The sequence below is a fragment of the Bos mutus genome, chromosome 24 (assembly GCF_027580195.1).
Source record: "Bos mutus isolate GX-2022 chromosome 24, NWIPB_WYAK_1.1, whole genome shotgun sequence".
NCBI lineage: Eukaryota > Metazoa > Chordata > Mammalia > Artiodactyla > Bovidae > Bos > Bos mutus.
In genome coordinates this window covers 18,816,924-19,393,639 of record NC_091640.1, presented here as the reverse complement: position 1 = coordinate 19,393,639, position 576,716 = coordinate 18,816,924, and positions in this window count along the sequence as shown.

Sequence of the window (576,716 nt, the reverse complement as noted above, 5' to 3'; positions counted from 1 at the left end):
CTGAGAGCACTTTACTGACACATGTGTTCATTTTTCATCTTTTTACCTTTTATGTTTCTATTTCTTTCTTTCTTTTTTTTTTTTTGGTTTTCTGTCATTGATCTTTATGTTGTATTTTCTTTGGTTTTGTTTTCTCTTGAGAATTGGTAAGTATGCATCTGGTTTTTAATTTTTCTGAAAATTGAGTAGCTGGACATATTCCTGTATTTTTACAAGTATCAAAGTCAACATAATAATGATCATTATGGTATTATGATTATAGCTAATGTCTGTTGATCTCTTAATAGATGCCATCCATTTTGCTAAACAATGTATGCGTATTTAGTCATTTAGTTTTCACTGTAAGAAGCACAGACACAGAAAGTTGAAGTAGCTTGCCCAAATGAAGCATAAACGGTAGATTGCCTACTCTGCAGATGAGGAAATTAGTGCCATTTACTGCATGCCATGCTTTTAGCTTTCTATTCACTTCCTGTTTTTTTGTGGTTACTGGGGAATTTCAGAACCAGAATATTAATAATTAATTCTTTTTATATTATATATTCTTTCAATTAAAAATGTTTTCATTTTGCTTGGCATCCACATTTCCTACAACCATTTAGACCTGATTCTACATGCAAATGATTCTGATACTCACTTCCATCCCTTTCAACTCCAATTTTTTTTATTCTGAATTATTTAACATGGTTTATTACTGGATTAACTGACATGCTTTTGAACCATTTCATTCAGAAGATATGTCATTTTCATATAGTTTGTACAGAGTGATTGCAGAATTTCCCCAGAAATTTTATGTATTTCTTTGATGTGTTCTCATACTTAGTGCTGAGTGGAAATTTGAACCTGTTTTTTTTCCTCCTTATAGTCTATCTGGTTCACTTCTTACCAGATGATAGAAGTGTGTGTATGTATAGTGCTGTGTGTGTGTTCTTTTTTATGCAGTTAATTTTCATTGCACAAGTAATTCTTGAAAACATTCTCCTTAGAAATATAAAGATCTTACATTTAGAAAGATCCTATTTGACCAACATTTCCTGAAGACCTTTCTGTTGAGGGAACATCTCTGTGTTGTTTGAATCCTTCCAGAAAGTTTTCTATGAATTTGCAGACATAGATCCATAATTACAGCCAACACATGGCTTTACTTCAGGGAAATGCTACTCTGAGAATATATGTTGAAGGCATCAGTGAGGGGTTTGTGGTGGGATGAAGTGGGGTGCAGAGCACCCTCATTACCTAAGAAAGAAGACCCCTCTTTGCAACAGTGAGTGTGTGGTCCACTGTCTGGTGAAACTGAGCTTGGATTTCTGATTTAAGATTTATTCCACAAAAGCAAGACCGTCGCCTAAAGCCTGTGGCTTTGTTTTCCTTGTCAAACTCATCTGCCAATTAACCTGCACCTTAGCTCCAGACCTATGTAACCAGTGGAGATTCCCCCCAGATTCTGACCAAGGTGTATTTATTAGTTAGCACTGTTAAGTTTCTCATTTTCTCATATGATTTCAATAGAGTTTGACAAGAGCAAAGTCCCTGACTTGTCTAGCAAGAGGCCACCTTGGGAAGAGAGCAGGCCAAGTAGCTATAAATGGGCAGGTTGTCTGGAACTCTGGAGAAAATAATGTAGATATCAAGTCCTTTACCAACACCTGTAATCCTTTGATTAGAAAGAGCTAGGTCTCTTTCTATGAGAACTTTGTCCAGTGAGGGTGGTGCTCTGGACCCTGAACCAGGGGAGATCTGGGGAGTGAGTGGGGACCCTCCTTGATCTGAGCTCTAGAAAAACAAGTTCCAGATTCTGCCAACTAAACCTACTGTACCCAGTTCCTTATGGATTGCATTAGATTTGTTTCTCAAGTGAATCAATTTAGTAAAAATTTCCTATTTTAATTACTCTCATAACTTCCAAAGAGAAAGTGATGCTCCAGATTACCACCCCAGTGTAAAGGAGACGATGAGCCCACCACCTATGTGGCGGGTAGATAATCTGCTCAGGCTTTCAGAATTCTTGAAGATGGAGCAATTGAGTACCTTTATATGACATATAATTTGGTGTCTTTCATGTCTATAAAAAAGGAACAACCAAAGAGACTGAAAAGGAAGTGCTGACTCGTGCATCTGTTGGGTTGGCAGCTCTCAGCCTCACTTTAGTTAGTGAGTGCCTCCTGGAAACACTCAAACTAGTGGTCCTCTCCCCACCCACATCCCACTTCATCTTGCCATCTGCTTTATTTCCTTGTAACATTTCTGGTCTGAACTTATCTGGGGCACGTACTTCTTGCTTGTTTATTTTCCCCTCTGGAATGTATCCTTGATGGGAGTAGGAGTTGGAGTCTTGCCTGTCTCATCCACCACATAGCCCCAAGTTTTGGAGAAGTGTTTGCTGTAGAGAAGGCATTCAACAAGCATGCATTTAACTTATTGAACAAACCCATGCATTAAATTCCTAATGGTGGAAATTTAGATGCTGGAGTCCCAAGTGGGGAAAGAAAACATGAGGGAGGAAGATCTCAACTATATGGGGATCCTGCTTATGTTAGAAAAGCTCCTAGATTTGCTGTATGGTTGAGTCTTGAAGCTCATGGCCAAGGAAGGGTATTTTCTTTTACCACCATAAAACATGATGCTTATAGGTTGGACTAATGAGCCAGAAGATAAATACAGACAAATTCTGAATTTGGATTCAAATTATAAGTTGTACAAATAGAAGACAGGGGAGATGTTTGCTAGTTGACAACTGAAACAAAAATTTGCAATTTGGCTGACATCTTTTGTGAATCAACAGAATGATTAGCTGTTAAAAATTTTACAGTTAATGGGATATCATGTCTAATAATAATGCAAAAATACCAACATTCATTTCAGTTCAGTCACTCATTTGTGTCCAGCTCTTTGCAACCCCATGGACTGCAGCAGGCCAGGCTTCCCTATCTGTCACCAACTCGTGGAGCTTACTTAAACTCATGTGCATTGAGTTGGTGATGCCATCCAACCATCCCATCCTCTGTGGTCACCTTCTCCTCCTGCCTTCAATCTTTCCCAGCATCAAGGTCTTTTCCAATGAGTCAGTTCTTCATATCAGGTGGCCAAAGTTTTGGAGTACATTCATTTCAGCCACTGTTTATTTTCTATCAACCATGTGTGCCAGGCATTGTGCTTAAAGCTTTTTATACATGACTGAACCTTCTGATAACATTATTATTATGCCCATTTTATGGATGAGCATAATCATAATTTAGGTTCTGAAAGTTTAACTTGTGCCAGGACACAGAGTTAGGACATAGTGGAACCAAGGGTATCTCATTGAAAAAGCCTCCTGTTCTTAACCACTGGTTACCTTGCTGTTCTACATTGTCTGAACATATCTGGGGCATTGGATTCAGCTCCAGGAGATGCATTTTAAGATACACAATAACCAAAGTGGCTTCACAGGGAGGTCACTGGCTTGGTAAAGGGTACAGAAACTATAGCATGTGGGAGAACGTTCAAAGGAAAGGAGGGTTTTCAGTGCAGAGGAGGGGCGATGGGAAGTGGGGGTCAGAAATGAAAGGGTATCTAATGGAAGTGAACACATCCGCTCTGCCCAGCTCTAAATGGCAGAACTGGAACAGCAGATGGAAGTTACAGTGAAGCAGATTTCAGCTCGACACGAGAACTAACTTTCTAAAGATTAAAGATGTGGGCTGCAGCTCTTGAACCCACCCTCCTCCGCCCTCCAAGCCTATATAGCCATCTGTCCATGGTTCTGAATTTCAGGAAGGCTTCCCTTCCACCTCTGAGAGTCTGGGATTTTCTAGATAGGTTTAAATTTTATTTAAAAGAGAAGTAAAGACCATCTGAGCTTATTTGAGGTGAATTTTGTCTAGGGGCAGGGGATTATATGACTCTCTGAGTTCCTTTCAGCCTATCGAGCATGTAACTCTTCCACTGAGTGGTGACTGGGCACAGCTGAAGTCAGAAAAGGAGACTTGTATTTGTTTTGAATCACAATCCACTTTTAAAATAATAATTCTTTTATTGCATACTTGTATTCAATTCATTTCAAAGGGTCTTCCTTATGTATCTGTATTCAGTCCTGGGTAGGTGCTAATTTTTAAACCACACCCCCTCCCTACCTCACTCCTTCCTAATCCCATCCAAGGTCAAGACTATGCCCCTTCCTGCCTCCTGTAGCCCTTTCAACTCTTCTCATCCCTAGATATGCACAGAAACTGCAGATAAAAAGTACCTGTGTTTATAATTCATGAAATCCAAAAAGCAGTGTGAAAAAAGGGAATGAATTCTACATGATTACAAGGCAGGAGAGGGACAAAGCCAGCTCCAGGTGCATTTCTACAAGTCACTGTGGGTTGAATTCCCTCCCAAGAAGGTATGCTTATTTGTGGTTCCCCACCAGCCCTTTGGTGCAGACAGCATCTACAAAGTACTAGATGAAACGGGATTGTGTGCAATCTCACAAGATGTTCAAAGGGGAGATAGAGTCTTGGGGTAAGATTGGAAAAGTCCCAGTCCCTGAAATTGTCCTTTTATGGGCCTGAACTCTTACAGTCTGAGTTTTGGTTTTCAGAGTTAGTATTTCCTGTGGCATGCTTCACCTGGAGATGAAAAGTCTTGGCTCTTGGTGTCAGGAAGGGGGTCCCAGAGGTAGCAGTAGTTTATTGATTATTTGTTGAATACCAGGCACTGTCCTAAGCCCTTGGCATATTTATCTAATCTAGCCTTCATAGCAGCACTGTGATTATATAAAATGCACTATTACCATCTGCACTTTACATATGAAGAAACTGAGCCTTAGAAAGGTTAATATTTTGACAAACTCATACAATTAGTAAATGGTGGCTATAAACTGAATGTTGATGTCCTCTCAAAATTCACATGTTGAAACCAATGTGACAATATTTGGAAGTGGGGCCTTTGGAAGGTGATTAAGTCATGAGTCCTCATCTATCCACGGAGTCCTCATGAATGGGATTTCCCCTTATTTTTTCCACCATGTGGGGACACTGAGAAGACCGTCATCTATGAACCAGGAAGCAGCCCTCACCAGATGCTGAATTTGTCCAGTGCACTTGGACTTCTCAGCCTTCAGAACTGTAAGAAATCAATACCCATTGTTTATAAGCCACTTGTATAGGACTACCGTGCATGTTTAGTTGCTCAGCCATGTCTGACTCTTTGCAATCCCATGCACTGTAGTCCACTAGGCTCCTCTGTCCAGGGGATTTTGCAGAAAAGAATACTGCAGTGGGTTGCCATTTCCTTTTCTAGGGGATCTTCCCGACTCAGGGACCAAACCTGTGTCTCCTGTGTCTCTTGCATTGCAGGCAGATTCTTTACCTGCTGAACCATCAGGGAAGCCCTTTTAAGCCACTTGCATGTGTGCTGAATTGCTTCAGTTGTGTCCGACTCTTTGTGGTCCCATGGACTGTAGCCCACCAGGCTCCTCCGTCCATGGGATTCTCCAGGCAAGAATACTGGAGTGGGTCGCCATGCCCTTCTCCATGGTTTAAGCCACTTAGTCTATCGTATTTTTGTTAGAGAAGGCTAGATTCAGACAATGGTGGAGGTTGGATTTGACTTCAAAGCCTATACTCTTAACCAGCATATGATACTGTTGCTAACACTGTAAATATAGTAATTATCAGACTCTAAGAAATAGGAGACAGCCCATCATAAGGACATTATGCCTGCATGCATGTGTGTGGGAGGGTGGCAGGAGGTGTCTAGTGTGAATGAACTCTAATCCTAACCAAGTTAAATTACTAATCTGAAATTTATCTGAGATGGTTAATGTAATTTTGACTTCTGATTTGGTAAGGTCATTATTAGCATTTTATTATTTGCCTCAAAGTCAATTGAAGGTACATAGCAGGAAGTGATTACTTAGTAACCAGCTACATTCTCCCTCTCTTCTCTCTCCCTTTATCCCTCCATCTCCTCCTCCCTTCCTCTTATCCTCTTCTTTTCTTCCTTCTCAATTACTAAATTATTTCTGAGTGTTTTCTGTGTGCCTGGCACTGTGCTATACACTAGGGTTACAAAGATGAGTAAATCTCAGTCTATATCCTTTGGGACTTCACAGCCTGGAAAGAGAATTAAAAAAAATAATTACTATTCAACATGGCAATGTTTATAAAGGAGTAGACTTTCTAAACTAGTGTTTTAAAGAACACTCTTTGGCAGAATGTTAAGTAAGGGTATCACAGAAAGGAAGTATCTTGAGTTATAATAAGTTTAGGAAATGCTGGGTTAAAGAAAATCAAACAAGTTTTTTTCTTACCGGGGAATTTTCAGTAACTTTGATTTGCTAATGTGTGCTGTGAATCTCCAAGAAGGAAAGAGAACTTATTTTCCAAACCCTCTGACCTCAGATAACTTTTTTCATTGTATACTTAATGAGTCCAATCGTTCTTAACCTCCCTCTCATCTTTCCCTCTCTCAGTTATCCATTCACCACCCATCCATCCATCATCTACCCATCTATTCATCTACCCATCCTTCACTCCTTCCATTCATCATTAATCCACACCTCCAACACCCATCCCTCCATTAGATATCCACCCATCCATCCATCCTTCCTTTCATCCATCACCCATCCATCCATCCATACATCCATTCATGTATCCTTCCTTCCATCCATCTTGAGTGCCCACTATGTGCCAGACACTGTGCTACATCCTGGGAATCCATCAGTAAACATATCTGTGGAGTTAGTATTTTAGTTGGAGAGATAAATATAAAACAAACAAACAAATTATAAGAGTACAAGTGTGTGGTAAGATTCGTGCAAGAAATAACCAGGATTCTAAGGTGAAAAAAAACCCCAGTAATCTACTTACGTAGGCAGTAAAGAAAGCCCTCTGTAAGCAAGAGCCATTTAAAGCAAGTACCTGGAGAAAGAGAATGAGCCAGCTCTGCAAAGAGTGAGAGGAAGAGCCATCCAGGAAGAGGAAACAGCAAGTGCCAAGATCCTGGAATGCAGAAAGGCTTGGCAAGCTTCAAGAATTGAGCTTCCTCCAGGATTGTAGGTCTGCTTAAAGCAGAAGCTGAACCTGACACATTTTTAAGATTTAGAATCTCATCATCGTGATATCACAGAGTTGGAGGAGACCCTGACACCATCTCTTCCAAGTTTCTATTCCATCTTTTAAGATACAGGGCTGCCTTCTCTGCTTGGCTCTCTTTATAGGGTTTTCTCCTTAGAAGGGGGATTAACTTCAGCCCTAGAATGTAGCTGGGAACAGTGTTGCTCGTGATATTTCTCTTTCATATGAAATGAGGACCAGTGAAGATTCAACAAATTTCTGTGTTTTTAAGGAGAAAACCTCTTAGAGGTAAAAATCCTGACCAGTTCAGTTCAGTTCAGTCACTCAGTCATGTCTGACTCTTTGCAACCCCATGGACTGCAGCATGCCAGGCTTCCCTATCCATCATCAACTCCCAGAGCTTGCTCAAACTCATGTTCATTGAGTCAGTGATGCCATCCAACTATCTCATCCTTTGTCATCTCCTTCTCCTCCTGACCTCAATCTTTCCCAGCATTAGGGTCTTTTCCAATGAATCAGTTCTTCATATCAGGTGGCCAAAGTATTGGAGCTTCAGCTTCAGCATCAGTCCTTCCAATGAATATCCAGGACTGATCTCCTTTAGGATAGACTGGTTTGATCTCTTTGCAGTCCAAGAGACTCTCAAGAGTCTTTTCTTCCAACACCACAGTTCAAAAGCATCGATTCTTTGGTGCTCAGCTTTCTTTATGGTCCAACTCTCCCATCCATACATGACCACTGGAAAAACCACAGCTTTGACTAGATGGACCTTTGTTGGCCAAGTAATGTCTGCTTTTTAATATGCTGTCTAGGTTGGTCATAGATTTTCTTCCAAGGAGCAAGTGTCTTTTAATTTTATGACTACAGTCAACATCTGTAGTGATTTTGGAGCCTCCCAAAATCCTGATACAATAATTATAGTCAGTAACCTTCATTCCATTCCAGAAATAATACAGCAAGACTGAAGGGGGAATATGACAAACTAGCTGTTTATTCTTGACTCAGTGGCAGAGTGTGGAACCAGGATAACTTTGATTCTTGAAGACGAGTGCTCTTCTCCCAAAGCTTTCATCATTCAATTCTCTCTTCAAGATTAAGCATTCCCAAACAGTGCTTTTATGGTCTCTGCCCTGGTTCAAGGAGTTACAATGGATCTTCTTTACTGTCAAATGAACTGAACACCTCTCTGCTAGATATTCAGGACTATCTATTATTAGCATAATTTTCTTCGGAGCTTCTTCTTGTTCCCTTACCTCCACTTTCTAATAACACACACACACACACACACACATGCATAGGCATAGCATGCAACTAGGGACTCAAAGGAATAAAGAAGATAATTCAGGCTTGTTTCAGCATCATAGCCTTAGTTTGACCTTCTGCCATGTGCTGGCTGCCTGACTACGTTTCATCTTCCTCATCTGCATTAACAAATAGCAATGATATTAATAATAATGATATTTTCTAGGTAATAATAGTACTTGTCCTATTAGGTTGTTATTATCTGAACTCAACTGTCACCATATCTTCCCTACTATAGGCTAGAATGGAGAAGGCAATGGCACCCCACTCCAGTACTCTTGCCTGGAAAATCCCATGGACGGAGGAGCCTGGTAGGTTGCAATCCATGGGGTCGCTAGGAGTCGGACACGACTGAGCGACTTCACTTTCACTTTTCACTTTCATGCATTGGAGAAGGAAATGGCAACCCACTCCAGTGTTCTTGCCTGGAGAATCCCAGGGACAGGGAAGCCTGGTGGGCTGCTGTCTATGGGGTCGCACAGAGTCGGACATGACTGAAGTGACTTAGCATAGCATAGCATAGGCTAGAAAGTGATCCCTCCTCTGCAAATAAATTCTTCCATCTTGCTTGCTCTCTGCCAGGGTTCCTGTCCTTTGATTCTTCCAACCTCATCTAGACTGTATGGCCTTTCCTTAACTACTCACAGTTGACCTTTAAAACACAGATTTTTGGTTCCCATTTGCTGTACCTCTCACAACCAGCTTTTTTCCATTCACAGTTCTTGTTTGCAAGTAACCAAGCATGGTCACAAACCTTGTTTGTTTGGGAGGGAAAGTTGGAAGGTCATTCTTTGAGGTTCAACCTCGGAAAGCTGTGACAATTAAGGTCAGTTTCCATCCTCTTGGCTGGCTTTTGCTCAGCCAAAAACTCCCCTGGTTGGCTGCAGAAGGTACTCCCAGGGTTTCTAATCTCTTTCATGGTTTTGTGACTCTTATCAGTCACTGATGCATGCTCTGTGGCTTGAGATGCCTTCTAGTTCCCTAGCTAATTGTGGCCTAAACAAATTCAAAGTGAAGATCGAAGAGTTTCTTCCAAACCTAGAACCCAGCATATCTTACTTTTCACCATAGCATTCATCATAGCTATTGCTATGCCTACAGAGACTCTTGAAGATCATCTGTGTGCCCTCCCTCCTCTCTACTGTAGATGTCACAAGTCCATAGGTGAGTGAAGATGGGGTGTGGACACCTCAGATCCCTTTCCTGGTGTTGCTAGTGGTTGGGGAAGCAGTGGAGTAAGAGTTGCTTCTTTTCCTGTTGCCCAGGCTTCCTGGATGCCCTGGCCAAATAGGTGGCAGTAAGCAATGAACTGGTCTAGCAAGGGATGGTCATAGCACCATCTCAGGCTCCAGCAGACACATAGATCAGTGGCTCCAGCATTGAATAGGTCTCTTTTCTTGTCAGTAGCTGGAGAAGAATCACCAGGAAGAACTCATTCTATATTAAGACATGTTTGAGGACGGTTCTTTTCCATGAAATGGTGATTTCAGGCCTTTTGCCTTTACTGCAAAAAAAAAAAAAAAAAAATTGTTTGGAACTTGGAAGTAATGAATAATGCAAGAAGATGTGCTTTATGTGTATCTCCAGAAGAATTTTACTAATATCACATTGTTTATAACTGTATCACATAGTCATTAATAGCAAGAGAGACCAGGGAATGATCTTTGAAACTGAGCACATCATGTCCACAAATTACATTCTGATTCTGTTTGTAGAAAGGAAAAGTGGTAACATTTGAGAGGCAACTACAGTGTCCATCACTCAACATCCCTGGTCAACCTATCCTACCTGTCATTTCTCTGGGCTCATCCTTCTGCAGCCTTTTATCCCATAACTGCCTCTTCTCTGTGCTCATTCATACCACTGGTGCTCAGATCAGGACAATGGATGGCAGGCCACTCCTAAGGAACTGTGGAACACTGTCTCCTCTCATGGTTACCGGTCTCATGTAAGAAGCATTCTGACCAGTTCTGGATACCAGAGACTATCAGATAGGGAAACAATGACTAGCTTTTCTTCGGGACAGATGACCATTTGGAGTCCTTTAAACTGATAGGAGACAACCCAGTGGTGTGACCTGCATCTTCTTGCTTGCTCACCAAGACATCTCCAGTGTCTTCTTTGTTCAATTGATCCTGACCCCCAGATCCTAGGTCATAAGCTGCTTCTGAACAGAGCCATGACTTAGACACCCTCATAGGTACAAAGAACATGTGTGCATTAACCATTCTGTGGATCAACTGATTGGAATCCAGGGGCTTTCCAGGTGGCCCAGTGGTAAAGAATCCGAGTGCCAAGGTGGAGACTTGGGGATTCGATCTCTGGGCCAGGAAGATCCCCTAGAGAAGGAAATGGCAACCCACTCCAATATTTTTGCCTGGGAAATCACATGGATGGAGGAGCCTGTAGGGCTACAGTCCTGGGGGTTGCAAAGAGTTGGACATGACTTTGTGACTAACAACAATAACAACAGAGTAGAGTAGAATTTTACCTCTTTATGGAAGCATTTACTGGTTAAGAAAAGCTAGGAGATGCATCCTCCTTCTCTGCCTTCTTCCACACTCACCTTTCTCTCCACTCAACCCCATTGCCATTATTCCTTTTACTATAGCACTCTGGGTAAGGTTCTGCTAGGTGGGTTAGTTAAGTGGACTGGCACATGGATCACCTGAGGCCAACATCAGGGGCTCAATTTTCTAATGGATCATTTTCTATACAGTTTTTTAAAAATAATCTTAAATCATTTTAATAAGCCTATTGAATTTATTACAATATTGCTTCTTTGTTTTATGTTTTGACCATGTGGGATATAATGGATCATTTTTTAAAAACTGAAGTGTAATATAGAGGATGAGATGGTTGGATGGCATCACTAACTCAATGGGCACAAGTTTGAGCAAACTCAGGAAGACAGTGAAGGACAGTGAAGCCAGGTGTGCTGCAGTTCATGGGGTCGCAAAGAGTTGGACACGACTGAGCAACTGAACAACAATAACAGTTGACTTACAGTGTGGTGTTAGTTTTTACTCATGGGGGGTGTCCCTCAGTACAACCACTGACTGCCCAGTAAAGCTTCTGCCCTCCAATGAGTGAAAAACGTGTCACTCTCTTGTCAAATGATGGACGTGTCTTGCCTGTGTTATGGTCAATCTATCTACTTACTGTTGTTTTCTGACGCAGGGTCATGGCAATGAAAGATGCAACGAAACAAACCGTGTCTACATATTAAAAACCTAAAATTACACGCATAGAATAATCCAGTGCTGTCGTACTCGCTGTTTGTCTGGTTCTGACAATATGATTCACACAAGACAGGATTCACAATCCAGAGAGGTGACCACTAAGAGGGACTGTGAAGGGGGCCAGGGTCATCACTTGGAGAAGTTTTGAGAGGGAAAGGGGTTGGAAGTGAGGAATCATGGAGAAGCATCCAGACACTAACTCACTCTGGAAGAGAAGGGCTCTAATGTCACCCCTGCCAGGCTTTGGTGGTGAGGACTTGACTGTTTTTCAGAGCAGTGAGTTGTCCTCTGAGTTTTTGAAGCACTTGGTATGATCAGTGTTGAGCATAGCAGAAACAGCATCTTCTGCAGCTCTGTACTGCCTTCAGAGGAATGGTGTTCCAGCTTCTTGGCTGGTATTCAAGTCTCTGCCCATCATTTCCCAGCATATTTCCACAGCCACAGCTTCCTCTTTTCTCCTACTGGAATCTTCTCCAGTCAGACTGAGCTTGCTGCCTCCCAAACAGGCCACGTGCTTCCTCCTTCCTCGCATCTGTGTGTTGTTCCCACTCTTGGAATGTGCTTCCTTCAGCCTCCTTGAGCACACGTGGTCCCAAATTCAGGATGACACCTCTCAGGCCTAAAAGCAATGGTTAGGAAGCAGCAGAAGATGGAGTCAGCTTGAATATAAAGTAAAAGAAATACTAATTCGAATGACCCAGAGCTTGGTACCAAAAGGTTCCTGGATGCCTGAAGAACCAGTAGAAGAGCGTGAGCCATGAGAGATGTCACTCCAACCTGGTACTCACACTAAGGCTCAACTCATCCAAAAGGAAAGCGTGATGAAAACATGTTCAGCAAAATTATACATGCTCATTTCTTAACATAGTTCTCAGATTTAATCGTAGGGAACGTTTGTTTTGGTTTGAATTTCTCTCATTTTTAGATACCATTTTCTTTCGCAAACTAGGTCATTTGAATTATCTGCTGATAGTTCAAATCTGTAGATAATTTGCTTTTACTCACATTCCTAAGAACTAATTACCTGTACATATAAAATGATGAAATCTCATTATATTTTCTTTTAAAACTCTGACATGCATTTAATTACATTAGTCAATTATTACTGTACATGCTGAGGATTTGCTATTGACCAGCTCGTGCTGGAATATTTACTGCACAGATGTGTTACTTTAATTAAACAAATGTGATTACACACATATCAATTTTTATTTGGTTTCAAAGCCCAGAATCTAAAAGTGATGCAGTTGGCAGAGCTGTAAGGTATGGTGCTGGTTCCCAGGAACGCGGTGAGAGGCTCTTTACTGAGGGAACACCAAGTGCCTGCAACTCTGCATGGGAAACTCCAGCTACAAGTGGGTTTTTGTCAGTGTGTAAGTGCCACTGAGTGAACCCAATAAGGGAACAACAAACTAGCTCTGGATCTTCCTAGAACATCTTCAGCTTTGTTCCCTTATATCTAGAGCAGTGAGGGACTGTGCCTGGAGAACCACAGGAAAATGAACCTAAAGGTCAATCTACCTGGGAGTGGGCATGGTTTGGGATTGGTGTTTTGTTAATAGGTGAGTTGGTATTTGTTTATAAAATCAGAGGAGACATGGAACAAACATTTGAACATTGTACCTGGTCTCTTGGGGTTCTTCCTGTCATAAACTACAGTATATCCCCCAATCATGTGGCTAGCATCAAGAAGGATGGCCATCTTCTAAAGCTTAATCCCAACCACACAGTTCTGAGTAATAACAGGAAGACTTAGAGAACCAGAATGTGCTTTATGAACTGGAGTGACGTAAAATTCTCTATCCCTCCTGGTACAGTGACTGCACATATCAGGTACTTAATTGTAAGTAGACTTGGAAGCTGTTAGTCAATTCAGCAATCAACAACCAGCAAGCACTGTATGAACTGGTTGCTGGTAGACACAAACAGAAGGGAGGGGCTCTGTCCACAGCAGTGCAGATTGCTTGTTTTCCTTCATCTCACACTGCGTTTTATTTTAACTGAAGCCTAGCTAATTTCCACTGTTGTGTTAGTTTCAGGTATACAGCAAAGTGATTCAGTTACATACACACACACACATTCTTTTTCAGATCCTTTTCCAGTATAGGTTTTTATTATTATACGATACTGAATATAGTTCCTAGTGCTATACAGTAGGTCCTTCTGCTGACCTATTTTATATGTAGTAGTGTGTATCTCCTAACCCCAAACTCCTCATTTATCTCTCCACCTCTGGTAACTATAGGTTTGTTTTCTACGTCTGTGAAGCTGTTTCTATTTTGGAAATAAATTCATTTGCATATTTTTTTAGATTCTACATGTAAGTGATATCATATGGTATTTATCTTTCTCTGTCTGACTTACTTCACTTAATATGATAATCTCTGGGCCCATCCGTGTTGCAGCAAATGGTATTATTTCATTCTTTTTTACAGCTGAGAAGGCAATGGCACCCCACTCCAGTACTCTTGCCTGGAAAATCCCATGGATGGAGGAGCCTGGTAGGCTGCAGTCCATGGGGTCGAGAAGAGTCAGACATGACTGAGCGACTTCACTTTCACTTTCATGCATTGGAAAAGGAAATGGCAACCCACTCCAGTGTTCTTGCCTGGAGAATCCTAGGGATGGGGGAGCGACGACTGAAGCGACTTAGCAGCAGCAGCAGCAGCATTCCATTATACACCCACACACACACACACATTTCCCACATCTTCTTTATCTATTCATCTGTTAATGGACACTTAATTTGCTTCCACTTATTGGCTATTGTAAATAGTGCTGCTGTGAATGTGGGAGTCCATGTATCTTTTCAAATTAGAATTTTTGTTTTTTTCTGTATATACGCTTAGGAGTGGGACTGTTGGATCATATGGTAACTCTATCTTAAGTTTTTTAAGGAACCTCTGTATTGTGTTGTTTTGCAGGGATGTCTCTGTCTGGGCCTCATAGATATGGCCCCTGAAGAACCAATCCAATTAGTCAGGTCAAGCCAGAAGTTCCATCCAGGTGTTTTGGATGTGGACAGCATATCCAAGGATGAGGTTGGGGAACAGATGAAATTGGGATATGCTTGGGTTCCCCAACCTTCCTGAGCATGTAGAATGCACTGAAATGCCACTGAGTGTGCCATCAACTCTAGGTGTACAGAGTTTTGCTAAAGGAGAAGCAGCAAGTTGTTGCAAAAAATAGAGGGCCCAGGCTTCAGGGTGAGACAGAGCTGGGCACCCACATGAGACAGACCACTCGACTGTGTGGCTGTAACCCCTTGTGATGGTTTCCTCATCTGACATCCTATAGTGCTGTTAGATGGATCAGAAACCATGTGTAATGGCCAAGACTTAGGATGTTCCCAGGAAATTGTTGGAAATTTGGGGAGTGAAAGAAGCAGTCTGGACCAGCTGGGAGAAGATGGTTGTTGGAAAAACTTGTTTTTGGTCATTTTGCTTGTGTTGGTCTTCCTTTTAGCAGGTTACATCGTATCAGTGGTTCTCTCCCACCTCAAGAACAAAACCCACGATGCAAGCATTTGCAGAGTTTTAAGAGTATGACAGTTCTCTGGTCCAGTTCCCTGGAAGGGAACACATAAGCTCTTTCAGCTGTTAAGTGGCAGAGTTAGGAAACAAATGCAGATCAACTTAAAGATACATGCTCCTCGTGTTACACTTCTTCATGGGGTGAATGTTATACACCATCCATAGAAACATGCATCTACGAAGAGGGACTGGGGAGGACAACGATGAATCCAAACTAACAGAAGCATTTCAGGCACTTCTGTCTCACCCAGTGTGACGCTGTTGGGGTACACCCATCTTCCTGGTGGGTCTCAGATTATCTCTACAGGAGGCCACCGTTTTTTCCCTAGACTTTTTTGGACTAGACTTTCCGACCCGTCACGTGGCTTGGAATGTTAATCCTCTCACCCAGTTGGGGTGAGCTGAGGGTTATGCAGACTTCTCCAGGTTCCAAGCGCCTCTCCTTCACCTGGGGTTCCAGTTGACCCTTGAAGAACACAGACTGGAACTGTGCAGGTCCACTTATATATAATTTTTTTTAAGTGATGAACATGACAGTACTGCAGGATTCCCAGTTGGTTGAAGCTTCTGAAGTGAAACTGTATACGGAGGGCTGACTGTAAATTATATGTAGGTTTTTAGTTTGCAGAAGGTCAGTGCCTTTGACCACTGGGTTGTTCAAAGATCAGTTATATTATCATTTTCCATGTGTGCCATGGAATAAGGAAGTTTGGGAAATACTGGCCTAACTAGAATGCTTGGTCAGAAGACAGCTTGGTCTTGGCTTTGTCTCTGAATAGCTAAATAGCCTAGCACAGCAAATTACTTGAGCCTCAGTTTCCTCCTCAGCAAAATGGACACAATTTTATCTTGCAGTTTCGCTAGGGTTAGGATTCAGTGGGACTGTCTAATAGAGTCTCTGAAATATCATAAATGGTCAATAACAGTGAGTTGAATGTGCCACTTTTTTTTTTTCCAATTTATAATCTAGCTCGCTGAAGTAACTTCTGACTTTCCACTACTCACAGCTTGGTAGTCAGAATCAGGAGATAACTTAGCTGTTGGAGCTTGGAGTTTTGGCTGTGAGCCACCCCTGCCTCATTCCTTTGCTTAGCCAAGGTTCTGGTCTGACATGGTCACCTTACAGCAGAGGCTGGGAGGAGGCTCTGCTGGCTTCATCTTCAGAAGGAACCCAGGGTAGACCCAGCCCTGCACCCCCAACCCATCCAGCTCCCTGGCTGCTGATCTCATCCTTTTGCCAGGGAGAATTACACTTAAAACCAGATTTGTAGGAAGCAACGTGCATGCACACACAGCTGAAGCCTGGAATTGCTTACCCCCAAACAAGTTCCCTCCTCCTTCTGCTCCAGTTCTTCCTCTTACCAGCAGCTCCTCGGGTGGGGGCGGGAGAAGAAACGGAGTTTGCACTGCCTGTGCAAGGCGGTTTTCGAAGTCCTCTTCCACCTGACCCCATCCTGGAGCAGCTCCGAATCAGAAACTCCAAGTTCACGGCGTGGTGCGCAGCCTGAACCTCACTCCTTCGCGGGGGTCAGGGTGGGTTGTCCAGCTCTGCAGGGATGAGGGCTGGGCTGCTCGCCCACTGTACCTCATTATGTATTCCTTCATTGTTTCCTATGCAAATTAAGTTAATGAGAATTAGGAACATAATGGAGCCCATTCACCGTTCTAGTCGCTAGAAAATGGGTTTGACTACCAATTTTCCATTACAGCTGTTTTGTAATTACCGTGGAATACTCTGAATTCTAATGGAGACGCGGAGCTGCCTGACAGCCTCTCAACTACTTTTTTTTAAAGGAAGTTTTTTTTTTTTTTAAAAAGGGAACCCAAGCTCTGTAACAGAAAAACCTTTCAATCAGAGTGGCCCAGTGTAAACCTCCTCTGCTATTGCAGGAAGGATCTGCTTCTACTGGTGGGGTTACCTGACCTTTCCTGGGGTTAGAATAATGACCTTGCAGTCCCCACATTAATCTGTTCCCTTGGAAGCAAGGAAAGCAGAGTTTGGGGTCACATTCAGCCAGGAGCTGCATTCTGAAGTGGTCAGAGCAGCCCAGGGCTAACTGCAGGCACTGTCCTGGGGCTTGATCTGACCTCCCCGCGACCCCTCCCCAGGCAAGCCCCAGGACCACAGACCTTAGTCACCTGTTGCTAAGTTCTAGACACTTATCAACGTATGGGTGAGTATAGGGGTATTCCTTGACACCAAACGTCCTTCTTTTTTGGGCACTGAAGACTCTAGGGAAAGAATATGTTAAAAGTTCAAACAGTTCAAAATTTGCCAATAGTTCAAAATGACTGGAGCACAAGAGGCAAGGGGGTGAGGGTGGGGCAGAGGACTGTGAGCGCTGAGGGAAGACAGCAGGGAGGCCGTGACCTCAAGACTTGTGCTTAAGGTCTCTTAAGCATGGGGGGACATGTTGAAAGCCTCAGTTTAGAAGAATATTCTGGTTACAGTATAGAGAAGGGATTTGAACATAGGCATCTTGGGGTGGGGTTGTCATGGTTACAGAACACGTGAAACCCAGGTAAGGGGTGATGGCAGACGTGCGCTGCTGCTGATCACTGGGGGAATCGTGAAGGACTGAACTAAAGATGTGACAGTTGGGTTGGAGAGAAATGGATGGATTCTGAAGACATTAGGAGTTAGAATCAAGTGTGATGGTTAATTGAAGAGTTGGGTTTTGCAGGGCAATCGAGGGGTTCAAGGGCTCCTTGGCTTCTTGGGGGATACAATTCATGAAGACATAACAATATTGAGAGCTAAACTTCATGGAGAACATAATCTGTGTCAGCCACTCTTTTCTTTTACATGTGGAACTCACATTAGCTTCCCAAGAACCTAATGATGTAAGAACTATTATTAACCTAAGAGAAGCTGAGACAAGAGGAGGTAAAAAATAAAAAGTTCTCGTCCAAGCTATCACGGTCAGCTACAGTCAGGACTCAAATGAGGTGAACTAGTTCCAGTCTGATGATCCAATTTCACAGACTAGGCGGTAACTCTTAGAAAAGGAGATCTGCTCTGGTGTGTGTGTGTGTGTGTGTGTGTGTGTGTGCGAGAGAGAGAGAGAGAGAGAGAGAGAAAGAGAGAGAGAGAGAGGGAGGGATAAATCAGTGCTGGATGTGTGAGGTGTGGGTGCCATTAGAACATTATCGCATAGATTTCCAGTAGGGAGGTTGGGTAGGTAGACTGTATTTTAGGAGGGAGGACGGGGCTGAATACACATTTCAGGTGCGATGTCAATGTGCAAACTGACATCTGAAGCATGGGATGATACAAAATCTCTCAGGAGAGGAGAGTGAGGACCTCTGGTAAATACCAGTTTATGTGCTGGACTTGAGAAACGGACCCCACAGAAGGCACTGGGAGACAGAAGGGTGATAGCTGGGAGAAAGTGATGGCCCAGGATCTGAGGGAGAGTGTGGCTAAGCTTCAAATCCTTGGAATTTAGAAAAAAAAGATGCATATAGATTGGTTCTTGAAAAATTCTTGAGCATGAAAAAAGCTTATCAGGGATGATTCAGGAAGCTCTAGGAAGGGAGTGGCTTCATCGTTAGATAGGACTTCTACTCTATGCCCTGTTTTCCTGACGTGCTCGGAAGCCGTTTCTTAGTTTCAGCATCTTTTGCCACCTGGAGAGGCTGAGAATTTTCAAAACCATCAAGTCCTGATTCCTTTTTATTTAACAGTATTTCCCTCAAGCTCTGTCTCCTCTCACATGTTACTGTAAGCAGCAGGAAGAAACCTGGCAGTGCCTTTGCTTGGAACTCAGCTAGATAACTATATTCGTCCTTTGTAAGTCCTACTTTCCCCTTACACAGATGACAGTTTTGCTAAGCTTTCTGTCCACCACATACCAGGGATCCCCTTTCTTCCAGTTTCTATTAACAAGTTCTTCACTTCCTTCTGAGCTCTCACTAGCACCCTCCTTTTGAGTGTGTCTACTAACAGTCTGGACTTCCTTGGTGGCTCAGATGGTAAAGGATCTGTCTGCAACATGGGAGACCTGGGTTCAGTCCCTGGGTTGGGAAGATCCCCTGGAGAAGGGAATGGCTACCCACTCCTGTATTCTTGTCTGGAGAATTCCATGGACAGAGGAGCCTGGTGGGCTACAGTCCATGGGGTGGGCACCACCAAGCAACTAACACTTTGGGGGCTTCCCAGGTGATGCTAGTGGTAAAGAACCAGCCTGCCAATGCAGGAGGCATAAAAGGAATGAGTTTGATCCCTGGGTTGGGAATATCCCCTGGAGGAGGGCATGGCAACCCACTCCAGTATTTTTGCCTGGAGAATCCTATGGACAGAGGAGCCTGGTGGGCTACAGTCCATAGGGTCACAAAGAGTCGGACATGACTGAAGCAACTTTGCACACATGCATTCACTAACACTCTCCTCAAGGTAATTTTCAGGCTTTCTCCATCATGCTCCTCAAAATTCTTCCAGTCTCTACTCTGGTCCTAAAGCCATGCTCACATTTTAGGTGTTTGTTGCAGTAGTACATGAGGATTCTGTATATGTTCAGGATTCAAGCAGAGGAGCAAAACCAATGAGAGAGATATATATGTATATATATTAAAGGTTTTGTTGCAGGCTTACACAATTGGAGCTGGTTAAGCAGTTCTATGAGGCTACAGTATCCTCATCTGATACTGGAGATTGAGTCTGAAGGCCAGTGGTCAGGACAAGAAGATCCTGAAAAGGCTGCAACCCATAAGCACAAGCTGAGCCCCATGATCACAGGCTGAGACCTGTGCTTCAGAGGCTGGTTGCCTCTGATTTTGATGATGACACTATTATGCAGGAGCAGGATGGGGGAGGGGTGGTGGGTGTATCACAAAGCTGGGCAGGAGCCAGAGGTGTTGAAGGAAGATCCGAGGGAAGGTGATGAAATTGCCCTCCTGGCTGTTGCTTCACTTCTGCCTTTCTACCTGCTAAATCTCCCAGGAATGTCCCCAGTGGTCCCTCTTGACCATAAATATACAAGAAAGGGAATTATGGGAAATGTAGTTCAGCCTGTCAGTGGTGGACGCATTACAAAGCTATCATGTCTATGTTCCAGTTATCCAAACATCTCTGTGTAACTGAACTCTTTTCCTGAAATACTTTTTTGTTCCTCCTATCTCTACCCTCACCTATGCTTGGCCCCAACAGGACCTCCACTCTTATTATCCCCATATATCCCCATGCTATTTAATACTTTCATTATAGCACCAGCCAAATGCATGAGTTTTATTTATTTGTCTGTCTCTCCTAGTGGACTCTGAACTCCTTAAAGTAATATGCCAAATTTTATCTTATATTCTCAAAAGTTATTGCCTAGCACATAGTAGGTGCTTTGTAAATGTGAAATAATGAAAGAAATCACAATGTCTCTGGTCTTCAGTGTATTTTGGATAAAACAGTATTCCAAGTCAGAAGGCCATTGTGAACATGAGCACTGCTAGTGCCCAGTTCCTGGTAGGTTATTATGGAAGTTCCAGAATTCTCTACTGGTTTAGCCCTAGGGTGAGGCAGATGGCTGGGACACCCCTGCCCCTCACACACATACACCTTCACATGGGACTCTGTCAAACTTGTCATCCTGGAACCACCCAGGTAAGGGAGATGGTAAGATCTTGAAGCATGCTATATGTTTGCAAAGCTCAGGGAGGAGATGAACTGATAATTCCCCTTTTTGAGGAAAGACACATATGATACTTACATATGAGGATTCTCCAGTTAGCTAGAGAGGAAAGGATCCCAATCCTGGGGAACCATGGTCAAGGGGACATGTTGTCTACGGAAGTGAAGAGACACCACGGTCAAGGGGACATGTTGTCTACGGAAGTGAAGAGACACCACGGTTAAGGGGACATGTTGTCTACAGAAGTGAAGAGATAGTGCAATGTTTGACCTAGCTTGCCCAGTCAAGGGGATTTGCTGTCTACGGAGAAGAGATACCATGGCTAAGGGGACATGCTATCTATGGAAGTGAAGAGACAGTGTGATGTTTGATGCAGAGCTTGCCCAGGTAGTGAGCACATCAGTTTCAGATCCAGGTAAGCAGGGTGTCATCTATTCTGTCAGCATATTTGTTTATTGAACACCCACTTATTGAAGACCTACAATTTATTAGTGCTGCATGAATGCTAGGGATAAAGAAGAGTTAATACATGTAATATGCTTAGCATAATACTCAGTGTCTATAAACTCAAATATGCTGATATTATTATTAAGTGATATATATATAGGTCTCAATGTATGCTCTATCTTTGTAAACATGGAGTTGCTGTCTATTTTCTATCTTCCTCTGTACTTGGTTGGTTCCCATGATGTGTCATCTTGACTAATTATCCAATTCTTGACTAATTGCTATAATTTATTGAGTACATATGTGCCAGGAACTGTGCTAACTACTTTAATTTTACAAGAATTATGATTAGATTCAGCTGCATAAAATGTAAAAAACTCATCTGATTTCTTTCTCTCATCTAAAAGGTACCTGGAGGTAACAGCCAGGGCTAGTAAGGTGGTTCTACCATGTCGTTAGGAAACCAGGACTTTTTCTATCTTTCTGTTTCATTAGTTACAAGAGAAGCTGGGAAAGGTAGGCTTTTAACTGGAGGGCATGATTGCCATGAATAAAAATTGAACTCTGTTACCAAGAAGGAAAGGGAGGATGGCTATTGAATGAAGTCATAGTGTTGCAGACCCAAGCATCTGAATCTATCAGAAGTCAAAGAATGACCTCTCCTCTGCATCGGAGGTTCTTAGGAAGCCTGAGAAAAAGGAGATGTCCACAAGTACCGCAAAGGTAAAATTCTTGCTCAAACCTGACTTAGAGGGGAGGTTGGGCCACTCTCAGACCCGTGATAGGGAGTTTAGCAAGATGGTGCATTGATCCAGGAATGAATTTCGGAGACTGACTTGTAGAAATTTCAAGGGTCTAAAGATGAGGCATTGTTCATACCTGGTATTTCTGTTTACTTCTGCTTCAGCCACTGAGGGAGTACATTTCTGCTCTGTGTCTAAAGGGAGACAGATGTCAGTTTGAATAGAAAAGAAGCAGAGGGCCAGTCCCCACATCTCGTGGGGACCTAATTCACACTCAAGGAACATTTGATCCTCTGGGCTCTGAGGGAAGTTTAATTGAAATGCAAAAACCAAAGGTCAAAACCATGTAAAATTTAAAGGCCATTTTTACTATTTGACAAGGAACAAATTGTAACTTTATATTGCTTTTAGATGCAATTTTGCTCAGTGAAATTAGATTATGCTCAACGAAAGCACCTTCTTTAGAGCTTTTAGATTAAATATTAGAACTTATTAGAAGGACCTTGATTTCGTCAGTAAATACCAAGGAAAATATTTGGTGGGAAATGCAGCTGCCTAATTTGCATTAATACAAACGAGAGAACTATTAAGCTTAGTTGATTAGCATATTCATATGTACTGTAGTCCCCGTGTATTTAAAATAGATTCTGCTAGATTCTGATTACAAAATCGGTGTATGTATAACGCTGTGAACCAGCAGTACATTGCACACGGACTGAGGGCGAGGGCGCCGGCGGGAGGTAATTTTTGGATAGAATACTGGTCTCAAGATTGTTTCCATAACCTGGTACCACGCAGAGCCAGCCGCATCCTGAAGGCTCTGAGAAACAAATGAACTTAGGGATAGTAACCCAGGATAGAGCCTCAGGGAGCACGGTTATGTCCGAATAGATACTCCTGAGTACATGTGTGTTTCATTTATTTCCTTGTTTCTTCCTTCGTTAGTTCAACACCCATTTATGATGCACCCATCCCATTCCGGGCCCTGGTGCTGGTGCTGGGATGACTGCTGAGAACAAGGCTCACCTTAAGAATAGGGTTCATTTCTTCAAGGAGCTCCAGGAAATGAGCAGATCTACAGTCTTCCCACAGGATTCTGGGATCGGAATCTTTCAAGGCAGAAGTGGGAGGAGCCAGGGGACGCAGGGGCGGGGCAGCCTGGAGCAGTGGCTGCTCTGGCCCTGGCGGCCTGCAGATGACTCCCAATCTACCAAATGCACTGAGGAAAAGGCCCAGCGCAGGAAGCTGGGAGGGGACCATTCGAACCTGGCCTTGATGATGAACGGGATTCCAGAAGCCTCTCAGTGGGCATGAGGGCAGAATGTGAATGAGCACAGGTGTGGAGAGAGAGCTTAGGGTCCGGGGGTCTGGGGACTGCAGAGAAGGAGAGACCAGAACAGATGAAAATGACTGCTGGTACCAGAGATTGACCTGCTTCCCTTCCTGCCAGCTCCCTGATGCTGGGATCTGAATCAGCCGCTTGAAAGTCAGTTTATTCTCAGGTTGTGTAAACTGATTTTTTTGTTTGTTTTTGCGAATATATTAAAAATTGGACTTAAAATTTGAGATGATTAATTGAGATGATTAATTGGGATGATTTCTGATAGATTTTTTAGGATCTCTGTACCCACCCCATCCATATCCGGTGGTTATCATATATATATATATGTATGTATATATAATAAGTATCCTATATAATATATAATATGTAATAATATTTTATGGAATCAATAATCATGTCCCATCTCTGACCTGGGATTTCCAGGTTTCTGAGAGCAGAGAACGAGGTTGGGCCTCTAGGAAACCTGGAATGGTGACGGGTGTGACAGCAACACTGAGGTAAACATTCCTGGTGAGCTCTTTCATCTCCTGTCCTGCCGGGGCCCATTCCCCATGACATACAGGACCCGTACAAATGGGGACCTTATGCCCACACCCCTCCCCAGGAAAGGCTGGGGAGGGGTGTGTTCTCTGCTCCCCCAAATGCATTTCTTCTACTTTTCCTGTTTCCAAAGCAACGACTTGAGGTGATGGAGTTGGTCAGTGAGCAGCTAGTACACTTGAATGGGTTGTTGCATAATTCATTGACAAATAAGGTCACTGTCCCTTAGTGTATAAACAGGCCTCCCTCTGGGGAAGGCAGCACTCTAAGGGACATCGGCACTTCCTGGTCTGTGTGTCTGTCTTGGTCCCAGGGCTTCCAGAGCACGTACGTCGTGCCAGGTACCATCTTCTGAGATGGTGAGTGACGCCGACTTCTCATGGCAGAGCAAGAAGGCAGCGGTCATCACTCTTCTGATCATTCTGTTTATTTTTTCTGTTCTTTTGTTCTGTCATCTTTCTGGACCCCAGCCTATGGAATCCTGGATTTTTGGTGCCAGGAACAATTGTAGACATTATTTTATTCTATACACAAAGAAGTGAAGGTTCGGGAAGTCCTGAGACACGCCTCAGTGATCCAGGCCAAATGTCACATCTTCTGAATCTCAGTCCAGAATGGCTTACTGACGATTTCCAGCGTTTACTTGGTTTACATTGATCCAAGCTGCCCTGTGTGCATCGTAACTAGAGGTAACAGGCTCTGAAGCGCCCACAGGAAGAGAAAGCTCCACGCTATGTGACTTTCCTTGTTCTGGACATTCATTCATTCTTTCATTCTTCGAACAGTACTTACTGAGTACCTCCCAAGTTCTAGGTCCCAGAGATGAAGCTGTGAACAGCAGGAAAAAGCCCTGGGCTCAGCAAGCTTGCCTTCTAATGAAGGGAGCAAGACAATACAAAGATAGTTGCTAGGTGAGGATACCTGCTCTGAGGAAGGATCTGGCGGGGTAAAGGGGGTGGATGGTGAGCAGGATCTTGTCCTGAAGAGGGCAGTGTGTGAGGCTTTATAGTGAATCCCCTTCATACAAATGAGCTGTGTTCTGAGAGTGCGTTCATAAGTGTGATTTGTTTGTAAGTCCAGCAAAGTTAGCCTAGGTACCCAACTAACGCAGTGGGCTATATAGTACTGTACTGTAATAGGTTTTAGTACTTTTCACACAAATATATGTACATAGAAAACAAGCACAGAAAAGAAAACATTTTTAATCTTACAGTACAGTACCTTGAGGGCTTCCCAGGTGGCACTAGTGGTAAAGAACCCCCCTGCCAATGCAGGAGATATAAAGAGACGTGGATTTGATCTCTGGATCAGGAAGATCCCCTGGAGGAGGGCACAGCAACCCACTCTAGTATTCTTGTCTGGAGAATCCCCACAGACAGAGGAGCCTGGTGGCTGCAGCCCATGGGGTCACAAAGAGTCGGACATGACTGAAGCTACTGAGCACGCACACACGGTGCCTTGAAAAGCGCAGTAGTGCAGCACAAGAGCTGACATCCAGGGGCTGGCACGAAGGTGCACATCCTTGAAAGTTTGCAACTTGAAGGTTGGTATGTAGGGGGCTCCCTGTATTAGGAAGCACCTGAAGACACCAAGGAAGGGGACAAAAGACTACATGGGGGGAGAGGGTTCCACATAGAGGCAGAAGACACAGCTGGTCAGGGAGAGACAGCGTGACCTGGGGAGGGGAGAGACGGAGGGCCGAGGACACTCCGGAGCAAGGACCCGATCGTGCGTGTGCACGCGGGGGACAACACATGGTACGTTATCCAGTTGGCACCATTTGATAGTGAAACGTGCTGCTTGGAATCACCCCAGGACAGATGTAAATGAGGGGGCCCTGGACAGGCTAGGGTGGGCAGCCGTCTGCTCTGAAGGGCAGTGTGAGGCACCTGCCCCTGCTGTGGGTGCCTGAGGGGCTGTCATCCTAACAGGCTGAGGCTAGGTGAGGGCAGAGGCAGGGAGAGTCAGGGTCATTGCAGTGATTCAGGTGGGAGACGGGGGGCTGGGAGCAGGCAGGGCCATGAGGGGCAGGTGTGGCTGGATCTCAGATACATGAACATGTGAGGCAGATGGGATTTACTGGCAGGTTGGATGGAAGGCAGGAGAGAAAAGAAGAGTCAGGGATGACTTCATGCCTGGGCAACTGAAAAGACACTTGCCTCTACTGAGTCACCAGGAGACTGTCCAAAAACCAGGCTTAACGAGAAATGAAGAGGTTATTTTTCTCCAATACAACTCACTCAATGTTTGTGTTCCCTCTAAATTCCCATGTTGAAACCTGATCCCAAATGTGCCAGTATTGGGGGCCTCTGGGAAGTGATTAGGTCATGAGGGTGGAGCCCTCATACATGGGATTGGTGTCTAAAGAGGTCTCTTGTCTCTTCCATCATGTGAGGTTACAGCAAAAAGACCACTGTCTGTGAACCAGGAAGCAGGCTTCTACCAGACACTGAATCTTCCAGTGTCTTGATCTTGGGCTTCCTGCTTCCAGAACTGGTGAGCAATAAATTTCTATTGTTTGTGAACCACCCAGTCTGTGCATTCTGTTACAGCAGCCTGAATGGATTAAGACCTCCATATTATCTCTGATGTAACATCAAAGTGAAGGTGTCAGAGGTAAGAGAAATAGGAGTTATAAAGATATATGTTTGGTATAAGAAGTCCCTGGAGACTGCATGATGCCCCTGGGTGAGTGAGTCTGGACAGGAAGACAGAAAGGACTGGCCTAGGGCCCTGCAGAGTTTAGAGGTTGAGATGTTCAGGATGCCCCAGAAAAAAAGACGGAGAAGGAACAGAGACAGAGGTGAGCAGGAAGCAGGGGTGTGTGTGTGTGTGTGCTAAAGTCAAGTGAGGAAAACATTTCCGGTCTCTATCCTAACCTATTCCCTCTGGCAGGGTTCTCACCAGGACAGTGACTGGGGACGGGATTTAGTTGGAGGAGGAGGAAAGCATTGAGGAGTCAGCCCTGAACCCCAAGCTGGTGGCCGTCCTGTGAGGACAGGGGCTGCTGTGTCATGAGCAGTGTGTGCATCTGGGAAAGGAAGGCTGGAATAAAAGAAAGTACCCTGAGCTGACCTCTCCTGGAGCAACAGGAACTGTGGGTGTGGAAAGTGCCATCTGGTCAATCAACCAGGGACAACCATTCCTTGTTCTGTGGGCCAACAGCACATCCTATGATCTGACCCCACCTGCACCTCTAAGGTGTGTCTGGCTGAGGATGAGAGTTTGTGAGGAAGAGGACAGCCAGACCTCAGGCAGTTTGAAGTGACTGGGGCATCACTACACTTGACTCTCTGGAATAAAAGAGCAGAGGGGAGATGGTGTCAGGCCTCTAGGGGTGGGGCTAAGAAACAGCGCTGGGAATTACAGACAAGCCCTAAAACCAGGAACTTAACAAAATAAGGAGAAAGTGGGATCTGAATTCAAGGATCAGGTCTAGTTTTGCCACATCATATTCTGGCCTTTCTGCACCTTTGTCCCTTTGCCTCTAGAATTGGGTATATTCCTGCCTCATGTGAGTTTCTGTAAGAGTTAAATGGAATAAATGATACTAAAATCAATCTATGTAGACTCAATTCATTAAAAAAATAGAATCATTTATCTTCTTTCTTTGTAATTTGTGTTACCCCTTTCTGTTTAAATTGAAACAGATGTGGGGGCTTGTTTTCTAGGGAATAATACAAGTAGTCTTTGTTGGTGAATAATGGAATCTTGGGGCTTCCCTAGTGGCTCAGTAGTAAAGAATCCACCTGCCAATATAAGACACATGGGTTCGATCCCTCAGTTGGGAAGATCCCCTGGAGAAGGGAATAGCTACTCACTCCAGTATTCTTTCCTAGAGAATTCCATGGACAGAGGAGCCTGGTGGGCTACCATTCGTAGGGTCACAAAAGAGTTGGACACAACTTAGCGACTAAACAGGGGCTTCCCTGGTAGCTCAGCTGGGAAAGAATCCACCTGTAATGCAGGAGACCCCAGTTCAATTCCTGGGTTGGAAAGATCTGCTGAAGAAGGGATAGGCTCCCATTCCAGCATTATTGGGCTTCCCTGGTGGCTCAGATGGTAAAGAATCCACCTGTAATGTGAGAGACCTGGGTTCGACCCCTGGGTTGGGAAGATCCTCTGGAGATGGGAACAGCTACCCATTCCAGTATTCTGGCCAGATGAACTCCAGGGACAGAGGAGCATGGCAGGCTACAGTCCATGGGGTTGCAAACAGTTGTACACGACTGAACGACTGTCAATTTTCACTAGTGACTAAACAACAACAATGGAATCTCAGGGGGGAAAAAAGGAGAGTGGTTGCAATCTAATAAGATCACTTTCGGTGCATCCCTGACAGTGGTGGTGAAGACGTCATATTAATATTTAGCTTCATGACTGTCAACAGGTTCCCTTACACATTGTCTCATTAAAGAAGGCCAGCTCTAATCTGCCCTTCCAGAGAGCCTGTGATGGAAATAATGGTGGGCCTGATGCCAGAACAGCTTGCTGAGCAGACGTCTAGTTCATTCCCCCATGCTCAAGAGGGCCTCCTAGATGCCCCTGACTCCCTCCTTTTCTAACAACACCATCTGAGGCTGCCTGTGAGAGGTGATGGTCCTGGGAGCCCCAGCCTTGCCCTCTGTCCCCAGGGGCACAGCCTATGTAGTGAGCATCCCCTGGCGCATGTGCCTGAATGCAGGGACACAGTATGGTGATGGACGTCCCAAATGTCTGCTCCCCGTGGTCAGACCACGTCCACATCACACGTTAGAGGATGGCATGCAGCCCTCTATGGACTCTGCCATGGACTATGGACTAGCCCACCTCTGGATCCTGTGTCTTCCTTCTGACACCAGCAGGGTCCCTAAGGAATATGATATCCAAGGCAAGGTTCTGACTCAGGAAGGCTCAGATTGGGCCATCAGCCTGCCCCCAGTCCGGGGGGAGGGGGTGGGTCCAGACAGGGGAGTTTCCCTGTGGGGAGAAGGGAGGGGCCTCAGCCTCGGGCCTTCAATCTAAGGCTTGAATGGGAAGGTAGAAGGTCAGGCTCACTGCAGTGAGCTCCCAGGATGGTGGCTGAAGCAGGTGTTCTCTGACTAGCACCTGTCTTGCCCATGGCAGTGCCCCGAGGTCTAGACTTCCCCATGAACCTAGGGCTCTCCTTTGGTCCTTCTTGCTGGAGCTGTATGATGCTCACAGCCTGCAGCGTGTGCCCCGCCCCACGCCCCTGGGGCTGGCCTTGTAACCCCTTTTGGCGCAAAATTCTGCATGGCCTCACGCACATGTGTAGTGATCTCCTGGGTCAAACTCAGCTCTTGCAGCGCCAGAGGCAACAAGTGTGTCTCCCCCATCTTCCCCCTCCCCTGTTTGTGGCTCCCAGCAAGAGCCTGGCTCAGGGCACAGGAAGCAGCCAGGAACCTGAAACCCTGAGCCTCAATGTGGTGAGGCTCCGCTGTGACAGCGCGAGCAGCTGCGAGCAGGTGGTGGTGGTGGTGCCAGGGGGAAGGGAGATTTTAGGCTCCACGATGTCAGAAATCGGCTTTCGTAGCTCCCTCTTCCCTTTCACCTGTATAGCCGGGAAGGCTGCGGCTTTGCTCCGCGCAGGCAGGAGAAAGCCCAGGCGGGGAAGAGACTGGTCCCCTTCCCAGACAAGACCACCAGGGGGCAGTAGAGCACACTCGCAGGCTGCCTGTGGCCGCCGCACCGGGAGCCAGGAAGGTCCGCAGAAGCTTCTGGTGCAGGCGAGACCGGCCCAAGGGCCCTAGGGTCAGAAACCATCCTCTGGGCACCCTGCCCCTTTCCGAGAATGGGAAAGCTGTGCGTGGGCTTCAAATCATCCAGCTTCTTCTTCTTTTTAAAACAGAAAGTGGACAATCTTAATAGCCTTATCAACATTTCGTTCTGGACGGTCACTCTTACTTCCTTGGCCTAAAAAGCCCAGAGAGGTTGTGTAACTAAACTGAAGACACACAGCTATCAAAACTCGATTTTTCACGGTGGGGTTTTGACATCCCCCCCTCCCCTACCCAGGACCTACCGCCTTGCTCCTCAGCGATGAATCCAGTCCTCACCTGGGAAGCTGATGTCCAGGCTCCACTTTTAGAACTCTATCAGAAGTTCTTGGAGGGAGGAAATGCTTGCCCGGAATTTGCATTTTTAGCGAGCTGCCCAGGTGACTCTGATAAACATGCTAAATGGAGTCCTCCCCTTGTGGGGGAACCTCACCTGAATCATATTTTAAAGAAAGTGATTTTTTCCTTTGTCTTCCTGCACCCCTTCCCCACTCATGCGGGGCTTGCTCTCACCCTGCTCCTGTCAGCCCTTGCTGGGGGGACTGCTCACCTCTGAAATTGCCCTCTGTCACCTGCTTGTCTCCACCACTCCCGGTGCCCCCCCTCCCCCGCAACTGACGAAGTTGACACTGAGCTGCCTTATACCAACACCCCTTCCAAAGTGACAACAACTTAATCTGATTAGAAAAATCAATTCTAGTGGGATTAAGATAGAAAGTGGCCCCAACAGCTGCTCAATCCCAGTTATCGTGGGACCTGAAAGCCGAGCTTTCTGGACAGAACATCACAGTCTGGGCTCTTAATCCACCAGTGCTGCTTGACATACAGCAATACGGTGAGGATGGGATTTCAGGGACTCGTGGGGAGATGCCTTCTGAGAGCTAGAGACACCTGGCAGAGCACTGGAGTTTGAAGGGTGTTTTACCTGCATCGCAGAGGCAACTATTGTTGAAAAAGGCAGGTATTGTTGTTTTTTTTTCGTTATAGAAATAATATATGTGCATACAAAATAGCCACACAATATAGGAAATTATAGAGAGAAAATTAAATACACACCAATTGCTGACACCCAGCTGGGTTAAGATATGAGACATGTGTCCAGACATCTTTCTGTCAGTTTGGACATGATGAACAATGGCTGGACCGTAGGGAGTACAGACTGTGCCAGACCTTGTGCTGGGTGCTTTCCATGCGGTCCATCATCTGTAATAATCCTCACATGACCTAGGGACTGGAGGGGATATTTTTTTTAACGCATAAAGAAACTTGAAATAGAGGAGTTGACTCATCTCTCTAGGGTGAACAGGAACCTAACCCAGGCTTCCTTCACACCTGAGTTCAAGTATTTATTCACCTCCTGATCTTGCTACCTCCTGATCTTGTAGGTGTGTGCACACCCTGTAGACCCACGCATAGAACGTTCACAGCCTGGCAGATGCACACATGGGCCTCACACACACACCCTGATGACACACCCTCACCACAGACACACAGAACTCACTTGCAGATACACCATGCATCCACACACATGGAACTCACACCCCCCACATACATGTCCCACAGGCAAACACACACATCCTGCGGACACACACATACCACTCACACAGCAAACACAGAGAATTTACACACAGACGCTCCAGAAACATACAGAGCTCCCAAACATGCACCCAGGACACACACACGCACACACTGCACACAATCATAGAAAACACACACACCACAGATATACACATAGGACTCACACATTGCAGACATACAAGCCACACAGACACACCCAAACCAGACATGGTTACATCCACACAGAGATGCATAGACCCACACACACACACACAAGCTCCTCTGAAATCCATTTTTTAAAAATATTCAGTATGTATATGGAGCTTTCATTCTTTTAAAAGCCTGCATAGTATTCTATTGCATAGATCTATCTTAATGTTTCTGATCAAATTCTGTTGATGATGATCTATGGTTAGGAAAAGTATTTGAATTTCAATAAGATGAAGATAATGAAAAACTACTGAGTTTTCATTATGTCAGATTACAATGCATTTTATCATCTAATCTTCACAATACCCTTGTCTATACCTCCATTTTACTGATGCAAAACTGAGGTTCAGAGTGTTTTAGAGCTTCTAAGTGACAAAGCCAGGAATCAGAGATAGAAAATGTTTCCATACTTACCCACAGTATGAGCTGGCTTCCAACGAGCACCTTGTTCATACATGTCTCTGTTTGAACAGCTCCTAGAGGAGAGCTTCAAGTCCAGGTTATATGCATTCTCCATTTTTTACATATTGCTGAATTGACCTTCAGAGGTGGACTCCCTGAGCCCATATGCGAATACCTTATTTCCCTTAAATTTTGCCAGCACTGGGCATTTTTAATTTTTATCTTTTAATTAGGTGAGAAGTTATGTCTAAGTATCACACTAATCCTTTTAGGAAATCAGATTTTCACTGACATGGTCAGAGAAGGATTTGTGGTGGAGGATGAATGTGTGGACCCTGAAAGATGAGTAGGCTTGCATTAGTAAGGATATTTTTCTTGGAGACAAGGGCAGAGGAATTAGGCAATATCCTAGGGTTCTTAGTGGTCTTAGCCCTTAGGTCTTGGGGCTTCTAACATGCTGAGGTGCACGTAGAAGCTGTTGAAGCTGGCTTTGTCAGAGGGATACCCTGCCCTGAGACTGAGTGCTTGGGAATTTGCATCCTGTAGACAGGGACCCAGTGAGTCTTAGAAGGTGGAGGAGACTGTGTGAAGGGGCTGCGCCCCTCCTCTGTGATGCTACCCAGATGTCTCCTGGTCAGTGGGGGGTGACAGAAGAGGCTACCTCAGAGGTACCCTGGTGGTGATTTTGGGCTGTTTATTCTCAACTGCTTCTCAGGCCCTTCTTGCACAGCAGGCATTACCAGAGCGGGTCCGTGGTGAAGCAGTGAAGTGAAAGTCACTCAGTCATGTGTGACTTTTTGCTACCCCATGGACTGTAGAACGACAGGCTCCTGTGTCCATGGAATTCTCCAGGCAAGGTTACTGGAGTGGGTTGCCATTTCCTTCTCCAGGGGGTCTTCCTGACCCAGGGATTGAAACCTGGTCTCCTGCATTGCAGGCAGATTCTTTACCGTCTGGGCCACCAGGGAGGCCCAGGATAGCTCCATGGCACCAAATGCGTTTGCCCTCCAGCCTGAGCTGTTTGCTACTGGAAGATCACGTCGTGTTATGTGTTTCAGGCCTGGATCTCACACAGGTAGCTGCTTGTTGCCTTACAAATGATGACTCTCCAGGTTCACGTTTTATTAGACCATGATAGAACGTCAGGCAGCTCTGCAGGTACAGCCGGGTCTGTGTCATATCCCCCGCCTGCCCCTTGCCTCCACGTCAGAAGCTGCCCGTGCTCGTCCTGCCCTGTCTCCATCGCCACCTGCCAACCTCTTTAGCTCAGCTCAGTGCCCCTCGAGCTGGGCAGCACTGGGTGGCTCCTGGAGTTCACTCAGCCGTTGCAGGTTTGACATACGATCAAAATTGCAGCTATTCCCACCTCAAATTCTACCTTCCTGGGCTTTATTTGCAGCTTTTTCTTTTAGCTTTTTCTTGCCCGAGAGATTGGATTTCCTGCTTCTGTTGTAAATTTACTTCTAAGTGGGTGCCTTTGCTGTGGTGGAAGAGAGAGCAAGAAGGGAAAGTAATTGCCACAGGCAAACCATCCCACTGTAGTCCAGGTGGCCTGAAGACTTGTGTTTCTGCACAGAGAGGCTTTTGTCCCCAAGAGCTGGAGCCCCAGATGCCGCTGCTGCTGCTAAGTTGCTTCAGTCGTGTCCGACTCTGTGCGACCCCATAGATGGCAGCCCACCAGGCTCCCCTGTCCCTGGGATTCTCCAGGCAAGAACACTGGAGTGGGTTGCTGTTTCTTCAGGAAAGAAGCTAAATTAGACAGGAGAGAGAACATGCTTTGTTTCTCCAGGAGTCTGAAAAAACATTGACTACAGAGAAGTAGGCAGCAGGAGTACATAAAAATAGTTGATTTTCCTTTCTTCTCGGACTTGTCTCAGGAGGGGCTTTGCAGCCCTTGACTCCAGAGGGTGATCTAGCCTGGGTACTGAGAGTGGCTGTGTCCACTGCACTTCTGGCCACACCAGTGGTTCCATAGAAGGAGGTCCCAGAAAGCATGGAGTTCAGTATTTTTGGTAAAAACAATAGACTCTGTTCATTCACATGAATGTTATTCTCAATTTCTGTTTTACATGCTTTGTATTGTTTTATCACACATTTTGCTTTAACATACGTTGTAATACGATTCATTGGTCCTACTTTTGTTTTAGACAGTAATCTATTACAGCTATTAAAATAAGAATAAAGAAATATTTATCATACTGGTATTAATTCCATTTTCATCTCCCTTCATTTTATTTTGTGTAGAGCCCAGTTTCTGGCTGGTATCATATTCTTTCTGCTTTTATGACTTTCTTTGATCTTTCTTCAAATATAGGTGTTTAACAATGAGTGTTCCTTTTTTTTTTGAGAAAGTATGTCTCATTGATTTTTGAAAGACTTTTTTTTTTTTTTTTTGGCTGAGTATAATGAATTGACAGTTTTTTTTTCAATACTTTAAAATGCCATTTCATTTTCTTGTGGTTTCTGGTGAGAAGTCTATTATAGTTCTTATCTTCATTTCTCCTTAGATAAGATGTCATATATCTCTGGTTGTCCTCAAGATTTTTGTCTTTGGTTTTTAGTAGTTTTGATATGGCATGTCTAGTTTTATTTTTTCCCCTGCTTTGTGTCATACCACTACTTTTGGAAAATTCTCAGCTCTTCTTTTTCCACGTATCTTTTTCTGTCACGTTCCCTTTATCCCCCTTCTCTGTGCTCTGTTTTCAAAAAAGCTTGTTTTCTGTTTTACTCCTTCTCCTCCTCCCCGTCTTCCTCCTCTACTTCCATGACTACTTCTACTACTACTATTGCTGCTACTGTTAGTACTACTATTTTATTCTCTTTCTGTTTCAATTTGGGTAGTTTCTATCTTCATGTTCACTTATTCTTTCCTCAGCTGTGTCAAGTCTGCTGGTGAGTCTTTCTTCATGTCTGTTAATGTGTTTGCATTTCCAGCATTCCCATTTGATTCTTTTTTTTTTCTCAGTTCTGTTTCTCTGCTAAAGTTATGTGTACTCAGTTGCTGACATGTCCAACTGTTTGGGACCCCATGGATTGTAGCCCACCAGACTCCTCTGTCCATGGAGTTTTCCAAGCAAAAATATTGGAGTGGGTTGCTATTTCCCACTCTGGGGGACCTTCTTGACCCAGGGATGGAATCCACCTCTTCTGAGTCTCCTGCATCGGCAGGTGGATTCTTTACCACTGCACCACTTGGGAAGCTGCTTCGTTATCCATCTTTTCATTAAGATAACCATTAATTATAAATTTAAATTCCCTTTCTGATGGTTCCAACATCTGTGTCATGGGTGTTTCTGCTTCTGTTGGTTGCATTCTCTTGATGGTGTTTTTTTTTCCCCTTGCTTTTTGGAGAAAAGATATATATTGTTGAAAGACATATCTTGTGTAGGACACTTGAGGCCGAGGTAAATAGTTTGGATGCTTGAACATGGACATGCCTTTCCTTTTGTTTAAACTTTAGTTTGGGGATTTGCATGAATGCAGTTAGTTCCTCTGGATTTACAATTCATTGTTGCTATAGTTACCTTCCATGCAGCACATGCATCTAATTCCTCGAGCACTGTTCCTGTCTTGAGTTTGGGTGTTGATTTCCCACAGTTTTTCTCAATATCTCATCTACTCTTAGCTTTAGGCCTTCCCTTTATGCTGTGCTTCAAAGAGAGTTTCTTTTCATGCTCTTGTATCTCTGCCAGCAGGATTCAACTATCACCTGTGACTTGAAAATTCTTGGCCTGTGGTGGGGAGCAGGTGTATACTCTGTTCTTCTCATTAAGAGTCAGCCTTACAAAGGCAGTGTATCCCTGGGCCTCAAGGCTGTGGTCTTCTCAGGGCTCCTGCCGCTCTGTAAGGGGGCAGTTCTGAGCCCATTTCAGATTCTTGCTCCTCTCCTAAAGGAGAATTTGTTTTGTTTTCTCTCTGCTCTTCCCCCAGGTGTAGAGGAAGACTTTCCCACTGCTCTAAGTAGGATGGTGTGTTGTCTTCTCCCAGCTGTTTGGCTTTTATTATGAAGAGGTGGCAGGCACGAATCTGGCTGGGGTTTTATGCCTTTCCTGCAGCAGCTGCTGATCTCTTTTCTCAGGCTTGCACTACAAGGGAATGCTTCTTCTGGACGCTCATCAATCTTTTTTGTGGTCACTGGTTAAGTGTGTGCAGCAGAGCCCACGAACAGGTGCATGTTTCCCTTATATCTGCATCCTCACGAGTTCTGTATTCTCTTGAGACCCATCACTTCGCCCTAACAGTTCAATAACAATTTCAGCTGAATTCTTACCCATGTCTGGCAGCATTTGCCCCAGGTAAGCAAGTGCTCATGTTCTATCTCTCCTTGTACACGCTTGTATTGACTTAGATTTCAGATCAGTTGTCTGTTCTGCAAGCTCAGATAGCTGACAAGTTCAAGCAAAGTTATAAATTTGTAGATTGTACAGCATTTTTTTGTTGTTGTAAGAGTGAGAGTTACAAACTCTTTCAGCCTCGTACATTTCAAGCAGAAGCCAGAAGTAGCACTATTCTTAATACTCCTAAACTGGAAACTACAAAAATGCCCATTCGTAGTCAGATGGATAGATATATGGCAGTACATTCACCCAAAGGACTACTATATAGCAATGAGAATGAGTGCAGTATAACTACATAAAACAATGTGGATATAACATATATAATGTTGAGCTAAGGAAGTAAGTCATGAAGGAGTATATACTGGATAATTCCACTTATATAAAGTACAAAACTAATTCACGCTCTTAAAAATCAGGGGAGCAATTCATTTTGGAGGGCCAGAGGCTAGGAGGGGACAGGGATCTTCTTAGACACCAACAGTGTTCTGTTTCTTGATGTGCTTGTTGTTTCTATAGTTTTTACATTTCTGAAAATACAATAAGATATACATGTATAATAACTACTTTCTGTATGTATCTTATACTTTATAAAATATTTTAAATATTTTCTATAAATATAATCGAGCTTCCCTGATGGCTCAGATGGTAAGGAATCTGCCTGCAATACAGGAGACCCAGGTTTGATCCCTGGATCAGGAAGATCTCCTGGAGAAGGAAATGACTTTCCACTCCAGAATTCTTGCCTGGAGAATTCCACGAACAGAAGAGACTGGTGGGATAGTCCATGGGATTACAAAGAGTCAGACACAAGTGAGAGACTAACGTTTAACTTTCATAAATATCATTAAAACATGGATTTATAACTTTTTATTTTTATTGACTTATTTTTAACTTTTTAGATAGCTAGAAAAATAAAAACAGTTAGATCACAATTCAGTAAAAGATAGGAAATTAAGTGAATGCTAAGAAATCTTATAAAATCATAAAGCCTAAGGACATCAATTATAGCAATAAATATAAATGCTTGTAAATGTTACCCATTAAAAGATAATAAAATACAATGAAGCTCATATGTTTTTAATGATGTGAAAGTGTAAAAAGGACTATAGGTGAGCAGTTTTTTCCCTAGTTTCCATCTTCTCTTCTTAAATTATAATTGTACTATCATCGTGGTCTTCTTAAGACAATGTACCTAATGTGTATTAAACAGTGGATGGTGCAAGGATATTTGAAGACAGGTGAGAAACAACAAGTTAGTAAGGGTAATGATTTGGGACAGACAAAAAATATATATAACCCCTGCAGATCAAGCTGATTCTGAGCTAGACCACCTTCAGATTTTCTGCAGGAAATCATTTTTGTTAATTTAGTAATGACCTCCAAACCTCCTGATGCTCACCTCAATTCTCCACCCTCCAGAACACTACCTCCATGACTCTCAGAAAATTTTAGCTCTATGAATGAGACTGGGCACCGGAGGATAAAGCCACTATTTTCTAGACCCCAGGAAGGGAGCATCACATAGTGACTATTATGTAGGGAAGTGTAAGGGGAGAGATGGAGAAGTCAGGCCTGGAAGATTTGACTCTAGGAAGATGGAGGCTTTATAAGGAAATTAAATAGAAGAATTTGTTCACCAAGTCAAGAGAGATCATGGAAATGGATATAGCAACTATTCTTATCAGAAATTGTTCTGTGAAGAGAATGTGGATTTGGGGTGTTTTCTTACAGTAATTGTTCAAAGACATTCAAGAAAATGGAAACATGTAGGTGAGGACTTGAGTAATAAATGGATCCTAGAATTCAATTGCTCCAGTTTTTAAAATAGGAAAGAAGTGATTTAGAGAATTTTTCAAGACTTATTAAAACAACTTACTTTAAAAAAATGATCATTATAATTTTCTAGAAATTTCCACATCCACAATCTAATTGAAGTTATATGAATTATCTGTTTAGGAATGTACAAAGTAATGTGCATCTGAGATTTTTCTTAGATCAAATGATTATTATTCAACAAAGACATTTGAGATTGCAACTGTGTGTCACACACTAAATAAAGAGCTCCAAAACAAGTCTCTGTTGTCAAGAAGTTCAAAATCTAGTGACAGGGATAGACAGTCCTGGGGATAACAAGAACTCAGGGTTAACAATATTGCTATTGCAGAAAGTTGTGTGTTGGAAAATAGTTCTCCATGGGTCTCTCAAGTTCCTGCATGTTTTTAAAATGAGGCACTCTCTCTTGTTTTGTACTATATTTTCAAGGATTTTAGTATAATGAACAATCTTGGAAAATAGAGAATTTCTCCCTTTGGTTCAAAGGGCAGGTGGCTTTATAGTCCATTATAAAATATTTTGCTTCCTTCAGTTTGAATTCTTCTCTTATAACATCATCCACTAAGTTTGTAGATGCCTTCTAGCCCATTCTGGGGCACTCTACAGAACTGGAAACTGGAGCAAATGCTGATACTCTGGCTACTGCGATGTTGTGAGTGATAAGCTGTCTTTGTTACTGACTCAAAGTATGTCTCTTCCCAGCATCCATGAAACTGTGGCAGGCTAACTTATTAGTTTGTAGATAGGATAAAATTTAATATCCTTCACAGGTCTGAAGATGTACTTATTTTGGCTAATACAGTAGCAATAATATAGTAGGATATGAAGGATGTTAGGAAAATTGAGTAGTGAGAGTGTGGGTGAGAAAAAGCAAGAAAAGAAGAAAAGTAAAAATCCAGGTAGAAGAAATAGTATAAATAAGGGCCAGGTTATGGGAATAGGGATGTTGAGAGCTGTTTCAATGTTAATCAAGAATGTGAATGTTTTCATGAAGGAAATATAGTTGAGGGATATTAAATAGAAGATAGTATATAAGATTTTAGTTTCAAAAATGTCATTTTGATAGTAGAGAATGAACTGGCAGGGCCAATATGGGGGCAGAGACCTCTACAGAACAGTTGGGAACCACTGGAGTAATCCAGATGAAGCACAATAAAAGTATAAAATAAGGGAAATAGATAAAGAGGAGAAAAATTTCACAAAATATTGTGGAAGTAGAATCAACTGATTGTGTCGACAGACTAGATTTTAGAATTTCTTTAAGCTAAATCTATCTCTGATACCTAAGTAAATAGAGGAGACATCTAACATGGTATATGGTTGAAGAATAAAGGGCTGTATTATCCATAGGGTGTGGTGGTGGTGGTGTTAGTTGCTCAGTCATTTCCAGCTTTTTGTGACCCCATGGACTGTGGCCCACCAGGCTCCTCTGTCCAAGGGATTCTCCAGGTAAGAATACTGGAGTGGGTTGCCATTCCCTTCTCCAGGGGATCTTCCTGACCCTGGGATCGAACCCAGGTCTCTCACATTGCAGGCAGATTCTTTACCAATTAGCCACCAGAAATACTTGGACTTAACAAATGTATGTAGGTATTTGGTTTAGAAAGAATGACCACAGTAGGATGGCAGAGTGAATATTACTTGTTTGATAATTAAGGAAATTGTGGCCCTGAGGGTTAAGTGGATTTCCGGGAGCTATAGATCAGTGAGTTAATAGTGGAACCTGGATAAAATGAATAATCCAGTGACCTTTTCATCTTGTTTACTAGAGCCAGTTGTCAGCACTGTCACAAATTTCTTATCCATTCACAAAGGATATTGACTTTATCTGGATGAAGGAAGCAGAAGGGAGAGAAATCTGGAAAGTATACATTTTTCTTTTGTTTGAGAGATATATTAGACCTGTTGGTTCATTGCTAAAGGAAAGGGAATAGAGGATTTGTGTTTGGCAATGTGGGCCAAAAAGAGTCTGCCTTATTAATGAAATAGCTCCCCAAATTGTATTATTAGGAGTACTGATCTTAGATGGCCCAGGAAGAAATATGTTCTGCTAGAATGCAGATACTCATATTTGAACATCTAATCATTAGACTAAACTTGTTTACAATTGAACAAGGCTAGAGCATTGAGTCTGTGTCTGTTTTTGTTGTTTAGTTGCTAAGTTTGTTTGACTCTTTGTGACCCCATGGTCTGCAATCTAACAGTCTTCTCTGTCCATGGGATTTCCCAGGCAAAAATACTGGAGTGAGTTACCATTTCCTTCTCCAGGGTATCTTCCCAACCCAGGGATGGAATCTGCATTTCCTACATTGGCAGGTGGATACTTTACCACTGAGCTACCAGGGAAGCCCAAGTCTGTGTCTACACAATCTTAAAATGTCCATTCAAACAATTCAGTGAAAATAGTGAAAGGCCATGTAAGTCATACTTCTTGTTTGAGTTTTGCTATTATGGGCGGAGATTTTATCACAGCTTCCACAACTGAATGGAGGTACGATTTCAAGAAAATCAATTATTCTTTTGGGACATTGGAATTGTAAGATATGTTTTATCATTCTTATACTCTAAGAGTGGCTAAAAGTTCCAGAGAGGAGTATGCAGAGTATAGACAACGACCAAGGTCAGAATATTAAAGACATCCACATTTGGCGAGTAAGAGGACAAAGAGGATCTTAAAAAAGAAACAGTGAGGAAATCAGAGGAGCACTGAAAAGAGTATTTCCATTTACCTATTTCTTAAAATGTTTCTTTCTAGGTGTCAATGAATTGGTTGTTTTTCCATGTCTGCAGAGTGATGTTGAAAGAAAATTAAAGCCTGGGAAATTTTAGTTGGGTATAAAACATTTAAATTTCTGTTTAACATAAGAAGAATAGAAAGTCTTACTCCCAACTCTCTGCAAAATAAATCATTAAAAACAAGATAATTTCCAACTCTCTGTAATATTAGTTACCTTAGAATTTCTTCATCTGGCTATATTCTTCTCTCATTGGTTATGTTTTCATTACTGGCTTTTTTTTTTTTTTTTTCAATCAAGATGTCAATTTCTTAAGAGCAGAGTGCCAGCAAGTATTGGGTGAGTGATAAGTGTGTTTTAACTTATTTGTTTGGAAAATTCTGTCTTCTGAGAGTGATGGAGTTGAAGATTTTAAACTTGGAGTTGAAGACTCAAGAGGAGTGGAAATGTTTAGAGTTCACTTGACTAAAGACAAAGTGCTTTCAAGGTCCTTCAGACTCTGAGAACATCTGAAATATCTCAAGTGGACTTGGAATTCCAGAGTCTTAGCTTGCTGCCTGAACTGCCTATCACCCTCTTGCCTTCTTTGCATCAGTTATCTGAGAAAGAGGCAGTCTGCTTTTTCAGTTTGTAGGAAATACAGTCTCAGAAAACAGCTGCACTCAACTGTGGAACTCTAATGGTACACATCACTCTTGGTCATTGGCAGGAGATGTCCTTGTCTCCCAAAATAACCTTAAACACAGGGTTAGATTGTCCCATAATTGAAGAGTACTGAAAGAAAGAATCAAATGCATGAGGGCTGATGGACATTTTAATCTCAGTGTACTTAACAATTTGGGCTTCATTTGTAGTCATATTGGTGATGGCAGCCAGGTCTTAACCTCTCCCACCACAGGAACATAAAGGATCCTACAGAGAGCTGCCACTTTGAGAGAGGTCTCAGCCAGTGATGGATAGCAGTCATATGGCAGAGTCAGAAGGTAGGGCTGTAAGCCATGTTCTCATACTTGGATCATTCCAGCACCTTGAGTCTTAAGGTTTATTGAAGCAGGACTTTTACATTAGTGAATGCCATTAAGGTCTCCTGGGTTCCTGCTCCTGGACCCCCTTTTGACATATCTCTCTCTTTTTCTTCTTGGATATTTGGTAACTTATACTCTTCTTTCCTACTCCAAACCTCCTTCCACATTTATCCTAAGAACAAAAGCCTGGAGCATCATATAGCATTGTTGTTGTTCAGTTGCTGAGTCATGTTTGACTCTTTGTGACACCATGGACTGCAGCATGCCAGGCTTCCCTGTCCTTCACCATCTCCCAGAGCTTGCTCAAACTCATGTCCATTGAATTGGTGATGCCATCTAACCATCTTATCCTCTGTTTTCCCCTTCTCCTCTTGTCTTCAATCTTTCCCAGCATTAGGGTCTTTTCCAATGACTTAGCTCTTCGCAGCAGATGGCCAAAATATTGGGGCTTCAGCCTCAGCATCAGTCCTTCCAATGAATATTCAGGCTTGATTTCCTTTAGGATTGACTGGTTTTATCTCCTTGCAGTCCAAGGGACTTTCAAGAGTCTTCTTCAACACCACAGTTTGAAGAGTCAGTTCTTCAGTGCTCAATGTTCTTTATTGTCCAACTCTCACATCCACACATGACTACTGGAAAAACCATAGCTTTGACTATCCAGACTTTTGTCAACAAAGTAATGGCTCTGCTCTTTAATATGCTGTCCAGGTTTGTCATAGCTTTTATTCCAAGGAGCAAGTATCTTTTATTTTTATGGCTGCAGTCATTATCTGCAGTGATTTTGCAGCTCAAGAAAATAAAGTCTGTCACTGTTTCCATTGTTTCCCCATCTGTTTGCCATGAAGTGATGAGACTGGATGCTATGATCTTAGTTTTCTGAATATTGAATTTTAAGCCAGCTTTTTCACTCTCTCTTTCACCTTCATCAAGAGGCTCTTTAGTTCCTCTTTGCTTTCTGTCATCTGAGGTTACTGATATTTCTCCTGGTAATCTTGATTCCAGCTTGCGCTTCATTCAGCCCAGCATTTTGATGATGTACTCTGCTGCTAAGTCGCTTCAGTCGTGTCCGACTCTGTGTGACCCCACAGATGGCAGCCCACTAGGCTCCTCTGTCCCTGGTATTCTCCAGGCAAGAATACTGGAGTGGGTTGCCATTTCCTTCTCCAATGCATGAAAGTGAAAAGTGAAAGTGAAGCTGCTCAGTCGTGCCCGACTTTTAGCGACCCCATGGACTGCAGCCTACCAGGCTCCTCCGTCCATGGGATTTTCCAGGCAAGAGTACTGGAGTGGGGTGCCATTGCCTTCTCCGTGATGTACTCTATGTAAGTTAAATAAACTGGGTGACAATATCCAGCCTTGACATACTCCTTTCCCAATTTGGAACCAGTCCCTTGTTACATGTCCAGTCCTAAGTGTTGCATACAGGTTGCATACAGTTCTGCATACAGGTTGAGAGCATCATATAGCAAACCTCCATGCATATATTTGCATTTTAATAAATAAAGTTTTGAGCAAAATGAATGCCTTGGCTTCTGGAGATGGAATAATTGTCATCAGAGAACTAGTCAAGACAATTTGGGTAGGGGGACTTCTCAAATGCTTACTAACTTATTTTCTTAGCTTTCCCCCCACCCCTATTATTCTCCTATAGGTATCCTATGAACACATATTGGTTTCAGATTTTAGTGCTTTTGCTGGAACTGTTCTTTGGAAAACTGTTCTCATAATTGCTAACTTCTACATTTTCCCTTTCAAAAGAGAGTTCATTATCCAACCTTGTATCAAATGCCACCCTGATCAATTTTCAAATTTCTGCATTTGGACTTCCTCATTTCTTTCCACACCAATGTGTGGAAAGAAAATTTAGGAAAAAGTCAGGAAAATTTCTTTCCTTACTTTCCACACCAATGTAGTCCTCTCTCAAAGCTTGCATCTTTATCTACCTGCTCTTTCAATTGTTTGCATTATTATTTTTTGGCCCTGCACTTACAGAGTCTAACACACTGTCAGGCACATAGAAGCAATTTCACTTTGTATATAAAATTATTATCGAGTGTAATGTGCTAATCATTGTCCTAGGTGCTTTTGAATTCATCATCTACCAAATGTGTGTTGATTGGGGTTGAATTTCTTTTTTTTAAATTTAATTTTATTTTAAAACTTTACAATATTGTATTAGTTTTGCCAAATATCGAAATCATTACCGTGTGTGCATGTGTGCTCAGTCATGTCCGACTCTTTGCAATCCCATGGACTGTAGCCCACCAGCTCCTCTTCCCATGGAATTCTCCAGGCAAGAATACTGGAGTGGGCTGCCACTTCCTCCTCCAGGGGATCTTCCCAGTCCAGGGATCAAACCTGCATCTCCTGCATTGGTAGGTGGATTCTTCACCACTGAGTCACCTGGGAATTCCATTCCTTATCATTAGGAATCCTCTTTGTGTTATAAGTGTTTACATTTGTTTGTATTTAAGTAGATAGTCATGCATTAAGAAGGTGGTTAAATGGACATACAAATTTGTTAAAGCTCATCATGTTTTATGCTCAAAATAGGTGCAATATATTTAGGTAAATTAATGGGCTTCCCTGGTGGCTCAGAGGTTAAAGCGTCTGCCTGCAATGCGGGAGACCTGGGTTCAATCCCTGTTTTGGGAAGATCCCCTGGAGAAAGAAATGGCAACCCCTCCAGTATTCTTGCCTGGAGAATCCCATGGATGGAGAAGCCTGGTGGGCTACAGTCCATGGGGTCGCAAAGAGTCGGACATGACTTCTAGAGTTAGTAAAGTAAAGTATACCTTAATGAAGTAGCTTTCTAAAATGGAGATAAGGGACTTCCCTAATGGTCCATTGGTTAAGACTCCATGCTTCCAATGCAAGAGGTGCAGGTTCAATCCTTGTTCAGGGAACTAAGATTCCACATGACATGTAGTATGGCCTAAATAAATAAACAAATAAAATGGAGATAGGCTATTCCTTTGTTGAGACCAGCTTGTGAAAGATCAGGAGATCATTTCCTCCTGACAGTCAACCCACCAGTTACCCAGGCAGGGGACATACACCTCTAGACTTGGCCACAGGGAATAGAATTTCAGAGATTAGACTTCTGCCTGAGAAATCTTTGAATCAGACTGGAAGCAAAAAACCCCTCAGGTTCAAGCATCTGAAATGTGCAATGGTTAACTAAATCACATGTTTGTTTATGATACCAGAACTGTTTTAGTTTATAGTGTGCATTCTATATTATATATAATGATTATAGTTGTAACCATTTAATTTTATTGTAGTAAGACAATTAAATATAAATCATCTGTTTTACTAAGGATAATTAAAATTATCAAAATAATTTATTGTTATAATATATGGAATCTGTGTTTTAACCATTGTGTTATCATTTGAAACTCAGATTGTATTTCTCTATAGAGAGAACAAAGTCCTAGTGGAGAAGAACCTGAGTGCTAACTCAGTAGTGGAGTGCTGCTCAGGGTATCTATTCCTTGGTCTGGGCCATCCTTCGGGGCCAGTTGAGGTTACTGCATCTGTGAAGCATCTCTGATTCCTGTGCTCCTCCCTTAGGGCAGCATCTGCTGGCCTGCCTTCAAATGACTTGCTGGATGCATATCTAGACTTCTCAGTGTCTGACTTTCTGTCCTGTTTCCTATTGTTACTCACCTCAGCAAGAGCTCCAATCACCTGCCCATTCTGACTTATCTCTCCAAGTTCTTTCCCAATTCTCCTTTTTAGCTTGTTTCCAAACTGTCAATACCTCCATTGATCCCCAGTTTAAAATAATGCATCTTTCTAATTTCATTGACTATAGATATCTACTCAAACTACCGCACAATTGGACTCATCTCACATGCTAGTAAAGTAATGCTCAAAGTTCTCCAAGCCAGGCTTCAAAAGTATGTGAACCTTGAACTTCCAGATGTTCAAGCTGGTTTTAGAAAAGGCAGAGGAACCAGAGATCAAATTGCCAACATCCACCAGATATCGAAAAAGCAAGAGAGTTCCAGAAGAACATCTATTTCTGCTTTATTGACTATGCCAAAGCCTTTGACTGTGTGGATCACAATAAAATGTGGAAAATTCTGAAAGAGATGGGAATACCAGACCACCTGACCTGCCTCTTGAGAAACCTATATGCAGGTCAGGAAGCAACAGTTAGAATGCAACAGTTAGAACTGGACATGGAACAACAGACTGGTTTCAAATAGGAAAAGGAGCACGTCAAGGCTGTATGTTGTCACGCTGCTTATTTAACTTATATGCAGAGTACATCATGAGAAATGCTGGGCTGGAAGAAGTACAAGCTGGAATCAAGATTGCCGGGAGAAATATCAATAACCTCAGATATGCAGATGACACCACCCTTATGGCAGAAAGTGAAGAGGAGAGTGGAAAAAGAAAAGTAAAAAGCCTCTTGATGAAAGTGAAGGAGGAGAGTGGAAAAAACTGGCTTAAAACTCAACACTCAAAAAAAAAAAAACAAAAAACTCAACATTCAGAAAATGAAGATCATGGCATCTGGTCCTATCACTTCATGGGAAATAGATGGGGAAACAGTGGAAATAGTGTCAGACTTTATTTTTGGGGGCTCTAAAATCACTGCAGATGGTGATTGCAGCCATAAATTAAAAGATGTTTACTCCTTGGAAGGAAAGTTATGACCAACCTAGATAGCATATTAAAAAGCAGAGACATTACTTTGCCAACAAAGGTCTGTCTAGTTAAGTCTATGGTTTTTCCAGTGTTCATGTATGGATGTGAAAGTTGGACTGTGAAGAAAGCTGAGCACCGAACAATTGATGCTTTTGAACTGTGGTGTTGGAGAAGACTCTTGAGAGTCCCTTGGACTGCAAGGAGATCCAACCAGTGCATCCTAAAGGAGATCAGTCCTGGATGTTCATTGGAAGGACTGATGCTGAAGCTGAAACACCAGTACTTTGGCCACCTCATGTGAAGAGTTGACTCATTGGAAAAGACTCTGATGCTGGGAGGGACTGGGGTCAGGAGGAGAAGGGGACAACAGAGGATAGGATTGCTGGATGGCGTCACCGACTCGATGGATGTGAGTTTGAGTGAACTCCAGGAGTTGGTGATGGACAGGGAGGCCTGGCATGCTGTGATTCAGGAGGTCACAGAGAGTCGGACACGACTGAGCAACTGAACTGAACTGATAGATATCTACTTGGTAGAAAGAAATCCTAGCACTGTTGTTTATCAGCCATGTGGATGGGAGCGAATGACCTAGCCTCACCGCTGCTGATAATATTAGCTCCCTTAAAAAAAAATGCTCATTTATTTTAATTGGAGGATTATTACTTTATAATATTGTGATGGGTTTTGCCATTCATTAACATGAATTGGCCATAAGCATACATGAGTCTCCTCCCTTCTGAACCCCTCTCCTACCTCCCTCCCCCCACTCCATCCCTCCAGGTTTTCACAGAGCACTGGCTTTGGGATCCCTGCATCATACATCAAATTCCCACTGGCTATCGGTTTTACATATGGTATGTAAAACAGAAAATGTAGTTTCAGTGCTATTCTCTCAAATCATCTCACCCTCTCCTTCTCCCACTGAGTCCAAAAGTCTGTTCTTTGTGTCTGTGTCTCCTTCGCTAGTTCTCCTTTTAAGGTTTATTGTGCAGATTATATGGGTTGATCTTTGTAGTTAGGACAGTGCCTGGCAGCTAGGAAGTGCTATGCAACTGTTTGTTGTTCCCATTAATACTACTATTATTATTAGACTCTGTGGCTCATTATTAAAGATAAAACACAAAATATACACGTCACCACTGGGATGATGAATAAACATTGGCATTCATTATGTAACAAAAGTTATTGATGCCTTTCTGAGGTTGGTTACATGAAGGTTCCGGGAGACCTTAGGAGACAAAAAGGAGGGGGTGAGACAAACAGGAGGGGGTGACTTTGGAGAATGGGACACCAGAAAAGGGGGTGCAGACAGGGGTGATGCCACAGGGAGGGAGAGGGCATACAAGTTTTATGATTTTGTTTAAGGTCTTAACTTCAGTTATTTCTTATGTCAGCGAGACCATTTTTCTTGTCACTTTCAGCCTTTGGGCTGAAGGGTTGCTGATGCCAACTGCTCCTTGGCTTTTGTGAAAAGTTTCTTCTCCAAATTCTGTTCTTGACCTTGAAGGGCAGGTCTCCAAATTGGGCCTGATCTATGGCAATCCGAAGTTGTGAGAAAAAGGTTTGTGTGATATTCACACATGGCATGATATTCATATATGTTATGTAAAGTGCAAAGCCAAAGCTTGAATGAAAAGCCAGAGTACAAGTTAGCCTAGAGAAGAGGAGGGGTCAGCTGGGAGTGACCAGCTGGGTTGAGAGGCACTTCAGTCAGCCCACTCATGTTTATTGTATCCTTAGAGGAGAATGCGTGTCCTGGGAGGGACTGAATTGCCTTTCTTTGGGTGTCATTGACCAGTGAGTTGACTCACGATGCTTCCCAGCTACCAGCAGTCTCTGTAGGGGAGAAAATTAAAGGCAAGCTCCTGTTGGCAAAGATATTTGGATACAATCCAATGATCTACTATTTGAGTGCTAAGTCACTTCAGTTGTGTCTGACTCTGCAACCATACAGACTGCAGCCTGCCAGGCTCCTCTGTCCATGGGAATTCTCCAGGCAAGAATACTGGAGTGGGTTGGCATGCCCTTCTCCAAGGGATCTTCCCAACTCAGGGATCCAACCTGTATCTCTTACATCTCCTGTATTGGCAGGCAGGTTCTTCACCACTAGTAGCACTTGGGAAGCCCCAGTGATGTACCAATTACCTCCTAGGTGGGGGTCGATCTGTGGCACTGAAAAGAAGAAAGCATGGCTTTTTCCTCCAGTGGGAGCTGTCCTTACATAAGCACGGAGTGGTGGAAACATATAGTGAGCATGTAGTAGTCAAAACTCCATGGTTTTCCAGGGAATGAAACCACGCCCAAAGTAGCTTAAGTGAAAAAGCTTAATTTATTGGCTTCCAAAACTGAGAAAACAGGAGTGGTTGTCTTTAGGGATCCAGGAGATGCACATAATTTTCTCTCTTTACTTTCCCGAGTACTCTCCTCCTCCTATTCTGATCTGATGGTCTATTGCCATGCCCTGGGGTGGCCACCACAGTTTCAGGTTGGTGTCATGCCACCTTGGCAACATCAGAGGGAAGAGAAAGCTCCTTTTCCTTAGAGTTGATATATACAGTTCCAGAGAATAGCCCATACTGGAGTAGTTTGGGTCCTGTACTCATTCCTGGTCAGTAAGTGCAGACAGCTTGTTGAACTATGAGGGTAGGTGGGCCTGGTCATGGAAACTATGAACTGGAAAGTAGGGTCCTGACCTGCAGAGTCACCTGGAATGAGAGAAGGACAGCTCTCTAAAATAAAGAGTGGGGGGACTTCCCTGGTGGTCCAGAGGTTAAAAACCTGCCTTCCAGGGCAATGCACTAAGATCCCACATGCCGTGGGGCAACTGAACCCACGTGCAACACTAGAGAGCCCATGCTCTGTGATGAGAATTCCCTAAGTGCCGCAACAAAGACCCAGCACAGTCAAAATAATAATAATCAATAAAATAAAGAGTGAGGACTCTCCTAGGAGGAAGGGATACAAGATCCGGCACATCCTGAAATGGCAGGTGCTCATCCCCAGGTTGGGGATGTCCTGTGAGCCCTGAACCTAAGGCCATGAAGGCTGGGTAGGGGGAGCACATGGTGAGCTAGTGAAGGCAGAGCAACTCCCTGTGAAACGCGGCGCCTGGGAAGGAAAGCTGCACTCCTTCTCTCCTGCAGGGATTGCAGAGCAGGAGCAGGGAAGCGGGCCCTCTCAGCGAGCGAGTGGTGGTTATCTAACAGGGGCCCCTGATGAAGCCATTTAGCAGCACTCATGCTAAGGGGTGATGACCTCCAACCCTGGAGCCGGGGCGCCCTGGCAAAGGCAGCCTGTCACCACCCAGAGTGTAATTTGTCAGGGACACGAAGGTTAACATTTTTCTTCACAAAAAACATCTTTAATGACCATCAGCAATCAGGACCTCCGATTTCTGTCTCATTTGAAAGCTTTTAATGCTTTCAGAGGGATAGATGGGGTGACCCAATAGGTCTCTTCCATCTCTGATTTTCTATGATTAATGAAGTTCAATTGTGCAGAATAAAATGGTGAGTTTCTCGTTGTCAGTTCAGCTGTATTCCCTTTTCTCCTCCCTCTTTCTTTAACCATTTTTTTTTTCTCCCCAGGCAGATGATAATCACACACATTTTCTCTTAATGCTTCAGGGGAAAAAAGGACTTTTTCTTCTGGGCCAGGCTCTGAAAATGTCAAGGTGGGTGTATTTATCCATGGTGTAAATTGTTGCTGAATGACACAAGCCACCCCTCAGTTCCGCACCCCCAGGAGAGACTGGGGCCTGCATTAAGGGTACTAGGAGCAGTGTGAGTGTGAAAACACGTTGTGTTTGTAGAGTTTGTTAGGCTTTTTTCCTAAGGACCTTGGTAAGGTACATTTAATAACATGCTGACCTCTTCTGGGATGCGCGTGTGGGACTTTATTACCTTCTTCTGTTTGGGGGAAACTGAGGCCCCGAGCAGTGATGGGCTTGTTCAAAGCTGCCCCTTCCCACTGCACATGCAGAAGTGCATGCCTCCACGTGTCCAATTCCACTCAGCTGAATCTGGGGATTTTGGTGCAATTTTTAAAAGCATCTCTGGAGAGAAATTCTAGAGGAATTCAGTGAGGCTTGTTCTCCTCTTTGCAGCATGAAGATTTTTCTAGGCTGAAAGTCCTCTGAATTATGAAGAAGCAGACATCTAGAGAACTGTCTTGGGAATTAGAGGTTTTTCACCCTCATACACTCCTTGCTTTGGGAAGAAAAGCCTTTTAAGAATGCAATTTCCTCGGGTTTGTGTGTTTAACTTCTGTTCTGGTTAAAGGCACAGATTGGGCTCCTCGGAATAACTGGATATGCTTCTGAACATGGAAGGCAGTACAATGACCTCAGACAGAATTCCCTCCCAGGAGGAGCAGAGATCCACTGGCTTTACATTTCTGCCGCCAAGGAGTCCTGGGAACATCTCATAAAGATTTGACATCCTGATTTGTAAAAGAAACAAAACAAAAAAAACCCCTATTCATACAAACACCCCAAATGGCTGACTTAGATGACTTCCTTGATTCTGAGATCCTGGAAAGTCACAGGAGAAAAAAAAAAAATGCCTACCATCTCATTAGTCAAGATATTATGGCAAGAGTCATCATAGATTTCAAGCAGCAGGGCACATGTCCTGACTTTTTAGTTCTTTTTGATATGTATCCAGGAGTGGAATTACTGGGTAACTCAATGTTTATTTTTTGAGGAACTGCCATACTGCTTTCTACAGTGGCTGCACCATTTTACATCCCCACCAGCAAAGCATAAATCTTCTAAATATCTCTACATCATAGCCAGCATTTTCTGTTCTTTTGATACTTGCCATCCTAATGGGGTCAAATGATATTTCATTGTAGTTTTCATTTGTATTTCCCTAGTGATTACTGATGTTTCCTGTGCTTGTTGGGACGATCATGAATTTTGAACATATCTGACTTGATAGTTCTCAACACTGTTGCCTATTAGAATCTCCTTTGGAATTATTTTCCATCCATTAAGTCAAAATCTTGTGGAGTAAGGTTTAGGCATCAGCATTTTTGTAAGTGGCTCAGTTGGTAAAGAATCTGGCCTCATGGCTCAGATGGTAAAGAATCTGCCTAAGGTTGAGGTGCTCTGAGTCTCAAATCATACTTGAATAGTCTGGACCTATCATTGTTTGGGCAGGTATTATCCTATCAATGCAAAGAAATAGAGGAAAACAGTAGAATGGGAATGACTAGAGATCTCTTCAAGAAAATTAGAGATACAAAAGGAACATTTCATGCAAAGATGGGCACGATAAAGGACAGAAATGGTATGGACCTAACAGAAGCAGAAGATATTAAGAAGAGGTGGCAACAACACACAGAAAAATGATACAAAACAGATCTTCATGATCCAGATAACCATGATGGTTGATTACTCACCTAGAGCCAGACATCCTGGAGTGCGAAGTCAAGTGGGCCTTAGGAAGCATCACTACAAACAAAACTAGTGGAGGTGATGGAATTCCAGTTGAGCTATTTCAAATCCTAAAAGATGATTTTGTGAAGCTGCTGCACTCAATATGCCAGCAAATTTGGAAAACTCAGCAATGGCCACAGGACTGGAAAAGGTTAGTTTTCATTCCAATCCCAAAGAAAGGCAATGCCAAAGAATGTTTAAACTATTGTACAATTTTACTCATCTCACAAGCTAGCAAAGTAATGCTCAAAGTTCTCCAAGCCAGGCTTCAAAAGTATGTGAACCTTGAACTTCCAGATGTTCAAGCTGGTTTTAGAAAAGGCAGAGGAAACAGAGATCAAATTGACAACATCTGCTGGATCATCAAAAAAGCAAGAGAGTTCCAGAAAAACATCTACTTCTGCTTTATTGACTATGCCAAAGCTTTTGTCTGTGTGGATCACAATAAACTGTGAAAAATTCTTAAAGCGATGGGAATACCAGACCGCCTTATCTGCCTCCTGAGAAACCTATATGGAAGTTAAGAAGCAACAGTTAGAACTGGACATGGAGCAACAGACTGGTTCCAAATCAGGAAAGGAGTATGTCAAGGCTGTATATTGTCACCCCGCTTATTTAACTTGTATGCAGAGTACATCATGTGAAATGGCAGGCTGGATGAAGCACAAGCTGAAATCAAGATTGCTGGGAGAAATATCAATAACCTCAGATATGCAGATATCTGAGCGCAGAAAGTGAAGAAAAACTATAGAGCCTCTTGATGAAAGTGAAAGAGGAAAGTGAAAGAGCTGGCTTAAAGCTCAACATTCAGAAAACTAAGATCATGGCATCTGGTCCCATCACTTCATGGCAAATAGATTGGGAAACAATGGAAACAGTGAGAGAGCTTATTTTTGGGGGCTCCAAAATCACTGCAGATAGTGACTGTAGCCATGAAATTAAAAGATGCTTGCTCCTTGGAAGAAAAGTTATAACCAACCTAGACAGAATATTAAAAAGCAGATACATTACTTTGCCAACAAAGGTCAGCCTAGTCAAAGCTCTGGTTTTTCCGGTAGTCATGTATGGATGTGAGAGTTGGACTATAAAGAAAGCTGAGTGCCGAAGAGTTGATGCTTTTGAACTGTGGTGTTGGAAAAGACTCTTGATAGTCCCTTGAACAGCAAGGTGATCCAACCAATCCATCCTAAAGGAAATCAGTCCTGAATATTCATTGGAAGGACTGATGCTGAAGCTGAAACTCCCAATACTTTGGCCACCTGATGCGAAGAACTGACTCATTTGAAAAGACCCTGAGGCTGGGAAAGATTGAAGGTGGGAGGAGAAGGGGAAGACAAAAGATGAGATGGTTTGATGGCATCACCAACTCGATGGACATGAGTTTGAGTAAACTCCGGGAGTTGGTGATGGACAGGGAAGCCTGGTGTGCTGCAGTCCCCAGGGTCACAAAGCTTTGACACGATTGAGTGACTGAACTGAACTGAAGAATCCTAGTTTGGGCCGGTGCTTTTGAACTATCCTTATTATCAAATGGGATTAATAATTACAGCTGCCTGGCAGAATAATTTTGAACTTTTAATGAGGTAATAATATGATATAACAATGAAGAACATTGCTTTTAGTAGATCCATATCACAGGGGAAAAGGCAAGGGCCACCTGTGCTGCTGATAGTAACCATGAGAGACAGTCATCTTTGAAGAGGGAGCAGATCACAGTGACACTGACAGGAGCCAGGAGTGGTGGTTCTCATCCTGGCTACACATTCAAATCACCTGGGGAGTTTGAACTCGCCGTGCATTCCACAGAGCTCTAGAGTTCTGGCCTAGGTCCTAAAGATAGATGGGGCATCAGCTCCTGAGCCTGATGTGGGAAGAGCCTGTGTTCTCTGCTGTCACAGGGAGTAAACCTCACTGTTGTACTTCAGTCACTCAGTCGTGTCGGACTCTTTGCAACCCCGTGGACTGTAACCCACCAGGCTCCTCTGTTCTCCTCTGTCCATGGGGATTTCCCGGGCAAGAATACTGGAGTGGATAGCCATTTCCTTTTCCAGGGAATCTTCCCCACACAGAGATTGAACCCACATCTCCTGTATTAGCAGGCAGATTCTTTACCGCTGAGCTACCAGGGAAGCCCCAAGGAGTCAGAGAGGTTGCTTCAATCTCCCAGAGCCTCAACTTCAAACAGCCCAAAAATAACGTGAAGGGAAAACAGTGCTAGTCGCTCTCTAAATCTCCTTGGCTTTAATGTCTGTTAGTCATAAAGCAGGTTAGTCATTGATTTAAACATATGATTCCTCACTTGATACAACATTCTTTTAATTTCGAATTCCTATCTTGCAATGCTGACTCACATGATTGGGATAATACCATTATTATTATCCTTTAGCCTTTTCATATGACAAAGAACCAAATGGCTTGATTCAAATAAAAAATTAAGTTCGGGCCCTTTTTGTCTATTGCATGCATTCAAAAAGGATTTCCTTTGATCTCATAAGGCAATTATTGGGCTTTAATTATGTGACAGGTGATTATGAGAGCAGTAATTTTTGGAGTTGTATACCTCAGTTCTACAAAGCTTAAAAAATCTACAATGCTTTCTGGCAAACACCACATTTCATACCCAACCAATGAAGAGTCTCTCAGTTATATATTTTTTTGGGACAACTAATCGGTAGTAATCAAGCAAAAATGTATTCTGAACTGTCTTCTTCTGTAGCCCCATTAGTCTCCTTTTTGTGTTCAGTTCTTCTAATTAAAAACAAATGTTTGTACAGATGGATTTGAATCAGAAAGATTCTGGAGTTAAAAGCTGTGCTCACAAACAATGCTTGTTTCCCAACGGGAAAATGGGACCTGTTGCCCTCAATCAAACTCAGCCACAGTCAGCTTCAGCACCCCTCTTTGTTCCTTGTTACCCACTCACTTTAGACCCATAGAGCCTCAATTAGTAGTTTACTGTTAAACCAGTTTTTTGAAAAGCAAACCCCCAATTTATAGTATTTGCAGATGTCCATTGTGTTATCATTACCAGTACAAGGGCTTATTTTAAGCTACCATCTTGACTTCCCTGTGGAGCAGGGAAGGAACATGTATATTTGGATTTTGTAATCAGATCCTGTGAAGTTATTACTGACAGTTCTTACTGTAGGAACAAGATTGTTTATCAGTCATTTCTATTTTAGTCTGAATTCCAGCTCCTTAGCTTCCTGTCTCAGACACAATGCCTTTCTGTTTTGAAAAAGAAAAGGTCTTTCCCTGTCAATGAACAGGTAAAGAAGCTCGTCCAAGGAATAAGAGAAGACTGACTTTCAGATACACATATCCCTGCTGTGTGGAAGAAAGAACACACAAAAAGAAGTCATAAAGGCCAGGTTCTTGTCCTGTGGCTTTTGCCTCTGTGACCAAGGGCAAGGCAGCCTCTTGGTTCTTGGGTTTGTCATGAGGATATGAGCCAGCTGGCCTCCCAGGGTTCTAAGTGACCATTCCCCATGGCACCTGACTCCACCAGGCTTAGTCACAAAACCAGCAGTGGGAGTGAACTGTGGCAAAAGGGACCAACCACATTATTTCATCATGCTTGTCTAACCAATCCAATAGTTTCGATGGGAAAAACAGTAACGAACTGTGTGAGGGAGTAAAGGGGAGAAAGTCCCAAAACTTTGCAACAGTTTTTCCCCTCACTGGTGTTTGTTAATGCTCAGAGAATCTCTTCCTTGGAATCAAGTGGTATGCATTTATCATACAGTCGTTACCTTATTAAGCTATAATAAATGCCTAGTTAAATGCATACAGGCCATTTCTGTTGCAATTTAATTACCAGCACAGTTAATTAGGCAATATACTCCATCACCATTTTTATTCAAAGGGTTTCTTGACTTTATTAAACAGTTTTGAGGAGGACTCCTGGACCTAAAACCCTTAGTTAGGAAAGGGAGAACCATTAACCGCCGCTGTCATCTACTGAGTGCCTACTGTGTGTCAGCGCCCTGTAGAAACCACCTGTACCTTCTCACAATACTCACTGAAGGCCCTTGCACAGGAAACATGTGTGCGTGGTCCCTCTAGGGTCAGTGACACTTGCACCTCGTGTAATGGGAGCAGCTGTGCTTGCGAACCGTGGGGAGAAGATCCAGGTATCGGCTCCTCATGGCCTCTACTGCCCCCAGCCGAGGCCAGAGGACACGTTTACAGGCTCCTTGGAGTTCCTCTCAGTGCCAGATTTCCCCAGGCAGTGTTTCTAGGAACCACAGGGAGAGTTCAAATGCATCAACACTTTTCATACAGATGAAGAAAAGCAAGTAAAATGGCATCATTAAAAGTTTTGGCCCTAGCTTAAAGTTCTGAAGGATGTCAAAAACATCTGTTCTGAGGATATTCTGGATTTTGCAGCTGCTATTGGGCTTCAGGAGAATGGATGAAGGACTTTAGCGAATAGATACGGATCGATAGGGAAGGAGAATGAAGATGATGAGCGATTGGGTAGGGGTGGCCGAGAGGAGAAGAGCAGAAAGGCAAATTTCCAGACTTCAGACTTGTGCCCATCTACTGTGCTGAAACACAGTGACAGACGAGCTCTGAATAGAAAAGATGAAAATTTGTGGCAGGACTTATGCAGGAGACTGGTAGAAGGCATGGGGCTTGGAATCTGACCTTCACCTATTTTATTCCTCACCTGATTACTAAAGGTAGGGGACTGCTTTCTGATGTTTGGCTCCTCATGGTGAAAGGAGCCTGGGGATTCCTTCCTTTTAAACCAGCATGAGGGTTAAAGGAGGCGACGTACACTAGCTAAACTGACTCGTTCCTCCTTCCAGTCCCCAGTGGATGCTCCATACACAAAGGATAGATGCCAGTACACACTCCCTGATTTGTCACTTTATGTGATGTGTGGTCGGGGCTTCCCAGGTGGCTCAGTGGTAAAGAATCTGCCTGCCAGTGCAGGAGATGCTGGTTTGATCCCTGGGTGGGGAAGATCCCTTGGAGGAGGGCATGGCAACCCACTCTGGTATTCTTGCTGGGATTATCCAATGGACAGAGGAGCAACTGAGCAGCTGAACACACACACAAGATGTGTAATTTTATAAGTACTGTGGAGTTCCTTACAAGGCAAGGGGCTGGCGCCTTAACACTTTAAAGCATTTAAGACAGTATTCTGCCCACATATGAGCCATATTTTAAACATACTTCAGTTTGTTAAATAATCAAATTAATTTGTTGATTAATATTGATGACTTCATAATATGATCTGTTATATAGTATTTCTTAAAAAAAACATTTTCTTACCCATTTAGCAGCAATCTGTCTCTGAACTATTAATTTTCTTGTTCAATTTCCTTGTGTTGGGAGGAGGAATTTGATAGCCATGAGGGTAGAGGCCTTGTGTAACTTGCTGACTATTGTGTTTCAAGCATCTGACACTTAGTAGATACTCAGTGCATGTTTGTTGAATAAACATACACTTTTTTCCCCTAGAATGACAATTATGTAAAGGTCATGAGGTCTTCAACTATGGGGAGAAATAATGTACATATTTGAATATCTCACCTGAAGCCAAATTGACAAGGTGAGGTGTTGAAAGCACTCATGTGTCCCAGCTATGCCCTGGGCCCTGAAGACAGAGTGATGAGTTAATTAGACAAAAATCCCTGCCTTTTATGGCACTTTTGTCCTAGAGGGAGAGATGACAGCACAAGATCATTCTATGGAGAGGAAGTAAGGGGTGAAGTGGGATGGAAAGTGACGAGAGCATATGAAAGTGGACATTGCCATGTTAGATAGGGTTCCAAGAAAGACACCAGTCCATCAGCGGGCTTTAGAACAAACACCTGAAGGAAATGAAGGGGTGAGCCATGAGGATATCTGGGAAAAGAACATTTCTGAGTAAAGGAAGTACAAGGATGAAGACCCAGAAAGAGGGACATCCCTGGTGAGGATGTTGGAAGAAGTGAAGTGGAATAAGTGAGAGGAATAGTAACAGGAGAAGAGATCAAAAAGGTATCAGGAGACCAGATTCCATAAGTCCCTGAAAGGACTTTGGCTTTTACCTGAGTATGGTGGGGAAGCTCTGGATTTTGAGCAGATAAGTGGTGTCAATTTAACAGGATCACTCAGACTTCTGGGTTGACTGGATGAGAGGGTGGAAAGGATAGGCTCAGTTAGTCGGGTTTCGAGAGGGTAATTGAAGTACGAGGTGAGGTCATGCTGACCAGCTTGTCATGATGGAGATGGTAAGGAGTAGTGATCATCTGGATAGACTTTGGAGGTGGAATGAACCGGATGCTCTGATTTTTTTGGGGGGGTGTGGTTGAAAGAGAGGAGACAAAAAGGATCCCAGAATTTCTCACTTGAATAATAAGAAGGGTGTGTTGCCACTTACTGAGCTGGGGAAGATTGTGAGAGAAGCATGTTTTGGGAAACTGAGGCATTTTTTGGATTTCAGTTTTAAACCTTTAATTTTGAAGTGCCTTTTTAGTATCAAAGATGTCAAGGTGTCATGTAGATAGTTGGGTGTATAAAATTAGAATTTAATGAAGAGCTATGGACTAGAGATAAAATTAGGAATGCACCAGTATTTAGACATCATTTAGCTATGAGACTTGGCTTGCAAGGTCACCAAGGGGAATAATTATAAGTAGACAAGGAAAGTGACCCAGGGATTGGACCCTGGGGCATATGAGAGAGTTGAGGAGAAACCAGGAAAAAGAAAAATCAATAAGTGAGGTAGGAGGAAACCCATAAGAAATCCATTACTGCTTCAAAGAAGTGGGAGTGATCAGTTGTAAGATGGGTCAAGATGACTGAGAAACTTCTGTACTTGTATTTAGCAAAGAGGAAGGTACTCACATCCTTATCAAGAGCATTTTTATAGGAATAGTAAGAATAAAATCTTGATTGATGTGGGTTCAAAAAGTTGAAGAAAGGAATTACAAATCAAGTTTTCAAGAGGTACTGATGTAAATAATTGTACTGGTACAATTGGTTTTCCATATGGAGATAAAATTGATCCCAATTCCATACCAAGAAGAAACAAAAAAAAGTCATGTGGATCACAGAGAAAATGTAGAAAGCAAAGTTTAGTGCTTATAGAAGAGAATACAGAAGTATATCTTTATGACAAAGAGGTAGGTAACAACTCCTTAAATAAGATATATAAAATATAAGTCATAAAGAAAAATCTTACATTTTTCTAACACTGAATATTAAATCTGAATGACTGAAGACACTATATTCAAAGTTCAAAAATAAGTCACACATTGTACAGCATTTATGGAGAACAGTATGGAGGTTCCTTACAAAACTAAAAATAGAGCTAACATATTATCCTGCAATCCTGCTGCTGCTGCTGCTAAGTCACTTCAGTTGTGTCAGACTCTGTGAGACCCCATAGATGGCAGCCCACCAGGCTCCCCCGTCCCTGGGATTCTCCAGGCAAGAACACTGGAGTGAGTTGCCATTTCCTTCTCCAATGCATGAAAGTGAAAAGTGAAAGTGAAGCTGCTCAGTCGTGCTGACTCTTAGCAACCCCATGGAACTGCAGCCTACCAGGCTCCTCCGTCCATGGGATTTTCCAGGCAAGAGTACTGGAGTGGGTTGCCATTGCCTTCTCCCATGGATTTAGACAAAGAACTTATGATTGCCAAGGGAAATGATGGGGGCAAGGAATAGTTTGAGAGTTTGGGATGGCCAAGTACACACTGCTGTATTTAAAATGGCTTACCAGCAAGGACCTACTGTCTGGCACAGAGAACTCTGATCAATATTATGTGGAAGCTTAGACGGGAGGTGAGTTTGGGGGAGAATGGATACAAGTATATGTAGGAATAAACTCTGGGAGTTGGTAATGGACAGGGAGGCCTGGCGTGCTGCAGTTCATGGGGTCACAAAGAGTTGGACATGACTGAGTGACTGAACTGAACTGAACTGAGCCCCTTTACTGTCCAGTTGAAACTATCACAACATTGTTATTAGCTATATTCCAATACAAAATAAAAAGTTAAATAAAAAAATAAGCTGCAGAGAGGAAGATGGTTGTGATATCTTTAATCAACAACAAAAGTTGGTAGTCAGAATATATAAAGACGTCCTAAAGCCAATAAGAAAAATTAAACCGTTTAATAGGATAATGTGCTAAGGAAATGATCTAATAGTCAATTAACACAAGAGGAAACTAAGAAAGCCAGTCCACATGAACAGGAGTTCAAATGCATCAGTGATGAATAAAAATCACCTTAGAACAAATTCTTCACAAGTCAGTTAAAAGGTTTAGTAAATCCAAGTCTTGATGAAGATATGAAGGCCAGGGATTTTTTATACACTATTTATAGGAGAATAAATAGGTAAAGATTTTGGAGAGCAAATTTAGCAGTGTGCACTAAAGTCAAAAATACTTTACAATGTCACAATTCTACTACTTTGAGTATACCTTAGAAAAACTCAGACTCAGATGTAGAAGTAGATGTCTACAAGGATATCTTTTCCAGGATGACTTTAGTAGCAAAAGATTGGAAACAATATATATGTCTATCAATATGAGAGTGGATAAATTGTATATTGTAAATTATGTGTTTACCTAATACACTTTCACATCCATCACAAGGAATGTCCTGCATACATATGGATGATCTGAAACCTTAATATTGTGTAAAGAATGTGATACATAAAGATGAAAAACTTGCAAATAATGTCTATGTTTTTATGGCTAGGCACTTGCAGTAAAAGTCAAGGTCCAGAGAGAGCGATGTGGTTATATCTGAGGATACATTTAGATGAGTGGGGCTGGAGGAGGGTACACAGGGCCCTTCACTTGTGTCTGCAACCATCTATTTTATCAGAAGAAGAACCATCTGACACAGTTCTATCAAAATATAAATATCTGTAAGTTTTGGATGGTGAGAATACAAGTGAAATTTTTTTCTTCAATATATCACAATTTGGATAAAGATATGGTGAGTGAATAAATTATATAGATTTTAAAAGAAAAAAAGAACCAGTGAAGAGAAGTGAACATCCAGACAATTTAGCCTTGTTAGTGCTTTCTCACAAATGAATGAATTTGCTGTCCCTGTTGTGGGTGGCCAGAGAGGTACTGCTGCTGCTGCTGCTAAGTCGCTTAAGTTATGTCCGACTCTGTGCGACCCCGAAGACAGCAGCCCACCAGGCTCCCTTGTCCCTGGGATTCTCCAGGCCAGAACACTGGAGTGGGTTGCCATTTCCTTTGCCAATGCATGAAAGTGAAAAGTGAAAGTGAAGTCGCTCAGTCTTGTCCAACTCCTAGTGACCCCGTGGACTGCAGCCTACCAGGCTCCTCCGTCCATGGGATTTTCCAGGCAAGAGTACTGGAGGTACTAGATGACCTTTTATTACAGATCCTAGTGCAGGGTTTCTTGCTTTGGGAGAGCTCCTTTTAGATGGACTGCAACTTTCCTTACAAATGTAAAGTGCTGCTCCTATATTTAAACGGATAACCAACAAAAACCTATTGTATAGCACACAGAACTCTGCTCAATGTTAAGCGCCAGCCAGGATGGGAGAGGTGTTTAGGGGAGAATGGATAGGTGTTTGTGTATGGCTGACCCCCTTCCTGGTGGGCTGCAGTCCATGGGGTAGCTAAGAGTCCGGCACGACTGAGCAACTTCACTTTCACTTTTCACTTTCATGCATTGGAGAAGGAAATGGCAACCCACTCCAGTGTTCTTGCCTGGAGAATCCCAGGGACGGGGGAGCCTGGTGGGCTGCCGTCTATGGGGTCACACAGAGTCGGACACGACTGAAGCGACTTAGCAGCAGCAGCAGCAGAGCCCCTTCACAGTTCACCTGAAGCTATCACAACATTGTTAATCAGTTATACCCCAATACAAAATGTTTTTGGTGTTAGAAAAATTAAAAACATTAAAGGGCTAATAGTAGGTTTTTGACCAAAGACTATCTGAGGGTATTCCAGGTATGAACATGTCAGTGGCAGTACATGTGATTCTCTAGGGTGCTGTGAAGACCACAGCTGGCCTAGGGTGGGCATGTATGTGTGTGAGAGAGGGATCTATCAGGTTGTATGGGGCCATCCAGAGGAAAGGCTCTCCTTTGGTCCCCTCCTCGCTCACTGGTAACCAGAGCCTCTGTCCTCTGTGGTTCCCTCCGGAGCATCTTTTGTTGACCTCCATCCTCCCCACCCCCTGGTACTTTCAGGCGCCAGGTTGTATAGACCATCACTGTGTGTCACAGGTGAGGACAGTAAAGGCAGCTGAGTGAGAGACAGGAAGCTGTCTGAGTTACCGCCTCCAACAAGACTTTGACGGCAAATGACAAAATAAATAATAAAGAAAAAACCCAAACCCTCAAACCAGCTTACTTAAAAAATAAAATGTCTTTATGGGAGAAGGAGGTTGCTTCTTTTGGATCACATCATCAAACCACAGGGAAAGGCAGACCTGGAACAGAGCTGGCCTTGGGGATGACTGGACCTGGGGTCAGACCTCATCAGAGCCTTCCATCTCCTTTCTGATGTTTGGGTGATAGCCAAGCTTCTATGCTAAGAATTATGGCTACAGGCAGATTTTGACTTACATCCTGACAGCCTCACTCTGGAAAACGAAGAGAAAGACGTGAACAGACCCAAATGGCACCCTCACATTGTACAGCGCAGCCCATGCTTCTTCTCCTTTCTTGAACAAATCTGGAAACATTCCAGGAAAGGTCTCTGATCAGCCTGTCTTAGTGTATATGCCATATACTGGCTGTAAGATCATGAGTAGGTTTACCTAACTTCTCTTTGCTTTAATTTCCTTTACAAGGGAATAATAAAGGGGAATAATAATATAGTATTATTATATTATAATGGGTTTCCCTGGTGGCTCAGAGGTTAAAGCATCTGCCTGCAATGTGGAAGACCTGGGTTCGATCCCTGGGTCGGGAAGATTCCCCTGGAGAAGGAAATGGCAACCCACTCCAGTATTCTTGCCTGGAGAATCCCATGGACAGAGGAGCCTGGTGGCTACAGTCCACAGGGTCGTAAAGAGTGAGACATGACTGAGCGGCTTCACTTTCTTTCTTTCATTATATTATAATAATCTTACATAACTCACAGGGTTATTGGGATGATCTAGGCAAAGCATTTAAAACCCTGCTGGGCTCAGAGTAAAGATGTTTTAAAAACAACAAGTCTTGGATTGATGTAATAAAGCTGGTTAAGAGCTCTGCTTTGTTGAGCCTGGTTGAAGATGCCCTACTCAGTAGCAGAAGGCTGCAGTCTATTCCAGAAGGAGAGGAGGCTGGGCAGATCTGAAGGGTGGCCACAGGCCACAGGTGCTCACCCTGGGATTTTCATCTTTTAGGCTCCATGTGTCCTCTTGGTTCTTAGAGAATATTCAGGGCTCTAATTCCACTCTTTCCTCTGGTACCTGTGCATTTATAACTGGTTTTGGCAAGTCATCATTTTGTTTGTTGTTTTTCAGTTGCTAAGTCATGTCAGACTCTTGAGACCCTATGAACTGCAGCATGCCAGGTTTCCCTGACCTTCAGTATCTCCCAGTGTGCTCTAACTCATCCATTGAGTTGCTGATGCCATCCAATCATCTCATCGTCTGTCATCCCCTTCGCCTCTCACCCTCAGTCTTTCCTAGCATCAGGGTCTTTTCCAAAGAGTTGGCTCTTTATATCAAGTGACCAACTATTGGAGCTTAAGCTTCAGCACCAGTCCTTCCAATGAATATTGAGGCTTGATTACCTTTAGGATCAACTGGTTTGATCTCCTTGCAGTCCAAGGGACTCTCAAGAGTCTTCTCCAGTACCGCAGTTCAAAAAACATCAATTCTTTAGTGCTCAGCCTTCTTTATGGTCCAACTGTCACACCTACACGACTACTGGAAAAACTGTATCTTTGACAAATGGACCTTTGTTGACAAAGTGATGTCTCTGCTTTTTAGCATGCTGTCTAGGTTTGTCATAGCTTTTCTTCTAAGGAGCAAGCATGGCTTGGAAGAAATTTCATGGCTGCAGTCACCATCTGTAGTGATTTTGGAATCTAAGAAAATAAAATCTGTCTCTGTTTTCACTTTTTCCCCATCTATTTGCCATGATGTGACAGGACTGGATGCCATGATCTTAGTTTTTTGAATGTTGAATTTTAAGCTAGCTTTTTCACTCTCCACATCCAGAGGGTTTAATGGGCCATTATCCTAAACTCTTTTGATTAGAGCACACAGCTCTGTGGGATCCAGCTCCTTACCTGCAGCAATGGTCATCAGATTCCAACATTATTAAGACATCTCTAGTTTGTAAGTCTCTTCTCCTAACCCTTAGCACCAGCTTCTAAGGCTTGGCAGCTTAGTGTTCTCTTAAACATACACCCCTGGGACGATAAAGCAAGACCACCACTTTTGGCAAGGAACTCTACGTATACAGGTATTCATTCAGTTAACCAGACGCGTTTAGACCTTGTCTGTGTACCTGTACTGAAAAAGACTGTGGAAAGAAAAAGGAGGAAAGCTGAAGGTGGAAGGCAAAGAAAGACATTAACTTGCAGTGATCATTCTCACTGCACTTCTGCATCATTGTATTTGACTTTGCAAAGAGCCTGTGATGAAAGGATGCGTATTCCCATTTGCCAATGGAGAGATTAAGGCTCAGAGCAGAGAAGTAATCTGCTCAAGTTCACAGACTGGAGGAGAAGGAGGAGAGGAGGACAAGAATGAGAATGAGGAAGTATGGTGGAGTTTGTATCATATCCTTGACTTTAATTAATTTTCAATTATTTATGCAGCTTTCATTAAGTGCTAACTATGTAAGGTCCAAAGGGAGGAGGTTAGCTCACCTGTCCCCCGGGTCCCATCTGGTGACTGGCCTCTGTGGGTCACAGAAAACATAAAAGTGGATATCCACTGTGGTACATGCATTCAATGCAACACTGCTCAACCATAATAAAGAATGAAATAATGCCATTTGAAGCAACATGGAAGGACTTACAGATTATCATATTGAGTGAAGTAAATCTGTAAGAAAAAGACAAATACCATATATCACTTATACATGTAATCTAAAATATGACACAAATAAACCTATTTACAGAACTCTAACAGACTCACAGACATGGAGATCATATTTGTGGTTGCCAAGGTGGTAGGAGGGGGGCGGGGTGAAGTGGGATTAGCAGGTGCAAACTATTTATAGAGAGTGCATAAACAACAAGGACCTACTGTAGAGCACAGGGAACTATATTCAATATCCCGTGAGGAACCGCAATGAAAAAGAATATAAAAAAGAATGTATATATGTGTGTGTGTATATGTATATATATATCTGACTCACTTCGCTATACAACAGAAATTAACACATTGTAAGTCAACTATATTCAATAAAAAATAAAAATAGTCATAGTTCCTTTATAATATAAATAATATTATTTCTTTAAAAAAAGTAGACCTCTACTGTGCTGAACTATTTGACTTTACAGAAGATCCATCCCCTCCCTTGCTTCCCTTCAGTGTCTCTCTGGATGCAGCCCCCGTCTCACAAAGCCAGGTTCTTGAATCCCAGGAAAGAGGGGGAAGAAGGGACGGACCTTCCATTTCTCATTCAGATTCAAACTTCTGTTTTGCAAGAACAAAGGTCAACTTCCATGGACCAAGAGCTATTATTTTGCTGAGAAAGCTGTTCTTTAGACTAAAGATGCTGACATTCTATGGGAAAAAAAGCCAAATTCATGCCTGGAAGCAAATTTGTAAGAAATATACTTTTGTGTTGCCAAGGCAGAATTTTCTCTCATCTCTCCCCCAACCCAGTCAACCCCATGTTTTCACCAGCATGCATATTCTTTTGGGGAAATAAATGTAACTAATCCCAGATCTAATTAATGACAGGCATATTTTTAAACATGCCTCATCATTTCTGGTTGCACATATGTCTTTCCTATCTTCTTAATTTAGGCACATAATCATGCATAGAACATGACCACTGTGGTAGCCAGAACAAACTCTTTACATTGTTAATTAGCTATTTATTTGGGGGATTCACTTTTCTGGGTGTTTTGCCTCAGGTTTCCCATATGTGAAGCGACTCAAGTGGCTCTCAAACCAGGTTCTGCAGAGGCTTTTTTGGGGCCCCTGAGGGATGGGAGGAGATGCAGAGAATGAAATACACGAAGCCTCTTTCACCCCTAAGCTCTGCTTTGGGCAGAGCACATGTGTTTTTATCAGCTTGATAAAGTTATGCTTCCTAATAAGATTACATTTGAAGAAAGGATTTTGTTCATCTCTCCTTCCATTGTAACATCCCATGGCTTTAGTTCTCCAAACTGAATTTCTCTAATGTATTTGGATACACCACTACTCTGAAACAGATTTTTCCTTCCTCAGCTGAATTCATCAGTTCATCACTTTTTCACTGAATTTGTGGGGGCTGTGGTGAAGGGAGGGAGTCTCAGTGTTCAGAGCTGCCCCTGGGAAGTCTTCTGAAAGATGTGGAGATGCGACTGTAGGAAGTGATTTGATAACACAAGTTGAATTCTCACCAGGGCCAGCTTAAGCACAAGTACAGCCCAGGTAGCCTGATGTGAGGGTTTTCAGAAGTCCACATTTCCCCAGAAAATGTTTTACCTTGCCCACCAATGTCTGATGATTGACATGCCACTGGTGGGAGTTGAGCTTATAAATTTAGATTTTAATCTCATTTAATGTGTTAATAGCCCTGTGGGTGAGTCCCTAGAGAGCAAAGCACACATGTGCTCTTTTCCCAGTTACTGGATAACTGAGAACAGGGTTTTCTGCAAAACTTTGTGGTCTTCCCTGGTGATTCAGATGGTAAAAAGTCTGCCTGCAATGTAGGAGACCTGGGTTCGATCCCCGGATTGGGAAGATGCCCTGGAGAAAGGAATGGCTACCCAATCCAGTATTCCTGCCTATATAATTCCACGAACAGAGGAGCTTGATGGGCCACAGTCCATGGGGTCACAAAGAGTCGGACATGACTGACTGAGCAACTAACACTTTTTTTTTAAGCTAGTAGGATATTATGGGGTGTGAGAGAGAACTGAAAAGAAGACACCAAAAATGGTCAGTTCCCCAGTTTACTGATCCCTTCTCTACAGGCAAATTTCAGCAATCAGAGACTCTTGGACTCTCTAACAGGAAGGCCCCTTGGAGTATGTTCTCCAACCTCTGACCAGCACTGAACACTGTCCTGATACATTGTGACCCTGGTTTTGCAAATACTCTTGCGGAATAGAATTCGCCATCTCACAATCAAGCCAAGTCCTTTTAGGGAGCGTTCTGGCTAAATGGAAAGTTTTTCTCTATATTGACTTAAAACTTTCAATGTTCCAGTAATTTTCACCCTTTATTCTGGGAACAATGCAGGCTTAATCCACTGCTTCTCCCTAAATAGTCTACCCAGGGCTTAGAGGGAAGCATCCATCATGGCCCCCCTTGACTCTGCTCCTCCATCTCATCTGGCTTTTCCACTCTAGTAAAACCTTCCAGTTTTCTTCTATTTTCTCTCCTAACCAGGCTTCTAAAACTAGCCTCTCTGGCCCTGAATCTGAATTCACTTATTTTGGGCTGTCAGAGTCTCTTCTTAAGTTCCAGGCCCAGAACTCAGCATAATAACCCAGAGCACAAGGAACGCCGGGCTCTTCCTCTGCTGAGGCTGACGTGCCAGTTACGCTTTTCTTGACCAGGACGCCATTAGCCTTTCTCTAGCAGTTGCCTCTAACTGTTGTTAAGCTTGCACTCAAGATAAATGTCTCAGTCTTTCTTTATGTGAATGGCTCTTATATTAGTTTTCTCTAATCATGTTCCCAAGGGATTGATTTTTTAAATTTAGATGGAAGGGGTGATGGTTAACTTGACTAGGCCATCACACACCTAGTTATTTGGTTAAATATTATGTTGGGTGTATTTGGGAGAGCCTTTCTGGAAGAGATTAACATCTGAATTGGTGGACTGAGTAAAGCAGATGACCATCCCTAATATAGGTGTGCATCATCCAACCCACTGAAGGCCTGGAAAGAACCAACAGGCAGAGGAAGGTTGAATGACCTCTGTCTGAATGCTTCAGCTCAGGCATCCCTTTTCCTCTTATCCTTGACCTTCCTGGTTGTCAGCCCTTCTGACTCAGACTGGAATCTAAACCACTGGCTCTCAGGCCTTCATACCATACCACTGGTTTCTCCAGACTGGAGATAGCAGGCTGTGGGATATGACCCAACATCTTATGAAAAATTATTAATATCTCCTATTGTTTTTTTCCCCTCTGGAGAGCCCTGACTGATACACATTTCTCAACATTTTCTCCTATCAATCTTAGTATTGTTAATATCAGACAGTGTCTTCAATGTAGGGTGCCAACCTACTCACTGCATGGATTCATCTTAGGCAGATGCCTGAAGAATTCACTTTCTATGAATTTGATCTGGTTGCTATACCCTGGGACCTTATAGCAGTGCCTGGCCCAGGACAGGCCCTTAATAAGTAACTGCTGGAATTATAAACAGATGAGCCACTGTTTGACCCATTCATCTTCACCCAAATGAAGGACTGGGTCAGGAAGAGTCTTTATGATCCAACAATCTGCAGGTGCGGTCAATACATACAGCTGTGAATTCACTTCTTGCATCCCTGGGCTATGCTATGCTATGCTAAGTCACTTCAGTCATGTCCGACTCTGTGTGACCCAATAGACGGCAGCCCACCAGGCTTCCCCGTCCCTGGGATTCTCCAGGCAAGAACACTGGAGTGGGTTGCCATTTCCTTCTCCAATGCTTCAAGTGAAAAGTGAAAGTGAAGTCGCTCAGTCATGTCTGACTCTTAGTGACCCCATGGACTGCAGCCTACCAGGCTCCCCCGTCCATGGGATTTTCCAGGCAAGAGTACTGGAGTGGGGTGCCAGTACCTTCTCCTTCCCTGGGCTATATGTCATCCCATATTTCTCTATCTTATCTTAAAGAATTTCATGAGTTGTTTCATTAAATCACTTAAAAATTAAGATACAATTTATCTAAGAAGAAAATGAGATTGTTTTTATAATTTTCTAGTTAACTTGCATAGGATTTCTATGATCACTTTCTTATAAAAAGAGATTTCGATTGCTTTTTCCACCCTGGGATAGAGTTTCAACCTGAACCCAAAGACCTGAATTTGTTTAAGGTGACTAAATATTAAATTTCTAATTGTTAATAAATGCACACACACAGGCACACATAGACATATGCAGTGATGGCATGATAAAGAAATATTAGCATTTAATAACAGCACTGAAGAGTGGCTTGCTGCTGCTGCTGCTGCTAAGTCGCTTCAGTCATGTCTGACTCTGTGCGACCCCATAGACCGCAGCCCAGCAGGCTCCCCCATCCCTGGGATTCTCCAGGCAAGAACACTGGAGTGGGTTGCCATTTCCTTCTCCAATGTGTGAAAGTGAAAAGTGAAAAGTGAAGTCACTCAGTCGTGTCCAACTCTTTGCGACCCCATGGACTGCAGCCTGCCAGGCTCCTCTGTCCGTGGGATTTTCCAGGCAAGAGTACTGGAGTGGGTTGCCATTGCCTTTTCCGGAAGAGTGGTTTGAGGATTTGTTAATTTCTTCTTTCTATCTTTTTCTTTCATTCCAGTTGCTTTATTATGTGCATGAGTTACTCATTTTATAATGAGACATAGGGATTTTTAAAAAGTGAGTGTGTTTACCACCATCCTTTAACTTATATTGGACTTTAATTCCTTCTTAGTTACATTATCCTACCCCTCAAGTTAGTTTATTAACGTTGTGAGAGGAAACAGAGCAAAACAAAAAGTTAAAGACTAAGATTTCTCACTACTCTCTCTTAACCTGATGTTACCTTCCCAAATCTATACACTTATCCTCTCCTATTGTCTTTAAAATCACACTTGCTGTTTTTTGGGAAAATTTTAATATCTTCAGTCTCCTCCAAGCTGTAGCCTTTCTGACAATAGTTTACCAGTTACATAGTTTCATGGGATTCACAAGACGCTTAGAATGCATACATATACATATGAAAAGTGAAAGTGTTAGTTACTCAGTCATGTCCAACTCTTGGTGACCCCATGGACTATAGCCTGCCAGGCTCCTTTGTCCATGGAGTTCTCGAGGCAACAATATTGGAGTGGGTAACTAGTCCCTTCTCCAGGGAATCTTCAAGGCCCAGGGATTGAACCTGGGTGTCCCACATTGCAGGCAGATTCTTTACCATCTGAGCCACCTGGGAAGCCCAGTCACACACAGGCACACACACACACACACATCTGTATGAAATTGGTCTGGGGACATAGTTATGGAGTACGAGGTCTGCAAAGCTCCAAGTTTATAGAAGATTCAGAAAAAGCTGTGATCTCTAAATTCAGAAAGCATCTAGATTAGTTGGGTGGTAGGACTTCCACTGGAGAAGGCGATGGCACCCCACTCCAGTACTCTTGCCTGGAAAATCCCATGGATGGAGGGGCCTGGTAGGCTGCAATCTATGGGGTCACTACGAGTCGGACACGACTGAGCGACTTCACTTTCACTTTTCACTTTCACACATTGGAGAAGGAAATGGCAACCCACTCCAGTGTTCTTGCCTGGAGAATCCCAGGGGTGGGGAAGCCTGGTGGGCTGCTGTCTATGGGGTCGCACAGAGTCGGACACGACTGAAGCGACTTAGCAGCAGCATCAGCAGGACTTCTGTATTGGGAGCTGTGGTGGGCCATCCAACAGGGTAAATCAGATGTGAGGTTGTGTAAGAAAACTATATCAATACATTTACCCAAGAAAGCATAATAAAGCTCAAGGAAAGAAATATTAAAGCTTTAGGTCATCATGAGCAAATTTTGGAGAGGGTTCAGGGTCTTTCCCTAACATCTTGATGAGATAGAAAGAGTAGCTTGGTTATTCTGATGCATTATATGCAGAAATGTAATCACAGAGAAAATACCTTAGTTGGCCAAATATTACCCACTGGCATATGTGGCACTAGATAGAAGTCAGGATTCCTAGGGTGGAACTGTTACCACTTCTTTCTTTCTCCGTGTCATACACACACGTGCAGCTCCACCCCCATTCCCAATTCTGCTGCTTCTCCTTCAAGTTCAATGCCCTCCTGCCAGAAGTTGTCACCTGTCTTTTCTCAGAAGGCCTTGGTAAAGTTACACAGCTGAGCCTGGCAGGCGACTGCCCCAGGCCAAACAAACAAACAGAAGAGAAATCTTTCAGGCTGGGCACCAGGGAAAAGTGATCTTGATGCCGTCCGTGGCGTGAGCCGAGGCAATTGATGACTTGGCATTCTGTCTCCGAGTCATCAATCATACAGAATCAATCTCGGCTCCCTCAGGAGCTGGCCCCCGGCTCACATAATTCTCTCTCCCTGCCACCAACCTGAACAGTCTGATCCCAGTGGTGGGAACTGTTTTGTTCTGCATTCAGCATTGATTCACTTGGCCTTCAGTAGTATTTTCTACATTCCCCAGAAATGTCACTTAATTTATTCTCTCCAAGGTGGCTAAGTTGCCTGGGTCTCACGGCATCAACTGGGGCAGGCGAGCAGAGAAACGTGTCTGCTTTTTTTGTGTCAAAGGCACAGGCCTTGGACCCCTAGCCTGAAAGTCAGGACTCTGCTCCCAGGCTCCTGTGTTCTTCTCTGAGGATGGGCAGGGGATCAAGCCCAGGGGATATGGCCTGTTATGTCCCACAGCCTTGCGTGGTTTCCGTGAATTCTAATACTTCCGAGCTGTGTGATCTTGAACATGTTACCTAATCACTTAATGCCTCAGTTGTCTCTCCTGTTAAATAGTGATAGGAATAGCATCTACATAGCATCTACATGGAGTTTTAGGATTAAATTAGATCCAGGCAAAGTTGCTTAGTATGGTATAGGGCAGTATGATCAGTGTCTCTTCTGTTAAATAGTGATAGGAATAGCATCTACATCATGAGTTTTAGGATTAACTTAGATCCAGGCAAAGTTGCTTTGTATGGTATAGGGTAGTATGATCAGTGAGTGTAAGTTATTAATACTGTGATTATTAGGAAACAAGATGTATAGGGTTGATTGTATTTATTATAATGTCAGTGGCCATGAGGGGAATGACCTTGAGAAAGTGACCTGTGCAGAAAGAACTATTCTTCTTTTTTTTAATCACAAATAAGCCTTTTCATTATTTAGCTTCTTGCACTATTCACATAACAGAAACTGATAAACCCATGTTGCTGTTTAATCACTAAGTCATGTCTGACTCTTTTGCAACCCTATGGACTGTAGCCTTACAGGTTCCTCTGTCCATGGGATTTCCCAGGCAAGAATACTGGAGTGGGTTGTCATTGAACTACTCTTCTAACTTATCTCAGAATCCTACGTCTGGCCAGCACTCACTTAGCTCAAAAATCTCAGAATAAGAGCCTACCATAGACTAACTTCCTCTCAGAATTCATATGTTGAAACCTAATCTCCAATGGGGTAGTATTTGGAGGCAGGGCCTTTGGGAGGTGAATAGGTCATGAGGGTGGAATTTTTGAGTGGGATTAAATTCCTTATAAAAGGGACCCTACACAACACCCCAGTCCTTTCCACCATATGAGAACACAACAAGAGACAATCATCTGTGAAGCAGGAAGCAGGCCTTCACCAGACACCCAATCTGCCAACACCTTGATCTTGGACTTCCCAGTCTCCAAAACACCAAGAAACTTTTGTTGCTTGTGAGCTACCAAGTCTGTAGTGTTTTATTATAGCAGCCTGAACAGACTAAGGTAGTCTTTCTCTTCTAAACAACAGGGAGAGGGCCTTATAGAAACTGGCTGAACAGTTTGTGGCATGTGCTGGCTGGATGGACCAGAAGGAGGTGGAAGAAGTTAAACTTTGTGAATTTCATGAGTTTTGTTCAGAAGAGCTCAGAGGGGTGTGCACAGATGAAGGCCTCCACATTCCTTCCCAGTGAAAGCCTCCACTTTATCCCTCTATGTAAAACGAGAAGAAGGAGGAGGAGGAGGAGGAGGAGCCTTGCTGGTAGGTGTTGGGATTCTTTTCCATACCAAGTGGGGAGCAGAGGAAAGACAACAGGCCCAGGAGGGGGTCAGGCTGCAAACCCCTGGCAGGGGCAACGAGTTCTTCCTTTGCAGGCTAGATCTCAGTGTGTCTTTATGTCTGTGCCTGTCTTCTAGCAACTCGAATCGTCTTATTCCAAGAGATTCTCAGGCCTGCTTTATTTGTTATGAGACAAGGAGGCACTAATAAATTCCTCTGTGTGAGGTATTTAATTACATAATAATGTGTACACTAATCAGGGTAAATGTGTTTGTGAAAACACCTTGATATGGGAACAGTTAATCACCCAAGGCATTGCTTCTTAACACACCTTGGAAGTTAACTTAATTAAATTAATTAGAACAATGAAAAAATTGAACTGTTTATTGGTCCACAATGGCCTGAAGAAACACTCCCCCCCAAATGCAGGAACATCTCCCACACTGCAAACAATTTTTCCCCAAATCCTCAGCCCTTATGGTTATGGTTACACCCCAGAGCTTGCAGCTGGCCCAGCCTCCCCCGGTGCCTTATCTTGGAGTCATTTCCTGTTATAGACAGAAGGCAATCCATTTACGTGTCTGCAGGCCTGCAAGTACATATGCACCCACAGGCATGTGCACACGTACATACACAGGTGCACACACACACGCACACACTTACATGCCTCTTGTGCACTTTACCAGAAGCTCAGGGAAATCAGGTAAGCTTTCACCCGGATTCCTCAAGTGTATGTTTTGCAGTCAACCACTGAACAGGCCAGCCTCTGCATTCTAAAGTGAAGGAAGGAGGAATGTTTTCTGAGGGATTATTATAATCATCATCATTGCCATTCCCATCATCTTTATTTGTTAATGATGATGGTGTTAATAATCTAAATTTGCATAGAGTTTTGGAGAAACCTCACTGTTTCTTAACCCCACCTCCCTCTCTACTTGGGCTTTGTATGAGGTGACAGAAAACACAGGATGCCTGCCCTGAGGAATGTATAAGCTGTGGCATCTAGCTCCTTATGTTAACAAACGTAAAAGCCATTATGACAACTGAACAAGCGTTGAACAGTTTGCCCATGAAATCAATCAATGAAGTGAGCTTGCACAGCAGAGACACCAAAGGCCACAGGGGGTGGGAGTCTTGTGTTGGGAGAGGAGTGTTCAGAATAATGGGCATCCTGAGACCCCCAGAGATTGCCCCTCAGATCCAGGAAGAGGAGCCCCCAACCATCTGGTGAGTTGCAAACATCATAGTCAGCTTCTAGATAAGTAGCATCTTTGGCCTTGACCCTGCCGTAAAAGGACTATGGGAACATTCTCTTGCAAAACTGCCTCCCTAATGGGCAGCAGCTAAATGAGCTACTTCTGTAGCCTAAATTTCCTACTACAAGATTAAGAGACTTCATGTGTATGGCCTAGAATTACTTTTTACATGTGTATTCTGGTTTCCTGTTTCAAAATTTAGAATAGCAACAAGTAACAAAGCTCTCATGGGTTCAACACAAGGCTTCCTTTCCGAATAGTCTATTGGCTCCAGGATAAGAACATGGACTGGGGAGAGCATAGATAAGAGACTTCCTCCCATGAAGTGCAGGGCCTAGGAGTTTGTTTCCTCTGAGATTTTCTACTGTGCTCATCATAAACTTACTGATGCAGCTTTCAGGATTGCATTTGATAAGTTAAGATGGAGGGTTCACAGACTCAGGAATAGGGAGAACAAACTAGTGGCTACCAGTGGGGAGAGGGAAGTGGGCAGGGCAACATAGGGGTAGGGGAATGAGGGCTTCAAACTACTAGGTATCAGATAAGCTACAACATGAGGCACATAGCTAATATTTTACAGTAACTGTACAACATGAGGAATATAGCTAATATTTTATAATACCTGTAAATGGAGTATGAACTTTAAAAATTGTGCATCAGTGTATTGTACACATGTAACTTATATAATGTTGTACATCAATAATGCTTCAATAAGAAAAGATGGAGGCTTCAGATTCTGAACAAGTTATAGAGGCAAGCTTCCAACCAGCTCAAATACCCAATATCCCAGTGCTGCTATGTATCATCTCAAAAATCAGGTTAGTCCTGGATCATCCTTTTTCTCCCTGAACAATGTTTGGGTCAGTGGGATCTGCTGTCAGTCAAGGTCCTTTGAGGAAACAGGGAGATGAAGCACCCAGATGGGGTGGGTGGTTAGGCAGCATTAAGGAAATTCAACAGAAGTTGTTGAAATTCCTCAGAGCTGTCAAGATCAGGGAAATACCAGCATTAGTGGCTCTGGCCAGAGGAGCGGAGCAATTGCTAGGTCTAGAGAGACTTGTAGTTGCAGTTGCAGAGAAGGTTTGGGGAAACACAACCACAGCCAGTGTGTGGAATACAGGGAAGGAGCTGGAGGAATATGCCTGTCTGCTCTCCCATCCCACCCCCTCATCCCTTGCCAGGGGCCCGGGAAACCAGAGTGCTAGAGAGCCTGAGTGATTTGGTCCATGCAGATCAGCCTGGGGCCAAGCAGTATGAATGGAGCTCAGACCAGCTGGTATTCCAGGAAAATGGGGAGTGAAAGAATGGTCATGACATCCCTGGTCTCTGATGAGTCCCTGGGATGAGCCCCCATGGAAGGGTCCTTGGTTTATGCAGGAAGGAATTTGAGAGCATGTGGAATAGAGGAAAAGCAGATTTATTCAGGAGGTACATGCTCCACAGACAGAGTGTGGTATGTCTCAGAAGGCAAGAGGTGGCTGCAAGGCATGGAGTTGTCCTGGAAAACCTCGAGATATGGGGAGGTTAGTTTATGGGCTGGGTAATTTCATAGGTTAATAAGTGGGAGGATTATGCCAACTATTTTGGAGAAGGGTTGGGGATTTCGAGGAACTGAGCCACTGCCCACTTTTTGGCCTTTTATGGTCAGCCTCCAGCCTTGGAGCAGTGGGGGTGTCGTTTAGCATTTGCTAATGAGATGGTTGTATGGCATCACTGACTCAGTGTACATGAGTTGGGTAAACTCTGGGAGTTGGTGATGGACAGGGAGGCCTGGCATGCTGCAGTCCATGGGGTCACAGAGTCAGACACGACTGAGCGACTGAACTGAACTGACTGAACTGAATGTATTACAATGAATGTATAATGAGGTTAAGGTGTGCTGAAGTTGAATCTTCTGCTATCTTGGGCCTAATTGGTTCTAACCAATATATGGTTAACCTCAACTGCTATGTCATTCTTTTAAGGGTTGTGCCCTGCCCCCTTCCCTCCTGTTAGATTATGAGTAGAAGAGAAGTATTCCATAAAAGGGAAATTGACAAAAAGTGCATCATGAATTTAATTTATTATTTATAATTATATTATTTACATATACTATTATACATCATATATTATTATATTATATAATCTATTCTTTCTACATTAGGGTCATAAGTTTTCTGTCCTACAATATTATTTAAATGCTCCATATATTGAAATAGATGCTAAAGTTTAAGCTACTGCCAGGCCATAACTTCAGCTTTACTACTTCTCTCCAGACAGTTCTTTGGGGAGGAGCTCGTAGATAGAGATCTGCAGTGAACGACTAAGAAGGCTGGCCCCAGACTCCAGTCTGCAAGACACAAAATGAAGCGAGAAACACACTATGTAGAGTGTGCTAATCAGCAAGGCACAGGGGTGATGAGAATTTTGCTCTCTTTAGATGCTTTGGTTTTCAAGTTCCTGAGTTAGATCATACCTGCAAACTATAGTCAGACCTCCATCTCCCATGCCTGCCAAACATACCTACTTCATTCAATAATAGGTTAATTATCCAACTAAGCTCGGCCAAATTTCTAATCTGGGTGAGGCACATATTAGGGACATTGTGCATATTAGGGTCTAGGAAGGAATTTCAGTGAGGGAAGTAAATAAACTCAGCATAAGGCAATATACACTGCAATGCACACCTTGAAAGGCATAAAAGCAATGTGCTACCAGAGTTTAGAGAAAACAAAAGACATGCCTAGCAGGGATAATGAGGAAAACCTCCATGGGAAAACGAGTATTTGAGGTCTCAAAGGATGGAGGTTGTCAAAGGAATTTGCTCAGCGTTCCCTCTCTTTCGAGGCTCCCTTCAACTTGCTTGCCTTTGTTCATTCTATCATTAAACCACCTGGAAAGCCAGCTCTGGGTCTTCTTTTTCAGTTTCAGGGAAACTGAAATTGATCCAGGTCACACTGATGTCCCACTGCCCAAGGCTGAGCTCCATCCTTGCTGTGCTGACCCCTTCATGGGCTGAGACCGGTTTTTGTCAACCACACTCTGAGCAAGCAGCACACTTCCTTCATAAGTAGCTTCCATGTAGCCTGTCTGTGTTCTGGAAGACAGTACTGTCCAAATGGAGTCTGGAGGGGGACAGACAGTTCCGAGTGCTGTCTTGCATCTCAGTGATACACCCCAGATCCCGGAGAAGCACAATCATAGGAAAATCGGATCTTCTGGCCATGAAACAGGGGGTGATGGATAAACTCAGCTCAGGGGCAGGGACTCCACACCCACTGGGCTGATGATCTGAGTTTCTGGACCGTTTATCCATCTCCAAGTTAACTTTTTTCTCAAAGACGATTACAGAGGAAAGATGTGAACGTAAGCGGAAAAGGTCCTCCGTGCCTCGTTAGCTCAATCCTCCTGTAATTACAGTCCCATCAGACGGGAAGGACAAACGTGTTCCAGGAACGTGATTCTTCAGCACAGCATTTCTCATTCGTCACCAACGCTTGGCCCCAGACTCCCACCCTTTCCCCGCCCACCCTGTTTCCCTTCCCAGATCTCATTCTGGTTCCCTTCTGGCTTTTTCCAGAAAAGGGCCCAGGACCTGGAGCCCCCAACCCTTCCTTTATGGGAAAAGTAGGAGTTTAGGGCTGGTTGGTACTTTTTACTGTTCTTTTCTGCATGAATTCTTGATAGTTCTCCAATACGCTTTGCCTCTTTAGGAGGGCAAAAGGCAGAAGGCAAGGGAAAAAAAGAAAAAAGGAAAAAGGAGAAAAGATCTTTCATTTCTTCCACACAGTTGGATGCTTTCCCCTGAAGTTCATACATAAATCTCAGAACAGCATGTGGTGCAGACAGATAACACATGCCCAGAGGGGGCTGCGGGCCAGCACAGGAAGGACTGACCCTCGTGACCCCAGATGGTGTAGCTGGCAGTCACACGCCTTTGCATGCCTTCCACGATTACAAAAATTGTTGGATAATCCAGATGTATTTGACATACTACAGCCCTAACTGGGCCAAAGCTGATCTGAAAGTTTGTGTGGAATTTCCTGTCTCTTTAGCTGGACTGGATCCATACCTGTTTGCATGCCGTTTATTTCCATGTTGCAAATCAGTTCTGTTCATCCCATTTGACCCTATTCAATCTAAATGTGGACAAGTGTCCGACACTGAGAATTTTTCAGGACTTCCTGGAAAACTCTGCTTCCACTGCAGGGGCTGTGGGTTCAGTCCCTGGTTGGGAAACTAAGATCCCACATGGTATGTGGGGCAGCCAAAAAAACCCCCATTTTTCATGTATTTTCATTGTTGCCAAGAAGTATGGTAGCAGTGAAGGCTGTCTACCACACAACCTTGTTCTTCTCTGAGTCTCGGGTCCCTGCCTTTCCTACTAAACTAGAGAAGTGGCTGAACAAACACAAGGGGATCAGAATCCTTTTGGTTGACCTGTCTTTCAAGCCTATACCTACAGTTGGTCCAGAATTCATTCATTGATTCTCAGCATCCATTAATTGATTGCTCATGGCTTCATAGACCCAGGCAGCTCACATTTAGTAGTGACAGTCAATATGCTAAGTGCTAAAGGTATAATGATGAATGTGAAAAGGTTTTTCCTTCATGGAACTGGGACAAATCCATGAATTTTTCTTCTTTCAATCAACAGTTCCCCTCTACCTCTCAAGGCACTTGCCCAGCAGCCCCAACATCTTCAGCCCCTCCAGTCCTCCTGGTCTGAACTTTCTTCTTCCTCCCTGAAGTTGCATGTCATGGTCACAGGTATAGAGTTACCCTTGGGTGGAGGAGTGGATGAAAGCTCTCCCTTCCCCTATATGAGGATACAGCATTTTTTTCCTCTTTAAATCTTAGTTGATTGACAGCCAGCTAGAACATCTTTTCTCTTTCTGAGTTGAGCTTCTTATACTGTCTTCCTCTCTGTGGGCCCTTGATTATTTCTAGGTTGCATGGAAGTTCAGTGAAGCAGTGAAGCTCTGGGGTTACAGTTACTCTTTAATGAGTGTGTTTTACACCAGGGACAACTGAGGGGCCATGCCAGAGGTGGGGTTTGAGGATAAACAGGGCCCAGAGTCTGCCTCCAAGAATCATATGGTTTAGGTAGCAGAAATCATGCACACACCAAATAATTTAAAAAACAAAAAGGAAATTAGTAATATGAGGAATATAATTGAAGTTCTATTTCTGGATGTATATTTATATATGAGATTTGATATATATATATATATACACACACACACAAATATTGATTTGATATTGATTCTCAGTATCCATTAATTGATTACTCATGGCTTCATAGCATATATATATATGCATATTATATATATATTCTCACTATATATACATATATTCATATATATATATATATACACACACACACATATATATATATGAAATTCCCTGAGGCTCAGACAGTAAAGAATCTGCCTGTAATGTAAGAGACCCAGGTTCTGTCCTTGGGTTGGGAAGATCCCCTGGAGAAGGGAATGGCAACCCACTCCAGTATTCCTACCTGGAGAATCCCATGGACAGAGGAGCCTAATGGGCTGTAATCCATGGGGTCTCAAAGAGTCGGACACAACTGAGTGACACACGCATGCACACACACACACATATATATTTTTAATTGAACTACAGTTGATTTATTAATACAATGTGTTAGTTTCAGGTGTACAGCATAACATTTCAATTATGTGCACGCACACACACACACACATATATAGTTATTTTTCAGTCGCTAAGTCCTGTCCATCTCTTAGTGACCCCATGAACTGCATCATGTCAGGCTTCAATGTCCTTTACTCTCTCCCTGAGTTTGCTCGCACTCATGCCCTTTGACTCTGTGATGCCATCCAACCATCTCATCCTCTGTTCCCTTCTCCTCTTGCCCTCAGTCTTTCTCAGCATCAGGGTCTTTTCAAATGAGTCGACTCTTCATATCAGGTGGCTGAAGTATTGGAGCTTCAGCACCAGTCCTTCTAATGAATATTCAGTGTTGATTTCCTTTAGGATTGACTGGTTTGATCTCATTGATGGCCAAGGGACTCTAGAGTCTTCTCCAGCACCACATTTCAAAAGCATCGGTTCTTCAGTGCTTAGCCTTCTTTATGGTCTAAATCTCACATCCATACATGACTACTGGAAAAACCATAGCTTTGACTATATGCACCTTTGTTGGCAAAGTGATGTCTCTGCTTTTTAATACACTATCTAGGTTTGTCATAGCTATTCTTCTAAGCAGCAAGCGTCTTTTAATTTCATGGATGCAGTCACCATCCACATTGATTTTGGAGCCCAAGTAAATGAAATCTGATACCGTTTCCACTTCTTCCCCACCTATTTGCCATGAAGTGATGGGACCAGATGCCATGATCTTTGTTTTTTTTTTTTTTTTATGATCTTTGTTTTTTGAATATTGAGTTTCAAGCCAGTTTTTTCACTCTTCTCTTTCACCTTCATCAAGAGGCTCTTTAGTTTCTCTCTGCTTTCTGCCATAAGGGTGGTGTCGTCTGCATATCTGAGGTTATTGATATTTCTCCCTGCAGTCTTGATTCCAGCTAGTGCTTCATCCAGCCCAGCAGCTCGCATGATGTACTCTGCATATGAGTTAAATAAGCAGGGTGACAAGCTTTGGCATTTTGAGAAGCTTTCCCAATTTTGAACCAGTCCATTGTTCCACATATGGTTCTAACTGTTGCTTCTTGACCTGCATATGGGTTTCTCAGGAGGCAGGTAAGGTGGTCTAGTATTTTGATATATTTAAGAATTTTCCACAGTTTGTTGTGATCCACACAATCAAAGGGTTTAGCATAGTCAGTGAAGCAGAAGTAGATGGTTTTCTGAAATTCTCTAGCTTTTTCTATGATCCAACTGATATTGGCAATTTGATCTCTGGTTCCTCTGCCTTTTCTAAACCTAGCTTGTACATTTGAAAGTTCTTGGTTCATGTACTGTTGAAGCCTAGCTTGAAGGATTTTGATCATTACCTTGCTAGCATGTGAAATGAGTGGAATTGTGTGGTAGTTTGAACATTCCTTGGCATTGTCCTTCTTTGTGATTGGAATGAAAACTGACCTTTTCCAGTCATGTGGTCACTGTGGAGTTTTCCAAATTTGCTGGCATATTGCATGCAGCACTTTAATGGCATCATCTTTTAGGATTTGAGATAACTCAGCTGGAATTCCATCAGCTCCACTAGCTTTGTTCATAGTGATTCTTCCTAAGGCCCACTTGACTTTTCACTCCAGGATATCTGGCTCTATGTGAGTGATCACACCATGCTGGTTATCTGGGTCATTAAGATCTTTTTTTAAATAGTTCTTCTGTGTATTTTTGCCACCTCTTCTTAATACCTTCTGCTTCTGTTAGGTACATACTGTGATACACTTTCTCATAGCAATTTTGAAATCATTGCTACTAATCAAAGAACACAAAACTCTTCAGCAGAAAATGCAAAGCATAATTAGGATGGGTTATGTGTTGAGGTGAGAAATCAGTCAATGAAAGGAAGGTATAATGTGTGACGTTTGTAGTGTTCATACCACAGAATAATGATGGATGAGCCCAACACGTGTTTGCATTTCACTACCAACCTGGCCTCTTCCTTGGTGTTCCTGCCCTACATAGCAGAAGGGCAACAGTATTCATAGTTTAAAAGCAAAACACAGCAAAATACAGCAAGAAGTAGCTAATTTGGCCAATTTTTCCAGGCCTAGAAATCTGGAGAAGATGACCTACCAGAGGCAAATGTTATAGACACAAAGAGTAGGATGAGGCTTTTGGACCTCTGGAGTCTGCCTGCATCCCTTTGATAGTTTTGGATCACATACTAGCAACAGATCCTGGTGACCTCACTGTGATTAGCAGCCATGGTTTGTTACTACCAATCTTTACAGTGCTTGATTTGTGGGTTTATTCTTATCCTCTTACCTATGCTATATGTAAGGAAAGTTGAAAGAAAGGGATCTATTTAATAGGAAATAGAAAAGACCAAGACAGCAGGAAAGCTATAATGAAATTATCTGTCATCGTATGGAGAAAAAGACAGAATGGGTCTGTATATGTTTAAGTTAATTTTTTTCTTTTCCAGTTGAAAAATCCCAGCACACATGGAATAAGTTCTAGGGGCTTTGGAAGGATCTGTATAGATTGTAGCCACTTGATGACAGCTTTGGCTTTTACTGAAAGAATATGTGTTCATTGTCATGGATTTCTGGGGTTTGATGCTGGCTTGGAATGGCTAAAGGAAGGGTCACAGTGTTCTAGTGGGGAGATTGGAATTCTGGAGTGGATTTCCAAACCTCCTGAGTTTCCATTCTGGGCATCCTTAGCGTGCCTCTTTTGACTGAAAAAATGCACAGTCTAAAAGTTGAGAATTGTATTTTACTCAGTGGACTCTGAAGACTTAAGCCCTGGAGACAGCCTCTCAGATAAGCTCTGAGGATCTGCTGAGAAGAGTTAAATGGGGAGCCAGGATACATAGGAGTTCTTGCAACAAAAATCCCAGATAGTCAGAAAGTCAGAAGATTACTGCTAATTAAGAAATTTGACATCTCAAGTTAATGAATTTATCATTTTTCTATATATGAAATGATGCAAGCATCTGGCCTCATTGAAACATTCCTGTGATATACACCTTAACTATCTAGGGTCAATATCCTGCCTTTTTCCATTGTGAATTCCCTCTGGTGCATGGTCTGGGGCAGCTGCAGGAGCTTGAAGCCTGAAGGCTGATGTCCTTTGTTAACTGATTTGGCAGGTAAGATTCTTCATCCACACCTCTTCACCTCTATAGTTATGCCCAATGCTGAAGTGAGCATACAATAAAAGTTAAAAATTATTATTGACTAATAATGTATGTTCAATAACATTTCAGTTGAATGAATGGATAGTATTCTGTATAAAAGAAAAGAAAATTGCAAAGGAAGCAATAATCTAGTAAAGCCATATAATTCATTCCAGAACTCAGAATTAGTAACTTTGCAGTTATCCACTTTTATTGGAAAAACCAGTACCTACTTCTTCTGTGGGTGTTGTTTACTGCGAGGGTTTGTATGTACTGAGGCACTACTATGTGGTTTTCTGTGGGAGGATATTTGCGATGACATTATGAAACCATGAAGCTGTGCTGCTGTATACTGCACACGGTAGGGTTTGCTTTTCATCTGGGGGTGGTGTGCTGAGCCCTGGCAGTCCATAACTGTGTGTGTTTTATAATGAAATCATGTACAGATGTAAGAACTGGATAATTAAAAAGGCTGAATGCTGAAGTATTGATGCCTTCAAACTGTGATGCTAGAGAAGACTCTTGAGAGTCCCTTGGACAGCAAGGAGATCAAACCAGTCAATCCTAAAGGAAATCAAGCCTGAATATTCATTGGAAGGCCTGATGCTGAAGCTGAAGTTTTGAACACTTTGCCCTGATACGAAGAGCAGACTCATTGGAAAAGACCCTGATGCTGGGGAAGATTGAAGGCAAGAGGAGAAGGGGACAATAGAGGATGAGACAGTTGGATGTTATCACTGACCCAATGGACATGAGTTTGAGCAAACTCTGGGAGATGGTGAAGGACAGGGAGGCCTGGGATGCTGCAGTGCATGGGGTTGCAGAGTCAGACACGACTGAGTGACTGAACAGCAACAACAAATGGTCACATGGTCATGTTGGGTGAAATCAGAGTGGGAAGGTGGTGACTCTCACTCAGGGCTACCTTATGAAGGGAACTCATGCCTAGTTCACTCTGAGTGGGCAAAGGAAGTGCATCTCCACTACAACATGGGGTCTAAAATCAGATCACAGTTGCTCTATCTCTCTGGAATGTGCTGAAGATTAAGGAAACTGCTCTTCTGTTGGTTCCGGATGTGCTCAGGGGCCCTTGGTAAAACTCGTAATGCCCAGCTCCTCTCTCTCTCCCATTTCAGCCCTCTTCTGCCCCAGATTAAGTGCTAGGACCTCATGGGGAGATCTCTCATTGCCCAGGCGTGTGATCATTCCTCTCTTGACCCCAGAGCACTGTAGCCTCTCACTTGCCTCTTTCTTATGGCTCTCACACAATTCCCTGTCTGTGGGGCACGTCCTATGCTGAGAGCTCCCCTGGTGACCAATGCATTACCTCCTCCCTGAGACATTGCTTAACCCAAGAGAAGGTGTTATCTCTCCTTCTGTGAAACTGAAAGTGTTAGTCACTCAGTCATGTTGGACTCTTTGCAGTCCCATGGACTGAGGTCCGTCAGGCCTCTCTTTTCATGGAATTCTCCAGCACGAATACTGGAGTGGTTGCCCTTCGCTTCTCCAGGGGATCTTCCTGACCCAGAGATCAAACCCAGGTCCCCTGAATTGCAGGCAGATTCTTGACCACTGATCCACATGGGAAGACCCAAATGAGAGTTCTCTGGGAAACCAAAGGATCCTGAAGGATCTATGAGAATAAAGCTCTTATGATAGAAAGTCCAGGAGGGGATTTTTTTTTTTTTTTTAATGAGAGTTTCAACTTTAATATGTAGTTTTAAGATGATTCCCTCCACCTACTCCCAAATGAAAGAGCCTAGTAGGCAACGTGGCCCTGGTCCTATCAACATTTCTCTGATCTGTAAGCATTTGAGTCACCATGCAAGTCACCCTGCTTGCCTAGTGACTCTGCCCCGCATCTTGGAATCAGCATTAACCCCTCCTCTCCCTAGTAAGTGGCCATTTGAAAACTACTTTCAGTGTTACTCCTTCAGCGGCTGTTCTTTCATCCCAAGCCTGTGTGGAATCCCTCCATCCAGCCCACCATCATCAATGCCTCCCTCTTTTCTCTGGATCTGCTCTCTCTTTCTTCCAGGATGCCAGAAAAGCTAATGTTACTCTCCTCTTCTGCAAGGCTGACACGCTTGTACCCTTCCTTGACTGAACGTTTGCTCCAGTCACTTCAGATGCCACAGATTGAACCTCTTGCTCTGTGGGTCATGCCCATATGGGGGATTCCCTAGTCTGACCCCATATTTCCAACTTCATTCCCCATTTCTCTGCTTTGCACACAGAAATGCATTCCCACTGTACCAACACACTGCACACACACACACATGCATGCATGCTCATACACACATGTACATACATGTACACACTTACACACATATACTCAGACACACGTACAAAACAGATGCAAATGCACTCTTACATAACCATTCTTTGAAAAACACACATTGTGCTTATCTGTCTTCTCCTGAAAACTTTCTATTCCCACCTCTGCTGGATCAGTCACGAAAGTCTAGTTTAGGTGTTACCTATTTCTAGAATCCCCCATTGACTCTTTTCCAGTATAATCTTATGCTATTTGCAAACTACAAAGGAAGGTTGGAGGGGAGAGTTATTATTTACTGAATATTTGCTTGTAAACAGTATGTTTTACATTAAAATTAATTTTTACAATAACTTGTAAAAGAGATACTACTGTCCTCCTTTTGCAGATGAGAAAAGAGACAGTAAACAGTTGGGTCAATTTCTCTCTTTCCTCTAAACTTCACTCAGCCTAGAAATGGCAGGGAAGGAGTTAGTGCCTTGTATTCCTTTTTTTTTTTTTCAAGCTCAAATCCATACTTTGAATCCTTTTCCAAGAGGTCTTGCTAAAGCTCCTCTAAAATTTTGTAACACTGTATTTTTGTGTGAAACATGCCACCTCTCTCCTTATCTTATCTCCCTTAGATCTTTTAGAGTGTGAGCTCCGTGACTTGCCCACTGTGTAGACTTCAGAATCAATGCTCTTGAGAAGCATCTGAACCTCATTTTGGTTTTACATCTCCAAAATGGAGCTAAGATATGGATCCTTTTCACTTCAAGAGTTGTTCTGAAGACTGCCTAAATTTTTCTGAGATAGTAAACATAAAAACACTTTATAAACTACAAAGCATCAAGCACACATACTTGGTTCAGCACAAACATTTATTAGGCACCTCACATTGCTGGGGACATAAAGAAGAGGAATGATCCCTGCTGTCAAAGACATTGCATCCCAGGAAGAGGATATATGTAAATAGAAAACAATCTCAGGATAATGTAAAGCGCATGGCCATGAAGTATGACCACTCTATAAAGACAGGCAAGTGGGTGAATGGAGGTCAATGGAGTGTCTGGTGCTGGAAGATGGCTCAGATGGACAAAACTTTACAGGATAAATGGGAGATAGATATTCCAGGCAATGGGGTCAATAGAGGCATGTACTGGGATGATTCTTATTTATTGAAGGAATAAATGAATTAATGTCTGGAAAGGCTCTGCCCCTAGGTAAGACAATCCTGAAAGTGACTCACATGGATTCTTCTGATGATTTTCAAGTTCCAGCTAGGAAGTATCTTCTGAAACTTTGTCCCTTGCCTTTGTTCACCCATCTTACTCCACCAGAATTTATATAGAACTTTTGGCACTCACTGACAACCTTTTCTTTTAAAGATTTAACTATTATAAATAGGTATCATGTATTATGCTTTTAATAAACTTGCAAGTGGATATTACCATTTCCATTTTTAGAGATTAAAATAACTGAGGTTCAGAGTGATGAAATAATGGCATCAAAGTCAAACATCCATAGTGTTAGAGGAGGAATTTGAACCCCTGACCTACACATGAAAGAAGCAATGTGCTCTCTGCCTGTGAGCTGAAGCATGTGACTAGGGAGGGTCAAGAGGGAGCCTGGAGTAAGTGGCTGGGGTAGATTTTATTTTAGGATAATGACCTGAGTGGTCAGTGGAAAGATGAGACAGTTTTCAAGAGAAACAGAAAATATCACTTGTTTCTTCTCAAAGTAATGGTTTCCAGGGTCAGGGAGGGAACTTTATCCCCCATCAACCCTTTAAGTGTACCCTATAAGTCTTTCCGCTGCTCCCTATCTCCAATCATAGAGTAGCTTCCAGGCCAGTAAAGCTTGACTTTGTGCTTGATATAAGGCAAAGTCATAAATTTGTGTCTGATTCCTCCTAGCTCTCTTTTAAGCCTACCATAGAGTTGTCACATTTTAGAAGACCAATCAAAATTTAATGAATGGATGGATGGATAAGTAAATGAATAAATTTAGGTCTCAGCAGCATGAGTGATTTTCTGCAAATGCACTTCTTCTGAGTCTAAAAGCAAATGCTCTACACCAAAGAATGCATCTAACATAAAAATGATTTTCAACTCCCAGATCAAAACCCATGGCCTCCAGAAAGGCCTCCCTAATCAGCCTTGAACTTTCTCTTACCTGTCCAGTCTCATTATCTACCATTGTTTACCTCAAACCTTTCCCTTCTCCAACAGCCTCCTTCCATTCCCGTTGAACACTTTGCTCCAGTATTACTGAACTATGGCAAGATTTCCATCAGTCCTGTTAGATGCTCTTCCTTGGGTTGGAACACTCTGCTCTCTGTCATTTCCTCCTTTTCCTCAGATAGGTCTTGATCTAGTAGCCTTCTCTTTTCCTCTTGTTCCAAGTCTGAGTTAGATGTTCTTCATTTGAACTTCCAAGCCTCGTGGATTTCCCTACCCTCAATTGCCTATTTGCTTCTTCATTTTCTCCCGTAAACTGCAGGCACCTTAAGAACAGAAAATTTTATTTATAGTCCCAGGAACTAGGATAATGTCTGGCACACACTTAGTGTTCAAAATATACCTATGACAGTAACGAACAAATGGACAAATACGACCACGCTCTGTGAATGTGAGAGTGGGTGTCCCTGTGCTTGGGTAGCACCTTCTCACATAAAGGCTGCTCTAAATCCATGAAAAGTGACTGAGTAAGAAGATAGGAAAGATGCTTATGAGGCTTCTGTGTAATTTTAATGGGCTTTTATGCATCCTACTTCATTAATAAAGGAAGAATGGAATACTCCAGCATTTTTTATCTCCCATCTGTATTCAGATACAACTGAATTTCTCCCCAGCAAAATTTCAGGATAAATTAATGATCTTCATTTTCTCAGAAAACTCATTTTTCCTGAATGGATAGACTGTTGACGCAACATAAAAATGTGATTTCCTGCCTAATAAAGGAAACTGGCTGATATAGTGTGCTGTAAAATGACCTTTGGTCTTGCCATGAGTGTATGCGCTTTGGGTTGAGTGGGGTCATCCTCTGTAGGGGAGACTGTTGGACTGCGGTGAAGGTGCTCCTGCCTTGGGGTCATCATTCCTGTGGCCTGGTAAGTTCTGGCTGGGTTTGACTTTCTCAGTCAGTCCAGGGTGAGTGGGGTCTCAGCTTAATCTGTTGAGTGACTGTCCTTTTGCTGTTTGTCAGCTGTAGGTGGCTTGGTCTTGACACATAAGACACTGGCCTTGAAGGCAGCTCTCTGTAACTTTGCATAAGCATTTAACATCCCATCTTTGACAACCAATAAATTTAATAAATGCTTCTGGAAGACACAGAAAAAAAGGGAGAAGTAGATTGAATGGAGAGTTTACCATAGATACCTATGAGAGAAAGTTAAGAGAGAGGGCTGCCCCATGAATGCTGGGTACTCTGGAGACTAGATCAGAAAGTACTTTCCCCTGTAGGAGATAAGAGTCTGTGAGAGGCCCACAGGGAAAGGCAATGAAGCCTGGGGCTCCTGGAGGCAGTCTCTAGCCAGAAGAGGAGCCCTAGCTGGGCCTACAGTTGAGACCAGGAACTCTCCAGATGTTGCAAGGTCCTCATCTCATTCTATCTCGACCTTGGTACTTTGTTAAATGAAGTGGGATTGAGGCAGAGGGATGGAGATCTATGGCTAAGAGGGCTCTGCAAACCAAGCCGCCTTTGGCCAGTAATTACACTGTTGTTAACACCCCTTGTTGTAATTGTTCAGTTGCTAAGTCATGTCTGACTCTTTGCAACCCTATGGACTGCAGCATGTCAATCTTCCCTGTCCTTCACTATCTTCTGGAGTTTGCTCAAATTCGTGTCCACTGAATCAGTGATGCCATCTTCCAACCATCTCTTCCTCTATCACCCCCTTCTCCTCCTGCCTTCAATCTTTCCTAGCACTGGGGTCTTTTCCAATGAGTTGGCTCTTCACACCAGATGTCCAAATTATTGGAGCTTCAGCTTCAGCATCAGTCCTTCCAGTGAATATTCAAGGTTGATTTCCTTTAGGATTGACTGGTTTGATCTCCTTGCTGTCCAAAGTATTCTCAGTTTGAAAGTATCAATTCTTTGGTGCTCAGCCTTTTTTATGGTTCAACTCTTACATTCATACATGACTACTGAAAAAGCCATAGCTTTGACTATACAGACCTTTGTTGGCAAAATGATGTCTTTGCTTTTTAATGTGTTGTCTAGGTTTGCAATAGCTTTCTTTCCAAGGAACAAGATTTTTAATGTGTCTTTTAATGTGTCCCACTGGCTAGATCCAGTTAGAAGCCTAATTGGCTAGACCAAATTCGAAGACGCAGAATGCCAGAGTGGGTTGCCATGCCCTCCTCCAGGGGGTCTTCCCAACCCAGGGATTAACTCAGGTCTCCTGCATTGCAGGCAGATTCTTTACCAGCTGAACTACCAGGGAAGCCCTACTAAGCACAGAATAGTGAATGACTAGACCCAATTCGGAGAAGGTGATGGCACCCCACTCCAGTACTCTTGCCTGGAAAATCCCATGGACAGAGGAGCCTGGTGGGCTGCAGTCCATGGGGTGCTAAGAGTCAGACATGACTGAGTGACTTCACTTTCACTTTTCACTTTCATGCATTGAAGAAGGAAATGGCAACCCATTCCAGTGTTCCTGCCTGGAGAATCCCAGGGACAGCAGAGCCTGGTGGGTTGCCATCTATGGGGTTGCACTGAGTCGGACACGACTGAAGCGACTTAACAGCAGTAGCAGCAGGGCTTAGAACAAGAAGGACAGAGAAGGATGCAGAATGTATCTGGAAGGGAAATGGGAAATAGTCCACATGCTTGTACTATTTCATTTAATTCTAACAGAAATCCCACCAGGAGGGTATTATGCCCACTTTACAGATGAGAAAACTGCTGCAAAAAGTGGTTAATAACTTGCCCATATATACACAGTAAGCCATAGAATGAAGCTTTGAACACTGGCAAAACCCTGGGGCCTAACCACCTAGCGACTATTCTAAGGTACGGAATCAACTGTTGAAAGAATTCCTTTTGGGGGAATATGTAATGTTTTCTTTTCCTTCATTTCTGAGTATCATATTTCTGAACATGCCAGACTTGTTTTGACTGTGTTTGCGTGTGACTTTGTTTGGGCCTGGCTTCCCTTGTAGCTCAGTTGGTAAAGAATCTGCCTGCAGTGGAGGAGACCCAGGTTCGATCCCTGAGTTGGGAAGATCCCCTGGAGAAGGAAATGGCAACCCACTCCAGTATCCTTGCATGGAAAATCTCAGGGACAGAGGAGCCTGGTGGGCTACAGTCCATGGGGTCACAAAGAGTCGGGCATGACTGGAGCAACTAACACTTACTTACTAACTGTTTGGGCCTGGATTTCTAAGAGATAGAGGTAGGCAGGTGTGAATGTGGGCACAATCTTTTTGTTTAGAATCCTGATGGGAATGGGAGTTCTGTACTACTCAAGTTGAGGCACGTGGTAAGAAAAGATATCACAGGTGACAGTAAAAAGAACTGGCACTCATGCCCTAGGTGTCCCTAACTTTGCAGTTCAGTGATTTTCAGTAACTGGCTATAGTGGATTCTGTAATGGTTATTTCCTCTGAAGATCCTCAGCCCCAGGCATATACACACATTTTCTTAGTTATTCAATTCAACATCAATTTAAGTACTACTGTAAAGGGATTTTGCAGATGTTTCTGTTCCAGAGATCAAATTGCCAACATCCATTGGATCAGAGAAAAAGCAAGACAAAACAACTACTTCTTCATTGACTAAAGCCTTTGACTATGCATCACAACGAACTGAAAAATTCTTAAAGAGATGGGAATACCAGACCACCGTACCTGATTGCTGAGAAACCTGCATGCAGGTTAAGAAGCAACAGTTAAACCCAGACATGGAATAATAGACTAGTTCCAAATTGGGAAAGGAATATGTCAAGGTTGCGCATTGTCATCCTGCTTATTAAACTTATATGCAGAGTACATCAGGTGAAATGCCAGACTGGATGAAGCACAAGCTGGAATCAAGATTGCTGGCAGAAATATCAATAACCTCACATATGCAGATGATACCACACATATGGTGGAAAGTGAAGAGGAACTAAACAGTCTCTTGATGAAGGTGAAAAAGGAGAGTGAAAAAGCTGGCTTAAAACTCAACATTCAAAAAACGAAGATCATGGCTTCTGGCCCCATCACTTCATGACAAACAGATGGGGAAACAATGTAAATAGTGACAGACTCTATTTTGTTAGGCTCTGAAATCACTGCAGATGGTGACTGCAACCAGGAAATTAAAAGTCACTTGCTCATTAGAAGAAAAGCTATGACAAACTAGACAGTGTTTTAAAAAGCAGTGACATTACTTTGCTGACAAAAGTCCATATGTGGTTTTTCCAGTAGTCATGGATGGATATAAAAGCTGAACCATAAAGAAGACTGAGAGCTGAAGAACTGATGCTTTTAAACTGTGATGATGGAGAAGACTCTTGAGAGTCCCTTGGACAGCAAGGAGATCAAACCAGTCAATCCTAAAGGAAATCAAGCCTGAACATTCATTGCAAGGATTGATGCTGAAGCTGAAGCTCCAATATTTTGGCAACCTAATGAGAAGAGCTGACTCATTGAAAAGAAACCTGATGCTGGGAAAGATTGAAGGCAGGAGAGAAGGGGATGACAGAGGAAGAGATGGTTGGTTGCATGACATCACCAACTCAATGAATATGAGTTTGAGCAAGCTCTGGGAGATAGATGGTGAAGGACAGGGAAGCCTGGGGTGCTGCAGTTGGTGGGATCACAAAGAGTTGGACACGACTGAGTGACTGAACAGCAACAACAACAAAATTATGTTCCAAATCAGTTGACCTTAGGATATGGAGATTATCTGGATGTGTCTGACATCACACGAGCCTTCAAATCTGGATCACTGAGAGCCTTGACAGAGGAGGTCAGAGATTCACATGTATGGGATTCAGTCTAAGGGAGATTCTCCACTGTGGGAAGGGCCACTTGGCAAGGAATGTGGGAGCCTCTAGGAGTTGAAAGTAACCTGGGTTGATAACAAGGAAACTAGAACCTTAGTCCTACAGGTATAAGGACCTGAATTCTGCCAACAAATTGAATGAGTTCAGAAGCAAATGCTTCCTGAAGCCTTCAGATAAAGGTGTAATCTAGCTGTTGCCTTGCTTTCAACCTTGTGAAACTCTAAGCTGAGAACCCAGCCAAGCCCAACCAAACTTCTGAGCTACACAACTGTGAGCCAATAGATGTGTGCTGTTTTCTTAAATTTATTTTATAGAAGTATAGTTCATTTAAGATATTGTGTTAGTTTCTGGTGTACAGAAAACTGAGTTAATCATATATATTATATTCATTATGGTTTATTATGGGATATTGAATATAGTGAATATATTCCCTGTGCTATATAGTAGGACCTTGCTGTTTATCCATTTTATATGTAATAGTTTGCATCTGTTAATTCTAAACTTCTATCTCAGTCTCCCCCACCCCAAATGTGTGCTGTTTTAAGCCTCTAGATTAGTGCATTAATAACTTCTTATGCATCAACACGAAACTAATACAAATTTCAAGTCACTGTTTCTCCTGGCTGTATGGAGTACTCAGTTCAGTTCAGTTCAGTTCAGTCGCTCAGTCGTGTCTGACTCTTTGCGACCCCATGAACTGCAGCACGCCAGGCCTCCCTGCCCATCACCAACTCTTGGAGTCCACTCAAACCCACGTCCATTGAGTCGGTGATGCCATCCAACCATCTCATCCTCTGTCGTCCCCTTCTCCTCCTGCCCTCAATCTTTCCCAGCATCAGGGTCTTTTCAAATGAGTCAGCTCTTCACATCAAGTGGCCAAAGTATTGGAGTTTCAGCTTCAACATCAGTCCTTCCAATGAACACCCAGAACTGATTTCCTTTAGGATGGGCTGGTTGGATCTCCTTGCAGTCCAAGGGACTCTCAAGAGTCTTCTCCAACACCACAGTTCAAAAGCATCAATTCTTTGGTGCTCAGCTTTCTTTATAGTCCAACTCTCACATCCATACATGACTACTGGAAAAACCATAGCCTTGATTAGACACACCTTTGTGTGTCTGCTTTTTAATATGCTGTCTAGGTTGTTCATAACTTTCCTTCCAAGAAGTAAGCGTCTTTTAATTTCATGGCTGCAGTCACCATCTGCAGTGATTTTGGAGCCCCCAAAAATAAAGTCAGCCACTGTTTCCACTGTTTACCTATCTACTTCCCATGAAGTGATGAGACTGGATGCCATGATCTTAGCTTTCTGAATGTTGAGCTTTAAGCCAACTTTTTCACTCTCCACTTTTACTTTCATCAAGAGGCTTTTTAGTTCCTCTTCACTTTCTGCCATAAGGGTGGTGTCATCTGCATATCTGAGGTTATTGATATTTCTCCTGGCAATCTTGATTCCAATTTGTGCTTCCTCCAGCCCAGCGTTTCTAATGATGTACTCTGCATATAAGTTAAATAAGCAGGGTGACAATATACAGCCTTGAAGTACTTTTCCTATTTGGAACCAGTCTGTTGTTCCATGTCCAGTTCTAACTGTTGCTTCCTGACCTGCATACAGGTTTCTCGAGAGGCAGGTCAGGTGGTCTGGTATTCCCATCTCTTTCAGAATTTTCCACAGTTTATTGTGATCCACACAGTCAAAGGCTTTGGCATAGTCAATAAAGGTCACGTGCAAATCAGAACCACATTTTTCTCCAGAAATCAGACTGGTAGAGGAGTAAGTCTTGGGCCTCTTGCCTCCATTTGGAACAATTCTGAAGAAACGTCCCAGGTTTTGAGTTGCCTGTAGGAAGGTCTGGAGCATCTGGTCTCATGTAGTTTAACTTCTCTTTCTGTCCAGTTCTGCTTCCCTCACAAATTGTCTTCCTGAGAGCAGGACCCATTAGGCTTTTGCATGCAATGTCCCATTGCAGACTCCTTCCTCATTGAACCAGATTTTAGGCAATGGTCTAGATGAATGTGAAATTGTGGAGGAGAAGTAAGATGAGCTTTGTCCCATAGGAGTCCAACTGGGCAGAGAAGAATCCTACAAAGAATGGTAAAATAACAATGTCAGATACCACAAGACCCAAACTTAGAGGGACCATATATTTGAGTTATATCAGAATAGACTGTGTATATGGAGACTGCAGTAATGGAATTAAAAGATACTTGCTCCCTGGAAGAAAAGCTATGACAAACCTAGACAGCATATTAAAAAGCAGACATTACTTTGTTGACAAAGGCCCATATAGTCAAAGCTATGGTCTTTCCAGTTGTCATGTATGGATGTGAGTGTTGGACCATAAAAAGACTGAGCACCAAAGAACTGATGCTTTTGAACTGTGGTGTTGGAGAAGACTCTTAGAGTCCCTTGGACTGCAAGGAGGTCCAACCAGTCAATCCTAAAGGAAATCAACCCTGAGTATTCATTCAGGACTGATGCTGAAGATGAAGCTCCAATACTTTGGCCACCTGATGGGAAGAGCTGACTTATTAGAAAAGACCCTGATGCTGGGAAAGATTGAAGGCAGGAGGAGATGGGGATGACAGAGGAAGAGACGGTTGAAAAGCATCACCAACTCAGTGGACATGAGTTTGAACAAGCTCTGGGAGATAGTAAAGGGCAGGGAAGTCTGGTTTGCTGCAGTCCATGGGGTCACAGAGTTGGACATGACTGAGTGACTGAACAACAACAAATACCTCTTGTCCTGGTGGTTATAATTAACAGTTACCTGTTTGATTCTTAAAAGTGTTCCAGGTTGGATGGTGAATTGCATGGTCCATGTTCCCAGATACCATGACTGTGAGAAGGCAGAGGATGGAGGGGGCAGTGTGGGCTGTGGTGTGCTGATGAGTAGAGAAGTCCACATTAGGTAGCTTCTGATATATACCTTGAGGGATCAGCAGGAATTTTTTTCCATAGAAGAGTTCAGGTATCCTTGCGGGTAGAAAAGTTAGAAAAGCATGAATAGAGAAAGACCGATAGGAATACATACAGGTGTGACAAGTGGGGGAGCAGTAATGGGAAGGGGGGCTCTCCTTCTTGGAATGACTTAAGGAGCTAGTCAATGGTGTCATTTGATGAATATATAAGATAAGGACATCAGCACACATTGGTCATAGAGGAGATGAGTGCCCACATACAGAGTCATGCGACATTTTCTTATGTCTTGGAGACAATCCAAAGAAGGAAAGGAACAGAGGTCTGAGGCCAGACCCTCTGCTTGTCTGGACAGCACTATTCTTTTGTCTCTAACCTGGTTTGCTTATTTGTCCTGTAAATACCTTTGTGAATTGATGATGGAAATCAGGGCTTCCCTGGTAACTCAGTGGTAAAGAACTTGCCTGCCAATGCAGAAGTGGGCTCAAGCACTGAATCAGGAAGATCCCCTGGAGAAGGAAATGGCAACCCACTCCAGTGTTCTTGCCTGGGAAATCCCATGGACAGAGGAGCCTGGCAGACTACAGTCCACGGGATTGCAAAGAGCTGGACACAACTTAGCGACTAAACAACAATAGTGTTGATAGTAATGATCATTCCTTACTTTTGCAGCACTTAAAACACTTTTGAAGCTGTTTCACACTCATTATTTGATACAATCCAAGATTTTCTCTTGTCTTCAGCGCTGTCCTGTGTAAAAGGCAAAGCAGGTATTATTTTTCTCTCATTTGACTGAAAAGATGAAAAGTCATTGGTTGAAGGAATTCTCAATGATGATAGACGTGGAGCTCCCCTGGAACCTGAGTATGGCAGCTCCTAAACAGCGGTCTTTCGGTCACATTGTGAGAAGGTAATGGTGGATCTTTGGCCAGTGGTGGCTGGTAAACCCATCACTGTGCCTATCCTTTCCTTCATTGGGCCCACCACTGAATGGCATCCTTGCCTCCGCAAATGCACACAGCAGAGTTTACTGAAGTGTACACTGAAAGATTTTTGTAGATGTGGATGAAGGATATGTCTCTGCTGAGTAAATGATGCTATTTTATTCCAGAATAGTTTTACTTAGTGCCTGTTGTACACTTTATATCGATTCTTGGCCACACCTTGGAAAGAAGGAAGCTGGCAAGAGGACATTGACCTCAGTGGGGCAATTCCCTGCCTACAGCCACAGACAGTACAGCTGGAACTAGGGTCTTCCCTGGTTCTGCCTGTGTCCACATTCAACACCTCTTCTGCTCAGTCACCTTGGCTCTTTGGACTCTGGTGGTCTCAGGGGGAGTCAAGATAAGGACTCCGAGGGCTGTGGCTCTTTATATAGGCTTAGAGCCCTTTGAGGATGTGATATTTTAATTATAGACCTTCTCCCTGGAAAAAAATGCACACTTATTGAATATTTTGTTTGAAATTTTATGGAGCTAACGGACTGCCAAAACCACTCTGTAGTTTCCCGATCAGGAACTCCTGCCCTAGTGGAAGGTAAAGCAGAGGAAAACAGGAACAGAAAATTTCAGTAGCTCACCATGGCCACCTGCAGCTTCTCATTTTTAAGCTCATCTCTGCTGGGGCTTCAAGGGTTTGGGTCTTTGTCTTCATAAAACAGGCTATTACCTGAAAGGCAATGAAAGCAGCAGGAGGGAAGGCTGAGCCAGCTGCTGGGCAGAGTGGCAATCCACTCTCTAGAAAGCCCAAGATCTGGAGAAGTCTCAATTCGGGGCACTGGAGTTTTGTTCATTTAGAGTAAGAAATGTTGAGCAATGATGAAATTTGGGCATTTTTTGTGACTTGCACCCTCTAACCTTCTCCCTTTTTAGATTAATGGTCTGAAAGCGGTCAACTTAAAGCAGTCCACTACTTCCTGGATGAGTCTTCTGTCCCAAGGCTGTGTCAAGATGATGAAATGCAGCCAATCGAAAAACAGTGAAAATGGCTTTTTAGGACCTCTTAAAAGCTGACTTGGATCAATTTTTAAGATGGCCAGAAAAAAAGCTTATCTATGAAGAGTCTACAGAGGTCAATCACAATTTCACGAACATATTTTAAAATATTTGGATATTTTTATGGGGACTCTTCATGGCCACATCTGATCTCATTCTAGCCTTCCTCACCCACTGTATCTGCCATTGCTTCCAGAGAAGCATCTTTGGTCCCATTCAGATCTGCTTTCTATTTGACTCCTGAAATGCCATCCCCCAGGCATCTAGAGCTCCCCTGTCCCTCTTGCCAATCATCGTCCATCCATCCAGCATTGTGAGGTGGGCCAGGGCCTGGACAATCTGTAGATCTTATGTGCCGCCTACTCTCTACCTTGCTCAGCCTCATTTGCAAGAGGAGATGCTAGCTCCTGCATTGTATTATTGTATTGTGAACATTAAATAAGATAATATATATAAAGTGAATGTAAAGTGATAGAATAGGTAAAGGTACTATTTTCTCCCTTCGTTAAAGTCATAGAAAATACTGCCCGTTTCAGAAGATCCTCCTGAAAGCTAAGTCTAGAATTAGATTTCTTCCTCTCTTTTAGTCTGCTCAGTTGCCAAAACATAATAACACAGGCTAGGTGGCTCAGAGACTAATTTTCACACAGTTGCAGTAGCTGAAAGTTCCAGATGGAGGTCCAACAGGACAGGTTTCTGGTGAGAGCTCTCTTCCTGGCTTGCAGAGAGCCACCTTCTTACCAAGTCCACGCAGGACCCCTCCTTAGCATGTGCTCCTGGAGAGAAAGGCAAGCTCTCTGGTGTTCTTTCTTATATGGATGCTAATCCATCAGGGCCACCCTTATCACTTTCTTAACCTTAAATTTAACCTTAATTACTTTCTTACTCCCCAAACAGCCCCACTAGGTTCATTAGGGCCTCAACACACGAACTTGAAGGGAATGGTGTCCTTTCAGTCCATACCGCCCTCTGATACAAAACTTCCTCTGTATTTAAAACAAATGCCTTCACATTTTAACATTTAAATGTTTTCCATTACCCTCTTGCATGAAATGTGTATTTTCAGTGAATGGAGTAAGCCTCAGAGCCAGGGACAGTTTTTCCCTTTTATGTATTACTAGCATGAGACAGGGCATTTTTTAGGGTTTGTTGTTTAGTTGCTCAATCATGTCTGACTCTTTGAAACCCCATGGATTGTAGCCCACCAGGCTCCTCAGTCCATGGGATTTCCCAGGCAAGAATACTGTAGTGGGTTGCCGTTTCCTTCTCCAGGGGATCTTCTGGACTCAGGGATCAAACCTGCATTTGCAAGCAGAGTCTCCTGCTTTGCAAGAAGATTCTTTACTGCTGAGCCACTGGGGAAACCCTTTTTAGGGTTTAAGAAATACTAATTAATGAACTGGCTAGTTGTCCACCTAACATAGAGCCAATCATGACCTCTGTTTCATGTAACTGTGTGGATATCAAGAACAGATGTGTAATTAGGATTGGCTAGATTAAGAAATAGTCCCCAAATCTCAGTCCCTAAATAGTTCCCAAATCTTAAAATAGCAAAATGTCTTTCCTCCTCTTGCTACATAGCCACCATGGAACTTTTTAGTGAAGAGAATGTATTCATTGTAGTCATCCAGGAACCCTGGCAGTTTCCACCCAGACACTGCTGGTTGCTGTGACAGGGAGCAAAGAGAGCTGTGCAGGTCTGACATCAGTAATCACAGGCTCACTGTCCACAATTCATTGGTCAAAACTGTGTGATCCCATCTAACTGGGGGAGATGCAGGTGTACAACCCTACCACATGTCCAAAAGGTGGAGAGCTACACATATTGGATGAATACCACTAGTGACCACCACAGTGGAGACACAAATGTTCAGTTTTCCAGGAAGCAGAAAAGTTGACAATCATTTTCTATTTATCTTCTGCATAAATAGGAAATTGGCTTCAACCTTCCCCCTTTTCCCATGCCGGATTAGCCTAGAAATTTCACCCTGTCTGGGAAGTCTGGGTTGGTAGCTCAGAGTTAAAGCTTGTTGTGATTAAACAGACCCTTACTTACCATCTAATCCAGGGACTTGCACAATGACTCTAAGGCAATCCATACCTGTATCTCCAGGAAAGCTGGTAAGACGGGTTTGGTCAGAGTAGGAAAGACCCTGAATCCCTCTGTTACTTCCTCTCTGTCTGAATTATGAATAGGGCTTCCTTGTAATACATATTCTGTTCCAATTGTATTCTTGCCTATATAATAATAAATGATGCTACAGAAAGTATTTGTAAACCATGAATGTAGTTCAACCACATAAGCAAGATATATGTGATGCCACATTATTTCTAAAGCCTGAAGCCAGGCCTTAAGGACTGAATTGACACCTGTGTCCTTTGCAGTGCCTGGCACAGCCTCTCCCTTTGACTTCAGGACATTTTGTCCTTGTCTTGATGACTGTTGTTGAGCTAGATTTCAGGGTGCTCTCCTTGACTCGGGGGCCGCATGCACTGCAAGTTGGGCAGCCTCCTCTCTGATTTGTGAAGCATCCATTTGCATTGCAAATGGAGGTACTGCCTCTCTGCTTGGTGTCCAGTCCTTGGCTTGTTTGGACCAATCTATTATGCAAAGTAAACTAAAGAGGAATTAGAGTATTTTTGTCTGCGTGTCTTCAAAATCATAGAGTTCCCAAATGCTTAGGATCCTTTGAAGTTGTCTTTCTTTTGTTTCTTTAAAAAACTCTCTTTCTGAGCAAGTCAAGGGCTGATGAGCTGTCCCCACACTTACATGCAAATGTGGGAAAGTAACAAAGACCTTGATTACAGCTTCATTTGCTTCATGCAGGACTCCAGCAGCCAGTTAAAGTCACAGAAAACATGAGTCATGGACTCTAGCAAGTGACAATGGAGCCAGTGGAGCCTCCTGGGTAGTCAGATTCCCTGTTCTAGGGAGTGGGGTGCCATTACCTTCTCCGAGTTAGCAGCAGCAGCAGCAGGGAGCAGTAACTGATACCTTCAAACTGTGACGCTGGAGAAGACTCTTGAGAATTGCCTGGACAGCAAGGAGATCAGTCAATCTTAAAGGAAATCAACCTTGAATATTCATTGGAAGGATTGATGCTGAAGCTGAAGCTCCAATACTCTGGCCACCTGATGTGAAGAGCCAAATCATTATAAAAGACTCTGATGTTGGGAAAGATTGAGGGCAGGAGGAGAAGGGGAAGACAGTGTATTAGATGCTTGGATGGCATCACCCACTTGATGGACATGAGGTTGATGTCCATCTCCAAGCTCTGGGAGATGGTGAAGGACAGGGAAGCCTGGCGTGCTGCAGTCCATGGGGTCTCAAAGAGCTAGACATGACTGAGCAGCTAACAACAGCAACAATAGCTGGTAAGGGATCCCTTTAGTCCCCATTGAAGTGTCCCTCTCACTAGGAGAACTCCATGGTCAAGCTATGATCATGCAGGGTCTCCTCAAGGGGAATGAGTGTGTGGGACTGAGTGTCCCCCTGTGAATAGGAGGAGTGAGTAAGGGCTCTGAAGGGGGAGTGATTCAGGATCAGGTACAGGTTGGGAATGGGTGGGCTAGGTAGGATTAACCTCAAATGCACAAACTGGTGAAAACTCTTCACTTTGGGATCACTAGGTCCCATTCTTTTAGTGTAAGAACAAGTAAGTTCCAACTCTTTCCTCTAAATCTATTTATGGTAAATTTAGGAATCTTACTGAATAAAGCCTGGGGACTAAAGAATAGGGGGGTCTGTGCACCTGGAGTCCTCAGCACCAAAGATGTTAATTCATTAATTTAATTAAACACACGGCCAAACAGCAGCCACACCACATACATCTTCCCTAATGAAAGTGCAAAACCCACTGCAAATTCTCCTGATTTATTAATCAAATTATTCAACTCAATCAGTAAAGAAGAAAAGCCCTGAGCTGGGAGGAGGGGTACTTCTGCTTTAAGATTAGGCCAGTCCAGCCAGGAAAATGTATAAGCTGGTTCACTGGAACTTAATGTCAGGGAAACAGGGAGTTAAAGGATGGCGCCCTGGGGCCTAGGGCCAGATCGACTTGCTTGGTTCAGCTCTCCAGCCCCTTGCCCACTGTCTGGCACAGAGCTGATCTGTTTTCTAGGTGTGAAAACACAGATATTGAAAAATGACCAAGTGAATGGTAAGCATGGCAGTGAGGTGGCCTGATGTCAAAGCCTCCCTGACCCCCAAACCCTGCAGAAGCCCATCTTGTTCTCCACCCTCAGGCTTCACCAGGAAGATTTTGAGAAGAGTTAAGACTATTTGCTATTCTTCTGCCAGAGTAGTTTTAATGACAGCAAAACTGAGTTGGGTTTTGGAACGTGAGAGGTTCCTACCAAAGGTTTGCCAAAGCAGTGAGGTTTACCTAGTGCCATCCGTGAAGACCTTATAAGTATTTCTTCGCCTGTGACTTGTTATTGATGAATATCACTTCATGGACTTGGAGGCCAGGTTGGGTGTATTGATAAAGAACAGAAGGAGAGGAAGAATCACAGCTACTTTTCTGAGAAGTGTAGTTAAGGTGACTGAGGACAGGTGGCCTGACCTGAGTTGTGGGCCTCAGAGAACAGGGCACGCAATCTCATAGCATCCTTCCGTCAATACCTCTCACAACCACTGCAGCCTTGAACTCAGTGATGGGCAAGCAACCTTGTTCCTCTCTGAACCCCACTCCCTCTGGACCATAGGAACATCTGCCTTTTTGCTCTGAGTTTCAATATGAAGCTTCCTTCCTTAACATGGTGTGAGTGCTTGCAAAACTGAGTTCCCTGTGTATTTATATGAACTTCCAAGTCATGTTGTAACTGGGGGGCATGTCATTAGGCTGCTAGGGAAGTTTCCCTGGCCTCTTCTAGCCCATCTGTGATTTGGATTAGCAATGCAATTTACTAACCAATTCCCCACTGGGTCCAGATGAACACTTTGAGAGTAGCTTCAACATATAATTATCTGAATTAGCTGAAAATAATGATAAAATAATTCCTACAGTTGTCTCCTTCTTCTCCTTCTCCTCTCCTCTTCCTCACCTTCCCCACAGCTTCCTCCACCTCCTCTTTCTCCTCACTATTTTACTACTAAAGCACTGAATAGTTTTGGAATTCTGTTTACTGAATCCTCCCATCTTTGCCCACTTTCTCCAAAGTATTTCACTCAACCTTTTATCCCTAAGGTTATATTCCTGTTATCCATACATTTGAAGTAAGTCTTTTTTGCTGGGGAAGAGGTGGCTTTGGCAAAGCTTTTTACTGCAGACTTGCAATAGAAATTGTGCCCATAGAAAAGATGCCCACATCCTCCCAGTGGTATTTTCTTTCTGACCTATTTCTCACTTCAGATACCCTTATTGTCATTTTAACAAGATAAGAGTTGAGGGCCATCTCTTTTACCCACTCCCAAATCAGTGGCAGCACCAAGATTGGGCTTGGAGATCTAGAACCTTCCATTGTCTCCATAAATCACTTCTAAGGTTACTGCTTCAAGAAGTTTTCACTTCAAGGCAAATATATGAGGAAACAATGGAAACAATGACAGACTATTTTCTTGGGCTCCAAAATCACTGCAGACGGTGATTGCAACCATGAAATTAAAAGATACTTACTTCTTAGAAGAAAAGCTGTGACAAATCTAGACAATTTATTCAAAAGCAGAGACATTACTTTGTAAACAAAGGTCTGTATAATCAAAGCTATGATTTTTCCAGTAGTCACGTATGGATGTGAGCGTTGGACCATAAAGAAGGCTGAGCACTGAAGAATTGATGCTTTTGAACTGTGGTGTTAGAGAAGACTCTTGAGAGTTCCTTACATGCAAGGAGATCAAACCAGTCAATCCTAAAGGAAATCAACCCTGCATATTCATTGGAAAGACTGATGCTAAAGCTGAAGCTCCAATACTTTGACTACCTGATACAAAGAGGTGACTCATTTGAAAAGACCCTGATGCTGGGAAAGATTGAAGGCAGGAGGAGAAGGGGATGACAGAGGATGAGATGGTTGGATGGTATCACCAAATCAATGGACATGAGTTTGAGCAAGTTCTGGGAGATGGTGAAGGACAGGGAAGCCTGGCATGTTTCAGTTCATGGGATCACAAAGAGTTAGACATGACTGAACGACTGAACAACAACAAAAGTTGCTGCAAATCAATAGAAAGTTTAAGTGAATACAATATACTTGCAAAGCAATTGAAACTTCAGACAGGATCCTCTAGTGCCCCTCCACAATTGGACCACAACCTCCAATCCTTAGTGTAGTTTCTGTTGTCCTTTATTATGTTTACTTATGGGTTTTGATGAGACCTGAGATTCTTTGGGATTTACTTTGTAATAAACATCCTTCAAGAGGCATGTGCATTTTCTCTGGGTGAGACATTCTGTCTCATATTCACTCACACATAAACAGGGATTGATTTCCTTTATAAATAATTAGTGGGCATGCACCACAGAGCAGCCTCTGGAGGGACCAGACACAAGGCGTGTATAGATGATGGGGATGGAAAAGGGAGGAGGCAAAGAAGATGGAGGAAGAAGAGAAGGGTGTCTATAGTGGAGTCTGCAGGGATTTCAATTGTCTACAGCAGGAGATTCAGGATGTTCTGAGGAGAGGGCTAAGCCCATCAAGTCTGTGGGCTTTGTTGTCAGGGACTGGGCTTCATTGAAGTCTTCTGCTAGGTGCTCCTGGGGATGGCCAGATGAGCAAGACCAAGAGATAGAGAGATCCATCAAGTTTCAGAGTGGACAGAATCTTAGCATTCATTTAGTATAGTTTCCATCTAAAGTTTGAACTACAACCAGGGCAACCAATATCCAGCCTCTGCTTCAGCAGAACTCCTTGGATAAAAAAGGTTTCCAGGGAGAATTAACCAGTTCTGTTTTTGAATACATCAGAATGAATGATGGAATTATTACAATATAATGGAAATCCATGTAATTTCCACCCAGAGGCTGTTGTTCTGCCTTTGGAACTGTCCCCAGTGTGCAGTGACCCTTCCCACATACTGAGTCTTCATTTTTTTGAGTCTAGAATATTCTTGCCAACCTGACACTCTCCCTGAACATCCTCCAGTCTCTCACTGTCCCTTAGAGTGCTAGGGAATTCTGACCAGCAGTTTAGTGGAGGTGGGAGTGTCTTTTCTTATTTATTTGTGCTTTAGTAGTTTATACTGAATAACATCATATATTTCCCATCTTATATTTGTGTAGAATAGTTTCGCTATTAGACCTTCAGTTCAGTTCAGTTCAGTCACTCAGTCATGTCCGACTCTTTGCGACCCCGTGAATTGCAGCACGCCAGGCCTCCCTGTCCATGAACCAACTCCCGCAGTTCACACAAACTCACATCCATCGAGTCGGTGATGCCATCCAGCCATCTCATCCTCTGTCATCCCCTTCTCCTCCTGCCCCCAATCCCTCCCAGCATCAGAGTCTTTTCCAGTGAGTCAACTCTTCGCATCAGGTGGCCAAAGCATTGAAGTTTCAGCTTTAGCATCAGTCCTTCCAAAGAACACCCAGGACTGATCTCCTTTAGAATGGACTGCTTGGATCTCCTTACAATCCAAGGGACTCTCAAGAGTCTTCTCCAACACCACAGTTCAAAAGCATTAATTCTTCGGCACTCAGCTTTCTTCACAATCCAACTCTCACATCCATACATGACCACTGGAAAAACCATAGCCTTGACTAGATGGACCTTTGTTGGCAAAGTAATGTCTCTGCTTTTGAATATGCTATCTAGGTTGGTCATAACTTTCCTTCCAAGGAGTAAGCTTCTTTTAATTTCATGGCTGCAATCACCATCTGCAGTGATTTTGGAGCCCCCCAAAATAAAGTCTGACACTGTTTCCCCATCTATTTCCCATGAAGTGATAGGACCAGATGCCATGATCTTAGTTTTCTGAATGTTGAGCTTTAAGCCAACTTTTTCACTCTCCTCTTTCACTTTGATCAAGAGGCTTTTTAGTTCCTCTTCATTTTCTGCCATAAGGGTGGTGTCATCTGCATATCTGAGGTTATTGATATTTCTCCAGGCAAAATTGATTCCAGCTTGTGCTTCTTCCAGCCCAGCATTTCTCATGATGTTCTCTGCATATAAGTTAAATAAGCAGGGTGACAATATACAGCCTTGATGTACTCCTTCTCCTATTTGGAACCAGTCTGTTGTTCCATGTCCAGTTCTAACTGTTGAGTTCTAACTGTTGCTTCCTGACCTGCATATAAGTTTCTCAAGAGGCAGGTCAGGTGGTCTGATATTCCCATCTCTTGAAGAATTTTCCACAGTTTATTGTGATCCACACACAGTCAAAGGCTTTGGCATAGTCAATAAAGCAGAAATAGATGTTTTTCTGGAACTCTCTTGCTTTTTCCATGATCCAGCAGATGTTGGCAATTTGATATGTGGTTCCTCTGCCTTTTCTAAAACCAGCTTGAACATCTGGAAGTTCACGGTTCACATAGTGCTGAAGCCTGACTTGGAGAATTTTGAGCATTACTTTACCAGCATGTGAGATGAGTGCAATTGTGTGGTAGTTTGAGCATTCTTTGGCATTGCCTTTCTTTGGGATTGGAATGAAAACTGACCTTTTTCAGTCCTGTGGCCACTGCTGAGTTTTCCAAATTTGCTGGCATATTGAGTGCAGCACTTTCACAGCATCATCTTTCAGGATTTGAAGTAGCTCAACTGGAATTCCATCACTTCCACTAGCTTTGTTCGTAGTGATGCTTTCTAAGGCCCACTTGACTTCAGATTCCAGGATGTCTGGCTCTAGGTGAGTGATCACACCATCGTGATTATCTGGGTCATGAAGATCTTTTTTGTACAGTTCTTCTGTGTACACCTCTTCCTAATATCTTCTGCTTCTGTTAGGTCCATACCATTTCTGTCCTTTATCGAGCCCATCTTTGCATGAAATGTTCCCTTGGTATCTCTAATTTTCTTGAATAGATCTCTAGTCTTACCTTATGCTTATTATTCAATTATCAAGAACTTCTTTTAGAAATGTGTTCTACAATTCATTCATTTATTTAGCAAATAGCAGTATTTAGCCATGACCATGTGCCAGGCACTCTTTTAGGGATTGAGTGTGTACTCATCTTTTAGGGATGAGTATTACTTTGCTGACAAAGATCCATCTAGTCAAAGCTATAGTTTTTCCAGTAGTCATGTATGGAAGGGAGAGTTGAACTATAAAGAAAGCTGAGTGTTGAAGAATTGATGTTTTTGAACTGTGGTGTTGGAGAAGATTCTTGAGAGTCCCTTGGACTGCAAGGAGATCAAACCAGTCAATTCTAAAGGAAATCAGTCCTGAATATTCATTGGAAGGATTGATGCTGAAGCTGAAACTCCAATACTTTAGCCACCTGATGCAAAGAACTGACTCATTGGAAAAGACCCTGATGCTGGCAAAGACTGAAGGCAGGAGGAGAAGGAGATGACATAGGATGAGATGGTTGGATGGCATCACCAATTCAATGCACATGAGTTTGAACAAGCTCCAGGAGTTGGTGAAGGACAGGGAAGCCTGGTGTGCTACAGTCCATGGGATGGCAAAGAATCAGACAGGACTGAGTGACTGAACTTAACTGAACTGATGTGCCAGTGAATGAAACAATGTGCTTTCCTCCTTTAAGCTTACATTAAAGTTGGAAGAGAGCGATCATCAACACAGGGAGCTCAGCTTGGTTTTCTGTGATTACCTGGAAGGGTGGGATGGGTGTTGGGTGCTCACAAGGGGGATATATGTATTCTTATAGCTGATTCACATTGTTGTACAGCAGAAATCAACACAACATTGTAAAGCAATTATCCTCCAGTTAAAAATAAATTTTAGAAAACAAATAAACAGTACACAGAGTGAAACAGAACAGATTAGGGTATTAGGCAGACCTGGGTGGAGTTGCTTCTCATACAAAGTATATATGTGTATGGCTATTCTATATACTGTACATTTCATTATTTATATCTTCTCCATGGCTTATGTTGTCATCCATAATATGGGAGACAATTTTGCATGAGATGGTGAAAGCTGTCACTACTGCTAATGCTTCCACAGCTCAAGATACCAGCACCACACACTCATGTCATCAGTCGCAGTACAGAAGCTCTGGAATGATCATGGGCTCCATGTGGCCAGTCCTAATGGATCTAGAATCACGTCTTAGCTGTGTAAGGTGGCCAAAGTTTTTTAACTTTGAGCCTCAGTTATTCGTAAAATGGGGATAGAAATGATGGCTTTTGTAGTAAGGATAAGATGAGATATTGCACATTAAGCGTATCTTAGTTCATAGCAGAATTTACTCTTAATAAGCAAAAGTTAGTTTCTCCCCTTTCTATGGTGCTATCCCATATGCGGATAAAATTGCCTATTCAAGAAAGGTTGAGAAATGAACCACTAGAGATCTTTCTCATATTGACCTTACTTAATAATTTAGGGTTTTTGAACATGGTAGGCAGGTTTGGAGTCCATCTAACTATGGTACCAGTTTCTCCATGCTTATATGTCTTTTTCCATAAGCACATCAGATTAGAAAGGTTACTTATTTCATTGTATATGGAATGGGCTAGCTTGGTAAGGATGTATAGGTTTTAGGTTGAACTGAATGGTAGACTACGGGATAAGACTGAACGGAATAGCTGTAATCAGCATATGAATAAGAACGAGACTGAGGCAAGATAGATTGAAAGGGAATTCAGTGGGAGAGGAGGAGATGAGGCGAAATGATTTGGAATAGTCTGAAGCAGAATAGTCTGGATGGGGAGTGGGTTGAGACCATGTGGACACAGAGCAATCAAAGAAAGTAATTTTTTAGGTTCTATCCTCTCCAACATAATTTTTTTTTCCTGCCGACTCTGAACATATCTGTCGTGAGCATCTTGAACCTCCTTGTGTTTTGCACTGCCTGATGCTAGTGTTGACAGAGACTTACTGCTGCCATCAAGGGATTTATGCTGCCTCTTTAATGTCCCCCTTCTGTGGTGGCTTTACGGCCCTGCTGTCCAGCTTACTATCCGCAGATTGCCATTCGGCACGGAGTCTCTCTTTGTCCCAAATGCATGAGGAGGGGAAAGGGGTGTGAGGCCCCCTGTGTAAGATAGCTGTGTCTGTTTCTGGATTGGGTCTGGGCTGGGACTAGTGATTTTTCTGCTTTTAGTTCTTTTATTTTTTTTTAAATAAATAGGGTCATTTTTTCAAGGGAATGCTGTGTGCAGTGTTTATACAAGCTAAAGGAACTAGGATGTCCATGAACACTGGAGAACACACGTTCTTTTGTAGGTGTTCTGACTCTTTAATAAAAAGTGGGTATATGGGGAGCTAATGCTTTTGCAACCCTCTTTAGCTCCAGCAGGGGCTACATCATACCCAAGTGTCTCTTTCCATGCGAGTGTTACAATGCACCTCTAGGAATAGTTCTAGCTGACAGGGATTCATTTGTCTTTATTTTCCTGCTCTGCCTTGTCTTCATGTCATCTGGGATTATAGTTAGCAGGCAGTTGGGAGCTAAGATTCCCAAGCCAGGGTTTGCTTGCAAATCATTTCTCCCTATAGGCTCCTAAGGGGCTGATGTTACTGTTGAAAAGCTAGTTGTAGAGACTATGTGTGTGTGTGTGTGTAAGCATATGGGTTTCGAAGCCAGACAGCCTTGTGGGTCCTAGCCACCAGAAATAGGGTGAAACAAAGCACTCACCTTGGGGGCAGCATCTGGGGGTGAGAGCCTTCTAACGTTTTGCACCGTGGTTGATTCTCTTGTCTTACCCTACTTCTGCTTCTGCTTGCAGGGTGAAATCATGATTCAGCTTCTTCCAACCTGGGGCCTTCAGAGAATCATTTAACCTCATGGAGTCTCATTTTCCTCATCTTTCCTCATTTCCTCATAGGATGCGTAAGCATCCTATGCTTACGCCTGAGAATTTCAGTGAGGAAAAGATGAAATAGCACAACTAAGACATCAGCTAAAGGAAATACTTGTGGAACAGCATGTCTCTGCCTTGGGTATCCACCCCTCCCTGAAAAACAACAGCACAACCAGTCAGTCAGTAAGACAGCGGCAAAGGTGTGAGTGCAGTGGCTGAGGGCCACAGTTGGTTTTCTCGTGAAGACTGTTTTTTCAACCTGAATTGCTGGACTTGGGCAGACCTTCATGCATAGTAGGAACCAATGGGCTGCAAAAGCTGGACTGGGACATGGGTTTCAGGGCTTGCTGTACTCACAGATAAAACCTTCCACCTCTTCAGGCAGACAGGGGTGTCATCGTGGAAAGCAGAATGCATCCATGATGCTGTAAGCTTCAACTCTAAAGTCTTCATTTCTACGAACTAATTGTGATTGCTAATGTTCCCCCAAAGGTATCTAAAGCCATCACTAATAAAGAGGTCTGTCTGATAAAGATTATTTGCAGTGAGGTTAATGTACTAGGCTCTCACCCAACCTGCCATGCCACTGCTTCCAAATCCCACCTTCTCCTTCAAGTCCATGGTAGGTTCCTTCCTATCCCTGAAGATCTCCTGGCCACTACAGGTCATCATCATTTCTTTGTTCACTCTGCTTTGGGAGGTGGTCATTTCAAGTCACTCTGGGGCTAGGAACTAAGATGCTGGTACCAGCCATGGGTCAGGCATTGGCTAAGCTCTGATCTCTCTCTTCTGATGTCATCAAGGGTGTTCTGAACTACCTCTAGAGATCAGCCAGTGAAAGCAGAGGACATCAGACCCAGGGCATATCTTTGGACGCAAGTAGCCTCCAAGGTAGCTCAATGCCTTAATGACAAAAATCTAGGCTAGATCCCAGACCTTCCTAACCATGTCCTCTTTCCACAGTTTCTTGGCAATCATCACTTATGTGCTGCTACCTTGTAAATATCCATTGCAGGGCTGGGTAACTGTAGGCTTCTTCCAACTAACTAGAGAGTGATATCTTTAAAGGAGGAGCCAGTGTTTAATCAATGTATCTGCATGATGCCCAGCACAAATCTGGTATATAGGAGAAGCTCTTAAAAAGATCACAAACAAACTCCAAGCCTCCAAATACTTACTAACTTGGTTTTACCTATACTAGAGGCATTAACATTGCAAAAACAATTCCTGAGTGAACAAGAACTGTGTTACCTCATTGGTTGATTTCCAATGTTAGCCAACTGTAGAAGTCCAGCTGGGTGTGATATTTTGGGGTCAGGGAGGCCTTGCCATGCCTTTCATATCTCATAACATAGATAGCAACCTGATCCTCAGTGTTGGAGTCTGCTGAAATACAGGGGACTAAAAAAAAAACTAATTAATATGGTTTTAATTATGGCAGTAATGATACCTGTCTCTCAGCATGAGAAGGTAGGATATTGTTAGTAATACTAAATTTCCCAAGGGTGCTGAGACCCTTTAAGATGAGTTAATTTGAAAGTTACTGATATGATTAGAGAACTGAAATAGGCATATTTGAAAGATTCCAAAAGGGTAATCAAATATCCATATATCAGTCAATTGTGCAGTCAATCAATCAGTAATCTAGACACTGTTAGGTTCTGGCAGTACCTAAATAGATGATACCCTGTTTTGTTTTTTTTTTTTAACCATATATAATTAAGAAGAACAGACAAAGCATGGGTCCCTGCCCCCCCCAAACTAGTTCAGTGGTCTTTCTTACATTGCTTATTTCAACCCAGCATGTGTTACCTTGCATTGTTCTGACTTACTTGCAAATGTGCCTTGCGCCTCAGATAGATTCATAGCCCCTTGCAGGCAAGAACTTACCCTGTGTCTTTTTGTATCCTCAGCTTCTAGGATAGTATTGGCATGGGGTAGGTACTCAAACTGTATTTCTTATAGTTGGAGATTAATCATGTAAAAAGTCATCCCTGTTAGGCTTATTTCTTTGGAAGTTTTTACAAAGAAGGTAGGACTTGACAAAGACTGGTTCTAAAGGAGAGTAATGAAAGCTAAGGTTAAAATAAGTCAAACTGGCTTCTATGGGGGTATTTTCCAACAGGTTCAGGGATTCAGAGTTTATTGTTTAAGAAACGGGAAAGCACTGATAGGATATAAGTCATTGGTGGTGGAAGTTCTCAGTTTTTTAATATTGCTCTGAATGTGATATTAAACATGATATTAAAATAGGTTCTCCCATAATACATTCTGGAGAGGATGTGGAGAAAAGAGAACTCTTGTACACTGTTGGTGGATATGTCAACTGGGGCAACCATTGTGGAAAATAGTGTGGAGGTTCTTTTGAAAACTAAAAATAGAGTTACCATATGACCCAGCAATTCTACTCTTGGGAATACATCTGGAAAAGAAGGAAACTCTAATTTGAAAAGATACATGTATCCCAGTGTTCACTGTGGCACTATTTATAATAGCCAAGACATGAAAGCAACCTAAATGTCCAACAGATGAATGGATAAGGAAGATGTGATATAAATATGTAATGGAGTATTACTCAGCTATAAAAAAAGAATGAAATAATGCCATTGCAGCAACATTGATGGATCTAGATATTATCATATTAAGTGAAGTAAGTCAGAGAGAGAAAGACAAATATCATTTTATGTCACTTATATGTGAAGTCTAAAAAAACGATAGACATGAACTTGTTCTCGAAACAGAAGCAGACTCACAGACTTATGGTTGCTAAAGGAGAAAAGAAAGGTTGGGGGAAGAAAGATAAATTAGGAGTTTGGGATTAATAGATATACACTGCTATATAAAGAACTGATAAACAACAAGGACCTCCTGTATAACACAAGAGACTACATTCAATATCTTGTAATAACCTATAACGGAGAAGAATCTGCAAAAGAATATACACTTGAATCACTTTGCTGTACACCTGAAACGAACACAACATTGTAAATCAACTATACTTCAATTAAAAAAAAACAAGTTTTTGGGTCCGCACATTTATCTCACAGTCAGCTAACCCCTATTCAGTTTTCCATGAGATTTCAGACTGAAGCAGGAAGTCTATTCAAAGCCTCCCTGAGTTGTCTATCCAGGGTGCTTTAGAATGAATTCGTCCATCTATCCTGGACTTGTGGTCAAGGTTGGTAGCAGATTGTCTTTTGTTCTTAGTCTGGATCCATTGCATCGATCATAAGCCCTTATCTCAAGGCTGTCCCCAAATTTCAAACCAACTCTAATTTTGTCTCCTTCAATATTCTTCCTTTTCCAATCTTAGAGCTAAACAATTCTCTTGTTTTCATGTTGTAATGGGAGGCTTGAAATTAACTTGCAATATTAAATGCTGCTTTGACATCTTGGAGCCTCACGGGGTCCCTAAGGCCTATAACCATAAGTCCTTCTTCTCTCACCAGATATACCTCCTACTCAGTGGAAAAGGCTCTCCCCCTAGCTAGTTCCCTTTATCAGCAGGACCAAGCTGTACTTCACCAGGCCTTCAACCTGATGGCCAGCCATGAAATCATTTAAATAAGCCAATTATATGGAAACTAGGTGTCACCTCCTAATCTTATTGCTACAAAGCTTGCCTCTCACAGCTCCTGCTGGTTCACTCTATTCCTGAATGCATGGCAGGTGATGTCTTCCCCTGGGCTGTGCCTGTGTGTGACTAATAAATGTTGTTAATCTCATTTCATTGTGCACAGGGTAAGGTGTCATGTGTTTGGCGGTCTCATTCTACCTAATGTGAGGGATCTCTGTCTTCACCAGTAGGGTGAACAGAGGTGATGGAACACATGCATCTTCCCATCTAGTTACTTGGCAGATTCATTGCCAGCTCTTCTGATTTTCCTTAACTCAGCAGCTGAGGAAAGGGTGGCTGTCTGCTTTGCTGGTCGAGGCAGCCCTAACTGGCAGGACTCTTGTGTGGATAATCACTGTAAACATTTGTCTTCTGAGAACTGACCAGTGCCTGAATTTCTGACACTGGGGTTTGGTGCCTAGATAGAGATGGAGAGTAGCCTACTTTTTACAATTATGTCATTTATTCCATCACCATCGTTTATTGAGAATTTAAGAAAACTGCATCCTGAACATACAAAGAAGTATAAGGCAGTATGGCCTCAAGGCACTCACAGTCTGGTGGGAGATAGACAATAACATCAATAACTTTGACATAGACAGATATGTGCTCTAATAATGAAGTGCTGTAGTATTACGGGAGTTTTGGAGGGAGAGCAAAGAGAAGAAATTCTGAATTTAACCAATGATAACAGGTTTGAGAAGGCTTCCCAGAGGTGAGGATATTTTTGAAGGTCAGGTGCGTCTGCCACCTGGATGGGTTATGTGACAAGAACATTCCAGACCAAGAGGATATTATGAGTTGAAGTTCAGACCACTTCTTCCCACCTTCATGGCTACAGTCCTTGTTTGATCTATTGTCATCCCTTGCCAAGTGACTGAGATAGTCTTCTGGCTCCCGGCTTCTGTCTTTGCCTGTGTGTAGTCTGTTTCATCCCAGTGCCCAGAGTGGTTCTTTTAAAGTGGAAGTCACATCAGGTCACTCTCTATGGGATCCCATTTCACTCAGAGGAAAGGCGAAGTCCTCACAGTGTCTAAGATCTTTCACTACCTGCCCCCATAACCTTTGTAACCTCCTCTGCTCTTATGCTCCCCTTTGCTGTCTCTGCTCCAGTCACAACTAGTCTTCTTTGATTCTCTCTGGGTACCACTCCTACCTTAGGGCCTTTGCGTCTTCTGTTCCTTTTACCTGAGACATGCTTCACCCAAGTGTCTGCACGGCCCCCTCCTCTAACTCCTTCATGCTCCTTTCTGGTGAGGTGCACCCTGAGTGTGCTATGGGATTGTGCACCAGGGGAGCACTCATGATTCCCCTTTACCCTGTTTTTTTTTTTTCTATATTACTTATCCCTTTATTATATACCGTATAACTATCACTCACCATTTGTTGTCTGCCCCTCTGCACTAGATTGTAAGCTCAAAGATGGTGATATCTTGGCTCTTTTGTTCACAGATACCAGCAACAGAGCCTCACACCCCATAGACATTCATAAGCAATTATTTGTCAAATGAATGACTGGATGAAAGGTGTATGGTAGAGCGCTGGATGCTCCAAGCAGACTGGTTGATCTGAACGATTTCAACAATCATGGCTGAAGAAAAGCACACAGGTAGACAAGGGTCAGGTCATGGATGGCTTTGCAGATCCTGCAGAAAAAATTTCCACTTTATCCTGAGGGAGTCAGAGAGTCCCTGAGGGATTTTAAACAAGAGAATGGATGGCAAGGTCAAATATCTAACCTATTAACCAAGATAGAAAAATCCCAGGGGAAACACTTGAATGAAGTCTTGATGTTTTAACTTTGGGGTATTTGGGATAAAATCTGAGGAAGCCAGAAATTTTAGTGTGAAAGGTGACTGATGCATCACAGGGGCAATGGCCCTGGGGCAGTGGTGGAAGATGGGTTTGGAGTCCAGCAGACATGGATGGAGCCCCCACTCTGGGCTGCTCAGGAGGGTGCCTGTAGAGAGGGCACTACAAAATCCAGGACTTCAGATTTCTCATTACTTTGAAGAGCTGGTGAGGATTCAAAGAGGTGATAAGGGTAAAATGTCTGACTTATATCTTCCATAGAGTAGACAGTGACCAGTCTTGCTTTCTCATAGGAGTGTGTGTGGCATCTGGGAGATGCCTACACACAGGTGGGAGTCATGGCAGAGAAAGAGAGGGCAAGTCTGTAGATTGGGGATACTACCGTTCCAGGTGTGTGCGACAGAGACAGAATGAGAGCCAGGCAAGCCAAGGATGGGAGAAGGCTGAGAAACAGGTTGACAGTGGGAGAGAGATCTAGGCGGAAAAGCACTAACAGACACCCTCAGGCCCCCTGAGAACATCCCTGACTGCCCCCACCAGAGACAGACATTAGGAGGGATGTGCAGAGGGATACGGGAAGGGTGGGGCATTCACTGTGATGTCAGGAAGAAGTATGGTAGTCAAGGGAAGAAGGGTGAGCCTTTGAGCCAAGTGGGATCACAATCCATGTCTTTGGGCTTGTTTTGACTTTGGCTTTATTTAACTTTCTGTTGTTGGATGTGGACTGTTCAAGAACATTTCCATCTGAGAGGAAGAAGCCAGTAGAAAGAGGATTCCAAAATACCGGAAGGAAGGCATGGTGGCTACGTGCTACTGGGTTTGGAAGTCTGGGCTGAAACTGTGGTTTGCTTCTTAGCAGCAGTGTAGTTGTGAGCAAGGTAATCTAAACTTCCAAGCCTCAAGAGAGAAGTGGGGTAAGGGGAGCCCAACCTGTAGAGGTTTGCTGCGAGGCACAAAGGAGAGACTGGGAGAGTGGTTAACCATGTGCCAGAGAAGGGAGGACCGGGTTTCTGAGGAAGGAGAGGTTTGGAGATGGTAGGAAGAGGCGTGCCTGGCCCCTGTGTGGCCAGAGCAGGCCTGTGTCAGGGCAAGGCAAGAGTTTTTTCTTCTACTGAGAGAAGAGATAGAGGCGTGTGGCTTGAAGTGAACGAGGAGGCAGGTTGGAGAGCAGCCAAATGATTTGGGATGGCTGCTGACTCACCTATGAGTGTGATCCGCTCATCTGCAGCCAGGGTGGTTGGTACCCAAGGATGCAGGCACGTGCTGGGAACGCAGAGCTGTGAGGGAGAATGGGGGACACTGGGAAGGGCCAGCTTCCTGGGTCAGAGGCCAGGGCAGTTCAGAGGGTCTCTCTCGTGAGCTCTAATTCTCTATGACCTCCATCTTGACATCTTGAACTGTGCCTTGTGAGTCTGGTGGGAAATGGGGACTTGGTCCCAGCTCATGATGGGTCTTCTGCCTCTTGCTCCCCAACTCCCACCCACCTAAGCCTGAGCACTTAGGTGTCAGCGAGGTGAAAATTGGGCATATAGCTAAGCACTGAGATGCAAGGTAAGGGTCTGAGCAACAGGGAATCTGCCCTCACTAGCAAGTTTCCTTGGGTGCAAGGGAGTGCAATATTAAATAGCAAATGAAAGCACATGGAAGAAGGAAAGAGGCTTTCCTCCTGCTTTTCAAACAAGGGACTTGCATTCTCATTTTGCACTGGGGCCCACAACATAGCTGGCCCCAAGGAGGAGAGTTACCTGCAGAAGCCAGAGGGCTGCAGAGCAGATTGCAAGGGGTGGTGGGTTTTGGAACTCGCCAGTTCCTGGTGGGAGAGCAGGAAAGTTTGCTCCGAGGGCGAGTCAGCCCAGACACAGGAGTGCGGGAAGTAGAGGCAAGAATTAGTGAGAGGTGGGTGTTACCTGGGAGAATGATGGAACTTGGAAGGGACAGAGACTATTGGTGCTGGTGAAAGAAACATTCAAGTGATCAGGGGTTAGACTTAGGAAAGCAGGAATTCAAACCAGAAGGAAAAATATAAAGATGCACAATTAAAAAGATTTGGAAGAAGCCAGGCATGGAAGAAAGGAGGCTCATGAAAGATTTAGCCAGAAAAGGGAATTTGAGATTTCAGAATTTCCAAAGCAAGATATTTCTACAGCAAGCTCCTTTATATCTCATTAGTAAAGTTTGTAATTTGCCCTATTTTTTTGGCTCTGCATTTGCAAACAAAGCATTGCTCTCAGATTCAAGATTTAGACTTCTGAATCATAGTACAACTCATTTTTTTTTTTGTATAAGTAACATATGTTTGGTGTCTTTAAACACAATTACTTTTGTATAATAAAAGTGTTGATTTGATGATGCGACATTTTCTGCAAGTGTGTTTAAGAGAGTTTATGTTTTCATAAGTTGCAATGAAACTCAATTATGTATGTGTAATAAGGCTTCTGATTGTTACACTTAGACTTTTCTGTATAATGAAGCCAGCAATTAGAATTTGCTTGCTCTATGGCTTAGGAAAACACACTTGTTTTGGAGACAAAAGACTCTTAATGAGCCCCCTTTTTTGTTAATTTTTTTTGGTTGTTGTTAAAAACCAGTCTATAACTCAAACATATAATTAGATTTCTTAAAGGTTTGGATTTTTTGTTGTTGTTATTTTTCCCCCCCCTCTAAACACAAAACAAAGCAAAAAGCAATAACTTTAAGGCACAGATCGTTTCAAAGCTGTGAATCTCGCTACGATCTGCAATTTTACCTTCTAGGCACCCCCAGTGCATAACGATGCCCGCTCGGCTAAGGAAGCGGAGGCCTGGCAGTGGCAGATATCCGACTGAGTAGAGAATGCTTTTTCGAAGCATTGCTTAGATGCTGCTCTGGGCATTACACTTGGAGCTGGGCACTGGTGTTCTGCTTACGTCTTGGCCTCAGGGTTAGCCTGAAGCCTGTCTCGGGAGCAGAGTCCCACCTCCTGACCCATTGCTACCACTAGCCGCACAGGCCTGCTAGTGCAAGGTGGACAAGCCATTCTCCCGTGGGCTGACCACGGGAGTGCAGGCAGAGTTTTCTCAGTGGACTTAAGTTCCCTGCCGTTTTGTTTTCCATCTTATGACCCGCACCCAGTGTGCCAGCTGGTCCCCTGGACTGCGGGCCGTTCAGTTCACTGCCGCCCTTTAGTGTCCCTTTCACAGATGGCTGTATCGGGACCCTGGTGTAGGCTGCTCCAAACTGTGCCTCAGTGACATATTGATTATTTTTGTGAATGAAAAATACTGCTCACCGTATCAATAAACAAAGGATGTGCAGTCATCAAGCTATCACGTAACAATAGTCCCCAAAAGTGAGCCCAGAAGGAACTCAGGATGGAGGCAGGATGCCTGCCATCAAGCCCTCAGCCCCTGAAGCCCCCCTTAGCTGTGCACCCTGAGGAGACTCGGGGTGAGAAAGCACAGGACGCCGGCCCCAGACAGCTGAGACGCACAGCAAAGGAATGATTTCAGATAGCCCAGACTCTTGCATCGTCCTGTTCATAGAAAAGCGCTAAATTCATTAACTTGAGGTGTCTGGTTTTCTTTAATTTACTACAATCTATCTGATCTTTGTTGCAAAAGTTCCTATATATGCTGGCTCCTCCGTTAGGTCTTCAGAGCAGTCTCTTCGAGTTATCTGAGAGTTCTATCTCCTGGGCTTTAAGTCCTCAGAATGCCCACTGAAAAAAAGGTAATTCTCGACTTTTAGGTTGTGCATTTTTGTTCCGTCAACATTCTGAATTAAAGTGACTTAAGAAATGGCTGATACAAGAGGGACACCCTGACCCTCCTCTCTATTTTCCTGAAAACAGGAAATAACAAATCTCTTACATGAAAAGTGCGCTTGCTACGTCTGGAGTCAGAAGGACACTTATCTCCAAAGATGAAAAACTGAGGGCCAAGAAGCCTATAGAAACAAAGCTTGTTACTTCTTTAATTTTCCAGCCAAACTCTGTTTAGATTTTTCACTAAGGGGCACCTACAGCCTAAGCTTGTTGTTCTATCAATTCTTCACAAATTTATTGTTTCTTTGTCTAAAAAGAATAAAAGTTGCCTGCTATTGCCACGTCATAGGTTATATTTCTATGTGACTTCCATGTACATGGTTAAAATCTATATATTTTTCTCTTGTTAATCTTTGTCAACTTTATTATTATTCCAGCCACAAGAACTCAAGAGGGAAAGAGGGGAAAATTTCCCCTCCCCGACAACCATTTCTCCCCAGATGTTCCAGCGTGTGGGGAAAGGCCCTCGGGCCAAAACTTTCCTTATCACGTGTCAGTTTGAAGCGAGCACTTGTACCTTGAGTAATGTTTTTCTTTAAGCCCCTCGTTAAAAAGGCCCTACTCTTAGAAGTGTTAAACTATTTTGTTGTTGCTGATCACTAAACAGCTTACTGAAAATTTGTTTTTATAATATAATGTACTAAGAGGGCTTTCCTGGTGGCTCAGATGGTAAAGAATCTGCTTGCAATACAGGAGCCCCGAGTTCGATTCCTCCATTGGGAAGATCCCCTGGAAAAGGGAATGGCAACCCACTCCAGTATTCTTGCCTGGAAAATACCATGGATAGAGGAGCCTGGCAAGCTATATAGTCCATGAAGATGCACAGAGCTGGACACAAGTGGGCAACTTTCACTTTTTTTTCCACAAGGTTTTCAGTGGTGTAGCAGTCAGCTTCTCATGAGAAAAACACAGAAAACTCTAGGTATTACAAGCAGAAGAGGATTCAATACAGCACATTGGATGTATGCTGGAAGGCAGGAGGAAAAACAAGATGGCATGGTTTCACCCCGTGTGAAATGTTGACACTTGTGCTGATGTGGCTGGAGACCCACAACAGGCAGACATCTTTGTCATTGGAATCATTGCCCTCTGCTGTCAGCAGGAATAAAAAGCTCACACTTCTGATGGCCAACCCCCCAATATCTTGCCAGAGCCCTCTGTTTCCTGAAACGCCCTTTTGTTGCCAGGCCCAAGAGGAGGAGAGTGGCCTCTTCCCATTTCCTGCCTTCCAGGCCCCAGTGTGTGCCTCTCAAGAGCTGCTTTGTAGCTGCTAAGGATTTTGGACCATACGATTTCCAGGCTTTCACCCACTGGAACAGAGAGGAAGGCAGAGCAGGGTAAAAAGAGGTCTATCTGTTGACAATATGTGGCACATCGGGGGTGTATGACAAAAATGGTCTAGAAAATACAACTTTGCAATTACCAGTGACATCTCCCAGCAAACTCCAACCACAGCTGTGGATTTCATGTTCAATCAACTCTGTGAGCAGCGGAGGAGGGAAAACATAGTGGGGTGTTCTGTCGGGACTTCTCAATAGAAAAGAAAGACAGCCCAAGTCTGATTGCTGGAATTGACAATTTCCAGACCTAAGAAGTGTTCCATTCAGCTTCTTCTCAGAGGCAGACTTTTAAATTTTAAACAAAGGATCCAATTAAATTTGATCCAATTTAAATCCCTTCAGTTCAGAAACCTTTATTAAATATCTCTGATGGCTCGTGCCCTGGGCTAGACAGAGCAGGAGTTACAGATCTGTGGCTGCAGAAAGCAGCTGTGTTTTTCTGTACATCTAAGTTGAGATAGACTCCTGACCACTACACTCTCGGTTTTGCTTTCTTCATTATTTAACTGCATAGACTGCATATCTCCTTGGGAGAGGCGTTATCACCCATGTTTGATATAAAAGGTTATTTATATTGAGAAGTCCTTATGTTCTCCGTACTGGGCTACATATTAGTAAAGCATCATCTCATTAAATATTGCTAGGACCTGGACTTCAGCTATCACCACAGACTTTATTTTTCTCAGTAGATGAAGAAGCCCATGCTCTGAGAAGTTGAAAAACTTCTCAAGAGAAGTTTTTGCAAAGTTGTATTTTCTAGACCATTCTTGTCACACACCCCCGATGTGCCACATATTGTCAAAACTTCTGGCCAAGAGAAACACCAGGCTGTCCTCAGGATCACTAGTCCTTAAGCCTTTGGTACCACATGGTGATGTGCTGTTTCTCAGGTAAGATTCAGCTCAGCCATCTAGCCCAAATTGTTTATTGTCCAGCTCCACTCAGTTGCACAGACCTAGGACTCTGCGGACCTGAGTTTTACCCCAACTTTGGTGTCCCTAAGCCATAAGGCCATCTTTGGCCTCTATTATCTCCTATGTAGAGAGTTTCCTTGGTGGCTTAGATGGTAAAGAATCTGCCTGCAATGCAGGAGACCAGGTTTGATCCCTGGGGTGGGAAGAACCCCTGGAGAAAGGAATGGCCACCCACTCCAGTATTCTTACCTAGAGAATTACATGGACAGAGGAGCCTGGCCAGCTATAGTCCATGGGGTCTCAAAGAGTCTGACAAGACTAAGCGACTAACACACACACATCTCCTAGGTAGCATGAAAGTTGATTAAGAGACTTCCATGTGCAAATTGGGCTTCAATAGCATTCATTCTCCTTGTCTCATTTTCAGTCTAACTTTCTCACCCATGAAACTTGTCTCTTCATTGCCTCTTTCCCAAGTCATTCTTGTTTCATATTCTCACTAAGTGATTGTATAATTGCCCCGCTTGTAATGTGTTCCCATTCCTTCCTACTTAGCCAGATTGGACTCATCATCTAGGCCCTTTTTCCTCCAAGTAGTCTCTAATCTAAACTCCAGAACAGACATGCTCTCACCCTCCTCTGAGCAACTTTAACATATATTTTTGTCTAAACTGTTCACCCGACACTTGTAAGTGACTGGGCCTTTTTATTAACTTTCCATGTGCACGACTCTTGTCTCTCTGGCGTTGGATCCTTAGAAAGTACGGGCTATACATACTTTTTCTGTGTCCCCATAGTACCTTATATGGAGCTTAGTACATGAGGGTGTTGCTGCTGCTGCTGCTAAGTCGCTTCAGTCATGTCCGACTCTGTGCGACCCCATAGACGGCAGCACACCAGGCTCTTCCGTCCCTGGGATTCTCCAGGCAAGAACACCGGAGTGGGCTGCCATTTCCTTCTCCAATGCATGAAAGTGAAAAGTGAAAGTGAAGTCGCTCAGTCGTGTCCGACGCTCAGCGACCCCATGGACTGCAGCCCTCCGGGCTCCTCCGTCCGTGGGATTTTCCATGCGAGGGTACTGGAGTGGGGTGCCTGAGTATCAATTAGTGAAGACTGGTAGTTCCGTGCAGGCCAGTGTGCACTGTAGGGATCAAAAGGAGGAGGAAAAAGAAGGTGGCCTAGGAGTGGAGTTTTGAACTTTGGAGATTTAGACAAGCAGAAGTGATTGAGAATGGAGCGTTAACTGGCTAGGCACAAATAAAGAGACTGCAGGAAAGCAACATGGTACTTGGGAAGAGGCTGCCGGGAGAACTGGTTCCTTGAAACTCATAAACAGACTAGGCTGAGAAGGAGGCTTCATGATGTGGAGCACATGGGAGCTAGATAGGCATCAGAGGATCAGAATGTAGTTTGTTTAATTTAGTTACCCAGCAATTTCTGTGTGTTGGGGGGATAAGTTTGAGGAAAATAAATTCTCTTCTTGATTAGGGTCGGGTTCTGCCTCCATGAGTTGGAAGTTTGATTGTGCTCTGCTGTTTTGTAAATAAGGGTCTTAAGCATCCAAAGATTTTGGTATCCATTGGGGATCCTGGAACCAGTCTCCCTTAGATACTGAGGAAGGACTGGATACCAGAGTTTATAATCAAGTTATTCGGATGGAGACAAGATCACAACGAATTTTTACACCAAGTGGAAGATAAGTTACATCAACAAGAGAAGAGCTCCTGGGTCTCAGGGCTGTTCTTAACAAACCCTGGAGTGTGGGCATTCTAGCTGAGGGCCCTGGAGATGGAGAACTAGGCCTTAATCTCAGTGCCGGCACTGACTGCTTTATTGAGGGCAAATTCTTTGATTTCTCTGGGCCTCTGTTTGATCATCCATAAAATTGGATAAATAAAAGTGCCTAATCCTACCGTTATTGTGAGAATTAACTGAGATCATGGATATGAAGTTGGCACAGCACAGGGCCCAGGCATGTAGTTCATCACTGTTTGCTACTATAAAGTGTAAAAGGAAGAGTAAATGACTCGAGATTAAAAGAGTCTGTTACCGACCTCATGAAGGTGCCACATGGAGTGGACTTTGAGCAAAGGGCAGAATTTATAAGGTGGTGACTAGGGACCGGGAGTGGCGGGGAGAGCAGACAGCACAGGGCGCTGTGTGAAGGTGGGGATGTGGGAACAGTAGCTAGCCCAGGCTTCTGGAAGCCGGGGGTGAGTGATGAGAAGATGGGATAGTTTGGAGTCGGGCAAGAGCTATGCATGGCTTTACACAATGGGATGACGCTTAGGAATATGAGCCTGGTCTTGCTGTAGACAGAAACTGTGACACCAGGCATGGCCCCGGAGGGTACCCAGGGTCATATAAAGGCGAGAGGTGCTCTGTCCCTCGGGCCCGCACTGGTTAACCTACTGAGGCAAATCTGTTTATTTTCAGTCAGTCTCAGAGCAAGAAAGCCACATGAATCCAAATATCCGGGCAGCAATCCCCAGCGGCGCCGAAGGTAATGAAACATTGGTATCTGCCTCTCTTATCTGTTATTGCTGATATTCAGATAATGATGCCAATACGCAGCCTCAGGGAGGAGGAGATGCTGTGGGGACAGCTTGTCCGGCTCATCTCCTGGAGGCTGGAGAAAGGAGGAGAGACTGGGGTTGGGGGTGTGGAGTGGGAATTGTAGGGGGGATGAGAAGATGATGCCAGAAACAAACCTTCTTCCTCATTCTGTATAAAGCAAAGGCAGAATTAGCTATCTCTGCCCCAGATTCCATGAGAGAGCAGGATTCTCCCCCACACCCCCAGGTGGCTGTGGCACTTGGAATGATAGTAGTCACACCTCATAACCGAACAGTGTTCATAATTTCCAAAGTGCTTTTATTATATCTAGTCTCACATTTAGAGCTGCTGATAAGAAACCCTAGACTGATGCTGGAGTGCGAGGAGGCATGCTGGTAACTCGTCCAAGCCCCGTTTGGTCACCTCTTGCTCACCTTTGCTCATCTTTGATTTAGGTCAATGTGGGGAGGGTAGAGATTGGAGATGTTCCCCAGCCGGTCTCTGGTGGATCTGAGATCAGAGCCAGAGGGTAAGGAGGGGTGCGCCAGCCTCTCCTGCCCCATCCACTCCCAGGGCAGACATTGACGATGGGTCTTGACAGCTTTCCTCTGAGCCCAGACAAAGCCTCATGGTCCTTCTCAGAACTGTTTCTGAGCAGCCACTGCTAATTGATCTGAGATGGTGCTCAGGAAGGAATCTATTTGCTCTCCCTGCATTAAGACATTGTCCAGAGCCTTTCCTTGTTAAAATGTCAATACTTGTGGAATGTTAACATATTAAGCCATTATTGGCCCCCAGCACCTGCATGTGAATTCATTTGTCAGATTGCTGTGTGCAAACCCTCAGGGTGACTAGTCTGGGACAGAAGAGTTTGTTTATTAAAGGATGCAAACCCTGATGGGCGCATGAGGTGACTATGGCTGGCTCCTCCAGCAGGTTGTCTAACCATCTCCTGAGAAGATGTGTTGTTTTGCTGAGGAGATCCTAGTACGGGACCTTGGAAATCACCTAAACCTTTCAGGTTCCATTTCCTCACCTGAAAGAAGAGGATAATGACATCTGCTCCACCCACTACTGAATAACTGCCAGGGTGAAAGACTTATGAATGTGTTTTGTATTTTATAAAGTAATGTACAGGTGCAAGGTATCATCATTTAGTTACATTCAGTTCAGTTCAGTTCAGTCGCTCAGTCGTGTCCGACTCTTTGTGACCCCGTGGACTGCAGTACGCCAGGCTTCCTTGTCCATCACCAACTCCCGGAGCTTGCTCAAACTCATGTCCATTGAGTCAGTGATGCCATCCAACCATCTCATCCTCTGTTGCCTCCTTCTCCTCCCACCTTCAATCATTCCCAGCATCAGGGTCTTTTCAAGAGTCAGTTCTTCGCACCAGGTGGCCAAAGCATTGGAGTTTCAGCTTCAGCATCAGTCCTTCCAATGAATATTCAGGACTGATTTCTTTTAAGATGGACTATTTGGCTCTCCTTGCTGAAGAGACCTCATTCCTCAACCTGAATGCTTCCTGTGGGATGAATTAGGGCCCTGGTCAGAATAAGACAGGCGGGAAACAGGCAGGTGCCCTGTGACCAGATTCTCTGCAGATGACAAGGCTGGCTGGGGATTTGGTGACATACAGGAAATGATTTGGAAGGCACAGTGGGAAAATCAGAAATCTGTTTCTTAGGCCCTGGGCAGGGTGAGGGGCAGCCAGCTAGGGCAGAAGCATCAAAAGACTTTCGCACTGAGGTCAAGCTGGGACATCACAAAGCTTAGTGCACAGTCTTCACGGGGGCAAAGACCAAGCTGGGGCGTGGGGGTAAAGTACAGTTGGATGAAGCTGGATTTCTGGTAGAAGCAACATGTGGAGTTGATCGGGGGTGTGAATGTGAGGACAGGGTCAAATCATTCAGATTCTCTGCACACATTTTAGCCATCTTAGCGTCTATTCAAATGATCTGCTATCATTGTATTAATGGTGGATATATGTGGATATATGTATGGGTACATGTGATCCAAATGATGTATGTTCATTGAAATGCTAAGCTGTGCAGTGGTACAAATACATACCGGTTATCTGAAGTACTTTTAGTCTGGCTTTCATGAGGAGCTGGCTGGAGTTTGCAACACCATGATAAAGCAAACACACACATTAGCTGCGCACTTTGGGGTGGTGTGTAGGGTTTGATGGTTTGGAGATAAGTGACTTTCATCTGTTCAATGTCCCCAAGGGAGACAGAGGCATACAAGATAATTTTAACGTTAAAGGCTTATTTTTTTCATGCTCTTGTACCTAATATTTCAAATCAAATATCTTGACATAGTGGATCAAATAACACAGATTTTTTTTTCCATGTGTTAGTTAAGCATAGTTTGTACCAAAGGCCAAAGATAAGATTAAGGGGAAGATGGGATGTTGTAGCCTGTGGCATGGAGCTGGCCCATGTTCACTGCCCAGTGGTTTTGCTTCACATGGAAAAGTGAAAGCCCAGAACCTTCAGTTACTTGAAGAGGGGAGGCATAGGGTCCAAAGGGCACTTTTGCATCCTGGAAGGAGGAATCTGCACAAAGAGCATCTCTTCTGACTTCTTTACTGATGTGCAAATCTGTAGAGCCGTGCTGCGGGGAAGCAACAGAAAAGAAAAAACACTTGAAGGATATGGGTTGAAAAAGAGGAAAAACAGCCATAGAAAAAAGAAAAAGCAAGAGGAGCAGGCAGAGTTAGCAGACCTTAGCTCAGCCTCCAGGTCGAGGAGTTGTTATATATGGATGCAGAATGAAAATAACAGCTTCAGCTTCTCCAACTCTCCAAACAAGTTCAAAAATGACATTCACAGCTCGCCCAAAGCCACAACCCTGGCAGAGGAAGACCACAGCTGCATTGGGCTGGTCAGGGGATCAGAAGACATTCTGGCTCTTTTATGGATGAGATCACTAGTCATCAAGAAGAAGGATTCAGCTTGCTCTGTGAGGTCCCAAGGGATAGAAACAGGACTGAGAGATGGACATTGTGGGTAGATGCATTTTGACTTGTCAATTGATCATTCTAACAAAGCAGAGTGGTTCAAAGGTGGAATATTTTGCCTTATCATTTATGTCCCTATACCCAGAGCAGCGACTCTATGGACTAAATTTCCTGAGGTGTTCAAATGACTGGTCCGCACACTCAACTGCATGTTAAGCTTACCTGGGGAATTTCTTGAATAAAGATTTGTGGCCCCTACCTCTAGATTATGTAGGAAACAGATAAGAACTGGGAACTTATATTTTCACCAAGATTCACAAGTGACTCTTGATTCATGGGGCAATATCCAGAATAAAGTTTTATGAATATTAAACCATTGTTTGGGTAGTTGGACTCCCAAACCCATTCCCTGGTTGAACCCTAAACCATTTAGAATCACAGCCTTACATCCACACCAATCTGCTTCAGCTCCCCCACCCTGAGTGAGTCAAGTTCTTCCATGGCCTTCTGGTTGCATTCAAGGCTCCTCTCTCATTTACTTTGATGGTCTCTTGCTGAACTTGATCCTGCAGCTGTAATTCCTCCCTAGGTCTCCTCCATCGAGCATACCTCCTTCAAGAGGAAGAGCTTGATCATGTGTAACCGAAATTCCCAGGCTAGATTAATTATATGAGACAGTTCAGGATTTTACATTAAAAAATCCTAATAGTTTATCCAGGAAGCACCCATGTAGAAAGAAAGTAATAACCTCATTATTTTTATTAGTATTGATAATAACGATTATTTCTCAATAGTAATATGAGATATTTTTGTTTTAACTCAAGAATATAACTACCCAAGGTCTATATCAGCTTTTGATCAGTCGATCAACCACCTCCTCTATCACCCAGATGTCATTTTATCTTGTATGTAGTTGATGCGGGGAAATGAAACTGAATCCTTTTGCTATCTTATGCATTTGGATACAAAATTAACAGCAGGAAGAGGAAACTATCACCTTACCATTCGGTAATGACAGCAATTTCTATCTTCTCTGGGAGGACAGAAATGACTTGTAGAAATGTATTCTTGCATTTGGATAGGGTAACATGCAGAGTTGGACAATACTTTCTGTTCATGGGAAGTTTCTGTGTGCTCTGAGCAGACAAGGCCTTTTGGAATGTGATGGCCTGTTTAGAATCACCATACTTCCTGGGGGGTCAGATGTGCAGATGTAACTTGTGGTGAATGCAAAAGCCAATTAGAGAGAGAAAAACAGGACCCCTGAGGATATGTCTGAATGATCAGTTTGGTGCCTGAGGCTGTACTTGAACCTATCCTGACCCAGCCCTCCTGGATGGTTGAGGCTCTCTGGGAAGGGATAGCACTGAGCTGCTGTAGGGAGTCAGATCAGAAAGAGTTGATCATGAGAAAAAGAGTTTCAGAGTTGGACCATGAAAACTTAGGTCCTCCTCACTGGTAGTAGCAGTAGTAGTGACAGGCAATGCTTCAAGCAAGTGCCACACTCTCCACACACTGTGGGATGCCCAGAGTCCCACAGTGAGAAGCAGATAGCCGCTCTGGAGCACAGAGCAATGAACAAAAGATGGGGTGACCTGCTCATGCACAGTGTGAGAAAACCCCCTTCCTGAATCTCATTTGGGATACAGGGAGAGCAGAGCTGGTCTCCTCCTGGAAGAAGAACATATTGATTTTGTGACCTTGAGAGCAAGTTGAAGGACAATGACACACCCAAGTATCTGTGAATGACAGGTCCCAGGGGACAGTCAAGGTGTACTGATTTATCTGAATCATGGTTTCTGGTGCTGGGAAAATCCTAACAGCAGTGAAACTGTTATGGTTTGACTTGAGAAACGAAATGGATTTGGAAGGAAAAACAGAGTGACTAAACCAGTCAAGTCATAGGTCAGCCTTCCTCCATTCCTTACTGAGAATCTAGGTCGAAACCAGATCAGTTGTCAGTACCAATGCAGGCACCTTTAAGTGAAATAGCAAGTATCAAGAGCTAAGGATCCAGGTATCGTAAATTAATTCCATTAAGGCACATGTTTTCAAGTTTTGGTGTGGCTCTATTCCCACACCTTTCTCTGTTCTGGATTTCATATCTTCTAAAAGTTAGATGGTTTTTCCAGTAGTCATGTGTGGATGTGAGAGCTGGACTGTGAAGAAAGCTGAGTGCCGAAGAATTGATGCTTTTGAACTGTGGTGTTGGAGAAGACTCTTGAGAGTCTCTTGGACTGCAAGGAGATCCAACCAGTCCATTCTAAAGGAGATCAGTCCTGGGTGTTCTTTGAATGGAATAATGCTAAAGCTGAAACTCCAGTACTTTGGCCACCTGATGCGAAGAGCTGACTCATTGGAAAAGACTGATGCTGGGAGGGATTGCAGGCCGGAGGAAAAGGGGATGATAGAGGATGAGATGGCTGGATGGCATCACTGACTCGATGGACTTGAGTTTGAGTGAACTCTGGGAGTTGGTGATGGACCGGGAGGCCTGGCGTGCTGCAATTCATGGGGTTGGAAAGAGTCATATACAACTGAGCGACTGAACTGAACTGAAAAGTTAGAATTCCCATTGCTGCACTTTGTAGCACCTTCTTTTTTTAAAAAGTTATTCTTTTGGGCATTAATTTTTTTTAAATTTTGTGTAAGAGAATAGTTGATTAACAATGTTGTATTAGTTTCAAGTGTACAGCAAAGTGATTCAGTTATATATATTTATATATATACATAAGTGTCTATTCTTTTTAATCTATTTTAAATGAAAAATCTATTTTAATTTAATCTATTTTTAAATTAATTAATTTTTAATTAATCTATTTTAAATCTATTAATTTTATGAAAATAAAATTAGTATTATTTTAATGATAAAAGGTACAATTCACAAAGAAGATAGACATTGTAAACCATTTGATACCTAACAACAAAGAAACAAAGATACATAAAGCAAAAATCAGAGGAAATATAAGGGAAAAGAAAAAATATATATAATCATAGTGAGACATATTAACATTTGTCTTTGAGAAAATTTTATCAAGTGCATAAAAAGTAAGAGTAGGAGCATCTTGAACAATATCATTAATAATTTAACTATAATATATTTATATATTAATTTATATGAACCTTATATCCTACACAAATATATTTAAAATTTTGTATTTCATACATTGCTATTAGATGTCCATAGGACATTTAGAAAAACTGGAAAAAAGATAAACATTACTAAGTTTCAAAAAGTATAATTGTTTTTTGTGTGTGTAATTCAGTTATACATATACACATATATTATTTTTAAAATTATTTTTCATTATTGGTTATTGTAAGTTATTGATATAAGATAAAATATAAGATATCTATACAGACCTTGGAATTCTTCAGACCAGAATACTGAAGTGGATAGCCTTTCCTTTCTCCAGAGGATCTTCCCAACCCAGGAGTTGAACCTACGTCTCCTGCATTGCAGACAGATTCTTTACCAACTGAGCTACCAGGGAAGCCCTGTAAGATATTGACTATAGTTCCCTGTGCTATACAGTAAAACTTTGTTGCTTGTTGCATATCTATTTTAAATTAGAAATAAAGCATTCTATCCACACTGAGTCAAACAAGCGGAATCAAAACGTTAGATTTTTTATTAGGCAAGAATTCGTAAGTTTTCTAAAATATATATGTTACATGTATATTATTTATATCATATGTATACAAAAGTTTTTCTACAACACTTGATAAAGGCTTGAGAAAGAGCATAAGAAAAAAAAGAAGAGAGGAGAAATTGGAAAACATAAACTAAATGAAATGGGAGCACTGAATATGAAATAGAAAACATGAAACAAGCTAGATAAAAGTAAAATATCCTTATATAATCCAGTTGCTTTTAAACATGGCTGCTCATTAAAAACTTATCTGGAGCTCTGGACGAAAAAAAAAAAAAACATTAAATGAATCAGTTCAGTTCAGTTCAGTTCAGTCGCTCAGTCATGTCTGACTCTTTGCGACCTCATGAATCGCAGTGCGCCAGGCCTCCCTGTCCATCCCCAACACCCGGAGTTCACTCAGACTCAAGTCCATCGAGTCAGTGATGCCATCCAGCCATCTCATCCTTTGTCGTCCCCTTCTCCTCCTGCCCCCAATCCCTCTCAGCATCAGAGTCTTTTCCAATGAGTCAACTCTTCGCATGAGGTGGCCAAAGTACTGGAGTTTCAGCTTTAGCATCATTCCTTCCAAAGAACACCCAGGGCTGATCTCCTTTGGAATGTACTGGTTGGATCTCCTTGCAGTCCAAGGGACTCTCAAGAGTCTTCTCCAACACCACAGTTCAAAAGCATCAATTCTTCAGTGCTCAGCTTTCTTCACAGTCCAACTCTCACATCCATACATGACCACAGGAAAAACCATAGCCTTGACTAGACGAACCTTTGTTGGCAAAGTAATGTCTCTGCTTTTGAATATGCTATCTAGGTTGGTCATAACTTTCCTTCCAAGGAGTAAGCGTCTTTTAATTTCATGGCTGCAGTCACCATCTGCAGTGATTTTGGAGCCCAGAAAAATAAAGTCTGACACTGTTTCTGTTGTTTCTCCATCTATTTCCCATGAAGTGATGGGACCAGATGCTATGATCTTCATTTTCTGAATGTTGAGTTTTAAGCCAACTTTTCACTCTCCACTTTCACTTTCATCAAGAGGCTTTTTAGTTCCTCTTCACTTTCTGCCATAAGGGTGGTGTCATCTGCATATCTGAGGTTATTGATATTTCTCCTGGCAATCTTGATTCCAGCTTGTGCTTCTTCCAGTCCAGCGTTTCTCATGATGTATCTGCATATAAGTTAAATAAGCAGGGTGACAATATATAGCCTTGATGTACTCCTTTTCCTATTTGGAACCAGTCTGTTGTTCCATGTCCAGTTCTAACTGTTGCTTCCTGACCTGCATACAGATTTCTCAAGAGGCAGGTCAGGTGGTCTGGTATTCCCATCTCTTTCAGAATTTTCCACAGTTTATTGTGATCCACACAGTCAAAGGCTTTGGCATAGTCAATAAAGCAGAAATAGCTGTTTTTCTGGAATTCTCTTGCTCTTTCAAATCCAGTGGATATTGACAATTTGATCTCTGGTTCCTCTGCCTTTTCTTAAACCAGCTTGAACATCAGGAAGTTCATGGTTCACATATTGCTGAAGCCTGGCTTGGAGAATTTTGAGCATTACTTTACTAGCATGTGAGATGAGTGAAATTGTGTGTTAGTTTGAGCATTCTTTGGCATTGGAATGAAAACTGACATTTTCCAGTCCTGTGGCCACTACTGAGTTTTCCAAATTTGCTGGCATATTGAGTGCAGCACTTTCACAGCATCATCTTTCAGGATTTGAAATAGCTCACCTGGAATTCCATCACCTCCACTAGCTTTGTTTGTAGTGATGCTTTCTAAGGCCCACTTGACTTCACATTCCAGGATGTCTGGCTCTAGGTCAGTGATCACATCATTGTGATTATCTTGGTCATGAAGATGTTTTTTGTACAGTTCTTCTGTGTATTTTTGCCGCCTCTTCTTAATATCTTCTGCTTCTGTTAGGTCCATACCATTTCTGTCTTATATCGAGCCCATCTTTGCATGAAATGTTCCCTTGGTATCTCTGATTTTCTTGAAGAGATCCCTAGTCTTTCCCATTCTGTGGTTTTCCTCTATTTCTTTGCACTGATGGCTGAGGAAGCCTTTCTTATCTCTTCTTGCTATTCTTTGGAACTCTGCATTCAGATGCTTATATCTTTCCTTTTCTCCTTTGCTTTTTGCTTCTCTTCTTTTCACAGCTATTTGTAAGGCCTCCCCAGACAGCCATTTTGCTTTTTTGCATTTTTGCATTTCTTTTCCACGGGGATGGTCTTGATCCCTGTGTCCTGAGTTACATAATCACAATAGTGAATGATGTCCATTAGTTTTCACAATCAATAGCCAGACAAAAAATAAAACATAATTACAGTTGTAAGCCATAATGGGAATATGATTAATCTAACAATATAAGATAGTTACATACAATTTGGGGGATCAAGCAGAGTGATGTGGTAAGCGGAAGTACATACATGCTCATGTTTTCATCTGCTCAGCCAGCCTATGTCTTTTGGTTGGTACATCTAATCCATTTACATTTAAGGTAATTATTGATATGTATGATGCTGTTACCATTTTCTTATTTGTTTTGGGTTTATTTTCTGTAGGTAGGTCCTTTCCTTCCCTTGTTTTCTGCCTAGAGAATTTCATTTAGTATCTGTTGTAAAGCTGGTTTGGTGGTGGTGAAGTGTCTTGACTTTTGCTTGTCTGGAAAGCTTTTGACTTCTCCATCAAATCTGGAGGAGAGTTTTCTGGCTTGTAGAGTTTCTGTTGAGAAATCAGCTAACAGCCTGATGGAAGTTCCCTTGTGTTATTTGTTGTTTTTCCCTTGTTGCTTTAAATATATTATCTCTGTCATTAATTTTTGTCAGTTTGATTACTATGTGTCTCTGTTCCTCCTTGGGTTTATCCTGCCTAGGACTCTCTGTGCTTCCTGGACTTGGTTGACTATTTCCTTTCCCATGCTAGGGAAGTTTTCAGCTATTATCTTTTCAAATATTTTCTCAGGTACTTTCTCTCTCTCTTCTCCTTCTGGGACCCCTATAATGTGAATATTGGTATGTTTAATGTTGTCCCAGAGGTCTCTTAGGCTGTCTTCATTTCTTTTCATTCTTTTTCTATATTCTGTTCTACAGCAGTGATTTTCAGCTTTCTGTCCTCCAGAACATTTATCTGTTCTTCTGCCTCAATTATTCTGCTATGGATTCCTTCTAGTGTATTGCTCATCTCTGTTTGTTTGTTCTTTAGTTCTTCTAGATTTTTGGTAAACTTTTCTTGCATTTTCTTAATCTTTGCCTCCATTCTTTTCCGAGATCCTGAATCATCTTCACTATCATTATTCTGAATTCTTTCTCTGGAAGATTGCATATCTTCACTTCGTTTAGTTGTTTTTCTGGGATTTTACTTTTTCCCTTCATCTGGGACATCACTTTCTGATTTTTCATGCTGATTAACTTTCTATAATGTGGTTTTGTTTTAGTCACCGTTTGACTGTGGTTCTTCTTGCTTCTTCTGTCTTCTCTCTGATGGAGGAAGCTAACAGGTTTTTGAAAGCTTCCTGATGGGAGGGACTGGTAGTGGGAAAAACTGGGTCTTGCTCTGCTGGGCAGGGCCTTACTTAGTAACGCTTTAACTACCTGCCCTCGTAGTTTTTTGGCCTGAGACGACCCAGCCCCCAGGTCTGCGGACCTCTATGGTTGGGTTAATGGTGACCTCCAAGAGAGTTTACACCAAAGGGAACCTTCCAAGACTGCTGCTGCTAGCTCCCCCATCCTTGTGGTGAGGACCTCCTGACCCATGTTTCCACAGGAGACCCCTAACACTAGCAGATATTTTGGTTCAGTCTCCAGTGGAGTCACTGCTCCTTTCCTCTGAGTCTTGGTGTGTGCAAGGTTTCTTTTGTACCCTCCAAGACTGGAGTCTTGTTTTCTCCAGTTCTGTGGAAGTCTTGTAATCAAATCCTGCTGGCCTTCAAGGTCAGATTCCCTGGGGATTCCCCGTCCCTTTGCTGGGTCCCCAGGCTGGGAAGCCTGACATGGGGTTCAGAACCTTTGCAATAGTGGAAGAGCTTCTTTGGTATTGTTTTCTAGTTTGTGGGTCACCCACACGGCAGGTGTGGGATTTGATTCTGTTGTGATCATGCCCCGCCTACAGTCTCACTTCAGCTTTTTTTGGTCTTTGCACATGGAGTATCTTTTTTCTGGTAGGCTCCAGCATCCTCCTGTTGATGGTTCTTCAACAGCTAGTTGTGATTTTGGTGCTCTTGCAGGAGGAAATGAGTACATGACCTTCTACTCCACCATCTTGAACTGGAAACTCTACAAGTGTCTGTTCTTTTTCAAATCCTTTTCCCATCTATGTCCTTACAGAATATTGAGCAGAGTTCCCTGTGCTGTACAGTAGATTCTTGTTGGTTATCTACATTAAATATAGTAGTATGCATATGTCAATCCTAAACTCCCAATTTATCCTTCACTCCCATTCTCCTATGTAATCATAAGCTGTTTTCTGAGTCAGTGAGTCTATTTCTGTTTTGTAAATAAGTTCATGTGAATATTTTAAAAAAGATTTTTAATGATCATTTAGATCAATTTTTTAAGATTCACATAAGTGACATCATATATTTGTCTTTCTCTGTCTGAATTACTTCATTTATAATCACCAGGTCCATCTGTACTGCTATAAATGCATCTTTTTATTTTTTAATGGCTGAGTGTATGTACCTCATTTTCCTTATCTACTCATCTATCAATGGACATTTAGATTTGCTTCCATGTCTTGGCGATTGTAAACAGTGCTGCAATGAACAGTGGGTGCATATATACTTTCAAATCAAGGTTTTCTCTAGAAATATGCCCAGGAGTGGGATTGTTGAATCATATAGTGGCTTGATTTTTAGTTTGGTAAGGAACTTCCATACTGTTCTCCATAGTGGCTGTATCAATTTACCTTCCTACCAACAGTGTTGGAGGGTTCCATTTTCTTCACATGCTCTTCAACATTTATTGTTGTAGGTATTTTGGTGATGAACATTCTGACCAGTGTGAGGTGATATTTTATTGTAGTTTTGATTGGCATTTTTATAATATCAGTACATGAAGATGTGGTCACTAACTTAGAGCCAGACATTCTGGAGTGTGAAGTGAAGTGGGCCTCAGGAAGCATTACTAAGAACAAAGCTAGTGGAGGTGATGGAATTACAACTGAGCTATTTCACATCATGTACTGCATTCAGTATGCCAGGAAATTTGGAAAACTCTGCAGTGGCCACAGGACTGGAAAGGTCAATTTTTGTTCCAATCCCAAAGAAGGGCAGTGCCAAATGCTGATCAAATTGCCATACAGCTGTGATCGTTTCACATATTAACAAGGTAATGCCCCAAATCCTTCAAGTTAGGCTTCAATAGAATGTGAAATGAGAACTTCCAAATGTACAAGCTGGATTTAGTAAAGGCAGAGGAACCAGATATCAAATTGCCAACTTCTGTTGAATCATAGAAAAAGCAAGAGAATTCGAGAAAAACATTATCTCTGCTTCAATGACTATGCTAAAGCCTTTGACTGTGTGGATCACAACAAACTGTGGGAAATTCCTAAAGATATGGGCATAATAGACCACTTTACCTGCCTCCTGAGAAACCTCTATGCAGGTCAAGAAGCAGCAGTTAGAACTGGACATGGAACAATAGACTGGTTCAAAATTGGGAAAGGAGCATGACAAGATTGCATATTGTCACCCTGCTCATTTAACTTCTATGCAGAGTACATCATGTGAAATGCTGGGCTGGATGAAGCTCAAGCTGGAATCAAGATTGCAGGGAGAAATATCAATAACCTCAGATATGCAGATGACACCACCCTAATGGTAGGAAGCGAAGAGGAACTGAAGAGCCTCTTGGTGAAAGTGAAAAAGGAGAGTGAAAAAGATGGTTTAAAACTCAACACTCAAAAAGCAAAGATCATGGCATCCAGTCTCAACACTTTATGGCAAATATATGGGGAAAAAATGGAAACAGTGAAAGACTATGTTTTCTTGGGCTCCAAAATCACTGCAGATGGTGACTGCAGCCATGAAATTAAAAGATGCTTGCTCCTTAGAAAAAAAGCTATGACAAACCTAGACAACGTATTAAAAAGAAGAGACATCACTTCGCCAACAAAGGTCTGTATAGTCGAAGCTATGGTTTTTCTAGTAATAATGTATGGATGTGAGAGTTAGACCATAAAGAAGGCTGAGCACTGAAGAATTGATGGTTTCAAACTGTGACGCTGGAGAAGACATTTGAGACTCCCTTGGTCAGCAAGGAGATCAAACCAGACAATCCTAAAGGAAATCAACACTGACTATTCATTGGAATGCGTGATGATGAAGCTCCAATATTTTGGCCACTTGATGTGAAGAGCTGACTTAGTGGAGAAGTCCCTGATGCTGTGGAATGATTGACGGCAGGAGGAGAAGGGCACGACAGAGGATGTGCTGGTTGGATGGCATCACTGACTCAATGGACATGAGTTTGAGGAAACTCTGGGAGATAGTGAAGGACAGGGAAGCCTGGCGTTTTGCAGTCCATGGGGTCTCAAAGAGTCAGACATGACTGAGTGATTAAACAACAGTAATATCCACAATTAGTGATAATGAACAACTTTTCATGTGTGTTTTGGTCATGTGTTTGTCTTCTTTGGAGAAATGTCTGTTTAGGTCTTCTGCCCATTTTTTGATGGGTTGTTTGTTTGATGCTGAGTTAAAGTTTTTTGTAAATTTTGGAGATTAATCCCTTGTCAATTGCATCATTTGCAATTATTTTCTCTTATTCAGTAAACTTTTTCCATTTTGTTTATGATTTAATTTCCTGTGCAAGGGCTTCCCTTGTGGCTCAGCTGGTAAAGAATGTGCCTGCAATTCAAGAGACCTGGGTTTGATCCCTGGATTGGAAAGATCCCCTGGAGAAGGGAAAGGCTACCCACTCCAGTATTCTGGCCTGGAGATTGCCATGAACTATATAGTCCATGGGGTCATAAAGTCTGGACATGACTGAGCAACTTTCACTTTTGCTGTGCAGGCTTTGCGTTTAATTAGGTCTCATTTGTTTATTTTGTTTTTATTTCTATTACTCTAGGAGATGGATCAAAAAGATCTCACTGCAATTCATGTCAAAGAATGTTATAAGAGTTTTGCAGTATCCAATTTGCATTTAGATTTTTGATCAATTTGAATTTATTTTTGTGTACCACACAATTGCACTCATCTCACACACTAGTACAGAGAAGGCAATGGCACCCCACTCCAGTACTCTTGCCTGGAAAATCCCATGGATGGAGGAGCCTGGTAGGCTGCAGTCCATGGGTCGTGAAGAGTCGGACATGACTGAGTGACTTCACTTTCACTTTTCACTTTCATGCATTGGAGAAGGAAATGGCAACCCACTCCAGTGTTCTTGCCTGGAGAATCCCAGGGATGGGGGAGCTTGGTGGCTGCCGTCTATGGGGTCACACAGAGTCGGACACGACTGAAGTGACTTAGCAGCTGCACACACTAGTAAAGTAATGCTCAAAATTCTTCAAGCCAGGCTTTAGCAATACGTAAACCATGAACTTCCAGATCTTCAAGCTGGTTTTAGAAAAGGCAGAGGCACCAGAGATCAAATTGCCAACATCTGCTGGTTCATCAAAAAAGCAAAAGAGTTCCAGAAAAACATCTATTTCTGCTTTATTGACTATGCCAAAGCCTTTGACTGTGTGGATCACAATAGACTGTGGAAAATTCTTCAAGAGATGGGAATACCAGACCACCTGACCTGCCTCTTGAAAAACCTGTATGCAGGTCAGGAAGCAAAGAGGAGAACTGGATATGGAACGACAGATCAGTTCCCAATAGGAAAAGAAGTTCGTCAAGGGTGTATTTTGTTACCCTGCTTATTTAACTTATGTGCAGAGTACATCATGAGAAACGCTGGGCTGGAGGAAGCACAAGCTGGAATCAAGATTGCCAGGAGAAATATCAATAACCTTAGATATGCAGATGATACCACCCATATGGCAGAAAGTGAAGAAGAAGTAAAGAGCCTCTTGATGAAAGTGAAAGAGGAGAGTGAAAAAGTTGGCTTAAAGCTCAACATTCAGAAAACTAAGATCATGGCATCCAGTCCCATCACTTCATGGCAAATAGATGGGGAAACAGTGGAAACAGTGGCTGATATTTCTGGGCTCCAAAATCATTACAGATGGTGACTGCAGCCATGAAATTAAAAGATGTTTACTCCTTGGAAGGCAAGTTATGACCAACCCAGACAGAATATTAAAAAGAAGAGACATTACTTTGTCAACAAAGGTCCAACTAGTCAGTTCAGTTCAGTTCAGTTTCTCAGTCGTGTCCGAATCTTTGTAACCCCATGAACTGTAGCATGCCAGGCCTCCCTGTTCATCACCAACTCCTGGAGTTCACCCAAACTCAACGTCCATCGAGTTGGTGATGCCATCCAGCCAGCTCATCCTCTGTCGTCCCCTTCTCCTGCCCCCAATCCCTCCCAGCATCAGAGTCTTTTCCAATGAGTCAACTCTTTGCATGAGATGGCCAAAGTATTGGAGTTTCAGCTTTAGCATCATTCCTTCCAAAGAATATACGGGACTGATCTCCTTTAGAATGGACTGATTGGATCTCCTTGCAGTCCAAGGGACTCTCAAGAGTCTTCTCCAACACCACAGTTCAAAAGCATCAATTCTTTGGCACGCAGCTTTCTTCACAGTCCAACTCTCACATCCATACATGACCACTGGAAAAATCATAGCCTTGACTAGACGGACCTTTGTTGGCAAAGTAATGTCTCTGCTTTTCAATATGCTATCTAGGTTGGTCATAACTTTCCTTCCAGGAAGTAAGCATCTTTTAATTTCATGGCTGCAGTCACCATCTGCAGTGATTTTGGAGCCCCAAAAAATAAAGTCTGACACTGTTTCCACTGTTTCCCCATCTATCTGCTGTGAAGTGATGGGACAGGATGCCATGATCTTAGTTTTCTGAATGTTGAGCTTTAAGCCAACTTTTCCACTCTCTTTCACTTTCATCAAGAGGCTCTTTAGTTCCTCTTCACTTTCTGCCATATGGGTGGTGTAATCTGCATATCTGAGGTTATTGATATTTCTCCTGGCAATCTTGATTCCAGCTTGTGCTTCATCCAGTCCAGTGTTTCTCATGATGTACTCTGCATGTAAGTTAAATAAGCAGGGTGACAATATACAGCCTTAATGTACTCCTTTTCCTATTTGGAACCAGTTTGTTGTTCCATGTCCAGTTCTAACTATTTCTTCCTGACCTGCATACAGGTTTCTCAAGAGGCAGGTCAGATGGTCTGGTATTCCCATCTCTTGAAGAATTTTCCACATTTTATTGTGATCCACACAGTCAAAGGCTTTGGCATAGTCAATAAAGCAGAAATAGATGTTTTTCTGGAACTCTCTTGCTATTTTGATGATCCAGCGGATGTTGGCAATTTGATCTCTGGTTCCTCTGCCTTTTCTAAAACCAGCTTGAGCATCTGGAAGTTCATGGTTTACGTATTGATGAAGTCTGGCTTGAAGAATTTTGAGCATTACTTTACTAGCATGTGAGATGAGTACAATTGTGCAATAGTTTGAGCATTCTTTAGCATTGCTTTTCTTTGGGATTGGAATGAAAACAACTGACCTTTTTCAGTCCTGTGGCTACTGCTGAGTTTTCCAAATTTGCTGGCATATTGAGTGCAGCACTTTCACAGCATCATCTTTCAGGATTTGAAATAGCTCAACTGGAATTCCATCACCTCCACTAGCTTTGTTCGTAGTGATGCTTTCTAAGGCCCACTTGACTTCACATTCCAGGATGTCTGGCTCTGGGTGAGTGATCACACCACTGTGATTATCTTGGTCATGAAGATCTTTTTTATACAATTCTTCTGTGTATTCTTGCCATCTCTTCTTAATATCTTCTGCTTCTGTTAGGTCCATATCATTTCTGTCCTTGATCGAGCCCATCTTTGCATGAAATGTTCCTTTGGTATCTCTGATTTTCTTGAAGAGATCCCTAGTCTTTCCCATTCTGTGGTTTTCCTCTATTTCTTTGCACTGATCACTGAGGAAGGTTTTCTTATCTCTTCTTGCTATTCTTTGGAACTCTGCATTCAGGTGCTTATATCTTTCCTTTCCTCCTCTGTTTTTTGGTTCTCTTCTTTCACAGCTATTTGTAAGGCCTCCCCAGACAGCCATTTTGCTTTTTTGCATTTCTTTTCCATGGGGATGGTCTTGATCCCTGTCTCCTGTACAATGTCACGAACCTCTGTTCATCAGGCACTCTATCAGTTCTAGTCCCTTAAATCTATTTCTCACTTCCACCATATAATCATAAGGAATTTGATTTAGATCATACCTGAATGGTCTAGTGGTTTTCCCTACTTTCTTCAATTTAAGTCTGAATTTGGCAATAAGGAGCTCATGACCTGAGCCACAGTCAGCTCCCGGTCTTCTTTTTGCTGACTGTATAGAGCTTCTCCATCTTTGGCTGCAAAGAATATAATCAATCTGATTTTGGTGTTGACCATCTGATGATGTCCATGTGTAGAGTCTTCTCTTGTGTTGTTGGAAGAGGGTGTTTGCTATGACCAGTGCATTCTCTTGGCAAAACTCCCTTAGCCTTTGCCCTGCTTCATTCCATATTCCAAGGCCAAATTTGCCTGGTAATCCAGGTGTTTCTTGACTTCCTACTTTTTCATTCCAATCCCCTATAATGAAGAGGACATCTGTTTTTGGTGTTAGTTCTAAAAGGTCTTGTAGGTCTTCATAGAACTGTTCAACTTCAGCTTCTTCAGCATTACTGGTTGGGCATAGACTTGGATTACTGTGATATTGAATGGTTTGCCTTGGAAATGAACAGAGATCATTCTGTCGTTTTTGAGATTGCATCCAAGTACTGCATTTTGGACTCTTTTGTTTACCATGATGGCTACTCCATTTCTTCTAAGGGATTCCTGCCCACAGTAGTAGATATAATGGTCATCTGAGTTAAATTCACCCATTCCAGTCCATTTTAGTTCGCTGATTCCTAGAATGTTGACATTCACTCTTGCCATCTCCTGTTTGATTACTTCCAATTTGCCTTGATTCATGGACCTGACATTCCAGGTTCCTATGCAATATTGCTCTTTACAGCATTGGTCCTTGTTTCTATCACCAGTCACATCCACAACTGAGTATTGTTTTTGCTTTCACTCCATCTCTTCATTCTTTCTGAAGTTATTTCTCCACTGATCTCCAGTAGCATATTGGGCACCTACTGACCTGGGGAATTCCTATTTCAGCATCCTATCATTTTGCCTTTTAATACTGTTCATGGGGTTCTCAAGGCAAGAAAACTGAAGTGGTTTGCCATTCCCTTATCCAGTGGACCACATTCTGTCAGACCTCTCTACCATGACCCGTCTGTCTTGGGTGGCCCCACATGGCGTGGCTTAGTTTCATTGAGTTAGACAAGGCTGTGGTCCGTGTGATCAGATTGACTAGTTTTCTGTGATTATGGTTTGTGTGTCTGCCCTCTGATGTCTATAGCAAAACCTACCATCTTACTTGGGTTTCTCTTACCTTTGGCGTGAGGTATCTCTTCACGGCTGCTCCATCAAAGTGCAGCCCCTGCTCCTTACCTTGGATGAGGGGTATCTCCTCACAGCTGCCCTTCCTGACCTTGAATGTGGGGTTCTAGTCAAGGCTATGGTTTTTCCATGGTCATGTATGGATGTGAGAGTTGGACTATAAAGAAAGCTGAGCGCCAAAGAATTGATGCTTTTGAACTGTGGTGTTGGAGAAGACTCTTGAGAGTCCCTTGGACTGCAAGGAGATCCAACTAGTCCATCTGGTGTTCATTGGTAGGACTGATTTTGAAGCTGAAACTCCAATACTTTGGTCATCTGATGTGAAGAGCTGACTCATTTGAAAAGACCCTGATGCTGGGAAAGATTGAGGGTAGGAGGAGAAGGGGACGACAGAGGATGAGATGGTTGGATGGCATCACCGACTCAATGGACATGGGTTTGGGTGGACTCTGGGAGTTGATGATGGACAGGGAGGCCTGGGGTGCTGTGGTTCATGGGGTCACAAAGATTCGAACACGACTGAGAAACTGAACTGAACTGATTACTAGCAAATGTTATGAAAGTGTTGTGAAAGTGTTAGTTGCTCACTCACATCTGACTCTTTGTGACCCCACAGACTGTAGCCTGTCAGGCTACTCTGTCCATGGAATTCTCCAGGCAAGAATACTGGAGTGGGTGGCCATTCCCTTCTCCAGGGGATCTTCCTTATCCAGGGATCAAATTCAGGTCTCTTGCATTGCAGGCTGATTCTAGTTTCATTCTTTACATGTAGTTGTCCAGTTTTCCCAGCACCACTTATTGAAAAGACTGTTTTTTCACTGTGATTCTTGTCTCTGTTGCCGTAGATTAATTGGACACAGATGCATAAGTTTACGTCTCGGCTTTCTATCCTGTTCCATTGATCTATATTCTTGTTTTTTGCCAGTAGCAGACTGTTTTGATTACTGTAGCTTTGATTGTCTGAAGTCAGGGAACCTCATTTGTATCTCTTTCTGATTTGCATTATACATGACATTTATTGGGAAGTGCCACAGACCCACAGTTGATGGTGGTACTTTGAGGGCAGGCAAGGCCTTTGACTTTTTACCCTACCCTCCCCACCTCATCTCTTCACACTGTCTTTCACGTATTGGACTGTGTGTGCTTTGTGAGAACACAGTACCAGGCTCTAGGGCTGCACAAAGGACAGGGTGTCTGCTCTACTATTTTGTTGTTATGAATAAGCGATATCTTTTCTGGAGCAGCTAATACCACTGGTATCAATAGTAACAGGTAATGTTAATTCTCTTCTGACGTAATGTACAGATAACTTATAGGTAAGTTGGAGAAACAAGATTGAAATGTGTTAGACAAGAAAATGTTTAAGCAACATGCTAGAGAAGGTGAATTTTAGAGGCTTCTTGGTGGAGGCAAGGGGTGAGCTGGTTTTTGAAAGGATCAACTGTGTATAAACAGAAGTATACGCATGGGAGAAATTCCAACCTCAGGCTCTGTAGGTATTAAATATATCATCTTTAAATCAGTCACACTCAGTTGGAATTTTGACTTGCTTACCATTCTAGGGTACTGAATGGTGTCTTTCGGTTGAGTTGAGTGACGTGGGGCAAGTGATTTAATTCCCTATTTCTCATCTGTAAAGGGAGATAATATTTAACTGACCTTGTTGGGAGGATTCAATTAGGTAAATGTCAAAAAACTCATCACAGAGCCAGGTACTTTGCAACCACTCAATACAGATCAGTCAGACTTACTTGAAGCGGTATCGTACTGTCAGCGTTGCTTTTCCACTTGCATGGATTGGCTATGCCTCTTTTGCTTGTTGACCCCATGGCGGCCAACACACCATCTGTCTAGTAATTCCTTGTCAAATTGTCCCTCTTGGTTCTCCTTACACATTCTTACTGGCTATCTTGCCTCCTGCTCTGCTTTTCGGGCACAGGGCCCTTCATACCCTCCATGATTTATGAGAATAAGACATAGCAGTGAATCCAGTCATGGCATTAATTACATGTGGTTCATGCAGCATATGACGTAAGTGAATGAGGAAGGAGAACTTGATTACTCCCAGGCATCAGGTCTTTCAGCCAATAATAATTTACCATTTCTACTAAGTACCTCTAATGCCCTCTGTAGAGAGGTGGACTATTTCATATAAAAGTGGCAAAATCCATTCCTGTGAGATTGTATAGCTAAGGAGTCAAATGTCTGCTGAGTGGAGAAAGGGCATGGTTTTCCTTTCCCAATCAAGTCACAGTTTCTCCTTTTCCAAAGCTGTAGCCAGTGCACACAGGAGGCAGCAATACTCCATGAGGTTATAAAGAAAGGGGATGTATTAGAGCAGGAAACTATTGGCCATAGGTGCAGATATTGGAGACCAATGCTAATTTTTGGAGACTCAGAATGTCAAAGCAAGGTTGTACATGTATACACATGTGTGTGTTTGAGTGCTTGCTGTGAGTATATGTGTACACATGATGGTTGTATGTGCACAGATGTTTAAGTTTGTATATATATATTTGTGTGCATATGTGAGTGCCCTTTATGCGTGTGTTCTCATCCTTGGTCACTTGGTCCTCTGCTCCTTTCCCTTCTGCTTTTGCTGAGTTACTATCCATCTGTCTGTCATCTATTTTTATTAAACAGACATACCATATTGAAAACACTCTATGGCAGGCACCTGGTTAAGTGTATCTGTATTACAATCCTCTGAGGTTGCTTTTATAACCCCAAGTTACTTTGAAGAACCAAGACTTAAGAGAGTAGTGTAATTGCCCAAGGTCAGAAGTGAGTGAGCAGTTAATACCACTGGTATTAATAGTAACGGGTAATGTTAATTCTCTTCTGACATAATGTATAGACAACTTATAGGTAAGTTGGAGAAACAAGATTGAAACACGTTAGACAAGAAAATGTTTAAGCAACATGCCAGAGAAGGTGAGTGGCCCAGCAGGGAATCAAATTCAAGCAGACACAGCTCTATACATACAATCTGCTTGAAAGATTCCACCTTCCGGTCAGTGTGTCTTCTCTGCCATCCTCTCAGGTTTTTCCAACATCCTTTTTGAAGCATTATATCCAGAACCCCAGCTATGGTCCTTGTGTGATGCTCTGTCAAGTCAGTGTCCAGTCAGGTCACCTTCCTTCCCCCCAAGGCAGCATTTTTAGTACCTGCTTCCAGGCAGTGGGCTTCTATTTCCCTGACCTTGTACAGAGAGCATTGCTTTTCAGTCCTCAGTTTCAGAGCCTGTGGGAATTTCCACAGCTCATTTATGAAGCGTGAAGATCAGGCAGAGGTCAGGAAATGTGGCCAGAGGTCAGCACTGACTAGCTTTTTAGAGGGAAAGGGTAAACAGGTTCATGTGACATCAGACATCCTGGGTCCTTCAGGGCTGTCTTGGTGCCAACAGCTGGCTTGGCAGCGTTGGGAAGACAGAGCACAGAGATCTGTCCAAACTGTAATCCCGTCAGCTCTTCCAAAACATGGAGAAGAAACTACCTGAGGGCTCTGGGAAGTGTGGAGAATTCCAGAGTGTAATGGGAAATTCATAAGCAGGCTTCCACATACTCAGTCGGGTACGAACGCCAGACAAATTCTCCCTGCCCACAAGGTCTCTCTCTTTCAATGTGAAAATTCCCACTCTAAAGTAAAATATTGTTTGAGAGGGCTGATAAAGCAAACAAAGGCCATCAGTTAGCAGCATCTTGGGATGAATCAGCTTATTGGACTAACCTTTGAAGGGAGCAGTGACCTGAAAGGCTGAAACTGAAGCCTGCCATGTCTCTAGAGCTGAGCTATCTGATGCTAGCTCAGCTAGCCGTGAGCCATCTGGGGCCATTGAGCAGTTAAATTGTGGCTTGCCTGAGCTGATAGGTAAGTGTAAAATAGACACTGGATTTTGGAAATGTAGTATGATAAAATGAATTTAAAATATTTCATTAACAACTGCTTTATATTGACTTCATATTGAAATAATAAATTTTGGATATGTCGGGTTAAATAAAATATGTTAAAATTAGTTTCAGCTGTTTCTTATTACTTCTAAAAATGTGGCTACTAGAAAAATTTAAATTACATATGTAGCTTGCATTTGTACTGCTCCCTCTCTCTCCTCTCCCCACCACCCCCGACCTGTCTCCCCCTCTCTCCCCTATTATACGTTTACTGGAGGTTGCCGCTCTAGAAGTATAGTCCAGTGAGGGTCTTCAGACTACAGGGGAGCTTGAGAGTCTTGGCATTGCTGTGTGCAGAGTTGATAATGAGTGCTAGCATATGTTTTTCCTACATTCCACCTTCCCTTTGGCGGAACCCACCTGCATTATCTTATGAGAGAGGTCTCTTCTGTCTCTTCTGGTGAAGCAAATATGTATCCTACACATGCACGACCTGGCACTTTCTTCTCCTAATGATTAAATAACCCATTTGCTCTGTAAATCGAAAACATCTTCTTATATCTATGTAACCCAAGGAAAACTTATATGTAATAAAGTAAAAAATAAAGTATAAAAATAAACTTATATGTATATAAACATATTATCTCACTTGTTTCTGAGCCTTAAGCACTCTTTGAGTCTTATGAAATCTTTCTTGAACGCATGGATCCTCAATGATCTCACTTCAGTGGCCTTCTTAGGTACTTAGTTCCTGAACTATAGCTATGATCACACGGGGACTTTTTTTTTTTTCTTATGTCACCTATGGAAATCCTGTCTTCTAAGTTGTATTTTGTCCCCTACTGGGCCAGGCAGAGTTGGTGCTTTAATAAATACTTGATTGTTGGCATCATTGCTTTGCTCTGCCTCTTCATGTCTTCCCATGAAATCTGTACCCCTTGTGGAGAAGGGTGGCGATGCAAGCAGCTTGAAGCCAGGTCTAAAGCCTTCTGAGTTCAGGGGCTCGTTTTTAAGCTTAACATTATTCACCTACAACATTTCCTAGTACTCCAAGGAGAAGACCTTGATGGCTTCTGACCTAGCATAACCTGTGAGCGTTTGGCTGAACCAGGCGCTATAAATGTCCATTGTGGGCCTGACACATGGTGCTTGTGATTCGGCCAGTAGGTATGTTTCTCTTTATCACTTGGTTTCTTTGACTATGTAACGTTCCTATAGTGATAGTGAAGTTGCTCAGTCTTGTCTGACTCTTTGCGACCCCATGGACAATAGCCAACCAGGCTCCTCTGTCCATGGGATTTTCCAGGCAAGAATACTGGAGTGGGCTGCCATTTCCTTCTCCAGGGGATCTTCCCGACCCAGATATCGAACCCGGGTCTCCCGCATCTCCCGCATATCCAGGTAGGCGTATGCTTTACCGTCTGAGCCACCAGGGAAGTCCTATAAGAAGGGATATTTATTAACCCCACACCCCAGAAAACGGTGAGGCTGCTGGAAGATGATAAAGAGGAGAGGGGAGAGCTGTAAGAGAGAGAACATTAAGGAAATATAGGGAAGGGGTAGCTAAAACTACACTTTGCCTTTCTCCCAAATTTCCTGAGGGCTAGCCCTTTGCTGGGTCTGGAAAGAGTTCACATCCTTGCTGTATTTCATCCCAGCTGAGCTAGGGCTGGAGAAATAAACCTCACGTCAGTAAATCAACAGGGCTGAGAGCTCAGTCAGTCAGTCAATCTTAAGAGCATTCTTGGATTTGTGGATGCCTTGAGAAGGATGCTTGGAGAAACCGAGGATAGGGTAGTTATTAAAAGAGATTAAAGGGTATTAGCTAGTGCCTCAGCAAGTTATAATTAAAAAAAGGGAACAGAAAAGAAACAGGAGGCTAATTTTTCCAGTCACTGAAATTTCAAGGAGGGGTGAGCTGGCCTCTGAACTGTCACTGCTTTATATTAATTCTCCTGCATGCTTAAATCTAACCCAAAGACACGTCTTTCTCCATTGGAAATGTCTAGTCAATTTCACTGTATTATACAGAGAAGTGACCTCCTGGGAGACAAGGCAGTCGTATTAACCTCACATGGTACTATTCTCTGAAGGATTTTGACACCTGATTTGAAAATAAATGAAATGTTCCTAGGACACACCCTTGACAGGAGAAAGAGGGATTGTTACGATGTCCATCTGGGAAAGTTGAGTCCAGGGAAAGTAAAAGAATAAGACCCAGCAGTCAAGTGTATTGCTAAGGAGCACATTGTGACATGGGTTGCAATGGTTTAGTCCCTTTGCTGGTTGTTAGGACTGCACAGGAAAGGCAGGGGACCACATTCCTGATGAGGTTTAACAAGGCCTTTCTAGTCCTTCACTCTCAATATGAGTCCACTTCAGTTGAAGGTCTAAGATTCCCCTCTAGATGTTTTGTTTTATAACTTAAGATATCTCTGATAACATGAAAACTGAGTAGCACTATACTTAACTGATGCCATTCATTTAACCTTTAGTCAAGAATTAGAGACCTGAGACTGATTTTGGAGAGAGAGTCTAGATTAACAGATTACTGGGTAACTGGCATACCAGAGAGATATACCAAATTTGTCACTCTCATATCTTTGAACAAGTTAAGGTTTGATGTGTTATTACATGTCATTTTATTATTTTAAAGGATTTGGCAGCAATGGAGTTAAAGCTCTTGGTGAGAAAATATTCTTTAAAAATAGACATGCATCAAGATTTACATGGTTATGTGGAGCCGTCTGGACTACTGATTGACTTTCTCATCTTGAAAGCCTATATTCAGGGTTACATGAATTTAGTGCATTCTCACAATGGTTGCCTAGCCCATAGCAGATTAGAAGCAGCACAGACAAAAATGGCAGAATCAGAAAGTGGAAGCTGACAGTTTGACAGGGGGAGGAAAAAAGGAAAACAGCAGCAACAACAACAAAAAAAACACAACAACATAGCTTTTTTTAAGATTTTTTAAGATTTTTAAGATTTTTTAAGATTTTTAAGATTTTTAAAAGGCTCAGAATTCTGACATCAACTGCCATTGAACAAACAGTGCTTTCCATGTCAAGACCCCTCAGAAAGCACTATGTGCTAATGATACAACCACTGATTTTCTTGAGGGGTGACTGTGAGACATAAGAAAACACTGGAATTAGATGCAATCTCCTGGGCTGGGCTGTGGGTAGGTACAGAGACGGTGGAATTTAATGTATTTAGCTGCAGACTGAGGTAGGTGATATACGTAAACCAACCCCTCAAGTTCTCAACATTTCTAGTAGGCTAGAAATGCAGTAGGCATTCTAGAGAAGAGAAAACTGAAGTTGGGAGAAGAGGAGAAGATTCAGTTCATTGATGTAGGGACTACATGAGGGTCCACATCTTTCTCCTCCGAGCACACGCCCTCCATGGCTCCAGGGATAGGTTGTTGCTGCCCTCCCTTCATGGCGACCACTTCCTTCACCACTTTACACTTATTCATATCATTAGCTTGGGCTGCCTACTGCTTTCTGTCCACATTTCCAAGCTAGAGGCTCATCTTCTCCAGAGGACTCCCTACCTCACATCACATAGCTTTCCTATGTGGCTGATTTCCATAGCAGTTTTGGCCGCTTAGACGGTCCTCAGTGATGGGTGCCACTCAATCCTTAGTGTTTATCACGTCTCATTCTGTAAGCCTGTGGTTGGCTTTGCTTCCTCATCTAAGGGCTTGTTTCCTTGGGTCAGGGACCTCGTCTTTTCTTCTTTCTGTTTTCCAGTTCCACATGAAACATTTATTTACTTCTTGTAAATTCTTGATGTTTAGAACACACATGGGTGAATCTAGGCAGTCTCTTCTGTACTTATGCTTATGGTTAGCTGACACTCGTCTGAGTCATAGTCTGTGAAACACCACCCCCACCCCTGCCCTCCCACCGAATCCTGCTTCAGGAATATCTGAAATAGTTTCAACAATTCTTTCTTCACTGTTTGCTGGCTTGGCCCATGAAACACCTGGTCACCTTGTTGCCTGAACTGCACTCAGTCAAGGAGAGAGACATCTTCAAGGATCGAAGTCCCCATGAACAGTAAATATGTTGATCATCCCACTAATTACTTGTTGCAGTCCTAAATATTTATGTGCATATATTTTAGCCTCACTGTTCCAATATCTTTGGCCAGAGTACTTTCATCCACAGTTTCCTCTGCCCCTTGCCTCCCTCCCTCCCTCTCTCTCTCCAGTTCACAGTAAGCACCCTGCCTGCATCTTCCTCCATCCCCAGGAATCACTGTCCTTTGCTAGCATGGACCCTTTACTCCCTTCTGTTCTCTGCCAGTAAGGTCACTTCATCAAACTAAAGCTCATTAAAGGCAAAGGCAGAGAAGCGATTCAGCATCCTGACCCCAGATATTGTAGCTGAAAAAGCCCTTTGCCTTTTATATTTCAACCTGAATAGGTGTATGACTCAGTGGTGGAAGGATTTGTAGCTGACACTCAATAGAAGCTGCTCTCAAATTTTGACAAATCCCATCTTGAGCCAAGAAGAGAAACAGATATTGATCCTAACTGTACCTAATTCATCTCTGCACTTGTAATCCCCAAAGAAAATGCCTTCTATGACCAGAGGGCAGTCAATATTTTTTCCATCTTGTAAAATAAATAGCAGTTATTTTGGTGTGTCTTCATGCGTCTGGGGCACCAGAAGTAAACAAAGAGTTGATTTTTCCTCTTTCCATAGTCAAGTTATAATAACTACAGTGTTTCTTGTTTGGGCTAATTAAAGCTACATTTAATAATTTGGATTGATGAGTGACCAGAGGTGACTGTATCCTACTTAAGCCTCATTCCCCAGGCTGAGGAGGGGCATTTCTGCAAAGACCTAGCTGGATATATACAATAAAGTGCAAGAGAATTCGTTTCAGGGACTGTTTCTGACTCTAGCAGTATTACAGTTGTAGCCACACAAGGGAGGTGTTCATATCAGTCAGGGGTCTTCTTACAAACATGGTTTTATTTATTGTCCTTCCTCTCCTTTACCTGTGAGACTAGAGTTAGTTATGGGAGAACTTCCAGAAGGTCAGCAGGTCAGGCCAGACAGAGAACAGTTCTGTTTCCACAATCATTCTGTCTATTCTTAACCCAGATGAAGGGTCACAAGTTGTTGGAAATACCAAAAAACTGATTTGTGTCTATATTGATCCAAGCTCCACATCATTTCCCAAGCACCCCAGGTCAATTCCAACAAACAAGCCCAGAATCTCTTTGAAATGATGCACATCAAACATTGTGCCTACATTTGGGCAAACCATCTGCTTAATTTCATTTTTTTCTTCACATTAATAATTGCTTTGATTATTGTATCTGACTAGTTCATCAGATAAACCAACCTTCTAACTTCTTGAAAATGAAAAACAATTTCAGGAATCCAATTTGGATTATTTAAGAGTTTGAAGGGATATTAGTTTTAAATGACAAATCATTTGATTTTGGCAGTCTAAGAGAACCATTTGGATGTTCCCCAAATTTTCTTTCAGTGCTTTGTCTGAAATCTTATTTGAATAGAATATGAGTGTTACCCAGAAAAGCAATTCTGATTTCCTCAGAATTTGCCAGATCCACTGGTTACTGGACAAACAAGTCCTCATGATGCAAAAATCATATATTTGGGGATTGAGTATACGTGTTTCATACTGTTCATGGAGTTCTCAAGACAAGAATACTGAGTTGTTTGCCATTCCCTTCTCCAGTGGACCATGTTTGGTCAGAACTCTCCACCATGACCCATCTGTCTTGGATGGCCCTACACAGCCTGTCTCATATTTTCATTGCGTTAGACAAGGCTGTGGTCCATGTGATCAGTTTGGTTAGTTTTCTGTGATTGTGGATTTCATTCTGTCTGCCCTCTAATGGATAAGCATAAGAGTCTTATGGAAGCTTCCTGATGGGAAAGACTGACTGAGGGGGAACCTGGGTCTTGTTCTCATGGGCGGGGCCATGCTCAGTAAAACTTTAATCCAATTTTCTGTTGATGGGGGAGCTGTGTTCCCTCCCTGTTGTTTAACCTGAGGCCAAACTATGGAGGAGATAATGAAGATAATGGTGACCTCCTTCAAAAGATCCCATGCACACACTGCTGCACTCAATGCTCCCAACCCTGTAGCAGGCCACCGCTGACTCATGTCTCTGCTGGAGACTCCTGGGCACTCACAGGAGTCACTGCTCCTTTCTCCTGGGTCCTGGTGTGCACAAGGGTTTGTTTGTGCCCTCTAAGAGTCTGTTTCTTCAGTCCTGTGTATGTACTGGTGGCTCTATGGTGAGGTTAATGGTGACCTCCTCCGAGAGGGCTTATGCCACACCCAAGTCTGCTGCACCCAGTGCTCCTACCCCTGCGGCAGGCCGCTGTTGACCCGTACCTCCACAGGAGACACTCAGACAGAGAAGCACAAGCTGGAATCAAGATTGCCAGCTGCTGCTACTGCTACTGCTGCTAAGTCACTTCAGTCGTGTCCGACTCTGTGTGACCCCACAGACGGCAGCTCACCAGGCTCCCCCATCCCTGGGATTCTCCAGGCAAGAACACTGGAGTGGGTTGCCATTTCCTTCTCCAATGCATGAAAGTGAAAAGTGAAAGTGAAGTCGCTCAGTCATGTCCGACTCTTAGCAACCCCATGGACTGCAGCCTACCAGGCTCCTCAGTCCATGGGATTTTCCAGGCAGGAGTACTGGAGTGGTGTGCCATTGCCTTCTCCAAGATTGCCAGGGGAGATATCAATAACCTCAGATATGCAGATGACATTGTACGGCAGAAAGTGGAGAGGAACTAAAGAGCCTCTTGATGAAAGTGAAAAAGGAGAGTGAAAAAGTTGGCTTAAAACTCAACATTCAGAAAACTAAGACCATGGCATCTGGTCCCATCACTTCATGGCAAATAGATGGGGAAACAATGGAAACAGTGACAAAATTTATTTTTTTGGACTCCAAAATCACTGCAGACGATGACTGCAGCCATGAAATTAAAAGATGCTTGCTACTTGGAAGAAAAGCTATGACCAACCTAGACAGCATATTAATAATCAGGGACATTACTTTGCCAACAAAGGTCCATCTAGTCAAAGCTATGGTTTTTCCAGTAGTCATGTTTGCATATGAGAACTGGACTATAAATAAAGCTGAGCACTGAAGAACTGATGCTTTTGAATTGTGGTGCTGGAGAAGACTTTTGAAAGTCCCTTGGACTGCAAGGAGATCCAACCCGTCCATCCTAAAGGAAATCAGTCCTGAATATTCATTGGAAGGACTGATGCTGAAGCTGAAACTCCAATACTTTGGCCACCTGATGTGAATAACTGACTCATTGGAAAAGACCCTGATGCTGAGCAAGATTGAAGGTGGGAGGACAAGGTGATGACAGAGGATGGGACAATTGGGTGGCATCACCAGCTCGATGGACATGAGTTTGAGTAAGCTCCGGGAGTTGGTGATAGGGAATCCTGGCGTGCTGCAGTCCATGGGGCCACAGAGTTGGACATGACAGAGATGACTGAACTGAACTGCTCTCTAGCCAAACCAGCTTTATTCTTTTTCCTGGCATGGACCTCACACTCTTTCTTGTAGGCTGCTATTTGCTCCTGAAATACCCTCTCTTCCACCAGTTCGTATTAAATTAACATTCTAGCTGGTTTCCCCAATGTCCTCATGAATGGGTCTGCAGGTTCTGTATACCAGCTTTGAGATATTTCCTCTGAAGGCATGGCAAATTCAAGTCCAAGGCTCAAGTCAGCCTGTTCATCAACGTGGAGATGAGTGGTAAATATGCTAGGCCAAACCAAACAAGATTATTTTAAAAATTATAAAATTTCTACCTAATATGTGAATGTCATCAACATTAGTAAAATTAATAAAACTGTGAAGCTCATGAGAAAGGATAAGTGACACATTTAAATGAAAAAAATATAATTTGTTGAAGAGTTAGAGACACTGAAAACTATCCTCAGCCATGGCCCAAAGTAACTGTGTCCTTATTTAAGTCATTTAGTATTTCTGGGTTTAAATGTCCTTGTCAAATGAGGGGGTTGGGATTAGGTGGCCTCAAAGTCTCCCTGCTGCTTTAATATTCTATGATTCTGCATCTCAAAGACATGTAAATAATCCATTTGGGAAGATTTACATTGTTTTCTTTACAACTGCAATGCAAAAATAGAGATATTGGGCTTATCTCAGCATGTTTAAAACTGAAGAAATGTTAAGCTTATGTTGTGAATCTCCTTAGTGGATCAAGGCATTTACCAAGGTTCTTCTTTTATCATTTTCATCTTCTAGAGTCTTAAGGACAAAAAACCTGGTCCACATTGGTAAAACTAATATTCCTACTAAAGAAATTGTCTTAGAGTATTACATCTCATAACACAGCTAGTGCACTGACACACATGTATATGATTGCACATATTCACAACCATGGGTTCTTATGTTAAAAAAGACCCCAGAGATGATTTCATCTAGTCCTTCCTTTCATAGATGAGACTATAAAGCTCCAGAGAAGAGGAGTCACCTAAAGCCACCTAAGTAATTTAAACTTTGAGATCCAATAGCTTAGCTGACACTCGTCTAATCTTTTTCTAGTCTATTTCCTTCTGAGATGTATAGATTTCAAGTATATAGACATTTATTTCATTGAGGTAGCATGAAAAAATGTCCTTATTATTTGTATACCTAAAATGTACCCTCACCAATAACAAATGAATTCTTTAGACTGATGCAGAATGATTAAAAGATCATCCATAGACTTCAAACCTCCTTCTAGATTCCCTAGGAGTCTGACTTAGCCAGTACTCCCCCTGGCTTGTAATCATCCAAGTCGCATAGTAAACCCAGGCTGGCTAAATCAAGATTTCTATCCTGACTAGTTATTTTAAGAGTTGGACCTGGAGAATAGGGCTTTCTGTTCTGTCTGTGTTTCTTCTCACTTATCAAACTAGCGTTTATCCAGCTTATCACTTTTCCAACATCTTACCCAGTCTTTGTTTGAATACTTCCACTAAATAGAGTTTGCTTCTGCTACTGCTGCTGCTGCTAAGTCGCTTCAGTCGTGTCCGACTCTGTGTGACCCCATAGACGGCAGCCCACCAGGCTCCCCTATCCCTGGGATTCTCCAGGCAAGTACACAGGAGTGGGTTGCCATTTCCTTCTCTAAAACAATTAATTCCACCATAAGAATATTGCTTCTGATTTTGACTTGAAATCAGATTCTCTGTGACCCCACTGTGTGGCCTATTTTGTCTTCAGCTCCTGTGTATAATGCCACCCACACCATCATATCACATATATTAGAAGTCAACCACTCTGTTCTTTTCCTCACTGGGCTTGGCTTTCCTGTTCTATTCTCCCTTTCATTCTTCACAACATGTTTCACCTCCTTTGGGTATTTTTCATTGTCCTCAGGAAAACGTTGTGCCCCAAATAGAACACGATTCCTAGGTGTCCTCTGATCAGTGCAGAGTGTAGTGAGCTGTTATTCACCATGAACAGAATATTACCTTTCCATCAAGCCCAGAGACTCATCAGTTTTCACTTATTGCTTTGTTAAGGGGTGATAAATTTGCTCAATCCTTTCCTACGTTTCTCAGCAAAAGGCAGGCAGAGGAGCAATGGGCTTGATTTCAAGAGTCTCTTTCCTGCTAGAACACTGAAGAGCTTGTCAATATCTTTTTTGGGTGTGTTTTGTCAAACCGATATTCCAATAGACAGCCATTAGCACCTCACCCTCGGCTTCAGAATCACATTTGGGAGAATTTACTTTGACTGATCACAGCTTGCAGGGATCATTTGTTTGTATGGATCTAATCTTACGTTTCAAAAACCATTTCCTATCAGTGATGATGTGTCTACCCCTTCTTACATTGATTTGCAAAGAGCAACGTAGAAACACATCTTTTACTTTTCTTTGAGGCTTGCCTAAAGGAAAAAAAAATCTCTCTCCCCACTTCTCCCCAACCCCAGGAAGAATCAGTCCCTGAAGATAAAAGATATCACACCTCCTAAGAAATCTGATGAAAGCAAATTGTCACCCTATTGACATATTGAAATGGCAAATCACACACTGCATTTCCCAGGCCCCAGCAATATGAATGTTTTTCTTTCTTGGACTGTATCTAATTGGGTAAGTTTATTGTCCTATAGATTGTAATGTGGTGATCAGTTAGGAAAAAACCATCAAAGGCAGAGTAACTCTGATTCTTATTACAAGCAGTGGCCATATTTTCATTAGGATACCAAATAAATAAATAAATAAAAAAGAAAGAAAAGATAAATACCCCTAAGCAGAGGAGATTTCTAGGATATGATTCTCTTCCGTGGTAAGAACAGTAATATAAGAGGAAAACATGGTGTAATAGGCCAAGGGAAAAAATGCAGTTGGTGACTAAAACAATAGATTTTACAGGAAAATATGTGATAAGAAAGAAACATTGCATTGTTTGGGACACCTGTAGTTAATTATTGCAGCTAAAGACATTAAAATCAGTTTCTTTACTCATATATCTTCATAGACTGTTTGGCAATATTAAATGACAAAAGCTTAATAATCAAAAGTACTGAGTTAGCAAATGTTTTCTAATTTTAATAACTTCTTGTTGTAATTACCAAGTCTTAGAGTGAAATGATTTAATTAGAAAGTAATCAAGAAGTGTCTACTGTTAATTGAAGGAATTATAAAAGATCTACATTTTTAATATATTTCTGTGGTAATAAAATTAGAATTTACCATAATTATTTTTAAACCACCCTGATGGGGAATTTTTGATGTGGCAGCAAAGTATTTGATACTTTTAAGAGGGACATCCATCACTGAGAACATCATGGATTACAAGATCTCATTCCTCTTGTCTGGGAAATAATAATAATGGTAGTAATAATACTAATAATAACAGTTAATATTTATTGAGAACTTATCGTATGCCAGAAAAAAGTGGTTCAGAGTGGGAACCATATCTGTTTTATTCACCAGTGTATCTTAAGTGCACATAATACATCTCTGATAAAGAATTTTAAATCATGTTGAACACCAGCAGATTCAGAAAAAAGCAACTGTGAAGAGAGTGCCACGCCCACATTTAATGGAGTTGGTCAGATGATTCAGTCTTCTCATTAGAACCCTCCTGTTGGCACATATTTCTTTCAGATGAGTAGACTTATTTATATTTTCTCTCAACTCCAGAGTATAATACACAGTGTTCTTGCCTGGAGAATCCCAGGGATGGGGCAGCCTGGTGGGCTGCTGTCTACGGGGTCACACAGAGTCGGACACGACTGAGGTGACTTAGCAGCAGCAGCATACACGTAAAGTTCAGCTGAAATGGCAAAGATCTTGCCAGAGACCCTAGAGAACAAATGTTTACTGTCTGCTGTTTCTGGTTTACGCTTACAATGTATAAGCAATCAAGTACTGGATATTAATCGGTATTTACAGGATAAAAGTAAGTAGCAAGCAAGGGAATGAAGATAAATAAAAAGGAAGTGAAAGTTGCTCAGTCATGTCCAACTGTTTGCGACCCCATGGACTGTGGCCCTCCAGGCTCCTCTGTCCATGGAATTCACCAGGCAAGAATGCCAGACTGGGTTCCCATTTCCTTCTCCAGGGGATTTTTCTCCACCCAGGAACTGAACCCTGGTCTGTTGCATTGCAGGCAGATTCTTTACCATCAGAGACACCAGGGAAACCCTAAATAAAAAGAAGTTAGTGTCCATGCCATCAAAGTAGGAATGGTTCTACTGAATGCTATAGAGATGAAAGCATTCAGCTTCCTACTACTGATGTGGAGCAGGAACGTGAGATATGCCTTTAAATATCTAGCTGTAGAAAAGCAGTCCTTTTCAAGGGAACTGGAAAATTCACATCTTCAGTAAACCACCAGTCTCTTGCTGTCCCTCCCAGGCCCATCACTATGATATGCCTGCCTCGGCATCCAGAGTTTTTAGCCACAGTGAATTACCAGGGACTTAATAGTTATCTGGGGTTTAATGACTTTTCTCTGCATCTTGGACCATCAACTCCTCCTGGACTCTCATTAATCCCAGGGGCAATGGCTTAGACCGTGATCATTATTGCTTTAACAAATAGTTCCAGGATACGACAAGACTGACTTTCCATTTATCTTCCATGGAAATTCATTTTACAGGAGTGACACTGTCAGCTTAAGAGACACAAGCTATTGTCTCAAAGTTAAAAAAATGGTATTATTTGCTCTCTGTACTTATTATATTGAAATAAAAGGCTAATTAAATGTTTCCTTTCCTTGGAGACAGAGAAATGCTGGCCAACTTGCTTTAAGAAAGTTTTGCTAATATTGTGAGGATATTTATCCTTTATACAGGTAAAAGCTAGTGGGGGTGGTAAGAGAAATGTGTGTGTTGTGGGGGGTGGGTAAAGTATGAAGAATTAATACCTAGAAGAGTCAATATTTCAAGGACTCCAATCTCCAAAATTTAACTGAGCAAACCAGAGAATAGATTAATTAAAGTACCAATATCTATTCATTAACAAATTCCTGTGTTTGTCATTTATCTTTAACTTTAGACTCAGCTTACAAAGGCTGTTGATTCAGTCGCTAGAGAACTAAAAATGTTCACATTTTTAGCTAAGTTTTAACTTTTAGCTAAGTTCACAGTTCATGCAGTGGTACTAGGTAGGAAAATTTGCCTCTGTCATTTACTCAGATGGTAAAGAATCCGCCTGCAATGAGAGAAATCTGGGTTCGATTCCTGGTTTGGAAGAACCCCTGGAGGAGGGCATGGCAACCCCACTCTAGTATTCTTGCCTGGATAATCCCCATGGACAGAGGAGCCTCGTGGGCTACAGTCCATGGGGTTGCAAAGAGTCAGACATGACTGAGCGACTAAGGACACATATATGTATGAAGTGGTTTATCAAAGATCCAGATTACAATAAGAAATTTTCTAGGACATTATTATTAGAGAATATATTAAAACTGATTAACATAAATAACATCAAGTGAGGGGTATATTCAAAAGCACTATTTGAAAGTAAGATTTAAAGAAAGAATAAGTCCAAGGTATTAGTCGGACACGACTAAGCGACTTCACTTTCACTTTTCACTTTCATGCATTGGAGAAAGAAATGGCAACCCACTCCAGTGTTCTTGCCTGGAGAATCCCAGGGATGGGGGAGCCTGGTGGGCTGCCGTCTATGGGTTACACAGAGTCGGACACGACTGAAGTGACTTAGCAGCAGCAGCAGCATAACTGAATACTTTGATACCAATGCCTAGTATTTATGTCTTAGAAAGTAAATTCCAGCTCCCTCAGAATCCCAACATCTGATTCTAGGCCATTGTTAGCTTATTTGGAACCAAAATATTTCACTCTTCATCAAAGACTTGTTGTAAGGTTTACCTCCACTGTACATTCTCTCATTTAACAGTGGTCCAATCACTAGATATAAGGAAGAATTTTCTGTTTTCATGTTTGCATGTTTCATATGTACACATTTTTACTAATATTGTAGGCACAGGAAGAAGAAAATCTTATGGGACATCTCTGTGTGTAGTCTTTGCCGTTCTGCCCTCACATTAATGTGTAATATAGGGCAAGCCATGTGAACTCCGTGGTTGGTCCATTCTTTAAGGAGAGGACATACAGAAGAGACTAAGAATTGCTAAGATCTCTTCAGGTTTAAAAGGCTATGATTAAAGAGGAGAAAATATGCTTTCACTTTGTTGTTTTAAGAAGACACCCATTTCTCCTATCCATTTTCCAGTGTTGAAAGGATGCTACCATAGTGGTCTAATGCTTTGAAACCAACCACTCCTTCATCCAGTTAGTCCTTGATACCGAGTTCTCAGAAAGTCTTTTTGGCAATTATTTGCACTATTAAAACTAGATTAAATGTTTCAGGAGAACAGCATGTTGTTATAAGTTCAGAGAAGCTTGCAGAATCTGGGGTAGGAGTAGACATCATTGTGGTCCTGACCTCTAAGAACCAATTTTTTTTACAACTTTCCCCATGAACCATGCTATAGAGTGTTAACTTACAATAGTACTGTATTAAGTACTTAATTGTTTCCCCTGTTAATTCATCAGAGAATTACCTGATTGCCATCAGAACTTGGACTCAGACTGAATTAATCAAATTTATACTAGTTCTCCTATAATTCCTGACCCAAATATTAGTCCAAACAATATTACGATAAGGTAAGTATCTGATTCTCATTAAGGTTTTTGAGATATGGAAAGTAGCTTCTCAGTCTCACTTCTGCTTTAAATGTCCAGGCTCTATGTACCCAAGGAGTTGTTGTTTTTGTTCAGTTCCTCTGTCACGTTCAACTCTTTGTGACCCCATGGACTGCAGCATGCCAGTCTTCCCTGCCCTTCACTATTTCCCAGAGTTTGCTCAAACTCCTGTCATCCAACCATCTCATCCTCTGTCATCCCCTTCTCTTCCTGCTCTCAATCTTTCCCAGCATAGGGTCTTTTCCAATGAATTGGCTCTTTGCATCAGGTGGCCAAAGTACCAGAGCTTCAACTTTAGCATCAGTCCTTCCAATGTGTATTCAAGGTTGATTTTCTTTAGGATTTCCTGGTTTGATCTTCTTGCTGTCCAAAGGACTCTTGACAGTTCTCCAGCACCACAGTTTGAAAGCATCAGTTCTTCGGTGCTAAGCCTTCTTTATGGTCTAACTCTCACATCCATACATGACTACTGGAAAAACTATAGCTTTGACTATATGGACCTTTGTTGGCAAAGTAATATCTCTGCTTTTTAATATGCTGTCTAGGTTTGTTATAGCTTTTCTTCTAAGGAGCAAGTGTCTTTTAATTTCTTGACTTCAGTCACTGTCCACAGTGATTTTGGAGCCCAAGAAAATAAAGTCTCTTATTGTTTCCATTGTTTCCTCATCTATTTGCCATGAAGTGATGGGACCAGATACCATGATCTTAGTTTTCTGAATGTTGAATTTTAAGCCAACTTTTTCACTCCCCTCTTTCACCTTCATCAAGAGACTCTTTTAGTTCCTCTTCTCTTTCTGACATTAGGGTGCTGTCATCTGCATATCTGAGGTTATTGATATTTTCCCCTGGCAGTCTTGATTCCAGACTGAGATTCATCCAGCCCTGCATTTTGCATGATGTACTCTGCATAGAAGTTAAATAAGCAAGGTGACAGTATAGAGCCTTGATGTTCTCCTTTCAAAATTTTGACCCAGTCTGCTGTTCCATGTCTGTTTCTAACTGTTGCTTCTTGTCCTGTATATAGGTTTCTTAGGAGGCAGGTAAGGTGGTCTGGTATTCTCATCTCTTGAAAAGTTTTCCATAGTTTGTTATGATGCACACATTAAAAAGCTTTAGCATAGTCAATCAAGTAGAAGTAGATATTTTTCTGGAAATTGCTTTTTTTTTTTTATGATCCAACAGATGTTGGCGATATGATCTCCGGTTCCTTTGCCTTTTCTAAATCCAGCTTGTACATCTGGAAGTTCTCAGTTCAGTTATTGTTGAAGCCCAGGTTGAAGGATTTTGAGCATTACCTTGCTAGCATGTGAAATGAGTGCAATTTTGCAGTAGTTTGAACATTCTTTGGCATTGCCCTTTTTTTGGTATTAATGAAAACTGACCTGTTCCAGTCCTGTGGCCACTGCTGAGTTTTCCAAATTTGCTGGTATATTGTGTGCAACACTTTAATAGCATCATCTTTTAGGATTTTAAATAGCTCACCAGGAATTCCATCACCCCCATTAGCTTTGTTCATAGTAATGAGGTACCTCTTTACCAGATTGCAGAATTAATGTTGGTGATTCATGCAGGGTAACAAATATAATCTATGGTGGTATCACACCCTGCTGTGATCATTTTCTTTGATCCTAGGAAACTGGGGAGTTATCATAAACTTTGTGATCCCAGATGCTACTAAGACCTGTTAGATTTTCTCATAAGCCTTTAGATTTTCTCCATAGCCATGGCAACTGTGTTAGTTCAGTGTCTCTTCAGTTTCTTCCCTGGAGAATTTTAGTTTCATTCAGTTCAGTTCAGTCACTCAGTCATGTCCGACTCTTTGCGACCCCATGAATCCCACCACGCCAGGCCTCTCTGTCCATCACCAACTCCCGGAGTTCACTCAGACTCACATCCATCGGGTCAGTGATGCCATCCAGCCATTTCATCCTCTGTCGTCTCCTTTTCCTCCTGCCCCCAATCCCTCCCAGCATCAGAGTCTTTTCCAGTGAGTCAGCTCTTCCCATGAGGTGGCCAAAGTACTGGAGTTTCAGCTTTAGCATCAGTCCTTCCAAAGAAATCCCAGGGCTGATCTCCTTCAGAATGGACTGGTTGGATCTCCTTGCAGTCCAAGGGACTCTCAAGAGTCTTCTCCAACACCACAGTTCAAAAGCATCAATTATTCAGCACTCAGCTTTCTTCACAGTCCAACTCTCACATCCATACATGACCACTGGAAAAACCATAGCCTTGACTAGACGGACCTTTGTTGGCAAAGTAATGTCTCTGCTTTTCAATATGCTATCTAGGTTGGTCATAAGTTTCCCTCCAAGGAGTAAGAGTCTTTTAATTTCATGGCTGCAGTCACCATCTGCAGTGATTTTGGAGCCCAGAAAAATAAAGTCTGACACTGTTTCTGTTGTTTCTCCATCTATTTCCCATGAAGTGAAGGGACCAGATGCCATGATCTTCGTTTTCTCACTGTTGAGTTTTAAGCCAACTTTTTCACTCTCCTCTTTCACCTTCATCAAAAGGCTTTTAGTTCCTCTTCACTTTCTGCCGTAAGGGTGATGTCATCTGCATGTCTGAGGTTATTGATATTTCTCCCAGCAATCTTGATTCCAGCTTGTGCTTCCTCCAGCCCTACGTTTCTCATGATGTACTCTGCATATAAGTTAAATAAGCAGGGTGACAATATACAGCCTTGACGTACTCCTTTTCCTATTTGGAACCAGTCTGTTGTTCCATGTCCAGTTCTAACTGTTGCTTCCTGACCTGCATACAGATTTCTCAAGAGGCAGGTCAGGTGGTCTGGTATTCCCATCTCTTTCAGAATTTTCCACAGTTTATTGTGATCCACACAGTCAAAGGCTTTGGCATAGGCAATAAAGCAGAAATAGATGTTTTCTGGAACTCTCTTGCTTTTTTGATGATCCAGTGGATGTTGGCAATTTGATCTCTGGTTCCTCTGCCTTTTCTAAAACCAGCTTGAACATCTGGAAGTTCACGGTTCACGTATTGCTGAAGCCTGGCTTGGAGAATTTTGAGCATTACTTTACTAGCATGTGAGATGAGTGCAATTGTGAGGTAGTTTGAACGTTCTTTGGCATTGCCTTTCTTTGGGATTGGAATGAAAACTGACATTTTCCAGTCCTGTGACCACTGCTGAGTTTTCCAAATTTGCTGGCATGTTGAGTGCAGCAATTTCACAGCATCATCTTTCAAGATTTGAAATAGTTCAACTGGAATTCCATCACTTCCACTAGCTTTGTTTGTAGTGATGCTTTCTAAGGCCCACTTAACTTCACATTCCAGGATGTCTGGCTCTAGGTGAGTGATCACACTATCGTGATTATCTGAGTCATGAAGATCTTTTTTGTACAGTTCTTCTGTGTATTCTTGCTGCCTCTTCTTAATATCTTCTGCTTCTGTTAGGTCCATACCCTTTCTGTGCTTTACGGAGCCCATCTTTGCATGAAATGTTCCCTTGGTATCTCTAATTTTCTTGAAGAGATCTCTACTCTTTCCCATTCTGTTGTTTTCCTCTATTTCTTTGCATTGATCACTGAGGAAGGCTTTCTTATCTCTTCTTGCTATTCTTTGGAACTCTGCATTCAGATGCTTATATCTTTCCTTTTCTCCTTTGCTTTTTGCTTCTCTTCTTTTCACAGCTATTTGTAAGGCCTCTTCAGACAGCCATTTTGCTTTTTTGCATTTCTTTTCCATGGGGATGATCTTGATCCTTGTCTCCTGTACAATGTCACGAACCTCATTCCATAGTTCATCAGGCACTCTATCTATCAGATCTAGTCCCTTAAATCTATTTCTCACTTCCACTGTATAATCATAAGGGATTTGATTTAGGTCATACCTGAATGGTCTAGTGGTTTTCCCTACTTTCTTCAATTTCAGTCTGAATTTGGCAATAAGGAGTTCATGATCTGAGCCACAGTCAGCTCCCGGTCTTCTTTTTGCTGACTGTATAGAGCTTCTCCATCTTTGGCTGCAAAGAATATATTCAATCTGATTTCAGTGTTGACCATCTGATGATGTCCATGTGTAGAGTCTTTTCTTGTGTTGTTGGAAGATGGTGTTTGCTATGACCAGTGTGTTCTCTTGGCAAAACTCCCTTAGCCTTTGCCCTGCTTCATTCCATATTCCAAGGCCAAATTTGCCTGTTACTCCAGGTGTTTCTTGACTTACTACTTTTGCATTCCAGTCCCGTATAATGAAAAGGACATCTGTTTTTGGTGTTAGTTCTAAAAGGTCTTGTAGGTCTTCATGGAAACATTCAACTTCAGCTTCTTCAGAATTACTGGTCGGGTCATAGACTTGGATTACTGTGATATTGAATGGTTTGCCTTGGAAATGAACAGAGATCATTCTGTCATTTTTGAGTTGCATCCAAGTACTGCATTTTGGACTCTTTTGTTGACCATGATGGCTACTTCATTAGATTCATTAGTTTTACTGAAAAATTAATCTTGAATAATCTCCTCCAACATTATCTCTGTCATCCCCTTGAGAATCAGGCAACCCACCTGTGCTCCCACAATACTCTTCAATGATAGCAGTATTTGGCCACATTAGTGTAATCATCTATTTATGATTCTTTTTCTCTAATATTCCTCAAACCACATTATATCAGGGGGCACAGTGTCTTGTACTTTGACCCTGTTTGACACTTGTGTGTGATCTTTGTATTCATGAAGAATTAAGATATGTAAGGCTAAGTTACTGCTCATGGGGTTCTCAAGGCAAGAATACTGAAGTGGTTTTCCACTCTCTTCTCCAGTGGATCATGTTTTGTCAGAACTCTCCACCACGATCCATCCATCTTGGGTGGCCCTACATGGCCTGTCTCATAGTTTCACTGAGTTAGACAAGGCTATGGTTCATGTGATCAGATTGGTTAGCCTCCTGTGACTATGATTTTCAGTCTGTCTGCCCATTGATGGAGAAGGATAAGAGTCTTATGGAAGCTTCCTGATGGGACAGACTGAGGGGGAAATTGGGTCTTGTTCTCATGGGCAGGGCCATGTTCAGTAAATCTTTAATCCAATTTTCTGTTGACAAGTGGGGCTGTGTTCCCTCCCTGTGATGTACCTGGGGCCAAACTATGGTGGAGGTGATGAAGATAATGGGCTTGCCTGATAGCTCAGATGGTAAAGCATCTGCCTGCAGTTTGGGAGACCTGGGTTCGATCCCTGGGTTGGAAAGATCCCAAAGGTCCTATGCATGTACTGCTACACTCAGTGCCCCCAACCCTGCAGCAGGCCACCACTGACCCATGCCTCCGCTGGAAACTCCTGGACTCTTACGGACAAGTCTGAATCAGTCTCTTCTGGGATCACTGCTCCTTTCTTCTGGGTCCTGGTATGCACAAGGTTCTGTTTGTGCTCACCAAGAGTCTGTTTCCCAGTTCTGTGTAAGTTCTGGTGGCTCTATGGTTAGGTTAATGGTGACCTCTTCCAAGAGAGCTTATGCCATACCCAAGTTGGCTGCACCCAGAGGCCCTGCCCCTGCAGCAGTCCACTGCTGACCCATACTTCCACAGGAGACACTCAGACACAGTTCTGTTTCAGTCTCTGTGGGTCTCTGGGTCCTGAGGTGCACAAGGTTTGTTTGAGCCCTCTGATGTGACTGGTGATGGAAGTAAGGTCTGATGCTGTAAAGAGCAATATTGCATACGAACCTGGAATGTTAGATTCATGAATCAAGGCAAATTGGAGTGGTCAAACAGGAGATGGTAAGAGTGAACATCAACATTTTAAGAATCAGCGAACTAAAATGGACTGAAATGGGTGAATTTAACTCAGATGACCATTGTATCTACTACTGTGGGCAAGAATCCCTTAGAAGAAATGGAGTAGCCATCATGGTAAACAAAAGAGTCCGAAATGCAGTACCTGGATGCAATCTCAAAAACAACAGCATGATCTCTGTTCGTTTCCAAAGCAAACCATTCAATATCACAATAATCTAAGTCTGACCCAACCAGTAATGCTGAAGAAGCTGAAGTTGAACGGTTCTATGAAAACCTACAAGACCTTCTAGAACTAACACCCAAAAAAGATGTCCTTTTCATTATAGGGGACTGGAATGCAAAAGTAGGAAGTCAAGAAACACCTGGAGTAACAGGCAAATTTGGCCTTGGAATATAGAATGAAGCAGGGCAAAGGCTAATAGAGTTTTGCCAAGAGAACACACTGGTCATAGCAAACACCCTCTTCCAACAACACAAGAGAAGACTCTACGCATGGACATCACCAGATGGTCAATACTGAAATCACGTTGATTACATTCTTTGCAGCCAAAGATGGAGAAGTTCTATATAGTTAGTGAAAACAAGACTGGGAGCTGACTATGGCATAGACCATGAACTCTTTGTTGTCAAATTAGACTTAAATTGAAGAAAGTAGGGAAAACCATTAGACCATTCGGGTATGACCTACATCAAATCCCTAATGATTATACAGTGGAAGTGAGAAATAGATTCAGGGGATTAGATCTGATAGACACAGTGCCTGAAGAACTATGGACAGAGGTTCCTGATATTGTATAGGAGGTAGGGATCAAGATCATTCCCAAAGAAAAGAAATGCAAAAAGGAACAATGCTTGGCTGAGAAGGGCTTACAAATAGCAGTGAATAGAAGAGAAGCGAAAGGCAAAGGAGAAAGGAATGATAGTACCCATTTGAATTCAGAGTTCCAAAGAATAGAAAGGAGAGCTAAGAAAGCCTTCCTCAATGATTAATGCAAAGAAATAGAGGAAAACAATAGAATGGGAAAGACTAGAGATCTCTAAGGAAATTAGAGATACCAAGGGAATATTTCATGCAAATATGGGCACAATAAAGGACAGAAATGTTATGGACCTAACAGAAGCAGAAGATACTAAGAAGAGGTGGCAAGAATACACAGAAGAACTGTACAAAAAAGATCTTCATGACCCAGATCACAATGGTGTGATCACTGACCTAGAGCCAGACATCCTGGAATGCAAAGTCAAGTGGGCCTTAGGAAGCATCACTATGAACAAAGCTACTGCATGTAATGGAATTCCAGTTGAGTTGTTTCAAATCCTGAAAGATGACGCTGTGACTGTCCTGCACTCAATATGCCAGCAAATTTGGAAAACTCAGCAGTGGCCACAGGACTGGAAAAGGTCAGTTTTCATTCCAATCCCAAAGAAAGGCAATGCCAAAGAACGTTCAAACTACCGCACAATTGCACTCATCTCACACGCTAGTAAAGTAACGCTCAAAATTCTCCAAGCCAGGCTTCAATAGTATGTGAACCACGAATTTCCAGATGTTCAAGATGGTTTTAGAAAAGGCAAAGGAACCAGAGATCAAATTGCCAACATCCGTTGGATTATCAAAAAAACACGAGAGTTCAAAAAAAACACATCTATTTCTGCTTTATTGACTATGCCAAAGCCTTTGACTGTGTGAACCACAACAAACTGTGGAAAATTCTGAAGGAGATGGGAATACCAGACCACCTGACCTGCCTCTTGAGAAATCTATATGCACGCCAGGAAACAACAGCTAGAACTGGACATGGAACAACAGACTAATTCCAAACAGGAAAAGGAGCACGTTAAGGCTGTATATTGTCATCCTGATTATTTAACTTATATGCAGAGTACATCATGAAAAATGCAGGGCTGGAGGAAGCACAAGCTGGAATCAAGATTGCTGGGAGAAATATCAATAACCTCAGATATGGAGATGACACCAAACTATGGCAGAAAGCAAAGAAGAACCAAAGAGCCTCTTGATGAAAGTGAAAGAGGAGAGTGAAAAAGTTTAGTTAAAACTCAAGATTCAGAAACTAAGGTCATCGCATCTGGTCCCTTCACTATGTGGCAAATAGATGGGGAAACAATGGAAACATGAGAGGCTTTATTGTTTTTGAGCTCCAAAATCATTGTAGATGGTGACTGCAGCCATGAAATTAAAAGATACTTGCTCCTTGGAAGAAAACCTATGACAAACCTAGACAACATATTAAAAAGCAGAGACATTACTTTGTCATCAAAGGTCTGTCTAGTCAAAGCTATGGTTTTTCTAGTGGTCGTGTATGGATGTGAGAGTTGGACTATAAAGAAAGCTGAGCACTGAAGAACTGATACTTTTGAACTGTGGTGTTGGAGAAGACTCTTGAGAGTCCCTTGGACTTCAAGGAGATCAAACCAATCCATCCTAAAGGAGAGCATCCTGAATATTCATTGGAAAGACTGATGCTGAACCTGAAACTCAAATACTTTGGTCATCTGATGCAAAGAACAGACTCATTAGAAAAGTCCCTGATTCTGGGAAAGATTAAAGGAAGTAGGAGAAGGGGATGACAAAGAATGAGATGGTTGGCATCACCAACTCAATGGACATGAGTTTGAGTGAACTCTTGGAGTTGGCGATGGACAGGGAGTCCTGGCCTGCTGCAGTCCACGGGGTCACAAGAGTCAGACACGACTGAATGACTGAACTGAAGGCTACACATTTGGGAATTGGGACAAACATAGTCTTCCTCATCATTTGTCCAAATATCATAATAAAGGAATATTCTTTGTACCTTGGTGGAGGTAAGATTAAAAAAAAGAAGTCCAGTGCCAAATACCTGGTTGTCAATTGATGGGAGCCATCTCTCAAAGAAGAAAGTTTTCCTATATGATAGAGCCATCTTGCATTATTGAAAAAAAAAATTAGAGATTTGTAAGGCGGTGTAAATCCTTCCCTCAATGAAGTAATTTCAACTGTATCTTCTACACATGTCCCGTTAGATTATGATCTCCAGGGGGCTAATTAATGACAGGATCCTGAATTGAAAGGTTGCTGGAACTTTAATAAAATATATAAGCAGTGGAGGTGATGTTTCCCATCTTTTTTCCCCTGTCTGTATTTGAGCAAACAGGATGTAAGTAAGCCCAAAGAAATTCTCTCCATTATCTTCTACTTGCACCTTTTGCATTTAATTTTCTTTTTCATTCCCTCTACATCAAAAATATTTCTGATTTCTCTGCCCCCAATACATGAATATGTGCTTTTTTTTTTTTTGTCTCCTAGGGTTTCTTTTTTCTTTAAAAAAACCATCTTCTGAGTCCCCACTGCCTGGTGGAATTAGGGGAACCCTTTGTCAAAGATCTCCAAGTTTAGCAAGAAAAGTTCTTGTGCAAAAAAACACTATCTTGAAACTTTTCTCAAGAAAACTTCTAAAATTATCTCCCTTTCCTCCAAGTCCAAAGTAGAGTGACTGGCGTTTTAAAAGCAAAACACTGTTTAACTTTCATGAAACATCAAGGCTGTATCTTGTCACCCTGCTTATTTAACTTATATGCAGAGTACATCATGAGAAATGCTGGGCTGGAGGAAGCACAAGCTGCAATCAAGATTGCCAGGAGAAATATCAATAACCTCAGATATGCAGATGACACCACCCTTATGGCAGAAAGTGAAGAAGAACTAAAGAGCCTCTTGATGAAAGTGAAAGAGGAGAGTGAAAAAATTGGCTTAAAGCTCAACATTCAGAAAACTAAGATCATGGCATCTGGTCCCATCACTTCATGGCAGCTAGATGGGGAAACAGTGGAAACAGTGTCAGACTTCATTTTTTTTTTTGGGCTCCAAAATCACTGCAGATGGTGATTGCAGCCATGAAATTAAAAGATGTTTACTCCTTGGAAGGAAAGTTATGACCAACCTAGATAGCATATTCAAAAGCAGAGACATTACTTTGCCAACAAAGGTTCATCTAGTCAAGGCTATGATTTTTCCTGTGGTCATGTATGGATGTGAGAGTTGGACTGTGAAGAAAGCTGAGCGCCGGAGAATTGATGCTTTTGAACTGTGGTGTTGGAGAAGACTCTTGAGAGTCCCTTGGACTTCAAGGAGATCCAACCAGTCCATCTTAAAGGATATCAGTCTTGGGTGTTCATTGGAAGGACTGATTGTGAAGCTGAAACTCCAATACTTTGGCCACCTCATGCGAAGAGTTGACTCATTGGAAAAGACGCTAATGCTGGAGGGATTTGGTGCAGGAGAAGAAGGGGATGACAGAGGATGAGATGGCTGGATGGCATCACCAACTCGATGCACATGAGTTTGGGTGAACTCTGGGAGTTGGTGATGGATAGGGAGGCCTGGCGTGCTGCGACTCATGGGGTCGCAAAGAATCAGACACCACTGAGCAACTGAACTGAACTGAAAGTGATAGAATATCATCCTCCTGCTTTCAGAGAAGTGTAGAATATGAGACCCATCTGAAACACACTGACCCAATGAAGAACATTTCTCTACATCTGAATTTTCCAAGAAAAAAAAAAAACACTTTGAACAAATTTCGAATACTCCAATGACTGTTTGTGAAGAGTGGGCTCAAGCAAGAACATTTCTGTAATGCAGATGAATTTTAAAATGATTCTATGCAGGTATATGCATTTACATATGCCAACTGAAAAAAAATATGAAGAGAATAGAAAGGATGGAGTTATTCATGTTTAACAGATCTCACACACCCGAACTAGAAGCCCTCAATTACTTTAAACTCCTCAAACTGGGAGCCCTAAAAGGGATCGCAAAGACAAATATCATATGATATCACTTATATGTGGAATCTTAAAAAATGGTACAAAGGAACTTGTGTACCAAATAAAAATAGTGTCACAGATGTAAGAAAATAAACTTATGGTTTCCAGGTGGGAAAGTGAGAGGGTGATAAATTGGGAGGTTGCATTGACACATACACACCACCATATATAAAATAGATAACCAATAAGGACCTGCTGTAGAGTACGGGGAACTATACTCAGGACTCTGTACTGACCTATATGGGAAAATAATCTAAAACACAGTAGCTATACGTATAACTGATTCATTTTGCTGTACAACAGAAACCAACACAACATTGCAAAGCAATTACATTCCAATAAAAATTTAAAATGAATAAAAGGGATTGCACTGAATTTGAAGATGCCACACATTGCCGAGAAAGCAGAATCCTGCTGCCTTCCTCCCAGTTTTTGTGTTACCAACAAAGAAAGCACTCAGTATTGGTTTCCCAGTCTGCAAAGAAAATCCAGGAACATTTACTGAGCTAATTAATAATATACTTAAAAACAATTGAAAGCACCCCTATTCATCAGCAGTAACCTAAAAGAAAACTGTTCCTGCAAGGACAGTTTTGTCCCTTTCTTCTCAATTCTTACACTCTTACCTCTATTTTTGTCACATTGAATTGATATGGGGCTCTGGTACAATGTTGATTGACAATATGATGGCATATTTCTTTATTTTTTCCCCTAATATCCATGAAAATGATTCTAAACTTCCATAATCAAGTTCAATGTTTGCTGTAAGCTTTGATAGATAGCTTTTATTAGGTTAGGGGTGCCCTTACTTAAGTATTCTTAGTTAACTTGAGAATTTAAAAATTTGAATGAACTAAATGATTTTCCTGCATTATTGAGAGGTCAATAAATTGACATCCTTAATCTGTCAATAAATTTAATAAACTGATGTTTCTGATTTTCAGATAATCATGCAGTCATAAGTAAAATGCTACCTTATAATAGCACAATCTTCAAAAATGCACATAAAGTTCAAAGTTTTAATGCTTTATTTAGGGGATTTATAAAATAGGTTTATTTGAACCTCTTTTGCCCAACTTTGGTGTCAAAGTTATGCTAGAATAACAAAAAAATTGAAGTACTTTTACTGTTTTTCCTTCTTTCAAATGATTTATATAATAAATAACTATATTTTTTGGCATCTTATTTTCACCAGAGTACTTTTCTGTATTTACAGTTTCTTTCTGTTCAATTTCATTGTCAACATTTGTATGTATGATTTTTTCATGGTTAAGTAATCATACTTGCATTTTAACAAATGCCTTGAAATGATGAAAAGTACATAAGTTAAGATTTAAATTATGGAAATATCGGTCTATCGTTTTACATGTCATATATCTGTTGTGTGTGTCGTGTATGTTCAGGCATTCAGTTGTGTCCAACTCTTTGCAGCCACATGGACACCAGGTTTCTCTGTCCATGGAACTTTCCAGGCAAGAATACTGGAGCTGGTTGCATTTCCTCCTCCTGGGGATCTTCCCGACCCAAGGATAGAACATGCGTCTCTTGAATCTCCTGCATTGGCCGTCAGATTCTTTACTACCGGCTCCATCTGGGAAGCCCTCATATATCTCTTGATCCCTTATTAATTCTCTTGTTAATTACTAATACTTTTTGCCTTTTCTACCTTTGATTTTTTTACATGTTCAATTTAGAAATTTATTTATCTCAGTTTTTTTAATATCTTTTTTAATTTTGCTGATTCTCTGCATTGTGTCTTTGTTTTTTTTTTCTATTTAATTATAAACATTATACAAGTGCAACTAATGATTAATTACTTTCTGATCTTATTATTGTTATTTCCTTCTACTTTTTAAAGGTTTATTCTTTTCCTTATCAGGCTTTTGAGTTGAAAGTCAATTCATTTATTTTCCATTATTTTAATTTTAAATGAGCACTTTTATATCTAGAAGCTGCTTTCAAAACATTCTATAGTTTTCATCACAATTTTCTTTTTAACTCACAAAGTGGTGAGCAATCATCAAAACAATCTGAGCTTGTTTTTGTTTTGTTCCTCTTAATTTTTAAATGATATTGTGCTCAATGAATATGGTTTTTATGATATTGAGTGTTTGAAATTGGCTGAACCTAGTTTTTTGAGTTTATTCACATACAATAAATTAAAAAATGTTTTATATGAACTTGAAAACATCATATAATCTTTAGTTTTCCGAGTCGACTTGTGTAAATGGCTATTAGATAAGTATTTTTATTTTGTTGTTCAAAACTTCTATATTGGTAAAGATTTATTGTCACTTTCATGTGTCAGCCCCTGACAGATATGCTTTAAAATTTCCCCTATAATTATGTATTAGTCATTTGTTCTGAAAATTCTGTCAGTTTCAGCATGACATATTTCTTCATTGAACAGCCCTCCCCTCTATCTTATTAGCTTAAAAATTATTTTTACTTTTAAAAATAAAGGTTAAATTTATTTATAATCCATAGCTAATTAAATTTACTGCTTTTTAAAGGCCATTTCTGTGCTCATCATTGTGAAACTTTCTTCCAAGTACATATTCTTCTGGCTGAAGTGTATACCTTAATAATTTTTATGATGAGAGTCTATGGGTAATAAACTCAGCATTTATATAACTGAAACTGTCTTTCCAAGAAAACTCCTGGAAAGAGTTGTCCATGTTATCCTGTTTGCTTTTTATCTTTCCCAGTCAGATCACTGTTACTTTCTACTCACTGAATCTTTTCCTGTTGAGTAATGACCTCCCTGCCAAATCCAATGGTCATGTCTCCGGTTCTTCTTCTTTGACTCATAAGCAACACTGGGTGTAGTTTACCACTTCTTTGTGGAACACATTCCACATTTCATCTTTACAGTACTCTCTGGATTCTCCATCTACCTTGTTGGCCTCTGTTAAGTGGGCTCCTGTATGGGTTCCTTCCAAGTTTCTTATTTGTACATCCTGCATTCCTCAGGGTTCAGCTCTGAGATGTTTCCTTTTATCTTTATTCATACTTAGCACATGGCTTTAGCTAATAAATGGATGCTGGCTTGTATCTCCCATTCCAACCTTTGCCCCTGGATTCCCGATTCCTATATCTAGCTGCCTACATGATGCCCCCATTTAAATGTCTTTTGGATATCTCACGTACAGAAGCAGCCTCTTGGTTTTTCATCTATAAACTGGCATCTGCTGAAGACAACTCCATTCTGTCAATTCCTCTAGCCAAAAACTTGAGTTATTCTTTTTTCTTCCCCTCCCCTGCTCCTCCTCTTTTTAAAAGTCATTTTGAGTACTCCATCTGGAATTCATTGTCTCAGACATATGTATGGATAGCTCCTTGATTCTTTTAGGAATTTCATCAAATGTCATGTCTTTGGAAAGGGCTTTCTTTATGCTGCTTCATAAATGACAAGTTCCCATCACTACTCTGTATCCTTCATCCTACATTTTCTTTTTTATGGCAATTACCACTTTATGACATATTATCTCTTTATTGTCTGTCCTCATAGAAAAGAAGCTTGAGAAAATGGGCTTTGTCTTTTGTTTCCTGCTATATTCCAAAGTTTAGGACAGGAGTTGAAACAGCAAACTCAAAGAAAATTATTTGCTGAATGAAAAATTATGCCTTTGTATTATAATCCTATATAATTCTGTAATTTTAAGTTTGCAGTTATTTCCTTAAGTATTTCCAGTGTTTTATCCATTATCTTTTGGCACCTATGGATGGCTAAAGAGAATTTCACTTGTTACTCTGGCATCATTTGCTTTTATTTAAAGTAATTTATCAATTTTCAAAACTTTTAAAATTGTCATTTAAATCTTAATATTCTATAGTTTTGCTTCTCTGTGACTTGGAGTGGATTTTAAAGTTTTAAATGAAAGGTTAAATAAACAAATAAGTAGTCCATAGTACATATACCATGAGTATGTGTATCATCTAATATCTAGCTTTCTTTTAAAAGTTTCTTTTAAATCTGAGAATGCCCATTAGATGAATATTTTTATTTTGGTTTTCTTAAATTTTGGATAGTTCTCAGTTATTACCTTTAAAAATATTGTTACTTTACCCTTTCTTCTACTCTTTTCTAGAAATTGTTCATCCTATTTTCTGGGCCCTTGATAATTTTTTTCATATTATAATAGAAAAATTCTTATTTTTCTAAAATATCTTTAAATTCTTAATTCTAAATCACTAATGTCCAGACTACTCTGGAGTTTAAAATCTCCTTTAAATTTCAAAAATTAAACTTTTATTTTCAAAATTTTTGACATTTTTCCTTTTTATTTTTTGGCTCTTGCTTTGCTCTTAAGTTTCCTTTCATAATTTCTATTTTTTTGTAATTGTGTATTAATTATGCCTTTTGTGTCATTTAAGCATCATAAATGTTTAGACAAAAGTCTCTGTGATATTGCTTATAAAACAAACTTTATTCAGCTTGAATTCATGTTAAAACTCTTCAAGTTACAAATGATATATTTCATTAAGGGTTCTGGGGCTCTCTGGGTTATTGGTGAAAAATCCTTGACTGAGGGCAAACCTTCCCAAATTTTTCTCAAAATTTGCAGGTAACAGGACCCAGGCTAAGGGACAGTCTTTAATATTGGTCTCCATGTTGATGAGAAATAAGGAAATCTTTTGATTATAGGTGGGGTTTGAATATTTGAACTTGTTTATGTTATCTTATTTTGCATTTTTAACTTTTATTAAAAGTCAATATAGTCAAAGCTATGATTTTTCCAGTAGTCATGTATAGATGTGAGAGTTGGACCATCAAGAAGGCTGAGCACTGAAGAACTGATGCTTTCAAATTGTGGTGCTGGAGAAGACTCTTGAGAGTCCCTTGAACTGCAAAGAGAACAAACCAGTCCTAAAGGAAATCAACCTTGAGCACTCATTGGAAGGACTGATGCTAAAGCTGAAACTCCAATATTTTGGCCACCTGATGTGAAGAGCTAACTCAAAGGAAAAGACTCCAATGCTGGGAAAGATTGAGGGCAAGAGAAGAATGGGGCAGCAAAGAGTTTGACACAACTTCGTGACTAAACAACAACATCAATGCTTTGGGTTAGAGATGATTTCTTTATACCCCCCTTTTTTCTCAACTGAAATAGGAAGGTATACATTATATTTTTATTCTTAATGGCTGTGTCTAAAATACCTATTTATCCCCAAATAATTAAAAAGTTAATCTTATTCTTGGAAGGTGATAAGTGAACGTATTAGTAACTTAGTTATGTCTTACTCTTTGTCACCCCATGAACTCTAACCCGCCAGGCTCCTCTGTCCGTGGAATTCTCCAGACAAGAATACTGGAGTGGGTAGCCATTCACTTCTCCAGGGGATCTTCCCCACCCAGGGATTGAACTTGTGTCTCCTGCATTGCAAGCAGATTCTATACCATCTGAGCCACAAAGGAAGCCCAGTCTTACTCGTATTCCATGCCAAAATTTATGGAAACCTGAATCTTTAAAACTCTGGTCTCCTTCACTTTCCATTGTCCTATATTTCCTGCCTTATTTCTAAAACCCCCACATCTAGATTTTCATTATTGTCTATCAACATTTTCAATGCACAAACATGCTTGCTATATTAATCATTTGATATTTTGCATGCCTGCCACTCCTTCCTTCCTTCTATCAAGCTTTGGGAGATATATTATATTCAAAATATTGACTGTCTCTTCTACCACAGAACTGTACTTTCCCCCTCCTGATGGGAAACTTGTTTTGCCAGGAATGGAGCAGAAGTGGAAAATGTGTTGCTGCCAAGGAGCTGAAATTCTGAGCTTGCTCTGAGGGCCTGTGGATCTGGAGCATGGAGGATGTGGGGCTAAGCTCCAGCTACACACAACCTTTCTTGGTAGTAAAGCCTAGCCTCTCCCCAGCCTCTCTCTTGAGAGACTTTGATACATAAATTGCCTTTTAAAAGCTCTCTGGCTGACAGTTTGCTTATGGTAAAATCCTGTAGTCTTTGCCTGAAAAAAAAGTTAATTTTGCTTCAATGTTTTCTTTCTTTAAAGGTTTCAAATTTAATACTCACACTTTCTCCATAGTTATAAATTGTATAAATGTATAAAATGTATAAACTACAAAAAATTTAGTTATAATTCAACTCAACATAAAAACTTTCAAACTGGGAAGGTTCCTCAATTATTATTATCTTTACACTTTTGAAGACTACTGGCTGGTTATTTTGAAGTTCACTTTAGCTGCTCAGTAGGGTCCAACTCTTTGCGACCACGTGGACTGCAGCACGCCAGGCTTCCCTGCTCATCACCAACTCCTGGAGCTTGCTCAAACTTATGTCCATCTAGTCGGTGATGCCATCCAACCATCTCATTCTCTGTCGTCCCCTTCTCCTCTTGCCTTTGATCTTTCCTAGCATCAGGGTCTTTTCCAATGGGTTAGTTCTTTGCATCAGGTGGCCAAAGTGCCGACCTTTGTCGGCAAAGTCATGTCTCTGCTTTTTAATATGCTATCTAGGTTGGTCATAGTTTTTCTTCCAAGGAGCAAGGGTCTTTTAATTTCATGGCTGCAGTCACCATCTGCAGTGATTTCAGAGCCCAAGAAAATAGAGTCTGCCACTGTTTCCACTGTTTCCCCATCTATTTGCCATGAAGTGATGGAACCAGATGCCATGATCTTAGTTTTTTGAAGGCTGAGTTTTAAGCCAGCTTTTTCACTCTCCTCTTTCACTTTCATCAAGAGTCTCTTTAGTTCTTTGCTTTCTGCAAAGAAGAAATAGATGATTTCTATTTGTGTCAAGTTTAAGTTTTCATACCTGTTTCTTTCTTTACCGTTTATTTATATAAATACTATATAAACACAACCTTGAAAAAGATATAAAACATTTCCAGTACCAGAGAAGGCTCATTTAGTCCCTTCTGAGTAATGTTACCTTAAGGGATTCTCTATAGTCATTTATTATTCTTGTTGAATTTCATACAAATGGAAACAAGTTTATATTACTTTGTCCAGAATTTTAAAAAGTTAATTTTGGTTAATTTGAGATAATTTTAGAATTATAGAAATGTTCCAAGAATAGTAGAGAAAGTTTCTATAAACTTTTCACTGAGCATCACTTTATATCAACAGCTTTTTTAGCCATATGTCTTAGGTAAACATAAGTACACTTCAATTAGGTATATACCTATGTATTGAATTACTGGTCATAAGGTATACATTAGTTTAGCTTTAATCTCTGCTGCAAAACTATTTTCTAAAATGAGCATAACAATATGCAACCAAATTCACTAATATATAAGAATTCTAATTGCTTCACATCCTTGCCAATCCTTGCTACTGACAGCCTTTATAATTTTAGACATTCTGCTGGTTATGCAGTGGTATCTCACAATGTTTTAAATATTCATTTAAACTAAGTGTTAGTTGTTCAGCCACGTTTGACTCTTCATGACCCCATGGACTGTAGCCTGCCAGGCTCTTCTGTCCATGGAATTCTCCAGGCCAGAATACTGGAGTGAGTAGACATTCTGTTCTCCAGGGAATCTTCCCAACCTAGAGATTTAACCCAGGTCTCTTGCATTGTAGGAACATTCTTTACCATCTGGGCCACCAGGGAAGCCCAAATTTTCATTTAGGTTATAACTGATGACGTTGAATATTTTTTCAAATATTCACTGGACATTTTGCTATCCTTTTTGGTGAAGTACTTTTTCAAGGCTTTTGCCTACTGTTTTATTGGATTATCTGTTTTTCTCATTGATTTGTAGGTATTTTTAATATATGCTGAATAGGAGATTTTTGTCAGTATATGCATTGAAAATATCCTCTATTCTACTTTTTGACTAACATTAAAACAATGTTTCTAGAAGAAAACATAGGGAAATATATTTATAATCTTGGAATAGGCAAAAATTTGTTAAACATGACACAGAAAGCACTAATGTTAAGAAAACATTAAATTGGATTCATAAAGCCATTTTAATATTTTTATTTTAAAGTCTTTTTGAAGAATTTTACACAATAGCTCCTTTTTTTTTGTCATTGGTGTTATTATGTGTGTTCATTTTCTTTCTTGGAGATTTGTCTCTTAAAATGTCGTGTAATTTATTATTATTATTATTACCTAGTCAGCAGAATTTATTTTCTGTTGGAGTCCAGCAGTTTCTGTACTTTGGAAAAATCCTTTAACAACAAAGTATTCTTTTGTCACTTCTGGGGCTTCACTAGTTATGGGTATATTTTATGTTTATTCCCAATTTGGGTCTCTATTCCACATTATAAATTTGGAACTCACAGTTACACTTGGAGCAGGCTTCAGTATCCAATATATTTCGAATGATCACACCCATAGCATCAGGGAAATAATGAGATTCCTTGCTATTCGTCCAGGCTGATGGGTGGAATTTTCTAGTTTCCCTTTAAAGAATAGGAGAGTGATGAAAATACCCAGATTTTACAGGCAGATCAGCTCCAGTTCTCACACAGCAGAGACCTGTGACTACATGTGCTCCAGCTGGGTGGGAAGCAGATAGTTCTGAATCAGTTTAGTCTTTAATTTTGCCCCCAAATGTCTGCTGTGTGTTTAACTGTGTTTCCAAAACACAGAGATTTTATGGCTACATTGAGGAACAGCTCTGAAGAAGATATATTTCAATAAATACCAGACAAGACTATGTGGTCAGGTTGTAGCCATCTTTGTATCCCTAGCCCCTGGCCTAATACATAGTTTATTGATTATGTGAATAAATTAAGATTAAATTTCAGCTCTGTAATGTAGACTGAAGCATGAGAAGATGCAATTGGAATCTATTTTCCTGAAAACTGCCTTTAGAATGATTCTGTTCTTGTTTGTGTAAGTTATGACTATTTGACAAGAGTCCATGAGAAAGAGAATATGATAACCCTCTTGTCAATACCAAGGATGTGTCAATAATGGAAAAACTCTTCTGTGCAAACTGTCCTGGGAACAACAAAGCAGACAATACCCATTATCCATGTGTCATTTCTTGGTTGAGGACATAAAAACAGATCAAGGCAAAACCCAGTGCGTCTTTAAATTAGTGGCACAGATCGATGCCCATATTTCTCAGTGTCATGTTTCATTATGTTGAACTATTTATGTCATCGTAACCCAAAGCATCTTAATGCAACCTGACACCCAGGTTATGTTGCATTAAAAAAAATAAGAAGCTATTGCATTTTTTTAATGGGCTGGAAAGCATTCCAGGTCTCTTTTCTACTCAGTGTGGGGTTATCACACATTGTGTGTGTGGGTACAGTTCTATACTAAATGTTGAGAGATTGGAGACCTTCAATTTAAGTCTATTAGAAATATTCCCTGAGCATGGCCTCTCACCTCTATTTTCTGTCAGTAATAGCGGTTTCAAAATTAATTTCAGGGTGGTAAAATTATTCTTCCTGATAGTGTTTAAAGATGATCAGTTAAATTGGGGACACACTCATCTAACTTTCCAAATCAAAATGTCACTCAGCTTTTAAGTTCTGCTTAAATGCTATACCATCTATAAAGCTTTTACATCTTATCATTTAGTTTTCCTTTTTCTGAATTTTCTTAACAAGTCATCTGCACTGATATGGCATATTTTTTATATCCTAATACTATAGATTTTGAATGTATATTTAAGCTCTATACAATAACTTAAATTTCTTCAGGATAGGGATTAGTCTTAGGACTGTAGTTTAGTGATTCTCTAATTTTCAGTGTCCATAAAAATAATTATGAACTGTTATAAACTTAGATCTTTGTTACCCCACTAGAGAATTTGACACAATAAGTCTGAAGTGGGAATCAGTCATCTGCATTTGCAGTAAGAAGCTGTAGGAGAGTAAATACAAAAATTACCAAAGTCGGGCACATCCTAGTCAAAATCCTGAAAACCAAAGACAAAGAGATAAAAAGAACATATTTAAAGCTGTTGGGGGAAGAAACAGTGTGTTATATGCAATGGAATATGAATGATGGTTGATATTTTGTCAGAAATAATGAAGGCCAAAAGACATTGGAATGGCCATCTTTATCTCCAAGGGGAGGAAAAAGAATTCACTGAACTAGAATTTATATGCAATGAAAATATCCTTAAAAAAGAGAGTGAAATACATATTTACATAAATGAAAGCAGAGAACATTTATTGTTGGCAGACCTACACAATAAGAAACTTTAAAGGAAATTCACCAAGTTGAAGGGAAATGATGTCAGATGGGAATTTTTTTCCACAAGAAGGAATAAAAAGCACTAAAAAGGATAAATATACAAGTTAACATAAAAGACTACTTAAAATTTTTCTCCTCTTAATTTGTTTAAAAGGCAAATAAACTCTTTAAAGCAAAAATGACATCATTTTAGGGAGGAAACCCAAAGCCAGTGCTCTGTTACAACCTAGGGGAGTGGGAGGGGAGTACAGGAGGGAAGGGATTAAAATATACATTAAAAAAAGAAAAAATAGAAATAAAACATATGACAATAGCACTACTAAGTTGGTGGAGTAAAAAAGTGTTTTACCTTGTGAAATGTACTTACACTGATGTTCTTACTTTTGTGAAATTGGAAGTGTGAAGTGTGAACTGGTAAAACATTAATTCTAAGGATTCTTTAATAATTAAGGATACATATTGTAATTCCTAGAGCAACAAAGAAAAGTAGTAATAAAAAGCAATATAGCTAAAATGTCCACAGAGGAAGTAAAATAGAATACTAAATAAAATAGAATACTAAAACTATCAATAACTACCCCCCAAAAAACAGTGAAATGAAAGTAAATACCAAGGTGATAGATTTAAACTCATATAAAAATAAACCATTAATTAAAAATAGACTAAAAGACTTCTAGCAGAGATTATCAGACCAGAAAAAAATATATATTGTCTGCAAGACATCATATAAATGTAAGCGAGTTGAATGGTAGACATGCATATATAAATCATGTATTCATAGATGAATTAATACTTCTCAGTAGTCTATTGAATGAGTAAGCAAAAATTCATTTAGGATACAGAGAATCTAAACTTTACCAGTTGACATTAACACCACACACGAAACTGCAGGATGCACTTTATTTTCTAGAGCAAGCTAGGTCATATTTTGATCCATAACATGCATGTGATAAATTTCAAGAAATTGAAACCTTACACAGTATTTCTTCTGACTGCAGTGGAATTAAATTGAAAATCTGTGACACTATGATATCCAGAGAAATTTCAAAATATTTGGAAATTAAAGAGGATATCTCTAAATATCCCATGAGTCAAAGAAGAAATAACAAGAAAATTAGGAATTATTATAAAGAAGTTACTGAAAATCTTTGAACCTTGTGACATAGAAAGCACTAACCATAAAAATATAGATTGACGTTGAATGGATGAAATGATAAACTTGAAAATATATAGTGAAGATATGGAGAAACCAGAACTTTCCTACAGTGTTGGTGGGAATATCAAATGGTACAACCACTTGAGAAAACTGATTGGTCATTTTTATTTTAAAGCTAAACATATACCTACCTTATGACTCAGTGAATCTACTCCTAATTATTTATCCAAGAGGAATAAAATCACAAGTTTATGCAATGGATATGCTTATGTTCACCATGGCTTTATTCACAACAGCCCCAAATTGGAAACCACTCAAATGTCTATCAGTAATACTTATGGATAAACAAATTATGGTATTTTCACATACTGTGATACTGTTTGGCAACAAAAAAACGGACAAACTGCAGATGACGACAACAAGATGGCTCTCATAGGTTTGATGTTGTAAGAAAAAAGTCAGTGCAAAAAAGTACATCCTGTGAGATCCCATTTATATAAAGTCTTAGAACAGTCAAAGTCAAAATTAGCTTATGGAAATTGAGAATCAGATCACAGTTTACCTGGAGTAGTGGAGGACTGACTGCAAAGGGCCACAAGAAGCTTTGTAGGATGCTAGTAATGTTTGTACATTCTTGACTGGTACATATACATGGGTGTATATTTTTATCAAAATTTATCAAAATAAATACTTAAAAGATGTGCATCTTGTTTTATGAAAGCTATGTTTCAATGAAATATCTTAATATTTTGAAAAGCCTTTGGACATCCAAATTCCTGAGTTCATTTTGCAAAGATTCTGATTCAGTGGGTTCCTGGTGAGAATCCGTCAGCCTGCATGTTTAACAAGAGGCTCTGGAGGATTGCATGTGGTCCATCAATTATACTTTTGAAAGGACTCATCTCACATAATATTGCAGGTCCAGAAGTGCTGATCACATTTTGCAAAAGTAAATGAATTCATACTAACTCACAATGAATTTGTTGTGTCTGAATTCTTCTCCATTTCAAATTATATATATTAATCAATTTTTAAATTTTTTGTGAAATATCAAGTTTTGTGAGTTTCCTCCAGACTGGATTAAAGTAAACTTGTCTCCTTCTAGTCTCTCATTCTTGCTACAATGCTTTCAGTGTCTGCTTTTGCTAATGTGCTTTTTCCCACCAGAAAAAGCTTTCCCAGCTTTTCTGTCTGTCTGCATTGTAGCTTCTCCTTTGAAAGCCCAATGACATCTGGCCCTCTCCAACTAAGTTTGTTGCTAGCATCTAATAATAATGACTTTCCCTTCTTTAAATACTGTAGTTCTTACTGACTGATCTATTTAATCTGGAGCTTACACACATAACAAACTACAGCTATTTTTCCCCATGTTACTCTTTTCTCTCCAATAATATTGTAAATGCATATTGAAAACATTTCTATTTCTCAGTCCATTGTAATCTATCTTTTCCTCTCACCCTGCTAAGGAAGCAAAATGCTTGAGAAAATGTTTTTGAATTAAGAACACAGGGTTTGGGGTTTGATGCAAGTGAGAATCCCAATCCTAGCACCCCAAAACTATAATATTGAGAAACTTTTTTGTCTTCATAAGTAAAAATGGGAATAATAATTCTTTCTTCATAAAGTTATTGCAAGGATTAATGTGGTAAATTTCACAAGCTACTTAGCACATTGTCTGGTGCTTTGCAAGTGTTTACAAATAGTTCTTGATAAGATTGTTCCTGCTGATATAATATTATTATGTAGGTGTGGCATTACTATTAATATTGTTAAAGACCACCCAGAATTAGCCTGTATGGGAATTTAGAAATTATATAATCAACCCATTTGTTCCTGTAATTAGAAAACTGAGTCCACAGAGGAGCAGTCTGTTGAATTTTTTTTTTAAAAGAAGAATTAAGCTCCAAAGTTTATGTTCTGATTTACATAATGTTGCCATTTTAAAACCATATTTGTTACATGAGAGAATATTTTCCCAGTTCAAGCAGTAAAATATTACTCTGCGTTTACATAGAACATGAACCTTAGAATTTCCTAGGTTCCCCACGCCTCATCTGACTATGAACTGTTTTCTTACAAATATAGACCTAAAAAGGTGCAGAGAGGAGGTGAACATCTTCCCACATTGCTCTGACCGCATGTACATCACACATGTATTCTCACATATTCACAGATTTTCAGGTCAACCTCATTAAGGGAATAAATAATGACCTTGATGGCTAACAGGTCACCTGTACTGTGATCACAGCACTCAAAGTCAAGTCCATCTGACCTACTTCGGTCATGCGCTCTTAGTCAGCTGTTTAATTAATGACCAGTAACTTAAATGTCTTCCCCTGAGGACATCCCACCTCCTGATTTAGTGCATCCATTCCTCCTCTGCTCTCAAGTGTGGTGCAAAGCACCATGCTGAGTGGAAGTCTATATGGGAGTTTGCAGATGTAAGAGAAAGAGACATGAGACAGATGAGATCTGGAGTATAAAAAAGTTTTAAATATCAAGACTTTAAGAACGAGTGAATGAGGGCCTGTGAAAGCGGATCCTTAAAGAACTCCCTTGCAACAGATGTGCACAGATCAGTAGCTGTACCATCTTCACTGTGACACTCATCCTATTCTCCTGTTTTAAAGTCAATGAACTCAGGGCGGGGCTGCAGTCTCCAGCCTCCCCCCACGTCTTATCCTCGGCCTCGGGACTCCCTGGGTGTCTATGGTTAAAGACCCTGTAGAGCTGCTGATTACTGAGATTTCCTTTAACCAGCTCCACACATTTTTTGCTTCTCAATTTTTGATGTCATTTCTAATGTGTTGGGCCAAACACGTTGGAACTTGTTAAGATTCTCCAAATAGTTTCTTTGTGCTGGAGAAATCACACCAGTGACAGGCCCTCCTTTCCATGTCCCTGAGCTTTTGTGCGTGTGACCTGCTCCCTGTGGTCCCCATCACTCTGTCTCACAGAGGAACTGACATTTAGAGCCAGAGCTCAGATACCTATAACACTTATTATTTTTTAAAACTTCATTTCTCTCTCTTTCCCCCCCTTATTCCATTCAAATGCTGAACGTAATAAAGTTGCCAAAACTCTCCCTCCATTGGAGTGAAAACCATTCATTTGTCGTCTCAATTTAAGATTCCTGACTCCAAATAGAAGGATATTCTCTGTGGATGTAATGGGACATTTAGCAATTCATTCATTTTCTTCACATGCTACTTATTTAGGCACTCAGCAGTTGGCGGCTTTGATGTGGAGTGGTGAAATTATAAAGACATTACATATCATAAAAATATAAATGAAAGAAAACACAGACCCTCTTTTATATGAGGCTAAATTGACTGCTGTCATATTAAGGGTATTTTGTTTTATAAATTATATCCGTTTCAAGGTATTCCCTTGAGTGAGTCACTACTTTATCTTTTATTTCCTTTTCCTTTTTTAAAACAAAATAGGCCTCGCCTTTCCAATATACTGATGTAAAGAACTATAAAGGTCTCAAATATAGAAACTGATGTATCTGATACCAAACTTCAGCTGAAATTTGCCATATTAGGCCAGCAAAGCAGTCAAGTCATGCACGAGTTGCCAATTCTGACTTACGCCACTGTATGTTGGGCATAACAAAAGAACTTTGGAATAAAACCAGATTAATGAATTGCATTCTTTACCATTAAGTTTCTTCAAAAAGGTCTGCAAGAATGACTACCTGTCTCAGTCTGTTTGGGCTGCCATAACAAAATCCTGGGTAAATTATAAAGAACAGAAACTTTTTTCTCACAGTTCTAGAAACTGGAAGACCGAAAGCAGGATACCAGCATTGAGAGCTCGCTTCTGAATGGAAGACTTTTCCTTGGATCCTTACTTGGCAGTTCTGTCAGCCCTCTTTTAGAAGGAGATGAATCCCATTCTAATCACTTCCTAATACCATCACCTTCAGAGTTCGATTTCCAGCATATGAATTTTCAGTTCAGTTCAGTTCAGTCACTCAGTCGTGTCCGAGTCTTTGCGACCCCAGGAATCACAGCACGCCAGGCCTCCCTGTCTATCACCAACTCCCGGATTTCACTCAGACTCACGTCCATTGAATCAGTGATGCCATCCAGCCATCTCATCCTCTGTCGTCTCTTTCTCCTCCTGCCCCCAATCCCTCCCAGCATCAGAGTCTTTTCCAATGAGTCAACTCTTCGCATGAGGTGGCCAAAGTACTGGAGTTTCAGCTTTAGCATCATTCCTTCCAAAGAAATCCCAGGGCTTATGTCCTTCAGAATGGACTGGTTGGATCTCCTTGCAGTCCAAGGGACTCTCAAGAGTCTTCTCCAACAGTCCAACTCTCACATCCATATATGGAGGGACACAAATATTATACCATAGCATACTTGTTTAATATTTGCTCTGTGAAGCCAAGATTGTTCTAAATACATCAGTAACTCCTTAAAATATTTTGTATCTGTCCTTCATAAAAGTATTTAATTCTGTTCACAGCATTGCTGTCTGCTGCATGGGCATGGCCAGCATGGAAGAGATGGCAGCTCCAAGACGGAAGACAGAGCTGCCTGGACCAGGAACATCACAGGAGCCATGTGCATATGCGGAATTGGTCTGTATGCTGGAGCAGGTGACAGACCTTGTTTGGTTACTGCTGGAAAGATACAAGATTGAGTAGCTCAAGAAAAACCAAGCTGAAGGAGGATCTGGAAGAGGACTGTGAGGTCATAGAAGTCAAAGCAAAAAAGAAAAAGAATCAATGCAAGACTTTCAGCTGAGACAAGGCAGGTCAGAAAGAACAATGGGAACAGAAGTAGAACAAGGCTAGGTATGGAATTTTTCTCCCTATTACCTTTAAATGTTGGAAACTCTCCTCCTCTTAGGATTGACGATTTTTGTCTAGGTTTGATTGTTTTTGTTAACTAAGAATAGGTATTTAGGAGTAAGTACTTCCTGGGATCTTATTATTACTATCTATTAGTATTTGGTTCAATCTTTAAGAAAGTCTTGTCCTTTACTAGTATTATTATATTGAGTAAGAGATTCATGTTGCTCCCTCCATTCCTCAATTTCTCCTTTTTGAATGGATCACTGTCTATGTTCCATCGTCACATGGGAGTCTCCCTGAATCCCTGGTCATTTGAAATGAAATTGTCTTGATGTTCTTCTGCCTGACCTTGGGGGTTAGGGATGGATTATAATGTGGGAGTTTTTCTTGGTTAGCACCAGACTCCCAGGAGTACCCTGGTTCTTGACCCACAGTCTAAACTCTTCCCCTTGTTCCATACTGTCTTCGGCTTTGAGTTAAAGACCATGAAGGCCTAGACACCCTGGGCCCTCTCAAGTTGCTCCCTCCTGCCTTGTTAGAGCTTATCTAGTAACTGTGGCAATGATTTGCAAATTATAGTGTAATAAATTCTTAATCCAGTTTTATTTTAACATCTTCATTAATTATGTGGAAGAGGGAGACAACTGCCTGCTAATTAAATTTTCAGATGTTGCTAAATTGGGAGGAGTTGCAAACCCAGCTGAGAGCCAGACATCAACGCAAAGGAATCTGGAGATGTTCTGGGGGGTGCAGGTAGAGGATGGGGATGTGGTGACAACTGGAAACAAAGATGCGGAGGAGGTCATCCAGAAAGGAGGAATGGCGGCTCCATGATCCCAGAGGCTGGGAGCAGCCCAGGGAACCAGCTCAGTCATAAGCTGTGATGGAGTGATGACAGGAGGATCAGGCTGGACAGGGTGACGGATTTCCATTTTCTCTTCCCAGAAACGAGCCGGGTCTCCTCTCTGGTAACTGTGTCTGATGGCTTCAAGCCTAATGCATTTGATCACAATAACCTGTGAAAGCAATAGGAAGGAGATCCTCAAGAACTCAGGAGGTGCACAAAGCTTTGTTTCTGGCTTCTCGCATTCTCAGGGTGCCTCAACCTGGCTGGCCACATACAGATGGGAAAGAGTAATGCAGTTAATGCATGTGAAATGGGTTTAGAAAAATTAAAAGCACTATGAGAAAAAATATTATTTTTATACTAGTGATAATTAGGATCAATCTTTGTTAAATTAAATTTAATCGATGTTGGCTAGGCAGCAAATGGCATCTGTGAGGAAAGATAGCAGAGGAGAAACAACTGTTAAAATGATGAATGTGGGTTTCTTCTCCTAAATGTACTTGCTCCACTTCTAGGGAAGTGACTTAGGTTGCTGGAATGCCCAGGACCTTTGGTAACTGACCTATATCCCAGGGGTGAAGCATCTCTGGTGGTTTCCTAACTCTTTCAGAGCAGGTTATATGGATAAGTTGGTTAGGAAAAGTGGATTGTCCATTTGAGAATCATGCACATCATTGCCATTGCAGAAAACAAATATTTTTTTTCTAAAACTACCAACTTGGCCATAATCTTTTACCAGCTTCAGTCTCATTGACCTTTCATCAACTTTCCATTTGGACACATTATCTCCCTGCAGCAGAATGTATGACTCAAGCCATATACTTACTTATTTCTGGTCTCAGCCTCTAAATATTACTGCAGATGCTACTGTAAACCCTAACCAGTATCCTTTTAAATATATCCCATTTGTTACAAAGGATACTAAATAAAAGACTCTAGGGAGATGAATGTCTAGTTCATATCCATATGTAGAGCTAGATAAAGCCCAAAGACATTACTACTAAAATACAAAAGGTAATTTGATCATATATGAAAAGTAGCAGCAATATTTAGACTTTCTTTTCCTAAAGTAGAGTTGTCCCCCCTACACTAGACTCTCAACTCTGAGAGGCCAAGGAATACTGCTTTTCTTTTCCTTGTATTTTCCACAATCCCTAACAGGGGTGAACACATAGGGGGCACTCCGTAACTGATGGATGGCATTAGAGAGAAATAATACTTCTCTTCAAAAACTACTTTCTCCCACTTAGAATAAAACGGAGACAAATGTGCTGATTTTTCAGCTTTCTGAAAGAAAAGACAGGGTGTGGGTAGATAGGACACATTTTTTTAAAAATCCAGTGAAAGCCAGGTGGATCGTCCACCAGGAAATGTCAGGTGGTGGCTCTGCTGAGAAAGAACTGGCTTCTGTCACCTCTGGGCTCCTACTTGGTGAGTCAGGCAGTGGAGGAAATGGAAACAGCCAACCAGTCGGTTTAAGATTATATGGAAAGAGACTAACTGGTCTTTCACCTTATTTTCCTTGTCATTCCTTCAGGGATTAGGTTAAGCCTCTGTATATGTTTCATCAGGGAGTCATCAGGATGCACCTTGCCTCTCTGTCTATTGTGCTGACAGCGTTTGTAATGTTGACCTGATTTTGATAAGCCTTACCGCTTGTCACGCCACTCCTTTCAGTCAAAACAGGTATATAATTTATGGTGCCCAAAGCAGCCATTAGTGTAAAAGAATTAACTGGGAGGGAGGCATGTGCCAATGACAGCCACTGAGTCATTAAGTAGCTAATCCTGCCTGCTTTGTGGGAATTGTTTTGTTTTTTCTCTGTGTGTGTTTTTTCCCCTTTAAAATTCCTAAGCAAGGGATAGACACATTTGTCATTGAAATATGGTTTCTTCTCCTGCTTGGGGAGGGGGGAACAACTTAAAGTTAAAGACCCACCCCCGACTTAAGTTCAGTGTTCTGGGTATTGAAGCCCAGATGGAAGGAATATTGAAGAGGATTAGGGCAGTGAGCCAGGGGTGTCAGCACCAGGAGATGCCTGTTGAGGGAGTGGTGGGATGAAGGTGGTGGCAGATTTTAGGCATTAGGTGGAATGAGTCACAGCAGGAATCCAGGCTGGCAAAGGATGTCAGGATAACTGTTGGGACTCTCTCTAGATGTTGCAGGCTGATGGCATAAGAAGCCTGAGACAATCTCTGGGAGATACCAGGACAGGCATACGTGGGGCTTGCTGTTTCCAAGGATGTGCAGGCATAACACTGCTCAGACTCTGAGGTTCTACAGGCTGGAATATCATATCTTAGCTCACCCCAGTGTTATGTGCTATGGCTTGAATTGTTCCCCCGCCCAATATGTGTGTGTGTGTGTGTGTGTGTGTGTGTAAGTCCTGACTCCTGGTGCCTCTTATGTGACTCAATTGGTGGTAGGGTTTTAACAGAGTTAATCAAGTTGAGAAAGAGGTTCTTAGGGTAGGGCCTAAGCAAATATGATTGGTTCCTTTCTAAGAAGCAGGGATTTGGACAAAGAAACTTGCAGACAAGAATATCACGTAAAGATGAAAACAGAGTTCAGGGTGATACAACTATAAGCCAGGGAATGTTGAAGAAGATTGCCAGTAAATCTCCAGAAGCTACAGGAGAAGCATGGATCAGACTCTCCCTCCCAGTTCTCAGATGGAACCAACACTGTGACATCTTGACTTCATACTTCCGCCTCCAGAACTGTGAGAAAACAATTTTTTTTGTCATTTAAACCACTCAGTTTGTGGTACTTTGCTACAGCAGGCCTAGGAGACTAATATATCAGAAAAATCTCAGCCAGCCCTGCGTGCGCAAATGAAGTCACCAATCTCTAGAAGTCACACTGGCTCAGCAGTTCTGGTGCCAAAAAGGGAAGGCGATGTTCTTCACTCCATCAGAAATCTCTAGAGTCTGCCAAACAAGGAGAGTCAGTGAGATTCACTTTTTATTTAACTAGGGTTCAGGAGAGGTTAAGGGATTCAGCCAAAACCCTATAGCAAGTAAATAATAGTGGTGAGCTTGGGGTCCAGATCTCCTCTTTTAAGTATTTCACTGAACAACCAATTTTCCAAGGCAAGGTCAGAACACACAGTAGGCCGTTAGGAGAGTTTTTCTAGGACTCAACATCCTACCTTCCAAACCTTATTCTTGAGAACTCTTCACATGAAGTTTTGTTATCTTTGTCTGCCTGCTCTACACTTGTCTGCTTGTTCAGGTTCTCAGATCTCAAAGCAAGAATAATTCTTCTGCCTAACAACAAATCTTTTAACTTCATCAGGAATGAAGCATCCCACATAAACAAATGTTCCAGATTCCTGATACATATCCTTAAAGTTGTGGTATTAATCTTCAAATTTTAACATGTTTAAATGGAATTATTTCTAAATATACCATGCAAGCTTAAGCAGGTATTCCTATTCCCTTAAGCAACATTTAAGTCACCAATGGCTTTAGATCATTGTTATTAGTATCGATTAGTCCACCGTGCTATAACACAGACTGGTTCTCACTGTTTTTCCTGTCCTAAGCAGGATCTAAACTGTTGTTTTCTATGAGTTTTTAGAGTTGGGAGCCAGGGAGAATGTTTTAGCTCTCTATTGTTGTATAATGAACCATCTCCAAACTTAAAATCACAATTTATTATTTTTCCCAATTCTGTGTGTCAGACATTCAAACAGCTCAACTGGGTAATTATTTAACATGATGTAGTACTGAGTGGGGTCATTCATGCAACTTTTTTTTTTTAGCTGAGAGCTTGACTGTGGCTGGGATGTCTGAGATAGGTGATCACCCCCCAGGGCATTTCTTCTTGTACTTCCTTACAGTGTCGCTGCGAGGCTTAAATGTGAGGAAGCAGAAGCTGCCAGTCTTCTTAAGCCCGCTGAGCTCAAGAGTTTCAGAACAACACTTCTGTCATATCCTGTTAGTCAAAGGAATTCCCAAGACTATCACAAGTTCAAGGAGAAAAAGTGTAGTCTCCACTTTCTCATGTGAGAAGTGACATGTTTCATAGGAAGTGAAGGAGTTTTGGCAGCCATATTTAAGATGACCTCTATAAAAGTTTAATGGCATTAGATGCTATAATCACCAAAACTTTGCCCCAGCCAATTACCTCTAGGAACCCCTGCCTCCACCCACATGGTGACTAAATTTACCAAGTGCAAAGAGAATTGTGGCCTTCAGAGTACCAGGTTTTATCCACTGTATAGTCATCTCTAAGAGAGATCTTTGGGACCAGAAATTTAGCTCTTTGACCTAAGTAGGATCTTCTTTTTCTTTCTCCTGAATCTAAATCTTCATAGAGTCAGGATATTGAACTGGGAGAGACAAAATGCTTATTACCCACCTAGAAGTCTAGAACCTGAAAATGGAAGAAGATATAAACAAATTCTAAAGTCTTCTTTATGGCACGACTGGTAAGAGGGTAGAAAAGGCCCGTGGAAGACAAAAGCACCTCCTTCCTAATGCTTTTATTTTGGCTTTGTATATCCTTTGGAAGAAGTCACCAATTGCCACTTCTTTGTGCAATGGGCATATCTGTCTTTAATCAAGTCTCGTATATGCTCTTTGTGGTTTTGAATTTTGCGTGGAAAATATGGAAATTGTAATATGCTTAAATAAAGAGTTTAAGATTATAATAAACCATAAATGAGGGGGGAAAAACCCACTTCTGTGAGAAGGTATGCCATGACTAAACATTTTGATAAATTTATTTGGACACTGAGGCTATTTTAGTGTCTTCATAATTTCCATGTGTGTCCTAGACTAGCGCTTCTCACATGACCTTGATCCTCAGGATCACTGGAGGAGCTTTTGAAAATACACATTCCCAGGCCCACATCAGTCCCTTATTAGATTTCAGAGTATTAAGGTTTGGTCTGGCATTAAAGGTGCTTCCCAAGAGGTGCTAGTGGTAAAGAACTTGCCTGCCAATGCAGGAGACCAGTGTTCTATCCCTGGGTTGGAAAGATCCCCAGGAGGAAGACATGGCAACCCACTCCAGTAATCTTACCTGGAGAATCCCATGGACAGAGGAGCCTGGCGGGCTATAGTCCATAGGGTCACAAAGAGTTGGACACGAGTGAAGCAACTTAGCATACACGCAGTGGCACTGAAGAAAGAAATAGAAGAAAGAAAGAAGGGAGGAAGGAAGGGGGAGAGAGAGTGTGATTTTGTTCTCAAGATAGACAAGAAAGTCTGCATTTTGGACTATATTTCAGAACACAAAGAATGAAATAGTTTGTTAAAGTTTTTATGTTTTTGAGACTTTATTTTTTAATTGAAGGATATTTGCTTTACAGAATTTTGTGGTTTTCTGTCATAGATTAGCAAGAATCAGCCATGTCCCCTTCCTCCTGAACCTCCCTTTCATCTCCCTCCCCATCTCATCCTTCTAGATTGTCACAGAGCCCCTGTTTGAGTTCCCTGAGTCATACAGCAAATTCCCATTGGCTATCTATTTTACATTTGGTATTACAAATTTCTATACATTTCACTCTTTCCCTCCTCCCCTCCCCGATCAAAGTTTTGATGGAGAAAAGTCATCAGAGATATATTAGATATAAATTTACAGAGGTAAGGAAAGCCCATGAAGAGGAACTACTTCATTTTTCATGAAAGAAATGCTAATCTGGGATTATGGCAGGTGTAGGTAGAACTGTGATATAATTGACTGGGAGGTAGTCAAGGATTTCTACCAGGGAGGGAAGGGCTGGTCAGAAGAGTGGGGTCTTTGTAGAGACTTGCTACTCACCAAACACCGTGTTTGCAGTGTGTTGGAGAGGTGGGGGACTTCCTCTTAGCAACTTTCCTGGATCATGTGAATAGTTGAAGTTGGTTGGTATGAATGGTGCCAGTTCCTCCTTGGCAATAGCAAAATTAGCCTCAATCCCCTGCTATTATAAAAGACTATTACTACTGAAGGTGTTGGAATGCTGAGTTATACGACTCACTTTATTCTCCTTTTTTTCAGCATTGCCTGATACATGGGCTTCAAAAGAACTGCTGGATCATGGTGAGGTCGTATTAGAAATTTCAAGACTAAATTCCAATGCCTATCAAATATCAGAAATCAATTTCTTAAATAACGACTTAACACTCAGAAGGCCCTGTTTGATGAGGCAGAGATTTAGAAGAGGGGAATGAACATGGAGGCAGGAGCTTTCACCTTGTTATCTGTTGATGTTGGCTATGACTCATGAATTCAGAGAATGATACATATGAAGGTGCTCCCAGAAATTACACCTGAAGAAATTAAAGACAAGAGAGTAGCTACTTATTTTCAAGGGTCCGAGAGAGACTTCACAATGGAATTCGAAGGAGACCTCAATACCCCTATCTGCTAGCCAGTGCTCTTTCTTCTGCACTAGTCTCTTTGATCTTCAAGCACCATCACGCTTATAAACAGTTGAAATTTATCACTTTCGGGGAGAAAGGAAGATGGAGGGAGTGTTTAGATTTCTATTTCACTAGCTCATATAGTTTAGTTGAGAGTCCCTGTGGTCTTATTTAAAGTTGTGAGGTTGACCTACTTCTTTTACATTCTTTCATAGGTTTTAATCATCATTTGATGGTAGCATGTTAAAATCAGAAACACCCATTTTCCAACTGTCTAAAAAGATTCAGTAAACATGGAAACTGAGCTTTACAGAAGGCAACAGCAAATCTTTTCTCTCTTGACAGGAAATGAACCCAAGATTGTGGATGAGTGTATTTGGCATACAGAATATTATAGGGAAAATGTTGTAAGACTGCATACATTCTCAAGGGTAGTTTAAATATACTTGATATTATACATTAAGTTTCTAAATCTAATTTTTAAATTCTAAATATCCAAACCATAAATAAACTGTGTAAGCAGATAATAAGCTATATGCAACATCAGTGTTGGCCTAAATTATTTGGGAGGGCTTCATTGAGGAGGTGAGAATTAAGAATCAAAGGTATAAAAGGAGTGAGGGATGTGCAGGGAGCCTTTAAAAAAAATAATAATAATGTTTTGTATCTCTTCCTAGATATAGGCTGTGTGTTATTCACTCAGTCATATCTGACTCTTTGTAACCTCATGGAGTATATTTTATTGTCATTCTTTATAACCTACAGATATTCACAATTCTTGTCTATCTACTCAGTATTTTATCATTCAGAACAAAACAAAAAAGTAGAGAGAAGGAATTTTCAGTGGAAGAAAAAGGAGAAGTAGGCCTATGAACCAGCCATTTGAATCAAGGTGAGAACCTTGAAGTGGGGAAAACTGGGAAGGAAGAGACAAGTAAGAGACAAGTCAGGGGAACTGGAGGCGAGGAGCCACACTGGGTCTCAAACAACCATCTGAAAATGTCTTTTATATTTTTAGCTCTGAATTGAATGGTGGAATTGAATTGCAAGATTATATGTTAAGTAGGGAGTTAGTAAACTATGTAAAGAGTCAAGTAGTAAATATTTCAGTCTTTGCAGGTCATACAGTCACCGTTGAAACTATTCAACTCTACTTTTGCAAAGTAGAAGTAGCCATACACAATATATGTAAAAAAATGAGTATATCTGTGTTAAAAAACTGTATTTTGAACACTAAAATTTGAAAACTTTTCCTGTGCTATAAAATGTTATTTTTTTCTAAATAGTTAGAACAAGTCCTAGCTCACAGGTATATAAGAAAAGACATGGGTCAGATTTGGCCCATAACCATAGTTTTCCTACTACTATGTTAAGTGTCTATGAGATAATAGGTTAAAATAAGTGAAATGGTATACGTTTTAAAATATTAATTTTGTCTGGATAAACTTCTTTCCACTTTACTAATTTTATTTATAACATAATTTAGAGAGAGTTACAGAGCTTTCTCATGTACCCTCTGCCCATACCCACATATAATCTTCTTTGTTATCAACATCTCACCAGAATGGTAATTGCTTTTTTAAAATTTTTTTACCAAAGATGAGTTATATTGACACATGATAATATTCAAGTGCATAGTTTATGTTAGTTTCATTCTTAGTGTTGTACATTCTATGGATGTGGACAAATGTATAATTATATAGATCATTGTCCTAAAATTTCTCTCTACTCTGCTTATTCATTGCTTTCTCTTGCTCTCACCCTGGCAACCCCTGATCCTTTTATTGTCTCCATAGTTTTATCTTTCTAGAATATCACATAATTGAAATTATACAGTGCATAGCCTATTCAGATCAGCTGCTTTCCCTTAGTATGTGCACTTAAGTTTCTTCCATGCCTTTTCATGACTTGATTGCTTATTATTAATTTTTAAAATCTCCAGTAACATTCCATTGTCTGGATGTCCCACAGTATATTTATCAATTCATTTGCTGAACGACATCTTTATTTCTTCTAAGTTTTGGCAATTATGAATAAAGTTGCTGTAAACATTATGTGCAGGTTTTGTGTAGACATAAATATTGAACTCCTTTGGATAAGTACCAAGCAGGACAATTCCTAAATTATACTATAAGAATATGTTTAGATTTAAAGAAACCAGCAAGTCAAACTGTCCTCCAAAATGGCTGCACCATTTTGCATTCCCGCCAGCAATGAATGAGAATTCTCATTGCTCCACAACTTCACAAACATTTGGTAACATCAGTGTTCAGGATGGGCATTCTAACAGGTGTGTAGTGGTAACTCACTGTCATTTTAATTTGGATTTCCCTGATGATGTATGATGTGCTATTTCATATGTTATATTCCACCTTTGTCTCTTCTTTGACGAGGTGTTTGTTAAGATCTTTGGCCTAGTGTTTTAAACTGGGTTGCTTGCTTTCTTATTGTTGAGTTTGAAGAGTTCTTTGTATATTTTGAATGACAGTCCTTTATCAGATGTATCTTTTACAAACATTTTCTCCCAATCCTTGGCTTGTCTTTGAATTCTTTTGATACTGTCTTCGTCAGGGCATGTTTTTAATTTTAATGAAGTCCAGTTTATCAGTTATTTCTTGCATGGATCATATCTTTGGTGTTGTATCTAAAAAGTCATCACCATACCCAAAATCACCTAGATTTTCTCCTATGTTATACTCTAGAAGTTTTATAGTTTTACATTTTAATTTTAGGTCTATGATCCCTTTTGAGTTAATTTTGTGCAGGGTGTTAGGTCTGTATCTAGGTTTTTGTTTCCTGTATGTGGGTCTCCAGTATATTTAACCCCATTTTTTCAAAAGACTATCTTTGCTCTACAGTATTCCTTTGCTCTTTTGTTGAGATCTGAGGATTATTTTTATGATGGTCCATTTCTGGCATCCCCATTCTGTTCCACTGACCTGTTTGTTTACTCTCACCAAAAAAACATTATCTTGACTACTGCAGCTTTATAAGAAGTCTTGAAGTCAGATAGTGTCCTTTCTTCAACTTGGTTCTTCTTCAATATTGTGTTTGCTATTCTAGGTCTTTTTCTACTCCATATAGACTTTAGAATTAGTTTGTAAATATCTGTAAAAATAACTTGCAGAATTTTGATTGGGTTTGCATTGAATCTATAGATCATGTAGAGGAAGAACTGACATCTTTACAATATTGTCTTCCTTTTCTTGAACATAGAATAAAGTGTTCCATTATTGAAACATCTTTTCTTGAACTATTTATATAGTTTATTTTTATTTTGTTGATTAGAGTTGACAGTTTTCTCATATAGATCTTGTATATATTTTGTTAGATTTCTATAGATGTTTTATTTTTGGGGGTGCTAATGTAAATAGTGTTGTGTTTTTAATTTCAAAATTCACTTGCTCACTATTAGTATATAAAAAAGCAATTAACTTTTATATATTAGACTTGTATCCTGCAAACTTGCTATAATAGCTTATTAATTCCAGAAGACTTTTGTTGATTCTTTTGGATTTTTGTATGGATAATCAGGTCTTTTGCAAGGAGAGCCAGTTAATGTCTACCTTCCCAATCTGCATACCTTTTATTTCTTTTTCTTGCCTTATTACATTAGCAAGATCTTCCAGTGCTGTGTTGAAAAATAGTAATGAGGGAGAACGTCCTTGTCTAATCTTGGTGGGAAAGCTTTTTATTTCCCTATTTTTTAAAATTTAATAAGTATGGTATTAATTGTAAGTTTTTTGGTGGATAGTCTATCAAGTTGAAAGAGTTCTTGGGTATTCCTAATTTAATGAGTTTATTTACTTATTTAATCATGAATGGATGTTGGATCACCTCAACTTTTACTTTTATCTAACACATTGTTATCTTTCTTTATGAACATGTAATTCCCAGCATGTATACTAATTGTGTGTGTGTGTGTGTTTAAACTATTTTCACTCAGTGTGTCTATCCTTGTGACATATCTTCCTGTTGAGATTCAAAGTGTTATCTTTCCTTATTTCCATACCATTGCCTATGAAAGTGCTAAATACGTGGCCTGCAGTTTTATCTAAGACAATTTATGAGAGAGTAAATACAAATTGGAATTATTCATCCTGAAATAATTAAGTTAATCTGTTCTTAATGGTTATGAGTGCTCAGCCATTTAGTGTGACTCTTGCCACCCCATGGACTTGCCTGCCAGGCTCCTCTGTCCATGGAGTTTTCCAGGCAATACTGGAGTGCATTGCCATACCCTACTCTAGAGGATCTTATCTGATCCAGGAATTGAACCCATGTCTCTTGTGTCTCCTGCATTAGCAGGCAGATTCTTTATCATTAGTACCACCTGGGAAGCACATGGTTGAGTATATTTTGCATCAAAATTACACTAAACTCATAAGTTAATCAATATAAATTATAGGAGTTCACACTTAATACAATACAAATTAACAGCATTTAGAATGTAGGTAAGCTTATTTTTATAGAAACACTATCAAGCAAAACAGATCTACATTTATATTATAGTCTAATTAATCATGTCCTATGTAACAGTCAATGTCCTCTCAGAAAAAACAGAAGCCATTCCATGTATTCCAAACAGAGAAAAACAAGTTTGGAAAAGTAGTTTTCAGTCCTTGAACTGTGGTTCAAGAAAGAATATGTAAGAGCAAATGTGGAATGGAAGATCAAGAGATACTGGGTGACATAGTTCACCTCTTTGACTTCTCAGAGTTCTTCCTGTTCATTTTCATGTAATGATAACACAAACATCTTGCTTCCACTTAAGGGAAGCTACAACTAACCCTCATACTAATGAAGATATGCTCATGTTCTCCTAAGAAGTGGAGACATGCAATTAATCTGTGTCTTTGCTTCAGTAATGTTAAGCTAATCACAATTTCATCTGTATATCCATTAATCTGAGGACTAAATTCTTAAATAAAAATACAGGAGAAAGAAAGAGTATGAAACTGATTAATATATACAAATGTGCATTAAAAAATAAGAAAGGAAATAAGTACACTGTTATTGGTCTCAATTCTGAAAGTGATTGTGGGTTGTAGGTGATATTTATAGCTTCCTTGTTTTACTAGCCATTCATTCCCTGTTTCCTTTGCCCTCAACCAGCATCTCAGAGGTTAGGTTACTTCCACCAATGGTTAACCCACATTTCATTTCCATAAGTCTGAGTCTCTGGTAGTCCTGATTTGATTGGGTTGCCACCTGTAGTTTTCATTTATTGTTAATCTTAAATGTAGTAAGTGATGCCTCTGAACATCTCTTAAGTCAGAGGATTATGTTGTCAGTACTAGAATCCCTAGCATCCAAATTCCCCACCCTATCTCCACTTGGCAGAGGGTAATAAACTCTCTGTTCCATGGTCCCTCTCCCTTTGTGTTCCCTTGCCATCCCGACATGGATAGGTTACTTTTCTTCCCTAATTAAACATTTTGAGCTGTGAGTCATTTGTAATGATTTATGGCAGCTGTGCTTTTGCCAATCTTACACAGTATTTTTCTTATTACTTAATTGTTTTAGCAGTGCTTCAGCCATTAGTTTCTGAGTTCTGAAAACAGGAAACAGAAGTCTTCTATTATAGACGCCTGCCTAATTAGCTCAGAGGCTGTCTAATGGGGACTATTAAAAATGCAAATGAGGTGTGATCAAACAGTGAAAAGTTTGGTCCTGACAGTATATACTAATGCATTTCCCCCACTACCACCCCCCTTGCAAGATGTACCACAATACTGAATGTAGATTCCTCTCTCCCTTCCTTACCCTGTAGGATAGCTTTTACTTGGTGATTATGTTCTTCCTTCCTTACCTGGGCTGGGTTTCAGTTTAAGAAGTGCTCTTAGGGAAGCCATTCTTATTTCTTACCCATTAATCTAAGAAAGTGGTCATCAAAATTCAGCATGCATCAAAATAACCTTGATAAACCATGGATTCTTGGGCCCATTCATATAGTTTCCAACTCAGTAGGTCTGGAGGTGCCCAAGTACCTTCATTTCTAACAAGTTCTCAGGGAATAACAACCTTGGTTATCTGGATACTCTCTTTGAGAGCCTCTGATCTAGGGCCTTGTGGTTTCTTGTCTCTATTCTGAATTCAAAAGTTCCATTTCCTTCCATACCATTCTTCTCTGGAATTTTCTTTCTTTTTTTTCTCCTAACGAATTTTTAAGTATTCAGTACAGTATTGCTACCTAAAAGTGCAAGGCTATATATCAGATACCTTGAACTTATTGCATAACTGACATTTTATATGTATTGATTAGCAACTCCCCATTTCCTTCTACACCCAGTTTCTGGAAAACACTGTTCTACTCTTTGCTTCTCTGAGGCTATTTTAGATACTTCATATAAGTGGAATCATGTAGCATTTGTCACTTTCTGACTGGTTTATTTCATTTAGCATAATGTCCTCAGGTTCATCCATGTCACATATTACAGGATTTCCTTCTTTTTCAAGGTCATGTTCAGCCTTAAAGAATCTGCCTGCAATGCAGGCAACGTGGGTTTGGTCCCTGGATCGGGAAGATCCCCTGGAGAAGGAAATGGCTACCCATTCCAGTATCCATGCCTGGAGAATGTCATGGACAGAGGAGCCTGGTGGGCTACAGTCCACAGGTTCATAAAGAGTCAGACATGACTGAGTGACTGCCATATACACAAACACATATATACTTACCATATTTTCTTTATCATCTGCTGATGAACATTTAGCTTGTTTCCATATCTTGCCTGCTGTAAATAGTGATGCAATGAACATGGGAGTATTAATATCTCTTTGAAATCCAGATGTCAATTATTTGAGATAAATTCTCAGAAATGGGATTGTTAGTTCATCTGGTAATTCTATTTTTAATTTTTTGAGGAACCTCTATACTCTTTTCCATAGGGTTCCAATTTCTCCATCCTTACCAATACTGGTCTTTTCTAAATAATAGGCATTCTTATAGGTATATCTTAGATATTGTTAAGATGTCCACACTACTCATAATAATCTAAGGAGAATGGCATTGAAACATGTATAATATCATGTATGAAACGAGTCGCCAGTCCAGGTTCGATGCACGATACTGGATGCTTGGGGCTGGTGCACTGGGACGACCCAGAGGGAGGATATGGGGAGGGAGGAGGGTGGAGGGTTCAGGATGGGGAACACAGGTATGCCTGTGGCGGATTCATTTCGATATTTGGCAAAACTAATACAATATTGTAAAGTTTAAAAATAAAATAAAATTAAAAAAATTAAAAATTTAATGCAATTCCTTAAAAAGTCCCAACAATATTTCTTAGAGAAATAGAAAAGTAATTTGAAAGTTCATATGGAACGCTGAAAGACTCTTAAAATATCTTTGGTATTTTATTTGCCAAAGTAATCTTCAGAAAGAAAAACAAAGCTGGATTCATCATATTCTCTAATTTCAAAATATATTGCAAAGCTTCAGTAATTAAAACATTCAGTTCAGTTCAGTTCCATCACTCAGTTGTGTCCGACTCCTTTGCAACTCCATGAATCGCAGCACGTCAGGCCTCCCTGTCCATAACCAACTACCGGAGTCCACCCAAACCCATGTCCATTGAGTCAGTGATGCCATCCAACCATCTCATCCTCTGTCATCCCCTTCTCCTCCCGACCTCAATCTTTCCCAGCATCTGGGTCTTTTCAAATGAGTCAGCTCTTCGCATCAGGTGGCCAAAGTATTGGAGTTTCAGCCTCAGCATCAGTCCTTCCAATGAACACCCAGGACTGATCTCCTTTAGGATGGACTGGTTGGATCTCCTTGCAGTCCAAGGGACACTCAAGAGTCTTCTCCAACACCACAGTTCAAAAGCATCAATTCTTCAGCGCTCAGCTTTCTTTATAGTCCAACTCTCGCATCCATACATGACTACTGGAAAAACCATAGCCTTGACTAGATGGACCTTTGTTGGCAAAGTAAGGTCTCTGCTTTTTAATATGCTGTCTAGATTGGTCATAACTTTCCTTCCAAGGAGCAAGTGTCTTTTAATTTCATGGCTGCAATCACCATCTGCAGTGATTTTGGAGCCCAGAAAAATGAAATCAGCCACTGTTTCCACTGTTTCCCCATCTATTTGCCATGAAGTGATGGGACTGGATGCCATGATCTTAGTTTTCTGAATGTTGAGCTTTAAGCCAACTTTTTCACTCTCTTTCACTTTACTGATTATAGACCAATGGAAGAGAATAGGAAGCCTAGAAATACATGCATATGGTCAACTGATCTTTGCTAGGGGTGCCAAGAATACAGAGTGGAGAAATGATAGTCTTGTCAACAAATGATGTTGGGAAATAGGATATGTACAAGCAGAAGACTGAAATTGGACCAACAGACTGAAGAGGCAACCTGTGGAATGGGAAAAAAATATTTGCTAACCATGATCTGATGAGCAATATATATGGAGGTCCTTCTACTCAATAGCAAAAATAATAATAATAATAATAACCCTAATAACCTGATTTTAAATGGACCAAAGATATTAATAGATATTTTTATAAAGAAAATATAAAAATGATCAAAAAGTATGCTCAACATCAATAATCATTTGCTAAATGCAAGTCAAAACCATGATAAAATATCGCCTTGTACCTAGTAGGATGTCTTTTCCTTAATGAATTATCAGAATGGCTTATTTAGACCAAGTGTTGGCTTGTTGGGACAGCTTCTCTGATCCTCTCTCAAACCAAATCAAGGTTATATACATATCTTTTATGATTCTATTGTTATCCCATTACTCAGCACATGTGCGATGGATTTGAATTTTGTAGTCTGAAGCTCATAATTTGAGGGATCCTCTTTAAGAGAAGGAATTGAAAAAATATTTACAACTGAGTAAGGATTTTTGAAGTATTCCAGTTAATTTGTTCTTTGCATTACAATATGCTGATACATCTGATTCTTTGCATATCTTTCTCACTTGATAGTGAGTTCCTCCTGGACTAGGATTAAATCCTATTTTTCTCCACAGTCTCATACTCTGTACAGCATCTAGCACCATGGATGCTCAGTAGATACTTATGACCCAATCTGTTCACATCAGTTTAATACTGAAAACTTTTGTACTGTATATTTCCCTCCCATACTCTCTTCTCCTTTACATTGAGATGTGGCTTCTTATCTTTCCATGTCACCTATCTTATTCCTCTTCATGGAGATATGACTTCTTATTGTCCTATGGTCCACATTCCCCACTACTGTTCCCAGCACTACGTGTTGAACCTTATTAGACTTTTCATTTTGCCAAATCACTTAGGATTCTTTCCTACCTCTTTGCATTTCTATGTTTCTGCATTCATGACCTGGAAAATTTCTATGCATGCTTCATGATCCATTTCGACTTTCATTTCCTTTTGGAAATACTCTCCAAGCTCTTCAGGCAGAGGGTCCTGCAGTTCTTTTTCATTTCTGATGGCATACATCAGATCTTTCTGCCTGGTGCTTCCTGCTGGCCTGATGTAGAAGTTGGTGTAGGTTGCAGACATTGAACAGTATTCTTGGTCAGCCAATCCCCTTCTGTTCACCTTTGTAGCCAGTATCCATCATTCTCTGGTGGCTCAGATGGTAAAGTGTCTGCCTGCAATATGGGAGACCCAGGTTTGACCCCTGGGTTGGGAAGATCTCCTGGAGAAGGAAATGGCAACCCACTCCAGTATTCCTGCCTGGAGAATCCCAGGGATGGAGAAGCCTGGTAGGCTACAGTCCATGGGGTTGCAGAGTTGGACACGACTGAGAGACTTCACTTCACTTCAAATAAATTAATGCATGAATAAAAGATAAAGTTATTCTTGTTAATAATGTTTGAAAGGGGGAGATCTGCTATTCCAGAGCAAGAAGATATGTGGAAAGGAGGTGTTCGTACAGCCAAGAACCCTTTATAGCACCACCTCTGTTTTAGTGAGAGTTCAAGTCCAACCAGGTGGCCTCATTCCTATCCTGCTGTCTACTACCCAGTCTCCATCTTGCTCCTGGCAGTGACCCAGGAGTTCCACTAAGCCTCTCTTCCTCTTTTCCCTCTGATTACTCACAGCTCAGGACCTGATTGAAAGAAAAGGAGAAAGAAGATGTGGTACATATATACAATAGAATATTACTCAACCATAAAAGGAATGAAATAATGCCATTTGCAGCAACATGGATGGAACTAGAGATTCATCAGTGAATAAGCCAGATAGAGAAAGATAAATATCATATGATATCATATGTGAATCTAAAAAAAATGATACAAATGAATTTATATACAAAACAGAAATAGACCCACAGACATATAAAGCAAACTTATGGTTATCAAAGGAGAAAAGGGGGGGATTCATTAGGAGTTAGGGACAACACATTACTATATATAAATAGACAATCAAGAAGGACCTACTATATAGCACAGGGAGCTATACTCAATGTTTTGTAATAACCTACAAGAAAAATGACTCTGAAAAAGAATATAGATATAATGTGAATCACTTTGCTGTACACCTGAAACTAGAACAACAGTCTAAATCAACTATATTTCAATTTGTGAAAAATGGATTTGAATAGGCACTCAGGTCTTGAGACTCCTGCCCTGGCTGTCCTATTGCTTCCTCTGGAGGGATGGTAAGGGGGAGCACAGAAGAAAGAGCCTCAGACCCTAAGGGAGGACACCAACAATTAGTGTTTCTGCACGTTGGACCCTACAAAACAACTTCTCCAGATTCAACAAGCTGTCATCAAATGCTGTCTTTTCAGCCCTTCACTGCTGCACTAATGAATGAAGAGCATTCTATTGATTGCAGTTCTTATTGCTGCTGTTTAAGCCTTGCCCAGCCCAGGGAATTTGCATAATTTGAGGAGGGTTCCTGCTCGCAGAGGCCCTGGCTGCAAACCTCTGTCCTCCAGGTCTCCTTGTTTCTGGCTGCTTCTTTGTGGCCAGGATATTAAAGGAAGAAGTAACAGTGCAGACCAGAGACTGTAGGTAGTTGGGGCTCTCTACCAGAACCCCTCTGGTCCAGGCTGAAGACCCCAACCTGTCTCCCAAGAAGTAATCTGCTTTCCCTGTTTTCCTTAAGTCTTCATCCTCAAAGTCTGGGTGTCTCAACTCTGCCTCGCTCTGAGAATCACATTTCCTTCTTCAAACTGGTAGGTGCTTAGTGGAAATTCTATTCTCTCCTTCTAGCAATCACATCACACAGGGAACCCGAACTGTACTTCCAAGGAGGGGATTGCAAGTTTTTGTGCTCACCGCCTCCTAACTGTGTTGGAAGAACAGTTCTTGGGCTGCCAAACCTGTCAGAAAGCAGGAGTATCACAGATACTAAGGGCACTTCTGAAGCCACCCCAGCTGTGGTGCTGATTTCAGAATAAAGGACCAGAGATGCCCTTGTGCCCAAACCACTGCCGTCCTTGCCTGCCACATGGCCTCTTGTCACTTGCTTCACATTTTGCCACCTTTTTGATTCAAATGACCCTGACACAACTTAATCCTTTAGACAATTAGCACATCTCCACTGAACAGTGTTTGTCCTTGTTGGGCTGGAGAAGAAAACTGCACATCACGGGAAGAAGATGAAACAGAATAGCGTGTGGGAAGTGGTTTGCCTCTTTTTAAGGGGCAGTGGTCATCTGCTCCCAGAGCTAGTCCTCCCTGCAGAGGCTGAGCTACAGTTCTTAACAGCTTGCAAATATGTTGTTTTTTGGGGTGCTCGAAGTGGGGACAGGTTGGATTTCTCCTTGGGGGCTTGCCCTTCGGCCTTCCCTCTCTGTTGTCCCCCCAGGCTTTTTAAATATCTGCCACCATGTAACATCAGCCATGTAGGTTTCCTTCACGTTCATCCCCATGCTAAACCCTCCCTCCTCTTGGATGGTCCCTGCATTCAACTACCCACTTCCTTCTCCCTGGGCGAACCTCGTCCAGAACTGACAGCCACAGAGGTTTCAGAATACAGCTCCAAGGCAAGACATAATCACAGGGTGAAGACCCCCCACCTGCATGGCTCCATGGGCTAGAGGGATGCTGACAATTACAGACCCTCAAGGCCTGAAGGAATCATCTTCCCTAAATGCTTCCAGTGCGAAAAAGACTAGTTTGGCATTTCTATCTGGGGCTTTAAGAGTTATTTTTGTCCTTGAAGTCTAATAGCTGGTTATTGGTAATTATAGGAAAAAAACTAGAGTGGAAATAAAGGGTTCTTGGAAGATTTTTTTCTGGTTTCTAGTATTATATTTTGAATTTCCTATTCAGTTAGACATAACTCCTGAGGCTGTGACCTCTATGATTACAGCAGAAAAAGGTCTCCATCATCCACGAGTCTATGATTTCCATTTTGTTTCTATCCCTCTAACTGGCATAATTTCTCTGGATACCACAGAGAAGGGATGTTACCTAAATGCTTGTTTTGCAGGGTGCCGTTTCCATGAGTCAAGTTCATTTGAGGTAAGGGCACAAAGGGCCCAGTAGATCGCCCTTCATTGGTACCTTATTCAGAATGTTCAGAAGATTTGCTCTGTCAGATCTTCTCAGCGGCTCTCTACTGCCCACAGACCAAAACCTCCTTCCTCTGCTAGATCTCCTGTTCCTTCTGCATTTCTGTCTCAGCCTTTCTTTTATTCACTTCTCCATTCATTTCATAAACATAGATTTACCATCTCTTCTATACTGCAGAACCTTTCCTAGGTTCTGGGAATGTAAACAAAAATAACATTGACTTTTCTTCTTGTGTTCTCAAAGGTGAAATAATACAGTAAAAGTCAAAGATATAAAGCAAAACCATGAGAAGTGTTAGCTGTGGCAGTGTGCCAGGAATGGGGCTGGAGGATAACCATAGAAGTTTCAGAGACGACGTAGCCCCAGAGTGTCACCACCAAGTGTGGATAAGCCTTTCCAGCTAGAAGCAGTGTCCTGAATGGGGTCCCAGGTACACTGACCACAGCAGACTCAGGAAGCCAGAACACAGGTGGCTAGAAGAAGGCTGGAGGAAAGGAAGCGTAGAGCAACATATAGGGTGTGGGAACCATTCCTGGATATGTGTGTGTGTGTGTGTGTGTGTGCATGTATGTAAGTGTGTGTGCGGTGGGGGTGTGGGTTGACATGATTAAATCATTGCAGCCTTAGGGCAGAAGACTTTAGACTTAGCCTGCTAAGGATATGTGTATGTGTGTATGAGTGCGATTGTGTGTATTTAAAGCCTATAATTGGATAAAAGACAGTGCCTTAAATACCTGAAGAAGTAGTACCACTAGAAAAATCTTTGAAATATGAAAAACATGAACAACCTAGAAGACATCTAGCCCATTGATTAAATCATGAAATATGCAGCCCCAAACTTCCTGACTCAACAGCCCTTCCTGCACACATACTACAAGCTCAGACATTCCCGTAAATGCCACTCGTTATTTCTGAGAGTCCCTGCGAAGTGATTCCTGGGCGGGCAGAAATGTCTCTCAGTTCAGGGGCACCAAGCGCCTCCTCCCCCTGGGTCTGCCCTGCTTTAGTGTCTTTTGATGTGTGCCACCCACTGCCCCATCCATGGTGGGGGGATGCTAGCTTCAAAAGTCAGTGTCTGGGTGTTCCTGTGCTTCAGGCTTTGGAGAGGCAGACCTGAGACAGGGCCTACCCAGAGGTAGGAAGGTCTCCCCTGGTTCTGGGTCACACTGAGCCCAAAGGCAGACAATCCCAGGCTCTTCCTTAGATCCTGCAACCACCTCTCCTCTTCCCTCAGCCAGGTGACCAGGATCTGGCCTGGGGTCAGATCATGCTGCTGCTAAGTCGCTTCAGTCGTGTCCGACTCTGTGTGACCCCATAGACGGCAGCCCACCAGGCTTCCCCGTCCCTGGGATTCTCCAGGTAAGAACACTGGAGTGGGTTGCCATTTCCTTCTCCAATGCATGAAACTGAAAAGTGAAAGTGAAGTCGCTCAGTCGTGTCCGACTTTTAGCGACCCCATGGACTACAGCCCACCAGGCCCTCCGTCCATGGGATTTTCCAGGCAAGAGTACTGGAGTGGGTTGCCATTTCCTTCTCCAGGGGTCAGATCATGGGAAGAAGCTATTTCTCCACTCCGTCTCATTCCTGTTCCAACAAAATGCCTTCCCAGTTAAACAGAGACTTCAGTTTGTTGCTTGTTACGATAGCAGTAAACATATGCTGTAACAGCCATCAAAGACCCTGGCATCCACACATCAGGAGAAGGGGGCACTTAGCTTGGGAGCTAACTGAGACCAGAAAACCCTAGCAGTAAGAATGCACAGAGACTCAAGTTGCAAAAGCCAGGATATAATTTCTGAAGAAAAAAAAAAAAGGAAGATGTTGTGGAAATGGTGGGAATCAGCTTAAAATGTATTGATCTGATTTCATTTTATAATTAGAGAGAAATGCAGATGCATATTTGGCAAACTATTAGAACTAAAACCCATGATTTTTAATCACAAATTACCACAGGATGTATAAACACATAATCTGTATTGCAGAGTCAAGGACAGAAAACTGAAGCAGCAGCAAGAAAGCCAGAACAAGAGAAAACTTAAAATAAGAGGATGAGAGTAGGGCAAGACACACATTACTCCAATATTAATAAGTGGCTTCATATCCAACATTTAAATTAATGGTTTTCATGTTGAGTTAATGATAAATCTAATAGACTCACCCAAACAAGATGGTGAGGAAAGAAAAATTAGACACAAAAGGGTGGATGAAGACTACAAGAGAACACAAAGAAAGGAAATTAGTCCCAGAAACATTAATATTGGTCTATATGGGCTTCCCAGGTGGCACTAGTTGTAAAGAACCTGCCTGCTGATGCAGGGGATGTAATAGACGCAGGTTCGATCCCTGTGTAGGGAAGATCGCCGGGAGAAGGCAACGGCAACCCACTCCAGTATTCTTGCCTGGAGAATTCCACAGACAGAGGATTCTGATGGGCTAGGGTCCATAGGATCACAAAGAGTCAGACATGACTGAAGCGACTTAACAGATTTAATAAATTATTGTAAAGGCATTAAATAATGGTCAAAGAAGGTTTACCAGGTATGAAACCATTTCTTTGAAATGAATTAACATAGTGTGAGGAAAGAGACAAATGTCCTTTTGAATTGAGTTTAGCTATGAAGGGAAGAGAAATGACACTGTAAATGTGGGAGATATTTGTCAAGGGAAGTTTTAAAATGTATACTTGAAGTTTTTAAAAACCACAGAGGTTTCATGTAGAACATCTGGAAAATGTAGTAATGTAGAAGAAATCAAAGGTTACCCGCCACCTTGGAAGCCAAGCATAGCTGCTCCTTTAATAGTGTTTGGTCAGCTGTGGTCTTGGAGAAGACTCGCTCTCATACAAAGCCCCGGGGTGAGGAGGCAGCGGGAAGGGAGGAGCTGAGGAGTGACCACTGTCACAGTTATCCCCTCTTGCCTCTCCTGGGCCACAGGCTCTAGAAATACAAGGGTTTTGCCCCCTACTTCCTTCTTTTCCCCTGGAGTGTCCAATATCACTGAGCAGGTGCTGAGCAGGTGCAGTGATGCAGTGAGGAAAAGAGAAAGGGAGAAATAAAGCAGAATGATGTACAGAACTCTAACTTCATTTTTGTAAATATTTTTAAAATTCTTTTTTTTTTTTAAATTGGAGCATAGTTGCTGAATGGAAAATTTTATTTGAGTCAATTTGGAGGATTGCAACCCAGGAAAAGCACCTCAGAAAGCTCTGAGAATTGTCCTTCCTGTTAAAAGTCAAGGCACAGTTATATAAATTTTTTTGAGACAGAGGGCTGTACATCAACTGTCTCATTATTGAGAGTTTACGTAATCTGTATCTAAACGTCATGCTGCTGTGTTGTGTGATCTCTTACAAGATCTACCTTTACTTTTTAAGTTACAATTACATGGATTAAAAACATACAAAACTATCTGAGAAAAGAAGTCTTAGGATGTAGTGAAGACAAAGGAGAAGAAGACCGGGAAATGGAAAAAACCCAAGACCTCATTAGTGATTTTTCTGTCCCAACCTTTAGAAAAAGAAGGCGAGCAGGTGGAACAGGGAAAGAAGACAGGGATTTGGAGATGGGCTTCCCAGAGTGAAGGGGGTGGGAGATAAATGAATGCTGTATAAATGGGCAGGTGGCATAGGGGAAGTGAAAGAAAGTGAAAGTCGCTCAGTCGTGTCCAACTCTTTGTCACACTTTGAACCCTCTGTACAGTCCATAGAATTCTCCAGGCTAGAATGCTCATTCTCCAGGCCAGGATACTGGAGTGGGTAGCCTTTCCCTTCTCCAGAGGATCTTCCCAACCCAGGGATCGAACCCAGGTCTTTCGTATTGCAGGTGGATTCTTTACCAGCTGAGCCACAAGAGAAGCCCAAGAATACTGGACTGGGTAGCCTATCCTTTCTCCAGAGGATCTTCCCGACTCAGGAATCAAACCAGGGTCTCCTGCATTGCAGGCAGATTCTTTACTAACTGAGCTATTGACTTAGCTCATAGGGGCTTCCCCTGTGGCTCAGTTGATAAAGCATCTGCCCACAATGTGGGAGACCTGAGTTCAATTCCTGGGTTGGGACGTTCCCCTGGAGAAAGAAACGGCAACCCACTCTTGCCTGGAGAAGCCCATGGACAGAGGAGCCTGGCAGGCTACAGTTCATGGGATCACAAGAGTCAAATATGACTTAGCGCTATGTTTCTTCTTTCTTCTAATAAAAGGAAACATTAAGTAGCTCAGTGTGGCAAATGGGAACCAAGATCTATTCCCAGAAGGAAGAGACAATTTGCTGGGTATTGCACTTTAACCAGGGTGGGTGGGTAGCCCCAAAGGTACCTTAAAGATAAGCTTTCTTGATTTTAGTGCTTCCATATTTGATTAGCACAAATCAATCCCCAGACCAAGGTCGCTTCACAGAGAAGACAGGGTAGTCATCAAGAGCCCACCAAACATGAATGAATGCTGAGTGAGGGGTGAGGTTGATCCAGCACCATACCCTGCAAGACATCCGTGTTCTATGAAGAATAAGGCAAATTTGAGTTCTTCACATCAGGCTAGAGGTAGTTCACCAAATATAGGGGAAAAGGGCCTTCTTAACTTATATCTTTTATGCCAGCAATCATTTTATAATAGCGAACAGCCATGCTCCCTAATGAATCTCTGGGATTTAGAACAGAAAGTACAGAAGTAGGAAAAGTGGTAGGTGGGAAATCTGGCTTAAATGTGCTTTTGGCTGTGTCTTCCAGATAATTATAATGGAATCTACTTCTTCCCCACCTCTGCCTGTCATCCTCAGTATTAAATTATGATGATGGTGATTACTAATAATTATCTCTGTCACATATTTGGCATTTTCAACTTTCTAAAGTACTCACACATGGATCTCTTCCCCATGAACCTAGGAAACAGGAAGTGCAAGCACCCCTCCACCCATCTTCAAGATAAGGATCAGGTTGAGGTTCCCTTGCCCTGAGTCATGCAAATTTTTACCGACCCTGTACATCTAATCGGAGAAGGCAATGGCACCCCACTCCAGTACTCTTGCCTGGAAAATCCCATGGATGGAGGAGCCTGGAAGCCTGCAGTCCATGCGGTTGCTAAGAGTCAGGCACGACAGAGCGACTTCACTTTCACTTTTCACTTTCATGCATTGGAGAAGGAAATGGCAACCCACTCCAGTGTTCTTGCCTGGAGAATCCCAGGGATGGGGGAGCCTGGTGGGCTGCCGTCTATGGGGTCACACAGAGTCGGACACGACTGAAGCGACTTAGCAGCAGCAGTGCATCTAATGGTCTCTAGCTCTTTTGCTTTATTGATCATTAGAAGGCTAGGTATTTCTTTTCCTACTCAAAGATAGTATGAATGTGTGTATAGATTTGTATATTTCATGCATCAAATTTGAGTATATTGCACTATTAAGTTTAGAACAATTTCTCCTTCCCCTCTTCCGTCTGTCTCTCTTTATCCCTCTCTTTCTCTCACACACAGACATGCATATTCAATCACTCATTTAAGGATTTCAAAACATTTTCCAAATAACAAGACAGTATCTCCTTTGTCAGTTATGATGGCTAGAACTTTGGCAGGCTTGTCTCAGCTTTTTGCTTCATTTGTGTATTACAGAGCAAAATCTGGGGATAGAACTAGGTATAAGCATTGCATTTAGGAAACTGGATATGCAAGAGTGTGCATGCGCCTTGGCCGACTGCTGATTATACTCCATGATCTGGAGCTAATCCCAAGGATTAAGTGAGCATCTGCTCTCGGATGGTGACAGCCGGATGGGGCTAAGCCATAAACAGAGGAGGTGGATCAGCCTTGGGCAAACCAGCCAATGGGGAGAGGGCTGGGCTTTCTCCAGGGCCCGAGATTTGACCCTGGCTGATCTATCCCTGCCCTCCTGAGTCTTGCTTCATCCTGCCCCTCACCCAGGCTCTCAACCTGGGCGGAGGGGGGATTAGGAGTCCGGGTCACACTGCTCAAGTCTGTACTTGCTCTGGCAGCTCTGTGTGCATTTTGTGACCTTGGGCAAATTGCCGTGGGCAGGAAGCTCAGCTCTTTTATCCCTGGAATGTGGATCGTGGCAGTAATCCACTCCTCAGAGTTACAGCTCAGATTAGGTGAGCTGCTCCTCTCAGGGAGCCTTTGCTAGAATCGCTGCTCAGACATCATATTATACTACTCTGTGGCTCCTCTCTCCTTTTGTCCCCTGCTCATCATTTCAACTCAAGTGCCCCCTCCCACTATTCCAGCAGATACTGATTCTCCTCGTCCTCTACCACACGTTACCTGGACCACTCTTTTTGACTTCCACCTTGTTAGGGTCATGCGTTTATTTTTCTCTGCTTCATGGATCTGAGTCTGTGAGCATCTTCTGGGGTGTGTCTATTTCAGATCTTAATTTTCTATAGAAACGTACCTACAGACACACACACGTCATGGAAGAAAGGGAAAGGAAGGATGGAGGGAGAAATGAATGGAGACACCATCTTTGGTTTTTCTTTTTTTAAGGATAATTTATTTACAGAATTTTGCTGTTTTCTGTCAAACATCAACATGAATCAGCCATAGGTGTACAAATGTCCCCTCGCTCTTGAACCCCCCTCCTATCTCCCTCCCCATCCCATCCCTCTAGGTTTTAATCATTCCCAGTGTTAGTTTCTTTCCCACCCTTTCTCCCCCTTAGACCAAGCAGTCTTCAGGAGCTACACTGAATAGCACAAACTGCAGAAAGTCATCAGAAGGCACTTTCATAGTCCAGCCTTTGGAGACAGAAAGCCCCTAATTCTGTGATGTGACAAATGCAGTAGTGGTAAAGCAGAAGCTCTCCAAGTCTTGGGAGGCTGAGGACTCCCGTCTCTCGTTTTTTTCAGGCACAGAGGATATAAGACTAGTCCTTTAGCACTCTCCCAAGGTGCTTCCCCCAGACGCTGTCTCTTCTTGAGAATACTTCCTGAGATGGAACACAGGCATCATGCTGGAAAGGTGAAGTTCATCAAAAGTGACAGGAGTGTCTGGAGTTACGGGAGGTGCTGAGAAACACCAGCAACTGGGTCCAGGGTACCAGCAGGAGCACTGGCCTGACTCCCACGCACCGCGCCTGGCTCTGGAGGCCACAGATCTACCTGGAGGGTGGTGGGCAAAGAGCCTCAACTCTGCGGCCTCAGTACTTCTGGGAAAAGTAATAGCCCAGCATCACTTACAGCAGATATTAGGTGGCTTGCCGCAGCCTCGAAGACTTCACTGTCTCTGTGTATGGCAGCAATTGTTATTTAAAATCATGGCAGTGAGTTACCTAGAAGTGATGACAAGAGAAGCTTGTTCTCATTTATTCACTGTAGTGACTACATTTTAGAATCCTGAGAGCTGAGGGATTCTGCACAACTAAATCTTCCAGAACCAAACTATCTACACTTAAAGACACAACATAATTTTGTTCTAAAATTAAAAATGAAACCTAACATATTTTCATAGATTTTTTCATTATAGTTAATATTTTGTTCTAATTATTTTTGTTGCAGTATAGAGAAGATGGAGAGAATGCCATACTCTTCTCTGGACGACTTGAGTCATCATTCTGAACACAAACTGACAACACAGGGCTACCCTCCAGAGCTCCTGAATTTTCCTCCCACTGACCTCTCCTGGACCATCCTCACTCCCTCAAGTCTCTGATGGTGTCACTAGGCAGGAACAAAGAGAGACAATGTTTTTATCTGGGGAGCCCAAGGCTCAGAGCAGGACAGGAATTTCCTCAAAGAGCGGGTGAGTGGCATTGCTTGGAGAGAACCAAGTCTCTTCATCTTGTGAGCCACAGGCTTACATGCTCCAGATGCCAGCTTGTCTAGTTCACAATCCCCCTTTTTAAAAATTAATTTATTTATTTTAATTGAAGGCTAATTACTTTACAATATTGTAGTGGTTTTGCCATACATTGACATGAATCAGCCATGGGTGTACATGTGTTTCCCATCCTGAACCCCGCTCCCACCTACCTCCCCATCCCATCCCTCAGGGTCATACCAGTGCACTGGCCCTGAGCACCCTGTCTCATGCATCGAACCTGGACTGGTTTCACATAGGATCCCTTATTTTCCTTTTCAGAGGGTCTCTAAGCCAACCATGGAGAAGACAATGGCGCCCCACTCCAGTACTCTTGCCTGGAAAATCCCACAGACGGAGGAGCCTGGTGGGCTGCAGTCCATGGGGTCGCTAAGAGTTGGACACGACTGAGCGACTTGACTTTCACTTTTCACTTTCATGCATTGGAGAAGGAAATGGCAACCCACTCCAGTGTTCTTGCCTGGAGAATCCCAGGAATGGGGGAGCCTGGTGGGCTGCCGTCTATGGGGCCGCACAGAGTCGGACACGACTGAAGTGGCTTAGCAGCAGCAGCAGCAAGCCATCCAACTCAAGTTTCAAGGTTGACTTCTTGTAGAGTTGATTGATATTGTTGCAGATGAAGACTGCCCCACTGTATACCATATTTTCAATTCTTCAGTTTGGAAAGATTCTCTGTTGAGAGCTAATACAAAACAAAACAATGGCCGACTATAGCAATCCAACTCATGATGTACTTCCTTCTTGGGTAACTGGAAGATACTTGGCCAGAATCACATATAAGCAGTTTTTTTTTTTTTTTTGCTCTGTCTCTTTTTATTCCTTCCTTCTTTCCTTCTTTCATTTTCTTTTTCTTTGTTTCTTTCCTCCTCCCTCCACCCTTCTTCTCCTTCTTATTCTTCTTCCTTTTCCTTACCCTCCCCTGCTCCTCCCCTGCTCCTTTCTCACCCTTCTCCTTCTTCTTTCCCCCCGTCTTTTTCCCTCTCCCTCATCTCTACCTGTAGCCCATCTTTTATTCTATCTCCCTCTCTCTCTTGCATTTTTCCTGGTTAAATAGACCCTTATAGTATTTAGCATTCCTTGTGTCAATACAACAGTAATACTTCTCTTACACTATGTACCGCCCGTCCAGAACTCCATATTCACTTCCTCATGGACCTTTGCTGATGGTATCGGCCTGTACCATCTTAGATGGGGAGTGGGGACTTGGTTGCCACCAAGAGTTGGACACAACTTAGCGACTAAGCACATAGTACAGCACATAGGTGAATCACAGAACAGATCCAACTATGAGTAAAATCATATTATCTCTTTATATAATTATTCTCCTGGAGCTTTTGGCTTGCTATTGGTCCTTAGTAGAGACTGAATGCTCGATTACAGCCCACCAAGTTACCATGTGACCTGAGCTGCCCACTGCAAATTGGTGTTGTCTGGTCCACCAAGCTATGATGTTAAGCATGGACAGGGGATCTTCATTATCAAACGGAAGTGATATGAATGAGACTGGGCTTAAGCAAGCTCTGAGGGCACATGCTGCATGAGAGGGTGGCCCAGATGCCCATGGTCTCTACTTCTGATGCACTGTGTCATCTCTCTTTCAACCGATGGCCTCATAGGCAGCTCCTTATGATAAGTCCACTGAAGAAGAAAATCATGGACTTGCATTGTACAGATGGCTCTGCATGAGATAGTCACTATTAAAAAGTGTATGGTTGTTGCACCATAGCCTCATCCCAGTTGGCCCTCAAAGACAGTAGTGATGAGAAATCATCCCAGTGGCAGGACATTGGATAGGGTCCAGGAGAGATGGTAAGAGTTGCAGTTCATGGATCACAGACAGTTTGGCTGGCTGGTCAAGGACTTGGGAAGAACACAAGTGGAAAATTTGTGCCAACAAGGTCTGGGGAAAAGGCCTGCAGATACACTTATCAGAATGGGCACCTAGTATGCAGATATTTGTGGATACTCAACAAAGGGTGATGCCAGTAATGCTGGATTTTAATAACTATGTGGATAGGATGACCTGCCCTGTGGATACTGGTTAGCCTCCTTCTGCAGGCACTCCTGTCATTCCCTAATATGTTCATCAACCAAGTGGCCATGATGGCAGAGACGGAAGGTATATGTAGGCTCGTCTACATGTACTTCCACTCACCAAGGACAGACTGGCTACAGCCACTGCTAAGTGCCCAGTTGGCCAGCAGCAAAAACCAACACGCACATGGCACCATTCCCCAGGGTGACCAGCCAGCTACCTGGAGGCAGGTTGATTACATTGGCCTGTTTCCATTATGAAGGGGTAGCTCATTGTTCACAGTGAAAAAGTCACTCTTTCTCTTTATGGCTTTGGCCCAGCTGATAGATTTAAAACAAGAAATTCCAAACATCAACTATAATCATAGATTTGATGTATTTTGAGATGTTTTACCCATAAATGAGAGCCCACTGAAAGGCTACTTACAGTAATTTAAAAAAAAAAAAAGAAAAAAGGTTGGTTATCTTATGTCAAAGTCCAAATCATGTTAGTATGTTCAAATTAGAAAGTGGAAAAGTAAAACTCCGAAGGTAGGTTAAGTTACGTTGCATTAACAAATAGCCTTATACTCCTGATGGCTTATTAGAATGCTTCTTTCCCTTTGCTGTCATCATAGGTTGGCTGGGGCTCTGCTTTAGGACCTAGCTTGACAAAGTAGGTGCTTTCTGGAGTATTGCCTTCTGTGATGGCAGAGAGAAATCTCATGGGGATCTTGTACTAGTGACGAAATTGACAGGCCCAAGCCACATACCCCCAATCTCAAAGGAGCCAGAAAGTTCAATGCTGCCATAGCCAAGATGTTTTGGCAATCAGAACTAATGAGTACTCTAGAGATGAGGGAAGGCTGTAACTGGCAGAGTATTCCATTGGACGGAAGAATGACAGCTGCTTGTGAGGGAAGAGACAAAGGGAAGATGAGAAGTCAAGATGTGTGACTAGGGCCATTTAGTTTAGGGGCAGATGGTCAGCTACACAGGCCTAAGTTAGTCACTGCTCTCCAGTACAATATCACAAATGATGCTCAGATCAGCTCCCAGTCAGCAAGGAAAAGTAAAATTGGGTTCTGTGCAATTGTTGAAAAGGGCTGGAGCATTTATATTACACTTCAGAATAATTTTTATGCAAAATCTCTAAAATATTGATATTTTATAAGTAAGAGGACATTATATTCAGCTTATTCTGCCAAGGCACCTATTAGTGACAGCACAGTGGGATTATCACTGGTTTTGTTATTGTCATAGTCACTGCCTCCCTACTGGAGCTTATTATATATATAGTGAAGTTGGTTATAAGAAGCAAGGGAGAAGAGAGAAAACCACGGCCTCATGGAGAGCATTCACTCCTTTAAATATGTCAGTTGGCTGTTTTCAGTTGTATCAGTTGAGAACATGTTGGGATGACATGCAGCCCTGGATAAGATTGTTTTGAACAATATGAGAAATCAGTTGCATTCAGGCCAAATTAAATCTAATTTACTCTACAAATTGCCAAACTATCAGTCCTATTAAGTCTGTTTATTAAAAGGCAAGAGAGTTGGCCTGGGTCGCAAGCTGTGGCTGGGATAATAAGACAAAGATGAAGCCCACTAATGTAGATATATCATGTTTGATTTCCAGGCCAGGGTAGCCAATGGAAGGGCTTTCACCTCACCTCCCCTATCATCCAGAGGTGTCTGTGAGCCAGTCAGAATGTCCCCAGAGTCAGGCCATATTGATTGATTTCCATAGCACTGGGAGGCCCGTGTCATTGCCCCCAATCTGAGGTCATTAATAAAACCAATGCTATTTCTCTCTAGTCATCCATTATACAAAATACAATTTATGCTGGTATTTATGATTCAGAGCTAAGTGGGATGAGGAGTGTGACAGTGGCAGAGATGGAGGTTAGGATTATTCCACTCAAATTCTAAAGTGTATATAGATGGCAAATAATAGTTGACCTTTATTCCCAAATTTCTTGGGGTGATACAAAAAAACTTTAAGTTTAGTTTGCATTTTCAGTCCAGTTCAGTCGCTCAGTTGTTTCCAACTCTTTGCGATCTCATGAATGGCAGCTCACCAGGCCTCCCTGTCCATCACCAACTCCCAGAGTTCACTCAAACTCACGTCCATCGAGTCGGTGATGCCATCCAGCTATTTCATCCTCTGTCGTCCCCTTATCCTCCTGCCCCCAATCCCTCCCAGCATCAGAGTCTTTTCCAGTGAGTCAACTCTTCGCATGAGGTGGCCAAAGTACTGGAGTTTTAGCTTTAGCATCAGTCCTTCCAAAGAACACCCAGGGCTGATCTCTTTTAGAATGAACTGGTTGGATCTCCTTGCAGTCCAAAGAACTCTCAAAAGTCTTCTCCAACACCACAGTTCAAAAGCATCAATTCTTTGGTGCTCAGCTTTCTTCACAGTCCAATTCTCACATCCATGACCACTGGAAAAACCATAGCCTTGACTAGACGGACCTTTGTTGGCAAAGTAATGTCTCTGCTTTTCAATATGCTATCTAGGTTGGTCATAACTTTCCTTCCAAGGAGCAAGCATCTTTTAATTTCATGTCTGCAGTCACCATCTGCAGTGATTTTGGAGCCCCCAAAATTAAGTCTGACACTGTTTCCACTGTTTCCCCATCTATTTCCCATGAAGTGATGGGACCAAATGCCATGATCTTCGTTTTCTGAATGTCAAGCTTTAAGCCAACTTTTTCACTCTCCTCTTTCACCTTCATCAAGAGGCTTTTTAGTTTCTCTTCACTTTCTGTCATAAGGGTCGTGTCATCTGCATATCTGAGGTTATTGATATTTCTCCCGGCAATCTTGATTCCAGCTTGTGCTTCTTCCAGCCCAGCGTTTCTCATGATGTACTCTGCACATAAGTTAAATAAGCAGGGTGACAGTATACAGACTTGATGAACTCCTTTTCCTATTTGGAACCAGTCTGTTGTTCCACGTACAGTTCTAACTGTTGCCTCCTGACCTTAATAATTGCCACATGCACATAAAATGAAGGGGAAAAGGGAATGCTAATTAAGGTCTTATTCCTTAGGAAAGATGAGTCTTTGTTTATGGTGCTCACCTGCTTGGAAGGCCCTTTCTCAGAGTGCCTAATTACTAAATCCTACTCATCCTTGGAGGTCTATCTCAAATTCCCTCTTGATTAAGTAGTCTACTTTTAATATTCTAGTCTTTATGCTTCCTTTATTTGAACTCCTGTCCCAGTTTAATATTAATAGCACTTGATTTGTCAAGTATCATATCCTTCACCACATTGAACTTTGATGAATCTTTTTATGAAATATTCAAAACAAATATGTAGGGAAATTCAGTAACTTGCCCAAGACGATACATTTAGCAACTCATGTTTGCCATTAATCTCCTCTTCAATGTTTGATTTCATGGGGTAGTTGGATCTTGAAGGGGAAGAGACTGCAATAAAGGTGTGAGTTAGACCAGGTTAGTGGATATAGGTAAACTATATTTTTCTTTCTGGGACTAGTAAAAGCAAGGCTTTCCAGTAAGCATCAAGCAATGGTTCTTCATCCAGGGTAGGCAGATAGGCTAGGTTGAGGCTGAACAACAGAATGTATCAATTCAGAAGGTATCCCCTGTGCTGGAATTTGGCCAACAAGTGCCTTCCACAGATCAATTTCTGCGCCTTCCACTTTATGCCAGGCATCCTTCAGCTCTGACTGACTTCATAGTGCGTACTTCCTTAAACTAGGATTAAGGAGCATGCATGAGAATAAAAAATAATCCTCGAATACTTGTCCTCAAACCCCAGATCTTAATTCTATGAGATAAATGCATGGGTTTTGGTTGCCATTCCCTCAGCATGACCCAGTGGTAGGTTTAGAAAACCTCTGGAGGAAAGTAGAGGTGGGAGAAAGGAGGGATGAAAATCGCTCACAGTAATCCAAAGGCTTTATTAGTTTGTAATTAGGAGTGATGGGAGGAAGCCAACTGAGGGAAAGTTTAAGCTGAATTGCAAGAAAAAACGAGTCTCTAACAATGAAGAGTATTCAACTGTGGAGGAGGATGACAGAGACAGAGCAGCGGCAGTCACTCATAATTTCTTTATTGGTAATTTGGTCTCTATATTTTGGATGAAATACATATCTGGGAACCATGCCAAGTCATGCAAGGGATGCCCTTTAACTGGCATTCAGGGTGATAGCATTAATGGCCCTGGGAGAGGAAAATGAGATAATCTAGAGAACCAGCTGAGAATGAGAAGTCCCAAGAACAAGATGCTCTCTTAGTTTGGGGTCCTGATGCTGCATATCTCTTGAGCTATTTAGAATTGGGGTCCTGACCACAGAAACCAGTGATTGCTAATCTTGCTTCCAGTATCTCTAGATGCCATCTCTTACTGCCTCCGAGTTTAGAGAAATCTCAATTCCCAGAATATCAATACTCTAGGAAGTGAGAATTAAAATCTGACCCTGTTCCATATAATACATTTATTTTGAAGTAAATGAAGAACACGGATGTTTTAAAAATGAATTAAAACATAGACAAATGATTTTGCATCATCCTTATGGTGATCAGTCCTGGGTGTTCATTGGAAGGACTGATGTTGAAGCTGAAACTCCAATACTTTGGCCACCTGATGCGAAGAGCTGACTCATTTGAAAAGACCCTGATGCTGGGAAAGATTGAAGGCAGGAGGAGAAAGGGACAACAGAGGACGAGATGGTTGGATGGCATCACTGAGTTGATGGACATGGGTTTGGGTGGACTCCGGGAGTTGGTGATGGACAGGGAAGCCTGGCCTGCTGTGGTTCATGGGGTCACAAAGAGTTGAACAGGACTGGGTGACTGAACTGAACTGAACTATGGTAAGACTTATTGATAGAAACAAATCTTGTGTTGCTTCCTATGTAGAACACTCTATGAGTGTTTTAAACAGCAGCTCATCTGTCCTTTAGTCTCTCATCCAGGTGGATTTTGTGTGCTGCTGTTTTCATGTCACCTCTTTGTTCACAATCTTTGCAAGAATTTCTGCAATCTGTTCTCAACTTACCATTGTAGGTATTACCTGTATTGTTCAAACCCTCTACAGTATTTTAGTTTTCCCGTCTTTTTACTCCCCACACACATGTACACACATGACCAAACATAAACACATGCTTATGAATGTGTATGTATATGCATGTGCACAGAAGTGTAGAAACAATCAAAATAACCCATTATTCATCTGAGAAATCTTGAGAATCTAATGAATCTAATTTTGGAAACAAAATTTGAGGAAGTGCCTCTTTTGTTTTTAAACCAAATCTATTCTCTCTTCACACCCATTTCCCACCTCTGCCAAAATGGCAAGTGTGTGTAAATTTAGCCACCATTCTTTTCCCACCTGTATTCCTTCTTCAGTCAATTCAGTATATAAGAAGGCTGCCTGCTTTTTAAGTCTCAAGTCCATCACTACTAGTACAAAATGTCCTCTCCAACCTCCTCAATAGGAAGGGATCCTAAACTTTTTATGAAATTCGGAAGCCCACTGAAGGATACTCAACACATTCGCCCTCTCCAGCAGGTCTTTTGTTCCAGCCTTGTATCTATCACTACACTGTACTTTCTCCAGTTGAGGGTCATATCCCTCATAGATTCCCACTTCCCATAGTACTTAGCAAAGTCCCCTTAACCTAGAAGTTACTAAGAAAGTACTCATTTTCTGGAATAAATACATTAATAATCAGAAGATGAATTTTTCATATCACTCATCTACTTCAGACACATTCTGCCTGATCTTTCCTCCAAAGCCCTGTGACTCCCCTGAAACCACAAATAATGGCAGTCTATTAGATCACCACTGGTCACTACACTATGTTGAGTTCTTTCTTTCTGCCCCACCAGCAGTCAAGTGGAATCTTCCATCTAGAGGGACTGCCTTTCTCAGCTGGCAATTCAGAGCTCCCAACCCCTGTCTACCACAGGAAACATCTTCTGGCCATGCCAGGTTTGATCAACACTCAGGTTCTCTGAATTTTTATTGAAATGACAATTAAACTTCATAGCATAGCACTTGACTATTTTCTGTTTTACTAATGTTTTTGTTTCACCAACTAGACCATAAATAAATTGAGGGGCATATAGAATAGTGGCAAAGAGCTTGATTGAACTTGAGTCAGCTGCTTGGTTGGAATCTGATATTGACACTTATTAGCTGTGGGGTGTTGAACAAGTACCTAATTCTTCCTTACCTCACTTTTTTCATCTCTAAAATGGGGATAATTGTAATGCATACTTCATAGGATTAAATAAAAATTAAATGAGTTCACACACATAAAGCACATACTTCATGCCAGGTACATAGAAGCAGTGTGTGTATATATTATTATCATTATCAAAACATAGATTTTATTTTTGCCATATTCTCTATCTTCTCTTCCAAGTACATAGTAGAGCGCCATACATGTTATGTGTAATTAACATATTCCATACAAATAATTCATTCAACATATATGTATTGAGCACTTTCTAGGTGTCAGGTTAGTTCTTAGGGAAAAAGATACAAAAGAGAACAAAAGGAGTAATGCTCTGTTTTCAAAGAAATTATCTTTTATTGGTAGCAGATAAATAATAAATATACATAATAATATGTAATACTTTGATGTGGTTATAATTAAATGTACATATTGTATATTATATATAGTCACAGATTATTGAAATATATGTGTGCATATATGTATATTATGTGATAATATATAATAATACACATGATTAGATATGTACTATGAGTGAAAATAAAGCAATATGAAGTGGGATGGAATGACAGGGGCTCTTTTACAAAAGTTAGTCTCTGATGAGGTGACATTTTATAATAAACATAGAAGAGGGAATCATGTGAATATCTGTCTGGAAGAGCATTTCAGGGAAAATTGTAAGCACAAAAGCTCTGAAGTTGGAAAGTATTTTATCCTATTTGAATAATGGCCAAGAAAATAAACCAGTTTGACTTGAGCAGCCTACACAATGGGGAATGAGGGGAATGAGCAAGAAATGAGGTTAGGACCTATTGGGGTCAGATCATATAGGACCAGTATGTCAAATTAAGAGTTATGAAATTCTTAATTTTTTAAGAATTATTTTTACCAAAGGGGTTAAGAAAATTTTAACTTCTTCTTTTTTTTTTTGGTTATCTATTGCCCAATAATAATCACCTAAAATAATGGCTTAATACAATAACCATCTCAGTATTGTGACAGCAGCATGGACAGCAGCATGTCGGGCTCTGCTGTCCTCCACTATCTCATGGAGTTTGCTCAAATTCACGTCCATTGATTCAGTGATGCTTTCTAATCATCTCATCCTCTGCTGCACCCTCCTTCTCTTTGCCTTCAATCTTTCCCAGCATCAAGGCCTTTTCCAATCATTTTGCATCAGATAACCAAAGTATTCTTCAGCTTCAGCATCTGTCCTACCAATGAATATTCAGGGTTGATTTCTTTTAGGATCAACTGGTTTGATCTCTTTGCAGTCCAAGGGATTCTCAAAAGTTTTCTCTAGCACCACAATTCAAAAACATAAATTCTTTAGTGCTCAACCTTGTTTATAGTCCAAATCTCACATCCGTACATGACTTACATCCGTACTGGAAAAACCACAGCTTTGACAGTACAGACCTTTACAAAGTCATGTCTCTGATGTTTAATATGCTGTCTAGGTTGGTCGTGGCTTTCTTTCCAAGTAGCAAGTGTCTTTGACTTCAGGGCTGATTGTGGAGTCCAAAAAATGAATATCTGTCCCTGCTTCCTCTTTTTCTCCTATTTGCCATGAAGTGATGGGACTGGATGCCATGATCTTAATTTTTTGAATATTGAGTTTCAAATCACCTTTTTCACTCTCCTCTTCCACCTTCATCAAGAAGCTCTTTAGTTCCTCTTCATATTCTGCCACTGTAATGGTATTATCTGCATATCTGAGGTTGTCGATATTTCTCCAGGCAATCTTGATCCCAACTTGTGATTCATCCAGCTCAGCATTTCTCATGATGTATTCTGTGTATAAGTTAAATAAGTAGAGTGACAATGTACAGCTTTGTCTTAGAACTTTCCCAATTTTGAACAAGTCAGTTTTTTCATGTAAGGCTCTAACTGTTGTTTCTTGATCTACATACAGGTTTCTCATGAGACAGGTAAGATGGTCTGCTACTCCTATCCCTCTAAGAATTTTCAACAGTTTGTTGTGATCCACACAACCAAAGCCTTTAGGATATTCAGTGAAGCAGAAGTAGATGTTATTTTGGAATCCTTTGCCTTCCCATGAACTCAACATTCAGAAAACTAAGATCATGGCATCTGGTCCCATCACTTCATGGCAAAAAATGGAGAAACAGTGGAAACGGTGGCTGACTTTATTTTTTGGGGCTCCAAAATCACTGCAGATAGTGACTTCAGCCATGAAATTAAAAAACACTTACTCCTTGGAAGGAAAGTTATGACCAACCTAGACAGCATATTAAAAACAGAGATGTTACTTTGTCAACAAAGGTCTGTCTAGTCAAGGGTATGGTTTTTCCAGTAGTCAGGTATGGATGCTAGAGTTGGACTATAAAGAAAGCTGAGCACCAAAGAATTGATGCTTTTGAACTATGGTGTTGGAAAAAACTCTTGAGAGTCCCCTGGACTGCAAGGAGATCCAACCAGTCCATCCTAAAGGAGATCAGTCCTGGGTGTTCATTGGAAAGACTGATGCTGAAGCTGAAACTCCAATACTTTGGCCACCTCATGTGAAGGGCTGACTCATTTGAAAAGACCCTGATTCTGGGAAAGATTGAGAGCAGGAAGAGAAGGGGACAACAGAGGATGAGATGGTTGGATGGCATCATGAGGGGACTCGTTGGATATGGTTTTGGATGGACTCTGGGAGTTGGTGATGGACAGGGAGGCCTAGTGTGCTGTGGTTCATGGGGTCGCAAAGGTTTGGACATGACTGAGTGACTAAACTGAACTTAACTGATCCAACAAATGTTGGCATTTGTTGGCATTTGTCTGTTTCCTCTGCCTTTTATAAGTCCAGCTTATACATTTGTAATTTCTTAGTTCACATACTGCTGAAGCCTTGCTTAAAGGATTTTGATCATAGCCATTCTAGACAAAGGTCCAGCTAGTCAAAGCTATGGAGTTTCCAGTAGTCATGTATGGATGTGGGAGTCTGACTATAAAGAAAGCTGAGTGCTGAAGAATTGATACTTTTGAACTGTGGTGTTGGAGAAGACTCTTGAGAGTCCCTTGGACTGCAAGGACATCCAACCAGTCCATCCTAAAGGAAATCAGACCTAAATATTCATTGGAAGGACTGATGGCTGAAGCTGAAGCTCAAATATTTTGGCCACCTGATGGGAAGAACTAAAACATTGGAAAAGACCCTGTTGCTGGGAAAGATTGAAAGCAGAAGGAGAAGTGGATGACAGAGGATGAGATGGTTGAATGGCATAACCAACTCAATGGACATGAGCTTGAGTTAGCTCCACGAGTTGGTGATAAACAGGGAAGCCTGGCATGCTGCAGTCCATGGGGTTGCAAAGAGTAGGACACAACTGTGTGACTGAACTGAACTGAACTGATGCCAGCATGTGAAAATAAGCACACTTTTATGTAGTTTGAGCATTCTTTGACATTGTCCTTCTTTATAATTGCAATGAAATCTAACCTTTTCCAGTCCTGTGGCCACTGCTGAGTTTTCCAAATTTGCTAGTATCATCTTTAAGATTTTCAATTGTTCAGGCAGAACTCCATCTCCTCCAAAAGCTTTGTTCATAGTACTGTTTCCTGAAGTCCACTTGCTTCCAAGATGTTTGGCTCTAGGTGAGTGACCACACCATTTTGGTTATAAGGGTCATTAAGATTGTGTGTGTGTGTGTGTGTGTGTGTAGCTCTTCTGTGTATTCTTGCCATGATTCTTAATCTTGTCTGCTTCTATTAGGTCCTTACAATTTCTGTCCTTTATGATGCCCATCTTTTATGAAATATTCCCTTGATATCTCTCATTTTCTTGAATAGATCTCTAGTCTTGTTTATTCTATTGGTTTCCTTTACTTCTTTCCATTGTTCATTTAAGAAGGCCTTCTTTTCTTTCCTTGCTATTCTCTGGAACTCTGCATTCAGTTTGGTATATTCTTCTATTTCTCCCTTGCCTTTCATTTGTCTTCTGTGCTCAGCTATTTGCAAAGCCTGAGACAGCCACTTTGCCTTCTTGCATTTCTTTTTCTTTGGGATGTTTACTGCCTCCTGCACAATATTGGAAACCTCCATACACAGTTCTTCAGGCATTCTGTCTACCAGATCTAATCTCTTGAATCTATTCATCAACTCCATTATATAATCATAAGGGAGTTGATTTAGGTCATACCTGAATGACATAGTGGTTTTATTTACTTTTTGTCAATTTAAGCCTGAATTTTGCAATAAAGGGCTCATGATCTGAGCCATAGACAGCTTCTAGTCTTGTTTTTGCTAACTGTATAGAGCTTCTCCATTTTTGGCTGCAAAGAACATAATCAATCCGATTTCAGTATTGACTGTCTGGTGATGTCCATGTGTAGAGTCTTCTCTTCTGTTGTTGGAAAATGTTGTTTGCCAAGACCAGCATATTCTCTTGACAAAATGTAAGCCTTTGCCCTGCTTCATTTCATACTCCAAGGTCAAACTTGCCTGTTACTCCAGGTATCTCTTGACTTCTTGCTTTTGCATTCCAATAACCTATGGTGAAAAGAACACCTTTTTTGTGTATGTTACTTCTAGAAAATGTTGTAGGTATTCATAGAACTAGTCAACTTCAGCTTCTTTGGCATTAGTGGTTCAGGCATAGACTTGGATTACTGTGATGTTGAATTGTTTGCCTTGGAAATGAATTGAGATCATTCTGTCATTGTTGAGGTTGCACCCAAATGCTGCCTTTCAGACTCTTTTGTTGACAGTGAGGGCTATTCCATTTCTTTCTAAGGGGTTCTTGTCTGGAGAAGTAGATATAATGGTCATATGAATTAAATTCTCCCATTCCCATCCATTTTAGTTCACTGACTCCCAAGATGTCAATGTTCACTCTTGCCATCTCCTGCTCGACCACGTCCAGTTTTTCTTGATTCATGGACCTAACATTCCAGATTCCTATACAACATCATTGTTTATAGCATCAGACTTTACTTTCACCACCAGACACATCCACAGCTGAGCATTGTTTCCACTTTGTCCCAGATGCTTCATTCTTCCTGGAGCTATTAGTAATTGTCTTCTACTCTTCCCCAGTAGTATAATGGACATCTTTAGACCAACATGGGGGCTCATCTTCTTGTGTTATATCTTTTTGCCTTTCATACTGTTCATGGGGTTCTCCTGGCAAGAAATGGAGTGGTTTGTCATTCCCTCCTCTGGTGGCCTACATTTTGTCATGACTCTTCGCTATGATCTGTCTGCCTTGGAAAGCTCTTCATGACATGGCTCATAGCTTCATTGAGTTATGAAAGCTCCTTCGCAATGAGAAGGTTGTGATCCATGAAGGAGAGACATTATTAGATGTCATCTCTATTTTTCTAAAGTTTTAATAAATGCTGTTACAGCCACACCCTTGTTTTGATGTTACAAAGGAGTCATTTCCTTCTTTGGGAATATTTGACTTGTTGTAGAGATTAGTAGTGAAAAATAGCTTTATTTTCCAGTCTGAAAAATTCTGAGCCCTCCATATGTCTTTCAAATTCACTGGAAAACAAAACAATCTTTATTTCCATTTTGCAATAATCATACATAGCTAGAAACACCCAGCTGGTATTTCTAACATTCTATCTAAAGATTATTTTAATCAGAGTTATAAATTCATTAAGTACATTTTCTGTGTCCCAAGTTCTAACAATAGATTTGTTGATTATTCTTCTGCTATGTAACATGAGCCTCAATTTCTTTCAGATTCTACCTGCTGCCCAGTTTCAAAGGTATCAACACATGTTTTAGTATTTATTGTGATCTCACTTCTGGCACTGGTTTCTCTTTTAGTTATCTATGGCTGTGTAATAAGCTACTGCAAAGCATAATGGCTTAAAATTGTATTAGTTTTATTCACTTTTGAATCAAAAGTGAATTCTGTGGGTCAGGAATATAAACTGTGCTCATGTGGACATTTCTTCCACTAATTTTGCTTGAGGGCATTCTTATGACTATGGTAATCTGACAATTTGTCTCAGGCTGGATAAGCTTTGATGACCTCCCATATCTGGTGGTTGTGTAAAAATTGTAGCTGGGCTATGTGTCTCTATTGTAAGAGTCAGATGCTTTACATGGTGGGGATAGCTTTTCAAGAGAGCAGTCTGCGATGCTTCAGCACTTTCAAATCTCTGCATCACATTTATTGATATTTTATATGGCCAAGCCAGAGTCCACGTGTGAAGGGACAACACAAAGGAGTGGTGGATACAGAGGATATGATTTATTGGGGGTCATTGTCAGTCTATTCAATCTAGAAGCAGAATGCTGCAATAAAAAGCCTAAACATGTGGCACAGACTTTGGGTTTGGACATCAGGAGAGATCTGGAAAAGTGGGAGAGGATCTGTTAATGAAGTTTGGAAAAAGAATAAATCCAAAAGTGAAGGTTGGAAAAATGTTTTTAGAGGCTTGAAAAATGGTGATTTATGGAGGTATAAAATATCGGGCAGATGAGCATATGTGGTAATTAGAAAATAAAAAATGTACCTAGTAACCTGGTGAATTGAGCTAAGATTTCCAAATTTAATTTTAAAAATTTCAACTAGCTTCTTTCAATTATATATGATAAACTATAGGACTAAAGAGATTAGCTAAAGTGATGATTGCTTAGTTTGCAAGTAAAATTCAGATGCAATGTAGAGGACACAGGACTTACTGGGTTGGAAAATAAAACTATTTCGTATCACCAGTCTATCTAGCTGACCAAGATTCTCAAAGTAAAAGATAGTCTCAGTAAAGACCAAAATCACTGCAGATGGTGATTGCAGTCATGAAATTAAAAAATGCTTACTCCTTGGAAGGAAAGTTATGACCAACCTAAATAGCATATTAAAAAGCAGAGGTACCACTTTGCCAAGAAAGGTCTGTCTAGTCAAGGCTATGGTTTTTCCAGTGGTCATGTATGGATGTGAGAGTTGGACTATGAAGAAAGCCAAGCGCTGAAGAATTGATGCTTTTGAACTGTGGTGTTGGAGAAGACTCTTGAGAGTCCCTTGGAGTGCAAGGATGTCCAACCAGTCCATCCTAAAGGAGATCAGTCCTGGGTATTCATTGGAAGGACTGATGCTAAAGCTGAAATTCCAATACTTTGGCCACCTCATGTGAAGAGTTGACTCATTGAAAAAGACCCTGATGCTGGGAGGGATTGGGGGCAGGAGGAGAAGGGGAAGACAGAGGATGAGATGGCTAGATGGCATTACCAACTCGATGGACATGGGCTTGAGTGAACTCCGGGAGTTGGTAATGGACAGGGAGGACTGGTGTGCTGTGATTCATGGGGTGGCAAAGAGTCAGACATGACTGAGCGACTGAACTGAACTGAACTGAACTGAAGGACCAAATAAAGTCTTTGCAAAGCTCTTTGTTAAAAGTTAAAAAAGGTTTAAGACAGTGCTTAGTAGAACTTCACAGCTACACTAATATCATAAGAGTACTGTTCCTCTGTAGCCTGACACATCCAGATTGTGGAGTTTTTTGTTTTGAAAAGAATTCTGGATGTGATTTTGGGGCATTAAGTGAGCACAAATAAGATTTATAGGAAATACACAATGTTTTTAAGAGGATTGCATCAGTAAAATCAGTGAAAACACTGATGGTTAGTACCAAAAGGGCCTGAGATAATTCAAAGTGAAAACAGAACTCTAGAGCCCAAACGTCAAAGATCAGGAAGCAACCTGAGAAAGGCATTCATAGGAAACCACTTCTATTTTTTCATGGGAAACTAAGAGTTTCTCAGATGGTTTAAAGAAATGTTATGGGAAAAATGAAATAGGAACCATGCCTTGGAAGCCGAGCTGGAACACAGTCAATAAATATTTTCTGTCCTTGAAGAAACAGTTGTGTCCAGCTAGACTCCAGAATTATCTCAGTCCCTTTTAATCCAAGATCCCTTCTCACATCCCATATCAGGCCTTACCTACTGCGATTGTCCCTTTACTGGTTCTCTTCTTCTACCCTTAGTTCTCTGTGAAATAGTCTCCATGCAGTAGCCAGAGAATTCCTTCTGTAACTTAAGTTAGATCGTGTTACTGTTCTGCTTAAAGTATGTGTTAATTATCCGTTGCTATGAAATAAACAATTCCCAAATTTAGTGGCTTGAAAGCAACCACCAATTTATCTGTGGGTCAGAAATTTGGGTTTGACCCAGCTGGTTTTCTTCTGGTCTCACTCTGTAGTTGTAATCCTTGGTAGCTAACTGAGAATGGATGGTTTTGGGGGTCTCTTGTGTCTAGTGGTTTATTTTTGATGCTTACAGAGTCATGTATCTCCAATGAGTGATCCTGGTTTTTAAAGTGATGATGGCAGTATTATAAGAAAGAATCTCCCATTTTGTAAGCTTTGTAAGCCATTGTTCATAACACACTGTTAATGTCCCACAGGGAAAGAAAGTATTCTTGGGTGAAAGCCAAGAATAAATATGAAAGTACACTATCAAAGAACACAGGGATGATTCACAACAGTTTACCAAATCTACACTCTGGCCCCAGTAACTCATAGCTCTCTCACTCTTCCTGGGTAAATTTAGTCTTCTTAAGATCTCAAAACTTTCATTTAATCACAAAATTTGATTGGAAATCCATGGTGTCATGATCTGTAGCAGGTTTAAATATCTATGAGGGTCCTTGGATCTATTCTCTTAGGAATATCCTTGATCCAGACTAAAGTTTTTCATATGTCTTCAGAATAATGAAAAAGAGTCAAAGAAGAAACAGGCATTAAAAATAACAAATTACAGACCTTGATTAAGAGTAAAGGTATGTGGACAAGATAGGAAGGATTCAAGGAAAAGTGCAAAGGTCAAGACCTTGTGCCTTAGACTGTCCAGGAGGTCTTGAATTGATTATTGAAGAATTTTATCCAGGAGGGAAGCACTCTGTAGACTGATTCTGAGCCCATGAATGATTTTGGAACTGAGGGGCAGAGGGATATGGCTATGATCAGAGATAAGCAGGTCTAGTTATGTGGTAATATGCTAGTGGTAAAACGAAAGTTATTTCACTGAGCACATTGAAGGCAGTTTCCCTTAAGTGCACTGGCCATGTTTTTCCAGCCCATATTCTTTTTTACTAGGTTTTGTGGTGGCACAAGGTATGGAACATAGAAACTACCTAGGAAAACATAAGACCTGTGATTGCCATACTCACGGACACACTGGGGGAAAGACATTTTCAAAAGTTGGCTAGACCATTTTCAAAACCGAAGAGAAGGTAAGGATATTTGCAAAAATTACAGTTTAATCACAGGGTAGGAAAGAGGCTGCTGAGGATGCTAGTATCTTCCAGAGGAGGTTGTATTCCTTCAGTGAGAAATCAAAAGTGCCAGAGAAGCATTTGGAATGAGGGAGATAGCATATCCATTGGGAGGTCCATTAACCTCATTCTTCCAGTTCCATGATGTTAAATAGCAATTAAAACATCATGCACTTATTTTCTGCCCCACCCTCCAGGACACTTGAAATCACTCCATATTTTAATCATAATGGGACATGATGTTAGAGCCAAGAATTGCAAACTCAACAGATTAGGGAATTTTGGGGGGAACTCACATGAAGGACACATTTTTACTGCAGGATCTGAAAATTATCTTCAAAGAAGTTTCAAAAACTATCCTATAAATGTAACAACATAATCACATCCTTATTGCTTAATGGAGGACTAGGAAAATTCAGTTAACGTTGCTGTCACTTCTAAGGTATTTTCATTTGAAATGGGCACTGAAGACACCTCTAGGAGAAAAACCTCCTGGAAACACAACACTCTGGTCTTCATGAGTCTGAACCTGAGGGAATTTCTCGCCAGCACTGCACCAGCACGGGTCTGGATCATCATACCCCTGCTGTTGCTTTGCCCATGTGGAACTTCATTCCCTGTTTAGTTCTGCAAACCCTAATATCTCTCAATGTCCAGATGAATTTGCCCTCATTCAGGAAAACATCCCTTGCTTCTTTAGCCCATTCTCATCTCTCTTTCTTGTTTTCCTTTTCTTTCTAAATCCATTTAGGGACTTTCTGGGTGGCTCAGTGGTAAAGAATCCTACTGCCAATGTAGGAGATGCAGCTTCGATCCCTGAGTTGGGAAGATCCCCTGGAGAAGGAAATGGCAACCCACTCCAGTATTATTGTCTGAGAAATTCCATAACAGAGGAGCCTGGCAGGCTACCATCTGTGGGGTCACAAAGAGTTGAACATGACTTAGTGACTAAATAGCAAACAGCAGCAATGGCATTTAGAGCTTAAGCCTCCTAATTAAACTCTGAATTATAGACCTTTGTATTGACATTAATAATATGATTTTAATGTAACATGTTAGACACTATTGCTCCAAGTACACAAAGCTCATATCCCAACTAGAGAGTGTAATAAAAAGAGCCTGATAAGAATAACTAGTGGTAGACTTTTCTGAAATTGTATTGGGTCTTCATGGGTGATATTTGGGCTATGGTTCCCTTAGGTGACATTTCTGTCTCAAGAATAACTTGCACATCTATGTTAGTTTGTGTGTGTGTGTGAGCATTTATTTAGCTAACTACTCATTACCCTGGAGAAGCACATTCGATTAAAATTAACTTTAAAATATGAATTGAATGCATACTAAATGTACACTATGGTGCTAAGTTTGTGGGAGATGGGTGGTAAGGGACTGGAGACAGACACTTAAAAAATGAAGCAGAAATTTCACTGGAGATTCTGACTTTTCTGCATATGCTTCTTGTGAATTCTGGACATACAATCATCCCCTAGTGGGCACAGGAGTTGTGAGTGTAGAGACCTCTTAGCGATGTGGGCATCAGCACAGAATAACTGTGATGTTAGATCAAATCACAAACTTCTTTGGTCTTTAGATGTGACACACTAAAAACTGATACAGAGCAATCGTTTCCAGAGTGGTGTTCACAATCAGAGGATGAATAAGATGATTCATTGGTGTATGGAAAGAGAATATTAAAACTGATACTAACAAAAGGATAAAACTACTAACATTTAATTTTCCATTTGACCTGAAAGCCCTCTCTCGGTGGTTTAGTCACATGACTCACTGTGGTCTTGAGATGTCCAGAGGGGTTGGTGAGAATTCCATACTTCAGAGGGTTTGGTGGGGTGCCATCGCGTCTTTATTCTCTTTTGGTTTATATATGGCCAGGTAGTGGATTTGTGTATTCTGTTATCTTTTACTAGCTAAATCACCCTTCATTCGCTAGAGAAGTGACAAAATAATCTTGTGAGGATGCTGTGCACTAAAGGCAAGGCTAACAGTACAAACCCTGCACCCTGCACAGTGAGTGCTTGGTGGAGCCAACACTTCTCTTTATGCCTCAGGGTCCCATGGCACCTTTATCAGGGGAAGATGTAAAAATGGGTCAGGCAATGAGTGCCAAGGTAAGTCACTTCTGAAAATGGGTGCTTAGAAAGGTTTCCTTCCCTGTGTGATGTTGTCACCAAAAGCGATGATTAAAGCTCTCATACAACCATATTGAAAATATATATATAAAATTCCCTAACTTGCTTGACATTAGATAAGCTAGAAATTGACTAGTGAAATTCCATAGTTTTGCTCACTGGGTATGTAGGATTGAAAGGTGAACTCATGACACATTCGAAGGCTTTGGCATAGTCAATAAAGCAGAAATAGATGTTTTTCTGGAACTCTCTTGCTCTTTCAATGATCCAGCAGATGTTGGCAATTTGATCTCTGGTTCCTCTGCCTTTTGTAAAGCCAGCTTGAACATCTGGAAGTTCATGGTTCACATATTGCTGAAGCCTGGCTTGGAGAATTTTGAGCATTACTTTACTAGCATGTGAGATGAATGTAATTGTGCAGTAGTTTGAGCATTCTTTGGCATTGCCTTTCTTTGGGATTCCCATCACTTCATGGGAAATAGATGGGGAAACAGTGGAAACAGTGTCAGACTTTATTTTTTTGGACTCCAAAATCACTGCAGATGGTGATTGCAGCCATGAAATTAAAAGGCGCTTACTCCTTGGAAGGAAAGTTATGACCAACCTAGATAGCATATTCAAAAGCAGAGATATTACTTTGCCAAAAAAGGCCCATCTAGTCAAGGCTATGGTTTTTCCAGTGGTCATGTATGGATTTGAGAGTTGGACTGTGAAGAAAGCTGAGCACAAAAGAATTGATGGTTTTGAACTGTGGTGTTGGAGAAGACTCTTGAGAGTCCCTTGGACTGCAAGGAGATCCAACCAGTCCATCCTAAAGGAGATCAGTTCTGGGTGTTCACTGGAAGGACTGATGCTGAGGTTGAAACTCCAATACTTTGGCCACCTGATGTGAAGAGTTGACTCATTGGAAAAGACCCTGATGCTGGGAAGGATTGGGGGCAGGAGGAGAAGGGGATGACAGAGGATGAGATGGCTGGATGGCATCACTGACTCGATGTATATGAGTTTGGGGGGAGTTGGTGATGGACAGGGAGGCCTGGCATACTGCGATTCATGGGGTCACAAAGAGTCAGACACGACTGAGCGACTGAACTGAACTGAACTGAACATTAAGCTATAGTTACACAATAAAATAAAATTGCAAATATTGGTTATTTCACTTTTTATCATTTAAAAAGATTCTCAACTATTTTAATGTAAGCACATATACAGTTATATTATGTATACGTTTAAATACATTTGTATTATGTTTGTTTATTTGTCCTTTTAATCTATTTATTTATATGCGGGAAGCAAATTCAGTTTTTTCCTGGTAAGTATATATGATCAAAAAACTATTGGAAGCCATTGAATCTGAGGAGTATCAAGCTACTTTTGAAAGCATTTTGTATGACCATGGTAGTAGTGATAGAGAATGCTACTTGAGAGGCAGATACAAAGCTACAGGCCCACGTGATCAGTTAGGCAATTAACTGCAAGCAGGTGCCAAAAGAGATTTGATTAAAATGGGGATGATTTAAGTTTGCTAGAAGAATACAATTCAAATTCTTCTGTCTCCTCTTCAAGGCTCTGTTGCATATTCCCCAACCTCTTCTGCCTTACCACTCAGTGTCTATTTGTATAAACTCTCCTCTCCAACCTGAATGAAGACTCTTTGCCTCCCAAATAGAACTGGTGTCTGCTGCCCCCAGACATTTCTTTTCCATTCCCCATCTGAAATGCCCTGTCATGTCCTACTGACCTTCTTGTTGTATCCAAATCCTGACCATTCTTCCTGACCAAGGTCAACTCTCTTATCCTACAATCCTCTCAGGCCACTTTAGCCCACGATTTTCTCTTTCTTTTTTTAAACTAATAGCAGTTTCTATCTCTGCCACTCATTTGACAATCAACTATATAATGCATTGTGACAGCTCTGATATTACATTGTGCCATTTCGTTATTTCCCTCTTCTGTTTTTCGTTTTTTATCTATTTCCTCTCATATTTTTCTTTATAACTGTAACTTCACTCAAACATCCATATAGTACTGGTGACATTTTCCTCTTCTGCTATATCTTCTCTTAATCTGTGCTTAGTATGTAATTAGACTCAGAGAAGGTGTTTCATAAATATTAGTTGTTAGAATAAAAGATGGGCAGTTCAGTTTGATGTTGCATTTCCTCAGATGAAACTAGAACAAAAAGATAGACTCACACTGCTGATGTAAGGATGAAATGAGTGATGTACATAAAATGCATAGCTTGGTAAATTTCACTTTGCCCAGAATTAACTCACTAACTGAAATTTTTTTTTTCTCTGTACTCTTGAATATTTTATTTCAAAGCAACTGTTACAATGCTGTGAAACATTTGAATACAATAAAATAATATATATATACATTTTAGGAATCAGCTAAAAATAATTTCATGTGACTCCGTCCCCCCCTCCTCAGCCCTGCTGGTTCTTAAAATCTGGTAATGCTTATAGTCTCGTGTACTAGTGCTGTGACCTCAACATCAGCTCCATGGGGTGACCCATCTTTATGCTTTCACCTCCCCAATGCCAGCAGACAGTTCTAGACTGAGAAGACCATGTCCACTTAGGTACATAGTCCTAAGGTCGGATGGAGCTGGATTCTAATCCCAGTCTGCCATCTGCCGCGACCCTGGGCAAGTCAGTGTCTGTGTGTATCAGCGTTCTCATTTATAAAGTGGGAATAATAATGCCATTTACAAATGTGTTCGTTGGACTAGACTAGACACTAAATATAGTAAGTTTAGTCTAGTCCCCAACCTGCAGTAGTCACTTGTTGTCCGAGCTTCTTCACTCTTTCCATGTTTTCTGTTATAAAGTCACAAGCTGCAAACAGCTGTCTACCCCATGTATGCTCTGCATAGGCCCAGTTTCTCAAAACCCAGCTGGTGATGATTACACAGAAAAAGTAATCCTTGTGTCTGGAGTCTGCAGTGCTTAAGGTTTGGAGTTGACTCCATGAGGAGAGTAGTTTGGATTTCAGATCTTGGGGAAAGGATGCTGCTTTGACGATACCCCAGCTGGCAGCTCTGGGGTCTGTTTGTCCTCCTCCCACCAAGTATCAATGGTTGTTGGGAAGTTTTCTCTCCCCTTTTATTTTTTGGAAGACTTCATAGAGAATTTGTATCATCTCCCTATTAAATATTCATAGAATTCACCATTGAAGCCATCTGGGCCTGGAATACTCTGAGAAGATTTTTGATTTTTTATTATTTTTAATGTTTTACTGTTATCTATTTAGTTGTAGTCTTAATTGTGGCAATCTTCAATGTTTGTTTCAGCATGCAGGACCTGATGCAGGGTCTTTAGTTGTTGGATGCAACTCTGTATTTGCAAATCTAGTTCTCTGACCAGGGGTCAAACCTGGGTCTCCTGCAATGAACATCAGGAAGTCACCACGGGAAGGATTTTTAAAACAGTGCCTTCAATTTCTTTAAATACACATACAGCTGACATTGGTCATTTCTGTCATTTTTGTTTTCTAATAAGTCTGACTAGAAATTATCCATCCTCTCAGTCTTTTCAAAGAACTGGTTTTTGGTCTCATTTTTTTTTTCTCTGTAGGGTTTCCTCCTTTGAATGCCATTGATTTTTATGTCATAAAACTATATGGCTATATTGAAGCAGTGTTTGGACTAGAATGAGTGATTTGAGGCATCATTCATTCAATTACTCACTTTGACACTAAAGAGATGTTTTACGTTTTCATTTTTGCATGTCTTCTTATTATGTCAGTGATTATTCTCTCCCACGGTCAAGATAAGGGATCATAATTTCTTGACTCATTGATAATTGATGCTAACAGTATGATGGTCTCTCTGACAATTCAATATACTGACCCTGATGAAAGAAAAAGAAAAGAAATGGATGCATACACACACCTGCAGCACCCTTAATCAGACCTGAAGCTTCCTGCTGACAGATATTTAACTCATTAATTCTGTTTGGCTGTTGATCTGACACCATCACTATAATACAGTATGAAGTGCTAATTATCACAAAATCCAATGATACAATTTACCGGGAGAGAAAAACTTTTTAATTTTTCTTTATTGGAAGCTGCCTGCTCCTTCTCTTAAATTTGATCAGCATTTACTGTGATAGAAGAAGAAACCATGGCACCGCATTTGCCTTGAGCCCTAACTAATGCGAAGAACAGTTCACTCTCAATCCATGTTATTTTTCAGGTAATTCAGCACATCACCGGGTGCTTAATAAGAGTTTCTGTTGGTAATCTAAGAAGACAAAACAAATCTGAGATTCTGTATCCCTTCAAACGGGAGCTCCGCTAAGTCGGGTGATGAGCGGAAGAGGCCAGGACTCGCTTCCTTCAAATCCGTTCGTGTGCACAGGCACCAAGGGGCTGGACATTTGTTTCATCCCATTTATTAAACTAAGTGGGCTGGTCAGTTTCAATACTCCTTCCAGGTCCAGATTTCTTAAAAACAAAGTCGCCACTTCCACAGACTTCTGAGGAGAGGGTATGTGAGTCCTGAAGTCTGGGAACTGCCAGTTAGCTCCTAGTCCAGACTGCTGATTCTAAGCACAGACCTAGGGAGTGCTGGGAGTATCCTTCCCAGAGCATCCACTGCCTCTCCTAGGAAACCACTCACGGCCTAAGGTTCTCCAGTCAGCCAAGTCCCCCTGTTGACCTAGTCAAGATCTGGTGATCCCGGAGTAGCATTGCCTTTGCCTTATAGTCAGCTAACAATTGCGCAGTCATTTTTGTACCTGGAGGCATCACTAACCACATGGCTTTCAGCTTTTCTTTTATAGATCTCTTAAGACTGTACCTTCTTTCTTTTTCCCTTATTTTATTTATGTTTTATTCTTTTTAAGTTGAAGTATGGTTGATTTGCAATGTTGTGTTAGTTTCAAGTATACAGCATAATGAGTCCTATATATATATATGTATATATATATATAACAAGACATTGAACATAGATCCATGTGCTATACAGTAGATCCTTGTTGATTATTTTGTATATAGTAGTGTGTATGTTAATCTCAGACTCCTAATTTATCCCTCCCCCATCCCCTCCCTCTTTGGTAACCATGTTTGTTTCCTATGTTGGTGTGTCTATTTTTATTTTGTAAATAGTTCATTGGTACCATTCTTTTAGAATCCACGTATACGTGATATATATTTGTCTTTCTCTGCCTGACTTACTTCACTTAGTACAATCATCTCTAGGCCATCCATGTTGCTGCAGATGGCATTATTTCATTCTTTTTATGGCTGAGTAATATTTCATTGTGTGTATGTGTATAATACACCATATATTCTTTATCTATTCGTCTGTTGATAGACATTTAGGTGGCATCCATGTCCCAAAAATAGTGTGCAATGAATTCAGGCATGCAGTTATCTTTTTGAATTAGAGTTTACTCTGACATCGACATGACCTGTGCCTGTAAGTGGTGAGAGGAAAGATGGGACAAGGAGCGTGTGTGTGTGTGAGGAGCGGTTGCTGTGGGTGGAGAGAAGTGGGAGGGAATGAATGAGCAGGGCTGCATGCTGCTCCTGGAATGTGCCCTCTATCTTCCAGGCCATCAATCTCACCTTTTTCAGCAGAACTCCCTTTACATAATTCCTATTCCTGGAGCTCAACAATAGAATTCAACAATGGGAGAAGAAAGGCAAGGAAATTTTGTAGAGCACAGACCTCTTTAAAAAGTTCACTTTATGTGCAATGAATGAAATATTGAACATCCGGTATATTATTTTAAAAAGGGATATTAAACAACAGTGCAGGACTGTCTGATTATATTACAATGTCTATCTTCTCATGTGTCAGCAACAAGTAACGCTGAAGGAGGCCTAATTATCATACTCACAGTGGTCCAGGTAGTAAAACAGTTATGCCTTGCATTGCTCAGGATGTTCAGAGCTGAAATAGATAAACTATGTGGGAGACTAGTAATAGGTAATTATTCTCTACTTACATATTCAGCCTCATAATTCTAAATTAAGGTAAGTGGAAAAAGCTTATAAAATATTCAAAGCTCCTTTATCTTTCCTCCTCCCTCTTATTAGAAACTGTGCATGAATTTGCATAGAATAAACTGAGCTCATAAATCAAAGAAGAAACTGCAAGAATGCTCTTTGTAAGTTATAATTTAAGGTTAACTGTAGCACATTTTGCTTACTGTATTATTAATGACTTTCGTTCACTCATGACAAGATTACATATTAAAAATTGTTGGTAGACAAAACTCAGTTCATAATCAATTTGCTTCTTAATGTGAGCAATCTGCGTGCATCCCTACGGCGGAGGCAGGTTTAGCGAGGATAATGGAAGGAGTGCCTTGGGAAGGATGGTTCTCACATAGCCCAGCTCCCTTGGGGCTGTGATTGACAGGCAGCCTCGAAGGAGAATGAGGCCACTGATGCTGGGCAGCCCTGGATGGCTCAGGCCTGGCTCGGGGCTGCTACCTGAAGCTCCTGGGTTGGCCCCCTCTCCCAGTAAGCCTCCTCTCTCTTTCCTCCTGTCATCCTACAGCACTTGACACTTACCCACCACTAGCCAGTACTCGATATCTATTTAGCCTCATGGCCTCGTGTTTTAAAATTCATCACAGCCATTTACTGGAAAATGTATTCTCTTTGCACTGTTAAGCCAAGTCCCTTTCCACGTGCTTTCTCAAATCAGGTTTTTGGGTACTTGAGCTGTTTTTCTCATTTTTCTTGTTCTTCCTTGTTCATGGCATATTTAGATTTCTGGCCAGTTCCTTGCCTTCACTTCCATGTTTCAGCATTGCTGATCCTCTTTAGAAATGCTTTTTCTTTTGCACTTGAACAAAGGATTGCCAACCCTGCCTTGGCAATTATAGCTTCCCACCTCCTGGACCTGAGGGTAAAATTTTCATTCGAGTAGAGTTAGATACCAGCGGCCTTCTGATGCCTGTGCTACAGAAAGACTTACCCTCTCTCTCAGCTGCAGAAGCAGAGTGATGGGATGTTCACAGGTTACTTCTCTGGAAGTCAGCATGGGTGGGTTTACTCTTGTGCTGTGGTCTTGTGTGGCAGCCCTGGCTCTGCTTCAGGTAGGATTTTGGAAGAAGAATCATTTCTGAGCCGTGCACATGCCTGGGTGTTTTCTGAATGTGTGGGGAAGCATCTGAAAAGCTTATATTGCAATGTTAAATTGCTTTATTTCATTAACACTTTAAATCCAAGTATTGTAGATTCAGATGGGTAGACATTTATTTATCTAGAGTGTGTCTTGAAATTATGTCAGAAGCCTTTATGCTGAAAACACCTGAGGTTTCAGTCCCTTGGGATGAGGAACTTTTGATGTAGATGTAGTGTCTCTAAGATGGATAAAGCATTGACGGTAGATTCTAAACTATCATCAGGGAAGATCGGGGTGGACAGTCGTTTCTTATTTGATACTAATTTCGAATCAATGAGACTGACTTCCTGGACCTTCGCTACCTCAGAGACTCTCCCTCCCCTTCCACATGCAAATATTCCAAGGAAACTAGAAATATTCAGAGGGACTTAATGGAAAGTCAGAGGAGGCACAAAGATAAAAGAATGTGTTGAGATGTGGTGTTGGCAGAAAATAGAGTCTGAGAAACGTGCTGAGGTATGAAGTGGCATGGATGCTCAAGGGGGAGGTGACTCATCTCAGATGGAAAAAAAAGCCAGGCCATTCATTAAATTCAAATTAAATAACAGGGATGAAAGGGAAAGTCAAAAGTGACTTTTTTCTTTTTCTGCTTGATTTAAAAATTGAGTGTTCTTAGGAGTTGCATCTCAACCTCTTCATACTTGACTCTCGTCTTAGTGGCCTCATTACTCTCTGGGCTTCAACCTTGACTCTTAATCCCTGACTCTTAACATTTCTCACCTCAGTGCAGCCTACACTCCAGTCTTATGCTTTCAAGGCCCTGCCTTTTGCTCCCACGAAGCACCTCAAAGTTACCTTGTCCCAAATAGAACTCCCTTCTTTCCCACTCAAATAATCCCTTGGACTCTCCATTTCTGTGCATTACAGTCATCCTCCCAGCCTCCAGGCCACATCCTGACAGTCTTTCAATCTCCCCTGCCCCTCCAGGCTCCATCCAAGCCCTCCTGACCCTACCCAGGATGTTCCAAGTCACCTCTCACCTGCAGCCCCTGAACTTGCCTTAGCACAAGTGCTCATTGGGTGCCATTGCGATTATCTAGTGATGGTTCTTTTGCCAAAGTTATTAATCCTCAGGCTGTCATATACATCACCATAATGTAGCTTCCTAAAACAAATCTTTTTTAAAAAGAGTTTATTTATTTATTTTAATTGGAGGATAATTACTTTACAATGGGCTTCCCTTGTGGCTCAGCTGATAAAGAATCCACCTGCAATGTGGGAGACCTGGGTTTGATCCCTGGGTTGGGAAGAGCCCCTGGAGAATGGAAAGGCTACCCACTCCAGTATTCTGGTCTGGAGAATTCCATAGACTGTATAGTCCATGGGGTCGCAAAGAGTCAGACATGACTGAGCAACAATATTGTGGTGGTTTTTGCCATACATTGACATGAATTTTGCCATACATAGCCATGGGTGCACGTATGTCCCCCCATCCTGAACCCCCTTCCCACTTCCCTCCCCACCCCATCCTTCTGGGTTGTCCCAGAGCACTGGCTTTGAGTGTCCTGCTTCATGAATTGAACTTCCAATGCTCATCCATTTTACATATGGTAATATACATGTCTCAGTGCTGTTCTCTCATACCACCCCACCCTTGCCTTCTCCAACATAGTTCAATAGTTTGAACTTTTGGTCATGCCTCTTCTTTATTTAAAATCTTTCACTGGCTCTTTGAATGATCAACTCAGATTTCTCAGTGTGGCTGTATAACCCTTACGATCTTCCTCATGTCTGCTTATCTATTATCTTCTACTTCTCAACTATAGACTTGTGGATTTCAAATCAAACATTACTTTCAACTTCTCTCTCTTTTTCTCCTATAGCATCTAAATTTTAGGCAGTCACTCTTTATTTCACTTTTATCCAAAGGCAGAACTTTATTCTGTAATGTTGCCAAAATGTTAATTTAATTCATTAAAAAAGGTATGGAGCATCTATTATGAAATTCTAGGAGTTGGAGGAGATGGGGGAAGTGAAGATAGTTGAGTAAAAGCAGAGAGTGAAGGAGAACAGAAGATGAAGAGGACCTTTACCTCTGCAGCAGCCCCGTTTGCTTTGCAAGAGCACAGCAACAAGAAACCCTGGGGAATAGTCCTGCTAACACCATTCTGGGACCAACTGCAATCCTAGATGTTCTGACCTTCCTTTGAGTGGAAGCTGAGCAATGGGTTCACATTGATAGACCAGCTCATAAGGGCTACTTACTCTCCCAGCTTTTTTTTTTAAACATATACTTTATTTTTATTTTTTTGTTTTTTTAACTTTACAATATTGTATTGGTTTTGCCATATATCAACATGAATCTGCCACAGGTATACACGTGTTCCCCATCCTGAACTCTCCTCCCTCCCCGTACCACCCCTCTGGGTTGTCCCAGTGCACCAGCCCCAAGCAGCCAGTATCGTGCATCGAACCTGGACTGGCGACTCGTTTCATATATGATATTGGAGGCTAATTACTTTACAATATTGTATTGGTTTTAAACTCAGAGACACAATATCCCAAACTAACACTTGAAATGGGATTCCATTATTACCTTGGAGTTATTACACTGTTTGTTTTTCACATGGTTACATAATTCCAGCTGAGCTCACCTGTAAGATTTCAGGCTCTCTAATTTGCCAAGTTCAGTTTGTCATAGGCACGTATTTAGTTCTTCTGTTGCCAAGGGGTCCATCACAGGAGAAGGCTTGAATATTCATTAAAGTACCACATTGCCTTTTACCTTGGGGAGGCTGTGACCTCCAAAGTTGGAAGAAAGATCCATGCTCTCCACATAAATGAGGATTTTGCATTCTCATTTTGAGTGGGGAATCCCAGAAGGGTGGGGAATGGGAATTAAAAAAAAACAAAAAAAAACCACACACACACACAGAAAAAAAAAAAAACCCACAAAAACAGAAACAAAGGGGGAAAAGGAGAGACTCAGTTTGTGTATTTCTGCTTCTTGCTGGTGAGTCTGACGATAAAACTATAAATATTACAATATAGAAATTGCTTAGTAGCTCATTTGAAAGTTATCCCTCCAAAGTCACAAAATCATTCATAATTAATTGTCAATTGATTGATGCAGGCCTATGCCATAGGAGTTCTGAGGAGGTGAGATCAATGTGGATTGAAGCAGCCCAAGGGCCTTGAACAAAGACCAGGACTGCAGTGTGAAATGGAAGGAGCAGCTTTTGAGGGTGGGGAGGCAACGGTGTTCCCTGGGTGACTTGAATTCACAGGGTCATGATGCTCCCAACAGGGTGCCCTGCAGACGCTGGCTGAAGTAGAACATATGCCACATCTGAGCAAAGTGTCATTGACAACTTCACTGCATGGGGTGTTTTGAGCTGTTGCACTGAGGCCTCCTAGATCTAGTACAGAATCTGTGTTTGACTTGATGTTCTGTATGGAAGCGTATAGCGCACTCCTCTATTTCCCCTCTCATCTAATTCTGTTCTATGGAAGATGCTAACTGCTATTGACACTTAGACATGCAGCTCCCTTTCTATGCGTCTATATACGTAGATACAGATACATATCCATGTATACACCAACATTCACACAAATTCTAAACCTAAATGGGATCAGTTATATGTATACAATTTTCATGAGTTGCTTGATTTATTGTCTAAGCATGTACCTGAATGATCATTCCTCATCAGTTGCCTTCATTCTTTCACATTCCACAGTGTCCTAGAGGAAATGGTAACCCACTCCAGTATTCTTGCCTGGGGAATCCCCACAGACAAGAGCCTGGTGGGCTACAGTCCATCAGGTCGCAAAGAGTCGGACATGATTGAAGTGACTTAGCACACGCTGGATTGATGGCCATATAACTTGTTTTCAATTTTTCTCTAGGGTAAAAATCATCTTGATATTTACACTTTTGGACCAACTATTCATTTCTCTGTAGGACAGGTTCATAAAAATAGAATTGCTAACTTTGAAAAAAATCCACAAGATTAAGTTCCAAAAAGATTCTATCTACATCACACTAAAGTATATAATACGTGTTAATGCCCACTTCCCCTCATCAATGTTATCTTTCTCTGTTTGCAAAATTGGTGTGTGAAAAATGGTATTTCATTGTTTTAAAATGCATGTTATTGATTACTAGTGAGGTTTAATATCTTTTTAATGTGATTGACCCTTTTTTTTTCAAGTTATTTTTTTTTTATGGCTCCAAAGAAGCCATTTGTCTCATTTCTAGTCCTCAAGTCCTCATTAAAATTCTTCAATTAGAATAAAATCAGTTTGACTTCCACTGAATCTTTCCTAACCATCAAATACCTAAGCCAAGTAATGTGAAAGTGTTAAGTGAGTTAAATAATCAATTGATCAATATGTATTCACTGGGCAATTAATGCTTCTAGTCTGTTCTGGATATTGTTGTGGATATGGCGCTGGCCTTTAAGAAGCTTATGTGATCTTTTAGGGTGATAAGACTCAAACTGTAATCCATGGCAGTACCACTGTTTACTAGACCCCAAGGACTGTAGGAAACCCTGGAAGAGAGGGGCTCTGTGGGTTGGAGTAGCTGAAAAAGGCTTAATAAAGAAGTTGTAGTTGTTCTTAACATTGAAGGGGCCTTCTGGAGGAAGGGAGTGCATTTTAGGTTGGGAAGAATAGCATGAGACAAGACACTACGTGGGTAAATTGCAGCTTTTGGAGAGTAACAAGGAATGTGGTCATCTTGAAGCAGGAATCATGGAAACCTAAAGGAGTCCACAAATTCTTGAGCTGCTGTGTATACTACCCCCAGCCCCACCCTTGTCTTGATCTGCCTTTGTGAGGCTATATGCCAGGGAGTGGGCTATCAGGCTCAGGGTTCAGGAGGACAGATAAGGACAGGGGCAAAGCTCTGCCTTGTGAAATTCCACCGGATCCCCCAGGAAGCTGCTGGATCAGAGACCTGCCTGATTGCAGCCCCTAAAGCCTCATCATTTTGTCCAGAGGTGCCATTGCTGCAATTACAATCCAAACCCGGAGTCAATTACTCACTGTGTGAATCACCCCCAAAAGATTGCTTTTTCCTTTTCCATTAGTATCACACATAATTGCACTCTGTGTGGTTCCTAAACTCTTATTCCTGACTTCAATGTCCGTGAGGATGTGGGGTGGTTATAAAGTCCCTTCAGCTCCTATCACTGACCTCACTGACACTTTACATAAGGCTCTTTTATTATTTTCTTCATTAACAATACATCCAAACTCCTACCATTAATTTTTTAGCTCCTCGTGAGGAAAGAATCACTGTGTTTTCCCTGCTGATTTTTCCATATGTTCATCCTTTCCTCTTTTTATTTGTCTCCTTATTAATGGGGAATGTTAACACTCACACACCCTTCAGCTGTCAGGGTGCCTGATTTTGGTGGTTCTGTGCTTTCTTTTTGATGGGCATTCTCCATTGCAGACCCCACCCTTCCCTATCTCTTGGCTTACAAGATCACAATGAACTGACCTAGGGCGTCCTTTCTCTGTTTTTCTCCCTGTTTCAATGTCAATCAAGCAGTTAAGCCCTGCTTTCACTTTCTTTCTGCTATTGAGTGTGGCTGCCCCATGTATTACCTGCCCCTGTGTGCGTGCATGCTGTTACTTCAGTGAATCCTACTCTTGGCAACCCTACTGGACTGTAGACTGCTGGGCTCCTCTGTCCATGGGTCTCCAGGCAAGAATACTGGAGGGTGTTGCCATGCCCTCCTCCAGGAGATCTTCCTAACCCAGGGATCGAACTCACATTTTCTGTAGCTCCTGCATCGCAGATGGATTATTTACCACTGAGCCAATAGGGAAGCCCATCACCTGCCCTTAGGGTTACTATATGGGATCAACCAACTCATCATCAAAGGGCACAAGCCATGCCTCTCCCTCAGCAGCAAGGGAGACAGAAGATGAGAAGAAGCTGGGGTAGGGTAGGGTATCAACCCGGGCAGGCCTCCATCTGGCATACGGAGGACACTGTTCCATATTCGGGCCAGAACTCATGCAAAAGCCCTAGTCTGGTTAAAAAAGAATCATTAGGAAGGGATTTTAGTCAGTGGCGATATTTCCAGAAAGTCAAGTAGTGGCTCTTGGAAACATTTCACAGGAAACACATTCACCAGCTGGAGTATATGATGGCCTGAGGCATTCAAAAGCCAGAACTGGAACGTGACACAACAGTGTGCAAACACTCCAAACACGTGGGCAATGTCTTAGTCCAGGAGCACAGGGGCCAGAAAGGATAGGAAACCCAAGCCAAGGGACAGTCATGAGGCTGGACAAGCAGAGGAGGGGTTTCCAGGGAGGCGTAGAGTGTGAAGGAGTATTTAGAGAGCACCACCAAGTCTAGTGGTGCTAGTAGTAAAGAACCCACCTGCCAATGCAGGAGACATAAGAAACATGGGTTTAATACCTGGAACAGGAAGATCCCCTGGAGGAGGGCATGGCAACCCCCTCCAGTATTCTAGCCTGGAGGATCCCATGGGCAGAGGAGCCTGGTGGGCCACAGTCCACAGGGTCGCAGAATCAGATACAACTGAAGCGACTTAACACACATGCACACACACATACACACACACCCTCCAAATCTACAGTCACAAATTTAATGATTTTTCACCTACAACTAATGTCTCACTCCAATTCAACAGTCTATTTTGTTATTTCCTGCAAATTGCCTTCCTCAAACCTTTTCAATTTAGTTTCCATGAAAGTAATAATTATATTTCTTTTGCAATCATACTTTGTTGATTTACATAATATTTAGTTAAAATGTGTCATTATAATAAAAAGCCCCAAATGGCAAAAATATATTTCGTCATAAACACAACTGACTCTTGGTGAGCATGGAACTCACAGGTGGGAACAGAGGTCTGTAGGTAAACCAGGGAATTGCCTCCCAGTCAGAGGCTTTTAGTTTGCTCTGGGCATAAGAGAGAATACCAATTAATCTTAATTGTGAGGCAAGTGTCATTTCCTGTCCTTCTCTCTACTGCCTCTCAGCCAGAAGGAAAGTATAAGGCCCTGAAGGATGAGGGATCATGAATTCAAGGAGGGAATGTGGCTGAAAGATGAAGGGTGATGAGTTGCTTAAAATCTTCTATTTATATATACTTGCTGTATACATGCGGTGAAGGCAATGGCACCCCACTCCAGTACTCTTGCCTGGGAAATCCCATGGACGGAGAAGCCTGGTAGGCTACAGTCCATGGGGCCGCTAAGAGTCGGACAAGACCGAGCGACTTCACTTTCACTTTTCCCTTTCATGCATTGGAGAAGGAAATGGCAACCCACTCCAGTGTTCTTGCCTGGAGAATCCCAGGGACAGGGGAGCCTGGTGGGCTGCCGTCTCTGGGGTCGCACAAAGTCAGACACGACTAATGCGACTTAGCAGCAGCAGCAGCAGCAGCAGCTGTATACATGGGAGAAGGCAATGGCACCCCACTCCAGTACTCTTGCCTGGAAAATCTCATGGACAGAGGAGCCTGGTGGGCTGCAGTCCATGGGGTCACTACGAGTCGGACACGACTGAGAGACTTCACTTTCACTTTTCCCTTTCATGCATTGGAGAAGGAAATGGCAACACACTCTGATATTCTTGCCTGGAGAATCCCAGGGACCGGGGAGCCTGGTGGGCTGCTGTCTATGGGGTTGCACAGAGTCGGACACAACTGAAGCGACCTAGCAGCAGCAGCAGCTGTATACATGTGTGCATGCATGAGCATGAAAGTGTGTGTGTATTGCAAAGAAATAACAATCTTCTTGAAGGCAACTGTGAGCAAAGTGGTGACGTTAGAGACCAGACTGCAAATAATTAAGACATGTCTAAATGGAAAGGCTGGAGAAGGCAATGGCACCGTACTCCAGTACTCTTGCCTGGAAAATCCCATGGGTGGAGGAGCCTGGTGGGCTGCAGTCCATGGGGTTGCTACCAGTTGGACACGACTGAGCGACTTCACTTTCACTTTTGACTTTCATGCATTGGAGAAGGAAATGGCAACCCACTCCAGTGTTCTTGCATGGTGAATCCCAGGGACAGGGGAGCCTGGTGGGCTGACGTCTATGGGGTCGCACAGAGTCGGACATGACTGAAGTGACTTAGCAGCAGCAGCAGTGGCAAATGGAAAGGCAGTTGAAATAGCAGGCATGGACTATTTTTCAAAGGAATTAAGGGCCCAGGTAAAGGAGAATGATAAGGACTTCAGTGGAGGAACAAGAGAAGATCAAGACAAACTTTGTAACATAAACAAGAGAAAATCATGTTTATAGTTGAAAGTAGCATGCTGATGGAGAGGGATGTTGGAAGATGAAGCTGAGAAGATGTGCTACAAAAACAAAAGCAAATGATACAAATATTAGTTCATACAAGAGCAGATAAAGTTCTAAGACAAAAGCAGGGATGTATGGAAACACTGAGACACGATTCAGCAACCTCTCCAAGAAAAGAATCCATAAATCTATAGACTGAAACGATGTTTTTAATGCAATGATGTTACTGGAAATAAAATACATACAGTGATTGTGTAAATGAGGGAATTGAAACTATGTAAGTGCATCGAGAAAGACTTACCAGGTAAGGATAAGACTGAAATGTGAACAGAAATATGAAAAGGGATTTTCCAGGCAAAGTAACAGGGTGGGGGAGTTTTGGGCACAGGACTCACAGGTGCATCTCACAGTGTGACGATGCAGAGTTGGGTTAGTGGTTTGGTGTGGCTTCTGCGCACTTTCACTTTTCACTTTCATGCATTGGAGAAGGAAATGGCAACCCACTCCAGTGTTCTTGCCTGGTGAATCCCAGGGATGGGGGAGCCTCGTGGGCTGCCGTCTATGGGGTCGCACAGAGTCGGACACGACTGAAGTGACTTAGCAGCAGCAGCAGCAGCAGTGGCTTCTGCGCAGAGCGCTTGTGGTGGGGGTGGGAGCTGGGGGGCAAGGCTGAAGCCGAACACATTGGCAGCAACATTTTTACTTTTATATTTTTATTCTTAGAGTGAGGAGATTGAATTTTACCTTGTAAATTTGGGGACCTTTGTCCAACAATGATTTTGGAAAATCTGATTCATGTTTATTATGAAGTTGCAGATATAATAGTGTGAAAGAAACGCAATAACCAGATTATTTTCCTGGAGCAATAGTTATAGTCCCCTGTTTTGAGAAAAAGTCTTTCTTCAGCATCTTAAAGGGGCATGTGGAATTTGAAGCGTAAAACAGAAGGTCTTTGTTTCCTAATTTAGGCCTAATGTGAATTCTTTCTCTCTATATATGGATATATGGGCTTCCCTGGCGACTCAGTGCTAAAGAATCTGCCTTTCAATGCAGGAGACATGGATTTGATACCTGGGTTGGGAAGATACCCTGGAGAAGAAGACTGTAACCCACTCTAGTATACTTGCCTGGGAAATCCCATGGACAGAGGAGACTGTGGGCTATGGTCCATGAGGTCACAAAAGTGTCGGAATGACTTTGCAACTAAAACAACAACAATAACAACACACACACATACATTGATCCAGAAAATAAGATGAAATTGATGTACAGGGTTAAATTGTAGAGGCTAACTTTATGTTCAATAAAGCATTTTAATTTTCAGAAAGAAGAAAGAAATGGGAAAATAACAAGGAGGCTTCCGTCTGAGATCCCAAGGCAGAGGTAAAAGGCTGGAAGAGAAGATAAATGTGAGCTCTCTGCAGAGAAGGAGAATTGCTCTCCTTAACCCAGGCAGGGGAGAATAGGTCCTAAGGAAAGAAAGGTTTAGTAAGACTTTCTGAGGCTTCTTAGTGTTCTATGAGTTTTCTTTCCTTTTCTTTTTTTTTGGAAAACATCGACCAGAAAGCTTTGTTGTCTAGGAAAGGGTAAAAGGATGTCTGGTTGAATTGGAATTGACAAAACTAGGCAACTCAGAGAGGGCAGTCTCAGGAGCAGCCTTTAACCACAAAAGAGATATTGAAGACGATGCGATCGATAGAACTGGAGCGGGCGCGGGAGGAAGATGATGAAACCCATCAAATTCGATCACTGGGCAGAAGTGGTCAGCGTCAGCTTCCTCTTCAAGGGTCACTCGATGTCAGCCTCCATTCAGGGGCTTTCGCCTCCCCTGCTGATTGCATTCTTAGGACCATAAAGTTGGAACGTCGAGAGGGAAAAATGCATGCTGCCTGTTCCAAACTTCTTGAAGTCCCTTTCACAGTGGCCTATCTGGGTAGGTTTTCTGGATTCCTGGGTTACAGAGACTCAACTGCCCAGAGTACACAAGAGGCAGGACCACTCTACCTGAAGACACATTCATCATTCATTCATCTGTTCAAGTTTATTCCTATTTGCAGACGATTTTAAGAAATATGGCTATAAATCCTTTGCAGCTTCTTCCATCAAGAGGTGGAGTCTATTTCCCCTGTTAGATCAAGCACTCTTCTTGATCTAACAGAACAGGGAGAGACACGTGACTGCCCCAGACATTGCCATCGTATCTGAGCTGAGACAATTGTGCAAACTCCGCTGAATGTGTGTACAGAAATGGGCTCAGCTGTGCCCAATTCCAAATGCTTTCCCACAGGGTTCTTAGCAAACAAAGGGGCTCAAAATAAGTATTTGAGTAAATAGGTTTGGGGGTAGTTTATTATGTGGCACCAGCTAGCTGATCATCTAAAGATAGATTTAGGAAGACTCACAGTAGAAGGGATCCAGAAATCAATACTGGATTTCTGGAATACTGAATCCCTCCAGGCTATCAGAGGCTCAACAAAATAAGATTAAGGAGAAAATAGCTATCTTAAAACCATCCTAATAAATTATCATTAAACATCAAGAATCCAATCATAACATTCAGGCAAAACTCCAGGTAAATGCTGATTGCACTTAGAAAACATCCGTTCAAATGACTGCATTGTAACAAGAAAACAGTGATGTGATAGCATCTATAAAGGATGTAACAGGAGTCAAAAAAAAAAAAAAAAAAAGGGAGTGTTCTCTGTCCCTGGAAAGATGAGACAGGGAGTGTGTTTTGACATCTCTTGAGTGGTAGATATAAGCCTGTCACCGAGTGGGGAGCAACTGCCTGTGCATTTGACTATCTGATTGAGGTCACCCCTTTCTCTACCTGCTTTGTTCCCCTTTTATCAAACAACCTTTGGAGTATAATCTGGGTTCATGTACATACTTGTTCATAGGAGAGCATGTTTTTATCCATAAGCACTGACAGTCTATCTACTTAATAGTTATATTTCTCATTGTAAATTAATGAACTGAGCTTCTGTGTTTTATAGACTGTCTTTGTAAACTTGATTCATGCATTTGCTGGGCTACCAGTCTGACTTCATGCCTATAAGCCTAGGATGAAGAGAATGGTGAGTTCACCAAACATATGCTCTACTTGAGTGGGAAACAAGTGCCTTCACTGGCAATACCTGGCCTCATTTGTACCTTTTACTCAAACTCAGAACAGCCCAAGTCTCCTGAGATCAAGGCCTCTTTCACTACTCCTTGTGGTTAGTTATAATGCAAGCAAATGCTTCTTGAGGGCTCAGTGGGTGCCAGACATTGCTCTAAGGGCTTTACAAGGGTAAAGTGAACCTCACAGTGACCTGAGGTGTAATGCTATTCTGATTTGACAGATGAGGAACCTGAGAGACAGACAGGTTTAGTAATTTTCAAATAGCTAGGAAACACAGCAGAGAAGGCAATGGCACCCGCCTCCAGTACTTTTGCCTAGAAAATCCTGTGGATGGAGGAGCCTGGTAGGCTGCAGTCCATGGGGTCGCTAGAGTCGGACACGACTGAGCGACTTCAGTTTCACTTTTCACTTTGATGCATTGGAGAAGGAAATGGCAACCCACTCCAGTGTTCTTGTCTGGAGAATCCCAGGGACAGGGAAGCCTGGTGGGTTACCATCTATGGGGTTGCACAGAGTTGGACACGACTGAAACGACTTAGTAGCAGCAGCAGCAGAAGGAAGCACAGAGCTGGGATTCAAACTTAGGAGGTATATTTCAGGATGCTTACCTATGACCACCAAGCTCACCGATGGACATTACTTGTCCAACCAGGGTGATGCTGTCTTTTTTTTCAAACCCCATCCCTTTAAGAAGAAATCTGAACATCTCCAAACATCTATCAGATTAAGTCCAAAGTCTTCTATATGGCTTTAAAGGCACTTTAAATCTGATTCAGTCTGATCTCAATGTATTGATAGAACATCAACTCCTATGTTTCATTTAATTTTAACAATTACCTGAAATGTTTTATATGCCAAATGTCAAGCTCTATGCTGATAGAGAAACAAGGATAAATAGTTTATAAATAGGCAAATAAAATACAAATCTGTGAAAATATAGCAGAATTAGGCAGTTGGTGTGTGTTTGTAGCAGAAGAAATTCACCTCTGAACTGGGGATGCTCATGACTTGGAAAGGAGATAGACTGTAAGGTCATCTCAATGAGGATTGTGTTAGACCAAGTGGAAAAAGAAAATAATTCATTACAGATAAGAAGAACAACATAAGCAAAGACAAGATCTTAAAAGAGCCAGGGTCATTTTAGGAACAGAAAATGCACAAGTGTGATAAGAGCAAATGAGTATGATTTCAATTAATGTGAAAAAAATAGAGTGCAGCTGGTGGTGGACAGGCTAAGAGGTTTAAACTTAAAGTGATAGGTCAGCTCAGTGATTTTAGCACATTCACAGTGAGTTTATGATTGAAGCCTTGAGAATTGTGAGGCTCTTCAATGTAGACTTGAAAACACAATCGGTGCTTAAGAGGACTACTCATTTAATTCCTTGTTCTGAACTGTTTATCTGCAACTCTGATGGAGAATCATGGGGTGCATAGGTACTAATGTGGTGTTTCCAGGGGCACATTCTGAGTCTCAGTATTCACTTCAAATACTCCTCAGTTGATGATTTCCAGGGTCACTTATGTTTGAGACAAGCCTAGTATATCTCTGTCTTAAATGTTTGCAAAGCTCAACAAGATAATAAAGCCTTTGAAAATTTCTACCACATAAAAATGTCTTTAGCTATATTTAGTATAGCTTTCCAAGCTTATTGCTATGAAATTTCCCTTGGCTTCTGAAAACACTATTATTATATAGGTTAGTGTTGCTTTCTGTTGAAGATTTGGGAATCTTCCATTTAGTTGATGTCCTTCATTAAACAAATGCCACAATATGTCTTCTTCCTTTTGGGGCCTGTAGGCAGAACACAGAACTTGCAATGGGGCAGCTAAGTTCTGGTTCTCAGAACTGACCAACAGTGTGACATTGTATGGATAATGGGGCTGAACCAACATTTTTTCATAGGATGAGTGAAACTGATGACTTCTGAGTTTTCTTCTAAGACAATCACAGGAATAGGTTGGACGAACATATTCATAGTTTTGAATATACAAGGATAGTTATTGGTTTTATACACTGAAGTTTTGGCCTGAATTCTGAACCAGGTCAAGAGTGTATTAATATTATAAGCAGATAATATCTTTGTACCACTCTCCCTGGACTCAGATGACCTGAGATAGCATGGCTTCTGCCTTAACCCCTAATCTTAAGTGATCTGAGAAAAGAAGCATGAGCTTTAAGATAAAGGCAACATTTCTACCACCAGCTGCCCTAAATATGTTCTGTGCAAAGGTCGTGAACTGGAGATCTTAGAAACAGGGTCGTCAGTACTGACTGGAGCATGTCAAATCCCTTCAGTTTGCTGCAGTTTCATGACTTTGGAAAGTGGATTTTAGACTAGACCGGGGTCAAATTTCTCTCAGCGTGCAAAAATATTGCTCTTGCGATCATGTAGAAGGGAACATTAGGATGTAAAGGAAAGTTTGAAATCCCATTTCATTCTGAAGAGATACTGAGTGTTTCTGTTTCTTACTTCTGTCCTTACATGTATCAACTTTCCTTACAGTGAAGAGTCCAAATTTAGCACGTGAATGTCAGATAGGAAATGTGGAGGTTGCTGAGATTAACATTCTGGTAAACCCATCTCTAGTGATTCAGGCACTTCTTTGCACCATTTGTCTGCTTTAAGCGTCTGTTTTGATGTCTATGTACCAGCTTTGAGTTCACCTCCTAACTAAGAGGATCCACCATGTGAATTCCTGAACTCCAGAAATCAGGGCCCATCAAGCAGTGGCTGCTCTAATTCCCCAAAGAGGCCAACTCCTCCCCCGGAACTACAACTAAAGGAAAGTAAAAGCTGGCTGTGACAGCTCAAATGCAATGACCTCGAATTTCCTCTTTTCTTAAGCCTTTTTTTTTTTTAAATGAATTGCCAAGAGGCTATTGGTTGGAGAGGCTGAAAGGGAATTAGAAAGGTGGAAATGTAAAGTGCAAAGTGGGTGGTTTCATGGATAAAGGTATTTTGGGGAGGACAGGTTGAAAAATTTGTTGGGTTTAGGAGGTATACAATATCTTTTATGTTTTATTGTTGCTGAGAAATCCGCTTATGGAGTTGGCAGTGAGATAGTCAACCAACCCCAGGAATACCAATATGTCAAAAGGAAACCTTTTCCTTTCAGCAAATAAAATATTAAGAGGGCTCAACAAGAGCCAGTGGGAAGTGGCCTGGAGAAGGAGATGAAAAATTAATTTTAATGCATGGAAGACTAAGTAATTCACTTATTTCACAACCTCAATCAATTTTAATATTTTAGTATTTAATGTGAATGTAGTGGCTTTCCAATAATATTTTAAAATTTGTTTCTCCCTTTTTGGCTTTTGTCCTATGAGTACTTGAGTACTTTCTATTTTCTTGGCCATTTTTCTTAGTGTCTAGATAGGGAGGTTTCAATGATTTCACATTACTCAAGGCTAGAATCTACCCTCTCCTCTCTTCACCAGTTTTAAAAGTTATAAGATTACTAAATTGGGAGCAGAGGCAGCAGGAAAGACCCTAAACCAGCTTTTAGGCAGGCTGATTTTTGGAGAGGCCACTGAACCCCGAGAGCCTCTCACATCTTCTGGGACAAGCCATTGTGTGGAGAGCAAAACGGGGTCATTTAGCCATTAGTCCCTTGGATATCAGCCCAAGAGGGGAAGCTGTCTGCCTTTCCCCACAATTTAGACACTTATCTTACAAATTCACCAAGCTCGGTGATTTCTGAAGAATGCCAGCTGTTAGGGAGCCATTTCCCTGGCATTTTCCCCATAATTTGATTTGAAAGGAAAAGATTAAACTCAGTCCGACCCAGAACTGTCAGCCCAATGCCCTCAAAGAGTTTGACAGAAAAAAAAAAAAAAACCAACAAAACCTTGCAGACACTTAGATGAAGAGACCGCCTGCACCTGTGCGTTAAGGCAAGCTCTCAGGCACATCTACAGGCCAGAAAAGGAAGGTGGGTAGGACCAACCACGGAGACTTCCGCCCGAAAGATGGATGAAGGGAAAACTAAATTCATGTCCTTATTGATGACCAATTTTTAGGCAATGACAATTTTAGGAATAAGGCTAGATTGCATTTAAATGGTGAGCAGCTGGTATGAGTTAAAATGTTAGCATTTTAACTATATTTAACTGAAATATTTCAAATGTTAGCATTTTAACGATAGTTATAGCAGCTAAGTTTTCCAGGGTGTGGTGATGGCACTTCCAAATCAGTAATAAACATTTTATCTATTCTTCTATAACTGAGTAAATAAAAATATCAGATTTTTTTGTGTGAAATACTTATTTTACTTAATGCTCCCCTCAAAATATGATTTTGATCATAGTCTTACCTTTGTTTCTCTGGTAAGGTCATTGATTCCTAGAGAGGTTAACTTGTTAACAGTGAAACAGCTGATAAATACTAGAATTGGGTTTTGGTCCATCTTTAGATCCTGGGGTCTTATTGTTTTGTTACGCAGCTTCCCTGCAAAACACAAGGGAGAAATGTGTTATAAAATTTTTAGCCCATGTTGGTTGAAAACTAACCTGGTGAAATCTGAAACTGGCCCCCGTACACAAAGAGTAAGGAGAGACCAAGAAAGAGTCAGGTGGTGGTGTTAAGAAGAAGGAAATTTACAAAGGAGACTTATCTCTAGAGCTGTAAGGTGAGTAGATCTGCCCCCACCCACCAGCATCTTAAGAGTTTATGGAGATTGTAAAGTTAGATTCTGTCACATATACCATCCACATGGTCTCAAAAATATATACCTCCTTCAAGCCTGCATCATTGAATATGGCTCCCACTTTGGGAACTGTTGGTGAAACACACATTCCAAGGATAGGAAGTGGGGACAATAAGCCTGGGTCCAGCTCTTGGGTCAACAAGCACTCATATCTTCTTGATGATCTCCTCCAACAATCCAATGGAGTTCTTAACTTATACTCTTGCTCAAACTTTCTCAGATACAAGTATTTTAAATTATCCTTCTTGAAATTGGTCTCATTGTTCTTCTTCCCTGGGCTCTACCTCAGTTTACTGAGGGATATGTTGGGGAGACCATGGATGCTTCTGTTGATATCACCCTCTAAGTTTAGAAGCAAGTCTCAAATATTTCTAATTTATTTTGATAAATGTCAGTGTTTAATATCAAGAAATATATTATAAAATCACAACATATTCTTTCAATTTAGAAATAATCCAATTCCCCCATTTCACAGGTGAAGAAAGAGATATAGAGACTAACTTCCCCAGAGTCACAAAGGTCAGTTCAGTTCAGTTCAGTTATTCAGTCGTGTCCGACTCTTTGCGACCCCATGAACCACAGCATGCCAGGCCTCCCTGTCCATCACCAACTCATGGAGTCCACCCAAACCCATGTCCATTGAGTCATTGGCACCATCCAACCACCTCATCCTCTGTCGTCCCCTTGTCCTCCTGCCCGCAATTCCTCCCAGCATCAAGGTCTTTTCCAATGAGTCAGCTCTTCACATCAGGTGGCCAAAGTATTGGAGTTTCAGCTTCAGCATCAGTCCTTCCAGTGAACACCCAGGACTGATCTCCTTTAGGATGGACTGGTTGGATCTCCTTGCAGTCCAAGGGACTCTCAAGAGTCTTCTCCAACACCACAGTTCAAAAGCATCAGTTCTTCTGCACTCAGCTTTCTTTATAGTCCAACTCTCACATCCATACATGACTACTGGAAAAACCATAGCCTTGACTAGACAGATCTTTGATGACAAAGTAGTGTCTCTGCTTTTTAGTATGCTATCTAGGTTGGTCATAACTTTCCTTCCAAGGAGTAAGTATCTTTTAATTTCATGGCTGCAATCACCATTTGCAGTGATTTTGGAGCCCAGAAAAATAAAGTCAGCCACTGTTTCCAATGTTTCCCCATCAATTTGCTGTGAAGTGATGGGACTGCATGCCACGATCTTAGTTTTTTGAATGTTGAGCTTTAAGCCAACTCTTTCACTCACCTTTTTGACTTTCAACAAGAGGCTTTTTTTGTTTTTCTTCACTTTCTGCCATAAGGGTGGTATTATCTGCATATCTGAGCTTATTGATATTTCTCCCGGCAATCTTGATTCCAGCTTGTGCTTCTTCCCCAGAGTTTCTCATGATGTACTCTGCATATAAGTTGAATAAGCAGGGTGACAATACACAAAGGTCATTGGTGGCCAAATGACAGTTGGATCTTACCTCCTGTATTTTAATTTATTCTTGTCTCAGTGTTCCATTTCAGAAGCATTAACATTTTCATTTTTTACTACTTCTTAAGGTAATTAGACATATGTTTATATATATACATATAAATAATATGCCTATATATGAATGTATGTAAAATTTACCACAGGTATTTGTACTTTAATTTTTCTCCCAACTTCACCCTTTTTTATGCAACACATGGTATGTCTTCCATGTTTTTGACAATTAAGATTTTCCCTGTTTCTTCATCCTCATCTGTGCCTAGGACAATTCTGCCAAGCATTAAGTCCTCATTAATTATTTAATGATTGATCAATCCTCTTTGAGATGAATTTGCAGGCATTTATGATTTTAAATTACTTGGTGAGTTATTTTTATTATTTCCTGTTTTTAAAATTTTTATTTGTAGGCTTCTATCACACTCAAGAGGTCACCTTGTGCTGCTGAAACACTGAAATCCATATTCCAAGAGCAACTAGAAGAGCTTAGAATTTGGTTCTGTTAATAGTTTATTTTGCATTGCTGAAAGTTACTCCATCTCAATTTCCATTCCCATATGCCAACTTTCCTCCTAATAAGCAAAAGTAATGAAACTTCAGTAAATAACAAAAATACTTGGCTTAAGACTCAAGGAGGGAGGGTGCCTCTGTCTTCATTTTGAGTCCTTGGAACCTGTCATGAGATAGTCAATATGTACTGGGAAAGGAGAGACCCAGAGGTAGTGAGCAATCAAAAAAGTATTAATATTAGATTGAGAGGATATACAGAGAAGGATATCAGGGATCACAGACATTAATCGGGGCTTTCATTTGCTTGGGTTCATAAATACTTTCTTTATTAAGCAATATGTAAAGACAGAATTTTGTCTTTCAGAATTCCCAGAGATGTAAGGGCAGGTTAACCAATCTATAAGTACACAGTGCAGATCTTTCCACCTACAGGGAAATGTGTGTGTGTGTGTGTGTGTGTGTGTGACATAGATAATATTCTTTCTTGATTCATTTAATTGCTTTGTATTTGAAAGAACATAGGATGGCTTATGAAGATTTATAGACTATAACAACATAAGACATTAAGAATTGCCAAGAATGAAGAATAAACAAAAGAAAAGATTTCAAATGAAATTAAGACTGAGGCATACCTAAGATGCATATCATAAAAAAGTATGAAAAAAAGGCATGCATTTGATCTAGGGAGGCCAATAGAACTGCAGTGGCAAAGTGTCCTGACATTTACTAACCTTGTGATTTTAGACAACTTTGTCTATGACTTGGACAAGATTTTGTACATGCTGTGTTTTCAAACACTTACAAAACATTGTCTCTACCCTTCAGGATCTGGCAGTCTGGATGGGAAAACAAGATTTACTCAATGGAAAAAATTAGAATTCACCATTGTAAATGTGTCCTCACCCATGCTCCATCTCACTCAGAGTTCAGTCTTTTCCTCTTTCTTCTGGATGTCTGTGCTCCCTTCCCTCCCATCTTGTGTAAGGTCACCAGCCATAACAAGTATGTTCTGTCCCATCACTTTCCATCAGAGCATTCCTTTCAGAGTGTTTCCTTCATCGTCACCAGCTGGAGGTGATCTTCACCACTGTTGGCAATCGCCATTTTTTGTTGCATTATTTTTCTGTTATTATTTTTCTTTTGATCAGAATCTTGCCCTGTCCTAGCTTTTTCCCCCTGACAGATGCTCCCTACATCCACACCATCCAGTGACCTCTGCAGCAGGTCCCTAGATTGTAGCCTTTGTCATTTCTATCACCCTCAATGGCTGCATTCACTCTTACCCCCTGAGGATGCACTCTCATTTAACTTTGACACATATCTTCATTATCTCCCTGAGAAGAACTACAGGGGCCTAGAAAGAACTGCTGGAAGCGGCTCACATAGTTTCTCAGAGGTGGTAACAATTGGGTGATGCAAATTTTACAGAGGAGAGAAACATTAGAACTTGAATGAGCACAGCTGCAAGGCATTCAATACTGATGAGAAGGAAGCTGGTGCTGGGATAGATGAGGGCTGGGGCAGTTGAGTCTATCAGAGGGTTGCAAGTGGGAACAGACTGGCTTCTTCAGGCCCAGTGTTCAAAGATGAATAATAATTCTACCTGACCAAATCTGAAGTTGAGTCCAAGGGTACACTATCCCAAAAAACAAAGGTTTAGAAATTTTCTTCAAGGAGTAGGCTTCCTGTTATGACATAATATATCAATGATACAGTGAGGAATGTGACGCAGATCAGGTCTCATGCAACTCACAGAGGTCATGTTCCATCAGTCAGTTCAGTCATTCAGTCATGTCCAGCTCTGCGACCCCAAGGACTGCAGCACACCAGGCTTCCCTGTCCATCACCAACTCCCATGTTCCATCAGTTTCTATCTAAATACCTATTTGCTAGAGTCCTGGTTTTGCAAACTTTCTGGAAATTAGTTCATATAAACTGGGTTGTGTTCTATTTCTAGGAAGTTCCTATCTAAATATTTTAGATATTAAATTAATAAAAGTGTTATGTATGTTTTCGCTTTCAAGAAGAGATACTGAAAACATTTCAGATTTTATTGTATTTTTAAAGTCATCATAACAAAATACTTAAGTTTACATTTTTAACTGGTATTATTGGAAGCTTTTAAGGTAAGTGGAGCTTTCTGATCATTATAAATGGCTCCAAATTACAGTAATTCTTGGCTTCTTATAAACTATTTTTATTATTTTATTGTCATATATATCACAGTATCATATTTATGTTTCTGTGTATATGAATATATGAAATTCATAGTGATATACATGTACTTTAACTGCATTTTTTAGTTTGTGAAAATAGAAAGTGTAAGTTGCTCAGTCTTGTCTGACTCTTTGCAACCCCATAAACTATACAGTCTATGGAATTCTCCAGGCCAGAGTACTGGAGCAGGTAGTCTTTCCCTTCTTCAGGGGATCTTCCCAGCCTGGCCTTCGAACCTAGGTCTCATGCTTTGCAGGTGGATTCTTTACCAGCAGAGCTGATATATCCCTAATTTTCAGAGTCTTTAAATCTCCAAAGGTCAATGTTTGGTAAATATGTACACTCAAAATAAGACTTTTTTGGGGGGCTGGTCAAGAGAAGAACAGATAATTTGGTGAGATGTGTACAGAGGAACTGTTATCACCAACATTTTCACTGTTACAGATGAATCTTAATGCAGATTCTGCTCCCAGTCTTTGGGAGAATAAACAGCTGGAGAAGAATGCCACCTTCCTGAATCAGAAAATGAAGTTGATTATGAATTTAGCAGCACACCAGGTAATCCCATACTATGACTTGGTGACTGTGCTTAGGCTGAGGCTATCAAATTTAATGTCTTTGGCGATCCCATTTAGCAACTTCTTGGGCACTGATTGACCTTGGGATATGGGATAGAAGCAGTTGTCTGGGTATCTCAATCTCATGTTTGTTTTGGGATCAAACATTAAAAATTGGAGACCTCCTGAGAGATAAATCATTCAACTGAGAAGAATGTTAGCTGTTGTTGTTTTGCTTGTACTCAAATTGAGTTGGGAATTAGACCAAAACCAGGATGTCTGGAGTCAGCAGTAGAGCAGGAACAGATAAACATCATATACAATATTAGTGGCAAGAATAGACCCCCAGAGTGATGCCAAAAATAAATACTGGCTGTCTACAAAGAGGATGCCAAGAACCAAGTGGAAATGTACCAAAATCAGTATCAGAAAATAAGGCTAAGTCACAGAGCTGGAGGGAACATGAGACTCAGAAAGTTAAGAGGAATCTATTGTGCAGAATTTCCTTAGAGTCTGATTACTGAGCAACAGACTTAGACCTGCCTTTTCTCCATTCATGCCTTGGCCTTTCTCAAAGCTTGGCACAAACAGAGTCCCTCGTGGAATTTCTTAAACATCCATAGATAGTAGCCTTTCCTGGAAGTCTTGTTAAAAACATAAATCCCTATGTTCAAAACCTGATCCACTGGTTAGAACAAGAAAATCTACTGGTTTAGAGCCCTTTTTGTATAAAAGGCCAATAGTAACTATTTTTGGCTCTGTGAGCCATATGGTCTCTGTCACAATTACTCATCACTGCTTCTGTAGCATAAGAACAGCCATACACAATACAACACATAAACCAATGTGTTACCGTGCCCCAGTACTTTTTTTAATTTTTAATTTTTTACAAAACAGGTGGCATGCCAGATTTGACCCATGAACCATGGTTTCCTGACCTCTGGTTTAGAACTATGTCATTCCTCCCCCCAACACAGTGGCCTCATGCAACTTTGTGAAAAATAGGACTTCAAAATAGAAAGCCAGATGTTTCTTGTAATCACCTATAGTGTTTCAGATAATGCTATTATTGATGCTCAAAATTTCTGACTATAAAAGTTGCTGGGATGTGAGTATACACAACTGTGGCAGCGAATGCAGTTTCTCCTGGAAGTTACTGGCAAGGGAACTCATTTCCCCAAGTAGCTCACTCACTTGCCTGCTCTCATGTTAGAAATTTCACCTTTGGTAGATCGCTTCAGTTCATAGCAGCGCTATGTTTCCTGATACTGAATGCAAGCTAAAGAAGAATTTAATTGTTCCTGCCCTCATGGGGTAAGAAAAGCAAATTTTCTTTTGACAACTTAAATACTCCTGAGAAGAAGGTAAGCAATTTTTTCCATAGGAAAAAATGGGTTGAAGACAGAACATGGAGTTTATTTTGTTAGCATCAAGCATTAATAGCTAAGTGTGATTGCTTATAAAAGTCTTTCTGTGTGTGTGTAAAATGTGGTTGGGAAGGCATTGGTGGAATGTATTAAAGAGATGGGCAGCATTGAAATGAACATTTCCAAAGGCATTTTAGTCAAAATCCAGCTCTTTCATTAAGAAATCATCTTCCAGCTTCCAGTGGGGTATAATCAGTTTCTTGATTAGTGTTTGCAGTCACAAGGGTGTAGAGTTGCTTCTACATGACTCAGGGACTCGCCACAATCAGCTCAGAAAAATCAAGCTCTCTATAGCTGCTTGTCAACCTCTGTGGGCTCTGGATTCCTGTGGATATGCCAGTCAAATGTAGCATGGTGACAATATTGACAGGTGCTCTTGGGGACTCTTAAGCCTAGCTTATCTTTCATAGATGGATAGTGCATCCTAAGATGTGACTTGACTTCTGGGAACAGCTAATTTGATAAACCAATTGAGGATAATACCTTTTTAAGTTATTTGCATTTATTTCAGTTAAGATATTTGCATTTTACTAGAGGTTTTATATACTTTTCTCATAAGGATTTACTAATTGGAAATTTCATTAGAAGATGGGCTCAACCACCTGTACTAGAAGGGTTTTAGATCAGAACACTATAGTTAATTGAATGCCAGGAGGCCTGGGTTTTTGTCCCATCTCAAATTACTAAATTAGTTATAACACTATGTTCCCATTATGGTTCTCAGTTTTCTCATTCTATAAAATTAGTTTGGAATTACATGATTACCGCTTAAAATGCCAGGATAAGCTAATTTACACTAAAGTATTAATGACTGACAGTAGTTTAATTAGTTAGTTATCCAGGTACGGAAGCATTTTGAAAGCTCTTAGACCCCAAAGATTCTGCAGTATTCTCATTTTGGACATCGCATTTTAGCAATGCAGAAAGCTTTCCATTTTGCTTTAAATTATACCATGTGGGCTGCAGTTCCAATTGAAGCAGACAATTGAGGCTTGCTGTGATTTCTGTGAAGATGCAGAGTAAGAAAGGATTTAGAAGGAACATGCTATAGTCAGGTGTACTTTATATACTGTGATTTGGAGTTGGGAAGGGGCGATGCTTTTCAGTCTCAACTTCCCCCAGAGTTTCAAGACAGGTAAACTTGTATTTATTTGGTTCTGACACCTAGATGCAGGTGATCCAATCTGTACATTAATCTACATTCTTCATCCCCTTGGTTCCCAATCCCATAGATCTCTGTCTTACTGTAAAGATTTTGAGAGTTCCTTGGACAGAGGGAAGATGAAACCAGTCAATCTTAAAGGAAATCAACGCTGAATATTCATTGGAAGGACTGCTGCTGAAGCTGAAGCTCGAATACTTTGGCCACCTGATACAAAGAGCTGTCTCATTGGAAAAGACCCTGATGCTGGGAAAGATTGAAGGCAGGAGAAGGGGATAACAGAGGATGAGACGGTTGGATGGCATCACCAACTCGATGGACATGAGTTTGAGCAAACTCTGGGAGATGGTGATGAACAGGGAAGCCTGGGGGGCTGCAGTCCAGTTGCAAAGAGTAGGACACAACTGAGCAACTGAATAATGAATAACAATATGAATATATATATATGTAAACATATGTATCTATATAAACACTTTTGCTGAACTGTAATTCCTGATGCCAGCATAACCTCCATCTTAAACCTAATTCTCTTCTCTTTTTATTTTGCTTACCCCATGAGGATAGAAATTATTTTTTTCTTTTTTATTTTTCATATACCATCAGAAGTACTATAAATCTTCCATATCTGATAGGACTCTTAACTCGACACTTTCCTCTTAGACAAAAAGTATACTTTTTAATGTGTTCTTCAGAGTCATAAGAATTCCTGTCCTTATTCAACAGATTATTACAATCACACTGTGACAGGTGCTCTTTAGGTCCCCTGGGGCTGGAGAGTGAAGTCCATAAGGTCCTGATCTCATCGACTCTGCATTCTGGCAGAGACAACAGACAATTCACAAATAAAAACCCACATATGTGAGGTCATGCAGGTGCATTCTGGAGGAGAATAAAGCAGTGAAAGTGAAAGTCACTTAGTCGTGTCTGACTCTTTGTGATCCCATTGACTGTAGCCTGCCAGGTTCCTCTGTCCATGGAATTCTCCAGACTAGAACACTGGAGTGGGTAGCCATTCCCTTCTCCAGGGGATCTTCCCAACCCAGTGTTCGAACCCAGGTCTCCTGCATTGCAGGCAGATTCTTTACCAGCTGAGCCACCAGGGAAGCCCAAGAATACTGGAGTGGGTAGTCCATCTCTTCTCCAGCAGATTTTCCCGACCCAGTAACTGAACCGGGGTATCCTGCTTTGCAGGTGGCTTCTTTACCAACTGAGCTATGAGGGAAGCACAGGGAAGCCCAAATAAAGCCGGGGAAGTCTAAAGAGCAATGGAAGGCGGACGCTGTTTTGATGGAGAAGCTAGACAAAGGAGCTCCAAACAGGGCACGCTGGATGTGAAGGAGGTGAGCAGAAGCACTGCTTGGGCTCCGGGCCAGAGGATTCCTGGCTTATCATTTGTTCCCATCCACTGTTTCTGATTTTCAGTGATTTCACCTTGCTGATTTGGCAATTCCTGCCTGGACCCTGTCCTCTCATCACTCATTTTAAGGCATTCCTTCCTGTGTCCAAGGACCCCTCCTGATGTTTTCAATTGATTCTTCTTATTCATAGATTCCTTGTTTCCTAATTTTTCTACTTGCTAAAATTATTTGTAATCCCCATTAATACTCTGGCATTTCTGTGGTCATCCATGGACATGCATGTGCACCAGGGAGTGAAAAATTCGAGTCATCCCGTGTACATCCCCTCTGAGGCTGAATCAAACAAGCTCTCATCCTGTAAACACATTTCCTCTTCCTGGTCAATTTTGTGTGGCATATTTCACATTTTTTGTGTATTTTATGCTTTCTGTTGGTGATTTACCTGTTTAAGATGGCCTTTAAGTGTAGTGCTGAGTTCCTGTCTGTTGTTCTTCAGCAAGTTAAGCAGAAAGGCTGCGATGTGCCTCATGGAGAAAACACATGTCTAAGTAAGCGCCATTCAGCTGGGAGGTAGAGGCTCTTGGACGTGAGTTCAATGTTAAATGAATCAACAATGTGTAATAGTAAGAGACTGTATTAAATGAGGTGTCTTTGAAAGAAACAAATATAACATAAGGTTTTTCACTGATCAAAGGGTTGTGACCAAAGGCTCACGGGAACCAAATCCTGTTTTCACCATAGGAGCAATGGTTCACTGTTGCTAAACCAAATGTCTCTAGTGGCTTTAGAAAAAGTAAGTAAAAAGAATGTACTGTAACTTACTAGGTTTTGCTTCTAAAATAATTTATCTTGGGGTTCCTCAGATTACACATGGACATCACCAGATGGTTAATGCCAGACTCAGACTGATTATATTCTTTGAAGCCAAAGATGGAGAAGCTCTATACAGTTTGCAAAAATAAGACCAGGAGCTGACTGTGGCTCAGATCATGAACTCCTTATTGCCAAATTCAGACTTAAATTGAAGAAAGTAGGGAAAACCACTACACTGTTCAGATATGAAGTAAATCAAATCCCTTATGATTATACAGTGGAAGTGGCAGGCAGATTCAAGGGATTAGAGCTGATAGACAGAGTGCCTGAAGAACTATGGACAGAGGTTCATGACATTGTATAGGAGGCAGTGATCAAGACCATCCCCAAGAAACAGAAATGCAAAGTGGAGCTAGTAGGGGTGTTGGGATTCCAGTTGAGCTATTACAAATCCTAGCAGATGATGTCGTGAAAGTGCTGCACTCAATATGCCAACAAATTTGCAAAACTCAGCAGTGGCCACAGAACTGGAAAAGGTCAGTTTTCATTCCAACCCCAAAGAAAAGAAATGCCAAAGAATGTTCAAACTACTGCACAAGTGCACTTATCTCACACGCTAGCAAAGTAATGCTCAAAATTCTCCAAGCCAGGCTTCAGCAATATGTGAACGATGAACTTCCAGATGTTCAAGCTTGATTTAGAAAAGACAGAGGAACCAGAGATCATATTGCCAACATCCACTGAATCATTGAAAAAGCAGGAGAGTTCCAGAAAAACATTTATTTCTGCTTTATTAACTATGCCAAAGCCTCTGACTGTGTGGATCAAAACAAACTGAGGAAAATTCTTCAAGAGATGGGAATAAAAGACCACCTTATCTGCCTCCTGAGCAATTTGTATGCAGATCAAGAAGCAACAGTTAGAACTGGACATGGAAGAAATGATTGGTTCCAATTTCCAAGAAATTGTGAAAGGAGTATGTCAAGGCTGTATATTGTCACCCTGCTTATTATATGTAGAGTACATCATGTGAAATGCTGGGCTGGATGAAGAACAAGCTGGAATCAAGATTTCCAGGAGAAATATCAATAAACTCAGATATGCAGATGACACCCCCTTATGGCAGAAAGTGAAGAAGAACTAAAGAGCCTCTTTATGAGATTGAAAGAGTTGGCTTAAAACTAACATTCAAAACACCAAGATCACGGCATCTGGTCCCATCACTTCATGGCAAATAGATGGGGAAACAATGGAAACAGTGAGACACTTTATTTTTTTTTGCTCCAAAATCACTGCAGATGGTGACTGCAGCCTTGAAATTGAAAGTCACTTGCTCCTTGGAAGAAAAATTATGACCAAATTTGACAGCATATTAAAAACAGAGACATTACTCTGCCAACAAAGGTCCATCTAGTCAAAGCTATGGTTTTTACAGTAGTTATGTATGGATGTGAGAGTTGGACTATAAAGAAAGCTGAATGCTGAAGAATGGATGCTTTTGAACTGTGGTGTTGGATAAGACTCTTGAGTGTCCCTTGGACTGCAAGGAAGTCAGACCCGTCAATCCTAAAGGAAATCTGTCCTGAATATTCATTGGAAGGGCTGATGCTGAAGCTGCAACTCCAATACTTTGGCCCCTGATGTGAAGAACTGACTCCTTAGAAAAGGCCCTGATGCTGGGAATGATTGAAGGCGGGAGGAGAATGGAACAGCAGAGAATGAGGTGGTTGGGTGGCATTACTGACTCGATGGCTATGAGTTTGAGCAAGCCCCCAGAGTTGGTGATGGACAGGGAAGCCTGGCATGCTACAGTCCATGGGGTCACAAGGAGTTGGACACAATTGAGGGACTGAAGGTAACTGAACATCGTATTTTATTGCCTGGTTACATTCTAATTAATACAGCACTCTATTTGCTCTTCAGTGCTTCTTTAGTTGTTGTAAGGTTTTTTTTTTCTTTAACTGATCTATTACTGTGTCTGCCTACAAATCATTGAGGGTCTACTAGGCGCCCAAACCAGGTGAGGAGTTTTTACTGTAAAGACCCTGAAAAATAAGCGCTAGGAGGTCCAGTTTGCAAGTTAAAGCCCTGAGGCCCTACAGGTTCACTCATTTGCCCAAGGTCACCATGTTAATAAAGCTGAGGCATCTGGATTTGTTCCAAGGTTTGCTAGGCTCTGAAGCTTTTTATATCTTGTGCTGTTCTGGGTGCCTGAGAGAAACTCTGTGAGCTAAACAGAGTGTTACAGAAAGAAGACAAAAGAGGGAGGGGAAGTCAAGGACAATTCGTGCATTGTGTTGGTTGGTAGCAAAGCTATTTTTCTCTCTGGAAGAAAAAGATGAAAGTTCTGATATTCAAATGCTCACCCACCAGGCACCCTTCAGAATTCCCATCCATCAGCTGGCAAATGGACACATTTTAACAAGCACAATCACAACCAAGCAAGTTCTGGCAACAAAATATGCCTCCACTAATGATATTCAATTGTTCTAAGAAGACAAAATGGTCTGAAGTGTAATGAGATGCCAAACACACAAATGCACAAAACAGGCTGCTCATATTTAAGTCCTTATGTTTCTTGAAGTGAAAACTCATTTTAAGAAGATTATGGTGCATATATTATAAAGTGGGATGATATTCCACATTCATGCCCCACTGGGGCCTTGACTGTATTAAAAAAATGAAAACAAAACCAACAACAACATTTTGTTCCCACACAAGTACTTTGCTAATAGGACATGTGACAGGGTAGTCATTTGTTTGGGTTATTTTTATTGCAGGCTTTATGGATGGATTCAGCCTTTTGATACATAATGAGTGCAGGAAAATGTTCAGCCAGGCTCCTAAGAGTGAGAGTACCCTAGAGACAAGGGGCAGAGGGTCAGGACCGTTGGAACAGAACTGCTGGTGAGAAAGTGGAGTGGAGAGGGAGTAAATTTGGGGTGGCATCTCACACCACCCCCCACCTCTGGGTAGAACACAGCAACTTCTACTGAGGTTAGAGCTAGATTTTTATCCTTGACCAAGATCTATTCAACATGTTTGTCAGTGGCAAATATCCATGATTTCTAACATGTTATTATATGAAAAAGCCTTTGTTTTGATGAAATTCCTTTGAGAAATGTAAACAAGCAAAACATGAAACAGAAATGATATAGTGGAAGTGAGGGCGGTTGGTTTCTAAAAAAAGCATAGATTCTCTTTCCTCTTTTACTTTTTTCTTAGCAGCAGTACTTAGGGGGTTCTGGGAAAGCCCCCGTCTCCAAGAAACTGTGATAATCACTGATTCAGATGGACTGAGATATTTAAATATGTATGAAAGATTAGTGGATTGATAAAAGAAAGGCTACACTTGATCTTAGCCAAAAGGCTGAGAAGCTGCTAGACTCCTCTGTCCTTGGAATTTTCCAGGCAAGAATACTGGAGTGGGTTGCCATTTTCTACTCCTGGGGATCTTTCAGACCCAGGAATAGAACCTGCATCTCTTGCACCTTCTACATTAGCAGGCAGATTCTTTCACCACTGTGCCACCTGGGAAGCCCCCTTTAATATTTAAACACGCTATAATCATTCCCTTAAAATGTAAGAGAGATAAACCATTCTTGGATCCTATGTTCTCCTAATCTCAGTTCAGTTCAGTCACTCAATCATGTCCAACTCTTTGTGACCCCATGGACTGCAGGACGCCAGGCCTCCCTGTCCATCACCAACTCCCGGAGTTCACTCAAACTCATGTCCATTGAGTCAGTGACGCCATCCAACCATCTCATCCTCTGTCGTCCCCTTCTCCTCCCACCTTCAATCTTTCCCAGCATCAGGGTCTTTTCCAATAAGTCAGTTCTTCACATCAGGTGGCCAAAGTACTGGAGCTTCAGCCTCAACATCAGTCCTTCCAATGAATATTCAGGACTGATTCCCTTTAGGATGGACTGGTTGGATCTCCTTGCAGTCCAAGAGACTCTCAAGAGTCTTCTCCAACACCACAGTTCAAAAGCATCCATTCTTCAGCATTCAGCTTTTTTTATAGTCCAACTCTCACATCCATACATGACTACTGCAAAAACCATAGCCTTGACTAGATTGACCTTTGTTGGAAAAGTAATGTCTCTGCTTTTTAATATGCTGTCTAGGTTGGTCATAACTTTTCTTCCAAGGAGCAAGCATCTTTTAATTTCAAGGCTGCAGTCACCATCTGCAGTGATTTTGGAGCCCCCCCCCCCCAAATAAAGTCTCTCACTGTTTCCATTGTTTCCCCATCTATTTGCCATGAAGTGATGGGACCAGATGCCATGATCTTAGTTTTCTGAATGTTGAGTTTTAAGCCATCTTTTTCATTCTCCACTTTCACTTTCATCAAGAGGCTTTTTAGTTCTTCTTCACTTTCTGCCATAAGGGTGGTGTCATCTGCATATCTAAGGTTATTGATATTTCTCCTGACAATCTTGATTCCAGCTTATGCTTCATCCAGCCCAGCGTTTCTCATGATGTATTCTGCATATAAGTTAAATAAGCAGGATGACAATATACAGCCTTGACGTACTCCTTCTCCTATTTGGAAACAATCTGTTGTTCCATGTCCAGTGTTAACTGTTGCTTCCTGACCTGCATACAGATTTCTCAAGAGGCAGGTCAGGTGGTCTGGTACTCCCATCTTTTTCAGAATTTTCCACAGTTTGTTGTGATCCACCCAGTCAAAGGCTTTGGCATAGTCAATAAAACAGAAATAGATGTTTTTCTGGAACTCTCTTGCTTTTTTCATGATACAACGAATGTTGGCAAGTTGATCTCTGATTCCTCTGCCTTTTCTGAAACCAGCTTGAATATCTGAAAGTTCATGGTTCACGCAGTGTTGAAGCCTGGCTTGGAAAATTTTGAGCATTACTTTACTAGTATGTGAGATGAATGCAATTGTGCGGTAGTTTGAGCATTCTTTGGCATTGCCTTTCTTTGGGGTCAGAATGAAAACTGACCTTTTCCAGTCCTGTGGCCACTGCTGAGTTTTCCAAATTTGTTGGCATATTGAGTGCAGCACTTTCACCATATCATCTTTTAGGAATTGAAATAGCTCAACTGGAATTGAGCTCCTAACTTAGTCTTCCCTTTTCTCCCCTTTTCTCCCCTTTACTCTTGTAAAGAGTTCTCTGCCATTGCTATCTCTACTTTCTATTAACTCTTTGACCCATTCCAGTATGGCTTCTGTTATAGCACCAATGAAAGCATAGTTCAATAAAGCAAAGAATCTTTGTGGCTCAAAAAAAAAAAAAGAAAAAAGAAAGGGAAGCAGAAACTACTCCATGTGTTTCAAAAGGAGAGTTAGTGGGGATGAGGAGCTAACTCAAAAATTAATGTTGTAGGAAATGCTCACCATTTTTCTGGTAAAGGAAAAGGAGGAAGTGGTGTAACCAGGGTCTAAGAGTACCGAACACAGGCCACATGTCAGTACTGGAACCATGAAAACAGCTTTAGGGCAGAAACCAGGGTCAGGCTGCTCCCTAAGATGCTGCTACAGGTAAAGAGAGAGCAGGGAAGAAATGCTGCTTCTTAGGAGGAAAAATTGTGTGTGTGGGTAAGTAATGGGTGAGGAAGAAAAAGATGCACTTTTGTGGTAGTTGTATTCTTGTATCTTGTTACAAGTAAACTTGTTCCTCAGTTTCTTTCTTCTTTTTTAAAAGAATATTCATTGGCGTTTACTTACTTTAAAGTGCTGTATAAGTTTCTACTGCATGGGAAAGTGAGTCAGCTACTTGTTGTTCAGTCACTAAGTCGTGTTCAGCACTTTGCAACCCCAAGGACTACAGTACACCAGGCTCCTCTGTCCCCTACTGCCTCTCAGAGTTTGCTCGAATTCATGTCCATCAAGTTGGTGATGCTATTTAACCATCTCATCCTCTGACAGCCGCCTTCTCCTTTTGCCTTCACTCTTTTCCATCATCAGGATCTTTTCCAATGACTCATCTCTTCACATCAGATGGCCAAAGTATTGGAGCTTCAGCTTCAGCATCAGTCCTTCAAGTGAATATTCAGGGTTGATTTGCTTTAGAATTGACTGATTTGATCTCCTTGCAGTCCAAGGGACTCTCAAGAGTCTTCTCCAGCACCACAATTTGAAGCCATCAATTTTTTGGTGCTTAGCCATCTTTGTGGTCCAACTCTATCATCTGTACATGACTGCTTGAAAAACCATAGTTTGACTCTATGGATCTTTGTCAGCAAAGTGATCTTTCTGCTTTTTAATATGCTGCCTAGGTTTGTCATAGCTTTCTTTCCAAGGAGCAAGCATCTTTTAATTTCATGGCTACAATCACCGTCTGCAGTGATTTTGGAGCCCAAGAAAAGAAAATCTAACGTTTCAACTTTCCCTCCTTCTTTATGCCATGAAGTGATGGGACTGGATGCCTAGATCTTAGTTATTTTTTAACATTGAGTTTCAAGCCAGCTTTTTCACTCTTCATTTTCACCTTCATTAAGAGGCTCATGGGTTCCTCTTCACTTTCTGCCATTAGAGTGGTATCATCTGCATATGTGAGGTTGTCGATATTTCTCCTGGCAATCTTTATTTCAGCCTGTGATTCATTCAGCCCAGCATTTCACGTGATGCACTCTGCATGTAAGCTAAATAAGCAGGGTGACAATACACAGCCTTGTCATACTCCTTTCCCACTTTGAAACCAGTCAGTTGTTCCATGTTTGGTTCTAACTGTTGCTTCTTGACCTGCATACAGGTTTCTCAAATGACAGGTAAGGTGCTCTGGTACTTCCATCTCTAAGAATTTTCCAGTTTGTTCTGATCCACACATTGAAGGCTTTAGCATAGTCAATGAAACTGAAGTGGATTTTTTTTCTGGAATTCTCTTGCTTTCTCCATGATACAATGAATGTAGGCAATTTGATCTATGATTCCTCTGCCTTTTTGTAAACCCAGATTATACATCTGGAAGTTCTTGTTTCACTTACTGCTGAAGCCTAACTTGAAGGATTTTGAGCATTACCTTGCTAGCATGTGAGATAAGTACAATTATATGATAGTTTGAACATTCTTTGGCATTGCCCTGCTTTGAAACTGGAATGAAAACTTACCTTTTCCAGTCCTGTGGCCACTGCTGAGTCTTCCAGAATTGCTGACATTTTGAGTACAACATTTTAACAGTATCATCTTTTAGTTTTTGAGATAGCTCAGCTGGAATTCCATAAACTCTGCTAGCTTTGTTTCTAGTAATGCTTCACAAGGCCCATTTGCCTTCCCTTTCCAGGATGTCTGGCTCTAGGGAAGTGACCACACCATCATGGTTATCTGAGTCATTAAGACCTTTTTTGTATAGTTCTTGTGTGTATTCTTGCCACCACTTCTTAATCTCTTCTGCTTCTGTTAGATCCTTACCATTTCTGTCCATTATCCTGCACATCCTTGCATGAAATATTCCTCATAGCTCAGCTAGTAAATAATCCACCTGCAATTCAGGAGACCCCAGTTTGATTCCTGGGTCAGGAAGATCCACTGGAGAAGGGATAGACTACCCATTCCAGCATTCTTGAGCTTCCCTAGTGGCTCATCTGGTAAAGAATCTGCCTGCAATGTAAGAGACTTGGTTTGATCCCTGAATTGGGAAGTTCCCCTGGAGAAGGGAAAGGCTACCCACTCCAGTATTCTGGCCTGGAGAATCCCATGGGGTTGCATGACTTTCACTTTTTCCCTTTCACATCTCCAGTTTTCTTGAAGAGATCTCTAGTCTTGCTTATTCTATTGTTTTCCTTTATTTCTTTGCATTGTTCATTTAAGAAGGCCTTCTTATCTCTCCTTGCTGTACTCTGGAAATCTGCATTCAGTTGGGTATATCATTCTCTTGCTCCCTTGCTTTTCACTTCTCTTCTTTTTCAGCTATTTGTAAAGCTTCCTCAGACAACCACTTTGCCTTCTTGCATTTCTTTTACTTTGGGATGGTTTTGATCACTGCATTGTATAAAATTTTATGAACCTCTATCCATAGTTCTTCAGGCACTCTGTTTACCAGATCTAATCCCCCAAATCTATTCATCACCTCCACTGTATAATCAGCTATACACACACACACACACACACACACACACACACACACATACCTCTTTTCAACTTCGTTCCCATTTAGGTCACTTGTAGAGCATTGAGTAGAGTTCCTTGTGCTATGCAGTAGGTTCTCACTAGTTATATACTTTATACATTATATCAGCAGTATTTATATGTCAATCCCAATCTCCCAATTCATCCTACTCCCCTGCTTTTCTTCCTTGGTGTCCATACATTTCGTCTCTATGTCTATGTTTCTATTTCTGCTTTAAATAAGATCACTTATACCACTTTTTTCCAGATTCCACATATATGCCTTAACACACAATATTTGTTTTACCCATTCCAGGCTCCATTTGCCCTCAGTCAGTATCTCATATGGTTGGAATCCTTGCCCTTTGTGGATGATTCAAACACTTGCCCCTGCAACAGCTCAGTTCTCAGTGGTCTTAACTATAGTGGGTTCACTTGGTCTTTCATGGCATTTTTTTGCCCTTGGGCTCCAAACACAGCTTTTTATCCCTCCATTGTCTAACAATGACCCTGTTTCCTTTTCATAACTGTCATCAGTCAGTAAGTAACTCTCTTCTTTGACTCTTGGGTTAGTGGCATGAGAAGCCCTAAGTGACCAGGTGGAAATCTCAGTATCACTTTAAAGAGATCATTCTTATGCCAGTTGATGGAAGCATCCTTCCTTTAAGAACTAGTAACTCTAAAATCTCATGGCCTGAATTTGGTGGGATGGGAAGCAAAAATTTTTGTGTGATTTATTAGGTATAACAGCGAGATTAGTCCCCCCCTTCTCCTCTTTATTTCCAAACTCATGCTTTACAGCCATGGAAGAAATAGTACTACATATTGGTCATTAGTTCAGAGCCCATATCACATTTTGAAAGCGAGTCTGCAATTGATCATCTTATTATTCCATGTTGGCCAGGTACATCTGTAGGAACACATAGATGGCATAAAACCAGTAATGTATGGAGTTAGTTTATTGCTGCTCTTTTATGCTGAAATGAGTTGCTTAGTTGGCACCACTGTTAACGACTGTTGTGTAGTTGTGCTATCATGGTGAACAGGGCATGTCATTATCCATGGGTGGAGGTACTGGCAGAAAAAGTTTAAGCAGGAAAGGAAGATTCTAAGAGTAACTTTCTGTTCTTTAAGGGCACACCCCCACGTTCCCAATGTTATAGAAAGGACCTAATATAATCAGACTGCCATCAGGTGCTTGGAATGGTCCATTTGAGAAATGATGACCTGTGAGGGCCTCTTGGAAAGTTAAGCCATCAGCAGTGACAGAAGCAGATTTTCTTAGTAAGATGAGAGCTCATGCTTTTGACCCATATATAACTTTCTACTCCTGCTGCCATGGCGATGTGAATGTGAGTCTATTGAATAAGCATCAAGGTGGCTGAGCAGAGACTGGCTAATATGACAGGAAGGGTCATCTTTTCTACCTAATATTTGGGAACTTTCTCTGCTCTGAGTACCCTGTAATCAATAACAAAGAACAAATATATCCTCTCTTGCTGTGTCCTCTCTGGGATGGTCTTCTCATGCTTCTTCCCCTGAATTCCTTATAATTTTATTTCTTGATTTTTCTCCTTTCCAATTACATGATTCCTAAGCCAAACTATGATCTGTTGCTTGTGAATCAGTATAGATTCGCATCTCTGGCCATATTTCGATCCAGAAAAAGTAAATAACTAAATATACTTCTCAGAGTTAGGCCAGATTAAGATAGGAAATAGGAAGATTGCTTTTCCCTGCTGCCTTTGCAGAACATTCCTGATTAGGATTGAAGTACAGCGACACTTCGGACTGGCGACAGCATACCATATAGAATCATCTGTGCACTGGGGCTGAATTGTTTCTGCCTCTGTAGACTGGTCTTTAGGGTTATCCTGTAAGGCTACAGGTTAAAGGGGTGGTGGCCGACGGCTCACTCTGTGAAAGTGCCAGGGGACTCAGCCTCCTGCTCGTGAGCTTTGCTTAGCCCTCTAAAACCTCTTCTTGCATCTTGGAGTGCTGCTCCTCAGCACTAAATTTTTGTTTTAGTGGATTAGAAAACACCCATCTCATGATGTAACTCATATTTCTGAGTCAGTTTGAGTCAGTTTTTGTCCCATGATCAGATATCGAATCTCTATCAGAGCCCAGATATCAATCTAAAACTTTTCTTTTCCTAGAGACTACCTTTTTTTCTTTTTTTCTCTAGAGGCTAATACTATCTTTGGAGAGGTATATTATCTTACTCCAAAATCCTAGGGGAACTACATTATGATTTGTCTACTGATTTCTAGGGATTCATTTATCCTTTCTATTTGCCATAGTTATTCTGAGTTTCATTGGAACAGCTGGACAGTAGGGCCTTAGCAGCAGAGCAGCATTCCCTATAACCTGGATCAGTTTTAGAACCCATTCAGAATGGGAAGCCTTTCAGTTTGTCAGTAAATAAGTTTGGAACAGCACCATCAGATGAGGTATAGGTTGCCTCCAAATGCCAAAAAAAAGCCAAACATGCATTGTGATAATTTCTGAGTGGCAGGCTATATAAGGAGAACTCCACTGAACACCTAGACACGTCACTAAAGTACCAGGTCCATATAGTGTCAAGAGGTTTATCTCCTAACCTCTGATACATTTGAATGTTATTAAGGCATCTGTAGCAGTTGCCGCTTTCTGTTCGTCAAGTCCCATCAGCCTGAGGTCATCAGGATGGTGGATCGGCACAATGTTCTGTGAGTCTCGATATGCTCGTGTTTCAGTGTGCTGCATGTTAGTTTATGATGAAGATGAGAAAAGTTCTCACAGTTCTGGAGCAAATTAGTTAAAGAGTACAGTTAACCTGTCAGGTAAAAACTTATTGCTTCAGGTGGCCTTTAGAAATTAATATATACAGAAAAAAATATCTGATATATAAACATGCCTGATGCCAGGGGATTTTTACTTTGTTCAAGGAAAGACAATGCCTATGTAACATCAGCTATAGTCTGAACTATCATATGATTTATTTTGTGATAATCCAGTCATTTCTGAAGCTTTTACCTCCTTTTGCACAGCTAAAAATTTAGTAGTTAAAACAGTTAAATGAGTTCTATGATATGATAGAACTCACCACTTTTGTAAATATCAAGTCTTTTGTTAATGAATATTATATCAATCAGAGTCCAAGTAAGATCATTCAGGAGACATATACACTTCCAGAGATGCTATCAGAGGCAGAGAGAAAGCAGGAAGAATTTCTTCTCCTTTCTTCCCATCTTCTGATCTCTCAATAATGCCTCCTTTGGGAAAATTAACAGGAGACTGATTGGCAAACATAGCTAAAATTTTTAATTTTAGCATTACAAGGCACAGAAGTGTAAATATAGGGCTGCAAGATGCTAGGTAAGTAACTGACATAGTTACTCTTTGTGTAATAAATGATATTTGGCACAGACTATGAAATATTTATATGACATACAGGTATCCTTGTTTTTCCTTATAGTGTATCATGCACAGAGCGGTAAACAATGAAATGTGCCTTGGAAGGCTATGGTGCAATGGGAACTTTCTAATGCAAGTCCTGGAAACTTTGTATCTTTCTTCAAACCAAGGAGGTTAGGACCATGTCAAACTGAAATAAATCGATGTTGAGATCATAACATTTAGGGACATGAGGTGGTTAAGATGAGAAACAGCAATATAAATGTAAGACGGAGAGGGAGTTTGGGTGGTGTGAGAAGGCATACATTGACATTACTTCATATCCACTAGGAACCCTCAGGATGTCATGGCAAAGGAGAAGTTTTACAATATATGACAGTTTAGATCTGTCATGTCTTACCCATTAGTGAGCTTCCCATTTTAAGAGCAAGATTTCCAAGTACAGTCAGAGGTGGCCATGAGAATGGAAAAAAATCTAGAAATCAGTTAGGACATACATATGATAAAAATGAAAAATATTTAGTTGGAGAAGACTCAGTTTCATTCATCCACGAATTTACTCTTTCTCTTGCATTTCACTCTTTCCTGATTATTTTTTAGTCAAACTTTAATATAATTTTTATTCTCCTGAACTCTACTGTTTCCTTTAGTGCAGGTGTTCATTAACAATACTCTCAGTGTTTGTTAGATTAGACATCTCTTTTTTTTTTTTTTTACTTCTGCTTTTGGAAGATATTTTTATTCAGTTTAGGTTTTTATGCTGGCAGGTCTTTTCTTTTGGCACTTCAGGGATATCATGATGTAATTATCTGGCTTCTACATTGTTTAATGATAAATCATCACCACTCATTGTTTCTCATTTTCCTCTCCTGCTTTTTAGGTTTTCTGTTTTTGGTTTTTAGAGGCTTTATAATGACATGTGTAAGGATATGTTCCTTGTAATATTTTTACTTAGAGTTTTGTAAGGTTTTCTAATCTGCCGCTTCAAGATTTTCAAGTTTTGGAAAATTCTTGATTTTGATATCATTGCATTTCTTTTACCTCATTCTTTTTTTGTTTTATATGTTACCATTACAAATGTATTACAACTTTTCACCATGACCCATCCTCTGTCTTTAAAATTTCCATGCAGTTTTCTTTTTGCTGTAATTATTTCCTGCTAATCTTTTACTTCCTTAATCCTCTCATCAGCTGTGATGCAATGGCTGTTAACCTCATCTATTGGGTTCTTAATTTCAGATATTGTAATTTTAAATTCTAGAATACCCATTTGATTCTGCATTACAATTTCCAGTTGTAGGGTGAAATGCTCCATCTTGTCATTTTATTTTTCTGGACATGTTAATCAGTTATTTTAATATCCAAGTTTGATAACTGTAATGCCTGGAATAACTATGGGTCTGTTACTATTATCTGTTTTTCTCTTGATTCAATTTTTCAAAATGCATGTCAAGTTTTGGTTGAATAATGGAATTTCTTATTTAAAAATAATTGTAGAGATATCTGGATAAAGTTTTCCTCTTTCAGAGAGGATGACTCTTATTTTTTGCTGGGATGTGATTGTGTGTGAGCTGACTCAAAGTTGGATTTCAGACATTGTGAGTGTTGATACATCTCACATTGGTTCCTACTCCTAGATGTACTTTTCCAGAAATTTCTGGGAATTCCAGAGTGATAGGGATATATAAGGAGTGCGAAGACTTAAGCCTAGGCTGGTTGGTTGCCAAGTGAGTTGTGGGAGGACACAAGGCAAAAGAAACAGTTGGAATGTATTCATGTTTTTCTATCTTCCATTACATTAAGAAAACAATGCCTTTACCTGTACTTTAGACCTATGGTCTGGTGTCATTAAGAGGAAAATATGAGTGCATATAGCCACGCACTTCTTATTGGAATTAAAGCTGTCCTTTGAAATTTCTTGAGGCTCTCTGATGGCTTGGCACATTATCATATGTTTTTATAAATATTCACTTAGGACTTGAGACAAATGTGTACTCTTTTATTGTTGCTTAAAAAACTATAGAGGGCCACTAGTTCAAGATTCTTATTTATACTGGTTTTAACTTTCAAATTCTTATTTTATTCATGTATGTGTCCTGCCAACAGTTGAAAGTATATATTGAAATCTGTCATCTTTATTTGTTCCTTCATGTCGTCTCACTTTTAATATGCATCTTTTTGATAATTTCTCTTTTTAAAAGTGTTATCTGTATCTTCTTGGAGAAGGAAATGACAACCGACTCCAATACTCTTGCCTGGAGAATTCCATGGACAGAGGAGCCGGCGGGCTACAGTCTGTGGGATCACAGAGTTGGACATGACTGTGCGAGTAACTTTCTTTCTTTCATCTGCATCTTCTAAAGGCTAAAACAAATACTCCAGTGTGCTTGCACTTCTCCTGGACTTCCTACTCCAACATCTATCATATTGAGCTTATCAAGGCTTTTAATTCTAGGTTACTACAGATACATTGCTTTTTCCCTAGTTACTTTAAAAAGCAATACTCCCCAATATTGATATTTGATATTTGTAATGTAAATATACATTACATTTTATGTGATTTATTATACTGTATACTTATACAAAATGTATATATTATATACATGATACTGTATATGTACATGTATGAGTATGTGTGTAATATCATCTGAATTTGCAAAATCAAAGAGATTTGTCAAACACAAATGTTGGTGTTGAATGAACTATAAACTAAGATGTAAATAATAGAATTTCTTTAAAAACACAGAAAATTATTTCAAATTTAAGGTAAGCAAAGATTTATTAAGACACAAGAATTATAAAACTTGAAAAGAATGATTTGATAAAATGTATTTTATGTATCTCTCATTTATTGATATAAATTTTGATAAAGACACTTTCAAGTATGTAAAACAGCAAGCTACAGACCAGGATATCTGCAATTATTTTTTATTTTACTTATTTTTTTAATTGAAATATAGTTGATATGAGAGTCACAACTCATATTAAAAGGTATATCTAAATATATAAATAATTTAATCTGAGAAGATAAATGATCTAATTAAAAATGTGCAGGGGATTTTAAAAGATACTTTTTAAAGAAAGTATGAATGGCCAATATGCATATAAGATGATGCTCAATGTCAGTCCTTGGGGAAATGAAAATTTATACCACAATAAGATAGCTATAAAGGCAGTAGTATGGCTAATATTTTTGTAAAAAGTCTGATTCTACTAAGTTTTGTTAAAAATGAGGAGTGAACTGTCATATACTGCTGATGACAAATGTTAAATGATACAACTCTACTGGGAAATAAGCAGTGTCTAATAAAGCAGTACATTTACTATGCACGTGTGGTAAGTCGTTTCAGTTGTGTCCGACTCTTTGTGACCCTTTGGACAGTAGCCCAGGCTCCTCTGTCCATGAAAATTCTCCAGGCAAGAATACTGGAGTGGATTGTCATGCCTTCCTCTAGGGGATCTTCTCAACCCAGGGATCGAACTCGTGTCTCTTAATTTTCCTGCATTGGCAGATGGGATCTTTACCACTAGAGCCACCTGGGAAGCCCATACATTTACCATATGAATCCACAATTTTATTTCTTAGTATTTTCCCAAGAGAAATGAAAGCGCATGCCTACCCCAAGACTTATATATGAGTATTCTTAGCAGCTTTACTCATAAGAGCTCATTAAGAAGTAAATGGATAAACAAATTCTGGTATATCCATTCAATAGACTTCTACTCTGTAATAATGGAAATAGACTCATAATAAATTTAACAATATGGATCACTCTCAAAAATATTACACTGAGTGAAAGAAGCTAGATGCAAAATAGTATATACAGTAAGCTAACACTTATAAATATAATTTAAATTTAAGTGATAGAAAACAGACCAGTGATTTCCTAGGGCCAGGAGTAGGAGATGAGAATTTATTGCAAGGGGCTTAAGACAACTTGGTTAGAATTATAAAAATGGCTCAGACTGTAAAGAATCTCCCTGCAATGCAGGAGACCTGGGTTCAATCCCTGGATCAGAAAGATCCCCTAGAGAAGGGAATGGCTGCCCACTCCAGAATTCTTGCCTGGAGAATTCCATAGACAAAGGAGCTTGGCGAGCTACAGTCCATGCAGTCTCAAAGAGTTGGGCACAACTGAGTGACTAACACTTTCACTTTCTGTATCTTAATCGTCATGGTGGTTTCATGAATGCACACATTTGTTAAAACACTGTGCTATCAGTTCAGTTCAGTTCAGTTGCTCAGTCGTGTCCAACTCTTTGTGACTCCATGAATCATAGCACGCCAGGCCTCCCTGTCCATCACCAACTCCTGGAGTTCACCCAGACTCATGTTCATCGAGTCAGTGATGCCATCCAGCCATCTCATCCTCTGTTGTCCCCTTCTCCTCCTGCCCCCAATCCCTCCCAGCATCAGAGTCTTTTCTAATGAGTCAACTCTTCGCATGAGGTGGCCAAAGTACTGGAGCTTCAGCTTTAGCATCATTCCCTCCAAAGAAATCCCAGGAATGAACTCCTTTAGAATGGACTGGTTGGATCTCCTTGCAGTCCAAGGGACTCTCAGGAGTCTTCTCCAACACCACAGTTCAAAAGCATCAATTCTTTGGCATTCAGCTTTCTTCACAGTCCAACTCTCACATCCATACATGACCACTGGAAAAACCATAGTCTTGACTAGACGGACCTTTGTTGGCAAAGTAATGTCTCTGCTTTTGAATATGCTATCTAGGTTGGTCATAACTTTTCTTCCAAGGAGTAAGTGTCTTTTAATTTCATGGCTGCAGTCACCATCTGCAGTAATTTTGGAGCCCCCAAAAATAAAGTCTGATACTGTTTCCACTGTTTTCCCATCTATTTGCCATGAAGTGATGGGACCAGATGCCATGATCTTTGTTTGTTCATTTTATATTATGTAATTTTCTTCAATAAAGTTGATTTAAATAAAAGCTCTTTGACATATAAATCCTATTTTTAAAATTTTTTCCAAATTAAATGCTTAGATGAGAAAATACAGATAAATATAAAACTTTTAAATTTAGTTATTCATATAAGAGATAGCCTAGAAACAAGAGACATGATTAATAGTAGTGGGTTGTATCTGTAAGTTTGTTATATCCCTATAATGTGGTCATTAAACTAGCAATTAGCTGTATGACACAGGGAGCTCAACCCAGTGCTCTGTGACAACCTAGAGGGGTGGGATGGGGTGGGAGATGGAGGGAGGTTCAAGATGGAGGGGATACATGTATATCTGTGGCTGATTCATGTTGATGTATGGCAGAAATCAGCACAATATTATAAAGCGATTATCCTCCAATAAAAATTTTCAAATATATAATTATATAACATTAAAAAATAAACTAAAATGATTATGTAGATGCATGCTAATTGGTATGTAAATAAACCCTTTTACTCATAATTTAATTTCAGCCTCACAATAACAGGTAAGGTTAGGAACCAACAAGAGAAACACAGCTTTGAGAAAGTGACTTATTATATCAGTTACATAATTGACTGGAAAGGATTCTTTGGATGAGGTTCATGTATATAGGTATATATTCTTCCTTCTTTATCAGGCTGTTTTTCCTGCTATATCCATCAGTTGCACTTGTCATATTCCAGTCTGATCTGTTTCCTTGAAGTGACAGAGAGCAGTGCTGAGTACATCTTGTTCCTGTCGGTTGAACGTGCTCAATATTATTCATCACTGAAGAAATAGAGTCTGCAATAGGAGCTACACAGAAATAAGGAAATCAAAGCCAATACTCTGTATGAATGGTGCCATAACAGACATACATTTGTTGTGATTCTGATTGAGTAAAAATATGCTTTTTCATTTCAGTCTGATACCATTGCTCTTTAGGGAATTTAGATGACAACTCTTTAGAAGGACCAAATTAGGTCTGATGTCTGGCAAAATGTTTCATCAGGTCAGCCTTTACTCCTGCATCATCTTCACTCCATCAATTTGTCTCTTTTCTTTATCTTCATTTTTCCTTCACTCTTCTCTCAGATCTCACTAAACAAATGTTGTTGTACTTCTTTAGGGTTTGTCAAAGTGTGTGTTTGTGTCTGGTGGGTGTGTACATATTCTCACCATACTCCTAGTGACTCTTAGTGATCTTCTACCACCTTTGAAGCTAATTGAATTTCTATAATTATAATGTGATCAGATCAGATCAGATCAGTCGCTCAGTCATGTCCGACTCTTTGCGACCCCATGAATCGCAGCACGCCAGGCCTCCCTGTCCATCCAGCCATCTCATCCTCTGTCGTCCCCTTCTCCTTCTGCCCCCAATCCCTCCCAGCATCAGAGTCTTTTCCAATGAGTCAACTCTTCGCTTTGAGGTGGCCAAAGTACTGGAGTTTCAGCTTTAGCATCATTCCTTCCAAAGAAATCCATGATACTGTGACTTATAATAAGAAATGGGTATTTGGTCTTTGTCCCAGTTCCTGGCAAGAGCATCTAAAACCCTTGGAATTTTCTGTGATAAAGGCATTATCTGTTAAGTAATGAGGTGACTTTTGGAAAGTCCTTAGGTGACCTAAAGCTGAGGGCGGGTTGCCAGGGAAGCAACCTTCTGGTGCAGATTGGGACTTTCAGTACCCCAGCCACCTATCCCTGGAGGGGACCGAGGTTGGAGTTTGAATCAATAACCAATAGCCAATGATTTAATCAAACATGACTAGGTTCAAATTCAGTTCAGTAGCTCAGTTTTGTCTCACTCTTTGCTACCCCATGGACTGCAGCATGCCAGGCTTCTGTCCATCACCAACTCCTGGACACTACTCAAACTCATGTCCCTCACGTCAGTGATGCCATCCAACCATCTCATACTCTGTCATCCCCTTCTCCTCCCACCTTCAATCTTTCCTAGCAAGGTGTTTTCCAATGAGTTGGTTCTTTGCATGGGGTGGCCAAAGTATTGGAGTTTCAGCTTCAGCCTTAGTCCTTCCAATGAATATTCAGGACTGATTTCCCTTAGGATGGACTGGTTGGATCTCCTTGCAGTCCAAGGGACTCTCAGGAGTCTTCTCCAACACCACAGTTCAAAAGCATCAATTCTTCAGTGCTCAGCTTTCTTTATAGTTCAACTCTCACATCCATACATGACTACTGGAAAAACCATAGCTTTGACTACATGGACCTTTGTTGGTAAAGTAATGTCTCTACTTTTTAATATCCTGTCTAGGTTGGTCATAGCTTTTTTTCCAAGGAGCAAGCATCTTTTAATTTCATGTGTGTAGTCACCATCTGCAGTGATTTTGGAGACCCCCAGAATAAAGTTTCTCATTGTTTCCATTGTAACTCCATCTATTTGCCATGAAGTGATGGGACCAGATGCCATGATCTTAGTTTTCTGAATGTTGAGTTTTAAGCCAACTTTTTCACTCTCCTCTTTCACTTTCATCAAGAGTCTCTTTAGCTCTTCTTCACTTTCTGCTATAAGGGTGGTATCATCTGCGTATCTGAGGTTATTTATATTTCTCCTGACAATCTTGATCCCAGCTTGTGCTTCTTCCTGCCTGGCATTTTGCATGATGTACTCTGCATATAAGTTAAGTAAGCAGGGTGACAATATACAGCCTTGATGTACTCCTTTCCTAAGCTGTTGTTGCATGTCCAGTTCTAACTGTTGCTTCTTGACCTGCATACAGATTTCTCAGGAAGCAGATCAGGTGGTCTGGTGTTCCAATCCCTTTCAGAATTTTCCAGTTTGTTGTGTTCCACACAGTCAAATGCTTTGGCATAGTCAATAAGGCAGAAGTACATGTTTTCTGGAATTCTCTTGCTTTTTCCATGATGCAGTGGATGTTGGCAATTTGATCTCTGGTTACTCTGCCTTTTCTAAATCCAGCTTGAACATCTGGAAGTTCATGGTTCAAGTACTATTGAAGCCTGGCTTGGAGAATTTTGAACATTACTTTGCTAGCGTGTGAGACGAGTGCAATTGTGTGGTAACTTGAACATTCTTTGGCATTGCCTTTCTTTGGGATTGGAATGAAAACCGACCTTTTCCATTTCTGTGGCCACTGCTGAGTTTTCCAGATTTGCTGGCATATTGAGTGCAGCACGTGAAACCTCCATAAAAACCCAAAAGGACAGTTTGGAGAACTTCCTGGTTGAATATGAGATTTAAAGAGAATATCATGCTCTGAGAGAACATGGAAAATCTGCACCCTTTTCCCTTACCTTACCCTGGGCATCTCTTCCATCTGGCTGTTCCTGAGTTACATCCTTTCATAAAAAAGTGATGATCTAGTAAGTAAAATGTTTCTTGCAGTTCTGTGAGCTGCTCTAACAAATTAATTGAACCCAAGGAGGAAGTTGTGGAAACTTTTGATAGATAGCCAATCAATCATAAGTGCAGGTAACAATTTAAACTTGCAACTAGCATCTGAACCCTAAAGAAGGGGTTGTTGTTTTTGGTCAGAAGTACAGGAAATGGCACCCCACTCCAGTACTCTTGCCTGGAAAATCCCATGGATGGAGGAGCCTGGTAGGCTGCAGTCCATGGGGTGGTGAAGAGTCGGACACGACTGAGCGACTTCACTTTCATTTTTCACTTTTCACTTTCATGCACTGGAGAAGGAAATGGCAACCCACTCCAGTGTTCTTGCATGGAGAATCCCAGGGACGGGCGACCCTGGTGGGCCACCGTCTATGGGGTCGCACAGAGTCGGACACGACTGAAGCGACTTAGCAGCAGCAGCAGCAACAGGTAATAAGCTGGGCTTGTGACTAGTATATATAGTGTGTATGCAGGGGAGGTGAGAAAGTAGTCATGTGGGACGGAGTCCTTCACCCATGGGATGCTAACTCCAGTAGACAGAGTCACAAATGAGTAGAATTATATAGCATCCAGCTAATGTTGCAGAGAGTTGCTTGGTGTGAGGAAAAACGTCCTCACATTTGGTGATCAGAAATGTCAGAAGTGAAGTTTTCTCTGTGAAGGTAAAGGACAGAGGCAGAGAACAAGCATGGTGGGGAAGAACTGGGATTCTTCCTACTCAGGAGGTAGACTGAACTGCGTTTTATATACATTTGTAGATACAGACCCACACTCTCTTATCTGAAAATCTTAGTATTAGATATGTTTCTGAATTTTAGAAAGATAATATAGCATATGCAGTGATGTCTCGAGCACAAACCTATTAATAGTTATTAATATTCTGAGATAAAACATCTATATTTTCACTAGCAGCCTAATTTCAGTTCAGATCTGGTTTGCTGTTGAGTGAATTCAAGCCAGTTTTCATTAGTTTTCCCTTACTGGAAGTGTGCATGATAATTATGGGCCACATCTAGTTTTTCAGGAAATAACTCTATTTTTAAAAAATTAAAAAATTGCATTTTATATTTGAGTATAGTTGATTAACAATGCTGTGTTAATGTCAGATGTTCAGCAATTCAGTTATACATACACATATAGCTATTGTTTTTCAAATTCTTTTCCCACTTAGAGTATTACAGAGTATTGAGCAGAGTTCTCTGTGCTATACAGTTGGTCCTTGTTGGTTATCTATTTTAAACACAGATAAATCTCTCTGTTCAAATCAATCCCAAACCCAGGAGAGAACTCTTGACATTCTTTTGGTCTGCAAACGATTGTCTCTTTTACTGTATTATCTGACTTCTTGAGCCTCTTTATTTATCCTCTAGTTTTTGATATTTGCTTCAGAACTTTCTTTTGGATTTGGATTTGTGTATGTGTCTAGGAAGGCATAATTTAATATCTTAAAATTCACCTATTTTGAGTTTACAATTTGATGGGTTTTGTAAATGTGCACAATCATGAAACCATCGTAACTTTGAAGGTTTAAACATCCTTACCACCCTCAAAATTTCTTCCTGTATCACTGCAGTCAGTTCCCCCTCCCACTGCAGCCCTGGGCCAGACAATCACTGATGTCGTTTCTGTGTGTAGCTTTCATTTAGCTTAATGTTTTGTGATCCATGTCCTTTTATACATTAGTATTCTGTTCTTTTTGTTATTTATTTATTTTTTTTTCTGAGTGGTATTCTCAAGTGTGTATAACTGGTGACTAGATCAAGAATGTATGGCACATCTCTATCACAAATACTATTAAGCAATAAAAAAGGTCTTATGTTTCTAATCTGTTATTCAGCTTACCAGTCTTTGAATTCCCGCTCCACATTGAATACTTTCTCAGGTTAAGAGCTGCCTTACTTTCATTAATAGCTTTAAGTCAGCAAGGCTTTTCCCAGCTCTTAGGTTTATTGGGCTGAATTGGGCAACTAGGCTTGGTGCACTGCCCTAGAGAACACTAGAAACCTAACTCCCCTCTCTCTGGCTCTGCAGATCACAACCGTGACCTTCCATGACACACATCCAGCTGGTATCTATGCAGGGAATGCTTTCCAATGATTATCAACTTGGCGTTCTGAGGATGGAACTCAATACTTTTTTCTACTAGGGCCAGGAGGATCTTTCTGCCTCTTGCATGGAATGGAATCCAGGTATTGAGAAGTGTGCCCTATTCCTGAGAATGCAGGTGGATCAACCTGAATCAAGAGTCCAGGGAAAAACCTCTCCCATCTAAGGCCATACTTAAGCCCTTCTTCTATTGCATTTGAGCCCCAACAAGTTTACTAGGGAAAGAGGTTTGAAAGAATTTCCACACTTAGAAATTTTGCTTGTACAGAGACATGCTTATATGAATCAGAAAAGGAGTGAATGAAAATAAGGATGAGAGTCAGTGGTCTATAGGAGGGTCTAATAAACTCACCTGCTTCTAAGTAGGATCACTCCACCATGCTGTTGGCTATGAGGAGTACCATCCTTTTTGAGGACCCAGCCCAGGCCTACTGATAGGATGTCCTGTCCATGGAAGGTACCATTCACCTCCCATTGGAAATATCCATGCATCAGGGCATAATCTTAATAAGTTTTTCTCAAGATTCTATGGAGAATATGAAAGTAGACACAATTATCATTTATAATTTATGGCTACAGGCAGAGCTGAGGGCAGGGCAAGCTATAAGAATGATAGGAGATAGAAATATTATCAATACTATTCTAAAATTTCAACAGATTTTTATCCTGTTTCTTGGTATTTATATCTATTTAGTTGTTACTTCATTTGCTTGCTTTGAGGGGTATTCTCTGCATGCTACTCCAGTACTCGTGTGTGGAAAATTCCGTGGACGGAGGAACCTGGTGGGCTGCCATGATGGAGGAGCCTGGTAGGCTGCAGTCCATGGGGTCGATAAGAGTCGGACACAACTGAGCGACTTCACTTTCACTTTTCACTTCCATGCATTGGAGAAGGAGATGGCAACCCACTCCAGTGTTCTTGCCTGGAGAATCCCAGGGGCAGCAGAGCCTGGTGGGCTGCTGTCTATAGGGTTGCACAGAGTTGGACACGACTGAAGAGGCTTAGCAGCAGCAGGAGTAGAAGTAGGGGGTATTCCCTGGTGGCTCAGATGGTAAAGACCCTGCCTGTACTGCAAGATGGAGAAGGCAATGGCACCCCACTCCAGTATTCTTGCCTGGAAAATCCCATGGACGGAGGAGCCTGGTAGGCTGCAGGCCATAGGGTGGCAAAGAGTCGGACACAACTGAGTGACTTCACTTTCACTTTTCCCTTTCATGCATTGGAGAAGGAAATGGCAACTGACTCCAGTGTTCTTGCCTGGAGAATCTCAAGGACGGGGGAGCCTGGTGGGCCACCATCTATGGGGTCACACAGAGTCGGACACGACTGAAGCAACTTAGCAGTACTGCAAGAGACCTGAGTTCGATCCCTGGGTCACGAAGATCTGTGAGAAAGAAGGAATTGTCAATCCACTCCGATATTCTTGCCTGGAAAATTCCATGGGCAGAGGAGCCTGCCAGGCTACAGTCCGTAGGGTCATAAAAAGTTGGACACAATTGAACGATTAACACTTATACTAACACTTGGGGAGTGTTTAACTTATCTCTATCTAGTTTTCCTATTTATTGAAATGGAAATGATAATAATAATATTTTATTGTTATTGTCTAATAAGAATATTGTGAAAATTAAATGTTGTAACACATGTAGTACTCTTAGGATAGTAATCCTGGAGACTAATAATGTCTCAATGAAATGAAGTCACTGCTATCTTATCTAATAATATTTTTCCAGGGAGGAAATATTTTAGTAACCTGTGGATTACATGTAGGCAATGCAGAAGGATAATCTGTTTAGTATCATGATAAACATCTGTGCCATTGTGACAGAGCTGTATGTCTACAGGTTATTATGCAGACCTGATGCAAAGAAATGACTCGCTGGAAAAGATCCTGACACTGGGAAAGATTGAAGGCAGGAAGAGAAGGGGATGAGGTTGATGGCATCACCAACTTGATGGATATGAGTTTGAGCAAGCTCCTGGAGTTACTGAGGGACTGAGAAGCCTGGCGTGCTGCAGTCCATGGGGTCTCAAAGAGTCAGACATGAATGAGTCACTAAACTGAACTGAAGGCATGAATGTGAGGCTGAGACGGAGTGAGAAGAACCAATCTCCCTTCACACACACACACACACACACACACACTATACTTTGAGAGGTTGAGGAAGAGGCAGTACTTCAGACAACTGGACTATTTCTAACCATTCTAACTGGGAACATGGTTATATGGGAGGTACAGAATAACCTGGTGGCACTGCATAGAATCTGTCTGCAATGCAGGAGACTCAGGTTCTTTCTCTCAGTTGGGAAGATCCCTGGAGGAGGGTATGGCAACCCACTCCAGTGTTCTTGCCTGCAGAATCCCCATGGACAGAGGAGCCCAGTGAGCTATAGTCTATGGGGTCACAATGAGTCAGACACGACTGAGACTAACACTTTCACTTCACCTTTTTTTTTTTTTTCACACCCTAACCAACCTAGAAGTTCTCTCATTTTGTAACTAATGTTGAGAGATTTTCTCTATTATAAATCTCTTCTATTTTCTTGAAGCCTTTGGTAAAAAGTTTAAACTCCTGTAGCCTGGCCTTATCCATTGTTTAGAGTAGGCTCCATGTCTGCTTCAGATGATGTAGTCAAGAGACAACAGTGATCACCTGTGGGACTCAGTTGTGGTTTGGAGAGAGGTGATATAAGGGGAGAAAGCAATGCTATTCTCTGAAAAAGCTGGTTGCCTGAGTGACAGACAGTAAACATTATTGGGGAATTTCCAGAATTCCTTGAGGATGAATATCTAGTAAAATGCATTGCACTTCCTATGAATTCTAGTAGGGTAGGAACTCAAGTGATTGTTGCTGCTGCTGCTGCTGCTAAGTCGCATCAGTCGTGTCCGACTCTGTGCGACCCCATAGACGGCAGCCCAACAGGCTCCTCTGGCCCTGGGATTCTCCAGGCAAGAATACTGGAGTGGGTTGCCATTTCCTTCTCCAATGCATGCAAGTGAAAAGTGAAAGTGAAGTTGGTCAGTCGTGTCCAACTCTTAGCGACCCCATGGACTGTAGCCTACCAGGGGTCTCCGGCCGTGGGATTTTCCAGGCAAGAGTACTGGAGTGGGGTGCCATTGCCTTCTAAATGGGCATTAATAAAATTCAAAAATAAGGAAGGCAGTGTGAGATTGGAAAAGAAGAAACCTTCACACTCCTGATGACTGCACTCAGTAGTTCTTAGGCTGCTCTCACTGGTTTCCTTGGACACAATGTCTCCCACATTCCCAGCAGTCTTTCCTTAGGGTAGAGAAAATAGAATGGCCTGCAGATCTTGCAGCCCCGATAAGACAGAGCTCTCCTTGGCTCTGCAGAGATCCCACTTCACAAGACAACACGGGAGGTCCCAGGGCTCATGTCTCACCAGTTGATTAAAATCTGTGGTGAGATGACCTGCAGCATCAACCATCAACCAGTTATCCTGGGTCCACTGGGCTTTCCAGAGCTCTACCTCTTCTACTGAAGACATTGCCTCAAAAACCCAGTGCATGGCAGGGCAAGTGCCACTGGATTCCACCACTTTAAGCCCTGCCTAGAATAGACTGATCCAACCAATAGGTTCAGGGTGAACTGGCTAACATATCCAAATTCTTTGACTCCAGGTGACCCTGTGTTGTATGTGAATATGGGCTTGGAGATTTAGTGGGGGATTCAATTCTCCCTGGAGCTATCCCCTGGAATATTTTTCTTCCATTCCACAGCACCCATATCTACAATGAGAGCAGGATGAAAGTAACTTATGTCTTCACCTGTAGCCCTTTGGTACCTGAAATATGGTCTTGCCACCAGTCAGGATGGATCTGCTTACTGTGGTCAGGTAGGCCATTGTGCATATTATTGCCACAAAATTGCTACAGGAGGTCTGTAAATTTTCCAGTCATGAAGAAGAGGCAAGTTCTCAGTTCCACAAAAATTAGAGAAAGCAAGCACTTACTTCCAATGTCCAGGCAAAGTGATTTGGGAAGAGTAGAAAGACAAGAGAGCACATTCAAATCTAGCAGGCCACCCTTCTAGTCCTTTCTTATCATGGAAGTAAGATACATAAGTATGGGAACTGGGCATTTCTGTGACCCACACTATCATGGCCATCAACCTGGACACAGAAATAGGAGCACATGGTGGGAAGTCACACTAGGTGCCTGTATTTCCATTTAGTATTTTCCATCTATTGGCTGGAGAACCTCCACTTACTGAGGAGCTCTGCCAAAAGCAGTCATTAAACCCCACCAAGCTCCCACTCTTCTTGCCTGTCTCTATTCTAGAACTCTAAACATGTGTTCTGTTTCCAGAGAGGGGTTTTTCAGACCAGGACTGCAAGAGCTTCTTCAACATTGTGAGTGAGACTGTTCAGATGCCATGATGGCCAGCACATGTGTTCTCGCCTGCCAGGCAAGGTGGAGGAACGCTGTGACTCAGGCTGGGAAGACAGGAAGGCTCCCGTGCTCCCTATTTCCTCAGATGTTGTCTACCTGTCCTTCCCCTCATCATTCCCCAGTCGTCCACTGGCCTTTCTTATCTGGTTCCAGTGGGCTTTGAGCTTGATCTGATCTGAGTAATGATGCTTGAGGCACTCTGTGTGCTCAGCCTGGCTCTCCTTTGCACTCCACGTCCTGACACGAGGAGATATCCAGCAGAATTATATTTTTCAGGTGTTTGAGGCTGACTGATCACATCTCCAGCAGAGTTCTCTGATGGGAGCCCACCCATCACCTGACAAAATGGAGGGAATGGTCACAGAGCGGAAGATGGGATAATGCAGCAGAAACTGGATAGAGTACTCAGGCTTGCCTGGAGAAGAAGCCACCTTATGCTCTGCCATCAGGAGTCCTGGAAATATGCCCCTAGCTAATTCCTGTCACAGCTTCATAGTCCTGTCTTGATTCCTCACCTTGCTCTTTTTCATCTGTGCACTGCTTCAATCATCAGGGATTTATTGAAACAGTTTTACATAATGGAATATAATAAATGCAAAAAAATTAGAAAAAATAAGGACACACATTTTGAGCCGAAGGACTTCACAGCCTAGTGAGAAGCAAGCCTTCTAATATTGATAGGCAAAACATTATAATATAATATGATATGGGCTTTCTCATCAGTTACTTAAAAGAACAATGGGAGAAAACATAAATTCTGCTTAAAGAAATGAGAGGATTCAAAGGAATTAACCCTTGAGATAAGATTTAAAAGTGGGTAGGTGTTTTCTACCATTTCTAGCATGGATTGAATGGCATCACTGACTCAGTGGAGATGAGTTTGAGCCAACTCCAGGAGATAGTGAGGGACTGGGAGGCATGGAATGCTGCAGTTCATGGAGTTACAAAGAATCAGACATGACTTAGTGACTGAACAACAACAAGGGGTTTTCTAGATGAACACACACAATAAAGGGATGCAGAAGGAGCCATTCAGGCAGAAGAAACATATATACCAATACAATAAGACAAGAGACATCCAGCTGGAATTAGAATACTGCATAATCCATGCTGTTTTTTATAACTAGCATGGTGGCTAGCAGAGGACTCTGATGATTAATCTTCTGTGTTAACTTAATTGGAACACCGGGAGCCCCAATATTCGCTTAACATTATTCTGGATATTTCTGTGAGGGAGTTTCTGGATGAGATTAATGTTTAAATCAATAGACTGTATAAAGATTGCCCTTCCCAATGTACGTGGCTTTATCTCATTCATGGAAGATCTAAGTAGAACAAAAAGGCTGAGCAAAGGAGAACTCACTGTCTTTTCCTAACTGTCTTCAAGCTCGGATATCAGCCTTCTTTTGACTTTGAATTTTCACTTGGACTGGAGTTTACAACACTGACTCTGCTGGTTCTCAGGCCTTTTCACTCTAACTACTCCAATAGCTCTTCTGGGTCTCTAGCTTTCCTACTACAGATCTTGGGACTTTCTAGTCTCATAACTTCACGAGTCAGTTCATTATAATCTCTCTGTCTCTATCACTCTATATATGTAGATAGATAGATAGATAGATAGATAGATAGTATTCCCTTGTAGCTCAGTTGGTAAAGAATCTACCTACAATGCAGGAGACCCAGGTTCGATTCCTGGGTCAGGAAGATCCCCTGAAGAAGGAAATGGCAACCTACCTGAGCATTCTTGCCTGGAGAATCCCATGGACAGAGGAGCCTAACAGGCTGCAGTCCATGGGGTCGCAAAAGTTGGACACGACTTGGCGACTAAAGCACCACCACCACCAGATATAGATAGATATAAAGATACACATATCTTCTATTGGTTCTGTTTATTAGTTCTGGGGGCTGGAAAGTCCAAGGTCAAGGTGCTGACAATTTTAGTTTCTGTCCTCTCGGCTTGTAGGTGGCTGCCTTTTCACTGTGTCTCAAGTGATCTTTCCTCAGTACATGGGCATGGGCAGAGAGAGAGAGAGAGAAAGCAAGCATGAGCTGTCTGGTGTTTCTTCTTATAAGGACACAAATCCCACGGGATCAGGGCTTCACGCTTATGAACTCATTTAACCTGAATTACTTCCTTAGGGGCTCCATCTCCAAATACATCCACCCTAGGGCTTAGGGCTTCGGGATATGAGGTTTTTGGAGGACACTGTTCGGTTCGTAACACTGGGTGAGGGTTACATGACGGGACTCTGGACAGGACCAAAGCAGGCTATGAAAGACTCTGGACCTTATGCTTAAAGGATGACTGATGGGGAGTTAGTGAAGTGTTTTAACTGTGAAAAAATGGTAAGACATATAAGAAAGCTTATTCTGATTTCTGGTAAAGAATTGACTATAACATCCCTGGAATATTCTGTGCACATTTGCCAGTGGAAATTTTATGACAGCAAATTAAAAAATGAGTACTCATATCTGCTGGGAGAACTAAGGCAGACAGAAAGCCATTGCCAGACTCTTGGAGATATTTCAATATCTACACGGTTCATGAAGTTGGATTGAAAAAATAATGTGGCCCATTCATGCAGCCGCACACTAGGAGCATCCCAGTGGTATTCATTTACCCCCGGCCATGATCTTTTCCCTGGGCTCAAGACCTAGTGTTTATCATGCCTATGTTGTCATAGGAGATCACCTGCTGCTCACTGCTCTTTACAGAAGTTTTCAGTGGAGATTGGTCCCTTTAATCTTTAGACAGCAGAACAGGAGGAAGGGGATAGTAGTGCAAAGAAAGTTTGGCTTTTGGAATTTTGTATTTTAATTGATAAATCACACACATACAGTTTTCTAGGCAGTAGCAGAGAAAATTCCTAATAGTAATGCATACTGGCCATTGTTGTATGATGCTTTATGTTTTGTTTATTATTTAAAATACATGTACATATCTGTGTGGCTATTTATATACCTATTATTTATTTATTTATACTATTTGATGTCAGTTCTAAAAAATTGGGAAAAAGGTAAAATGTTAATCATTTCAAGCCAGCAAAGCTGGCCTTGCTATAAGCTGGCTCCAAATTTGGCTAAAAATTAGGCAAAAAGGTAAAATATTAATCATTTCAAGCCAGCAAAGCAGCCCTTGCTATAAGCTGGCTCCAAATTTGGCAATAGGCTGGTTGGTTTTTGTCAAATTACCATCCAACTGAAGTTGGCTGTTGTTCTTTTAGTTTTTTGACAAGCACAAGGTGAATAGTGCGTAAGCCAAAGGATAATTATACACCGTATCTCTTGAAAAAGTTTGGATTGAAATAACCCACCACTCATTCAAATATGGAATAGCTAAAGAGAATGCTAAGTGCCTATGAACTAAAGCAGATCAGAACCTATGATAAAAATACTGAAAACAAAGGAATTTAATAATTGTTCTGAACATTAATAGAAATTAATAGAAATTACTGACTATTGACAGTAATTTGCTAAATTAACCAGAAAACAATTCAGAAAACTCCATGACATGTTTAATAAGATATAAGACATAGCCTATATGAAATAAGGAAAGAGATCCATAAGTTCCATAAGGGCTGAAAATGCTAAAATTAAACCACAATGTGATGAAGTACATAATAACATGAATATGAAGGTGATTTGCACAAGTATAGATAGGATGTCAAATAATTAGAAACCGCAGCAGTTAAAACAAGGTTCTCATTCATGGTAATAAGTGCAGGATTAGAATTTCCTTAATTAGTAATGGGGAAGATGAACTTGAAAAGATTTCCACCATGTACACGGTCCTGTGCTGATTGCCATTTTGGAAGCCAATTTGAACGCGAGCAAGTAAACAAGTATCCTATTGGATGGTGTGGATAGACGTATTTGTTTGTAATTTCTGAGGAAAAATGAACTCATTTTCAAATTCATGTCACAATGACAAGTAGCAGTGACTTAAATTAGTCATTCGGGACAGTGGTTCTCAGTGTGGTCCTTGGACAAGCAGCATCAGCATCAACTGAGAACTCAGAGTGTAATTTCTCAAGCCTTCCCTCAACCCACTTGATTCAGAAATTCTAGGAGTTGGGCCAAGTAATTGGTATTCTAACCAGCCCTAAAGGTGATGCTGCTGTAGCTCAAATTTGAGAACTACTACATTGGGAGAACGACTTTATCTGTACTATGAGGAGAGTAAGGCAGCTTACTGATCACATAAGTTACTCCTTATCCGCACCGCAGACACAAAATCCAGGAAAGATTGTAGAGCTGAGGACTTTGCTAGTGCAGGATCCTGTGTGCCTCAGATTCCCCACTCACACGTGAGAGAAATGCACATAGTTACATAGATAACTGGTTTTCCCAAAGAAGAGCATCAAAGGAATATCAAGTGTAATATATGAATACAAATAAAAGAGAAGAAGCATTGTTTAGTTCCCCAACCAGGGATCAAACCCACACCCCTTGCAGTGGAAACACAGCATCTTAACCATTGCACTATCAAGGAGGCCCTAAGGGAGCATTTCTTAAACTGAAGGAAGACCTATGTGTGCAGGTTGAAAGTGCTTTTTGCTATACAGGCAAAGTCAACAAGAAAACTGACAGCTAATTAATTCTGGGGGAAACAAGATCTTATATAAAGAACAAACCTCCTATAAACATCAAGAACGAAAGAAGGGGAGAGAGAGAGGGAGCCTGGCTCTAAGATTAAAAATCCTTGCAGAAGGGGGAAGATATAGAGTTGAATGAAAGAATTAGGTTTGCATAAGAAGATGGGTACCTCTTCCTCCAAGGCTTTCAGTAAGGATGCCATGCTGTATGCAAATATTGACAATTTAAATGAGATTAACAATTTGTAAATCACGTATTTCCTGGCATGTGGTTTATGCTCATTCAGTGCTAGCCCTCACCCATTATCAGAGCACCAGGCACCTGAATGAGGAACTCCTGACTCATCTCTGGAAGGTGTCACACTCTAGGTACTAGAGTCTAGGTCATTAACAAATGTTTAGCTTTGAGAAAGAAGGCAAAATCTGAGACTAAGTCCTAGTAGTGAATGAAGTGGAAGGTTAAGAGCTTATTGGTCTTAGGATATTATGTGTGAATGAAAATGTGGTTGAAAGGCAGGAGCTGTGGAACATGAGAGTATAGTGGCAGGAAAGACTGTAAGGCAAAAAGACAAGGTTATTCAGAAGATTTTCAAATACTTCGTGTGTTCCAAGTGCAGGTCCTGTGTAGAAAAAGATATTTAATATATATCAAATATGGCAGTCGGCATACATTCCTTCCCTTCACTTGACTTCTTGAGAGTCCCTTGGTCTGCAAGGAGATCCAACCAGTCCATTCTGAAGGAGATCAGCTCTGGGATTTCTTTGGAAGGAGTGATGCTGAAGCTGAAACTCCAATACTTTGGCCACCTCATGTGAAGAGTTGACTCATTGGAAAAGACCCTGATGCTGGGAGGGATTGGGGGCAGGAGGAAAAGGGGACGACAGAGGATGAGATGGCTGGATGGCATCACCAACTTGATGGATGTGAGTTTGAGTGAACTCCGGGAGTTGGTGATGGACAGGGAGGCCTGGCGTGCTGCGATTCATGGGATCGCAGAGTCGGACATGACTGAGCGACTGAACTGAACTGAACTGACTTGACTTCTGGGTAAGAGAAAACCTGGACTCCCAGGTCCTCCCAGGCTGAGAGATTCAGTGGTTGAGAGCTCACAGTGGTTAAGTAGTACTATTATTGTAGTGTGATAAGAATTCACTTTCTTTCCCATAATGTTGCTAGTCAATGAGCAATGGAAACTTTTATTAGTCATGACTTCTCCACTCTTGAGGAGTACAAAATCCAGATAAGGAGACAAATAACCTGCCAACCATCTGCAACGTTGATAACCATTCAAAATCTAAAAACAAGATACAGACAATATCACACGTGTATATCTGCTAAGTGAAATGTAGCTATAGGATAGGCTGCCATTGTTAAGCAGAAACATCAGAAAGGTTTTCAGAAAAGGGATGAAGCTAGGATGGTAGAAGTAGGAATTAGACAGCCAAAGAATGGAGCAGTAACACCATTGCAGGTGGAGAGAGTAGCACAAAGCTCAAAAACAGGGAATCCATATGATGGAATAAGTAGATACTTTTGAGATGGTAGAACAATAAAAATCTAAGGATGTCCTTCTCTGTATGAATTTCCAAAGATGGAATAGCAATTTAACCAGCTCTTTATCAAATGGTAGCTTCTCTTATAGCATCTTATATTAAAATATCATACAATCAGCAAGACATGATTATATTCTTGTTGTTTCTGAAAGTTATACAATTATCTTGATATTTTTGTAACATTAAGTGTGAAAAATTTCCTTGTTTTCTCTCCTCGTCTTTTTTCCAGCCACTTTTAGCAGCCTGAAAATCAGCTTTCATTTTGACTGCCGCTTAACAGAATTTGATTAAAAAAAGTAAACTAATTACAACGGAAATGCAGCCCTGCGAAGCTTTAAGAAAAACACATTATTTTGTTTTAGGGTTCAGTTACTATACATTCATTTATCATCTTTATAAGCGATGTGCAGGCGATGATGAATAGGCCCTGGCTTTGAATCAGGAAATGTAAATTATCCTTTTTCTTTCTTTTTTTCATTTTTTTTAAACAAATAATGAGTGCTAGGTAATTTGAAGCTAACTGATGTGCCCAGAACTCAAAGATGATGTAATGCATGAAAGCAACAAGGTCTACTTATCTGATAGGCTGAAGCAAAGACAACTCCTGGTCCAGGGGATGCACACTTGAGTTGAGGTGGTTGTGTCCTGTGGTTGACCTAGCTGGTTTGGAGGACCATCATTAAGAGCCAGGTTGCTCTGCTATTGCTTTGTATTTGAGCCTCCCTCATGTCAAGTAGTAGCTTTTGCCTTTGGAGAACTAGCACATATACTCCTTAAACCTTCTCTCATCTGGATCTTTTTTTTCCCCATAGATAAGTTCATTGTGTCATATTTTATTTTTTATAAACAAAATATTTATTGAGCGTTATTTCCAGTCAGAAAGAAAGTCTAAAGAGAAAAAGTTCTATGGTTTTCTATTGCTAGGTAACAAACTAACAAATTTAGTCACTCAAAAAAATACACATTTATTATCCTGCAGTTTCTGTGGATCAGAACTCAAGGCACAGCTTAACTGTGTCCTCTGCTTAGGGTTTTATGAAGGTATCATCCAAGCTGCATTCTCATATGAATGGGACTAGGGAAGTCTCATTTGACTAGGGAAGAATTCATTTTCAGTCTCATTCAGTTTTTTGGCAGAATTAATTTCCTTGTGATCGTAGGGTTGGCATCTCTAGCTTCTTACTGGTTCTCGGCTAGACACCGCCCTCATCTCTCAAAGGCTGCCTGATCATCTGTCGGGGGCCTGCACTTCTTTACCAGATGGGCTTCTCCATCATGGCTGCTTCATCAAGCCAGCAAGAAGAGTCTCTAGAGGGAATCTGCTATTGAGATAGTCTTTTATTATTATTTTTAAAAATTTTATTTTGTTTTTAATTGGAGGGTAAAAACAATACTGTGATGGCTTTCACCATACATCCACATGAACCAGTCATAAGTATATATATGTACCCCACCCCTCTAGGTCACCACAGAGCACCAGCTTTGGGTTCCCTGCATCATTCAGCAATGTCCCACCAGCTATCCACTTTACATATGGTAATGTATATGTTTCCATCTATTTAGAATATTGAAAATACTTGATATATTATAAGAAATTAGTGCACTTTCAAGCAAGAAGTGCAGTATTTCAAGACAGACAAAATAAGCTTTATGTATAAGTAGACTTTGGATAAGGAGAGAAAATGGGAAAGCACATTACCAATAAGGGAATTAAAGAATGCTCAAGTATAGACCATGGGTGAAGAGTAACCACTTCTGACTGGATGGCCATGGTTGTAGATAAGCAGCGGGGATGGTTTTAGGAAAGATAAAGCTCAGGATGCTCACCTCAGGATGAATCTCAAGTTTACATTGCACTCATCACTTGGTGTAGAAAAGCCTCAGTTGAAATAAAGTAGCAATAGAAATTTTAGCTTTATTGGTGCAGAAAGTTATGCATACTCATTTCCATTTTCAGGGGTTTTGCAATATTTACATTTACTTGCATATAGAATGTTTAAGATATTTGCATGTGTTCTGCAAATTAATTTAAAATTGGCAATTGACTTACATTTGGGTGACATTTATGGATAAAGATATTAGCCATAGATACCACTCACAGATAAAGTTATATGTGTCTCATTAATTCCCATATTCTTTATAAATTATGTCAATTTGATTTTTATGTGGTAATTCTCTATATATACTGCTTTCCATTTTAGAAATAAAACTCATGGAATTTTTACTCACTCTAGCACACAAAGTGTTTGCATATTTCCTTTTTAATTTCCTTAATTTTTGTTTCTTCTCACACTCTTTGCTTTTATTATACCTTCTCTCAGATTGCTGAGGCAACGATTAGGCATATTGGCCTTGGAAAAATAAATAAAGAGAAAGAAAATATGTTGCTCTGTCACTTTAAAATGTAGTCCATTTACACCAACATATTAAAAGTCTAAATATTTTATTGCCTAGGCACAATCTTATTTTTATTGCCCCAATCACAGCTCATTGGTTAGGATATGCTGGGCAGAGGAGTGAGCTGGTCAGCTAATGGCCTCCCTGCTGCTAAAATTAACTAATTGTTAAAGTAATAACCATGGACCCTCACGGCCTATTTTAATAGTCAGTGGCAATCTGGGAAATTATTTTGCTGCTTTCATTTCAGTAAGTCCTCCTGTTGGCCATTTGCACCTTCTCTGTCCTTTTAAATGTCCTCTTGATAAGAAATATTTCAATGGGACCCTGCAGGGAGTTTTGGTCAGTCCCTCCAAGTGGCAGTTGGGACCCATTTTTTCTTCTGTGAATATGGGACGAGCATTGTATAAGTATGTACTGGGGTGCACGTGGGTGGCCATCTATCCATCGCACCAAACTTCTTTTCCAAATTCATCCTTCCTCCTCTGCAATGTGTCTTTCACATCAGTTTGTTCCATGTCTGGCTGTGTTTTGCCCTAATGCTGGCCATGACCTTGCCTGTCCTTTTGGTGAAAAACTCTCCAAGCATCTTCAGATGATCACGCCAATCCACAGTGGAGGCTCAGATAGGAGTCCATCCATTCAATACCCCAGGACAATGCTACTTTCAATTTTGACCTCTCCTCTGATATTTCAGTGTACACTCTTGCTACAATACATTTTATTGTATTTTATTATGCTTTTGTACTTCACATTCTCCTTTATCCATTTGTTATTTCATGTGTACAAATCCTTTATTCTCAGTTAAGTTTATGTTTACCCAGAGAAAATTCTGAACTTCCCCTTGCATCTCTCAGTCACCAGAGCTCTGTTAAATACATTGCAGATGTTTTTGTAAACACATGTTGAATTAAATTAAATTATATCTGAGGATTTCAAAGTTGTATCTGCTATACGAGTGTCCTGTGAGGATATTTTAAATCCTTCATATCCAGAGAGAAAGAGGTAAGTTCTACACATTCCTCTACTGAGACTAAACTTCCTGAGTTTTGTTTTGTCATAAACATGTCATTAGTATGGACCTCATAGAATAGAAATTACTTATGGTGTCATTTAAAATTTTTAAATGACACCAAGAAAGACACAAAAAAACATTGGACTGAAGGAAATCAATCCTTAAAGAAAATGGGCCTATGGCAGAGTTATAGGGTAAACATGTTTGAAACCAGAGATGGAAGGCTAATCAGTCTATTCAGAGGTTCAACTGCAAGACCTGCGCTAACTATATTATTCACTGGAAAAAATATACAGGGCTTCTGCTTGCATATCTGCAAAATATTCTTTAATAAGTCTTCCTATCTGTTTAACAGTCATTAATTCAGACTGCGGAACACTCTTTGCAAAATAACTCTTCTCCTTTGTATTATTGTGACAGTTTTTTGTTTTATGCCTGTTGAGACATGATTATTGAACATTTTTTTTATGAATGTTTGTAATGGTTCTATGTTGATACTAACAAAAAGACTGAAAACCAGTCTATTGATTTAAGATTCCATACCAGTCATGGTACAGTCTGATAAGTCATGAAAAGCTTCTTGGGGATTATATCTTTCTATATGTAGGGCTAATTATAGCTAACCCCTGGGAGAGTCACATTCTAGGTTAAGGACAGATTTTGCTCTGGGTTGGTACAGCTGCATTAAAAAGTCTAGAACCTTTCAGTACCACGTTTCTCACATTTCATGAAGACTTAAAACTCAACCATTAAATGAGGGTTGAGGTTTGAGGAGTCTTTTTGCAATTCTAGCAAGCCATTCTTTATGATCCCCTTACAGTCCTGAAGATTAATATTTGAGTTTGCTTTTAGAGAATGTTTTTAAAAAGAAACTCTCAAAAATCATGGTTAGGACTGAGACAAACTGTATCCTGACTCCTCTACGTACCAGCACCACTTCTTTGGGAATATTGCTATAATATCTATTAACTTCAATTTCCTAATAGGAAATTAAAATGGGTATGTTTTTTCTTTCTGATCTGCTTTGTAAAGTGATAGGAACCAAAGATTGTGATTATTTGTAAAAGAAAAATCAGTGGTCATTTAATGAGGGTCTGAGTGATTCTTCTATCAGTTGAATGAAAGTGTATCCTTGTGTCGGATTTTTGATATCTATTTTAGTTGCTTACATGCCTTTTTTCTCAACTCCAAGATTTCATCTGGGTTAAAAATAGTTGAATGAAAGAACAACAATTTTGCATATGTTTCATATTATCATCTTCTTTGTGTTGAGTTAGGGAGGTACAGATTAAGAGGAATGGTTTAGAGTCAGTCAGAGGTGCTTTCAACCTTGTCATGCTTAACTACTAGTTGTTTAACCTTGAAACTCTCGGCAATCTCTCTAAGCCCAAGGGTATTCACATTCAACCTGAGGACAATAGATACACTTACTTCCTGGACTGTTCTGGGGATTCTGGGAGGTGATGCTGCAATGCACTTGGCATAGTACATTCACACAGTAACGATAGGTGTTTAATTAATACTAGCTATCCTTTCCATATTATTACTAAGGACGACTCTAACAAATGACACTTTGACACGTTGTAGGCACTCAAAAAGAATTCGTACGGTGTGGCATTCATGGCTACTCTGAAAGGACCTGACTAGGGATCCATGGGGGATGGAGAAAAGCCACCAGGAAAGGATGCCACCTGTGAGGGGCTTTGACAAGGAGCAGTCTCCAGGAGGAATCACGACTTGCCTTGCTTTGGGAGCTTCAGAGGCCTGGGAGAGCTTGAGGAAGGGAGCTGAGAGAGCTTTAGGGGATCCACTCATGGAATTTCAGCCTCATCAGAGAAACAGAGAGTTCTTTGTGTCCAGGAATGAGGTATGGTACTGAAGAAACCACAGTTACAGAACCAAGTTTGAGATGTCTTTAGGGTGACCCAAGTAACCCCCAATCCCAATGCCTCTGCAGCTTCTAGAACCTTGAAAGCATCAAATGGAATTCAAAGAACACATGTCAGCAATTCTAGGTCAAATGAGACTTTTTGATTAGAATAAAAAATTGTGTGTATGTGTGTAGGTAAATGATATTTATTTCCCAAAGCTTTGTTCAAACCTTTCTTCCTTCATGAGTTCCCAGTAGATTGTTCTTATTTCTGAACCATAATCCCCTTAGCCCTGATTATCTTTTGGCAATCTGACCCATCTCTAGGAGAGCTCAGGGAAGTTGTTATTTTTAAATCCACACTCTTTACTCACCTGGATGCTAAGGACACCATCTGCTATCTTTTCTTCACGTGTCCCCTAACTGAAGCCAAGCCCAACTGAGCCCCAACACTTAGCAGGGTGATAGAGCCTTAGTATGCACTCATTTTAAAAAACAGAGAAAGTGCTTCAAGCAAGTAAACAAACCCCAAAAAGGAAATGTTGCAAATTATGTGCTAAACCATTGACGGTGTTTTCTTCTCCTTGAAGGTAAAGCTAACTTGGGGGCTGCGGGGGAAGGTGGCCCATCTGGTTCTGTGACATTTTTCTGGAAATACCATCAAAAGGAAACTGAGAAATGTGCTTCGAACTGAACAGTCATGATACCTCTTGCATCCGAAAGGAAGATTGTGAGAGTAATGAGCCTAAATCAAGGCTGGGCTCGTCCTGCCCGCAATGAGGCAAGACAGGTTTTCCTTTAAAAAACATCTGCCATAAGGGGATTTAAATCGGGTACTCCTGTTTTTAGAAAAATCTCTATTTCCTTACAGGATGTCGGCTTTGATCTCTAATCCCTTGAAAATGTCTTCAAGAGCTACTCCAATTGGCAGAAGTATTTGAGAGTGGGCGTGGGCAGGTGTCGGGAAAGAAGTGGGGGAGAAAACAATCCTCTTTTCCAAGCTGATGTATTACTTTAAAATAAAAAAGACAACTCCCAGAGCCTCTTGGCGCTAATGATCCTCTCTGAGCTTTTCCCAACGGTGAGGTCCAGGGAAGCCTCTAGAAAATGTTCTTTTGCAGGTCAGCACTTCCTGTCCTCTCTCCCTGGCCAATGGCATTAATGTGTGTTTGTCAATACTGAATTTTATTTGCTGCATCGCATCTCAGCTTAGAGAAGGAAGCACATTGTGTTGCATTTTCCTTGCCTCTCAAACTGGAGTTCCTGCTTCTCCCCAGCTTTGTGTTGTCAGCAAAACTTAATGCGTTTACAATCGGTCTCTTGATCGGAGGTAATTACCTGCAGGAGAAATAACAAGGCTAAGAACCTAACAAGAGAAGCCTCGTGTGGCCGTGCTGTGGGCTGCTGTCCTGAGAGTGTATCAGACTTGTCAAATTGGTTCAAATTAAATTGACACACCACTCTTTCAGGCATCACCGTGTTTTTAAAACACAGTGAGCCCTTTTGGGCTGTACATGCCTTCAGAGTTAAAAAGGAATGTGCAAAGGACACTCAAAGGGGCCAGTGACAAGGACAGCGGGGGTCTTTGGGAAGATCCTTTACAACAGGCTCCAAGAGGCGGTCTTGTCAGGACTGAAGCTCAGTTGGGTTTTTTTCTCAGCAATTTCCTGTTTCCTGCCACAGTAATGACAAGGTGTCCCCAAGCCTTAGCCATAAGGCCTTGGAGCCATTTTTTCCCTGCCTTCAGCTCTATTTATTCATTTATTGTAACGTTTATGAGCTTTGTCCAGGGACACTGCTGGGTCTCACAGTACCAGCTTCAGCCTGGAGGGAGACAGGGCCAGTCTAATCCCAGCCTTTCTCTGATGGGCCTGGTGACCTTGGCCAAGTCATTTAACCCCAACTCACTGGGGCCACCACTTGTAAGAGAGCAGGGAAGTGAGTGAGGCCTGGATCACCTCAATAGGGTGTCAAGAGGAATAACTAATTAATGATTGTAAAGCACTTTGCAAACAGAAAGTGCTGTGCAAAATGCTTAATATTAATAAAATGCATTTCCTGCAAGCCTCTAGGCGTATGTACAGAAATAACCACAGCAATTAAAGTAACACGCTAACAAAACTCATTAACCCCTAAACCTCCTTCTGCCCATACTTGGCTGTCATAGCTTCGTGGCTTTCTTGAGGCTGCCAGGTGATGCTGGGAGGAAGGCTGCCATGGAGAGCATGGCATTGGGCTCTCGCATGCTTTCTGGGCAAGTCATCAGGTCACCAGTTCTGAGTACCAACAGCCTTAAATTCACATCAGCATTCAGCCTTTCCGGCCCATTTCTCCCGTGTGGATCTCTTCCTTCCCTCCATGCCCTAGAACCCACTGCCTATACCATCTGTACCCCAGATGATTCTTCTCTCCTCTGTGTGTTTATTTCCTTCCACGCACATGTGACTTTTCTCTACCCAGTGTGTAAGCAGCTTGAAGGCAGGATTTCCCTGCATTGTAATTCCTAAAGGAGGACAATGCAAAGAGTATGCCTGCAGGTAGTCTACAGACACACGGGGAGATGCTTTGCAATCCCAAGTTATTGATTAGATGAAGGTGATAGAGTGTTGTTTGAAATCAGCCACAGTCACGCTGGTTATCTTGCACCTGGGAAGCTGGCAATTATTGCTAAGAAGCTCCTGAGGTCTGGCAGGGAGGAAAATGAATGAAAGAGGGAAGAAAGGGCTTGGGCTCAGTTCATCAGAAAACCTTCAGCTTTGAAACGGGAGAATAGTGAAAGCCAACATTAAAAAATTATCTTCAGGAAGAGAGGGAGGGAATTAGCGCGGTCTGCCTTGAGAAAACAGAAGACTGAGGGTCTTGTGGGTCGCAGCTAACACAGGCTGGAGGGTGGAAGTGACGTGGATGGCCGGAGACCTCAGTGTGTTCAGGGAGGACAGTGAGGACTGTGTGAAGACAGGCTGAGCACTTGCAAAACCTAATTTATCTTTCGTTCTCCTCTTTGTGAGAATGAATGGCTAATTTGGAAGAAGTCTCTCCTTACCTCCTTTATCTTTAATAAGCAGCCATTTTGGGTTTTAGTTCTTTTTACCTTTTAAATTTCCTACCTTAGCTTGTCCAGAATGCTGGCTCATGTCAGAATTTTTGTGCTGCAATAGCATCTTTCATAGAATATAAAAGGGATATGGAAACTACATTCTTGAGGCATTGTGTGTCAAAATTTAATCTGATTCCACCTTGCACACAATATTATAATACAGGGTTGGGATATGGACGACTAGACTGATAATGCAACAGTTTTTATAAAAATTACCACATAGATTATAAGAAATGTGCTCCAAATTATAAATAAGACTAGTATGGTTTTTTGTCAAATGTTATATAGAGCAACTAAGCAAAAGACAACCAAAAAACCTGTATTATGTTGTATTTAATTGTTTAAGAGAAATTTCCTGGAGAGGAGCTTCTTGATCAGTAAAGAGGGGATTATGTCCTAGAAGAAATAGCCGAAGAACTCCTGGGCAGGGAGATGGGCAGGGGACTCTCAGACTGAAGGTTGGGAAGGAAGAATTTGTTGTGAAAAGCCTAGAGCCAGGGAGGGTATGGCGTCTCTGAGCACAAAAGGTCTGCCTGTGGGGAAGAGGAGGGAGGAAGCTGATCATATGCACTCAGGATGGTGAATGACCCCAGAGTGAGTTCAGAGAGAAAGACACGATAAGGATCCAGAGAGGGTCAAGAGTGGGAGAACAGTGTCTGGAGTTCTATCCTGACAGAAGAGGCTGTGAAGAATATTCTTTGATTTTTGGCAGCTACTCCATGGAGGATTCCCTCCTGTGGAGAGCTGCAGTGAATGCGGACAAGCAGTTTGGGAGATTACAGGTCTGAAGAGGACTTGGGGAAAAAATAATCCTAAAATTACAAGAAAAAAAGCCAAGAAATGATATTGAGGGAACACAAACCTCTATTTCACGGCCAAATCAAAAACTCCCTGACTAGGAAATTGATATTCTGCCTCAGAGTGTCCTTCCTGAAGGCTGGGCTCGGCTTCCAGGGGAGAGGTTGGAAGGGGAGGTGACATTGGTGTCCATTCTAAGATCCACTTGTACCACCAACATCTGGCACGTCTTTGAACTAGTCACTTCCCAACTGTCAGCCTAGTTTTCATCTGTATAGCGAGGCATTGCAGTTAGTCTGTTAAGTCCTTTCCACTTCTGATATCGGATGGACCCCATAATACTGAGTAGGCAAAGCATGTCTCACACACTTGTTCAGTGGCTGAGAAGCTGACTTAGATGGCATTTCCATTTCATTGAAGGTGGGTTGGGTTTACCAAAGTGGATAACTTTAGAGTTTCATCCCCATGGTGGAGAGTGGTCATCAACCAAAATCTGTGTAATAACATCTATATGTCCAGCTCTTTGATAACTACTGAAATGATGACCTAGTCTCCGCCCTTGAGGAACTTACAGTTTAATCAGGGAGTCCCATTAACACATGAAAAATGATAAAATATGAAAAATGTCACTAAACCCTTATGTTTTAAGTCTTAGAGCTCTAGACCAAGAGTCTTTTGTTAGTGGAGCTTAAGTTTTCTGTGGGCCAAATGGCCAGAGGCAAGGGAGAGGAGTTGGGCCTTGAATAGCAAATACTCTGTTCATTCAAATAATATGTCCCTTTTTGCATCCTGATTCCTGGTGGGTGAAAGCTGAGCAATCTTTCTCTCTCTCCACCGAGGAAAATGCCAAAACTGAAAAACAGTCCATAATGAACCTCTGTGTTGACCATGTTGAGACAGTGGAGATGAGGGACAAAAGGGGCTCAGATGCAGAAATCACCATGCTAATAGGTTACAAACTGGGAAAACTCATCTGAGATTAAGCCCTCACAAGGCGAAGATCAACCACTAAAGCTGGGGTCAAGAGTTTTGGGTCCAAATCCCCTTTCTGTCATTCACTAGAACTCTGAATTTGGAAAAGTCTCTTACAGTAATTGAATTTGGTGCTAGAACCAAACATTTTTCACTCTGTTTTAGTATGATTACAAATAGTGAAATTACAGGCAGGCTAGGAAAGTCAGGGACGAGCATGGAGATCCCGGGTGTACAGGGGATAATTGGCAGAGGTCAAAGGTGGCTTCAACAGGTTGGCTGCTTAGTGTTGGGCATAGAGATTATTGGCTTACTCCCCAATATGGACTAGAGGTGGCCTTTCTGAAATGTTCTTCCTACTCTGAAGGAAATCTAGGGTTGCTTCATTTTGTACACTCTAGTATTTCAGCAAGCACATTACATCAGCAATTGCAATTACACTGTGCATAAGAGGTAGACATAACACTGACCATCTAGGTTATGGCCCAAACCAGGAAACTACTGAGGGTAGAAGAGGTGCTACTAACAACTATAATGGATAATGGTTGAAAATCAAGTTTATCCTGGAGAAACTGGAGGTACGATAGCCTCATCCATAGACATCATTTTTCTGGACACTTCCTGAGTTTTTTCACTTTCCAAATTAGGAAGCTTCCTCATGTTTCCTCTATCAGACACTGAAGATTTTGTTTAAGCAAACAAACAAAAAATGTCTACTTCTTAGGACACAAAAAATTCTTTAGGAAACAAAGAATTCTAAATGTCAGGAAATTGAAGCTCAAGAAGTTATTTTGAAGAAGGGCAATACAGACATCCTGGGTGGCTCAGACAGTAAATAATCTGCCTTCAATGCAGGAGACCTGGGTTCAATCTCTGGGTCTGGGGAAGAGAATGGCTGCCCATTCCAGTTTCTTGCTGGAGAATTCCATGAGTAGAGGAGCCTTTTGGGCTACAGCCCATGGGGTTGCAAACAGTTGAACACAACTGAGTGACTCACACTTTTACACTTTCATATTCAGTACAGGATAAATGTATGCACATATATGCAAAAAGGAGAGTTTACACACACACACACACACACCTTCTTCAACCTAAAATCTGAAACCACTTGGTCCTAAATTATGGCTTTATGTGTGTGTGTATGTGTGTTCCTTGTTAAAGTGTCAGTTGCTCCCAGGCCTTAAAGAAATGTGATTTTTGGATGACAGGGAGAAAGAGAGAAAAGGAAACTCATAAGAGGTAGGGTAAGGAGGAGAGTTGGGAATGCATTTGTATTTCAAAATTACTGTTGCTGCTGCTAAGTTGCTTCAGTCGTGTCCGACTGTGTGCGACCCCAGAGATGGCAGCCCACCAGGCTCCCCCGTTCCCGGCAGTCTCCAGGCAAGAACACCGGAACAGGTTGCCATTTCCTTCTCCAATGCATAAAAGTGAAAAGTGAAAGTGAAGTCGCTCAGTCGTGTCCGGCTCTTCACAACCCCATGGACTGTAGCCTACCAGGCTCCTCCGTCCATGGGATTTTCCAGGCAAGAGTACTGGAGTAGGGTGCCATTGCCTTCTCCAAATTCAAAGTTATAACCCAACAAAAGCAAAACAGGAAGGAAACAGCATTTTAAAGATGCTGGCAGATAGCATCGGCTCATTAGTGGTTTCACTGCTGTGTGCATTGGATTGCTTGCTCTCCTAGCATCAAAAACAGTGATATATGTGTAGTGGGTATAGAGGAAGTAAATTAAACAAACGTAGCTCAAGTTATTTTAGGGTATTCTGAGTATTAACTCTCATCCTTGAAGGTAGCAGTGAGAATTACAAAATGCTTCAGTCTTGAAATTAGCCACTGCACTGCAAGTAATGGGATTCTCAGGGTATCACTTCCATAGGTGAGAAGCCCCAAAAGTTTTCAATGAAAGGCAGTGGAGCTCTTCCCACCAGTTGAGTGGGATGACAAGTGGATCCTTGATGCTAGCACAGCGGGGCTGTCAAACACTGGAGAACTTTGTTTCCATTTGGGAATGATTAAGGTCTTATTGCTTCTGTCTTGGATATGAAAGACTTGAAACACATCAGTTTGATGTAACCAGGGTTGAATGACAACTCTATGCATGTAGTTAGCAAAGTTCATTGAGAAGGAAAGAGGAGCACTGAATTTCAGGAAAGTTAAACTGTAAGAATTGAGGACCTTGATTGAATTTGATAGCTCTTAATGGGAAACTGTACTGAACTGGCAAAAAAAAAAAAGAAAAAGCAATGAGATCTGATGAAAAGGATCAAACTCAAATTTAGTTTTTAAAAATACCTCAGAATTAATCTTGCCCATTTAATTCAGGCAATAGTAGAAATCATTTTACATAATAAAGGGGGACAATGCCAGAAATAGCAGGGTGGAATTTCAGAAGCAGAATTAGAGGAGGACCACAGGGAGAAGCTAATTTGCTTTTCTGCTTCAAAATATTTCCCACAATCATATTTTGGGGTCTGTTTGATCCTTTTACAGTAAAGGTAGAGTGGGGCTTTCTAAGGAAGATTTCTGGATGGAGCTTGAATTGTAACCACTGAATTGAGTAATCAGAGGGCCAGATGAGTCATGCCATCTGAGGATCGATGTGGATAGCCTGGGAGACAGGAAGAGTAAGGCCCTAGACCTTGCCCAGAGAGACCAGCTGGGTCTCACAATATCGGCAGGTCAGCCAAGGAGAAGGGAGCCCTGTACAAGGGACCCAGGGCTTCACAAATGTCGGTCCTTTGCAAGGGCATCAGGGCACAGGGAAATAGATCTCTCTGAATGATTATGGCTTGAGTTCTACATCTTTACCACCTGCACATGTGGCATTTGACAATGGCTGCCAAGGAGTAGCTTTTGGACCCTTTGGCTAGTTCTCTTCCAATCCTCTAGCAGCTCTGATTTTTTTTTTTTTTAAATATAATGTCTTTAAGCACATTCATTCCCCAGTTTGCAACAGCTACGACCACCCCCTATTGTCTGATATTTGCCACGCTTCCTCTATTTGCATGAACTCTCTGTCCCCTGACTTCTGTTTGGCCATGTGCAGAAAGGCCTCACGGCTTGACTCCTTGTAATACTCTGGAGACCTCTTCTCCCTACTCTATCCAGGATGATTTTCTGAGAAGCAAGAAGGGCAAAGGCCCTGAGTGAATCACTGAAGGTGCATATGGTATTCATTCTGCAGAGAACAAATATGGAACAGGAGAAAAAGTGACAGTCGCACCATTTGCATTTGGTATGTAAATTCAAGATACATATTGATTTACATGTATAATTTAGTAACCAAAAAAAAAAAAAAAAAGCCCAGATAGCTAAGTAAACATGAATACCCACCCCAAGCTAAAGGCTGGGCTCCTGGTGGTGTTTGTAAGTGGCGCTGTGTGGCAGCACGTCTTGGCATGCAAATGTGTACAAACTCAAAACTCTTGCTAGGCTAAACAACACCTTTCCCAGGAAGCACGCTGATATAGCAGCCTGAGCTTTATGCATTTGTCTCCAGGGCAGAGGCCCTTCTCAATGTCTCATAGCTGGGGCGGGATACATAATCCATCTCTATTCTTTTCTTAAATTCTGCATTCAAGCTGAAATAGCCTCGTCTTTTAAAGCACCGTTTTTTCCTTTTGTCGTTTCCATGCATAAAGGACTCGAATATGTATTTCCTCCATAACCATCAGAAGTGAGGTAAAGTGTGAGTTGCTCAGTCATGTCCGACTCTTTGTGACCCCATGGACTGTGGCTCACCAGGCTCCTCTATGAAATTCTCCAGGCAAGAATCTGGGAGTGGTTAACCATTCCTTTCTCAGAGGGATCTTCCTGATCGAGGGATCGAATCCAGGTCTCCTGTGTTGCAGCCAGATTCTTTACTGTTTGAGCCACCAGGGAAGGACAGATATAAATGCCTTAACTGGCTACATCTTTATCTAAACTGATTTCCTTTTCTCACCAAGCTTCCCCTTATCTCTAGCCTCTAAAACAGACCCTCTAGAGAGAATTCTTCACTGCCCCAGACACATGAATATTCCCACCATCATGCTTCTGCTAATTCAGCAACATCATCCAAGAGAATGCCCTGCCCCGCATCCATCAAAATCCCATTCATTTCTTAAGCTCTACTTCAACTTGGTTGCCTCTGTGAAGACCCAAACTGTGCTTTCAGTCTCAGTCATGTATAGTTATACAAGGCACTCTAACAATTTTCTGAGTGTTGTTCTTGGCTTTTCCACCAAAGAGAATCTTAACATATTCCATTTGGTGCAGAGTTGGAAATACTGGCGATGATAGAACATAGTGAAGGACTCACAAAAAAAAATACTTCCCCAATTTTCACTCTTTTTTGCTTTATCAATATTTACAGCTGGCAACAGGAAACCTTCATCAGTGAGCATAGTTTTAAAGTAGGTTGTTGCTCAGTCACTAAGTCATGTCCAACCCTTTGGGACCCCATGGACTGAAGCATGCCAGGCTTCCTGTCTTTCACCATCTCCTGGAGTCTGCTCAAACTCATGTTCATTGAGTCTGTGATGCCATCTAGCCATCTCATCCTCTGTCATCCCCTTCTCCTTCTTCGTTTATCTTTCCCAGCTTCGGGGTCTTTTCCAATGAGTCAGCTGTTCACATCGGGTGGCCAAAGTATTGGAGCTTCAGCATCAATCCTTCCAAACAATATTCAGGGTTGATTTCCTTTAGGATTGACTGGTTTGACCTCCTTCATGTCCCAGGGACTCTAAAAAGTTAGCATAGGAGAATAAAGAGTGCAAGAAATGTGTAGGGAGATAGATTCAGAACTTCTCTTTGTCTCTACCCTGCTATGTTGTTAAGCTTTCTTGTAATGAATAGCAGCACATGTATAGTATAATCTAGGGGTCCTGAACCCTGACACTGTTAAGACTTTGGACAGGATAATTCTCTGTTATGTGGAAGCCTTTCCTGTCTATTGTACAATGTCTAGAAGCCTCACTGGTTTCTGCTCATTAGATGACAGTAGCTTCCCCAGCCTGCATACCTCTGCCCCAGAGTTGTGACAACCAAAAATGTCACCAGACATTGCTAAATGTCCCTGGTTGACAAAATCTGCATCACTTCCTTACACCCACCCATGTTAACAGACACTGCTATGATCAATGATCCAATACTCTTAAAATGTTAACCTCTCTTCGTTGGACTAGGTAAACCACTATGATACCTGAATTATTTTTTTTTAGAAAAATTCTGCTTTCCCCCATATTACTTGTTTTTTGATTATGAATAGATATTTATAGAGCATTGGGTACATCCTTAACTCTCACTATTTTAAGGTAAATGCTATGATCATTCTCATTTTACCAATGAGGAACTGAGGCCCAGAGGAGTTAAATTTATCTGTGATCACACAGCTAGTAAGTGGTAGAATTGTTATCCAAACCTAAATGCCTTGGCTCTAACGTCTGTGCTTTTGACCACTGTGTCTTTCCCAAAGGCAAAAATTAGGGTCTTCTGGATAATTATCACAAATTCTGAACAGGTTTTTTGTTGTTGTTGTTAATTTTCACCTGTTCAGGGAGTGTCTAATTTAGGGGTTAAGCAGAACCCCTGTTAATTGTTTTAAATACCCACAGCTTTCCCTCTCCTTAATGACTTGCTCCTAAGTGAGCTCTTTCTCATGACTTGGACTTAGATACACAGCTGTGCTAGACACAGGGTTGCGGATCTCTGTGCATCAGAGATCTTGGGTATATTTCAAAGACTGTAGAAAATGTTCAGTCTGTCATACCTGAATTAATCCCTCAGTTCTCTGTACCCATGGGAAAAGCCCCAGACTGATTGCTGTTTTGTATTTCCAGCTGTTTTATGTAGTCAGGCTATTCCCCAGCTCCAAATCTCTAGTGGGTCTTTACTTCCAGCTGCACTGAGTCTAAACTCCTTTGACAAGATGTCAAGACCTTTCATTATCTCACTATTCCCCACACAGCCCATCTGCTTGGTATGGGTCAGCATACGTACTTCTACTTCTAACTTCCACATCCAGGAGCTCCATCCATCTTTTTATCATTATTATTTCTTTGTTTTGTAGGAGTATAGTTGCTTTATAATGTTCTATCAGTTCTATTATACAGCAAAGTGAATCAGTCACACATACACATATACCCCCCTCTTCCTTGGATATCCTTGCCATTTAGGTCACCACAGAGCATTGAGTAAAATCCCTATGCTATACAGTCCATTCTCATCAGTTATCTATTTTATACACAGTAGTGTATATATGACAGTCCTAATCTCCCAATCCATCCCACCTCTCTCTTCCCCTCTCAGTATCCCATTCATCAATTCTAAGGGATAGCACAAGCCCAACTAGGTCCATGAAACTTCCCTTATTATTGAAACCTTCAGCTTGCTTTTCCTGAAATCTTTACTATCTGCTTTCTGGGTCATCCAGATCCATTCTTGAGGTGAAAAATCTAAGCTCTGGGTTAATATTCATGTGTTTATATTCTATTTATCAACTAGATTGCATAGGTCTTAAAGGATAAGACATTATCTTTCCTATACATCTGGCCTCCACATTAGACACAGGAAAGGTATTCAGCCAAGATGTTGACACATTGGTCATTCATCCTCACCTTTCATATTACTCTGGCCATGAAGGGGACCACGCATTTCTTTGCTCACTATAAGTGGATGCTAAACTGCAGCAAGGGGCTTCCCACGTGGCTCAGTGGTAAAGAATCTACCTGTTAATGCAAGTGAGACATGGGAGACAATGGTTCAATCCCTGAGTCGGGTCAATCCCTTGGAATAGGAAATGCCAACCCACTCCAGTATTCTTGCCTGGAAAATTCCATGGACAGAGGATCCTGGTGGGCTATAGTCCACGAGGCATTAAGAGTTGGACATGACTGAGCACACACACCAAATTGCAGCAAAGTTCTTCCATGTCTGACTTGTAGCTCTATTGATGATCAGCTAAAGGACACCAGTTAATAGTATCAGAAAAGCATGCAGCTTCTGCAAGGAAGTGAAGTAGGGTGTCATATCCAGTCAGCATGTTGCAATTGCTTACCTTCGAGGCGGCATGACTACACATATTCATGCTGCTCTTGAGAAAAACCATCATCAGAAAACACTGAGGGTGTGGCCTTGGTGTGGGTTTTATTGGGTGGCGGTATCAGGGACATGTGGACACATGTCCTTGGGGTAAGACAGATTTAGGGATATGCCAGGCTTCTACCACCAGAAATGAGAGAAGCTATATGTATTTAAAAAAAAAAAAACTAGTTTTCATTGAGTTTTATATTTCTCTTGGCGATGATGATGTTAATGTTTTCAGTGCTCACAGTATTTGGACAGTTTTCAGCACAATCTCTCTTATGATACATATAACATTATACAGAATAGGAGGCATTACCTTGGATCTATAAAACTACTGGAGTCCTAAGAAGTTAAAGATATTTACTTAAGTAGATCACCAAGATCTTTTTAAATTATTTTGAGACTTCATAGTTCCTTTTAAGCCTTATCAGGTTTAGAAATCATATGATGCAGGGAAAGAAAACCCTGAATGCTATAATCCACTCAAGTTTTTAACATAGTAGTAAATTATTCAAGGAAATCTTAGTATGAAACTGGACTTTCCTTTGCTCCAATATTAATTAATCTATTAAGAATAATAAAATTTTTTGAAAGTCTTATGTTCCAGGCATGGTTTCTTACAAGGATCTCGGTAAGATCATCAACTTCATTTAAAAAATCAACAAATGGAATTGAATAATAAATCTCAAGAAAAAAAAGGGTATTTTTTATGTACTTTTGCTTTTATGAACTTGTATATTATGAGAGGATAAGGTTATACAGCACATTTTACCTTTGCATTTTTCTCAAAGGTATCTTCACTAGCTCTCTAACTCTATATTTACATCTTTCTGGAAAATGCCAACTTTCCTATTCCTGGAAGAATTCTCTTACACTGTTTACTTAAAACCGACCTGTTAACTAACCACACTCCATAGAGGCATTTTTATTAATACATAGTCTTCATTATTAAGGGACTGACCCATTTTTAGTATCAATGAATGTGCCATTCACCAGTTATTTACATGATTTTTATGAATCTCAAACTCCTAGGATTTCCTGAATTCCAAATACGTTACTTTGCTTTTGGATGAATCCAAAATGTGTGTTAGGCCTGACTCTTTAGTACTCTCTAAAGTACTGACATTTGGTGGCTCATCCATCTTCCTTAGGAGCTGGTTTTTCTGTAAGGCTATGGGAGCGTATTTGTCTAAATAGGAGATGGGAAGATAATACTTTCTTTGCTTTCAGAAAGAAGTTCATTTTACAAGAACTGACACCTATAATAGCTAAGGTAATCTGCCACACTGATTAGGTGTACTTGGACAGAATCCAAGACTCTGTGCAAGAAAAATTAATTTTAAAAAGGAAATAATGGAAGTATGTGTGTGTACTAGGTCACTTTGGTGGTGTCCAACTCTTTGAAACTCCATGGACAGTAGCCTTCCAGGCATACTTTATGTTTTTTTTTTTTTTTTCTTTTTTCCTGTTGGGGTGATATTTCCTTAAAGAAGGCCCAGCATCTATGTGGCCATCATCATGATTTGGCATCACAACTTAGGGGCAGTGAGCATAATATAGCTTTTTACATGATAAGATGCCCCTGCCTAACTCCAGGTTGCCATCTAGGTCCCTACCCCATAGTCAAGACTCCATTTCTTAAATTGGAGGGGATAAGCACATCAAAATATTTATTTGTCAATCCGGAAATTCATAAGAACTTATGTGAGGAAAAGAAGTATGGAAAATAGAGGGATTCCTAATGCAAACTCCCATTTCCCAAAGAGCTTTCAAACTAACAGGACACTTCAATCGCTAGGAATCACAAGGTGACTCCCAAAAGTTTAGATGCAAGATCTGGGGGACTAGGTTGAGTCAGGGTTTACTGGTGAGCAGGAAATCTTGGGATTTGGAGCGGGTCAGCAAAAGCTTGCCTATACTTCACCCCATGCTGATTAGTAATATTTATATTTGCACATCTATATTCATAACACATTATGGAAGAAAGAGGCCATGGCATATAATCATTTATTTTATGTTTTGTATATACTTCCTTTTTCTGAGTACTTTTTGTGAATAGATACTCTTTGGGAGATCTAGGGGAAAATTATTGAAAAAAATGTCTTCCTTGAAAATATGGCAATTGATGCCTGGGGCTACATTCTATGAGAAAGCTATAACTGGTACATTTCATGATCCTAAGGGTCTGAGAGATTTTGTAAAATAGCTGGGCTACATGCATTCTTATAATAACAGTTGATTCTTCTTCATTTCAGTCCACCTCCATGTGCCCAGCCTGTACCAAGAACTCTGGGGTTAATGAAAAAAAAGTGAAAATCCTTGTTTCTCATTTATGACAAACCTCTAAAGAGGAGATGGACACAGAGTGGAGTTGGTACTGCATTGCACTGTACTAACAAATATCAACATTTGTGACAACAATATTTGTATGGGTTCAAGAAGTGCATATGAAAAGCAAGAGAATTTGAGAAGAATATCTGCTTCACTGACTATGCTAAAGCCTTTGACTGTGTGGATCACAACAAATGGGAAAATTTTTAAAGAGATGGAAATACCAGATCACCTTACCTGCCTCCTGAGAAATCTGTACTCAAATCAAGAAGCAACTGTTAGAACCAGTCACAGAACAACAAACTGGTTCAAAATCAGGAAAGGAGTATGTCAAAGCTGTATATTGTCACCCTGCTTATTTAACTTATATGCAGAGTACATCATGAGAAAGGCTGGGCTGGATGAAGCACAAGCTGGAATCAAGACTGCCAGGAGAAATATCAGTAACCTAAAATATGCAGATGACACCACCCTTATGGAAGAAAGCAAAGAGGAATTAAAGAGCCTCCTGATGAAAGTGAAAAAGAAGAGTGAAAAAACTGGCTTAAAACTCAACATGCATAAAATTAAGATCATGGCATCTGGTCCCATCACGTCATGGCAGTAGATGGGGAAACAATGGAAACAATGACAGACTTTATTTTCTTGGGCTCCAAAATCACTGCAGATGGTGACTGCAGCCATGAAATTAAGATGCTTACTCCTTGGAAGAAAAGCTATGACAAACCTAGACAGCATATTTAAAAGCAAAGACATTACTTTGTTGACAAAGGTTCATCTAGATAAAACTATGGTTATTCCAGTACTAATGTATGGATGTGAGATTTGGACCATAAAGAAGGCTGAGTGGTGAAGAATTGATGCTTTTGAACTGTGGTGTTTGAGAAGACTCTTGAGAGTCCCTTAGACTGCCAGGAGATCCAATCAGTCAATCCTAAAGGACATCAATCCTGCATATTCATTGGAAGGACTGATTATGAAGGTGAAGCTCCAGTACTTTGGCCAACTGAGGCAAAGAACTGACTCATTGGAAAAGACTCTGTTGCTGGGAAAGGTCGAAGGCAGGAGGAGAAGGGCACGACAGAGGATGAGATGGTTGGGTGGTATCACTGACTCAATGGACATGAGTTTGAGCAAGCTCCAGGAGATGGTGAAGTTCAGGGAAGCCTGACGTTCTGCAGTCCATGTGGTCACAAAGAGTTAGACACGACTGAGCAACTGAAAAACAAGAAGTGCAGAGAAGCCAAAAGTAGGCCAGTGTTGCCAAGCTCTGGTTGATAATCTTGTTTCAGGATGATATTGCCACTGTTTACCAAACTTGGACTTCATTTTACTTTTATTTAATTGTTTTTATTAAATAAAAATTTATTAAATAAATTATGCATTGATAATCTACCAAGCACAATCTTTAAAACCCAACACAGTTCACTCAAAAGAAAGTGAACACAGTGAAGATGCTACCTACCTTCCCAGAGATCACAGTTGGCTCCTGTACCACCCTGCCGGCTCCACTGTGTTCTCATTGCTCCAGGGCTGACTTAAATCCCTCAGTCTGAAAAGCACTGCTTTGGAGACATTTCTGAGAGTAGTTAAATGACAGTGCTGTGGTCCAGTAACTTTTTTTCTCAGAACTAAAAACTCTTTCCTTTGCTACATCCCCCATTGTTGGGGGATTGTGGATGGCTAGACCGTCTATGGAAAACAAAGCAGTGAACACACTATATTAGAAGGGTCACAAAACCGTGGAAGCCAATTCATGGACATTTGCATAACACTCTAGCCAGGAGGGTTTTCTCAGCCTCCCAAAGGTATATTGTACTCATTAGCTCTCCTGAAGGGTACAGAAGCTTCCATGCTGGGACAAAGAAAGTACTCATACTAACAGAGCCAAGGACTAATACCTCTCCATGGAGAGAAGAAAGGCTTGCTATAGATTTGCATTCTACTGGACTTAACAAAAACTCACTAAAGCTTATCCAAGTACAGTGAGTGTGTGGAAGATCTGAACAAAGATAAATGAAGTGATCCCTCCTTTAAGCAACTTTCAGGGACCCAGGATACAAATAACCTTAAACTCTAGAAAGAGAGTGGATAACGTCTATAACTGTGTGATACACAGTCTGTGTTGAGTCAACACTTCAGAATATAATGAGTGTTGAAATCATGCTCTGAATAAATGCCCCTGGTTATTCAGAGAACAGAGATGTCATATTTGATCATGAGGGGCAAATAGAATTTTACCCAGGGAGAATGTGGTAAGCTGTGTGGTGAGGAATGGGTGAAATGGAGGAAAGTGAAGGGAAGATGGAAGAGGTTTTCAGAAGCCATGGAGAGGAGTTTGGGGAGGAGCCACCATCACTGATACTTGTCAGTGACAGGCTGCTAAAAATCAGAACCTCTTTGCTGTTGAACTAACCAAGATGTTTTATATTTCCTCTGCTGTTTTAGATAGTGCTTACTATTTTTATTAGAGATTCTTCATCAGTTCTTTTATTATTTTCATGAAAATGCTTGACAAACAAAATTGGATTTGTTTTGACAAAGTTATTTCTATTCCTTTGTTCTTTCCTTTGAATTGTTAACAATACATGAAGAAATAATGCAAAAGCTAAAAATGTAGTTTTAGAATATCTATCACAGAATAGAAAAGGCCATTTAGGGAACACCATACCAGACAAATGACTTGACCTAACACTTTTTTTCAGCTCTTTCCTGAAAGCTATTCTTCTTGCATCTATAGAAAGCACAGGCACAAAATGGTGTCCAGATGGGCTCTAATTCAAGAGATAACCAGAGGGAGGCCCAAGTACCCCAAAGCGATGGAATTATACCTTATCTTGAACAGATGGCAGGACCGGAGACCTGGGATTTCCTAAAATGCAACAAAAAGGAACATTTTGTCTTAGTGCAAATGTGTTAAATATCAACATTATTATAGAGAAAGCACTTCAAAAGCTTGCCTCAACACTGCTCAGTGTGGAAACAATTAGAACTCTTTGTAATGTCTGGTGCTCAAGTGAAAAATATGTAAAGTGGTCTTTGCGGATATTGAAGAATCCTTGCATCCCTGGGATAAAGCCCACTTGATCATGGTGTATGATCTTTTTAATGTGTTGTTGGATTCTGATTGCTATGATCCAGCAATCCCACTGCTGGGCATACACACTGAGGAAACCAGAAGGGAAAGAGACACGTGTACCCCAATGTTCATCGCAGCACTGTTTATAATAGCCAAGACATGGAAGCGACCTAGATGTCCATCAGCAGGTGAATGGATAAGAAAGCTGTGGTACATATACACAATGGAGTATTACTCAGCCATTAAAAAGAATACATTTGAATCAGTTCTAATGAGGTGGATGAAACTGGAGCCTATTATACAGAGTGAAGTAAGCCAGAAGGAAAAACATCAATACAGTATACTAACGCATATATATGGAATTTAGAAAGATGGTAACAATAACCCGGTGTACGAGACAGCAAAAGAGACACAGATGTATAGAACAGGCTTATGGACTCTGTGGGAGAGGGAGAGGGTGGGAAGATTTGGGAGAATGGCAATGAAACATGTAAAATATCATGTAGGAAACGAGTTGCCAGTCCAGGTTCGATGCACGATGCTGGATGCTTGGGGCTGGTGCACTGGGACGGCCCAGAGGGATGGTATGGGGAGGGAGGAGGGAGGAGGGTTCGGGATGGGGAACACATGTATACCTGTGGTGGATTCATTTTGATATTTGGCAAAACTAATACAATTATGTAAAGTTTAAAAATAAAATAAAATTAGAAAAAAAAAAAAAGACGTATGAGCCACCATAATCACACCTGACCACTGCAGAATCATGGGTCCTAGTCAAATGCAAACATATTCCTTGAGCTAAACTCTGGAGTTTGTGTGGCCCATCATCTTCCCTTTCCTCTGAAATCCAGATGAGCTCCCGAGTACAGCAGTGGGAGGCCAGAAGAGGTAAGGTCTGAGAGAGGGTCAAGCAGCCTTCTAATTGTTTGTGCAAAGTATGCTGCTGCTGCTGCTAAGTTGCTTCAGTTGTGTCCGACTCTGTGCGACCCCATAGATGGCTGCCCCCCAGGCTTCCCCGTCCCTGGGATTCTCCAGGCAAGAATACTGGAGTGGGTTGCGATTTCCTTCTCCAGTGCATGACAGTGAAAAGTGAAAGTGAAATCTCTCAGGCCTGTCTGACTCTTAGCTACCCCATGGACTGCAGCCTACCAGGCTCCTCTGTCCATGGGATTTTCCAGGCAAGAGTACTGGAGTGGGGTGCCATTGCCTTCTCCATATATATGCAAAGTATAATTTAGGTCTATCTCTCATCTAGGCAACCAATGATATGTTATTCAATAATCTACAGACACGTGTTTACACGCCCACCTGTCCACCTTTTCTAATGTGGATCCTCCCCTCTCCACATTTTTTCCATCTAATCCATTGAATTAAACCCTCACCAAGCTTTACATATCCTCCAAGAGACTTTTAAAAACACAAAAAATTATCATGCTCTACTATCAATTCTTGCTTCACTTACTATCCATGCCACTTACTGGAAATGTTTTCTTGGGCTGTGTTATTAGGACTACTTTACATGTATGTCTTGAGACTTCCTAGATGGCTCAGTGACAAAGGATCTGCCTGCCAATGCAGGAGATGCAGGAAACATGGATTTGATCCCTGGTTCGGGAAGATCCCCTGGAGGAGGATAGAGCAACCCACTCCAGTATTCTTGCCTGGATAACCCTACGGACAGAGGAACCTGGCAGGCTACACTCCACGGGGCCGCAAAGAATCAGACATGAGTGTGTGACCTAGCACATGTGCACATGTATGTCTTATCTGCCCAAATTGATTTTGGGGCTCATAAAACCAGATAAAGTCACCTATATTTCTTTGTCTTAGATCCATCCTTTCAATACTTAACAGAGCTTAGCATATATATGCATGTGTGTATGTATCATAATATAATATATATTATCCATGTCTATAGAGATATATCGGAGAAGGCAATGGCACCCCACTCCAGTAATCTTGCCTGGAAACTCCCACGGACGGAGGAACCTAGTAGGCTGAAGTCCATGGGGTCGCGAAGAGTCGGACACAACTGAGCGACTTCACTTTCACTTTTCACTTTCACGCATTGGAGAAGGAAATGGCAACCCACTCCAGTGTTCTTGCCTGGAGAATCCCAGGGACGGGGGAGCCTGGTGGGCTTCCGTCTATGAGGTCGCACAGACTCAGACATGACTGTAGTGACTTAGCAGCATAGAGATAATATAACAAATTTCCTTTATTTTTTGTTTTTAAAAAACCTCATCAATGATATTTATTTATTTTTTACTTTTGACCACTCAGCATGACATGCAGGATCTTAGTTCCCCAACCAGGGACTGAAACCATGCCCTCTGTATTCAGAACATAGAGCCTTAACCACTGGACTGCCAGAGAAGTCCCATAACACATTTTCTTTAATAGCCAGTAGGTGTGCATTATAGAGAAGTCAATTATGATACAGAATGAGACATTAGCAATTATAACAGTTCAATAATGAAATATGGCTCTCCTTTCCAGGTGTTGGTGTTCTCGGTTCATCCATCCATCATCAGGCTGTTTCCCCAGAGATGATGTGATGTGATTGCCTGAAGCAAATGCATATTTTCTCTTCCTGGGAAGACTTTTCTCAAGGTGAGTCATTCTGGGTACCAGGAAGGAAACCTCAGAATCCCCTTTATTGCTTTATAAAGTCTAGAGCCTAGAATAAAAGGTGAGTAGCCTATTTCTTGTTGTGTTTTCTCTGATGTTTCCCCTTGCCCTCTGACCCTTCTTAATTCTCTGGATCCCAAACAAAATGTGCATGTGGACTTGTACCAGGACACTTGAGTCTTAGTGTATTTGCTGCCAATGCCCCTGAGAAAGGAAATTTTAATAAGATACTCCCCCACTAGTCACCATTGCTTCTTGTAAATATTTTATTTCTCTCAGAAAATTCCCCTTCCCTCTTGGTGTGTGATGTCCACACACCAAGAAGAAGGGAAAAAGTCTGCCATGAGCCAACTCTTGCCCAAGTTCTCCAAGTTTTCAGTAGCTAGAAAGACTCTTGTTCTCCTCACTGACCATCTATCAGGGTTGCAAGGGTATCACTAAGCCATAGGTTTTTGAGCAGGGTAGATCTTGTTTGGAATAAGGGAACTAACACATTTATGATGTATAGTTACATATTTCACCATAAATGTTCAAGCATGAGTTTATATGTTTTATATGTGTGTGTGTAAGCACATGTGTGTGCACGTGTATGTGTGTGCAGAAAGTGGATTAATACATAGGTGAGCAAATTGGACAGAATTCATATCTCCAGTCCCAGGGAAATTATGTGCATGGTCATTCTATTGCTCTTGATTCAGATTTAATTGAAATTTACATCACTAGTTTCCTATCTCATAAATCTATACATCTCACTTGAAGGTGTTTGATTTAAATTCATGCCATGTGAGTCAGTCATAGTCATAAGTTTGAGTATAATCACAGAAAAACTTTCTAGTAGATGTGGCTGCATGTATTTGACTGGGCATTGAATATTTCAGTCAATTTAGCCATTCAACAGAGAGGTCTAGCAAATGCCCCTAATTTGACATTGTTAGTTGTGGGCTATTTTTTTTCCCCTCCTGTATCAAGCACTGTGGCTAATTAGGCAGCAGATTCGAATCCTCATGAATTTTTCAGGCTGATACGTATTCCTTCCCAGGGCTAATTTGCTGTTATCAGAGGAATGACTCTGGTGTATGTTGTTGGTTGTGTCTGACCTTACTCCCCTATTCAGCTTGAAATTAGTTGAGGAACTGTGGCCAAGAAGGTCATTTGGTAAATCATCTCTCAGAAAACAAGTCTGCTTTAGTGAATGTCCTTTTCTTCCTGTCCTTCACTGACCATCCTAGCCTCTGCTACCGTGGGGCTCTATCAAGAAGGAATAAGATGCAATGAAACTTTTAGCTAGGATTTGAGAAACTTAAAAAATACAGTAGAGAACCTAGTTATAAAACTTTTGTGCAGGACTAGAATAATTTCACTCTGTGAGTTTTCTGTGTTAGCAATGAGAGGGATTTGGCATAAACTGGTAAGGGACAGAATTTTGAGTAACTGAATGAGAAATAGGGAAAGCTGTTTTATTATGTGGTTTGCTATAGCTCTATTGGGGATGTCAGAAGAGTCTAGGTTTCCTAGGATGGCAGATAAGGTCGTCCCACTGAACCTTCTCCTCTGGAACATACAGGGAAACAGGATACAAACCTACCTCGTAAAAGTTGTTGCTTTCCAACTACAGCTGATTAGTGGTTGAAATTATTAATGAGTCATGCAACTATTTATGTCTGTTGAAAAAGTCATCAGTACTAATTTCTACAAATTGGTTGCAATTTCCAGTAAGAAAATACCAATTATTCATTCACTAAGAATTGTAATGAGTTAGCCCAATGGAGACTGACATGATGGTAAGAGCAGAGAAGTAGTATTTATGACTTCAAGGTTATAGACTTGGCAATCCCCGGTACTCTGGATTTTCACCTTTACTGGAATTAAAAAAAGATAATGCTCCTTATAAGACATGAGACTATGTCAAAAAATCCCTATTATTTCGGTCTTCCCTTTTTTAATTTAACAATTTTCCTTCCTAACTTTCCATTGGAAAGGGACAATGTGGTATTTAGCCCTTCTCTCCCTCATAATTTATACACAATTAGGGGCTCAGAAATGTTACCCTTCAGCTCTCACAGAAACTGCTATGCTGGAATACAAAGGGTCATTTTACTTATGGTTGTACATACTTTTTAATTAAAAATTATTTTATAGCTTTTGTTAAGTAATTAAAATTTACAAAGTGATTTCTCACAAATATTTATTAATATTAAGTTGTTTCTGGCATACAGCAGTAAATTGCAAGCAATTGCTTTACCCTGCATGTGTAATTAAAATGACTAAGTAATTATATTTTTTCCTTGAGTACAGTTGACACTATCACATTTTTCTAAGTTTTGGTTCATTTTTATTTCCATTAGTGAATGCTTCATAGAAGCCAAGATAAGGACTGTCAGTTAGCAAAGGAGGAAAGCTGCTTCTTTGACTAAGCTTTTGAGAAATACAAACAAATATTGTGTGCCATGTTTACCTTCTCATATGCTTTGTTTTCCTAAATGTCTTTCTTCTTCCTTTAAGCTACCTGCCCTGCATCTTGCCACTATTATCTGAATGGTAATTTAAACATTTCTAGAATGCATATCTTGCTAAAAAATGCTTAATTTTATGGAGTTAGAGTTTTATTCAAATTAGAACAAATAGTATTTCAACTATAACCTTTCCTCTGCTGAATCCTTGTCATATCCTCCTCTCTTGCTCACCCTCTGATATTATCAGCTTCCTTGCATTCCTCTTTATCGTCAGCAGCATAAGCCCTTGAAGAGTCCCAAGCATGCAGGCTGCACGCTATGTGCAGGGACCCACATGTATATCAACTTACAGTCCTCATCTGTTGAGGAGCTCAACTTTGAATGGAAGGAAGAAGGGCAAATCAAAATGATCATTCCTTCCCTAAATAAAGGAGGATGGGAAAAATGCAGAACAACTCACCTAGGAAACATTTTTATTCTTGACATAGGTTGAAGAGTTGCCAGTGCAGTGAAGGTTAAATAGTGGCACAGTATCAGAGAGGTGAATATCTTGGTGAATATCTCAGTCAGTGAAGGCAGAGTCCAGGCCTCTAGCCTAAGTGGTGCATTCAAAGGGACAAAACTAGCAATTCTTTTCCTGGAGCAGCAGACATGGAAGGGAGTGAAAGTCAAGTTGCTCAGTTGTGTCTGACTCTTTGCGATGTCATGGACTGTAGCTTACCAGTCTCCTCCGTGCATGGGGTTTTCCAGGCAAGAGTACTGGAATGGGTTGCCATTTCCTTCTGCAGGGGATCTTCCTGACCAAGGGATCAAACCCAGGTCTCCCACATTGTAGGCAACACCAGGGAAGTCCAAGAAAGTCTTCCCTCACCAGGAAGGAAGTTCCTGGATACTATTCAGAACAAATCTTGAGTATTGAGATAGTTGGGGCCAAACAAAGAATTACTATAACCAAAACTTTTTCTTGTGGCCAAGGTGAAGTAACAGGGACCAGATTTACCCTTTCACCTGAAAAAAAAAATCCCCTGGAAAGAAAAGAGACAAAATTTATAAAGCAATGGTTCCAAGAACCTAGACCTCAAACAGACAGTGACCTATGAAAGATGGGAAACGATGAAGAAAGTCCTACAGTTTCCCAAGCTCACTGCCTCGACAGTCAGGAGAGTAGGAAGGGAGAACCTAGACAAACCTGAGGTGAGGAGATGGGGCTGGGAATCGGAGGGAGATGAGGTGGCTAGAGTTTGCAGGACAGGTTGACAGAGAGGATAGAGCTGCCCAGAGAGAGAAAGCTGGAGACCTGCAGAGGGTGAACCTGAGGATCCAGCAGAACACCAATCAGAGCAACGTGTGAGGAAACTACTCCAGGCCAGAGAAAGGACCGCCAGAATGATTAGAAGAGCAAGGACTTGACACTCAAACAGGGGCAGACTAGTGCCTGTTCCCACCAGCCAGACTAGAAACCTCAAACCTTTCTAGAAGCCTCAGAAACCTCTGAGTTCAGTCATGTCTGACTCTTTGCGACTTTATGGACTTTAGCCTGCCAGGCTCCTCTGTCCATGGGGATACTCCAGGCAAAAATACTTGAGTGGGTTGCCATGCCCTGCTCAGGGGATCTTCCCAGCCCAGGGATCGAACCAAGGACTCCCACATGGCAGGTGGATGCTTTACCATTTGAACCACTGAATTCTTGAAAGTTAGTCTCAAAAGAATCAAACTGTTTCATGTAACACTATGACCCAGATTTGCAGGAAGCTGGTTTTTAGTGAGGTGGGTGGAAGAGATGTCTGCACTGTGAAAAGTTATCCAGGACTTGCTTTGATTGCTGGTGGGAAATACTGGCCACAAGTGGCCATGAGAACTCACATATTTCAGCCCACCATCTGCCAATCAACTGCTGATTCTGGAAGAATTTCTGCATTTAAAGATGAGTGATAAACAGAAAGGTACATCGAATCTACCTTCACAAAGGATTGAAGGAAAAGGAAAACTGAAACTGAGACTTTGCTGGAGAATGATACTTCATGAAAGAACATGTCCCAGAAATGTTACCTCAGATCAGTCAGAAAATATGATGGAAAAATATCACCGTGGGTTTTTTTTTTTTTCAGTAGAAAACAAATGCCTATAGGAAATCAAAATATAAGGTAGGACAATGCAGAGGTGAAAGAGATCATAAGAGATAGCATGAGAATGGAAGGAGCGAGAACCAGGACTGAAACAGCTTAGAAAAGAAAAAAGAAATGAAAGCATCCAGAAAGAAAACCCCACACAAGGGAGGCTTAGACTTTGAAGAAAACAAACAAGCAAACCCAAAACAAGCAAAAAGTATTAAAGATACAGGAGTCATGCTTGGGAATATTGAGCAAAAAGAAGAGGAAAGAACACGATTAAAAATAATGAAAAAGTCGATATGGAATATGAACAAGGGGGAATGAGCATAAGCATGAGTAGAACTCCTAAAAAAAGAAACAAAATACCATATTGGAAACAATATTTAAATATTAAGAAGACTTTCACACATGAAGAGAGATTGGAGTCTTAGTCAATATTTTCTTGATTTCTTTCAAACCCCAATTCAAAATGAGTCTTCCTGGAAAGTCTTTATGACTAACTCCACACTGACCTTACTCTACTTTCAGAGCATGAATTTATACAGACTACAGTGCTTGTTTCCTCCACTGACTTTTGTTGTTGCTCTTAGTCTGGACAATGAAACACTTCAGTAAGAACAGAGCTGCATCTGTATTCTCTCATGTCCCTTCTGGCATGTTGTTGTGTACAGTGGAAACAATGAAGCAAACAAATAAAATGCAAAATTTTCTCCTGCAAGGACCTCTGGGTGCTGATTTGGTGGTTCAGTTCCAGTCAGCCTTCTGCTACTGGTTTTCTGTTGTTCCTTGAACATAAATGAATAACTGAAAGGTCAAATATTTGATCAGGCATGGAAGCTAAAATGTGCTTCCCCGCCCACCCCATTGCCAAATATTCTGAGTCAATTAAAGGTGCAGGCACTGCCAAGAATTCTGGACAAGGCATGAGGGCACTGGAGTTCCAGTATGGGGCTTATCACTATCCAAGATGTGTCCTTAGAGAAGTCACTTGGTCTTCATTCTCACAGGCTAGAACAGTTCCTGTCTCTTTATGGAAACTTAAGAATTATGCCTTAAATGAAAGAATAATTCGTCTCAGTTTCCTTGTATGTAAAATAAGGGGTGTGCACTAGCAGGGCCTCTGGAAACTGTTATCATAAAAATCTAAAAACTACCTGCTGCCCTCTGATTGATACACATTTATTTTGTGTATTTCAATGGAGGCAACCCTGCAGATGCATGTTGTTTTTATGGAAGCTGTGTTTGTCCCCACACATGAGGTTTACACATTCCATGTGGATTTTAATGTCCATCCTAACCTGCACAACTTTTGCGAACAGCCAGACAAAAAGTCCGGAGGGCACTCTGAAGGATTCTTACAGGAAGCTTATAGCCTGTCTCCTTTGGCTAATTTGCAAAAGCATTTTTTGATTTAAAACAGAAGGAGGGTGAATCCCTGGGAGAAAACTCACATCCACTAATGTTCCTTCTGGAGTGAGTTATGGGAGGAGGCCCCAGATGGATTATAGATGAAGGTTAAACTTTGAGATGCTAATTTATTGAAAAGGTAAAGACAGCTAAAGAACAGAAAGTGCCCTGAATGCTATGTCCGCATGTCCTTTTTGACCCATGTCCCAAGTAATTTAAGAATCTCTAAAAGGAACATATATGACCATAGAAGCAATGTCACCTAGACTCCTATGGAAAGTTCTTCTCCCTTGGAAGCAATTGAAATGATCATTTCATTTGGATTTTCCAATTAGACAAAATTGGACAAACTTTAAAGTCAATATTTCATTTTGAAAACAGCAAGTCTAATAGAGCTGTTTGGAGGCAAAAGTATCAAAGCTTCCAGTGGTACTCTGGAAAAAATACTTTTGTGTACAGTGAATACAGTGATATTTAGTTCTATATTTCATCAATTTGAAAGTTTCCATTTTTTCACACATTTGAAATAATTTTTTAAGAAATAAAATCTTACAATTTTTGTGGGTTAGGCAACTTCAGACATGCAGATGATACCACTCTATGGCAGAAAGCAATGAGGAACTAAAGAGTCTCTTGATTAGAGTGAAAGGGGAGAATGAAAAAGTTGGCTTAAAAGTTAACATTCAAAAAACTAAGATCATGGCATCTGACCCCACCATTTCATGGCAAATAGATGGGGACAAATTGGAAGCAGTGACAGATTTTATATTCCTAGGCTCCATAATCACAGCAGACAATGACTACAGCTATGAAATTAGAAGATGCTTACTCCTTGGAGGAAAAGCTATGACAAACCCAGAAAGGGCATTAAGAAGCAGAAATTTCACTTTGCCAGCAAAGGTTCATATAGTCAAAGTTACGTTTTTGCCAGTAGTCATGTATAGATGTGGACTATAAAGAAGGCTGAGTGCAGAAAAAATGGTGCTTTCAAACTGGTGCTGGAGAAGACTCTTGAGAGTCCCTTGGACAGCAAAGAGACCAAACCAGTCAGGCCTAAAGAAAATCAGCCCTCAATATTCATTGTAAGGACTGATGCTAAAGCTGAAGCTCCAATACTTTGGCCACCTGATGCAGAGAGCTGACTCATTGGAAAAGACTCTGATGAAAGATTCAGGGCAGAAGGGGAAAGGGGCAACAGAGAATGAGATGGTTGAATGGCATCACTGACCCAATGGACATCATTTTGAGCAAACTCCAGGAGATGGTGACGAACAGGGAAGTCTGGCACACTGCAGTCCATGGGGTCTTAAAGAGTCAGATAGGACTTAGTGACTGCCCAAGCTCAACAAGTTGAGAGCTGGGTCAGTTGTCATCAAGTACAGATACATGTACCTTTTTATTATTCCTGGTGGTGCACCTGGCAGCCATAACTTCTCAACATTTCAGTCAATATACCTTTTAGGAACCATTTCAGGAAGGAATATTGATTCTTTTCTGATAAGCTTCTGTGACACCATCTGTAAGAAAAGAATAAAAAAAAAAGAACAAAAATAACACCTCATCTAAACTTGTAGAATCAGTGGTTAGGAGATGATTCAGAAGAAAGTTCTGGATACAATCATGGAGCAGTCTTTTAAGAAACGCTTCATCACCAACATGCTTGAAGAGAACATAGAGGATAATAAATGTAAACTTTATGTACTTGCAAAATATTAAACTTAAATATGCATTTTTTTTGTTTTTCCTTTATTCTGCCCAAATTCCTGCTATTAACTCGTGCATTCCCAGAACTGTCATTTGGTACTGTTGTCTGAGTATCCAGTGATGAAGTTGTGATCAGGTGAACTTTGGAGAGTACACTTTAAAAGCCTGAATCTTTATGGGATTCTTCAAAATGCATTTCTCTAAAAATGAGGTGTAGTAGATGAATATATTAACAATCCCACTTAATGCTCTCTCTATACAGACCCTTCACAAAATGACTTCTCAACAAGTGTTGGGAGACTATTTCTCTATCCTCATAATCTGGGCTGGACTTGTGATTGACCTTGGACAAAGAAATAAGATAGCAGTGATGATGCGCCACTTCTGATACTAGGCCTTAAGAGGCCTTGCACACTTACATGCTCTCTCAGAATGATGCCATCGCTACACAGATAAGCCTAGGATAGCCTGATGGAGGAGAAAGATCATGTGGAGGATAGTCCAATTATCTTATCGAGGGTATCCTGAACTACCCTTTATCCAGATAGTGTTCAGGCATATGAGATAACCCAGCCAAGATCAGCAGAGTTAGCTTATCTTGTGTAGAGTTCACTGAAGACTTGTGATTAAGTCCAACCAAGAACAGAATTGCCCACTGAACTAGACTCCTGAACAATAAAAAATGCTTATCATTTTGAGTCTCTGAGATACGGGCTGATTTGTTACACAGCAGGAGCTCACTGATGCATAAGAGGCAGCACATGTTTCTCACAGAAAATCAGGTCATTCTGAAGTTCATATTAAGATACTTTTTTCTGAAGGGGTTTTGGAGATTTTGAATCCCACATATCTATCTATTTCTGCATTTCCCAGGAGTAGAAGCACTGAAATTCTATATGACAGGCTGCTCTTGAGATATTTTCAACTTAGTTGGAATCAGGATTTGCCAGAAATGTTGTGAGACAGCTTGTTTAAGTGAGATTTCCTGCTCAGTTTCTTTTTTTAAAGGAGAGGGAGAAAAAGAAAGAAAAAAAAATATGATTTTTGGATGGAGTTCATGTGTGCTGGACTGAGAGGAACCAATGCGCAAGAATCTTCAAGTTCTTTAGAAACTTTGGCAAAGTCTTAATCCACCTGAGAATTCTTAAGATTGACTGTTTGAAGTGTGATTCTAAATTAGTAACACTGTCACCACAGATTTTTCCCACAAATCAATCTCCCACAACTCCTCAAAAATATTTTGTTTACAGATTGCTAGGTCTTTCTATGCTTTTTTTTTTAAATTAAGCTGGATATGTTCTTTTACTATCATGCTTGTACAGTACTGGAAGATTGCCTTTATTTCTTTTCAGGTCTCACACTGCAAGGAAAGTTTTAGACACCTTACTATTTGGTTAATATTTTACATTTCAATTTTTCAATTCAAACCAGGGAACCAGTGAAGGGTATGAATAAAACTTAAGCTATAGGTGCACATTTAGAAAAAAGAAAGAGCAAAGCATGAATATGTATGAAACATTTAAAATGCCATATTTATGAGGAGAGGAAAAATATTGGAGCTTTACATATTTTCAAAACACCACATGGGATTGAGTGGGACCAAGTGAAAAGTATAAAATTTGTTGAGTGTGGCGGGCAGGCATTTGAGTGTGGTGGTGCAGTAAAAAGTTGGCAGTGTGAATTGTCTGGGGCTTGTGGGTAGGAAGACACACTGAGGTCTAGGGATTAAGGAAAGACATGAGTTCTCTAGCCTTCTTTTCAATGGGACATTTGGCAGGATATGCACTCTCTTTCTGTCAGTTTATTTCATCCCAGAGGCTGAATGGCAAGGCCACCAGTCGCTTCTCAGGGGGCCGGGAGATGGTTTGCTTCTGCATCAGCAGCATCCTTACTGTCTCTGTGCCAGCTCTGTATCTGGACCAAATCCCAATGGTGCTAACAGCAAGCCACTTTGTTGCAGTAGTATGTGAAAGGAACAACAACAAAAGGCCAGAGGGAATACTCAACTCCAGGGATTGTAATTCAGCTGGCAATCATTTCACTGATTCGGTACTCAAACCTGTATTAGGACCCCGAGTGGTTGAAACAAGAAAAGGGGGAGACAGAGGCTGCCCTCTCTGATCAAACAGCTTTACATATTGATACCCAAACCATGGAAAAACACATGAGCTCAGGAGAGGAGGAACACGTGGACAGAGGAGTCAGTGTTCATAAAGAAGGCCCTGCTTAAATAAGATATGCTGCTGCTGCTGCTAAGTCACTCAGTTGTGTCCGACTCTGTGTGACCCCATAGACGGCAGCCCACCAGGCTCCCCCGTCCCTGGGATTCTCCAGGCAAGAAAACTGGAGTGGGTTGCCATTTCCTTCTCAAGTGGATGAAAGTGAAAATGAAAGGGAAGTCGCTCGGTCGTGTCCGACTCTCAGCGACCACATGGACTGCAGCCTACCAGACTCCTCAGGCCATGGGATTTTCCAGGCAAGAGTACTGGAGTGGGGTGCCATCGCCTTCTCCGAAATAAGATATAAATAGCTACTATTTTCTATTATTTGGGCATCCATGCAGCAATAAACGTGAATAATGTAGATCCATATATTAGCATAAAAGAGTTTCTAATATTAAAGATACATCTGACTTTGTTAAAAAAAAAAAGAAAACTTCAAGTTAAGACTGATAATGTAACACCACTTAGTATCATTATAAATCAACTAAGTATATGTATATATTTCTAACTTACAAAGGCAAAAACTCACAGAGAGAATGGAGTGGCATGCACAGAAGTGCTGCCTCTGTGAAGGCACTGGGATGTGGGGAGGGCCAGGTCAGGAGGCGTTTTTGTGGCTCATTACTGTAGCACATTTATGCACTAAAATTAAAAATAACAGAAACAAGTGAATTATGGGCACAAATTAATAAAACTTATTTACTAGCATTACCCACTCCCCCATGTCACTATACACATAAAACAGAGGCATTCATTTTTGGGTTCCTTATTTTCTGTCTGCAGAGATAAGATTTACAGATCGAGTTCATATTTTGACAAAATGAAATAGCCCCCTTTCTTAATTTCCATAAAACTTTTCTTCCAAGTCCTCTACCTCACCTCTCCTTTTTTCCTTCCCTTTCCTGACCTCTCTTCTTCCTTCTCAATTTTATTTGTGAGCATATTCTCTAGGGTTTGTCCTCAGCCCCTCTCCCTGTTTTCTAGGAACTTCTACCCATTCCCAGAGAATGAATCAAAGATAACCTCAACACAGAATGACTTTCTTAATACGGCTCCAGCTTCATTTTTCTTACTCTGTTGGGCTTCTCCCCTTCTATGTTCTGCCACTATTTTTGACTCAGTTTTTCTAAATCTAAATTCATCCCCACCTCATTCCCAATGTGGCTCTTTATCCCAACTTCTTGATTTCTATCAAAGTCTTTGCCTTTTTTCAGTCTCCCATACTTAAGCTTCCCTTGTGGCTCAGCTGGTAAAGAACCTGCCTGCAATGCAGGAGACCTGAGTTCGATCCCCAGGTTGGGAAGATCCCCTGGAGAAGGGAAAGGCTACCTACTCCAGTATTCTGGCCTAGAGAATTCCCTGGACAGTCCATGGGGTCACAAAGAGTAGGACACGACTGAGCGACTTTCACACTTCACATACTTAGGAGCATAGTTTACTCTGAAATTCCAACTTTTCTATTTTCCTTACCATTCACAACTTCCCATCCACTCTTTCTTTCCAAAGTCTTTTGCACCTGTGGTTTCAGCTTCATTTGTGCATCTTCTTATTAGACTCTCTCAGTCAAAGCACAACGAAAAACAAAGTGAAAAATTGAGATATTTCTTTTAGCAACTGAGGGCCTCCAAATGTTTATCTACTTCTTTTTTTTCTGATCGATGTTGGTTATTTTGGTTTGAATGACATGGCTACTACTTTTTCACTCTCAATTATTATCCAATCACCAAGAATTTATCAAGTGGCAGTTTACACTCAGCCGTGGGAGACATTACAAATATAGAAGACATAGGCTCTTTTAAGGAGCTAGTTGATGAAATAAATCATCAATACCTAATCATTAAGTGGCTTGAAATATATTTCATGGTAGCATAGACTATGCACAAAATACAGTGGAAAATCCATAATTCTGCCCCTCTCACTTCTTTATTTCCACAAACACTAATTAGTATCTACTATGTGCCAGACACTAACCAAAGAGTTGAGAATATCGCATAAATATGTCAGATAATGTCTTGCCCTTGGAGGACTTCTATTCAAGGCAGAGAAATAGATACTAAATAGGTAATAAGCAAGTAGTTGAGATGATTTCTTAGAGTAATAGGTGCTATAAAAATAATACATGATGATATAAGAGAAAGGGCCTGGGGAGGAAATTTAGCTAGAAAGGTCAGGGAAACTCTGAAAAGTTGATAAATCTGAGTCGAGAACCATCTGTCAGAAGCAGGCAGCTATGGGGAAATATGAAGGTAGACGGTCCTAGGCTGGGATTACTCCAAGAGCAAAGGCACGAGACGGACAAGAGCTCCGTGTGCTTGAGGAATTTTCATATGAAAGAGGCACTCAAGAACGATGAGAAACAAGCAGGGTTATATTGCATACTACAGGTCACGCATCTGTTGACAGTTTGGAATCTACATCAGGATCTGTTTAGAGGGAGTAAAGTATGTTCAGGAGAAAATTTCAAAAAAACCCTCTCTGTGATCCTGCCTTGATGATCAAGTGGCCCTTTCTGACCATGCGGATGGTGAAAAGCCCCTCCGGAACTCTCCTTCTGCCCTCACCACAGATGTGTTTCTGTGGAGTAGAATTAAATCAGATGGATAAATGGGAAAAGAAGAAGAAATTCACCAGGGAAGGGAAAAGCAAAGTGAATCAACAACACTTTCCTGATAGATTTCCAGAGACATTTGTCTATGTGAGAATGAGATGTTTGATATTCTGCTTGAGTAAGTTCTTGATTCCAGGTCATCAATTATGATAATAGAACAAATCAAAAAATTTACAGCAAACAGAAATTCTTCATTTCCTGGCTTATACTCATGTTTATTGATTGGACTCTTGGGTAAAACGATAAATTTCATGAAGAAATGCTAGAAAAGCTTTTGGCTGAGTTCTTTGCTCTTTCCAATCTCGAAAGAGGTTCAAGGTGCCTGTGACAATTTGACTCATTTATTCCCTCTCTTCTCTGCTTATAGAAAAGGCCAGTGCTTCATAGACAAGCTGTCTCCACTCTTGTCATGGAAGAAATGGCCAACCACATATTGCCATATATATTACATATTGAACTGAAAGTATCTACAACTTTCATTTCTTCCAAAATATTCCTTCCACTTGTCTTCAAAGATGGTAAAATTACTTATCATCAGAATTCTGTTCCTTAAAGATATTTAATCTAGGTTCCTTTTTGATGAATATATATTCCAAGGAGAGTAGAGAGGGCTCTGGTTGTGTGATTCATTCATCATTCTGAATAAGTTTATATTAATGTTTGTATTTATGTACATAGAGGGACAGTAAAAAGTAGTAAAGATTACATGAGATTTGGAGTCCAAAGGCCTAAGACCAAGACCCAGCCTCTCCTCTTGCTAACTGTATGATTTGGCAAATTGTTTAATTTGTTAAATGACAGTTTCCTCCTCTACTAAACCTAAACTTCATCTGAGGTTTAAATGAGTATATGTTATAATTTTTTAAATGTTATGATACCAAATGAATTGCATGTTTTGTAAATGTTCAGTTGATTAGTAGAGATTTGTTTTTAAGATTGATTTCATTATCCTTTTGAAAGGTACTGGACTGGAACTTTGCAAGGATTTTGAACAGAAAATCCTGTGGCCCATGAAAAGAATACTATGTAGTGATTACTTTCTCTGTGTTGAAGAAGATGCAAAAGGCTCACGTATCTTGTCATTTCATCCTCACAACAGACAAAATACAGTGAGAAATCTGGGTTCTGTAAGGTAATGCACTCCCTTGAGATCTTAGTAACTAATAAAAGATCTTCAAAGCTCAAATGTTTAGGCATTCAGTAACCCTGACTCCCACTTCCCACAGTGTACCAACGCTGGGTTTTAGAAGGAAGCCAAGGTGGCAAAAGCTGAGAAATTAGAGCCCAAGGCGAGTAACACTTTAAGGTGATATGAGATTGAAAAAGGACTCACTTTGAGCGAGTTTGCTTATATTCTTCCCAGGTTTGTTGGAAGGCATCACTTTGTAAATATGTACACATTTCTCTGACTCTAATATTCTCCTTTATTGTATATTTGGTACTAAGATAATAAGATAGCTTCAAATCCTCATTCTTTTCAATATAATTTCCTCTTACACGCAATTCTCTGACTTATATCCAAAGGAAAAGTATTGTGATCTTTGTCACTTCTCTTATCCCCCTATCTCCCATAATTACCTGGTTTTATCTCTGAACTATTACATTATACCTCAACACTCTAACCTTCCACTTACAAGATAGTAATTTTGGAAAGAGCAAGAAGTGGGAAGAGAAAAGACGGTCAACTGGTGCTGAAATAAAGGATTCCGAGCAAGTCATGGGGATCTGACTAGAAGCTACACGGAGATGATGGATCCAAGGAAACACTTCTCTTCTGTGAATGGAGATTTCTTTTTAATCAGCAGTATTTGCTTCATGGTCTTAATTATTTCATGTGACTGTTATCTTCTAAATAATCATTCTAAATCCTTTAAGATGAAGGCCATGAATTGAATTTCTATGCAATTCTTACAGTATCTAGCCAAGGTTTGGGGCAAAAGTGTTCCTTTCTCGGTTAAATTATGATGATGAGCTGCATGCATACGTGCATGAATGAGTTTCTCTCCTTTTAATGGCATAGCAGTATGGCATTCATAATTTCTCCCATGGCATTTCAGTTGGTTTAGTGACTTTTTATTGGACAATTACTGTGCAAATAATTTCTATATCTTTCAAACCACCATTTGAGAAGTCAGACTTAGAGAGCAGAATGACTGTTTGCAGAAATGTCTTTCCTCCTCAAAAAAAACCCAGTCTCTTACCTTGTTCTACCTATGCCTGAGAACCTGCTCTCTCCCACTAACAAAAAGGATTGAAAAGCATCTTGAAAATGCAAAGTGCCCTATAAATGCTAACTGAGGCAATAATAAAATAGTAAAAATAACTGTTTTCTGATAAACATCAGTTTCAAACCCAGGGGAGATATTTTGCAGAGGGAAAGCAGAATTAATTCTGTGCTTGTCCCCAGGCCTTGTCTCTCTGCGAATCACACTGTTCTCCCTCCACAAGTCAGCCCCTGATGTAGCTGCAGCGTCCACTCCAGTTCTGTTCAGTCCTGCACCAAGTTGTATCAGAGATGACTCCGTGGGGATTCAAAGGAGTTATCAGCCAACATGACTGGATTTAAGAGGTTTCAGTGAGTCCCCTTGCTATGGACCTCCTGTCTGAGTTTATACCCCTTTCTCTGATGAAAAATATGAAAGCAAGGACAGAAAGCTTGGGCTTAGGGCAGAGTTCAATGGAAGATTGGAAAAATAAAGGCATCCGGAGTGTAAAATGTTGATCTAGGAGTGCATACCAAGATGCAGAGAGTATTCTCGGAAAGGAAGTCACCCCGAGAACCCTGAAAGGGAGAGAGGAGGTATAGGATACTCTGGCACACTGGGCTTTGGCAACAGGAGAGGAAGAACACATGACAAAGGGAAGTTCAGGTATGATGATGATAGTGTTATTGACACTGATTTTGTATGACATGACTGATATCCTTTCCCTATGAACATTTACAGACCAGGCATTCTCCTAGGAGGACCCCTCTTTCTTGGTTCCCGTAGCACTCCTTGGTCCTCTCCTCATCTCTCTGTAGAGTCCCAACTCTCTGAACATGTCCTTTTCACGGCTGTCACTCCACTCCACCTGGAAGTCCCACAAGCTAATCCATAAGAACTACTTAATACCTTCAGGTTCGCTGAGCTACCTCCTTCCCTACTTCCTCCCTGCAGTGTCTCTATCACTATTCCTCATCATTTGAATATAGTCGTCATTCTTAACTCCTCCTGCTTTTCCTGCTGCCTGCTTTCCTTGTGGGCCAAAACCCCTGATTCATCCACTCCTTTCCGTTCTCCGTATGACTTCCAAATATCAACACTTTGAGGATGCCGTACCATCCTTTGCCATATCAACAAGGATAGGGCATCTGAGCTAAGTTTACCTCCAGGTCTGTTGGCTGAGAGAGCGACTGCTGTGAAACTGGAGCCTGTTCCTCAGGCAGAGGAGGGGTCTCTGAGAGAAGCTGAGTTTAAGTGAAGCCCCTTTTAGAGATATCAAGGGTCTTTGAGATATAAACAGGTTTTCATTCCTTATCATACATACCTTTCAGGCATGAGACCAAGCATCTAAGTATTTAAAAATGTATAACATTTATGGCTTTCAGGAGTTTTTAGTTTTGCTATCCCCGCATCTATTTTTCTGAATTATTAGCAATACATTCCTCATAAGGAAAGGACCTGAGTGTGCATTTCAGTAGTAGGAAGGAAGTGGGCTGCTGAGAAGAAGTTGGAGGATGCATGCTGGTCTTGAAAAGAAGAACCCTGAGAGACGGGCCGGTGACAGCAGTTACCAAGAACAGGGAAGAGTAGAAGCAATCTGTTTCTGTCTTTCCCACTCTCCTGCCCCCAGCAAGAAATACACAGAGCAACGGCAAAGCCCATGGAATTCTTAGCAAAAAGTTGCTGCATATAAGACACTTTATATATGCTCTCTCTAGTGTGTATTTCAACTCTTCATTTAGGTACACTTCCCTGATAGCTCAGTTGGTAAAGAATCCACCTGCAATGCAGGAGACCCCAATTCAATTCCTGGATCGTGAAGATTCTTTGGTGAAGGGATAGGCCACACACTCTAGTGTTCTTGGGCCCCTGGTGGCTCAGATGGTAAAGAATCCACCTGCAATGTGGGAGACCTGGGTTTGATCCCTGGGTTAGGAAGATCCCCTGGAGAAGGGAAAGACTACCCAACGCAGTATTCTGGACTGGAGAATTCCATGGACTGTATGGTCCATGAGTTTGCAAAGAGTTGGACATGACTGAGTGACTTTCACTTAGGCATAGGTAATTTCATATTACAGATAAGGAAACTGGAGATCTGTGGTTTTAATCAGACTCATTATTTTCCCATGGTCAATGTCTTTTCACATATCTCTATTCCTATTAATTTTTTCATCTGGTGAGGCTGTCAATGATCTAGCCCTAATTCTCCTGTTCTAAGTCTAGACATGTGATCCAGGCTGGCCAATCAAAATACTCCATTCCTCTGGTGAGAAGTCTAGAATGGCCTTATAGCTCAGATGACCAAAATCCTTTCTCAGAGACTGATCAGTTCAGTTCAGTTCAGTGGCTCAGTTGTGTCCGACTCTTTGCGACCCCATGAATTGTAGCACGCCAGGCCTCCCTGTCCATTACCAACTCCCAGAGTTTATCCAAACTCATGTCCATTGAGTTGGTGAAGCCATCCAACCATCTCATCCTCTGTTGTCCCCTTTTCCTCCTGCCCCCAATCTCTCCCAGCATCAGGGTCTTTTCCAATGAGTCAACTCTTCGCATGAGGTGACCAAAGTATTGGAATTTCAGCTTCAGCATCAGTCCTTCCAATGAACACCCAGGAATGATCTCCTTTAGAATGGACTGGTTGGATCTCCTTGCAGTCCAAGGAACTCTCAAGTGTCTTCTCCAACACCACAGTTCAAAGGCATCAATTCTTTGGTGCTTAGCTTTCCTCACAGTCCAACTCTCACATCCATACATGACCACAGGAAAAACCATAGCCTTGGCTAGATGGACATTTGTTGGCAAAGTAATGTCTCTGCTTTTAAATATGCTTTCTAGGTTAGAGACACTTTGAAAGAGTGGATGTCTCTCTTTCTAAGACATGAGTAGACAGGGCCACATAACCTTGGGAATTCCCATGACCATCTTTGCTGCCAGGTGGAATGAACCTACTGAGAACATAATCAGAGAAAAACAGAGCTAAGAGACATGATGGAGAAGATGACAGAAATGAAGGCAATGATGGTGCTCCTTAGACCCTTCACACCTTGGCTTCCCTCAGGCCTTAACCCAAACATCACCTTCTCTGACAACCTGAAAAAAAAAAACCAAAAAAACAAAAACAGTCCTGTCCTGCCCGACCCTATGCTGTAGAACACCATCTGCCATGTTGCATGTTTAGAAATTGTCTGCTTTATTCACTGTCATATCTTCAACACCTAGGAGAACTCTTTAGCCAAAGTAGGCCCTCAGTCAGTACTTGTGGAATAACTGTCATTTGAACTACTGGATCCAGGTCTGACTAAAGGCTTCCCCAGCTCATGAATTTCCCAGTCACACAAGCTGATATAGTCCCTTTCCTACACACACAAGCTTGAGTTGAAGTTTTGTCACTTGGAAATAAGAGTCATGACAGATGAGAAGGTGGGGTGCCAGATCCACAGTCCCACAGCTGGTCTGTGGGGGGCCAGGGCTGAACCCACCTCTCACAGACCTGGATCCAATGCTCTTCTAGATGCGAATGTCCCCCTGGGCTCTGCTTTACTCCCTGACATTTCAGCCTGAGGGGCTTTGAGAAATCATTTCCTCCCAGCAGCTGAGACCTGGGGCAGCTGGGGAGGTTAAAAGGCTCAAGAGGTGGAAGTAGGAGTCTGAAAATAACTGTGCTTAGGGAAGGATTAGAATGTGATGCTCTCCTCTGATTTCCCTTCATCCAAACTGGCTAATGGATTCACTCTTTCACCAAGAACAATCATCTTTATGGGGACATTTTATGATCTATTTAGATTCCTCCAAGCTTTAGCTGAGTTTGAACCTGGAAAAAAAAAAAACATAAAATCCACAGATCCCTAGGGATAAGCAGAGCTGTAATGACTGAGTTAAAAACTTCATAACTCCTCCCTGGGGTTGGAGGAGGATGCATACATGGCCCACCCCTGTTGAGATTGGGGTTGTGTGGCAATAGATAGATTATTCCATATATGTTTGACATAAAATATACGACTAAACTAAATTTTAGTTATGGATATTGATTTTATTGATTTAAACCTCCTCCTTACAAACTCCATGGTTTGTCTAGCAGAAATGTTATCATTTGACCAAGACAAACAGGAGTGAGGCCTAGATGTCCATGTGCTGAATGCGTAAAGCAGGATGAAGACTCTCCCCTTGAAAAGGGTGGGCAGAATGAAGATGATCTTAGTCCATCTTCTGTGTCCCTGGGATTGTTTCCCCTCCAGTGTCTCTTTTCCCTCAGGTTCCTTGTTCCCCTTTCAGTACTTGCTTTCAGGTCCCTCACTTTTAGCAACCTGGAAGAGACCAAGCTAAACCGCAGCTCTTCCAAGGGAAATGGACTCTCTGATCACAAAGAACTTCACTGAAGCTAAAAGTATGCATTTCCATAAGGGGATTACAGGTACAGTGATCAACTTTGTGGGGCAGAGGGCTGGTTACTTCAAGTTCCTAAAGTGCTCACATCTCGACTTCTTAGGCAGGCAAATTTCAATCAATCCATTGTGCTGGGCATAGAGATACGAATGGGACTAGAGAGACTGCTGCTGCTGCTGCTGAGTCACTTCAGTCGTGTCTGACTCTGTGCGACCCCATAGATGGCAGCCCACCAGGCTCCCCCGTCCCTGGGATTCTCCAGGCAAGAACACTGGAGTGGGTTGCCATTTCCTTCTCCAATGCATGAAAGTGAAAAGTGAAAGTGAAGTAGCTCAGTTGTGTCCGACTCTTAGCGACCTCATGGACTGCAGCCAACCAGGCTTCTCTGCCCGTGGGATTTTCCAGGCGAGAGTACTGGAGTGGGGTGCCATTGCCTTCTCTGAGAGAGACTACTTATGCTATTTTGATACAGGTGAGTACTTAGGCTTCTGGGTGCTTTTAGTGCAACTTGAAGCTGTGGAAATGTGTGGACCGTGAGTGAGGCAGGCAAGCCCAGTAGGCTGAGAAGTCAGGGCTCTTTCAGAGTGGAGCTTGGTGGGCTGTCATGCTGGATGTCAGGGTGGGATATCCTAAACCTGACCTACTGTGGGGAGAAGCAGTCCACTCATCTTGCTGGAGGCTTCCCCCAGGATGTGGATGGCTCAGGACACAGTAGATCTCCTATTGTTTTGATTCCCCATCTCTGGTGCATTTTATCTTGATTGATCTTAACAGACTCCTTCCAGAATCACATTCTCAATCATCAACACAGACACACACTCTCCAGTGTCTAGGGTTTTCCTTGTTTGCCTAGACCATGTTTCCTTGAAATATAGAATCTGTTCAAACTCCACATCTGTCTACAATCAGCCCTGCTAGTTATTTAGCCTCTCTCACCTTCAATCCTTTCCCATGAAAAAAAGGAAATTATAATGTTAATAGGTAGAGCACACCATGCAGATGGGGCTTCCCAGGTGGTAATAGTGGTAAAGAACCTACCTGCCAATATAGGAGATGCCGGTTAGATCCCTGGGTTGCGAAGATCCCCTGCAGTATGAAACGACAACTTGCTCCAGCGTTCTTGCCTGGAGAATTCCATGGACAGAGGAGCCTGGCAGGCTACAGTCCATGGGGTTGCAGAGAGTCGGACAATACTGAGCACACACCATACAGACACTTTGTGAGGAGTATGTGTATTAACACAAGTGGGTGAAGTAAGACTTCCTGCAGTGCCTTGCTTCATTTGGGGTGAACATCCAAAAAGTGGTGGCTCTGGTTGACAAGGATGGTGACTTATATAAAAGTTGAGACCCAGGGGAATTCTGTCTCTGATTCCATACCCTCTGTACACACCCTTCTTAACCATCTTATCAGTGCTGGCTTGATAAGCACTCAAGCTTGCCGGGTGTCAGATTTTCTTAATAGATAGTTTGCTGTACCAATTTTTTATTTCTCTCCCGATATTTCCCTTCTCATATTTGGACAAAGCTTTTTCCCTAAGGGAAAGCAAGCCAGGGCTCCATTTCTCTTTCATCTTCTCCAAGTAAAGACTTGAGTAGATAATTTAGGTCAGGATCTGCCTTATAAACTGGCAAATTTTGTATTTCTTTGTTCCTGCTAGTGTGCCCGAACCTAGCTGCCCCTAGATTTGGGGTTGGAGGAGGAGTTCCCCTTGAGTTTTAAGACTAAGCAGCATACTTCATCCACCTTTCACCAGACAGACCTATGTTGAGGTCTCAGGGGCTTCCTCAACCATAATAAATGGTTGATTTTACCCATATTGTGAAACTGTTCCTTGTGTGTATCTCCTTGGTAGGTCAGTGAGAGGATGGACCTCATCTAAAGTAGAATACTGAGTGGCCATTTTTTGTGTCTGATATTGCCTAAAGCTGAAGCTTCCTTCTCTAATTCCTTCCACCTCCACCCTTATCCTCCTTCTCTAATTCCTTCCATTTCCACCCTTATCCTTCTACCATTACTATTCCAGCCAAATCTTACCTTATTCTGCTCAAGGAAATAAAGATCCTTGATTTGTATTTTAAATCGATCATTCTGGTGACAGTATGGAATTAAGTAGGCAAGCAAAAATCCAAATGATAAATGATGAGAGTGTGGAGACTGAGAAAGAAAACCAAATTAAGAGATAGCAGGGGATGGAATGGAGAATGGAGAGAACATGAGGAAGGGCTGCCTGAGACAGAGGGCTGTAGGTTCTGGGGAAAGATGATAGTGGTATTTGTCAAATGCAGGAAGTGGTCACATTTTGGAAAGACGATAACAAGCCATGTAAGGGTACTAGACTATATTGATTCCAATCTGTAAATCAAGTGTAGGTCAAAATATTGGAATAAGTACCTCTCTGCAGCACTGTAATGCCCCAGGCAACATGTGTCCTCTTAGCTGTGCTAAATGTGCACATTTTATAGCTTGTACTTTCCCTTGTTTGCATTACAAATTCCCAGTTTAATATGTCATTCCTGGTGATGATTATTATTTTGATAAAGCTAATTCACATTCATATGTTAGTAACCAATAAGAGCCATTTTTTTTTGTTTTCTTCTCCCAGCAGCATTTTAGACACATGGGTTCAACTAAGAAAATTGAATTCCAGTGGTAGAAATATTCTATTTCACCTACTAAGGAGGTGTTAAACTCTTAATATATTCATCCCTAAATGTCTGTGTGTGTTTGTGTATGTGTGTGCCTGTGCAGACATATAACTTTTTTGCAATAGCCCACATGTACCCACATTGTACATGAAAGTGTCACCCACATTTTAAATTGTAGAGTAAACCATGTTGCACCTTTTTATATGCATCATTGCTTTGTGTTCAATGAGTTCAGAAGGAAATCTGTTTCTTCTCCCTCTTTCCTTCCCTATTTATTTATTTATGGAAGATTGGTTCTGAATAATGGTCACACTGATAATATACTTCTTATTAAACATTCAGTGTTCTCTACTTTCTTGGCAAATATCATACTCTGGAGGTAATTTAAATGTAATATGTAACCTGATGAAATAAGTCTGATAAATTTATATTTTATCTTATTAAGCAGCCATTGATTTTTTGGTTGGTCAATATCAACACTTATTAAGTTGAAGTTATTGTTCATCAGTCAACTATGGCCATCCAAAGTATTTTAAAAATATTAACTATAGATGTGTCCACATGCACGTTCTTGAACCTCATTTTATTAGCCATGTATTGGAGCAAAATTCATGTTTAGTCTTATGAGCCAGAAACATTTATTCAACATGTTTCTCTGCACTCATAGACTGCCGTACTCAATATGAACAATTTCTGCCTGAAACGGATGTTTTACAGTGTGGCCTAGCACGTGTTGCTAACATTGTGTGTTAGGGACCCCAGACTGGTTCTAGCTTCTTGTGGCTACATGGCAGGCAGCCTCCTATTTCCTATCATTTGACAAATTTGCACAGGCTTCACCAGCCAAAAATATCTTCCCCTTGGCTTATAGTCATGTTGCCTAAAGTTGTCAGAAATTCATAGTTGTGTGGAGCCCCCCGAGATGATCATTTTGAAGCTTCCACTCAGTGCTGGAATTCTTTCTATGTTTCCCCTACAGATCTTATTATGAGAAAGTTCTTATGTGTATTGGATCTGAATTCATTACCTATAACTTCCATGCAGTGGTGATGTTAGTAACTTCCAGAACAATCTCCCTTCTGATATTTAAATGATTATTTTATTGCCATATAATTCCATCATTGGAGCTCTGTTTCTTGGAATTTCTTTCCCTTAGGTCCTCTTTCAAAAAGCAAACAGATGTGAGAGACTCATTGGATTATCTTTTCATGAAAAGTATAAAGCCCCAGGAAATTAAGTATGGTTTCCTGGAGAGAGGTTGCTTTCCTAATTTTGGACAACTGTAGCATAGAAGGAAAGGAGGAGATGACAATGTTACGTAAGTACTCACTAATCACCATTGTCCCCATATCCCAGTAACAAAGTGGCAACATTTGGAAAGTAAGGGCACAATAACTATCCAAAATGGAATAGAACACAGCATATTCAAATCCATGGAATTAGATACATAAGTGGTGAAAAATTAGCTTTACTTATCTTCTAACACTGAAATACTATAAATTTTTCATCAATATGAAACTAAAAACAAAGACGTTTTTAGTGCGTTTTCTTATGAAGGGACATACCAGTCTTACCTCAAACCATACCTTGCCCATCTATTTTTCTGGTTAAGGGTGTGGTGTTACATCTTCCATGGGGGCTGATGTTGTTATGTGATCTGTAACGACTCTTGTTTTGCCACTTCTACATGACTATGCTACAAATGTGGTCTGTCAGTCAGAATGAGAACAAAAAGTAAAGTGTGTACTGTTCTGGGTAGAATGAATTTTATAATGGAAACTAATACTTTACTGCTGCTGCTAAGTCGCTTCAGTCGTGTCCAACTCTGTGCGACCCCATAGATGGCAGCCCACCAGGCTCCCCTGTCCCTGGGATTCTCTAGGCAAGAACACTGGAGTGGGTTGCCATTTCCTTCTCCAATGCATGAAAGTGAAAAGTGAAAGTGAAGTCGCTCAGTCGTGTCCGACCCTCAGCGGCCCCACGGACTGCAGCCTAGGAGGCTCCTCTGCCCATGGGATTTTCCAGGCAAGAGTACTGGAGTGGGTTGCTATTGCCTTCTCCGATACTTTGCTGACTGTATGAGAATAAAAGAGAGCAATAATGAGCATCATCACCAGCAGCATTGCTTGCATCACCACTGTTAATTACCATCACAACCATAGTTATTTTCTTCTTTACCTCTGTTTTACCCTCTTTTGCAGTATCCCTTTTTAATTGCCTTTTGCTCTAGAGAAACTCTTCACCAATCTCCAGTGACATCAGGTTTTATGCTTTCCAATTTGTGCCAATATTTTGTTCCTCTTTTACATACAGATCAAAGCCTATTGCTTCCTTGGATTTCTCCCTTGATGGTCTCAACACATGGGCTCTCCCTCACTCCTCAATTTTGTTCATGTCATGTTTATGCCATGCATATTATAGTTCTACATCTATTATATTCTATTAATTGTGTTAATAACTTATTTCCACCATTGGAGAGTGAGTGCCTCTGTTCTGGGGAACTTGGCTGTTGGATGGGCAATAAAAGCCATAGTCTCTCCTGTGGGGTCTCTCTCACATAGAATTCAAGTGGGGTTCAGAAAGGTCTGAGCATCTCTGTTCAAATCTGGTAGTCTCTAGGGAGAAAACTCCCCATTACCAATGAAGTTACAAAGGAGGCAGGCACAGAAAGATTAGCTCTGTGAAAAACACATATGTGTGGGGATGTTGATGGGGCAGGAGCAGGAGTGGGATTGAAGACATAGAATTGATTGCAGCATAATATTTATTCAAACTTAATGATTAGCACATGTGGGAAGGTCAGAGGAACTATGTCAGGGGAGAATGCTCTGTTGGGATCAGGAACTTCTCCTTGAGGAGATGGTAAAAAGAGTGAGTGGAATCTAAGTTATTTTACTATGAGAGTGGTGAGGTCCATGAACACTATTTTTAAAATTCAAATATACTTAACTTACAGTATTATATTAGTTTCAGGCATACAACATAGTTATTTAATATTTTATACATTATATTCCATATAAAGTTATTATAAAATTTTGGCTGTATTCCATATGCTGTATGTTGCTTCTTTATAACTTATTTATATCTAATAGTTTGTATTTCTTAAGCCCCTTCACCTCTCTTGCCCCTCCTACCATCCCTGTCTCCTCTGGTGACCACTACTTATTTTCTGCATCTGTCTTATCATGCTTGTTTGTCTGTTTTTAGATATCACAGGCAAGTGAAAACATGCAGTATTTGTTATTCTCTGTTTGACTCATTTCACTAAGCATAATACCTTCCAGATTCATCTGTGTTGTGCAGAAAATGAAAGCACTAATTTAAAAATATATATGCACCCCAGTGTTCATAGCAGCATTGTTTACAATAGCCAAGGCATGGTAGCAACCTAAGTGTCCATCAATAGGTGGATGGATAAAGAAAATGTGGTGTGTATATGAACTAGAATATCATTCAGGCATAAAAGAATGAAATTTTTCTATGAACACTGTTATACAAACATTTACTTATAGTAATATGCACTGCTATGCTAAGTCGCTTCAGTCGTGTCCAACTCTGTGCGACCCCATAGATGGCAGCCCACCAGGCTCCCCCGTCCCTGGGATTCTCCAGGCAAGAATACTGGAGTGGGTTGCCATTTCCTTCTCCAATGCATGAAAGTGAAAAGTGAAACTGAAGTCGCTCAGTCGTGTACGACTCTTAGCGACTCGATGGATTGCAGCCTAAAAGGCTCCTCCGTCCATGGGATTTTCCAAGCTTTAAAACCATTTATTTACTGACATTATCAAGAAAAAGCCCTCCAAGACAGTAATATTATTTCCATTTTACAGACAAAGAAACCATAAAGACTCAGAAAAGTTATGCAGTGTAACCTGGAAGACAAAGCTCATAAGTACATTTAGTTTCTTTTTTTAAAAAAAAGATATTTATTTTTAAGTGAATGTAGTTATATCTTTATCTGGGGCCTATACCTCCTTCCACCTCACCACTATGCCCATTTTGGAAGCAATTAATGCAAGTTGTTTAATGATTAAAAAAACGAGGAGCAAGAGTTTGAAGTAATACATCGATTACAGTTTATATTCCTTAAGAAAGAAGGAAAGTGAAGCCTCTCACTTGTGTTCCACTCTTTGTGACCCCATGGACCGTAGCCTACCAGGCTCCTCTGTCCATGGGATTCTCCAGGCAAGAATACTGGAGTGGGTTGCCATTTCCTTCTCCAGGGGATTTCCCCACCCAGGGATTGAACCCAGGTCTCGTGCATTGCAGGCAGATGATTTGCCCTCTGAGCCACCAGGGAAGCCATATTCCTTTAGGATACGAACCAACTTTGTAGTAACCACATTGTTTAATTTTCATGGAATTTTGGTTTTATGAAGTATACAGTCCTATCAGTGGTGGATATATTTCATGAAGACAATAGCTTTTAAAATACAGATCTGATGTTTTAAAAACTGGGAGCATACAGTCTTCCCTGGTGGATCAGTGATAAAGAATCTGCCTGCAATGCAAAAGATGTGGACTTGATCCCTGGGTTGGGAGAATTCCCTGGAGAAGGAAATGGCAACCCACTCCTCTATTTTTGCCTGGGAAAGCCCATGGATGGAGAAGCCTGGTGGGCTACAATCCATGGGGTCACAAAAGAGTCCTACAGGCTTAGCAAATAACAACAGCAACAACATGATTGCTCTTATTCGTTAACAATATTAGGCCAATCATGCTGCTATTCTTCTTCCTTGGTAACAGGGAGAAAGCTTATTTAAGGCCACATGATTCAGGGTGTATCACAGGGACAATATTATTATTCAATATTTAACAGCAATAATTCCAGAAGAGTTAACTTCATGTGTTTTCTAATACAGTAAGATTAAAAAAAAATACCCTAAATGCAGTGGATATAACCCCTTCATGTGCAATTAACAGATATTAAACAGAAACTTTAATATTAACACTATTCTTTATGCCCCAGTGAGTAGGATATTAGTTAAATTGATATGACATAAGAGAATATAAATAATTCCTAAGTGTAGATTTAAACTGGAATTTCAGGCAGAGTTTGAAATCAGTATGTATTATCAATTCCCTATTTCCCAGTGTATCATTTATTACCAGTCTGAAGATTTTTTTCAAAGAGATTAAATTAGCATTAGGGCAATGATAAACATTATAAATAAATACAAAAATTGCTATTCTGAAAATCCAGTTGAAAAGAAAGTAAATGAATTGGTGTGGTATCAAATTCCATCTTCCCCAGAAGAGCTCAGACACAGTTTCCAGCATAAGTAATCTTCTATAACTTCTTTTGCAATAAAAATGCGATATATTAAGACCTGAAAGTATAATTTCATTATCCACTATTCTAGATACACACACTAGATTCAGCAATGGCTGTGGCATGAGAGGAATTCTGATTCAGTTAGCACCCGTAGTTGGTCAAGGCGGGGAGAAGCGGGGTCTCCTGAAATCCCAGAGTGGTTGTCTGGGTCTGAGGACTTCTTTTGGTTTATCTGAGCTGGAAGAGCTGAAGGTGACCGTGGAGAACACTCCTTCCCAGAACAATCTGCTTTCTAGTTGCGTACAAATTTCTTAGTATATATTAATAGCTTAGGTTGATGCAATGTCCTGGTGGAATTGGGCTTGTTCTAGTCTTGTTTCCTGAAGTGGTTTCTGGAAAGACAAAAAGCTTCTGTGTCTCCAACCCTTTCCCATTAAAGATATGATGCAGAGCAGCACAGGGTAAGGTCACTGAGTCATATGCATATGGAAAATTAGCTCTATTGTACGATGCTGGGTGCATGTTGGTTTTATCTGTAGATATAACGGAAAACCAGCCATCTGGCTTTATTTGAGGAGTATCCAGAAAAAAAAAAATCTCAAACTAAAATTTCTACGAAGTGCTATAGTATGTCCAGAACGTCCACTGCTAGCCCTATTTCCTCATTCTTTACAATGTCATCTTTTCAAGACTCGGATCCGAGGGTTGAATCCTGTCAGTTGATTTGATGTCCAGAAGCTAACCACTGAGTTCCCCTCTACTGTGTCTTCCTCTGTAACTAGATCATTTTCCTCAATCTCTGTCCTAGTCAGTCCTGACTTACTTCCTCTTTTCAATCAGCTAATTGATGTTGAGGCACCCGTAATGCCTCTGAATGGAACACTATTGAGGAATAATCAACACCAAACACATTACCTCATCGTGTTTCCTTCTTCCTTGAAATATAAACACTCATGGGAAGATAGAACATGCAGTTACTTATATTTTTAGTATGGAACAAATAATCCCATGAGGTATGGGGCTGTGGACAAGAGGCAACCAATGGACACCTAGCCTGAAAAAGATGGCAGAAGCTTCTCCTATTTTCAGAAATTTTACTGTCTTCGCTGTGCTGCCTGATAACTCTAGAACTGCATTTCTTTTTTCTTTTTTTCAAATTTTCCACCAGCACATATGGTAGAATTCTACTACAGGCTTCAGGCCTCCCATTTAACCTCAAAAATGAAGAGAAAGCAATTCAGTAGATGGTTAAGAATATGTCATAGGCACAAACTCAGCTTAAGGCATTATGAATTTTTTGTGGAGAAAATGCATTTATTCATTCTGCTTTAAGTCAAGATGGCTGAAACCCATTATCTCAAACTTTGAAAAAAATCCCCTTTGGGATGTGAATAGCCTATGAAATATTTCAGTCAAAAATGAAATTTTTCGAGAGAGCGAGGGTCCAGTTGAAATTGATGGAGTAGAGCTTAGACTTGCGATCATCAAAGCTTTCTCTGAGCTTTCTAGATAGAAAGGGGGCATAGAGAGTTAATGGGTGATATTATCCTAATTATTATTGTATAGTATAAGAGGGCCAATCTATTTCTGTAGAATAATAGAGCTAGGATGAGATTCGACAGCATCTGTCACAATAAATGCAAATATATAGAGAATTGACAATGAGCCATGATCTCATAAGTGATTCTATTTTCCATCTGAATAATGACAATGCTGCGTTTCAAGCTCACATGACAGATACCTTCAGAGGCTCTCTGGGGTCGATACTGGAAGCCCTTTCTAAATATATTTGCAAGGGTGAATGTATTCGGACTTGGAGTTTTCTAAAGCTCTTTATATCCCTAGAGAGTTTTCTAGGCACTTTTCTTCAGTTTAGGTTTTAAAACATTCCCCTTCACAGGCATTTATTAATTAGTTTTCCTGTGCTTTCCTCTGTGTTAGCAGCTTAAAGAAATGCAGAAGGCATGGTTTCTGCCCTACAGGAGCTTATAGTCTTACTGGAGGAGACGTAGGTAAACCTGATCATAAAATTCCAGTGCAAAAGAGATATTAAGTGCTCAACTGCAGCCTCTGCAGTAAGAGTTATCTCCAGAAGATTATGGACTGAGGGGCTCAGTGAGGAATTCATAGAATAGGGGAGACTTGAACTGTGCCACGTGGGGTAGCAAGGCCTTGGATAGAGAGGTGAGTATAGAGGAGTGAGAAGTTGTGAACAAGCATCACCCAGAAGATGCAGAGCAGTGCAAAGGCATGTGTGGAGGAAGCATAAGTGTCACTGGCAGTGCTGACTGCCAGGACACCTGAGTCCTGCGTGAGGCCTGAACTGCCAGGATACCTGAGTCCTGTTTGAGGCCTGAACTGCCAGGAAACCTGAGTCCTGCTTGAGGCCTGAGCTGCTAGGACACCTGAACAAGCCTGTTGTCTACCTTCATCAACTATGCAAGACCCTCCTCCCCTTCCTCTTGCCTTCTCCCTCACCTATATGGAAAGTGATCAGGGCTTTCCTTGTAAGTCAGTGGGTTAAGCAGAGGCACAGTCCTCCTGTAAGATTTCAGGTTAATGGAGGGATGAGGCAAGAGACTGGGCAGAAACATCCTCATGCCTTTTGTTCCTTCTCCACTCAAATGTCTAGACAGGAGAGAGATTTGGGACAAAAGGACTCTTGGCAGTATCTAATAACACCTTGACGTTATGTGTTGAATCAACCACAGGCTTATATCCCTTTCCCAGGCTGGAGAAATGTTAATTAAATATTAATTCAACCCTTCCCTTTCCTGACCCCATTAGGTCACAAATATTTGTTCAGCTAACCTCTCTTCTATTGTGTACTCTCCTCTGTCTCTTCTGCTTGGAGAGATGTCAGGCAGATTTCCATAGTACCTCCCACCCTTCAAAACATTCATCCCTGCTCTCCCTAAGTGAACAGGTCTTTTTGTTTGGTTTGAGTTTACAGTTGTTTATAATAATAACAGAAAGGAAAAAAGCTCTTGTTTTGTGAATCTGCCACTTGGTAAGGACTAAGATAAGTGTATCATATGCATTAGCTCATTTAACCCTGTCCACAACCCAGGGAAGATTCTGTTATATCTATTCAGAGAAGATGGGTACCTCTACTAAAGTGAACTAGCTAGTGAGTGCTGGATTGCAGATCCATGAACTGCTAAATGGCAGCTCTTTCTAGCACATTGCACATTCACGGGGACACAAATTGGACAAGTTATAACATTCAAGGGATTCCTCACATGCTCAAAACCATTGTGTGCATGCTTAGTTGTGTCCAACTCTTTGTGACCCCACAGACATAGCCTGCCAGGTTCCTCTCTCTGGGATTTTCCTGGCAAGAATACTGGAGGGGGTTGGCATTTCCTCCTCCAGGGGATATTCCTAACCCAGGGATTCAACCCACATTTCCGGTATCTCCTGCATTTTTATCTCTCCTGTATTGAAGATTCTTTACCACTGAGCCACCAGGGAAATCCTCAAAGCAGTTAGCTATTCCTTATAATCAGTTAACTGGGATGAAATATATTTACTCAGTTTCTATAGCATTTTAAGAACTGCACACAGGCTCCACTCAGATGAATGCATGAAATGGCTATTTCCCTGTGTCTGCTGTGTGGCTGATATGGACTAAAATTTAAAGTGATAACTTCAATTAAAATTGTTGGGGGCTAAGAAAGATGGGAGGGAAACTCAGCATGGGAAGGCATAGAGTTCTGGGGGTCTTTTAGGGGAAGATGACAAGAGAACCAAGTCTCTCACAGGAACCCTATCTACGTAAGAGACCAGATCAAGTCACACAGATTTTACCAGGAGCTTCAACTTGCATCGGGATTGCTGCTAGCTCTGAGAATCTGCAGTCCGTTTATCTCTCTCCCAGAAGCTGCCTCTCCCTTTTCTCAGAGTGAACCCTGGAGTATCTAATTTAGACCCAGAGAAGCCTTCTTGGGTCCTACCATAGGCAGATCCACTGGGAAAGGAAGACAATTTCATAGCTGGCTCACAGAAGCCATCTCTAGTTTCTAGAGACCTCCCTTGGCAGCTTTTATTTCTCCAAAAATTGTTTTTCATTCTGGCCCCAAACTCACTTCTTTCTTTCCTGACCCATTTCTCTTAGCCTAAAGCGTATTCACCATCTTGTTTTTTAAAACATATGGGAATCTTAAATCAGTGTTCCAAAATTATATACTCACTTCAGAAGTTCCACAGCCTGTTAATAGGTGTTGCATAAGAAGAAGTTTCTGTGAGTAAACATGTTTGGGAAATGCTGACTTAACCAAAGTTAAAACATGAAGGAGGGGATCAACAACAACTTAACTGTAGTCATTACCTCTAAAAAGGGAGGGAGAGTTTGAGAATTCAGCTGCATCTAGAACTTTTTTTTTTTTTTCCAAATGCTAAGCAGCAAGACAAAGTGTTTATTTGTATTTAAGCTGAGCAGTGGGTATATAGATTTTGTTTTATCATATATATTTGAAACATTTCATAATTAAAAACAAAGATATTTGAGATGTTTTTTCCTTTTCTGCAGGACTTTAGTTATTATATTGGTTTGCATTTTGAATCTTTGAAAGTGAGAGTGTTAGTTGCTCAGTCATATCCAACTCTTTGTGACCCCATGGACTACAGCACGCCAGGTTCCTTTGTCCATAGGATTTTCCAGGCAAGAATACTGGAGTGGGTTGCCATTTCTTCTCCAAGGGAATCTTCCCAACCCAGGGATCAAGCCCAGGTCTCCCACATTGCAGGCAGATTCCACCATCTGAGCTACTAGGGAAACCCCTTTGAATCTTTAGGAAGGAGCTACAGCACTTGATATTTACCAATTATTTGACCTAGAAATCTTTTAGGAAGAAGCATATATTGCAACTCTGGTCTCTGGGGCGTACTTTGGGAAGTGCCAACTTAGGAAACACCGGTGTATCTCATCTCTCATCCTGAGGCTGACTCTTCGTTGGCCCCAAGGCCCCACGGATGGGAAATGCCATCTCGGAAGACTGTGCACTGCCTTCTGGTTAGGTTCGTGCAAGAGTTAGCCATGATGTTCAATATTTTCTGTTTCATACGGTTATGTCTGTCTGCTCTCTCTCTTCTAGTAGCAACATGATAACTTTCTGAGCATTCTTAGTTTTGTATTTATTTTCAGAGCTCAGGTGATAGGCATGTCCAGAAGTCAAAGAATAATCTATCCCTCCCAACCTTTCCCTTCTCTCCTGATACGGGATACTCTTTGAGTCCTTGCTAAAACTGGGGAACTTTACACCCACTCCCATTCCTTCCCTTCCTTCCAGGGGAAGATATTTTATAGTCTCAAAAAGTTTTAAGTGTATGGAATCTGCAATGAACTCAATCTTCCAAAATGGAAATAAAGAATTGTATTCTTACTGAGAAAGTTTCTTTCTCCTGCTCTACAGTAAAATTCTACTAGTCATCAGCAAATGAGTTTGAAAGACATGGTTTGGCTTCCTCAAGAAGAAAAAAACTGAGATTAGTTAGTAACTGATTAGTTAGTAATTTAGATTAGTTAAATGTTCTGATATTTAGTGTAGAAAATAAAGTGACTACAAATGCCACACAAAATTAAGATAACAGTTTAGTAATAGGGAAGAGGTACAATATACAGGGGCTTCCTTAATGGCTCAGGCGGTAAAGAATCCTCCTGCAGTGCAGGAGACCTGGGTTCATTCCCTGGGTTGGGAAGATCCCCTGGAGGAGGGCATGGCAACCCACTCCAGTATTCTTGCCTGGAGAATCCTCATGGATGGAGGAGCCTGGTGGGCTACTGTACATGGGGTGGCGAAGAGTCAGACATGACTGAGCAACTAAGCACACACATCATGAGATTAGGGGGCAGAGACTCAAGATGTAGACTAGACTCAGCTGTACTTGTTGAATCATTTTGAAAATTCAGTTTATTTATTTGTGCTTGAGTCTGCTGTTTACCGAAGTCATAAAATCTACCCTGCCATACTTCATACTGTTGACCAAATGAGAGAAAATATTTTGAAAGGCCTGAAATGTTGTTGAACAAAATTGGAGCAGATGCTTACCATTAACATTTCTTTTTTTTTAATTAAAATTTTATTTATTTTAATTGGAGGCTAATCACTTTACAATATTGTATTGGTTTTGCCATACATCAACATGAATCCGCCACGGGTGTACATGTGTTCCCCATCCTGAAACCCCCTCCCACCTCCCTCCCCGTACCATCCCTCTGGGTCATCCCAGTGCACCAGCCCCAAGCATCCTGTATCATGCATTGAACCTGGACTGGCGACTCGTTTCATATATGATATTATACATGTTTCAAAGCCATTCTCCCAAATCATCCCACCCTCTCCCTCTCCCACAGAGTCCAAAAGACTGTTCTATACATCTGTGTCTCTTTTGCTGTCTCGCATACTGGGTTATTGTTACCATCTTTCTAAATTCCATATATATGCGTTAGTATACTGTATTGGTGTTTTTCTTTCTGGCTTACTTCACTCTGTATAATCAGCTCCAGTTTTATCCACCTCATTAGAACTGATTTAAATGTATTCTTTTTAATGGCTGAGTAATACTCCATTGTGTAGACAATTAAGTTGAGTAGCTGACCTAAATTGGTGGACTGAATATTCCCATAATAAAAGGGAGGGTAATAAAACTCTGGGAAAAGACCTTTGCTTGGTCCACAGTTTACTGGAGTAAGACACGTTTGAGAGGCCAGTAACAGAGGGAGAGTCAGTGTACTCTTTAGTAAAAAAGTTTGTGAGGTTAGGTCTTGAACCATGTGTGATGTGATTCTAAGTGAAGATCTCTCTTCAAGTTAGTTGCTAAGTTAACTAAATCTTGCTTTTCTGCATCTCTAAAAGAACTTAGGAGAGCCAGTCAAAAACAATTCTGTGTTTACCATTGAATGCCTAGTTGATTTGCATAGTCAGGGGTCAATGGAGTCAGCTTTTGTGTCAGAATCTATGAAAGCAAGTTGAGGATGAAAGGTAAGGAGGTGAAAATGTTTCTCCACACACCCTCCCTCCATTGCATTTGATACCAAACTGAGCAGTGGCTGCGATATCAATACAATAGTTGTATTCCATTTATAAATATAGACAATAAGGACATTTGTATCTTGACAAACAGAGTACAAAATAAAACATTACGAGGAATGAAGATTAAAGGGGAGAAGAAAGGTAAGAAAATTTGGGAGGTTACAGGAAAAAGAAAAAGGTGGAACAAATTCTATAGAGATTTATGCTAAAGGTGGCCTTTAGGAGGCATTATGTTAAATGGGTCATGAACAGACATGGAGGACATGGACGTTCACAAAGCTCCACATGGAGTTAAGGAGTTAGTTTTGGGCTCTTCCATGATTTTGGAATTCTATTTTAGAGGACCCGTTGCTGTAGGAATGGCACTGAACGCCCTGTGGGAGTCCTAGAACTTGGGCCATTGCAGACCACATAATTTCTCTAGCGTCAGGTCTCCAAAAACTATCGAATATTGTTTTGTTTTTCTCAATTTATTTTCTCACCGTATGCTCACAACTACCAAGGAACCCCAGTGTTATCGCCTATGATAAGGAATTAATCTTGGTGGTCTAAATTGACTTGGGGCTCATTTCAGATGCAGCCATCTGGATCATTTATTCAATTTGTATATAGGTCCTCAAGCCCAACATCACACATATGGCTTTCTATATCTGTCCCGATCTCACCCTAATTTGCCTTTCATTTTCCTAAAGTTTGTCTCCCCCAGACTGGTTCTCTGTGTCCACAGCACTAGTCTGTAGTTGTTCATTAAACTCAGTTGAATAATATTTCTATCAGCAACAGTGCTTTAACTTTGTAGGTTGACATATGCATTTTTAAAGGAAATAAAAACATTTGTTCTTGACAATCTTGTAATCAAAAGCTTTTCTATCGAGAGTGTATTCTCTCAACTCATTTGGAAGCAGTGAGGTTTCACGGAATTACCTTGAGTCCTTGTTCTGCCAGGATCCTCACCAATATTTAAACCCCATTTAGGGAAACAATTGGAATCTTCTGAGTGTGAAAAGTATAATAAAAAATAAATACATTTCTATTCTTTCTATAGTTTACCTTATGGTCTATATGTTAATCACCCCCAAATGTCCACAAGCATATAGGAAAACAAGTACTTATTTAAAATCAAAACTGCTTGAATTCCAGATGGTTCAAAGTATATCTTAATCTATCTTGAGCAAGTCCCCTAATTCTGCAGGAACAAATGGTGGAATGTTATTAAAATGTTAATTAGTTAAATTTAGTCCCTAAAGTATAAAGAAAACAAAATTGCACCTACATGATTTTATTTTTACTAATGGGGGAAAGAAATTCTGATATATAAAGAAATGAGGTTATTTTAGAGGAAGAAGAAATACACGATGTGAGTTTTAGATTAAAATATCCAGGAGTGTAAAGCAAGTCTGAACAAAATTATTGGGGTATGTTTCCAACTTATTATATGATGCTATTTTCAAAATCAGCTATTTTTATTTGTATCATGAGTTCTTTCTTTATTCACATGGAAATTGGAGAAATAGAGATGCCAGCCAATGACAGCTATTGGATTTGCACAATTCAATTTTTTTCTATTGTTTAAGCTACTGGAATTGGAAAGGCCTCAAAAGATTCTTGGAATCTTCAGATTATTCCTAAATCCCTGCTTATATGAGGAAGACAGTATTTCTAATACTCTCCAAAGAAAAGACAGGATAATTTTCCTAATTTAAGTATCTGTACATTAATCTTGAAATTGTGTAATTTCAAGATAGTTGATTAAAAAAGACATATATCAAGAAACAACAAAAAGTATTGATGAGAGCCTTGAGGGTACATCAGTTTGTTGAAAACTCATGTTTTCTGCTAGTCATTTTAAAGCTATTAAATTTCATTTATATTTGTAATTGGTTTAACTACTTCATTTTAACCATATGTTTATACCTGGTTCCATTAAAAAAAATAGTAAGATACTTACTGGGCTAAATCATATAGTTTTTTTTTGAAAGTTTTAGTAAGGGGGATCCATAAAGTGTTTCTGAGCAGATATTTGATGCTGTTGGATTTTAGGAAGATTAATATAAGTAATCTACCTAGTGCATAGATTGCCTGTATTAATCTAATCAAAGTGGCAGTAGCCATGGGGCTTTCAGAGCTACTGACTTTGATCAGGACATAATTTCCAGTGCTACTTAAGTTATCCTGTATTATATAATACTGACTGTCCTTCCATACAGAATGGCTTTCTGAGTACACTTGGAGCCTTGGGTAACACTGGGTACAACTTATGAATGACAAAACCAAAGAGAGAGACAACAGCAGGTAGACTCCAAGCCTGTGGGTCTTATCCGAAGAATGCAAACTGCTGCTGCTGCTGCTAAGTTGCTTCAGTCGTGTCTGACTCTGTGCGACCCCATAGACGGCAGCCCACCAGGCTCCCCTGTCTCTGGGATTCTCCAGGCAAGAACACTAAAGTGGGTTGCCATTTCCTTCTCCAATGCATGAAAGTGAAAAGTAAAAGTGAAGTCGCTGAGTCTTGTCCGACTCTTAGCGACCCCGTGGACTGCGGCCCACCAGACTCCTCCGTCTATGGGATTTTCCAGGCAAGAGTGCTGGGGTGGGGTGCCATTGCCTTCTCTGGCAATTCTACCTTAAAGTGATTAGTCACATCTTTGACTCAGCTGAATAGGAGAGGCAGCAGTTGGTGAATCTTAAGTATGGGTCACCCATTAGAGATGGTTCTCAAAGTGAGGTGTGAAAGCACGTTTCATTGTTATGAGTTTTATGAGCAGCAGAATGAGGTGGATTCAGCTCTGTCTTTAGGCATTAAATAGGGAAAGGTGGATGCATTGTAACATTCCTTTTATACTTTATATTGTGTACAAAATTATTAAGCTGAAGTTAAGACACATTTAGAAAAAGAAAAAATACTGGGAATAGAAAAACCAGTCTCTGACGTATAGGGTGTTGGACTTTGGGAAAGAGAGAAGAGAGGGAGTAAAATTATTTTCACATATTTCTTCCCCCCTTATATATAGAAAAAACATTAAAATATCTTCCCAAAGATTTTAGGTGACTGAAATATATCCCTGAATACGGGTGAGCAGTGGTTTCTGGAATTCGTGTACAGAAGAAAGATCAGTTTATTATCTGCTGAACAATAGGTTGACTTGAGTCATTTTTATTAGTTATTCAGACAGCCTTAGAAAGGGCTACAGTCCTCGACAGAACAGACAAGTCTCTGCCTGCTAGGAGTGATGGCAAGTGGTCGAACTTGTGTGTGTGTGCTAAGTCGCTTCAGTTGTGTCCGACTGTTTGTGACCCCATGGAGTGTAGCCAGTCAGGCTCCTCTGTTCATGGATTTTCCAGGCAAGGCTACTGGAGTGGGTTGTCGTGCCCTTCTCCAGGGGATCTCCCCAACCCAGCAATCAAACCTGAGTCTCCTGTGGCTCCGGAATTGCAGTCAGATTCTTTACTGCTAAGGCACCGGGGAAGCTCAAGTGCCTTAGCTTAGCCCTGAAAAATGTAAGCTAACCAAGGAAACAGAGATAAGGGCTGGGTTTATCAGAGAGACAGTGAGTCTTGGAAAGGTGGATCGAAGAAGCAAAGTCTGAGAAAATATTTAAAGAAGGAGGACGGATTTGTCCCTATTTGTAGACAGGCTAAATAAAGCAGATGGTTGCTTGTGAAGTGTGAATTTCGGCAGGGCTCATGGCCCCAAATTGTCTTTAATGCTGGCCAATCATTGTATCAGACACCCTTATCACCAGGAAGTTCTAAGTTGAACCACTGGTCACCAGCAAAGCCTAACTGGAAAGGGAAGTGCCTAAACCTATTGCATGAATACTGTTGTCAGTTCATACATAGGGCCTCCCCCTTCCTTGCTAACAATACCCCAGTTTTGTTCAGGTACTTCGTAAATACTATTGAATTTCTGAGAAGATGGGCCATCAGTTCATTTATGTGTAGACAGGTTACTGAGTTCTGGCCAGAGATATAAAAAGACTTCCCTCTGCTGGAGGAAGTCCTTAGAAAGATTTCTCTCTTTGCTGAGGGAAAGACAAAGAAGGTGACAGATATGTCCAATTCTTAACTTTTATGAGGTCTTGAAAGGAAATGATGCCTATAATGCTGCATTCATCTTGTGACCATGAAAGGGCTAGGGACCAGCAGAAATCCTGATTCCCAACTTTGACACCCACATGGCAACCATCAACCACTGGACTTTCTTCTGGATGAGAAAATAAATCTCATTAGTATTAAGGAACTGTGGTTTAGTTGCTAAGTCGTGTCTGACTCTTTGTGAGCCCTGTCACTCCTCTGTCCATGGGATTTTCCAGGTAAGAATATTGGAATGGGTTGCCATCTCCTTCTCCAGGGGATCTTCCTGACCCAGGGATCAAACGCAGGTCTCCTGTATTGCAGGCAGATTCTTTACAGTCTGAGCCACCTATTGTATTAGACATCTGCATTGACAACCCACTATTAAAAGTTATCTTTAATACCTTAACAAGTACTCTCTGAATCTCTCCCAGCTGAGAGCAGGAGTATGTGTGTTTGAATGACCTCTATTTCCTCTGATATTCCTCCACATTTTTAGCCTACTCAGGTGGCATTATTTGCTCATGTTTTACATTATTATCTTTTTATATGTGAATAATGAAGATGTGAATATACGAGGTGTGTTTAAGGACGTCTCCCAAATGGAAAGTTGTATAGAGCATTTGGCATTTGGTTAGACAGGTAGGTAGCCATCAACATATGAAATATTCCCCTTAGAAAGTGTTGCACAAAATAGAATTTTAAGATTTGGTCCTCAGTTAAATTTAGCTTCACCATTCTGAACTCCTAAAATATAACCATGCTCTCCAGACCCATAGTTCTGCAGCCTGAGAAACCAATGGAATGCTAGTGTTTCCCCCACCAAAGTTTTCCTCACTCCTATCTGATGTTTCAATCATTTTCAGAAATATAAAGTCATATCTCAAAATGTCTATGAAAATGCTCAGTTGCCTAAGTGGCCTGAAATCATGTCACTCTCGGTGACCTTCTTTTGGTCCATTTCTTCACACTGGAATTCTATTTAAATCCTCCGTGCATACTCTTTCTGATTGATCTGCTGATATCCCTAGACACTGCATAATGTGGGACTCTACTGACAGCAAGGAGATCAAACCAGTCAATCTTAAAGGCAATCAACCCTGAATATTCATTGGAAGGACTGATGTTGAAGCTGAAGCTCTAATACGCTGGCCACCTGAGGTGAAGAGCTGACTCATTGGAGAAGACCTTGATGCTGGGAAAGATTGAGGGCAGGAGGAGAAGGGGGTGACAGAGGATGAGATGGTTGGATGGCATCACTGATCCAAAGGAGATGAGTTCAAGCAAACTCCAGAACATAGTGAAAGACAGGGAAGCCAGGTATGTTGCAGTCTGTAGGGTCAAAAAGACTCAGACACAACTTAGCAACTGAACAACAACAAATATTAGGGGATTTGAAACCCAGTCTGGCTTGTGGAAAGTTACCTTTTTCAGGTCTGGATATTGGTTACTATACCTCAGAAGACTGTTATGAAATTTCTTGTTGTGTATGGGTAGGTCTTGTGACACAGGACACTTCTATAAGATAACTAACTCTATCCCTGTTAGTATTGGGCTTGCTGGGTAGCTCAAATGGTAAAGAATCCACCTGCAATGCAGGAGACCTGGGTTGGATCCCTGGGTTGGGAAGATCCCCTGGAGGAGGGCACAGCAACCCACTCCAGTATTCTTGCCTGGAGAATCCCCATGGATAAAGGGGCCTGGTGGGCTAAAGTTCATGGGGTCACAAAGAGCTGGACATGATGACTTAGCACAGCATTGTTCTGTTTGTATTACTCTGGTCCCATGCACATAATTGCACTAGTCCAGTTTGAGCTTAATATGCTCTTTGAATACTATGCATTAAAACATCCATGGACCTTGTTTTAGCATCTGTAACATGGAGGTTCTCTTAAACCTGTTGCTTTCTCCTCCGGACTTTATGTTCTCAAAGTGTCCATGGTCTTTCTTGTAACCACCCCCATTCTGGCCTTCTCACTACCAGTCAGCACACGGTTGTCTGATTCATCTTCCTGAAGCATGTATGGGATTGTGTCACTTTCCTAGGCAAAGTTTTTAAAATGAGTTCCTGTTGCCCATAGGTTAAAATCCAAATGTTCTCATCTGAAATGTATGACCTTCAACATCCTGCTTCTCAGATAATATCTCCTGCAGTTCCCATGAATGCATGTTTTAGTTTCTATCCAACAGCTTACCTTTTCCTATATTCATGAGATTTTCCCAAGTTGTGGTTATAGTACAGAAATGAAATGGTCCACCATCCCACCAAGTTTGATTTGAAAGTCAGAGCTGATAATACTATGTGTATACACATCAATAAGCCGTGAAATGGTTTAATTCTCACATAATGAGCCTTTCTGGGGACAGCAGAATAGACTCACAAGCAGATATTAAAATAGTTTTAGAGAGCAGAGAATAAAGGAGAGATCACCTGGGCTTTCTTATCAACCCTCCCAGATGTGGGGCAGAAGGGGAAGGAGGAATTAAGCTCCCAACAATAAAATATGGAGTAAGAATCTTTCTTATACCTTTCTTTACTTTGTATTTACAGGTTAACTTTTAAAAGAAGATTGTATTCCTTTTGGCCATATATATACAAGACTAAATTACCTTAATAAATACAAGAGTAATGAGGGAGCCCAGAATGTACATGTTGGGACCACTGTTACCACTTCCTCTGTCTCCTGTTATTTTGACATCTAGATATAGAGGAACAGAAGAAATTCTCAAACATCACAGAAAAAATTCTTAAAATAGTGATGAACATGGGCCCTTAGTGAGGATTTATTATGGCAAACCAAATACTTCATGCATGATGCTTTGTTACAAATGGACTTACTGTAAAGCTACTGAAGCTAACTAAAGCTTTAGGGTTTGTAACTGGCATAGGTCTTCCAAGCTGCTCTATGTAACTTGTGGATTTTTGTATTCTTTAGAGGTTAAAGGAATTTCATAAGAATTTAAACCCATCATCCCTGTGTTTGTCATAACATAGGGATAAAAATGATGAGTCATTGTCCTTTCTAAACTCTAAAATGTTAGTGAAGAGAGATGTATTCTCAAATGCATGAAAGGGAACCTCTTCATTGCTATGGGAAAGTCAAGGAAGTGGTGAGTGAATATAGTAAGGCTACTTCATTTGGATGCTATCTTGACTTCATGGAGGAAATAACTTTGGAGTTTAAAGAATGAAAGTATTTTGTTATGTGGTGAACAAATTAGCATTGGACATTCCAGGCAAACAGTAAATAATGTTCAAGGATCAATGAACAATAGGAGATGGTGTTGAAAAGGCAAGGTTAGGTGACATTTATGGCAAGGTTTTTTGTTTGCTTTCCTATTTGTTTTTATTTTATATAACATGGGCTTCCCTGGTGGCTCAGATGGTAAAGAATTTGCCTGCAATGCAGGAGAACCAGGTTTGATCCCTGAGTCGGGAAGATCCCCTGTTGAAAGAAATGGCAACCCACTTCAGTATTCTTGCCTGGAGAATACCATGGACAGAGGAGCCTAGTGGGCTACAGTCCAAAGATTTGGACACAGCCAAGCGGTCATCACTTTCACTTATGGAACATAAAAAATTCCAGTACATACAAAAGTAGAAAGAATAGTATTGGACAGCTTCTCAGTTGCCTCTTTTAACATCAGAAGAACTTTATAAGGAAAAAGCAGGGTCATATGTTGTTCTAATTTTTCTGAATTACTCTCCCAATATTTGGGCTGTAAATGTCCACTTCATTATAACTATATAATATCCTAAAGCAGAAAAAAATGTCCAGCTTTTCTAATTGCTCTATGAGTTGTTTTCAATTATTAAAAGCATAAATCTGGGAGATTTAATTTTTATGTGAAAAAATCAAACTCCATATATGCTTCACCTGGGCTCATGCCTTGGAAAACAATCAAAGCAGATGGGGGACAGTATGGTAACTAACTTAGTAATTGGAAATGACATGGTTTTAATCCCATCACAAATTTTTAATAACTGTGAGTCCTTATGGAAATTACTTTATTTCTCCAAGTATGAAAATAAAATGATTCAAGTGATGTTTGCTTTTGCACATCGTGATAGCCTGTTAACAGAAACTTACATGTTTTGAACATTTACCATGAGCCATGTATTATTAAACACTGTTCATGCATTATCTTATTCACTTATTGCAAACTTTCTGAGATAAGTAACATTTTTAATGTAATATTTTAGATGAAGTGTCTTACGAAAGACACCTAATAATGAGTAAAACTGGCACAAACAAGACCAAAGATCAAACTAAAGTCACCTGGTTCAGCTGGAACTCTTCACCACCATGCTAGACTGCCTTATCATACAAGAGTTTATACATCCTAATTTTCTCGCTTTCACTCCAAGTCATGCATTTATGACCAGTTTGCTCCACATACTTCACAAAATAGTGTACTATGAGTAAAACTATTACACTCGTCACCTAACTCTAATTATTAACCTTCTAAACTTACTTTTAGACAGTCCTTGTAGAATTGTCACATGATTTAATCTGTCCTCTGAGAAACTGAAAAACACAGAAATGACCAATATAGGCTTTTTAAAAGAAACTTAAGTTGCTAACAGATAGATTTACAATACCTTTGTGCTATTTTACTCATTTTGAACCCTTTCTCATACCAAGCCAAGTATCCTTATAATGAAATTCTAGTCTTATGGGTTTTCCGACTTTCCTCAATACAAGCTGCTTTTTTTATTTTTTATTTTTAACCTTAAAACTGACATTAGCTGGGACTGACTCAGTTTTGTATTTTTACTGACAAATCCATATTAATAACAACATCAATACTGTATTAAACCTGAACTATGGGAATAATTTGTAATCACGCCAAAATTAATAACATTGTGTATCACCCAGAGAGGCTCTCAGGGAGGAAAGTGAAATGGTTATTAACTTAGGTTATTATTGCAGCATTATGGACATTTAAATAGGCTATAATTCTAGAAATTTAAAGGTCAGTTTGATTTATTCAATTTAGTTTGTCATATGTTTGGAAAACTAATTAAAATCACAAACAACATGGTTATAACATTTTTGACGGCAAGCCAGAAGCCAGTATTTTGAGACACAATAAGTAATCTTTTTTTGCTGGGCATGTCAGGCTTTCTTTGCAGGTTAAAGGGACAGTTTCTTTGATTCCTCTGGTTGAGTCTAGGAAGCAGATTCTGTGGGAGCCTTTTTTTCTGGAGGCATGAACTTCCTTGTCATGGATTTCTTGCATCCAAGCACTATTCCTCAAATCCTATTGTGACTGGGTGCTGCTTCTTTTAATATGACCCAAAGATCTAAAATAATCTCTCAGAACAAAAGATTTTCTTCCGCTTCTGTCTCAGAGTGTCACATTTCTTTTTACTGTGTATATATCCTTTTGTCTTAACTAATTTTAGTGTGAAGGAGACGAATATAGCAAATGCCTCTGGTGGGGTAACAGCATCTTAGGTTGTGCTTATTTTATAACAAATTTTATAGGAAAAGGAAATAGTATGGGACGATGAAGCCTGGAAACATGGAGCATGAAAGATGAGTGTAAGAGTTTGGAAGACAGAAGACGGAAAAAAAAATGTAATAAGTGACTCATGCCAGAGTGAATCAGTGATGAAAACAGGGAGTGTCCTTTTTCCAACTAATATTAAAATGGAACTATTACATGTGCCTCTTTTTTTTTTCATGTAGTATCTAACTACAGTTTTAGAAAGAACAATTAACAAATAGTTATTAGTATCAACAGCAAAAAGAAATATGGGAGATGACATATCACTATAATTAAAGGGCAACACATAAATAAAATGTGAATAGTCTTTGGATAATCCTGATGCATATGATTAGAAGGAAATGAAATAATAGATTTGAGACCAACTTTCATGGTACTCTCAGTATTTAGCTGTCTTACATGACTGCAATTATCAAGCTATATTGTATAGGCAAAGAGCTTCCAAGTAATCCTTAAATTATTTGAATGACAACTTTATGAGCCCCAAAGCAGAGACTTCAGCCATAGAAATATCCACTTTATGTTGACTACCTAATGACAAGAAAGAACTAATAGAGAATGAAGAAGCTGAAGGAGATAAAGACAGAAAAGGAATAGACTAATGAGCTGTTCACCACTGGGCCAGATTTTAGTAAACATAGTATCTCCAGAATCGACCCCAGCTGAAAATCAGCCCGGAACTGCTTTCTTTGGAACTGTTCTGTGTCCCATTTGATATGACTGAAGGGTTCCTATGCAATTATGGAAAGTACTTTCAATTCACCTGTATATTTAAGCATATAATATATGAGTAGAAAGGGTAGTGTAAAAGAAGATGACCCAGTTCTTAGAGTTAGAGCTCATAATCTATTAAAAAAGAATCACATAGAAATATTAGGAAGTTGAATTAGGCATTCTTTAGTAAAATTTTGGGTTTCATATATTCAGAAGTGAAAACAGGAACTAAAAGTCATTTTGTTATGAGCAAGAGTTAGGGTCACCTGGAAAGGGTAAAATAGGAGAAAGGATGAGTTTGTTTCAAAATATCTTCTGAAATATGAAGTAAAGAAAATAAGATTTATAACTGGCAAATAAGTGGTAAATTATATAAAAGCATAAAGCCATACACTGTATTAAGTGAAAGTGAAGTTGCTCAGTCACATCCAACTCTTTGAGACCCAACGGACTGTAGCCTATCATGCTCCTCCATTCATGGGATTTTCCAGGCAAGAGTACTGGAGTGGGTTGACATTTCCTTCTCCAGAGAATCTTCCCGACCTGGGGATCAAACCCGGGTCTCCTGCATTGTAGGCAGATGCTTTACCATCTCAGCCACCACACTGTACTAAAGTTATACATAAATAAATATTTACTTTATGAGAATACTTTGGGGAAAATAACCTATTGTCCAAGAAAATCTGGAGTAGAAGATGCTACTATCAACAAACAAAAAGGTAAGAGAGGGAAATAGCTATCCATCAGTTCTTCACCACACATTTGTGTGCTTGCAATGCACACACCATCATGTCAGCCATATCTGCTCCTCAGAAGGTTCGATGCATGATGCTGGATGCTTGGGGCTGGTGCACTGGGACGGCCCAGAGGGATGGTATGGGGAGGGAGGAGGGAGGAGGGTTCGGGATGGGGAACACATCATCCTGTCATTCATTTTGATATTTGCAAAACTAATACAATTATGTTTTAAAAATAAAATAAAATTAGAGAAAAAAAAAAAAAAAAAAGAAGTTTATGATGAAAGCACACTGATGTCAAAATGTACAAAAATGGTGGGAATTTTATAGGGTTGGCATACTAAAGGAATGAAGCAGGAGAAAAATTGGGCATAAGGAAAAGGACAAGATGGTTGTTGTGTACTAGTCAGAGATGAATGCATGAGAGAAAAAGAGTTTTGAATCGGGTCTTGAAGGATAGTTAGGATTAAGGCAACTCAAAGGAGTGTGCTCACTGGAAAGTCATAATGCATTGGCCACTTGTGGGATTCCACAGTGCAGGGTATTGTAAGGTGAGATTGTCTTTTGCAGCACAGAATGGTTTGAACCTATTCGGACAATGTGACCCACATTGATGGAATATCCTTTGATTTGCCTGTTGTTAATATCTACCTTCAGGTTTTATGGCTGAGTGTTTTGTGTAGCCATGTCATAATTTATGTATTTTAGGATCAATGTCATGACTATAAGAAACACTCTATCAATCAAAAACAGGCTATCAGTGTTACAGATCTGAAATGGATAAGGGTGATCCCTGGGTCAGGAAGATACCCTGGAGGAGGAAATGGAAACCCACTCCAGTATTCGTGGGCTTGACTGAACAACTAACACTTTCATATTTACACTTTGTTGTATTTTTGATACCACACACATAAGTGATATCACATAGTATTTGTCTTTCTCTGTCTGACTTATTTCACTTAGCATTATACCTTCCGAGTCTATCCATGTTGCTGAAAATGGCAACATTTCCTCCTTTTTATGGCTGAGTAATATTCCATTGTGTGTGTATACACACACCCGCACACGCATATAAACATACCACATCTTCTTTATTCATTCATCCAAATCGTATTTTGAGCCAATACTTTTCCTCTAGATAGATATACTCCCCCATAAACATGAACTGCATATATAAGCAAGTGAAGAAAAGTGAGACGTTGAACAGTTTACGAGTCCTTCCTATTATAGGATTCCCATTTCCCAATTAAAGACTTTTCACTATATTGCAAATTTATTAGAATATTAGTAGCAATTAGAACATCTGTATCTAGATGGCAGGTTGAGAATATATTGAAAAATACCTGTTAAATATGGACTTCATAGAAATGAAAGAAAATGTGTAATTGAATATTTATCCATGAAGAAAACTGAAAAGAAAGGACTTTCTGTGGAAGCAAACTGATATCATATCAATGAGAAAGAGTCACAGCATCTCTTTTTTGGAGGGACTCTAACTAATAAGAATTATTAGTACCCAGTAGTCATGTATGGATATGAGAGTTGGACTATAAAGAAAGCTGAGCACCAAAGAATTGATGCTTTTGAACTGTGGTGTTGGAGAAGACTCTTGAGAGTCCCTTGGACTTCAAGGAGATCCAACCAGTCCATCCTAAAGGAAATCAGTCCTGAATATTCGTTGGAAAGACTGATGCTGAAGCTGAAACTCTAATACTTTGGCCACCTGATGCAAAGAACTGACTCATTGGAAAAGACCCTGATGCTGGGAAAGATGAAGGTGGGAGGAGAAGGGGACGACAGAGGATGAGATGGTTGGATGGCATCACTGACTCAATGGACATGAGTTTGAGTAAACTCTGGCAGTTGGTGGTGGACAGGGAGGCCTGGTGTGCTGCAGTCCATGGGGTCACAAAGAGTTGGACATGACTGAGTGACTGAAATGCACTGAACTGAACTGAAATCATACCCCTATATATTAAATAATGGAATTCTAGAACAAAATTGCTCATATTTATAAACACAATTCATCTCCCTGAGGGCAATGATAATCTATGTAATCTCTGCTTACACTTATTGATATGATCACTGGTGAAGAGATAATGAATGGTGGAAGGCACAGTAAAGGGAGACCAACAGGTTGAGGTACTTAATTACCATGGTGACAGTGGTAATTACATAGGATGTATGTAATGGCGGGGTAACTGATTTGAACTGTTCTAAAAAGCTACAAAAAGAATACAAGAAAGAAGCTTAAGGATTTAACCACTTACCTCAAAGCTTGGAGGGCATGACAAAGAATCATAAGCTTTAAAGGCGGTCTTACACGAAATCTTTCATTTATCAGCTATGGACAAAGCATGGATAAAAATTAGATGTAAGATTTGGATATACACATTTCTTAGTTGAAGTAGAAACCACATCAACTCATATGCTGAGTAAATTTATTGACTAAGGGGAAAGTATTATGTGTAATCTTGGAAGAAAATATTTGAGCAAACAAAGATGACTGTGAGAACTTGAATTCTTATGTCCATTTGGAAAGAGATCTTCTCATAATCTGAATGATCTAGGTTTCCTTTACACGGTGAAGGAAATGTTTAAAAAGTGGTGCAATTATGAGGAACAGTTGATTTATATACAGATGTTTCTGTTTTTCTTTTTTTTTCCTGCCAGAGCCCTACTCCAACACTTTCCATCTCTTACAGTATCTTAATTGAAAGTCATTCAGTCATGTCTGACTCTTTGCAACCCCATGGACTATACAGTCTGTGGAATTCTCCAAGCCAGAATACTGGAGTGTGTAGCCTTTCCCTTCTCCAGGGGATATTCCCAACCCAGGGATAGGACCCAAGTCTCCTGCATTGCAGATGGATTCTTTACCAGCAGAGCCACAGGAGAAGCCCAAGAATACTGGGGTGGGTAGCCTATCCCTTCTCCAGGGGATCTTCCTGACCCAGGAATCAAACCAGGGTCTTCTGCTTTGCAGTCAGGTTCTTTACCAACTGAGCTATTTAAGAAGTTAAATTCTGAAAAGAGAAATAAAAGAGGAAATACATGGACCAAAAGAATTTCAGGATCTTGCCAAATGAGATGCAAAGGGATAAATCAGGCAAATACATAAAGATAGGAAGCACATCCTTCATTCAGTTCAGTTCAGTTGCTCAGTCCTGTCTGATTCTTTGCAACCCCATGGACTGCAGCATGCCAGGCTTCCCTATCCATCACCAACTCCTGGAGCTTACTTAAACTCATATCCATCAAGTTGGGGATGCCATCCAACCATTTCATCCTCTGTCATCTCCTTCTCCTCCTGCCTTCAATCTTTCCCAGCATCAGGGTCTTTTCCAATGAGTCAGTTCTTCACATCAGGTGGCCAAATTACTGGAGCTTCAGCTTCAACATCAGTCCTTCCAATTCAGTACTGATTTCCTTTAGGATGGACTAGTTGGCTTTCCATGCAGTCCAAGGGACTCTCAAGAGTATTCTCCAACACCACAGTTCAAAAGCATCAATTCTTCAGTGTTCAGCTTTCTTTATGGTCCAACACTCACATCCATATATGACAAGTAGAAAAACCATAGCTTTGACTAGATGGACCTTTGTTGGTAAAGTAATGTCTCTGCTTTTAAATAAGGTGTCTAGGTTGGTCATAGCTTTTCTTTCAAGGAGCAAGCATCTTTTAATTTCATGGCTGCAGTCACCATATCCAGTGATTTTGGAGCCCTCAAATCACTGTTTCCATTGTTTCCTCATCTATTTGCCATAAAGTGATGGTACCAGATGCCATGATCTTTGTTTTTTGAATGTTGGATTTTAAGCCAGCTTTTTCACTCTCCTCTTTCTCCTTCATCAAGAGTCTCTTTAGTTCTTCTCTTCTTTCTGCCATAAGGGTGCATATCTAAGGTTATTGATATTTCTCCTGGCAATCTTGATTCCAGCTTGTGCTTCCTCCAATCCATCATTTTGTAAGATGCACTCTGCATATAAGTTAAATAAGCAGGGTGACAATATACAGCCTTGGAGTATTCCTTTCCCGATTTGAAACCAGTCTATTGTTCCATGTCCAGTTCTAACTATTGCTTCTTGACCTGCATACAGGTTTCTTAGGAGCAGATCAGGTGGTCTGGTATCCCATCTCTTGAAGAATTTTCCACAGCTTGTTGTGATCCACATAGTCAAAGGCTTTGGTGTAGTCAATAGAACAGAGGTAGATGTCTTTCTGGATTTCTCTTGCTTTTCCTATGATCCGATGGTTGTTGGTAATTTGATTTCTGGTTCCTCTGCCTTTTGTAAATCCAGCTTGATCATCTGAAACTTGTCAGTTCACGAACTGTTGAAGACTCACTTGGAGAATTTTGAGCACTACTTTGTTAGCGTGTGTGATGAGTGCAGTTGTGGGGTAGTTTGAACATTCTTTGTCATTGCCTTTCTTTGGGATTGGAATGGAAACTGAACTTTTCCAGTCATGTGGCCACTGCTGAGTTTTCCAAATTTGCTGGCATATTGAGTGCCGCACTTCCACAGCACCATCTTTCAGGATTTGAAATAGCTCAGCTGGAATTCCATCATCTCCACTAGCTTTGTCCATTGAGATGTGTCCTGAGGGCCACTTGGCTTCACGTTCCAGGATGTCTGGCTCTAGGTGAGTGATCACACCCTCATGGTTATCTGGGTCATTAAGATCTGTTTTGTATAGTTCTTCTGTGTATTCTTGCCACCTCTTCTTAATATCTTCTGCTTCTGTTAGGTCCATACCATTTCTGTCCTTATTGTGCCCATCTTTGCATGAAATGTTTCTTTGGTATCTCTAATTTTCTTGAAGAAATTTCTAGTCTTTCCCATTCTATTGTTTTCCTCTATTTCTTTGCACTGATCACTGAAGGTTTTTTTTTTGTTTGTTTGTTTTTTTTAATCTCTCCTTGCTCTTCTTTTGAACTCTGCATTCAGATGCGAATATCTTTCCTTTTCCTCTTTGTCTTCCACTTCTCTGCTTTCTCAGCTATTTTTAATGCCTCCTTAGACAACTGTTTTGCCTTTTTGCATTTCTTTTTCTTATAGATGGTTTTGATCTGATGTGTGTAGAGAAGGCTTAATGGGATGGCATGTTGAAATGGAATTTTCACTACTCCTTTCTGTTGTTTTTAATCAAATGTCTGATGGTTCTAAATGTTCCATCATGTTTTTATTTGACATTTCTTGTTGAGTATGGATCAGGATGAGTTTTGAGAGAAAATGCATGTCACACTCAAAAAGGATTTACCTGGAAGAAAGGATAATTTTTTTTGCAGGCATTTGGACAAATGTAGGGACATCAACAATGGTTGGTGAGCCACCCAGGCACCAATAACCACAGGCAGGAATTAATGCCCTTAGCCTGAGGAATCGGTAAGAGAAAATGGTGTGTCTGGTCACCAATGATGAGTGATGTCAAGGGGAAGCTATTCAGAAGTTGTGGCCCTAGAAGAGTGAAAACATTACAACCGTAGCAAAGCAGGGAAGAAATGGGGGATAAACACTCTTACTTCTTTCTGCAACTTCACTCTAGGCTTTTGCTAATATGTCCCATCTGACAAACCTAAACAGAAACTGGAAGCCAGGTATCTTGAGTGACTTAGTCCACAGAGGTGAACCTCTCAAGGCACACAGTAGTCAAAAAGTAAAGACCAGATGTGAGGAAGGAAACAGAAAAACCAGGACAGTCCACCTCTTTTCTCACTCAAATCTAAAGAAATTTTTAGAAGTTAATGTCATTCACTCTGAGTTTTCTGACATAAACTTAAAAGTAATTATCTCAGATTGTTGGCCTAATAAAAATCTATACATCTGGAAAACAAAATACCCAGACATCTGTAAACACATGTGCACACACACATATTCTCAGGCACACCTTTAAATAATATATTACAGTATAAGTAAAAATGGAATTTAAAAGCTATTCATAACTAATGACATGAATTAAATATATTAAAGCATGGAAAAAGTAGGTGAAAGAATTCCTGAGGAAAATGAAAAGATTTAAATGAATTTATTGGAAGGAAATCAGGGGAAAATTAAAATTATCCTCATTTTCAGATAAGGTGCTTGTCATTCTGAAAAATCAATAAGACTATTGATATTTTTTAGAAAGTCCAGCAATGTTTATCATATACATACATATATGATAAACTTTAAATTTTAATTTTAACAAAGTAGCTTCTTAACTAGATAAGTAGTAAAAATTTGACATCTGCAATGATCACCTAGAAATTATAAGTAAAAAGTAAAATGCAATTCACAAAAAATCAATATTAACCATAAGAATTAATAAAAGTAGCACCTCTTATTTAAAAAGTTCAGAATGTGAAGAAAGCACCCAGAAGTTAACTTGAGAAAATGAAAAATCCATATTCTTGGATAATTAAATATTTGTATGTAAACTATGTCTCAATTTAGTCTATAATTAAAGTGTGATTCCACTAAAATATTTGGTTAGACTTACTGTTTAACTCAGTAAACTTAATATAAAATATACATCAAAGGACAAAAGTCCAAGAAGAACTCGTAAGTTCATAAAACAAAATTAAGGTTTGTGAGAGGGAGTACCTAATCACACAAGAGAGGAAGAAAAAATAAAAGCTATAGTAAAATAGTGAAACAAAGCAGTATTGGTTTCTTATAAGGACTAAAAAATGTTTCAGTGAAACATAATAAATAACAGATGCATATATTTGGAAGCATAATGTACAATAAAGTTGGCAAAACAATCAATAGGGAGGAGCAAAAATTCTTGAACTCATTTCAGAAAACTCATTTATGTAGTGGAGAATGACAACCCTGGATCACTCTGTAACACCAAATACAAAAGTGGATTACAAACTAATTTATATATAAAATAAAAATATTGCAATATTAGAAATGTGTAGGAATTCAATGTCTCTGTGATATGTAATTGTTAGAGACTTCGAAAATAAAAATTTAAAAGCAGAAATCATAGGTGATGGAAAGACAAAGCAAAATAGATAAAGGATATTACATTTAACAAAATGAAGTTTGTTCTGTGAGTATAATGCTAATTTAATATTTAAAAATCAAACAACATAATTCAATATTAATGGAATAAAAGAGATAAAAATGATCTTTTTAATAGATACAGAAAAAAAAAAACATTTGACAAATTTCAACAGATATTCATTCTAAAAACTCTTGGTAAAGTAGGATTAGAAAGGAGTTTCCCCTATCTGATAAAATCTACAGGTGACAGAGTTAACAGTGAATCTGAATGGTTCGCTCCCTAGGATGAAGACAAATTAAGTCTGTTCTCACCACTTGAATTTTACATTGTACAGAAAGTGCTAATCAGTGCAATAAAGCAAGCCACAGAAAGACAGGCACATTATAAAGGAACAAGTAAGCTGTCTTTATTCACAGATGATATGATTGCTTATTTAGACAGCCCTAGGTATACCAAAATCCAATGAGAATTTAAATAGGTCTCAGGATACAAAGTCAATATAAACATCAACTGGATTTCTATATTTGTGCAAAGAACTATTGGAAAGTAAACTTTAAAAATGATATTTACTAAAAGCATTGAAAGGAGCAAATAATTAAGGATCAAATTAACAAAATATGTGCAAAGCCAGTACACCAAGAACCATACGACATCACAAAAAGATGTCAAAGAAGACTTTTAAAAATTCTCTCCAGATTTATTTATAGGCTCAACATAATTCTAATCAAAATCTCAGAAAGTTTTTTTTTTTCATAAACTGATATGCTGGTTCTATAATTTATGTGCTGTACAAAGAATAAACAACAGCCAAAAAACTTAAAAAAAAAATAGAACAAATTTGGAAGACCTACCCTATCTGATTTCAAGTTTATTAAAAAGCTACATTGATCAAAACTTTCCTTTTGCCTAAGGGCTACTATATAGATCAATGGATCAATGTAGAGTCTGGAAAAAAAAATAAATATGAGATTGTTGACCAAATGGTCCTAGGACAACTGAATATCCTCTGGTAAATAATGAATCTTGAGCTTGATTTCACACAATTTATAAGAATTTACTTGAAATATTTCATAAATTTAAACTTAAAAGCTAAAACTATAAAACTATTGGAAGAAAATATAGGGGCCACCTTCTGAAGGTGTGATAGGGGAGTAACTACAAGAAAATAAAACCAACAATTAAAAATGTATAAGTCTATCTTCCAAAAGATAGCACTAAAGTATTCAAAGACAAGTCACAGATTGGAAGACAGTTTGCAAAATAAATCTATAAAAGAAATTTTGTGCAGAATATATAAAGAACAACTCACTAGGTTAGAAGAAAATCAGTCCAGTAAAGGGCGGGGGGTGGGGGGAGGGTGGTGAAGTAGGTGGGTAACAATTTGCATAAACAAAAGAAGATATAAGATAATCATAAGCACATGAAAATATTCTCGGCACCATCAGTCTTCAGGATAATTCAAGTTAAAAATCACAATGAGATGGTAATACATACTTAATATATACGTGTGCTTGTGAGTATGCTACATCACTTCAATGGTGTTCGACTCTTTGTGATCCTATGGACTATAGCTTGCCAGATTCCTCTGTCCTAGGGATTCTCCAGGCAAGAATACTAGAGTGAGTTGCCATGCCCTTCTCCAAGGGATCTTCCCACCCCAGGGACTGAACCTGCATCTCTCATGTCTCCTGCATTGGCAGGTGGGTTCTTTACCGCTAGTGCCATCTGAGAAGCCCAGTATCATTTGAAAAGTCTAATCGTATCATATCTTGGCAAGAATCTGGGGAAACTAATACCTTTTACTTTGTCAACAGGAGTTAAAGTGGTACAACCATTTTGGAAAACATTCTGATAGCCTCTTATAAAGTTACACATATTACTATATGTAAAATTGGGAAAGGAGTACGTCAAGACTGTATATTGTCATCCTGTTTATTTAACTTATATGCAGAGTACATCATGTGAAATGCTGGGCTGGATGAAGCACAAGCTGGAATCAAGATTGCCAAGAGAAATACCAACAGCCTCAGATATGCAGATGATACCACTTTAAAGGCAGAAAATGAAGAGGAACTAAAGAGCCTCTTGATGAAAGTGAAAGAGGAGAGTGAAAAGGGTGGCTTAAAACTCAACATTCAAAAAACTAAGACCATAGCATCTGGCCATCACTTCATGGCAAATAGATGCAGAAAAAGTGGAAACAGTGGCAGATTTTATTTTCCTGGGTTCCAAAATCACTGCAGATGGTGACTGCAGCCATGAAATTAAAAGATGCTTGCTCCTTGAAAGAAAAGCTATGACAAACCTAGACAGGGTATTAAGAAGCAGAGACATCACTTTATCGACAAAGGTCTATATAGTCAAAGCTACGTTTTTTCCAGTAGTCATGTACGAGTGTGAGAGTTGGATCATAAACAAGGTTGAACGCCGAAGAACTGATGCTTTCGAAATGTGGCCCTAGAGAAGACTTTTGAGAGTCCCTTTAACTGCAAAGAGATCAAACCAGTCGATCCTAAAGCAAATCAACCCTGAATATTTATTGAAAGGGCTGATGCTGAAGCTCCAGTACTCTGCCCATGTGATGTGAAGTGCCAACTCTTTGGAAAAGACTCTAATGCTGGGAAAGATAGAAGGCAAAGGGAGAACGGGGTGCCAGAGAATGAGATGGTTGGATGGCATCACTGACTCAATGGACATGAGTTTGAGCAAGCTCCAGGAGATGGTGAAGGACAGGGAGGCTGGCATGCTGCAGTTCATGGGGTTGCAAAGAGTTGGACACGACTTTGCAACTGAACAACAGAAACAAAAAAATTTACCTGATCCTAATAAAAATCAAAACTTATTTTTAATAAAATAAAACTTTATATTAAAACACTAAATAAACAAAGCTGTCTATAAAGTATCTCCTTAAAAAAAGGAATAATGTTTATAATAAATGTCACCTGCCCTGGCCTATCCTCCTTAATCCCCCAGTTTTGCTCTCCAAATGTAACCAATTTTTGTTTTTTTGGGGTGGCATGTTTCTTGTAAGCTCCCAGTCTCAAAGAACACACAATTACCATTTTTATGTATTATTTTCGACATTATAAACAATCTCCTGCTTTTTGGAGTAGAAATTTAATTCTTTTATATTACCTTTCTCTAGCCTCTCCATCCTCGAGCCAGGAAGTGGGCTCTCACCAGACCCTGAATCTTCTGCTGATTTGATCTTGTATTTTTTAGCCTCCAGTATATGAGAAATTAATTTCTCTTGTTTATAAGCCACCCAGTCCATGGTATTTCCTTCTAGGAGGTTGAATGGACTGAGATACCACTACATCAATTATTCTATCAATTACCTTTTTTTTTTTTTCAAATTGCCTTTGCCTCAGTACTCTTGGTCTATCAGGCTGGGTTTTCTCTAGGCCAGCTTAAAAGGCTGGCCTAAGATGTGTCTTAGATGGTCTCTTGGGTGCCACAGTTTTTTGCTTTGTACCCTTATTTTCCTAGAGCTTTTATTCTCCTTTGGGGTTTTTCTTATGCTAAAAAGACCTTGTGGTGGCCGTGGTGGTTTAGTCACCATGTCATGTCTGACTCTCGCAACCCTATGGATTGTAGCCTACAAGGCTCCTCTGTCCATGGGATTTCCCAGGCAATAATACTGGAATGGGTTGCCACTTCCTTCTCCAAGAGAAACCTTATATATTAGCAGTAGATGTTTTTATCTGTTGGGCTATTTAATTTCTCTTGATAACTTTCTTCTAATTTCCCCCAAATGACATGATACTTAATCTAAGGTTAAGGGTCCCCAAATGTCAGAAAGGAAGGATTTACTCCAAGATTTCAACATCATCACTCTAAGTGTCTTCAGTTATTCACTTAATTTCTGTTGAGAATAACATTCCATTGTTGTGTTTAGGGACACATGTTGGGCTGCCCTTTTTTTTTTTTTTTTTGTCAGCCCCATCTTTTACACCTGCTGTCTAGCATGTGTTCCTCCACTGAGCCCGAAGACCCTCCATGCAGGATTCTGAAAGGCAGACCATATTCCATGTGGTCCACAGCCCTATCTGGGTTCTACCAGGTCATGTCAATTTCATTCCTCTCATTTTGTCTGCTAACATGTTCCCATTCACTTTCATCTTCCCCAAAGTTCTGTGCTCTCTCATACTTGCTGTTGCCCTGCCTCATCAATATTATTGGTTTATTCCTTGTCATACCTTAAAGATTCATTTCAATATTTCAGTGGGGATTTTAGAGAAATGAGAAGTGAGAACCTACTGGGTATGCAATCTTGTGCTAGAAATCTATAATGTTTTATTATATAGTGAGGCAAGTTCCCCTTAATACTCTTCTTTTTCTAATTTGTCTTGGCTATTATTTTCTATTATTCATTCACATGAAGTTTAGAATCATTTTGTCAAGTTCAAAGAAAAAAAAATCCAATTGGAATTTTAATTGGAAATGCATTAAATTGATTAACTTGGGAATGATTGCTTTTTATTTTTAATTAAATTTCCAGGCATTGTTTTTTTAGCATTGCTAATTATAAATTTCTAAATTTATTGCATTTTTGTCAGAACATGGTCTTTGTGATGTCTCCTTTTTTCAAAGAAGTATAGTGACAAATAAATTGTCCTTAGCATCACCTGGCCCAATACTTCTCCACGTGTAGGGCATTTGACCAGCATCATCAGCAACAGCATCAACTAAGAACCATTGGAAATGCAAATTATAGGACCCTGAACCAGACTCAGTGAATCAGAAGCTCTGTGCCTGGGGCTCAGCAAACTCACCAGTGGACTCATACATACTGATCTGACTAGCCATGTAACCTTGGGAAAAATACTAAATCTAAGATCCTTATATGTAAGCTGGAGATGTAAGCTGGAAATATAACTGCCTAAACTTCATAGCATTGTTATTAGGAATCAATGAAACAATATACATGAAGGCTTTAACATATTTTCTGACATGTTGTGAATATAGAATGTTACTAGAGATCCTCATTAACTATATTATCATAACTCTATTTTTGTCCAATATAAATCTGAAATTTTCTTTGTCATGAACAATACTGGCAAATGGTCAAAGCTTGTTGAAAAATGAGCATATTCCTCTGTGTGTATGAACTACTTGCTGTCTTTATAAAGCAGAGGTTATAATTTTGTATTTTCTGTATACTTATTTTACAATTCTTTATTATTTTACTTATTGGAAATATGAAACATTCATTCATAAAATTTTCCTAATACTTTTAGAAATGTTTGCATCTAGAGATATATAGAAAGAGGTTTATTATGAGGGATTGGTTCATGTAATCATGGAGCCAGAGAAGCTCCATGATCTGCCATCTGTAAACTGGAGGCCCAGAAAAGTCAAACACAAAGGCCTGAGAACCACTGCAGTCATGCCCAAGGGCAAGAGAAGGTAGATGTACCTGAACAAGCAAACAGCAAATCTGTTCTTTCTCTGCTTATTGTTCTGTTCAGGCCACCAACAGATTGGATGATGCTGACATGCATGCAATGATGGTCTTTGCTCATCTACCAATTCAAATGTTAATCTCTTCCAGAAACGCCCACACAGAGAAATAATGTTTATCACCTACCTTGGACTCCATTAATATAGAATTCACCACCACACCATTCAGTTCAGTTCAGTCACTCAGTTGTGTCCAACTCTTTGCGACCCCATGGATCGCAGCACGCCAGGCTCCCCCGTCCATCACCAACACCCAGAGTTTACCCAAACTCAGGTCCCTTCAGTCGGTGATGCCATCCAGCCATCTCATCCTCTGTTTTTCCCTTCTCCTCCTGCCTTCAATCTTTCCCAGCATCAAGGTCTTTTCAAATGAGTCAGCTCTTTACATCAGGTGGCCAAAGTATTGGAGTTTCAGCCTCAAAATCAGTCCTTCCAATGAACACTCAGGACTGATCTTTAGGATGGACTGGTTGGATCTCCTTTCAGTCCAAAGGACTCTCAGGAGTCTTCTCCAACACCACAGTTCAAAAGCATCAATTCTTCGGCCCTCAGCTTTCTTAATTGTCCAACTCTCACATCCATACATGACTACTGGAAAAACCATAGCCTTGACTAGATGGACCTTTGTTGGCAAAGTAATGCCTCTGCTTTTTAATATGTTGTCTAGGTTAGTCATAATTTTCCTTCCAAGGAGTAAGTGTCTTTTAATTTCATGACTGCAATCACCATCTGCAGTGATTTTGGAGCCCCCAAAAATAAAGTTTGACATTATTTCCCCATCTATTTACCATGAAGTGATGGGACTGGATGCCATGATCTTAGTTTTCTGAATGTTGAGCTTTAAGCCAACTTTTTCACTCTTTTCACTTTCATCAGGAGACTCATTAGTTCTTCTTCTTCATTCCACTTTCTGCCATAACGGTGGTGTCATCTGCATATCCAAGGCTATTGATATTTCTCCTAGCAATCTTGATTCCAGCTTGTGCTTCATCCAGCCCAGCGTTTCTCATGGATGTACTTCTCATGATGTAATAGAAGTTAAATAAGCAGGGTACAGTATACAGCCTTGATGTACTCCTTTTCCTATTTGGAACCAGTCTGTTGTTCCATGTCCAGTTCTAACTGTTGCTTCCTGACCTGCATACAGATTTCTCAAGAGGCAGGTCAGGTGGTCTGGTATTCCCAACTCTCAGAATTTTCCACAGTTTACTGTGATCCATACAGTCAAAGGCTTTGGGATAGTCAATAAAGCAGAAATAGATGTTTTTCTGGAACTCTTTTTCTTTTTCGATGATCCAGCGGATGCTGGCAATTTGATCTCTGGCTCCTCTGCCTATTCTAAAACCTGCTTGAACATCTGGAATTTCACAGTTCACATAATGCTGAAGCCTGATTTGAGAATTTTGAGCATTACTTTGCTAGCGTGTGAGATGAGTGCAACTGTGGTAGTTTGAATATTCTTTGGCATTGCTTTTCTTTGGGATTGGAATGAAAACTGACCTTTTCCAGTCCTGTGGCCACTGCTGAGTTTTCCAAATTTGCTGGCATAGTGAGTGCAGCACTTTCACAGGATTTGAAATAGCTCAACTGGAATTCCATCACCTCCACTAACTTTGTTTGTAACGATGCTTCCTAAGGCCTACCTGACTTCACATTCCAGGATGTCTGGCTCTAGGTGAGTGATCACACCATTGTGATTATCTGGGTTGTGAAGCTCTTTTTTGTACAGTTCTTCTGTGTATTTTTGCTACCTCTTCTTAATATCTTCTGCTTCTATTAGGTCCATTCAACTTCTGTCCTTTATTGTGCCCATCTTTGCATGAAATGTTCCCTTGGTATCTCTAATTTTCTTAAAGAGATCTCTAGTCTTTCCCATTCTGTTTTTTCCCTCTATTTCTTTGCACTGATCCCTGAGGAAGCCTTTCTTATCTCTCCTTGCTAATTTTTGGGACTTTGAATTCAAATGGGTATATCTTTCCTTTTCTCCTTGCTTTTCGCTTCTCTTCTTTTCACAGCTATGTGTAAGGCCTCCTCACACAGTCTCTATGCTTTTTTGCATTTCTTTTTCTTGGGGATGGTCTGGATCCCTGTCTCCTGCACAATGTCATGAACCTCTATCCATAGTTCATCAGGCACTCTGTCTATCAGATATAGCCCCTTAAATCTATTTGTTACATCCACCACATGATCATAAGGGAGTTGATTTAGATCATACCTGAATGGTCTAGTGTTTTCCCTACTTTCTTCAATTTAAGTCTGAATTTATTTTCTTTTTTACTTTTTCTTTATTATCTTTGTAGGTGGTATTATATTTCCACTTTTTTTTCTCTCCTGAAAGATGGTACATGCATATCTTGCTGCTGCTGCTGCTGCTGCTGCTGCATCGCTTCAGTTGTGTCCGACTTTGTGCGACCCCAGAGACAGCAGCCCACCAGGCTCCCCTGTCCCTGGGATTCTCCAGGGACACTGGAGTGGGTTCCATTTCCTTCTCCAATGCATGAAAGTGAAAAGTGAAAGTGAAAGTGAAGTCTCTCAGTCGTGTCCGACTCCTAGCAACCCTATGGACTGCAGCCTACCAGGCTCCTCTGCCCATGGGATTTTCCAGGCAAGAGTACTGGAGTGGAGTGCCATTGCCTTCTCCGGCATATCTTGAGAAGACCTTAACAAATGAAAGACAACTTGGACAATATAAAGTTCATGTTTCTCAAAAATGTTCTCATCCAAACTGTGTTGTACAGTTGTACTCTTCGTTCCCTCAGTATTTTGCTTTGCAAATACAAGTTTGGATGACAACATAAATTTTATACCTTTGAACATTGCCTGCTTAATTTCCAGTGTGATATTTTTCTTAGTTTTGTAATTACAATAAAAATTGCCAGATGTGGATTCAAATGTGATTCTCTTTTCATTGTTTTTTCCATAAAACCTGTGAACCTTTCAGTCTGTATATACTTTCTGTGCTTAGTCTCTCAGTCATGTCTGACTCTTTGAGACCCCATAGATTGTAGCTTGCCAGGCTCCTCTGTTCACGGGGATTCTCCAAGCAAGAGCACTGGAATGGGTTGCCATTTCCTCCTCCAGGGACTGAACCCAGGTCTAATGCATTGAAGGTAGATTCTTTACTATCTGAGCCATCAAGGAAGCCCATATATACTTTCTAGAACTAAAGGAAGACTTACCTTCTAGTATATCTTTGATGCTTTCCTCTGTTTTATTTCTTTTCTCTTTTTTAGAAATACTTCTTATCTGTACATTTCATGTTCATTTTTGGTTCTGAACATGACTTCTGATTTTTTTTTTTTAAATTTTGATTTTTGCTGTCTGTATTAGTTTCTCAAGTTTGTCCTTCAAATCAGTGATTGAATCTTAGTTATTTAAAATCGATTCTTTTTTTCATATGTTCCTTCAGGCTTTGGAATTTTATTTTTATTTTCTTCTCTACACTAGTATTTTATCAATCTTCCTTTTATTTTCTAGAATTTGCATCTTAGAAGAGGCCAAACATTCTTGTATCCTATTAATAAAAACCAATCTCTTGATTGTATAGGAAATAATTTCCAGAGATTTTTCTTCTTTAGTTTTTTAATATTTTTTCTGGTTGTGCATCTTTGAATAGGTGGACTTCAGCACATAGAACTAACTACAAATATGTATTATTTCAGATTTCTCTTGGTTTACTGTAAACAGTTCTGATCTCAGTTCCTACTTTCCATTAGGCAAGAATTTACTGCAGGTTACTACTACAGGATCTGAATGTGCTCTTATGCCTATTGTCTTAGGGATAATCCAAATGGAAAGAAGAATGAAGGATGGGACTACTAATGTATCCCTTAATGCAGGTTCCTCTGACATTCTCCCTGGAACCACTCCCTTGTGACATGTGAGATCCTGCTTGTGGAGAACCATGTTCCTCATACCAAAATCTGTACGCATAAACACTTGAATGTGTTCTAAGAATTTCTGACTTCCAAATGAAGAAAAAAAATTGAGCGGTGGGAGACCTGAATGCCCGAAATGCCTGAAAAATCAGAACCTGTGCAGAATAGCAGCAATTGCACGGCTCTTTCACTTTTCATCTGAGATTTGCCCCATAAAGGTTAAAATATGAGGCTACTTCCTGTCTTTATACAAGTGATTTTTCTTTCACAGCTTAAAGCTTGTCATGCCCGAGGGTGAAGTCTGGGCAGGTTTTTCTGATGTCAACATTTTAAAACAGGAAAGTGGGGTCCAGAGAGGTTAACTAACTTTATCAAGGTCACACAGCTAACAGTAGATTTGAGAGAGAGCATCAAGGTCTTTCAGCTCATCGCGCCTTTCCTTAGCAGAATACAACACTAACTTTTTGAAGACAAGTTTGTTCACTGATAAACCTAAAGAAAACCTGATGATCTGAGGATTCTCCAACAGTACTGAAGAGTATTTTCTTTGCAAGAAATAATGTCTAACATTCCCATCTTGAATCTTCTATAAAATAGCTGCATGATTCAATTAATGCTCACCCACATCATTTTTCAACTGAAACTTCGTTGCACTGCATTTTTACCTTCTTCTAATGCTTTCCCGATAGCACTGGCTTGTGTAATTTTCTCTTATTCTGACCTCCTTTGATCCTCATTATACTCCCCTGCATACTTTGGGGTTTTTTCTTGAACCTTTTTTCCCCAGATGGTACCCAACATTTTTGCTGCAGAAGCCATGTATTATTCCATTTTCCTCCCATGCCACCTACTATAAAAGTAGGCCCACAGGAAGTGTTTACACAGTAGCCTAGCCTAGGGTACAATTCTAACATAGCATGTTCCTCTGGAGACTACTTACAGGGAAATTAAAATTTAATTAATTATCTAATAGTATCTGCGTTTTTCTTAAGTTGGCTCAAAATAGCTTCCATTTGCCTTCTTTTGTTTCCTCCCTTACATAGGCAATTTTTTCATGGATATTAAGATGTCTTCTTGTTCAGCAAACATTTCTTGAGGGTGTCCTATGTGCTGGGCATTATGCCACTCTATTAGAAAAAAAAAATGAATGGGATACAGTCTCTGATGCCAACATTCACTGTCTGTTAAGCGAAATAGACATGTATGTAAATAATCACAGCTCAATTTGGGAAATGCTCCAATAAAGTTATGCACTAGAGGAGAAGAGATCAAGTAAAATCACTTGCAAGCGTGTCAAGCTCTCTGGCTCATTCTTCTCAGAATGAAACACAGCAAGAGAGCCCACTCCCAAAGTACCAATAAAACCATAGTTCTCTGAAGCCTTAAATGTATTGAACAAACCTCACCTAATCCTGTCAATGGTGCTATTTGGGATTCTAAGGGCACTGGGACCTCAAAAGGACACCAGTAGACCATGACCAACAGCATAAGAAATAATGAACATTTTTACAATGATGAAAAAATAAATCCCTTTCCTGTGTCCTTCTAAATTTACTTTGACTAGCTATTGAACAGGCGTTTCATAGATTCAATACATCACAACATATTAAGTGCGGCTCAGCTCCCGCCACCCGCGCTGCCCTGCTGTGGACCGTCTCTTTCTGTTTGCATCTTGGCCGTCCTCTGTGCATATAAACTAAGCGTCTCCATTTCTGCTCTCAGAGTGTACCACGCCATACAACCGAGATTTCAAGAACAAATATCAACAGTGGCTAAGCCAAACATATCTTGTCAAGAGAGTGCCACTGCAGTGTAAAGATTGATTTGTTGAGGGAGGTCTTGCATATAAGTAGATGTGAAGGCAAAGACTGAGGTTAACAAGTTTCCACTGTGGGAGTTGATTTATAACAAAATAACAAAGGGACAGTTCTGCCTCTGCCAATTACTTTCCATCTCTTCTCGTATCCATCGCCACAGCAGCTTTATTCATCACCAGAAATCCAGTTTCTCCAGTGCAGATCCATGTAAAACTCTGTGGACAAAATGACTGCCCTCAGAACTTATGCTTTCGTGTAGACTAGGATAATTTCATGCCAGTCAATACTGTTTGGAGGAGCTCTCTGTGCCCAGATAGTGCTTGGATACACAAAAGGGATAAAAGAGAAAGAGAAGAGGAGGACCTTACATGGGAGGTGTTCACAGACACCAGATCTACAGACAAAAGTGTGTCAAGAGTGAATTGCATATTCTGAGTCCTTTTGCGGACCACCTGAAACTATCACAACATTGTTAATCAGCTATACCCCAATACAGAAGGAAATGGCAACCCGCTCCAGTGTTCTTGCCTGGAGAATCCCAGGGACGGGGGAGCCTGGTGGGATTCGGTCTATGGGGTTGCACAGAGTCAGACACGACTGAAGCGACTTAGCAGCAGCAGCAGCAGCGTACCCCAATACAAAATAAACAGTTGAAAAAAAGAGTTAACTGCATAAATTCCAAACACTGAGTGCTGGAGGTCAGAGACGGGAGACTTCGTTTGGCCTGGAGCAGTTGGGCATGGCTCAATAGAAGAGGTGGTGATTGAGTTGATAATTAAGGAAGGAGTAGGTTGAGAGAAGGGGTCGGTGACACATGGCTGGTGACAAAGTCATCATCCTCAAGCCCAGCCCAGTAGCCTGACAGCATCAGGACCAGGTGGCTGGATGTATATAGAGACTAGGCAGCCGTGGAAATGGTTTGATATAGGTACCCACACACTCAACAAACATTTATTGTATAACTTAGGTGCTAAGGACTCAATATTGTTTTGGTGTTTTTTTTTTTTGGACACCTCCCCCTTACTCCTGTTCCTCCCAAACCTCCCCTGGCCCACAGATCAGCCCAGTTTCTCCAGGGCAGCCTCTGTGTTTCTGCAGCTGCACTGTACTTATGCTGGCTTAGAGCTCACCTTGCCTGGAAGGCATGAATTGTGGCCCCAGGGACCGTGTCTTACTGTTCTTGGCTGTATACCAAGTCTGGTGTCCCCTCCCATGACAGCAGACAGGATCCGGGGCCAGGCGTGGACTCAGGGCCCCTGTACAGTCCTACACACCTACATGGGGTAGTGGGAGGAGGGGAGATGGCTAGGACAGAAGGGCCAGTGAAATCAATCAGTTCAGTCCTTGTTTGTCAGATGGGGTAACGGTACCAGTTTGCTGGATCTGCCAAACAAAGTACCATAAGCAGGATGGTTTGGATAAACTATTGTCTCATAGTTCTGGACCTAGAAGTCCAAGATCTATCAGAGTGTTCGTGGCTCTGGTTCCTAGCCAGGCCATGAGGGGAGGATCTGTTCCTTGCCTCTCTCCCAGATTCTGGAATTTGTGGGCAGTTTTTGGCTTGTAGACAAATCTGATTTCTGCCTTCATGTTCATATGGTCTTCTCCATGGGGACCCAATATTGTTAAGAAGCCAGTTTCTATCAAAAGGAAGTTCATATCTTAATGGAAAATGCAGATAGTGAGAAGCACTTAGGTAATTATAAGAGGGCATCAAAACCACTGTAATGTCATGAGAGCACAGAGGGGGACATCTAAAGTGGACTTGGACATAATGGAAAGCTTTTCACAGGAACTGATATCTGAGCTTAGAGAATGTGGACAGCCGGAGGAAGGGCTCAGTTCAGTTCAGTTCAGTGGCTCAGTTGTGTCCAACTCTTTGTGACCCCATGAATGGCAGCAGGCCAGGCCTCCCCATCCATTACCAACTCCCGGAGTCTACCCAAAATCATGTCCATCGAGTCGGTGATGCCATCCAGCTATCTCATCTTCTGTCATCCCCTTCTCCTCCTGCCCCCTATCCTTCCCAGCATCAGGGTTTTTTCCAAGGAGTCAACTCTTCGGTGGCCAAAGTATTTGAGTTTCAGCTTCAGCATCAGTCCTTCCAGTGAACACCCAGGACTGATCTCCTTTAGGATGGACTGGTTGGATCTCCTTGCAGTCCAAGGGACTCTCAAGAGTCTTCTCCAACACCACAGTTCAAAAGCATCAGTTCTTCAGCAATCAGCTTTCTTCACAGTCCAACTCTCACATCCATACATGACCACTGGAAAAACCATAGCCTTGACTAAACGGACCTTTGTTGGTAAAGTAATGTCTCTGCTTTTTAATATGCTGTCTAGGTTGGTCATAACTTTCCTTCCAAGGAGTAAGTGTCTTTTAATTTCATGGCTGCAATCACCATCTGCAGTGATTTTAGAGCCCCCAAAAGTAAAGTCTGACACTGTTTTCACTGTTTCCCCAAATAGGAGGAAGGGCTTCACTGACTCAATTCTTTGACTTCTAGAAGCCACTCTCTTAATCCCACAATTATACATGCTTTCTCTTATAAATATGCTGTTGTCAGCAATATTCTATTCTAAAGCTGCTCTCCCCTAAATGGAAGCAGATCTGACCAGGTCTAGATAAGCCAAACCTCAAACAGCCATTGGTCTATTCTACTCAAGAGTAAGATGCCAGTGCATTCCAGAATAAACTTGTAAGTTGTTAGGGGAAAAAAAAATCTGAGACCAGCTCATAGCCAATTAACTCAGAATATCAAAATCATTGTTGGTGGCTAGACACTTTCGTACTGTTCCCTAGGAACAAAGCAATCTCCTAACTCTGGGAAAAGGAAAAGGTGGTACCCTAAACTTGAAAGAAAGTGAAAGTCACTCATTTGTGTCCAACTCTTTACAACCCCATGGACTGTAGCCCACTAGGTTCTTCTGTCCATGGAATTTTCCAGGCAAGAATACTGGAGTGGGTAGCCATTCCCTTCGCCAGGGGATCTTCCCAAACCAGGGATCAAACTCAGGTCTCCTGCATTGCAGGCAGAGTCTTTACCATCTGAACCACCAGGGAAGCCCACGAATACTGGAGTAGGCAGCCTATCCTTTCTGCAGGGGATCTTCCTGACCCAGGAATTGAACCAGAGTCTCCTGCATTGCAGGCACATTCTTTACCAGCTGAGCTACCAGGAAAAACCCATACCCGAAACTTAGTCCCAGCTAATTTTCTCCTGTACCTAAAGTCTGACCTTAATCACAGTCAATTAATCTAAGGCTATTGGTGGCATCTTCTGCTTAGAATGTGGTTTCACTGAGCTGCCTTTTTCTTTCAGGTTGATAATTTTAATCTGCTTTGGGATTGCAGAGTTAAATGTTATCTTTGTAAGATTTAGTTATAAAATAAGTGCCAATGAGTCATAATGACCATGCGTAGGAGTTAGAATTTGATATCTCATTGTCACTGTTTAAACCAATGAGCTAACTTTTATTTAATTCCAGGCTTTTATTCCTGTTATTAAAGTTCTAAATTGCCATAAGATCAATACAGAACAATGGGTCATTACTATTTTAAATGTTATAACATAAAGATTTATTGATGTATAAGGGAGGCAAAGTTATAAAACCTAGAGCCAGAAAGGACCTGTGGCCTAAGAAATCACCCACCCTCCTGGAGTTCAGTTATCCTCAGAATATAAAATGAAGATAAAATAGAAGCCAACAGGAAACCTATCCAGTGATGAGGTTGTGTGAAAACTATAGAGAATAACATTTTAAACTGCTTTTGCAAATAACCCTCCATTTTCCATACTGAAACTCATGGACTGATAAGTTTAGCTTTGATAATGGAGCCATTTGAGCTGTTTATCTTTTTGAAAACTGAAAATGAGTTTTGAAACAGAAGCAGTGTCAAACAAGAGAACGCTGTCTAATTCTGTATTTAGTTGTAGATGTATTGGACTAAAGCTCCTTTGGAGCAAATATGGAGTTAGTTTGGTCCCAGCTAAAGCAAATGTGGAGATATGATAGTGTCCCATTAATGAATTTTTGGAGCACTTCAGATTTCCAGACTTGAGGTCACTAGTACCCAGAGATCCTGGCCCACAAGATGAGTTCAGCTTTTGAGTTTATATTAACTCTGGAAAATATCTCACTAATTCCTGCCCATAATCTCCATACTATAGAAGTCATCACAAATTCTTGAAAAGAAATGATAGGGGTAGAGAAAGAGAGAGGAGCACACGGATTCTTGATATTTGGAACCACGTTCCCTCTGTTACATGTTAGACCAAGAGGTCTTTCTTCCTACCTACCCATCTTTTTAAAACTCAAGAAATACAGAATGCTGTTAGGTTCTGATTATACTACTCCAGATAAGACATATCTACTCTTGCCCACATTAGGCATGCAACTAAACTTGCTTCCTTTTCATTCTGTTGTTGAAATTCTGCCTTCAGCCTAGTGGTGGCTTAAAAAGAAATTTTCCACAAAGAATTCCACAATAGCAGTAAAAGGGAAATATAAGTAGACCACTACCATTGAATTTGATTCATTTTTAAAAATTTACTTTTTTTTCAACAGGCTACCAATCACCTTCTTTGACTGACAAGCTATTTTGGCATGGGGGAGGAGCATAGGACTAGATGAATTCATATTCCTTCCCTTAGAGAGTTCCAAATTTCGAAAGGGAGAGAAGGTTCTTCCACACAAAATGGCCCATAAACCCAGTTGAGTTTGCATGTGACCTGATGACTCGGTTGATTGGGCCCCAATACTTTGCTTTTTATTATCCATTCATATATTTTTTATGCAATCACTCAGTAGTAGTTGGACATACATTAAAGGTAAGGTACTTATTTGCACAAGATGTTTTGAATGATGGGAACAAAGTCAAGGACAGCACTGAAGGGCCCCTATGGATTCTATAAACAACTTCTAGACACTTCCAAACAAAAGGCATTACCTATCTTACTTGCTCAGGAGACTCTAACTTCCAATGGAGCAAGCTTTTTAAGTTTTGGTTTGAGTTAGCAGCTTTATTCATCTCCTTCCTTACTACATGTCATCTCCTCCTCTCCATCCCTCAAATAAAACCTATGTTGAATCTCTTAGGCAAACATATGCACCAAGAAGCATATTATACTATCAGGCATTGCCTGATCTTGATGCTTTTGAATTGTGGTGCTGGGTAAGACTCTTGAGAGTCCCTAGAACAGCAAGGAGATCAAACCAGTTAATCCTAAAGGAAATCAATTCTGTATTCACTGGAAGGACTGATGCTGAAGCTGAAGTTCCAATACTTAATCACCTGATATGAAGAGCCCACTCTTTGGAAAAGATCCTGATGCTGGGAAGGATTGAAGGCGAAAAGAGAAGAGGGAGTCAGAGAATGAAATAGTTGGATGGCATCACTGACTCAATGGACATGAACTTGGGTGAACTCCAGAAGATAGTGAGGGTCAGGGAGGCCTGGCGAGCTATAGTCCATGGGGTTGCAGAGACTAGGACATGACTTAGCAACTGAACAGCAACAACAATGCCTGATCTACCTTGTTCTTAGGTTGGGTGACCTGCAGTTTCTGAGGAATCAGTAGGAATCTCTATTTTCCTGCTAGCATCTCCTCCTATCAAAAAGAGTTCTAGAAATGCTTATAGAGATGTAGCAATGCCTAAATTGTGTGATTTTTTTCCTTAGCTTGTTATTTTTTACAAGAGAAATAAAATGAAGTCTGAGCGAGGTATATACTGATTTTTTTCAAACTATCACCCTATTACATCCTAATCTTTCAATTCTAATTGGACACACAGAAGTCAACAATCAAGCTTTATTTCCAGCTTCTAATTGGCTGTAAACTAGTGAACATGTACTTTTACTAAACTTCGCCCATCATGACTATCTACCATCACAGCATTATAGATTCAGCTCATTATAGCAGCCCACCTGAAGCTCCCCTTGCCCCTCATCCATACTGCAAAGCCAATTACATTCACAAATTTGCCATGCAATTCTGCTTTCAGCTTCACAAACTGTTACTGTGAGAAGATAATGCAAACTCTTGGCTATTACTTTTTATCTTAGTGAAAGTCATACTCCAAGTCAGTTTCCCGCTTAGGTTTCCTAAGTCTGGCTTCTCTACTAAATTCATCTGTTTCTCTGGACCTTTAATCCATATTCTCTTTTATTACTAGAATTGTCATTGCCTACCTCGCTTCTGAGCTAGTGAATCTCAGCACACTCCCACATCATGGGTGCAATTTAACTTAAACACTGCTTGTAATTGAGTCTTTTCTAAGGAGAGACTTAACAGGGAACCCATTGGGGTGGGGTGGCAATGACAGTTTTACATTTGGATGTAAAATGACTTATAGTCAACTTGAAAGTTCTCTCCACCATTTTGGACATATTTTTTCACAAGAACATTTGTCATAGTCTGCCATGTTGATGGATTTTTGCAATGCTTATATGCTGTTCTAAAAGTAGGGCTCCCTGAAGGCAGGGTCTGGGTTTTATATTTTTTCACGCTCCCCTTCCTCCAGTTAATCACATTGCCTTAGGTATAGTAGGTGCTTAACAAATGTGCACTGAATGGGTGGATTCCAGCTGCCTCTATCATTTCCTCACTTGCTGTCCTGAATTGGAATGTCACAGAAGACCAAGCTCTGCTGGGTGAATGAACTGTCCTGGAGCGCTATTTACTTCTCAAATGCAAATAACACACACTCTGATTAAGCAGCACAGGCTTCTTAAGAGGTTGGGAAATGTGCCTTTTGATTGAAGGGAGGGTGGAGTATGTCACTTATCACCCTCTAGGAAAGCCTCCACTAACCAGGACACAATGAACCATAATTCTTAATTAGAATTTACTTCTAATTTAAGAAGAGAGAGATAAAGGAGAGAAAACTTGTTCACACTGAGGAGTTAGTAAAAAAAGAGGTCATGAAATTAAACATAGCCACATTATTGAGGAAGATCTTAGTTACAGCTCTGTCTTCCACATGATATACTTCCTTACTTACTGCTCTGGGACAGGAAGATCACACCTGCAGTGTTTTAATTAATACAGAAAATAATACTTGAGCAAGTCATTTATTACTAAAATGTTTGAAACCCAGATAATATTCTGAAGATGTTTAGATTTAAGAACTATTACAATAAGTGCTGTAAGGGGTGGTGCTCAAAGCTCTTAGGAAAAACAAACAATTAAATATTAATGAATGAAAGCCCTGATGCCTGGTGTGACCGGTAGAAGAGGTTCTTTACCTTGTACCAATGCTCCTTCCCCTGGACAAAGACATGAGGGACTTTCTGACAATGTTTCTACCTTCCAGAAAGACTGGAAAAGTAACCACTGTCCTTTTTCTCTTCACTAGTTCCTCCTTCAAAAGAGAGGGACAAATTAGACTGGTCAGAGTCAGAAGCTTACTGCAACCTGTTGACAGTAATGCACAGGACATCCTCCCTCCTTCTGAGACTTGCCTGTCTCCTGGATTGGTCATCAGGGTAGTGAGCTTTCATCGGCTTCCTTCTCCCTTTTAGGGGGTTCTCTTTCCTATGTGCGGAAGAGACAACCTTTAACCGGGAGAGGTTAAATTGCAGTTGGTGGGTAATGAGATCTCCACATTCCTGTGAACTCAGTTGACCCCCAGTGAGTTGTTAATGGAGTATAAGGCCCTATTTGGGTCCTCAAAATATGTTTCTTTTAACACAATTTACCAGAAACTATTAATCACAATGAATAAAGCTGGTGTTTTAAGTCTTGGTTGGATTATTATTTAATTGTTGATTAATATTTAATTATTGCTTATTGTACCTATTCTCTCCTTAGGTTAATAGCTGGGGAAGGGAGGATGGTGGAATTATCATTTTTATCTTCTAACCCTCAGATACAGTCAAATCTGAGTTAACCGTTATATTAACTTCATTTATTTATATATATTTTTTGTCCTAGGCTTCTAAAGTGGAGATAATTTATCAAAGAAAACTACGGAATTTTTAAGAAAAAAATTCAGAATTGTTCCATTTTTAGTTTAACTTTTCATCTCTCTGGTGTGTGAGTGAGGAGAAAGTATGTTGTGATTTGATGGCAAAGAAGAAGAAAGAAAATTCTATGCATATTTATCTTAATAAGTGGAAGAGTGAATTAATGAAATGCATAAGACTTCTGGGTAGTGTGGAAGGCCCACTCGAAGTGTATGGTCTTATATTTAAAGTGAAACCAGTTAAGAAGTTGATAGGAATCTTGTTAGTAATTACATGGCACTTCCTTCCTCTTTCTCTTTCTTGAGGTTATAGCCACTCTTCTAAACCCTACCTATATTCTACACTTGTAGCTATGTATATGTGTTGTGTGTATGCATATTGTCACTACATACATGTGTAGCCCTAAGCCCCAAATTGCTTACTTTTCATGACTTTGAACTTTAAAACATATTATATATATTCTTCTGTGACTTCATTTTGTTCTATTTTGTGTTTATTAGCTACATCCACAGTGTTGCTTAGAGATGTAATTCATTTATTTCTGCTCACTGTATAGCTTTTGTTTTTGCTATTACAGAAGTGCTGAATGACCATTCTCATGTATAAATCTTAGTGTATGTGTGTAATTTCTGAGTTACTCACCTAAGAATGAAATTGTTTGCTCATAGAGTAGACATGGGTTTAAAGATAATGCCAAGTTGTTTCTCAAATTGGTGGTAGAAATTTATATTCCCTCCAGCAATGGTTTCTAGAACAATTTCAGTTGCTGAGATACAGACACTCTCTAGGCAGAAGGATAGATTTAGCCAGATTGAAGGATTGCCCAATGAAAGGGACGAGAGATTAAGATTTTATCAAAGAAGTGATTCAAATGAAGTTTCATGGAAATAAAGATGGACAGAATAGGAAGTAAAGATCTGAGTGAAAGATAAGCAAAATAGGAATAGTTTGGAATACATGAATTAGATGTCCCATTAGCTGCATTGCAGAGAGATAGGTGGTGGGGTTTTCATCCTTGGGCAGAGAACCAAATGGAAATCCTAAGAGAGTAGCTTCAGACTTCAGGTGAAGGGAGAACAAAGTATGTAGATAAAATTGGGAGGAGGGAGAAAAATCTTGCATATATCCAGGTACTTTTTTTTTTTTTTTTTTGTGGTTAGAAACTGCTCTGAGAAAGTACAAAACAATGAAATCTAATGAATCAAACTTTTGCATTCGGGAGCATTTGAATGGTTGTGACCAGAGTGAGCAGGTGCCATTGTGAGTATATACCTATTAAATCTATATTTGAACTTCATACATGAAATAACAACAATAACATCAAAACAAAAATAAAACGAGGGTTTTAAGAAGCTTGAGGAAAGTCATTTTGTTAACAAGTTGAAAAAAAAATAAAAATGCAAAACCAGGTCCATCAACTCTAATACCTAGGGAGATTGTGTGTCTGGAGTGGTTATTCTTCAGCACTTTTATCATGGCCTTCTTTGGGATTTAAAGGAAACCAGTCTCTCTCTTGAGAACACACACAGACTTTGATAAACACTTTGATAAAAGTAATCAAACTTTTCTGGTACATTTTTTTGAGAGGGGTTCACAATGAAATTGTCACCATTTTTACTAAAAATAAATACAAGACTTAAAGTGTTGCACAGCTCTAAAATATACAAAGGCTTGAATTGAATGTAAACGTTGAAAACATCTTACAAAAGAAACCATTTTTGCAACAATTTAAAAAGTCCATATTTACAAATATTACAAAAATACAAAATGGAGGCAAGTCCATAAACCATTGTCTTTCGGCCAGCATGAACTGGTTCTAGTACCAAAAGAATTACACTGTAACCTTCCTCATAGTTGTAAATCTTTGTCATGATCTAATTCTCTGAGTCTGCCACCACTGCAGCATATGTACTCTCTCACTGAACTTTGGCAAGAGCAAACAGCATGTTTTTGTTTGCTACAACTAGTCTATGTCCTCTACTTAGCCAAAAAAAAAAAAAAAAGAAAAAAATCAAAAAATAAGGAAAAAATATCTCCCCCACATCTAGCATGCCATTTCAGGACAATCTAGAGCCTCAGAAGCTCTATCTGTGGATCTCCTCTAGGCACAGGGCAGAAATACTGCACAGAGATTTAAGTAAGCTGTGTACTACAGGCTGCTACTCAGGCTGGGGAACAAGAGGGAGATACAAGTCCTGCTGGCCTTCCACTCACCAAACTGGGTACTGGAAAACAACTGTATTCAAAGACAGACAAAGGTACTATTCCTAATACATCTGTCTAAAGAAGACACTTTTTTTTTTTGCAATCCCAGGAAGATACGTTAGGGTCCAAGAGAGATCTTCTATTACAGATGGTCTCTGTGGTTGATTTAATCATTTCACATTATAGTTTCTTTTCCAATTGGTTCATCTTTATAAAGTTATATATGTAAGCCATTTATTGTCAGCTACACTGTGGCTCTTGCCTGTGTTCACTAGTGCCCCAGGGCTTGGATGGTACTTGCATCTTCTCCAGCACACAGCAGTTTCCTTATACATTAAGATGCTCAATATTTGATGCTTGATTGGTTGATTACCAATCAAGAGATAAGTTGAATCTAAACATTTTAAAAATAACTGATTTGTGAGTCCACTTGTAACATTTCCTTTTAGATTCCACATGTAAGTGACGTCATACGATATTTCTCTTTCTCTATCTACTTACTTCACTCAGTATAACAAACTCTAGGTCCATCCATGTTGATGCAAATGGCATTTTTTATTCTTTTTAATGGCTGAGTAATATTCCATTGTATATATATATATATACCACTTTTTCTTTGTCCATTCCTCTGTTGATGGATATTTAGGTTGTTTCCATGTCTTGACTATGGCAAACAGTGCTGTAATGAACACTTGGGTGCATGTATCCTTTAGGATCATGCTTTTCTCTGGATATATGCCCAAGAGTGGGATTGCAGGGTCATATGGTAGCTGTTTTTATTTTTTTAAGGAACCCCTGTACTCTTCTCCATAGCAGCTGTACCAATTTACTTTCCCACCAACAGTATAGGAGGGTTCTCTTCTCCCCACATCCTCTCCAGCCTTTATTTTTTGTGGACTTTTTCATGATAGTTATTAAGGCTAGTGATAGCTCAGGCTTAATAGGTGATATCTCACTGTAGTTCTGATTTGCATTTCTTTAATAATTAGAGATGTTGAATATTTTTTCATGTGCCTCTTATTCATCTATCTTCTTTGGAGAAATGTCTGTTTAGGTCTTCTACCCATTTGCTGATTGAGTTGTTTGTTTTGATGCTCTTAACAGTCATGAGGTGTCTGTATATTTTGAAGACTAATTACTTGTCTATTGCACCATTTGCAAATATTTTCTCCCAATCTGTGGGTTGTATTTTTGTCTTGTTTTTGGTTTCCTTTGCTGTGTAAAAGCTTTTGAGTTTAAGTAGGTCCCATGTGCTTATTTTTGTTTTTATTTCCATTATTCTGAGAAATGGATTGAAAAGACATTGTTTCTATTTATGTCAGGAGTGTACTGCCTATGTTTTCCTCTAGGAGTTTTATAGTGAGGGTCTTATATTTAGGTCTTTAATCCATTTTGATCTTACTTTTTATGCACGATGTAAAAGAATGATCTAATTTCTTTCTTTCTTTTTTTTTTTTTAACATGTAGTTGTCCAGTTTTCCCAGCACCATTTGTTGAAGAGACTGTCTTTCCAACATTGTGTAGTCTTCCCTCCGTTGTCATAGATTAATTGACCACAGATGCATTTTCCTCTGTGTTCCAGCACCTCAAGCTTCACTTCTTTCACTAGGGTATTAGTTCCATTGAGCAAAAAGAGCTAAAAATTCTTTAGATAATACCTAAATTTTAAAATACTTTGGCCAACTTATATGAAGAACTGACTCATTGGAAAAGACCCTGATGCTGGGAAAGACTGAAGGCAGGGGGAGAAGGGGACGGCAGAGGATGAAATGGTTGGATGGCACCACCGACTTGATGGACATGAGTTTGAGCAAGCTCCAGGAGTCGGTATTGGACAGGGAGGCTTGGTGTGCTGCAGTCCATGGGGTCACAAAGAGTAAGACATGACTGAGCTACTGAACTGAACTGAACTAAAATCATAAAATAAAATAGAACACAGTATATTCTAATATAATTGATTTTCATCTCTCCTTATGGTTGTAATCTAAGACTCACTTTAAATTTCCGGGAATAAGCATGCACCAAGTCTTACAGTTAACTCTGGATCCACCTCTACGTGACCTGCCAACAGACTATTTGTGAAGTTACTTGTTTATTTGAATATTCATTGGGCACCTACAATATTTAGAAATTTTATTTGACAGAATGGTATAAAGGAATAAATATGTGTAAATTCCACCAGAGACAATTAATGAGATATGTGCCTCACTCCTGATGTCAGACCCAGTGCCAAGAGGAAGTGTTTCTTTTTCTTTTTAAATCACTCAGGTTCTTATCCTCTTCCATCGATCTGTATTTTTATTCACATCTATATCTAAAATGGATAACCAACAAGGATCTACTGTATAGCACATGGAACAGTGCTCAATGTTATGTGGCAGTCTGGAGGAGAGGAGAGTTTGGGGGAAAATGGATACATGTATATGTATTGCTGAGTCCCTTAGCTGATCATCTGAAGCTATCACAGCATTGTTAATCGGCTATACTCCAACCCAAAAATAATAATAATAATAAATTAAAATAAATAAATACAAATAACTGACTATTTAACTGGGTCTAGAGGTATCAATGCTTTTTATTTCACTTAGGCTTTTTCTTTGGAGGAGAGGTAGACACAGTTCCAAGTCTAAAAGAATGGACTGCACCAAGCTCCTGTATTGCATCTGTAACATTCTGCTGCTGGGGTGAGGTTGGAGGTGGGGTAGAGGTTGGAAAATAGTAACTTGGGAACACAAGAGAGTTGTGATCAGCAAGTAAAGCAAATGTGATTATCCCATTGAAGAGAAACAGAGAAGTTCAGTCCAGTTTCCACAAGACACATGCACTGTTGTCTAAAGATTGAGAGTGATGAAAGCAGAATTGGAGATATTCAGGGAGATAAATGTGTGGGAGAGACTTATTGATGAAGCATGTGTTGAACTAAATGTGGAAGTTAAAACAGCAGAAAATGAGGTCCAGGACAGCAAATAGAGGGAAGAGACAGCATGTGTTGGGGAGGAGGAGCATGTGGGGAATAGAAAGTGAAAGCAGAGCTATGATAAGAGTCATACTATGGAGGGTGAGTTAGAATCTGAGTGATTGAAAATAAATAAATAAAAAACCATTTCCTCTGGGCACTAGGGACACACTCCTGAGTCTTGACATCAGGAGGTATAGATTTCATTAATTATCCCTGGGGGACTCTACAAATATTTATTCCTTTATCTCACTCTGTCAAATCAAACTGCTAAATATCGTAGGTGCCCAATGAATATCCAAATAAATAAGAAATTACAAGAATAGTCTGCAGGTCATGTAGAGGTGGATCCAAAGTTAATTAAGACTTGGTGCATGCTTATTCTCAGAAGCTTAAAGTGAGTCTTAGATTACAACCATAAGGGGAGATGAAGATCAATTATACTGGAATTATACTGTGTTCCTATTTTATTTTATGGTTTAGTTTTTTCTAAAGAATTTTTTGGTTCAATTTCTGGGGCCTTGTCACTGGATTCTTATCATTCAGTGTCCAGCTTTGGCCTCCTACAGGGAAACGGTACCATTCCCAAAGTGGAAGCCATAGCTTCTTATGTTCCAGATTCCAGAATGCTCATAACCTCATCCCACCCAAATTGACTGGACAAAGTTAGTTATAAGTCCAGGCCAGAGTGAAGACTGGATAAATGGACTCTACATCTAATGGGAAGAGTTATGAAATACCATTGCCAGGATCTCCAACCTACAAAAATTATCACCTAAACTCGGTGACCCACTGTCTATGAACTTTTTAAAATGTAAATACTGAAGTTGATGATCTCTGATGTCTTTTTATTTCCAAAATTAAAAAAAAAAGTCTAAGAAGTTTATTTATTTCTGAGGGAATAGAGACTGGGGATCTAGCACTCTCTCAGGACCACATGGCAGGTGAAGGGGTCACTGATAAGGTAGCAGCCTGTGCCGGGGCTCTTCCCATGCTGTAGCTTTGGGCCTGGTGGGGATTTTTCCAGCTTTATTGAGGTATATGATCAATACAATTGTAGCATATTTAAAGTGTACACATGATAATTTGATACACATATGCATTAGAAAATGATTCTCATAAATATTTACACATATCCATCATCTCCCACAGATACTTCCCCCCCCCGCTCTGAGACCAGTTAAGGTATACTTCCATTGAAAATTTTTCAAATATGCAATATTGTGTTTTCAACTATAGCCACCATGTTCATTCATTATATCCTCAGATCTTATTTATTTTAAAATCCAAAATTTGTGCCTTCAGCCTCTCCTCATTTTCCCCACTCTCCAGCCCTAGGAAACCATTTTTCACTCTGTTTCTAAGAGTTTAACCTTTAAAACTGTTTTTTAGATTCTACATATAAGTGATACTATGTAATACTCATCTTTGTCTGGACTCACAATCTCAATAAAACACAGACAAATGCTTTTAATCAAACCATTGGGATTGATATTTGCATCTCCTCTTAGTCTCGCTTCAGATCAACTAAAAGAGAATCTTGAAGAGTACAGCCCAAATCAGTATTTTCAGCAAGGACCCCAGCTGACTGACTCAGATGGCCATTGATGTTTAAGAACCATGACAATATTGTTTACTATCACAGATATAATAAAGAGTGAACTTAAAAGTGATTTGCACACTCTAAACCTCAGGTTTCTTATCTAGAAGATCATATTAATAATCAGTTACTAGAGTTTTTGTGACATATACATGAAAAATTTTGACAGCATTCAATAAACTTAGACTTGCTGTTGTTTTGTTACATTTTTACTATGCTTATTAAAAATGGTGACTATTAATAGGAGATTAATATGAGCTCCATAAGGGTAGGGATTATATGTGGTTTAAAACTATATTTAGATTCATCTGGCATATGGTAAGTGTTTAATGGTTTTTTGTTGAAAGCAAAATTGATTGGAAAAATTACTTTAAAAATCATTTGGTATTGCCAACCATTTAGTAAATGTTCAATACATGTAATTTACTATTTTTTAGTAGAAAATTCTGTCCAGAATATCTGTTTCAAATATTCTCTTCATTCACCATTTACACATGTTGTTTAATACGACTTTAATAGTTTACCATGCTTCTCACGCACACTGCAAAATTGATGCATGACCCCTATTTTTGGGTAGAATAAACTGCTAAGAAGTGACAATAAATGTGCACGTGAAAAGATAACAATATTTGACCCCTGTAAAATCATCAGATTCAATGGAGAGTTCTGCATGTGACCTAACAAACGATACCGTTTTGAATAACAGCAAAGATTGTACAGAGGAAGCAAAAACTGTGGTGGTCCTGGAGAGATTCAGAAGGTAGAGTTTGGGGACAGCATGATTGATGGTGTAGCTATAGTAATAAACATGGATTTTTATAGGGAAAATGAGGAGCCTGTATGGGATGGAGGCACTGGACAAATGTGGGAGGTGAGACTGAAGACAGAGCTAGTTCTGCTTGTGGGGATTAGATGCCAGGAGCTTCTGAGGGATCTTGAGGAAGAGAATGTCATTACCAAATGTGATTTTGTCGTTGTTGTTTAGTTGCTGTCATGCTCGAGTCTTTTACAACCCCATGGACAGTAGCCTGCCAGGCTCCTTTATCCATGGGATTTTCCAAGCAAGAATACTAGAGTGGGTTCCCATTTTCTTTTCCAGGGGAATCTTCCCAACCCAAGTATCACATCCATGTTTTCTGCATTGGCAGGCAGATTCTTTACCACTGAGCCACAAGGGAAGCCTCATAAAATGTGTTGGTTTTTGAAAAACTAATTTGAGTTGTTTTCTCTGAAGGCAGGAGCCAAGCAAACTCTATCAGCATGAAAATTTCTCCAGGTTTTGAATCCCGCTCTGATCTATGTCTTATCCTAGTCCTCAATTAAATCTTCAGTCATAGAACCAGGTGTCTTAGCTAGGTGTGAAATACTATGAAATTGGTAGTAATTAATGACTATTATGATAGCTATGAGTTATTAACAACATTAGAAAGAACAAGATAATGTCATCATTACATCTTTTTAACAGTGTGAGGGGACATGAAGAGAAAGACAATTGCCATAATGATAGCTTTTGTAATGGAGAGATAGAAGGCATTTCTGATAATAGACTTCTGAAAAAAGAAAAACTGGAAAGTGTCTACGAAGATGTATGAATGTGGAAAGTTGTTAGCAATCTGGGCGAGTAAGAGAAAAAAAAAAACAAAAAACCAGCTATCAACATAGAGAAAGTTCCAACTAACTACATGCTCTGACAGCATTAGCACTGGTCAGCAAAGCTTCCAGGACTGCAAGGGGCAAGAGGTGGAATGTCAGAGCTTCCTCCTATTTGGAATGGGCTGGGGGCAAGCTATAATATAGTCTACAGCCCTTCAATATATCCAGGCACATATTCTCTCTAAGGAAGGAAGTGTATTTAAAACTCCAATTGTGAAAACATACAATCTACTAATGAAAACACAAAGGACTAATTCTATTTAAAAACTATAAAACGCACATGACAAACATTATACATTTTTACTGATAGACTTTTAAAAATCCAAGTAGTTGTTTTGTGCTCTGTGTTGAGTAAAGAATCTACCTGCCAATGCAGGCAATGCAGGTTTGATCCCTAGATTGTGAACAGCCCCTGAAGGAGGCAATTGCAATCCACTCCAGTATTCTTGCCTGGAAAATCCCATGGACAGAGGAGCCTGACAGGCTATAGTCCATATAGTTGAGAGTCAGACACGACTGAACAGCTGAGCAGCCGCAGCAGATGAGATGGTACAATATGGTGTTAATATAAATATCTATTTTCCCAAATTCATTTATATATTTGATACTCCCGAAGGGACTATTAATTTTTAATATTTATTAACATTTTTATTGAATTTGACAAACTCTCAAGTATGTATGCAGAGAAGGCAATGGCACCCCACTCCAGTACTCTTCCCTGGGAAATCCCACGGACAGAGGAGCCTGGTGGGCTGCAGTCCATGGCGTTGCTAGGAGTTGGACACGACTGAGCGACTTCACTTTCACTTTTCACTTGCATGCATTGGAGAAGGAAATGGCAACCCATTCCAGTGTTCTTGCCTGGAGAATCCCAGGGATGGGGGAGTCTCTGGTGGGCTGCCGTCTCTGGGGTCGCACAGAGTTGGATACAACTGAAGCGACTTAGCAGCAGCAGCAGCAAGTATGTATGATGTTCAAGAACATCCAACAGGTATAAAATGAGGGGTAAAGTATCCTTCCAAATAATAACATATACTAAAAAAGCTGTAACTAAAACAATTGATATTGATATAAGATGAATGGAAGACAAAATCTAAATAAAGAAGCCTAGCCATAGGATTATGTAAATGTATCTAGTTGTATAGATGATATTTTAAATAAGGACCAAATAATAGACAAATTATTTTGAGATATTTGGATACTCATTTCGAAAAAGTAAAATTAGGCCTCATATTTGCATCATTTGTGTCTGGCTTACAAATAAGCCAAAATGTTAAAAAAAATTACAGTAACATTTAGAATTGTTTAATCAAATAGTAGTGAATTATTTCTATAACATTGAAGAAAAAGCTATTTAAGCATGATAGATATCCAGATGTCAAAAATATTGAAGAATTTGATGCATCAACTATCTTTATTTTTTTTTAACTATCTATAAGCAAAAACATAATGGAGAAATTTAAAAGGGAAGTGAGAAATGAAAACAAATATTTTTAATCTCTATTAAAATAGTATTCAAAATATATTAAGAAAAGAAAAAGCAGGAAAATTAGGAGAAAAAAAACAGGGAAATTATGTAAATAATATGTTCATAGAAAATAAATTAAAATAAAAATAAATATGTAAAATGTTGAATTTACTTTAATACAAAAATTATAATTAGTAGATACATAGCCATTTCATAGATGGCATTGTAAAACATGATGGTAATCCAATGGGTGAGAATTTGAGAAAATAAACATTACCTTTGATGACTGTGGAAAATGGCAAATTTTTTTGTGATAGTTTCTATTTTAAAGTTGATTGGACAAAATTAACTTTGTTTTCTGGTGTGCCTTTCAATGCCTTTTAAGCACAAATAGATATGCTGTATTGTATTGCTGTATAGTACATCATTATATGGATATGCAGATTGTTTAGATATTCTCTCATTTAAGGACATGTCTAGTGATTTTGCCCTTTCTTTCCTAGTGTTGTAATTTGTTTCTTCTCTCTTTTTATTCTATCCTGCCAAAGGATTGGTAATTTCATTCATCACTACATAGAACCAGCTTTGGGCTTCACTGATTTTCTGTATTGTTTTTCTGTTTTCCATGTAGTTGTTTTCAGTTCTACTGTTTATTATTTCTTTCTTTCTGCTCGTTTTGGGTTTATTTGCTCTTCTTTTAACAGTTTCTTGAGATGGAAGCTTAGGTTGTTGATTTGAGACTTTTCCTTTTTTATGAATTATTTTAATTGGAGGATAATTACTTTACAATATGGTGATGGTTTTTGCCATACACAAACATGAAATGGCCACAGATATATATGTGTCTGCCTCATCCTGAACCCCCTTCCCACCTCCCTCTCTACTCTTTGTGTTGTCTCACAGCACTGGCTTTGGGTGCCCTGCTCCATGCATGGAACCTGTACTGGCCATCTTTTTTACATATGGTAATGTACACGTTTCAGTGATATTCTCTCAAATCATCCAACACTTGCCTTCTCCCACTGAGTCCAAAGTCTGTTCTTTATGTAGTCTATGTCTTTATGTAGTTTATGTCTCCTTTGCTGTATGTAGGATTGTCAATACCGTCTTTCTAAATTCCATATATATGCATCAATATACTGTATTGGTGTTTCTCTGTCTGACTTACTTCACTCTGTGTAATAGGTTCCAGGTTCATCCACCTCATTGGAGCTGACTCAAGTGCATTCCTTTTTACAGCTGAGTAATACTCCATTGTGTATACGAACCACTACTTCCTTATCCATTCACTTGCTGATGGGTATCTAGGTTGCTTCCATGTCCTAGCTATTGTAAATAGTACTGAAATGAGCATTGGGGTACATGTGTCTCCTTTCAATCCTGGTTTCCTCAGTGTGTATGCCATATGCCATATGGCAGTTCTATACCCAGTTTTTTAAGGAATCTCCACACTGTTCTTCATAGTGGCTGTACCAGTTTGTATTCCCACCAACACTGTAAGAAGGTTCCCTTTTCTCTATACCCTCTCCAGCATTTATTGTTTGTAGACTTTTTGATGATGTCCATTCTAACCGGTGTGAGATGAAACCTCATTGTGGTTTTGATTTGTGCTTCTCTAATAGTGAGTGATGTTGAGCATTTTCATGTGTTTATTAGTCAGCTGTATGTCCTCTTTGGAGAAATGTCTGTTTGGGTCTTTTGCCCACTTTTTGATTAGGTTATTCTTTTTTTTTTTTTGGCATTTAGTTATATGAGCTGCTTGTATATTTTGGAGCTTGCTTATCTTATTTTGTCAGTTGTTTCATTTGCTATTATTTTCTCCCATTCTGAGAGCTGTCTTTTCACCTTGCTTATAGTTCCTGAATTGTGTAAAAGCTTTTAAGTTTAATTGGTCCCATTTGTGTATTTTTCTTTTAGCTATTACTTCTTTTCCAACAAAAGTACTTGAAAATAAAATTTACTCTTAGTCTTGCTTTAGCGTCATCACACTGATTTTGATAAATTGTACTTTAATTTTGGTTAAAAGACTTTCTAGTTTCCCTTGATCCATGGATTATTTATAATTATGTTTTTTAATTTCTAACTCTTTGAAGACTTTCATGCTATCTTTCTTTCATTGACTTCTAATTTTATTCCATTATCATTGGAAAATATACTTCGTATGATTTCAACTTGCTTAGAATTGTTAAAGTTCATTTTATGATCCAGAATATAATCTATCATGATGGATGTTCCATATTCATCCTATTATTGTTTGGTGGAATGATCTCTACATGCCAATTAGACCCTGTTGATTGAAGGTATTATTCAGTTATTTTACATCCTTGGTAATTTTGTTGTTTATTAGTTCTATCTATTGCTGGGAGAGGGATGATAAAATCTCCAATTATAATTTTCCTTTCCGTTCTGTTGATTTTGTTTTTATATTGTTTTGTTGTTTTATGTATTTTGAAGCTCTCTTGATATGTGCATGATGTACATTTGGGATAGTTATGTATTTTGGAAAATTGACCTTTTCCTTATTGGGTAATGCCATTTTTGTGTCTGATAATTTCTTGTGCTCTGGTGTCTACTTTGCCTGATTTCGCATAGTTGCACCAGCATTGTGAGTGTGTCAGAGTATGCAGTGTGTGCATGGAACACACATTTCTTTTACCATCATTTAACTTTTAATACACCTACATCATTATATTTTAAATGATTTTTTGAAATTATCCTGGCACAGCATATGGTTAGATAGTGATGTGCATGTGTGTGTCATGCATGTGTGTTTTAATCCATTCCAACAATTTGTGTCTTAAAAAATTGGCTCGTTCAGACTATTTGTATTTAACACAATTATTGAAATGTTTGGATTTAGGTTTACCATTTTATTAATTATTTTGTTTTCTCCCTTTGCATTCTGTTCTTCTATTTCCATGATTCTACTTTCTTTGGAATATTTGAGCATTACTAAATATTCCAGTATACTTTATGTATTGTGCTTTTAATTATATCTTTGGGCAAAGATTTTTAGTGAGTGCTCTAGATTTAAATATATATATATACTCAATTTAACGGAGTCAGTATTTTGCGATTCAAACGGAATACAGATATCTTACTAAATCTTAGCATATATAGATTTCTTTATACAGATTGTATTATAGTTGCCTGTATCTTGTCATGTTAGTTGCTCAGCTGTGTCTGACTCTTTGAGACCCCATGAACTGCAGCCTGCCAGACTCCTCTGTCCATACAATTCTCCTTGCAAGAATACTAGAGTGGGTTGCCATTCCCTTCTCCAGGGGATCTTTCCATCCCAGGATGGGCAGATTCTTTATTGTCTGAGTGATGAGGGAAACCCCAGTTGCCTGTCTGGAGTTAATTACATAAATCTATAGTTTTAATCTTTTAACAATTTTGAAATTTCAACCATAATTACATCAAATACATTTTACAGCATTACTTTATTTCTCCTCCTTTCTGGGACTTCAGTTTCACAGTTAGACCTTAAAAACTTTTTCAAAATCAATTGTCCATGTAAATGCATGTCTATCTTTTGATTATATACTCTGCTCCTTTAATTTTATGTCCATTCTTATCTCAAAACACAGCCTTTTGATTACTCTAGCTTTTATATAAAACTTGTATAGTAAATATAGTTTTCCAATTTTTTCAATATTATTTACTTTCCAGAATGTTTGTATTTCCCTGTAAATTTTAGAATAATAATAAATTTCAATACAATAGCTGCTTGGGACTACAATTTGAATGGATTAAATCTATTAGTGCTTTTGGAATTGACATCTTAATAATAGTGTCTTCCCCATTCATAGACTTGGTATATCTTCTTATTTATTTATTTCTCTCAGTGATATTTGCTGTTTTCAGTGACAGGTCTTAGACATATGTTGTCAATTTTATCCTTAAATTGTTATTGGCATTTAACGATATTGCAAATGGTAAGTTATGTTTAAATTGTTAAATTTTGAATATATAAAAATGAATAGAAATAGCTTTTGCAGCTTTATTAAGATATAATTAATATACTATTAAATTCACCCATTAAAATGTACAATTAAATGGGTCTTTCTGGTTTGTGGGACTTCTGGGACCTAGTCAGCTTATCTGACTTGTTGCTCACAATGTAGAACATGTTTTATTATCTAGCAGTGGCTCATAAGGAAACACACAGGTTTCTGAAATTATTTTTCTCATAATTTCCTCTTTTTGGAATTCTGCTCTGTAACTTCTGGCTACCTTAGACTCCTTGAACTTCCATCTGTCTTTTCAACTTAGTGAGGCATCCACATTCTCCTTAGAAGTTATTCCCCATCTCAGCATGGAATGTTTCTTCCAGAACAAAGTCTTAAATAAAAGCACACATGGAGATACATATATCATTTGTAAAGTATTCAAAAGTTATAAATCAAGCTGTGCTCAGTCGATCAGTCATGCCTGACTCTTTGTGATCTCATGGACTATAGTCCGCCAGGCTTCTCTGTCCATGGAATTTTCCAGGCAAGAATACTGGAATGGGTTGCCATTTCCTACTCTACAAACCAAGCTAACAAAAAGTTAAATAAGATAAATTCTATTAACTTAGCAACAATAGCAAAATAGGAATCCGAGAGGTCAATTTTAAATGTAGAATTCTCAGAATCCTTGAGTTTCCATCTTTGCCTGCTCTTTCTTCCTATCTACTTGTGTACTTGGACTAACCTCTTGAAAAGGCCTGTCTAAGCTCTGCAAGCAAGCTTATGGTGCGTATACCTCTGGCCTTGTCTGCCCCCGTGGGTGGAAGTAGAGTTGTAGTAAGGTGGTTATAAATGAAAGTGAAGTTTTTACATCTTTGTTTTCACTGTATACCAAGCGTGGTTTAAACACTTTGCAAAATGAGCATTTTCATATATTTCTTATAAAATTAATATATGTACATACATAGATGCACATACAGAATAAATCTTCTCTACACATGTAATTTTTATGAGATAGTGTTCTGAATTCATAACTGAAACTGCCTCTTTTTTCCCCTCAGTAGAAATCCATTTAGTAAACTTAACAATCTGAGCTAATGTAAATTGTTAGTATACATCTGTGTGTGTGTGTTTGTGTGTGTGTGTGTGTGTAAAAGAGGAGGGCTGAGAGAGATAGAGAGAAAAAAAATCATGTAAGAATACAAATGGACCGTTGTGACTATTTTAGCAAACTTTACTCGCTAAAACACTGCTTGGTGGAAAAAAGTGAAGTTTGATGTAGATCTCTCCTTGAACCATATTCAGTTCAGTTCAGTTCAGTCACTCAGTCGTGTCTGACTCTTTGCGACCCCATGAATTGCAGCACGCCAGGCCTCCCTGTGCATCACCAACTCCCGGAGTTCAGTCAAACTCATGTCCATCGAGTTGGTAATGCTATCCAGCCATCTCATCCTCTGTCGTCCCCTTCTCCTCTTGCCCCCAATCCCTCCCAGCATCAGAACCATATTAAATAAGTGCAAATATGTAAAGCACTCAATTCTTGATTATAAGAGTCACTCAATAATGTTAGAGTCCTACTTTGTTCACTGTCTTCATTTCTCAGCAATTGCATATATTAATGGCACCCACATGGATTAATTTCTCTATTTTTGCAGTCTAGTCTGTTAGTTACTCAAAAGGGAAACATTTCAAGCCTTTTAGAGATTGGAGACGATGACAAAGAAATCTAAACTTGGTAGTAGAGGAAGCCTCAAATCAAATTACATGAGTATAGACTTTCTTGCCCTCTGCTCTGAGCTGATGTTATTCAGAAAGATAGGTAGTATAAAAACCAGACCAATAAATTCAGAGAATATGCCCATATAAAGAAAACTCTAAATGGGAAACACAGCTAATTTCTCCTAAAAGAGCTAAATTTCAATTATTTAGCTTCCATCTGATATCTATATAAATAGGGACTTGGTAAGAATGGAAGGATTTGATGTCATCTCAGAAAATCCATTCCACCTTTCTCTTGGTGGATATGGCCTGATATTTTAACATATCCTAAGCTTCTAGATAAATTTCAAGAGACTATCTAGTGTCAGAGCAAAATAGTGGTTCCTTAGAGTGGTTCCTTTTTCAGAGTTCCTTAGAAAAGTGTCTCTTCTTTGACTGGACTGAACCTGGGCCCTTTCCAAGGTCTAGGATGAGCACCTTTGCTTTTTTTTTGCAGTTCTGTATGGCTCGATGACTCTCAATCTCTGACCCTCCACCCTTTCTGTGCTGATCAATGTCTTCACTCCTTGAAGGTCAGAGCTTCTGCAGACTGCCTGGATTAAGGTCTCCAGTCAGAGCCTGTTATCTGCTGCAGAGCCCCTAATGCCATTAGGAAGAAAATGAAAGAAGCTTCCAAACAACCTTCAGATCGATGCTAACGTTGTAACTTCCAACAGCTGCTGCTCAGCTCCTTTATTTGTTAAGACCTCCTCCTGTGTGGAACCTTCTTGACTCAAGTTTAATTCTGTCCATTTAACAAAGATGTTTTGAGCAGCTGCTTTGTATCCAGGCCTGGACAAAGCCTTGGGAAAGTGAAGCATACAGGATGGCGGGGGGGAGGTTCTTTCCCACCTGATAATAAGTATCCAACTGGAAAGAAGGAAATCACAAAGCATATACCAGCTTGAGTATGGTCAAGATGATTTCAGTAATAAAATGTAAATTTGGAAGTTAGTCTGAAGAGGAATATTGATGCTGGTAAAGAAGGAAGAAAGAGGCAGGACTGCTGTTTTTTGGACGTATGGTAGAAAATTCAGCACTTTTCACTGCACTCAATTTCTAGCTCTTTTCTATCAGGACTTAGCTCAGGAATAACACAAAAACTCCCATGGAGCAACTCTATTTATACTTGAGGGTGCTTCAATTTCTTATAGTGAAAGGAGGAGGAAGAAAGTGGTATAAAAAATTCTAATAGTTGTTTCCTTTATTTTAGGAAAACAGGGTAACGGAAATGTGGTCCTCTTTCACCTAGTTCATGAAGTTCTAAAATGGAATCTCTCCTATATTGATATAAAAAAATCGATAGGCAGGGATTTTAGCATCTGGCAGCCTTTCTTCACACTGCCAGGTGGATGGTTCTAGAATCGTGTCTCCCTATCTTCTTGTGGGTCAGCCATGACTGATGCTTTCAAGGTCTTAACAACCCTGAGAATACTTCTTGGAGAAAATGAAAATACTTATCTGCCCATTCAAAATTCTCAGCAATCTGGGCCATGCTCTTGCTTTTCCAATCTCATCTTCTTTCCCTGTTCTATTCACATCTTCTATTATTGACATACTCATCTCCAAAATATCTTTTGTACATCACATGGGCTTTATTTGCTCACCATTTCTCTATCCTGAAGGCTCTTTCTCAGTGTTTTCTTCTCTTTACACCTACTCTTTTTTTATATAGCCCAGTTCAATCTAAACTTGCTTTACCAAGCTTTTGCTGGCAACTCACATGCATGGTGAATTCTAATCTCTCTGAAATTCTGATTTCTGACTTTCTGAACCATTTATTTGATACTTATATTGTACCTTCTGGCATTTCTCATTTTGTGGTGTGCACTCATATTTAATTTTCTGTGTAGAATATCCTTCCATTTATGTTAACCTAGTTTCTCTTATTAGGACATAAATTTTTATGTATGGAGCATTTATTTTTACCCTATGTAAACTTATATTACATCGCTCCATCAGTCTCTATTGGATTAATAATAGCCTAAGGAACTCACAGACAGGCAAATTTTTTGCTAAAGTATTTCCACAGTAAACAAAAATGAATTTTATATGCCCTGCTTCTAATAGTTGATCTACATTTCTATAACTGCTATTTCTCTGGAATCTATGCAAGTTCTTTATGTCTTATAGGATCCCATACTCACCTGGTTTGCTTCCTGCTTTCTGACTACTGTTTCTTTCAGAAACTTTCAAACTTCTGTTTTTTCTTTGTCTCACTAGCTCTAAATTTAGAGTTCTACTTTTGGACTTCCACTATTCTCTACCTACACTAATTCCCCAGATAATTTAAACCAGCCTCATGTCTTTAAGTATAATCTTTAAACTATTAACTTTCAGCTGTATATCTCAAATACTGAATTCATGAATAACTGCCATGAACTGCACATCTGCAAATGGATATTGAATGAACATCTGAAATTTAACACGTCCAAACTTGCTTCCACCTCAACTGCTTACATAGCCTCCTTCATTTTAGTCTTCCCAATGTCAGACTTATTCCAATTGCTTATACTTCAAATGCTCAAGTCTTAAAAAAGCTAAATGTTTTATTATGGGAGATTTCAAACAAATATAAAGGAAATGAAAAAATATAATGGACTGCTTTGTAACCATCACCCAGCTCCAATGAGTATCAATATACTGTTCTTATTTTATGTAACTTCTGCCACTCACCAGTCCCAGGGGACACCTGAGGCAGAGCTTGCCTTTTCCCTGACTCCTATGCTGCTGCTTCTTGTTCTAGAAAGTCCCAGTTGACCTCCGAGGGTTCAGGGTCAACCTCAATCAGTGCAACCTTAGCTGATGTATTTCAGAAATTTCCCAAGCCCTGAAAATGCAGCACCTGCCCACCTGCCTGGTGGATACTACGCCACTGTGCCCTGAAAAGCTGGATCCATGAGGAAGGGGTTTTACAAGCATCTAATAGTTTTCCAACCTCCTTTAGAGATTTGGGAAGAGCTGGCACTATGTGCTAGGGATGCCACTATCGCTCTCAGCAACATACGATGTGCTTGCCCCGCAGTGTTTGCCTGCTGGGTTGCCACAATGGCCCTGGTAGAGCCGCTTCCTCATGGATTTGGCCGGCTCCCCAAGCTCAGCATCCAGCCCTGACCTGTCACAGTGGGCCATGCTGCCAGCATCCCTGCTCTAGCACCAACCTGGGATTCACGGTTGGCCCCAAAGCCAGCCTGGGGAACAGAGTTAGAGCCCATAGCCCGATGCTCTGTTAGCTCACCTTGGCTTCTCTGACTGAGACATCTCTACAGTGAAGCCTGACCTTTTACAACACCGACAGTTTAGGGTGGGGGTTCATAGCAACACTTCGCAGTAGCAATGAGCAGTGGACTAGAGATATCACTTACTGCCAGCTAGCAGTGGTTCCCTCACGGAGAGACGGAGTGGCCTGGAGGAGGAAGTTAGATTCGCAACTTGGAGGCTTCATATGAGGTAAAAACTGCGCCCACAATACTATCGTCCACCTCACCAATTGTACTGGGCAGCTGGAGCTGGTGCACTGAACTAAGAATTTGCAGATTATGACTGCCATACTGAGGGAGCACCGGCCACCCACACTGGTTGACCCGTAGCCCCCTGAGCATCCGAGCTCACACTTCCGGGAAGTGGAACCCACGGATTCTTTTGATTGATGGTGCACTTTTAACACACCCATAAAGAGGAATTAGAATCACAAGATTTATAACTTATGGGTCCCAGGATGGGGCTGGGTTGCAATGACCCAGAGGAAGGGCAGTCCTTTGTCCCTGGTCATGGGGGAGAGAGAAAGAGATGGAGAGCAGAAGAGCAAGCCCCTATTATGCATAAGGAGGTTGGGGTCGAGCTCACAAACTTTGCAGACTTGACTGTGAGTGGTTATATTTACAAGTACCCCTGGAAAAGTAAAGTGGGAACTTATAGCCAAAATCCTAGATTCAAGGCCAGACTCTGAATGTGGAGAGGGTGATCATATTGCAAAATGACAGCAATTTGGAAAAAGAAAAGGTTTTTTTTTTCTTATGCATCACTCACTTAGTTTTAGACTTGTATTTTCAAGGTAAAATTGATATTCATTGAAAAGCAAAAATCCTGACTGTACGATTTTTGATGACTAGATACATCTTTGTTAACAACACTCCAATCAAGATAAATTACATTTTATCAACACAGAGAGTTCCCACATGTCCTTTTAAAGTCAACCCCTTGCATCAACTAAAGACCACCACTAGTCTGGTCTTCATTCATATTTTGCATCTGTCAGTAGCTTACTTTTTAAATAACTGAGTATTCTTTGTATGAATATAACACAATTTATCAATTCTCTTGATAGACATTTGGATTGTTTGGGAAATATCAACGAAGCTGCTATGAATAGTCTTCTTCAGATCTTTTTTAAGGTCATATGTTTTCACTTATCTTGGCAAAATATCCAGGAGCAGGAAGACTGGATGACAGATACGTATATATTTCACCTTATGAAAGACTTCCACAACTTTTTATAAAATAGTTGAGTAATTTTATACTTCACAAATAATACATGATCATTGAGGTTACTCTAATGACATATTACTCTGCATGTCTGTGTATGTGTGTAAATTTGTAACAAAATTAATTTTCTTTGAAAAATAAGAGACTATTCAAAAATTCTATTTTCTTTCATGCCAGTTTTTGTAGGTTGTTTTTCAATAGGTTCTTTTATTTCACCCAAACTACCAAGTGTTTTAGCAAAATGTCACTTAAATATTCTGTTATTTTCCTATTGATATTTCCTAATCTGTCTTGCTAGGAATTTATTGGCTTTATTGACACTTTCAAAGAAATATCTTTTTTTTCTAATTTTTAGAAATATTTTTGTCTGCATTTTAGTTTTTTTTGCTTTATTACTTTCTAATACTTTAAAATTAAGTTGGTTTTCATATAATACCTTAATTTAAGTTTGAAATTTAAATAATTGATTTTAAATCTTTCTTAGTGTTCCGAGCCCTGTGTTAGTTGTGTATTCTCATTACTGTTCATTTGGATTTTTTTTTCAATTTTCCTTTTTATTTCTTCTCTTTTGCTTTCCTTTTTTTTTTTTTTTCACTCATAGGTTATTTGGAAGTGTCTAATTCCCAAAATATGTAGCTCTCTATGTACATTCTTTTGGTTGATTTCTAAATTAATTCTGTGTTCAAAGAATATGTCCTATAATATTGATAATTATTGGTCCTTGTTTTATTTCTCAACATATGGCTCTGTCTTATTGAATATTTTGTATGACCTTGAAAATATGGTATGTTCTTTTCTTGTTTGGTTTTCTATTTGATCAATATTGATTAGATTAAGATAATGTATAGTGTTGTTTACATGCTATGCACCTTCATTAATATTTTATCCATTTCTTTTACTTACTGTGGTGGTGGTTTGGTTGCTAAGTCATATCCAACTCTTGCAACCCCATGGACTATAGCCTGCCAGTCTCCTCTGTCCATGGGATTTGCCAGGAAAGAATACTAGAGTGGGTTGCCATCTCCTTCTTGGGATCTTCTTAACCCAGAGATGGAAATCACATCTCCTGCCTGGCAGGCAGACTCCTTCACTGCAGGTGAATTCTTTACTGACTGAGCTATGAGGGAAGTCCTTGTTACTTACCGAGTATGGATATTAAAATTTTCAGCTATCATTGTGCATTTTCCAATGTCTCCTTTTAATTTTTAGCTTTCCATTGAATTCTTCTATTGGCAGTTTAAGTATACTATTTTGGACTGTTTTTAATAGTATCTTTTGGAATTACTCTGTAATGATGTTATTCTCTGTTTCCTCCTTTCATTCCTCAGTGTGTTGACTCTTCATCAAAGCCTGTTGTGTATACCTTTGAAACTAATCTAGAAGTTGACTTCATCAAACCATCTCCACTTGCTTGTAAATTTATGTCATCATCAGTTCAGTTCAGTTGCTCAGTCGTGTCTGACTCTTTGCAACCCCATGGATCGCAGCACGCCGGGCCTCCCTGTCCATCACCAACTCCCGGAGTTCACTCAAACTCACGTCCATCGAGTCAGTGATGCCATCCAGCCATCTCATCCTCTGTCGTCCCCTTCTCCTCCTGCCCCCAATCCCTCCCAGCATCAGAGTCTTTTCCAGTGAGTCAACTCTTCGCATGAGGTGGCCAAAGTACTGGAGTTTCAGCTTCAGCATCATTCCTTCCAAAGAAATCCCAGGGCTGATCTCCTTCAGAATGGACTGGTTGGATCTCCTTGCAGTCCAAGGGACTCTCAAGAGTCTTCTCCAACACCACAGTTCAAAAGCATCAGTTCTTCGGTGCTCAGCCTTCTTCACAGTCCAACTCTCACATCCGTACAGGAAAAACCATAGCCTTGACTAGACGGACTTTGGTTGGCAAAGTAATGTCTCTGCTTTTAAATATTCTATCTATGTCATCATACTCTTTCAATAAAAGCTACTAAGATTATTAATTAATTTCTCTATTCTTTCTCCTTTTTAGTCTTTCCCAACCAACAGCTAGAGCTAAATCCTGTTCAGCTGAAAGTGAGATCATCTCCCTTCTCTGTTTCCCACTACACTCAGCTTGAAAGCTAAAGTCCTGCAGGAAATGCAAAGCCTATGTAATCTGCTCCATCTTCATTCAGTTACCCCTTTTTACTTATCTTGTGCTTATCTTCCTCCTTAGTCACTCTAATCTAAATAAGAAGAGATCTTTGTTTTTTCTTTAAGATATTGATTAGGTTTCCATTCAGGGCTTATTTGCTATTCCTTCCACCTGGAACATTCCAGGATTCCCATGGTGGTTGTTTTGTTTCTTCAGATTTTCAATAAAATGTCATCTTCTCATTGAGTCTTTCTCTAACAATCCTACCTAAAATTGCCATTCCTTTTACCCAGTCACCTCATATCCTTCTTTCTATCGAGCACTTGATTTTAGTTTTCTATTGAGCACTTAGAACTATTTAAAATGGCATTGATTTTACTTATTCATTTCTCTTCCCTCACCCCATTGGTGTGGTGTAAGCTTTGTGAGAGAAGAGGTTTTTGTTGGTCTTGTTCACTACTCTCTCCTTCCTGCCTAGAAGGCTAATGACACAAGTTGAAGTGCCAGGTAATATTCTCAGGCCACGATTTTTTTTTTTTTTTCTGGTACTTCTTAGTGGTCTTGATTTAATAATCTTTTAATCTTCCTTGATAAATAGTGAGCTAGTCTTACTTTGAGTATCTTTAAGTGAAGGTAATTTTGCTTCCTCCCTGGGTATCTTGTTTCCAGAGTCCTAACTGTCCTAATAGTTACAAAGTTTTTCCTAATAATTAACCTAATTCTCCCTCTGTTGAAACAGAAGCCCCATTAGCTCTTACTCTGTCCTTGTTGACTAATGAGAATAATTGGTCTCTGTCCTTTTTATAGACTTGTCCTTCTGTATTTGTGGATATCTGCTGTACTTCCCCTCAGCCTTTGGTCAAGGAAGTGTGTCAGCAGGATGGCCACGTGGGGACCAGCCAGGCCCAGAGCAGGCATCAGCAGCTCATCCCCCTACAACAGAAATGAATGGCAAGTCTTTTAAATAGACAGAGCGGTTTGGGGATTAAAAAGTGCTCCTAACTGGGTTTGGATCCAGGTCTTCCTTTGAAGAAGTTTAAGACTTGAGACCAGCTACAGATCTAACCTGAAACTTCATTTTTATCAACAGTTTGGATAATAAAGAAGCCTTTTCTAGAGTCCCTCTTCTTTTCTCAGAAGATACTTTCTAGATGTCAGTTTTCATAGATGCTTTTGTAACTCCACACAGCTTCTAACTTCCTTGCCTTAGGTTAGTTTTCTAAAGTATTTATTTTATGTTTGCTAGAGTTTTGTGGAATAGTCTCTATTCTAGTTGCCATTTTGAATTTCCTTAAATTTGGTATTAGCTTCTTGGGTTAACACAAGGTTGTATTTCCTGAATAAATATCTATGTATTTATTTATTTTTGGCTGTGTTAGGGTCTTTAGTTGCAGCATGTAGGATCTTCCTTGCTGTCTGTGGGATCTTTTCCTTGTGGCACGAAGGTTTTTTCTTGTAGTCTTTGTTGCTTGGAAGCATATGGGATATTAGTTCCCCAATAAGGAATCAAACCAAAGTCCCCAGCTTTGGAAGGCAGATTCTTAACCACTGGACCACCAGAGAAGCGCCTGCACATTTATTTATAAGTGTAGCCAAAGATGATACAAAGAACACAATTTCATTTAATTGATTGAATCATCATCAATCAATTCAATATCCTCCTAAAAAAAGGCTGATAAGAGTGATGAATGGAAAGAACCTTGACACATAGTTGGAAGATATAAGTTGAAATTCCAAATTTTTAATTTAATAGCAATGTGGCCCTTGGAAAAATTTCTGTTACTGAGCTCCAGTTGCCTCATGTTTAAATGAGCTTTTTAGATCAGATAAATCTAAAATTCTTTCTAGTTCTTCAGTTTTATAGTCCTGTAGAAGAGGCACACACACAACAGGAAGAGAACGCAGGCTTTCCTGGTGGCTCAGGGAAAAAGAATCCACCTGCCAATGCAAGAGATACATGTTTGATCCCTGGTCACGAAGATCCTCTGGAGAAGGAAATTGCAACCCGTTCCAGTGCCTAGGAAATCCCACGGACAGAGGAGCCTGGCAGGCTACAGTCCATGGGGTCACAAAGAGTAAAACACGACTAAACAACAACAATGGAAAAGAAAGTGTGAGAGTTAATGTTAGTCTCTCAGTCATGTCTGACACTTTGTGACTCCATGGACTGTAGCCAGCCAAGCTCTTCCGTACATGAAATTCTCCAGGGAAGAATACTGGAGTGGGTTAGCTATTTCCTTCTCCAGAGTATCTTCCTGACCCAGGGATAAGAACCCAGGTCTCCTACTAGCAGATTCTTTACGGTCCGAGCGACCAGTGTAGCCATCCAAAAATCTTATTTCCACAATGTTTAAGTTTATTGTCCATATATTTAATGTTAATTATCAAGGTCAGTGGAGAGCTATTGTAGACTAGAGTTCACAGTAGTATGGACTAGAAAGTAAGCCTTTGAAAAGACCGTGAATAAAAAACTAATTCACACTAACTTTTTGTCCTTTTCAAGATGACTGCTAGATAATTTTTATTATGTGGTAATGAGACAGATTGAGGGACTTTTGACATTTTTTCCCATGCTTTATGCTGCAAGGTTTGGTTTGAAAGTAGCCAGTGAGCAAGCAGCTGGTATTTTATCTCAGGTCAAGATTTCTGGCCCTGTCAAATGTGTCATGGGGGAAACTTCAGTTACAGCTGCTTATCATTCATGACTTGTCACCCAAGATTAACGCCATTGACTAAGACTAAGCTGGTGACATGTTATAAAAACTTATGATGGTGCTCACTGTAAATCAAAAGTCACTGCTGGTCTATCTGTCTGAGTTCTGTTTTCTGTTGCTTCAACACTTTTGTCTACATCATTTTAGAGAAGGTCAAGCTGCCAACCATGTCTTCTCACTGCATGACATAAGGTGAGAAAGTCTGAGATTGGACAGCAGAAATGGGTGTAAGACTTGACACTTCCCAAGGTAAAAGGCAACATTATAGCAACAGAGAAGGGGGCAGACTTGGAAACAGCAAGTATGGGTTAGGAAGATAAAAAGTTTAGTTTTGGACATTTTGAGGTAGAGATGCCTAGTGGACATCCATGAGGAATTGTCTACTACTACTACTAAGTCACTTCAGTCGTGTTCAACTCTGCGAGACCCCACAGATGGCAGCCCACCAGGCTCCGCCGTCTCTGGGATTCTCCAGGCAAGAACACTGGAGTGGGTTGCCATTTCCTTCTCCAATGCATGAAAGTGAAAAGTGAAAGTGAAGTTGCTTAGTCGTATCTGACTCTTCGCGACCCCATGGACTGCAGCCTACCAGGCCCCTCTGTCCATGGCATTCTCCAGGCAAGAGTACTGGAGTATTTAAGGGAGAGATCAATAGTATATTTCCTAAGTGCTATCTTTATCCAGTTTTGAAGTCATGGCCAATAATTCTCAGTTCTATCCTGCCCCTTGTTTTCTTCTCTTATTAAGTTCAAATACATCTGGATTACACTATATACATACCCAAATTCAAGAGGTCCCCAGACACGTAATATCCTGGGACAGTCCCCTCATTCTTGGACCCGCAGAATTACTCAAAACACCCAGACTTGAGGAATCCAGTGAAACTAACTAACCCCACAGTATTTACCATAAATACACCTCCTTTTACAGTTCTAGCTTGCAGTTACCCTGTCCCAAGACACAACCCTCTGGGTGGTCCTGCATGGTGGCCTTCTCTCATTTAGATCTGTAAGTAACAAAGAACTTTGCCTATTCAAGTGTTTTTGTTTTGTTTCTCACCATCAAAAGAATCTTTAAATCTTGTAGCGAAAGTGTTAGTCTCTCAGTCATGTCCGACTCTTTGCTACCCCATGGGACTGTAGCTCGCCAGGTTCCTCCGGGCATGGAAATCTCCAGGCAAGAATACTGGAATGGATTGCAATGGCCTTCTCCAGGGCATCTTCCCAACCCAGGGATCCATCTAGAGTGTCCTGCATTGCAGGCAGATTCTTTACCATCTAAGCCACCAAGGAAGCCCTTAAATCCTATAACACAAGGTCAAAACTGGAAATACAAATGCAGAAACATTTAGTATCAAACACTGTCCTGGTACATCATAGGAAACAATTAGGAAAGCATTAACAGCTTTATCTTTAGTGTTTTACTGTTGCTGTGATTCAGCCCTGGATAGCTGGGTGGTTGATATGGCTTGAATCTTCCCCTTAAGAGGCATATCCTGGCCTTATGAAATGCCCATCAGCTTAGGGACCTCAAGATGACTACTGTCATCCTTCCTGTTTCACCTTTTCTGGCTCTCTTGCTACTTGAGATATTGTGATGGTAAAATCATAAGATTTGCTAACATGACTGATAAGAATCAGAAGATCAAGTGGTAGATCTCAGTGTATTTAAAAGAATATCAACCAGTCCCTTGCAAAGAAAATCAATTCCAAAGCATGTAGCAGATGGACTGATAATCACAGAATCCCTTGGTAAAATATTGACTGACCTGACTTGGATGTATGGATGGATAGACAGATAGATAAAAATATGCATATAGATATAGATAGATGTATATAGAGATCTGGTGCCTTTGAATAGAGGGTGATCAAAAGAAAAGTTTCAGAAACAGCAATGTTTTCTAGTGTATCTCACAAAAGGCTTAGACAAGGAAGAATCTCTCTTTCCTATCTTATTTCTAGCCACCCCCTCCTTCTCCACAGATAAAACCTTTACTTCCATACACATATTTATACCAGCCTCAGCTCTGACCTTTACTTTCTTTCTCTGATTATAGATATACAGGAACCTTATCACGGTTAACCCCTTTCAGTGCTGCAAGCCTTTGACAGCATGGATTCCAATGGAATTGCAATAAGTTGGCCTACTTATCTATAGCATTCCCAGAAAAACTGAATATATTAGAGCTTCTATTTGGATTAACTTGTGGTTCTGCTATTGATTTAACTTATCCGTTGGTCTTTTATACACTTATATTTTTTATGTTGTATTTGTTTTATCAGCTAATTAATGGACATATCTTACCATTAGTTAAACCAGCTTTTTCTTTCTATGCTCATTCATATATTACCAATCATTTGAAACCAACCTCACCATACTTCTTATTTCACGGCATTTTTTGACTATTCTAAGCAGATCTGAATTTTATCAACTTTTAACTTAAATTGCAGAGAGAGACTTCCCAAACTACATACAGAGGGAACATAAAAGATATCTTAAAATATTTCCTGTATATTAGGCATACACAGTCTAGGTGGGAAGTTCAGAATAAGAAATTAAATGGTTAATGAGAGGTTGGGTGATGTAAAATGACTCTTAGACAATGTATATTAGGGGTATATCATCTTCAAGTTTTAGAAGTGATTCTGGCTTTCAAGAAGTGGATGTCTCAAGCCTGTGCTCACTGTATGAGAAAATATAATCATGTGCTATAATTTCATTTGGATATTGAACCTCAAACGCATCTCATATCACAAAATAGCTTCCTTAGTAGGGAGATTCCCCTTACACTCTCTGCTTTCTCTGGGGTCCCCCAGGATGAGAAACCCATGCAGAATGGCATTTCTATTCTTGCTCATGCCCTTCTGGGGGCTTCCATGTTTTCTCCTATTTCTCTGTCTTTTCTCCACTTTGCCCTTCTTTTCTCTTTGTCTTTCTTGCCTTTGTTCTCTTTCTCTGAGGACCCTTCTGCTTGACTCTGATTTCCTTTGACTTTCCAAATTTAATTTTCATTTTCTGAAGCTCATTCATCTCTTAATAATTCATATATGGAGATTGGGGTCTGGGCAGAAAACTATCCCACCAAGACTTCCTAAAATAAAGATGCATTCATTGCCTCTCAATGTCCTCACTTGCCTTAGAAAGTTGCATCCTTTGGCGGTTTTGTGACTCAGGAGTGATAATATTTAAGGAGGAAAATGAGCCATTTTTCATCAGTACCACTCCTTCCCACTTGCATTAAGATGTGATTGGGAAAAGGGGATTAGAGAGACCAACACAGCATTTGAGATGTTGCTTACTTAAGTTCACAAAGTCTGCCTTTTCAGTTTTGGTTTAATTCTTAGTCAAAGTTTTTGCTTAAATCTGCTTAATATTGGGATTTTTGACATGTCATGATAAGGTTCTTTTCAATTTATAATTACATTCTCTATCTAATCATGGATGGTTGGAACTTTTAAGTGTAGGGCTGACTTTTGTTCCTCAATTAGAGAGAAGAGATTTGCACAAATATGCCCAGAGGAGCAAAAACACTGCCTTATATTGTAATATAAAGCCAATATTTTGTATTTAAATTCTTTATAAGAAAAATTTGAAAGATTAGGGATATGGATTTATGAGAAAGGTATCTTAAAGGAAAAAGAGGGAAAATGGATTTGATGGGAAAACTTCTTATGTTTTATAAGATAAAATCTTGTTCTACTCCATGTATTTTCTAAACAAGTATCTTGAAAAACAGTGTTTTTAAGTATTAGGAAACTGGGATATGCATTATAGAAAATGCCATCAAAATATTTTTGTGGGTGATTACATATATACACATTCATAAACATGTTTTTTTCATACTTTCACAAATATACATACACATACAGAAATATATGCACACATGAGCAAACACGGACACTCAGATTTAGGATGGACTGTCAGAGGACTTGGCAGTGTTCATTAATCTTTGTTTGGCAGGGTTAGTGAGAGGGCTGTATTTTTTCATAAGGAATTACTTTTTTATTTGGTTAGAAAATGAAATTGTTACAAAATTATGGGCAGAAGACCTAAAGAGACATTTCTCCAAAGAAGACATACAGATGGCCAACAAGTACATGAAAAGATGCTTAGCATCACTAATTACTAGAAAAATTCAAGTCAAAACTACAAGGAGGTATCACCTCACACCCATCAGAATGGCCATAATTAGAAAATCTACTAACATTAAATGCTGGAAAGGGTGTGGAGACAAGGGAACCCGCTTGCATTGTTGGTAGGGATGTAAATTGATACAGGCACTTTGGAGAATAGTATGGAGGTTCCTTAAAAACCTAAAAATAGAACTACCATATGGCCAACCAACCCCACAATTGGGCATATACCCAGAGAAAACCATAGTTCAAAACACACATGCACCCCAATGTTTATTGTCATCCTATTTACAATAATCAGGGCATGCTGCTGCTGCTGCTGCTGCTAAGTCGCTCCAGTCGTGTCAGACTCTGTGCGACCCCATAGACGGCAGCCCACCAGGCTCCCCCATCCCTGGGATTCTCCAGGCAAGAACACTGGAGTGGGTTGCCATTTCCTTCTCCAATGCATGAATGTGAAAATTGAAAGTGAAGTTGGTCAGTCGTGTCCAACTCTTAGCAACCCCAGCCCACCAGGCTTCTCCATCCATGGGATTTTCCAGGCAAGAGTACTGGAGTGGGGTGCCATTGCCTTCTCCGAATCAGGGCATAGAAACAACCTAAGTGTCCATCAACAGAGGAATGGATAAAGAAGAATGGCACATATTTACAGTGGAATATGACTCAGCCATATGAATGGGACTCAGTAGGATCATTTATAAAGACATAAGTGGACCTAGAGACTGTCGTACAGAGTGAATTAAGTCAGAAAGAGGAAAGCAAAAGTCGTATATTAACGAACGTATGTGGAATCTAGAAAAATGGTATACCTGATCCCATATGCAAAACAGAAGTTGATATAGACTTAGATAACAAACATATGGACATTGAGGGGAGAATGGAGATGTGGGATGAATGGGGAGATGAGATGGATTCATATACACTATATATGAAATAGATAACTAATGAGAACCGACTGCACAGTTCAAGAAAATCTACTCAGTGCTCTGTGGCAACCTAAATGGGAAGGAAATCCAAAAAAGAGGGGAATATATGTACACAGATAGCCTATTCACTTTGTTGTACAGTAGAAAGCAACACAACATTATAATGCAACTATATGCCAATAAAAATTAATAAAAAAATATAGTTCTATAAACTTTTTCTTTATGACTTTAATTAATTCCAGTTCATATAGAAAAAATAAAACTTGATTCTTCTTCCTTTTTAATGTTTTTTTTTTTTTTTGAAAGACAGTCATCATGTTGCCTCTAGCCTTTTCTGTTTTGTCTAAGATACCTTGTTCTTCTAGCTTTATGTTAAAAGCAAATTTTAAGGATGAGGTAATATTCACTATAGATTTCAAAAACCATATGCCAATGAATTCAGAACTTATTTGTAGTGAAAATAAATTGTCTATTTTATGACACATAAAATATTCTCTATTAATATCTTTGTATGAGCTATCCTATATATTTCTTTCCTCTGATCTCGATTTAAGGTGTTGTTGGATATTTAGCTAAGATAGCTAAGACCTGTGTTTCACACTGTGCTTCACTTTACTACAATTTTCTGATTCTCTCTACTGGGTAAATACATATACTCAACACACCATAATACTTAAGATATTCTTTAAGTGCCTCTACCTAGTACATCCATTCTGACTCCTCTGACAACTCTCCATCAAATTTGTCTGGAAGTCAGCTAAAGCTTCACTATAAAACTATTGGAAATTTAAATAAATTTAATCATTAAACAAATTAAATATGAACTAAATAAGGTAAAGGGTCAACTTCAGAAACTAAGAGGTAAAGAAGCATAGATGAAAAAAAATGCCAAAAATATAAAAAATCAATTAAATGAACCAAAGTCATTTACATGAAAAACAAGAAATTTACAGCAATAAGCAAGACAAAGAGTGTTGTCTTGACAAATAAGCATATGAAATTAAGATGTTCAACATCATATGTTATTAGTGAACTACAGGTTAGATAAATGAGATATCAGTACACAGCTACTAAAATGAGATACAACTACACATCTACTAGAAGCAGCTACAGTATATCTATAATATGGAATATTATTCAGTGACAAAAAGAAATGAGTTATCAAGATACAAAATGACATTGAGAAAACTTAAATGCATATAGTTAAGTTAAATAAGCCAGCTGAAAAGCTACATGTATGATTGCAGATATATGATGCTAAGGAAAAATCGACAGAGACAGTAAAAATATCAGTGGCCACATGGTTATGAGAAGGAAGAATAAGTAGGAAGAGTTCAAGGGATTTTGGTGGCAGTGTAATTATTCTGTATGATACTGCAATGATGGATATGATATTATAACGGTCACACATACTGATATAATGCATATACACTGGCATATATTGACATTAAATATTGGTCAAAACTCAGAATTGTACAATGAGTGAAAGTGGACCTATGGACATTCAGATCAGATCAGATCAGATCAGTTGCTCAGTCGTGTCCGACTCTTTGCGACCCCATGAATCGCAGCACGCCAGGCCTCTCTGTCCATCACCAACTCCCGGAGTTCACTCAAACTCACGTCCATCGAGTCAGTGATGCCATCCAGCCATCTCATCCTCTGTCGTCCCCTTCTCCTCTTGCCCTCAATCCCTCCCAGCATCAGAGTCTTTTCCAATGAGTCAACTCTTCGCATGAGGTGGCCAAAGTACTGGAGTTTCAGCTTCAGCATCATTCCCTCCAAAGAAATCCCAGGGCTGATCTCCTTCAGAATGGACTGGTTGGACCTCCTTGCAGTCCAAGGGACTCTCAAGAGTCTTCTCCAACACCACAGTTCAAAAGAATCAATTCTTCGGTGCTCAAGCCTTCTTCACAGTCCAACTCTCACATCCATACATGACCACAGGAAAAACCATAGCCTTGACTAGATGAACCTTTGTTGGCAAAGTAATGTCTTTGCTTTTGAATATGCTGTCTAGGTTGGTCATAACTTTCCTTCCAAGGAGTAAGCGTCTTTTAATTTCATGGCTGTAATCACCATCTGCAGTGATTTTGGAGCCCAAAAAAATAGTCTGGCACTGTTTCCACTGTTTCCCCATCTATTTCCCATGAAGTGATGGGACCGGATGCCATGATCTTCGTTTTCTGAATGTTGAGCTTTAAGCCAACTTTTCCACTCTCCTCTTTCACTTTCATCAAGAGGCTTTTTAATTCCTTTCACTTTCTGCCATAAGGGTGGTGTCATCTGCATATCTGAGGTTATTGATATTTCTCCTGGAAATCTTGATTCCAGTTTGTATTAGATGATAATACTATATAATATATCAACATTTGTTAATCAATTGTAACAAATGTGTATGAGAGGAGATGGAAAACACTTTGTATTTTTGGATCAATTTTTTTGTAAACCTAAAATGGTTTTAAAAAATAGAGTTATCAATTAAAAAAAATCACTGGAGCCTATTATACAGAGTGAAGTAAGTCAGAAAGAAAAACACCAATACAATATATTAACACATATATATGGAATTTAGAAAGATGGTAACGATTACCCTATATGTGAGACAGCAAAAGAGACACATGTAAAGAACAGACTTTTGGACTCTGTGGGAGAAGGCAAGAGTGGGATGATTTGAGAGAATAGCACTGAAACATGTATATTACTGGAGAAGGCAATGGCACCCCACTCCAGTACGCTTGCCTGGAAAATCCCATGGATGGAGGAGCCTGGTGGGCTGCAGTCCATGGGGTCGCTAAGAGTCAGACACGACTGAGCGACTTCACTTTCACTTTTCACTTTCATGCATTGGAGAAGGAAATGGCACCCCACTCCAGTGTTCTTGCTTGGAGAATCCCAGGGACAGGGGAGCCTGGTGGGCTGTCGTCTATGGGGTCGCACAGAGTCGGACACGACTGAAGTGACTTAGCAGCAGCAGCAGCATGTATATTATCTTATGTGAAACAGATCACCAGTCCAGGTTCGATGCATGAGACAGGGTGCTGGGGCTGGTACACTGGGATGACCCAGAGGGATGGGATGGGGAGGGAGGTGGGAGCGGGGTTCAGGATGGGGAACATATGTACACCCATGGCTGATTCATGTCAATGTATGGCAAAAAACCACTACAATATTGTAAACTAATTAGCCTCCAATTAAAATGAATAAATTTAAAAAATAATACAATGCTTTTCTCTTCATAAAACTTTATATTCTAATGCAAACAAGGCAAATAAACTGCAAAATAAAAATTTTGACATAAAAAAAATCCTGTTTTGAGAAAGAGTATATAAAAGTACCCTTCTCAAGACTAAAAATTAAATCATGGAAAGGCCATAAATAAATAAGAATCTGAAAGAAAATGAATATATTTGAATCACTATGCTGTACAACTGACACTGACACGACATTGTAAATCCACTCTACTCCAATAAAATTAATAAAAAAAATAGAAATGATTTTAAATATCAAAATAGAACACACTTAAGGATATGCAGATGACCAACTTTTAATCATTTTTATATAGAAACCTAGATGAAATATATACTTTTCTGGAAAATAAAAGTAACTCAAGAAAAGTGAATAAAATAAAAGCATTTAGAGATATCAACCTTGAAGGAGGAAATAATTGCTGCCAATACATAAGTAGTCAGAAATTTAAAAATTAAGAAAATCTACGTTGCTCATTTTGAGCTTAATGACATTGTTATCAGAAATGGAACAGCAAATAAGATTGTCAATAAGATTGTTTATACCATTTTTTTCAGATTCCAAATATATGTGTTAATATATAAAATCTGTTTTCTTTTTCTGAACTACTTCACTCTGTATGGCAGTAGTGACAGATATAGAGAACAAATGTATGGATACTAATGGGGAAAGAGGAGGGTGAGATGAATTGGGAGATTGGGATTGATATATATAGATACACTATTTATACTATGTATAAAATAGTTAACTAATGAAAACCTACTGTATAGCACAGGGTATTCTCCTCAATATTCTGTGGTGACCTAAATGGGAAGGAAACCTAAAAAGGGGGAATATATGTGTACATATAGCTGATTAACTTGGATGTACAGCAGAAACTAACAACAGTGTAAACCAACTATACTCCAAATCATATTTAAAAAAATAAAACCACAGTAAAAGATTTATAATAAAATCTTGCTTATTTGGCCAAGTTACTGAATAAAATATTTTTTACTTCTAAAAACAAACACACAAAATAAGAAATGGAACAGCAAAAATTCAGTAAAAAAAAAAAAAAAAGAATATTTACTTAATAAAAGACCAAGTAAAGTAGAAGTAGAAACGAAATACATCTTTATAATCAGATGGAAGTATCTCCTTGAAATAGGAGATTATAAGTTTTAAAGTTTCATTTCAGACATTAAATTAAAGAACAAGGAAAGGAAAGCTTCTATTCAATATCATATTTGAAGTCAACAAATTTATAAAAGCATCAGAAAAACAAATAGAATAAAATGTATGAAATTGGGAAGTGTCAAAATTTATATGACTGGGAATATAACTTATATATTTCATGAAAAAAATATTGTCAGTCTAAAATTACCATTGAGTTGGGTAATTATTTTTTGGAGAAAAATTGACCGAAATCTGATCTTCATGAAAGTTTTCCATCCAAATGCACAACACCTTTGTTACTGTGAAATAAGCAGGTAAATAAAACCTAAAGGGCTAAGAACATAAAACATTCTGATTTGGTAGAATCTCCAGGTTCTCAAGAGAATGAAAAAAAAAAAAAAATTCCACCTAGAAGGACCCAATATCAACCCAGGTCTCAAGGAAATCTCATATCTCAGACTAATATGAAATGGCAATACAAAACAAAAATAAGAAAAGATGACATCATAAGCAAGAGAAGAAAAAACACACATCAGACTAAGATGCTCAAAGATTTCAGGTGTTATAATTATACCCAATAGAAAATGAGAATAATATAATTACCTAAGTAAGTGAAATTTTGGAAAAATTAATAGAGGTAAAAGTATTATAAAAAAATAACAGATTAAAAAAAATGGAATTTCTGGAAATGAAAATATTAAGAAATGCTAAATAAAAATAGTAGAATTTCAACAGGGAGAGAGGCAAGGGAATGAAATTCTATGAGAAGTGAAAAGGGAAGAACTAAAGGTAAGTAAGAATATCCTAAGACAAATAATAATTAAACATGAAAAAAAAAGAACAGACATTTTAGCCAACATCATAAAAATGAGGTATCCCTAGAGAATCTGAAATCTCTGGAGAACTGTGTGTAACCATAGCAATAGCTAACAGCAAACCCCAGCTAATTCCTTGCTACATTAACATGAAGAGGCCAGGTAGAAGGGAAGTTCATCTTCAAGCATTAAAAATAATTCAGTATCCATTGTTCTATAAAATATGTTCAATTAACAATAAGAGATTAGGAGACTTAGAGAAAGTAAATAATAAGCACAGTCTGAAGAGACAAAGCAGTCATGAGAACCAGACTCAGATATTACACAGGTGTTTGAATTATCAGATAAGAAACTTAAGATAGCTGATAAGTTAGTATGTCAAAAGCTCTAATGGAAAAGGTACAAAATATAAAAGTTAAAATAGGTAATTTCAGCAAAATAGATGCAAGTTGTAACACTTTTTTAAAATGCTAGATATTAAAGAATAAAAGTATGAAGAGTATTTTTGATGAGCTTACCTGGACATTACACAAAGTTGAAAAAAGATTCAGTAAACTTGAAAATATATCAAGAGAAATTATAAAAATTTAATTGCAGTAAGACAAGCAACTTAAAAAGAGAATATCCAAGATTCGTGAGACAAAATTAATCCATTTAAATTAAACAAAATTTGAATCCATTCAGAGAAGAAACTAGAGGACAGAAACTATTTGAAGAAATTATGGTTGAAAAATTTCCAAAATTAATGACAGATACTAAATTACAGGTCTTAAACCCAGAGAAAAATAATTATTAAGAAAATAACTTTGAAAACAGAAAATAACAAAACATGACATAATTTAATTCAACCATATCAATAACACTTTAAACATATTTTAAAAACACCAGATACAATGCAGATTTTCAGACTGGATAAAAAGAGTCAATGATAGGCTATTCACTGTTCACAAGAAGTCAACATTAGTTGTGTTTGTATGTGTAAGTTGCTTCATTCATGTCCGATTGAGAGATCTGAGAATAAACAAACCCACAATTTTAGTTTGAAGCTCCAGAACTTTTCTCTCAGTAACTCATACACCAGTAAGTAAAAAGTCAGTAAGGCTATAACTGACCAGAGCATAGCTAAAAACCAAATTATTAAGACATTGCAGTTTCATTGAAAGGATAGACACAGATCAATAGAACAGAATAAAAAGTCATAAAAAGACCATTTTTGATGAATGTTCAAAGGTATTTCAGTGGAGAAAATATAGTCCTTTCAATAAATGGTGTTGTAACAACTGCACATTCACAGGAAAGATAAAGGAACCTTATCACATTTCTTATACAAACAGACATACACACTTGCACCCACAAATCCAACAGATCAGAGTATAGTGTAAGTTATAAATCCCTAATAATTCTAAATAAAAACAGGAGAATTTATGTAACCTTAGGTTTGGTGATGAATTTATGCATATGACATCAAAACTTTTTATTTAAAAATGTTGTTTTGAGAAATATACTATTGAGAGATTAAAAAGACAAGCCATAGATTGTCAGATGGCATTTTATTTTTTTGTTTATTTTTTTTTTACAAAAGCACATACAATTTTAATAATAAAATGAGAATAAAGTTAGTATCGTTAAAAATAATATGCATTCAAGAAGAAGAAGAAACTGATCCTTCTGGCAGAATGTCAAGGCAAGTCTGGCTTTTATGAATCTGTGAAGTGAACTTTTATAAACTTGTCATTTTAAAACATATTTATGTTTTAAATGGCATTTTAAAACTATTTATGTAAAGGTACTTGAATAAATAAGTAAACTTATAATAAATAAATAAATAAATAAATAATAAAATAAATAAATAAATTTGTCATTTTAAAACATATTTATGTTTTAAATGGCATTTTAAAACATATTTATGTAAAGGTACTTGAATCAAGAACATGTAAAGAACTCTTGGAACTCCAAAGTATAAACAATGCAATCAAAATTGGGCAAAATATCTGACTAGTGATCCCATAATGAAATGTACACTGTGACCAGTAATGTAAATGTATTACAAATGTTTAAGCATAACACAAATGAAGGAAGTAGGTGGAGAACTGATCTAAGTAACTTTGAAAAGCAGTGATTTTCTAAATACTGTAAGGCTAAACAAAAAACTGTATGTAGACCCTGTACTGTAGTTGGTAACTCTACTTCTCATGGGAGATATGGCTTAACAATTCTTAAACGGCTTTACATGGATCCTATGAACAAATAACTATAGTGCAGATAATGAGGACCAAGTGTCCCACTGCCAGAGTCAGAAGCTACAAAATAAGGAAGGGAGAAGATCAGAATGAACTCTAATCTGCTGAATCAGAGTTGGAGATATTAGAGGTTTGTATGTGTGTGTGTATATGTATACACACATACTTGACACACTAGCATCAAGCAACATTAGCATCCTTTTATTGGTTTCTAAAAGCTTTCTCCTTGGAGAGAGCTGTGGAGATTAGGGAAAGTTCAGATATGGCTGGAATCTTGAAATAATAGAAAATAAATAAGAAAAAAGAAAAGATGAAAGCATGTCAAACGGACACAGTAACCAAACTGAAAAACATGTCAAAGCCTAAGCAGAAATCATTAGAGCATATATATGTATATGTAAAATCAGAAACATACATACAGGGAATGGAATGAATAAATAGTCCTTAGGAAAAATGCACGATGCTGGATGCTTGGGGCTGGTGCACTGGGACGACCCAGAGGGATGGTATGGGGAGGGAGGAGGGAGGAGGGTTCAGGATGGGGAACACATGTATAATTTTTTTTTATTAAAAAAAATTTAAAAAAAAAAGGAAAATCCTTATAGAAATAGAAAATCACCATTTGAATACCACAATAATTGCAGAGAAAAAATCAACTGCCAAAAATAATGGATAAATTTGGGACTGGAATGAAAACTGACCTTTTCCAGTCCTGTGGCCACAGCTGAGTTTTCCGAATTTGCTGGCATGTTGAGTGCAGCACTTTAACAGCATCATCATTTAGTATTTGAAATAGCTCTGCTGAAATTATTTCATCTCCACTACCTTTGTTCATAATCAGGCTTCCTAAGGTCCACTTCGGAGAAGGCGATGGCACCCCACTCCAGTACTCTTGCCTGGAAAACCCCATGGATGGAGGAGCCTGGTGGGCTGCAGTCCATGGGGTTGCTGAGGGTCGGACACGACTGAGCAACTTCACTTTCACTTTTCAGTTTCATGCATTGGAGAAGGAAATGGCAACCCATTCCAGTGATCTTGCCTAGAGAATCCCAGGGACGACGGAGCCTGGTGGGCTGCCGTCTATGGGGTCGCACAGAGTCGGACATGGCTGAAGCAACTTAGCAGCAGCAGCAGCAAGGTCCACTTGACTTTGCACTCCAGGATGCCCAGTTCTAGGTGAGTGACAACACCATCATGATTATCCTGGTCATTAAGACCTTTTTAAAAATATTGTTCTCTGGTGTTAGAGAAGACTCTTGAGAGTCCCTTGGACTGCAAGGAGATCCAACCTGTCAATCCTAAAGGAAATTAGTCCTGAATATTCTTGGAAGGACTGATGCTGAAACTCCAATACTTTGGCCACCCGATGTGAAGAACTGACTCATTGGAAAAGACCCTGATGCTGGGAAAGATGGAAGGCAGGAGGAGAAGGGGATAACAGAGGATAAGATGTTGGATGGCATCACCAAGGTGATGGACATGAGTTTGAGTAGGCTCCAGGAGTTGGTGATGGACAGGGAAGCCTGGCGTGCTGCAGTCCATGGGGTCACAAAGAGTTGGACATGACTGAGCAACTGAACTGAACTGTATATTCTTATTACCTCTTCTTAATCTCTTCTGCTTGTTAGATCCTTTCCATTTCTGTTCTTTATCATGTCCATCCTTGCATAAAATAGTCCTTTGATAACTCCAATTTTCTGGATGAGATCTCTAGTCTTTCCTTTTTCCTCTGTTTCTTTGTATTTTTCATTTAAGAGAGCCATTTTCTCTCTTTTTGCTATTCTCTGGAACTCTGCATTCGGTTGGGTATATCTTTCCTTTTCTCTACACTTTTCACATCTCTTCTTCCCCTGCTCTTTGTAAAGCCTCCTCAGACAACCACTTTGCCTTCTTGCATTTATTTTTCTTTGGGAGAGTTTGTGTTGCTGCCTCCTGTGCAATGTTAGCAAAGTCTTTTCATAGTTCTGGCACTCTGTCTACCAGATCTAATACCTTGAATCTATTTGTCACTTCCACTGCATACTCATAAGGGATTTGATTTAGGTCACACCTAAATGGCCTAGTTTTTCCTACTTTCTTCAATTTAAGCCTGAATTTTGCAATAAAGTGTTCGTGATCTGAGCCACAATTAGCCCCAGGTCTTATTTTTGCTGATGATATAGAGCCTCTCCATCTTTGCCTGCAAGGAAAACAATCAATCTGATTTTGGTATTGACCAACTGGTGTTATCTATTTGTAAAGTCTTCTCTTGGGTTGTTGGAAAAGGATGTTTGCTATGACCAGTGACTTCTTTTGCCAAAACTCTGTTAGCCTTTGCTCTCCTTCATTTGGTATTGCAAGACCAAACTTGCTTGTTATTCCCTGTATCTCTTGACTTCCTACTTTTGCATTCTAATCCCCTGTGATGAAAAAGAATTCTTTTTGGTTGTGAGTTCTAGGAAATGTTGTAGGTCTTCATACAACTGGTCAACTTCAGCTTCCTCAGCATCAGTGGTTAGGGCATAGACTTGAATTACTGTGATGCTAAATTATTACAGTAATTTTTGCCTAGGGAACAAATTTAGATCATTCTGTCATTTTTGAGGCTGCACCTAAGTCCTGTATTTCAGACTCTTTTGTTAACCATGTGGGGTACTCCATTTCTTCTAAGGGAATTTTACCCACAGTAGTAGATATAATAGTCAATCTGATGTAAATTCACCCATCCCCGCATATTTAAGATCACTGATTTCTATGATATTGATGTTCAGTCTTGTCATCTCCTATTTGCCTACATCCAATTTACCTTAATTGATGAACTTAATATTCCAGTTTTCTATGCAATATTGTTCTTTACAACCTTTGCTTTCAGACTTTACTTTCACTATCAGACTTTACTTTCACCACCAGACACATCCATAACTGAGCATCATTTCCACTTTGGTCCAGGCTTTCATCTTTCTGGAGTTTTTAGTAATTGCCTTCCCCTCTTCCCAGTAGCATATTTTTCACCTTCCAAATAATATAGGGACTCATCTTCTGGTGTCATATCTTTTTGCCTTTTCATATTGTTCATGGGGTTCTCCAGGCAAGAATACTGGAACAGGTGCCATTTCCTTCTCCAGTGGACCACATGTTTCAGAATTCTTCACTATGACCCATCCATCTTGGGTGGCCCTGCAGGGTGTGGCTCATAGCTTCATTGAGTTACACAAGTCCCTTTGCCACTACAAGGCTGCGATCCATGAAGTGGCCACAGTGGCAGACATAACCTTAATCAAGTGATCACGTTTAACATCCTGAATAATGCCATGTTAATATCATATTTCCTCTGATATTAAAAGGAAAGCATTTCACTTCTGTGGTAGTCTTCCTTAATATTCATGAGAAACATCATATAGACTAAAAGTGAGAGATAATCTGTATGTATCAACATCATGAAAAGCAAAGAAAAAATAAGAAATTGTCAAATTAGAGGTTACTATGTAGACATATCATTAAATGCAAAGTGGTATTCTCTGTGAGATCCTAAACCAGAAAAAAGGATATTAGCATAAAAACTTGTAAAATCTGAATAAGTCTGTGTTAGTTAGCACACTTTATAAATTTTAACTTCTTAGGTTTTTAACACATGTATATTGATTTTATTGCTGTTGTTTAGTCACTAAGTCATGTCTAACTCTTTTGTGACCCTATGAATTATAGCCCACCAGACTCCTCTGTCTATGGGATTTCCCAGGCAAAAGTATTAGAATGGGTTGTCATTTCCTTCTCCAGTGAATATTCTGGACCCAGGGGTCGAACCTGTGTCTCCTGCATTGGCAGGCAAATTCTTTACCAATGAGCCACCAGGGAAGCTCACATATTGGTTAGGTAAGATGTTAATATTTGTGGAAACTGAGGGGAGAGGTTATGGGAACTTTGTGTACTATCTTTGCAAATCTGTAAATCTAAAATTATTTCAAGATAAAAGTAAATATAATAAATTTGTAAATGTTTTCCCTACTCTGAAAATTTGTTTTTCTTTTAGTAACTCATCTTGGGTGATGTTTCTTTATAGAAAGATTTATATCTGTTGATTTGTTTTATTCAGTGGTTATTGGATGACTGTTTCTATTGGTTTTCTTTTGAGTCAGTTTTGACATTTTTGTCTGAAAATGTGTTTGGTTTCAAGTTTATTGGACTAGTACTATTTATTATACTATTTCATTCCTTTTTAAATTCTACTAGTGCCTGCTATTTATGTGTTTGCATTGTGGTTGTTCAGTTTCATCAGAAGTGTCTATTTTGTTATATTTTAAAACACACACATATAGAGGAGTATTTAACTGTTTGGTGTCTGTAACATTGTTTTCCATTTAATTAGCTTCTTTTTTTAAAAAATTATATTTTCTTTACACTCTCTTGAGAGTTCTTTTTCTTTCTTTTAACATTCATACTTGTATTATTGTTTTAACCTAATTTAAGAATAAACATTTAGTGATGTGTATTGCCACATATGTACTAATTTGTATAGTAATTCTATTCTACAATTTTAGGATAAATAAAGGTTGTAAACATTTTGCTATCTTCATTATTATTCTTTTCTTGATCATTAAGTTTTTTCTGACATATTTGTGGCTCAGACGGTAAAGCGTCTGCCTACAGTGCCGGAGACCTGGATTCGATCCCTGGATTGGGAAGATCCCCTGGAGAAGGAAATGGCAACCCACTCCAGTACTCTTGCCTGGAAAATTCCATGGATGGAAGAGCCTGGTAGGCTACAGTCCATGGGGTTGCAAAGAGTTGGACATAGCTGAGCGACTTCCCTCACTTTCCAATTTTCTAAATATATGTGATTTTTCTGTTTAGCACTTTGTTATTGATTTCTAAGTGCATTATGGCAATGAACATGATTCTTATTACATCAGTTATTCTGAATTTGTTGAAACTTACTTCACAACCAAGTTTGTAGTTATTGTGTATAAATGTTTCATATATACTTAAGAAGTGTGTGTTTTCTGTGCTTACTAGGTGTGCTGGTCTATATCTGCCCATTAGATCAATCTTGCTAATGTGTAGTTCAAATCCTCTACATCCTTTCTGATTGATCTATTAACTACTGTGAGTACTGTGTCAAAATCTCCTGCCATTATGGTAGACTTTTAAAATTTCTTCTAATTCTTCTATTAATATGTTTTGACTCTCAGTTACTACAGTCATAGATGTCTAGAAAATTTTTCTTACTTGGTGAATTGGTGATATTTCCATTATGTATGAATTGTTTTACTTCTTTGCCTATGTGTGAATATTGGCTGATAGTATTGCTGCACTTTTCCCCCCTCTTTTAACTTTCTCTCTCTCTTTCCATTGATAATTTGTGAATGTATTTTTAAAATTGCATTTAAGTTGATACTCATTGCATTTCAAACTGTAAAACATTCAGTCTATTTTGAAAAAGGCTATTTAAAGCCATTTATTTGTATTCATTTATTCCAAAATTTCTATATTACTATATTACTCTTTCTAACCACTAGTGTTTTTTTTTTTAATTTTTTAGACTGATTCTTTAGCTTCAAAATTTTGAAAGCTATGTGCTATATTTATTAAATGTTGGTGGTAGAAAATTGAAAAGTTCTTTAACTTAAAATCTAAAACTGACAAATATCTTCTTTAGAAATACAAGGTCTTTAGCACATATCACTGCACTCTCAACACATATGTAATCTAAGTACTATAATTAAATATGTAAAATTTTATTCTGTATGGGTTCATTATTATTTTAGCTTGGCCAATGTTTGTTTCAAATATACCTGTATTTAATTAATTACTTTTTCTGATCGTTTCTTTTTTAACTCATGACTTTCCATGCACAATTTGTTCCTTTCAGCACAAAGTATGTCCTTTAGAATTTCTTTTTTAAATTTTGTTTGTATGGGTGCTGTGCTGTGCTTAGTAACTCAGTTGTGTCTGACTCTTTGCGATCCCATGGACTGTAGCCCTCCAGATTTCTCTGTCCATGACGATTCTCCAGGCAAGAATACTGGAGTGGGTTGCCTTGTCCTTCTCTAGGGGATCTTCCCAACCCAGGAATCAAACTGGGGTCTCCTGCATTGCAGGTGAATTCTTTACCAGCTAAGCTAAGTGTCCTAATTTCTCCCTGGTGCTTAAAGCATAGTTTAATTTCACATATATTCTAGGTTGACAGCTATATTCTCCTCAATAAACTGAAAAGAAATTTCCCAAAGTCTACTAAATTCAATTGTTTTCCATAAAAAAAACAAAAACAAAAAAAAACTCTTAGTTTAATTATCTGGAGAAGGAAATGGCAACCCACTCCAGTATTCTTGCCTGGATAATCCCAGGGACAGAGGAGCCCGGTGGGCTGCCGTCTATTGGGTCGCACAGAATCGGACACGACTGTAACGAGTTAGCAGCATCAGCAGCAGCAGTTTAATTATCATTGCTTTCAATGTTCTCTACCCTTTTCCACTCGCTGTTTTTGAGATAGTCTCTTTTGGAGGCTTCTATTTTATATTTAAAGGTGTGGATTTCAGAATTTTTATTGATCTTGTTTGGCATGATTTTGTGTTCATAAACTATGCTTTTGGCATATAGTAATTATTTTTCAGTATTATTTATTAAAAGCACCTTCCTTTCTCCATCTAATTGCCTTTGGATGTTTCTCAAAATCAGTTTATTGTGTGTATGTGTGTGTGTTTGTGGACTATTTCTGGCTTTTCATTCGGATTAATTTATATATCTATCCTTTGTCAATATCACACTGTATTTATTAATACAACTTTGTATATGCCTTAAAATCAGGTTATAAGCATACTTAAACCTTGCTCCTCCTTTTCAAAATTGTTTGGCTGCTCAAATTCCTTTGCTATTATATACACATTTTTTAATTTGCTTTTCCATATCTAAAAAAAAATTGCTGAGACTTTGACTGGGATTATATTGAATATATAAATCAAGTAGGAGAGAACTAACATCTTAGCAATTGTGTATATTGGTCTATGAATTACAGCTACATGAATGCTATATTATACAGTTTATTTAGATTTTCTCTAATTAGTCTTCAGTGTTTTGTTTTTATCTCTCTACTGATTCTACCAATATTTTCTATATTTATAACAAACTATTTAATTATTATAAATGTCTCTAGGTTTAATATTAATTACTCTTTTATTTTTCATTTCCTAATGTTGGTTATTTTGTGAACTCTGTTTTTAAGTCTGGCTTCAAATTTGTGAATTTCTTTCTCAAGATTGTTTTGGCTATTCAGAGTCCTTTCTGTTTCCGTACAAATTTTTATATTATTTGCTCTAGTTCTGTGAAAAATGCCATTGATATTTGGATAGAGATTGCATTGAGTCTGGAGATTGCCTTGAATAATATGGTCATTTTAACAATATAAATACTTCCAATCCAAAAATACAGTATATATTTCCATCTGTGTGTCATATCCAATTTCTTTTATCAGTGTCAAATATTAATAGTTTTTGATTATCAGTCTTTTACCTCCTTAGGTATATAGATTCTTAGATATTTTATTCTTTTTGATTCAATGGTAAATAGGATTATTTCCTTAATTTCTCTCTTTGATAGTTATTTGTTAATGTATAGAAATGCAACAGATTTTTTTAAACTTTTTATTTTGTATTGGAGTATACCCACTTAACAATGTTGTCATAGTTTCGGGTAGACAACAAAGGAACTCAGCCATACATGAGCATGTATCCATTCTCCCTCTAACTCCCCTCTACCACATAACATTGGTATGTTATGTGGTAACATCACATCCAGTCTACCACATAACACTGAGCGGAGTTGCCTATGCTATACAGTAGGAACTGTTGGTTATCAAGTTTAAGTATAGTAGTGTGCACATGTCGATCCCAAACTCCATAACTATCCCCCCACCACCACCCCTTAGGCAACCATAAATTCATTCTCTAAATCTGTGAGTCTGTTTCTGTTTTGTAAATAAGTTCATTTGTATCATTTCTTTGTAGGTTAAAGATATAAGGGATGCCATATGATACTTTGCCTTCTCTGACTTATTCCACTCAGTATGACCGTTATTTCATATTCGGTTTTTCTCATTCTTTTCTTTTCCTTCTTTTGGGATTGTAATTGCATACACTTTAGTTGGGAGGAGAAGGGGATGACAGAGGATGAGATGGATGGCATCACCGACTCAACAGACATGAGTTTGAGTAAACTCCAGGAGTTGGTGATAGACAGGGAAGCCTGGCGTGCTGCTGTCCACGAGGTCGAAAAGAGTCAGACATGACTGAGAGACTGAATTGACTGACTGACACTTTAGTCTATTGAATGCTTTCATGAAAATTGTGTATATTCTTTTATAATTTTTGTTCTATATTTTAATTTTGACATTCAATTTTTATAATTTCTATTGACCAGTCTTCAAATTCATTAATTCTTTCTTTGTCAGCTGTAACATTGGCACCAAATATGACATGGAAAGTGGAATAAATAAAATTTGTATCGAGCTCATTTATTCATTTCATTCTGTTTTTAAAATAAATGTATGGAACATTTTATTAAGTGCCAAGCTTTGTTGGTTCTTAGTGTTAAAAATGTAATAGTAAATCAAATAGGCAAAATAATCCACACTCAAGGAGCTTAAATTCTACATTGTGTAAGTGTAAATAATTTATTGAAAATAATTTAGTAATGTATCTGTGAAAATATATCCAAATGTGTGTATGTGTAGGTATGTATAGTACATATGGTCAACGTTGCTTTATCCCAAGGATACTGAATTAATCAACATTAAAACATCACTTGATGTTGCAATCCACTATATTAACAAATACAACTGATTATCTTAATTATCAGAGAAAGTGTTAGCATCTAACAGTCAATTGTGATTAAAAATAAAATGAAATCTTTTAGAAAATTAGCAATAGAAAGAAAATTGATAAAATGAATAAAAATTTAAAAACCTACAACAATAATAAATAAATGATGGATGAACAAAATGAGACTATCAATAAAAGGTAGAGATTATAAAAAGAAATCAAATAGAAATTCTGAAGGTGACGCATACAATAAATTAGCGTTTTTATGCATTTAGACTTTAAAAAATAAAAGTGAGATACTGCTGTTAAAAAAAATTCACTATATCAGTTCAACAGCAGATTTGGGCAGGTAGAAGAAAAACTCAGCAAATTTGAAGAAATTATGCAGGATTTTACAACAGTTATCAAAAAAAGTCCTTTACAATGAAATGAAAATAGCATTAAACAGTAATGTGAGCCATCTGAAGAAATAAGGGACACTAGTAAAGTTAACAATAGGCAGAAGAAAAGTCAACATTAATGTACTTTTGATTATAACTTCTTTTCTATATGATTTAAAAGGTAAATGCACATAACAGTAATTATAAACCTATGAGTGTACAAAGTATAAAGATGTAGTATGACAAACCTAGACAGCATATTAAAAAGCACAGACATTACTTGGCCAACAGAGGTCTATCTAGTCAAAGCTATGGTTTTTCTCGTAGTCATGTGTGGATGTGGGAGTTGGACTATAAAGAAAGTTGAGTGCCAAAGAATTAATGCTTTTGAACTGTGGTGTTGGAGAAGACTCTTGAGAGTCCCTTGGACAGCAAAGAGATCCAACCAGTCTGTCCTAAAGGAAATGAGTCATGGATATTCATTGGAAGGACCAATGCAGAAGCTGAAACTCCAATACTTTGGCCACCTCATGTGAAGAACTGACTCATTTGAAAAGACCTTGATCCTGGAAAGGATTGAAGGTAGGAGGAGAAGGGGACAACAGAGGATGAGATCATTAGATAGCATCACTGATTCAATGGACATGAGTTTGAGTAAATTCTGGGAGTTGGTAATGGACAGGAAGGCCTGGTGTGCTGCAGTCCATGGAGTCGCAGAGTTGGACACGACTGAGCTACTGACCTGAACTGAACTGACTGTGACCAAAATTTGTTTCTTTTAAAAGATCAACAATCCTGACAAACTTTTTGCTAGATTCACTAAAAAATAAACAAAATCCAAATTACTAACTTGAGAAGTGGACTTCCCTGATAACTCAGTTGGTAAAGAATCCACCTGCAATGCGGGAATCCCTGGTTTGATTCCTGGGTCAGGAAGATCCACTGGAGAAGGGATAGGCTACCCACTCCAGTATTCTTGAGCTTCTTTTGTGGCTCAGCTGGTAAAGAATCTGCCTGCAATGTGGGAGACCTGGGTTCAATCCCTGGGTTGGGAAGATCCCCTGGAGAGGGAAAGGCTACTCACTCCAGTATTCTGGCCCAGAGAATTCCATGGACTCTATAGTCCATGGGTTTGCAAAGAATCAGACACAACTGAGTGACTTTCACTTTCACTTCAAGTTGAGAAGAATAAAGACATTACTACTGACCTTACATTGGAGAAGGCAATGGCACCCCACTCCAGTACTCTTGCCTGGAAAATCCCATGGATGGAGGAGCCTTGGTAGGCTGCAGTCCATGGGGTCGCTAAGAGTCAGACTCGACTGAGTGACTTCACTTTCACTTTAATCTTTCATGCATTGGAGAAGGAAATGGCAACCCACTCCAGTGTTCTTGCCTGGAGAATCCCAGGGACAGGGGAGCCTGTTGGGCTGCCGTGGATGGGGTTGCACAGAGTCGGACACGACTGAAGTGACTTAGCAGCAGCAGCAACTGACCTTACATAAATATAAAGCTTTGGAAGACAGTAGCAGGAATAATTATAAACCAACAAATTGGATAATCTAGAATAGACAGATTCCTAGAAATATATAAACTACTAAAATTAATTCAAGAAAAACACATATGATTTCATGTTTGTTGATATAATAAGGAAATTCACAGAGATTTAAGCTAGATTGAAGGTTACCAGGAACCTAGGGTATGAGGCAATCGTGAGTTATTATTTATTGTTTACAGAGTTTCTGTTGGGGATGATGAAAAACATCTCAAAATAGATTGTGCTGGTGGTTATACAATATTCTATATATACTTGATATCACTGGATTGTGCACTTAAAAATGTGTAAAATGATAAATTTTATGTTATGTAAAATTTATGACAATAGTAGATGAAATATAAATGAATAAGGAAACACATTTAAAAATTGGAAATAGGGTAAGATACCAACAAATTTCTATTTCATCTTTATTATAGATTTAAATATGAAAGCCCAAACTATAAAACTTTTAAAGGACTATATAAGGCACATTAGGTGCACAAATATCTCTTAAAGATAATATTGAACACTAAACTATAAAATGAAGAGTATGACTTCAATCAAATTAGTAATCATTTTTAAAAACATAGATACTATAGATGAGGCTTTCTAGCCAAGATGATACAACAAAGATAAGATTTATCCTCTCCAAATTAAGTTTATCATAAAGTAATTAGCCTCTAATTAAAATAAATAAACTTAATTTTAAAAAAAGTAAATATAATATATAGGATAACAGATCTCAAGTCATTTAGAGCCAGACAACAAAGAACAGTGATGCCTGTGTAATGGGAAATGAATACGGTGGAGTGTATGGTAAGTCAGCATTTTGTCAGGAGAAAATTTACAGGGCACAAAAAGGGAGAGGAGATTCAGGCAGAGTCTGGTGAACCCCCTGAGTTGAGTTGATAGAGTTGACATTTCAGGAAGGACAAGTTCATAAGGCACCATATTAGAGATGTTAAAATTGTACAAAGAGAGCTCCATTCCACTGGAGTCTTCAAGTGAGTCCAGTTCAGCTCATATATGTGAAGAAATCTAAGGCCAGGAAAATCACTACTGAAAAATATTGGAGAGAACAGGTCCTGAATTCCATGCAGAACTGTGAATAGATTTTGTTATTTCCAGCAAGAGAGAAAACTTCATATTTTTCAGGGAAAGAGATTGAGTTCTCAATAAAATTTTGTTTCAATAGTGAGACAAAATTAGTTCTGGGGGTAATGTTGCCCTCATCCTGCCTAATGTAGCTTAAAAGTGGAATATGAAAGGAGTAACTTAGTTACATCCCAGAAAAACTTTTAGCAATGTTTATAGGAGAAAAAAATATTAATGCCCCCCAAAATAAAATGCACACCTCTGGCAAAAAAAAAAAAAAAAAAAAAAACTACCAAGTATGGAAGAAATTGAATAATATAATACATAAAGAGGAAAAATCAGTCAATACAAACAGGTACAGAAGTGACAGAGATGACAGAATTTGTAGACAGTTATTTATAATTTTATACCTCTATCTATTATGTTCAAGAAGGTAGAACAAAGAGGAATGATTGATCCTATTAGCAGATATGTGTGCTATAAAAAATGACCCAAATCAAATTTCTTTAAAGGAAAACTGTGATGCATGAAGTTCAAAATACATTGGATGGTATTAATAGCAAATTAGACACTGTAGGAGAAAAGATTAGTGAATTTAATGACATTGCAATAGAAATTTTCCAAAATGAAATATAGAGGTAAAAAGAGAAAAAAAATTAAGAGTAGGAGTGAATTTCAGAGCAAAACTGAGTGGCATATATATTTGTATATCTCACATCAATCACATCAATAAAATTGATATTCATAGAACATTCCATCTAACAAGAATTACATCCTTTTCAAACACACATTTACCAAAGTAGCCTATGTTATGGGTATAAAAGAAGTTTTAATATATTTAAAGATTTACAGAATTCAACAAAATGGAATGAAATTTGTAATTAATAAAAGAAATATCTGAAAAATAATTAAATATTTAGAAAATATAAAACATATCTAAAATTATAAGGTATTTTAAGCTGAAAGAAAGCATATTGATTTTTAAGTTCAGCTAAAACAGTACCTAAAAGGAAGTATATATCATAAAATATATTTATTTAAAAGGTGTCAAATCAATGACTTTACCTTCCACCCAAAGGAAATTGAAAAATACCAGCAGGTTAAAGCCAAAGAAGGTATAGCTGGGAATTATAAGAAAAATAATAAAGATCAGAGCTGAAATCAATTAAATTGAAAACAGAAAAAAGATAAAGTGTAAACAAAATCTGGTTCTAATGAAAGATCAATACAATGACAAACTTTTAGTCACATTAATCATGAAAAAAGGGAGAGGCAAATTATTTATTAATATCAGAAATGACAGCATTATTAACAATTTTATGTCAAATTCTACAATTTAGGAGAAATGGTCAAACTGGCTATAAAGCACAAATGACAAGACATTTTCTAAAGAAGAAATATATAATATCAATAGCTTTTATATATTATTTTTGTTTTAGTTAAAAACACTTTGACAAAGAAAAACTCCAAGCTCAGAAGGCTTTATTGTGAATTATACCAAACTCTTAAGTAAGCAATTATACAAATGCTACACAAACTTGTAAAAATTGAAAAAGAGGGAATACTTTCCAGCTGAATCTTTGGGGCCATACCAAAATCAATGACATCAGTAGAAAAGAAAACCACTGGCCAATATGTTTTTAAATATAGATGCAAAAATAATCTACAAATATTTAATAAATTGAATCCAATAACATAAGAAGCATATTACATCTTGACAAAATGGCACTTATACAAGGAATTTGTACTTTAAAAATAAATCACTGTGTTTTACCATATTAGCCAGCCAAATCAGATCAGTCACTCAGTCGTGTCCGACTCTTTGCAACCCCATGAATCGCAGCACGCCAGGCCTCCCTGTCCCTCACCAACTCCGGGAGTTCACTCAGACTCATGTCCATCGAGTCAGTGATGCCATCCATCACTGATGCCATCTGTCATCCCCTTCTGCTCCTGCCCCCAATCCTTCCCAGCATCCGAATTTTTTCCAATGAGTCAACTCTTTGCATGAGGTGGCCAAAGTACTGGAGTTTCAGCTTTAGCATCATTCCTTCCAAAGAAATCCCAGGGCTGATCTCCTTCAGAATGGACTGGTTGGATCTCCTTGCAGTCCAAGGGACTCTCAAGAGTCTTCTCCAACACCACAGTTCAAAAGCATCAATTCTTCGGCGCTCAGCCTTCTTCACAGTCCAACTCTCACATCCATACATGACCACTGGAAAAACCATAGCCTTGACTAGATGAACCTTTGTTGGCAAAGTAATGTCTCTGCTTTTGAATATGCTATCTAGGTTGGTCATAATTTTCCTTCCAAGGAGTAAGCGTCTTTTAATTTCATGGCTGCAGTCACCATCTGCAGTGATTTTGGAGCCCACAAAAATAAAGTCTGACACTGTTTCCACTGTTTCCCCATCTATTTCCCATGAAGTGGTGGGACCGGATGCCATGATCTTTGTTTTCTGAATGTTGAGCTTTAAGCCAACTTTTTCACTCTCCTCTTTCACTTTCATCAAGAGGCTTTTGAGTTCCTCTTCACTTTCTGCCATAAGGGTGGTGTCATCTGCATATCTGAGGTTCTTGATATTTCTCCCCACAATCTTGATTCCAGCCTGTGTTTCTTCCAGTCCAGCATTTCTCATGATGTACTCTGCATATAAGTTAAATAAACAGGGTGACAATATACAGCCTTGACGAACTCCTTTTCCTATTTGGAATCAGTCTGTTGTTTCATGTCCAGTTCTAACTGTTGCTTCCTGACCTGCATACAAATTTCTCAAGAGGCAGATCAGGTGGTCTGGTATTCCCATCTCTTGAAGAATTTTCCACAGTTTGTTGTGATCCACACAGTCAAAGTCTTTGGCATAGTCAATAAAGCAGAAATAGATGTTTTTCTGGAACTCTCTTGCTTTTTCGATGATCCAGCGGGTGTTGGCAATTTGATCTCTGGTTTTCTGCCTTTTCTAAAACCAGCTTGAACATCAGGAAGTTCATGGTTCACATAATGCTGAAGCCTGGCTTGGAGAATTTTGAGCATTACTTTACTAGCGTGTGAGATGAGTGCAATTGTGTGGTAGTTAGAGCATTCTTTGGCATTGCCTTTCTTTGGGATTGGAATGAAAACTGACCTATTCCAGTCCTGTGGCCACTGCTGAGTTCTCCAAATTTGCTGGCATGTTGAGTGCAGCACTTTCACAGCATCATCTTTCAGGATTTGGAATAGCTCAACTGGAATTCCATCACCTCCACTAGCTTTGTTCGTAGTGATGCTTTCTAGGCCCACTTGACTTCACATTCCAGGATGTCTGGCTCTAGGTCAATGATCACACCATTGTGATTATCTGGGTCATGAAGATCTTTTTTGTACAGTTCTTCTGTGTATTCTTGCCATCTCTTCTTAATATCTTCTGCTTCTGTTAGGTCCATACCATTTCTGTCTTTTATCGAGCTCATCATGCACCAAATAAATAAAAAATTAATAAATGCACAAAAAAACCTAGGCAAAATTCACTATCCATTTTTCACTAAAAAAAAAAAAAAAGCTTTCAACAATTATCATGAAAGGGAACTTCCTCAACTTGAGATAGTGCATCTGTGAAAATTCTACAACTAACTTCATACATAATCATGGAAATTGGAATGTTTTCCTGTTAAGAACAGCAACAAGACAAGGATGCCCACTTTAATCACTTTCATTCAGTATGGTATTTAATATTTTAGCCACTGCAATTAGCAATTGAAATCCAAATGGAAAAAAAAGAAAACTCCTCTAAATTTGCAGATGTCATATTTACCTATGTAGAAAATCCCAAAGAGAGGCAATGCCAAAGAATGCTCAAACTACCGCACAATTGCACTTATCTCACACACTAGTAAAATAATGCTTAAAATTCTCAAAGCCAGGCTTCAGCAGTATGTGAACCGTGAACTTCCAGATATTCAAGCTGGTTTTAGAAAAGGCAGAGGAACCAGAGATCAAATTGCCAACACCCGCTGGATCATCGAAAAAGCAAGAGAGTTCCAGAAAAAAAACATCTATTTCTGCTTTATTGACTATGCCAAAGCCTTTAACTGTGTGGATCACAACAAACTGTGGAAAATTCTTCAAGAGATGGGAATACCAGACCACCTGACCTGCTTCTTGAGAAATCTGTATGCACGTCAGGAGCAACAGTTAGAACTGAACATGGAACAACAGACTGGTTCCAAATAGGAAAATGAGTACGTCAAGGCTGTATATTGTCACCCTGCTTATTTAATCTATATGCAGAGTACATCATGAGAAATGCTGGGCTGGAAGAAGCACAAGCTGGAGTGAAGACTGCAGGGAGAAATATCAATCACCTCAGATATGCAGATGACACCACCCTTATGGCAGAAAGTGAAGAGGAACTCAAAAGCTTCTTGATGAAAGTGAAAGAGGAGAGTGAAAAAGTTGGCTTAAAGCTCAACATTCAGAAAATGAAGATCATGGCATCCGGTCCCATCGCTTCGTGGCAAATAGATGGGGAAACAATGGAAACAGTGGCTGACTTTATTTTTCTGGGCTCCAAAATCACTACAGATGGTGACTGCAGCCATAAAATTAAAAGACACTTACTCCTTGGAAGGAAAGTTATGACCAACCTAGACAGCATATTAAAAAGCAGAGACATTACTTTGCCAACAAAGGTCCGTCTAGTCAAGGCTATGTGTTTTCCAGTGGTCATGTATGGATGTGAGAGTTGGACTATAAAGAAAGCTGAGTGCAGAAGCATTGATGCTTTTGAATTGTCATATTGAGAAGACTCTTGAGAGTCCCTTGGACTGCAAGGAGATCCAACCAGTCCATCCTAAAGGAGATCAGTCCTGGGTATTCATTGGAAGGACTGATGTTGAAGCTGAAACTCCAATACTTTGGCCACCTGATGCCAAGAGCTGACTCATTGGAAAAGACCTTAATGCTGGGAAAGATTGAGGGCAGGACGAGAAGGGGACGACAGAGGATGAGATGGTTGGATGGCATCACTGACTCAATGGACATGGGTTTGGGTGGATTCCGGGAGTTGGTGATGAACAGGGAGGCCTGGCGTGTTGCGGTTTTTGGGGTCACAGAGTCGGACACGACTGAACTGAACTGAACTGAAAATCCTGTGGATTCTACAAAAAAAGTTAGTGAAAATTGATTTTAGGAAATTTGTAGTACACAAGATCAATTTATAGAGCTCAACTCTAAGTCCATATATTAGCAATGCACAGTCATAAATTAAAATAGAAAGTACTGTTTACAATAGCATCATATCTGAAATAATGAGTGACAAAATGTTTGTAGAACCTATGCATTGAAAACTATAAACCATTTCTAAGAGGAAAATTTAAAACACACAAATAAATAGGAAGTTTCACTATATTCTTCGATCAGAAGACTCAAAATTGAGTTGTTAATTCTTCCCAAACTGATGTAACTATTCAAAGAAAGTCCAGTCAAGTCTGTTAGTTTGTGTCTCCACACTTGACCTGGGGGCAAAGCCAAGAGAGATTTCCCTAACAACAAAGAAGCAAATCTACAAAACTACATGCAGATTCCAGTCAGGACAGTGTTATAAAAAGCCCCTAGGTACACACACAGAATCTATCCTGAAAGGGAAAAACTTACAGTGTTCTGAGGTATAAATATTGAAAAGCTTCCTAAACGGTTAACCCCTTTGCTAGATAACAAGATGTTCTTTTCAAGATTCAACTCAAAGTGAATTGTCTGTGAATGGGAAAGAGGAACCCCAGCCTGATAGAAAAACTTGAAGCGATTTTTTTTGGTCTCTTCAATGCTGCATATATATAAGTAGAAAGCACTTATACCTCTCCATAAAGCCATGCTTACATTATACCCACTTCTACCTTCAGCTGTGATTTACTCTGAATCCTGTCTCACTTGTAAAATACTCTGTCAGTAACACCTCAGTGAAATCTCCTTAAAGTAAAGCATTCTTGCACCTAGGCTGTTGCTCTGAAAGCTGCCATCTGGTCTAATTCAACTCTATTTTAAGCTCTTGAATCACATGACTTAAATCCACATAAGTGTTGATTGTGCTTGATTGCCTTTATTGATTCCTGCTTGGACTAAACTTATTTCAGAGTGTCCATCCAACTTTAGCAAGAATTCTTTTTTTTTCTTTCTGCTCATTCTCTTCCTCTCAAGCTTAGTATCGACTCTTTCCCTCTTCTTTTCTAATGCTGTGTCCACAAAGATACTGAGTGGTTAAGTCACATGATGATTACCCTGGAAATTTAGTTTCCTCAAATTGCAACATGTCTGAATATATCTCTCATTGCCCTGCCCCTCTGGATACAGCTCTACCTCTTAATTGACTAATAACTGCATCATTGCTATTCTTGCTCTTAGGAAATGAAATAATGACATTGGCTTTTTGGGATTTCTATCAAACCTAGAGCCCTCTCCAGTTCTCCCTTCCTACTTTTCATATCTGCCTTTTGATTGCCCTTCATTTTGCTGCCTCACAGTGTAGCTTTTCTTCCTATAATAGCTGAATATATATGTAGCTGGCCTTCTAACTACACCCTGGGTCAGTGCCAGTGACTCTGAATTAGAAACTCCTAGGTGAGTCCCAGGTATCTAGTTTTATTAATAAGTCTTTAGTGATTGTGATCTCAGCCAGTAAAACCACTATTCCTATCCTGTATTTTTAAACTTTGAATAATTATTTCTGTTTTTATCTCTTTATTAAGGGAAAGAGATTCTTAAAGATAGAAATTGTCCTAATTATTTTATTCTTGATTATAGGAGATGTTCAGTAAAGCTAGTAGCAATGGATTAAGTAATTTAGGGCCACCTTACCTCAGCATGCATGCTCACAATGCCCTCCCTAATACAGTTGGTTCCCTGCCCCTTCATTTCCCATTTACTGAATCATTCATTCAAGGGCCACTTTCGAGTTCATTTCCTCATTGTAGTCACTTCAGTTCACACTCTCCCTTGGCCATCTCCCTGCAGTGTAGTCACCTGTTTTGAGAACTCTAGAACTCAAAACATTTCTTCATGGTCATTTTTTCTAACTACACCTAAGAGTTATATTTTCTTCTTCAATTTTTTACAAACATATGGTCTGAACATTCAAGCCGTACTTAATAAATGTTTGTTGCTTGCTTTCCCAATTTGTATGGCTGCAGCTTGCATTTAATTCAATACAATGATCCTCTTGTTGAATACCAGATATGTGCAAGACATTGCTTCAGGTGTTGTGTTATTATGAGCACACTTTTGGAGTGTTCAGAAGGACTCCAATGTTGAAACCAGATGATGCATAAAATTAGCCCGCAGAGGCTTTTATCATTAAGAAAATTGTAGCTACTACTGTGAGTTAATCTGTCTGCTGGAAAGTATTACCTTATCTAAAACTCTACAATAAAGCTTTGTGAGAACAAATTCTACTGTGTTACAGTCAAGAGAGATAGTATTCAATTTGGGTTGATTTCTATCCTTCAACTCAAAAGGAATCTCCTAATCAATCACGTATGGTGATGCTTGAAACAATCATCCATGCTGTTTAGAGTTGACCATCATTTTGTAAAAAAATACGTGCACTAAACTTTGTGAATAAGTCTGTCTAAAACTTTTAGCGAAGTATTATTATGAAGAACTATTGATACGACACTCAGGAGAGCAGGAACTTAGTCATTGTTGCTACTTACTCTGTGACACTGATGAATCAGGTGCCTCAAATAGGTCATTGTAAAATTGAAAGTGGACCATAAAGTGGCTTTGGACTATGCGTGCTTTGAAAATGCAGGTGTCCTTACTAGCTTACTCATGGATAGAAAATGAATGAATAATAATTATATGGATAGCTATCATGGGAAAAGAGAATTTGGTGTTTAAGAATTTGGAAATGTAATTCAGTAGTATTTGAGATTTTCCTATTATCATACATCTTAGCTGTGTGCTCTTAATGTTATGTCATATTTATGACCCTCAGTTTCCTATGTTCTGTATCAGGGTGATAGTACTTACTTCAAAGGAAAGTTGTAATGAGCAATTGAGAAAATGTATGTGTGAAAACTACAAAACACCTGATATTTGGAAATAAGATTCAAAATATGAATACTCTGAAGATAACTAAAAACTAAAGTTCATATTAGAGTATATGTTACTTACATTTCAACTTCTTTTCCAAGATCATATGCTTGTAAACAAATTTACTTTTGCCTTAACCATATCAATAGATATGAGTGACATGCATAGTGGGCTATTGAACTATAACAATTTCAGAAGAGAATTCCCGTGTGATCCCTGTCAGTTTTCTGCAAAACTTATTTCAAAGTGCACACACACACACACATTTGTCTATAATCCTTAAAATTTAAAACATGCTTAATGGAAAACATTTCCATATTTAACTTTAATTTTTTTTGTAAATTCACTGTTATAAGATTTATCTATGGTTATATCTGTAGCTATAGTTCATCCTCTGCAGTACTACACTGTATTAGAGTATAGCATTGTATAGAGAGCTGAACACATTGATTCAGTTGCTCTATACCTTTACAAATGCTTGATGTTTTCAGACAAAATTGTTGCTCACATGATAGGTATTAAATGGCATCAGATGATGCAAATTGAACTAATAACTGTAAGTCTATATTTATATACTTATTTTTCTTTAACATAGAGCTTATCTTTTTGTCCCATCTTAATATTTGTTTTTTATGAATTGTAGGACTATGTCCTAGATGGTAAACCTTGTCCAGTTTATATGTGTTAAACCTTAATTCTTCCAATACTTAAATTGTTTTTCATTGTCTTCAAGATACCTTATTTTCTAATGGAAATTCTTACTTGCAATTGGATATATTAATGTTTTCCTTTTTGGTTAATATTTTTATGTCTTGCATTCAAAATTATTTCTTATTCAATGATCTGAAAGGCATTCTCATGTTGTATTCTAATTGATTTACAGTTTTGACTTTTATCGTTATGACTCTAATCCAGAGAAAATGGGTTTTGGGGATTGTTGCTAAGAAATTTTATTTTCCATAGGGATAATTAATGATTTGTTATTTCCTTATTTTCCACTTTGCTGAATTTCTGTCTCTTTCAATTTGTATTGAAATATTTATCTTGATACTATCATAGTCATAATTACCATATCTTTAAAACTTGATATTTAGAAAAGCATATGTTTCTACCTTCTATTCTTTCAGAATAATTAAGCTGTTCTTGAACTTGATTTTTCATGTAAATTTTAAAAACAGTGTGTCTAACTCTATGCAAGATACTATTCAGAGTTTGATTGGTACCAAATCAAAAAAATATCAATAACTTACACTGACCTTATGCATGTATACATCAATGTGGGTCAACGACCAAAATATTAAAACCCTAATCCATGAATATTGTATGTCTCTCCATTTTAGCTCTTTATATTTTTAGCACTGGAGATTTTTATTTATTTGCACATTTTAAGATCTTTGTTTTTTGTCTGAATATTTGTTCCTTCTCTCTCTTTTTTTTTAATTTTATTTATTTATTTATTTTTGTTAGTTTATTTTAAAAGAAATCAAAAGAAACTGAAACAAAAGTCAATTTGTAATGCATTAATGATCTTAAGGTTAAATTTTTCCATTTTTCAGGAAAAAAAATCCCAAACATTTGATGTACTAAGTAATCTGTTGCATAATAGAAAGTACTTTCCAAACATCACTTTTTTTTTTTTTTTCTAAATTTTTAAAAGAAAATCCATCCTGAACCCTCCTCCCTCCTCCCTCCCCATACCATCCCTCTGGGTCGTCCCAGTGCACCAGTCCCAAGCATCCAGCATCGTGCATTGAACCTGGACTGGCTTCTCGTTTCATACATGACATTGCACATGTTTCAATGCCATTCTCCCAAATCTTGCCACCCTCTCCCTCTCCCACAGAGTCCATAAGCCTGTTCTATACATCAGTGTCTCTTTTGCTGTCTCGTATACAGGGTTATCGTTACCATCTTTCTAAATTCCATATATATGCGTTAGTATACTGTATTGGTGTTTGTCCTTCTGGCTTACTTCACTCTGTATAATAGGCTCCAGTTTCATCCACCTCATTAGAACTGATTCAAATGTATTCTTTTTAATGGCTGAGTAATACTCCATTGTGTATATGTACCCTAGCTTTCTTATCCATTCATCTGCTGATGGACATCTAGGTTGCTTCCATGTCCTGGCTATTCTAAACAGTGCTGCAATGAACATTGGGGTACACGTGTCTCTTTCCCTTCTGGTTTCCTCAGTGTGTATGCCCAGCAGTGGGATTGCTGGATCATAAGGCAGTTCTATTTCCAGTTTTTTAAGGAATCTCCACACTGTTCTCCATAGTGGCTGTACTAGTTTGCATTCCCACCAACAGTGTAAGAGGGTTCCCTTTTCTCCACACCCTCTCCAGCATTTATTATTTGTAGACTTTTGGATCGCAGCCATTCTGACTGGTGTGAAATGGTATCTCATAGTGGTTTTGATTTGCATTTCTCTGATAATGAGTGATGTTGAGCATCTTTTCATGTGTTTGTTAGCCATCTGTATGTCTTCTTCGGAGAAATGTCTATTTAGTTCTTTGGCCCATTTTTTGATTGGGTCATTTATTTTTCTGGAGTTGAGCTGTAGGAGTTGCTTGTATATTTTTGAGATTAGTTGTTTGTCGGTTGCTTCATTTGCTATTATTTTCTCCCATTCTGAAGGCTGTCTTTTCACCTTGCTAATAGTTTCCTTTGATGTGCAGAAGCTTTTGAGTTTAATTAGGTCCCATTTGTTTATTTTTGCTTTTATTTCCAATATTCTGGGAGGTGGGTCATAGAGGATCCTGCTGTGATGTATGTCAGGGAGTGTTTTGCCTATGTTCTCCTCTAGGAGTTTTATAGTTTCTAGTCTTACGTTGAGATCTTTAATCCATTTTGAGTTTATTTTTGTATATGGTGTTAGAAAGTGTTCTAGTTTCATTCTTTTACAAGTGGTTGACCAGATTTCCCAGCACCACTTGTTAAAGAGATTGTCTTTAATCCATTGTATATTCTTGCCTCCTTTGTCAAAGATAAGGTGTCCGTATGTGTGTGGATTTATCTCTGGGCTTTCTATTTTGTTCCATTGATCTATATTTCTGTCTTTGTGGCAGTACCATACTGTCTTGATAACTGTGGCTTTGTAGTAGAGCCTGAAGTCAGGTAGGTTGATTCCTCCAGTTCCATTTTTCTTTCTCAAAATCGCTTTGGCTATTCGAGGTTTTTTGTATTTCCATACAAATTGTGAAATTATTTGTTCTAGCTCTGTGAAGAATACTGTTGGTAGCTTGATAGGGATTGCATTGAATCTATAAATTGCTTTGGGTAGTATACTCATTTTCACTATATTGATTCTTCCAATCCATGAACATGGTATATTTCTCCATCTATTAGTGTCCTGTTCCTTCTCTTGAGACTGAATATATTGTTGTTAATTTAGTAGATTTTAGAAATCAGGTTTTTAGGAAGAGTGTTTTTCTGTTTTAGAATGCAAATGCACATTGCATTCATGGGGAAAGTGTCTTCCAATTTAGACTCTTTTTCATGTCTTTCTACAAAGTTAAAAAAAATGTAAACTTTCAGGATGAGGTGCATAGAGTTTGTTATTTAGTTTGACAGATAACACTTTCATTATAAATTTTCCAAGTGCTTGTGGCTGTCATGTAGAAATTCAGCCAACTATAGAATATTAATTATGATTCTAGCAATGTTTATAAATTTTCTTGCTGTTGTTGTTCAGTCACTCCGCATGTCTGACTCTGCAATCCCATGGACTGTAGCACACCAGGTTTCCCTGTCCTTCAGAATCTTCCAGAGTTTGCTTAGATGCATGTCCATTGAGTTGGTGATGCCATCCAACCATGGCATCCTCTGTCGCCTTCTTCCCTTCCTGCCTTCAATCTTTCCCAGCATCAGGGTCTTTTCAAATGAGTTGACTCTTCCAATCAGGTGGCCAAAGTATTAGAGCTTCAGCATCAGTCTTTCCAATGATATTTAAGGTTGATTTCCTTTAGGATTGACTGGTTTGATCTCTTTGCTGTACAAGGGTCTCTCAAAAGTTTTATCCAGCACCACAGTTTGAAAGCATCAATTTTTCAGCACTCACTCTGCTTTATGGTCCAACTCTCACATCCATACATGACTATTGGAAAAAACCATAGCTTTGACTATAATGAACCTTTGTCACTAGCAAAGTGATGTCCCTGCTTTTTAATATGTTGTCTAGGTTTGTCATAGCTTTTTTCCCAAGGAATAAGCATCTTTTAATGTAATGGCTACAGTCACTCTCCACAGTGATTCTGGAGACCAAGAAAATAAAATCTGCCACTATTTCCACTTCTTCCCCATCTATTTGCCATGAAGTAATGGGACTACAGGCCATGATCTTAGTTTTTAGAATGTTGAGTTTTAACCCAGCCTTTTCACTCTCCTCTTTCACTTTCATCAAGAGGCTCTTTAGGTCCTCTTTGCTTTCTGCCTAGGGTGGTGTCTATTGCATATCTGAGGTTATTGATATTTTTCCCTGTAATCTTGATTCCAGCCTGTGATTCATCCAGCCCAGCATTTTGAATGATGTACATAAGAAATTTTCTTATGAATTCATTAGTTTATTGTAATTTTTTGTTTCCTATATATACAATTATTGTGTTCAAACAATTCTAGGTTTGTTTGCTCCTTTGTAAAGCTCATAGTTTACTGCTTATATTTCTGTGTTAATTAATTCTGCAATAATATTGAATAGAAGTAGTTATAAGCAGGCATATTTACTTCTTTATTTTAGAAGAAGTACTTAATCCATTCCTTATTTATTATAAAGTATGTCTTGTATGTGTGCGTTTGTTCATGAATATGTGTGTTTGTCTTGTTTTTGAATGGCAACATGTGTGCGGGTCCCCCTATGACAAGTCATATGAGAATATTTTCCCTCTTCCTTCATGTGTTCACCTCACTCTTAAATCCATATTTACATATTTAAACATAATTATACATATTTTATTTCCCTCTTAATTTTTATTTTCCTATATTACCATACAGCTTACATCAAGTAGGAGGAATCCAGTGAAAAGTAAAATCACTAAGGTCTAAGGGTACAAGGCCATGGAGAAGGGAACATCATGTCGATGTGACATGGATAAAAAATGTGCAACTTAAAAGACTGCCATCAGATAACCACAGCTGAGGTTTTTGACAAATGATGAACATAATTTGCCCTCAAATGAAAAGTCAGAGTTGCAAGTAAAATAAAACTACTGACAAGTCAATCATTAATTAAAGTTCCAGAAGCTTGAATTTAACAAGCAGTTAAATGCTTGTTAAACCCAATGGAGTTCAGTCTACATAGGCCAAGTGATGTGAGGAGGTGACATAGCATAGCTTAGTCAGTAAATTAACATATCCTAGCACACATTATGGTGTTCCAGGAATGATTATTAAGACTTGGAAAATACCTTAGAGGTCATGCGGTCTAACCTCTCATTTAATGGAAGAAACTTTCTTTTGTAGTCACAACTCTCTTAAAATGTTTTTCTCCATTCACTTCTAACCTGGTGGATATAACCAAAGTGAGATGCTCTAGCTTCTGGAAACTTAATTTTCAATGACAAGGAAACAGACCATGTGTGGTTCTTACACTTCAAGTAGTTAGCTTCCAACTCTATTTGAAAAATGTCCAAAAAGAAGAATAAAGTTTAAGATTCTTAAAGTTTAATAAATTTTAAGATTCTTCTTAAACTCAAGAAGAGTAAAGAAACAGGAAGGATTGTAGAAAAAAGTAAATGAATTTGGATTGGTGACTGGAGCCAAGAGGACAGCTATGGAGTGTGCAAAGTAGGGGAGTTTATTATCCCCAAATCAATGCCTAGTTTACTCATCCTGAGTGATTGCTCTGGTGTGCATCAGGAAAAGAGCATTACACAGAGCTGGGGGAATCATATATCCACGTAAGGTGACATGTGGATTGAACTCAAGCTAAAGACACCTGGTTATGAGAGATAGCCCCTATAAGAGAATATATAAAGAAGATGATTTCATGGACTTCTGAGCTCTAGTTTTTTCATCATTCATTTTCTCATAGGTATGTGTCAACAGTGGATAACCTGTGGGACGGTTTTCTTTATAGACCCCAGTCTTCATCAGTATGAAAAATGTTAACTTTTCCACTTTTGGGGCTCTTTCTGTGGTGTTCTCTATGGTAAATCAATATCTAATATGTTAAAGTCACATTTTCACCCCAGACAATTCTGTAAATATGGTAATAATTTATGAGTCAAATTAAAATGTGAGAAACTGCCAGATTGTTTTCTGAGTGGCTATACTATTTTGTTAAGTGTTTGTGGGGGATTTGGGTTGACTGCAAAAATTCAGCAAAGAGAAATTCTGTAGGGTGTTGGAACCGTTCTATATCTTTTTGGGGTGGTGATTGTAAGAGTCAATGCATATGTTAAAATACAGAATTGTAGACAAAAATAAATGAACACTGCTTACTATGTGTAAATTCATACAAACAAATAAAAAGCATATCAATTTTAAAATAAGATAGCTTTCCAACATTCTTGAGAGAAAAGGCACATGAGAATTTTCAAATACATGAAAAATTTTCACTTAAAATTCAGCCATACAATAAATCACTGCCTACGAAGCTATATGTTTCATTTTCTTGCTCTTTTTCTTTTTCACTCTTCTATTTTTAAGGTATGTTTCAAATTCTTTTGCACTTCATTTAATTTTAATTCTGCATTTAAACACCACTTTTCAGAAATTGCTATTTCCATAATTTCTGAGAGGTTCAGAATTACTCTATAATTGTGACAATGTTCAATTAATCATTCAAAAATAAATAGGTGTGGCAATTTTTTCATTAAATGCTTCCACATATGGACGATATGGAATTTGGATTAAGGTAATAGGTATTGAAAAGGGGACTCATCATAAAAATATGTTTTTAAATATAAGTTGTCTATTTTAAGGTCCATAGAAGACAATCTGTATTTATAGTTAGGTCATTTTTATTGCAGTGATTATTGTCACATTTTCATCATGCTATAAAAACAGCATGCCACATCCTCCTTGTCCCTTTAGTAATGATTTTAATGCAGTGTGATAAAAACATACGCTGTGTCATATGTTATATGCTATGTATTCTTAATTGGACATTTAAAAATGTTTAATAATGACTGAAGCTGCACTGTGTCTAATATATTATGGAATAAATGTGTCAAAAACCAATGGTATGATCTAAAACTTTGTTTTAAAAGAGGCAGATCATACAGCTCAGATGCTGCTGTTTGTGCCTGATTTGGGCAGCAATGGAATTCAAGAAGCAGATGATGAAAATCACACAGTTGGGATATTTTCTCCCTTTAGAAAAAGAGGCTGAATAAAAAATGTTAATCTGATCCTCTGCCATTTTAGTTCACTCTGCTTAAACTGACTTCAAATGGAGTTACATTGATCACATAGGCTAGTGTCACCATTTGCTGACCAGAGAGCAAGAAAAAGGTTTTCTTAAAAGATCTAATCTGTGAGTATAAATTGCTGCCACATAAATAATGTCAAGGGAAGAACCTGGCCTATTGGTGTAGCCGTCTACATGAATTCCTGGACTACCCAGATTGGGCAGAACTCGCATAAGAAAGTCATGCGGGAAGATCATTAAACCAAGGGATGATAGGTGTCACTGTCAGTGAATTTATTAAATTCTTCATAAGATGTTGAAACAAGATGAACATTTTTAGGAACAAACCAGCTATAAAAGATAGATGGAATTAAATACACTTTTATGACAATATTCATCTTCTGTCTGATTTCTAGACAATTGCATCTTCTGATTTGGAACAACTCTCAAAATTTCATTTCTTCATTCATTCATCAAATATGTAGGCAGTGCCTTCTTTGTCTTGGGAATTGTATTAAGCCCTGGAAAGTCACCAGTGACCTAGCAGCATTTCCAACCAAAATTCTTCATTCCAGAAAATGTCTTAATTTCTAGAATATGGCCCTCAAGACTGAGATGTTTCTTTCATATAAATATGGAAATCTATTTGTGTTTTAATATATTCATAAATACATTATAACATTTTTAGGTCACTGAGCCTTTGCTTAAAGCAGAAGATGATTTTTTTCAATTGAATCCTTTTCATAGGGCTTCCAATAGATTGAATTCCAGCCTCTATATTGATTCACTGATACTGACGCTTAAATGACTGCCTATTTTGTTTGTTCTCAAATTGTTTTGATGGGGGAGCAGATAATTGTATTCTTTCTTCCTGTTATCCCATTTCACCACTATCGTGATAATTTCTTATTTGCCCATCTTTATTTCTGACATTCCTTAGTTTCAAACTGGGACATGGTTAAGAGCAAATATTTATTAAAACTTGACTCAAACTTCAAGTGAATCAAAGAATCCTACTGGGTGAACACTGGGGCTCCTTCAGTGCTATCTACCTAGGAATAAGTTTCCAACTGACATCGTATTTCTCATCATTTTTCCCTTGCTTTGTCAACTAGAATTATAATCACTGAGCATGAGGGAAAGTTCTGGGAATAAATGCCGTCAAATTATTACCTGTTTAACTTCATCTGTTGTCTTTCCATCCCACAAAAATGCAGGGCTAGCCTTCAGATATTTTCATTTACAAATGAGTAAAAGAGAAAAAAAACTGTACCAATGATACCTTTAAGAGTACCTTAATAAGACTTCCCTGGTGGTGCAGTGTATAAGAATCTGCCCGCCAGTGCAGACGACATGGGTTCGATCCTTGGTCCAGGAAGATCCACATGCTACAGAGCAGCTAAGCTGGTGCACCACAATGATGGAGACCACGCTCTACAGCGGCAACTACTGAAGCCTGCATGCCCTAGAGCCCACACGTCACAGCCGCTGAGCCAGCACGCTGCACCTGCTGAAGCCTGCATGCCTAGAGCCTGTGCTCTGCAACAGGAGAAACCACTGCGACGAGAAGCCCACATTGCAACGAAGAGCAGGTCCTTGCACTCACCACATTTGGAGAAAGCCTGCACAAAGCAATGAAGATCCAGTGCAGTCAAAGCTAAATAAATAATAATAATAAAACATAAAAAAATAAATAAACATGCATCTGAAGGTTCACTTGTACTTTAACACGCCTTTATTTTTAAAATTTTATTTCAAGTAATTTCCCGAGAATATTACAGCTCTTCTTTATTATTTTTCCTATAGTTTTAGCATTCTGGTTGGAAAATTTTTACGTAGATCTCATTTACTTCAAATAATATATGCCCCTAATATTCTGACTCCTTAACATCTTAATATCTTAGTGTTAAACATGTCTTTTAATTTTTTTAAATAAAGGGTCAGCTGTTCTCCCGAGGTTACCCTTTTAAATACTCCTCTCTGTATGCTATTTCAGACCCATAACTATAAGGAAGCAAAACAATGAGTGTTTAGGGTTTAATTTTTAATAAAAAAGTTCCCCAAACTCAATTAAATTCTTACTGAATCTTGACTGAAAATGAAATATATTAAACCCCAAGAAGCAGCCTCAAATGTCTAATACATTGGATAACAAGGATTAGAATGCTGGTTTGGGATCATATGTCTTCGTTTGGTTATTAGACATTAAGAATAGGATTTTCGGAAGCTCTCCTAGATGCATTAGTCCCAGTAAAGTACTTACCAGATAATTCATTATAGTCTTTTTTTGGGGGGGGGAGGGAAGGGTTTGTAATTTAGAAGAATGCAATTAAAACTGAACTTGATAATTAATTCTGAACTGGTGAGAACTAGTTCCAGAGATTATGACTATAATTCTGTGTAGTCATTGATATAAATATTCATGAGGTTTCATTGTTTTATGGTTTTCTCAAGCACACAGCTTATCTGAAGAAGTAAAATTAAAGTACCATTATTTAACATTACAATGCAAATAAGAATCAATGAAGAAAGAATAGTTAATTCAATAGGGAATGTGAATACATGTAGGCCCACGTAGAGACTACATCATATATGTACAAATACAACATCTCTGAACATATAAATTAGAAAGATTGGAAAAAGAGGAGAGAAAAAGATATGGGTAAACAATTTTGAAACTTAATCTGGTCAACACTCGGTGAGTGAAATTCATTGAAATCGACTTAACCTACTCCCGAAAATCAATCAACATATAAAACTAATCGTGTGCAGCAGAAGAGAGAATGAGAAAATGGTCTTTCTTATTCTATTTTCATCTTTTACTGAGCCATAATACCGTCATATCTGACCTTGAAGCAGATTCGTCTATAACATGAAAATTTTCAAGTAATCGGATAGAATAAACAGGGCATGATGAATGGATGAATGCATAGGTAGAAAGTACAAAGAGACAAGTAGTCAGAAAGCAACCAATTAGGACAATTGATATAGGTGGGAGGGTTGGGGGTGAGAGTAGGGAGTGCAATTTCAGACCATAGTCTTCAATGGGATTCAATTTAATTTAAAAACTCAATCTTAATAGGATTCTTATAATTGCTATTTGTTTATATTCTCAAACTTGATGAAGAAAGGATCAACACAAACAGTATATTCATTGAAAACTTTATACAAATTTGAGGAAGATTTAAGCCTTCTGTACTGGTGTGCTCAGTTCGTTTATTGTTAAGCACCACAAAGTCAAATTCAGTATTATGTGATTAAGCTACATCTGGCTCTGTGCAAGCACTCACCATATTTCTTTAAGTTCAGCAGGTGTTTTGCAAAGAATCTGAAGGATTTTGCACAAAATTAGTGCCTATAATAAAGCAATGCTGATGAAGAGACAGCTTTTTATATCACTGATATATTATAGTTTCTTTCTAATAAATGTCATTGCTAGATATTTCAAAACCTGAAACAGATTTGCTGACTGCACTGTTTTGAAGCATATTTGCTGTGCCTTATTGCTAAGATGTTTTTTTATAGACATACAGTTTAGAAATTTTATTTGACACTGTTGACTACTAAATTAGCAGCTTTTCAACTTTGCAAGACTTCTGTCACACAATTGAGATAAAAGGTAAGATTCATCACTTTTGCATTAATCTTTCCTGGAATCACCCTAAGACAATTTTTGATTTACTAATTGAAGTTTTAATCTGAGAAATAAATAAAAACAAGATTGTTAATTTACTGTAATTTTTTCCAGGTTCTTCTCTCTCCCTGTCTTTCTCTTTCATACATACATACAACTTATGAAGAGTCAAACTATAAATGCACAGATCTTTTCATTTTTAATTGACAGCAATTTGATGGTATAAAGCTAAAAGCATTCTTCAGTTGAAAGGCTTATTTGGGGAACCTACTTGGCCTTCAGCTGTTAGCATGCTGCTGTATTCTCTGCATTGACATATTGTATTCTGGTAATCTTATTGGGGACCTCTGTTCATTTGGTTAGAGCTTTGGGTCAGCAAGTTTCATAAATCACAGGATCAATCCCTGATTTGCTCTTTTTGGTGGGTTCCCAAAAGAGTCAGGTAGCAACCTCAACCACAGATGACTGCTGACATAGGTGTCCTTAACCTGTGAGTACCGGAATCCCATAAACATGTACAGAAACTGACTTCTGGCCAAGTTACTGATAGAGCCCTAACCTATGCCATAAGATGTTAGCATAGAGAGAGATTGGTCCTCTGTTTCCAGCCATAGCCCAAACCCCTCACCTAGAACATGGGTAGCTATTGTTCAGTTGCTAAATCATGTCCTACTCTTTGTGATTCCATGGGCTGCAGCACATCAGGTTTCTGTATCCTCCACTATCTCCCAGAGTTTGCTCAAATTCATATCCATTGAGTCAGTGATGCTATCTAACCATTTCATCCTCTGCCACCTCCTTTTCCTTTTGCTTTCAACCTTTCCTCTTCACATCAGGTAGCCAAATATTGAAGCTTCAACTTCAGCATCAGTCCTTCCAATGAATATTAAGGGTTGATTTCCTTTAGGATTGACTGGTTTGATCTCCTTGCAGTCCAAGGGACTCTCAAGAGTCTTCTCTAACACCACAATTTGAAAGCATCGATTCTTTGATTATCAACCTTCTTTATGGTCCACCTGTCACATCTGTACATGACTACTGGAAAAACCATAGCTTTCACTATAAAGAGCTTTGTCGGCAGAGTGACATCTCTGCTTTTTAATACACTGTCAAGGTTTATTATAGCTTTTCTTTCAAGGAGCAAGAGACTTTTAATTTCATGGCTGCAGCTGCATCCACAGGGATTTTGGATACCAAGAAAATAAAATTTTTCACTGCTTCCAGTTTTCCTCTTCTACCTGCCATTAAGTGATGGGACCAGATGCCATGATCTTAGTGTTTTTTAATGTTGAGTTCCAAGCCAGTTTTTTCACTCTGCTCTTTCATTCTCATCAAGAGGCTCTTTAGTTCCTCTTCACTTTCTGCCATTAAAGGGGTATCATCTGCATAACTGAGGTTGTTGATATTTTCCTGGCAATCTTGATTCCAGCTTGTGATTCATTTATCCTGGCATTTCACAAGATGTACTCTGCATAGAAGTTAAATAAGCAAGGTGATGATTGTAATCTTTCCCAATTTTGAACCAGTCAGTTGTTCCATGTCCGGTTCTAACGGTTTCCTCTTTGAGGAAATCAGAGACTCTTTTTATTGGTAAAGGCATACAAAGACCATCAGCTATTCATTTGTGCAGGAATAAACAAAATATGCCTATTTTTTTCCAGACTCTTCTTTCCTATAAAGCCAAAGTTGAAAGCCACAATGACTATGGCCCACAAGGACCGGAAGGTGAAAGAAAAATGCCACCTCAGGAGAAAATGACAGGAAATCTACATTCATTCAAAACTGGTTTCTAGGTGCTGATAATCTTATCCCCTTGTAACACCTAGTAGAAGCCTCCTACTTCTGGGAGAAGAATAAGAAATGTTAATAAAGACTAATTCAGATACAAGGCAGTTTTGAGTTATGACAGGGAAAAAAGTTTGTAACTCTGAAAAAGCCTCACCCTAAGCCTCTAGTGCCTAGGACTGCCCTAAGATGGAAGCTGAACCAAAACAACAGAGAATTCCTCCCTCACATGATCATATCCCAGAACAAATAGTATGCACTAGTCCTCTGGAAGTGATATTTGAATCTTTTGGCCCACTGAAAGTAGCTATAGCAACAACAATCTTATGCTCCTGTCAACTCCTGACTAGATTTACTCAACTGCCCATATTAGCAGCATGATAAAGGGATAAGCATCTAATTTCTCTTAGTAATTATTTTTATCTCTATTAATCTTTTATCTAGTAATTGTTATCTCTTAGTAATTATTTTATCTTTAGTGTCATGATAGTGATAAACAGAAAGTCAGGGGGAAAAACTGACCATTAAACTCACTGTCAAGAGGCAACCAACCAACCAAACCAGACTCAGAGATGACTCCCATATTGCAATGAACAGAGAGAGTTTTAAGATCACAGTGATTAAGCTGTCAACATCTCCTGTTGCACAAAGGAGCAATATATATGCACACACAGAAAACAACGTTAATTATATTCCTTAGCCTGAATCCAATACAGTCTGAAACTCAGAAGTGCATATCAGCACAGATGGATAGTGCTCTGGGGCAAGTCTGCTAGTACTGGCTAAAGAAAGTTATAAAGGTAGTATACTGTATTTATGTTTTTCCTTCTGGCTTACTTCACTCTGTATAATAGGCTCCAGTTTCATCCACCTCATTAGAACTGATTCAAATGCATTCTTTTTAATGGCTGAGTAATACTCCATTGTGTATATGTACCACAGCTTTCTTAGCCATTCATCTGCTGATGGACATCTAGGTTGCTTCCATGTCCTGGCTATTATAAACAGTGCAGCGATGAACATTGGGGTACACGTGTCTCTTTCCCTTCTGGTTTCCTCAGTGTGTATGCCCAGCAGTGGGATTGCTGGATCATAGGCAGTTCTATTTCCAGTTTTTTAAGGAATCTCCACACTGTTCTCCATAGTGGCTGTACTAGTTTGCATTCCCACCAACAGTGTAAGAGGGTTCCCTTTTCTCCACACCCTCTCCAGCATTTATTATTTGTAGACTTTTGGATCGCAGCCATTCTGACTGGCGTGAAATGGTACCTCATAGTGGTTTTGATTTGCATTTCTCTGATAATGAGTGATGTTGAGCATCTTTTCATGTGTTTGTTAGCCATCTGTATGTCTTCTTTGGAGAAATGTCTATTTAGTTTTTTGGCCCATTTTTTGATTGGGTTGTTTATTTTCTGGAGTTGAGCTGCAGGAGTTGCTTGTATATTTTTGAGATTAGTTGTTTGTCAGTTGCTTCATTTGCTATTATTTTCTCCCATTCTGAAGGCTGTCTTTTCACCTTGCTAATAGTTTCCTTTGATGTGCAGAAGCTTTTAAGGTTAATTAGGTCCCATTTGTTTATTTTTGCTTTTATTTCCAATATTCTGGGAGGTGGGTCATAGAGGATCCTGCTGTGATGTATGTCAGAGAGTGTTTTGCCTATGTTCTCCTCTAGGAGTTTTATAGTTTCTGGTCTTACATTTAGATCTTTAATCCATTTATGAGACAGCAAAAGAGACACTGATGTATAAAACAGTCTTATGGACTCTGTGGGAGAGGGAGAGGGTGGGAAGATTTGGGAGAATGACATTGAAACATGTAAAATATCATGTAAGACACTAGTTGCCAGTCCAGGTTCGATACATGATACTGGATGCTTGGGGCTAGTGCACTGGGACGACCCAGAGGGATGGTAGGGGAGGGAGGAGGGAGGTGGGTTCAGGATGGGGAACACATGTATACCTGTGGCGGATTCATTTTGATATTTGGCAAAACTAATACAATTATGTAAAGTTTAAAAATAAAATAAAATTAAAAAAAAAAAGTATAAAGATAATTCTGAATGCTCAGAATATGAAAAAAAATTCTGTTTAGTTTTTCCTCTATATTTTTTGTAACCTATATGAAAAATAACATCATGGAGGCAGCACAAGATGTAGAGGCCTTAACAGAAGATGATAGTGGCTATCACTCTGAGGGAAAAGAATATCCCTTCACAATAGGCATGCTGGAGGAATAAAATATACTAAACTTATCACCAGTTCTATAATATTTTAAATTCTTATCTTCTTTCTCAGTCTTGCAGCTCTTTATTCTAGTAGGCTCAGCAAACTACTTATGTGTTTTTTTGTAGTTGTATTCAGTGAGGAAAACAATTGAATTTTAGAATTTCTTTTGATCCAGTACTAGAACTCTAGAAAATATTTTAGCTGCCTATACATCAAATCTAAAAGTATAAAAATGTGTGTAGTGTGGCTAAAATAGAGCTCTCAGAAACATTTAGAGCAGTAAACATTTATAACAGTGAATTATATAGTCAAGTTCTCAAATTAATGTTTTAAGTATTAAAAAAAGCAAAAATAAAAAAATAAGCAAAAGTAAGTGGAGGAGGTAAATATAATAATATTCAAAATTTAATGCCATAAAAGAAGGACAGAAAATAAGAAGAGAAGAAAGAAAGGAGATAAAAGGAAATAAACCCAAAATATGGTTTTCAAAAATCAACTAAATTTGTAAATTTGTTTCTAGAATAATCAGGAAAAAGGAGAGAAGATGCAAGCTACCAACACCAGCAATAAATGAAGAGCTGTTAGAGATGATGCCAATTTAAAAGGAAATATTATCATTTTTAAGCCAATGCATTTGATAATTGAAACATATTCCTAGAAATAAACAAACTACTAAGTTCAATCAAGAAGAATTTACATATACACAATGGGATATTACTCAGCCATTAAAAAGAATACATTTGAATCAGTTCTAATGAGGAGGATGAAACTGGAGCCTATTATACAGAGTGAAGTAAGCCAGAAAGAAAAACACCAATACAGTATACTAACACATATATAAGGAATTTAGAAAGATGGTAACAATAACTCTGTATGCGAGACAGCAAAAGAGACACAGATGTATAGAAAAGTCTTTTGTACTCTGTGGCAAGGCAGGGGGGGATGATTTGGGAGAATGGCATTGAAACATGTATAATATCATATAAGAAACGAATCGCCAGTCCAGGTTCAATGCAGGATACAGGAAGCTTGGGGCTGGTGCACTGGGATGACCCAGAGGGATGTATAGGGAGGGAGGTGGGAGGGGGGTTCAGGATGGGGAACATGTGTACACCCGTGGAAGATTCATGTTGATGTATGGCAAAACCAATACAATATTGTAAAGTATATAGCCTCTAATTAAAATAAATAAATTTAATTAAAAACAAAATTAAATGAGTTAAAATACACACACACACACAAAAAGAAGAATTTATATTCCTATACCTATCTAAAAATTGAATTTATATTAAAGCAGCTAACAAAGAAAAACGTGAAGCTTATGTAGCTTTACTTAGAAATTTTACAAAGCATTTAAGGAAAAGAGGGAATCCATTCTATACAAATTCTTCTGGAAAATTTAAAAGAAGGGATTCTCAATGTTTATGATGTTTGCCTTTCTCTGATGTCAAAAATACTTCAAGAAAACAAAATTTATAAGATAGTTTAAATTGTCAGTGAAATATTAATTAGCAAATAAAGTCTAGTAATATATAAAAATGGTACTATATCATAATCAACTGTTTCTATTCACATGCAAATGTAATGTTAGACCAAAATTTGAAAAATTTAATCAACATTATTTTTCATATCATTGGTATATACATGAAAAACACATATAAAAACAAATAGAATCATCAGTTCAGTTAGTTCAGTCACTCAGTCGTGTCTGACTCTTTGCGACCCCATGAATCGCAGCACGCCAGGCCTCTCTGTCCATCACCAACTCCCGGAGTTCACTCAGACTCACATCCATCGAGTCAGTGATGCCATCCAGCCATCTCATCCTCTGTCGTCCGCTTCTCCTCCTGCCCCCAATCCCTCCCAGCATCAGAGTCTTTTCCAATGAGTCAACTCTTCGCATAAGGTGGCCAAAGTACTGGAGTTTCAGCTTTAGCATCATTCCTTCCAAAGAAATCCCAGGGCTGATCTCCTTCAGAATGGACTGGTTGGATCTCCTTGCAGTCCAAGGGACTCTCAAGAGTCTTCTCCAACACCACAGTTCAAAAGCATCAATTCTTTGGCTCTCAGCCTTCTTCACAGTCCAACTCTCACATCCATACATGACCACAGGAAAAACCATAGCCTTGACTAGACGAACCTTTGTTGGCAAAGTAATGTCTCTGCTTTTGAATATTCTATCTAGGTTGATCATAACTTTCCTTCCAAGAATCATCTCAGAGACATAAAAATACATTTTGCAAGCATAATACTTAAAATAAAATAATATCAACAAACTAGGAATTAAATGTAAGACCAGAAGCTATAAAACTCTTAGAGGAAAACATAGGCAGAACACTCTCTGACATAAATCACAGCAAGATCCTCTATGATCCACCTCCCAGAGTAATGGAAATAAAAACAAAAATAAACAAATGGGACCTAATTAAACTTAAAAGCTTTTGTGTAACAAAGGAAACTATAAGCAAGGTGAAAAGGGAGCCTTCAGAATGGGAGAAAATAATAGCAAGTGAAACAACTGACAAAGAATTATCTCCAAAGTATCCAGCAGGTCATGCAGCTCAATTCCAGAAAAGTAAATGCCCCAATCAAAACGTGGGCCAAAGAACTAAGCAGACATTTCTCCAATGAAGACATACATGAAAAGATGCTCAACATCATTCATTATCAGAGAAATGCAAATCAAAACCACAATGAGGTACCATCTCATGTTGGTCAGGATCACTGCCATCAAAAAGTCTACAAACAATAAACGCTGGAGAGGGTGTGGAGAAAAGGGAACCCTCTTACACTGTTGGTGGGAATGCAAACTAGTACAACCACTATGGAGAACAGTGTGGAGATTCCTTAAAAAACTGAAAATAGAACTGCCATACCACCCAGCAATCCCACTGCTGGGCATACACACTGAGGAAACCAGAACTGAAAGAGACACATGCACCCCAGTATTCATTGCAGCACTGTTTACAATATCTAGGACATGGAAGTAACCTAGATGTCCATTGGCAGATGAATGGATAAGAAAGCTATGGTACATATACACAATGGAATATTACTCAGCTATAAAAAAGAACACATTTGAGTCAGTTCTAATAAGGTGGATGAAACTGGAGCCTATTATACAGAATGAAGTAAATCAGAGAGAAACACCAGTACAGTACATTAATGCATATATTTGGAATTTAGAAAGATGATAATGTTGAGCCTATATGCAAGACAACAAAAGAGACACAGATGTGAAGAACAGACTTTTGGACTATGTGAGAGAAGGCAAGAGTGGGACAATTTGAGAGAATATCATTGAAACATGTATATTGCCATATGTAAAATAGATGACCAGGGCAATATCAATGCATGAAGCAGGGCACTCAAAGCTGGTGCTCTGGGACAACCCAGAGGGATGGGGTGGGAGGGAGGTGGGACAGGGGTTCAGGATGGGGGACACATGTGCACCCATGGCTGATTCAGGTTGATATATGGCAAAAACCACCACAGTATTGTTAAGAAATTAGCCTCCAATTAAAGCAAATTAATTAATTTTTAAAAAGGTAATATTCTCAAGGCATATCCAAAAATAATCTGTTGCTTACTTCACATTTAATGTAGAAAGACAATCTTTTTTTTTTTTTTTTTAATGAAGAATAAGAATGTCGGCTTACAACTTTCCAATTTAAATTGTGGAGGTTCTAGTTAGTTCAATAGGCAAGGTAAAGAAACAAAAGGTAACTTAATTTAAAAATAAATAAAATAAATTTTATTTGCAGACCTTATTGTCTATAGAGGTAATCTTCAAGTTTTTACAAAAAAGCTACTAGGACTAATAAGCAGGTTTAAGAAGGTTATATGTGAGACAGTATGTGTGTCTGTGCATATATTTACAGAATTTCTCTTCTCTTTCTTGTCAGTAAATAATTAGAAATAAAATATTTAGATAGTACTACTTATAATAGGATTAAAAACATGACCTAATTAAGGATGCACAATATTTATATGATGAAAACTATAAAACACTACAGAGGAAAACTAAGACCTAAATAAACATAAGAGTAACTGTGTATATGGTTTAACGGATTGAAATGACTTACATATAAATTCTTCTAAAATTAATCTATTTGTTTAATAAAACTCCAATTATAATCTCAGTAGTTTTGCTGAAAAAAATAATAAATTTACCTTAATTTAAAAAAAAAAGAAATCAGAAGAACTGAAATAAATTGGAGAATTAGCATTGTTATCATTATCCTAAAAAATAAGCGAATTTGTTTCTTCTGGGTTGTTGCCTGATATTTTTGCTGACATACCTGAAATAATATATAAACAATATTTTGGGTTGCTAAATTACATTCAAATTTGAGTTCCGATTCTTGTCATATTTTCTACATATTTTCCTTGAAAGTTTAAATATAGATTTTGGAAGAGGACTGTTTGAAATAATTTATATGACATATTACCAAACCCTCAAATACCATTGAGTTCGCACTGCCAGCAGAGTCAGAAATCAGCCTCTTTTTCCTTTCTAATATATCAGGTTCCATAACTACATTGTCTCATTAGTTATTTTGCCTGGGGTTGCCATTTCCCTTTAGATCTCCCATCATACTTCCAATGATTCAGACATGTTAACTAGGAACAGATCCCAGCACGACCCACGATGGCCAACTGCAGCATCAAACTTGAGAGGAGATATCTTGATCACAAAGTAAATGCTGGTTTTGCTAATTTATTTCATTAAACAAAAAAGTACTAGACATAGGAAGGAAGGGCATATTTACTGATATGAGTTTCCTGAGTTTCTGAGGTAATATGTCAGTTGAGAAGTGTTATACTTTAATCTTAACTTTTCCCAAGAAACCTTTAACAAATAGGCAGTGGGGAAAGAGAAACCGCCAGACCCTTTGGGTGTATGGAGGCACTTGTTTTGAACTAACTGAAATCCCCAGGGACCAAGTAAACCATTGGTGTCTTTCTGTCAGGGTGGTGGAGTGATTAATAAGATGCTGACCTGAATTTATCTCATAAGGATCCTCGTCAAAAAAGCAACTGTGTGGTTATTTCACTTGTCCTTGAGATAATATTCCCATAAAGACTAAAATTAATCAAACTCTGCAAAATCTGTTTGAAGTAAAAGTTCAAAGACCATCATGCTATCCAGGAGTACATATGTACTGATGAGAACTAAGCTGTAATGTATATATATTTTTCATATGGATGGATACTGGAGACAAAGTAGAAATTAGCAACTTCTATTAGATTTTACATTTTGCATTGAAGACAATTGTCTTTGACATGGGAGGGTGCAATAAGAATGACCGATGCCTACATAGTTGCTGAAGGAATTTTGTAAAACATCTTGCTTTCTTATATAAACTTAAGACTGGCAACTTAGACTAATATATTTTAGGATCTTAAATAAAGTTTCAAACAAGGTGCTCAGTGTTCTTTGAGGGACTTTGGAGAATAAAGGATATAATAGAGAATGTGCTTAGTCACTCAGTTGTGTCCAACTCTTTGTGACCCCATTGGACTGTAGCCCACCAGACTCCTTTGTCCATGGGATTTCCCAGGCAAGAACAGGAGAGTGGGTTGCCATTTCCTTCTCCAGGGGATCTTTCCTACCCAGGGATTGAACCCATGTCTCCTGAGTTTCCTGCATTGCAGGTGGATCTCTGCTCAAATGACTGTTTTCCAAAGGAAGAAGAGGGTAATTTCTTCAACTACTCATGAACTTTTTATCAACCTTCAGCAAGTTTTATAAAAGGATAGTAAAAAGATGACTTGAGAGTACATAGCAATAGAAAAATTCAAAACAATAGAACCCAATATGAATTTACCAAGGAGAAAAAAAAAAAAATCAAGGCATAATTTTTCTCTGCTACTGGTCTGCTATATGGGGTGAATCAGGTAGCTTTGAAATACCTGTCTTTTAACAGGGCATTTGGCAAAGTCTCTTTTGTGAATAATAAAAAATGAAATAGTTACATAGCTTATTACTTAGATAAGTAATGGATTATAAAATCATAAATAAATACTGATAAGTGGATTAATGCAAATTTTGGAGAAAGTTGTTGATGGTCTGACCCAAGGTTCTACCCTGGATAATTACATGAATGGCTTATACTAAGATATAGAATATTTTTTGCATGAAAATTTTAGATATTAGCTGAAAAAATATTTATGGCATGCATATTGACTGCACAGTATACTTGTCATAATTTTGTTTGTTGTTTTGTGTGTTGTTTAGTCGCTAAATCGTGTCTGACTCTTTTGCAATCCCAAGGACTGTAGCCCTCCAGGCTCCCCTGTCCATGGGATTTCCCTGGCAAGAATACTTGAATGGATTGCCATTTCCTACTCCTGGGGACCTTCTTGATCCAGGGATCAAGCACATAACTCCCGTGTCTCTTGATTTTGCAGGAGGATTCTTTACTGTTGAGCCATCAAGGAAGCAGAAGTCATGATAGAATCTACCAAAAGAAGATCCACACTGGTTCTGGGAAATAATCATCCAAGAAAAACATTAGAAACAAGGATAATGTTAAACTACCTCTCTTCTAAAGTCACCAAACAATTCTGATTACCCAAATTTGAAGTTTAGAAGAAGGAAATCAGGAGTTAAGAACCTTGATTTGAAAAACTTCTGAGAAAATTAGAAATCTCTTTTATAGATTTAAATAGAACACTAGAAGATTCTGTGGACATGTGTATATGTGTAAATCTGACATGTAGACAAGAGATAAAACTATGCCATCAAAAGTCCATGTGAAAAATAGATGCTAGGAGAGGAAATGTCAAAGAGATAAGATAAAGTTCTAAAAAGGAAACATTTTACAGTTAGAACTTTCCAAGGAGGAAAAGTAGAATCTTCAGAGGTATTGAGTCAGCTCACTGGAGGGGAAAAAAATTAGGATTTTCTAGTATGAGATGTGTGATTGGCAGGAATAACCTTTAGGGTTCCTGTCAAACCTGAAATTTGATGACTTTATGACTACAAAATTACCATAAAACTTCCCCTCCACTTTTTATTCATTCTGCCCTCTGTTCCCCTTGTCACTGTTTCTTTTATATTTTGTTTTCAGTAAGCCTTCTGAGAAACCCGTTTAGATTCATTTATTCTAGACATTCAAATTTAAGATTTGACCTCTCGGTCAGTGGTTACCAGACAATAGTAGCAATAAACTATTTCATTTCTGATTTGATTTCATCTTGCATTTCCCAAGATACACCCAAAGAACTTTGTTTTCATTGACTCACTCCCTTATTTAAAAATACACGTGCTTATTATGTGTGTAGGATGAAGAAAGCATTATAGGATCAGGAGAAACTTGGAGAAATAATGTCATGTTTCCTGCCTCCAATCCAAATATCTATTGCCAAATTATCCAGATGATGAGTTTCTGATTGTTTCCTGAACAAAATTCTACAGTTTCCCCTAAATATCATTCCTAAATATAACATGATTCCTTATAAATTCATTTAAATTTGAAGCTCTATAAGCTGAAACTCCAGTACTTTGGCCACCTCATGAGAAGAGTTGACTCATTGGAAAAGACTCTGATGCTGGGAGGGATTGGGGGCAGGAGGAGAAGGGGACAACAGAGGATGAGATGGCTTGATAGCATCACTGACTCGATGGACGTGAGTCTGAGTGAACTCCTGGAGTTGGTGATGGACAGGGAGGCCTGGTGTGCTGCGATTCATGGGGTCACAAAGAGTCGGACACGACTGAGTGACTGAACTGAACTGATGTTATAGTTTATCTAATACAATTCATATTTTTCCAAAAAAATCAAAGTCAAGTACACAGCATCTCCAGGATCAGTCTCTCAGCAGTCTTTTTCATTGTGTTATATAAGTTCCACCTAAAAGAATTGGAATTAAGGCAGAGGAAGTGGTTTTGCCTACAGTTGTCTAGAAATGTAGACAGTAGGAGCCAAAGCACCGATAGCATGCATGTTTACTTCTGGCTTCAGAAACTATCCTCTAAATCAGTGGTTCCCAAAAGCCTGCCTGACAATACTTCATCAGAATCACAGGCAAGTTGAACAAAAACTCAGATTTCTGGATTCTTTTGCAAGACAGTTTGCATTAGATGTGTAGTTGGACTATGGAATCTCTATTTTTACTTTTCTGTACCTTTATTCACCATCGCTGTGAAGAAGACATCCAAAGCACATTTTGGTTTCTTAACTCTTTGCTCGGATTTTGTTTTGATGGTTTAGAATTTTTAGTTTTACACTATATCTTGAGCTGCTTCAGTAATTCTTGCTGAGAACTTCCATTACGATTTTCTTTTATACTATTGATATTCAGTTTGATTTATTATACATTGCTCAATATTTATTCTTACATTGAGACTTTTGTTTTCCCTTATCTTGAGATTTTATCTTGATTTATTTTTATTTGGTCACTTTTTTTAAAGCATTTCTTCATGCATGGTATCACTGGGATAATATTGTATCTGGGTCTAAAATGCTTTTATCTTGTCCAGAATTTTGGAATCTGAATTTCTTTAAAGCCCCTCTGTCGATTTTAATTTCAGCTAGATTTGAGAACCAATTCTAAATCCTCTAATACACAGCACAGTTAAAAATCTCAGGTGCTAACCTTCACTTGAGAATAATTGCCTACTTTCTTTTTTCCTTCTCATGTGGATTGCTGTTGATCACTAAATGCTGAAAGTCCAAGTCCAGTGAACATCTACACTTTTCTTAGGCATGTGTTGAACGTTTCTTAGACTTGGACTGAGAATTGTCTTTGATGATGTGTTAATATTGAAGAGCGTGAATTACTTGGAATTCAGAAAGTTTGTGTGGAAATGCATGGTGTAGATCTTCTCCTCTGTCTCAATGCTACAGAACAACGAGTAACCAGAACAGACAGTAACACAGTTATTTTATTCTCCTTCTTACTCTAATCTCCAAGGCAATATTTGTATCCATGGCTGAATTAAGAGTCAACATTTTCCACAAGTTGAACATATAGAGAGGGATTGGAAGGAATGTTCTTCCATGTTCAGAGGCAAGTTAAAAATGTTGACAATGTCATTTTGAAGAAAGCAAATGGGACTCAAATTGACCTGTTAAATGTATTAATATAAGATTGATCCAGGGTTCAAAAGCTGGATCTATTCCCTGTTTTAATACTCACTTTTCTGGTATGATCACTCACCTAGAGCCAGACATCCTAGAGTTTGAAATCAAGCGGTCCTTGGGAAGCATCAGTATGAGCAAAGCTAGTGGAGATGATGGAATTCCAGTTGAGCTATTTCATGTCCTAAAAGATGATGCTGTTAAAGTGCTGTGCTCAATATGCCAATAAATTTGGAAAACTCAGCAGTGGCCACAGGACTGGAAAAGGTCAGTTTTCATTCCAATCCCAAAGAAAGGCAATGCCAAAAAATGTTCAAACTACTGCACAATTGAACTTATCTTACACGCTAGCAAACTAATGCTCAAAATTCTTAAACCAGGCTTCAAAAGTACGTGAACTGTGAAATTCCAGATGTTCAAGCTGGTTTTAGAAAAGGCAGACGAGCCAGAGATCAAATTTCCAGCATCCATTGGATCATCAAAAAAGCAAGAGAGGTCTGGAAAAATATCTACTGCTGCTTTATTGACTATGCCAAAGCCTTTGACAGTGTGGATCATAACAAACTGTGGAAAATTCTGAAAGAGATGGGAATACCAGACCACCTTTCCTGACTCCTGATAAATCTGCATTCAGGTCAAGAAGCAACAGTTAGAACTGGCCATGAAAACATTGAGAAATGGACTTTTTCCAAGTTGGGAAAGGAGTACATCAAGGCTATATATTATCACCCTGCTTATTTAATCTTTATGCAGACTACATCATGTGAATGCTGTTCTGGATGAAGCACAAGCTGGAATCAAGGTTGACAGGAAAAATATCAATAACCTCAGATATGCAGATAATACCACCCTTAAGGCAGAAAGCAAGGAGGAACTGAAGAACCTCTTGATGAAAGTGAAAGAGGAAAGTGAAAAAGCTGGCTTAAAACTCAACATTTAGAAAACTAAGGTCATGTCATCCAGTCCCATCACTTCATGGCAAATAGATGGATAAACAATGGAAACAGTGAGAGATTTCATTTTCTTGGTCTCCAAAATCACTGCATATGGTGACTGCAGCCATGAAATTAAAAGACGCTTGCTCCTTGGAAGAAAAGCTATGATAAACCTAGATAGCACATTGAAAAGCAGAGACATTACTTAGCCGACAAAGATCTGTCTAGTCAAAGCTATGGTTTTTTCATTAGTCATGTATGGATGTGAGAGTTAGACTATAAAGAAAGCTGAACACTGAAGAATTGATGCTTTTGAACTGTGGTGTTGGAGAAGACTCTTGAGAGCCCCTTGGACTGCAAGGAGGTCAAAGGAAATCAGTCCTGAATATTCACTGGAAGGGCTGACAGTGAAGTTGAAGCTCCAATAGTTTGGCCACCTGATGTGAAGAATTGACTCACTGGAAAAGACCCTGGTGCTGGGAAAGATGGAAGGCAGGAGGAGAAGGGGATGACAGAGCATGAGATGGTTAGATAGGCTCAGTGACTTGATGGACATGAGTTTGAGCAAACTCCAGGAGTTGGTGATGGACAAGATAGCCTGGTGTGCTTCAGTCTTTGGGGTCACAAAGAGCCAGACATGACTGAGTGACTGAAGGGAACTGAACTTTCTGGTTACGTTGTTGTCTTGAACAACTTTTTTTTTTTTTTAATTCTTATAGTTACATAAGTGATAATTAAACAAGATCACCCTGAAAAGATTCTAAACCTTATGGGCTGTGATGTATGTCAGAGAGTGTTTTGCCTATGGCAAAACACTCTCTGACATACATCACAACAGGATCCTCTATGACCCACCTCCCAGAATATTGGAAATAAAAGCAAAAATAAACAAATGGGACCTAATTAACCTTAAAAACTTCTGCACATCAAAGGAAACTATTAGCAAGGTGAAAAGACAGCCTTCAGAATGGGAGAAAATAATAGCAAATGAAGCAACTGACAAACAACTAATCTCAAAATATACAAGCAACTCCTACAGCTCAACTCCAGAAAAATAAACGACCCAATCAAAAAATGGGCCAAAGATCTAAATAGACATTTCTCCAAGGAAGACATACAGATGGCTAACAAACACATGAAAAGATGCTCAACATCACTCATTATCAGAGAAATGCAAATCAAAACCACTATGAGGTACCATTTCACACCAGTCAGAATGGCTGCAATCCAAAAGTCTACAAATAATAAATGCTGGAGAGGGTGTGGAGAAAAGGGAACCCTCTTACACTGTTGGTGGGAATGCAAACTAGTACAGCCACTATGGAGAACAGTGTGGAGATTCCTTAAAAACCTGGAAATAGAACTGCCTTATGATCCAGCAATCCCACTGCTGGGCATACACACTGAGGAAACCAGAAGGGAAAGAGACACGTGTACCCCAATGTTCATCGCAGCACTGTTTATAATAGCCAGGACATGGAAGCAACCTAGATGTCCATCAGCAGATGAATGGATAAGAAAGCTATGGTACATATATACAATGGAGTATTACTCAGCCATTAAAAAGAATTCATTTGAATCAGTTCTAATGAGGTGGATGAAACTGGAGCCTATTATACAGAGTGAAGTAAGCCAGAAGGACAAACACCAATACAGTATACTAACGCATATATATGGAATTTAGAAAGATGGTAACGATAACCCTGTATACGAGACAGCAAAAGAGACACTGACGTATAGAACAGTCTTATGGACTTTGTGGGAGAGGGAGAGGGTGGGAAGATTTGGGAGAATGGCATTGAAACATGTAAAATATCATGTATGAAACGAGATGCCAGTCTAGGTTCAATGCACGATACTGGATGCTTGGGGCTAGTGCACTGGGACGACCCAGAGGGATGGTATGGGGAGGGAGGAGGGAGGAGGGTTCAGGATGGGGAACACATGTATACCTGTGGTGGATTCAGTTTGATATTTGGCAAAACTAATACAATTATGTAAAGTTTAAAAATAAAATAAAATTAATTAAAAAAAAAATAAACCTTATGGGCATAACCAAAGTCCTGTCTACAAGGTTCTCATTTCCCTTTTATTTAACTACTGTTGCTAGTGGATGGATATCCTTCTTACCTATATAACCTTTTGGGCAGGTTAGTTAGCCTCTCCAAATTTAGGTTTCCATAGGTACAATGCAAATGTTGTGCTCTGCATCTTTGTCCCAGGTTTCTGAGAGATGTGATTGAGATAACTAACTTATACAAATGTCTTGAAAAGTCAAAAAAATGTAAATGTATTGTAATATGGATTAATGTTAATAATTATAAATGTGAAGTATAGTTAAATATACATAAACAATTGAAATTATTGTGAATTATTAAAAATTTATGGTCAATTTTCAGTTCTACTCTAAAATCTCCTTGAGAATAAGGACATTACAGCAAAATTTTTTGGATCTCAGTGTCATAGGATATATATGACTATAATTCCCATTTCCAGACCTTCATGGTAAACATAAGATAGAAACATAACTTTTGCATAGCATGTATTAATTTGTTAAGCTGTATATTAGTCTGTTCAGACTGCCATTACAATATATTATGGACTGGATCGTTAAATAACAGAAATGTTTTCTTACATTTCGAAGGCTGGGAAGTGCAAGAACAAAGTACTGGCAAAGTAGGTTTCATTCTGACTCTTGGTTTGTAGGTGGCTGCCACTTTAGTGTGTGCCCCCATGCCCTCTATTTTGCTGTTGTTGTTAAGTGCTCAGAGAAAGCATGAGAGAACTCTCTTGATGTCTCTTTTTAAAATGACACTAATACTGTCAGATCAAGGCTCCACCTTTATGAACTCATTTAACCTTAATTATTTCTTTAGAGGGACCATCACCAAGTATAGTCACACTAGAGCTTGGGCTTCAATATGTAGTGTGTGGGACATAAACATTCAGTCCGTAATAGGCTGCCATTGAAAAGTACCAGAGACTGGGTGACTTAGCAGAAATTTATTTCCCCACAGTTTTTAGAGGCTGGAAGTCTCAGATCAAGGTGCCTGCGTGGCTGGTTTCTTCTGAGGCCTCTGTCTTGGTTTGTAGATAACTGTCTTCTCTCAGTATCTTTGCATGGAGTCACCCTCTAAACGTGTCCGTGTGGAATTTCTTTTTCTTATGAAGACACTTTTCATATGGAATTAGTCATAGGATTAAGGCTGATGTTAAAGACCTAATTTTAACCTAAGTACCTCTTTGAAGATCTTATCTCCAAATATAGTAACATTCTGAAATCCTGAGAGATAGAACTTCAACATGTGAATTTTGGGAAGGGGCACAGTTCAGCACACGTCATGTACAAAACACTCAAGATTTGAAACGTGCATTTTTATCTAGAAAAGCTTATGATTTGCTCCAGTCAACATACATTCAACTGATAAATGCTCAGACAATAACTATTATCTAGTCATTTATAAACTAAGTTTCCAACAGTCAGTCATTTGCTGGATTGACTCATGCCCCAATACTTTAATGCAATAAAACACATTTTTAAAAAAACATATCTCCAGTTAGTCCATGAACCTATTTCATAAAATAGCATGTCTTTTAGTGTTCCTCTAACTCTTAGTATGGATAGACATTCTGGAATGAAATTTTCAGGAGTGTTCAATAATTTACGCTAATCACTAATTCCCACGACTGCCCCTCTTCTTTTAGTTTGAATAAGTGAAGATATTGTAAATTCAATCTCCTACTCTCAACAAAGAAGCTTTGCCTGCCCTTGTGCACATTGACTCAGTCAGACAGAAGTAAACCTGACTGGCAGTTTTCTAGCTTCTTTTCGGATGCAGAGCTGCCTTCCCGAGGCCAGTATTATTAAGGTTGAATTTTGACATTTCAAAGGAACACTGGAAGACTTTGACCTCTTCTTTTGGAATCGAAAGATGCTGATGACCATCTATTCACCTTACCTAGTATGATCTTCCTTTCCTCCTACTAATTACAGAAAAAAATGATTATTTTTTAAATGAGATTCACTTTCTTTTCTAATTAACTGTTGAGAATAAACAAAAATATTCTCTTCTATTTTAGCTCTCACACATAGGTTTTCTAGCTGGAGGAATGACTTCGCATGCAAGGTCTCTGCTACTCACCTCTTACCATCACCACCCACAATTAAAACTCATTAAGATTTTCCTCACTTCCATCTTCCAAGGACAGAAATAATGCAGGCTATTACCATTTGTTTTATTCCAGGGGGGAAAACCCCCATGAGGGGTTTTATACTGAGAATTCCAGAATTTTCTTTTTAAATCACAGGACTGAGAAATACTGAGCTCTTTGCTTCACTTTCTTTTTTCCTTGTGTGTAGGTATATAATGTTTATTCTGCTGAAATTGTATATCATTTTCAGTAAAGTTCATTTATTTTCCAGTGTGGGTTGGTTTAGTTTTCTTCTCCACTAGTATTGGGACAAATGCACAGCCATTACTAAGAAATCTACAAATCAACAGCCTCATGTGTAGTAATCTGAGTGAGACTGTGCATTTGCTTTGGCATGTATGTGTGCCTAAGTGTGTGTATAAATTTATATATTCACACACCCTTAGTCCCTATGAGCTAAATTTTCACCAGAGCCAGCTAAAATTAAAGAACAGAAAAGGTGCTTGAAGACATTGCATCAGCTCCTCCATAACCTCAAAAAATCTTGTGATGATCTGACATGACATCATAAGTAACTCAATCTTCTCACAGTTGAAGGGAAATAAGCTTCCCAAATTATCCTATTTATTTCTCTTTACTTTGAGTGAATTATCTTGCTAAGCTGGGAGGATGAACGTCCATGCAGCATATCCACCATTTTGCCTCCTTTAAAACTTAAACCACAGACATATACAAACATGCAAACACTTATAAAAACATACACAGATACCCGGTCACAGAGTATAAAGGATTTCTTCTTGCTCTCTTACCTCTCACCTTCCAGAAAAGCTCAGTTTTTACTTTTTCACTATTATTTCCAGATTCAAGAAACATTGCTTAAGGAAGGAGACTCCAAACCTTTGCAATGAGGAGCTACTTTTTATAGCTCTGAATCACTGACATCTCACCATGCTTGTGTTTGGGACGAGAGAGCTAGTTTTCTGGCAGTGACGTCTGTGAGTCACGCATGGATCAATTATCTATGTGAGACTGTCTCCTCAGAAATATGTGGTGAATCACAGAACATTAATTAAAGAAAACAAGAAGACATTGCATCAGGCATTCTGTAGGGACAAATATAGATCATACAATGAAGTCTATTGATCTATTTATTGGGGATTTTTAATTAGCAGAATTCTTACACATAAGATTAAAAACAATCCATAGCTGAACTCTTCCATGGATCTCCATGCTATTTACTCCCATTGTCTACAACAGGTACCTTATCAACCCCCAGCTCCAAGGAAGCAGGAATGCTCAGTGTCACTGCGCTATTTCCCCCCTATTGTCTACTTTTCAAATACTGAAACTCTCTTAGCTTTCTCCTCTTTTCCTCGTAATTCAATCTTTCCAATTCTCTCAGTGGAACCACCAGCTTCTTCAGAGGTGTCTCAAAGTCTTCTGTTAGATTGCTATGAATGGGGAGAAGGAGTTGGAAAAAGGAGGTGAAGCCCTGAACACTGAGATACAATCCTGTACTTCAGTGAGAGATGGTCTGTTTAGGTTTGGAAAATAGGAATGCAATCTAAATAAAATTTGAAGAACCACTGCTTTAGAACTCATCTCAAATTCAGCACAAAATGATAGCTTTGTTCCATTTCCTATACCAATTTCTTTATTATGTGGTTCTTGAATTAAAAAAAAAAGTTTACATCTGCGTGTGTTTTGTGTCTAATTAAAATGCATGGTCCTTTTGAATGCGACTTGTATCATTTGGTAATGTGACATCTCAATGTATTTTTAAGACCTGATTATTCTCGGTGTACCAGTGTGGATCATTGTAGAGTACAGGATGCCTGGATATTATGTGACAATCTGTGCTTTCACACTTTCAGCTCCATCTTTGCCATGGTTATCAAGTCAGTCAAACAGTTTCACTTGGATTGCTAAACTATAAGAGGCTCCTCTTGTTGGGAGGACTATGTTTATATAAGTAAAACACTTGGATAACAATGCAACATCTCATTAAAAAGGATGAAGAGAGGGTCAGACGGTAGGCCATAAAAAAAATGACTTCATATATGCTTCGTGCTATAGCATTTACAATATGCTTTCATGTTACCTCATCAATCAACTCTACTAAGATTTCAGTAAGATATTACTACCTTTCTCGTCAGAGAAGTTAAGACTCTTGTCCAAGACAGTAAAACAGCAACTAATGAACTAAACATAAACTATAATTTTAAAATTCTCTTTTCATGTAGGCTGTACTGGTAGAACAAAACCTCCAGAGAAGAAGTGGATCCTGAGTTGCACCAGAAGATAGTCTATTAAAATAAATGAGATCAGCTGAGAAAAACCTTTAAAAGAGTCTTAATTCCAATATTCTACAAGTTTGTTACTAGAGCTTTTCTGTGTAGGTGTAGACTAGTGTACCTAATACATGTAAATCCCACCTTCCATCTCAATATCTCTTCACTTTTCCTCACCTCCTTTTTAGCTGTCGTTTTGGAAGACCGCATGCCCCTACTCATCATTTCAACAGCTTCCCCTTTACCTGTACTCTTGTTCTTATTATCTGGGAGTTTCTCTGGAACTTCATTTTGTTAATAATTCTTTTCCATACTTAATATATTTCACTCTCCATTTCTTCCTTCCCTTGGTTATGCAAACTTATATAGCATACATGAAAAAAAAACTGACACTTTTTGCTGCACATAATACTGTTTACTCTTTATTTCTGTTTATAATGTAAATTCTAAATTTTTTTTTTCATCAGTTCAGTTCAGTCACTCAGTCATGTCTGACTCTTTGTGACCCCATGGACCACAGCACACCAGGCCTCCCTGTCTATCACCAACTCCAGGAGTTTGCTAAATTCATGTCCATTGAGTCAGTGATGCCATCCAACCATCTCATCCTCTGTCATCCCCTTCTTCTCCTACCTTCAATCTTTCCCAGCATCAGGGACTTTTCAAATGAGTTCTTTGCATCAGGTGGCCAAAGTTTTGGAGTTTCAGCTTCAGCATCAGTCCTTCCAATGAACACTCAAGACTGTCCTTTAGGATGGACTGGTTGGACCTCTTTGGAGTCCAAGGGACTCTCACGAGTCTTCTCCAACACCACAGTTCAAAAGCCTCAATTCTTCAGTGCTCAGCTTTCTTTATAGTCCAATTCTTACATCCATACATGACTACTGGAAAAACCATAGCCTTGACTAGATGGACCTTTGTTGGCAAAGTAATGTCTCTGCTTTTGAATATGCTATCTAGGTTGGTCATAACTTTCCTTCCAAGGAGTAAGCATCTTTTAATTTCATGGCTGCAGTCACTATCTGCAGTGATTTTGGAGCCCAGAAAAATAAAGCAGCAGTGAAGAGATACCCCAAATCCCAGAGTTCACTCAGACTCACGTCCATCAGGTCAGTAATGCCATCCAGCCATCTCATCCTCTGTCGTCCCCTTCTCCTCCTGCCCCCAATCCCTCCCAGCATCAGAGTCTTTTCCAATGAGTCAACTCTTCGCATGAGGTGGCCAAAGTACTAGAGTTTCAGCTTTAGCATCATTCCCTCCAAAGAAATCCCAGGGCTGATCTCCTTCAGAATGGACTGGTTGGATCTCCTTGCAGTCCAAGGGACTCTCAAGAGTCTTCTCCAACACCACAGTTCAAAAGCATCAATTCTTCAGTGCTCAGCCTTCTTCACAGTCCAACTCTCACATCCATACATGACCACAGGAAAAACCATAGCCTTGACTAGACGGACCTTTCTTGGCAAAGTAATGTCTCTTCTTTTGAATATGCTATCTAGGTTGGTCATAACGTTCCTTCCAAGGAGTAAGCGTCTTTTAATTTCATGGCTGCAGTCACCATCTGTAGTGATTTTGGAGCCCAGAAAAATAAAGTCTGCTACTGTTTCCACTCTTTCCCTATCTATTTCCCATGAAGTGATGGGACTGGATCAATGATCTTAGTTTTCTGAATGTTGAGTTTTAAGCCAATTTTTTCACTGTCCTCTTTCACTTTCATCAAGAGGCTCTTTAGTTCTTCTTCAATCTTTGCCATAAGGGTGGTGTCATCTGCATATCTGAGCTTATTGATATTTCTCCTGGCAGTCTAGATTCCAGTTGTGCTTCATCCAGCTCAGGGTTTCTCATGATTTACTCTGCATATAAGTTAAAAAAGTAAGGTGACGATATACAGCCTTGACGTACTCCTTTTCCTATTTGGAACCAGTCTGTTGTTCCATGTCCAGTTCTAACTGTTGCTTCCTGATCTGCTTACAGATTTCTCAAGAGGCAGATCAGGTGGTCTGGTATTCCCATCTCTTGAAGAATTTTCCATAGTTTCTTGTGATCCACACAGTCAAAGGCTTTGGCATAGTCAATAAAGCAGACATAGACGTTTTTCTGGAACTCTCTTACTTTTTCGATAATCCAGCGGATGTTGACAATTTGATCTCTGGTTCCTCTGCCTTTTCTAAAACCAGCTTGAACATCTGGTAGTTCATGGTTCACGTATTACTGAAGCTTGGCTTGAAGAATTTTGAGCATTACTTTACTAGTGTGTGAGATGAGTGCAATTGTGCAGTAGTTTTAGCATTCTTTGGCATTGCCTTTCTTTGGGATTGAAATGAAAACTGATCTTTTCCAGTCCTGTGGCCATTGCTGAATTTTCCAAATTTGCTGGCTTATTGAGTGCAGCACTTTCACAGTGTCATCTTTTAGGATTTGAAATAGCTCAACTGGAATTCCGTCACCTCCACTAGCTTTGTTCACAGTGATGCTTTCTAAGGCCCACTTGACTTCACATTCCAGGATGTCTGGCTCTAGGTGAGTGATCACACCATCGTGATTATCTGGGTCATGATGATCTTTTATGTACAGTTCTTCTGTATATTCTTACCACCTCTTCTTAATATCTTCTGCTTCTGTTAGGTCCATACCATTTCTGTCTTTTATTAAGCATATCTTTGTGTAAAAATTTCTGTTGGTATCTCTAGTTTTCTTGAAGAGATCTCTAGTCTTTCCCATTCTGTTGTTTTTCTCTATTTCTTTGCACTGATCACTGAGGAAGGCTTTCTTATCTCTCTTTGCTATTCTTTGGAACTCTGCATTCAGATGGGTATATCTTTCATTTTCTCCTTTTTTTTTTTTTTTTGCTTCTCTTCTTTTCATAGCTATGTGTAAGGTCTCCTCAGACAGCCACTTTGTTTTTTTGCATTTCTTTTTCTTGGGGATGGTCTGGATCCCTGTCTCCTGTACAATGTCACAAACCTCCATCCATAGTTCATCAGGGACTCTGTCTATCAGATCTAGTTCCTTCAATCTGTTTGTCACTTCCACTGTATAATCATAAGGGATTTGAATTAGGTCATACCTGAATGGTCCAATGGTTTTCTCTACTTTCTTGAATTTAAGCCTGAATTTGGCAATAAGGCGTTCATAATCTGAGCCACAGTCAGGTCCCAGTCTTGTTTTTGCTGACTGTATAGAGGTTCTCCATCTTTGGTTGCAAAGAATATAATCAACTCGATTTTGGTGTTGGCCATCTGGTGACGTCCATGTGTAGAGTCTTCTCTTGTGTGGTTTTAAGTGGGTGTTGGTATGACTAGTGCATTCTCATGGCAAAACTCTATTAGCCTTTGCCCTGCTTCAGTCTGTACTCCAAGGCCAAATTTGCCTGTTACTCCAGGTGTTTCTTGCCATTGGTTCCCTTGGAATTTCACTCTTGCTCTCCCCACTTTGTGGAAATAACTAAGCATACATTTATAGTCAACAATAATGCACTTTTCACTATCCTAGTGTTTGCAGCAGTTCTCAGTGTTCACTGTTATGCTAGGTTTTTATGTCTTATTCATATCATAGGTGCAAACTCAGGGACCAAAAAATGTTCCAGGAGTATAGTAAAAATGGTTTCAATGCAGTTATTTTCATATGACTTCAAATACAACATTGCAGAAGGTATTGGTGTCATGCCTGGTAAAATTAAAGATGCATGTAATCTGTGCTTGTGCTCAGTCGCTCAGTCATGTGTGACTCTTTTGTGGCCCTCTGGACTATGGGCCTTCAGGCTCCTTTGTTCATGATATTTCCCAGGCAAGAATACTGGAGTGGGTTGCCTTTTTCTTCTCTAGAGCATGTAACCTAGTATGTACTAATTTCATTCCTAAGTTTCTACCCTACAAAAATGTTGCACATATGTAAACAGATATCTGCATAAAAATGTCCAGAGTAGCCCTGTATTAAGAGGTTAAATATTTATCAACAATAAAATAAATATATAAATTATAGCATATATGCAAATGAAATGGTATACTGTAGGAAAAATTAAACTATTACTATTACAATCAGCATTTTTGAAATTTTTATATCAGAGCATAAGTGATTAACAACAATGTGTTAATTTCAATTATTTTCACATTTATATTATTACAGAATATTGAGCAGAATTTCCTATGCTATACAATAGGTCCTTGCTGGTTATCTATTTTAAATAGAGTAACGTATACATCAACCCAAACTCCAATCAGTCCCTTCCCTCTCCCTTTCCCCAGTAACCATAAGTTTGTTCTCTAAGGCTGTGAATCTGTTTCTATTTTCTAAATACTTTCATTTGTATCATTCTTTATATTTTTAAAATCATTTTTTGGTTCCATATAGAAGCAATATCTTATGCTATTTGTCTTTCTCTGTTTGAGTTGCTTCACTTAGTATGATAATCTCCAGTTCCTTCTATGGTGTTGCAAATGAAATTATTTCATTCTTTTCAATGATTGAGTAATATTCCATTGTATATGTGTGCCATTTCTTCTGTATCCATTCCTCTGTTGGTGGATATTTATGTGGCTTCCATGTCTTGGCTACTGTAAACTGTGCTGCAGTGAACATTGGGGTGCTTGTATCCTTTCAAACCATGTTTTTCTCCAGGTATATGTCCAGGTGTGGGGTTGTCAGATCAAATTGTAGCTCTATTTTTAGCTTTTCAAAGAATTTTCATACTCTTTATAGTGGCTATACCAATTTATATTCCCACAACACTGCAGGAGAATTCTCCTTTCTCGACACCCTCTCCAGCATTTATTGTTAGTAGATTTTTGGACAATGGCTATTCTGACTTGTGTGAGGTGATAGCCCATTGTTATTTTGATTTGTATTTCTGTAATAATTAGTGATGATGTGTATCTTTTCATGTGCCTCTTGGCCATCAATCTGTCTTCTTTGGAGAAAAGTATTTAGGTCATCTGCCCATTTTTTGATTTTCTTATTTTTTTTATTTTGATAATGTGCTGCATGGTCTGTTTGCAATTTTTAGAGACAAATCCCTCGTTGGTCCCATCATTTGAAAATTTTTATTCCCATTCTGTGGGTTGTCTTTTCATTTTGCCTATGATTCCCTTTGGTATACAATAGCTTTTGAGTTTAATTAGGTCCTATTTGTTTATTTTTCTTTTTATTTGCATCAATCCAGAAGGCACGTTGGAAAAGGTATTGGTGTGATTTATGTCAAAGGGTGTTCTGCATGTTTTTTTAAAAGAGTTTTGTTGTATCTGACCTTACATTTAGGCTTTTGATTCATTTTGAGTTTACTTTTTATGGTACTAAAGAATATTCTAATTTTACATAAAGCTGTCCAATTTTCAAAGCTACATTTACTGAAGATACTATCTCTCCTCCATTGTAGTCTTGCCTCCTTTGTCGTAGATTAATTGAGCATAGGTGTGTTGGTTTATTTCTGGGTTTTCTATCCTGTTCCATTGATTTATATTTCTATTTTTGTACCAGCACCATACTGTTTTGATGAAGGTTCCCTCTATGCTCCGGTTCTGGAGAGTTTTAATCTTAAGTAGATGTTGAACTTTTGTGAAACCCTTTTCTGGATCTATTGAGATAATCATGTAGTCTTTATTCATTAATTTGGTGATGTGACATTTCACACTTTTTGGTTGCAGAAATTGAAAATACCTTAAATCCCATTTGATCATGGTGTACGATCCTTTTAATGTATTGTTGGATTCAGATTGCTAGTAATTTTTTGAGGGTTCTTACATCTAGATTCACCTGTAATATTGGCCTGTAATTTTCTTTTTTGTGATATCTTGTGTGGTTTTGGTATCAGGGTGATGATGGCCTCATAAATGAGTTTGCAATATTTTCTTCTGCAATTTTTTTTTTGGAATAGTTTCAGAAAGATGGACATTAACGCCTATCTAAATATATGATAGAATTTGCCTGTGATATACCATCAGGTCCTGAAAACTTTTGTTTATTGCAAGTTTTTTGAATCAGTTTCAATTTCATTATTTGCAATTGGTGTATTCATATTTTCTATTTCTTCCTAGTTCAGTGTTAGGAAATTGTATCTTTCTAAGAATTTGTCCATTTCTTATAAATTGTTCATTTTGTTGGCTTGTAGTACTACATATTGCTTGTAGTAGTCTCTTGTTGTCCTTTGGGTTCCTGTGGTGTCAGTTATAACTTCTCATCTTTCATTTCCAATTTTATTGATTTGTTCCCTCTCTCTTTTGTCTTTATCAGTATGGCTAAACACATCAATTTTGTTCATTTTCTCAAAGAATCAGCTTTTAGTTTCACTGATCTTCATTATCATTTTCTTCTGTTTCTGTTTCTTTCTTCTTCTCTGTTTCATTTATTTCTGCTCTGATCCTTATGACTTAATTCCTTTTACTAATTTTGAGGTTCTTTTTTTGCTGTTGTTGCTGTTCTTATTTCTTTGGTTGCTTTAGGCGCAAAAGGTTAGGTTGTTTATTTATGATTTTTCTTGTTCTCTGAAGTAAGATTGTATTGCTATAAACTTCCCTCTAAGAACTGCTTTTGCTGTGTCCCATAGGTTTTGAATCACGATACTTTCATTTTCATTTGTCTTTAGGTATTTTTTATTTACTATTTTCATTCCTTTTCATTCTTTTTTCTTTATTCTATTCTTTGGTAAAGAGTTCCATCATTCTGTCTTCCAGGTTACTTACCTATTCTGCTTCAGTTACTCTGCTACCCATTCCTCCCAGTTTATTTTTCATCTCACTTATTGTATTGCTTTTTAGTTCTTCCAGGTCTTTATTAAATATATCTTATATCTTCTTAATGTGTACCTTCATTCTTTATCTGAGATCTTTGATTATCTTCACTATCATTCTTTTTCCCTGTAGATTGCATATTTCCACGTCACTTATTTGTTCTTTTGGGGTTTTATCTCGTTCCCTCTATGGGACATATTTCTCTACTGTTTTATCTTATCTAACTTTCTGTGGTTTCAGTTTCTGTTCCACAAGCTGCAGGGTCATACTTCTTCTTGTAGACACCCCTTGGTGAAGGAGTATGTCCAAGAGGCTTGTGCAGACTTTCTGGTGAGAAGAACTACTTCCTGTCTATTGGTGGGTGGGGCTAGATATTGTCTCTCTGGTGGGCAGGCCCATGCTCAGGAAGACTTTAAGCATCCTTTCTGCTGATGAGGGGGCTGAGTTGCCGCCCTGTTGGTTGTTGGGCCTGAGATATCCCAGTAAAGGAGTCTACAGGCTTTGGTATATGGCAAGTCTTGTGAGAAAAATAGCAGCTTCCATGAGGACTCACACCAATGAATACTTGCCAGAGTTGCCACTGCCAGTGTCTTTGTCCCCATCATGAGCATCAGTTGCCCCCCAAATCCATGGATGACCCTCCAATAATAGCATGTTGATACAACCCAGTCTATAATGAGGTCATTGCTTTTTCCCCTGAGTCCTAGTGCACACTAGACATTATGTGCACCCTCCAAGAGTGAAATTTATATTTTCCCTAGTCCTGCAGATTTCCTACAATCAAACTTTGCTTGCTTTCAAAATCAGATTCTCAGCGGGCTTCTCCTGTTCCTGGACCCCCAGGACCCCTAGGCTGGAAGCCTGATGTGGGGTTTAGGATTTTCACTTTTGTGGGAAAACTTTTGTGATTAATTATTTTCCAGATTATGGGTGCTCACTTGGCATGATACAATTTGATTTTACCATGATTGCCCTTTCCCCACAATCTTGTTGTGGCTTTTTCTCTGTTTTAGGGTGTAGGGTATCTTTTTTGGTAAGTTCCAGGATTTTTTCTTTTTTGGGGGCCGGTGCGGAGGGGGGCGGGGTGGTTGATAGTTCAACAGTAAGCTGTGATTTTGGTGTTTTTGTAAAAAGTTTGAGTTCACCTTCCTTCTATTCCACCATCTTGCTGGCCAATCAGCAATTATTTTATCCTAACAGTTAGAACCAGTCATGGAACAACTGACTAGTTCCAAATTGGAAAAGGAGTTTGAAAATGTTGTCTATTGTCACTCTGCTAATTTAACTTATACACAGAATACATCGTGTGAAATACAGGGCTGGATGAATCACAAGCTGGAATCAAAATTGCTGGGAGAAATATCAACAATCTCAGATATGCAGATGATACCACTCTAATGGCAGAAAGTAAGGAGGAACTAAAGAGCCTCTTGATGAAGGTGAAAGTGGAAAGTGAAAAAGCTAGCTTGAAATTCAACATTAATAAAACTAAGATCATGGTATTCAGTCCAATCACTTCATGGTAAATAGAAGGGGCTATTCTTTTCTTGGGCTCCAAAAGCACTGCAGATGGTGACTGCAGCCATGAAATTAAAAGATACTTGGTCCTTGGGAGGAAAGCTATGACAAACCTAGACATCATATTAAAAAGCAGAGACATCACTTTGAGGACAGAGATCCATATAGTCAAAGCTATGGTTTTTCCAATAGTCACATATGGATGTGAGAGTTGGACCATAAAGAAGGCTGAGTGTTGAAGAATTGATGTTTTCAAACTGTGGTGCTAGAAAAGACCCTTGAGAGTTCCTTGGACTTTAAGGAGACCAAACCTGTCCATCTTAAAGGAAATCAACTCTGAATATTCATTGGAATGACTGAAGCTGAAGCTGAAACTCTAATACTCTGGTCACCTAATGTGAAGAGCCAACTCGTTGGGAAAGTCCCTGATGCTGGGAAAGATAGAAGTCAAAAGGAGAAGGAGGCAACAGAGGATTAGATGGTTAGATAGCATCACTGACTCAATGGACATGAATTTGAGTAAATTCTGGGTGATAGTAGAGGACAGGGGAGCCTGGAGTGCTTCAAGTCCATGGGGTTGCAAAGAGTCAGATGTGACTTAGCAACTGAATAACAACAACAGACATTTTATAACCAATTAGTTTTATCTGTTGTTGATGGTTAGTTGCTAAGTCATATCCAACTCTTTTGTGATCCCATGGCTAAAGCCCATGAGGCTCCTCTGTTTATGGGATTTCCCAGGCAGGAATACTAGAATGTGTTTGCCATTTCCTTTTCCAGCAGACCTTCCCAACCCAGAGATCAAACCTGTGTTTCCTGCATTGGCAGTTGAATTCTTTACGTGAGTTACCAGGGAAGTAGTTTTATCTATAGTCTTTTCATTAACGGTTTTACTGAGATGTAGATCATATACTATCCAGTTCATCCGTTTATTCTGTACAATTTTTTTTCTGTACTTTCAGTGTGTTATATAACCATTATTACAACCAATTTTAAATTTCTCTTAATAACCCCCACCAAAATGCTGTACCCTTTAACAATCATTCTTCCTCCCATTTTTCTTATTCCTTCAACAGTCCTAATTAACCAATTATCTATTGTCTGACTATATAGTTTTGCCTATTGGGGACATTTCAAATAGGTGGAACCATACAATATGTGGTCTTTTGTGGTTGAATTCTTTCACTTATCATATTACAAGATTATCCATGTTGTAACAAGCATCAGTTATTTATTATTTATTTATTAGTTTATTTATTTATTGTTAAATAATATTCATACCACATTTTATTTATCATTGATAACTTGAACATTTGAATTATTTACACCTTTAAACTGTTAAGAGAAATGCTACCTGAACAACTGCATACAAGTTTTGAGTTCATGTGTGTTTTAATTTCCCATATATACATAGAAGTGTAATTGATGAGTAAAATCAAAACTTTTCTTTTTCCTTTTGAGGAACCATCACACAGTTTTCCAAAATGGCTGTATGATTTTACATTTCAATCAGCAATATATGAGGGTTCCAATTTCTCCATATCCTTGATGATACTTGCTATTAACTTTTTGAAAAAGCAACGGAGATTTAGAGAGGATATTCTCAAGGATTTGAAAGCTGAGCACTCTGAGAAATGCTACCCTCAACACAGATTCCTTCTCGTCTGTCCCGACTCCAAATAACTTGTTTTTGTTGAGCCAACAGTCACTGGTAACTTTGGATGCATGGGATTAAGTAAAACCTTGAATTGTTTTATTACCCTAGATTGAGGGCGTAGCACAAATATGTTTTCAAAGTTAACATATGATTTTCAAGTAGATAATTTTCTATGTGACTTGAAAGTTGGGATGATCATTATTAAGATCCATATTTATGACCTAGAAAACTGTAAGAAATTAATCAAATCAGAGAAAAAATGGAGACAGCTATTATAACAGAATAGTCAAAGAGACAAGGCATATTTTTCAAATGGTAGAAGTTTTAAAGAGAGAAACAAAAAGTTTTGGGGAATGATCAAGATTTAAAGAAATAGTAGAAGAAAATTTTCCTGAGTTTAAGAATGTTATGCCTTGAATTTGCTCATAGAATTTCAATTTTGAGCAATGATTAAAAAAAAAGAACCAAATAAAAAACAGTAAAACATTTAGTCATACAGTATAAAATTTTTCATCTATGCCAATGCCAAAAACCTTATAACCTCATAGGCAGAAGAATATGTTATTTACAAAGGAAAAATAAATCTGATAAACATTGGGCTTCTCATTTGTAATCCTGAGACAGGAGACAGTAAAATATCAACTACCAGTGAAATGAAAAATGTAATAGATGGGTTAAAATGCTGATTTAATACAGAGAGAATTTGTGAACTAGAATTTGAAACCAAGAAAATTACTCAGGATGCAGCAAAGAGAGATAAAGACATAAAAGCTGGGTAGAGATTTTTAAAGCAATAAGCTTTTTGTATATCATTACATGATAATAAAATAATTTATCAGGAATCCTAAAAGTAAGCTTCAATTTATATAAAGCAAACAGAGCAAAGACTGATAAAACTTTAAAGAAATCATCATTAAACTGGAACCACAATGAATTTAACATATGTCTCTTAGAAACTGGAACAATTAGGAAGAAAACATAGTATTAAGAATATTAAATGATAGAATAAAGTATGATTTTATAGATACCACACTGAATAAAACTATCCTTGTCTTTATGTCTGTCTATTGTCTCTCTATCTAGCTAATCCTACATATCCATGCACACACAATACATGCATTTTATTTTTGCACTTAATTCTTAGATTATATATATATGTATCAAGCATACATGCAGCATTTACAAAAATAGAAACAGAGATATACTTCTTCAAGTCCCACCACTTATTCCAGTTCATGCAATCTCTATTTTATGCTCTCTCTGTTGCATTGAGGATTTGTATATGTGGTTGGTACATAATTGTGTTCTACTGAAACCTGTGAATTCAAAGGCTTATTTTTCATGGCAGAATTACAAACTATTTGATTACAGGTAATCTGAGGTATCCCTGAAATGAGGACTACTTCTCTTGTGTCTCTAATAATCTCATAATCTCCACCATTAACTACATCCTATAGGTATAGCGATAACCCTGGGAATCAATTTAAAAAACGCTAAGTCGATGCCCCAGTGACGTAGGATTACAACTTGCTGGTTGCTAGCCCTGTTTTAATCCTACGCATGGATACTCTCAGCTAGTCCTGCTTCTGATTCTATAGCTAAGTTTGCACTTTGAATTCTAACTGCAGCACCTGGACTCCTGTTTTAGAAGCTCAGTGGTACTGTTCTTCCATGTCTGTTACACTGTTTCTGCTTGTTACATACTGCCATGACCCCACTTACAGCATCTGTTGGTTACCCTTCTTAGTCTTGCTTGAAACAGCATATGCCTTTCCCTCTTCATCAGGATATGAACATCTTACCACGTAACCTGCTCCTCCAGTTTCCTGTAGCTCACACCTCCCAGATCCCCTCCATTATTCATTCGTCTGTCAAGTCTAGAAGATGCCATTGCTCCCTCAGTCTGGCAGGTCACCAGAATCCTAATTTTGATCCTCTTCATGTCTTCCTCAACTCTTAGGAGAGGACTAAATTTATGGTAACCCCAATTATAATACTTACTGCTGCTGCTGCTGCTAAGTCACTTCAGTCGTGTCCAACTCTGTGCGACCCCATAGACGTCAGCCCACCAGGCTCCCCTGTCCCTGGGATTCTCCATGCAAGAACACTGGAGTGGGTTGCCATTTCCTTCTCCAATGCATGAAAGTGAAAAGTGAAAGTGAAGTCGCTCAGTCGTGTCTGACTCTTCGCGACCCCATGGACTGCAGGCCACCAGGCTCCTCCACCCATGAGATTTTCCAGGCAAGAGTACTGGAGTGGGGTGCCATCGCCTTCTCTGATAATACTTGCTACTGGATAATTAATATTTTAAAACTCAACATTCCTCTTCCTTCTTTGTCTTTAAAAGACTTTAAAAAATATCTGCAAAATCAGAGATCCTCTCACTTTCTGAGGCAGTCCTGTGTTTTAGAGTCCTTTCCAAGATACACAAGTTCTAAAAATTGGAGTATGAATGCCAAAGAACACGTGATGGAAAGATGTTTATGCAAGCTAGGGTGAGAGCTTTGCAGCTCAAAATGATGTCTTCAAATCCCGCTGAAAAAAACACCACTCTAACCCTGAAGCAACAATTTTCTCTCCAACATAAAGAGTTCTGTGATTAGAACTGTCCTGATTTGCTGCAAATACCTTTTTCAAAGGATTTTGGTGTGCCTCATATTTAAGTATTATTCATGTTAGCAGAGAAATTAAATTCCTCAAATCCTATTTAAGGCTGGGAATGGGGGAGATGGAGAGCAGGGGAATTTACCCACTGATGCTAAAGTAGAAAACAGAGAGCATGACTTGCAGCTGTTCAGCTCTGTCTTAAGAAAACAAACCTCCTAACCAGCTAACACCAAACACCTTTCACTCGGTTCCCATGGCAACACCTCCATCCTCTGGTGCCCATGGTGTCTCTAATGCCTCCAACTAGTTGGGTTCATTGGCACCTGCTCTCCTTGCCTGCTTTTGTCAAAACTTATTAGAATGAGAATCTTTCCTGATAGCACCACTGGGAGAAGAAAGCAAGCACATTTAGCTCACTGGGGATCTCTTTCAACTCCTAGTCAAGCTAGCATCTTAGGCTTCCCAAGGAGGAGAGTTCTTTCCTGGGCTCACTGTGTCCTGTCCACAGACATGCTCACCCCATCTTGCATGTTAAAGCAGTGAACTGGAAATGTAGGCCCCTCTGATAAGCTGTTCTTGCCCAAGATCTTTGTCACAGTCTATGCTACCTAGGTTTCCGATGCTTTGCGAGAGAAAGACAGAGTTAGTACAAGGAGCAGGTGTTCTGATCCTTCGGGTACAATCAGCCAATGGGAGCAATCACTGGTGATGTAATGCTCCTAACTTTTCCAGCTTGGGGACTTAGGGTGGGATTTGTGGGGGTTTGGATTTTCTCTGGCCTATATTGAACTAGATTTTTCTCTCCAGCTATTTATGTCCTGTCACTTAAGTTCAGGTTTTCTCAAGAATACAAGGATGCTGCATTTAAGACAGGATTCAGAGAGAGCCAGAAAGGCAGGATAAAGCAGCAAGTGTGACAGCAAATTTCCTGTCTATAATCTGGTGGTGTGTTTTTATGTAGCTTCCTGAAAGAGTGTATCAAGAGATCCCTTCCATCTTTCAAACCGAGCTGACCCCAGACCTGAAGGAGCATAGATTCCTTCATATCATCTCATACCTACATTTCTTTAATTCAGTTAACAGTTACCTATTAAAACTCTAGCACTGAGGAGGAGCCAGGTGATCCTGAAGTTCTAAGGTGACAAGGAGATTTCATAGAAGCAGTACTTCCACCGCTAAACTTAGAAAAGTTTGGGGTCAATTAGTTTAATTATTTACCCAAAGTAGAGAATATAATAAATGTTTTGGAGAAAAAGAAGACTTCAGAATGAATTTTGTTGAGCAGAAAACTTCAGGGTCAAATAGAGGCATGTAGTACCCTTTGAGTCTAATAATTTTATTCCCCTGATAGCCTGTGATTTAAGATATGTGTTCTATATTTAGTGGTCATAGAAACAAGCTGACTTTTTATGTGTTGAAAGACTGTTTGCTTCTTTTCTCAGGTTTGTAGCTCTTATGCTCATATCCTCTTATCTTTCCATTTGTGCTTTCCAAAGTAAATTTTTATTTCCAAAAGGAAATTAGTGAATGTTGGGGAATTTACTGAAGATTTCATTAGGGAAATAAAGAAAGGGAATTAAATGGCATTTCACTGGAAAATAAAGTTAGATTTGTTATTTTGCCTGTTTCATTTCTTACTTGTACAGAAATGAGGTCAACTGTAGTCCTCTTTCCAGAAGTTTTTAGAACCAAAACCTCCATGTGATTATCCCTAATTTGTGTGAAATAACTAGGTTTTCCATGACTTCTTTCTTCAAACTTATGTAACCCTACCAACTAAATGTACTTAAGTATGTGAAAGACATTATATTTAGGATGCAGATTTTGTTTGTACTCAGTAAACAGAATTTGCCAGTAGGTAATACTTCATGGATCATAACCTTGCTGTGGCAAAGGGGCTTTCTTAACTCAGTGAGCTGTGACCCATGCTGTGCAAGGCCACCCAAGACAGTCGGGTATAGTGAAGAGTTCTGACAAAACATGGTCCACAGGAGGAGGGGACAGCAAACCACTCCAGTGTTATTGCCACAAGAACCCCATGAACAGTATAAAAAGACAAAAGATGTGACATTGAAAGATGAGGCCATCAGATCAGAAGGTGCCCAATATACTACTGGGGAATAGGAGAGGGCAATTACTAATAGCTCCTTAAAGAATGAAGGGGCTGGGCCAAGGCGGAAATGGCGCTCTTTGGTGGATGTGTTTGGTGATGAAGGTAAAATCCAATGATGAAAGAACAATATTGCATAGAAACCTGGAATGTTAGATTCATCAGTTCAGCTCAGAAGCTCAGTCATGTCTGCCTCTTTGTTACCCCATGGACTGCAGCACGCCAGGCTTTCATGTCCATCACCAACCCCCAGAGCTTGCTCAAACTCATGTCCATTAAGTCAGTAATGCCATCCAATCATCTTGTTCTCTGTCATCTCCTTCTCCTCCTGCCTTCAATCTTTCCCAGCATCAAGGTCTTTCCCAATGAGTCAGTTCTGTGTGTCAGGTGGCCAAAGTATTGGAATTTCAGCTTCAGCATCAGTCCTTCCAATGATTATTAAACTGATGTCCTTTAGGATTCACTGGTTTGATCTCCTTGCAGTCCAAGGGACTCTTGAGAGTCTTCTCGAATACCACAGTTCAAAAGCATCAATTCTTCCCCACTCAGCTTTCTTTATGGTCCAACTCTCACATCCATACATGACTACTGGAAAAACCATAGGTTTGACTAGACAGACCTTTGTTGACAAAGTAATGTCTCTGCTTTTTAATATGCTTTCTAGATTGGTCATAGCTTTTCTTCCAAGGAACACGTGTCATTTAATTTCATGGCTGCAATCATCATCTGCAGTGATTGTGGAGCCCAAGAAAATAAAGTCTGTCACTGTTTCCATTGTTTCCCATCTAGTTGCCATGAAGTGATAGGACCGGATGCCATGACCTTAGTTTTTTGAATGTTGAGTTTTAAGCCAACTTTTTCACTCTCCTCTTTCAGTTTCATTAAAAGGCTCTTCAGTTCCTCTTCACTTTTTGCCGTAAAGGTGTTGTCATCTGCGTATCTGAGGTTATTGATATTTCTTCTGACAATCTGTATTCCAGTTTGTGCTTCATACAGCCCAGCATTTTGCATGATGTACTCTGTATAGAAGTTCAATAAGCAGGGTGACAATATACACCCTTTATATACGCCTTTCCCAATTTGGAAACAGTCCATTGTTTCCATGCCCAGTTCTAACTATTGCTTGTTGACCTTCGTTCAGATTTATCAATAGGCAGGTAAGTTGGTCTGATAGTCTCATCTCTTGAAGAACTTTGTTGTGATTGACACAGTCAAAGGCTTTGGTGTAATCAATAAAGCTGAAGTACATGTTTCTTCTGGAACTCTCTTGTTTTTTCTATGATCCAACAGATATTGGCAATTTGATCTCTGTTTCCTCCTCCTTTTCTAAATCCAGATTGAACATCTGGAAGTTCACAGTTCACATACTCTTGAAGCCTGGCTTGGAGAATTCTGAGCTTACTTTACTAGCGTGTGAGATGAGTACGATTGTACAGTAGTTTCAACATTCCTTGGCATTGTGCTTCTTTGGGATTGGAATGAAAACTGAACTTTTCCAGTCCTGTGGCCACTGCTGAGTTTTCCAGTTTGCTAGTATACTAAGTGCAGTACTTAAACAGGATCATCTTTTTGATATAGCACAACTGGAATTCCATCATCTCACTAGCTTTGTTCATAGTGATGCTTCCTAAGGCCCACTTGACTTCACATTCCAGGATTCCTGGCTCTAGGTGAGTGATCACACCATCGTGGTTATCTGGTCCATGAAAATCTTTTTTGTATAGCTCTTCTGTGTATTCTTGCCATCTCTTCTTAATATTTTCTGCTTCTGTTAGGTTCTGCTTCTGTTAGGTTCATAAGTCAAGGTAAATTAGATGTGGTCAATAAAAGGTAGCAAAAGTAGACATTGACATCTAGGAATCAGTGAACTAAAATGGCTGGGAATAGGTGAATTTAATTCAGATGACCATCATATCTACTACTGTGAGCAAGAATCCCTTAGAAAATGGAGTAGCCCTCATATTCAAGGGAAGAGTCAGAAGTGCAGTACTTGTGTGCAACCTCAAAACAATAGAATGACCTTGGTTCATTTCCAAGGCAGACAATACATCATCACTGTAATCCATGTCTATGTCACAAACACAAGTGCTGAAGAAGCTGAAGTTAACTGGCTCTATGAAGACCTACAAGATCTTCTAGAACTGAAAGCAACCCCCTCCCCCCCCCACAAAACAAAAATCAGTCTTTTCATCATAGGCGATTGGAATACAAAGCTATGAACTCAAGAGATACTTGGAGTAATAAGCAAGTTTGGCCTTGGAGTACAGAATGAAGCAGGGTGATGGCTAAAAGAGTTTTGTCAAGAGAACACATTGGTCATAGCAAATCCCCTTTTCCAATAACCCAAGAGATGATTCTACACAATGGACATCACCAAGTGGTTGATGCTTGGTGATACAAAGATTGATTGTATTCTTTGTAGCTGAAATTGGAGAAGCTCTATCACCATCAGCAAAAACAAAAACTGGAGTTGACTGGCTCAGATCATGAGCTCCTTATTGCAAAATTCAGGCTTAAGTTGAAGAAAGTAGGGGAAACCACTAGGCAATTCAGGTAAGATCTAAATCAAATCCCCTATAATTATACAGTGGAGGTGACAAATAGATTCAAGTGATTAGATCTGGCAGACAAAGTGCCTGAGGATCTATGGACAGAGGTTCCTAACATTGTACAGGACGCAGTGAACAAAACCATCCCAAAGAAAAAGAAATGGAAGAAGGCAAAATGGTTGTTTGAGGAGGTTTTGCAAACAGCTGAAAAAAGAAAAGTGAAAATCAAGAGAAAAAGGGAACGACACAACAAACTGGATGCAGAATTCCAGAGAAGAGCAAGGGGAGACACGAAGGGCTTCTTAAAACAACAGTGCAAAAAGAGAGAGAAACAACAGAATGGAAAAAACTAGAGATCTCTTCAAGAAAATTGGTGATATCAAGTGAACATTTCATGCAAACATAGGAACAATAAAGGACAGGAATGAGATGGACCTAACAGAAGCAGAAGAGATTAAGAACAGGTGGCAAGAACACAGAAGTACTATATAAAAAAAGTCTTAATGACCCATACAACCACGATGGTGTGGTCACTCATTTAGGGCCAGACATCCTAGAGTGTGAAGTCAAGTGGGCCTTAGGAAGCATTACTACCAATAAAGCTAGCGAAGGTGATGGAAATCCACCTGAGCTACTTCAAATACTACAAGATGATGAAAGATGATGCTGTTATAGTGCTGAACTCCATATGTCAGCAAATTTGGAAAACTCAGCTGTGGCCACAGAACTGGAAAAGGTCAATTTTCATTCCATTCCCAAAAAAGGGCAATGCCAAGGAATGTTCAAGCTACTGGCAGTAAGATTATGCTCAAAATATAATGGGCTTGGTTTCAGCTGTTCACGAACCAAGAACTGCTGGATGTACAAGCTAGATTTCAAGTAAGCAAAAGAACCTGAGATCAAATTGCCAGGATTTGTTGGATCATAGAGAAAGCAAGGGAATTCCAGAAAAAAAAATTTTGCTTCTGCTTCACTGACTACACTAAATCCTTTGACTGTCTGGATCAGAATAAACTGTGAAAAATTCTTCAAGAGATGAGAATATCAGACTGCCTTATCTGTCTTCAGAGGAATCTGTATGCAGGTCAAGAAGCAACAGTTAGAATCAGACATGGAACAACGGACTGGTTCCAAATTGGGAAAGGATTACAAGAAAGTTATATAATGTTAACTTGCATATATAATTTACATGCAGAGTACATCATGCAAAATGCCAGGCTGAATAAATCACAAGCTGGAATCAAGATTGCTGGGAGAAATATCAGCAACCTTAGATATCCAGATGATACGACTCTATAAAAAAGAAAAGACATCACTTTGCTGACAAAATTCCATATGGTCAAAGCTATCATTTTCCAGTAGTCATGTATGAGTGTGATAATTGGATCATAAAGAAGGCTGGGTGCTGAAGAATAGATGCTTTTGAATTGTGATGCTGGAGAAGAGTCTTGAAAGTCCCTTGGACTGCAAGGAGATCAAACCAGTGAATTCTAAAGGAAATCATATCTGAATATTCATTGGAAGGACTGATGCTAAAGCTGAAACTCCAGTACTTTGCCACCTAATGTGAAGAGCTGACTTATTGGAAAAGACTCTGATGCTGCGAAAGATTAAAGACAGGAGGAGAAGGGGGTGACAGAGGATGAGATGGTTGGATGGCATCATCAACACAACTGAAATGAGTTTGAACAAACTCTGAGAGACAGTGAAGGACACAGAAGCCTGGCTTGCTGCAGTCCATAGGTTTAGGAAACGTTGAACAGGACTTAGCAAACGAACAACAAAGAAATAAGGGAATTCATGGAGGTTGTCAGACTTTACCTGGGCTTTGAAACTTAAGAACACTTATGAAAATTATTAAACTGTACACTAGTAATATATGCATTATGTGTGTGCTACATTTTATAAAATTTTAATAAATATTTAATTGAAAATTTTTATGAGGTGTACATATTACAATATACCTATTGTATTCAATAGCAGTTTCTTACTTCCCCACTTCAATTCCAGTTTTATGTTTTTTAGTTGTTTCTTCATTTATTTAAAGCTGTTTTCCTAAATGACAAATTTACACTTCTGTTTCCTGACTTTTAAAATTTTTCTCTCTAGACTTACTACTCTATGAAAAAAGATTTAATGTGTATATTACCACCATCACACACATTCACACAATTTCATTTCTTTTGTATCATATTCTCTCCTTTGAATATATGATTGTTTTTTCATCTTATTTTTTTCTGAGTATCATTAATCTGAACTCTATGTCAGAGATGTAAAACATACTTAACTTCTGTCTCATTAAGATGAACTTGTTTTACAAAATAGCACTGACATATTTTCCTTGGAGACTTCCCTCTGGAATTTTGTGTTTGATAGCTACTATCTGAAATCTTTGTTTGCTGGTGCAACTTCACAGTTATTTTCATGAGATCTCTGTCACTGTTACTCGAGGGAATTTTTCTTCATATTTCTTTTTGATGCCAAGATCCCAAGTATTCCTTTCTTTTATGACTGATTTTGAGGAAATATTGTCCTGTGTTTTCATACATATTTTAGAAGCATCTTGTAAATTTCTGCAAAAATCTTAATGAGATTTTGATTAGGATTGCATTAAATAGGTTAGTCAGGAAGAAACTGACATCTTGAACACATTAGGTTTTCTAAGGTGCACATTCAGTTTCTTCAGTTCTGTCTGACTCTTTGTGACCTTGTAGACTGTAGCCTGCTGGGCTCCTCTGTCCATGGGGTTCTCCAGGCAAAAATACTGAGGTGTGTTGCCATGCCCTCCTTTAGGGGCTCTTCCCAACCCAGAGATCAAACCCACATCTCCTGCATTGCAGACAGATTCTTTACCCACTGAGACACCTGGAAAGCTCCATAAATATGGTATACGTCAATAACTTTTTAGGTCTTAGATTTTTTTCACCAGTGGCTTATGGTTCCAGCACACAGCTCTTTCATATATTTCATAATATTTATACATGGTTTTCTATAACTCATGATTTTGGAGCTATAATAAATTATATTATTCCATTCATTTTAATCTTTAATTGGTCACTGCTACTGTATAGAACTTAAATAGACTCTTGCATATTTACTTTGTATCCTATGCCCTTACTAAAATCACTTTTCAGTTCTATCAGCTTTTAGTCATCTTCTGTGATTTTTAAGTCTCAAAATGAATATGTTTTATTTTGTTCTTTCCAAACTGTATAACTGTTGTTTCTTTTCTGCCCTATAACACTGGCTAGAGTCTCAAGTAGGATGTTGAATAACAGTGATAACAATTTGTTGTTCAGTCACTTAGTCATGTCTGACTTTTTGTGACCCCATGGACTGCAGCACCCCAGGCTTCCCTGTCCTTCTCCCAGAGCTTGAACCAGTGATGCCATTCAACCATCCCATCCCCTGATATCCCCTTCTCCTCCTGCCTTCACTCTTTCCCAGCATCAGAGTCTTTTCTAACAATAATAACAGTGTGATAATAATAAGATAATATTATAAGATGAGTGATAATAATGAGTGTGATTTCAGTAAGAGTTTATATTTTGTCTTCTGATTATGCTTGACAAGAGTTCAGTCTTTCACCTTTAAGTATGGTGTTAGGTACTGGATTTATTTATTTTTAGATGTTATTTATTATATTATCTTTCAGTTTGGGGAAATTGTTTAAAATTGTTTCTTTAGTATAATTTTGCTTTCCATTTTTCTATTTTCTGATTCTAAAACTCAAAATAATTAAATAGTGAATCCTCAGATTGATCTCCTTTTCACGTTTGTTTCTTATCTATCTCTTTTAAGAATAGCTTTATTGTAATGTAATTTAAAAACTGTATAATTCACCTGTTTGAAGTTCAATGATGTTGAGTAAATTTACAGAGTTTTCCAGCAATGATAACAATTTAGTTTTAGAACATTTCTACCACTCTCAAATAATCTTCATATGCCACTCCCATCAATCTCAATCCTCAAATCTAGACTCAGGCAACAAATAATCTTTTTCTTCATTGAACTTCCTCTGTATCTTTGTCAAAAATCAGTTGACCATACATTCATGTACTCTTAACTCTTCCATTTATCTTTATGTTTATTCCTATGTCAGTTTGTTTTATAGTTAATTTTAAAATCGAGAAAGTTCTCCTAATTCTTTCTTTTATTTCAAGGATTTTTTTTTTGTTTTTTTTTTTTTTTGCATTTTATAGATTTTAGCATCAGTATGAACTTGTCAATTTCTCCAAAAATATCTGCTCAAATTTTGTTATGGATTGTGTTGAACCTATAAATCTGTAGCTATTTATGTAGTTATTCCCTTATGGTAATGCATCATTTCTTTCTGGTTATTTTCAGTATAATTTCTGCTATTTTTAGTTATCAGAAATTTGACCTTATGTTTGGCATGGATTTGTTTTTTGTGTAAACTCTTTTGGAGTCATGGAGCTCCTTAGGTTACCTTCATTTATTTCTCAAATTTAGGAAGTTTTCAAGGTACTATTTCTTCAAATATTTTATTGGGCTCAAAACACTTTTCCTTTCCTTATTGGATTTTGACTACCTGAGTGGTAGTTTAGTTGCTAAGTTGTTTCTAACTCTTTGTGACCCCATGGATGATAGACACCTGAGCATTTGACTTTTTTATTAGTTTTCGAGGTTTTAGGGTTTCTTTCTTTTTTTCCTGTTTTGATTGAATTATTTCTATTGATCTACCTTCAAGTTCACTGATTCTTTCCTCTGTCAATTTTATTATTATGTTGAGCCCATTTAGATTTTTTTCCAGTAGCTGTTTTTTTTTTTTTTTATTCTAAAATTCTTTTTTATAGCTTCTAATTCTTTGCTAAGATATTCTAATTTTCAAGCATGTTTATAATTACATAGAGCATTTTGATAGCTGTTTTAAAATCTTATAAATAATTCCAACATCTCTCTCATCTCTGTATTGACATGTGTTGATTGTCTTTCCCATTTGAGGTGGGATTTTCCTGGTTTTTGATATGGCAAGTAAACTTTGCTTTTATTCTGGATGTTTTCAGTATTATGTTTAGTTTTTATTTTAATATAATATCTAAGCAAAAAATAAGTGTATTTAGGTTTAGAATACATATCTTGTTGTAGTTTTGTTGAAAATGGTTCAATTGTCAACTGAGTTTTCAAAATCCTACAGTTTCTACTCTGTCTAGTTTGTATGATCCCAGATGCTAGTCTGAAACCAGGCAGTGTTCCATACTATGGTTGAAATCTCACAACTTTTGCTGTGTTGATTCTAGCTTGTTTCACCATGAAATGTCCAGGTTTTTGCTTAAAATTTTATACACAAATTTAAAGAATCCTTTTCATTAGTTCCTCCTCACCATAATCCAGTCCACACACTGTATCGATGTAAACAGATGGGATAGTCAATGAAAGCACACAGGATTGATATTTGCTTAATTTTAAGCAAAGATAGACAGTGTGGCTTTTCCTCCCCATTTGGAGAGGGAAAGGGGAGATATTTCTGTTGGCCTTAGTGTACTGGGAATTATAAACAGGGTTCTGACTCAGGGTCCCTGAAGCACCAATGGGATGGGATGGGAACATTCTTCTTTCTTATTCTTTGATTGGAGAAAATAGGCTTTTCTGCAAGATCTTTTCATCTGTTTCCATTGGCATTCATGGATTATGGATGGCTCCATCACTCTCAGTGGGATATATACAGCAGAGGTTTGCAAACTGTGAGTTGTAGGCCAAATCTGACAACTATCTGGTTTTTCAAATAAAGTTTTATTGGAATGCAATCATGCTTTTTTTGCTATGAAGGAAGAATTGAGTAGTTTTGACAAAGACCTATAGACTGTAAATATGAAACTATTTACTGTCTGACCTTTAATGATAAATATTTTCTGACCTCTGACATATAGAAAGAGAAACTAGAAAATATGAAAAAAGTAGAAAGAAATTTGATGAAACTCATCACTCCATTTTCCTTTGAATCTTGATTTTCAGGGTAAAACTACCATATTTTCTATGCTTTCAAAAGCAAAAACTTGTAGATAATTAATTTTCAGATTATTTTCCTTATAGATTATTGCAGAATATTGAGTGAAGTTACCTGTGCTATGTAGGAAGACGTTGTTATCTATTTTATAAATAGTATTGCTGCTGCTAAGTCGCTTCAGTTGTGTCTGACTCTGTGTGACCCCATAGACTGCAGCCCACCAGGCTCCCCCGTCCCTGGGATTCTCCAGGCAAGAACACTGGAGTGGGTTGCCATTTCCTTCTCCAATGGATGAAAGTGAAAAGTGAAAGTGAAGTCACTCCGTCGTGTCCGACTCTAGCGACCCCATGGACTGGAGCCTACCAGGCTCCTCTGCCCATGGGATTTTCCAGGCCAAGAGTACTGGAGTGGGGTGCCATTGCCTTCTCCTCATTTCAATGGAGGGTTATGTATATGATAATCCCAACTTCCCAATTTATCCCTCCCTTGACTTTTCCCCTTTTTAACTATAAGTTTGCTCCATAAATCTTTAATTTTTTCACAAGTGGCTTATGGTTCCAGCATACAGCTCTTTCACATATTTCATAATATTTATACATGGTTTTCTATAACTCATGATTTTGGAGCTATAATATTATATTATTCCATTCATTTAAATCTGTGAGTCTGTTTCCATTTTATAAATAATTTTACATATGAAAATGAAAAACAAAAATCACAGATAAACTTAAGATGAAAGTTAGATAACAGGTTTGCTCATATACTTTAAGTTACAAGCCTGTAGGAACAAACCACCAACAGCTACAGGAACTATAGAGCCTCATACAAAGTTACTATATAAAGTAAAAGAGATCATATGACAACTATAAGTACTATGTTTAAAATATATTAATAAAATTAAAGAAGTCATTTGTTGTTCAGTTGCTCAGTAGTGTCTGATTCTTTGTGACTCCATGGACTGCAGCACACCAGGCTTCTCTGTCCTTCACCATCTCTCAGAGCTTGTTCAAACTCAAGTTCATTGAGTTGGTGATGCCAGCCAACCATCTCATCCTTTGTCATCCCCTTCTCCTGCCATCAATCTTTCCCAACATCAGGTCTTTTCCAGTGAGTTGTCTCTTCACATCAGGTGGCCACAGTTTTGGAGCTTCAACTTCAGCTTTGGTCCTTCCAATGAATACTTAAGGTTGATTTATTTTTAGGACTGACTGGTTTGATCTCCTTGCAATCCAAGGGACTCTCAAGAGTATTCTCCAACACCACAGTTTGAAAGGATCAACTCTACAACAGTCAGCCTTCTTTATGGTCCAATTCTCACATCCATAGTAAGACAGGAGAGTACATATATCAGAATGATAAAAATGCAGAACTAGATGACAGAATTCAAGAATTCAAAATCTAAGTAACCATTCACTTAGAAATTAAGGCTAAAGTAAATGAAATACAAAGTGAATGAAAATGACAAATAATACCTGTGGAAAAATTAAAGGTAAGATTAAAGAAAAACTTGTTGAAGGAAGTGAGAGATCAAAGACAAGCACAGAAGATACAATTTATAATAAGAGGTCCTAAAAAGGAAGCCAAGGCAAGAAAAGAGAACAAATGTCAAAATCTATCGTTCAAGATAAGTTTCTGTAATGATGTTTAGAAAATACCCATTGAAGAAAATAGCAGGCACTTGATAATATTGATCCAGAATGACCAGAAACAAGATGTATTCTATTCATACTATTGGTCTTTAAAGAAAAATAATAAAAAATACTTTGGATATCTAAGGGAAAAAGGGCATATGAATTATAAGGAAAATAAAATTAGTTTACTATTGGGCTTCTTGTAGTAATGTTTTATGTCAAAAAGCTATTAACATATTTAAAATGTTTAAGGGAAAGAAACACGATTTTATATTCAGTAAAGTTGAGTTTTAAATATAAAATCACATTTAAGAAGTTATCAGCACACAAAAGCTCAGAGGATACTGTTCTTTCCTAAGGAATTTACTAGAAATCAAGATTCAGGCAACCAAAATGATTAAAAAGTATAAAAAAAAATACACAGATGCAGTTATAAGGGGGAATTATTTTAAGAGATATTTCTAGCTCAGTAGTAAGCATTCTGGAGTTCAAATTGTGGTCTTGAAATACTATCTCTTGTTGAAAGAAATGAAGATTTGTGAAGAAATGTCTGAATCTAGAATGTCTATCTGGAATTCCTTGTCATTTGATAGCAGTAAATCCATCAAAATCTTCTAGAAGTGAAGTGAAAGTGAAAGTAGCTCAGTCATGTCTGACTCTTTGTGACCCCCTGGACTGTACAGTCCATGGAATTCTCCAGGCCAGAACTTTTCTTCTTTTCTTTTAATTTCATGGCTGCAGTCAACATCTGCAGTGATTTTGGAGCCCCCCAAAATAAAGTCAGCCACTGTTTCCACTGTTTCCCCATCTATTTGCCATGAAGTGATGGGAACAGATGCCATGATCTTCGTTTTCTGAATGTGGAACTTTAAGCCAACTTTTTAACTCTCCCCTTTCACTTTTACTAAGAGGCTCTTTAGTTTTTCACTTTCTGCCATATGGTTGGTGTCATCTGCATATCTGAGGTTATTGATATTTCTCCCGGCAATCTTGATTCCAGATTGTGTTTCCTCCAGCCCAGTGTTTCTCTTGATGTACTCTGCATGTAAGTTAAATAAGCAGGGTGACAATATACAGCCTTGACATACTCCTTTTCCTATTTGGAACTAGTCTGTTGTTCCATGTCCAGTTATAACTGTTGCTTCCTGACCTCCATATAGGTTTCTCAGGAGGCAGGATCATCACTATGAACAAAACTAGTGGAGGTGATGGAATTCCAGTTGAGCTATTTCAAATCCTGAAAGATGATGCTGTGAAAGTGCTGCACTCAATATGCCAGCAAATTTGGAAAACTCAGCAGTGGCCACAGGACTGAAAAAGGTCAGTTTTCATTCCAATCCCAAAGAAAGGCAATGCCAAAGAATGCTCAAACTACCGCACAGAGTTGTCAACAAATTTCAAAAGACTGCAGTGCACTTATCATAATCAAATTTGATCTGCAATAACTGAAATGTTAACCTAAAAACAATTTTGGTTGAAAATAAAAATATGCCTCTAAATAACCTATGGCTCAAAAAACAAATTACCATAGAAGACATAAATATGTTAAAACTGAGAAGATAACTAAATACTTTGTATCAAACTTGTGATATTTAACAAAAGCTGTGCTGTGTGCATGCATGCTTAATTGCTCAATCAAGTCTGACTCTTTGTGATGCCATGAACTCTAGCCCACCAGGGTCCCCTATCCACAGGATTAATCTGGCAAGAATTCTGGAGTGGGTTTCCATTTCCTTCTCCAGGGGATCTCTCTGACCCAGGGATTAGACTCAAATCTCCTGTAGCTCCTGCATTGGCTGGTAGATTTTTTACCACTGAGCCATCTGGGAAGCCCAGTGCTTTTTGTGTTCTTTCTAAAATGTTATTGCCATAACCAAGGTTATAGACATTTATTCCTAAGTTATCTTCCATAAGTTTTATTGTTTTGTCTTTGACATTTAATTCTACGATACATTTCAAGTTAGTTTTTGTGAAAGGTCTGTGTCTATATTCTTTTATTATTACTTTTTTTGTAGGGAGATGTTCAGTTTTTAAGCATCATATTTGTGTGTTTGAAAAGACCACCATTTCTCCATCAAGTAACCTTTCCTTCATCAAGGATCAGTTGACTTTGACTGATCAGTATTGATGTGGGTCTATTCCTTTGATTTCTAATCTGTTTCACTGGTTTATTTTTCTTTACCTTCACAAGTACCACTCTGCCATAGCTTACAGTAAGTCTTGACATTGGGTAGTATCAGTTCCCTAACTTTGTTCTTCTTCATTATTGTGGTGGCTCTTGTAGGACTTTTGCCTTTCCATATTAGCTTTAGAATCAGTTGTCAATATACACAGAACAACTTATTAGGGCCTTGATTGAAGAGATATAATTTTGGGGGATCATAACATTTCCTGAAACACTAAGACTAAGCACTCTGGAACTTAGAAAGTCTTTATGAAACCCCTGCTCTTCAGTCATACCTAGACTGATGCATTCTATCAAGTTGTCAGGACTATTATACATTTCACCAGACAACCTAAAATTCCATTAGCAAAGCAATATGGAATGTTTTTGGCATAAAAGCAAGTGAAGTACATTTATATCATCCTTTAGGAAGAAATTGTTCTGCACAAGTTGATATTGCAGATAACTGAGGATTACTTTTGGTAACCTTAGTAGTCCATAGATTTCATTGAACTCCAAAGTCCTGTGTCAAAAAAAAAGGCGTAGTTTTCTCCATCCACTGACTTTTCACCCTTTTCTGTCTTTAGCTACTTTGTACAGAATTAGTAAGACTCTATAATCAAAAATAGGAAAATAAAGATGATATGTGCATTACTCAAGTAAGAGAGAGTACTTAAACTTGGGTAGAAGAAAAAACAGATAAAATCCTATAAGGGAAAAGGATTGGAGACTGAGTTGTCAGAGAAAAATCCACAGTATTTCACAAAATGCTGAGATGACTGAGCAGAGATCCTGGTGCCTGTGCTGAGATGAGGGAAAAGTAGAGGTTTGTCCAGAGAGGTGAGGGTGGAGCAGAGTTGACAGGGGAGGCTCGCTAAGAGAGTTAAGAGGTCAAGTTCAGTATTAGCCTCTCTATCAGAAGTCTAGACTTATTTCTGTCAGTTTGGAGTGATTAAAAATAATAAAACTAGTATTTCCCACAGATCCAGTTTTTAGGCTGTTAAACCACATGGTGTACAGAGGAACTCTGTTACCTGGGATGATGTTTGGAGGGGGAAAGAGCCAACTCACTGGAAAAGCCCCTGATGCTGGGAAAGATAGAAGGTAGGAGGAGAAGGGGGTGACAGAGGGTGAGATGATTTGATGGCAATCATCAACTCAATGGACATGAGTTTGAGCAAGCCCCAGGAAACGGTGAGGGACAGGGAAGCCTGGCGTACTGCAGTCCATGGGTTCACAAACAGTTGGACATGACTGAGTGACTGAACAACAACAACAACAACATATATTTCCACGCTCCTCTCTCCATTCCTCCCGTCCTCTCCTTCCCACCCCCAACCCTGCTCCATGTCCTCAAGTTTGTTCTCTATGTGTCCGTCTCAACTGCTGCCTTGCACGTAGGTTCATCTGCTGCTGCTGCTGCTGCTGCTAAGTTGCTTCAGTCGTGTCCGACTCTGTGAGACCCCATAGACGGCAGCCCACCAGGCTCCCCCATCCCTGGGATTCTCCAGGCAAGAACACTAGAGTGGGTTGCCATTTCCTTCTCCAATGCATGAAAGTGAAAAGTGAAAGTGAAGTTTCTCAGTAGTGTCCAACCCTGAGCGACCCCATGGACTGCAGCCTACCAGGCTGCAGGCTCCGTCCATGGGATTTTCCAGGCCAAGAGTACTGGAGTGGGGTGCCATTGCCTACTTCGAGTAGATTTATCAGTACTATCTTTCTATATTCCATATAAAGCATTAATATACCACACTTGTTTTTCTCTTTCCGACTTATTTCACTCTGTATAATAGGCTCTAGGCTCATCCACCTCATTAGAACTGACTCAATTATGTTCCTTTTAATGGCTGAGTTATATTCCATTGTATATGTGTACCACAGCTTCTTTATCTATTCATCTGTTGATGGGCATCTAGGTTGCTTCCATGTCCTAGCTATTGTAAATAGTGCTGCAATGAACATTGAAGTACATGTGTCTTTTTCAATGATTTTCTCTGTGTAGATGCACAGTAGTGTGATTGTTGAGTCATATGGTAATTTTATTCCTAGTTTTTAAAGCAATCTCCATACTGTCTTCATAGTGCTTTACCAATTTACGTTTCCATCCATGGTGCGAGAAGGTTTCACTTTCTCCATACTCTCTCCAGCATTTATTGTTTGTAAATTTTTTAATGATGGCCATTCAGACTGGTGTAAAGTGATATCTCATAGTAGTTTTGAGAAAGATCTCTTTCTCTAATAATGAGTGATATTGAGCATACTTTTATGTGTTTATTAGCTATCTGTATGTTTTCTTTGGAGAAATGTCTGTTTAGGTCTTCTGCCTACTTATTGATTGGATTGTTTGTTTTTCTGGTATTTTTTGAATGAGCTTCTTGTATATTTTGGAAATCAATCCTTTGTCAATTGTTTCATTTGCTATTATTTTCTCCCATTCTGAGGGTTGTCTTTTCACCTTGTTTAAGGTTTCTTTCGCTGTGCAAAAGCTTTTAAGTTTAATTAGGTCCCACTTGCTTATTTTTGTTTTTATTTCCATTACTCTAGGAGATGGGTCATTTAATTGGAGGATAATTGCTTTACAATATTGTGTTGATTTCTTTCATATACCAACATGAATCAGCCATAGGTATACATATATACCCTTCCTCCTGAGTCACCCTCCCACCTCTCACTCAATCCCACTCCTCTAAGATGTCACAGAGCACTTGATTTGAGCTCCCTGCATCATACAGTAAATTTCCACTGGCTATCTAGTTTTACAGATGGTAATGTATATATTTCAATGCTACTCTCTCTATTCATCCCATCCTTTCCTTCCTCCACAGTGTCCATAAGTTTTTTCTAAATGGTCCCCATTTGAGTACTCCAAAAAATGTTTCTGATTCTTCACATGTCTTGCTGGAAGGGTTCATTTCTTTGCTTTCTTTCTTATTTCTATTCAGTATCAATCTTGTTTAACTGTACAATTGGCTGTTTTCAGTTTTTGTATGCTGGGATTAATCATCAAAGTTATTAAAACTTGTTTGTAAGATATAAGTTCATAGAGTGTGAGTTTTTGAGACAAGGATTTTCAGCTATGGGTCAGGATCCATTAATGGGTTTGAAAATCAATTTGGTGGTAAGGATTCACTTTTGTTATTGAAATAAATAGAGTAGAATAGAAAATATAATTGAATATATTTTATTCATCACATCTTGCAAGTGTAAACATTTTGCAAAATTCAGTGTTTATATAATGGTAGAAAATGTAAGTTATGAGTTATTACATTGATGTGACCCATATAAAAATTAATAGAATAAGTTTTAAAATGTCAGATTTTTGATATGCATTTAAAAAAAAATTGCCACCTTATTCTTTATTCTTCTAGATTTTTGCAAGTACTTAAGGGAAAGAATATGTTATCTCCATGCAAAACCTCATCTCCTCCTCTTACTTTAAACTCATTAGGAAAGGGCCCTTTTAGACCCCTAGTACCTACAATAGAGTCACTTTTAAAGAATAACCTTTGCTGAAAGAATGAAAAATCAGTACAAATCTGACATACTCTTGAGGTGATAATTATGATAAAGACATACTTTTAGCAGTCTCAGAAGTGGGAACAAGTCTCAGAGAGAAAGAATGAGATGGGACGAGACCTATATTCATCTGTGCAGCATTTTGGGTAGGCATATGGGTCTGGAAGTGTCCTCATTTTGGACAATTGCTTTACTTTGATATGTTTAAAACAGCAGATTAGTCTCCAAAAGAGTATAGGCCTCTCTAGTTAGAATGAAGTTGCATTTTCAGTTAAAGGCATTACAGGGTCATTGAGATTGTTTCTGTGCCTACTCCAGCTTGGTGTGGAAGGAAATCAGGTGGGGGATTTTTGGCAGGAGTCTGAGTCTAAACAAAAATAATTAGATAGTATTAGAGCATTTTGGGCTTCCCTGGTGGCTGAGACAGTAAAGAATCTGCCTACAATGCAGGGGACCTGGGTTGGATCCTGGGTTGGGAAGATCACCTAGAGAAGGGAATAGCAACCCACTCCAGTATTCTCACCTGGAGAATTCCATGGACAGAGGAGCCTGTCGAGCTACAGTTCAAGGGCCACAAAGAGTCAGACAAAACCAAGTGACCAACACACAAAGACTCAGCATTTCACATATTAGCAAGGTTATGCTCAAAGTCCTTCAAGCTAAGCCTCAGCAGGATGTGAACCAAGAGCTTCCAGATGTACAAACTGGGCTTAGAAAAGGAAGCAGAACCAGAGGTCAAATTGCCAACATTCGTTGGATCATGGAGAAAGTAAGCTAGTTTCATAGAAACATTTACTTCTGCTTCATTGACTAAAGAAGTCTTTGACAGTTGTGGATCATAACAAACTGTGGAAAAGTACCAAACCACCTTACCTGTCTCCTGAGAAACCTGTATACAGGTCAAGAAGCAACACTTTGAATTCATCATGGAACAACTGATTGGTTCAAAATTGGGAAAGGAGTATGATGAGGCTATATGTTGTCACCCTGCTTATTTAACTTATATGAAAAGTACATTATGCAAAATGCCAGGCTGGATGAATCATAAGTTGGAATCAAGTTTTCCAGGATAAATATCTGCAAGCCACATACACAGGTAATATCACTCTAGTGGCAGAAAGTGGAAAGGAACTGAAGACCTTCTTAATGAAAGTGAAAGAGGAGAGTGAAAAAGTTGGCTTAAAACTCAACATTCAAAAAACTAAGATCATGGCATCCAGTCCCATCACTTCATGGCAAATAGAAGGGGAAAAAGGAAGTAGTGACAGATTTTTCTTTTCTTGGCCTCCAAAATCACTCTGGGCAGTGATGGCAACCATGAAATTAAAAGATGCTTGCTCATTGGAAGGAAAACTGTGACAAACTTAGATATTATATTAAAAAGCAAAGACATCACTTTGTAGACAAATGTCTGTATTGTCAAAGTTTTTTTTTTTTTTTTTTTTGCAGTGATCAAGTATGGATGTGAGAGCTGGACTATGAAGGCTGAAGAACTGATGCTTTCAAATTGTGTTGCCAGAGAAGACTCTTAACAGTCCCTTGAACTGCAAGGAGATCAAACCAGTTAATCTTATAGGAAATCAACCATGAATATTCATTGGAAGGACTGATGCTGAATCTCCAATATTTTGACCACCTGATTCAAAGAGCCAACTCATTGGTAAAGACTCTGATTCTGGGGAAGATTGAAGGCAAAATGAAAAAGAAGTGGTAGAGGATGAGATGGTTACATAGCATCACTGACTCAATGGACATAAATTTGAGCAAACTCTAGGAGATAGTGGAGGACAGAGAAACCTGTCATGCTACAGTCTATGAGGCTACAAAGAGTTGGACAGAGCTCAGCAACTGAATAACAACAGCTACAACAATAATACCAGCATTTCTCTGAAAGCTAAGCATGGGGTAGAAGGAGGCTAAGTAGAACATAGGTTAAAAATAGAAAAGGACACTCCTAACTCTACAGACAAGTTACACATTTAAATATTTATCAAATAAAAAATGGAATATGAGGATGATAATCACGATTTTACTAGATTTAGTCTTTTCTAGCAAAAAGTAGTAGTATTCTCCTATAAGTTCTGAGTTCAGTCGCTTTGTCGTGTCCTACTCTTTGTGACCCAATCATTTGCAGCATGCCAGGCCTCCCTGTCCATCACCAACTCCCGGAGTTCACTCAGACTCACGTCCATCGAGTCAATGATGCCATCCAGCCATCTCATCCTCTGTCGTCCCCTTCTCCTCCTGCCCCCAATCCCTCCCAGCATCAGGGTCTTTTCCAATGAGTCACTCTTCACATGAGGTGGCCAAAGTACTGGAGTTTCAGCTTTAGCATCATTCCTTCCAAAGAAATCCCAGGGCTGATCTCCTTCAGAATGGACTGGTTGGATCTCCTTGCAGTCCAAGGGACTCTCAAGAGTCTTCTCCAACACCACAGTTCAAAAGTATCCATTCTTCAGCGCTCAGCTTTCTTCACAATCCAACTCTCACATCCATACATGACCACAGGAAAAACCATAGCCTTGACTAGACGAACTTTTGTTGGCAAAGTAATGTCTCTGCTTTTGAATATGCTATCTAGGTTGGTCATAACTTTCCTTCCAAGAAGTAAGTGTCTTTTAATTTCATGGCTGCAGTCACCATCTGCAGTGATTTTGGAGCCCCCCAAAATAAAGTCTGAGACTGTTTCCACTGTTTCCCCATCTATTTCCTATGAAGTGATGGGACCAGATGCCATGATCTTCGTTTTCTGAATGTTGAGCTTTAAGCCAACTTTTTCACTCTCCACTTTCACTTTCATCAAGAGGCTTTTGAGTTCCTCTTCACTTTCTGCCATAAGGGTGCTGTCATCTGCATATCTGAGGTTATTGATATTTCTCCCGGCAATCTTGATTCCAGCTCCTGCTTCTTCCAGTCCAGCGTTTCTCATGATGTACTCTGCATATAAGTAAAATAAACAGGGTAACAATATACAGCCTTGACATACTCCTTTTCCTATTTGGAACCAGTCTGTTGTTCCATGTCCAGTTCTAACTGTTGCTTCCTGACCTGCATACACATTTCTCAAGAGGCAAATCAGGTGGTCTGGTATTCCCATCTCTTTCAGAATTTTCCACAGTTTATTGTGATCCACACAGTCAAAGGCTTTGGCATAGTCAATAAAGCAGAAATAGATGTTTTTCTGGAACTCTCTTGCTTTTTCCATGATCCAGCAGATGTTGGCAATTTGTTTTCTGGTTCCTCTGCCTTTTCTAAAACCAGCTTGAACATTAGGAAGTTCATGGTTCACGTATTGCTGAAGCCTGGCTTGGAGAATTTTGAGCATTACTTTACTAGCGTGTGAGATGAGTGCAATTGTGCGGTAGTTTGAGCATTCTTTGGCATTGCCTTTCTCTGGGATTGGAATGAAAACTGACCTTTTCGAGTCCTGTGGCCACTGCTGAGTTTTCCAAATTTGCTGGTATATTGAGTGCAGCACTTTCACAGCATCATTTTTCAGGATTTGGAATAGCTCAACTGGAATTCCATCACCTCCACTAGCTTTATTCATAGTGATGCTTTCTAAGGCCCACTTGACTTCACATTCCAGGATGTCTGGCTCTAGGTCACTGATCACATCATTGTGATTATCTGGGTCATGAAGATCTTTTTTTGTATAGTTCTTCAGAGGATGAGATGGCTGGATGGCATCACTGACTCGATGGACGTGAGTCTCAGTGAACTCTGGGAGTTGGTGATGGACGGGGAGGCCTGGCATGCTGCAATTCATGGGGTCTCAAAGAGTCGGACATGACTGAGCCACTTATCTGATCTGATCTCTGTGTATTCTTGCCGTCTCTTCTTAATATCTTCTGCTTCTGTTAGGTCCATACCATTTCTGTCCTTTATCGAGCCCATCTTTGCATGAAATGTTCCCTTGGTATCTCTAATTTTCTTGAAGAGATCTCTAGTCTTTCCCATTCTGTTGTTTTCCTCTATTTATTTGCATTGATCGCTAAGGAAGGTTTTCTTATCTCTTTTTGGTATTCTTTGGAACTCTGCATTCAGATGTTTATATCTTTCCTTTTCTCCTTTGCTTTTCGCTTCTCTTCTTTTCACAGCTATGTGTAAGGCCTCCCCAGACAGCCATTTTGCTTTTTTGCTCTTCTTTTCCGTGGGGATGGTCTTGATCCCTGTCTCCTGTACAATGTCACGAACCTCATTCCATAGTTCATCAGGCACTCTATCTATCAGATCTAGACGCTTAAATCTATTTCTCACTTCCCATGTATAATCATAAGGAATTTGATTTAGGTCACACCTGAATGTTCTAGTGGTTTTCCCTACTTTCTTCAATTTAAGTCTGAATTTGGCAATAAGGAGTTCATGGTCTGAGCCACAGTCAACTCCTGGTTTTGTTTTTGATGACTGTATAGAGCTTCTCCATCTTTGACTGCAAAGAATATAATCAATCTGATTTCGGTGTTGACCATCTGGTGATGTCCATGTATAGAGTCTTCTCTTGTGTTGTTGGAAGAGGGTGCTTATTATGACCAGTACATTTTCTTGGCAAAACTCTATTAGTCTTTGTCCTGCTTCATTCCGTATTCCAAGGCCAAATTTGCCTGTTACTCCAGGTGTTTCTTGCCCTCAGAAGAAGTGGAGTAGCCATCATGGTCAACAAAAGAGTCCGAAATGCAATACTTGGATGCAATCTCAAAAACTACAGAATGATCTCTTTTAATTTCCAAGGCAAACCATTCAATATCACAGTAATCCAAGTCTATGCCCCAACCAGTAACGCTGAAGAAGCTGAAGTTGAACGGTTCTATGAAGACCTACAAGACCTTTTAGAACTAACACCCAAAAAACATGTCCTTTTCATTATAGGGGACTGGAGTGCAAAAATAGGAAGTATTCTCCTATACTTCTGATATTATTTCCATGATCCTTTTATTATTTTTTTTAAATTAATTTATGTATTTTAATTGGAGACTAATTACTTTACAATATTGTTGTGGTTTTTGCCATACATTAACATGAATCAGCCATGAGTGTACATGTTTTCCCCATCCTGAAACCCCCTCCCAGCCCCTCCCCATCCCATCCCTCAGGGTCATACCAGTACACCAACCCTGAGCACCCTGACTCATGCATTGAACCTGGACTGGTGATCTATTTCACATATGATAATATACATGTTTCAATGTTATTCTCTCACTTGCTTCCTGTTATTTCAATATTTAAAAAAGCAAACAGACTCTCATGCTCTTATTTATGACTCATGTATTATTTCAAACTCTTTTGACTCCAGTATTATAAAAGTCACTGGACTGAGTACTTCGAAGTGTATAAGAATGGATGGAAGCCTGTTGTTCCAACAGCATGTAATGCAGGATGAGATGAGCATCTGGAAAGAAGGCAAATAGGTGGAGCTCATCACTTCCCCTGTGGTCTAAATATGCTGAGAATAATTCATAAATGTACTTCTTTTCCAGAAGACAACAGACCAAAGACTTTGTTTCTCTTACATTAATTTTATCTGCTAGATATTGGCCGTTATAATAGTAAAACCTGGATAAACCAAATTAGTATAAAAAATATTTAGCTGCTTTACAAAAGGCCACGTTGTGGCCACATTTTTTATACCAATGTCTCAAGACTTTTTACTGTGAGTTTACTTGAAATATATCTGGGAATTCAGTAAATTGGGAAGCATAGTTTCTTCCATGAATAATACAAAACATCATGTAGATTTTTCTAGAAACTCAACCATTGTTAGAATTATTCAAAGAATAAAAAGTTTTCCTGAAAGGAAATCGCAATTGCTCATTTGCTATATAAACAAGTAGTGTGTCCTGAAGGTATGATTGCAGTATATAAAATATTAAAATGTTGATACCTGATAGATTCTAGGAAGAAATTTAAATTTATAGGCAAGCATTTCCTGGAATAGTGGGAGACCTTTATGATTCTATGAGTTTTACATTAAAAATAAGAAAAAGCAAAATAAATTAGCCCAGAGGAAACTGTGGGCATGAATTGTATCCCAGCATCACCAGGGCTATAGTGCCAGATGTCCTTTGGTTTTTTGGAATTGTAGAAAATGAGGACTATATTTACTAGTCAACCCATACAGCTTAAGCTAATTTATATCATTAAATGATAAGTAAAAAAAGATACACACACACACACACAGAGAAGTTGCTCAGTTATGTCCGACTCTTTGCGACCCCATGGATTGTAGCCCACCAGGCTCCTCAGTCCGTGGGATTTCCCAGGCATAAATACTGGAGTGGGTTGCAGTTTCCTTCTCCAAAAAAAGATAAGGCAGAGATAAATGAGAAAAGGAAGTGAGCAATGACAGCACATCATTATTATAAAGGTTATCATTCACTGAATACTTTCAGCTGAATTACTGTGCTGTTTTCACATTTTTTTTTCCTTTTCTCTTGTAATCTTCGAGATAAGCCTCTGATATAGATTTTAGTTTTATTCCTAAAAAGTAACAACTATCAAGGGTGCAGGTGAGGCCAGGCTTGCTCAGTGTCAATAATCAGAGGGATTTATTCTGTTTGGTAAACATGGAGGAAGGTAACACTGGAGAGTAAGCATGCCCTTTGTCAGAATTCCAGACAGTAAGTCTGGTCAAGATGGAACTTCAAGCAGAAACCGAGACACACGAGTTCTCTTGTCTAAGTGAGAAACCTGAAAAGTGTTACACAGGTTGTCAGGGTCCCAATTAAGAGAGACCCCGTTCAGAGACTGTTATCACACAGACATCCAGAACAGTACCTCAGAAACTGAGACAAGAAATTTGGCAGAGGTAAACCTCATGGATTTTATGGATTAACTACAATTCATTAGGTACATGAGACTCAGATTCACAAGATTAATTACAGATCTCATTCATGATTAAACTGAGTCCTCTTATATCCTAATATTATTTTCCATAACTGAAATGTTTGACAACAAGCCAATAAGAGAGACATTACTGTTTTATCATCATCATCACCGTCATTCTCTACCAGTCATGCAGTTCTGGTTTAGAGAAATTAGGTAACTTGCCATGGTTGCTGGGCTTCCCTGTTAGCTCAGCTGGTAAAGGATTTACTTGCAAAGCAGGAGACCTTGCTTCTATTCCTGGGTCAGGAAGATCGCCAGTATTCTTGGGCTTCCCTCGTGGCTCAGCCTGTAAAGAATCCACCTAAATGCAGGAGACTTGGGTTCGATCCCTGGGTTGGGAAGATCCCCTGGAGAAGGGAACAGGCTACCTACTCCAGTATTTTGGCCTGGAGAATTCCATGGACTGTATAGTCCATGGGGTTGCAAAGAGTCAGACACAACTGAATGACTTTCACTTTCACTGCTGATGGTTACTAATAAAAGGATACAACTTTCACTTGAATTCAGATTAGGAGTGATTACAGAGAGAGTTGTAACAAGCCATCAACTTAACTAAGTGAAAGTACCAGACTCATCCATTCGTTCAGTGAACAGTTATATTCATGTATAGAGCATCTACTATTTGCCAGCCACAGTGACAAGTTATACATATTAGGTACTCAACAAACATTGGTTTATGAAATGAATGAATGGTATTTTTGAACTTATAATTCAGGAGACACCAATCTGAAACTATGACATTTTGATTAAACTACCACAGTGGAGGCCACTGTGTAAGATCATGCCCTTGTGGGTGGAAGGAGAATACCCCACAGTGAATGGCTGTGTTTCCACCATCAGTTTCGCAAAGAGTCCAACCCGACTGAAGTGACTTAGCACTCATGCATGCACACAACCTGATATAAGGCCTATCTTGAATTATGGAATGAGGGATGGAGAAGCAGGCATTAAGACCAGAGGGAAAGCAGAACTTTTTTTTCTGTCTCCAGGCAATTAGGTCTGGACTTGGCAGCAGTGGTGTTCATGTTTCTGAGTTCAAGCTTATATTATTCACCATACAACAAGTCAATAAATCAGGATACACGCTGATGGAGCAAGGAACATTAACCTTATTTGGAAAGCTGCAAGTCCAAGTAGATGGGAGACTAATGTCCTAGAAAAGCATCTTAACCAAGTCAGAATTCAGGCTTCTTTTATACTAATAGGAGGTAGGGATGTGCTTGGTCATTACAAACTTCTTGGTGTTGGAATCTTTTGTTCTTGCAGTTGTACATACAGGCCAGGTCATAGTGTTCCTGTAATCTCCAACAAGACAAATGTTGTTCTCTGTTCTGCAACTTTTTATCTTTATATGAGTGGAAAAGTGTTATAACCTTTAAGGTTAGACCCTTGAGAGTGGGCTATTCAATATATTTCAGTCTATAGGCAACATTCTTAACTGGAAACAAAAGCAATAGAATAAAAAAGGTTAATATAAAAGAAACTGGGCATACACACTGAAGAAACCAGAATTGAAAGAGACATGTGTACCCCAGTGTTCATCACAGCACTGTTTATAATAGCCAGGACATGGAAGCAACCTAGATGTCCATCAGCAGATGAATGGATAAGAAAGCTGTGGTACATATACACAATGGAGTATTATGCAGCCATTAAAAATAATACATTTGAATCAGTTCTAATGAGGTGGATGAAACTGGAGCCTATTATACAGAGTGGAGTAAGCCAGAAAGAAAAATACCAATACAGTATACTAACCCATATATATGGAATTTAGAAAGATGGTAACAATTACCCTGTATGCGAGACAGCAAAAGAGACACAGATGTATAGAACAGTCTTTTGGACTCTGTGGGAGAGGGAGAGAGAGAGGGTGGGATGATTTGGGAGAATGGCATTGAAACTTGTATAATATCATATATGAAATGAATTGCCAGTCCAGGTTTGGTGCACTGGGATGACCCAGAGGGATGGTACAGGGAGGGAGGTGGGAGGGGGTTCAGGATGGGGAACACATGTACACTCATGGCGGATTCATGTTGATGTATAGCAAAACCAATACAATACTGTAAACTAATTAACCTCCAATTAAAATAAATAAATTTGTATTAAAAAAAGAGAAACAAATCTAGTAAGCAGTCAGATTTTCTTCCCTGTTACAGTCAGAGTGCTCCAGGCCATTTGGGGCAGTTATTCCTGACACATAGAGGTAGATCCTGTGGATGGGCCTGAAAAGTCCTAGCTCCATGATCCTTAGCATTTAGCTGTCTGATATAGTCTATTGTAGGTCTAGACTTCCATTTTGTTATTTCAATTCAATTCGGTTGCTCAGTCTTGTCTGACTCTTTGCGACCCCATGAATCGCAGCACGCCAGGCCTCCCTGACCATCACCAACTCCCAGAGTTCACCCTCAGAGGTTAAAGCGTCTGCCTCCAATGCTGGAGACCTGGGTTCGATCCCTGGGTCGGGAAGATCCCCTGGAGAAGGAAATGGTAAGCAACTCCAGTATTCTTGCCTGGAGAATCCAATGGACGAAAAGCCTGGTAGGCTACAGTCCACGGGGTTGCAAAGAGTCAGACACAACTGAGTGACTTCACCTTCACCTTCATGTGCATCAAGTCGGTGATGCCATCCAGCCATCTCATCCTCTGTCATCTCCTTCTCCTCCTGCTCCCAATCCCTCCCAGCATCAGGGTCTTTTTCAATGAGTCAGCTCTCTGCATCAAGTGGCCAAAGTATTGGAGTTTCAGCTTCAGCATCAGTCCTTACAAAGAACACCCAGGACCGATCTCCTTTAGGATGGACTGGTTGGATCTTCTTGCAGTCCAAGGGACTCTCAAGAGTCTTCTCCAACACCACAGTTTGAAAGCATCAATTATTCGGTGCTCAGCTTTCTTCACAGTCCAACTCTCACTTCATGACCACTGGAAAAACCATAGCCTTGACTAGACGAACCTTTATTGGCAAAGTAATGTCTCTGCTTTTGAATATGCTATCTAGGTTGGTCATAACTTTCCTTCGAAGATGCAAGCGTCTTTTAATTTCATGGCTGCAATCACCATCTGCAATGATTTTGGAGCCCCCAAAAAGCAAAGTCTGACACTGTTTCCACTCTTTTCCCATCTATTTGCCATGAAGTGATGGGACCAGATGCCATGATCTTCGTTTTCTGAATGTTGAGCTTTAAGCCAACTTTTTCACTCTCCTCTTTCACTTTCACCAAGAGGCTTTTGAGTTCCTCTTCACTTTCTGCCATAAGGGTGCTGTCATCTGCATATCTGAGGTTATTGATATTTCTCCCGGCAATCTTGATTCCAGCTCCTGCTTCTTCCAGTCCAGCGTTTCTCATGATGTACTCTGCATATAAGTAAAATAAACAGGGTAACAATATACAGCCTTGACATACTCCTTTTCCTATTTGGAACAAGTCTGTTGTTCCATGTCCAGTTCTAACGGTTGCTTCCTGACCTGCATATAGGTTTCTCAAGAGGCAGATCAGGTGGTCTGGTATTCCCATCTCTTTCAGAATTTTCCACAGTTTATTGTGATCCACACAGTCAAAGGCTTTGGCATAGTCAATAAAGCAGAAATAGATGTTTTTCTGGAACTCTCTTGCTTTTTCGATGATCCAGAAGATGTTGGCAATTTGATCTCTGGTTCCTCTGCCTTTTCTAAAACCAGCTTGAACATCTGGAAGTTCATGGTTCACGTACTGCTGAAGCCTGGCTTGGAGAATTTTGAGCATTACTTTACTAGCGTGTGAGATGAATGCACTTGTGCGATAATTTGAGCATTCTTTGGCATTGCCTTTCTTTGGGATTGGAATGAAAACTGACCTTTTCCAGTCCTGTGGCCACTGCTGAGTTTTCCAAATTTGCTGGCACACAGGTCATGCCTAGTCTTTACTATGTTGAAAGTGAAACAATTTACAGTAGGTTCAGGAGAAAACAAAAATTTCCTTCTGGGCAAGAATTGAGGTTGCAAAGTTTCTTTAGTTCTCGATAGAGTGGAGAGCAAAGGTGAGGACAGTGTCATGGATGCTTAGGCTTCTCTGTCCTTGGGATTCTCCAGGAAAGAATTTTGGAGTGGCTTGGTGTGCTCTCTTCCAGGGGATCTTCTGGATCTTAGGTCTCCTGCATTGGCAGACAAGTTCTTTACCACTAGCGCCACCTGGTAAGCCCTAAAACAGAGAAAGGGAATTGCTTCCAAGTCCATCTGTTCACCGCTCAGAACTCACATATTAACTTGCAGGCACATGGCCAGTAGTGGGGAATTAGAGGATACGAGAGTTGAGAGAAGTTATCTCCTATGAGTATAATTTAATTTTCCTGATGCACATTCAGTTCAGTTCAGTTGCTCAGTCTTGTCCAACTCTTTGAGACCCCATGAACCGCAGCACACCAGGCCTCCCTGTCTATCACCAACTCCCGGAGTTCACCCAAACCCATTGTCCATTGAGTCGTGATGCCATCCAACCATCTCATCCTCTGTTGTCCCCTTCTCCTCCTATGCATGTACATTGGGCAAGCACAATCCCACACCCTTATTGCCATCTGAGCATCCATGCTATAGTGAACAGAGCTAAACACTGGCAGCCAGGGGACCCAGGCTCTCCCCAGAGAGCGGTTGGAATTCATTGGGTATCCATCATTTTCTTTAAAGCTAGGACTAGTGTGACACATGACCAGTGGAATAAAAAATCTTATGTTTACTTCTCATTCCTAGCACTGGCTAAAGCTCAGTCAATTCTTCCCCACTCAACAAACATGTTGGAGTCCAAGAAAAGTGTGAAGGTATTAAAATGATAATCTTAATTCTTTCTTATTTAAATGTAAAACAGGTGCTTACCAACTATAAATAAATATGCAACACTCAAAATGACACTGAGTAAAATAATCCGCAGAGCATCTTCTTGTCCTATTAATTCATGCTTACACTATCTTCGGGCTTCACAGGTTGTTCAGTAGTAAAGAGTCGGCTTGTCAGTGCAAGAGATGTGAGTTTGATCCTTGGGTTGGGAAGATTCCCTGGGGAAGAAAATGGCAACCCATTCCAGTATTTTTGCCTGGGAAATCCTAGGAACAGAGAAGCCTGGCAGGCTACATTTCATGGGGTCAAAAAAGAGTCAGGCATGGCTTAATGAATAAACAAAACAACGTGATCTTCAGATCAATCGATTCAGAGAGTGAGGAAAGGTGTGATGCCTTGAACTCATTCTGATATTGTGAGCTCCAGAGTGAAACAAATAGATGGAAGCTGTGCAGGGGGCTCCAGTGCACAGAGTTGAATGTCACCGAAGAACCCACTGGAGGAAGAGTCACCCTGGAGAAGGTAGGGCAGGACTTAAACATCCCTCATTTTCTGCTGAAGCTCAAGGAGGCAACCTAAGGGCTTAGTCACCATTTTCCCTGAATAAAATGAATCTTAGTGAGGAATCAAGATGGAAAACAAGAATAAACCAATAGCAACAAGACTTAATCCAAATCCACAATCCACTATCCTAGTTTCTGTATAAACCAGGACTCAGCAGCCTCATTGTCCTCTGCACAGGATTTTCCTTAATGTGCAGGGGTGCAAATTCACATGGAGGAGTGGCGAGTGACTTTGATCTGATTCAAACACTTCACTAATTTCTCTTCCTCGTTTTTGTTTTGTGTCTCAATATCCCATGATGTCACTAGATCAGTGGTGCTTAGGAAGAAAAGCTGAAACACACAAACTTTCAGGAACAAGCTGCCAAATGAATGATGGACTAGGGGATAACACAGAGCCCTGGCAGAGGGTTAATCTCCAGGGCTGTCTCATGTTCAGTTGCTGGCCTCTAGTAAAAGAACACAGCACTCTGTCTCACTTCTCCCAAGCCCATAACCTCAGGCAGACTCCCTGGGGTGGCCATCTCAAAGTGAGTACATGCCTTTTGGTAGGGTCAGGAGATTTTTTACTAGGTAAGTGTGACTTTCACTTTTGACAATCAATGACATGACTTGATCAGAATGCAATTCTTAAGGAAAAAAAAAAAATTGGCTGAGCTAAATGGAAAAGCATCAGGCACAGACAGATTAGTTTTTCCTTTAAATAAACATGGCCTTTCAAAAAGGCAAGAAAAACATTTGGAGGAAAACATGCTGGGCATGAAAAATTCAGATAAAATATCTACCCACCCTCAGCAAGAACAAAAATCACTCCTCAATCATTGAATAGTTAGAATCGCTCTTTCATTAAACCAAGGAGAATGGTTTAAACATGTTTGTCCTTACAGACAGAGGTGTGTCTCTCTGACACTAACTCCTATACCTCAGTGATTACTTATTTAAATGACTGGTATTTGAGATACTTGGCATTTCCCCAGTTTTTCACTTAATCCTGCAGAAGACAAAGAAATTCCTCTCCCTAAAGTCACCAGCAGGTTCTTCACATTGAATGGAATAGCTGTGTTGTAATATTCTGATTACTGAATATTGTTGACCCATTTCCTTCCTAAAACTTTGTAAATCTATTTACAAGGTTTTCTTACATGTCTCATTGTCTTTCTGTTTAGATGATATACTATCTTCTGTCCAAATTCTACTCCTTTTTCTGTATTTTTTTTTTTTTTAATTTCAGTGGCTCAAATGAAAAAGCTAAGATCCATTCATGTTTCATTTCCATTGTCAATCATATTAATTGATTAAGTCCAAATGAGTTCAAATTTTCTTCAAATGTATGTAACTGGTTTAATAAATACCTGTTAAACAGTCTGTTATGTATTAGCTATGTGTCTGTACATTAGAGATAATGAGTGAAAAGGATGGCATCTTGAAACTTCCTTTTAGTGGGAGAGGCAAATTATAAACAAATAAATTAATCTGGATGTGGATCCCTTAGGAAGATAATAAAATAAGGTACTATGACTGAGAATGACTCGCTTATCCCTTTATCAAATGACATTTAACCTGAGACCTGGATGATATGAAGGAGCCAGCTACAAATATCTGGAGGAAGAGAAGTCTAAGCTGAATGAACAGCAGCAGCAAAGGCCTTAGAGTGATGAACAGTTAGCTTATACAAACAAAGGGCCTTTAGCTGAAACATGGTGGTTTCAGAGCCTATCATTACGTCTAAAAGATAAGCAGAGGAAAGAATCCAGTGAGATACGATGAAGAGTTTTAGTTTATTTTAAATGCAATGAAAAACCACTGAAGGGTCTGAGAAGGGTAGTAACATAAATCTAAGCTATATTTTAAAAGATATAGAGAATGAATGATGTTGATAATGATGACTTAGGCTAGGTGATAGCTATAGAGAAAAGTTACATGTTCTCTCACTATTAGAAAGTTATAGTTGATACAGCTTGCTGATGGCTGGGATGTGGAAAATAAAGCAAATAGATAAATCAGGGGTGAAGCCTAGGTTTCTGATATGAATTACAGGTGGACAGTGGTACCCTTCACTCCCACTGCCCCATCACCATCTTTCACTTAGATCTTGGCCAAACTACATGCCCCTAAAATCTGTCATCCACATCACTGATTCACAGATAAAACTATATGCTTTTACTATTTCATTTCTCATAACCTTTCAGTGACTCTCCATTACTCAGGAGAGACGACAGGCTCCTTTACACAATGTGCAATGTTGTGGTAGGCAGATTTCTAAGAGGGGCCCTAAACTGCTAAGTTTTGGCCTGCATAATCTCCTTCCCTTGACCTATCAATATTACAGATGTCACTCTTATGATTAAGTTATACTACATGCCGGTAGGAAATTGCCTGAGGGTGGGCCTGAATTAATCAGGTGAAAGTTTTTTTTTTTTTTTTAAAGGGGTGCTGGCTCTTCTGCTGGCTTTGAAGAAGAAAGCCATCATGAGCTTTACTGCTGGCAGGAAGGTGAATTTTGCCTATCAAACACATGTTCTAGAAAGAGGATTCCAATGCTCAGCTGGGACTCTCAAATCAGCCCCTTGATTGCAGACTTAGGAGACCTTGAGTAGAGGTACCGACTAAGCCATGCCCAGATTCCTGTAACATGGAAGCTATGAGCACATACAAATGGAATGCAAAGAATTAGGAAACTAAAGCAAAGCCCTTTTATATCTGACCTCTGTTGACTTCCAGACTTCAGTTATCTTAACTAGCTTCAACATTTATATTTCAGTAGTACCAAGTGATTTATAGATCCTGACCTTTACCTAGACTTTTTATTCCCATACTCTAATTTTCTCCGTCTTCCTATCATCTAACATCTACCTAGAAATACTCACTTGTTTAGGCTCAGTTCACTGTTCATCATTATCCACTAGTGCATTTTTATTCTTTATTCAATTTATTTTTTTTTAGTAAAAATTTATTTATTTTAATTGGAGGCTAATTACTTTACAATATTGTGTTGGTTTTGCCATACATTGACATGAATCTACATGGGTGTACATGAGTTCCCCATCCTGAACCCCGCTCCCACCTTATAAAATGAATGTTTATTAAGTTATTAATAAACTATTAATAAAAATATTAAGTTTATTTGTCTACAAAGAGCAAACGGAGTCTTTGTTGTTATTGTTTTAGCTTGTAATTTTTAAATTAATTTATTTATTTTATTTTACAATATTGTATTGGTTTTGCCATACCATACATTGACTAGAATCCACCATGAGTGTACATGTGTTCCCCATTCTAAAACCCCTTCCCACCTCCCTCCCCATCCCATCGCTCTGGGTCGTCCCAGTGCACCAGCCCTGAGCACCCTGTATCATGCATCAAACCTGGACTGGCGATCCATTTCACATATGATAATATACATGTTTCAATGCCATTCTTCCATATCATCCTGCCCTCGCTGTCTCCCACAGCATCCAAAAGACTGTTCTGTACATCTGTAGCTCTTTTGCTGTCTCGCATACAGGGTTATCATTACCTTCTTTCTAAATTTCATATATATGTGTTAGTATACTGTGTTGGTGTTTTTCTTTCTGGCTTACTTCACTCTGTATAATCGGCTCCAGTTTCATCCACCTCATTAGAACTGATTCAAATGTATTCTTTTTAATGGCTGAGTAATACTCCATTGTGTATATGTACCACAGCTTTCTTATCCATTCATCTGCTGATGGACATCTAGGTTGCTTCCATGTCCTGGCTATTGTAAACAGTGCTGCGATGAACACTGGGGTACATGTGTCTCTTTCAGTTCGGGTTTCCTCGGTGTGTATGCCCAACAGTGGGATTGCTGGGTTGTATGGCAGTTCTATTTCCATTTTTTTAAGGAATCTCCACACTGTTCTCCACTAGTTCATTTTTAAAATACATGTTTATTGGTATTTACTTTATACTCGTCAGAGAATGTAGAGTGATAGAGATCTTTGAACAAATAAACAATTAAATGAATATATAAGTTCCCAATGGGATAAAAAAAGATCTATGACAGAAAGAAAGATCAGATGAAAGAATAACAATTGCTTCTTTTGGTCCATCTTGACCCATCCCACTGTTTTGCATCTGCTCTCCACAGATTGTAAATACACTGATGATAGGAATGGTATGTTTCTCCTCTCTGTATCTCTAGTACCTAGAGCATAGTACCTAGGACCAAAAGAAGCATTTTGCATATGCCTAATGATTTTGTTGAATAAATGAACATAGGATTTGTCAGTACCTTTTGGTCCCTATGAATACCAAAGCAAGACATAACAAAACCAAAGAAAAACAAAAACCAGATCCACTTTGTCCCTAAATCAAAAAGGGCATAGACTAGGGATTTAATATTCAATAGAGCAGGATCTTAATTAGTTAGCTGTTCCTAGTATATTTCATAGCACCTCTGAACACTTGTTTTAACATGACCCAGCTGCATCCCTGATCTCCAAAATGAGCCATCAACTTGTTGACTTGACTTCTAATCATAATCCCTGGTGCCCCTCTAGCTTCCTTTTATTTTATTTCAGTCCTCAAGGGTTTCAGTTCGGTTCAGTTCCTCAGTCATCTCCGACTCTTTGCTACTGCATGGATTTTGCAGCAAACCAGGCTTCCCTGTTCACCACCAACTCCTGGAGTTTACTCAAACTCATGTCCATTGAGTCAGTGATACCACCCAACCATCTCATCCTCTGTCATCTCCTCTCCTCCCTCCTTCAATCTTTCCCAGCATCAGAGTCTTTTCTAGTGAGTCAATTCTTCTCATCAGGTGGCCAGGGTATTGGGGTTTCAGCTTCAGCATCAATCCTTCCAATGAATATTCAGGACTGATTTCCTTTGGATAGACTTGTTGGATCTCCTTGCAGTCCAAGGGACTCTCAAGAATCTTCTCCAACACCATTGTTCAAAAGCATCAATTCTTCGGCACTTAGCTTTCTTTATAGTCCAACTCTCACATCCATATATGATTAATGGAAAAACCATAGCTTTGACTAGATGGACCTTTGTTGGCAAGGTAATGTCTCTGCTTTTTAATATGCTATCTAGGTTGGTCATAGCTTTTCTTCCAAGGAGAAAACATCTTTTAATTTCATGGCTTCGGTCACCATCTACAGTGATTTTGGAGCCCAAGAAAATAAAGTCTGTCACTGTTTCCATTGTTTCCCCATCTATTTGCCATGAAGTGATGGGACCAGCTGCTATGATCTTAGTTTTCTGAATGTTGAGTTTTAAGCAAGCTTTTTCACTCTCCTCTCTCAACTTTATCAAGAGGCTCCTTAATTCCTCTTTGCTTTCTGCCATAAGGGTGGTGTCATCTGTGTATCTGAGGTTATTGACATTTCTTCTGGCAATCTTTATTCCAGCTTGTGCTTCATCCAGCCCGGCATTTAGCATGATGTTATCTGCATATAAGTTAAGTAAGCAGAGGAACAATATATAGCCTTGACGTATTCCTTTCCCGATTTGGAACCAGTCTGTTGTTCCACGTCCACTTCTAACTGTTGCTTCTTGACCTGCATACAGATTTCTCAGGAGGCACGTCAGGTGGTATGGTATTCCTGTCTCTTGAAGAATTTTCCACAGTTTATTGTGATCTACACAGTCAAAGGCTTTGGAGTAATCAATAAAGCAAAAGTAGATATCTTTCTGGAACTCTCTTGCTTTTTCTGTGATTCAATGGATGTTGGCAATTTGATCTCTGGTTCCTTTCAAAATCCCACTTGAACATCTGGAAGTTCTTGGTTCACATACTGTGAAGTCTGGCTTGGAAAATTTTGAGCATTACTTTGCTAGTGTATAAGATGAATGCAATTTTGCGGTGGTTTGAACATTCTTTGGCATTGCCTTTCTTTGGGATTGAAATGAAAACTGACCTTTTCCAATCCTGTGGCCACTGCTGAGTTTCCCAAATTTTCTGGCATGTTGAGTGTAGCACTTTCACAGCATCATCTTTTAGGATTTGAAATAGCTCAACTGGACTTCTATCATCTCCACTAGCTTTGTTCATTGTGATGTTTCCTAAGGCCCACTTGACTTCACATGCCAGGATGTCTGGCTCTAGGTGAGTGATCACACCATCGTGGTTATCTGGGTTATGAAGGTGTCTTTTACATAGTTCTTCTGTGTATTCTTGCCATCTCTTCTTAATATTTTGCTTCGTTAGGTCCATGCCATTTTTTAAGGGTTTACTTTTTGCCTTTTTATACTGTTCAGGGGGTTCTCAAGTCAGGAATGCTAAAGTGGTTCACCATTCTCTTCTCTAGTGGACCACGTTTTGTCAGAACTCTCCACCATGTCCTGGATGGCCCTACACAGCATGGCTCATAGTTTCATTGAGTTGCACAAGACTGTGTTCCGCATGATCAGTTTGATTAGTTTTTTTTTGTGATTGTGGTTTTCATTCTGTCTGCCCTCTAATGGATGAGGATAAGAGGCTTGTAGAAGCTTCCTAATGGGACGGACTGGCTGTGGGGGAAACTGGGTCTTACTCTGGTGAGCAAGGCCATGCTCAGTAAATCTATAATGGAATTTTCTGCTGATGGGTGGGGCTGTGTTCCCTAGTTTGGCATCAGGCCAAACTGTGGTAATGGTAATTGCAATAATGGTTATCTCCTTCAGAAGGATTTATTCCAGCACACGGTGCCTCCCAGAACTGTTGTAGTCAGTGCACCAGACCCCACGGCAGGCGACAGTTGACCCATGCCTCCACTGGGGATCCTGGACACACACAAGCAAGTCTGAGTCAATCTCTTCTGGGGTTGCAGCTCCTGTCTCCTGGTTCCTGGTGTGCACACTTTTTAAAAATGTTCTCTTTTAAATTCTTTGTGCCCTCCAAGAGTCTCTGCTTCCCCAGTCCTGTGGAAATTCTGTCGTGAAATCCTACTGGTCCTCAAAGTAAAATTCCCTGGGGGTTCTCAGTCCCTTTGCTGGATCCCCAGGTTGAGAAATCTGTTGTGGGCCTTAGAATTTTTGCAACAGTGTGAGAACTTCTTTGCTGTAATTGTTCTCCAGTTTGTGGGTCACCTGCTTGGTGGCTCTGTTGTGGGGCTAACTGCAGCCTCCTCCAAGAAGACTTATACCACAGGCTGAGCCTCCCAGGACTGCTGCAGCAGGACCCCCTGTCCACGTGGCAGGCCACTGCTGACATGTGCCTATGCAAGAGACACTCAAACACTCAAAGGTAGGTTTGGCTCAGTATCTTGTGGAGGTCTGCTGCTTTCCTGGGTCTTGGTTGGCACAAAGCTTTGTTTGTACCCTCCAAGCATCTCTGGAAGCTATGAGATTTGACTTTCAATGTGACTGCACCCCTCCTATCATCTGGAGGTGCCTTCTCCTTTGCCCTTAAATGTGGGGTATCTGTTTTTTGGTGGGATCCAACATTCTCCTGTCAATGGTGTTTAGAAGCTAGTTGCTCTTTTGGTGTTTGGTTCTATATAAAGCTGGGGATGGAAAAGCTCTATACAGTCAGCAAAAACAACACTGGGACCTCACTGTGGCTCAGATCATGAACTCCTTGTTGCAGAACTCAGACTTAAATTGAAGAAAGTAGGGAAAACCACTAGGTCATTCAGGTATGACCTAAATAAATCTTTTACAATTATACAGTGGAAGTGAAAAATATATTTAAGGGATTAGATCTGATAGAGTGCCTGAAGAGCTGTGAATGGTGTTTTCATAACATTGTACAGGAGGTGGTGATCAAAATCATCCCCAAGAAAAATAAATGCAACAAGCCAAAACGGTTTTCTGAGGAGGTCTTACAAATGGTGGAGAAAAGAAGAGAACCAAAAGGCAGAGGAGAAAAGGAAAGACATACTCATCTTAATGCAGAGTTCCAAAGAATAGCAAGGAGAGAAAAGAAAGCCTTCCTAAGTGAGCAATGCAAAGAAATAGATGAAAACAATAGAATGGTTAAGACTAGCGATCTCTTCAAGAAAATTAGAGATACCAAGGGAAAGTTTCATGCAAAAATGAGTTTAATAAAGTACAGAAATGGTATGGACCTAACAGAAGCAGAAGGTGTTAAGAAGAGGTCATAAGTATATGCAGAGGAGCTAAGCAAAAATGATCTTAATGACCCAGATAACCACAATGGTGTGACCACTCACCTAGAGCCAGACATCTTGGAATGCAAAGCCGAGGGGGTCTTAAGAAGCATTCAGTCCAGTTCAGTCGCTCAGTCGTGTCCGACTCTTTGTGACCACATGAACTGCAGCACGCCAGGCCTTCCTGTCCATCACCAACTGCCAGGTTACACTCAAACTCATTCATGTCCATTGAGTCAGTGATGCCATCCAGCCATCTCATCCTCTGTCATCCCCTTCTCCTCCTGCCCCCAACCCCTCCCAGCATCAGAGTCATTTCCAATGAGTCAACTCTTCACATGAGGAGGCAAAAATATTGGAGTTTCAGTTTCAGCATCAGTCCTTCCAATGAACACCCAGGACTGATCTCCTTTAGGATGGACTGGTTGGATTTCCTTACAGTCCAAGGGACTCTCAAGAGTCTTCTCCAATACCACAGTTCAAAGGCATCAATTCTTAGGCGCTCAGCCTTCTTTACAGCCCAACTCTCACATCATGACCACTGGAAAAACCAAAGCCTTGACTAGACGAATCTTTGTTGGCAAAGTAATGTCTCTGCTTTTGAATATGCTATCTAGGTTGGTCATAACTTTTCTTCCAAGATGCAAGTGTCTTTTAATTCATGGCTGCAATCACCATCTGCAGTGATTTTGGAGCCCCCCCCCCCATAAAAATTCTGACACTGTTTCCACTGTTTCCCCATCTATTCCCCATGAAGTGATGGGACCAGATGCCATGATCTTAGTTTTCTGAATGTTGAGCTTTAAGCCAACCCTTTCACTCTCCTCTTTCACTTTCATCAAGAGAGACACTGATGTATAGAACAGTCTTGTGGACTCTGTTGCAGAGGGAGAGGGTGGGAAGATTTGGGAGAATGGCATTGAAACATGTATAATATCATGTATGAAATGAGTTGCCAGTCCAGGTTCGATGCACGATACTGGATGCTGGGGGCTAGTGCACTGGGACGACCCAGAGGGATGGTATGGGGAGGGAGGAAGGAGGAGGGTTCAGGATGGGGAACACATGTGTACCTGTGGCGGATTCATTTTGATATTTGACAAAACTAATACAATTTGTAAAGTTTAAAAATAATATAAAATTTTTTAAAAAAGAGGCTTTTTAGTTCCTCTTCACTTTCTGCCATAAGGGTGGTGTCATCTGCATATCTGAGGTTATTGATATTTCTCCCGGCAATCTTGATTCCAGCTTGTGCCTCTTCCAGCCCAGCGTTTCTCATGATGTACTCTGCACATAGTTAAATAAGCAGGGTGACAATATACAGCCTTGACGTACTCCTTTTCCTATTTGGAACCAGTCTGTTGTTCCATGTCCAGTTCTAATTGTTGCTTCCTGACCTGCATACAGGTTTCTCAAGAAGCAGGTCAGGTGGTCTGGTATCCCCATCTCTTGAAGAATTTTCCACAGTTTATTGTGGTCCACACAGTCAAAGGCTTTGGCATAGTCAATAAAGCAGAAATAGATGTTTTTCTGAAACTCTATTGCTTTTTCAATGATCCAGCAGATGTTGGCAATTTGATCTCTGGTTCCTCTGCCTTTTGTAAAACCAGCTTGAACATCAGGAAGTTCATGGTTCACCTACTGCTGAAGCCTGGCTTGGAGAATTTTGAGCATTACTTTACTAGCATGTGAGATGAGTGCAATTGTGTGGTAGTTTGAGCATTCTTTGGCATTGCCTTTCTTTGGGATTGGAATGAGAACTGACCTTTTCGAGTCCTGTGGCCACTGCTGAGTTTCCAAAATTTGCTGGCATATTGAGTGTAGCACTTTCACAGCATCATTTTTCAGGATTTGAAATAGCTCAACTGGAATTCCATCACCTCCACTGGCTTTGTTCATAGTGATGCTATCTAAGGACCACTTGACTTCACATTCCAGGATGTCTGGCTCTAGGTGAGTGATCACACCATTGTGATTATCTTGGTCATGAAGATCTTTTTTGTACAGTTCTTCTGTGTATTCTTGCCCCCTCTTCTTATTATCTTCTACTTCTTTAGGTTCATACCCTTTTGTCCTTTATTGAGCCCATCTTTGCATGAAATGTTCCCTTGGTATCTCTGATTTTCTTGAAGAGATCTCTAGTTTTTCCCATTCTGTTGTTTTCCTATATTTCTTTGCATTGATCGCTGAAGAAGGCTTTCTTATGTCTCCTTGCTCTTCTTTGGAACTCTGCATTCAGATGCTTATATCTTTCCTTTCACCTTGGCTTTTCGGTTCTCTTCTTTTCACAGTTATTTGTAAGGCCTCCCCAGACAGCCATTTTGATTTTTTTTGTATTTCTTTTCCATGGGGATGGTCTTGATTCCTGTATCCTGTACAATGTCACGAACCTCATTCCATAGTTCATCAGGCACTCTATCTATCAGATCTAGGCCCTTAAATCTATTTCTCACTTCCACTGTATAATCATAAGGGATTTGATATAGGTCATACCTGAATGATCTAGTGGTTTCTCCTACTTTCTTCAATTTAAGTCTGAATTTGGCAATAAGGAGTTCATGACCTGAGCCACAGTCAGCTCCTGGTCTTGTATTTGCTGACTGTATAGAGCTTCTCCATCTTTGGCTGCAAAGAATATAATCAATCTGATTTCAGTGTGGACCATCTGGTGATGTCCATGTATAGAGTCTTCTCTTGTGTTGTTGGAAGAGGGTGTTTGCTATGACCAGTGGGTTCTGTTGGCAAAATTCTATTAGCCTTTGCTCTACTTCATTCTGTATTCCAAAGCCAAATTTACCTGTTACCCCAGGTGTTTCTTGACTTCCTGCTTTTAAATTCCAGTCCCCTACAATGAAAAGGACATCTTCTTTGGGTGTTAGTTCCAAAAGGTCTTGTAGGTCTTCATAGAACTGTTCAACTTCAGCTTCTTCAGCATTACTGGTTGAGGCATCATCTTGGAGTACTGTGATATTGAATGGTTTGCCTTGGAAATGAACAGAGATCATTCTGTCATTTTTGAGATTGCATCCAAGTACTGCATTTTGGACCCCTTTGTTCACCATGATGGTACTCCATTTCTTCTAAGGGATTCTTGCCCACTGTAGTAGATATAATGGTCATCTGAGTTAAATTAACCCATTCCAGTCCATTTTATTTCTCTGATTCCTAGAATGTTGACGTTTACTCTTGCCATCTCCTGTTTGACCACTTCCAATTTGTCTTGATTCATGGACCTGACATTCCAGGTTCCTACGCAATATTGCTCTTACAGCATCGGGCTTTGCTTCTATCACCAGGCACATCCACAACTGGGTATTGTTTTTGCTTTGGCTCCATCCCTTCATTCTGTTTGGAGTTATTTCTCCACTGATCTCTAGTAACATATTGGGTACCTACTGACCTGGGGAGTTCCTCTTTCAGTATCCTATCATTTTGCCTTTTCATACTGTTCATGGGGTTCTCAAGGCAAGAATACTGAAGTGGTTTGCCATTCCCTAGTCCAGTGGACCACATTCTGTTGGATGTCTCCACCATGACCTGTCCATCTTGGGTGGCCCCACACAGCATGGCTTAGTTTCATTGAGTTAGACAAGGCTGTGATCCATGTGATCAGATTGGCTAGTTTTCTGTGATTTATGGTTTCAGCATGTCTGCACTCTGATGCCCTCTTGCAGCACCTACCATCTTACTTGGGTTTCTCTTACCTTGCACATGGGGTATCTCTTCAAAGCTGGTCCAGCAAAGCGCAGCCATTGCTCCTTACCTTGAAGGGGTGGCTGTGAGGAGATACCCTTCATCCTTAGGAAGCATAACTACAAACAAAACTAGTGGAGGTGATGGAATTCCACCTGAGCGGTTTCAAATCCTAAAAGATGATTATGTTAAAGTGGTGCACTCAATATGCCAACAAATTTGGACAATGCAGCTGTGGCCACAGGACAGCAAAGGTCAGTTTTCATCTCAAACCCCCAAAAAGGCGATGCCAAAGAAAGTTCAAACTACTGCACAATTACACTAGTTTAACATGCTAGCAAAGTAATGCTCAACATCCTCCAAGCTAGACTTCAATGCTGTCTCAACTGAGAAGTTCCAGATGTACAAGCTGGATTTGGAAAAGGAAGAGGAATGAGAGATCAAATTGCCAACATCCATTGGATCATAGAAAAAGCAAGAAAATTCCAGAAGAAACACCTACTTATGCTTCATTTACTATGCTAAGCCTTTGACTGTGTGGATCACAACAAACTGTGGAAAATACTTCAAGAGATGAGAATACTAGACCATCTGACCTCTCTCTCAAGAAGCCTTTATGCATGTCAAGAAGCAACAGTTAGAATTGGACATGGAACAATGGATTGGTTCAAAATTGGGAAAGGAGTGTGTCAAGGCTGTATATTGTCACCCTTATATGCAGAGTACATCATGCAAAATGTTGGGCTGGATGAAGCCCAAGTTGGACTCAAGGTTGCCAGGAGAAATATCAATAACCTCAGATATGCAGATGACATCATCTCTATGGCTGAAAGCAAAGAAAAACTAAAGAGCCTGGCGATGAAAGTGAAAGAGGAGAGTTAAAAGCTGGCTTAAACCTCAACTTTCAAAGAGTGACTATCATGGCATCTAGTCCCATCACTTCATGGCAAATAGATGCTGAGAAAACAATGGAAACAGTGACAGACTTATTTTCTTGGTCTCCAAAATCACTGCAGATGGTGACTGCAGCCATGAAATTATAAAAGGCTTGCTCCTTGGAAAAAAAGCTATGGCAAACCTGTGAAATGAAGACATACAGATGGCTAACAAACACATGAAAAGATGCTCAACATCACTCATTATCAGAGAAATGCAAATCAAAACCACTATGAGGTACCATTTCACACCAGTCAGAATGGCTGCAATCCAAAAGTCTACAAATAATAAATGCTGGAGAGGGTGTGGAGAAAAGGGAACCCTCTTACACTGTTGGTGGGAATGCAAACTAGTACAACCACTATGGAGAACAGTGTGGAGATTCCTTAAAAAACTGGAAATAGAACTGCCTTATGATCCAGCAATCCCACTGCTGGGCATACACACTGAGGAAACCAGAAGGGAAAGAGACACGTGTACCCCAATGTTCATCAGCACTGTTTATAATAGCCAGGACATGGAAGCAACCTAGATGTCCATCAGCAGATGAATGGCTAAGAAAGCTGTGACATATACACAATGGAGTATTACTCAGCCATTAAAAAGAATACATTTGAATCAGTTCTAATGAGGTGGATGAAACTGGAGCCTTTATACAGAGTGAAGTAAGAGAAGGAAAAAACATAAATACAGTATACTAACGCATATATATGGAATTTAGAAAGATGGTAACTAACCCTGTATACGAGAGATAGCAAAAGAGACACTGACGTATAGAACAGTCTTATGGACTTTGTGGGAGAGGGAGAGGGTGGGAAGATTTGGGAGAATGGCATTGAAACATGTAAAATATCATGTATGAAACGAGATGCCAGTCCAGGTTCAATGCATGATGCTGGATGCTTGGGGCTAGTGCACTGGGACGACCCAGAGGGATGGTATGGGGAGGGAGGAGGGTTCAGGATGGGGAACACATGTATACCTGTGGTGGATTCATTTTGATATTTGGCAAAACTAATACAATTATGTAAAGTTTAAAAATAAAATAAAATTAATTAAAAAACGAAAAAAAAAAAAAAAGAAAATAACTCAGTTGTGTCTGCCTCTTTGTGACCCCATGGACTATACAGTTCATGGAATTCTCCAGGCCAGAACACTACAGTGGGTAGCCTTTCCCTTCTCCAAGGGATCTTCCCAACCCAGGGATCGAACCCAGATCTACCATATTGCAGGTGGATTCTTTAACAGTTGACCTACAAGAGAAGCCCAAGAATTCTGGAGTGAATAGCCTATCCCTTCCCCAGTGGATCTTCCTGACCCATGAATTGAACTGGGGTCTCCTGCATTTCAAGCAGATTCTTTACCAACTGAGCTATTAGGGTAGCTCAATGACCAACCTAGGTAACATAGTAAAAAGCAGAGACATTACTTTGCCAACAAATGTCCGTATATTCAAAACTATCTTTTTTCCAGTAGTCATTTTTGAATGTGAGTGTTGTACCATACAGAAGGCTGAGCACTGAAGAATTCATTACTTTGAACTGTGAACTGTGTTCTTGGAGAAGACTCTTGAGAGTCTCTTGGACTTCAGGAGATCAAATCAGTTAATTCTAAAGGATATCAACCCTGAATATCATTTGAAGGACTGATGCTGAAGTTGAAGCTCCAATACTTTGGCCACCTGAAGAGGAGAGCTGATTCATTAGAAAAGACTTTGGTTCTAGGAAAGATTGAAAGCAGGTGGAGAAGGGGGCAACAGATGGTTGGATGGCATCACTGACTCAATGGACATGAGTTTGAGCCAGCTCTTGGAGATAGTGTAGGACAGGGAAGCCTGGCTTGCTGCAGTCCATGGGGTTTCAGAGTCGAGCACAACTTAGTGACTGAGCAACAACAAGGATTTATATGTTATCTAGCCCCATTTCTGCTTGCAATTTCTCTTGCATAGATTCCTATTAAACAGATACATGTTAATTTTGAGCATTCTTTTTAGGTTGAGGTACTTTACTTCTTACCTTTTCAGGTTCCCAATTCTGCCAGGTACCCAATTATCGAGTCGTTTTGCAGCTGTGGGCCACTCATATCTTTCAATCAGGAACAAGGGATGGACTGTGAATTGGAAGATAGTAATTTAAAAGTAGACCTCATGTGGGATCCTTCTAGGAAATGGTAGTGGTAGGATATATCCAGTTTCCAGGGGCAGTGGTGGCTAAAGCTGTGGCTCTCCATGGTGCATGCACCTGGCAGAGGTTCCCAGTTGTCTTCATGTGGCTAGTTCTATGGTGTGGCTTTGGACACGCTCTTGGACTGCCTAGCCTGAAGATTCAGAGCTAGTCAATATTCTTTACTATATGTGTTAAACTATAGAAGCTAGCTTTTATTTATTAGAACTAACAACCTTGCCTATTGTACCTCTAATTACCACCCTCTCTGCAACAACTTGGCATTCACTTAAAGGAATAGACATTCCCAATAATGGGCTTTGTCTCTCCTACCATCATTATCCACCTGGCCATTAGCCTTATTCTTGCCATCCACACACATACATACAGAGGGTAGAAGCCTGAGTGTGGGTGAAGGTCCAAAGAATACTGATGTTTAGCAAGTCACCTTTGATTTGAAGTGTTCCTGATCTTGTCCATAGCTCAGTGGGTCTCTCTGAGCCCCTGACTTGATTAGTCTCAACAGCTTTTCTCCATAACTGAGATCCTCTCCCAAGATGCTCAACAGTGAAAGCTCACTGGTCAAACAGTTATTATTCTATAAATCTCTAAAGGAGAGCGCTAAGAGGACAGATTTGGGCAAAGCTTTCACTTGGGGAGTAGTGGAAGACTTGCTTATTCCCACACATCTCCCCAGAAAGAAAACTCACTGTGGTATCCTCATTACCAGCTGCTATACAAATCTGCTACCAAGGAAATTACATCACTTTTGCTACTTAAAGCTAGAGCTTAATCAAAAATGGAAACAGAAAGGAAGTTCTAAAACAAATAGCCCAATATTTTTCTTGTGCTACACTCTGAGCAGGACATTATGTTAGTAGGTCATCTTACTCAAGTGATTATGCACACAGTACATGGAAGGCAAAAAAGCAGGGTGGGATCAGGGTTGGGTAGGATCCATCAAGGCAGCAGCTCACCATTTTCAAAGGAGAGATAAGCCCCTTATTAGCAGGGACAATGGACTGTCCACCATCAGATATGGAGCTTCAGCAGAGGGAATCCAAATCTGCTCTGAGCATCCACATAAATGTTTGGATACAGTTTCCCAGACAGCCACCTGCTATTTTAAGCAAACTTCTCAATATTTCCGTATATTTTTTTTATCACCTTTCTTTGAATTTTGCTCAATAAAATGCTAATTCAAAGTTTCGAGTGTACTGATGAACCATGATTTAGTTATGAAATCAGTTTCTCTCACCTGGTCTCCCACCAAGGCACGTTCATGACCAAGGGAAATGGTAGAGTTTGAGAAGGGCTCAGGCGTGGAGTGGGTCTGACCCAGTATTTGTTCTGCTGTCTCCTGTTTCTGTGTCTTTGGGCGAGCCTGAAGATATTTATTGTAAAATAGGGAACTGAACAGCACACATTCCACAAGTAATGTGGGAATGTACCTGGCATATCCACAGTTGTCATGGACTGTCAATCATATTTCGCAGAATCTGTTGTTGCGGAGTCTATGGCCAGCCCTATTCCAAAGCACAGAGTCCTAGAAACCAACTGTGGAAGGAAGAGAAATCATTCGGGATATATTAGCTGAAAGGCTTCCTTCTTCACCTCTCTCTTCGGCTATGGCAGACAAAATGCTGTCAGCATCTGGGTGCCCACATAAACAGCTGTCTACATGAAACAAGGCAGGAGGCCCATATCAAGTAATGAAGATGGAATGCGTTAATTACATCATGGTAAGTAACTACCATATAAAATATGACCATTATATGATTGTTATTACTTTTACTACCTTATTCATGCTGACATAAATAAAACAGCCCACTAGTCATCAGTATCATACTGTTTTTATAGAGGAGGAAAATGGAGTTCAAAGCGTTTAATGGCCTAATGGCCAAACCTCTGAAATACCAAAATAATGATTGGCAATGCCTGGTAAGAGGCTAACAAGTTTGCCAATAAGATAGCTTAATGACTGAAAGTGAAAAGTGAAAGTGAAAGTCACTCAGTTGTGTCTGACTCTTTGCGACCCCATGGACTCTCCATGGGATTCTCCAGGCCAAAATACTGAAGTGGGTAGCCTTTTCCTTCTCCAGGGGATCTTCCCAACCCAGGGATCAAACCCAGGTCTCACACATTGCGGGCAGATTCTTTACCAGCTGAGCTATCAGGAAAGCCCAGCTTAATTTTATTAATAGTTATGACTTCTCATTTCTTATGCTAGTGTATAAGTACTGTAACTGAGCATAACAGATTATAACATATGGGGAGATGAATAGAAGGGCACCTGATAGGTTACCTTGGCCTAGACTCTCAAATGTGGTGTTTCCAGTCCTACCATCTGAGCTTTGCTTCTTTGCTACTTGATGATAGCTTTTTAGATCTATACCAGCTTCATACATAACAAACATTTGATATGTTAACTCATCATTTAAGAGGTGTTGTGGCAACTAATATCTCATAAGAATTGGCCAAAGTTTTTGCTGAATAATGAAATTAGGAAAACAAAACCTAAAGACACTTTCCCAAGGACAAAGTTGTTGGCATCAATATTGTTGAATGAATTGAAATTCTTGTTCTTTTTAGTATATTATCCTACCTCTTATTAACTCTAAGTACCCATAGGAAAATGAGTCTGGAACAAGAAAAGGGAAATAAGAATAAACTGGTTGAACATGTATAAGAACAAGATAAGTTTTCAACTCAGTAATTCTCAGACTCTTTCTAGACTTACTAAGCTGGGTGGGCTTATTGCCTGATCTGCTCCACAGGTCCTTTCTCATATAAGACCGAAATGGGCAAGGCAAGATAAAAACAAAACAGTAAACTTTTTTAAATTATAAGAAAGTTTGAATTATCCATTATAAGCAATTAGAGTGGGGCTTCCTTGGTGATTCAAGCTGTGACAAATCCATCTGCAATTAAGGAGACATAGGTTTGATCCTTAGGTTGTGAAGATCTCTTGGAGGAGGAAATGGCAACCTACTCCAATATTCTCACCTAGACAATCCAATAGACAGAGGAGCCTGGTGGGCTACACAGGCCATGGGGTTGCAAAGAGTCAGACACAACTGAAGTGATGTAGCATGCAAGCAATTAGTGTTTTAATAAATGTGTGTGAAAATATATTGATGGGACTGAATTTTAGACTGCTGTAGGTGGCTGTTTTAACCATATTTGTTGTTGTTGTTCAGTTACTGATTTGTGTCGGACTCTTTGCAACCCTCTGCACCATATGTCAGTATGAAAATCAGTCATTCACTCATAAGAAATATACATTGAGAGCCTTCTGTGTATAAAGTAGAGGATGTGATTATTATTTTCAGACTTTTGCTAATGTGTTTGCATCTTTTATCTTCTTCGAGAGCAATGACGGTCACCATCATTTTGTTATTTACTATCTCTGCTAAGTTTTCATAAGAATTACTATCTCTGTTAAATTGCCACAAGGAATTCAAAGGTCAAAGTAAGATGTTTAAGTTTCCACCAGAATCCTCTCACTAGATGCCAAGTAGGACAAACTTCATGCTGGGAGTCCAGCTACTTTTAGGAATCATATGAAGATCATATAAAATGATACATGTGAAATACTTTGGAGCAAAGGATTATATGTGTAAGTTATTGGTATTACCACTTGTACTTTTCTAAGTTAATAACATAATGGGAAATGACTTGAGAGCTGATCCTGAAATCATGATCACTTTTTTCCCCAGGAAAACTCATTGATGTTTTATTTCAGAGTAGCAAAAATTCACAGGTAGCTTTATTATTTTCTATTTTACTTTATACTTACCATTGAAAGCAGTACTTAAGTTTCTAATGATTTTTATTTAATTTATTTTTATGGAAAAATTTTAGGACGTGCAAAAGTAGAAGAGTATTACAAACTTTCATGAACCCATGGATCAATTTCGGTTATTTCCAACAGGAGACCAAGTTTGTTCTTATGCCTACACGTTTTCCTCCAGTGCACATGGTGCATTTTTAAAGCAAACACTTTAAACATCCTACCATTTCATCCTTAAACATTTCAATATGTCTCTAAAATATAAGGACTCTTTCACCACATGTTTATTTTTAACACAACCACAATGGATGACCACATTTAAAAGAAGCCTTCAGGAAACAATTTCCTGTTAGGGAAGGATATTGTGCCATGTGTCTTATTTGAGAATATTCTGTGAGTCTGCAGTGCCCCCAGGATGAAATCTCAACCCCAAGATCACCTTCTAATCAAAATCTTCTCACTCCCCGCCCCCCACCCCCGCCCCGACCATTGTCTGGGCATATTAGTTCACTCTATTCAATCCATCCTATGCCAGACCTTCAGTTACCCTTCCATCTTGACCTATCGATTTGTCAAGAACTTGTCCAATAAAACCTCTTGATTTCCATACATCATTGCAACCTCTGGTGATTATTTTTTTCTTTAAACTCTTGATGCATTTACTCTACTGTTAGAAGGTGGTATTACAGGAATTAAAAACATGTGCCCTGGAGTCTGACCTAGTTATCACCCTTGGGAAAGCCCCCGCCAATCTTCATGTCCTCAGGTGTTGATAAGAAACAATATTGCGTTAAGGAGATTAAGTATGAACATGTTATATATTTATACAACACAGTCACATGTATGTATAAACTGTATGCATATTCCACATACACACTCACATGCAAATATATGTTATTTACCAGATATTAATAGAACAATCAATGTAGTATTATTATTGATATTACTATCATCTATATTCAATATTCTATTCTACCTGACTTCTGTATTGCTGGCTATTTTTCTTTGTGTTTACTTCTAGGAGTCAGCTTCTTGAGATCAGAGACACCTTGGTTTCACAAAGGAGATTCTCAATGATGTTTCTGGAAGACAGCCAGTCAGTATGAAGAAGAAGATCCAGGGTTCCATCTCGTCTCTGAACCCCTCCAGGATATTGTGACTAGAAGAACCTCTCCCCTTCTTCTCAGGCTCCCTGCCAGTCTTGCTTTGCATGTGTGGTACAGGGCACTTTAAAATGAATCTGTAGATTTCTCCAAAATGGAAAATCTTTTATGCAGAAAAACAGGTGATGGGGCAACTAGAGAAACAGTCATTTCTAACGAAAGTGAATTTCCAGGCAGCTGATCCCACCACGGAGCTGGCTGTCTTTATCCTTGAAATGTCATCCTTCTTTAGTCTGTAAATACCATACTATAGAGAACACCTTAGCACTGGCTTTCGAAGGAGACAGAAACAATGTTGTATGGCAGTTTACTGTCAACCAAATGACAATGCTTCTCTCTTGGATTTAATAAAATGGGAAGGGGGCTGGGCTGCTCCGGAGAAAGGACATGCAATCTGCCATCACTTTGTGGCTTCTTTAATAAAATGATGAGTTGTAGTCCTCCAAACACCAGTGTTACTTGGGCACATTCACTCTTTCACTTTCAAATGTGTGAATTCTTGGAATATGGCTGTGACCTCCCTTTTAAACAGGTATCTGGAGGGTTCTGTGAAGGCTCTGTAGGGCTGTTTACCTCAGAATATCTCCGTAATCCAGGCCAAATCCTCCATTTCCCCATTTCATAGTCTAACACTCTTCTAAGTAAAGATGCAGTTCAGTTAACCAAAGCTTTTTTAGAAAACAAATTTCTCCAGAAATGTAAAGGTTATCTTTCTATTATGAAGCATTCCTCACTGTGACTTACATAGTCAGTTATCTCTGCATTCATTACCTACCTAAGAACAGAAAATGACAATTTCATTGTGAAGCAGGAAGTAATTTTCAGCATATGGATCAATTCTATTAAGGGCTGGTCTGAGAAGGGGGTTGATATGATAGAGTTTGTGTAGCTAAAGGACACTACTAAAGACTGATGGTGGCTGGGGGTGCAGGTGGAATTTGAGAGGGAATGGCAAGCAAAGGAGATGATGAGAAGGAATCAGAAAGAAGAGGCAAGTATGAAGGATAAGCTTCTTCTATTTGGACAGTGAGCATGTGCTGCACATACACAAGCAGTTAGGGGCTGGTTTAGAGAGCGGGGCCTGGATACAGATGACCTGTGAACTAATCCCTGACCAGCTCTGCTCACCAGTTCTGTGACTCTGGGCAATTTACTTAGCTTCTCTAAGCTTCTGTTTCCTTATCTGTAAAATGAAGATGAAAGAGTGTTCACAGGTCGTGGGATGGTGTTGAGGATTAAGGGGAGTAACGCACGTGAGGTATTTAGCATGGTGTCTGGCACATGCTATGTAGCCTCTACATGCTAAATGAGTACACTTTTCTGAAAAAATTTGGAAATAATGATTATATCAGAAATTCTTTTTTTTTTTTTTAGAAATTCTTATTTAGAATGTATTCAATACATATGATTTTATTGTCTAGCATTTTCTTCTTAGAGTCAGTGTTAAAACATTTATGACTAATTGAAACTATTCACTTACCTGATTAATTTTCCTAAATTAATACTCAATGCCAAAGAATGTTCAAACTACTGTACAATTGCACTCATTTCACATGCTAGCAAAATAATGCTCAACATTCTCCAATCCAGGCTTCAACAGTTGGTGAACCGTGAGCATCCAGATGTACAAGTTGGATTTAGAAAAGGCAGAGGAACGAGAGATCAAATTGCCAAATTCCACTGGATCATCAAAAGAGCAAGAGAGCTCCAGAAAAATATCTACTTTTGCTTTATTGACTATGCCAAAGCCTTTGACTGTGTGGATAACAACAAACTGGAAAGTTCTTCAAGAGTTGGGAATACCAGACCACCTGGTCTACCTCTTGAGAAATCTGTATGCAGGTCAAGAAGCAATAGTTAGAACTGAACATGGAACAACAGTCTGGTTTCAAATTGAAAGGAGTATATCAAGGCTATATATTGTCACTCTACTTATTTAACTTCTATGCAGAGTAGATCATGCAAAATGCTGGGCTGGAGGAAGCACAAGCTGGAATCAAGTTTACCAGGAAAAATATCAATAACCTCAGATATGCAGATGACACCACCCTTATGGCAGAAAGCAAAGAGGAACTAAAGAGCCTCTTGATGAAAGTGAAAGAGGAGAGTGAAAATGTTGGTTTAAAATTCAACATTCAGAAAACTAAAATCATGGCATCCAGTCCCATCACTTCATGGCAAATAGATGGAGAAACAATGGAAACAGTGAGAGATTTTATTTTGGGCAGTTCCAAAATCACTGCAGATGGTGACTGCAGCCATGAAATTAAAAGATGCCTGATCCTTGGAAGAAAAGCTATGACCATCCTAGACAGCTATTAAAAAGCAGAAACATTACTTTATCAACAAAGGTCCATCAAGTCAAAGCTTTGGTTTTGCTAGTAGTCATGTAGATTTGAGAGATGGACTATAAAGAAAGCTGAGTGCCAAAGAATTGATGCTTTTGAACTGTGGTGTTGGAGAAGATGCTTGAGAGTCCCTTGGACAGCAAGGAGATCCAACCAGTGAATCCTCAAGGATATCAGTCCTGATATTCATTTGAAGGACTGATGGTGAAGCTGATATTCCAATACTTTGGCCACCAGATGTGAAGAACTGACTCATTGGAAAAGACCCTGAAGCTGGGAAAGATTGAAGGCAGGAGGAGAAGGGGGCAACAGAGGATGAGATGGCCGAATGGTATCACCAACTTGACGGACATGAGTTTGCATAAGCTTTGGGAGCTGGTGATGGACAGGGAAGCCTGGCATGCTTTAGTCTATGGGGTTACAAAGAGTTGGACACAACTGAGCAAATGAACTGGACTAAATACTTAATGAGATATTCAGTACTTCATAGGCCCTGTTCTAGTGTTCTCCCTCTCCCTTCCCCTGATCCCTTTCTTTCTTTCTCTCTCCATATGTATATATATAGCTCTGTGTGTATGTATGTGTGTGTGTGTGTGTGTGTGTGTATATACACATATATATATATATATATATATATATATATATATAACATATATCTGCACATTTAATGTTCACAATAACCTATTGTTCAGGTGAGATCTTTAAGGCACAGGAAAATTAAGTAACTTGTCTAAGGTATCTCAAATATTGTGGTAGAACCAGTGTTTGGCCAAGGGTGATGCGAATCTAGAGCCTATGTTCATTAACACTGTAAGGCTTGGAAAGATAAGATGAGTTGTTAAAGAACATGTAGCAAGTGAGAAGCATGACTAGAGTCTATTCAGTTTTCTTTATTTCTTCCCAAATAAGATTCTTTGCATACTGGCTTCATCTTTCCTTAATTAAGGCTACCATCTTCTCTGACTAGGAAGGACTAGGCTAGCTATTTAGAGGCCTGGGCTACAGCCCAGCATGGTCAGTTAATACCCTTGTGACTTAGGGTAAGGCCTGAATAGGGATTTAGTACCTTGAGCTGCAGTGTTATCATATGCTACTTGACTCTAATCTATAAAACAACATTTTGGTTAATTGCAAAGGTCAAATGAAAAAGTTGGTGGAAAATTACTTTGAAAACTGGAAAACACTACATAGCAGTAAGATATCAATCTTCTTATTACCAATATTAGTATCCTTTCTTTGAATTTATATTCTGCCAATAGTCTATAGTCACAAATCTGACTGATAATAATAAGTATCTGAAACATTTTTTTTAACTACCAGGTCCCAGAATATGATGCAACTGGGCTGGGATGGGCTTGTGTAATGCAATTTTTAAGCCTCTAAGTATTTCTTGTTAAACAGGTATACAAATCCCCAGTCTACGCCATAAAGTGTCACCCTGATTCATGGACCATCTTGAGAATTTCCCATTAATAATTTCTTGAGCCTTATCTCCTGTAAGACCTACTTCCTTAACAAAAGTTATATATATATATATATGTGTGTGTGTGTGTGTGTGTGTATACACACAATTTTTTCCTTGTAAAACTTGTAGAACCCAGATCAGGATTGGGCAGAATAGTTGATTGATATGTATGTGTTGACTTTATTGAAACCCATTGTTAGCAGATTCACTTCAAACTTGTGTAAAAGAGTTTTGAAAAGAAACAGAGTTAAAGTTGCAAAGAGAATGCTTTATTGACATTGAGGAATTACCTTCCTGAATGGCACCCCCAAGGCATGGGTATAGATTAAATGACCTTTTAAGGTAATGACCCTTTAGAAAGGTTAGTCTTGATTCAAAGGCCAAATCTAGACAAGCAAATCATTTTGGAGAGAGTAAAATAGCTTAATGCAGCCAGCAAACTGAATATTTAATGAACTATCCTTTAAATGAAGTAGTATTCTTAGTGTTTCCTTAGTGGTTTAAAATGTGATCTAGTGTTTTACTGAGTTGAAGTATTATGGATAACAGACTCTGGAACCAAACCTGGGAGTGAATCCCTGCATCAAGATTTAACACTGTGTCTATGCATGCCTGCTAAGTCTCTTCAGTCATGTCTGACTCTGGGACCTCAAGGACTACAGCCTGTCAGTCCCCTCTGTCCATCTTCAGGCATGGATACTAGAGTGGGTTGCCATGCCCTCCTCCAGGGGATCTTCCTGACCCTGGGATTGAACCCGCATCTCCTGCAGCTCCTGAATTGCAGGCGGATTCTTTACCACTTAGCCACGGGGAAGTCACCTAACACTGTATATATATCCACAAAGTCCTTACGTTCTCTTAGCCTAGGTTTTCTCACCTGTGCACCTGAAAAAACAGGATCATATGAGGTAATAACTACATGCAAATCACACATGATGGCACATGGTGAACACTGGATAAATGGCAGCTACTATTATTTTTAGACATAACTGATCCACCCATAACTGTCTGTTTTATCCCTTTTCCCTGTTGGTTGGAGAAATTAATGCAGTTTCTGAAGGAGTGAAGAAGAGCATAAAGCACTGGGAAAGGCTGACTTAATACGTGTGATTTAATTCCAGAATGCGTTTCTGAAAATCCCCTGACTTCTTTGTGAATATCTGTTATCTCTCTGTTTAAAAATAAGATGCACAACACTTCTGGTAGCATTTTGGCTGCTTGTTTTAGAAGGAGACATTGATAAATTGGAGAGGATCCAAAAACGATAAAAAGGATTAGAGGATATGACCTACAGAGAAAGATTATTCAAAGAACTTCATATATCCAGCCTACAGCAATGATGACAGTGGGTGGGGGGTAGGATAACTGAACATAAATGCTAGAAATAGGTAAGGAGTAAGGAAAGGAATTATTTCAAGTGATCAGAGTGTGGGCAAATTAGGATCGATGGCCTTAAACCAGAAAAACAAGCACTTGTGTGAAGTATTCCTAGAAGAAACAAGTTCAACAGAGAGGTCAATTAAGACCGTGATTGTTTTGTCTGAGAGGTGATTTCATGCAGCTCTTTAAATGGTGCCTCCACGGGCCGATTCTTCCATTAGAGCCGAACCTGAGGCATGAGAAAGGGAAGTGTGTCCTGGTGGCCTGTGTTTTGGGGGTCTAATTCTCCTTTAGGCTATGTACACATCTCCCCTGGGGCGGACATACATCCATTTATTCTCCATTTTCTTCTCCTCTCTGTAGTACAGTGAATAGATTAGTGACTTTCATCCTTTTCCTAAATCCCAGAGCCTGGGAATGTGAACTTAATTAGAAAAGGTTATTTGCCTGAGTAATTAAATTAAGGAGTTTGAGATGAGGAGGTTATTCTGGATAAGTTGCATGTACCTTGCTGCTTCTAAGTCACTTCAGCTGTGTCCGACTCTGTGTGACCCCATAGACGGCAGCCCACCAGGCTCCGCCGTCCCTGGGATTCTCCAGGCAAGAACACTGGAGTGGGCTGCCATTTCCTTCTCCAATACACGAAAGTGAAAAGTGAAAGTGAAGTCATGTCCGAGTCTTTGTGATCCCATGGACTGCAGCCTACCAGGCTCCTCTGTCCATGGGATTTCCCAGGCAAGAGTACTGGAGTGGGGTGCCATTGCCTTCTCCGCATGTACCTTAAGTACATTAAAAGGTACCCTTACGAGATACATAAGGTAAAGAAGACATGGAGACACACAAACAGGAGGAAGCAATGTGACCAGGGTTGTAGATAAGAGTGAAGTAGCCAAGGAAGTTAAGAGTTTCTGGGAGAAACTAGACGATTGAAGAGACAAGGAAGGAGCCTCCCCTAGAAACTTCAGCGGGAGCATGGCCCTGCCAACACCTTGACTTCAGACTTCTGGTTTCCAAAACAATAAAATCATAAATCTATGTTGCTTTGAGCCACCAAGCTCATGTGAATTAGTTTCCTAGAAGCCCTAGGAAACTAATAGGACCTGCAGGAAGATTAATCATTTATTTATATGTAGAACTTTCATGACCTCTCAACAACCACCACCAAGAAAAGCTGATAATTAATGCATAGAAAAGAGTCTTGTGTGATTCCTTGTGGTTCAAATATTAGGATTCAGTGAGCTATGCCTTTAAGTTGCTAGTTTACCATGGGAGATGGAGCTAGAAAAATACTGGGGCAGGATGAAGACTGAAAATGATGACCTAGTCCATGGCTGTCCATGCTCAGTAGAGTGACAATCACAGTGTCCAGATTAAAGTTGTAGTCCACAAGTGAAGAATATACTCAAGATATGCTAAAGAAGATGGAAAAGGAATAAAGCTGACATGACATTCCCTAGGTGTTGGGTTACGTAAAGTTAAACAGTAAAAGCTATCATTTATTGAACAGTCAGAGCATGCTAGCTACTCTACATGTGTGGTATTTCTATTTGGTCCCATGGCATAATTAATGCCAGTAGTATTATCCCCATGTGAAAGGGAAGAAAGTGAGGTTTAGATACATCATTTCCCCAAGACTCTACAACAAAGGAGAAGATCTGAGATTTGAATTGGATCTCTCTGAGTCCATAGTGTATGATATTCTACAGTTAATGGGTGGTAAGAGTCAGAAGTGCAATTCACCCATATTCCCGCCATTTGCAAAGGCTGTGTTCTTTCCTCAGCAACTTCTTTTCAAATTACAAAACAGTGGTGGGTAGGACAGAAATGCTGTGCATGGTGACATAAATTTATACACTCTAATCAAGGCTAGAGAGGGAAATAAGAAGTTCTAAACCAGAAGGGGAACTACAAGTATGAGAAGAACATTCAGCTGTGGACATGAAAGAATGGACCCTGCTTGTGGATCTTTGAACACTTGGAGGCAGCGTTAGAGAAAATCATAGGTCTCACTGAGTTTCAGGTCTTTGGTTCTTAAGTGCAATACTGTTTCCAATACATGGTGAGACTTGTCAGATAACAGGTTCTCACTTATGTAGGCTTTAAGAATTGTAGCCTTCACTGAGTATCTCTTTTATCCTAGGATGATGCTAAACCAGTACCTACCTTGTCATTGACCACCAGGCAGATGATTTTAGGATTGTCCCAGAATGAAATCTAACTAGCAAGATAAATCTACTGACATAGAAAGATAAGGCACAGAATTCACACAGAAGAGGAACAGAATTGGTTTGTGATTGTTATTCCACTCTCACTTTTGGACACAAAGTAATAGAAGGTGCAGTATAGATTCACTCCTCTGAATTGAAATTATGGGCTATGTGACTGTACAATAAATGACATTTGCCAAATTAGATGCATTTCATATCTGCTAAATGTAAATTTTTAAAAAGTCATCTGATCTATAAAAACATTGGGAAGATTAAGATAATGTACATAGCAAATTAGCACCACACCCTGCAGATGGCAGCTGTACAATTGATGATGGTAGTAGACGAAGCTGTTGTTACACAGGAGAAACCAGGCTCATTCTACTGCTATTGTAGAGCCTACCTCCAAGACTCACTATCACATGACACAAAGTCCCAACTTCACAACATTTTCTAAAAGTTTCTGAAATGTTTAAACACCATTTTAAACTCATATTCACAGGCAATTCTATTTTGGATCCATCATCAGAGGACTAGAAAGATCAAATTTATTTTCCTATCATGATAAAGGGATTATAATCGACTGTTTAAATACACTGCCAGGTTTGGGCAGAGCATCGAGGCTCATCTGGTCCTTATCCGCATACACATTACTCTTGCGAGATCATCAGGCCTGCTTGTGAAAACTTCGCGATATGGAAAGGCAGGGCAGGGCATAGGACAGTTCTGGTAGCGACTTAAAGTGACACAATGCCATCCCCTCACAATGCAGCACACAGATTCTGGCCCTCCCCCTTTCATCTCTCTTGTCTTCACACATTTGAAGCTATCCATTCATGTCCCTTTTCATACTATACATCATGTGAAATGTCAGGCTGGATGAATCACCAACTGGAATCAAGATTGCTAGAAGAAATATCAATAACCTCATAATTGCAGATGATACCATTCTGATGAAAGAGCCTCTTGATGAGGGTAAAAGAGGAGAGTGAAAAAGTTGGCTTAAAACTCAACAGTAAAGAAGCTAAGACCATGGCATCTGGTCCCAACATTTCATGGCAAATAGATGGGGAAAAATGGAAATAGTGACAGGCTGTGTTTTCTTGGGCTCCAAAATCACTGCAGTGACTATAGCCATGAAATTAAAAGACACTTGCTCCTTGGAAGAAAAGCTATAGCAAACCTAGACAGTGTATTAAAAAGCAGAGACATCACTTTACTGACAAAGGTCTGCATAGTCAAAGCTATGTTTTTTTCAGTAGTCATGTACAGATGTTAGAGTTGGATGGACCATAAAGAAGTCTGAGCACCAAAGAATTGATGCTTTGAAACAGTGGTGCTGGAAACTCTTGAGAGTCCCTTGGACAGTAAGGAGATCAAACCAGTCAATCCTAAAGGAAATCAACCCTGAATGTTCACTATAAGAACTGATGATAAAGCTGGAGCTCCAATATTTTGGCCACCTGATGCAAAGAACTGACTCATTAGAAAAGACCCTGAAGCTGGGAAAGAATGAAGGCAGGAGGAGAAGGGGATGACAGAGGATGAGATGACTGAATGGCATCACCGACTCAAGGGACATGAGTATGAGCAAACTCTCAGAGATGGTGAAGGACAGGAAAGCCTGGCATGCCGCAGTCAATGGGTCGCAAAGAGCTGGACATGATTTAGCGACTGAACAGGACAGAGTTCATTTCCCTCCTGGGGCTTCCTGGATCTTTCTTTGTGTCATTGCAATAAAAGTTGTTTAGCTTCCTGGCATCTTGGGCTCCCCAGTCAATCTGAACTTGTTTTGTTATTCTTCTGAGTGTGGCATGAGGGAGTTAGCTCCATATATCCAGAGGCATTCAGATCAGGGCATATTCCCTCCCTTCCCCACAACCCCAGGCCCTTTCTAGACATTCCACTTCTGTTAATGCTCACATAATTACAAATTTTGATGTGTGGGTTTCGCAGTTTCAGAATGTATTTGCTCATATTCTAGTAATAATTAACTACTTCTCATCTTGCCTTATTCATCTTCCACAAACAGACCTCAACTGGTAATCCTACAGACTCAAGGCAGCCTTTATTTGGTTCAGTCTTACAGTACTGTTGTCTCTGTGTTGATGCCTTATAATAAGACCCATTACTAGAGTCTAAGCTTTTAGAGTTGAGATGATCAGATCAGATCAGATTCAGAAATACTTATAGAACATAAGTCATGCATGTCCTAGGCACATTCATATAGATAACCTTATATTAACTTCATAAGAAAAAGAAAATTGGGCCTCAGTCATGTTAGATGTCTTACATCATTCTGAGAAAGTGACAGAGGCAGAAACTGAAGGCATGTCTTCCACTTCAATCTCAGTGTCTTCATTTATTTTTAATTTCTTTAATTTTAAATATTTCAAATAAAATTACAGAATAACATAATATATTCCTGTGTCCCAAAACATTGAATTTATCAAATTACATAGTTTCTTACTAAATTTGCTATAAAATATCTGGAGTTGTTAACTTTGGGGGTAAAACATATTGTTGCACTTAAATTCAATAACTATTACTAATCTATCAAGACTTTCTATTTCTTCTTCATTCGATTTGGCTTATTCATGTGTTTTCAGAATATCTTTCATTCCATTAAGTTTTTAAATCCAGGTGCATGTTTCTCATAATCTCTAATATATTAAGATGTTTTGTGTTCTATATAATTATGCAATCATATCCCATTTATTTATAACAATATTGTGTATGTATACATTTGCTGTCCTTTTTTCCCATTTCATTATTCTTATTTAAAGTTTGGGGTTTTTATTTGTTTTGGAATTTTAAAATTTATTTTAGTTTTTTATATTTATACAAGATTTATTGATTACTCTCCATTTACAGTTACTACAAAATATTGGCTGAATACCCCCAAAATTCCAAAGTAAGACCTTTAGATTTAACTGATATGCTCTCTTGGTTCTTAGATTTCTATTTAGTTCTTTTCTCTCTAGCTTACTTTGGTTTGCCCTCTTACTATTCTTGTTAAATGTTTAAGGGATTTTCTGACACTCACTCATTTTAGAAGATACATTAAACTTACATTGTCCTTCATTTTTAAGCATTTTGTAATTTTCATTTTCTTTTTATTCCATAAAATAAAAGGAGTTAATTTCCAAATATCCAAAAACATGATTTGTCCAAAGTGAACTTTTTGTTTATTTTGACTTAAGTTGCCTTTTGGAGAGAGGATGCAACTTGCATGTCATTGATTCTTTATAATTTAGCCTTGTTTTTTGACTAGTGGGTGGTTCCAAGGGTTATATATATGCTTTACCTACCACTTGCAGAAACATGCAACATACATATCTGTTATATTGTTTGCTGACTTTTTGAACTTAATTTTTCAAATTAACATAGATTTGATTATTTTTGGTTTTTAATTCTGTAATTTTATATGGTGTATAGATTCATGTTCATATATTACCACAATCAGGATACATAATAGCTATACAATGTCCTAAAATTCCTCATGCTATTATACCTGTATAGTCACGTCTTCTCCAAATCTTTAATTCCAGGTTGCCATTTCTCTGTTCTCTGTCACTGAAGTCTTTCCTCTCTCAGAATGTTGTACAAATGGAAGTATATAGTATGCAATCTTTTGAGATTGACTTATTCCATATGATGCCTTTGAGACGTGTCCAAGCTGTTAAATACATCTATAGTTTGTGTAATATATTGACAATAATTTTTAGTGACATACTACAGTTGACTCATCCACTAACTTACTGAAGAAAGCTTGAGTTGTTCCCATGTTTTTGATGATTATGCATAACACTGTTATAAACATTCATGCATTGTTTTCTCCTATCTCTAGGGGTATACTCTGGAGTGGATAGCTGGATCATATGGTAAAGATATCTTTAAAGACACTGATGAATGATTTTCTAGAGTCATGTTCTATTGTACATTCCCACCAGCCACAGATGATTGCTGCCAGTTTCTTAACTTCTTCTCTAGCTCTTGTTATTATTAGTAATTTTTGTTTAAACTTTCCTAATTGAAGTACAGTAGTGTCTTATGAACCCACTCCAGTGTTCTTGCCTGGAGAATCCCAGAGATGGGGGAGCCTGGTGGGCTGCTGTCTATGGGGTCGCACAGAGTCAGACATCACTGAAGCGACTTAGCAGCAGCAGCAGCAGTGTCTCATGATGGTGTTACTTTGCTTGTCTCTTGATGAGCCATTGATGTTGACATCTTTCCATGTCAACATGGAAAGATATCAACCTTTTGTATATACCCTTTGTATATACTCACCTTTTGTATATACTCCTTGGTAAAATGTATGCTCAAGACTTTTGCCCAGTTTCTATTTGGGTTGTTTGTGTTCTGCCTATAAAGTTTTGAGAGTTCTCCATATAATATATTCCATTTTCAAGTCCTTTCTGCATATGAGATTTGCAGGTATTTTCTCCTAGTCTTTAATTTTCTTTCTCATTGTCTTATTTGTTTCAAAGCAAAAGTTTTAAGTGCAATGAAATTCACTTAATCTATTTTTGTACATTTTGTTATGGAACATGATTTTGGTATCACATTGAAGAAACTTTGCTACCTTGAGATCATGAATATTTTCTTTTTAACTCTTCTTTCATATAATTTATGAAATTATCTCTCCTATATGGCGAATGTTGGCCTTTAGGCTATTTTTCAAACTACTGACTTTTTCTATTAAGTCTAGTTTACAGTTATCATATCCGTTGCATTTTTATTTAAAAGACTATATATTTTTTACTTCCAAACTTACAAACTGTTTTTTCCTCTACCTCTGATCTTATTTTCATTTTCAGTGTGTTTCCATAATTTTTTCAAATAAATGGCATGTTGTCATTATCTTTTGATCATCTTTAGCATACTAAATGAAGACTAACAGCAGACTAAAAAACTTAAGTATCTGTCAAATAGTAAAATACATTTAATCTGTAATGAATATTTTGAAATATTAATTGTGCTACCTGGCAAATTTACTCTTTGAGTTTAAAAACATTTTTTGGAATTTTGATTTGTATGCTCGTGTAGAGTGAAAGTTTTGGTTTGTTTTGATTTTGCTCCACATCGATTTTGCTCATCTTGCTGATTAACTCCAAGATCAACTCAATTCAGTTTGGTGTCATATGGCTTTTTCTACCATTTTCCTCATCCTATGCTGTTGTTGTTCAGTTGCCCAGTTGTGTCCAGCTCTTCGTGACCCCATGGACCGTAGGATGCCAGGCCTCTCTGTTCCTCACCATCTCCCGGAGTTTGCCCAAGTTCATGATCATTGCACTGGTGATGCTGTCCAGCCATCTTATCCTCTGAAGTCCTCTTCTCCTTCTGCCTTCAATCTTTCCCAACATCAGGGACTTTTCCAATGAGTCATCTGTTTGCATCAGATGACCAAAATACTCTCCAGGGAATCTTTCTGACTCAGGAATCAAACTGGAGTCTCCTGCATTGCAGGCCAATTCTTTACCAGCTGAGGTACCAGGGAAGCCCTCCTAGTCATATAACTTTCAGCAAAAGAATAATTACATGAAGTAATCTAGGAGTTAATTTTTAAATTTCCCTGCAAAGACAAAAATGCCACCGCAGCACAAAGGAAAGACCCACGCCCAATCCTGACTGAAGCCCTCTACTTCCTTTTATGCCATAATAGCCAATTCCTGGATTCCACAGCTTGTGTCTGTCTCCATAAACAACAGGTCTGAAAGGACTTTGGGCTAATAGCCTTTTATTCTCATAGGTTCTCTTTCTGTAGGTTCTTCACCATTTCTGTGTGTATGGGGTTGAGAAGGACTGATAGAGTGAACTTGAACAGTGGTCATGAATGGAAATACAGTGTTCCCTCCACACATTGCTACCAGGGTTTGGAATGAAAGCTTGGTTTGAGAACATGTTTCATCAATGACTGCTCATGAGCCATGCAGTTCAAACATTCTGGAACAACGTGCTCTGGCCACCACACAGAATATTCAACTGCCTTGACTATTGCTGGTTATCAGTTCCTACATTGCTTCCTTTGTTGGAAAATAAAGCCTTTTGCTTTTCTTCCTGAAACCTTCTGTTCCTCACTCAAATAATTTAACTATTTTGCATTTGGAAAGAGACTTTTTTTTTTTCTTTCTTTCATTCCTGTGCAACATTCCATTTGCTGACAGAGAGGCTGACAGGGCAGCTGACACAATGGCTATTACTTTGAGAAGTTTCTAATTTTCTCAAATTAGAATATTTTTGCTGCCCTTCATTTTGCTCATTTTGCTGCCCTTCCATCTGTAGTAAAAATTATAAGGTGCTTCTTCTTTGTGGAACAGTGGAACTCAGCTCCCATGCCAGGGGTCCTGAACAGGTTCCATACTAACTCCTAAGTCTCAGCAGTAATGCAGTTATTATTGAAGGTGTCAGTTCACTTGCAGCTTCACTATAATATTGGTCCATTTGGGCATGCCAGAAAAATGAGGAGTAGAGCTATAAACCTTGGTCTGAATATGTATTATATGTGTGTGTATAAAACATGCATATATGTGTGTATATATATGCAGGTATATAAACATGTGCATAAAATATGTATATAATATTCTGCTAATTGTAAATGCATCCAGGGTAAGTAAGAACAATATTTATAGAAATGTGTGTGACAGATCAGTTGTGAATCTGAACTGGGGGTTGATAAATTCTCATTACCTTCGCCTACCTGACAAATGAAATGACCTGCTAAGCAGCTGCTGAAAATTCAATCAGATACCTGCAAATAGCAAGCATCCCATGTTAAAAAAAAATGGATAGGTTCCTGGGAACATCTTGGACTGGAATCACACAGAATGAAAAACAAAGGAGACAGTTTCTCTGTCCCCAGAATCTGCTAGTTTACTTGAGATGGGAGCGTGTTTAGTTGCTGTCATCACTCTGTGCCAACCACTCTATGCTAAAATTATTCAAACCACTCTAATTTTCTTCCCATTGCCAGTCCACAGAGAAAACAATCTCTGGATTTTCCTAATCTTGATATTGCCATTAACCCCCCTCCTAAGACCCTACCTACGCACAGGATTGTGTCTGCATAGACAGCAGAAATTGTCAATATGGAAAACACACACCCATGGTGGAACAATGTGACAATCTATCAATGAGTGGGAGAAAAGTACAAAAATGGCCCTTAATATTTTTTCCATATTCCTTTTTCCTTAATTTTTAAAATTTTTGATTGAAATATAATTGCTTTATTGGTTTCTGCCATATATCAACATGAATCAGCCACAGGTATACATATGTCCCCTCCCTCTCGGGAGGAAGGTGCCTTGTTCTTTTAATTCTCTGTATTTTTGAATGTTTTATTAACGTTTATGACACATTAGTCTAATTGTACACAATATTATTATAAATGATAAATATTGTATAGTTTTATATTATCACATATAAAATACATATAATAAACAATAAAAATGTTATATTGCTCTGCTGCTGCTGCTGCTAAGTCGCTTCAGTCGTATCTGACTCTGTGCGACCCCATAGATGGCAGCCTACCAGGCTCCCCTGTCCCTGGGATTCTCCAAGCAAGAACACTGCAGTGGGTTGCCATTTGCTCTACAAAATATAAATATTAGAGGTACATGCTCATTTATTAAATTATAAGAATGTGTTATTCAAAAAATTTCAAGATTACTATTCTAGAGCAGTTCTTTTCAAACTTGAATATATACACAAAGTATCTGGGGATTTTACACAGTGCACACTGAGACTCCGTAGGTCTGCGATGGGGTTAGGAAGTCCGTGTTTCTGACAAACTCCCAGATGACACTGATGCTGCTAGTGTTTAGATTACACTTAGAAGAGCAAAGCATAAGTATGATTTAATGACCTCCTAAAAGTAATCCCTTCCCCCAATATGTCTCCCTCTGGGAAAGCAGAGATGCTTGGAAACACTTTCTGTGTTGAAACATCTTTCTAGAGGGCAAAAGTATTACGTTCTGTTTGTTTGCTTTGGTTTTAACTCAACTTTCCCTGGATAGGTAGAGATTTATAGATATGCTAAGGCTGGGATCCTCTGGAAATAAACTCTGAGACAATGATTGGCAAGCATCAAATGTATTGGGGTGTGCTCTCAGAAGATACAAGTTGTGGGATGTATGTCAATCAGTCACTAGATAACTCTCTGAGTATATATATATATAAAAAGTACTCTTGCATGAGATGGTGATCTTAAGCAGTGGGGAATTTTAGGAGAGCTACTATGCTGAGAATTGTTAACAGCCAAGACTCCCAGAAGCTGGAAGAGTGAGGGTCTCCGTCTTAAAGGATAAGGATCTGGGGTAGCACACCACAGTATCCACTATAATTTCTGCTAATTAATACCTTGTTACACTCAGATACACCTTGTATAATGGGCCCCTTTGGGATTCCAATGGGCCTCTTTTCCTGAAGAAATGCAAAATATAGTTGAGTGGGAAGAGCTAGAGCTCCCATGATTGATGGTCTTGAATTGCCATGGATACTCATCAAAGTTGAGCCTAGTGACATCAAGAAGTTTCTAACTGAATAACCTGTGTATCCAACCCATTCTTTTCTGCATAGAGTAACAGCAGCCCTGTCTCTGATAATTGGAATCCATAACCCTGACTTACTTTCCTGATGGTCAATGAAGCTGAAAGGATGGGGTGGGAACTGTAGCCTAAACTTTAGCAGCATTCATGCTTTTTTCTCTGTTAGAAAAGTCCGCTTTTTGGGAACTAGGATCTCTAACCTTGCAGAGTTCCAATTTTTGAAGATGAGAAGCACACGTTTCTCAAGGCACTGAAACTGATAGTTAGTGGTTCCCTTCCAGCTCTTCATATTGAATTCCAGACTCATGACATAAACTACTGGAATCCTCGATGTGTCCTAGAAGATGGAAACATCTTCCTCACAGGGCAAATCACCAAGCTGGTGCCCTAGTGGCGGCTTGTTCTAGCAGTGTGGCATCATCTGGATGGCATGGAAATGATAGGCCCAACCGATCTCATCCATGGTTATGTACATGTTGCCACACCTTCTTTGTTCTAAATAGGACCCCTTGGTCTAATGCAGAGTTTTTCAGGATACTGTCCTTTATTCTTGTACTAAGACCAATGTGGGAAGCAAGTGCTGAGATATAAATGATGAATCAGGTCTGCCAGGTAAGAAAAACAAACATATATCTGAAGATATTTTAATTCTAGTATTCTAGAAACCACTCTTATGAGAGACAAAAGGGTGCAGAATTGGGTATAAAAAGAACACTTTGTTGCTTATATAACAAAAGCATTAGGACAGTTCTATGAGAGCCCTTGACCTGGGACGGCCTTTCAGAGTTCTTCCATATGGGGACAAGGAAGTCATTTTTTTCACTGGTTTATATCTTCATGTGAACAGGTTGCTGAATGTGGGATGCTCTCATAAAACAGTGTGACCTTTGTCAAGGTGACTCTCTTCAGGTCAAGGAGATTCCCATAGAAGAACTCACCTGAGAGCTATCAGCTGCTAACATTCCCACAATCTGGGAGAAACAGTGCTTTTCCTTTAAAGGGACAAGGAGATCTGAACTGCTTACCATAGTAGCACAGCCTTCACTACAAAATACGTAGATATATTTGCTCCTTGTTCTAAAAATGAATTATGATCAGCTTCCTTTCAGTGAGGACAGATTAGTTTCCAGCAAAAGTTGCCAGGTACATTGCCCATACAGCATTTGATAGTAGGAAACAAAGCAACATAGGATCTCCAGAGGTAGAAATCATGAATAGAGAGATCAGTGCAATTGAGAGGAGAAAATGTTACAGTGCTGAAGACCCCAGGAGCCAGTTGCCAACTTGCCACCCATGTGATGTCCCTTCTTCCAAATTCCTGGAAGGCTAAGTAGAGTGTATTCATCAGCGGATTGAGAACATCATGCCCTACTGCAGAAGGATGCCAAGACAGAGTGACACTGAGTATTACACAATCTAATGTCTACAGTCTAGTGGATTGGAGTCCACTAAGAAAGAAAATAAGGAAAATGTGTAGTCTCAGAACAGAGGCTTCAGTGCCCTGTGGTGATTGGGAACACTGCCTGTATTAGCCCGATTCCCTGCCCACACTGCCCAGTCTCTCACTGGCTGTCAATTAACCTTCACTGAGATACTGATGATGGCCTATGCCCCCTTCTTAGGAATTTCTGCAAAATACTATTTACCTTTTCTATTTACCTTTCCATAACTCTGTATTATACAGCTACACATGAACTCAAAGCAATTTCATGTAGTAGATAATATATTTTTCATTTTCAGACAGATGGATTAGGATGCTATATATACAGAAGTTACATTTTGTCTTTTCAACCTTCTCTGTGACCTTATTTACATGATATAACGTCTCAGAATCCTAGTTTTCTCATCCATAATGTGGCCAAAAGAACGATCCAACTAATGAAAATAAAGATTTAATAAAAATAATGTCCATCCTATAATGTTCAATTATTATTTGAAGTCATTTCTGGCTTTAAATTTTTAAAAAATATATTTGGAGGCAAAGTGTGCAATGTTGTTAAAATTGTGTGCCAACTGACAATAAATTAATCTAGCACAATTCTGTGAGTAAAGTGCACAGGTGCTTCTAAGCACATATTTTTATAATTATTTTGGCTATTCATAAATGTTATGCCCACTTTTTCCTTTTCTTTTCCTATATTTCAAAAACTAAAGTTTTCAGGGAACTGAATGCCAGATAAGTGGGTCCTTTCTCTCACTTATTCTCAGCACTGTCACTGCACAGAAGACATTTAACATTTCATGTTTCAATTTCTTTATCCACAAACTAGAGGCCATCATCCTGACCTGCATCATCAAAAAGCAATTTCTATTAGCAAATTAATGACTGTCGAGGCAGCTATCAATGCCGAGCATCCTTCACATTAGATCAGCCTTCAATTGCCAAACAGAAAGTGAGTCATTCCAGGAAGCCCCACTGGGAACAGGAGTTTAAGTTTTTCTCCTTTCTGGCTGTGAAGGGAAAGTACTGGTCAAAGAGAAGAGGAAAGGCAGGGGGGAGGAGAAGGGCAGGGAGGAGAGGAGATAAACCGGTTCAAGGTTATATTTCCTGACTTCATTCCTGCAATGCTAGCCTCACCCTTTATGACAAGGTCTGGGGAAGATGTAGTTTATGACATGCTTCAAGTGTGATAAAGAAGCTGAGAGGTGAGCTCGGGAAGGGTTAGGTGTCCTTGAGGACCGGATGGGCTTGAGTACTCTTTGAGGATGGATGTTATTAAATTGAATTATTATTATTAGCACTTAGACAATGTGGAGAGGAAAAGAGGAGAAAGGAAAGAGAATTAAATTAAAACTGCAGATGGAACACGTTGTGAGAGAATGTGGACAGCCACAGATGACCTGTAAATAGGGCACAGACAACCCGAGGAGGGCTGGCTACTCAGTAAGCACTCTTTAATCCCATGAGAAATGAGTTTTACCAGGAGTTTTCTTCTGAAATCTTGGAGGCAAACCCATGCCTCTTGTGTGGTTTCACTGAGAAATGAAAATGTAACTAAATGAGATTTCTAGTTGGCTCTTCGAGTAACCTCTGTTTGATTCAAAACAGATTCTTCGACCCTGTTGCCCTTTGTTTGCCCACATCATTCCCCCTTCCACAGAATCTCCCTGCTTCTCTTATCCAGTTCCTGTCCTCTTCTCCTTTCATGAATCAGTTTTGAAATTGCAGCCATCATTTTTATTGGTAGTAGTTGACATTTCTGAAGCGCTTACCATGTGCCAGGCACTGTGCTGAGCATTTACCATTTATGATCTTGTTTTATCTTCACATGTGCCCGAGGAGGTAGGTTTCTTTGACCTTACTTCACAGTTAAGATTCTTAACTTAGAGAGGTATGGTAGTTTGACCCCAAGGCTCATAGTAAGTGTCAGAAATGAGACTCGATTCCAATTCTGACTCCAAATCTTGTGATCTCTATGAGGCCTAAGCAGATACCTATAATCTCTGCTGATTTGCCAATCCTACCAGCTGCTCTTCATTGCTGATTTGCCTAGGAGCACAAATCAGAAAAAAAAAAGGAGAGAGAGAGAGAGAGAGAGAAACTGGGAAGAGTCTTTACTACCCTGAGCAGAATTACTGTCCTGAGGATTATCTTATACCTGATTTTAATGAACAAGGAAAAAAAAAAAATTAAACCACCAATGGAAGACAGCTAGAGTCCTGAAAAAAAAATTAGTATAGATGAGCAAACCCTGAACAATTTTCCCATAAAGATTTTCGTCTATTTAGAACATGTCCCATGGGGCAGGTGCTGATGTATATTATTTATCTATCAGTAAGGATCTACTATTAAAAGATCTTTCCTCTTTAAAATATCATCTTCTCCTTCAGCTTCCACAATGGGGACACATTATGCTCTTATTAGGGTTTTCTTTTACTTCCTTAGTATCTATTTCTCCATGTTTCTGTGCCTCTTTTTGATTTTTCTTTTCTCTTTTTGATATTTAAGGTTGGTAAACTCTAGGATCTATCTCCGACATGTCCCTCATCTCCATTCACTCTTCCAGCATATCTGGTTGACCTTCCTTATTCTCATAGCTCTACTTTGGGTCCATATAGCAATTTGCAAATACCTAATCTCTATCTAGGCTTTCCCTAGACACCAGTTTAGATTATCCAACTAATATTTTAAAATTCTATGTGAATGGTTAGCAGTTATCCCCAAATTAATCTGGCCAAAACAGAAAAAGGCAATTCCTAATTTTTTATGGGGGGGGGGGAAAGATTTTTCAGAAAAAAAAAAAAGAGAGAGAGAAAAGAAAAGCCCTCCATCTCCTCAGTTGTACAAGTAGAGAATCTAAGTATCATCCTTGTTGCTTCTCTTTTACTCAGCCTACCATGTCCTCTCTAACGAGTCTCATCGATTGCTCCTTCAAAGTGCTTCTCAAGTTGGTTCACTCCTCTAAACATCCACTATTATTTTAATTGAAGGATTAATAATCTTTTACCAAAACTCTCAGAATAAATATCTACTGGCCTCCAGCTTCTTCACATGTCCATAGTCAATTCATCTTCCAAAAGACCATTGCATGGACTTTTAAAAAGTACAATCCAGATTATACCACTTGCCTGCTCAGACTCTTCCCAGGATGTACCATTTCATTTGGGCAAATACTCACCCCTGACTCTGGCTCACAAAGCTCTCAGTGTGCTGACTCTTCATCTCTAATCTCTCGTCCTCTTCCCATTAGGATTCAGTCATTTTGGTTCTTTTTCTTCTGCCTTACACAATCCAAACTCATTCTTGCCTTAGGCCAATCTTCTCTGTCTGGAATGTTACCCCTCCTGACCTTCACAAGGTTTTATATGGCCTCTTATTCCATTATCATCTTAAATGCCACCTCCCTGGAAAGCTAAAGTAGCTTTCAAGTCACAATGATGTCAACCTATTTTATTCGTCTGAATCGCATGTATCTTCATCCACTCTTTCCATGCTTATTTTCTCTCTTCTTTTCTGATTAGGATGCTAATGCATGAAAAGAAACCTTGGCCATTTTCATAATACTAGTTACTAGATAATATTTAGTACATAGAAAACATTAAATTTTGTTGAAAGAAAGAAAAAAATAAACTCATAGGAAATAGAAGAAAAAAGAAATAAAAAAAGAGTGGTCATCTATACCAACACACTGAATTCTTACTGTCTAAAGAATGCGTTTGAAATATGACATAAGCATGATGTAAATGCAGTGATGAAACTGTCACTGAAATTTGCTGAGGCCAGGCAAATGATTAGATGATAACAAATGAAGACTATGTCTTAAGAAAAAAAAAAAAAAGGTGTTTAAATAAAGGATATGAGGAAATAACAATGCAATCAGAGAAACTATTATATTTCTGAACAGAAATCCTCAGATTTGTCTGATACAGTGTAGTGAAAAGCAATTTGGTGATTAAATAAAAATAAAAAAAAACACAAAGTGAAATCATTGTGAGAAGGTACTATATTCAAAATCACTAGACAAAAAACATAGTTACAGTTATTCTAATACAGATCACAAAAATAACACACAAGGAAATTAAAATGTAGGACAGAAAGCTTTTCAAATATTTTCTTATTTTTCTCAGCAAAAGATAATTATTTAAGTAAGAAAACTGAGTATTACCCCTGATGATCTCCTTTTCCTCAAAATTCAAATCAAATCAGTCACTCAGTCTTATCTGTAACCTGAAGAAAACTGAGTTGCCTAAACAATTCAGTATTAGATTAAGTTTTATTTTAAAAATCTAATCAACTTAAGTCTTTATTAAAATTGTTCAAAACCCCACCAAAAAACGTGAACACATATTTTTAACATCTTTGTTTTTGCTCATGGGATATGTTATGTGCATGCATGAGAGAGAGAGGGAGAAAGAAAGGGGGCGAGAGAAAGGGAGAGAGAGATTTGTGAGAATGTGTGTCACACACATGGTACATACTTACCTCATCATCTGTCTTTTATCTCTCTATTTATACATTCTTAAACTTTCTCTTCTCTTTTGCCTGATTTATGTTCTCTGCTCAATCACACTTTTTGTTCTATTCTCTTTTCTTCTACCGGAAGCCCTTTAGTTGATCCATTGTAAATAAAATTAAGCAGTACTAAGATCTTCTCACTTCTCCTTCTTAGTCACATTCCAATAATAACTAGGCTATCCATCAGCACTGCAATCCCACAGTCAAAATAGAAATAACTCCCTTACTACTACCATCCTATCTACATTCTAGCATTCCATCTCCTCTGACTTCTTCCAATTGCTTCCTAGTTGATCTCTCTCACATTTGTGCAGAGCAATAAATAAAATATTTTTGAAATAAATCCATTCAAGACACCTTCTTGTTTAAATTCTTAGATAACTTCCAATTTCTATTAAATTCCAAACACTTTCACATAAGCTGAAAGACCTTCAATCATATGAGACCTTCTGAGTCTTGGAGACTTTCTCACATCTTGTTAGACAATTTCATCCTTGTTCTATGACAGCATGAATTCTATCAGTTCTAAAATATTCTGTGTTCCCTCCTGCTTCTGCACCTCGTTATGACTATTCTTTCTTATTTTAGTGTCTCCTTTACCTTTTCTCAGCTAATTCTATTCATTCATCAAATGGGTCAGCTAAAGTTTCACTCAAAGAAGCTTGAATCCTCTTATCAAATGTACTAATAGCATAATTACCTTTTCCTCAAATTCTTATCACAATTGAATAATATTTTTCTTCTTAAACTGTAAGCTAAGTGAGGGCAATGATATTTCATTTCTGTAACTAAAGGAATTTAACACATAGATGCCATTGTTGAATACTTGAATGAATACATAAATAAATACATAAATAAATCTATAAAAAGTTCATATTTTCAAAAAGGCAGTGGATGGCATTTTCATGCCTCTCCTTGCTGATAAATTTGCCTTTCACAAGGATGAGAAAACAATAAGCTTCCATAAGTGACTGTAATAAGCAGGAGACCTTGATTAGGAGAGTTACGGTGACAGGCGACTTGGAGAAAGATGACCACATCATCTTGGAACAAATAGCTTCTAGAAAGAAACACAGTCTTTAGTAGTTAACCCAGTCTCCCTGATCTGTCTGGTGAGGGTACCAGTAAGCAAGCAATATGGGCACTGCAGCTTATTGTGTAGATTTTGCCTCACTCCATCAGTATTCAGACTCTTGCCTCTTTCCCTGTGCTTCCTGTCCATTATCAGTTATGTTTCTAGAAGCCTTCATAGGGGGAGCAATGATTTAAAAAAATTTACTTTTATTTTTCTCAGTTCCATACTGATCCCATATTCTTTATGGCAGCTATCATTGGGTAATTTGTATATGTTTTTTTTTCTGATGCTTGATATGTGTATTCATTCTCTGAAAGAGAAAAATACTAGCTGATTACATATATTCTTACTTCCCTCTATATTTTCAACTCTCCTCTACTGGAACGGAGTGACTAAAATGGGAATTAAGTGGTGAAGTCATGTTCTAAAGGACATGTGCCAAAGATAGGAAGAAGAACATGCAAACAAGCAGAGATGCTGAAAAGAGCCCTTGTACCTTTAAGAAACTTACTTGGAAAGCAAAAAACCAGAAGGAGGTGAAAAGAAAGAACAAATATGGGATTCAGGTAAATGGTAATTTTACTTTGTACAGAAGAGGAAGAAGAACATGGCTTAGGGTAGATAAGGTACTGTTAAAAATGACAGCAAAGGCAGAATGATTCATTCATCTCTTATTTAACTTCCATTTTATCTATCAAGGAGAATGATCTCCAAACTGTAAAGTATAAAACAAAATGCATAAAGAGTAGATCGTGAAGGAAGATAGAAACCAAGATCTTCAAATGGCATCTGATTGCTTTAAATAAGCTTAATCCTTAGCATATTCACAACCCATGCTGTCTTTTCCATCTGATATTGCAAACACTTGATAATTCTACTTTAGTATCCTAATACCATTTCTGCAACTCTGCTCTGGGATGGTATGCCAAAATACTATCCAGTGGAGCTTTTCTATGAGCCAAAACTTAAGAGACTGAATCTCTAATCCAATAAGTAGTCCTTGATTGCTCTTCATAATTTGGATCTTCTACCATTTCTGTGCTCTATCCACTGGTGAGAATCTCCTTTACTTCAGCCTGGACAGTGTCCATTACTTGTTTAAATTGTGACTGAAGATTGGAACCTATCCTTCTAGGACACTGTATTCATCCTGCTCTGTTGAATGACTACAATTGACCTACCCACCTCAACTATTTAGCATGTGCCCTGTTACGTTCCTTCCCCTGTTTGTAATGATTGAGTTTCTTTGCTTTAACAGTCAATCTATATAACAACCCTGTACTTAGTCCCTCAGTCATGTCTGACTTTGTGACCACATGGACTTTAGCCTGCCAGGCTCCACTGTCCATGGGAATACTCCAGGCAAGAATACTGGAGTGGGTTGCCATGCCCTCCTCCAGAGGATCTTCCCAACCCAGGGATCAAACCCAGGTTTCCCACATTGCAGGTAGATTCTTTATCATCTGAGCAATCAGTGAAGCCCAATAATACTGCAGTGGGTAGCCTATCCCTTTGCCAGGAGATCTTCCCCACTCAGGAATCTGACTGGGGTCTCCTATATTTCAGGCAGATTCTTTACCAGCTGAGCTACAGGGAAGCCCTTTGTGCTTATTCAAATGCCAAGTCATAGGTCCAAGAACGAGCACTTTTGTGATAGTTGTGTCACTGTTAGTGCCACAAACAGGAAACTTAACTTTTCCTAACAGGTTATCAAATGCGAGGAATCTCTCTGCTTTGCTGTAACAAAGTCTGGGTCTACTTTAAGGTCTGTGAGTTTCATTTTGGCTTTAGAGTCTTTGTAAGAGTAACCATCTTGAATACTGCCCCCCATATCAGCATAGGCTTCCTCAACATTTTATATTTGCTTGCTTGTTTTATTTTGTAGTGTCCTTGACAGGCAAGATTCCTCCCTTTCAAGATTTCTTTTTGAAGTCCACTCATGCTCAGCCTGGTCACCTCTGAGTACAGGGTCTAACATACCTGGATATCAAGAGGGTATTTGCCTGCATGTGTCACTTGTAGAGAACAGGGAAGAAAACTTTCTTACTCTCCACCAAAGCATCACTCACTCCAGTTTGTCACACATCATTGAAATTACATATTTTATTCATAAAAATTAACATTAAAGTTATAAAAGATAAGAAACTATTACTCTGTTTCCTTGTTGTTTTTTTTTTAGAAAAAATAGTAACAGGTATCACATGGTGTTTTAGTGACAGAAATCAAATTAAAATCCTGGTTTTATCATTCTCAGTCTGGATTTTTTTAAAACTATATTACAATATTTTCTCTTTTTTTGGAGAGAGGCAGAGAGAAAGAAAGAGACAGACAGTGAGACAGAAAGAAAGACAGAGAAAGAGGGAAAGGAAGGGACCAAGGGAGAGAGAAACAGAGAGATAAAGAGAGTGAGGGAGAAAAAGAGAGACAGAGACAGAGAAAGGGAAGGAGGCAGGGAACTGGAGAAAGAGAGAGGGATGGAGGGAGAAAAGAGAAAGACAGAGATAGAGGGGGAAGAGAGAGAGACAGAGAGAAGGGGAGGAAAGCAGGGAGAAAGGGAGGGAGAGAGAGAGAAAGAATGAGGGAGGGAAGGGGAGAAAAAGAGAGAGGGAGAAAGGATGAGGGAGGGAAGGGGAGAAAAAGAGGGAGAAAGGGAGCAAGGCAGAGAGAAAAGGAGGGGAAGAGAGAGACAGAAAGAGGGGGAAAGGGAGGAAGAGAGAAGGAGGGATGGAAGGAGGGGGAGAGAGACAGAAACTGAAAGAGGGAAAAAGGGAGGGAAGGTGGGAGAAAGAGAGACAGGAAGGGAAGGGGAAAGAGAGACAGAGGGGAAGCAGGAGAAAAGCTACAGTATTTGGCTTAACAAGGCATTATCTCTTGTATTTAGATACATACATGTATGTATTTACATGTATCATCATATATTTAGAAATAAAATCCAGTATCCAATAGTTGGGGCTTCCATGGTAGCTAAGATGGTAAAGAGTCTACCTGCAATGCAGGAGACCCGGGTTCAATTCCGGGTCAGGAATATCCCCTAGGGGAGGAAATGGCAACCCACTCTAGTAATCTTGCCTGGGAAATCCCATGGACAGAGGAGCCTGGCAGGCTGCAGTCCATGGGGTCACAAAGAATGAGACATGACTTGGTGACTAAACAACAAAAAATTGTGAGTTTTGTTGTTGCATTTTCTTTCTCTCTTTCCCTTCCTTTCCAGTTATCTTAGCCAATGTAGAGGTCCCACGGGTGCATCTAATTAGTCTAAGAGTTCTAGTTAAGTATAAAGGGTTAGGAGGGCAGTCTTGATTTCTCATCCCACCGAGAAGAGCTATCACCTACCTATGCAGAGTCAGCTAAAATATTTATTAAGTTCTTGATCATGAGGCAAAGCTATAAACTTAGAAATACTTTGCAGAACTTCTCTCAATTTATTTCTTTCATGAGTAGGGGAGCCCACTCAAGGTACTATCTTTGGGCCCAGCTCCCAACTCACATGGAAGTTTTTTTTTTTTCTTCCCTTTACTCATAAGGCTTGTTGTCTGGCACATAGACTCAGAACTCAGAACTTTATCCCCATGTATTATAGTATGTTTTGACTACTTCTGGATCACAGTGATATTTACATTATTTTAAAATTCAGCTATTATTTAAAACATTGTAGTAGTCATCCACATGTTCAAGGGACAAAGGATTCATTGAAAAATGAACATATGCTATTATTTCTATTGGAAGATTCTATTTTCTAATTGTTACTATTAACATGCTTCACAGTTAACTCTTTTTAGAGACCAACAGGTCACTAAATATATAAAAACAACTCAATGGAAGATTTAAAAAAAAAGATAGTTATCTGATGGAGGCAGATAATGTAGGGAACAAAAATTAATAATTATTTTTAACTATAACAAGAATAAAATCCACATATAAGATAAAGAATGTTATTTAAAATTTAATATTTCTTTTAAAAATAAAAAATCTTGTGAAAAGTAAAATATTATTTTTAGGAAGCAAGAAAAATTAGAACATAAAGTCAAATTTTAAAAACAGTGGAAATTAAAACTATATAAAAAAGATAAAAGACAAACATAATAAACACAAGACCTAAACTGCTGCTGTAGAATCCAGAGCAAACATAAGAAATAGCGATGTTGGAGAGATAATAACAGTTTTTTCTTTTTAAATTTAAGGATGTGGAACTCTGCATTGAAAGACAAATGTTCATCTAGTGCCTAGCATCGTGAAATATAATATATCCATATAAGACAAATTATCGTGATATTTCAGAACAAAGAGTGTTAATGGAATTAATAGTCACATGCAAAGAAATGGTTTTATTTATTTTAAAAACAGCAAAATAGAAATGCTAGAAATGAATACTTTCAAAACTCTGAGTAAACATTATTTTCAACCTAGAATTCAGAGACAAGTCAAACTATCAACTGAATTTGAGGACAAAAGAAAGATAAGTTCAGAAAAATTTACTTACCAGTCACTCTTTTTTGAGGAGCAACATAATGGTGTGCTCTACAAATATGCAGTTAGTTGACCAAGATAGATGAATATTTTATAGCCAGGGAAGAATGTAATCATACCAAGAGAGCAGTTAAGAGAATTCCTTAAGCATAATGAAAAAACAAAAATCTTAGAGGTGAGAGTTCAAGCTAGACTGTAGTAAGAAGAAAAGTCTGGTAGGAAAGTCCTCAGAGAATAGAAGGAGATAAAAGAATATCTGATATGGTAGAACATTCAGGAAAAATGTGAGGTCTGTGCTTTTTGGATAGAACAAGCAAGAAAAAGAAAGAAAATTAAAAAACTGATGGTAAGCAAACTGCTGTAAAGAAAGGGAACTCAGTAAGGATATATTATTGGTCTCAGAAGTGAAAAGTATTTGTATACTTTATAATATTAATATAATTATTATTTCAGCTAATTGAGTGACTTACTATTTTGGATATATGTGATAGATGAGAGCAGATGTTGTATAAGGAATACTGCCTGAAATAAATTAAAATATTTGCATAGTATTTAGAAATATGGGGATTACAATAAGACACAAAGAGTGACTGTATAAGAAGTATATTGGGATACAGGATTGTCATTAAGAACTCTTTGTGTTTTCAAACTATGTGTATGTATTGTGTAGATAGACATTAAACCTAAATTAGAAAAACAGTGCTTGTTTTCTCTTTCTCTCTCTCTCTTTTCCATGAAACTTTCCATGACCACCTCATTATTCTCCTCTAGAGTCAATTACAAAACACAGAAAATGATGAGTTACCATTTTCTCACTTCTCCCAAGAATGGTACCTGACTAGTGCCATCATAGATACATGGAAAAGAAGTTAATTCATTATAGTCAACAGATATTTTAGGCTATGCTGTTAAGACAATTCTCTTGCTGAATAGGTGGTGAGAGCCTGTACTTGGGCTTTGTTAACCCTAAAATTGCTTTGATTATCTCTTGAAAAGTATTTCTTCCCACTACATCCACAATATCTTTATCATCCTGCCTATACTAACTTTCCGCTTTCTGATTTTCTACTCCAAACCTCTTTCTCAAATTTCCTTACAGGCAGACCTCTACCCTATTTACCATTGTTTTATCATTGCCAAAACATTGTGTGATATTACTTATATGACCCATAGATCTTGATTTAGTTTTGCTAATCAATCCATGAATGTGTATTCTTGAAGACTAAAGTGTCTCCACAGAAAATGGTAGACAACTTAAAAAGTCAAGTCAGACCTCCAGTTTACCACTCATCAGCTGAATGCACTTGGAAAAAGTTTACACTCTTGGAGGCTTGTTTCCTCACTTAGTGATGTTGACAGATTGTTAGTTAAGCACCTCCTGGAGCTTCCCAGGTGGCTCAAGTGGTAAAGAACCCACCTGCCAAGGCAGCCAGACACAAGTTCAATTCTGGGTAAGGAAGATTCCCCTGGAGGAGGGCATGGCAACCCACTCCAGTATTCTTGCCTGGAGAATCCCATGGACAGAGGAGCCTGGCGGGCTAGAGTCCTTAGGGTCACAAAGAGTCAGAAACGACTGAAGTGACTAAGCATGCAAGCAAGCATCTCATGGGGCTGTTGCTAATACCTGGAGAGAAGATGAAGGAGGTGGTATTGAATACTTATCTATACAGAGGTAAAGAGATCTTATAAGTCTTACAGTCCTTCTCATGGTGAGGTTGGTCTTCCAAACCCAGTGAAGTATTTAAATTTCCAAAGATGTTCAGAGTTAGCCAGAACCCCCAGCATGGAAGACTCAGTAAGGTGAGGATGGAGTTTAAATAAGGCAATTTTGAGTACAAGAGTGAGTTTAAATGATGACCACATTAGGAAAAAAAAAAAAAAAAAAAATTAGAAGAAAAATGTTTTCTGTCCCTGGGCCCTCCATGTGCTGATTGCATACTGCGGTCTTTGAATTTATTGACAAGTTATCAAAAAAAGGTGAGCTGTAGACAGATCTAATAAAAGTTGGACAGCCCTGTGACCAAATAGCTCCCACTGCAGGCCAGCAAAATGAATAATATCTGTGTGTGTGTGTGTGTGTGTGTTGGATAAACAAACTTTGCCCAAAATAATTCTCCAAAATCTGTTCATCTACTGACTTTCCCGCTCACCATCGGGAAATGAGAATTGAAAATATTTAAATACTGGCAGAGGGATGAGATCTGGGCGGCAAACCAATATGCTCCATTAAAGTCCGAGATTTAAAGATCCATTTATCAAAACCTTTGGTGTGTGCCCAAGTCTTCCTGAATTAATGCATGCATGCATATGAAAATCAATGTTTCCTGCCCATATAAACACTGCAGCTCCGAATCAATCTCTCAAAGCCGAAGAGGGTTAAATATTTAAACAAGCTATGTATTGAAATACATTTTTAATGCCGTGAAGTCATTCTGATGAAAGATTACTCAGGAGCCTTCATTACTGAGTGTAGAGAGTAATGTGGTATTATCGGAACAGATGGCCCAGCTGTCTGTGGGCTCCGGCCCCCCTCAGGGTAGATTCAAATACTACTCCTAGAGTCAGCTGTTGGTAGCCAGTGGCCTGAATGGATGGCTGCCTGCAAGCCACACATCCCTGCATGACAGCCATGCTGGCTGCTGTCTCGGGGAACATTTCCTTAAGGAGTCAAATGCTGATTTGATTTGATTTGATTTCTTTGTGAGCACTTTACGCTTCTGCTGCTTGTTTTGAGCAGAAGCTGTTGTTCAGAAATCCAGAATGGACAAGCTGACCATTCCGCTGCTTGCTGTCTGATTACGGCTGGGATACTCTCAAAAGTCTGCACGGGGTATGATTTAAGGCTCCCTATATTGTTTCCTGTTTCTGATTGAGGCATTACATTGAGTAGAAAGGCCTCTTCATTGTGCTTAAATTTGAAAGTCCTGAGATATATTTCTTTTGCCTTGATTAGTAGTTATGTGGCTTTGGCAAACTTACATAATTGCTCTGAGCCCAGTTATATTTATACATGATCACTGATATTCCTTTCTTTTAGAGCTTTCTCTGACCAGATTTTCAGTCCTGTGATTATAGAGAAGAACCAGAGAGAGAATACTTGTGATAGAGGACTAGATTCAGAGTGAGGTGGAGGGATCTAGTCCCCAAACACTTCTCAAACTCCTTGGCCTTACAGAATCACAGGTTTGTCGTCTGTAAAATAAGATGAAATTTCCTGTTCTGTTTACCTCTACTGAGCACTTTGAGGCATTTGTTAAAATACTGAAACATATGTTAAAAGGATACATTTCCAAATGTGAGAACTAAAGGTGAGAAAATAGGGAAGATTCTGACATGGAAGAGAAGGGGTCTGAGGTGGCCAGTGCAGTTTGTATATTTCAGAGCACATGAGAAATTTGCAAGTTAAACTCTGTGCTGTCCTAAGTCGGATTAACTAAGCGACTCTGTTCATCGTTGCTCT